The sequence below is a fragment of the Oryctolagus cuniculus genome, chromosome 4, assembly GCF_964237555.1.
Source record: "Oryctolagus cuniculus chromosome 4, mOryCun1.1, whole genome shotgun sequence".
NCBI classification, from domain to species: domain Eukaryota; kingdom Metazoa; phylum Chordata; class Mammalia; order Lagomorpha; family Leporidae; genus Oryctolagus; species Oryctolagus cuniculus.
This window is the reverse complement of record NC_091435.1, coordinates 67702961-68180587: the sequence shown is the minus strand read 5'-3', so window position 1 is coordinate 68180587 and position 477627 is coordinate 67702961. Positions and strand designations below refer to the sequence as shown.

At 43.2% G+C, this 477627-nt stretch overlaps 7 protein-coding genes, 1 long non-coding RNA gene and 3 pseudogenes across 55 annotated transcripts; 2 read left to right on the top strand and 9 right to left on the bottom strand.

The window, feature by feature from the left end:
- Positions 1-4310: 4310 nt before the first annotated feature.
- On the top strand, positions 4311-13601 carry GCSAM (germinal center associated signaling and motility). The gene is made up of 6 exons (XM_002716843.5): positions 4311-4488; positions 6479-6547; positions 9143-9187; positions 10092-10138; positions 12047-12075; positions 12883-13601. The coding sequence occupies exons 1-6, from the start codon at positions 4460-4462 to the stop codon at positions 13198-13200; spliced, it is 537 nt and encodes a 178-aa protein (XP_002716889.2). The 5' UTR covers positions 4311-4459; the 3' UTR covers positions 13201-13601.
- Positions 13602-19370: 5769 nt separating this feature from the next.
- On the bottom strand, positions 19371-48698 carry C4H3orf52 (chromosome 4 C3orf52 homolog). Its single transcript, XM_008266960.4, has 6 exons — positions 48476-48698; positions 41937-42066; positions 33384-33511; positions 28743-28813; positions 25211-25392; positions 19371-21033 (listed from the first exon to the last, which is right to left on the bottom strand). The coding sequence occupies exons 1-6, from the start codon at positions 48611-48613 to the stop codon at positions 21029-21031; spliced, it is 654 nt and encodes a 217-aa protein (XP_008265182.2). The 5' UTR covers positions 48614-48698; the 3' UTR covers positions 19371-21028.
- A 6188-nt stretch (positions 48699-54886) lies between these two features.
- Positions 54887-98705, bottom strand: TMPRSS7 (transmembrane serine protease 7). 2 transcript variants are annotated; one of them, XM_070072104.1, is made up of 18 exons: positions 98658-98705; positions 96872-97079; positions 93416-93546; positions 87881-87948; positions 86842-87035; positions 85825-85863; positions 84162-84390; positions 81744-81874; positions 80622-80734; positions 73297-73403; positions 68660-68796; positions 66120-66227; positions 63334-63444; positions 62491-62607; positions 60936-61107; positions 59167-59435; positions 57499-57635; positions 54887-55473 (listed from the first exon to the last, which is right to left on the bottom strand). In XM_070072104.1, exons 1-18 carry the CDS (start codon positions 98703-98705, stop codon positions 55303-55305), a joined length of 2490 nt encoding a protein of 829 aa, XP_069928205.1. In that variant the 3' UTR covers positions 54887-55302. The 2 variants fall into 2 exon arrangements, with proteins under 2 accessions (XP_069928205.1, XP_069928206.1); XM_070072105.1 differs by lacking the exons at positions 85825-85863; positions 96872-97079; positions 98658-98705 and having other exon boundaries at positions 86842-87032; positions 93416-93540.
- Positions 94680-94779, bottom strand: LOC127483110 (U2 spliceosomal RNA; annotated as a pseudogene).
- A 2846-nt stretch (positions 98706-101551) lies between the features above and the next one.
- Positions 101552-102046, top strand: LOC100350271 (elongin-C pseudogene; annotated as a pseudogene).
- Positions 102047-126000: 23954 nt separating this feature from the next.
- TAGLN3 (transgelin 3) lies at positions 126001-140756 on the bottom strand. Of its 2 annotated transcripts, XM_070072103.1 has the most exons (5): positions 140521-140756; positions 140019-140200; positions 138741-138915; positions 127504-127606; positions 126001-126473 (listed from the first exon to the last, which is right to left on the bottom strand). In XM_070072103.1, the coding sequence occupies exons 2-5, from the start codon at positions 140196-140198 to the stop codon at positions 126332-126334; spliced, it is 600 nt and encodes a 199-aa protein (XP_069928204.1). In that variant the 5' UTR covers positions 140199-140200; positions 140521-140756; the 3' UTR covers positions 126001-126331. The 2 variants fall into 2 exon arrangements, with proteins under 2 accessions (XP_069928204.1, XP_002716756.3); XM_002716710.5 differs by lacking the exon at positions 140521-140756 and having other exon boundaries at positions 140019-140343.
- Positions 140757-144381: 3625 nt separating this feature from the next.
- On the bottom strand, positions 144382-145538 carry LOC138849274 (uncharacterized). The gene is made up of 2 exons (XR_011387867.1): positions 145404-145538; positions 144382-144429 (listed from the first exon to the last, which is right to left on the bottom strand). It is a non-coding gene; the product is annotated as an uncharacterized lncRNA (long non-coding RNA).
- Positions 145539-147292: 1754 nt separating this feature from the next.
- Positions 147293-161883, bottom strand: ABHD10 (abhydrolase domain containing 10, depalmitoylase). The gene is made up of 5 exons (XM_002716711.5): positions 161619-161883; positions 159985-160168; positions 155963-156074; positions 155406-155543; positions 147293-148855 (listed from the first exon to the last, which is right to left on the bottom strand). Exons 1-5 carry the CDS (start codon positions 161758-161760, stop codon positions 148511-148513), a joined length of 921 nt encoding a protein of 306 aa, XP_002716757.2. The 5' UTR covers positions 161761-161883; the 3' UTR covers positions 147293-148510.
- A 2252-nt stretch (positions 161884-164135) lies between these two features.
- PHLDB2 (pleckstrin homology like domain family B member 2) lies at positions 164136-401555 on the bottom strand. Of its 45 annotated transcripts, XM_017347099.3 has the most exons (22): positions 401419-401555; positions 284023-284137; positions 251759-253101; positions 226515-226898; positions 220688-220831; positions 219535-219672; positions 206935-207063; positions 201416-201571; positions 200268-200378; positions 194955-195044; positions 191251-191400; positions 190445-190630; positions 187620-187760; positions 186333-186432; positions 182611-182631; positions 181133-181168; positions 178702-178909; positions 175431-175521; positions 174390-174536; positions 172109-172328; positions 167045-167130; positions 164136-165960 (listed from the first exon to the last, which is right to left on the bottom strand). In XM_017347099.3, the coding sequence occupies exons 2-22, from the start codon at positions 284129-284131 to the stop codon at positions 165820-165822; spliced, it is 4131 nt and encodes a 1376-aa protein (XP_017202588.3). In that variant the 5' UTR covers positions 284132-284137; positions 401419-401555; the 3' UTR covers positions 164136-165819. The 45 variants fall into 45 exon arrangements, with proteins under 45 accessions (XP_017202588.3, XP_051715298.2, XP_051715302.2 ...); XM_051859338.2 differs by lacking the exon at positions 401419-401555 and having other exon boundaries at positions 191251-191331; XM_051859342.2 differs by lacking the exons at positions 284023-284137; positions 401419-401555 and adding an exon at positions 271717-272040.
- LOC138849273 (peptidyl-prolyl cis-trans isomerase NIMA-interacting 4 pseudogene) lies at positions 244245-246555 on the bottom strand (annotated as a pseudogene).
- Positions 401556-407923: 6368 nt separating the features above from the next.
- PLCXD2 (phosphatidylinositol specific phospholipase C X domain containing 2) lies at positions 407924-473178 on the bottom strand. Of its 2 annotated transcripts, XR_518516.4 has the most exons (5): positions 472436-473178; positions 430932-431392; positions 422432-422673; positions 413720-413975; positions 407924-412471 (listed from the first exon to the last, which is right to left on the bottom strand). XR_518516.4 is itself a non-coding variant. In XM_002716713.5 (4 exons), the coding sequence occupies exons 1-4, from the start codon at positions 472596-472598 to the stop codon at positions 413816-413818; spliced, it is 1026 nt and encodes a 341-aa protein (XP_002716759.1). In that variant the 5' UTR covers positions 472599-473178; the 3' UTR covers positions 407924-413815. The 2 variants fall into 2 exon arrangements, 1 of the variants encoding a protein (XP_002716759.1); XM_002716713.5 differs by having other exon boundaries at positions 407924-413975.
- Positions 473179-477627: the final 4449 nt, after the last annotated feature.

Sequence of the window (477627 nt, the reverse complement as noted above, 5' to 3'; positions counted from 1 at the left end):
TCCAGCTCCCTATTAAAGCAGATCCTGGGAGGCAGCAGGTGATGGCTCATGAAGTCAAGTTCCTGCCAAACTCAGGAGCAATCTGAACTGATTTCCTGGCTCCTGGCTTCCACCTGGAACAGCCCTAACCTAGCCCTACCTATTGCATTTGGGGAGTGAACCAGCAGATGGGAGAGACAGACTTCCTTCCTTCCTTCCTTCCTTCCTTCCTTCCTTCCTTCCTTCCTTTTCCCTCCCTCCTCCCTCCCTCCTCCCTCCCTGCCTGCTTCCCTTTAAATAGATCTTCTCAAAAATAGGGAAATCTTAACTAAGCTATTATACCCCTGGACCTACAAGAAGTCTCAAACACTTTTTTCCTATCACAAAATGCAGGATAATTTTCCTTCTAAGTAGTTCTCCTAGCTCTCTTTTTTCATTCTTTTACAAATGTCAAAAATGACTAGACTAGGGCTGAAATTATCCCATCCCTGTCTTTGAAATTGAAGAGGTTTCGTAAGATCAGCCTACCCTAAAGGCCTCTGACCTGCGTGGTAGTTGAGACCTGCCAGAGTTCCAAAGCTATGTAAGAACTAGGAAGCTGTGACATACTCCAATCATGCACATACACCACACAGCACTGACATTGGATAATGGAGACCAGAGTTCAAAGCCAAGTTCACCTTTCAACCAGTATTAGATAGTGCTATTCAAACCTTTTTGCATTTACATCCCCATTACTGTTGAGACATTCTTCAGCAAGTCACTTGACTTCTATGAAGCTGGTGTGCTCATCTACAAAATAAAGGAGACAGTATTTATCTCAGTGAATTCTTCATTAATGAACGGGAAATAGCATCTATAGCATTTAAGGTAGTGCCTGAATAGTTAGAAAGCTCTCAAAAATTGGTCATTTGATTATATTAACCTCTAATTGTAGAAATATAGAAAAACTGTCTCCATGTTGGTCACTAGTTCTTTAAAAGTTAGGAAAGTAAATTCATGTATTTATGTTTTAAAGCATCATCCAAAAGTTGTGCTTTTGAAATTTATATTTATTATGCAAAAGTTTTCTTAAAAAAGCATCTTTTTATTGAATATTCAGTATTTATTTAGTACTTATTTATCTAGAGAGACAGACCGTGATCTCCCATTCAGTCATTCACCCTCCAAATGCCTGAAATAGCCAGGGCTGGGCCAGGCTAAAATCAGGAGCCCCAAACTCAATCTGAGTCTCTACCATGGGTGGCAGGAATCTATCACATGAGCTATTACTTACTAGTTCACAGAGTATGCCTTAACAGGAAGCCAGGGTAAGAAGCAGAGCCAAGGCTCAAACCTAGGCACTCCTACACGGAACATAGACATCCGAGTGGTATCCTAACCTCTGCACCTAATGTCCACCCAGGAAAGTAAATTTACATATCCTGACACTGTCACCAGCTTACAAATGGGCAGCCTTTATTTCCAATTCAATTCATAGAATGTCTTGTATATGTTATGTACTGGGAAAAATACTGAGAAGAACAAAGAGAATTTATGACTCAAAGAGTTGTTATTTAGGTGTTTTGTGTGCATGTGTGTTGTTGTACTCTTCATCGTGGTGCAAAGGTAGACTCTTTAGTCCTGGGTCAGTTTTACAGCAGTAAGTGTGTATGTGACGTCCTTCCTGCTCTGCCCGTCACCTTACCTTACGCAATCATACGCAAGTTTTATCACCAGTAGCTACCACTTCCACAGCTCAGCTTCTCCATCTAGTGGCCTGTGTAAGACTGAAACTTCCAATTTAGGGAGCAACGCTCAACCTTTCCTTGAATTACAGTGGGCAGGTCATTCCCAGCCATCACCCCTACCCTGTTCAATGCCGGGACCCAAAGAACCCTAGGGGCAACACTGGCACTGCCTCAGCCACCCACGAGGGGGCGTGCGTGTAGTCTGCCCAAGCTGCCCCACCCAGGGTCTGGCGTACCTCCATTCGCACAGGTGAGCAGGCCAGAATAACCCTGCTGGCTGGCTGGACACCTGTCTGCTTCCTGTCTCCTCCACAATGCTGAGACACTCAGGTCATCTGCACCTGGCCTCCAGGTTGCACAAAAGGCGCTGAGGTCGACCAGAAGGGCATTTTTAGATTGGCTCGATGTTTCTCTTGAAGGGAAGATGGAAGCTAAAGGATGGATAGTGCATCCAAGACTTCTTCAGATTCTCTGTTTCTCTGTCTCTAGCATTCTCTTTCACACACACCTCTTCTCCCACACTCAAAATAGCAGACCGTTGATTTATCCTAGTTTGTTTTGTTTTGTTTTGTTTTTTCTGCACAGAGAACAAGCTTCAGGTAACTTGGAAGACATGTTCTGGTGTGCATTGTAATTATCTGGTCCGGAGATGCAAGTGGTTTTAAATGAGGAAGCTAGGGGAAATAGAATAGGGCACCCACAGATTCTTAGAACTATATGCAGTAGACACCCCTAAAGTTTATAGGACCATTGTTAAGAGTTTTATCTCTCATTTCACTTGCTTCATTTCATTTACTAATAACAGGCTTTTCCTGAGTTTGAGATATTCTCAAAATAAGAAAATCTGCCACCCTAACAGCTTTCCTAACTAAATACTTGAGGGACTAGTGGAAAGTATATCAGGGCTACTGTCGTGCAATTATAATGAAAGACAAAATCTCCTGCCACTTTGGAAAACTCTCTCCACCAAAGAGAAGAAATAGAAAATAGCTCCATTTAAAAAAAAAAAGCTTTATTTATTTATTTGAAAGGCAGAGTTACAGAGATGCAGAGGCAGAGAGAGAGAGAGAGAGAGAGAGAGAGTCTTCCATCTGCTGGTTCACTCCCCAGACGGCCGCAATGGCTGGAGCTGGGATGATCCAAAGCCAGGAGCCAGGAGCTTTTTCCAGATCTCCCACGTGCGTGTAAGGGCTCAAGAACTTGGACCATCTTCTACTGCTTTCTCAGGCCATCTCAGAGAACTGGATTGGAAGTGGAGTGGCCAGGACTCGAACCAGCGCCCATATGGGATGCCAGCACTGGAGGTGGCAGCTTTACCTGCTACACTGCAGCGCCAGCTCCATTTTTGAGAACACATGAAAACAACCTGTAATGCAGACCATAGGCAACCCCTTAAAGAGATCACTAAAGCACAGCTCTGGCCCTTTACGTCACTAAGCAGAAACAGTCTGTGGTCTACATTTTCTCACAATCAACAACCACTAGGCCTCAAATAAAAAGATGCGACATTTGCCATTTTATCCTAAATTATCCTAATAGTCTTTAAGAAGAAAAAATACACCTGCCGTTCCTTTTTGCCCGAGATAGACGGGCAGTGCCAGGCAGGTGCCAGCTGGAGTTAGGTTTCTGTCCAACCAGCCAAAGGGGGCTATCTTACTTGATGATTCAGCTTCAAAGACATGGCTTCTGTCTCCTCCAGGAAGCACTCCTGGGTTGTTAAAAAGCTTTCCATGTGTTTCAAGAGGGAAATAAACAAGTTTTCTAAAGCAAAAAGAAAAACATAAGTCGACAAGTTTTCTGAAGATTTTTTTAAGCAAAAGAAGGCACCAAGTCTCTTCCCTTATTTCAGTCAGGAGAATCCAGCTCATTTTAATTTGTATTTTCCCTCAGCAAACCAGAACATGGTAACTCTATCTTCTGCCTCTTGCCTCAGTTCGGGGGAACTAGTAGCACCCTCTCTAGCACCAGCAGCCCCTCCTTATTCCAAATCCTGTCCCTCTCCAAGGCGGTGACTCGCCACCTCTCTCATTTGTAACCAGATATCATGCTGTGGCATCCCAGGCTGGGCAGGAGACCTCCGTGTGTTCTGCGTCCTGTCCCAACACTGTCTTGTCAGTATCTGTTGTCCCTGCCAGCCATTCTAGTAGGTGTGCAAAGAGGCTGCGGTGTGGTCCTGATTTACATTTCCCTAACGGCTGTGACCGGCTGTGACCGTGATGTTGAGTCTCTTTGGCTGCAAATTTTTGCTTTCTGTATAGTGGCCCCGGTGAGGGGTCTGTTCAAACATTTGGCCCATTCTGTTCCTGGGGGTTGTTTTTTCATGAGTGGGTTGCAAGGGTTCTTCATAGCTTCTATTTCTACTACCCTGTGGTTTGACTTTGGGTTAACTTTGTTTCCTCCTCTGGCTATTCTGAGACAAGGTGATTTTATAAACGTAAGCGTCTCACGTGGGAAAACTTGCCCAGCTGGGCTGGTGTGGCACCGTGGGCTTCCCCTGGGACCCGAAGCCCTCCCTGACCCACAGCTTCTGGCTGCGGCCAACAGCGCTGTCCACGCAAGCCCTGGCCTGAGGACGCCCTGCACGTGAGCGCCTCCCGGGCTCCTCCCCGGCCACTCCTTCCTTTAGCACAGGCGCTCTGCCGGCCCCAGCTCGTCTCTCTCAGAGCCACGCAGCGCCTTCTCCACCACAGCAGCTGCTTTGGCAGAGCCCAGGCCCCACGCCCCGGAGGGAAGTGGTAAAGAACCCGAGGATGGGGAACTTTCCACGGAGGGAAAGCCGGTGAGTCCAGATGCCCCACAGCGCGCAGAGAGAGGGGCAGGGCGGTGTACGGCTGCCCCTGGGGGTGTCGGGAATTGGTAAGGAACCTGACCAGAATCCAGTGTCGCATGAAATTCCTTATAGGTGTTGCCTTCTCCCTGCAGTCGCAGCCAGCAGCTGGTAGCCAGGAGCCGGGATGTGAGAACACTGACTTCCTCCAAGGAGGACTTTGTAACAGGGACCGCCTAAGGAACAGAGAACTTTCTCCAGGCCTGGGGAGGGGGTGTGCCTGACCTCTGAATGCTGCACAAGAATTCAGATACCCATCCCTTTTCTCACCATTAAAGTTTGTCTAGGGCCTATAAAGAGCCTCCTGCTACTTCCAGCCTCCTTGGATCCACACTTCTCAGAAGCAGGGGGACAGAGAGAGATCATCTAAGTAGGTGGAGCACTTGGCTTAACTGTCATTTTTGTAAAGATTTATTTATTTATTTGAAAGGCAGAGTTATAGAGGTAGAGAGAGACAGAGAGAAAGGGAGAGTGAGAACAAGCGAGAGAGGGGGGTGGTCTTTCATCAGCAGGTTCACTCCGCAATGGCCATAGCTGCGCCAATCCGAAGCCAGGAGATAGGAGCTTCTTCTAGGCCTCCCATTCGGCTGCAGGGGCCCAAGGACTTGGGTCATTGTCTGCTGCTTTCCCAGGTCACTAGCAGGGAGCTGATCAGAAGTGGAGTAGACAGGACTTGGTAACTTCACCCGCTGAGCCACAGCACTGGCCCTGGCTTAACTGTCCTGAACCTCAGTTTCTTTGTTTTCATTGGAAATCATAATAATACAGTATCCACCCTGGAGGATTCTAGTGTATATGTTGTTAGCATAGTGCCTGACATATAGTACGAGATAATAATTAGAAAATAGTCTCATTTTTAAGGCCATTATCTTCATGACTGTCCGAGCAACTCCTGTTTAAAAAAAAAAGTAATATCACTAAAACCAAGAAAATTCCTAGGTTAGAAGGTAGACTGGTCTATAAAAAATGAGCTAGGAGCCAGCGCTGTGGCACAGTGGGTTAACAACCTGGCCTGAAGCACCAGCATCACATATGGGCGCTGGTTCAAGACCCAACTGCTCCACTTCTGATCCAGCTCTCTGCTATGGCCTGGGAAAGCAGTAAAAGATGGCCCAAGTCCTTGGGCCTCTGCATGTGCATGGGAGACCTGGAAGAAACTCCAGGCTCCTGGCTCCTGGCTTCGAATCGGCACAGCTTCAGCCATTACAGCCAAGTGGGAAGTGAACCATCAGATGGAAGACCTCTCTCTCTCTCTCTGCCTCTCCTCTCTCTGTGTAACTCTGACTTGGAAATAAATAAATCTTAAAAAAAAAAAAAAAAAAAAAAAAAAAAAGAACTGGCCAGGGAGGGTATTTATAGGATTATGCTTTGTGACTCGGTTTCTGCCACTACAAAGTAGAATACAGGAAAAGTGTGTTCCTTGCTCAGAGGAGCCTTGGGGATCGCAAGGATCACTTCATCCCCTTCCTGAGCATCAATGTTGTCTAAGAAATCTCCACCTTGAGTACCCAGAGCCCTTGGTCAGACAATCTTCCACCCCAGCACTCTTCAGCAAAACCAGCGCACTTCCCCACCACACATACGCAGGTCCTGGAGCTGTATCAGACAGGAAAGCAAGGAGTCTCGGCCCCACTCGGAACACTGATAGTCTCAGGGGCACGAGGCGGACTCCTGGACATTTGGAAAGAAGTGATTTATGATCACACGTGGATGGCGGACATTGGAGGAAATGAGTGGGCTGTGGTTGTGGCAATGGAGAGAGAGATCAGATCAGAGATAGACTGGTGTACGCTTAGGAGCGAACATTAACAGGTGCACAGAGGCAATTCCAGGGTTACACACAAATAATAGAAGTGAAGAAAAGTCTAAAAAAATTTAAAATGGGGAAATGGGGGGCCTGAGGAGGAACTCCTTAGTCAATTTCTGATGTGTTGAGTTTTAGGTGGCAGCAGGACACTCAGCAGATGCCTTGGAACCTGAGACTCCAGAACGCCAAGCAGAGAGCATCCAGGTGAGAGCAGACTCGCCAGAATCCTTCCGGCCTTTGCCCTGGCAGAAGGAAATCTCTGGGTTTGTCAGCCACCCACCGCCATGACAGAGGTACCTGCTTTAGACTCAGCAGAAGTTGGAACAGTGTTAAATTGGAAGACAGGACAGAAAATAAAGACACTTGGAAACTTTAGACCAGGGATGTGCTAATTTGCTGGAAGTCAAGTGTAACCCCTAGCAGTAAAATAAGGGGTCCTTTTTGCTGCTGTCACTTTGTTTGCCTACCACAAGCGCCTTTGTACTCAAGCTGCACCCTAGCCATTTGATTTTGAGCCCTAGGTTTCTGCTTCTGAGGTGGTCTCTCTCACATGGGACAGCTGTTGAAAGGTTTATGGAAAGGCTCTTGTGATTATCCTGATGTTGTCAATCAATCCTTTCTGACCAGGCCTTTTGAATAGTCCAGCCCTAAAGAATTCCATAAGGAAGAGAATCACTAAGATAGTCAACTAGCATCCCAGGATGCTACATCCCAAAGAGTAGCAAAGCCGGGTGTCCTATGGCCTGTGGAGTTATTTGCACTTTTCTTATAGTTTCAAGAGCTTTTGAAAGGATAGCACCTATAAAATAAGCATTGTGCCGAGGCTCATGAAGACATGATCCTCCCCAACAGGGAGCATTTCTTCAGTGCAACCTTTTTGGGGAGGTATGACTGGGCACATGTTAAGGAATACAGTCCAGCTGATGAAACGTTATGAGAAGGGCCTTGGGCATCATAACAAGGCAGAAACTGGGTGGACTGGGAGCCTGGGAAACTTTGTAAAATAGACAAGACTCTGGAATCGCTGGCATGTAGCCTGATGTCATAGAGATTTATCTGGTCTGCTTCCTGTAGGTTGCTTGAACCCATCCCAAACCCAGACATCCGTATTGAAATGCAAGGATATGTTGCACTAAAGTTGAGTAGGGAAACCATCCAGCTTACAAGTCACTTTGGCCCACATCTAACTTTATCTGATCCTTACAACCTCAGTTGTAAGGTAAACAGTATGCACCCTCATTTTGTATATTAAGGAACTGGCTCAAAGAGTTCAGAGTTTAATCAGTAGCTCAAAATCAACCATTTCCTTTAATTTCATGGTCGTATCTCTTCAGTGGAGTTAGTTTCTCAGCATTGGTGTGATTAAGTAGTTCTTTGTGATCGTTCTTGCAGGAGTTGTAAGTCTTAGACTCTCTGTTGCTATTCCGAAATGCCTGAGACTGGGTAAAAAGAACAAAAGCTCATTTGGTTCACAGTTTCGGAGGCTTGGAAATGCAAGAGCTTGGCATCTTGTGAGTGTCCTCTTGCCGCAGCATAATGTGGCAGAGGACATCGCATGGCAAGATGAAGCAAGTGTGTTAGCCCGAGTCTCTCTTTCTGCTCTTATAAAGCCACCAGTGCATCATGGGGACACCACGCTCATGACCTCCTCTCATATTTGTTGCCTCTCAAAGGACCCACTTCCAAATCTAGGGACTAAGTTTCAAACACATGAACTTTCAGGAGACACATTCAAACCATAGAAGTCAGTGTGGCTCAAAGGCACCTGACGCCATTCTGACGAAGAAAACCTGTAGTTAGGGCCTCTTGGCCCTGAAGGCTGTGGTGAATCACAGACCGGAAAGGTCATCAGAACGCTTATCCAAGGTCAAGGTCCAGTCAGCTGCTCCTCTACTATCCCTTCTAAGGGAACCCTGTGGGAAGATGCTTTTGGATGGTGTTTAATTTTTTTGTGGTGTAAGTGGCCCAGGTAGTACTGTATAAAATGCTTCCCATTCAACCACATAGTCCATTGAGTATGCCTCAAATTCAGAAGGATAGATAGGCGGACACTTAGACTTTAACCTGGAAGTCTGACTGCAGAGAGATACTAAGACTTCCTGACTTAAAAAGGATGTCTCTTATTTAGCTTTGCCACTGCAGTCAGTTAAGGTAGTCAATCTGCTTGTCTCCTACAGCAGTTGGAGCTGCTCTGTTCTTGGCTGCTCATTCCTCATTCATATCTCCTTCAAATATTTATTGAAAACACATTTGCCACGTGTTGAATATTGAGGCACACACTGGTGATTCATATCAATGAAAGAGATAAATATGGTCCCCAACCTGGTGAAGCACATGTTCTTGTGTAGGGCACAGGCACAGGAGCAGACAATCACAATATAGTGTAAATACAAGAAATGCAGGGCTCAGTGAAATCCCACACAGTTTTTGCCAAACTCATACTGAGAGAACTGACTTGTAAAATGTCCACACACTTGAACCTTGACTTCTTGTTGATCACTCTTGATCACCTCTTCATCCCCAGGGGACCAAGGGAATCACTGGCCTTGGAGATGAGCAAACCCTTTCCCCTGGCTGGAAACCCAGCAGCAAGTATTTATGGCTGATTAGGAGCTGGTAGTGCCATCCACATCTTAGAAGGCCAAAGGCATTCTCTCATGGTGGATGTGCCCTGGGACGAACGCTTGTTTCAGGAAACAGAAGGTTTTTCTGCAGAAATGGTGACGGGCAGGGAGTCCCCTTAACAGAGATGCAGAAACCAATCTTGTGATTCAGTGTTGTCTCTCTTGGGTATTTTAGATGCTGGAATCGCCACTTCGCTGAAGGGTGCTTCTGCCTTCCGTGGTGAGTGGAAAGTTGTGTTTAGGAGCTATTTCCCCAAGTGTGGTTTCGATGGGGTATTTTCTGTAAGTTACCTGTGAACTCTGGGCTGCCTGTGGCCATGGTGGAAGCCAGTTGGAGCCCAGTCACAGTCACCTGAGAGTCAACCAGGGAAGCGAGCCATCAAGTGTGGTGAGAAACAGGAACAACGGTCTCATGAGTGGTGCACTCTCCCGAAACAGGAAGGCCTCCGAGGCAAAGGCTGCAACTGGCTGCCAGCATGCACACCCAGGAGCACACATTTCTGTCTCTCGTACAGAGAACTGACAGTCACTGTGGTAATACAAATTGTCACCCAAACTGGAACGCCTTTGAGTGAAAGGGGTGCTAAAAATAGTTCATCACTGCTATGCGATTGACAATGACATTGACCTAACTGAGCAAACCAGGATATTCCCCTTAAGATGAGAGAGATGATTGATAAATATAGGTAGATGGCATTTTTCCAGGGGGTCTTATATACAGAATGCTCTTATGGAAGGTGTGTGTGTGTGTGTGTGTGTGTTGGAGATCACAGATTAGGACTGGGAACAAAAATAATCTGAGCTCCTTCACTGACAAACTGAGAGTTTGTCAGGAAAAAAAAAAATCATTCAATAAAGTAACCTATAGGATCACCACAGTTCTCCATCTATGAATCAATTCCATGTCAGATTCACAAAAGGGATGAGGGAGGAAAGAGAGAAAGAAAGAAGGAAGCACAAGAATATGTATGTTTCCACCTAGCCTTCTCTCTCATTCTTTCTTCTTCTCTATTCTCTGTGCTGAAGGAGGTGCTGTAAGTGGTATATGACTTTAACAAGTTGTGGAGTTTGTTCACCGCTTCTGCATATCGAAACAACCAACTGACTGTCCCTTCCTTCTACAGGAAAAAAATATGCATTTTCAAAGCAAGACAAGATTCCCAAAAAGAAAGTAAGTCATTGCTTTCCCATCATTTTCCCTTTTGAGGGAGGGTCTTCCATTCCCACGCCGCCCCTTCTCTGTGCATCCCAAAAGGCATGTTTCTGAAGGCCCAGCGTTTCGTCATACTTTGTCCAATCGCATAAATGTCTTCCCCACTGGACGGGGAGCTCATTTTTTTTAAATATTTATTTATTTATTTATTTGAAAGTCTGAGTTACACAGAGAGAGGAGAGGTAGAGAGAGAGAGAGAGAGAGAGGTCTTCCATCTGATGGTTCACTCCCCAATTGACCACAACCGCCAACGCTGTGCCCATCCGAAGCCAGGAGCAAGGAGCTTCCTCCAGGTCTCCCATGTGAGTGCAGTGGCCCAAGGATTTGGGCCATCTTCCACTGCCTTCCCAAGCCATAGCAGAGAGCTGGATCAGAAGTGCAACAGCTGGGGCTAGAACCGGCGCCCATATGGGATGCCAGCGCTTCAGGCCAGGGCAGTAACTCACTGTACCACAGTGCCAGCCCCCGGGGAGCTCATTGAAGCAGGAATTGGCTTATGGATCATCCAGTTCCTCAGTCATCACCTGAGGTCTGGAGGCTGCAGGGCTTGACTGGCGACAAGAAACGCAAAGGATGGAGGCAAAAAGCAGTGATGAGAAACAGTGAAGGGAGAGAGGACACGGAGAGCACAGGGCAGGGGCAGGGCCTCCTGGCCAAGTTAAAGGTCGGGGCTTTGTTTAGAGAGCCACTGGAGGCACGGAAGGGCCTTGCAGCATCAGCTACAGTCAGATTTGCATGACAGGGATCAGCCCAGCTGCAGGGTGCAGAAGAGATTGTCGCAGGAAAGGCCAGAAGACCACCCAGGAGGCTGGGGTGATGGTCTCCAGTGACAGATCAGTGTGGAAGTCAGGGGGAGAATTCCAGACAAGGAGGGTGGTAATAGTAAGAGACAGACAGACTAAGAAAGGGTAGGTCTGAGAACGGTCCACTGCATTTCTGAAGAAAAATGGGGGAGGTTGGCTTTGTCTTCTTGGGTTTAGTGATAGCCTTGTTCATTCACAGCGAATCTTAAAAAGCCAGCCTTTTGGGGTACGGAAATGAGCAGTACAGCCCTCCCAGCCCTTGCCATTTCACCCCAGGGAATGGTGGTCCCAGGAAACCCTAATCTCCAGCAGTGTAAAATGTGATAGAAGTAAAACCTCTGATGCTAAAACTCACAGACCCTTGTCTTGGAATAACATACACAGGAGAGTATGGAAGTGTTGAGTCTGGGATGTTGGGACAGAGGGAACGGCAATCCATTTAGCACGTGGTCCCTACGCAGATATGCCCGCCTCCTGTGTAGCATCCAGTGAGGGTGTGTGTCTGCGATTAAGGGGCAGATTTGGAATAGAAGAGCAAGTGTATCCAGCCCCTTTGCTGAACGACCAAAGCCAGCTAACTTTAAGGAAGTTGGCTTTTGAAAACCTGGCCTGCACGTGTTTGCATCTACCAGCAGGTGGTGCAGGGATGGGAATGTTCAGCCCCCGAGTTTCCTCTTGACAAACTTTTCCGGAGCATCTTGTAGCCAACTCCTGCTGCCCACAGTAGAAATAGGAGCTTCCTCTCTGTGCGCTGGGTCTCCCAGAGCCCCTGTCTGCCTTCCATGCCAGCCTCTGAGCCCCTGAGGATGGGGACTGAGGAAGGAGTAGGATTTCCTATCTAAAGACTCACACTATGCCTCCCTCCACCCGGCCCCTCAGCCTGTTCCTTGCTAGGATGGACCGCGACTCCCCAGGGATGTGCTATGAGTCAGAGGGGCCACAAGGGGGCTACTCCCGGTGCTCCTGGGCTCCCCGGCTGCTTATATCCCAGTCCACTCTGGCTCCCTTCAAATCTCCCCAGGACCTGAAATTCACTGAATGTTTCATTTTTTTTTTCCTCCAGATGAAGGAATGTCATCTGCTCCCATCCAGGTAATAAGAACAGCCCTGAGCCTTTTCCTGTGATAACCATATGGAGAAGTTGCCCTCGGAGGCACCTCCTGACCCTAACTTAGAAGGTAGACTTAGATACCAGTGCTTAAACCCTGGGGCCATGTCCAGGGCCTGGTGGCAGAAGCAGCAGCACTACTTCTGTTGCAGAATTTACTGAATGCAACAACCACGTCCTAAGCACCTCCTGTATGACCGGCCACGTGCTGGGTCACGTATCATCTTACACAACTGTTACAACCACCGTATACGATTGGTGCTGTTATCTTTACCCCATTTTACAGATGAGAAAACTGAGAATAAGCGATATTCCCCCAAAGCCAGACAGCCTGCAAGAGGGCGGAGCCAAGATTCAAAACCAAAATCTACACACCTTCCCTTGTACTTTACTGCATTGCTTTTTATCTCCAGAAATTCCGGCATGAGTGTTTGCTTCTTTTTTTGGCTAGCAAATATCTCCAGAATGGGTAGCTAAATATCGTCAATCAATCACGTTAAGTATCGTTAAGCGTCATCAAAGTGTTCCCTTTCATGAGAGCAGACTGCCCCAGCGTGATGAGACCTTGGGAATTCTATGGGGTGGCCAGGGTCACTCTGGATCCCAGGGCTGTATACCCTGGCAACATGGGTACTCTGGCTGCCTTGTCTAGTAGGTGGGAGCAGTCACTTAGGAAAAAAGGCCACAAGATGGAGAGGAAGAGGTCGTGGGGCCCGACCTGTGTTGAGACTGCAGCCTCGAGGGGAATGGCAGGGGGCCAGCTCTCACTGATGCCTGCCCTCTGCCCGCAGGAGAACGGTGAGCAGACCCACCCGGAGGAGCTGTGCTACATTCTCATCAACCACAGGGTCCTCGGGGCGAGGCCCTCCGGCAGCTCTGCGGAGGAGTACTACGAGAACATCTCCCACCAGCCCGGAAAGCCTCGTGAGACTCCGGCAGCAACCGAGACTGAGTACTCACTCCTCCGTGTGCCCCCCACCCCGAGGCACCCACCTTCCCCGGAAGACGAGTATGAACTTCTCATGCCAAGCAGAATCCCCTGTCACTCCCTGCAACAGCCTCACTCGCGGATGGCCTCTTTAGAGACGTCGGTTTCCTGTTTACAATGAAGGGGTTGGACGGGCGCTCGTCTGGCACCAGCAGAAGCAGGCGTGGGGTGCAAGTCTGGCTTCCCCCAGCAACCTCTTCTGCGGAGCATGGTTTGCAAGCCACCAGCGCCCCTTATTTCCTACTCAGTGCCCCGCACCCACAGTTCAGGCAGTTATCCTGAACCCGGCTGTTTAAGAAAGCAGAGATCCTTCTTTGGTTCCAAGTGGGTTTGGACGTGCTCAGTGGTGGGAAAAGCTCCCTGGTCCCGGACAGCAGTGCGCACCACCTAGAGCCCCACTCTTCTGTTAGGGTGCGTACAGAATACCCCCATGGTTGCTCTCTGAAGTTGCGTGGAAGCTCATCCTACAAGCATACCCAAGGGGGAATTCACTCATCATACCTACCCTGCCCCTCAGCCCCCTACGCCCCACCCACCTCCACCCCCAGCCTCTGAGCTGTGTCCTTTCCATGGCCTGTTTCAACTCATTGGCCTCCCTGGCTTGGATAATTACACAGGGGGATATAGGAGGTGCTAGTGCAGCTTTTTTGTGTAATTTTAACCCGTAGGTATTTCTTCAACTTTATATTTCTCCCTGTGAATCTCTGTAAAACAATCACAGCACCTGAGAATGGAGCAGAAAGGCCTTTTGAGATCCTTCCCTCTTATTCTCCTGGGTCAAAAAGTATGATCTGCCCAGAGATATGTTAAGGTTAGAACCTGACATCCTGGCTTTCGGTTCAGTGCTACAATATACTACACAGAAGAGCCTCCAGTATTTAGTAAATGTCTATGTTGAATAGTACTATACATAAAATATGTATAAGATGTCCCCCTGAGGAAAACAATACACACACACACTCAAACACCTTCTCTGATGAGTACTTCTCTGTATGCCTAGATTACGTAGCTCCCCTCATGTTTTCCTTTGTGTTGCTAGGATTCTGTCTATAAACCAGCAGTCAGCAAAGCATAGCCCCCAAGTCCAATCTGGACCACCACTCATTTTTATAAATAAAGTTGTACTGAAGTTCAGCCACACTCACTCCTTTACATACTGTCGATCATTAGGCACCCAGAAGAAAAGCTTAAAGATATCTCCCCATATCTCATAATGTGAGATAAACTTTTATACAGATGTGTTTGGTTGTTGGTGGAACCCCTAAGATTGAATAAGATTGGAGTTGATGAACTCAAAAGTCTTCCATAGCCTTGGCAACTCATGACAAGAGCCTCGGGTGATTACTGATGCCATAAATAAGAGTGTCAATTGTTAAGTCAACAACAGGAGTCACTGTGCACTTACTCCCCGTATAGGATCTCTGTCCTTAATGTGTTGTATTATGTGAATTAACGCTATAACTAGTACTCAAACAGTACTTTACACTTTGTGTTTCTGTGTGGGTGCAAACTGTTGAAATCTTTACTTAATATGTACTAAGTTGATCTTCTGTATATAAAGATAATTGAAAATGAATCCTGATGTGACTGGGATGGGAGAGGGAGCGGGAGATGGGAGGGTTGGGGGTGGGAGGGAAGTTATTGGGGGGAAAAGCCACTGTAATCCAAAAGCTGTACTTTGGAAATTTATATTTATTAAATAAAAGTTAAAAAAAAAGAAGTGTTGAGGAAAGTAAAAAAAAGATGGTATGAAAATATTAAACCACAAATTAGATGAGTAAGGCTGAGGACAATTAGCAATTGTTAGACTATTTCTGTATTAGACTATTTCTGTATTCACACGTGTTTTCAACCTGCTGTTTTCCTGAACTCACAGCCACTGTCCTAGTTTTAGGGATGTTAACATAGAAGTTGGTGAGAAGCAGTACGTGTATTGTGTGTTTAATTACTGTTTGATTAGGAAAGCTCATCAAAGCGAGATAACTCTGATATTTACAGTGTACTCAGAGACCAGTGAGGATAAATGCAGAGACTCGGGTAGGTTTGTGCCACTGATGGTCTTCAGCTAAAGAGCCGATCACCTCGTTGTGTCTTGTTTTCTGTTAACTTCCTACCTTTAGCAATCTTCTTTCACATGGAACCCTGACTGCGACCTTTGGCCAGGATTCATTCAGGTTTCAAAGGAGGTGCATGTGGTAGCAGGACAGGGAAGACCATCCAAGACTTAGGGGAAGAGGGTGGCCCAACAGAGAGAATCTGGGACTCAGGTCCTCAGCTGTCTCTTTCTCCTTCTGTGATCTTTAGCCTTTTACTTGGAAGTTGCATTTTTTCACTCATAAAAAGGAGCACTGCGTCCAATGTTTGCAAATCATCTATCACAAACCCCAAGTAAATGATGAAAGAGTAAAGAGAAACAAAATTATTTTATTACATGGAGAGAAAACCATGCCAAAGGGTCTGGTGATCCAGCAGTCCTCCAGATACCAGACTGATTGGGTGCGTGCTGTAATTTTTCACATGGATACTGGACCATTGTGGAAGTCTGTGGGTTGAATTAGTCTTAGGATGGGGCCAGCGTTGTGGCCCAGTGGGTTAAGCAGCTGCCTGCAAAGCTGGCATCCCATGTAGGCACCAGTTCAAGTCCCAGCAGCTCCACTTCTGATCCAGCTCTGCTAATGTGCCTGGGAACTATTTGGACCCCTGCCACACAGATGGGAGACCTGGATAGGGTTCCAGGCTCCTGGCTTCAGCCTCGTTCAGCCTTAGCCATTGCAGCCTTTGGGGATTGAACCAGCAGATGGAAGATCTCTCTTTCTTTGTGTCTCCTTCTCCCTTACCCTCTCCAAATCTGCCTTTCAAATAAATAAATAAATTTTAAAAAAAAAGGAATAACCTTAGTACAACATGATAGTTACATTTCTTTGAGCTTTTCCTATGAAAGAATTTTCTGTCCTGAACAGAATTTGCCTTTTGTTAAAACTTATTATTTATGGCCAGTGCCGTGGCTCAATAGGCTAATCCTCTGTCTTGCAGCGCTGGCACACCGGGTTCTAGTCCCTGTCGGGGCACCGGATTCTGTCCCGGTTGCCCCTCTTCCAGGCCAGCTCTCTGCTGTGGTCCGGGAGTGCAGTAGAGGATGGCCCAGGTCCTTGGGTCCTGCACCTGCATGGGAGACCAGGAGAGGCACCTGGCTCCTGGCTTCGGATCAGCGTGGTACACCAGCTGCAGCACGCTGGCCTCAGCGGCCATTGCAGGGTGAACCAACGGTAAAGGAAGACCTTTCTCTCTGTCTCTCTCGCTCACTATCCACTCTGCCTGTTTAAAAAAAATTTTTTTTTAATTTTCAAAAAGCTGAACACAGGAACACTTGATGGTTCAGCAATAAAAAACTTATTAACTTATTATTTATAAATGTTTAATCAAAGAAAGTTGCTCATACAATTAAAATACAGGTATTATGAAAGGGAATTATTTTTGAGCAGGAGAGCCCTTTGAGAGTGCTTCAAAATAACTACTATGATGTAAACAATTATAATCTGCCTATCAAAACTAATAGTCACTTTACAAAGAAAAAATTATGAGAATAACATTACAACTTTAATGTACCTACAGTATAGGGTATTTCATTTTTTTAGAAAATAAATTTCAATGCCAGAAAAAAATCCACTGTGTCTATATATAACGTTGATCCTTCCCAAACATGTAGGATGTCTCATGCAAGTCATACCTGTCTTTGATGAAAATGCACATTCACACATTTGATTCAAGAGGTTAGAACGGAAACCCCTCAGTTAAAAACTCCCTGTTCTTGATCAAGAAACTGAGCTAAGCTTTTATTGACACAGGTCACAAGTCTAACCAGAAAACTTGCCCTCCTCCATGCTGGTCTTAAAAGTGTACAAACAACCAGAATTCAGCAGCACAACTTACGCAGCAACTGTAGGCTTTGTGGTTTCCGTTTCCATTCATACTAGCATCTATAAATACGCCCTTAATCTTTGAGTAAATTTTTATTTAAAACAGAAGAGAGAAGGAGGAAGAGGGCAAAGAATCGATGGAGACATCTACTACTGAGAACAAGTTGAAATGCCGATGTTTTGGGGTGGCAGTTGATGCAAATATTCTCAGGGGTGAAAGGAAATTGGCAAAAAAGAAAATAAAGTGACTCTTCAGGGCTTCCTAGGAACCTAGAGAAAGAGATTCTGGTTACAACGATGATTCTTCTTAGCCTAGCCTCCTCCTGTGTTCAGAAAGCCACTTGGTCTCAGAATACCTTGGTTCTGCCAGCCACTAAATGGAACAGTCTAGTCCCCGCCCTGTCTCTTAAAGAAGGTTCTTTTGCAAGGTGAGGTATTGAGTGATCACTTCAATCAGATAGTCTTCCACCATCTGATGGCCACACCTCTCAATCCACTCCTTCCCCCACCCACATGTGCTCCTGGTGGATTCCCACATGTCACCCAAGCCTGCACTGAGCACAACCCTAGGGTGCCCTGCAGGGGTGGATGCTATGCTTCATGCTAGGTGGCTTGGGCTTTGCCCCTAACAAGCTGTGGCCCTCAGGACTGGTCCTTCCAGCTCTCCAGGCCTTGGTTTCCCAGTGCTGTCTTATGATGATGAGTGTCTATGCTCTCTAATCACCAAGGAAAGAGTAAAGCACGTCTGTGCACAAAGCTGCCAGCAATGCAGCAATAGTGTGAGTTATCGCTAGCAACGAAATAGTAATGGGAGAAGAGAGGACTTGAAAGATTTCTCCCATTTTTCTTAGCATTGATCAGACTCTGAATAGGGCAGGAGTTCATGTCCAAAGTCCACATCTAAAAGGAACAGGAGAGAAGAAATGAGAAGATGCACACATGTGTAAAGGAAGACAAATCTGCTCACTGCTACCCTACCAGTGCTTCAGTGTGCAGCTGCAGTCCCACTTCCTACACAAAGTCTTCTCCAGCTGAACTGTATGCTAAGAATCTTCTCCCTGACTATCCACAGCCCTAAGCTCATCTTTAGATTGCCTGCTGTTTCCTGTTTCATCAGTGCAGGTCCTGACTCCCCAGGAAGACCAGCAGCTTTTCCTTATTGTTTTCTTCCCCACCGTTTACTCTGTAGCTTCCAAAGAAAACTCTTCTTTAAAATAAGAGATTTATTTATTTATTTGTAAGTCAGAGTTACAGTGAGAGGGGGAAGGGGAGGGAGAAGAGGAGAGGAGGAGAGGACGAGGGGTCGAGGGAAAGGAAGAGGGAGAGAAGGAGAGGGAGAGGGAGAATCTTCCATCTGCTGGCTCACTCCCCAAATGGCCACAATGGTGAGGGCTGGGCCAGGTTGCAGCCAGGAGCCAGAAACTTCTTCTGGGCCTCCCATGTGTGTGACAGGGGCCCAAGTACTATGTCATCTTGTGCTGCTTTCCCAGGTGCATTATCAGGGAGCTGGATGGAAAGTGGAGCAGCCAGGACACAAACCAGTGCTGATAGGGAAGCTGGCATCACAAGCAGCAGTGTAACCCACGACGCCACAACACTGGACCCAGAACACACTTCTTAAAAAAAAAAAATCTATTGAACTAAATTAAATTGAAAGGCAAGAATGAACTGCACACATGGCTTAAAATTTTACTGGCAGGACAGGGCTTGCTGTCTCCATGCTGTCCGGCTCTAAGCGGCTTCCAGGAAAGAGCAGTTTTACTTCTCAAGTCCTTTAAATCTGTTGCAGCCACCTGTTGCAACTTTACCACACGCCGAGCATGATGCTCATCATTAAGTATGCTGACTCATACATCACTCTCGCAGAGCTGAGCACCGTATATGCCAGTGCCATTCTCCCCAGACGTCTCAGAATGCGGTAGTCACAATGACTGGCTATTCCCACACTGCTTGGCTGAGAAGTTAAACCTACGGAAAAGTCCTCTCTATGACTTGTAAGTGGTCGAATGCTCAAGACAGAGTGCTCCTCCCATCTGGACGCTTTCCAAAGTAGGGAGAGAGGGAGAGAGAACCAAACGAAGCCAAATCCTGCCTGTGGATGTGAACAAGCCCTTCCTTGCAGGTGCCCGGTTCTGTCACAGAGGGTCTTCAGAGCAAGCAGAGGACATGGATGGCCTTTCTCAGCTCCCAGTGCAACAGTGGGGAGAACCCATCCCACCCTCACCCACTCCAGGTCGATCTCACTCAGAAAAGGAAGCTGCCCTCTGGGGGATGAAAGACTACTTCCAATCTCATTCACTGCAAGAAGATGCAGCCTCAAACATGGCCGCGGAGAGCCAAGATCCGGGAGGTCAGTGAGAACACAACACACAGCACGGATGCAAAAATAATTTATTGTAAATGTTTTAAAATCATTCTCTATGAAAAATGTTCATTATTTTCTGAAAAGTACAAATACACTAAGACTCATATTTGACATGTAAAAAAAATAGAGGAAGAAGGTAAATTCACTGGTTTTACTAGTTTAAGGAACCGTACTTAAAATGAGACAATGAGTGCATCTTCCAGTTAAATAAGAAAGCAAACTAGTCCAAACTAGCCCAAGACATCCACTCTGACATACCCACACAGCTGCCACTCACACTGACTTCTCCCCAACGCTAATTATTAGGGATAGGACCTTCTTCTTTTATGACCACAAACTCCTTCTCCTGATAACTTCCAGCAAAGCAATTTTCCCAACAAAACAAATACTCTGTCTCCTGATTTGTAAACAACGAGTAACATTGTTAATATTCCTCCTAGCCCCAAAAGATATGGCATTAATCTTCCAACAGCTTATCTCAAAAGGAGGAGAGGGGCCCTCCTGTTTCGGGACCATCTGTAATGAGACACACAATCCATCAAGAGCCGCTGTTAAGGAGTGTGAATGATTCTCTGATGGAAGTTTATGAAAATACACCTGGGGTACTTGACTCTCACTGGGATTAAACATGACAATAGGTCTGATCTGATTTCATCATCATTTTAAAAAAATCATCTATTATTTTTCACTTTATGTTTCTGTGTGGGAGCAAACTGTTGAAATACTTACTTAAGGTATACTAAGCTGATCTTCTGTATATTAAGATAATCGAAAATGAATCTTGATGTGAATGGAAGGGGAGAGGGAGTGGGAAAGAGGAGGGTTGTTGGTGGGAGGGACGGTATGGGGGGGGAAGCCATTGTAACCCATGAGTCGTACTTTGGAAATTTATATTCATTAAATAAAAGATAAAAAAAAAAAAAAAATACACCTGGGGTGACCGTCCAAAATCACAACAGTATCCTCAAAACTCACAGGGACTCATGTTTCCATAAGAGGTCTTCGGGAGTCATCAGAACAGTGATGAGATGCAAAATAATTGTGAATCAGCAATCTTATTTCTAGAGCTACACATATCTACAATACAGGGACATTGGTTGATAGGCTTAAGGCTGACTTTCCAAGACACCCAAGTACAGATCATGGAAATAGACACAGCTATGCCGTTTAAGTCTTGTGAAATACCTTCTTTTCCTCACCCACGGGCTTAGAGGTAGATCAAGTGCAATGGCAGAGGGAAGGGGAATTTCACAGTGATCAGCTCGGCGCTCCCTCCCCCGGCCACCTGCCTCTCCCTGCTCCTGCAGCACAGGCTAGCAGATCCTGCCTGCAAGGAGGCAGTGCACCGCCTCAGCACTGCAGAGAAAATAACCACGCGTGGGTGGAGGCAGCTGGTGCTTGGAGAACAGCAGCCTCAGACTGTGGGGTCCATCTGCCTGCCCCATCCCCTCCCAACCGCTCTTTGACTTCCTGCTTTGCCAAGTCTGGACCCAGTGCTCGACCAGGGGCAGGGTTTGGAGCTGTTGTGCTGGATGTGGAGCCAGACTTCGTAACTGTACAGAATCACAGACAGAAAGGACAGTCCATCCCCTCTGGCCAATGCCAGCTGCTTCTACATGAATCCACAACAGAAGGACTTCTCTTCCTCGCCAGAACTCAATGGCGCTTCACTCTGAAAAGAAGACAGAGACGAACAAAAGTCACTAATATTTAAAATCCTGATTAAATGTTGATGATTTCAGCTATGGGGTTTGAATATAAAGTCTTATCTAAAACTGGAATATTGTAACTCCTAACAGAGGGAGTTTACTCGCCAATCAATGCATACACAGACACACGAACAAACTCTGAACACTTTTCAAAAGGTGGATAGCATATATTGTTTGCTTACTTGTTGGATACAATGCAAGAAAGATCATCCCGATGAGACTTTATCATTCAGTTCTGTTTAATAATTGAATCATACTAGTATCTCTATAATTCCTGCCTTCTCAAATGCATACGGTACATGGTGTGGGGAATTCGGCTGAGGGAGACGCTGCAGAGCAGTGGCCCAAGTGGAAGCTCTGACGCAGTTGCACACGCGAGCCTGTGGGCTGTGCAGCCACATTCGCAGCTACGGTCGGGCTGCATGACTGCGATGCAGAGCTGCCCTATGTGCACGGCCGCGCGTTGCATGGAATCCCTGGCTTACACCTGGTAGGTGCTCAGTTCTCATACGCTTTCAACTATAAATGTCGCCCGGTGTTGCCAAATACCCCTGGGAGGTTTTCCTTGATACTACAGAAAGCCTTGGAAGGGACAGAACACCCATGCTCGCTTGCCAGCTGACTCAGCAGTTGAGCCAGAAGTGTGCCAACAAGACCCACTCCTCACTGCCTGGAGTTCTTCCTTTTCTCTCTTACATATCATGTGTTTGCTCTTTGCCCCGACATTGTCTACTAGGAGATCCCTTCCCACGTGAGAAAATAGTACCAAGGACCTCATCTGTGTCAAAATAACTCATGGTACAGACTTCTGTGAAAAAATCTGACCTTTGTGAAAGAGAATTTCCCACCCATTCATAAGGTGAAGAGTCACAGGGTGAGAGGTGGAGGGTTTTAGAAATCCCTTTATAATGACATGCTCAGGGTCTTTTTTATTTTTATAAGGCATCAAAATCTTCCTTTAGCCAGATCAAAATCATCGCTGCACAGCTGTCCCTCAGTATCTACCGGGGATTGGTTCTAGCACCCCATGAATGCCAACATTCACAGATCACAACAGAGATCTCAACACGGATCCCTACCTGGAATGGGGTAGCATCTGCACTTAGCCCATGCACATCCTCTTGCATCCTTCAAATCACCTCCAGATTACTTATGCCTACCACAATGCAAATGCTATGTAGATAGTCGTCAGGCTGCATTGCTCGGGGAATAACAAGCAAAGAACCTCTGTACGTGTTCAATACAAATGCAACTTTTTTCGAGTGTTTTTTCAACCATAGTTGCTTGAACCCTTGGATGTTGGACCTGAACAGGTGGAGAGCCAACTTTATTCCCATATCCTTATTAGAAAAGGCAATTGTATACACACACACACACACACACACACACACGCAGACCCCTCTGGAATCCACATCACAATTTGATGCAAGGTCCTGCCTCCAAGGTGCACACAAACGAACCCCAGTGGACCACAAACAAGGCTTCTGGGGAATCCTTGGAACCCCTGACACTGTGCACTGGGAAGGGCAAGTGCTTTTCTTCTTCTCTGGGGAAAAGGCACATGGCTGTCTGGCTGTCTTCAAATTCTCTAAGGGGCCTATAAGCCAAGCAATTTTAAGTATCTTTATTCTCAGGGGCCAGTGTTTGGCGCAGCAAGGAAGAAGCCACGTGGGATGCCTACATTCTACACTGGAGTGCCTGGGTTCAAGTCCCAGCTCCACTCCTGATTCCACCTTCCTGCTAATGCAGACCCCAGGAGGCAGTCGATGGTGGCTCAAATGATTGTGTCTCCACCATCCACATCAGAGACATGGGTTGAGTTCCAAGTTCCTGGCTTCCGCCTGGCCCAGCCATGGCTGTTGCAGGCATCTGGAGAGTGAACAAGCAGATGGAAGAACTCTGTCTCTCTGCCTTTCACATGGAAATTAGAAATGGATTTTTAAAAATACTTTTGGAGAAATCTTTGTTCTCTGAGGAACTGGAACATTATCACTGTGGGAAACCAGTGGCCAGCCAGCCATGAGGGTGGGGGTGCCCGCCACCAAGTCCTCAGCTCATGCAAACATGGGAAACCAGCCTGAGAACCCCCTGGGGCCCTGCCAAGGCCTCACTGCCCCTGACTGTAGGATTTGCCCTGGGGCTCCTCCCCTCTTCACCTGCCACCTGCTCTGGGTCTCCCGTCCTTCTTCCCACTGTCCCTGTCACCCCTTCCATTGGACAGAGGTGGAAACTCTGACCCTGAAAACATCAAATAGCTCATGTACAGCACACTCCCACCCTGAAAGGGGGGACGTGGTGGCCATGAAAACCCCTAGAGAAGAAGGGCCTGGAGGAGTCTCCAGAGCAGCAGTGAAGTTTGGGTCACGGCCACGGCGCTGTGGCTAGGGGATGTCTCTGCGGCTCCTGGCCGAGCCCTGGTCTTCTCGGGCTCTCTGCAGGCCCCACAGCAGCCTGCCTTCCAGCAGGCCCCTGTCACCCTCCACCAAGCTCCCTTGCCTCCGCCAGGGAAGGGCTAGGAGCACAGTTTTGGAAAGGAGCCTCAGGAAATCAGGACAATCACACTTGTGATTATTATTATAGGCGACGGCTCCTACAAGCTCGGCAGGTCTCTTCACCCAGGTGGGGCCCAGGTTCTCCTGTGTCTCTGTATGAAATTCCTATGACTGGAGCCATAAGTCGTGCCACACACGTATGTTGCCTGCCTGGCCCACGCACATGCTTGCTTTATGCAGGAGGCACTGGGAGGAAACTTTTCATTTCTGAGCTTTCCCAGTGAGCTAAAGTTTCGACTTCTGAAGGGCATTCTTTTTATCTGTTTGGGAAATTTAAGCTTCAGTTCTGCTTTATACAATCCCTTAGGACAAGAGGACTTTTGCTTTCACAAGCACAATAAATGTCCCTTCTCAGGGCCAGCGCTGTGGCCTAGTAGGTTAAGTAGGTTCGTATCCTGGCTCCTCCACTTCTGATCCAGCTCTCTGCGATGGCCTGGGAAAGCAGTGGAGGATGGCTCAAGTGCTTTGGCCCCTGTACCCACATGGGAGACCCTGAGGAAGCTCCTGGTTCCTGGCTTTGGATTGGCCCAGCTCTGGCCATTGTGGCCATTTGGGGAGTGAACCAGCAGATGGAAGATCTCTCGGTCTCTATTGCTCCCTCTCCCTGTAACTGTCTTTTGAATAAAATAAATAACTCTTAAAAAAAAAAAAAGTCCCTTCTTATCCTGGGTGGTACTTTCTCATCTTTCTTTGTCACTCTTCTGGCCCTGTACTGCTGTCCCTGCCGCTAACCGCATCTCCTCCTGATTTACATTTTTCATTCATTTAACCAGTATTTATCAAGTACCTACTAATGTGCAGGAGAAGTTTATGAAGGATTGCATGAGCAAATAAAATAGCTGAGATTGTAAGCACCGCAGGCTACACAAGAGCCAGCACACCTCCAAGGGTGGTCTCCGAAGTGAGAAATGGACTAAAATCAGAAGTAGAGGCCACAGCTTCCAAGCAAAACACTTTGAAGTCTTAAAGCCATTGTGCCTTCCTCCTTTCCTCTTTGTTAGGTTCTGTACAAGGTGCTGAAGGTTTCCCAAGTCTGACAAATGGGGCGTTTGCTAGGTTAAAAAATAACATCAATTTTCTCATTCAGTTCTTAGTTTTAAAAGTAAATGAGTAAATTTCTTATAATTTTCTAAGGAAAGAAATGAATTTGTCTTTTATGCCCCTCTATTAATTTCTTCAAGGACTCATTGGCTTCCAATAGAAAAATAAAAGGGTTCCCTGAATTGAGATGATTTCTGAACAATTTTGCTATACTTCTTATGTCAAATTCTTCAATGCCGGCTGCTCTTGTGAGCCACACTATTTCCATGAAGGCTGCTAATGATGTGGCGAAATAGGATGCAGGCTTGCAAAGAGGGTGAACTGCAACAAGCAAACATTCAGAAATCTTCCTCACTTATATTTCCAAGATTGCTTTTCCAGCTACGCTGTCTGCCTATAGTAGGCAGGGACTATGTGAGGAATGAAGGAAGCACTGATCCATTGCAGCTTCAAGTCACCAAAGTTGCCAAACCAAACCCATCCATCTACCACAACCCGTTCACCGGCTGATCGCTTCAACTCTGACTTCCTTGCTTGTTCTCCTTACCATAGAGCAAGAGGGACATTGGATCCAGGCCCAGACTCTCACAGCCAGGTACATTCTGATCACGGAAATCCTGCAGCAAGATGCCCAGCACCAACTCCTCATTCATCATATACCTCATGAAGGCGTCATCTTCCGAAGGAACCCCAAACTGCAGGTGATAAGTCACCGTGGCATTTTCACCACTGAAAGGCAAACCAATGGAGACGTTAAAACACATCAACAGAAGCGCAACACGACTCAGGAAATCCACATGGGCAGTAAGTTTTGCAGTTCTGTGTGTTCTTCGAGTAGACAACAGCCAAGGTGTTCTGTCCAAGAAGAATCTACTTCCAGGGGTCCATCCCAAGATGCTGAAATGGACACTAACCTTCTTCCACACCTGGTACCCAACCCAAAGATGCCCACTGAGAGAGTCATTGAAGGGAGAGACATCATGAGGCCCCTGTGGTCAGGGACTATTCAGGGGTTGATGTGCCATCAGCCCCAGTCTCTGCCTTTTATCCCTTCCAACAAGCCAAGAAGCCTGCCCTGTTCTCTTCATATATTCCCTTCCCTGAGTCTTAGTGCTGCCCCTACAAGTGCACCTCAGAGCTATGCAGTTTAACCAGTTCTTGACCTAACCCATAAAATGTTTAAGGTAGACTCCAAAGCTCCCTGCCACTGGCTGGCTCCAGAACTGAACGCAGGGTCCACCCTGTGTTCACCGGGAATTGCCCTCCCTAGGTTGTTCCCAAAGTGAGAACCATTTCTTCCCCACTTTCAGTTACAGAGGCCCCTCAGGCAGAAAGACAAAGCCTTGCAACTTTCAGTAATGGACTTAAATAAAGGAGTTCACTTCTTTCCGAACATGCTTTTCCCATTTCCAAAATAAAAGTAATCATGGGGTTATTCTTGGTTAATTACTAGCTTAAGCAGCTTGTTAAATGCTACCTTAATATTTGGGTTTTTCGCAGTCATTCTATTATGTGGGTTCAAGGTGGCCCAGATTAAGAGCCTGTAATAAAGTAATTAACAGGAGATCACATCTGAGACTTGCACCCAAGGGCAGCTTTTACAGTAGCACCAGTCCCAGGTGTCAATCAGCCCACTGCTCTTGGTAAGGATGGGCAAAGAGCTCCCTCTTGTGGTCAGAGGTCACATAGGCCAAAGTTCTTACACTGGTGTGACTGACAATTCAATTGCTATTTATAAATTCTATTATGCCAAACCCAATAATACAGAATTGGAACTTGAAGAAACTCATAGTTTCAAAGATGTCACTACAGACATGCTGGAAATTGAACTTTCAAACTGCATTCCATGCCCTAGTTTGCAGGTGTCATTATTTGTCCCCTGAGGTCTACACTTGAGTTACTGCTAATGATGGTCACCACCTCCACCAGGCAGTCACTCTGCATTCCCATGGCCAGGGGCTTGGGCTGGCTGATGACAATAGCCAGGCTGGCTCACAGAAGACCAAGTCAGAGCTGAATGAGAAGATGAGGTTACGTGACTGTGGCCTGGCTGGCCCTTCCCAGTCTCAACAGACCAGCTCCCTGGGTGAACTGACAGACATGAGGCTGAATTCTGAGGGCAGGAGAGGAACGTTCAGGAAAGCAGTGAATCCTGTGGACTTTTCCCTAGCTGCCCACCACTGGAGTGGGACTAGCAAACAGTAAATCAAAGAGCACTCCAGGCCACTGTTGGACCAGTCCAGGAGTGAGGTCAGTGGCCCCTGTAGACACAAACAAGCAGCCAGAGGTGTGGGGATGCAGGGGTTCCCAACCATGTGTGACAGCATCTTTCTGGAGCAATGGCTTTGGCTGATGCATTTAGCATTTTAGCAACTCAGCCTAAACTTTTAAAAAATGAAGCAAAAATGTTTTCCAGAGATAATTTCTTTGTTCAACAGAACTAAACTTCCTGAGGTTTTCCTTCAAATAACTTAAAAACAGATTCTCTAACATTATGTGTTGGTTGGATTTCTAGCCACATTTTCTGATGGACTTTTCCCAATGTCTACTCCACCCCGTTACATGATCTCAGCTCCTCCAGACCCGTAAACTAAGGCCGGACTCTTGGAGCGACCCTACAGACTCTGCCATGCTCTTCTGCAGTCTGTGAACTGCAAGTTGGGGCAAAAGCAAGGAGGAAAGTTGTTGAGTCTGATTGTGTTTTTCCCTTCTCTGCTGCACCTCCTGATTTAAAATGAACAAATGCCAAAGATGTGACCATCGACCACTTGTATCTTGGGAGTCTGCAAGGCAGCCTGCCAGTATACATGATTTCTCACGTCGGGTCTGTTTTGGTACAACAACCTGGTGCTGCCACCTGCTTTACATGTTTCCTCTCCCAGCTCTACTAACACTGGGGTTAGGACAATGGATGGTTTGAGAGTGGAGCTCAGGATATAATACAAGCTTTGATGGTCATGTTCCAGAGACATGTTAGGTAGAGTGGAGAATAAGGCTTTGCCATGTAAACCTTGTTTAACTCATTTCCAGGCATCCTAATGGGACAAAGGGATAATGAAATGACTCCTATACACTTTTTCTACACCATAAGAACAGGAAAGATTAGGAAGGAAATTAAACAACAAAAATATGTGTCTAGGGGCCAGTGCTGTGGCATAGTAGGTTAAGCTTCCACCTATAGTTCCAGCATCCCCTACCAGCACCAGTTTGAGTCCAAGCTGCTCCTCTTCCAATCCAGCTCTCTCTGCTGTGGCCTGGGAAATCAGTAGAAGATGGCCCAAGTGCTTGGGCCCCTGCACCCATGAGAGAGACCTGGGAGAAGCTCCTGGCTCCTGGCTTCGGATGGGCCCAGCTCCGGCTGTTGCAGCCATTTGGGGAGGGAAACAGTGGCTGTAAGACCTCTCTCTGTCTCCCTCTCTCTCTCTCTGTAACTCTGCCTCTCAAGTAAATAAATAAATCTTTTTTAAAAAGTGTCTATATACAGGTATAATATCTACAGTAAATATATACAACCCAGAACTCACACCAAATTGTTGATGGCTGTTAACTTTTTAGAAGGGAATACAAGCAGTTATTGATAGTGACGGTGAGAAGGGAGAAGGTAGACTTTTCCTGAAATATGTTATCTTCATGTATTTGATACGAAGCAAGGAGATGTTACTTCTGTATCACTTGCACGCCGCAAATGCAACAGCAGCACATTAAGAAAAAGCCAGCACATAGAGTCCATCAGTGCATCACATCCCCACCTGAGACCCTATGCTACGTCTCTCCTTAGCTTATTTGGGCATTTGCTGTTAAACAGGAATAATTTACCTGAGACTGGCTTTTCCTCTCTCTGCCTGACCTTGGTTCAATCAACCTGGGCTGCTTTATTCTCATTTGTAAAATAAGGGGACTGAGCTACCTGGTCCCCAAACACCTACTTGGCACTGACACTGTGATTCTAGCAGTGGCTCCCTGCATGCAAAAAGACTCAGGGAAGTCCTTCCAGGTACATGGTGGCCAGGGCGTTGGGGGTTGGGAGGGTGTTCTTTTCAGAGGCAGACAAACCAAAATGTAATGCTCCATGCTCTCACCTGAAGTCCGCAATGTTAACCGAAGTAAAATAACGATGCAGAGATGGCGAAGTACTGTACAGATCTGTGAGCTGAAACAGAAACAAAACCACACACATAACTGACAGATCATATCGCACAGCACTTGGCAAAACTAAGCTGCTTCTACACACAGGGCTTTCCACTCCAGCTAGGCATTAATTCAGCTAGGGCCTCTGAGACAGGAAGTAGGAACATGTGAGCCCTCCACGAGCCAGAACTCCAGCCAGCAGTCATCAAAAAGCACCTCACTTATAAGGACTGAGCGACTCGGCCAGGCATTCTCGACCTCTCTTCTAAGTCGCGTGGGCCCCTGTGGCCTTTGTGGACCACCCAGTCCCTGGAAGGGAAAGAAGACCCTGGAGGCCGGCGCCGCGGCTCAGTAGGCTAATCCTCCGCCTTGTGGCGCCGGCACACCGGGTTCTAGTCCCGGTCAGGGCGCCGGATTCTGTCCCGGTTGCCCCTCTTCCAGGCCAGCTCTCTGCTGTGGCCAGGGAGTGCAGTGGAGGATGGCCCAAGTCCTTGGGCCCTGCACCCCATGGGAGACCAGGAGAAGCACCTGGCTCCTGCCATCGGATCAGCGCAGTGCACCGGCTGCAGCGCGCCAGCCGCAGCGGCCATTGGAGAGTGAACCAATGGCAAAGGAAGACCTTTCTCTCTCTCTCTCTCTCTCTCTCTCTCTCTCACTGTCCACTCTGCCTGTCAGAAAAAAAAAAAAAGGAAAGAAGACCCTGGAGACGAAGACGGCAGCACAGGCCACTCAGAGCCCAGACATCAGCAGCCAAGGGTTTCTTACTCCCTTCTCCAGAGCTTCTCTGGCACGAGAGAGAGCCACGTCTGAGAACAGAACTGCCCCAAAGGGACCTAGCAGGGAATGGCAAAGATACAGAGGTTTTTCTTCTGTACCCAAGAAAAATGGCAAACATGATGAAAAACAATGACACCTGTGTTCCACTATGACTTCTGCTATGCTGGACAACGCTCCTCAATAGATGACGGGTCTCATCTAAGCCATCGTAAATTGGAGATGCGCATTCCCTGATGACACATTTACTGATGGTTACTAGAGATATGCATTCACCTAACCCATCGAGCATCACGGCTCCTCGGGGGCTGCCTTGCACACTGCTCTACAGTGGGGCAGAGCCACCTAAACACAAAGCCTATTTCATAATAAGGAGGTGAATGTCTCATCAAATAGCATCCTGGCCGTGGGAAACATACTGGTGGCACAAGCATGCTTTCATGTCATCACAAAGTTGAAAATTCTAAGTTCAGTCATAAGTCAGGGGCCCTCTGTGTGGGGTCCAGCCCTTTATTTTAAGAAACCAAACAAAGCCAAAGCCACTCCCATACCTTATCTGGCTTTCCTCCCTCCCTCCCCTAGTGCTAATGAGCATCCTGAAACTGACCTGCATCCTATCCTTGTACAGTTTTATAAATTACTACTTCCATACATCATCATCCCAATGTATCACTTAACTTAGCTTTTATTCAACTACAAGGTACTAAACTCTAAGATTCTCTCTTTTTTTTTCCTCACATTTCACATTTAGGCATAAGATACATATCAGTGAAGGTCACTCACTCCAGCTACTTCACCGACCTCAGAAATGATTTCACCAGGTCATTCAGTCCGCTACTGATACTGACCATTGCTTCCGAGGTCCCCCTTACAAATTACGCTGAAGCAATTTGTCCTGGACCACCTCTCTGCAGCTCTCCTTGGCCATGTAAGTTTCCCTTGGCTGTATGCCAAGAACTTGAGCTGCTGGATCCAAGGGCAGGCATGTGCCTGCATGTAACCAAATCTTGCCAAATTGCTCACCATTTTCCTCTCCTCCAGCAGTGCTTATTTGCTCTATTCCCCACATCCCAGACTTTACAATTTCTGCCAAGTCAAGGACATAAAATCATGCTTCACCTTGCTTTAATTTGGACTGCCTTGCTTACTAATGAGGCTGTACATCTTTCTAGGTGTGTATTAACTTCTCGGGACTGCTCACCTCCAAATTGCCTATTCATTTCCCTTAGGTTGTCTGTCTTGTTCTCTGTCTGAAATGATTGCTTTTATATTCTGGACACCAGCTACTGGCATTATGTTACAAAATCTTGTCTCGGGCCTTGGTTAGTGTTTTGCTTATGTTTTAGAGATAGGAATCCTAACCTAGCAGCACCGAGAACACAAGGTGAATGCACTTGCCTCACATTTCTTTTAAATTTACATTGGAAGCTTAGACATCTTGTTCCCTAGCAGGTGAGCTCCAGCATAAGTCAGAAAGTCTGTACTGGGATCTAGTTATGCCTCCCAGCATGGCCATGGCCATGGGGCTAGAGGGGGGGAAGGGAAAGGGGAGAAGAGGGGAGGGGAGGGGAGGGAAGAAAGGCAAGGGAAGAGGAGGGGAAGGGAGGGAAGGGGAGGGAAAGGGAGGGAAGGGGAGGGGAGGGGAGGGGAGGCAATTGTGAGTACTGGGAAACTTCAGAAACTATGAAAGCAACTTCCACAGAGGAGGGTGCACGTGCTAGACAGACAGAGGTTTTTTCAAGCACCAGAAATAGTAACAATAAAGACCATACTCAACAATGATGCCTCCCTCTTCCTTTTGGACTGAGCGCCCTGAGGCAGGGATTATGTCTCCCGCCCCTTCCAACCTCTTCTGCTCCCTTCCCCCCTCCCTCCTTCATTCACCCTCAGGGGTTAGCACTGTTTTGCACACAGTAGACTCTCAACAGAGTTTTCAAGTCCAACTTTCAAGTTCAAAGGTGGAATGGATGACTTTGACCTCTGTCAGTGTCTGCTCCGATTCTACTCAGTAGTGTGCAGTGTTCATAGGGCTTATTCATGTTTGCGGAGCTGTCAGTCACGTGTCTACCGTGGGCCCAAAGACCTGAAGCAGGAGCTTCATCTCTCCTTGGTCATTGCCTCCCACACTGCTGATGAGGCTTGGTGCCAACAGAGACAGGAGCCCAGGGAGCTGACGGGCGGGGGTCTGATACTGTGGCTAACTGGCTAACTAGAAGCCAGCTTCTGGAGTGACAGAGGAGGCCTCCCTAGGTTATTGGGAGACCTTCAGTAACTGCTAACCAAGCACGGGGTGAGGGGCTAGGAAAACAAGGCACACTGTTCAAATATCGTAACTCTCTTTCCCAATTCCTGACACAGAGCTTCTAGAACCCCTATAATTTCCCGAGTAATAGGGGTGCTGGGTGCATCTTCTGTTCTAAGATTTGGTCATTGATTCCAGCTCCTGACACAGGGCTGTTCCTAAACCCTTGGAATAGGAGTGCCTTCCCTTCTGGGGTGACCCTGGCGAGCTCCTGGGTGGAGGCTGGGCGCCAGGCACGTTAAGCCATGACACTAAGAGCTGATCCTTCTACACTGCTCCCACCCTCTAAGGAGGAGCAGGGCTGGAGAGGATGTCCACAAGGAAGACACTGTAAAAATCCCTACAATACTACATCTGGGAGCTTCCATCCCTACCTCAGAAGACTTAGATGCCCCTCCTTTGCAGCTATAAAACACACTGTGTGAACCTCAGTAATAGAACACACCACACTGCTTTTTACCTTCCGCTTCCACTTGGACTGTGAGCCCACTGAGGGTGCCAACTTTGTGGCCCTGGCACTTGGCAGGGTGTCTAGCATATCGTAGACCCTCAATGTACACTACATGTGGACACAAATGGAAGACCAGAGTACAAGGAACACTGTCCTCCCGGAGCCTTTTCCCTCTGAATTTGAACTTCAGAAAATTGTGCATCAGAGCAGGTGTTTAGAGTAGCAGTGAAGAGGCTGGCACTGTGGCACAGAGGGTAAAGCCCCAGCCTGCAGCGCCAGCATCCCATATGGGGGCCAGTTTTTGAGTCCCAGCTGCTCCTCTTCCAATCCAGCTCTCTGCTATGGCCTGGGAAAGCAGTACAAGATGGCCCAGGTCCTTGGGCTCCTGCACCATGTAAGAGACCCAGAAGAAGCTCCTGGCTCCTGGCTTCAGATCAGCTCAGCTCCGGCTGTTGTGGCCCACTGGGGAGTGAACCAGTGAATGGAAGACCTCTCTCTCTCTCTCTGCCTCTCCTTCTCCATGTAACTCTGAATATCAAATAAATAAATCTTTTAAAAAAATAGAGTAGCAGTGAAGATACTTGACATTCCACATTGGAGTGTCTAGATTTAATTCCCAGCTCTGACTCCTGAGTCCAGCTTCCAGCCACTGTAGACCCGGGAGACATAGTGATGGCTCCAGTAATGGTGCTCCTGCCACCCACATGGGACAACTGGATTGCATTGGCTTCTGGCTTTGGCCCCAGCCACTGCAGATAATTTGAAGAGTGAACCAGTGAATGGCAGCATTCTCATTCTCTCTCTCTCTCTCTCTCTCTTTCTCTCTCTCTCTCTCCCCCTGTCCTTTTATCTCTCTGCCTCTCAAATAAATAAATAAATAAATAAAGCAATAATAATATCTCACAGAATGCTAAAAAAAATAAAAGGCAAAATATGGCATCAATTTCCTAAAAAACCCAGACAAGGAGTCCCAGCTACTTACTCCCTAGCTCTCTGCCAACTGTTCCAGCAGCACACACGTTCCAACATCAGGAACCCAGTAAACAATGAGTGAGACATAATTACCCTGCTAGTGAGCAGATGAGGCAACTGCTCTTCAGTCATGCAGTCCTCTGGAATCTTCAGCATGATGAAGAACGTTTTGTTTGATGACAGTTCAAGTATCTCATTTTCATCTTCATCAACATACGTTACTAAAGAGAGTGGGCAAGGTGGAAATAGAAAGTCAACACAGCTGCACAACATATCAAACTTCCTTGTTCCCTTGGCTGATGCAATTAAACACACCGTTGAGACCTCATGAAGGACAGAGGTGAACACACAACCAAGTATACGCTGAAATGCCTTCTCCACTCGAGAAAACTGAGTAACCGACAGACGCCTGCCTCCCCCATCATGGAAGCTGTGTTTGTTTCATGTATGCCAAAGGAGTCTCAGATTGCACCGAACACAGCCAAGGGGAGGCGGGAGGGAAGGAGGGCGTGGGAGGAACATGATTGTCTGCCCAGCTGAGCCTGCAGCTTAGCTCTGTACACTGGTGTCAAGGCAAGGGCTGGGGGACAGTAGAGGGAAGGACATGGATGGTGCAGGCTTGGGGGTGGGAGCAAGCGACTTGGGGGAATCACCTCCCAGTCCTGGGCTACCACAGACAGTGAGGAGTGAGAAGCTGACATCACTGAGGGTAAAAGGCAAGCGTGTGAGCCCACGTCTTGAAGACGGGATGGGCATGCAGACGTGGCGCTGGGCCACATTGCACAGAGGAGGAATGTAGATGCACTCTGTTTGGAGGAGGGAGGTCAAACTGCACTCAGCACTGCAGGCTGTGCAGGAATGATGTTCCCGGACAATGAGCTCTGCAGCGCTGCTCAGTTCCAATGACGGCTCGCTAATTGGCTGGCAAGCAGTTAGAGCTGAGGCAAAACCACACCGAGTCAGGAGCCAGGAGCCACAAACTGGCACTAGCTGCCGAGTTGCTCCCCTGGCTCAGTGGCTGGCACATACAGAGGACCACCTCTCTGACCCTGAGAAAAGCGTGGGTGGGAGGAACCAGGTGCTCCTGTTGCCATAGGCTTTTCTCTTAAATCCCATGCTTCAGCAGCATCATCAGCTGTTCTGGACTTTGAAGTGGCCATAGGGGAATAAACTCAGCATTGATGAAGAAAAGAAAGGCAAAGAGAAGTAAGAATCCTGCTACTGATTCCTCGAGGAAATCTGCAAATGGGAGGATAGGGACAAGGAACGTGCAGAATGGGTTTAAGCTTGCAGGTCTGGGATTTCTGCTCAGTGTTGGCTCCTGGCTGAGGTCTGGGAATCTGGATTTGGGGAAAGGGTTCCCATCATGCCCTGACAAGGTGACTCACCATGCCTCTGCTGTTTGTACAAACAATGTGGCTGCTGATGTGACTAACTCCCAATCAAGAACCTGGGCACCGAATCTATAGTGTGCTGGCTAAGTAAACATTTCACATGCGCTGTCACAACCTGTTGTCAGAGCAATTAAGAGAGCCCTGTGCAACTCCACTGGGAGAGGACGCCCCAACGCTTGTTCCTTCTGGATTTCACTCTCATGAATATTTTTATTTAATGCCTCCTTGTGTTGCAATAAATCACAGTCATCAGTCTGACTGTGTGTCGAGTCCTGTGAGCTCTCCTAGTAATTCACTGAATCTAGGAGAGATCCTGGGAACTCCAAACTCAGGGAACGATCCCTAAGTCCCTACTGCTTGTAAGTCATTACATTATTTTGTCTGATAATAAAAGGCATGCCCTCATAGCAGAAAACTTGCAAAGTACTGGAAACTGTAACAAACACATACACATACACACACAATCCTTTAATTGAGTCGTTTTCCCCAGTACTTTATATCCTATGCCCCCCATATATTTTTTATTATAAATCTGAGGTCTTAATGAGTGGGTAGTTTGTGTCTTGCTTTTTGTAGTTGCTTATTGGTGTGGATTCTTTTTTTTTTTTTTTCTGACAGGCAGAGTGGACAGTGAGAGAGAGAGAGACAGAGAGAAAGGTCTTCCTTTGCCGTTGGTTCACCCTCCAATGGCCGCTGCCACTGGCGCGCTGTGGCCGGTGCACTGCGCTGATCCGAAGGCAGGAGCCAGGTGCTTCTCCTGGTCTCCCATGCGGGTGCAGGGCCCAAGTGTGGGGAGCAGGGCCCTGTGGGGAGCAGGGCCCGTCTCCCGCAACATGGCGAAATAAGTACTGAGACTATCGAGACTAGACTAGACCACTGAGACTATTGAGACTAACTCTATGTGCCTGATCTCCCACCATATGGCGCTGAGAGGGAGTAAACAAATCTTACACAGCTGCTTCGTCAATTAGCTGATTCCTGACCCAACCTCTGATTGGAGGAGAACAGCGTGCTCAGCACGTGGGCAGCAGAGCACGGATTGGTGGGAGAGGACTATAAAGGCGAGATAGAAGTGGCGCGGGGGGATCCGCTTATGTGCCGCGAGGCGCCGCAGACATCTCACACCATGCGCCGAAAGAATAACAAGAATGTGGACACACACCAAGTGGAATGCGGTTAGAATGCAGTTAGCACAGGAGCAAACTTGAGCGCACAATGCAGAGTCATTCGCTTAAACAACAGGGTCCGGTTGGTGTCGTTCTCCCGCGAGCCCGCAGAGGAGCGACACCCAAGGACTTGGGCCATCCTCCACTGCATTCCCTGGCCACAGGGAAGAGGGGCAACCGTGTTGCAGTTGATTTCTCAACAATGTTGCAGTGGATTCGTTTCTGAGAGGAGGAGCATGGTGGGGGCAAGAGGCACGGAGTCACCACACAGACCCCAGGAGTCGGGTGAAAGCCGGCTTGAGGCAAGCAGCCCAGAAACTCGTTTATTTCAGTTGGTATAACATCTTATACAGCCAAGACCAGCCAATCTGGTCAAGGGGAGGTCTATGCCCCAACCAGTCACAGCCTGCTGCCAGGCAGGCTCCATTTGCCATGTGAGTTTCAAATCCATCCAATCACAGCCTGTTGCCAGGCAGGCTCCGTTGCCAGGTGGGTTTCAAAGCCATTCCTGAGTAACTGATGCTCGCTTGCCAGTGGCGACCTTGGCATGGCCTTCTTATTCCACCACAAATGGGGACAGAATCCAGTGCCCCAACCAGGACTAGAACCCGGTGTGCTGGTGCCGCAGGTGGAGGATTAGCCTAGTGAGCCGTGGCACCAGCCGGTGTGGATTCTTCTGTTGTTTTTATCATCTCAAAAGCACATGGTTTGATATTTCTTATAAAGATCATTTTAGTGGCTTCACACTGTTCATATTAGGTTTATTTTCTTAAATCTGGTATTGTTTCTTCAGCTTTCCACTCTTATAAATAAATAATGCTGCAATGGACACATCTGAGCTCCATAACACCACATGGATTTCCACAGCAGATATCAATACCTCAGAAGGAACTGACCAGATCCTGGCTCCTTTGGAGCCGGTTGGTACAAGAGGCTTAGGAGGAAGCAAGAGGCAAGGTCCAGATGCAGATCCCTCCAGAAGTTTGCCAGTGAAAGGAGAGAGGGGGAAAATATCTAAATGAAGTAGAAGAAGCCTGATGGAAGACTGTCTTAAAGGACATATGATGCTAGCGCCTTTGAAACATTGAGAAGAACCTGAGCATGCTTAGAAAGAGGAGATATCGAAGGTCTCTGGGTCAGAGAAACCTGGAGGAGGCACCATGGAGAGCGCAGCTAAAATGGTCAGTCTTGGGCAGGTGGAAAAACACTGGAGATCTGAAAGGTGAAACTGCAACGCAACTTCAAGACACTGGGTCTACGGAGGTTCAATTATGTTCCCAAGGACCTTGGCAGCTTACAGACTGTGAATGCTGACAGCCTAGGATTTTCCCGTGAGTCCCCGTGTACTAGGGAGCACTGCCCTGTAAATCTGTCAGTCTGCCAGGACCACGTGATATGCTAAGATGCAGCTCTTCCTCCCAGAAAACAACGCATCCACTTAGCACCGCGTCACTTGGGAAGTCCCTGCTTACATCTCAGTACCGCAGCGTTCCCACTCGAAGCAGGACCTGTAAACTAAGAGACTAGATGGGCCAGACAGGATTCAGGGGAACACACTGGAAGAGGATGTCACGTAAGGGTCCCCAGAGTGTCCTAACTTTAAAACATATTTTTCAGCATCCACCTACTCGTCACAGTTTGGTTTTTGCAATATTCAGAATATCTTGCCCAAACCAAACAAGAGTTTCATTAATAAGATGTTATGCAGCGTCTCTCCCCTCCTGACTGGGATGAATTAATGAAGAAAGGAGAGCCCTTGACGATGCCTAAGTGGTTCTATAAATTATCCAAAAAGAGAATAATTTTGAGACAAAAAAAAAAAAAAAGACTTTTTCAGAGAAGCAGGACCAGTGCTATGGCGTAGAAGGTTAAGCCTCCACCTGCAGTACTGGTATCCTATATGGGAACTGGTTCGTGTTCTGGCTGCTCCACTTTTGATCCAGCTCCTTGCTAATGTGCTTGAGTAAAGCAGCAATAGATGGCCCAAGTGCTTGGGCCCATGCACCTATGTGGGAGACCTAGAAGAAGCTCCCGGCTCCTGGCTTCTGGCTTCTGCTTGGCACAGCCACAGCCATTGTGGCCATTTCGGGAGTGAACAGCAGATGGAAGATTCTTTCCCCACCCGCTTCTTTTTCCTCTCCCTATCTCTGCCTTCCAAATAAATAAATAAATATTTTTTAAAAATTCAGGAAAGAATTTTTAGTGAGGATAGGACAATGCCATAGGTATAAAAAGAGGTGGAACAGGGACTTCCCTCTGATGGTCCCAGCTTCCCCCAGAGGAGCTCTGTGGGCGCTTCAGAGATGACAGTAAAATGACTCAGCAAAATAATCACAATATTAGAATCCTACAAGTAGCTGCAAGGCTATAAAAAATCTGACTTCAGGGGCTGGCGCTGTGGTGCAGTGGGTTAAAGCTCTGGCCTGAAGCGCCGCCATCCCATATGGGCACCGGTTCTAGTCCTGGCAGCTCTACTTCTGATCCAGCTCTCTGCTGTGGCCTGGGAAAGCAGTAGAAGATGGCCCAAGACCTTTAGCCCCTGTACCCATGAGGGAGACCCAGAAGAAGCTCCTGGTTCCTGACTTCAGATTGGCTCAGCTCTGGCCGTTGCGGCCATCTGGGGAGTGAACCAGCAGATGGAAGTCCACTCTCTCTCTCTCTCTGCTTCTCCTCCTTTCTCTGTGTAACTCTGACTTTCAAATAAATAAATAAATCTTTTAAAAAATCTGATTTCAAATTCTTTTAATAAAAAAAATTTTATTTTTTGAAATTTTTTAAAAAATATTAGAAGAAAATATAATAAAATATTAACAGCATAGATGGCTTTTATGAGCATCTGAACATGTATTATTTTTGAATGCAAAACATTTTAGGTAATTACCAACTTTTCAGCCTTCCCTGGAGGCCTAAACATTGAAGGGCCGAGTTGCCAAGTAAAATCAATGTATGCCCTTGAGCCAATGTTGTGGTGCAGCAGGTTAAGCTCCCACCTGCAATGGTGGCATCCCAAATGAGCACTGGTTTGAGTCCTGGCTGCTTCACTTCCAATCCAGCTCCCTGAAAATGTGTCTGGGAAAGCAGCAGAAGATGGCCTGAGTACTTGGGCCCTTACAAGACATGGGAGACCCGGATGGAAGTCCAGGCTCCTGGCTTCAGTCTGGCCCAGCCCCTGCTGTTGTGGCTATTTGAGTCGTGAACCAGTGGCTAGAAGATCTGTATATGTTTGTCAGTTTCTCTCTCTCTCTCTCTCTGTCTCTCTCTGCTTTTAAATAAAATAAATAAATCTTTGAAAAATAAGTAAATGTATTATCTTGATTTTTAAAAAAAGTTTGAAAAACCTCTCTTACATATTATCATACACTAAAGCACAAATTTACAATCAAATTTACAATTTATAATCAAATTCAAAGTGAAGGGGCTGGTGTTGTGGTATAGAGTTACCCATATGGGCACCAGTTTTAGTTCCAGCTGTTCTATTTCTGATCCCACTCCATGATCCCACTCCTTGCTATTGGCCTGGGAAAAGCAGTAGAGGATGGCTCAAGTGCTTGATCCCCTGCACCCATGTGAGAGACCCAGACGAAGCTCCTGGCTTAAGCCTTGGCCCAGCCCAGGCCGTTTGGGTACTGAACCAGTTAATAGAAGATCTCTCGATCTCTCTCAATCTCTCTCACTCTCTCTCTTTCTCTCTCTCCCTCCCTCCCTCCCTCCCTCCCTCTCCCTCTTTCTCTCTCTAATTCTAACTCTGCCTTTCAAATAAATCATCAAAAAAAAAATTCAAAGTGAAGTTTGTACAAGTTCAAAAAATTTTTCCCTGCATCTTATCCTGTGATCTTTCACATCCCTAGAAAAACTGTTAAGGGAAAGGGAATGCCTTCCTCTTCAGTTTGCTCTTTGTGAGTTGAAGGGATTAGATGACTCTGTGAGAATGGAAGACAAATCATGGGTCTTGTGTTTCAGAATCCTGAATACTAAGCCACCTGTTGCGTCATCCTTTGAGAGAACCACAGATTCCCCACAGGCAAATCAGCTGTGATTTTGCAGTAGAACCAACTGGTTGCAATAGGACAGGATTGCGTGACCCAATTCAGTTTCAATATCCACCATGTGGATTTAACGTGAAGAAGAAGTATCAAGGCTCACACCAAAACTGTTGTCCTCAGCAAGATGGAAGAGATACGGGATCTTTTAGCTTCTTCCTACCCAAAACCTTCAGGAATCACCCTCCTCACCTAAACAATGCCTTTGCTGCCTTAGGGGACAGAGTCCCTGGCCAAGAAACTTCCATGCTGTAGACTGACAATATCCTCACGGTTTTCCTGTTCTTTCAGGGACTAGGAAACATTGAGACAGGAGGTTAAGGGGTTGAGAGAAAGGGAAACAGAAAGTGAATGGCAAACGTAGTTCCTAAGGAGAATTCCACAGCACCCCTCTGGAGAGACTCAGGGGCTCCCCATTCTTGCTACCAGCCTAGGCCTGGGTTTGCTACTGAGAGTCCAACTAAACCCAAATCCTCAAGAGGATTTTTTGAGGCCCATCACCTCAGGAGAATCCCAGGCCCAATGAGCGCCTCCTTACCATCACCCCACACACAAAAAGTGACTTTCTTCTTCCCTTTTTGAGACTGAAACGACTGCCCACTGGAGGGTGCTCTATTGCTATGAGTACACTGTAAAAAAAGTAACACCAGTAATTATAAAAACTGGAAACTACCTAAAAGGGTTTAAAATCACATGGAAGATTCCATCCTGCCACCATAAAAAAATGACCTGAAGAATTTCTCACCACCTGGCAGAAAGATTGCAGTGTAATATTAACATCCCAAAGATAGGCCACATGACTAAAGAAAAATCTGACTTCAAATTATTTCTAAAGCTAAGAAAAGACCAAAATAAAATCTATTGAAATATTAGAAGCTGGCACTGTGGCGCAGCAGGTTAAAACCCTGTCCTGACAGTGGAGGATGGCCCGAGTGCTTGGGCCTCTGCACCCACATGGGGGATGGGGAGGAGGCATCTGACTCCTGGCTTCGGATCGGCGCAACGCACCGGCCGTGGCGGCCAATTGGGAAGTGAACCAGTGGAGGGAGGACCTTTCTCTCTGTCTCTCTCTCTCACTGTCTATAACTCTATCTGTCAAATAAAAAATTTTTTAAAAAAAATTAAAAAACCCTGGCCTGAGGCACTGGCATCCCATATGGGTGCCAGTTTTAGTCCTGGCTGCTCTTCTTCCAATACAGCTCTCTGCTATGGTCTCGAAAGCAGTACAAAATGGTCCAAGTCCTTTGGCCCCTGCACCCACGTGGGAGACCCAGAAGAAGTTCCTGGCTCCTGACTTCAGATCTACGCAGCTCCGGCCATTGCGGCCATCTGGGGAATGAACCATCAGATGGAAGACCTCTCTCTCTGTCTCTACCTCCCTCTATAACTCTTTCAAATAAATAAAATAAATCTTTTAAAAAAAGAAATACTAATAACATAGATGAGTTTATTGGTGACTGAACATGTATTGTCTTTAAATTCAAAACAAATTATAAAAGGACATCATACATGTAAAGTATATAGTTACTACCAGATAACCTTCTGTTTTACACACAAACATAACAGTTACTTTTAAAATAAGTTAAAATAATGACAGCTTATAGGTAAAGTTTTTTCTAAAACTCTTCAAATACATTACTCATTATTTTATTATTACAGTAACATTAGATGGTATACAATAATTATTTTTGCCAAATTACACAGAAAAAAAACCTTCAAATAAGCAGGTATACTAAGATGTAATAAAATATAGTGCTTAAGTGAAAAATTTAAGACACATCTTTAAGATCCAATGAGCTGAGTTTAAAGTAAAACATTGATCTCCATACTTTTGGGGTCTATAAAATTAACAAACAACAAACAAAATGTCATAAATAAAACAAACAAGAATTATGCATATCTCCCACTCATACAACATATTCCAAGCCAGATTTAAATCTGCAGCATAACTAATGAGCAGCCACGAGCACATCTTCCATTTCCATGTAAGCCACAAGCCTTAAACAAGTTCTTAAAATCACCTCAGTCACACTTCCATCCTCTTACCTCCAACAAGACACAAGCTTATGATGATCACTACAATGAGACCCAGGAAAACGGAGGCGATGGCCATCCACAGTTTACACCTTCCCACCACGTTCTTATTGCAGGAGCTCCAGGGATTTTCCTTCTTGCCCTAAAAAGCAAAGGAAGAATGCGAGGCAATCATTGGGTTTAGGGGCGAATGATACGGACATGAAGACAGCAGGTTCCAGACCTCAAGGGCTGCACGCTGCTCAATCAAGTTTACACAAAGCTGCATGGGGTGGAACAGAGCCTCTGGCACTCTGGGGTGGAAAGGTTAGAGAGGATTTTTGCAGAATGGGTTTTTGAAAGCATTCCAAGCCCAAGAAAGACTGAAAGACCATCCAGGGTGTTGACTCAGCAGAACTGGCCAGCAGACGAGTTCAGGGTGGGTGTCAGTGGCAAGTAGTGAAATTGAAAGCTACATAGAGTGAAAGGTTGCAACATACTGGAGAGGGTTTGATCACTGCCAGCGCAGTTGGACCATCTTGTGGTGTGCACCAGTGTCCTGTGGAAGGTTTGGGGACACAAGAGCTGAATTAAAAATTAAGGGTAAAATGATGTGTAGTGGGGGCCGGTGCCATGGCATAGTAGGATAAGCCTCCGCCTACAGCACCAGCATCCCATATGGGTGCCAGTTTGAGTCCCCGCTGCTCCACTTCCAATCCAGCTCCCTTTTAATGGCCTGGGAAGGCAGTGGAGGATGAGCCCTTGCACCCATGTGGGAGACCCAGAAGAAGTTCCTGGCTCCTGGCTTCATATCGGCCCAGTTCTGGGCATTACAGCCATTTGGGGAGCAAACCAGCAGATGGAAGACCTCTCTGTCTTTCCCTCTCTCTGTCTGTAACTCTGCCTCTCAAATAAATAAAACAAATCTTAAAAAAAAAAAAAAGTATGGGTAGTTTAGAATGGACAAACCAAGAAAAGAATGAACAGGCTAGTGCTGTGGCCTCACATTCTATGTTAAAGGCACAAGACAGTAGGAGAGAGCTGCAGCAGGTGTAGTGAGGCAGACTGTGTGGTCAAAATAAGCAATCAGAACTGCTGTGGTTAACAGAGCACCAAAGACACTCCACTTAATCCTAACTGGCCTTCAAGGTATGCATTAGCCCATTTCAAATATTCCCGGACTAATCCCTGCTGTGTGTCACTAGAGTTTCTCCCTTTTGTGCACAGCCTCCTGGCCTCACTGTGAGGACTTTCATGAGCTTGCCTGGCTGCCTTGGAGGAGTCCCACTATCTGAGCCCCACCTGGTGCACCATACCTGAATAGACCATGGGATATGAGGGAAGACAATAAGAGCAGAAATGTAGTTCTCTATCTGACATACCTGGTTGGATTCGAATCTTGAAGGCAGATAGCTTTAAGCAAGCTACTGAAGCTTGCAGGCCCCAATGTCCTGAATTGTAAACCACAGGTGCCCCTCCAATTGTGGTGGAATTACATCTTGATAGACCCATCATAAACTGAAAATCGCGTAAGTCAACAATGCATTTAATCTACCTAACCTACTGAACATCTCAGGTTAGCCACACAATACACTGTAGACTACTGGTTCTCTCCCCTAGTCACAGTATGTGGTTGACTGGTAGATGTGAACTGCTGCCACTATCAGCATCATAAGAGGATATTGGATACAGGGCAAAATGCAAGTGATAGACAGGGGAAAGAAGTGCTAACGTTCTATTGCACAGTGGGGTGGCTACAGATAACAATAATGTGCTTCCCCCAAGTGTGTGTGTGTGTGAGTATGTGTGTGTGTGTATGCTAAAAGAAAGGATTCCAAATGTTTCCACCAAAAAGGAAGGACAAATGTTTGAGGAAGTACATATATTTGCCCTGTACTTATATTTGTGTCAAAAACATCACACGGTACCACATAAATATGTATACTATCATGTGTCCATTAAAAATTTTTGAAATAAACAAAGAAAAACTTAAAAGCATATATTCTGAACCTTTGTTACTTTCACACCATCATCGTAAAGTTGAAGAAGGGTAAGCCAAACTGCCATGTTGGAAAACTTCTGTATATAAATACTAAATCTAGGGTTGCTGTAAAAACCATAGAATACGGTACATGAAGCATCTGTGAGACAAATATTAGGCACTCCACCAAGGAGAACAGTCACCCCTCAGACACCTGATGCACAGGTGACACGAGTGCACAGATGACACAGGTGACACTTCGTTCCACAAAGCACTTGCAGAGGCCGGCTCCTGAATGGAAACAGTGCTTCATTTCTACCCGGTTCTTATTTTGGTGGTGGCCAGTAGGAAAGGAAATGGGTCGTCTGCATTGAGAATGCATTTCACACTTTCTCAGAGGTTCCAAGACTGGCTGCACTTCAGTATCACCCGTGGAAGAGGTTTTCACTGACTTCAGGCCCACCTGCACCTGTCTTAGGGGAGTCTTAGGGGAGAAGGCAGCAGGCCCTGGCTTGTCATTTTAAACGTCTCAGAGTGAATCAGCTGTTTTACTAGGGTTGCGACCTCTGGTGTGAACCCTCCCACCCTTTTGTGGAAACCCTCTTCCTCACCCAGTACATGAGCTGTCCCCACGGTTCATCTGCTGCTGGGACTGACTGCCCTGTGTGGTTTCATTCCAAATGCAAACAGAGAACGGCTTTATCTTCATAGGTAAACTGAAACCACATAGAGGGAGGGTTCTTCAACTTCCCCATTTTACACCACACACTTGGGCCTCCCAAGTTAGAGGCCCTGAGTGCACCTTACAAGGACTCTTGGACCCAGCCTGTCATGTGTGATGGGAGCACCCAGAGAGAGGAAATTAGTCTTCAGTGGTTTCTGGAGTCCAGGGGTAAGGCCACCTCTCACTCCCGCTGAAGGCTGCAGAACTGCTCCAATGCCACGGAAGCCAGGGGCTCCAAAAAGGACATGGGAAAGAGAAGATCCAGTACAAGGAACTCTGGGGGACAGACACATATGTCCCCACTTCAAGAACCACTGCAACCCAAATAAGCCTGTGCTGTTTTCAGCCCCTTATATAAGTGGCAGCCAAGACCATAAAACTTAACACCAAAGGAAATACAGAGTCTCAAATAAGCCACAGGATGAGCATCAGTGCACTTCTTCAGCCACTTAGGCCTGCTGCTGTCCCTTAGGGATCACAAATTAGGACTCCTGTGGTTTGAAGAATCATTAATTAGTCTTGAGACTTCCTGGAGGAATTCAGCTCCGACTGACACAGCCTTACATATGGGAAATGCCACTTCCTGGTCCAGCCCAAGGCTGCCCATCTATAACCCAGCATGCCTCTCTGTGCTGTCCTCAGCCCAAGAACAAGACCACTGACCACCATCCCTTACATGATTAAGGGATTTTTTTTTTCAATATATTCAGTCAGTATAGAGTGGTCTGTCCCACTCCCAACAGAGCAACAACACACAGTGCTTCTCAGTTGCCTGCACATTAGAGGCAAATGGGGGGTAGTGCTTTTCAGAGGGGTCCAAGACGATTCCCATGTCCCCTGAGGCTGCAGAAGCTCTGACACAGCGCATGCCGTCTGTGCCATCTCAATCGCCCGTAAAACTGGGTCACAAAGACACAGTGCCTCCTTCAGCGGCTGCTTCATTCTCTCCTGCCCAAATTCTGGGTCATGAGGAGTGCCCACAGGCAGTTTCTTTCACAAGGTGCTTTCCAGAGATATTTGTAAGCCGCCCTTTTCATTCTGTGCTTGCATGACGGAGCTCAAGAATCCTCATGGATTTCCTCTGAACACTCCACTCCCCCAGATATTTCGCCTCTTCAGGTAAATGTGTAAATACATGACCCAGGATCCTGCGACAACGGCAGGACTACCTGTCTCTCGGATCCAAGAAGCTTGCTTCTTGTTAACTCATTCAGGAGCAGGTGTTAGGTAATCAGGGAAAATTTGCTTAGCATACAGGAAAATCTATACTTCCAAATCTTCAGTGTGGGATTTAATGCACTTGCTGTTTGATCCAAGCACAAAAGAGCCAGTTGATTTTTATCCTGAACCGAACAATATGTAGCAATGGAGCTAATTTTTAGGTAGCCCATTCCCATAAGCCTTGCCTACCTCAAAAGCACCAATTTACTGGTTTAATATTATTCTAATGATGCTGTCATCGCTTAAAATGTCTCTGAGATTTCTATTTGAAACCTGAGTCAGAGCCCACGTATGAGCCATAGAAGGAAACTAGTCCCACCTCATTACCATAATTTCTTTTCCACTTTTGACCTTGTGTTCAGAGTGGCAGCAGGCAGAGTTCTATGGCTTGTATCCCTTTCCCCCAGTCCTCAAACCTAGATCAAGAGAGGAAAAGAAGTTCTTTCCACTGTCTTTGCATACTCTTGCAGCTCAGCTGTGCCAACCAGGAGGACATCACAGGGTGGGATGTCTATTTCCTGTGACCCCAGAACCGTTCCCTACCCCTCAACATCCACCCATCCACTCATCCAGCACCAACTCTTTCCATACTCCTATTTCACTTAAATTACAATTATAAATTACCTAACTTAAAGAAATTAGCAATATCTAATCTAGGCAACTACAATAAGTGAGTACAAATTATAAGTCACATTATATATTTAAATGATCGAGACTAAACCAACAGAAACAGCGTAGGTGACAGAATGTCTGAGTTCAAACCTCAGAGGCAGCACTGAGAATATTTGGGCATTGAGAGGCTCAATTTTCAGTTTCCTCGCCTGTCAAATCACAACACTGACAACATTCATAAATGCACTTATGTATCACAGGTGTTTGGCATATGTAGGTACGCAACAGGTGCACAATGGAAATATAGGGAATTAAGCTGCATTTGAAAATGGAAATCAGTACACAGTTTAAGCAGCTCCAAACAGAAAACTCTCAAGCGTCTGAGTTCTGTCCTGTGCAAGCCAGTATGCTTAGTGACCCTACACTAATTGACTTTCCTGAGTTTAAATGCATGTCAGCTCACTCTTCAAAACAAAACAAAACAAAAAAATTACCACACTGGGTGATGGGTTGTCACCTTTAAAGATTTTTCCTGCTCAGGCATTTCTAGAATGTCCTCGAGTGCTCACATAGCCCTTGGCCTTCACTCCCTTCTGTTGCTCACCAGAGCTTTCATACTGAGAGACCTACAAAGCTACCTCACAAGGAAATCCAGGACACCTGTATAACCTAACAAACAAGGAAGTCTTTAGAACATGAAAGAGCAATCGCTACGGGGCAGGTGCTAACCAATTGGAAAACACTGACACCTACATGGGTATCACGTTCTACAATTCAACTGTTTTCCACCAAGCACCGCCAGGTCTCACAGATGCCCAGCTGGGCACCTTCCCTTTCCACTTTTGACAGCCTTGGCCCTGGACCACAGCTTACAGTGGTGAAGCTGTCACCACAACTCTCATCACTGGACTTAGTTTCAAAACATGGAGACTTGAGGTGTCCTGGGTCTCTCTAATGTGAAACAGGGATCTCCAATTCCCAAACCTCTGCCTAATGCTGTATGGCTGAAGACACTGGGCCTGGCGATCAGACCATGGGTGTACACTCTTCACTCTTCCCAGGTGTTTATATTTCATTCAAACATAAAGTGCCCAAGTACTCTCTAGGATACCAGTAAAAGCAAGCTTTTCAGGAAAGCATACAGAGCCATATTCTGAACCTCTGGATTTCCTGTTTGTCCCCAAAATCAACAGTTGAGTGGCCAAAAGGGGCAGGACGGAGGAGTGGGGCCTGGTGCCATCAGGCTCTTTATACAGTTCCTTGTACCCAGTAAACCCCAAGCCAGCGGTGGGAGTTAATCACAAGGATGGCCCAGAATTCAAAGTCTCTGATGTTTTACAAGCATTTGATGGGAGCCTATACTGTTGCCACCACCGCTGGAGTTGAATCAGAAAACTGCTCGGTCGAAACATCACGAGGGACTTCCTTAGGGATCCAAAGGAGGCGACAGCAGAGGGGGCTTGGTTCCTTGGGACAAGAACTTTGCAAATATTTCCTCTGATGTGAACACAGCGAGCTCACCCCCTCCCAGGCCAGCTCCAGGCCCCTGGCTCCTGCGGCTTTCTCCCCTCTCCGTCTTTCGGCGGAATCCGAAGGCCAGGCCGGGAGAAGACAGAAAGTGTTCGTGTCTGGGGCGAGGAGCGAGGACGGTGGGTGGGGGATGGGGGCTAGGGAGCGGAAGGCGGGGTGGGGGCCGGAGTTGGAGAGGTCTGGAGGGTTGAAAGGAGGCGGGCGAGATCCTAAGGAAAGGAGTTGACTCCGTCTATGACCCTCGTTCTCACTACTTGAAAGAGAAAATAAACTTCATTAAAGAGCCCAGCTCTATCCCGGGGGAGTCTGGTTCTCCAGAGCGGCGCGGCCACACCCCGCACTGGGGTTCCCGGAGCGCGGCGGGGTCGCGGGCGGCGCAGGGGCCGGTGCGGGCGGGCGGGCGGGCTCGAGCCCCGGGCGTCGGAAGCTGCCCGGAGAACGCTCGGGAACCCCGAAACTCCCAGCTGCCGGGCCCGTCCCACCGGCGCGCCGCGGGCACCTCACCTGCGGCGGGCAGGCCTCCTCCACCGATGCCGAGATGACCGTGACCTCTCCACTGAGAGGCGTCTGCTCGTCTGACTGCCCCCCGAGCACCGAGAGCTCCAGCTCGTCTCGGGCCGACGGGCACACGGCCGCTTCCATGGGCCGGCTGAGGAGGGCTGAGCTGCTCTGCCCGCGGCCAGCGCCTACACACCTGAGGGCGCAAAGTCCAAGGTTGCCCCCCCCCCCAACCCCACCCCGCTCACACTCCACCCACAGGGCGGGGCGCGCCGCAGACCTCGGGCCGCGGGAGGGGCGAGGCAGGTGAGCGGCAACGCTCACCCAGGGAGGGAGGCCCTCCTGGCCCCTGCAGGCTCCCGCGGCTGCGACCGTGCCCTGCCGCGTGCTCCCGAGCGACGCAAGGCAGTTTTTCTGGTTTGTTCAGGGCGCTGCCTGCTATGCCTTTCCCCGTCCTGCAGAGGCAAACCAGCTCTTGAGACTGGCTGGGGAGCGGGCTGTGGAGAGGAAGTTCCACGGAGGAAAGTCTGTCTGATACCCCCGGAGCTGTCAGTTGCTGGGACTTGCCCCCGTCCTCTCTGCCTGGTAAAATTTCGTCGCTGAGTCAACAAATAACTCCGCACCTTCGACTGCGTGCCAGGCATGGCGCTAGGTTCTGAGCACGTGCAGATCTCGCGCGCACACAGACACACACACACAGTTCTCTTAGGTCCAGAGTCAGACATGGTGACGGTATTGAGTGGTGAGGGGGTGGGAGTGGAGGGGTAGCAGCAGACTCCAGAACCAGACTCTTCATCCCCACTCAGAGGGCGCCTAATCAAAAGACCTCAGGCGCCGTGGGTTCTGTGCCAGACTGCCCTCATCCGGAAATTTGGCATAGCTTACATGCCGCTTAATGTGGTTCTTGCCAGGATTGAGAGTTGAGGCAAATAAAGCGCTCAGAACCTAACACAGAGCCAGCACCGGTAAGCTTTGGCTCCTATTATTTACCTTTGAGGGGAAGGATCAGAGACACTCCCTCTCCTAAGGAAAGTATACACACACACACACACACACACACACAGAGTCTCTCCATAGATCTGAACTTCTGGTTTAGTGAGCATAGAATTGTGTTGGTCCAAAATCTCAGCTCTGAAGCTTCTGTTCAGAGCAGCCTTGCCCCCCTCTCTCTCTCTCCCTCCCTTTCTCCCTCCCTCTCTCCCTCTCTCTCTCCCTCTCTCTCTCTCTCTCTCACACACACACACAAACACACACACACCAGTCAGAAGAGTCAAGAGACATAGAAATAAGCTCCATCCTGAAGACATGGACTTGTGTTAAAAAGCTGGGACCTCACTGCCCCCTGCGCAGGTGCTCTGTCCGTTAGCAGATCATCTGTACTTTGGACTCCACCTGCTACTGAATAGGGTCTGCTAACTGCAGTGACTGGGCTGCTGGCCAGCACCAACTTCTGCCCTCTCGTCTAACAAGCAGATCCTGTAGGAATCAGGCTCCATTGGCAGCTGGGGTTTTGAAGAGGCTTTTAAACAAAGGCACAAGGGTTAAGGGAATCAAGGAGGAATGCCGAGGTGCTGGCCCCCAGCAAGAGTGAGAAGCTGCTGAAAACTCCAGGCCTAAAAAGGGACTGGAGGCTGATTGAGAACAGGAGCCATGGAAGGGGCAGTAGTGGGGGCTCCTAACAGACGCTGTAGTCACAAAACTTTGTAGAGTTGATTAGAATCACCAAGACCTCTCGAACCCCAGACCCCTACCTTTACCCAATGCCCAGACAACTTTTCCCATAGTTCCCTCATTTGATCTCAGTCTCTTTCATGTCAGGTGGACTGTGGCTCTCTTCCAGGTTTCTGCATGTGCAGTGAGCTGAGGTCTCCTTCATTCTCACAGAGAATCATAAAAGCAACTGTTCCATCACACGCACATTCTTAATCCACATCTAATGAGTTTTGAGTACAACATAGCAAGGTTTGCGTATTCTATATCAGTGCTTGGATGTGTTTCCAGAATTCTATCAGCCTAACCCTTGTCCCTGTAGTATGGTGGAAGGAGTCTGGTTTTGAAGGCCAGAGAATGAGGGTAAATTTAGACTCTCTCTGTGCTCCTGGGCAAGTTGTTTGATGTTTATCAGCTTCTTTTCAAACTGTAAAATGATTCCTAACCAGTAGAATTCAGAGTGAATGAAGTATTTAAAGCATTTAACCTTCTGTGCCTGAAAAACAGCAGGATCTTAGTAAATGCTCCTTTACTTTCCATGTGTCTAAACATCTGGATAACTAATACCCACCTTCATGCAACCCTTAGCACCCAGCACCAATTCTTGACCCAATATGCTTTCTTTCAGTATTTATTTTTCTGCCTGGCCTCTCGTGTCTTCCTCATCATGAATGCTCACTGACACCTCCCAGTGGTGCCTGAAACTACTTACTTTCTGATTTGCAACTTGTTCCTGGTAACTGCAGATTTCATAATCTCCAGACAGCTGGCCTAGAATGCCTAGGAGTGCCCTGATGCCTGCTTGAGGACTTTTTACATCTCATCAGCTTGACTCCAAACATAGGATTCAGAATGAGTTAGAAATATTTTCCCCCTAGAAGTTCAACCAGGTTTAGAGCAAAGAATTCTTAGAGCTAAGCATTTGTGAGTGAGGAACTAAACTCTACCTAAATATACTTTTTGCAATTTTCCAAGAATTATTTCTCTAGGAGTAAATTTTTTAAAAGATTTATTTATTTATTTGAAAGTCAGAGTTACAGGGGAGGAGGGGTCTTCCATCCACTGGTTCATTCCACAATTGGCCACAATGGCTGGAGCTGCACCAATCCAAAGCCAGGAGCCTGGAACTTCCAGATCTCCCATGTGGGTGCAGGGGCCCAAGAACTTGGGCCATCTTCTACTGCTTTCTCAGGCCATACCAGAGAGCTGGATCGGAAGTAGAGCAGCCAGGACTCGAACCGTCACCCATATGGGATGCCGGCACTGCAGGCGGCAGCTTTACCTGCTACGCCACAGTGCCGTCCCCAGGAGTAACTTTTTTTTAATATGTATTTATTTATTTATTTGAAAGAGTTACAGGGAGGAGAGACAGCAAGATCTTTCATCTGCCGGTTTCACTCCCTCGATGGCCACAATGGCCAGGGCTGGGCCAAGCTGAAGATCCAGGGGCTGCTTTTGGGTCTCCCATGTGGGTAGCAGGGGCCCAAGGACTTTAACCATCTTCTGCTGCTCTCCCAGGCACATTAGCAGGGAACTGGATTGAAGTGGAGCAGCCAGAACTCAAACAGGAGCCCATGTGGAATTCCAGCACAGCTGGTGGCAGCTTTAACCAGCATGCCACAGCTCCAGCCCTTGGGGTAGCTTTTTAAAGTATACTGTTAATTCACAAATAGTTCTCTTTAATATAATTTAAATTATTATGGACAGCTATTTCAGGTGGCTCAAAAAGTCAAATTAAAATAACATTTGGGGGGCTGGCACTGTGGGCACTGGTTCAAGTCCTGGCTGCTCCTCTTCTGATCCAGCTTTCTGCTATGGCCTCAGAGAGCAGTAGAAGATGGCCCAAGTGTGCCCTGCACCCGTGTGGGAGACCCGGAAGAAGCTCCTGGCTCCTAGCTTCAGATCGGCACAGCTTTGGCTGTTGCAGCCATCTGGGGAGTGAACCAGCGGATGGAAGACCTACCTCTCTCTCTCTCTGCCTCTGCCTCTCTATAACTCTCTGCCTTTCAAATAAATAAATAAATCTTTAAAAAATAACATTTGAAAATTAAAGCACATTTGTTGTCAAGATTTGCTGAGCAATTTTGCTTTTCTTATCACAGTACTCACTCTTCTTTCTTCAGCTCTGTTAGGAGCAAATAATTGCCCATATGCTTATCACATAAATAAACAAAAGTAGCATCATCAAAGTGCCATCGCCAGTGCCCTAAAGCATCTCATTACCTTCAAATAGACCTGTGCTTCTTGCAAACACAACGATTTGTATCTGTGCGTTGTCAGATGAGAAGCAGTACTACTCTAAACCTCAACAATCAGGTCCGCTGCTCCAGCTAATGAAGCACAAAAGAGTTGAGCAATGGTTGGCTCGTGACGTTTCGTTTTGCAGTTCTCAAGGCCCCATGCAGGAAAGCACCAGGCCCCACAAATTCTCCCCAGTAATGCCACACATGACAGCCTCCTGTTCTGGTGTCTGGAGGAAGGCCACTGTGCTCTGCTCACAAAACCAGTCTTGGAATTTGCCCCAATTCACACCTTGACAAAAATGAAGTCAATGTTCCCACATCGTTCAGATTCTCAAAGCATCTTGGCGTGAGATAACCATGGCAGTTAGGTCAGTATTTCTTCAACTTTTCCCCACCCCAGCACTGCTGAAGGGCATGGTACACACACATTAGTGCCAACAAGGACTTACAGGGGTAGTGTTTTTGTGTGCTTTGAACACCTCCCTCTGATGAATCTGATAGATCATGCTAGCCTTCTTCCGTTCCTAAGGGAGATTATAAAAATGTATGCAAAGGGTTTTGTGTATTTTGTGAATAGCCAGTCTATGCCTTGGAAATGACCATCTTGTTAAAAGTAGAATTCACCTTTCACCTGGTGTATAGGTCATAGCCATTCCAGGCAAATTGAACCTAGGTTGTAAGAGCCATTGGCTTAGTTTGCTCTTCTATACAGTGGACAGTAGTTAAGTCCTCACCTCCCTTTGAATTAAGTAGGATACTAAGGCCCTATGAATGTCACTATCCCGTACCCAGTTCATTGAAACCTTCAGTGTGATCTTTCACAGAGTTATCATTAACATGTTAACATATTCATCCCCAATCTTAGGGAAACAGTCTTTTATGTTTAATGTTTATGTACTTTCATTTACTTGAAAGAGCAACACAGAGAGAGAGAGAGAGAGAGAGAGAGAGAGAGAGAGAGAGAGAGACGTATCTTCCATCCACTTGTTCACTCCCCAAATGCCTGCAACAGACAGGCCTGGGCCAGGCCAAAGCCAGGAGCCAGGAGCTCCATCTGGATCTCACACATGAGTGCCAGAGGCTCAAGCATATGAGTTATCATCTGCTGCCTCCCAGGCCATCTGCACAGGAATCTGGCTCACAAGTGGAGTAATCGGGACCCAAACAGGCGCTCTGAAATGAGATGTGGGAGTCACAAACAGCAGCTTAATTTAATAGAATTAAACAAATTCTATTAAACTGCAGTGCAGTCACTCCAGCCCCAGAAAGTCTTTTTGCAAATCAAAACACCTTCTGCAAATAGGAAAATATTCATTATTACACAACAGGAAAATCATGTCCATATTTCAATCTTTTTATTTGATCTGAGAGATAACACATTTTGTTCTCTCTTTTTTTGCTATTGCAAAAAATCTTGCAAGTTCTATGAAAGGTTCCAGACCCTACTTAATAGCAGGATTGTGATTACTCCTTTGACTTTGTCTCACAAAAACAAATATATTCCCTCCTACTATTTTCACCTGTTTGGTGATATGGTTAATTCTGGTCTCTGTTAATGAAAAGATATTCTAAGAACAGGTACAAAACCCTCTAAATCAAGAGCTATAATATATTCACAGTTCATTATAGGTTTACAACCATACAAGGTATTTTAAGGCCCTGAAAATAAAAGAAAGTCTAGGGACAGGTGCTATGGCACAGTGGAGTAAGCCACTGATTGGGATGCCCACATCCCATTATTGGGTGCCTGAGGTCAGGTGCTACCTCCACCTTCTGATCCAGCTTCTTGCCAATACACACCCTAGGAGACCGCAGGTGATGGCCCAAGTACTTGGGTTCCTGCCACTCAGTTGAGAGATGCAGGTGGAGTTCTTGGCTCCTGCTTTAACCCTGTCCCAGCTGTGGCTGTTGCAAGCATTTGAGGATTCAGCATTTAGGGAATGAACCACAAATGGAAGATCACTTTCTCTCTCTCTCTCTCTCTCTCTCTCTCTCTCTCTCTCTCTCTCTCTTTCTCTTTCTTTCTCTTTCTCTCTCTCTCTCTCCCTCTCCCTCCCTCCCTCCCTCCCTTTCTGTCACCCTACCCAAAAATAAATTAGTAAACAAAAGTCTTGGCATTATGGTTTTATAAAAGAACTGAAGCCACAGAACATTTCTGAAAATTTTCTCATTCATGAGAATTATCCAAAAGATCCTTTGCCTTTTCATATTGATCAGCATTACCAACATTTCTTGAATTGTATATTCTTGTATATACTTCCCATCCAACTACCACAATGCTTCATTCTATTATTTTAATGAACATTACTATCAATTGTGTTTGTTTATTGGTTTCCTTGTATGCAGCATTACTGTGTGAAGGTCCTGTATGACATGGTCAGAACAAATTGGATTAGAAAGCAAAAATACAGGTTGACTTTGTCTGTCAACAACTGAGTTTTGCTTTATTTCTATGTGTGAATGAGACATGCTTGTTCCTTTAATTGTATGGTAATGCCAAAGGTCAGGTTTTTTCAATTTTTCATTTCCATCAGTTAAATTTGCCTAAAGCTTTATAAATATATGCACCTCAAATTGGAACATTAACAAAAGAAAGGATACCTGGACATTTCTTTCATTTCTTATTTTATTTTAGGGTCTTGGTTCATGAGATTTATTTAGATTTTTTCCATCCCTGAATAATGGCCTTTCTGATGCGTGGAAATGAATATAGCGATATCTTTGAGGAAATTTTGTATAGAATACATACTCATCTGTCTTTCAATAAATGTCAAGTGTGTACAACCTGACATTTCTAGTTGACCCATTCTGTTGGTAATTATTGCATCCTTTTAAAGGGATCTAACACATAAATCACAGTTGAAAATCCAACTGATACAATTACAAAAGAGAAGGGACGTATTTATGAATCCAGGAAACAAAGTTTGACACCCTTGTGTAAACACCAGGAAAATTTGGTCTTCCACATCCATATCCCCAGCTAACAACGCCAGTCAAAATCCATCTTCCATCACTTTTTCTTCGGCAAGATAAAGGTCCACCGGAATCTCCCTACAAGAAAGATCATGCGTGTACCAAGTGCATTTGTCCATGATCATCAAGTTCATCATGAATGTGTCTAATGGACCATGGCTGAAAGTTCCACCCTGGCCGGCGCCTCGGCTCACTAGGTTAATCCTCCACCTTGCGGCGCCAGCACACCAGGTTCTAGTCCCGGTCAGGGCACCGGATTCTGTCCCGGTTGCCCCTCTTCCAGGCCAGCTCTCTGCTGTGGCCAGGAAGTACAGTGGAGGATGGCCCAAGTCCTTGGGCCCTGCACCCCATGGGAGACCAGGATAAGTACCTGGCTCCTACCATTGGATCAGCGCGGTGCGCTGGCCGCAGCAGCCATTGGAGGGTGAACCAACGGCAAAGGAAGACCTTTCTCTCTGTCTCTCTCTCTCACTGTCCACTCTGCCTGTTAAAAAAAAAAAAAAAAAAAAAAAAAAAAGAAGTTCCACCCTAACATGTTTTTGCTTGGCTAATTACTATGTCGTTTGGAAGTATCAAGAAATAATGTAAAACTACTGGTGTCATTTTAGAATTATCCTTCCTATAATCAAAAATCACAATCCATTCTAAGACATTTGATTCTTTAGGCTAAACATAACAATAGAAGCTTCATGCAGAAGAAAACAACTCTCACATGCCCCCTACACAAAGAATAATGTCAGTAGCAGTGCAAATAGAAATAATAAGGACTAATAATCATTTAGTGCTAGGTATGTGCTAAATACTATTTGGGATCATTTAATCATGACAACAACCTTAGACAGTATGATTACTTTGGAAGATTGACTTCTGTCTTTGACCATGCAACTTCAACTATTGACTCATGGTTCCAAAGAAAGAAGAGGTTCAGTTTAATTACAGAGAGAGAGTGAAGCAATCCTGGGGACCTCTGGCAGAGAATTGGCACAAACAAATCATCCTCACTTGAGAGACCCTTCTGCTATCTCAGTTTCACAAGGCAAAGACTCAAATAATCTTAAGTATGAGTTCACTCTTTAAATTACAATGTCTGGATTTTATTTTCTGACTCCGAGGGAAAATAAAGTTGTAATTTGCTTAAAGACAAAAATAAGAAAGCACTCCATGATGGCTCTGGTAGCCCACCTCCACACTTTTATACCTGGTCAGGTAAACTCTATTAGGAAAATGGGCTTCATTTTCATTATAGCCACACCAACTCTACTAATACTAATCTAATGTGTAAACCCTGGTGGCCAGATGGAAAGGGCTGTAACTGACCAGTTTCAGGAAGCACCCAAAGTGCATTAGCTGTAGCATTAAATAGTCTAGGGTTCAACTCCTAGCTCAGACATTTGCACTTTCCAGCTCTATGATCTTGAGTAACGTACTCCTCTAGGCCCAGTTTCCTCTTCTATAAATGGAGGATAAAAGAATTTGTGTCATGGACCTGGCACAGTGCTTGCCCCAAAACTGGAGCTCAAAGTCCTTACTGGACTAAGATGAGTTTTTGTGACATTGTGATTAAGATGGCACAAGGATGTGAGAACAGCTCACACTGTGCTCCTTAGTCTCGAAGTCATGATACTTGCAGAGACTGAAATCTCAGGCTCAATGAGATGTTGCTCTAACATGGTCTCCAGATGTACCACAGTCAGAGTGGCTTCCCAGGGGCCTACAAATGAATCACTATTCCCATTTGCCTTCCCTTTCCCCCAGCCTATTTTCCAGAGTGACTAAATATTTCCAGAATCTAAATGGTTGCTGTTGAGGAAATAGGTAGTAATTCTGAAATCCGGTATGCACATGTGTACCTTTGTTTGGTTTTGTTTTCTTACTTTTTTCTTATAAGAAAATCATGATATAATGATGATTGCTAGAAAATTGCATTCTGTAGAACCAATTCTTTCACCACTTTTCCCTGACCTTAGGCAACTGGATTATAATTAATATCTAAGCAATGCAGGTGAATTAAGTGGAATACCTGCCCTAGTTTGTAGATTAAATGGGAAGGCACTTAAGTGGAAAGCAAAACTTGTTGGGCAAGGGGAAGGTAAGATGACTTACTTTGCAGGCATCTCTCTTGCCTGACATTACACCTGCACAGAGCATCCGTGAAGTGATGATCCCATAGGTGGAAACACAGAGGGTTTGATCAATGATTTCCACCTCTGCTTGCTGCAAAACAGGGGGGCCTTTATTATCTGGAAAACACATTGAAGTGTGATAATGGCAATGACTAGACTCATTCAGGGCTCTATCTGAACAATTAACTCACATTATAACACCTTTTCTCCTCACAATAATTGTTTGAGGGAAATTCTGCTATCAGCCCCATTTTACTGATGAAGAAGTGGAGGCTTAGGAGGATACAGGATTTGCTCAATGGCACACAGCAGTATTCAGACTCAAGGTCTGTCTTGATCACCTGAGCCACCTTAGCATCCTTCTTCACCCTGTGCCTAATGCTTCCAGTAGGACTGGGAGTCAGTAACAGTTAGTACCAATATTTACTGTTCAGGAAAGTTTCTTAAGTGGAGCAGCATGACTGACTTACGGAAGTCTCCAAGGAACCATATAAATGTAATGGTCTGGCTATGTCCTTTTCACTGACTTTTAACCTGTTAGGCTAAGATGATACAGAAAAATATACACATACACTCATGCTTATAAAGAAAATTTATGATAAGTTGGTTGGGTAGACTCTTTTCTGTTGTGACATATGATAATGCAATTAAAGCACTGAGCACAATAACTTAGGAAGGTTGCAAGTGTTCACACAGTTAGCTGCCCTCTCTTCGGATCTTGAGAACTCAGCAGGGCCAAACTAGTGGTGGCCATTATCACTGTGATAACTAAATGAGGGCAGTGAGCTTCGAGAAGCTGCTCACAGTGAACTTCTGTAGAGTGTCAACAACGAGGCTGCAGGATAAGAATCAAATAGTATAGACACTGCCTCTGTCCTAAACTCTCGGAAAGAACTGCAATGGAATTGGAGATGATTGAGAGATCATGGGAAAATTATTGGTTCTAATCTTGGGGAAGACATTCAGAAAGCTTTGGAGTCTCCCTCTCATCATATTCTCAGAATGAACCATAAATCATGAAGCATGGACAACTTTGGCAGATGGGTGTAAGGACTTCCCTATGATAAGCCTGTTTGCACAGATCAAAAAGGATGATCCCATCATTTCTGGGTAGAGCAGTTCCAGACTAGTGTATCAGCTGAATTTGCAGTTTGGGGTGCCAAGGATAGATTTAAGCCCTCATTCTCATTTCCTGGCCAGTAGTACAGAATATATCGTTCACATAGCTATCGAGTTGATACAACAGGCTGTGTGTGTGTGTGTGTGTGTGTGTGTCCTTCTGTCCTTTCTGAAAATGAATCACTCCTTTGGATAAAAAGGGAATCTTACAATAAGGGAACTGCCCTTCTATAGTGGAAGACCTAATAAACACTTAAGAGTCTGGAAAGGGCTACACTATCAAGTCAGTTTTGCTTTGCTCACAAAATCCCTCTTCCCCTTTTTGAAGTGGACCCTGATTCTTTCACAGCAAGTGGAGAACATCATAAACCAGGGATAATAACACCCTCCTCCAGCCCAGCAATGCAGGAAGGTCAGGGAATCAAAGGAGACGATATGCACCAAACCTCTCTATGAACCCCAAACACTCTACCACACACGTTGCTAGCCTCAGTGGGGGAAGTACATGACTGCTCATTCACACACTCACCTGCTTCATGCCTTCTCCCCCAGCCAGTCACCCAACACTTCTCCCCGCTGCGCACTTTCTGACCGGCAGGAGGAATGCATATTGGCTGAATGAGCTGCTTCAGCGTCTCAGGCCAGGCGACACTGAGCTGCAGCAAAGCAATGTCATAGTCAAATGTCTGGCTGTTATAGTATTCATGGACCACAATTCTTCTCACCGGGGACACAAACTTGGCATTCCCCTGCACATACATCCCAAGGTGAGCGGTCCACGGCGTGGGGTCCGACAGCCTGGTAGAAAAGCAATGAAGCACAAAGTTAGTAGCTTGCAGAGCAATGTATGATTTGTCAACATGCATCCTAAAGACAAGGGCTGAGAAGGGGAGGGTCTGCCCTCCACTGGCCTGATCTGAGCCACGGGCTCTGCCAAGGAACATAGCGAGAAGCACAACTTCTCTGAATCTCTCTTGGTTCCTTGTAAAACCAAAGATGAAGTAAGCTGTAACAGGATTGGCAAGTTATAGCTATGTTCCAGAACATTCCTCAACAACATCCAAAGGAGATGCTTGGAAATTTTCTTGCCACTGGTGTTCCATGAACCAGATACACATCAAGAATGTTGGTAACTAGACTTAATTTGTTACTTTCTTCCTATGCTGACAATGGCATTTGAGACAAAGACAGCCAGTAAGGTGGTAGTCTAGGAACACTTCCACCAAATTTGAATACTAAAAAAAAGATTAGAAATCAAACTATTACAAACAGGAATTTCATGCAATTCCTTTTTATAAACTTCCAGAAGCCTTACAGACAATTGTTCAAATTGCTCAAGTATGATCACCTATGTAGAGGCACCAAACTTCCTTCATTCCATGTCACTCCTTCCAGAATTCTAATCTTGACCCCACTGGCCCTGAGCAAGTCACGGAGGGGCTTTGTCACTACCATGTGAGGCTGTCATCTCCACCAGGGTAGCAATGGGGTGAAAGGTGGGCATGGAGAGAAAGGAAACTTTCTAAAAAAAATAGACACAGCCCACAGAGGGACCTAACTAGCTGACATCTCCTGCATGGCACTGGAGACCCACGGGAGTATTAAGGTTAGCATATTATTTGGGGAAGTTTCACAGAAGACAAATGATCAGTAACAAGCATGAATCAAGTAACTTCCAGGAAAAGCAAATACTCAAATTGTAAAGCTTCTCTGAAATGCTCCACTTAAACAATTTAGAATGAGAAATGAATGAAACTAGCTTCATATCTAAGATCCGGTAGATTTCAGATATGTATAAATTTTATGGGAGATTATTTTCTATTTATTTTCTATTCTAGTTGGAAGAGCATCTGTCCCACAATTGGCACCACAGAGTTCTTCCAGTACCAATCCTCATGGGCCTCCCCGGGTCCTAATCCTAGTAGGAATCCCCATGTTCCAGCCACTTCCAAGGCCTATTCTTCTTCATGTACTCCGCACAGTTCCATAGGTCAATCCCTCTGATTTTTAAGCCTTATCTTGTTTTCTCAGCCTAGTAAAAACCTATTCATTCTTAATGTTTTCTTTAAGTTCTTTTCTTTTTCTATCAAAAATACCTAATCCCTCTCCCTGTACCATCAAAGGGGGAAAAAAAGTTTTTTTTTTTGTATGAACTTGTGTGAAAAAAAAAAAAAAAACTAAACTAAATCAGAACAACTGAATTGACTATCTCCAACAGTCCTCCTCCTACAGCTTGAGGAGAGACAGATGATCTGCAGTCACAGAGTCCACCTGAGACTAAGAATTGAGATGCCCTACCTGTTTCCATGGAAACAGTGGGCTGCAGAGAGAAGCCACTCCCTGGAGATGACCGAGGCACCACAGTAGGCAGATCCGACGAAGTGGAGGCTGACTTGCCATGGCCAACCTCCCTCCAGGGTGTCCGTGCCCCCAACGATGCGGTGGAGGGAGGAAGAGCCCCTGCTGCAGCCTTTAGAAGAGGAAAGGTCATGTGATTTAAAGGCAGACTGGGAAGAAAAACTTGAACTTAAGTCAGGCTGGGTGCTGGGATGGGAACCGACTCACCAGGTAAGCGATTTGAAATTCCCTGCTTATCTAGAGGGTTGTGGGTATGTGGATCTGTCTGAAATCAGCACCTACAGGCCACTCCCTCCTACCTGAAACCTGCACTGCCACAGGCTCTCCCCATATGATAATGCATGTGAAGGGGCACAGGGCACATGGGAAGAGGTGTCCCTGAACAGCCCTCAGAGTTAGATTGCTACAGAGAGGGAAAAAGAGAAACTGTATGTTGTGGAATTGAGTAGATCTTTGAAGTTGTGCTGATCTGAGAAAGAGTGTTCGGGAGACCATTTATAAGTCTAAAGCCAATTAAAACCTACTAAGAAAAATGAGTCTTCAGAGCAGTTATTTTCCAGTATAAGCAGTACTGATAAGATATATTATCAACACCTTGCTACTTGGCCAGTTAGAAGCCACATGACCCATAAGAATATATGGTAAATTACAGCTACTGGGTCTTAGCTGAAAAAAGAACCATCACTCAATATTGTTTATAACATTGGGCATAATTAATGTCACCCACTAAGTTCTAGTATCTGTTTGTCACCAGTTTTTGTTTTTAATTTAAGACCTTTTATTCATTTATTTAAGAGGCAAAGAGAGAAAGAAAAAGAGAGATCCCATCTGCTGGTTCATTCCCCAAATGCCTGCAACAGCAGGGACTTCTCCCTTGGTTAGTATCATTAGGAACTAGAAGTTCTCATTATAAACATCTAGGGCATTAATGTTTGTTATCATGAAAAAAAACAATAAAACTCCAAAGTTTTTATTTCTGAGAAACAATTTCATATTCAGTTCAACAACACTTACTGTTCTTCCCTGTCTCTGTGGGAAACTCTGCCAGAGCAATTGTACCCAGAAGGGAATGAAACTAGAAGGGGGAGTGGGTACCACCACGCAGAGAATTCAAGGATTCAGCCTCCATATCAGCCACCATATCAGGGCTCTGGGTCAAGTCCTAGCTACACTACTTCCAATCCAACTTCGTGCTAATGTGCTCAGGAGGCAGCAGATGATGGCTTAAGTACTTAAGCCCCTGCTACCCACATAGGAAATCTACATGCAGTCCCAAGCTCCTGGCTTCAGCCTGCCCAGCCCTGGCTGTTGTCAGTATTTGGGGAGTGAATCAGCAGATGAAACTCCCCACCCCCCTCTCTCAGGCTCTCGGGCTCTTCCCTTCTTCCTCTCTCTGTCACTCTGCCTTTTAAATAGATAAGTGAACATCAAAAATAGAAGATGGGTAGACTGAAGACGGGAATACAGGAAACAGAAGGAGTAAACTGCCACTCACTACAGCCTTCTTCATCACTTCCATCTGGACAGTCCACTGTCCCATCACATTTTGCATTCTGTTTCCTAAAGCAAATATCGTTGCCACACTTAAACGTTCTGTTATTGCATGGAATGCCTAAAAATGAACAAAGAGAAACGAAACAGTTTTTCTCAACATTGAATGACATTGAATTTGCAAAGGACAGTTTATCCATGGGGTTGCTATTTGCTATAAACAGCAGAGAGAAACGATGCAACCCTACAGCAAGCTGTCCAATCACCTGAGCTGAACCATTGAACAGCAAGCCCGGTGGCACATCTGATGAAAACCAAGTGATTGTCTCTCCTTCCTTTCACCGTGGGTAAAGGTCAAAAAAGTTGGGCCATTTCTGCTTTGCTATTACTTGGTCTTGTTATCCAAGAAAAGTTTTCAGCAAACAGCACTACCACATTCAGTCACTTTATATCATTAGGGAAAAGACAACTGCACAGACCTTGTGAATTAGAGCACATTTGTTCACAGCCCCAGGGTTTGTGTCTCTGCAGGATTTAGTATACAGTGTGTTATGGAATCGGGAAAATTCCTTTTTATCAGGTCCTCAGTACTTACAACTTTGAGTAGCATTAAAAGAATGTGCACAGTGAAAATCTGCCCTATTCACACAGGAATGTACACACACACTACTGAACCCCTGTTAGAGCAACCAACTGTCCCATTTTGTCCGAGACTGGGGGAGTTCTTGGGACTAGGGGCTTCTAGTGCTAAAACAGGGAAAGTTCTAGGAAAACTGGACAAGTTGATTGCCCTAACCCAGTGAAAGTCTTTTGATTCTGGTTTAGGAAAAGCTCAATCCCTCCTCACTCTGAGTGCAGTTCTGCTCATCCTGGCCATTGTCACAGTCCCTGAAGCCATCGCAGACCAAAGGGCCATGCTGCCTGGAGAAGCTGGCATTGCAGGTAGCACTAAGGGCCACTAGAATGAGAAAAAATAGAAAGGTCATGAGTCAGAGACATCCAGCAGCTGGATTCTCTGATGAACAGCAGCGCAACTCAAAGGTACAGCTCATTAAGTTGACTTAAATTAAAAGAAATAAAAGATAGTTTTCACCTAAATTGACACTCCCCTGAATAAAAGCAGATGTTTAAACTTTAGTGTAATTCCTAGCACTTGAGTTTTTCAGACCTGGTTTTGCTTTTGGGTAAATGTGGTAAACTCTGATGATGTGTTTATTTAATTACAATTAAATGCACAGGGGCAGGTGTTGTGATGTAGCCAGTAAAGTTGCTGCCTGTGATGCCAGCATCCCATATGGGAGTCAATTCAAGTCCTGGATACTCCACTTCTGATCCAGCTCACTGCTAATGGCCTGGGAAAGTGCTTGGGTGCCTGCATCCATGTGGGAGACCTGGAAGAAGCTGTTGGCTCCTGCTTCAGCCTGGCCCAGCCCCAGCTGTTGCAGCCATCTGGGGAGTAAACCAGAGGATGCAAGATATCTCTCTGCCTCTCCCTTTCTCTCTGTAACTCTTTCAAATACATAAATAAGTCTTAAAATGCATAAGTTATTTATTTTTTTTAAAATCATGAGCTGTTTTCTAAATTGAACTTGTCTATCTTCCTCAACAGAGTGGGAGTGTCTTGAGATTGGGGATTTTGTGTGATTCATCTCTTATCTCAAACCCTTATCAAATAGTAGATGCTCACTAAATGGCACAGTGAGAAATAACAATGACCAAAAGTAGTCCTTATGATAAAGCAATAGCAATCACTTGTATCTGAAACATCAGAGCAGAGAAAATAAAAAACAAAAACAGGGGCTGCCGCTTGCAGCGTAGTGGGCTAAGCCTCTGCCTGCAGTGCCAGTATCCCATATGGGTGCTGGTTCAAGTCCCAGCTGCAGCTCTTCCAATCCAGCTCTCTGCTATGGCATGGGAAAGCAGTGGAAAATGGCCCAAGTGCTTGGGTCCCTGCACCTACATGGGAGACCCAGAAGAAGCTCCTGGCTCCTGCCTTCAGATGGGCCCAGCTCCAGCCATTGCAGCCATTTGTGGAGTGAACCAGTGGATACACCTGTCTCTCTGTCATTGCCTTTCTCTATCTGTAACTCTACCTCTCAAATAAATAAGTAAAAAAAATTTTTTTTAAAAAACCCTTTAGTCACTATGGAATGGTCAGTATTTCTTTTATTTTCTCTCTTTTTTTTTAGATTTATTTTGAAGACAGAGTTACAGAGAGAGAGGCAGACACAGAGAGAGAGAGTGGTCTTCCATCCACAGTTTCACTCCCCAAATGGCCACAATGGCTGGAGCTGAGCTGATCCAAAGCCAGGAGCCAGGAGCTTATTCCAGGTCTCCCACATGGGTGCAGGGGCCCAAGGTCTGGGGCCATCCTCTGCTGCTTTCCCAGGTGCACTAGCAGGGAGCTGGATCAGAAGTGAAGCAGCAGGGATTCAAACAGATGTCCATAAGGTATGCCAGCAGTGCAGATAGTGACTTAACTCGCTCCACCATAGCTCCAGCAACAGTATTTATTTTCTTAACAAATAAAAGACTATAGATTTAAATGATCAATAGACTATAAACTAAGAAAGTTTTGTTTTGTCAATAAAAGAAGCTATAGAACTACAGTTTATTTAATGAATACAGTATTTTTACACTTAGCTATATTAACTGAATTATTTCTTCAAGGGTATGAAAAAGACAAATAACAACACCATTGCAATTGTATGTGAATTAAACCTTCTGGATCTTAGGAGAAAGGAGGAAGTGTTGCCAATGATTTCACTTTATCTAATGAATTGTTCTCCCCACATTACTTCCTACAACTGGAGATAGATTCAGGAATGAGGGGAAAATAGCAATGAAAAAATCGAAACAGATTCTTCCACAAAATAGAAATATCCAGTGTACCACCCCTTAGTCATTACCTATGAGATGTCAATGCAAACTGTACAGGTTAAACACACACACACACACACACACAGAGGAAACCTCTAATTTACAAACACCTGTGCTCCATAAACAGGCCGAAGGAGTCTGCTGCTTTGCAAATTCTGACTTTCTCTCTGTACTGAGGATCTGCACTTCCAAACAGGACTGCTTTGTTTAAGTCAGTGGTGGATTAAGTTCTTAGTCACAGATCTACACTCCCTAGGGTACTATGATGCATCCAGCTCTTGCCGTGGCTCCAAGGTATACAGAGTAAATTTCCCTGCTCCTTGACTTTGACCTCAACTAAGCTATATCTTGCAAGGATAGTGTGCCAATTCCATGTCCAGTTCTTAAGGACCTGGGGTTTCTGCCCACCCCTCCTTTGCTTCTTCACTGTCATGACTAGCCCACTGGTTTAATGGAGAAAAGTGCCACAGAGAGTAGGCCTGACCCCAACCTGGGAAGAACCAAGGTAAGGAGGACACAGTGTTGGAAGCAGAGCCACCCAGATGAGCTCAATCTAGGTCAGTCAGATACCAGACAACCCAAGAATGCATGATGGAAAATAAATGATTGTTTTTAAGCCACTGGGCTTTAGGGTAGTTTGTTATGCAGCAATAGAGAGCAACTACCACAACTAAGGATACACACCAGCAGCAACCAGGGTCGTGAGAAGGTACTTATTCACAAGAAAGTCATTTTAAAAGCTTGAATACCTACCACAGAAAAGTTCATCACTTTCATCAAAGCAGTCATTTACTCCATCACAGCGCTGGGCCTGAGTGACACACAAACCGGAGGAACATCTAAAAGATCCAACAGGACAGGCTACAGACAACAAAAAAGAGAAAATCTTGGGGTGGTCCCTAAAAATCACCAGCTCACATTAGCAAAGAAATGGAAAGTGTTAAGTGCTTAGGAAGTTGGCAAGGTAGCAGCAGTAATTATATCATTTATCCATCCAATCAAGGCTCTAGGGAGCTAAAGAACTTAAAAGAGCAAGAATAAAAGCAAATTAACTCAACAAAAGCTCTGAGTGAGCATTACATCCAGCTCATGTGCACAATTGGAGTTCTGCCTCCACAGCCTTGGCTCAGCTCTATGGCATTAGCACGGACTGGCAGAATGTGAAAGCGGCGAGAAACCTAAGAGTCCAAAGGTTCTTAATATGGAGGGGAGGTGGGATGGTCTTTACGCTCCCTGGGGAATTATAAAAGGGTTCCTGGTATTTCTGAATCCACTGTGATCAGATGCACAATTGTATGCATCTTTGATCACATTTCCAAGTGATCCCTCTTCCAAAATTCTGATCCTACCAAGTGGAAAAGAGGGGGATTAGTGACTGGTCTCAAAACCCAAGATTCCTGCCTCCTACCTCTCTGGCCATCATCCTGTCCACTTCAGCCAAGTTGCTCATCAAAGATCCTTTCCCTGCCTAGACTTGAATCATTAATCTTGGGCTTACAGCTAAATATTATAGCAATAATAAATCCTGGGGCTGACGTTGTGGCACAGAGGGTAAAGTTGCTGTCTGCAGTGCCTGCATCCCCTGTGGGTGCCAGTTTGTGTCCTGGCTGCTCCACTTCTGATCCAACTCTCTGCTAATGGCCTGGGAAAAGCAGCAGATGGCCCAAGTGTTTGGATCCCTGCCAACCACATGGGAGACCCAGATGAAGCTACTGGCTTTAACCTGGCTCAGCGCTGGCAGTTGTAGACATCTGGTGAGTAAACCAGAAGATGGATGATCTCTCTCTCTCTCTGTAACTCTGACTTTCAAATAAAAAATAGGGGCTGACACTGCAGCACAGTGGGTTAAGCCACTATCTGCACTGCCAGAATCCCATATGGCCACTGGTTGGAGTCCTGGCTGCTCCACTTCCGATCCAGCTCCCTGTTAATGTGCCTGGGAAAGCAGCAGAGGATGGCCCAAGTTCTTGGGCCTCTGTAACCATGTGGTAGATCCAGAAGAAGCTCCTAGCTCCTGGCTTCGGATAGGCTCAGCTCCAACCATTGTGGCCATTTGGGGATTGAACCAGAGGATAGAAGATCTGTCTCTCTGCCTCTCCTTCTCTCTCTCTTTGTAACTCTGACTTTCGAATAAATAAATAAATCTTAAAAATAATAAATTCTTCCTCCTCTGTGCAAAATAATGGGGGGAGTGCATTATCAGACCAACCACCGTCTCAGTGGCACATGATGCAGTGGATGAGCCACTGGAAAGGCAACATGGATAGAAAAAAAGAGTAAGGTGAAGGCAGGTGTTTTGTCCAGCAGTTGAGACACCAGTTAAGACACAAGTGTCCCGCATCAGAGTACCTGGGCTCAGTGCCCACCTCCAGCTCCTGACTCCAGCTTCCTGCTAATTTAGACCTTTCCAGGCAGTCATGATGGCTACAGTAATTGTTCTCCTGCCACTCACATGGGAGATTTGGATTGCATTTCAGCTTCTAGCTTCAGAGTCCTGCTTGAATTTGGGAAGTGAACCAGTTCCTTGCTCGTTCGCTCTCTCTCTTACTCTCTCTCCTCTCAAAAATAATTTTTTAAGTTAAAGCCAATATAGAATTTCCCCAGCAAGTCATTATCTACTCTCTCCAGTGCTAATGATTTCCCTTCTGCTGACCATTTCCTGGCTACTAATCTAGCAATTTTCAGTATGGATTTCAAGTTCAAAATTCTGAGGGCTAACATTTGAACTCTTTTGATCAATCAACTCTCTCCATGGTTCACAGGCCACAGTCACAAGTGTTGGCCTTGGAGCTACTATCTGTTGGCATAAACATCATATTTACAAAGAGCGATGGTTAGCATGAAGAACAACAAACCAAGACTTGAGCTCTTCCTATATTTTAAGAACGATGTGAAAAATTAGTTTTCAACTATAAATCAGTGATATCAAAAAGTTATTATTTCTTTTAACTTAAAATATAGCAATAAATATATAATTTTATGTATCACTTATTTTATTTGTATTATGTATTTATTATCTATACAAGGGAGCTTCAGAAAGTTCATGGATAAGTCAACTGAAAAGAAATATATTTTGGTGCAAAAATTTTTTTGAAATCAATGCATACTTTTTCCATGATATGTATTTTCCATATGAAACTCCCTCATAATAATTTATTATAAAAGTAAATATATACAATGAAATAGCAGAAATCAAGCAGTGTTCAATCCCATCCTCAAAGTTTGAGTTATAGAGTGTTAGTCTCCATTTAACAATATATTAAGGCTTTCAAAGGAGCTGATTCCAAGCTTACGTTGACTGATGTTGTAACTGCCATATTCTACCAAAAGTGGCTTGTCTGAAAGCCTTGAGCTGCCCTGGAGCTGAATGTGCACCAGAGGGCTGGGCACTCGGAAAATCGTCTGGTGATCCATGTAGGAGCCACAGTACCTGCAGAGACAAGAGTCGGGGACACACAGATTGTCAGTGGCATTGCTGTGGACATCGACCTCACTCCCTCTGGTCATTTGGGTTTTTACAAGCACAGATGCTTATTATTGGCTGTTATCCATTCAATTTGCTCCTCTGCTGATTAGAATAATAATAGTGCCATCCACCTGTTGCTCTCCTAGCCTGCAGGTAGGATCCAAAGGAATACAGATTTAATCCTCCCATTCTTCTCTCCTTTTTTGGTGTAAAAAAAGTGTAACAATAAAAATTGCCTGCTTCTGCCCACAAACCAACCTCTCTACAGAACACAGTGGAATCCTGTGAACTCAGGTTGAAAATATGCAAAGAATTCCAGCAACATAGAACGCAAAGGATAACAATCTAATTTGGAATCCAGTGCACACTTCAGGGCTTGTCCTTGGCAAAATTTCAAAATAATACCTGCTTACAATATTTCACTACCTGGACTTTTTTCTTCCCTCTTGTCACCTAAAAGCCCCCTACCCCAGATGCCCAGTGTTCTCTTGAGAAACTGCCCCTTCTGTTCATTCTTACTACATGAGCACCGTGGGTACTGCAACATGGAGTATTACACTGCAGGCCCACGATAAGCTTCCCAGGGTGAAAATACTGAGGTCTTTCCAGAAGTCAGAGAGCAGCTGCAAGGCTCGAGGGAGACATCTCCTGCTGGAACCTATGAATGCCAATCACTCCAGGCCCCCAAAGTACTCAAGTTCCATTGGCTCAGACACCAGCCTTGGGGTACACAGATCATCTAGATGTCAAGGCTTGAAAGAGGAAGTCATTCCGGTGCTATTCAGAAAGTCTGTTGCAGTTGGCTGAAGTTCAGGAACAGATGGGCTGATAGACCAGCCCCTGGGCTGCAATGAAGAGAGAGCAGCTGTGGGTGGTCACTTGGCCAGGTGGGAGCCAGGGCCTGAGTGAGAGGCACCTGAAAGGCAAGCCAGGATTCAGGGCCAGAGTCTGCTGTGGTTGGTCATCTTGAGATCAGAATCCTACTCTGAAAACATCATTATGTCATCTGTATTTTAAAATAATTATCATCACTCAATCCTTTAAGATTTGGAGCTTTATTGCTAGGAAGAGCCTCACTTGGGAGAATTAAGGGGGAATCAAGCAGGAAAGGATCTTTTGCACCTGTACTTGGCCTAGGTCTAAAAGATAGTATGCATGGGGCCTGCGCTGTGGTGCAGTGGGTTAATGCCCTGGCCTGAAGTGCTGGCATCCTATATGGGCACTGATTCTAGTTCCAGCTACTCCTCTTCACATCCAACTCTCTGCTATGGTCTGGGAAAGCAGTAGAAGACAGCCCAAATCCTTGGGCCCCTGCACCCGTGTGGGAGACCTGGAGGAAGCTCCTGGCTTCAGATGGGCACAACTCTGGCCATTGCGGCCATCTAGGGAGTGAACTAGAGGATGGAAGACCTCTCTCTCTGTCTCTACCTCTCTCTGTAACTGTCTTTCAAATAAATAAAATAAATCTTTTTAAAAATAGAAATAAATAAAAGATAGTATTCAAAGAGGCATGATAGTGGCTATGGAGTCAAAGTTTAAGTTGTGAGATTGGGGAAACCCAGCAAGAATCAGTTTACATGGATACCTAGGGCAAGGAAGGAAGAGGGAGCCATAAAGAAGTGACTTGCTGATGTCCAAATAGCAAGCGAGCAAATCACATATGGACACAAATTAGCCTGATGCTAAACTGTTGTACTTTCTACAAAGCAAAAGGCTTTCCTCTCAGGAGCTTTGCTTTGCTGAAGATTTATAGGAAGGCTCTTCACCCCTGCAAGGCCCACACAGGCCATTGTAGCTCCCCACAGCCCTAATTCGCTGAAAGACTTGAGCGTTAGGCCTCCTCCACTCAGCATTACTTTCCCTCCTCCCCCATTAAAGCACATTCCCTTAGGCTAACTTCTCAGCAAGGTGTCTGATTAGTTCAATTAGTCTTTTCCTTTTCAGATGAAAGAGACTGATAAGAAGGAAAGGTTGGCCTTTTAAATCTTGAGAGTACCATCAGCCTGAAGGAATTAGAGGAGTTCAGCCACCCCACGAGACTACTTGAACTTGCCCTTCAGGGAAAGTGTTTAGAGAGCTTTCCTAGTATTGCTTGGAGGAGCCACTACTCCTACATTGCACCCTAGACTGCTGTTTTTGTTAATTAGGGGGAAAATAACATCCCGTTTTCTTTCTTTCTTTCTTTCTTTCTTTCTTTCTTTCTTTCTTTCTTTCTTTCTTTCTTTCTTTCTTTCTTTCTTTTTCTTTCTTTTTAAGGTTTATCTATCCATTTGAAAGGCAGAGTTACAGAGAGGGAGACACAGAGAAACAGATCTTCCATCCTCTGGTTCACTCCCCAAATGACCTCAATGACAAGAGTCTGGGCTGGGCTGGGCTGAAGCCAGGAGCCAAGAGCTTCTTCCAGGTCTCCCATGTGGATGCAGAAGCTAAAGCACTTAGGCCATCCTCCACTGTTTCCCAGACCATTAGCAGGGATATGGATTGGAAGTGGTGCAGCTGGGACATGAACCAGCACCCACACAGAATGCCTGTGTCACAGGTGGTAGCTTTTACCAGCTAGGCCACAACACCAAACCTGGATCCCATTTTCAAAGTGTGGCTCTATCATAGTCTGACAATTTCACAAAGTATTTGTAAAGGCTTGTTTGCTGGATCTCTGTTTTAATTGGATACCAAAATGCAGTATCATGAGAGCCTGGGGTGCATTCTGTCCTCTTTATGCAACTGACATCATCCCCAAAGCAACGTCATTATTCATGTTAATAACAACTAATATTTTTGATGTGTAGTATACATAATTTCATTGAATGCTAACAAAATAAATAATAACAAAAAGCTCTTGTTACATAGGAATTGCTGCTTCTTTTATAAGATTGAAAATCACAGTGAAGTTGGGGGTTTGTGGTGCAGTGGTTTAAGCCTCTCCACTTAGGACGCCCACATCCCTTATCCAAGTGCTTGAGTTCAAGTACTATTTCCACTTTTGACCCAGCTTCCTGCTAACGTGTACCCTGGGAGGCAGTAGATGGTGACTCAAATGCCTGGGGACCTGGATGGAGTTCCTGGCTTTATGCTTCTGCCTGACTCACCCCTGCTGTTGTGGGCATTTAGGGGGTGAATCAGTGGAAGGAAGATTCTCTCTCTCTCTCTCTCTCTCTCTCTCTCTCTCTGCATTTCTCTCACTGTTGTCTGACTTTCAAGCAAATAAATATATAAATAAGTTTTAAATGAAAAATACAGGCCAGTGTTGCGGAGCAGAAGGTTAAGCCACCAATTGGGATGCCCACCTACTATATAGGAGTGCTGGTTTCAGTACAGGCTATTCCACTTCTGATTCAGCTCCTTGCCAATGCACCTGGGAGGCAGCAGAGGCTAGAAAAAGGGCTCCACTACCCACATAAGGGGTTCTTGGCTCCTCCCCCCTCCCCTCCTCCTCCTCCACCTCCTCCTCCTCCTCCTCTCCACCCTCTTTCTGTTTTTCCCTTTCTCTCTTGGCAGACTGCTTTTCAAAGAAATAAACTAATTAAATTTGAAAAAATAATTTTAAATAAAGACTAAACATCAAAGAAGCTAAATAATGTGTCCTACTTAAAATAGCTACTAAATAACATGGCTAGAATTTGAACCCAGGTCTTTTGACTTTCATATAATAGACCCGTGATTCAATTACACTCCCTAATGGACTGCAGGCTACATTTTAATAATGGATCCAAGAATACCTTTCAATATGTTGGATCGTATTCCAATGAAGACGAGACCAGTGATTATTTTGCCACTCATCTTTCTAAGGGAACTGGAAGCAGGTTGTTGAGGAAGAATACTTAGTAAGGGAAGCTTCCTTCTAGGGAGTCACAGTGCATGGTGGCCCAGGTCTTTAACCCCATAGAATTCTTTCTGAAACTTAACTGGGAAGCTGTTCTGCTGCCATGACAATGGGTCCTCCTGTATCTTTTAATTCAGTTGGATGTCTATTGGAGCTTTAGAAGCAAATGAGCAACAACTAAGGATAAAATTAAGAGTGAAGACCTACTAGATTGGCTCAGGAAACCCAAGCACCTAGATTTCTCTGGCTTTCTTTCTGATTAGCTTCACTCACTCCAAAGCCTTAGGACCCAGCCTAGCCAACCGAGCATCTCCTACTGCAAAGAATTGGCTTCTAACTTCGGTACCCACAGATCCCTATTTATTCTTTTTCCCCATGGCTCTGAGATCTGGAAACTCTTGGTGCCAATTACTAGAGTCTCAGTTATACACATCAATAGCCCTGCAGCACACAGCAGTGGAGTAGGTGCCCTAAAAATGGGTTTGAATCCTTCCTCAGTCACACAAGGGCTGAGTGTGCTTGATCAAGTTGCTAACTCCTGTGTCCTTCAGTTTCCCTTTCTGTATATAAACTATTTGGGGGACAAAAAAATCCAAGCAGTGAAGTTTTCATCAGATTCCTCACATATGCGAATCACTTACATGTGCTCATTAATTTCCCACCATCCATGTTCACATCCTTTCACGTTCTTCTTGGTTATTGAATAGTTATGGAATTTCAGTGCTATGCCAAGAGTCGATAGGGGAGTCTGTGAAAAAAAAAATCAAGTCAGAATATGCTTCATTCAAAGGGCATGTTTCAAGCTAAAATTCCTTTCCCACACTCACTACTCACCCCTTTGGCTTGTTGTTTTAAGGACATTCTATTCCTTGTGCCCTATGGCCCTTGGTGGGGAAGACCAGCACCTTACACAAACTGGACTAAGGAGGAGACCATATGGATAACGAAGGGAAGGAAACAGGGTTGGGTGTTTGTCCTAGCACTTAAGAAACTGGTTAGAACACCTGCACCCCACATTAGAATGACTATGGTTCCTGGTTCCCACTTCCTGCTAATGCAGACCCTAGGATGTAGTGGTGATGTCTCAAGTGGTTGGGTTCCTGCCATCCATGTAAGAGACCTGGATTGAGTTCTTGGCTTCTGACTTCTACCCAGCCACACCTTGCCATTTCAGGCATTTGGGAAGTGAAGAAACAAACAGGAAACACTGTCTCTCACTCTCGCTCTCGCTCTTGCTCTCACTCTGTATGCTTCTTAAATAAATAAATAAGCAATTTTTTAAAAAGAGGGAAGGACATCAAGTAAACTGAAAATAGATCTTTGGGCCGGTGCCGCGGCTCATTAGGCCAATCCTCCGCCTTGCGGCGCCGGCACACCAGGTTCTAGTCCCGGTCGGGGCGCCAGATTCTGTCCCGGTTGCCCCTCTTCCAGGCCAGCTCTCTGCTGTGGCCAGGGAGTGCAGTGGAGGATGGCCCAAGTCCTTGGGCCCTGCACCCCATGGGAGACCAGGAGAAGTACCTGGCTCCTGCCATCGGATCAGCGCGGTGCGCCAGCCGTGGCGGCCATTGGAGGGTGAACCAACGGCAAAAAAGGAAGACCTTTCTCTCTGCCTCTCTCTCTCTCACTGTCCACTCTGCCTGTCCAAAAAAAAAAAAAAAAATAGATCTTTGTAAAAATTAAGAGTGGGAATGGGAGAGGGAGGAGGAAAAAAGGTTGGAGTGTGGGTGGCGGGAGAGAGGGTAGGGTGGGAAGTACCACTCTGTTCCTAAATGTGTATATATGAAATACATGAAACTTGTGTAACTTAAATAACATCTTTTAAAAAAGGGAGAAGGAAGCAAGCAGCCTGGACCCAGGGAGCAATTGGGTGAGGTGAGACGTGGCAGCATCTCTGGGATTCAATTTCCTCCTGTTGGAAGGTCTTAAGTTTGAAAACACTCACTAGTTAATGACTGTAAACGCTTCCCTCTTTCAGTGAAAATAATGGCTTGGTTTATTTAAAGCATCGCTCACATTCTTAAGAAAGAGGAGAAATGAATCAATGTTCTCTTTTAAGGAACCTAGGTATCCCTGAAGGCTGTTACTGAGTCATCCTTCGTTTTCTCAGAAAGAGAGTCACCTAAGTACGTGAGCCCACACACACACACACACACACACACGACCTGACCTATACATTGCACTGGGTGACATGTACCACACACATTACAGCCAATGTGGCAGAGCTTTTGTTTGGATTTTCACATGACTTCACAATCCTTTACCAGAGGTTTTCCACATTTCCAGGAAGTCAAGTTTTAGTTCATTCATTTCCAAGTTTTCAAATTCTAATTAGATAAATGATGACTATACTGCTTTTATTTTTTAAATTTATCATGTATTTTGTTGTGATAAAATTTGTGAATGCTCCACGGCCACTTGAAAAAAGTATTCTCTGCTTATTCTTCAAAGCTCATTCTGGTGGTTCATATCCTTTCCACCCTTACTTATCGTTGCTCACTACCTCTGTCTTGAGCCAAGAAAAAGGGAACTAAAACTTTTTTTAAACAGTGTCACCTATCTTTGTCTTTCTACATTGTGTTCTTGTTGTTGTTGCTTCTTAAGATTTATTTATTTGAAAGGCAGAAATACAGAGAGAGAAATCTTCCATCTGATGGTTCACTCTCTAAATGAGTCTGGGTCAGGCCAAAGCCAGAAGCCAGGAGCCAGGAGCTATGAGCCAGGTGCTTCTTACTGGTCTCTCACAAGAGTGCAGGGGCCCAAGTACTTGGGCCATCTTCCGCTGCTTTCCTGCAGGGAGCAGATCAGAAGTGGAGCATCAGAGATTCAAACCAGCACCCATGTTGGATGCCAGCACTGCACAGAGGCTTAAACTTCTGTGCCACAGCGCCGGCCCCTTGTGTTGTTTTATGGGTGTGGATGCTACGTCGTTCGCTGTGTAAATACTTGTCATAATCAGATCTGGTGGACCTCCTCTCTATCACTGTAGATCGCCTTCCTTCTCTTACTTTAAAATCAAGGATACTATTGTCCTAATTTCATGTTGCCTGGAACTGTGAATCCTACTTTGCTTTTGCTTGCGCTGACTTGGAACAAAGTTTCCTTTCTGTTCAGCTTTATTGTGATTTTTTTTTTTTGGTTCATTTAATTGCTTTTGAAAGCAAGATAAAGTTAAGTTTTAGGTACTAGTTTGTAATTAAATTTTATGATCTTTTTCTTTAAATGAGTTTTACCCAATGTCTTTTAATGCTCTGACAGATTTTTTTAATTATGTCATTATGTATGTTATACTTGCATGTGTGCTTATGTCCTCTTTTAATGTACACTTAATATGGCAAACCGACTTTTACCACCTGCCTTCGAGAGGCAGATTTCTCTCTCTCTCTCTTTCTCTCTCTCTGTTTTATTTGACAGGCAGAGATACATAGAGAGATAAAGACAGAGACCTCCCATGCTGGTTCATGACTCCCAAGCCTATAGCAGCTGAGGCTGGGCCAGGCTGATGCCAGGAGCTGGGAACTGAAGCCAGGTCTCCCAGGTGGGTGGTGTTGCCAAGTATTCCAGTCCCCACCTACTGCCTCCCAGAGTGTGCATGACCAGGAAGTTGGAATTGGGAGCAGAATTGGGACCTGATATGGGATCCAGGGTTCCCAAGCAGCAGCTTAACCACTTGGCCCAATGCCCGCCCCTCTTTCTCATTTAAGCATCACAGCCACCATGTTAGGCAAGTGGTATGATTTCCATTTTATAGAAGAAGGCAAGGCTAACCAAAGATCAGCTCCTTTCCCATGGTGAGGAAATGCAGACCAGAGGTTCAAACCAGTCCTATATTCCTCCAAAGCTGCACCCCACCCCCCCCCAACCCCACCCCCACCCCATGAACACAAATGTTCTGGGCTCAATAGGTACAGGATTGCCTTATGTTCACCAAAAGCCCAGGACTCCTGAGGACCAATTTGGTCATCTGGCTATTTCTTCACATTACAATATATATAAGCATATATATATATAGCATAAATATACATATACATGCAAACTAAGACATAATGTCTTTTGTAACAAAGTAAATACTATAGTGTAAGAACACTTTCGGCCGGCGCCGCGGCTCATTAGGCTAATCCTCCGCCTTGCGGCGCCAGCACACCGGGTTCTAGTCCCGGTCTGGGCCGCCGGATTCTGTCCCGGTTGCCCCTCTTCCAGGGCAGCTCTCTGCTGTGGCCAGGGAGTGCAGTGGAGGATGGCCCAAGTGCTTGGGCCCTGCACCCCATGGGAGACCAGGATAAGTACCTGGCTCCTGCCATCGGATCAGCGCGGTGCGCCAGCCGCGGCGGCCATTGGAGGGTGAACCAACAGCAAAGGAAGACCTTTCTCTCTGTCTCTCTCTCTCACTGTCCACTCTGCCTGTCAAAAAAAAAAAAAAAAAAAAGAGAGAGAGAGAACACTTTCCATTCCAATATTCTATCAATAAACTTGGGCATTTTCACTATGCTCCATTGCTTCAAAATAAAATGTATTTCATGCACCTCCCCCAATTCATTGAGTCTCTCCATAGTGAAAGAAAATAAATTCTGTTGCATGTGTACTATACTGACTCAGAACTGCACACAATTCTACATTTGTACACAGGTTGGTCAAGGGGTATTTCTGCTTGAAAGTGGGGGAAAGAAGCACCGTTGCCTTGTATTTCAAGCTGTTTCAACAAATGAACAAGAAAGTAAGTTTACTATCTCCCTATGCTTCTGTGCTTTCAGTTTCGGTTCCGTACTACCTTGCCTTTGCATTGGGAAACTTAACCAGGTTACGGGAGGAATTTTGTGATTGAGACTGTAATAATGAATATTTCTTTAGTCAGTGATGGCAACACAATGCAGAACAGACTCCAGATTTGCCAGTGGTTGTGCAAATGCTCATGCAACCCAGAACCCCATTCAGGTGAGCACTAGAAATCCCTGTAGCAGAAATGCTTGCATATTCCCTTCATGGGAGTAGGGAGAGGCTCTCCCTTCGGGGAATCCTGTCCATTTCCCAAGCAATGGGAGGAGGACACTTACACAGCTCTTAGTAATCCCTGCACACACTGGGTGGACCTAAACTTTATGATGCTGGGCTGATGACATTTGAAACGTAACCATTCAAAGCACTGCTCCATTTTCTAAGATTCCAAAACTCAATTAGTGGGATACACAAAGAAGGAAGGGAGAGGGAAGTAAATGTTCAGCTAAGTGATTGCTCTGAAACCCAGGAAAGCCGAACATCTGTAGAAAAGGCAGGGAGAACTGAATTGACTTATGGAGGTGGTGTGATTCTTCTAGGCCTACCTGGCTCACCACTATGTGATTGACTCTGGCAAATGGTTTGCCCCCATATCTGCTTCTTTTCTATAAAACGTGATGAGAACAACTCTCCTACATCAACAGTATGTTTGGAGGAGCAAATAAGAATATGTGTGCTAAGCCAACGTAGACAAATTTTATAAACTCAGCATGCTTTTTATGGTTTTAGTGGTTGTTCCCTCTTCCCCAGTAGTCTGTAAGCTCTGAGGGGAGCAAGGACTTTATCTTGGTATTCAGTGGTGTTAAGTGGAGCCTGACACACAGCAGGCATTTGATTGGTATTTGCTGAGCGGATAAGAGAATGTAGGAGAGGAATCTAATGCTGTTTATAGTGGAGTAAGAGCTAATTCTTTGCAGATACACGAAACCTCAAAACTCAGCTGACAGTGAGTTTGCAAACAGGGTTGATTGCTCTTCAGTAAACTTTGGAAATAGGACCAGACCCTAAAAGGGATTTTGGAGGAAAAAAATCAGCTTTTGGATTAAAAAAAGTTTTACCATGACTCGAGTCCATGTTTTTGTTACTTGAGTCACCTGGTTCTTAGTTGTTTCTGGTTGAGTTGAAGCTATTTTACAGGTGAAAAAATGTTTTAACACTGATTTCCATTCAGAGTGCACTCTCACAGTGCTGGAGGTGGCTGTTCAAAGCCCTCAGAAACAGGAAGGGCTTCATTTAATCTCCCACCAAAGACAAACCTTGACCCTGGGAGACAAGGTCAGCCACGTGTTCCCTGTCCCCCGTCTCCCACTCCTCATTCCCTCAGGGATGTGTCCTTTTTCTAATAAGACTTCTTTGCATCAGCATTTCCAGATCCTCATTTCTGAAGTGATCTTCTTATTTACAGCATGGCTAAAGATTACAGTGACATTGGGTGCTTTCATCCGAAGCTTGTGGGTTACCATGGAGTCAAGATCCAGTGTATCTCCAAGGAAGCCCAAGCATTTCACAGGGCTTTTGAGAATGGTGCCTTTCTCATTCTGACTAACCTGAGAAGAGAAGCCTGGGTTGGGGGGAGTTGAAGCCACAGGGATTTGGTGTTTTCTCTTTATCCTTCTCCAACCCCTGCTTGCACTCCTCCTCTCCACACCTCCCTCCAGCCCTTAGACGATCTGCTCAGCTGGGGCCTTGTGCTTCTGCTACCCGAGGCCTTGAAAAGCACACTGAGCCAGTGGCCAGCACCTCTACCTTTTAATTATTTTGGAAATGTTTGTGATAATGGTAAAAAAAAAAAAAAAAAAAACATAAGGATACAAGTCATCAGGATGTTGACACCAATGATTTGGGTAGAAAATGAAATTATTTTAACAATCTAACTGGTAAGGGCATGCACAAGTCAACATACATGCCTCCTTCTGCAACTGCCTTCTTATCCTGGGTATCCACGTGGCTAGCTTCCTCATCTCTCAGGTTTCTCAGCAAATGCTCCTTTGTCATTGAGAGTTTCTCTAACCTTCCCACTTAAGACAAAAAATCCCTGCCTTGCTACCCTTCACATTCCCCACTCCCACTCATCATATAGTGCCCCTTTCCTGCTTTATTTTTCTCCATAGCACTGTCTCTCCTTTTGATATCCTGTGTACACTGGCCTTGTCTACTGCCTACCTCCTGCTACTGGGAGGTAAGCTCTCTGAGAGCAGGACTTTTTGTTGCCAGGTTTCGTGGATTCTCAGTGTGTAGAATAGTCCCTGTGTGCCTGGCCCATTATGGTCCCTCAAGAACACACTGAACGAATGCAAGCTACATACTGCTTGCCACATACATCCAAATGGCTCTCTCCACACAATAACAACATATATACTAGTGAGCAAAGGTAGCCCTCCCTCCACATGATACTACAGCCAGAGAAAGAAAAACAGCTTACAGTCTAATATTAAAAAGGGGCAGGGAGTGGCATTGTGACAAGAAGACATCTTACACTGAAGCACTGTTTCAAATCCTGGCCGCTCCTCCTCCAATCCAGATACCTGCTAATGTACCTGCTGCCTGGGAGGGCAGCAGAAGATGGCCCAGGCACTTGGGCCCCTGCCACCCATGAGGAAGACTTGGATGAAATTCCTAGCTCCTGGCTTCTATTTTGCCCAGTCCCAGCCATTGCAGCCATTTAAGAAGTGAAACAGTGAAAGAAAAATGTCTCTATCTCCCTGTAATTGCTTTTCAAATAAACAATTTTTTTTTTCAAAAAAAAAAAAAAAAAAGAGGAATGCCATATCTAACATCAGAGGGAGATGTATGTATTTCATACAAATTTGTGCTCTGGTTTGCTTATAAAACAAAAATGTGTATGCCTAATCCAGTTTATTATTAACTATTTCCATTATGATGGTGTAATTAAGAATTGAGAAATTATCTCTATCATAACAAAAATAATTCTTTGATCCTGAAACAATGCTTTTGCATTATTTTGCACAAATAAAATTAACTGGAGAAATAAGCTCTGTCTATTAAGAGAAGTTGATTGGTGGGCAGAGAGTTGAAACTCCAGGAAAATTGGGTAATATATGTCAATAAAGTTTAAATTTTAAAAATTCAATGATAATCATTTTGTAATATGAAAAATAAGATGATGGTATTCAAAAAAGTAGTGCTAGAAACAGAATAGCAGTGTTTCTCTAAGACACTGGTAAAACTCAGCTACCTGAAATTTCCAGGTACACTTGCACTTTGGAGGGTAGTAGCTTGGGTAATATGGACTCAGAATCTTCCCTTCAAAGCTAGTGATTTCTTTGATCAGCACCGTGTTTTCACACTCTGAAAAAGATATCCAGTAACACACAATGATTTAAGAGGAAAATACACAGATGCATTTCTTTAATTACAAATACATGCTTCTTTGACCAATAAGCTGGTACTTTTTTTGATTTTTGATTTTTTTTAAATAGCACCCTGAGGATAGGTAGCTAAAATACTTTGTTCCCAAAATAAATTTGCTTTCAAACCATATGTTTTGGCGGCAGATCTGAAGGTTGCTATTACTCTCTTTTAAAGAGTAGCTCTGGCTGGCGCCGTGGCTCAATAGGCTAATCCTCCGCCTTGCGGCACTGGCACACCGGGTTCTAGTCCTGGTCGGGGCGTCAGATTCTGTCCCGGTTGCCCCTCTTCCAATCCAGCTCTCTGCTGTGGCCAGGGAGTGCAGTGGAGGATGGCCCAAGTGCTTGGGCCTTGCACCCACATGGGAGACCAGGAGAAGCACCTGGCTCCTGGCTTCGGATCAGCGCGGTGCGTCGGCCGAAGCGCGCCAGCCGCAACGGCCATTGGAGGGTGAACCAATGGTAAAAGGAAAACCTTTCTCTCTGTCTCTCTCTCTCACTGTCCACTCTGCCTGTCAAAAATAAAAAAAATTAAATAAATTTAAAAAAAATTAAATAAATTAAAAAAAAAAAAAAAGCGTAGCTCTGACCTCAGAGACACCTGCAACACAGCACAGCGGCCCCTCCCCAAGCCCACAGTGTGATCATTTGCACCTGCCTTCCCCAGCCCTGAGTCACTGTTGCTTTCTGTGTGTACACCATTCATGATACCTTTCAGGCCCTCTGTGTTACCTGATGATGTTAAGAGCTCCTCATTAAATTCACTTGGTTAAAATCACTAATGCATCCTCTGTCCCCCGGCTGGACCGTGACCCAGAGTCCCTCGCTAGTACCCCAAACATTGAAGCAGAGCCTCAGAGAAAATGAATGCTTTTATCTTCAAGCTCTGTTAATATTTCCAAAAGTGACTTTTCTTTTCTTTTTTTTTTTTTTAATTGGAGAAGACTTACTTTGTTCTGGAATGACCTCAAAATATGCCCGGATTCCTGATAGCCTTCTTATATGAGGAGATTTAAATGTCACCAGCATGAGATTATTTGTAGAAACAAATGACATTAATGTCCTCGTAGGTTCACAAATTCTGAAATTGAACAACAAAACAAAAGTACAGGAACAACAGATTATTTGAGGAATGGCTTCCATCCAACACTAATTCCACACATTTCCGGATCCATCCACATGGATCCTGTAAATCAGTCTCTGCCAGCCAGATCTTCATCTATCAGTAACCAAAGGGAACTACCAATGGAACAGAGCCAAAAACCGTACAGAAATTTCTGTCCAGTAATGAATATCAAAGGATTCTCCTGCATGGCCACCACTGGACCCTCTTGCGAGCAAACAAGATTAAAAAAAGCCATGCATTCAACACTAAGATCAAGGGTGCTGTGCTGAGGAAAACTAGGCTCAAAACTGAACTCCACCATTCAGCTGGATAACGATGCTGGCAATCAAGGAACCGTCTCTTAGAAAGCAATAGCTTCCCGATAACAGTGTGCTTCTCACTGTACTGTGGTGAGCAGGAAGGGAGATAATCCAATGTCTGAAACGATGAAAACAGCAAGGACTGAGGAATGGGAGCCAGCACAAACCTACTTTTCACAGAATATCCTCCTATCATATTTGAATTTTTAGCATGTACATCCGCAACCCAAAATATGAATACATACATACAAACACACGTGAAGTACTGCTACCTACACATATAAACAGTTACAAGCAGTAAGATAAGGGCAGGCATCTGCACAGCAGTTGAGATGCCACTCGGGATGCTCTCGTCCCATGTCGGGGCACCTGGCTCCAGTCCTGGCTCCACATTTGATCCCAGCTTCCTGCTAGTGCACGCCCTGGGAAGCAACAGATGATGGCTCGGGGGTGCCTGCCACCCACATGAAAGATTCAAATGGCAGTCCGACTCCTGGCTTTGGCCTGGCCCAGCCCCAGCTCTTGCTGGCATTTGGGAAGTGCACAGGTGGATCAAAGATCTTTCTCCCTTCTCTGTCTCTCTTTCTCTTTTTCAAATAAAACAAAAATAAGAGAATACAATTTTTTAAAAAACATAATTCATATAGCCATTTAGCACAGTAGGTAACAATAATTTCTTAACAAAGACTAACTCATTATTAGCTTATCAAATATTAAGTATTCATAAACAAATGTCTATTAATAGGTAAAAAATACATGATATGTATTAGTGCATATTTTTTGTAATCATATATTCATGAATGAAAGGACTTATGCTAAAACAGAAATTTGTTTTGGGTAATGCTCGCTTTCGAAGTAGTTAATACTGTTTTTACTGCCTGACCTCATTTTCTGCAATGAACATATGTCATCTTTATAATAAGGAAAACAATTCTACCATTTTATAAATACTATGCAAAGATATTTATTTTTATACTCTATTAAAGCAGTTGGAGGGCCAGCACATAGGTTAAAGCCTCCGCCTGGAGTGCCAGGATCCCATATCAGTGCCAGTTCTAGTCCCGGATGCTCCTCTTCTGATCCAGCTCTCTGTATGGCCTGGGAAAGTAGTAGAAGATGGCCCAAGTCCTTGGGCCCTGCATCCACGCTGGAGACCCAGAAGAAGCTCCTGGTTCCTGACTTCCAATTAGCTCATCTCCAGCTGTTGTGGCCATTTGGAGAGTGAATCAGAGGATGGGAGATTCTCTCTCTCTCTCTCTCCCTTGCTCTCTCTCCCTGGCTCTGTAATTCTTTCAAAAATAAAAAATAAAAAAATAAATCTTTTGGGGCCGGCACCGTGGCACAGCAGGTTAACGCCATGGCCTGAAGAGCCGGCATCCCATATGGGCGCTGGTTCTAGTCCCAGCTGCTCCTCTTCCAATCCAGCTCTCTGCTGTGGCCTGGGAAGGCAGTGGAAGATGGTCCAAGTCCTTGGGCCCCTGCACACATGTGGGAGACCTGAAAGAAGCTCCTGGCTCCTAGCTTCAGGTCAGCGCAGCTCTGGCCGTTGCGGCCAATTGGGAAGTGAACCATTGGAAAGAAAACCTCTCTCTCTCTCTCTCTCTCTCTCTCTCTGCCTCTCCTCTCTCTGTGTAACTCTGACTTTCAAATAAATAAACAAATCTTAAAAAAAAAAATAAAAAAGAAGCAGTTGGGCTTCATAGTGATCTCAATAAGAGTAAAATTCCACAAAATATCTCATATTGCAGGCACATTGGCTGAAGCTCTTGCTGCAAGTGGCAAACATCGAGGGCGAAGGCTCTGGCAAGGAGCTGAAGTACATGGGGCGCTAAATGAAGCAAGGCTCAGTCTCCGATGCCAAGATACCCACAGAAATCTAAGTGGAATCCAGAAACTGTACAACAGAAACTTCAGCCCACCAACAAAGAGTGCCTGGGTGGTACCTGTACAAGACGGTGCTCCGGATTGGCAAGAGGGAGTCATAAATGGCCAGGGAGTCGGTGACACAGTTGTCAGCTTCAATTTCGACGGATTCAATCGAGAGACGGATCAGGTATCCCATAATGGCCACCAGCTTGAAGTGACACATTAGCCTCCCTGAGGTCGCAGAAATCTCTAGAGGGTAGCGGAGGGACAGATGATCTGCGTAGAAGTACTGAGAGCAACCTTTGTCTGTGGAGACAGCACTTTCTCTTTTTTTCTGTTGTTTCCTTAGAAATGACTCTTCTAGCAATCTTGACAGGAAAGTAAAGAGCAAAGGACCTGAGGTGGAGAAGGTCTGCTGGCTTTGCCAGCCTCGCATCCAATCCCCGCTCTCCTGCAACAGCACCTAGATTTTACCTGGAGACACTGTCCCTGCCCTGTCTATATAGTTTTCTCTTTTTATTTTTTAAGATTTATTTTACTTGTTTGAAAGAAGATTTACAGAAAGAGGTAGGGCCAGAGAGAGAGAGAGAGAGAGTCTTCCATCTGCTGGTTTACTCCTCAAATGACCACAATAACCAGAGCTGAGCTGATCCGAAGCCAGGAGCTTCTTCTGGGTCTCTCATGTGGGTGCAGGGGTCCAAGGACTTGGACCATCTTCTACTGCTTTCCTAGGCCTTAGCAGAGAGCCAGATTGAAAGAAGAGCAGCCGGGACTCAAACCAGCACCCATATGGGATGCCATAGCTGCAGGCTGGGGCTTTAACCCACTGCGCCACAGCACCAGCCCCATGTCTATATAGTTTGATGGGGGTTAAACTCACCCCCAGCTATAGAGGCAGGTACATGACCCAGAATGGCCAAAGTCAAAGAAGTTGCCTGAGGAACATGCATTTGGCACAGCAGTTATGATGCAGCTCAGGGTACCCATATTCCTTATTAGAGTGTCTGGGTTCTAATCTTGGCACCACTCCCAATTCCAGCTTCCTGCTAATGCAAACCCTGGGAGGCAGCAGATGATGGCTCAAGTGGTTGGGTCCCTGCCACCCACGAGGGAGACCTGGATGGAGTTCCCAGTTCCTGATTTGGCCTGGACCAGCCTTGGCGATTGTGAGAATTTGAGGAATGAACCAGCAAATAAGATCTCTCTTTCTCTCTCTCTCTCTCTCTCTGTCCCCCACCCCTGCCTTTTATATACATAAAATAAGAAATTAGTTCAGGAATGGGATGTCAGCCAGTATGGACAATGAAACCCAGTCTGAAGTCTCAAGAATTCTGCTAGAACTGCCAGAAAATATTGTGTGTGTGCAGGGAAAGGGTGTGGTTTCCATGATGATTGAGAAAATAAGAAATTATACATTTGGATATGCTGGTGGCCATTTTTGCCACCACAATAGAAAAAGAAATTGATAATTATGCCTCAACAGAAGGCAGAGATAGAGAGTCCTAATATTTTCTTTTAGAACCTAGATCCAGCCACACCTGAAGCCAGAATATTCCATATCTATCCTAGGTGTATGCATCTGTCAAATCTCTTTTGTGCTTGAGCCAGCTTGAATGTATTTATGCCTCTGGCAACTAAAAGAGCACCAAAAAGCATCATAATTAGAAAAGAAGAATTATAAGCAAAAAGGATATTAGTGAGAGCTGGGGGAGAGAAGAGAGACCACGTGCAAAAATTTACCAGATCCTATTGTTGAAGAGTAATCTGATCGAAGCCCAGCTGCATTAAGAAAGCACATGGAACAGAGTCTGTTAGTGCCTTGATTTCATGTTACTAGCATTTTGCTTAGTAAAAATTATTTTCAGTCCATTTCTTTAAAAACAACCAAACATATCTGTGATTTGTTTTAAAATACCCAGTGAGGATGTGGGAGGTTGTTCAGGTATTTAGCGATCCAATAGGACTACAATAAGTTGATAGTTGTTGAAGCTGAAGCTGAATAAAGGATATACTAGAGTTTATTATAATCCTCTCTTTACTTCTGCATCCTTAAAATCATTCATAGTTACACATTTCAAATATTTTTAAGGTAAAAAGGCAACCAAAACAAACATAATAATCAGTCCTGTGTCTGAAATAGTAAAGATGAAGCAGGCTTTTTCACTAGAGGTTCTTCATCCATTCATGTGCATATATGTATTACCCAACTACTATATGGCTAGCATATACGTATATATTTATTTCATATATATGTGTGTGTGTATGTATATAATAAAAGCTGTATACACTTGGGATGCTTGGGAATACACAAAAATTAAACCATTTGTCTGGACAGAGGATTAAATTTGCATTTGACAAGGCTATGGAGCAGGCAATTTTGGAACACGGGGCCCTGCTACATAATCTAGGTATGTTTCTTTAGGGACAAGGGAAGAGACTAGATAAGCCTCAGCAAAATTTTTCTTCTCCAAGACTTCATTCCTTAGGAACTTAGTTTGACAATGCTTGAGCCAAATAGATGTAAGGAGAGTTACATATTAATAAATTGAATTTTATGCATATTTTGTCCTCAGTTCTATTGTTCAATCACTGTATGATATGTATATATTTACCAGTTTCCTTAATCAGCATAGTCCCACTGACTTCAGTAACCCTGGGTCACTGGGATTGTGGAGGAGGAAAATGGATTGCAAGGTTGACTACCATAGTGACAAGCATAAGGAAGGAAGGCTTAGAGGAAAGTTAGCCAACAATCACCATTTAGTACCACAGAGTCCATGTCTACAGCCAGACCCTGCAAACTCCCCACAGAGGTCCGGTTGATGATGCTCGTCTGGATGGAGTCCTTCAAGATGGCTGCCACACAGTCCTCACAGAAGAAGTGGCCCTTGGCATGGGGCATGACAAACACAATCCAAAAGTGGACAAGGAGGCCACCTTTGTTGTTGCTGCTATAGTAGAAATAAATAGAGAGAGAGATTCAGGGATACTTCTTGGGAAGTAAACTTTTCACAGGGAGGCAGTGCCCCAACAGACAAGGCTGGAGAACACATTCATCAGCTAAACCTAATTCCCTTCTCTGAGTGGTCATTGGTCCCTATTTTGGGGATTGGAAGGAAAAGCATCATGTGACATGCATTCTGATGACTATGTTATATTCAGATCTAAAATCATTGTTGTATAGTTATATCTCAGTGGAAGGTATACTATTTCCATGGATATTTGGTGTTCACTCTGACCTCAAAGCCTGAACTCCTAATTGCACAAATACTACCGTTTTTAAATGAAAGACAAAAGAGAGTAGTAAATAATTGGGAAGTGGGAGGTGAAGGAAAGTTCACAGTTGCTTTACACAAGGCTTCTCAGTGCCTGTAGTAGGTCAAAATGGATTGTGAATCTCTATGGATACAATGGAGGTAGCCAAGGTGGAATCTAATACACCATGCACAATTTTTCCTAAAAACTATTTGACCTTGAAATCTTTTTTTTTCCCCTCTTAAGATCTCTAGTGACCACTTCTTCATTGAACATATTTTGAGAAATAGTGGTCTGAGCTTTACTTTCACCTCCACCTCCAGCCAATATGGTAGCCATGTTTATGGCCACTTTGCCCAGCAGCACTGATATGGAGTTCGGGATTTCCACAATGGGGAGCAGATGGGATTTGAGGAGAGGGTGCATGGCATAGAAGGTTAAGCTGAGACACTTGAGAAAGGTACAAACTCAGCCCTTCCACAGCTTAAGGAGAATTTATAGCAGTGAAGACAGAACTCTCAAAACAAGGGACAGGCTTTACCTGACATCAGCAACAACAGACTGCTTATAAAATTTGGAGAAGGCAGAGGTTGTATAAACCAGGTTTACCTGAAAAAGAATTGAGGTGTCTGAAGCCTTTCAAATTCAACTTCCTTCCACTGCAACTTGCAGGTTGCAGGGCCATGCTCTAACAGCTAGCAAGGAGAAAAGCCACCTGCAAACTGAAGGTCCCTACCTCCAAATGCAGGCATTATTTCTTGAATTCAAATACAGCCTTACTTCTGTAGCAATTCTTGAGTTACTTTCATTTAACTGTGAGGCAGAATTGCCCCGATTGCTCTCTTTAAAGACTTGGATCAATCTTAATTTCTGTATTCTGCCCACTCCAAAGTGTAACTTTCTGCACAGATAACAAATCAAACTCATTTAAGCACCTTTTCATAGTATTTGACCCAGCCTCTATTCTATTTAGAAGGCCATCACTGTGTCTTAAGAACACGTTCCTCTTTTAGCCACCAGGGGGCGAAAATGCCCAAGGCCAGCTCCATCTTCCCCTGCAGAAGAGTAGGGACGTCCCCAGCCCTTTTAAAACCCCAGGATCTCAAAGGAGAGCTATGCCAATTTACCTTCTTTACCTCTACTTAGCATTTCTAAAGCCAACTTCATTCTCTTGTCCCAAATCTCCTCCTCCTGTGCCTTCCTCCATAATTGCAAAGCCATCTACCAAATTGCTCAGAATACAAAAATAAAAAAGTAAAAGTAACCTTAGAAATGATAAAGAACCATGGAAAACAAATGAGCTGTGCAGTTAAATTTACTGTGCAATAATGACTGTTTCTTAGGGCAACATTTGATGCATTGATTAAGACACCGCCTGGCACATCCATATCCAATACTGGAGCTCTGTTCCATCTCCTGATTCCGGCTTCCTGGGAATATGCATCCTGAGAGGCAGCAGGTGATGGTTCCAGTACTTAAGTCTCTGTCACCCACGTGGGAGACCCTGGTTGAATTCTGGGCTCCTGCCTTCAATCTAGCTTAGCCCTGGCTCTTGGGAACATTGGGAAAGTGAACCAGGGAGTGGAAGATCTCTCTCTCCCTCTGTTTGTGTCTCTGTCTCTCTTTGAAATAAAATATAACAAATATATAAATATTTTAAGAGATTTTATTTGTTTATTTGAGAAGTAGAGTTACAGAGAGAGAGAGAGAGGGAGAGAGAGAGAGACAAAGAACTTCCATCTGCTGGTCCACTCCTCAATGGCCAGAGCTGGGCCAATCAGAGGCCAGGAGCAAGGAGCCAGGAGTTTCTTCCCAGTCTCCCACATGGGTGCAGGAGCCCAAGCACTTAGGCCATCTTCCACTGCTTTCTCAGGCTATAGCAGAAAGCTGGATGGGAAGAGGAGCAGCTGGGACTAGAACCAATGCCCATATGGGAAGCTGGCACAGCAGGCAGAGGCTTAGCCTACTATACCACTACACCACAGTGCCATCCATAAATAAATATTTTTTAAAATTGTGTTGACTAGTCAAAGCCAAAATTAGCAATTGGGATTACATCAAAATGAGAAGTTTCTGTACTGCAAAAGAAACAGTCAGGAAAGTGAAAAGGCAACCAACAGAATGGGAAAAAATATTTGCAAACTATGCAACAGATAAAGGATTAATAACCAGAATCTACAAAGAGATCAAGAAACTCCACAAAAAAAAAAAAAAAAAAAAAAAAAAAAAAAAAAAACCAAGCAACCCACTTAAGAGTTGGGCCAAGGACCTCAATAGACATTTTTCAAAAGAGGAAATCTAAATGGCCAACAGACACATGGAAAAATGTTCAGGATCACTAGCCATCAGGGAAATGCAAATCAAAACCACATGAGGTTTCACCTCACCCCGGTGAGAATGGCTCACATTCAGAAATCTACCAACAGTAGATGCTGGCGAGGATGTGGGGGAAAAGGGACACTAACCCACAGTTGGTGGGAATGCAAACTGGTAAAGCCACTATGGAAGTCAGATTCCTCAGAAACCTGAATATAGCCCTACCATACAATCCAGCCTTCCCACTCCTTGGAATTTACCCAAAGGAAATTAAATTAGCAAATAAAAGAGCTGTCCTCTCTGCTGTGGCCCGGGAAGGCAGTGGAGGATGGCCCAAGTCCTTGGGCCCTGCACCCGCATGGGAGACCAGGAGGAAGCACCTGGCTCCTGGCTTCAGATCTATGCAGCTCTGGCCATAGCAACCATTTGAGGGGTGAACCAAGGGAAGGAAGACCTTTCTCTCTGTCTCTCTCTCTCTCACTGTCTAACTCTGCCTGTCAAAAAATAAATAAATAAATAGAAATTTAAAAAAATAAAAGAGCTGTCTGCACCTTAATATTTATTGCAGCTCAATTCACAATAGCTAAGACATGGAATCAACCTAAATGTCCATCAACAGTAGACTGGATAAAGAAATTATGGGATATGTACTCTGTAGAATACTATACAGCAGTAAAAAAAAAAAAAAGAAAGAAATCTGGTCATTTGCAACAAAATGGAGGACTCTGGAACACATGATGCTGAGTGAATTAAGCCAGTCCCAAAGGGACAAATATCATATGTTCTCCTTGATCAGTGACAACTAACTGAGCACCAAAAAGGAAACCTGTTGAAGTGAAATGGACACTATGAGAAACAATGACTTGATCAGCTCTTGTCCTGACTGTTGATGAACAACTTAATACTTTATCCCTTTTAGTATTTTTTTATTCTACTTAATACTATTGGTTGAACTCTGTAATTAACACACAATTATTCTTAGGTATTGAAATTTAACTGAAAAGTGATCCCTGTTAAATATAAGAGTGGGAATAAGAGAGCGAGGAGATGTACAGTTTGGCACATGTTCAATTGGACTTGCCCCAAACAGTAGAGTTAGAAACGTGCCAGGGGATTCCAATTCAATCCCATCAAGGTGGCATGTACCAATGCCATCTTACTAGTCCAAGTGATCAGTTTCAGTTCATAATTGATCATAATGATAGGATTAAGAGTCAAAGGGATCACATAAACAAGACTAGTGTCTGTTAATACTAATTGATAGAATCAAAAAGGGAGAGAACGATCCAACATGGGAAGCGGGATACACAGCAGACTCATAGAATAGCAAATGTCCTAAACAGCACTCTGGCCTCAGAATCAACCCTTAAGGCATTCAGATCTGGCTGAAGAGCCCATGAGAGTATTTTAGGCATGGAAAGCCAAGACACTCTGGCAAAAAAAAAAAAAAACCAAAACACTAAATGAAAGATCTCTTTGAATGAGATCCCAGTGGAAAGAACGGGCCATCAAAGAAGGAGGTGTCTTTCTCTGAAGGGAGGCGAGAACTTCCACTTTGACTATGATCTTGTCTAAATAAGATTGGAGTCAGCGAACTCAAAAGGCTTCCATAGCCTTGGCAACTCATAACAAGAGCCTAGGGTGATTACTGATGCCATAAACAAGAGTTCAATTGTTAAGTCAACAACAGGAGTCACTGTGCACTTACTCCCCATGAAGGATCTCTGTCCTTAATGTGTTGTCCAATGTGAATTAATGCTATAACTAGTACTCAAACAGTACTTTACACTTTGTGTTTCTGTGTGGGTGCAAACTGTTGAAATCTTTACTTAATATATACTAAATTGATCTTCTGTATATAAAGATAATTGAAAATGAATCTTGATGTGAATGGAATGGGAGAGGGAGTGGGAGATGGGAGGGTTGTGGGTGGGAGGGAAGTTATGGGAGGGAAAAAGCCACTGTAATCCAAAAGTTGTACTTTGGAAATTTATATTTATTAAATAAAAGTTAAAAAAATAGTTAAAAAAATAAAATAAAATTGTGTTGCCTAAACCTGCTGAGCCGTCATTCTCTTTTTCTTTCCATCCATTAACATGAGCAAAATATTATAATTAAGATAATTTAAAGAATTAATCCTATGTATCAGAGGAGGGTTTCACGATGAACCCACTACAGACAGCACAGCATTCAGTAAGAGCCACTCTGCTTGTCGTGGCTCTGAGTGCTTCCTTTCTCTCTCACAACCCTTGCTCATTCTAGCTTGCAAGGTACCTGTCACTGTGTAAGGTCACTGCTATCCAACCCCTCCGTTACTGTGGAAATACAGACTGGAGGAAATTTAATGTGCCGAGAACTGTTGGTAATGTGCCAAGAGATGTGAGTAGATTTTTCATTTCTATTTGGCCAAGTTATTAAAAGGTCAGGAAATCATCCAAGGAAATAATCAAATTAGCTTTATGTGATATATATACCTTATGTGGCAGTTTTGTTGTCAAATTATACTAGAAAAATTGGAAATAGTTTAAACATACAACAAAAAGAGATTTGCTAATTTTGAGATACTTAAAACTTAAAATATTTAAGTTTTATACTTAAAATATTTATACTTAATATTTATACTTAATATACTTAAATATACTTAATATACTTAAATATACTTAATATTTATACTTAAAATATTTTCTAAAAGAGAGCCAGGTGCTTCCTCCTGGTCTCCCATAGGGTGCAGGGCCCAAGCACTTGGGCCATCCTCCACTGCCCTCCCGGGCCACAGTAGAGAGCTGGCCTGGAAGAGGAGCAACCAGGACAGAACCAGCACCCCAACCAGGACTAGAACCCAGAGTAGCAGCACCATAGACGGAGGATTAGCCAAGTGAGCCGCAGCACCAGCCTTTTTTTTTTTTGACAGGCAGAGTTAATCATATTTACTTTCATAGACACATGCAATCTAGTGCTAAAAAATCAGATTATTGGGGTTGGCATTGTGGTGTAGCATGTTAAGCCTCCACCTGTGACACTGGCATTCCATGTGAGTGCTGGTTCGAGTCCCAGTTGCTCCACTTATGACCCAGCTCCCTGCTAGTGCACCTGGGAAAGCAGCAGAAGATGGCCCACCCTGCACCCACGTGGGAGACCTGGAAGAAGCTCCTGGCTTCTGGCTTCGGCCTGGCCTGGCCTGGTTGTTGTAGCCTTCTGAGTAGTGAACAAGCAGATGGAAGAAGATCTCTCTCTCTGTCACAACCTCTCTCTCTGTAACTCTGACTTTCAAATAAATAAATAATTTTAATAAAAAAGAGAAGGGGCTTTATCTTTGGTAATACTAATAAAGGTTTTGATATTGTTTGTTATGTTTTCCTGAATTTTACAAACCTTTGTAACATGCATTGTTCTATAAGAAAAGTGAATATCACTTTGTGTGGAAAAAAAAAAGAACCCGTGGAGACATTGCCAACTTCTCAGGTTGAAATAGGGGCATATGGATTACATATAACTTCTGATCGGGAAGGTGTTTGAAAAATCATCTGATTGCATTCTTTTGTTTTACAGTTGGGGCAAAACAAGCTCAGGGAGTCATTTCTTTCTTACATCAATCAGAAAAAGCATAAGCAATTCCTTTGTTGAGCAAGGATAAGCTAAAATCCCACATTTCCCTCTGTCCACTTCCTAAATCCACCCTGCCCTCTGCTCTCCTGAAGGCTGCCGACCCCACCACCCTGTCTTGGCACCGCCCTCCCAGCCCCACCCCCCATCACCTCACCACTTGCTGCACTGTCCGTGCCACTGAGAGAAATTCCCTGGACTCCTTCTGTCGGTGCTCAGGAAGAAACTCCATGTTGGTGATGCGAAACATGCCAACGAAGTAAAAGGCGTCTTTACTCTCCGTCTTACCTGTAGAGTAGGAGAGAACGCCATGACAAGGGTTTCCCATCAGCCTGGCTGCAAGGCACCGTCCTGTCTGTGTCAGTATAGGCAGCTACGTGTTTTTCTTAGCCTGTGCTGCTCTAAGTGCAGCCAGCCACCTCTCCTCCATCTGCAAATAACCATATCTCTTTGAATACTTTTCCTAGCCTCTTCCGGCAAATACCTAGGATGAGATTAAAAGATAAAAGCTCCACTTCTTGGGCATTATTCACATTCTAGAGTAGCTAAGGGCCAAGAACAACATGTACAACTTGTGTGGGCCACCTCTCTGGAGAGGAAGGAAGGAAAGAAGCCCTGTCCATCACCGAGTTCTGGGGTGGAGTCAGCCTCGTGGGAACAGAGGGACCCCTGCTGAGCATCACCCTGGAGCTCTTGGTCATTCCCAACTCTTGGGGCTGCGTGTCTATGGTACCGGGCCAGCCTTGGGCTGGTCCAAAATACGGACAATTCATCCTTCCGATGAGCCACAACGAATGGCCTTCAGCTGGGTGTCAGGTCCCTCCTGCTCAATTACGGTGCCCAGGGAGGACGCTGGGACAACTGCTGCCCAGGAGGGTGGGTTTCAGTAGCCTGGGGGCATCTGTGAACGCCCACTGCCCACTGGCTGCGGGGAATGACAGCCTCTCCTTTCTCTGGTTTCTTTTTGTTGACATTTTCTTCCTTTTTGGTGCCACCTACAAGCTCCCACAGCCTTTGTGCATGCCTTTCCTTGGGAACACACCTCACTGTCTCATCACTTTTCTGTCCTCGTGTTCAAGCTTTCTGGCCTGGAGCAGGGTCAGTGCCTGACTGAGCTCTGAAACTCAGTAAATGTTTGAGGAAAGCAAGAGGGAGAAACAGAGAGAGAGGCAGAGAGAGAGAGAGAGAGAGAGAGAGAGAATACTCTCTAAGCACATGGCAATGCTAAATAAATGATGGCAGAATTAAAAAAGAAATGTGAATGCTGGGAAGCAGCTTCCAGGGTCACTGTAGCCTCAGGCAGTGCAGTGAGGCTGTGGTGGGGAGGGGGCAACACAGGGGAGGGGCAGGAGGCGTGAACTCCCACCATCCATCGGTTCTTTCCGGTTACGTGATCTTAGACCACTTGTCCACATAAAACAATGTTGTTCTTGCGTTCGTTTTTACCAGGGAAGTATTTAGATATTAAACTGATAAGAACAGATACTATACTTGATCTTAGCCAAAAGGCAGAGAAGCGATAGGGAAGTACTTAGATAATGTGTTTGTTTATTCATTTATTTGACTGCAGACTCTAAATTGTGGGCGAGAGCTGTGGATCTTCCTAGAAGCTCACATAGCCTTCTCACATCAATGACTGTACTTGTGAGTCAGGAAAAAAACAGTGCAAGAGAAATCAATTCGGCATCGAATCAGAGTATGTCCACTAACACAAGTTCAGGCTGACATACACGACCTGCCCTGGTCTTCCGGATCAAGGGTCCCCTTCTCATTTCCCGAGGCCACCCCCCAAAATCAGGTTTCATGTGTGGATGCTGAGCTGCTTTCTATTAAACAATTCTTATCTGTTCATGCCAATTTCTCTTTGTTGTCCTCTGATATTTATACAACCAACAAACTACTGATGCACAAAGACATTCCAAAACATTGTACAGAAGAGCTCGAGTTATGGAAATGTGTCACTTGAGATGCAGCAGAGTGATGGCAGTAAGCAGGCTTGCTCTGTGTTGGGGTTGTGTGTATTTATCTCAGTTACCCTTTTACTTGACCTACCCCACTTGTCCATAAGCTCCTTGAGACAGAGACCAAATCTGGTTTTACCACTCTGTCCCCTATGCTGACCACAGGTGGGTCCTCTCTCAGTGTGTTGAATGAATTTTTGGGAATTGATTCATGAAAACTTCTCTAGAGTCCATTCTTGGACTGGTTGGATGTTTCTCTTCTGTAGTCACAAAATTATCGCTTAAGCAAAAGCATCAACTCACACCCTCCAGCACTGAATTGTGAATTTTTCAGGAGTAGAAAATGAGTAACTGAGTAAGAAATGCATCTAGGTGGGCCTAATAACCTATAATGTACCAACAACAACAACAAAAAGCAGGATCAATCTGTACAGACTTACGTGACCTGAACTGTCCATGGCAATATTCACTAATTCTCTGTCTATAAATTTTGTCTTCCAATCAGATTCTAATATCCTTGAAAGTATACCTAGGAAAATAGTTTCTCTGCTCACAGCACTTCTGACATCAAATGTGTGGGATATTTTTTAACCTCCATATCCAGCAATTCTCCAATTTTCCACAGACATCAACTGAGAAGCCCTCTGCCAGAAATGCGGGCAGTGACCAACTGTGTGTTTCATAGCATGTCACAGAGCATGCATGTCGCATCAAATATATCAACTTGTACAGGATGGGAACTCAAATGCAAGCCAACAAATGCCATGGTTACTGAATTCTGTGAGTAAGGACTCTATAAGAAAGAGCTTAGTTATGACACCTGTCCAAAACGATCAATCAGATCAACAAAAGCATAACAACAGGGGAGAGCAGGATGCTTGTGTGAAACAGAGCTCAGGGAGCTGGAAATGTGAGGTTGCCTAGGAACAGGAGGCAGTGGGTGGATGGAGGAAGTGAAGCTGCTAACCACTCCATTCACGTTTTACAGCTTTAATGCATTACATTTCTGAACGAGTCCCAATCTCCTGAACGCCACCCTCAGCTCTTCCCACCCTGTCCCCCATCTCTCCACCTCTTGTTGTCCTACACAGGAAAAAAGAGATCATGTAAGAGGCAAAGGAGAAATTAGAAATGGAGTTCTGGTTTCTTTCTCTTTAAAACCTCAACACAAGGAGGTGCGTAAGCCACCACTTGGAAGACGCACACCCTATGTTAGAATGCCTGGTTCTAGATCCAACTCTTCTGCTTCCTATCCAACTTCCTGTTAACGTACATCCTGGAAAGCTGTAAGTGGTGGCTCAAGAACTTGGGTCACTGCCACCTTTCATGGGAGATGCAGATTGAGTTCCTGGTTTGTGGCTTCAGCTTGGCACAGCCCTGGCTGTTGTGGGCGTTTGAGAAGTGAACCAGTAAATGGAAAGTCTCTGTCTCTGTTTCTCTCTGTGTTTCTGCCTTTCAAATAAGAAAAACTGAATTAAGTAATAAAAAGTTTTTTAAATTATTTGAAAAAAACCCTCAACACTAGTTTTGGGAATGGTGCATCGGTCTGGGAAGGAGGACAATCCCGCTGGAAATCCTAGGGGCAGGTTAGGCCCACATAGCTAATGCTGAACCCCACCCTTAACCCCAAAGCAGCAGGGATCGGAACTTACTGATGTAGAGCCAGAGCAGGGTCCAGGCTATGACTGCTAGGATGAATAGAAATGCGGTGAAGAGAATGATTTTGTTTTGGACATTCCAAAAGGGAGCCTTCTTCTTGCATTGCTTCTTGGGCGTGGCTCTGCCTATGGGTTTTCGTGGTGGTCTTCTCCCTGGTGGTTTCCCCTGGCCACTGATCACTTGAACTGAGATATTGGATATCTTAAAAAGAAAGAAAATAAGAAATATTAGAAGTACTCTAGAGCTTAAATGGAACTATCCAGCCCGGAAATCCTGGAGCTAAAAGGCCTAAATGTGTTGTTATTTATGTGAATATAATAAGTTGACTTGCATCACACCATACAATTGAGATTAGGAAAATGAGGCACTATGTGTACCCTAGGGAAATTGTTTCCAGGGCCTCTCCCCAATTCTGCAGAACAGATGCTGTCAGGGAGAGACCTGAATTTCATGAAGCAGGGTAGACCACACACAAGGAAGTGAGGGTCCTACGGGGTAGATTCATGGTACACACAACTCTGTGTATTTCAAATGTTTGTATTATGTAGTTTTTCTCTTACAATCAATTCTTTTGGGCTGAAGGAGACTGAAAATAAGACTTCCTCACAGAAATGAGCCCAATTCCCAACTCTGGCTTCAGGGTGGTGGGAAGGAAGAATTAACATGACCTGATGATTTGTGCAGGGCTGTCGGATAGGAATCAAACCTACTTGTGTTAACACTGCCAGTCACTGAGCCGACTAGTGACTCGGTTTCCCAAGCATAAGTCAACTTCTTTTTAAAAGCAAAGAATGCAATAGAAGCCCGGTTACATGGAAAAGTACCAATTTAAGTGTATTAAGGTGGACTGGCAGAGGGAAACGCACATTACTTAACCATTTCTCCTCCTCCTCTTTTACTTTCTTCTCCTCTATCTTCTGTCATTTGATGCTGTGAATTCTTTAATAATGTATCTGAGAGTTTAGCTTCTTTGACAGAGAGATTTTTACATGTCACGGTAACTTAACTCCAGGGATGAAATAACTTTTAACCACACATTCTTTTAATGACAATGACCTAGAACACCAGTTCCAAAGAAATAATCTCTCCTTTGCACTATCATGAAGAGCTTGCTTGTTCTCTTTCACTCTCCCTCACTCTTCCCTTTAAAATCCATGGCTTCCCGTCTTTAACCCCACCAACTAATGGGATAATATGTAGCCAAGTACACTCTGAATTATTCAGGACTCCCTCATTCTTTTTGCCAACACCCTTGTCAACTCCAGGAGTAAAATGTAGCTATGTCCTCCCTGGTGAAACTGAACCAGACCAGACTCACTTGATGTAGTGTCCTCAAAGGGAGGATGCTATTTCTAAAGAGAAAAACGTTCCATTGGAGGGTGAGCTTACCATGGTGTCAGGCTACTGTCTAGCATTCCCCACAGAACTAGAAGAAAAAAGCACACAGAAATGCCAACACATGTAGAGCTGACAGGGCCAAGGTTGGAGCTTAGTGCAAGAACATATTATGGGCATTCTTAGTGCTGATCAAATTTTAAAGAGAAATTTGCATAGGAATCAGTACAATTTCTCTACAGTTTCAGAAAAACGGTTGCAGATCAATCACCAGCTGTAGCAATTTAAAACAGGCTCACATATGTAAACTCTGTTAAACACCATAAGAAGATAAGGTCATTTATTACGGATCCTTTATTTCTATAGTCACACTGTCTCATTTCAGGAACAGGAACAGCAAGAACTGTCACTCAAGTAACAGGGAGCTTCCGGCAGTCTACTTACTTTCAGGTCAGCAGGTTTGGGCGAAGCCTCGCTGCTTTCTTTGTCCATTTTCCAGTGTTCTGTGTGTGATCACCCAGGGGAGCCAGTTTTCACCCCCCTCACCTGTTCCCTTGAGAAGAACTGAGGCAGCGGGAACTGCGTGCAAGCTAGCTTTCAGCAGAATGGAATCAATTTACCTGCACCGGGTCCGGTTCAGAAACTGAAGCTGCCTCGGTGCTATATTGCGAATGTTAAAGGGACCTTAGCACTCAGTTTTGCTCCCCACAGTAAAAGTTTCTTAATGTTGCCTTAATCTGAGCGAGGCCCCTCAAGTCTAGCCTCAAAGCCAGGCTTCCTTGTAAGGGACAGACTTCTACAATCCTTCAATGGCTCATGCTTTGTTTATGATTATTTTTACTTATTTCTAAAACTAACTCCCATTCCATCAATGTAAGTAAAGAATGGGTATTAAGCAGTGGTCCCTGGCAGTCTCTCCTAGTCCCAGGTTCAGTCAGACTCCTCTGAGCTCTCCTTTCAGTGAGACTCATCCTTGGGCCTGGCTGTGATTTGCATATTCATTTGGGTGTCACCCAAAGGCCCATTTACTAAAGGCTTGGTTCCCAAGGAGGCTGTATTTGGAGGTGAAGGAAACTTGAGGAGACGGAGCCTAGGCAAGGGTTTCTAGGTTACCAGGGACATGTCCTGAGACAGCAGTTCTGCTTAGAGGACTGTCACATAAGCCTCAGTTTGGGCCCAGTCTCTGTTTCTGTTCCTGACTCAAGATAGGACCACTTGCTCCAACACAGCTCCCATCTTCCTTTTCACTGTTCTCAACAGAAGCCAAACCATCTTTGACTTGAACCTTCAAATTCATGAGCTAAGCAAACCTTTCTTTCCTTCATAAGTAGATAGTGTCAGTTATTTTGTTATAGTAATGTAAGACTGACTAATAGAGGAATTGAGCTCTCCTTCAACTATTCCTTATCTTTGGGCCATGTCCTCAGCCTGCCTAGCCCAGTGTAGCAAGACTCCTGCTAGATCACTTTAACAGGAATTCCTCCATTTTTTATATCTGATCACGTTCAATACTTAATCAAGTTTTATATCCCTTACCCTTGATGTATAGGCCTGCCTTTAGTAAAAATTCCATTAGGTCAATTTAGCAAGAACCTCCCTCCTTGATGTCACCACTTGGGGATTTTCCATCCACTGACCCCTTCATTCTAGTCATCGGCTACTAATTTCCAGTTGTCTTCATTGCATTTGGAATTGAGCTCAGTTCTGTGCCAAAGCCTCTATTCTCCTACTACAAGAGTATTGGATAAAGTTGGTCTTTAACTTGTGTTCTCTGTTTCCCTTTGACACCACCAAGAGAAACAATGGCAGCCAATAATAGAAGGCTAAATTACATACAAAGAACTTATACACATCATAAAGTCAGCTGAAGACTATTTTATCCTCATCATGCCAGTAATTCTAAACAATATCAGTGATAAAATACTCCTACCTGAGAAAAATCTTTGACTGGTATAAATTCTAAGTAACGGCTGCCTTGGGGCCGGTACTGTGGCATATCAGGTGAAGCTGTTGCCTGCAGTGCTAATGTCCCATATAGATGCTGGTTCGAGTCCCAGCTGTTCCACTTCCAATCTGGCTCTCTGCTATGCCTGGGAAAATAGTAGAAGATGGCCCAAGTCCTTGGGGCCCTGAACCTGTGTGGAAGACCCTGAAGAAGCTACTGGCTCCTGGCTTTGGATCAGCCCAGCTCCAGCTGTTGCAGCCAATTGTGGAGTAAACCAGAGGATAGAAGACCCTCCCCTTTCTCTCTCTCTCTCTCTCTCTCTCTCTGCCTCTGCCTCTCTGTAACTCTGCCTTTCAAATAAATATATAAATCTTAAAAAATAATTGCTGCTTTTACAACTGAATTTTAATAACATCTGTATAAGCTTCAAATGGACATAATCTTTTTTAGTAAACATTTTTAGTAAACATTACTCATTTTTTAGTAAAAATGAATTCTTTCTGGAAGTTACTATGGACAGCTCCCAGGCATACAATTTGTCTCAAATATAAGACTCTGTGCCAACTATTCATTTCAGTGGAAGGTTTCTAATGGTCCAGGGTTATTTAAGTGTACTTACGACAAAGTCCCTGTCTCCAACAACTCCTGTGGGTCTACATATTCCTGCATTTAAACAACAGATGAGAAGCAAGCAGTAATAATGCTGTGACTGTAAAGACAAAAATCAGAATTTCAGTTATTTCATTTCAGTCCTTTCATGTGACCACTCAGAGTCAATTTTTTTAAAGTTGATTACAGTTACCTGGAAAATGAATTGCAAGATGTAATATTGTTATAAGTACTCTTTTTATGCAAAATGTATTTTGTTAATTAAACAATTTTTATTTATGTGTGTACATTTTACTGAAAGGCAAGAAAACAGAGAGAGATAACTCCCATCCACTGATTCACTCCCCAAGTGCATGCAACAGCTGAGGGTGGCCAGGCCAATGCCGGGGATGGGGACCCCAATCTGGGTCTTCCATATGGGTAGCAGAGACTCAGGCACTTGAGTCACCGTCCGCTGCCTGCCAGCGTGTGCATTAGCAGAAAGATGAGTAGAAAGCAAAGAAGCCAGGACTCAAGCCAGGCACTCAGATATGAGACGCGGTGACCCAAGCGGCATCTTAACTGCTGGGCCACATGCTCGCCTCAATTTAACTTTGACTTGCATAATTACATACACAAAATGGAGTAAAATATTTTACAGCATTTTTCTAGCCATTATAGGCATTCATTTTATTTCATGACTCTTATTGAAAATAATTTTATTGTATAGTGGAAGAGTTTGTTAAAAAAAAAAGATTCACTTGAGACCGACCAGGTACTAATCTCTCGCGTGTTGCAGAAAGCGGCTGAGACCTGATGGAAGTAATTCTTTCGACTGCCCCAGAACCCACGGGGGAAACTACTAACGTCCTTGTGGAAGAAAAGTGGGATTTCACAAGAACATAATGGATGGAGAGGAGAAAATCTATGGGAGCTGTGAAGGCCCTGACGCCATGTATGTTAAGTTGACATCTTCTGATGATCATGAATTTATTGTAAAGAGAGAACAGGCACTAACGTCATGAACAATGAAAGCCAGGTTGAGTGGCAGTCTGCTGAAAACGAAACCAATGAGGTCAATCTTAGAGAGATCCCTTCACATGTGCTATCAAAAGTGTGCATGTATTTTACCTACAAGTTTCACTACACTAACAGCTCCACCAAGATTCCCGAATTCCCAACTACACCTGAAATCGCACTGGAACTGCTGATGGCTGCAAACTTCCTAGATTGTTAAATAAAATAAATTGTAATAAACTGTTAACTTTTTCAGTATTTAATACCTGCAGTTCAGTTAGTAATTTTTCATACATAGTGTGTTGCCTATATGCAATTGAACTTTGAAGTTCATTGCAAAGCAGAATTGAAATTTCAGAATTGAAATTTGTTTGTTACATCAACAAATTAAAGACATTTTCACAAACAGAAATAAACAGATATGCCACTTCATTGATGGTTTTACCTTATCCTTTGAATGTGACTTTTAAAATTAGAGCAATGATCATATAGTTAATGCTGAACTTTAAGCATAAATAAACATGTTCTACTGGTAAAATAATGGGGCTAAATTAAAAAAAATTAGTATATGTGCTGACGAAGTGAGCACAAAGTAAAAAAAAAAAAATTGATTGACTTGTGGCCGGGGCGGGGAGAGGTGGCTGGCATTGTGGCATAACAGGTAAAGCTGCTTCCTGCAATGCTGGCATCTCAAATGGACACCAGTTCAAGCCCTAGCTGTTCCACTTCTGATCCAGCTCCCCTCCTAACGTGCCTGGGAAAGCAGAGGAAGACGGTCCAAATACTTGGGCCCCAGGCACCCACATGGAAGCTCCTGGCTCCTGGCTTCATCCTGGCCCAGCACTAGCCATTGCAGCTGTTTACGGGATTGAACCAGAAGATGGAAGATCTTTCTCTTCACTCTGTCTCTCCCTCTTTCTCTCTGTAACTCTGCGTTTCAAATAAATAAATCTGAAAAAAAAATTCACTCTAAATGGAGAGATATTTAGTAAAACAAGTATAGCAAAACATTAATGGTGGAATGTAGGCATGTGTATATGCATTTATACTATAAAATTCTTTCAATTGAATGTTTGAAATTTTTCTTAATCAAATGCTGTGGCAAATACAGGAGTCAAACACACTAGATAACCACTGGTTTTGAAGGGCAATGGCAAAAAAATAAAAAATAAATAAACCTGAGGTAAAAGATAAACCGTTCTTGGGAATTTGAGAACTGGGAACTATCATGCTCCTTCCTGCTTTTACTGGTGAGGCCGTTCTAGGACAGAGTTCCTTTACGGCACACCAGGTAATCACAGTGGCAACCTACAGATCAGCGTTTCCCATCATATACAGCTTGCCTGACAGTGGGGAAGCTTCTGATCTTCGCTCCGGAGCGAAATCCCCTGTGCTGAGTGCAGGAGAGGAAGAGTCTGCCAGCTGGCTCGCCAAGCAGACAGTGTGCAGTGACCCGGATCCAAGGAGAAATATCTCCGTCAGATTCCGCAGCGGCTGTTGGGCATGTGTACTGAACCAGCTCAGGAATTCAACATATTAACATCACAGTTTTAAAAGTTTCAGTCTTCTGCACTGAGACAAGTGCGTCCTGGAAACGTGGAGGTAGGTCAAGTTATTCCTGTAACACGAGCGCTGTTCTGAGCCCCTGGCATAGAAGCCACTTAGAGGGAGGTGATGCTCCCCTCTAGGGCTAGTGCGAATGAGTGAGCGAGTGAGCGAGGGAGGCCAGCTCTTCAGCAACTGAGTGCCTTCCAGTTGCTGAAGACCACTGCTCTTTGTCATGACGAATGGCCATGTGCAAGGTTGCCATCTGATCTCCACTTGCCACTGAGCCCTTTGCAGATGGAGAGTAAATCCTGAGGAATTCCAAGGTTGCCTGGGTCGCTGGGATGCCTGCCAATCATTTAACACTACTGTCCTTAGTGTCCTGTGCTCAGAGGGTGCTGCAATGACCCTGGCTCCCCTTTCCCTGTTCACTCACAGGGAGCGTCATCCCGATTTTTCACGTCATATCACATGGAACCTTTTAAAAAGTGAAATTATGGTGGGGGCATCTTAAATCTGGATATTGTCCTAGCCCCTTCACTGGTTTTCCTCTGGCTCTAAGCTCATCCCTCACAGTGAAACTGACTCATCATTGCTAAATAAGGCTTCCTAAAATGATTCCAATGTCACCTCCACACTCACCGCCTTGACAAGTGGCAGTCCTGTCGTCCAGTGCCTCTAGCTGGCATGCAGTCAAGGTCTCCCCAGGTGTGGCATGAAGCCCCCTCTTTGATGGCATCCTCCTGTCACAATACTAACTATTCTTTCAAACTGCATTTTTAATCTTTACTCATCCGCTGGTTCATCCATCTATCTATTGACTCAATATTTATTGCATGTCTACCAGGAGTAAGGGGCCCAATATTTAAAACAACATATAAAACTGATCACTGCCTTTTCAAAGCTCTCAATACAATATACAGATTGCAACACTATGTAAGTAGTTCTACCACAGAGATGTAAACACACATTCTGTAACCAGTAGCCCCTTCCCCCAAACCTGTGTCCCCAGCTCACATTACTAGCCAAGACCTCACCACTTTCCGCATTCCATTTGTAGCTCTCTAGTAAGCTTTTGTACACATATCACTGTTTTCCTCCTCCTAATTCAAAACCTTTTGGTATATACTAATGATTGAGTTTAATATATTCTTATAATTCACCCAAATACCATTTTTGGCATCTCTCATGTTAATTGGCTGTCACATGCATGAGGGGACTTCAAAAAGTTCATGGAAAATGTAATCTTAAGATAATGCAAATAGTCTTTATGAAGATCTCTCCAACTAATCTTCCCTTGGAGGGAAGGCCCTGTACTGTCATCCCCTTCACTGTAACAACCTTGGGGAGGGGCAGTGGATGCTAGCCCTTTCAGGAATTAGTTGGGTCTGAGATTTTGTTTCACCTTATTTACAAGCTGATACGTAACTCTGCTACTGGTTCAGGTGGTGGCAGAAGGCACATGTACTTTGGTTTTAAGTCCAAGAAGGGTAGCAGAATATGGTCCAAATGAATGATGCCCGTGCCGAGGGTTTGCATCACAGCTGAGGACCAGTGAGCTGGGGGAACCTATAATTTTCATAGCAATCATAGAGCAAATTTCCTCATTGTCCAAATGGAGAAAATACTTCATTTTTCAGGGTTGCTTCCCGCAAACACACCCTGAAAAATTGCCAATAAAGAGAGTAGGCAGGGCATTGCATTCCTGGCACATTCTGTATCAATCTCCCACAGCTTCTGTAACAAAGTACCACCAACTAGGAGCCTTAGAATGGCAAAAATCTGGAGGCTGAGTTCAAAACCAAGGTGTCTGCAGGGCCTGCTTCCTCTAGGCCTCAGGGTAGCATCACTCCATGCCTCTCCCTAGCTGCTGGTGGATTGCTGGCAAGCCTCGGTGTTCCTTGGCACGCAGCCACAGCACTTGTCTCTGCCTCTGTCCACATATGGCACTCTCCCCTTGGGTGTTGGTGCCTCTGTGTCTCTGCTCTTCTTAGTAGGACACCAGCCACAGAAAAGCCACAGATAGAAAAGGATTAAGGGCTTGCCTTGCATGAGTTTGACCTCATCTTAACCAATTATATCTGCGATGACTCTATTTCCGAATAAATTCACATTCTAAGGTAGTGAAAGTTAGAATTCTAATGCCCAGCAAATCCAGTAGGAAATGAGAAAGACTCTTGGAGGATTGTCTCTCTCAACTGAGTGGACTTATTGGAAAAGTCTAGAGCCTCATCCTAGTTTGGAGATATGGTAGGTGGCTTTCTAACTATTTCACCCAGACGTTATCCTGAAACCTGTTTTACTGGCTCTCTACCTCTGTTGTGGGGGAGGGGAGGAAGGTGCAGTTGGACACAGTCACAATACAGGAGGAGCCATTAGCACATCATTGGTAGTCATTAATACCTCTGTTGCATTGATCCCAAGGGATGAGTGATCGGACAAGACTGTCCTGCTATTAGACAGTAAAGGAAGAATACGGGAGCGGATAGCTAATGGTTGTTTTCTTTTTGATTCGGTGAACCCTCTGACAAGACCTTTCCCTTAGAATTGTTTAGTGTGAACAGTACTCAGTACAGTGTGAAGCTGTGGTTAGGATAAGAGCCACCTAGTGCAGAAGCACTCGACCTCACATACCTGAGCACAGACCCTAGGAGGCCCGGATTGGCCTGAGTTGGTAAATAGCACTCTCACAGAAAGCCTTCCTCCCATTGATCTAGTGTAGCATCTGGCTCGTGGTAGAGCTGAGTTGGCCTAATGCTGATAAAAATACTGGCTCTGAGAATTCTGCAAAGGCCACAGATTACAAAGAAATATTTCTAAAATCATCTTGAAAAATCAGATTAATCAGAATGACAAAATAGGCTTGGGAAAATGACAGAATGATAGAACAGGAAAACAGTTATGACAGAAAGGACAAAAGGAAGCAGATGGATCATAAGCAACTTGGCACAGTGAGATAAGAAGGATGAAGGGGAAAACATTCTGCGAAAACTAAGGAGTAAGACCGATGAGATCACACTAAATGCATAGCCATGGCTGACTTTGGCCTGGAGAGTGTCTCACTTCTTAGCAATCAAGAGTCAAATCCTAGGGCCGACTTTGTGGTTTAGCAGGTAAAGATGCTGCCTGTGACGCTCAAATTCCATATGCATGCTGGTTTGAGTCCTGGCTGCTCCACTTCCAATCCAGCTCCCTGCTAATGTGCCTGGGAAAAGCAGCAGAGGATGGCCAAAGTCCTTGAGCCCCTGTACCCATGTGGGAGACCCTGATGAAGCTCCAGGTTCCTGGCTTCGGCCTGGCCCAGCTCTGCCCACTGTGGCCATTTGGGGAGTGAACCAGCAGGTGGAAGACCTCTCTCGCTCCCTCCCTCTCTGTAGCTATGACATTCAGCCAAAAAAACAAATCTTAAAAAAAAAAAAAAAAGAAAGAAAGAAAGAAAGAAAGAAAAGAAAAGGAGTTAAGTGCTGCACGGCTCTGCTGAGTTAGCTTCTCCACCAAATCCGGCTCAGTCATGCTGTTCAATCGGCTGAGCTTCTTTGGAGTCTAGCACCTCATTCTACCAACTTCTCCACAGACTCTGTGCATGGTCTAGAATCTGGAGCAAAGATCATTCAACTCTTTGCTCCTTATCCTAAGTCATTCCCCATGAAAGGCCTCAACCAGCCTTGATGTAATAGGTAAAAGGCAAACAAGGGAGATACCTGAGTATTTGTTCTGGTCATTTCTCTCAAAAGCTCAGATATTTGGGAGCACAGCTAAAATCCGAATAAAAACAGTGATGTGATATAACAAATCCTACCCTATCCCACCCTCTCCCTCCAAAAGATGGAAGTATTTCAGAATCATTTAGATTCTGCCAGTTAAAAACAGTTTTGCTTTCCAACATTTCTACCCCAATTGCAAAATTTTATAGCGCTGGAGCAGTTTTTATTTTAATTTTTAAATTTGCAACCATCAGTTCAGCTTTTTTTTTCCCCAAACAACACATACTATACATGTGATTTGTGTAGCCTTAGCTACTAAGTGATTTTTTATTCATTTCTACCATTGATTAGGGTATCTGAAATAGGTGCCTGCCTGCCTGCCTGCGGGTCTCCTGTTTGTCCCACTGTTATTGATCTCATTTGAGAATTCTGAAACGTGGCTGATTATGTTCATGGGCCTAGCATCAGGGTGCAGGATCTGCCTGTGGAATTTTACTGCTTCCCCTACTGGCTGAGTGCCTCTGACGTCCCCAGGGAACTAGTCAACCACCCCTCACTTTCTCCTCGGGCGTGAAGGGCATGTGAGTGGCTGTCTCTGCTAAGCGATCATTCAGTGCATCAGTGTGCTCCAATGGACCAGAAAAAGTTTTATCTTAAGCTGTATTTTTGTAGTTCTTTCATGAGTTGAATTTTACCAGAAGGCCTTGATTGCACCTGCCCACGGCTGCTAAATCTCCTAACTCAGGCAGGCTCCTCAGACTTGTTGAGGAATGTCTTGGTGTCTTAGCAAACCAGTGGAGAGGACAGATTCTGTGTTCAGGGCTGGAATGGGATTGCAAGTCATAGCTCTCCACAGTAACACAAAGCTATGAGACTTGCTACAGTTGGTGGGGGGGTGCTTCCTGATTCTTCTGATAAACCTTCCTCAGCTGAGATACCCTGTTTCTTGTGGTGCCCTAAAGATAGCATGGTGCCTAACATATAGCAGGTGCTCATTAAATCTTAACTGGTATATTAATTAATAACATATTAATTGCTAGTATTTGATGAATACAATGTTTACAAAGACCTAGTGCTGCCAGCCTTATTCCTTTTTCTACAGAGGGGAGTATTATAAACTGATTTGCCTCTCAAATTAAACTTTATGCCCCAAGAGAATTTTTTTTCTTGTCTTACTCTAAGCCTGGCCATAATTAAAAGATCCTAGGGCAAGCATCTGACCTAGCATTTAAGATGCTGATTGGAATGGCTGCATCCCGTATCAGAGTACATGGGTTCAAGTTTCAGACCCACTCTTGATTAGCTTCTTGCTAATGTGTAGCCTGGGAGGCCGCAGTGATGGGTCAAGTAGTTGGACCTCTGCCATCTACAAGAGAGATCTGAGTTGAGTTCCTAGTTCCTGGCTTCTGTCTGGCCAGGCCCAGGTGTTGCAGGAGTTTGGTAAGTGAACCAGCAAATAAGATTTCTCTCTCTGATTTACAGAGAGAGAAATATATATATATATATATATATGGAGAGAGAGAGAGAGAGAAATATATATATACATATATATATAGCCTTATAGGGAGATTTTGATCAAGAATACTCATTAAACCTTCAAATATAAAATAAATTATGTTGAATTTTGGTTATTATATAGGGTATTGTCAACTCAGTAAAGAATTAAATACATCCTTTGAATTGGGTCCAAAGAAACACACATATCTGTGCTTTCCTGAACTGTTAGCAGGTGAATTCTTCACTGCGTGTTTCTAAGGGGGAAAAAGTTAGTGTAGTTGAATGCAGCGATCATTTCCTCACCTGTGTATCCCTCAGAGCCCAGCTGTGAATGTGGAAGTCAGCCTTGTAGAGTGAACTCCTAAGGCTTTGGAATCATAACGTGCAGGGCTCAAATTCCAGTTCTTCCCTCTGATTAGCTGTGGGGTGGTGAACTAGCCTTTAACTTCTATATTCCTCACTTTCTTTATCTAGCAATTAATGCAAACATTTATCTTGCAGGGTTGTTATAAGTATTAAATGAGATGGACTACATGGAGTGCCTGATGCCTAAGAAGTGCTAAATAAGTATCTGCTATGGTTTGAATTTGTGTATCACTCCAAAATCCATGAGTTGGAACCTAAACCGCAAGATGCTTCTAGTAAGAGGTGAGGCCTATGGGGGGTGATTAGGCAATAAAGGCTTTGCTTTTCAGAATGGGATTAGGGGCCAACACCGTGGCTCACGTGGTTAATCCTCCACCTGCAGCACCTGCATCCCATATGGGCACTGGTTCTAGTCCCGGTTGCTCCTCTTCCAGTCCAGCTCTCTGCTGGACAGTGGAGGATGGCCCAAGTGCTTGGGTTCTGCACCCACATGGGAGGCCAAGAGGAAGCACCTGGCTCCTGGCTCCAGATCGGTGCAGCGCCGGCTGTAGAGGCCATTTGGGGAGTGAACCAGCGGATGGAAGACCTTTGTCTCTCTCTCTCTCTGTCTTTGTCTCTCTCTCTGTCTATAACTCTACCTGTCAAATAAAAAAAAAAAAGAATGGGATTAATTGTCCTATTAAAGGAGGTTCAGAGGGCAGCGCCACTGCTCACTAGGCTAATCCTCCATCTGCGGCTCCAGCACTCTGGGTTCTAGTCCCGGATGGGGCGCCGGTTCTGTCCCAGTTGCTCCTCTTCCAGTCCAGCTCTCTGCTGTGGCCCCGGAAGGCAGTGGAGGATGGCCCAAGTGCTTGGGTCCTACACCCGCATGGGAGACCAGGAGGAAGCACCTGGCTCCTGCCTTCGGATCAGCGCGGTGCGCCAGGCACCAGCCGTGGCAGCCATTTAGGGGGTGAACCAATGGAAGCAAGACTTTTCTCTCTGTGTCTCTCTCTAACTCTGCCTGTCAAAAAAAAAAAAAAAAAAAAAGTCAGAGAACTGCCTAGTCCATCTCTCTTTCTCTCTCAAGATTTATTTTTGAAAGGCAAGGATACAGAGAGACAGAGACAGAGAGAGATTGATTTTCCATCTATTGGTTCACTCCCCAAAGAGCTGCATTGGCCAAGGCTGGGCCAGGCTGAAGCCAGGAACCAGGAGATTCTTCTGGGTCTCCCACATAGGTGCAAGGTCCCATCTTCTGCAGCCATCTTCTGCTGCTTTCCCAGGCACATTAGCAGGGAGCTGGATTGGAAGTGGAGGAGCTGGGACTCGAACTGGTGCCCATATGTGAAGCCAGCACTGCAGGCAGCAGCTTTACCTACTAGGCCACAGCGCTGACCCCAGTCCTTCTTCTCTTGCCCCATGTGAGCACACAGTGCTCACCTCCCGCAGGGCACACAGCAACAAGGTGCCCTCCAGGCAGCAGACAGCAAGCCCTCAGCAGACACTGAACCTTCTGATCCTTGATCTGCAGCCTTCAAAGCTGCGAGGGATCCATTTATATTATTTATAAATTACCCAGTATAAAGTATTGTCTTATAGCATGCCTGACAGATTAAGATAATATCTCTTGAGTGAAGCTCCTGTAAGCCAATAGTTTCCCCTTCAGTTCATTCTGAAATGGAACGTTTTCGTAGGCGGCATTTCTCATTTTGCAAACTATATGAGCCAAAATCATCCCAGCAGAGACTGATGTGATGTTCTCTTAAAGAATTATTGATCCAAGAATGTGAAACCAGATGGATCTTTAACTTTATCGTACAAAAGGCCATTCAAGAGCTGTTTCATTAAAATAAAGGTCAGTAGCACAATATTTGCTCTAAACTCATTTGAACCACAGTGAGATTTATCCCTGTCCTTCCAAATCACTGTACCTTCTCAGTTCGGGGCTATAAAAGTTGTCATATTTATTCTGAGAATATATTGTAGGCTCAGAACCACATCAGATTTCACTGAGTGACAAATCAATTAACTGCGTTTTGCGTTAGCCTTCTTGCTGAAGATACTCAAGTTGAATCTTGGAGACAATGACTTGTGTCCTGGTGCCACATTCTGCAATAATGTTCACCAGTCAACCCTGCAGTCTCTAACGGATCCCGTCTACTTCACAGAGTCACTGGCAAGCATGAGTTGCTCCGCTGATCTAATGTGCCCTGTGGCGGAGATGAAAAATGTTGGGTTGTACTCGGCAACCATCAGATTCCTTCCCAGCTGCCCAGAAGGACACCAAGTTCTACTAACATCCTGACATGCAGCCACTGTCTGTGGAAACAGTCACAGTTTTTGCTTTTCAAGGGATAGTGCTGATGGGAGTGTAACAGCTACACTTTCTGTTTTGCAGGTGAAGCTGTAAACTGCTGGTATGGGTGATAATTTGACAATACTTATGAAAAATGGGCAACTGGCAACTAAGGAAGCATCTTAGGGTAATCATTAAAATACATAGCCTTAAGAAGGTTTCTTGGGGCCAGGGCTGTGGCACAGCCATTTAAGCTGTCATCTGCAGCACTGGCATCCCATATGGGAGCTGTTTGAGTCCTGGCTGTTCCACTTCCAATCCACTCCCTGCTAATGCACCTGGGAAAGCAGTGGAGGATGACCCAAGTCCTTGGGCCCCTGCACCCATGTGGGAGACCCTGAAGAACTCCAGGCTCCTGGCTTCAGCCTGGCCCAGCCCCAGCCGTTGAAGCCATTTGGAGAGTGAACCAGCAGATAGATAGAAGATCTCTTTCTTTCTCTCTGTCTCTCCTCACTCTCTCTGTAACTTACTTTCAAGTGAAATAAATAAATCTTTTCAAAATTTTTTAAAGAAGAAAAATACCCATTGTAAACTAAGCAACCTTACAAAAAGAGGTGTCTTATAGTATTAATTTTGCTGATAATATTTAGAAACCTTGAAGAATTCAAGAATAAGAGATTAATTAAATGAAAGATGATACATCCCCTTAATGGATTTTTTTTATTTTCTTTTTATTTATTTTGAAAGGCAGAGTTACAGAGAGAGACAGACAGACAGACAGAGAGAAAGTCTTCTGTCCACTGGCTCACTCCCCAAATGACTGCAACAGCTGGAGCTGGGACAGGCTGAAGCCAGGAGCCAGGAACCAGGAGCTTCCTCCGGGTCTCCCACGTGGGTGGGTTCAGGAGCTCAAGGACTTGGGCCATCTTCAACTGGCTTCCCAGGCATGTTAACAAAGAGTTAGATCAGTAGTGGAGTAGCCAGTACTCCAACCGGCACCCGTATAGGATGTTGATGCTGCAGGCGACAGCACCAGCCCTCCTTTGTGGACTTTCAATGAAAAGGTTTTCAGTCATCTCCATGAGAGGAACCTTCCGTGGAGAAAGGACCAGCTTCCTCTTCCAGTTGTGCTGGGGCAGATCCATGAGTCATGTCTTCCTATTTCCTGAGAAGATACCTGGCATCTCCTTTCCTACGAAGCTTTAGCAGTGGCCAGGGAATGTGGTGGCCTCAAGGTTACTCATCATAAGCACATGGGAGAACATTAACAAGCCTGTGCGAAAGATGACCTGGAATCTACACCATGCAAAAAGCTGGCCTTGGCCCGTTTAAACGAGGAAAATTTGTCTTCAAAGTATCTAAGAAAAGTAGGCACATAAAAACACTTGCAAGGATGATTGCTCATTTCTGCCAAGAATGTTCCCATAATTTAAAATTTTATCTCTGCAGGTTACAAGTATCACAGCAGTGAAAGATTGATATAGTGCTTGAAAAATTTTGCTGATTTGAGGCTGTGGCAATTAAATTTTCTATCAACAATAGTGTGGCGACCTATTATGCCATTAAAGCTTTCTGTAAGTGGTCACTGAAATGGCAGAATACTTGCAAATAAAAACAAAAGTTAATAAAAAGTGACCTTCCAGCTTCCATTGACATAAGACTTGGCTTCAGTGACAGTTATTGGTCGGAGGGATGACATGGAGAGTAGACAGTTCTGGCTCCGTCTGATGCCTGGAGTCTTTCTGTGTTTGGCTTATCAGAACAACAGAAATGGGACCAGCATTCCCACTGCAGTCTGGTGCACCCCTACAAATATCACCAGCTTTTGGCAAATCTTTCTGCTTCTGTGGTCTCCAGGATTCTTGACAGTGGCTCCTGGGTTGAGGAGTTGCTGTGTGAAGCCGAGAGGTCGGGAGCCATGAAGGGTTTTGAATATTCCACATCCAACCGAGCACTAGTATGCCTTTTAGCGGTACAAATGCTAACTGGATTTGCCCTTTAAAAAATGGCTTGAAAACAAACCCCTTTAATGTCTTCCTCTGAGATGCTGATGATTTTACCCTCCCTCCTAGAGATCCAAGATGGAAGAAGACAGAAATCTCAAGCCCCTGCGCCCCTTGCTCCAGTCCACTAGGGAAGCGTTTGTCTACCACCTTCCTCAGTGTTAACCTTACTGGGTCCAGGCAGGTTGTGACAAGTGGCAAAGCAACCAGATACACTCCTCTGATGGCACGAAAACTCTTCTAGCAAACGTCCTCTGAGCATCTCAGGCCAGAGAATTTCCCCCTGAGAACCAAGGGAGCAGCACTCCCATTCGGCCCTTTCACTTAAGTAGGCAATTAATGATACTAGGAACTGACAGGTATTTTCTGTTTACTCAACTAGACTACAAATGTGTTCAATTAAAGCAGGGTTATATGTTTCTTTGCATCTCTCAGTGTAACATATAATTTCTATAATATATTAGAGACTCAATAACGCTTGCTGACTGATCAATGGGGGTAGTTTTCTAGCTTTTTTTTTTTTTTAAGATTAATTAATTGACTTCAAAGGAAGAGTTATAGAGAGAGGGAGAGACAGAGAGAGAGAGATCTTTCATCTTCTGGTTCACTCCCCAAATGGCCACAGTGGCCGGAACTGGGTGGATCTGAAGCCAAGAGCAGGAGCTTCTTTTGGGTCTCTCACATGTGGGTGCAGGGGCCCATGCGCTGGGTCCATCTTCCATTGCTTTCCCAGACCATAAGAAGGGAGCTGGATTGGAAGTGGAGCAGCTGGGATAGGAACTGTCACCCATACAGGATGCCGGCACCTCAGGTGACAGCTCTACCCACTACCCACAGCACTAGCTCTGTCTTTTTTATACCTTTAGCATCTAGATAGTTTTTTCTGATTACTAGGACAGTAACTAAATAGATTAATGAAGATGTTATTAGCTATTGATGCCTCAGGAAGAATTTGTGAGAGAAACAGTAGAAAGGCCATGTAACAGAAAAGAATAAGCACGCTCTGGAAGTCTAGAAAGCTGGATTTAAATCCTGTTTCAAAACTTAATTAGCGACAGTTCGGGACATCAGCGGCAGACTCAACACACCAGCGCTGGAACACGAGGTGAGCCGAACCTCAATAGCCCGAGACACCGGCAGGCAAGCGGAGAGAGGAGACTAGAGGGAACGACCCCCGGCGGGGGAAGTTCACAAAGCTAACCGGAAGAGAGAGAGAGAGAGAAAAAAGGGTGACTAGTACGGACACGGGTTTCTCTCTCTCCGCTCACCTCTCAAGGGCGAGCAAGACAAAGAGCAGGCGCCATCTTGGACATACGTCATAAGCAGAGCGACCTCAGGTCTGCACCGGCCCTGAGCCTAGCAGAAAAACCTGACTCTGGGCGGGGCGAATTAACAGGAGATTAGGAGCTAGTAAATTTGTGGTGCTACTGAACTGAGACTGTGAAAAAAGAGACGGTGGGGGAGAGAACTCACGGAATTCACGTGAGCACTCTCCAGAGACGCTACAATTCCGTAACTTTGGCAACCCGTGGGAGGCTGAAGGAGAATTTGAGCCCACTCTGAGGGCCGAACAGATTCCCTGTGTGGTCCTTGGGAAAGAGCTTCGGATCTCTGGCTCCTGTGGGTATATCATTTGCCTGCTAACTACCTCCAACTTCGTTCAGCTGTGCGGAATTACTTCCCTTTTGAATCAAAAAAAAAAAAAAAAAGAGAGAGAGAGAGAGAGAGATTTACCACGCCTAACCTGGGAGTGTCACCTTTGGCACACCAAACAGAGCTCTCAGGCCACACCCATCTCAAGCCCTAAGGCTCCATCAAAAACAGATAGTCCACTTAATCTAGAGTCATAGTATAACAAGAAAAAGCACCACAGTGAAGAAACCAAATATCTCCAATATGCCAAATAACAAACGCAAAAACCGAGGTAATAAAAACAAGGAAGTCACCATGACGGCCTCAAATGAAAAAGACACCCCAATTCAAGATTATGAAGATGATGAGATAGAAGAAATGCAAGAAGCAGATCTCAAAAAATTGATAAGAACATTAAGAAGTTCTCAAAAACAAATTCTGGAACTACACAAATCCTTACTGGACAAGATAGAAAATCTCTCTCGTGAAAATGAAATATTAAGGAGGAATCAAAATGAAACGAAACAACTAGTACAACAGGAAACTGTGATAGTGACTGAAGTGAAGAATTCAATAGATCAAATGAAAAACACAATAGAGAGCCTTACAAACAGAATGGGTGAAGCAGAAGAGAGAATATCGGACTTAGAAGACAGAGAACAGGAAAGGATACAGTCAGACCAAAGAAAAGAAGAGGAAATTAGAAATCTGAAACATATTGTCGGGAATCTTCAGGATACTATTAAAAAACCCAACATTCGGGTTCTAGGAGTTCCTGAAGGCATGGAGAGGGAGAAAGGATTAGAAGGCCTCTTTAGTGAGATATTAGCAGAAAATTTCCCAGGTTTGGAGAAGGACAGAGAAATCCTAGTACAGGAAGCCCACAGAACCCCTAATAAACACGACCAAAAGAGATCCTCACCACGACACGTTGTAATTAAACTCACCACAGTGAAACATAAAGAAAAGATCCTAAAATGTGCAAGAGAGAAACGTCAGATTACTCTCAGAGGATCTCCAATCAGACTCACAGCTGACTTCTCATCAGAAACTCTAAAAGCTAGGAGGGAATGGCGAGATATAGCCCAGGTACTAAGAGAGAACAACTGCCAGCCCAGAATATTATATCCTGCAAAGCTATCATTTGTGAATGAAGGTGAAATAAAGACTTTTCATTGCAAACAGAAATTGAAAGAATTTGTTGCCACTCGTCCAGCCCTGCAAAAGATGCTCAAAGTTGTGTTACACACAGAAACACAGAAACACGGTCATCAATATGAAAGAAGGTAAAGGAAGGAAACCAAGGAAGGAAACCTCACAGCAAAAGATCACAGGGAATTCAAAGCATATATTAGAACTTATCTTTGGCAAATGGCAGGGCAAAGTTACCACTTATCATTAGTCACTTTGAACGTGAATGGCCTGAACTGTCCAGTTAAAAGACACCAATTGGCTGATTGGGTTAAGGAACAAAACCCATCTATTTGCTGCTTACAAGAAACACATCTTTCCAACAAAGATCCATACAGACTGAAAGTGAAAGGCTGGAAAAAGATATACCATGCCAACAGAAATGAAAAAAGAGCGGGCGTAGCCATCTTAATATCGGACAACATAAACTTTACCACAAAAACTGTTAAGAGAGACAAAGAGGGACACTATATCATGATTAAGGGATCAATTCAACAGGAAGATATAACAATTATCAATGTATATGCACCTAACTACAGGGCACCAGTTTATCTAAAAGATTTATTAACGGACTTAAAGGGAGACTTAGACCCCAATACAGTAGTACTGGGGGACTTCAATACTCCACTCTCAGAAATAGACAGATCATCCAGTCAGAAGATCAACAAGGATACAGTAGATTTAAACGACACTATAGCCCAAATGGATCTAACAGATATATACAGAACTTTCAATCCTACAGCTAAAGATTTTACATTCTTCTCAGCAGTACATGGAAGCTTCTCTAGGATTGACCACATACTAGGCCATAAAGCAAGCCTCAGCAAATTCAAAAGAATTAGAATCATACCATGCAGCTTCTCAGACCATAAAGGAATGAAGTTGGAAATTACCAACTCAGGAATCCCTAGAGCATACGCAAACACATGGAGATTGAACAACATGCTCCTGAATGAACAATGGGTCATAGAAGAAATCAAAAGAGAAATCAAAAACTTTCTGGAAGTAAATGAGGATAACAGCACAACATACCAAAACTTATGGGACACAGCAAAAGCAGTGTTAAGAGGAAAGTTTATATCAATAGGTGCCTACATCAAGAAATTGGAAAGACACCAAATAGATGAGCTTTCAATTCACCTCAAGGATCTAGAAAACCTACAGCAAATCAGACCCAAATCTAGTAGGAGAAGAGAAATAATTAAAATCAGAGAAGAAATCAACAGGATTGAATCAAGAAAAACATTACAAAAAATCAGCCAAACGAAGAGCTGGTTTTTTGAAAAAATAAACAAAATTGACACCCCATTGGCCCAACTAACTAAAAAAAGAAGAGAAAAGACCCAAATCAATAAAATCAGAGATGAAAAAGGAAACGTAACAACAGACACCACAGAAATAAAAAGAATCATCAGAAATTACTACAAGGACTTGTATGCCAGCAAACAGGGAAACCTATCAGAAATGGATAGATTCCTGGACACATGCAAACTACCTAAATTGAACCAGGAAGACATCGAAAACCTAAACAGACCCATAACTGAGACAGAAATTGAAACAGTAATAAAGGCCCTCCCAACAAAGAAAAGCCCAGGACCAGATGGATTCACTGCTGAATTCTACCAGACGTTTAAAGAAGAACTAACTCCAATTCTTCTCAAACTATTCAGAACAATCGAAGAAGAGGGAGTCCTCCCAAATTCTTTCTATGAAGCCAGCATCACCTTAATTCCTAAGCCGGAAAAAGATGCAGCACTGAAAGAGAATTACAGACCAATATCCCTGATGAACATAGATGCAAAAATCCTCAATAAAATTCTCGCCAATAGAATGCAACAACACATCAGAAAGATCATCCACCCAGACCAAGTGGGATTTATCCCTGGTATGCAGGGATGGTTTAATGTGCGCAAGACAATCAATGTGATACACCACATTAACAGACTGCAGAAGAAAAACCATATGATTCTCTCAATAGATGCCGAGAAAGCATTTGATAAAATACAACACCCGTTCATGATGAAAACTCTAAGCAAACTGGGTTTGGAAGGAACATTCCTCAATACAATCAAAGCAATCTATGAAAAACCCACAGCCAACATCCTATTGAATGGGGAAAAGTTGGAAGCATTTCCACTGAGATCTGGTACCAGACAGGGATGTCCACTCTCACCACTGCTATTCAATATAGTTCTGGAGGTTCTAGCCAGAGCTATTAGGCAAGAAAAAGAAATTAAAGGGATACAAATTGGGAAGGAAGAACTCAAACTATCCCTCTTTGCAGATGACATGATTCTGTATTTAGGGGACCCAAAGAACTCTACTAAGAGACTATTGGAACTCATAGAAGAGTTTGGCAAAGTAGCAGGGTATAAAATCAATGCACAAAAATCAACAGCCTTTGTATACACAGACAATGCCATGGCTGAGGAAGAACTTCTAAGATCAATCCCATTCACAATAGCTACAAAAACAATCAAATACCTTGGAATAAACTTAACCAAAGACGTTAAAGATCTCTACGATGAAAATTACAAAACCTTAAAGAAAGAAATAGAAGAGGATACCAAGAAATGGAAAAATCTTCCATGCTCATGGATTGGAAGAATCAATATCATCAAAATGTCCATTCTCCCAAAAGCAATTTACAGATTCAATGCAATGCCAATCAAGATACCGAAGACCTTCTTCTCAGATCTGGAAAAAATGGTGCTGAAATTTATATGGAGGCACAAGAGACCTCGAATAGCTAAAGCAATCTTGTACAACAAAAACAAAGCCGGAGGCATCACAATACCAGATTTCAGGACATACTACAGGGCAGTTGTAATTAAAACAACATGGTACTGGTACAGAAACAGATGGATAGACCAATGGAACAGAATTGAAACACCAGAAATCAACCCAAACATCTACAGCCAACTTATATTTGATCAAGGATCTAAAACTAATTCCTGGAGCAAGGACAGTCTATTCAATAAATGGTGCTGGGAAAATTGGATTTCCACGTGCAGAATCATGAAGCAAGACCCCTACCTTACACCTTACACAAAAATCCACTCCACATGGATTAAAGACCTAAATCTACGACCTGACACCATCAAGTTACTAGAGAACATTGGAGAAACCCTTCAAGATATTGGCACAGGCAAAGAATTTCTGGAAAAGACCCGGGAGGCACAGGCAGTCAAAGCCAAAATCAACTATTGGGATTGCATCAAATTGAGAAGTTTCTGTACTGCAAAAGAAACAGTCAGGAGAGTGAAGAGACAACCGACAGAATGGGAAAAAATATTTGCAAACTATGCAACAGACAAAGGGTTAATAACCAGAATCTACAAAGAGATCAAGAAACTCCACAAAAACAAAACCAACAACCCACTTAAGAGATGGGCCAAGGACCTCAATAGACATTTTTCAAAAGAGGAAATCCAAATGGCCAACAGGCACATGAAAAAATGTTCAAGGTCATTGGCAATCAGGGAAATGCAAATCAAAACCACAATGAGGTTTCACTTCACCCCGGTTAGAATGGCTCACATGCAGAAATCTACCAACAACAGATGCTGGCGAGGATGTGGGGAAAAAGGGACACTAACCCACTGTTGGTGGGAATGCAAACTGGTCAAGCCACTATGGAAGTCAGTCTGGAGATTCCTCAGAAACCTGAAGATAACCCTACCGTTCGACCCAGCCATCGCACTCCTTGGAATTTACCCAAAGGAATTTAAATTGGCAAACAAAAAAGAGGTCTGCACCCTAATGTTTATTGCAGCTCAATTCACAATAGCTAAGACCTGGAACCAACCTAAATGCCCATCAACGGTAGACTGGATAAAGAAATTATGGGATATGTACTCTTTAGAATACTATACCGCAGTAAGAAACAACGAAATCCAGTCATTTGCAACAAAATGGAGGAATCTGGAACACATCATGCTGAGTGAAATAAGCCAGTCCCAAAGGGACAAATACCATATGTTCTCCCTGATCGGTGACGACTGACTGAACACCAAGAGGGAAACCTGTTGGAGTGAGGTGGACACTATGGGAAATGGTGGCTTGATCAGCATAGCCCTGACTGTTAATGAACAACTAAATACATTATCCCTCTTTGTAGTTTTTTTATCTGTTCTACTTAATATGACTGGTTTAGATCTGTAATTGATGCACAGTTATTCTTAAGTGTTGAAAATTAACTGAAATGTGATCCCTGTTGAACATGGTGGTGGGAATGGGAGAGGGAAGAGATGTATAATTTGGGACATGCTCAGGCTGACTTGCCCCAAGTGGTGGAGTTGGAAGCATACCAGGGGATTCCAATTCAATCCCATCGAGGTGGCATGTACCAATGCCATCTCACTGTTCCAGGTGATCAGTTTCAGTTCACAGTTGGTCATGGTGAAGGGACTGGGAGTCAAAGGGAGCACATAGACAAGTCTAGTACCTGCTAACGCTAACTGATGGAGTAAATAAAGGGGAGAGTGATCCAACATGGGAAGTGAGATACTCAGCAGACTCATAGAATGGCAGATGTCCTAAATAGCACTCTGGCCTCAGAATCAGCCCTAAAGGCATTCGGAGCTGGCTGAAAAGCTCATGAGAGTATTTCAGGCATGGAAAGCCAAGACACTCTGGCAAAAGATCTCTGCGAGTGAGATCCCAGTGGAAAGAACAGGCCATCAAAGAAGGAGGTACCTTTCTCTGAAGGGAGGAGAGAACCTCCACTTTGACTATGACCTTGTCTAAACAAGATAAGAGTTGGAGAACTCAGAGGGCTTCCATAGCCTTGGAAACTCATGACTGGAGCATAGGGAGATTACTGATGCCATAGACAGGAGTGTCAATTGGTAAAGTCAACAACAGGAGTCACTGTGCACTTACTCCTCATGTAGGATCTCTGTCCTTAATGTGCTGTACATTGAGATTTAATGCTATAACGAGTACTCAAACAATATATTTCACTTTGTGTTTCTATGGGGGTGCAAACTGTTGAAATCCTTACTTAATGCATACTAAACTGATCCTCTGTAAAAAAAAAAAAAAAAAAAAAAGAAAGAAAGAAATTATCAATTCCCAACTTGACTCTCACTGGGATTAAACATGACAATAGGTCTGCTCTGATTTCATCATCATTTAAAAAAATCATCTATTATTTTTCACTTTATGTTTCTGTGTGGGAGCAAACTGTTGAAATCCATACTTAATGTATACTAAGCTGATCTTCTGTATATTAAGATAATCGAAAATGAATCTTGATGTGAATGGAAGGGGAGAGGGAGTGGGAAAGGGGAGGGTTGTGGGTGGGAGGGACGGTATGGGGGGAAAGCCATTGTAATCCATAAGTCGTACTTTGGAAATTTATATGCATTAAATAAAAGTTTAAAAAAAAAAAAAAAAAAAAAGAATTCTCAAAAAAAAAAAAAAAAAAAAAAAACTTAATTAGCAGCCGGCGCCGTGGCTCACTAGGCTAGTCCTCCGCCTGTGGCGCCAGTACACCAGGTTCTAGTCCCGGTTGCTCCTCTTCCAGTCCAGCTCTCTGCTGTGGCCCAGGAAGTGGCCCAAGTGCTTGGGCCCTGCACCTGCATGGGAGACCAGTAAGAAGCACCTGGCTCCTGGCTTCAGATCGGCGCAGCCTGCCGGCCATAGTGCCCATTTGGGGAGTGAAACAATGGAAGGTTTCTCTCTGTCTCTCTCCCACTGTCTAACTCTGCCTGTCAAAAAAAAAAAAAAAAAAAAAAAACACTTAATTAGCTAGGTTATTTTGGATAAGTCATTTCACATCTGGTCTCCAGTAGTGTTACTAATAAAATCTGGAGCTTGAAATAGGCAATTTCTTAGGATCTTGGGAGAGGAAAATTCAAAGATCAGAACACAGAGTCATTTTACCAACGTGAGTCACCAAAAAGCCCATCCAGTTAAAAAGAAATAAAAATTGAGTTCACTCAGAGAAAATGTCCAACAGAATTTCCAGATCCATTGTTGGAATTGTTAGATGATATTTTATCTAGGACTATTCATACTCATGTGCCCAAGAGAAATTGGTCTATAGTTTTCTATGCTTTTCCTTGTTGGGTTTTGGAATCAGTGTCAAAATTAGCCTCATGAAATGAGTTGGACTCAATATATTTATCTTTTCCAAACATTTCTTAAACATATCAATATCTCTATATTTATCTCAATCAACACAATTTTCTTAGGACACATACCTACCCTTTTGTCTGTAATTCTGCATCCATGGCATAGACACAACACATTAGTATTATCTAGAACTTTAATTTTGTGCTGCCATAGATATGCTTTCTCCATTTTATAGTCCTTTTTTAGTTAACCAAGAATGAAGTTTCTTTTTTTTTATAGAGGTTTATTTTATTTATTTGAAAGACAGTTAGAGAGAGAGGCAGAGCCAGAAAGAGAGAGAGAGAGAGGTCTTCCTTCTGCTGGTTCACTCCCCAGTTGGCCACAATGGCCAGAGTTGGGCCAATCTGAAGCCAGGAGCCAGAAGCCTCCTCCAGGTCTCCCACACAGGTTCAGAGGCCCAAGAACTTGGGCCATCTTCTACGGCTTTCCCAGGCCATAGCAGAGAGCTGGATTGGAAGTGGAGCACCTGAGACTCCAACCAGTGCCCACATGGGATGGTGGCACTGCAGGCAGTGGCGTTAACCCACTGCACCACAGCACCAGCCCTGAAGTTTCTTTCTTTCTTTCTTTTTTTAAAGATTTATTTTATTTATTTTAAAGACAGAGCTACTGAAAAAGGTAGAGACAGAGAGAGAGAGAGAGAGAGAGAGAGAGAGAGAGAGAGAGAGTCTTCCATCCACTTGTTCACTCCCCCAATGGCCACAATGACCAAAGTCAGGAGCCAGGAGTTTCTTCCAGGTTTCCCACATGGGTGCAGAGGCCTAAGAACTTGGGTCATCTTTCACTGCTTTTCTAGGCACATTGGCAGGGAGCGGATTGGAAGTGGCGCAGCTGGGATTTGAACTGGCACTCATATGGTATGACGGCACGGCAGACCAGGGCTTTAACCCTCTATGCCACAGTGCTGGCCCAAGAATGAAGCTTCTAAGTAATTTACTTATTCTCACTTATCATATCTGACAGTATTTTCCTGGCAAGATATTTTTCTTACTGGAGTACTTAAATACAATGATTTTCAAAGATGATCTTTGTTAATATTTCTACTTAACTTTTGCATTTAAAATGATTAATTAGCTAAATAAAAAATTCTATTACCTTTTTTCCCCATTAGCACTTTGAAACTATTACTTTCTATATCCAGGGTACCTGTTCAAAAGTCCAATGTAAATGGGATTCTCTTTTCTTATATGTGAACACTTTTACTCTTTAAAAGATATGAAAGTTTTTGTTTTCCAAGTCAGACATTTTACTATGATGTTTCCCACTGAAGACTCTTGCTTTTTTGGCTGTGTATGAGTCTTTTAATACTTAGTTCTCTCTTCTTTTAATTCTGGGAGAGTCTCAAAATTATTTCATCAAAATTTTCCTCCCTTGCATTGTTTTTTCTCTTTCCCTTCTGAGATTCCTATTTCATAACATTTCTATTGCTTTTATCATCTATTTGTGTCTGTTATTTTCATAGGGTGCCTTGTCTTGATATTCCAATTTGTTCTTGGTATCCATTCTGCTATCAACCTTTATATCATTCCTTTCTCATATTTTGTATCTCAGGTTGGTGTTTTTCTTCACAATGGATCATTGCTTTATGGTTCCAGGGTTTTCACTTTTCATTTGCAGCTTACTTGTGAGGCTAAAGGTAAATTATTCTTCTGCCTTGCCCACGGTGACAATGACTACAACCCTCAGGCTCCTCAGCTGCTCCTGTGAGTTCTTATTTCCCTGAGGTCATCTACTACTTTTGACTGCAAATGCCAAGTGCAGAAAGAGGGGGAAAATATCTCTGGGCCCCAGCTTGGATCACTTCTGGTGACATTTGGGAGCTGGAAATATATGGAGGCAGACATTCTTCAGACTACAAACTGGACTGTCGCGTTCTCTATTATCACCCTCCCTGATCCCCACCACTCGTGGTAACCCTCTGCACTGGGCCTCACATGTCTCAAGAGCCTCATTTTCTCGGTTACAATCATCAGAGAGGAGTGATGGGGTGGATGCTGGGGGTTTGGCGCTGGGAGGAGGAAGTGCACGGTGTGGGCGCATCCACCAGTGCTCGGAGTGCCTGCTGGGCGTTCCAGCTGGCCTCCAGCACTGCCCCGGATCTGGCAAGCTGCTTCCTGCTGACTAGGAGCTCATTTTGCTTTATTCTGCCTTTCAGCCTCTCTGTTACAGCAATGCTGGAGCCAGGGCAATGCGGGAGACAGAACAGGGCAGAGCCCGAAAACCCTCTTCCAGCCTATCTTTCCTCTATTGGAGGCTGTTTCCCAAGCACCCTGTCCCCAGCCCCCAACCCCAGAGACCTACCCACTTGCTTTGCCTCCCAGACTCATTTCACTCGTTGGAATCCATCCACTACCCTCTCTTAGGTCTGTGGCAACTCCAAGTTAAGGTTTGGGAGAAGAATTCAGCTTCCTGCTTGGGAGCCGTGCTTCCAGGGCCACCAGGGATCCTAAAGAATGTGTTAAGTCATTTAGGTGACCACGGGTCACTTTCCTATAGCATAAATTTTTTTCCATTAGGAATCTTTGAAAACTCTTATGCTTAGTCCTACTTTATAAAAAAGATTAAGACTAGAACTAGCATAGGTGACGAAGGAGTGGAAACCCAGGGTTCTGCTTCCTGAATAGTCCTGCCCCCGCAGATATCCCTCAGAAACTTCTGGGGAAGCCTAGAATCGCAAACGCAGTTTGAAAATCTACCACCCAGACAGTGAGAGTGTAGCAGTGTCGGTGGTCTCGTTTGTCTTACCTTTTCTGTTCGTTAATGATTGGTTATGCACATAAAAGACTTCATTTCTTCTCTTACTAAATGCATCATTGTGTTTGTTTGTTCCTACTAATAGGAAAGAATAAGTCAATTGAAAATCCCCAGGTTAACTTGTTCCAATAACTTTTCTATCTGTGGAAGTCTTAAAAACAAATCCATCTTAGGCAGATCTTAGTCTTATGCACTATCCAAGAATTTCAGGGTTTTCAGCCTTCTAAATGCCTTTAGGAGAGCAAGCTACATTGTGTATAAGTTCTGGTTGGTGAAAAAAACAAATAACTGTATGGACCAGAGCTGTGGCCCGGAGGCTAAACCCCCGCCTGCAATGCTGGCCTCCCATATGGATACCAGTTCGAGTCCTGGCTATACCACTTCTGATCCAGCTCGCTGCTAAATGTGCCTGGGAAAACAGCAGAGCATAGCTCAAGTACTTGGGCCCCTTCACCCATGTGGGAGGTCAGGATGAAGCTCTTGGCTCCTGGCTCCTGGCTTCAGCCTTCCCAGCCCTGGCTATTGAAGCGATGTGGGGAGTGAACCAGCAGATGGAATATCTCTCTGTGTCTCTCTCTGTCTCTCTCTCTTTCTCTGAGCTTTAAATAAATAAATCTTTTTAAAAAACTATATAAATGTCAGTATCAGATCTAAAGTCTGTACTGTATGAGGAAAATTAATGCTAGAGGAAAGAAAACAGCTCATTCATTCAACCATTTACTACCCATCATTCAATAAATCCATTCATCTATCAGTCCGTCCATCCATCCATCCATCTAACCACCCATTAGATACTTCCTGGGTACCTATTAAAGAGTTCTTTGAGAACTGGTACTTGGTCTTGCTCATTTCTATATACCATACATAGTCCATCATAAAAAGCACAATGTAGATACAAAAAAAAATTGGGGTTTCAAAGAACTTGTTCTTGAAATCATGGCTTTAGGCCTATTCCAAAAGGCTCACTTCCTATTGCAATTGACAAGATAAGTAAAATCTCATGAGAACTTGCTCGTAGCTAACCTTGTTTGTACAGGTACAGAGTCCATTCCATCTTGCTGGCCCCTTGAACGAAAGAGAAACCAGCCCAGGCTGCAAGTCCCTAAGACAAAGAATGAACTTTACATTTTAAGACACAAGACTAATTTATTAGGTGCGTTCTGTGAGTGACGGAGAGGAAATTTGGCAAATAAATAAATAAATAATCAACAAACAAGAGACTTGAGGGCAAAGAAGGGGCTCGGGCAGAGGAAGGGAGCGCAGTCTTTGCATAGTTCTAAATGAACAGAAGGTGGCGGCAGTAGGCAACGTGGAGTCTCAGCGGAAGTGCGGCACTTGCAAAACCAGGGGCAGGAGGCTTTGAGAAAGAGGAGGTCAGAAGGTGACTAACTATTTCTTTGTCCTAGAGACCGTGGTGTGGAACGTTCGTCCTCTCTACTGGGGCCTGCTGCGGCATCTCACATGATCTGCCTGGGCATCCCGTACCCAGTCATGCCCGCCTGGGAGGCTCCCTTGTTGCTACCCATCTGCAGGCCTATGACGTTCTGTCCCTGGCGGAGCTGCTCCTCGGAAAATCCTCGCCGATTCTGCTGGGCTTTCCTGGACGGGGCAGTGAGAAGGAATAATGTTATCATGATAGTTTGCAAAGCCCTCTCAAGGTATGCGATTGGACAGGCTCTGTTGGAGGCCACCAGACAGACCAGCGGCCCCTGCCTGAGTGACGGCCCCACCATGATGCTGGGGCCTCTTGTCTCTCCAGCAAAGGAGCCAGAATCCTGGCTGCCTCTCTGGGAAAGCGACCCTCTGTGGTCCTTTTTGTCTCCCTTTGCCCACTCTCCTCCCATCCTGCACCATGTTAGGCCTCTCGGTCTGTACCCTCCCACCCTCTCGCACAGTTACTGCAAGCCCTTGTGAGAAATGATGTCAACTCCTGGTACTAAGTGTATCATTACTCCTAGTTCACCTCTCTTTACAGGGCCAAGGCTGAATGTTCCATTAGAGCCGAGGGACCTAAGAGTTAACAAGGAGAAAGTTCCTGCTCCTAGACCAGAGGTGAGCAAACTGTGATAAAGAGCCAGGTCGCAAATCATTTTGGCTTTGCAGCCACAGGTGGATCACTGGTAATTGCTGAGACCGAAACCAGGGTTCCCACAAGCTGGTATCCAGCAGGTTTTCAGACCACAGCCATGTAAAATGACACAAGCTGGTACCCTGTCAGAATTCTCATGGAGAAGAATAAGGGATCAGAGAAATGAATACTCAGTGATCTGTTTCAAGGTGCTCTTTTCATCCACCACAAGGGACAGAAGGAAAAGGAGGGAGGGACGTGGGCCTGCTTAGGTCATAACCATACCACGTTCATTCAGACACAACAGCTGCCTCTGAGGAAGCCCATCTAGTCCTGCAGAGCCTCCGGAGAGACTGGACCGACCTGGGCAGGGCTGGAAGATCCATGTCTCACTGGAAAGGCCCAGCCACTTCTGTCCTGGGCAGGGTGCCAGCCTCAACAGCAGCCCCATGCTCCCTCAGGCTGGGGGAACTTGGCTGTAGGGCAGGTAGTACTTGCTAATGCTCCTTAGCCATAGTCCTAATGCTTCCCACCCTCTCCATGCGCCAGGGCATCTTTTACCTGTGAAACCAGGATGGCTCTCCCCGGTAACAGCCATCATCCTTGGTGACTGCGACACTTCCTAGAGCCATCAGGGTCCTCTGCACAGCCGCCATGTCCTTCCCTGGAAGCCAACAGAGAGGTTAAGGCCAAGCCAGTGGCAGGGCCAAGGAATTCCAACAGGATGTGGCTGGATCCCCAAAGAGGATTTCTTTTCTTTCCTTCTCTTTTATAAAGAATGTGTGTATTTATTTCTTTGAAAGTGAGAACAACAGAGAGAGAGGGAGAGATCGTCCATCTGCTGATTCACTCTCCAAATGGCTGCATGAGCCAGGGCTGAGCCATGCTGAAGCCAGGAGCCAGGAGCTTTATCTAGGTATTCCCTGTGGGTTCAGGGGCCCAAGCGCTTGGACCATCTTCTGCTGCTTTTCCCAGGCCATTACCAGGGAGCTGGATGAGAAGTGGAGCAACGAGGACTTGAGCCGGCACCCATATGGGATGCTGGTGTCACAGGAAGTGGCTTTACCTGCTATGCCACCATGCCAACCCCGAAAAGTTCTGATAGGAGGCTGTGGGGGACCATAGTCAAGGATGAGGCACTACCCAACACTTCCCAAAGAGGCCCTAAAATGTCTGTACCAAACATCTCTGAAAGGAACAGAGACAGACTCGGTTAATTATTTTCTACACGGTACCTACGAGTTCCTAATTGACTCATGGTTACTGTATGAACACCCCCTGCCCCCCCAAACACTTGACCGCTCAGGTCGACGCCGATGACCTCACCTCGGTGCGTTCTATAAGGGGAGGTCATGGGTGGGGGTTGGCCGGGAGGTCTGAGAAGGGCATTTCCTCGCCACTGGAAAGCAGGAAGGAAACAGGAGAGAAGTTGATTGGATGGAATAATTCTGCACCAAACCCCGGGTGGCTTCTCTCTTTGACTCTATCTGGGTTAAAAGGGTCTGTAATCATCCATGTGCATCCAATTGAGTGTTCCCTGGGCCCTCTGTGCTGCGGACCTGGCAAATGAGGAACAGCAAATCAACACAGAAAGCACTCAACATGACACAAGTGATGGGCCCTTTATTGTGTGCTGCCTGAAAGGAGCTAAATGGAGATAATAAATCACAGGCTTGGGCATGAAAGGAAGACGAACCAGGCAGCGAGAGGTGGGGTGTGGCCTCGGCACAGGGGAAGGGGGGGCGCCTGGCGCTGTCACTGGGCCTCTCCTGTGGAGCAGATTTTGGGCCCTGCAAATCAGCCTGCACTTCCCCTCCCCTCTCTCCCTGCCTCCCTCCGGTGGACTGCCGTGTTCTGGACAAGAGGACATATTGTTGGGTGGGCAGCCTGCGATTCAGAAGCAGAGAGTCGGTCTCTATAAAGGACAAGTGTGGAATGCAAAAGCTAGCAGGCACAGGGTTTACAAGGGAGGCAGACTTCAGCCTGGTGGGGAGCTCTGAGCATTAAGCAAAGATATTAAAAGGCTCTCTCTCTCTCTCTCTCTCTCTCTCTCTGTAGACTGGGTAAGCCATCTGCAATCTCTACAGCCTGGCTGCTACGGCTCAGTCACTGGGGAATATGGAATTACAGGGGAGAGGCAGATGGAAAGTGAGACTGGAGTCAGAACTGTAATAAAATAAACAATTAAGGCTCTCAGAGGAAGTCCAGCTCAGGATGTCCATCTATTCAAAGAGGAGAGAGAGCGCAGATCCTCCTTCCCCCACCTCCTTCATCTCACTCATCTCCCCCCTCCCACATAACGCACAGGGTGATTGCCCGGATCCTGAGGCCTGATGGGATTGGCTGAGGGCTGCAGGGTGAACTGCTCTCCAGGAACAGCCGGGGTGGTGGGGGTGGAGTATCTGGGCAGCAGATGGAAGGAGGAGGGCACAAGGAATTAAGAATTGAGAGGAAACACCAAGCTGTTTGTTGGAATGACTCTTCCCTTCCAGAGATGAAACACATTTCTGTATTAGTCACTGTATAGCGGCATTTTTTTTTAATTTTTAAAATAGAACTGTAGTAAGCATATCCTGAGGATCATTCTGTGAAGAGAGGGAGACAGCTCACTCATAAGCAGTGAACCACTAAAGAGAACTGAGATGAAGCTCGGGAAGGCTTAGTTAGGCTCGTGTGCATCGTCCGCAGAGAGCACACAGGAAGTCAGTTTCTGGTTGGGAAGGTTTGGTCTGACAGGTGCAGGACCTGGAAAGATGTGGAGCCAGGAGTCCAGCACTTCAGCCACAGACACTGCCCTGGAGCAGTGGGCGAGGAAGCAAGCGTTGTCAAACCACACAACCAGCCTCTTCCACCAAAGCCAGCTAACGGGTAAGCTACACGAACCCAGAAGAGGCAGGTGGAACTAAGTTTCACACAGCCGTATGATATCCAGGAAACGAGAACTATCAACACCAACCCACCCTCAACCCCGGAAAGTGGGAAGGGGAGGGATTGTGCAATTATCGCAGAAGAAAAAGGCAGCATTATTTGACAAAGACAAATGGATATTTCACCTTAAGAAAGGGCCCAGAGCAAGAGATTTAATATAAATTATAGGCTAGATGCTTTATTATATGTGACCTCACCCCTGTGGAATGTGGATTATCCCTCTCCATGTATTGATGGCAAAACTAATTCAGGGAGGCTTATTAACATCCTCTCCCGAAAGTCACCCAGAGCCCAGCTCTAGCTCAGTTCGTCTGAATGCCAAGCCCAGTCCACCAAACACTGCCAGCTAGCTCCCACGGCGCCCCCTTGCGGGCAGGTTGGGAAAGAACCCAGCTCAGCAAGAGCCTGCCATCAGGGGTGATCCCCAAAGGCACAGGGGCTGCTCAGTGTCAGTCCAGAGAGAATGTGGATATAAAACTAGGGCACAGGGTGGGGGCCCTGTAGGACCAGCAGAACCAACCCAAATGGTCCTGTCTTTGAGTGGTTTTTTCTCTTCTGGAATAATTTCTCCATGTGTTTACTCACAATGAACATCTTTTAATTCCATTTTTCACTGATCTTTTGAAGCATCCTCATGAGACAACTAACTATAACATCTACACAGTTATGAAATCGTGAAAGTCCAAAAACATGGCCATACACAGGCTTCTTTAGAGTAGGATTTCCCAAATTTCTTGGATTACTTATGGGAGCTCTGAGTGACAGGGGCACCTCTGTTTTAAAATACGAATTTTGGTGCCAGCATTGGGGCATAGCAGGTTAAGCTGCTGTTTGTGATGCCTGCATCCAATATCAGAGCACCAGTTCAAGTCCCAGCTGCTCCACTCCCAATCCAGCATCTTGCTAATGCACCTGAAAGGCAGCAGAAGACGGCCCAAGTGCCTAGGCTCCTGCTTCCCACCTGGGAGACCAGGACGGCATTCCTGGCCCTGGCTTCAGCCTGGCCCGAACCTGGCTGTTGAGGCCATTTGGAGAGTAAACCAGGAGATGGAAAGTCTCCCCCTGCTTCCAACCCTCTCTCTGTGTCATTCTGCCTTTCAAATAAATATATAAATTTTTTTAAATATGAATTTTAAGGCTATTGCCCTAAGATGGGAGTCTATATTCTTAGTAAGTTCCCTAGATGGATTATATAATCAAGCAAGTTTAAGAAATACTGGTTTTACCTGGTGACTTCCAAACTAAATTGAGGATCAGAATTACTGGAGAATCAGGTAGCTGAGATATTCAGCTTCTGGGGCAATATCCTGAGATTATTTTTTTTCTTTTAAAGATTTGTTTATTTATTTGAAAGAGTTACAGGGAGAGAGGGAGAGATAGAGAGAAGGGGAGATAGAGAGAGAGGGGGAGATTTCCATCCACTGGTTCACTCCCCAGATGGCCACAATGGCCAGTGCTGGGCCAGACTAAAGCAGGAGGTTCTTCCACATCTCTCATGTGGATAGCAGGGGCTCATGCACTTGGGCTATCTTCCATTTTCTCAGGCCATTAGCAGAGAGCTGGATCAGAAATGGAGCAGCTAGGACACAGCTGGCATCCATATGGGATATCAGCATCGAAGGTGTCAGCTTTACCTGGCATGCCACAACGCTGCCCCCCTGAAATGGTTCTGATGCAGCCAGATGCATAGGCAAGCAGCAGTCTATAGTTGAGGATTTCACCTTTCAAAGTGTCACAAGGTCTGTTGCGTGCCAAGTACTAAGCAGGGCTTGTTAAGTAATAACCCTTTAGAGAAGTGCTATTGTATCATCCACTAAGTAAAAGTAAAGCAGATCACTTGAAGGGCTCTGATCAAGAGGAGAGTCAGCCCTGAGCTCCGGCAGCCTGGCCTCACTCTGCTCCCAGAGTGGTATTCCTGGACACTTTGGTGGATTCCCAGAGCTCTTCAAGTCATAGTGGAAACCATTGCTCAAGGCCATTCTTCAAAGAAAACAAAGACCAGCGATCCTAAAAGAAAGACCAAGCAGGTGTTTTCTAGACGCAGAGACAGCAGGAATGAGGGTGAGTCCTGGTGGAGATCTAGGAATAGACCATGTCCATAAGAGAAGTGGCACAGGCCAGAAGGGGAGCCACGGCTACACTAACAGCTCAGGAATTTGGGCTGCCTGGTCTCTTTCAGCCCTCTGTGACAGGAGGAAGCAAATGTAGGCTTGAAGCTTTAGAAACAGCTGGTGGGACCGGAAAACGCTACACACTGTATGATACCTATTTCATAATATTCTGGAAAATGTGCATCCGTGGAGACAGTAAAAATCAGTGGTTTCCAGGGCTTGGGGATGGGAAAGGATAAGAATATGTGGGACACAGGGGCTGTTTAAGGGTAGTGAACGATTCTGGATGATACGTTAGTGGTGGATGCATGATACTATACATTCTTGTTTAAAGCCCAAGAATGTACAACAGCAAGAGTCAACTGTAATGTGAACTATGGAGCGTGGATCTTGATGATGATGTGTCAGTACAGGCTTATCAACTGTAACAAGTGCACTACTCTTAGTACATAATTGATTATCGTGGATGCTATGCATGTATGAGGACAGGGGACATATGGGAAAAATATGTATATTCCTCTCACTTCTGCTGTGAACCTAATAAATAAAATAAGGTCTTTTTAAAAAGGAGCTGTTGGGGGTGGTGCTTTCTCTGATTCATCTGAAATGCCTTTTCAGAGAGTGTTAGCTGGCACCTGACACTTCTACTGGACAATAGAGTGTCTCCTGTGTCTACATTGTCATAAAGGAATGCTACCCCAAACGTGGCCACGCAACCTGAACTACTAAGTTATAATCTATAAGGAGTAGAGCAGGGGGATTGTGATTGCAGGGAACCAGCCCAGGGATTCTTTTTTCTTAACATTTATTTTTTAATTTCTTTTCATCTAATTGAAATTGACAGAGAGATCATTCATTCCCTGTTTAACTTCCCAAATGCTTGCAACAACCAGGGGTGGGGCCAGGCGAAAACCAGGACCCAGAACAACATCTAGATCTCCCAAATGAGTGATAGGGTCCCAAGCACTTAAGCCATCATGTGTTGCCTCCCAGGATGCATAGCAGGACGTTGGATTGGAAGTGGAGGAACCAGGTATCACGAGAGTGGCTTAACCTGCTGTGCCACAGTACATGCCCAGACCCAGGGATTCTTAATGCAGATACAGTTTTACTGTGGTTATCATAAAGATACTTCAACAATGATTTTGTTCTCTTGAGTTTTTTTAATTACCTCCAAGATATCTTATGCATGTTTTTGAAGAGAAAAAAAAGATGATAAAAAAGAAGAGAAAAGGGACGAGAGAAGTCATCTGAGTGTGTGAAGTCAAGGTAGGCACCCTACTTTCTATCTCTGCTTTGAACATCCACAACCAGCCTTACAGTTATTCTGTTTCAGAGCTACTTCTGTTTTACATCAGTCTTGGCTCAGCTTGGAAATCTTGGACTACCACCTATTTTCATCACTCTTGGACTTAGAGACAGCAAGCAGTGGAATAAGAAGCCTTTCTTAATTCCCTGAATAATAACTTGGGCACAAGCTCCAGTTCTCCACTCTAGGTAGAGAAAATATGGCAGTAGTCAAGGAAGTTGGAGGCTAGGTTGGGTTGGCTCCGTGGGTTCTGTGGGTTTTTGTTGTTTGCCTTCAAAGCCCGAGGAAGGAGAAATCGTGTAGGGCAAGTTTTTCCCAGCCTGGGGTTCCCAGACCAGCAAAATCAGTGTCAAACAGAACTTGGTAAGAAAGGCACATTCCCTGCACTTCACACCTCCCAAACTCCGGGCTTGGGGCCTAGCAATGGATGCTTCTGCAACCCACCAGGAGATTCTGAGGCATGCAGCAGTTTGAGAACTGTTGCTAAAGGAAAGGCCCACAGAGCACATTGTCAGCAAGCACTGGGGGTCCGCAAAGGCCGCTCCCACAGCAGGGAAAGCTTCGAGCAGCAGGCGTCGGCGACGTCTCGAGTCACTACAGGTACAATACAAGATCCCAAAATATCTCTCAAGCTGGGGGAAGCGTCTCTTCTGCTCTTACTGTTGAGGAATGACACATACAGTGCCACCTCCCCAGACAGTATATTTGGAACTCCCAGGTTTGCCACCTCCAGGGGGAAACCACAACTCCCTGCCTCCCAAGTCACAAAGAGAAGGGAACAGGCATGATAAAACTACACATCCAGGTCCTCACCAGCAGGCTCTCTGAGGACAGCAATCAGATTGAGCCATCTCTGAGTCCCCTGTCTGGCATTTTCTGACAGTCTGCATGCTTAACTGTCACCAGTGGTTACACAAAGAAACCAAACAGGCCAGTTGCTGATGGGTAATCATAGGGGAAAAGAAGGTAACATTTATTAGGTGTCTAGTAGCCAGGCACTACGCTAGACATTCCACACATTGAATCCCTGTGGGACTTCCGGAGGGAGGCCTTGCACCTGTCTGCAGACAATGGAACTGAGGCTCCAAGAGGCAAGGAGACCCCACAGTTACCCTGCGGCTAAGGAAGGGTCTCAGCCCACCCACCTGACTTCCACACACACGCTGTTTCACTGCACCACGATGTTCTGGGTCTGGAGCTGGCAAAGACATCATGGTGGTAATGACCATGAAGTGGGAAAAAGTCTACAGGGTGACCTGTGAAGATGGCCCCTGCCTATGGAGGAGCGGCTGTCAACAGGCCCAGGCTCCACAGATGGCAGAGAGGGCAAAGGTCACCTAGGCACTCCCGTTGGTTCCAAGACAGAACGTGCGCCTCTTCAGCCTGTCCCTTCCCCTCTCATGTTCTGCAAGTCTCAGAAAGGACAGGTCAGTAACAGGAAAACTTTTGACATCACCGACATTTATCATATTCCACTGCCAAGCACTACACTGAGTACTTCTTAAGTCTTGTCTCATTTACTCCCCACATCAACTCTGCAAAATTAGGTAGTATTACTCTTTTTTTTTTTTTTTTTTTTACAGGCAGAGTTAGACAGTGAGAGAGAGAGACAGAGAGAAAGGTCTTCCTTCCATTGATTCACCCCCCAAATGGCCACTACGGCCGGTGCGCTGCACCGATCTGAAGCCAGGAGCCAGGTGCTTCCTCCTGGTCTCCCATGCGGGTGCAGGGCCCAAGGACCTGGGCCATCCTCCACTGCACTCCCGGGCCACAGCAGAGAGCTGGACTGGAAGAGGAGTGACCGGGACAGAATCCGGCGTCCCAGCCAGGACTAGAAACCGGTGTGCCGGTGCCGCAGGTGGAAGATTAGCCAAGTGAGTGGCGGCGCCGGCCAGTAGTATTACTCTTACTCCCAACTGACAGTGGAGAAAATCGAGGCTTAGGAAAGCAAATTAGTAAGTGGTAGAGCACGGTGCGAACCAGGCAGTCCTATTTCCAGCTCAGGCGCCTGCACTCTAACACTCCCTAGGATAAACTTCCAGGTGGGATTTAAATCAGCACACTCCCTGGCCCTTGTATGTTTTCTCTCTTTCTTTCTTTCTCTCTCTCTCTCTTATCTTACAAACACACACACACACACACACACACACACTCACCCCTCCCTTTCTGGCTCCACCCTGTCTCCCCTCCTCACTTTCTGCCTACAGAAAAGACACCCAAGTCTTAACTACAGCGAGGCATAGACAGCTAAGATGGCCCACCCCACCCTACCTTTTCGGGGCACCCACGGCAGACCCGGTAGCAAGTGGCTGGGCTGTCTATCTCCTCTTGTCCAAGAGAAAGCCTTCCCAAGCTCCTTCCCATTCCCCCAGCTGCCCTCCCTTCTCACCCCTGAAAGGACTGGTCCCCAGCTGCCCTCTGGAAGGTCCTTCGGTAGATTTGTCTACAACATCTCTGGGACTGAGTTGTTCTTGGGACCACTGAGCCCTGGGTTCCTCATTAAACACTCTTGAATTTTGATTGCTGAGTCTGTTCCAAACAGTTTGTTTTAAGGTTCGTAGGCATATCTGGGGCCTCTGCCTATATATAAATAATTGAAGCCTAAATGAGAGGCATTTGGCAAGCCTGGGCCCCTGCAGCTTTATTGGTCTGCCTCTTAAAAGCAGCATGGAGGGCCAGTGGGGCGCTGGGGGCAAGCAGAGCACTACTTGGGAAGAAGACACTGAGCAGGCGAGGCAGGGGACTGGAGCTGTGGAGCATAAAATGCCTGTAGAAGAGGAAGACAAATACCCGGAGAAGGACAGCTGGACCCACAGCAGCCACAGCCACCACAACCATGGTGCAGGGAATCAGAAAATGAGTGAGAATAAATGGAAACGTGAAGACAGCATTGAAACCACAGAGCGCAGAATAATAGGGAGAATGTGGGACAAGGCTAAGCAAATGGCTGTGTGCAAACATGCACACCCTCACATGCAAACGCACACACCCTCAGATGTCCTACAGCTTTGCTTTAATTTCAGGTTACCCACCCCAGGGCACATTAGGGACAACCAGCTCTCACTGAAAGAACCTTGGCTTTGCCTGCTCAGTCCCTGCTGCTGCTCTACCAGCCCCACCACACCCTACTTCTCTGCTCGTGGCAACTCACTTCTCCACCTCCTGCTCCATTGTTTGGGAACCCGCTCTGGCCTGAGCTTTGGAAGTGATCCTGGGGAGTATCGAGCTTCCTCTTCCACTCACCAGAAATCTGCCTGTACGTCAGTCCCTATTTATCTTTCCATGAAAGGAGCCATCGGTCCTGGAGTTTCTAGGGACATTGGGAGACTCCTAAGGCCCTGCTTCCCTATTGCCAGCGCGTGGGCTCATCCTGCATGACCTGCCAGTCACAGCATCCTGGAGTTGTCTCCTTCTTCTTTTCCCAACAAGCCCATTCTTCTCCTGCCCCGGAGATGGGACCCTCGGTGTTTGTTTCATTCTCCTTTCCTAGAAGCATTTTCCTGCCCTGTGCCCACTTGTCCATTGCCCTATCTCAGGCCGCCACAGCGAAACTCATCTCTCCTAGCCTCCCTCTTCCTTAAGAAGAATTTAATCTACAGCTGTGGTTAAACACCTACTGTGTTCATCAAGGACCATTGTTCCCTACACCCCTCCCTGCTTGCTTCAAGTCCTCCTAGGTAGAAAGTCCACCTCTGTGCTATTTGGAAAGAGGAGGAAAGCGAATCGTCCTCAGCATCACAGACCCAGGCAAGCTTGCTCCAGATCCTACTTCCCTCGGATCTTCCAGAATCTTCCTCCTCCAGCACATGTCCTGCACGTGGGGGGCCTCACCAGGGTTCCTTCCAGTCACACTAACTCCTCTGTCCTACACAACCCTGAGTCATCCCTTCCCTCTCCCCTCTTCGTCCTCATCAGTTAGTCAGTGCTATGACTCAACAGCTCACTTGTGGCACAGGTGAAGGGAACTCAACCTCCTGGCCAAAGAATGGCCTGGCCGACTGGTAGAGGACGCACTCTTTGGTATCAGAGAGCCTAGGTTTGGATCCTGGCTCTGCCAATGACTAGCTACCTGCTGGACACAGGTACTCATTGGCAAGCTTCAGTTTCATCACCTGTGAAATGGGCAAACTTAAAACAAATCATAGGATTGCTAGGGGAATTCACTGGCATCATACAGTAAAGCATTTGTTTAATGTCTACTGTATGGGAAAATGTCAATCAGGAGTAGCTCTCTTTATTAACTGGGGAAAATCATCACAGTTTTGCTCTAGGGAGCAGGGACCAAGACTCAACTGTGACAGTATGTGGGGATGTAGAAGCAAGCATCCATGGAGTCTGATGGGCCAGCCTGAAGTTGTAGATGCCTGAGTTTTAAGCAATCGCAAAACCCAAGGGAAACTCATTGGAGTCTTAGAATTTCAACTACTCATTCATGAGGGAGACGTGAAATGTCAGTGCACTGCATGATAAAGATAAAGGAGGTAGCTATTTCTTTATAAACTATTTAGTAGAATGGTCCTGTGCTAGAAATCTATTTCAGCCATCATCTGAATACCCTTAGAGTACCATGGTTCTCAATCAGAGGGAAGCCACCACATTGTCACGATCCACACAGCCACTTCGTCATTGCCCTGGAAACCCATTGTTTGGGCCCCTGATGACAGCCAGTGACCATGAACATGTCAGAGTAGCATGCATCCGGCAACTCTGCTCAGGCTAGTCTATCTGTGTCTCTCAATGCCTCCATTTAGAGAGAACACAGTGGCATGGAGGGACATGCACGTTTTGGCTCGAGGAGACACTGTGCACCATGGCCACAGGTCCCAAACTCTCTAGCGGTGTCTCCACTCACATCACCTTCCCCGACGTGGTGCATTGTTAAATACGTCTAGAAATGGGATTTGGCAATGCCTTTGTAAAATTTCCTCGAGTCATTTCACAAATGTGAAAGAAAAAAAATCATTTTCACACTCTCCAAAGTCTGGAATATACAGTCACCAAGCTCCCAGGTAAGCATTTAATAAAAGGCTGGAAGAGTCTTTATCTCTCAGATTGATGACAAGACTGCACCAGACAGCTTTGTCTGTGAGCCTTGCTGCTGTGCTCCTGAGTGGGACGCACACCGGCCCCCTGCCCCCTTCACTTCCAGTAGCTATCACTTGTTATTGGACGGGGGAAAGCAGAAATAAAGGGCATCCATGTGACCATTTCAGCCCCATCGCTGTGGAGGCTTCTGCTGCCTGTGGTGCCTGCCATGTCCCCAAGATGTGCATTCCCTCAGAGGAGGGCACCCCTCCTACCAGGGCATCACAAAGCAGGAGGCCCCGGATGACAGCTGAGGACACTCCCCCCACACACAGGGAAGGACGCTGTGAGTGGTCCTCACAAAGAGAGGCGGTGCAGGGGAGGGGGGAGGGAGGACAAGCCCGGCCGGCTGAGGGGTTGTTTACCTTCCCATAAATCCACCGTCTGAAAAATGTCCGTGGTCCTCACGCCGTAGATCTCCGCAGCCTTTAGGAACTGGGAGATTTGCTCCATCTGCTTAAAAGCCATCTTTGACTCTGAGATTTTGGGAATGGGCTCTTGCCCCGGTGGGTATAAGCTGTTTATCAGCTTGCACAGCACCTAAAAGGGGTGGGGGAGAAACAGAATGGATGTTTCCCTTCGTAATCAATGCCACAAATGAGACTCCCGCTCTGCTAGGGACACAGCTCACCAGATTTGGGTTATGAAACGAGGAAGGCGTAAATCAAGGCTGTGGAGCCCACACTGAACCCCAAGACCCAGATGACCCCGTTCCCAGGGCTACTCCTGACCGCACAGAGTCGTGCAGTTCAGGAGCCCCAGGCTCTCCTTGTCCCCTCCTTCTTTTTTCAGGGAATGTTTACAGAAAAGAATGACAGGAGCTGAGGGGGACAGGTTTCTGGACTTCCGTGGCAGCGATGAGCTAGAGGCTTCCAGAGAGGGTGGGGGAGGGGGGGTTCTGATCTGCTCTCTGTCAAAGGGCGGATGCGAATCCGCCTTCCGTGACTCATCCCTTACGTGTTAGGGATGTATAAAGGAGCCCAACTGAGTACCCTCCTCCCAGACACCTATGGCCCCTTCCTGGGCAGCCCAGCAGGTGCGTGGGATGGCAGTTATGTAAGAGTGTATCACAGCCTGCAGGAAAAAGAGGGGCTTCATCCAGCAGCCTCGCTGGTGGTCCCCCAACCCAGAACGCACACAAGCATCTGGGCAGAGCAGCAGTTATCAAATAAGGAATCCCAGCCACTGAGCAAAGAGACATTGAGCACCTCCAGGGAGCACAGCTCTCCTGAAGGATGGAAAGGAGCTTTAGCCAACTTCCCTCACCCGCCTTTCCTTTGTCTTGCTGTGCAACCAGCCCTTTCCCTGGGGGAGCAATGGCCCCAGAGGGGCTGATGCGCCACCAAGACTGGGGAGATCACGGGAAATACTTTTCTCTATTCTCACTGGAAAATTCAAAAGGGCCCTGGATTTGTGACAACTCTAGAAGGATGCTGTGATGTTCCGATGGGTGGGGAATCCTCTACACTGGCTGGGAACTGTGCAGAGAACCCAGGGCAACCACCCTGCAGAAATAAATGCATTCCTATCCTCTCCCGGTGACCCCCGGAGCTTGGCAGCTGCCGCTCCCGCAGAAAAGACAGGACCCTGGGCAGGTCGTCCCTGCCCACCACCCCTGCGGCGGCGACCGCTGCGGGCCTTACCGTCCCGTCCATCAACCATTTCTGAAAGTGAGCCCTGCCGGGGGGCGGGTGCTCTATGTCCTCGGCGCACTGCAGGATGATCCAGTCCACCAGCTTGTTCTCCAGGTCGGCGTCGTACTTCTGCTCGATCTTCTCCTGCACCTCCCGGCTGAGGCCGTAGCTCGGGCCGCGGTTAGCCATCTCTGCAAGACAAGAGGAACACGCGCCGCATCCACACAATAGCAGCCGCAACAGCCCCGGGCTCCCGGCACACGGGGCAGCGATGGGGCTGGGCGGCCCGGCCCGGCGGAGGCAAAGCGGGCAGGCAGCCGGGCGTGGTTTAAGTCAAGGAGCCAGTGGAGCCAATGGGGTTTCACCTCCGAACCGGGAAGGGAAGCGCAGCCACGCGCCAGTGACTCTAGAATAAAGCCCCGGGCGGCCCAGGGGGGGCTGGAACCCCTCCCCCCCCGCCGCCGTGCAGGTCCCGCCTCTCGATGAGACGAGATGACGAACGAGAACTCACAGTGAAGCGTGAACCCCCACGCAGCAAGGGGGATGGGAGTGGGGGTGGTCGTTTTCCTGGCCGGGCTCGGTGGCACTTCGTGCAGGCAGGAACCACGCGGCGAGGAAGAAGAGCAGGTGATTACCAGGCAGGGAGGAAGGCTGCCGGGGCGCTGGGCAGCCGCCGCTGCTGCATCGCTCCTGATTCGATTGTCGCATGGCCCGGGAGGGTCAGACCAGGGCGGTTGCCTAGAGCCCTCCGAAGAGCCAGCCCCGTGGGCTGTCAGTCAAGCCCGCCCGCCGGCCTCCCGGTGGGAGTTGCTTTCTCAGCCACACAATTCCGTCCCCCGCTCTGGGGAGCCTGCCGATTGTGTGCGGGGCCGGCCTGCAGCTGCCCTGGGGGTGAGAGCTCGCGGGAGGGGCCGTGTGCCCACTGCCCAGCTGTCGGGAGTGGCCGGACCACTCTCCCCTACCTGGAGGCAGCCCTTGTCTGGCTGGACCTCAGCAGAAGGACTGAGAGCAGGCATCTGTTCTGCTCTTAGCCCAGCTTGGTCCAGAAGTTTCCACGTTGGTTTGACATAATCAAGGGAAATGATACACACCTTTCTAATATTATTTTTGACCGAAAGGACACTGGGAGTAAGTTTTATAAATCAAGCAAAACTCGGTGTCCCAAGAACTCTTAGGAGGAAAGGTTTCTATAGAGTGTCAAGACTTTCTCTGTTTATTTCTATTAAGAACCATGAAGGGGTACCCCCCACCCCGCCGTGGTGCACTAGGTTAATCCTCCGCCTGTGGCGCCGGCATCCCATATGGACAGCGGTTCTAGTCCCAGCTGGTCCTCTTCCAGTCCAGCTCTCTGCTGTGACCTGGGAAAGCAGTAGAGGACGCTCGAAACATTTGGGTTCCTGCACCCACGTGGAGGGCCGGGGGACCAGAGTCCTGGCTCCTGGCTTCCAATCGGGGCAGTTCTGGCCATTGCGGCCTTTTGGGAGTGAGCCAGCTGATGGAAGACCTTTCTCTCTGTCTCTCCCTCTCACTGTCTGTAACTCTACCTTTCACATAAATAAAATATTTAAAAAAATAAAAAGAACCATGAAGGTACAACTGACATACTGGACAATAGGTGAAGACTATTTGGCGTGAAATCATTAGATCTAAGCTGGCCTGAAATTTTTGTACAATATCAGCCACTTGGGGGTAAAGATTAAGTCTCCATGCTGTTGTGTAAGTCTCTGGGTACTTTTCATTAGAAAAACAGCTCAATACTTGTTCTTTGGTTCACTTTTTCATTTAACAAATATTTGCTAAGTGCTTAAATGTGCCAGACACTGGGCAGGAGAGGAATACAATGTAATTCTTGCTTCTGGAGTGAATGGCTAAAACTGAGTCACACACAGCAGATAAAGCAATTCTAGTACATGGGATGGTGAGCTCTGTTTCTGTGCGAAATTGATTGGAAACCATGCAGGAAATGACTTCTCCAATAATACATGTATCGAGAAAAATGTCCTGGGCCTGGACTAATGGCAACTTAATTACTTGGTAGCTATGTGAGTGGTTTGCCTGAAGACAGATTTAGTGGCCAGTCCTTGAAGTGGGAGAGTAAATTCTGAAAGATAAAGCTGTGAGTGAACCAAGAGATTTAAGGAGAGCTGTACATTTAGAAAGAAGCAAGGGGGAAGGCTGGTTAGTACAGATCTCCATGCTGCCGGGAAGAAGCCTTAACGACAATAAAATGTCTAGAAACCCAGAGCTTAGCAGGAAGAGTTTAGAGCAGGGAGCGAGCTCATCAGCAGAAATATAGAAGTCACTGCTGTACCTTGGTGGCAGCAGTCAGATCAATTCCACCTGGGACTGAGGGAACACGTATCCAAACAGAAATTCTGTGCCTGGAATTGACCTAAGGAAGACGTTGATTTGATGCACAAAACTAGCAACAATTCAACATTTCTAAAGGTGTGCATATGCTTTTTTTTTTTTTCAGATTGTGTTTTGCAGATCTTGTGTACCTGAAGATTCCCTTGAATTATAACAGAAAAGTTGATGGGCTATGAGTGCACGACTGAGCCCATGGCTGTGCAGGGGATACAGTGGCAGAGAGGGGCTAAGGTATGGTATAGGTCAGAAGTGTCCAGAAATGCACAAGTTTGTAAAGAAAAAATGCTGGATGCCCGGAGGGTGATGGCAGAGATTGGCCCAACCCTGCACTTACTGAATACCTGCTACCATGGTGGTTAAGTTTTTCAGCAACAATTTTTAAGGACTTATCTATGAGTATGCATCAGAGATACAAAAATGAATGAGACCTGGCAAGTTACCAAAATTAAACATGCAAATAGCAAATGCCAGTCAGATGTCATGCTAAAATTATGCACATGACACTCAGATTGGCACAATTATTCCTAGAGCAAGGGGTTCGTGAATAGTAGAAAGTTTATAAATGAGATGATTTTAAGTTTGGAAAGAGGACTAGGGGTTTGCCAGGGCAATGAGGTGAAACAGGAGGTGTGGCAATATTGCTGGCAAAGGCAGCATATGAAGGCGAAAATGTTCTAGTACCAACAAAGTATGGGGGTACAGGGAAGAAACACACAGAAAGCAAACGAGGATGAAATGACAGACAGGCTGCAGACCATAATGTGCTGTGCTTGCAAATGCCCATGGATTTCTGGAATTATTAAACTCAGCCATTATCAGCAATCATATTTTTTTAAAAAAAGATTAAAAAAAGATTAATTTATTTGAAAGAGTTAGAGAGAGGAGAGACACCTGCTGGTTTACTCCCAAAATGGTTGCAACTGCTGGGGTTGGGCCAGGCCAAAGCCAGGAGCCAGGAGCTTCCTATGAGTATCCCACATGGGTGCAGGGGCCCAAGCGCTTGGGCCATTTTCCACTACTTTCCCAGGCCCATTAGCAGGGAGAAGGATCGGAAATGGAGCAGCTGAGACTCAAACTGGCACTCATATGGGATGCCAGCTTCACAGGAGGTGACTTTACCCACTATGGCAGAATGCCACCGTGAACTTACTCTTAGATAAATTAAGTCCAAACGAAAGTTAAATAGTAAAAATGACTTGCTTCCTAGTTTATTTTGTTATACTGTTGCCTTTGTTACCTGGGATATCTAGGTTAATTGTCCCCATGTGGTATAGATACTACGTAATGGTGTGCTACAGAGCATTTCTTCCCAGCTTCGTGTCCATGCGTGTCAGTACATGCTGCAAACAGGGTTCCCTCTAAGCCCCAGAAGCCCGTTAAATCTTTACCAACCTACATGGACCTATGTGTCACAGTTTTCTTTCCCTTGGGGATCTGATTCAGGTGAAGGAAAACGAGACTGTCAGGATGACTCATAACTTTAGCTGTCTAACAGAAGTGATGGTGGCGCCATTTATTGTGAGAGGATTTGTAAGTGGGATGGGACATGAAGGGAGAAAGACAATAAAGTTTGGACTTCCTGCATTTGGCTGTTGGTTTTATGGGTCTGGAGCTCAAGAAAGAAATACAGATTACAGGAATACAGTTGAATACTCTGCGTGCAGGTAGTGTTTAAAGCCATAAACAGGGATGATGTTGCTCAAGTTGAGTAACCAGCCTGAGAAAACCGTCCAGGCCAGAAGCCCAAGGACTCTTGTAAGACGGGTAGGGAGAAGCCAGCGAGGTGTTGATGGTCAGAGATGTCTGAGGATAAACTGTGTCAAAACAAAGCTCCTGTTCTCAACGGTACTTAAAGGGAGGGAGGCAGGCTTATAAGCTGAGGGTTTCAAAGTAGTAAGCTCTCAAATAGGCCAGTGTTGTTTTCATGACAGCCCAGACGCCCCGCCACACACTGCCTGGGAAGAGAGATGAGGAAGAGTCAAGAAGGACTTCACAGAGAACGTACCATTTGAGCTGCTTTTATAGCACTGGAACATTTATTAGCAAAAACCTGAAAGCCCAAGAAAAGAGGAAGACAAAATGGTAAAGGGCATTTCCCCCAAAATATACATTTGGTTTTCAAAAATTGCCTTCACTTTTCAAGGTACAGTCTCCAAATACACCAAAGTATAACTTTTTTTTTTTAGCAAACCAAGTTATACACACTATTGTTTCTAAATTAAAAAGTGACTTTAGATCTGTTTTTAAAGGGGATTTTTTAAAAGTATACAGTAGGGGCCGACGTAGCGGCTCACTAGGCTAATCCTCCACCTGCGGCGCCGGCACACTGGTTTCTAGTCCCTGTCGGGGTGCCGGATTCTGTCCCGATTGCCCCTCTTCCAGGCCAGCTCTCTGCTATGGCCAGGGAGTGCAGTGGAGGATGGCCCAAGTGCTTGGGCCCTGCACCCACATGGGAGACCAGGATAAGTACCTAGCTCCTGCCTTCGGATCAGCGCGGTGCGCCGGCCACAGTGCGCCGGCCGTGGCGGCCATTGGAGGGTGAACCAACGGCAAAGGAAGACCTTTCTCTCTGTCTCCTGTCTCTCTCACTGTCCACTCTGTCAAAAAAAAAAAAAAAAAAAAAAAAAGTATACAGTCGGCTCTCAACTGTGGATTCAACCAACAGCAGATCAAAAATATCTGAAAAAATTTGCATCTGTAGACATTTTTTCCTTGTAATTATTCCTTAAACCATACAAACATCTACATAACATTGACATTGTATTAAGTATTGAAAGTAATCTAGAGATGGTTTAAAGTACACAGGAGAGTGTACTAATTAGATGCAATATCAGCCATTTTATATAAAGTACTTCAGTATCTAAGATTTGGTATGGGGGGCGGGGAGAGTTGTCCAGGAAATAATCCCCTAAATACTGAGCGACTAATTTATTTAAATTTCACCCACTTTCTCCCCTCCTCCAGAAAATGAGTTCTTCAGGATTTTTTCTTAACCGTTCCAAATTCAGTGAACATTTAACATACCCACTTGGGAAGTGTCTTGAGAACAGTTCCATGGGAAGGAATGGTCTCTTTAGCTAACTTTGTACTTGATAAAACTTTCACTCAGTTTTTCTTACTCATCCACATAGACCTTTCTCTTGGCTGTCTGGAACACAGCACAGGGATGATGTGAGTCTGAATATGCCTTGAAGCTCACTGCAAGTGAAATAGGTTCCGTGCACTAGACTTCCAGCTCACTGACACTTGTTGTATCCCTTTGTGATGTCCATGCTTAAACTGTTTTGAAATAATACAGAATTCCAGAGGTCAGGAACAGGTGCTGCTGGCTGTTCATGCATGTTACAAGTCACCTGAATATGAGGCAGTGAGTGAAGAGGTACCAGAAAAAAGGATCTTTGGGGGGAAACAGAAAAAAACACTAAGGTAATCGACAGTGGACTAGAATACACATTTCACGGGTGCAATCTCATTTGGAATTTGTGATGTTAACCTCCACAAAGCCAGATTAGATTTTAAAATAGCTTTTCCTATCTTTGGATCTTTTTTTAAAAACCATTCAACATATCAATGCTGTAAACTTGTAAAACCAGCATTCCAATCTGAAATCTTGAGGTTAGGTCAAATCCAGTTCAGCTTTAGAAGGCCTATCCACTCCTTGTCTCTACTTCCTTCCCATCTCACCATGGATTATTTGTGCCCAGCGGTTTCTCCCTGGACTGTGCTACGCATAATAAAAATCAACACAGAAAGGCAATGCCTCCTCTGTCATTCTAAATGTGATGGGGCTGGCACTTTGGTGCAGTGGGTTCAAGCCCCAGCCTGCAGCACTGGCATCCCATACAGGTGCTGGTTCGAGTCCAGGCTGCTCCACTTCTGATGCAGTGCCTTGCTAATGTGCCTGGGAAAGCAGTGGAGGATGACCCAGGTCCTTGGGCCCCTGCACTCACTTGGGAGACCCGGAAGAACTCCTGACTCCTGGTTTTGGATCGGCGCAGCTCCGGCCAGTGTGGCCATTTGGAGAGTGAAATGGTGGAAAGAACCCTCTTTCAGTCTCTACTGCTGTTACTTTTTCAAATAAAATAAAAATAAATAAGTAAATGTGTTGTTATCCTTACAGCCAATGATCTAGATTAATATCATTTTCCTGAAGAGGAAACTAAGACTAAGAGAAGTCAAGCAAACTGCTCACAGAAACAGAATGCTAGGATTTAAATCCAAGCTCCAGTCTCAACCCTTAAAAATTATGCTATGCTGCTTCCACACACAGGATATGAATCTCTATAATCATATTTAATTTTACTATTTAGCCTCAGAACTCTTACATAGGAAGGATCCTTTCATCTTTCTTTAATTTTTCATTTTTTTGACAGGCAGAGTTAGTGAGAGAGAGAGACAGAGAGAAAGGTCTTCCTTCCATTGGTTCACCCTCCAAATGGCCGCCACGGCTGGCACTGTGCCGATCCGAAGCCAGGAGCCAGGTGCTTCCTCCTGGTCTCCCATGCGGGTGCAGGGCCCAAGGACCTGGGCCATCCTCCACTGCCTTCCCAGGCCACAGCAGAGAGCTGGACTGGAAGAGGAGCAATCAGGACAGAATCTGGTGCCCCAACCGGGACTAGAACCCAGGGTGCCGGCGCGACAGGCAGAGGATTAGCCAAGTGAGCCATGGCGCCGGCCTTTCATCTTTCTAAAAAGCCTCAGTCCAAGCAGTATCGAGGCAAAAAAAGATTCCCTAATAGCCAAGCATCATCCTCTCAAACCACTCACCAGGCACTGTGGTAAAAGGTGACTCTTAAAAGGTGATTTTTGTCCACCATAACCAATAGATTATAGTCAAGCTGTATCTGTGCTAGGGGTGGCCAAGACTACCCCTAGGTTCAGAGATGTGCTAGAACTCAGGATTCAGCATACAGTTCTATTCATGGTATGATTTATTACAGAGAAAGGATACCAAGCAAAATCAGCAATGGAAAAAAAAGGTACATGGGGTGAAGTCCTAGAAAATTACGTGCAGGCTTCCAAATCTTGTCTCAGCAGTAATAATAGCACACGTGAAATGCTGTCCATCAAGGAAGCTTCTTAAGAGATTCAGTGCCCATGGTCTTTACTGTGAGCTTGTTAAAGGGGCAGCCTACCTGGCACATAATAAAATTCCAGGTTTCCAGGGCAACAGATTCTCAGCACAAATCATCATGTTTGTACAATTTAGGCATCGTTGAATTATTCTGATCAATTCTGGGAAAGGTGGAAACCTTCTGCAATTCATGTTCCCAGGAGCCAGCACAGTGGGTTAAGCTGCCCCTAGGGACCCCACATCCCCTATCAGAGTGCCAGGGATAGAGTCCCGCCTCCACTTCTGATCCAGCTTCCTGCCAATGTGCATCCTGGGAGGCAGAAGCTGATGGTTCCATTTCCTGACTCTCTGTCACCCCCACGGGAAACTCAGATCCTGACTCCTGGCTTCATCTTAGCGCAGCCCTAGCAATTGCAGGCATTTAGGGAGTCAACAAACAAACAAAAGCTCTCTCTCGCTCTACTTTTCAAATAAACAAAAATGAATATACACTTAAAGAATAAGCTAAAATATGGAAATATTTGCTTTACGGCATCATAAGGTTTTCATTTACAAAAGTAAAACTTGTAGTTCAAATATAACATTGATATCCTGATTTTTTTAACTTTATTGTGCTTCAGCCATTTCTCCAATCATTTAAAATATATTTCAATAAACATTTCCTATTTTGTAAATTGCACTTTAAAATGAGAATTTTACAAATTTCCAATCTTAATAGTATCAAACAAAAAACCAAAATATTTGAACTTTATTCTAAGGAATGAAATTAAGAGCTGGCAGTGCTACCATAAGAATAAATATCATTTGAATAAAAAATAGGAGATATTTTAATGGGAAAAAAAATAAGAGCTGAAGGAAGGAGAAAATTTCCAACCAGCAGTCAGTACTTTCTTCACAATTGCTACTATTTATGCGAATACATCATTAAATAAATACTTCTCTAATATTTACAAAACAGAGGTGGAGGGAAGAACCTAAAGTATTAGAGTCTTTGACTAGCTGTCCCTCTTCCAATCTTCTGGATACATCAGTTTATATACCAACTCAAAACATGATTCTAATTAACTACAGTTGAAAGTTTATCAATTAAGTCATCAATAGTATAAACAAGAAGCTGAAGGTCCGCTTTTTCCTTCATTCGGTGATCACTGTGTTTTCGGAGGATTACGTCTACGTCCGTGCTGACGACTCGGTCGGCCACCTGCATGGACGTGTGCCAAGGCACGATGTCATCCTTCATGCCGTGCAGCAGTCTGATGGGGCAGTTCACAGGGATAGGGCTGTGCAACAAGCAGTGGTGCTCTGCTTCTTTAATGAAGCTGTACTGAATGTGATAAACTCCTTCTTCGTGGTATTTTGACGGCATGGTCCACACCCCTTTCATCTCAACCTCCTTTTTCACCTATTGGGGAAATGAAAAAAAATTCAAGTACGTGCGCAACATTAACACATTAAGTAGTCTTAAATAGTCTAACAAAAGTAGTCCATGAGTAAAGTGACAGAAATAATGAAAGCATAACAACCATAATCCTCAATAATTAAATACAGTGTGCAAGATATTGTGATAAATAGTGTGATAAATGGGGCTGGCATTGTAGCACATCAGGTTAAGTAACTGCTTGTGCCACCAGAATCACACAGCCTTATAGGAGAGCTGGCTCAAGTCCTGGCTACTCCGCTTCCAATTCAGGTTCCCACTAATGCGCTTATGAAGTCAGCAGAAGTTGGCCCAAGCACCTGGGCCCCTGCCACCATGTGGGAGAACCGAAGGAATTCCTGGCTTCTAGCTTCAGGCTGGCCCAGATTTGGCTGTTACGGCCATTTGGGGAGTATACCAGTGGATGGCAGATCTCTCGTTCTTTCTCCATCACTCCCTTTCCATTGCTCTTTTTTTGAAGCAAAAAAATACATCTTAAAAAAAAGAAGGCTACTGTGACACAAATTTTACATATATTATTTCATAAGATCTTGACAATAATTGTTATTATTTGATTTTCATTAAATAAGAGAATTTAAATATCATGTTCAAAGATCAAGGTTAGTAACTATTATGACTAGGATTCAAACTTACATTTATCTAACTTTAATCCACAGCATCTTAAGGTGCTGCTTCACCTGGACTAAAAAAAGGGAATAAAAAGGACACTAATTTCTTGGAATCAGTACAAGTGTTATTCACATTTATATAAAATCAAATCTTAGAATACAAACTTAGATTTTGTAACAGCCATGGCTGGGCCAGGCCAAAGCCAGGAGCCAGGAACTCCATCCTGCTCACTCCCATGGCTGGCAGGGGTCCAGGCACATGGGCCATCTTCTGCTGCCTTCTCAGGCACAATAGCAAGGAGCTGGATTGGAGGTAGAGCAGATGGAACTTGAACTGGCACTCTGATATGGGATGCCAGTCTCACAAGTGGTGGCTTATCCTGCTGCTCCACAATGTTAGGGCTGAAAATTTAGCTTTTAAAATTATAACACTAAAAAATTAATAAAAATAGCTTAAATGAGTGTGGGAAAGGGGAAGAATCGAACACAGAATTAAAAATAACAGTAGTTACTCTGAGACAATCATATACATGCTCAAGCAATTTTAGACTAAATAGAAAAGTATAGATAGTTTTCACCTTCTGGATTCCTGGGAATGAGGGAAAATGATTTTTGTTTTGGATGACAAAGTCATCTTCCAAATACATCCTAAAAATGGAACAGTATCATTTCTACATTTATTCTTTAAAAATATTCAGTTATTTTCATCTACTTGAAAGAGCAACAGAAAAAGAGGGGGAGGGGGAGGAAGAGAAAGGGAAGGAGAGAGAGAGGGGCAGGGGGCAAAGGAGGGATGGAAGGAGAGGGAGGGGGAGGGAGGGAGAGTAGGAGAGAGATCTTCCAAGTGTTGGTTCACTCCTCTAAATGCCTCCAACAGCCAAGTCTGGACCAGGCCACAGCTAAGAACCAGAAACTTCGTCCAGGTCTCCCACACGGGTGGCGGGGACCCAAGTACTTGGGCATCTTTTGCTGCCTCCCAGAATGCATTAGCAGGGAGCTGGATCAGAAACAGAGGGCTGTGACTCCAACTGACAGTATGATGTGGGATACAGGCATCTGAAGCCAAAGCTTGACGTGCTCTGCTTGAAATGAAACAGTGCATGTCTTTTGATTCTTTCAGAGTTTTAAGCATTTTTTCTAAGTAAAAATCAGAATTTTCTATAATGAATAACATATACTTAGTATAGAAAACATGGGAAATAGAAAAAAGTGTAGAAAGAAATGAATCACCATAATCCTACCATATGGATATAAAAACAATTAATATTCTGGCTTATGAGGGTGGTTGTTTGACTTGGCAGTCCACACACCTGTGTCCCACATTAGAGTACCTGGGTTCAACACCCGGCTCTAGTATTAGATGCCTGCCGCCCACATGGAGGCCTGGATTGAGTTTCTGGCTACCAACTTTGAGACAGGTCAGCCTTTATAGCTGTAGACATTTGCAAAGTCTACCAGTGGACAAGTGCTCTCTACCTCTGTCTTTCTGCTATCAAGTAAGTAAGTAAAGCTTATTTCCTTCCAGTACTTTTCTTTATGAATCTGTTTTACATATATATAAAGTATATAAAATACAAATCTATGACACATTTTATATGAGGCTATTACATTAAGTTTATTGAAAATGGAATAAAAGATGCTTATTTTGATAAAAATATAAAAAAATTATTTACTTGTCTTTAAATATTTACTTATTTATTATGAAAGTCCGAGTTACAGAGAGGGAGGGACAGACAGACAAAGACAAAGACAAAGATCTTGCATCCACTGGTTCACTCTCCAGATGGTTGCAATGTCCAGAGCTGGACCAGACCAAAGCCAGGAGCCAGGAGCCTCATCTGGGTCTCCCACGTAGGTGACAGGGGCACAAACACTTGGGCCATCCTCTGCTGCTTTTCCCAGGCCATCATCAGGGAGCTGGATCTAAAGTGGAGTATCCCGCACATGAACCAGAAAAGGCACCCATGTGGGATGCAGACATCACAGGCAGTGGCTTTACAGGCTAAGCCACAACACTGGCCCTTATTTATTTGAGACACAGAGAAAGAGCAAACAGAATTCCCATCCACTGTTTCACTGACTACATGCTTGAAACAGACCTGGAGTGGAGCCAAAGCCAAGAGCCAGGAACTCAATCCGGGTCTCCCATGTGGGTGACAGGAACCAAAGTACTCGGGCCATCACTAACTGCCCAGTATGCATGCATAGTTTTTAAAATAATCCATTTTCCATTATTTTTGGAGGACCCCTCATATACAGTTTTCTATGCAGCTTTATTTATCTAGTACATATATTTTGAGCTTTAAAAAATTCTATGAAATGGCCAGCGCCACGGCTCACTAGGCCAATCCTCCACCTGCGGTGCCAGTACCCCAGGTTCTAGTCCTGGTTGGGGCACCGGATTCTGTCCCAGTTGTTCCTCTTCCAGTCCAGCTCTCTGCTATGGCCTGGGAAGGCAGTGGAGGATGGCCCAACTCCTTGGGCCCTGCACCCGCATGGAAGACCGGGAGGAAGCATCTGGCTCCTGGCTTCCAATTGGCGCAGCGTGCCGGCCTTGGCAGCCATTTGGGGGGTGAACCAATGGAAGGAAGACCTTTCTCTCTGTCTCTCTCTCTAACTCTGCCTATCAAAAAAAAAAAAAAAAATCCAGGAAATGTTTTTAAAGGCTACATAATAAACTTAAGGTTTAAGATTTAGATGGCCATCTCTATCCTGCTGATACTTCCATGAATACCTTTAAGTATAAAGGATCACTTGTACAAAATCAATTGTTTGGAAAGATTATCAATAAGACTTGAACTAAAAATCAAGATGTGAATGGCTTTAAGGCTCTTGTAGTCATGTGACATTGAGGGGGATTTCTAATTAGAAAAACAGGATGGACATTTTATCAACAATAAAGGAAAATATCAGGAAAGAAAAGCCATGTACAACATGTTGGAGATTTTTAAACTTAAAATTTCCTCCCTAACACTATGATTTTTCCATGTTTAAAACTGTTACTTTCTTGTAAATATGGAAAGGAAAATAAGACTTTAAAAATATGTATGATATAACCTATCTATGTCTTTATACATTTTTTAATTCCATGAAGATCTGAGTCAGTGAAAAAGTTGTATCTGAAAGCCATACTTTTAAATGCCTGTCTCAAAAATCAATGAAGTTCCATAAAAGCATAAAATATATAAACCTGTATTAATATCATGAATTTCTCTGAATTAAACAAATGTAAAACAAACAAATGTTTAAAGTGAACATGATATTAATTTATCCTTAAGTTACTCAGGATTGTTCTTGAATTTGTATATTTTTCAGTCATGAAAATGATGCTAATTACTGAAACAGAGAATAATAGCTTCATTTTAAGCATTCCTGCCTAGTTAGCTCTGCTATCTGCTATTACAAAATTGGGGTTCATTAACTGTTACCTTTATAAAATGCTGTATGTTCTGAAGCCCTCAAAAACAAAACATTCAGAAACAGCGAAAGTAGTGTTACCCAATGACAATGTACAGCATACTTGGGTTCTGTACCAAGAAACTCTCAAGGCACAGAGGTTTGGAAGCTTCAATTACAAAGGGCTTTGCAACCCAGCTGAGGCCCTCTAGTGTCCAAAGGAGGATACAAAGTTAAGTCAGTTAAGGGGGTTAAGTTCCAGATCAAAAATGTTGGGCTTAATATTCCCAGGGTTACAAAAGAGGGTAAAAGTCTCTGTTCTCTGGATACCGGTCAGGCTCATGGTGTGCCTATCGAAGGAGAGACAGTCCTGGCCCCTGATTTTTCCTTCTGCATGTTTCTACATTAACAAGACCTCAACATGCTTCTGTTCATGATACAGGGTTAAAAAGATATGTCCTGATTTGCAGGTTACAGATCTTCTTCGTCGTTTAGGGAGTATCTAAATTATCCACGATAAGTGATGTGGAAACATATACACAAAAAAGAAATATATAGAGATCTTGTCATTTATCAATAATATAAAAATGTTTAATCAACTTAAGTCTGCCATGGCCCTGAGATAATTTCCTATCATGACAAGGACCATACCGAGTTAAGAAGATGGAGCAAGGGAGCCAATGTTTAGATGCAGAAAAAGGTAATGGTAGAAAAAGCATGAGAACAGTGAGCAAGTACAGATGAGAAAAGACAAAGAGGGGAGAAAAAGTCTGAAATAGGCAGTAAGGGCAAGGAAGAACAGTTTTGTAAAGATTTTTGTCCTGATAAGGAATGATATGAGGAATCTGACTATGCAGACAATGCTGTTTCTTAAGAAGCTAAGAAGAGCATGAACTAGAAGAATAAATGGATGATCTTTAGCAGAGATTTCAATGCAGAACTTGAAGCAAAACTCAATGATATTCTACCACTGACATTTCATGTTTTTAGTGGTTCTCATACTTTACCCGAGGGGCTGATGTTAAAGCAGTTTACTGGGCCACGGCCCCAGTTTCTGATTCAGAGTTAAGCTCAAGAATTTGTATCTCCAACAAGTTCTCAGGTGGTACTGATGCTGCTGGCCAGGGGACCATACTTTTTGAATCATTATGCTACACTGTATTCCTGAATTTCTGTACCTCAGGCCTGCCAGGGCCTTAGTCTCACAGATGAATTCTAGACTCCTAGAGAAAAAAAGGCCAACCACTTAACTGACTGCAAAACAACAGAAAAAAACCCTACCACTACTCATCATTTCTTTAGCTTTGCAGACAACTGAAGTGCTTAAACATGTGACTGGTAACATAGTATTATAAATTAATTACCTCAGAAACCTCATTTTTGCCATGACTTGCTGATTATGAAGTAATGAAAAACACTTTTTCTTAAAAGGTGAGAAGTAGGAGTAGAAAAAGAATGGCAAGTAAGCAAGCCAGGACAGGTGCATCACCACCTGTGAGGAACTAGGCTGCCTTCAAGATTAGAAAAAAGTTACCCATTTGATTAGCCAGTCTAATATGGCTTTAAGAATAGGTAACATCATCCACTTGCCACAAAGTAAGAATAATATGTACAAAAAGAGGTAATATATGATCCAAATAACTAAGTGTGATTAATAAAGAAAACTGAAAAAAGATATTCCAGGGGCCTGTGTTGTGATGCAGCAGGTTAAGGGACCACCACCTGCAATGCCAGCATCCCATATCAGAGCACTTGTTTGAATACCAGCTGCTGTGCTTCTAATCTAGCTCTATCCCCTGCCACTACCCACATGAGAGACCCGGATGGAGTTCCTGGCTCCTGGTTTCAGCCTGTTCCAGACCTGACTGTTGAGGTCATTTGGGGAGTAAACAGCAGATGGCAGGCTCCCCTCCCCCCTCCCCACACACTGTAGCACTGCTTTTCAAATAAATCTTTTATTAAAAAAATTTCAAAGTGTGACTTCATTCATGTGAAATATTTAGAGGAACGATTTGAAGGGACTGTGCACAAAAAGAAACCTTAAACAAGAGGTCAAATAGTTAAAGGTGGCAAAGAAATTATGTACAAAAAGACATAAAAGACAAAAAGACAACTAAACCACAATATGGACTTAATCAGCATAGTAAAAAGACAGAAGACACAGGAACCAATACTGAAAAGAAGAGGCAGCAGGGGCAAGTATTTGGCCTAGCAGCTAAACCACCCGTTGGTTTATTCACACTCCCTATCAGAACGATTGGGTTTGAGTCTTAGCTCCACATCCATTTCCAGATTCCTGCTAATCTGCAACCTGGGCAGCAGTAGGTAGCAGTTCAAGTAGCTGAGTCTCCGTCATCCATGTAGGAGATCTGGATTGAGTTTGGAGCCCCTGGCTGTTATGGGGAGTAAACCAGCAGACGGGCTCTCCGTCTCTCAAATTGAAAAACAAAGAGGGAGCCAAGAATGATAGGGGGTATGTACCAAGGGTGCTAAAGCAACTTGTGACTTACCTCAACAGGAAGCTGATTAAACTGTGTCACCAGGCCATCTGCAGCTGTAGCTACACCAATAAGTGCCATGACCTTTTCTGGACGCGCAATTGCAGCATGAAGCATAAGCCATCCACCGAGGCTAGATCCAACTAGTATCTAAAATAAAAGTATGAGACTAGATTCATCTAGGATCTAAAATGAAAGTCTGAATAGTTTTAAAGAGGAATTCCTTTTTCTTGTCCATAAGGTGAATGAGCAATTTAATAGAAATGGAAGTGTTTTTTTCTCATATTCATCTAGGTCCCAGATTTTTAATAATTGGCACCAAGTAGAATTAAACTGTAAGTTTTTGATAATTAGGGCTATTATGTAGGATAACTTACAAAAATAAAACTTGTACAAAGAAAATTAACTTACTACTTAATGCTACAAAGTGAATATTATAGAATATTTTAAAATCAGATAACAAAACTATTAAACATTTAAAATATTAAATAAGTTTTCATATCTAAAGAAAAAGCATAAACATCATGAGATTTTAGTCAATAATTACCATATTTAACAAAAACAGTCACCTGTGGTCCTACAGCTAATTCATCAATTATAGAAAGAACATCTTTTCTCCATTTCCCCACTGTGCATTCTTCTAAGTTACCATCTGAACTTCCAACTCCTGAGTAATCAAATCTGGAAAAAGAGAAAAGCATATTTGAGTCTAAGTATCCATGGACCTATTTGATTTTTTTAGTTTTAAGAAAGCACATTCCTTATTATTATAGTGCTTAAAACAGTAAAACATCACAGTCAGCATCTACTTCAGCAAATCCTGCTGGGTTAACCTTCAGATATTTCCTGTATCAAATCCCGTTCTCATCTCCCCCACCGCTCCCAGCCTCACCCAGTCATTATCATCTCTCCTCCAAACTAATGCGATTATCTTTTAATAAGTTTCCTCATTCAAATAATCCTTTTAAAACAAAAACCATGTCTTACACAAACCCTCTGAAGGCTTTCTATAATATACATATGTATGTGTGTGTGTGTGTGTGTATATATAAAATTCAAGATGTATTTATTTGAAAGGCAGAGTTACAGAGAAGCAGAGGCAGAGAGAGAAAGAAAGAGAGGTCTTCCATCTCTGGTTCATTCCCCAGATGGCTGCAATGGCTGGAGCTGCACTGATCTGAAGCCAGGAGCCAGGAGCTTCTCCCAGGTTTCCTACATGGGAGCAGGGGCCCAAGGACTTGGGTCATCTTCAACTGCTTTCCCAGGCCAAAAGCAGAGAGCTGGATCAGAAGTGGAGCAGCCGGGACTCGAACTGGTACCCATATGGGATGCCAGCCCTGCAGGCAGCAACTTAATCTGCTACACCACAGCACCGGCCCCTATATATTTTTTAAAGGTTATTTATTTATTTATTTGAGAGGTAGAATTATAGACAGAGAGAGGGAGAGACAGAGACAAAGGTCTTCCATCTGCTGGTTTATTTCCCAAATGGCTGAAATGGCGGAGCTGGGCTGATCCAAAGCCAGGAGACAGGAGTTTCTTCCGGGTTTCCCTCTCCCACACAGATGCAGGGGCCCAAGGACTTGGGCCATCTTCTACTGTTTTCCCAGGCCATAGCAGAGAACTCGATTGGAAGAGGAGCATCCAGGACTAGAACTGGTGCCCATATGGGATACTGGCGCTGCAGGCGGAGGCTTAGCCCACTACACCCAGCACTGGTCTATAATATTTAATAATAGCCAAAGTTCTTAGTATGTACCAGTTAAGATGCCCGTATCCCACATAGGAAACCTGGTTTCCAGCTCCTGACTGTAAGTTCCTGCTAAAGCACCCCCTGGGAGGCACAGGTGATGGCGAAAGTAATTGGGTTCCCACCACTCGTGTGGGAGACCTGGGCTGAGTTCCTGGCTACCAGCTGTGGCCAGGAGTCGGGGGCATTTTGGGAGTGAACTGGCAGAAGGGTACTTGACCTTTCTCTCTCTCTCTCGAAACAAAATGCCCAAGTCCTTACCATATCTTGATCCCTGACCTCCCCTCCGATCTCCTTTCCTACTTCTCTCCCTCCTTCTTATTGGATGCTCACTTTGCTTGTTGAAATTAGAGGAATACACCACACCTGCCTGCCTCATCAGCTTTCCCGTGTAGACGGACTACTCTCCCTCCAGATAACCACTCAGCTCCTCCCTCACTCCACTCAGGCCTTTGGCTCAAATACAACATCCCTGACGTGTCCATCTTCCAAACCGTGCGTTTCTCACCACTCTATTTCCTTACTCTGCCTTGCTTCCTTCATAGCACGGACTACTACAAAACACAGACGATATGTGCATGATGCACTTGAGGCCTGTCTCGTCCATTAGAATGGAGGCTCCATGTGGGCAGAGTTTGCTTTGTTCACCACTGCTTTCCCGCTGGCCCCTTCAGCACCTTGCAAGTGGTAGTGTTGAAGGAAAGGCGGACAGAATTAAATTCACCATCATCGACCCTCCTGCTTCTCCTTCCAAGTTCCTGGTTATCCAGGCTCCAAGTCAGTGTCACGTGTGTATTTTACCTCTCCTTCAAAGTTCCAACCCAATAAATCATCAAGTATCATGCCAATATAATACACCTGGTCACAGGCAACTATTCCCAATTCTCATGACAACTGAGCAAACTTCGCATGCTCTTCCATTACCTGGCATGTCTTCTTCCTTTTCCTTCTAAACCCCTGGTCAGCCTTTTTGGGCATGTACTTCCTTTGAGGAACTTTCCTTGACATATATCCCCATTTAGAACCACTTGTATGCACTCAGTTATCACTTTTTCATATTTTGTTTTGTAATCAAGTTTTAAATATTTGTCTGCCTGTGACCAGCATGTCAGTCCACCAAGCATAGACTGTTTTATTGAAGTTTGTTTTTCCAGGCTATGGAACACTGCCTGCCCTATACCATCATCCCTCATCCTCCTTTCTTCGCACACTTTTTTTTTTTTTTTTTTTTTTTTAAGGAAAAGGGTTTATTGGGGGAAACCCGACAGAAGGGAGGAAAGGGGCAAAGAGGGAGGAGAGCATAAGAGAGAGATTAAGAGACAGACAGAGTCAGAGAGAGATCTGGAGAGCCATGTGTTCAGGAACAGGTCCTCTTAAACCTCTGGGGTGGGGGGAGGGCGGGCAGGGAAGTGGGAGCAGCCACATTCATTCCTTTCTTTGTGAGATCTTTGGTGGTTTCTGTTATCTTAAATGCAAACTATCACAGTAGTCTTCTAAATGTGTCTCTATCACTCCATGTCCAAGAAGATCTGCTTTATACCAGTTAGGCTTTTTCTTACACATTATATTGGCAGAACATTACCTTTAAGGGCTCCCTATGATGAACAACAGAAAAATGTAATGCTCTGGCCTGTTTTTTAAGATCACTATATTCTGGTCATCTCAGATTGATCTTTTGTTAACTCATCAGAAAGAACTGGTTTAGCCAAACTGGTCAACTTGCTATTCCTAAAACAGGCCCTACAAATGTTTCTGTTTCACACCCTACGATGTTACTTCCTGAATCCCTTCTCCCACCACCTTCTTTACTAATATCCTCTCAGAACTCAGTGCAAATGAAGGGCTCTGGAGGAAAGCTTCCTCAGACAGGTGGCAACACAAACAAGAGTTTCCCATATGAAACGTCCATAAATCTTATTTTTATCAGTCACAGGTAATTTATATCCTGTCCTCAGACAGACAGAAAGGGCAGCCGGGAAAGAACACCCACACACACTCCCATGGATTATTAGTGAAGCTTCTAAAAATTTAAATGGATTTTTAGGCTGTTAGTGCTGGAAAATAACTCAAAAACTATCTTTAGTCCAAACTCCCTTCCCCCTCCTGATGACAAAATTAGGCCTAGTGTTTATGAACTGACTTGTCATGGTTACTGCTGCAATTCATTCTGGAACCCATGTTTCTTGAATTGCAGGTCAATGCTTTTTCTACTGAATGACACTCTCCCGTCAAATAAAAGGCTAGTACAGATAAACCTCTTAACAAAGGAAGCAAGCTATTTTACTGAAATAATTGTGGGTATGAAAAATTAGGAGCTATAAAATTAAGCTTCAGATAAACATCACCTTTTCCTATTTATGCTCATACATACTCAAAGTATAGGAGTGAAGGAGAAAACCCAGTTGGAACATAAATTATACAATACTTTTAAACACATATGTTACATTTAAATATGCATTCTGGAAGTAAAATAATAAACAGTGGCCAACGAAATCTTTAAGTTGTCAATGGAAAAATCACAGTATCATTTTAAGAGATTGCAAAACAGCCAACTAGGATTATGTATTTGTTGTGACAGAGATTACTGCATCTAAAGAACTTACCACTAATTCCCTTCAGATGTCCTTTCCTGCTAAGTATTGTCAGTGAGGTACAGACAGTAAAAAAAGGTCTCTTAAAAGTCGATTTTTCCATGACCCTAAATTGTAAAATGAAAGTTTACAAGCCATTAAAATAATCTATAAAAATGATGGCATTTACTTCAGTTGGTTAGAGCAGAAGTAATTCTCCACTGCCATGCTAAATGGTAGCAATATTTTCTCTGAAATGTGTTGTTCCTACCTTATATAGGCGTGACCTAGAGATTTGCAAAACTCCTCAATTGCCAATGCTTTTGTACCATTCATATTAGAAAGATAGCCAGGGATGAAGATAATTCCCGGACTTTTGCCTTTTAGCCGCTTATAAGCCAGTTTTGGAAGGTCTGGTCGCTTAAGGAAAGAAACTGATGTCTTTGGTCTGCAAGCTAAACAAAGTACACAAAAACATAAACTGTAGTTTACAATCCTCTATATTTTCAATCTTAAACTCTGAACTGATGTTAAAAACCATTTCTATTTAATAGGAAAAACAAAAAAGACTCAAAGTTACCAAGTCAAGTCTGTGCATGACAACTTTTAAAACTGTGTCAAAACCAGTACCTTCTTTGAGCAAAGTCCAATCCTGATTCTTCCAAAATACACAAAGAGGCAGAAATTTCAAGGCAACAAGATAGACTTTTACAAAACTTTTTTCTTATTGCTGCTATGTCCTAAGCAGTCACTAGACTTACCTACCCTAGTTTCAGCCCTCTTTCATGAGGCTTTTGTCTTCTTCTTTTTTAAATTATCTTTTTTTTTTTTTTAATATTTGAGGAGTTATCACAGGCTTTACTTTTTTGGGAAATGGCGGGGAGAAACAGGTTTGCTGCCTTTGGGAAACTACTTCAAAGGGTAGTTGCAATGCCCCTTTTCTGACTGACTGTTCCAGTGTACAGTCAAATATGCCAAATTTTGAGGGGTCAGCATCCTGTATTAGCAAAAATGCATTCAGTTTTCATTTTCTTAGTTAAGTTTCTATCCTCTTCTTTATCACCTCCCCAAAGAGGAAATTTCCCCAAGACAATTAAAATTTATTTAATGTTGAAAAGTTAAAAGGGAACAGATTTTTGACATTATATCCATAAACCACCTCTGTACCATAAGAATTAGCCGAAAGCCTGGAGCGAATATTTGCTAAATACATAAACGAATATTATACTGTTGTTAACCAACTTAAGAACCATACTTCCCTAGTAGTACTTAATACATAACATGCACTTTTGGTTTTGTACAATTAATTGTAACAAACTGATTACATAAAATATTTTTTAAACAAAACTTTAAAGTAACTTAAAAAAAAGTCTCTAATGGCAAAGGTGCGTGGCAAAAGTGTAAATACACACAAAGCCTAAAAACAGAAGTAATTAAAAGGTAGACTATACGAGTATATAGGTCCATATTGGTCCATAGTCTAGTTTCCTTTGCAGAGTAATGCTGATGGCAGCATCAAGAAGGTCAAACTAGAAATTGGGCTCAAGAAGAGCGCCTACCTACGCTTTCATCAAGTCAAGGGAGAGCAGGTCTATGCATTTTAACAAAGTCACAACCTGTAAACCACTCGAAGCCACCAATCATCTACTGCAGTAAATGCCCACCTTAATTTCTCTTGGTGTTGGCATTCAATGCAGGGAGGCAGGGAGAGCAGGAACTCCTTAACCCGCAGGGCGTGAAAGGCCGGTAAGGGCCGAGACAGGACGAATGCCCAGGACTGTACAAAGCACCCGGAATTGGGGTGCTCAGAGAGGGGAACAGCACTTTTGAAAGGGGCGCCAAAAGCGCACTGTGCAAACCCGTGTGTTCGAAAAAACGCATCCTATTCCCACCTTTCGGACTAACCTGGGAGCCACCGTGGCACCTGCTGGGGCTTCCGTGCAAGTAATGGACTGAAGTCACGCTGGGGACCTAAGGAGACGGCTGCCCAGCTCCAGCTCCGACGTGGCACCCAAGCCGCCACGGCCGCAAGGCCGACACCCGCCATCTTCCCAGCGGTCCCCGCGCCCCACACCGTCCGCCGCGCAAGACGGCTCGGAACCGAAAGTGCGCATGCGCCGCGGGCTGGAAGGCGGAACTAGTTCAAAAGCGGCCCGCCGGTTTCCCATGGCGGAGGGTGTGTCTGCCTAGAGCGGCGCTCTTGCTGCCTCGGGTTCTAGGCGTTTTCGCAAGGGCTGGTTTGGAATGTTTTGAGTGGCCTCGGGAGTCGGCCTTCTCAGCCGACTGGTAGATATTCCAGAACTTGAATTTCACGGAGGAACGCGCCCTGACGTTCTGACTAAAGTAAACATTCCGAGGACTCCAGGGAGCCCACACGCGAAATGCTAGGCTTGTGGCATCGCAAAGTCCTTGCGACCCCTGACAGCTTCAACCTGTACCGACCATACTCTCGGTGTGGTGTGCAGCTGCCTGGCGTGGAGTCGGACCTTTGCCGCTTCCTCATCATTTTTCAGTGTTTTGCTTCATTTCTAGTTCTAGTTCTTGACGTTCCTGACCTCTGCCTCATACCATGTGCAAAAATAAATGCCAGCAGATAAATGGTCTAGAGGACGAATAAAACTGAGAGGAGTAAGCAAGCTTTGGGAGAGTATTGTATAGTCCCAGAAAAGAAAGGACTTAACAATTGAAAACCACAAGTCATAACACATTTAATGGTATATAAATTCAGGTTTTTTTTCAAACGTAAAAGATAACTTGTCAAATAAGAGGCTGGAAAAAGTTTGCAGCATAGATACGTTACTACTTCTATTGAGTCTGCTTCTGGAATTCAAAATAAATCTTGGAAATAAAAAATATGTAATTCCAATAAATAGGCCAACAACTGAATAGGAAGTTTATGTAAGTAACTATGTACAACCTCACTCACTGAAAACTATGAATTACAAAAATACATGCCATTTTTTCCACCTAAGAGACTGGCAAAAATGAAAAGCAATTATTTGCAAAGATGCTAGAAACCGGCACTTAGTGTGGTTGCAGAGAGTAAGTTGATAAAATTTTTTGTCAGTCTGGCCACATCTGTTTCAATTTAAAATATGTGTCACTTTCAAGTCCCTTCCACCCAGGACCTTCCTCCCCATGACTGACTACTTTTATAGGGGAGAAAAAAGGCACGAGTTTATAAGGATTCATATTAACCACTACACCACTTTTAGAGGGAAGCAGGATTTAAAAAACTGAATGGACAATAGAAAGATAATGGAATAAATTACACTACCAGGGCTTTGGGACTACAGCTCTGAATATCCTTCCAAGGTCTTGGGGCCTCAAGCATCAACCAGTCCAAGCCTTATGTGGTATCTTTCTGCTTAAGTTATGATGGTTGGTGAACTACCTTGAGTAAAACAATTTTACACCCCGGTTGTAAATTGTGGAGCAAAGGCTGATGCAAATTTTAAAGTCAAAGTTTGGGTATAATGAATTCAGGTGTCAATGGAGTTTTGAGAATCTGCCCTATTGGAACATGATAGAAAAGTTGGACAAATTCAGACTAAACAGGTCTCTTTCTTGAGAGGTGTAGCGCCTCTCCAATAGTAAAGGCAGCCGCTTGATTTCAGCACATACTCCAAAAGATGCTGAGTCATTTTGCCAGTTCTCCATTAAGCCTGTGACAGGTTACAAAGGCACGAAATCACAAGGGCAATGCCTCACCACCCCTTACATCTTAACAACAAACACTTCTCCCTGAAGTCTCCAGATAATTGTAAATATTATCTCAATCACTCCTTCCTCTTCATTTTGGTAGGTCTTTTGCATTTTATGTGCAACAAAATGAAAAGTCTGGACCTGTCAGTACAGTGGGAGAAAGCACTGCACAAAAGAGCAGGGAAAATCATGGGCATTTTCTCTGTCCATCTTATCAATCCAATAAAGCAGAAAAAAATCTATGGCTAATGGTAAGTGAACATACTTGTACTTCAATTAGCTGCAAGTAAAAACAAATCTGTTTCCGATCTGGGCGCCTACTGTCAATGTTGCCTTCCTTAATATACAGAGAGGTAAAGAGAGGCAGAGAAGGCAGTCTCTCTGAAATCTGCTTAGTTCAAGGGGACAAAAGAAGTTCCTACCATTAAAGCCCCAGAGCTTCACTTCACATTTGCATGGTTTTTTTGCACTGTCAGACAGACGGATAAGCAAACAATCCTTGGGATGTAATAACCGCATGCATGCAAAAAAGATAACAACGCAAGATTTTTTTTTCAGAATCTCTCTCATTTTGTAGTAATAGAAATGTGACCAAAGGCACTTCTAATTACTTCGGTTTATAAATTACAAATCATAATGTTAGCACATAACAACCTTTAGTGGATTCTACAACTAACTTTGGCTGATTAATGCATTCTCCATCATGTTATAGTCAGGTAACTTCCAAATGAAAGAGTTTATTTTCAAATGTGGAATCAGGTCAACATTTTAATCCAAACGCAATATATTTAACACACATACTTAGAAGGTTGACTACATCATGCAAGCTGATTAGGCTACTTTTACAACCCTATGAAGAAAATACAGTACAAGAAAGTTTTATCTTTACATTACCAAAAATCTTAGAAATTACATTTCATTCTTTTAGACCATTACAGAGTTTAAGGGTGATCTCTACAAAATTAGATTTTTAAAAATGTCTTTAAAAATCATGATTTTTGTCCATTATTGTTCAAGTAAAACCTTGTATCATCCAGTTGAAAAATCTTATTATTGGTAACATGTACATATGTATACGAACTACACTGCAAATTTTAAAAATGTACCCAAATTAGGTCTGAAAAAGTTTTATAGACACTTCTAATCCTATCATTTCATCTTGTGCTAGTAAGTGATATCATCATTTTCTACTTCTATTCATTTATCTAAGAAAGAATACATTCATACTTAAAACGCACAGAACATGAAAAACTAAAATAAATGCATTTGAAAAACCATTTATAAACAGACTTGCCTGAAGTCATTTCATTCAACAAAAATTAATTTAACTCTAAAAAACAAAGGCAAATTGTAAAGAAACACATAATAAAAATAGTACATTTCAGACAATATGAAGTTGAATTTCATTTGCCTTTCTATAGAACTATACCACTTCTACAAATAAGTATTTTAATTGGTCTGTTCTTTGGTGAAAATGGAGCTATGATATTATAATATGTCATGTGACAGTGCAATTAGCTAGTGTGCTCCATAACAAAGAGAAATCAGACAACTGAAATGAACTACAGGATGCCTTTATTCTCAGCACCCAGAATGGAGTAATCGTTAGCAAAACAAGCTCCTGACTCCTAATTGCCCAATGTAACAAAATGTCTGCTACCGAAGATGGCTTTTCTGAAACGCACAGCTTTTGTTTCTTTTTTACATGAAGTAGTTTTAGATATATATAGTAGCTTAAGCTGTGGTCACACTGCAAAGTCAATTTCCTGGGCATTTGGTGGCATTATACAGAATAAGACTAAATGCAGTTTAGTTTGAAACTACAACTGATAAACAGAATTCATGCCAAGTCTTTGGTTTTGGTGTAGGACTTTAAAAAAAAGGGCAAAATTCCCCAAACATATTCCTCTCCAAGCCCTTATTTGCTTATTTTTATAAAATGTTACTTAATAAAAAAGCCTGTTGATTACCAATAATGTCAATGCCAATTATTTGGATACCCTAATAATTCCATATTTCCAAGTACACATATACAGACATTTTGTAAACTGTTTATCCCACCAAAACCAACAGCTGATTAAAAAAAAAATAGTTTGTAAGAAAGTTTCCTTTAAGTGATACTATGTATCAAAATAGTGTTTCTCATAGGAGCTTCAATTCTTTTGCTATTCATGATTAAGCTTTGAATTAAAACCCCTTTTCCTTTAAAAAAATGACTTCTCGTTAATATGAAAGGAACTCTGAGTGTATACAGTTAAAGGGATGGGTCTGTTGGGTTTCTCTGAGTGTGTACAAGTTAAAAGGATGAGTCTGTTGGGTCTTTCCATCTGGGATTGAATATGGCTTCATTCTTGTAAGAGATTATTGCAGTGTGCCCTGAACTGGATTCTTCCTCTGCTCACTATAACAAGAAGTGAGTGTAACCTTCTGCCCCAGTAACTATAACATCCATCCAGATCCGCATAGCTTCTGGTGATGGGGCCACCATATAGTAGATTCTGTCATGTGTCTTGACGCTGAAGGTAAGTAATGGATTGGGACTCTAAAATTCAAAAAAAGAAAAGAAAGTAAAACAAATACCCTGAAATTAAAGCATTAAATAACAAAAATATATGGGAAAGTTTCTTTCTCTTTAAGCCTTCTGATTTATAAAAGTTTATGTAGGTATTACTTTGGCTCCACTATAGCATGTAACCCCTTCCTCAGAACTGACCACCTTTCTGGATTTTATGCGCAAAAAAATCTCACACAGAGCTCACAACTCTCTTAGTGGCTAGTCTGTTAAGCTGTAGCAGGGTACCTATCTGATAGTAGGTGCTTAATAAATAGTAGCTATTATTCTTAGCTCTCCTAAGGTCCTAAGTTAAGATTCTCCTCATAACTGCACAGTAGCTCCATTTTAGAGTCCTAACAAAGTCACTTTACAGGGTTCTAAAACCAGTATGTTTAAAGCATTTGTTGCTCCCCCATTCGCGGAGCAATGACACAAGACCCTGCGCTGTTATTTTGTCTGCTCGGCCCTTCCCGGGTTTGCTGCTGGTCCTTCCCGGGTTGGCTGCCGATCCCTCCACCTCCGTGGAGGGGCGGCTCCCCCTGCCACTTTCCCCACTTCCGCAGGGGAGCGGCACACCGCCGGCCAGCTCTCTCGGGGCTGCTCAGATGTTATCCGGATGTTCCCTTAGATGTTCCTGGTGCATGTTGTCTCTCTCCTCCTTTATAGTCCTCTTCCACCAATCCCAACTCTGCTGCCCACACGCCGAGCATGCTGCTCTCCTCCAATCAGGAGCAGGATCAGCTCCTGCAGCTCATCAAATTGGCGAGAGGCAGCTGTGTAGAAGTTGTTTGGTCTCTCTCTCAGCGCCATATTGTGGGAGAGCAGATGCATAGAATAAGTCTTAATTCCAGTAACTTAGTCTAGTCCGAGTTGCTCCCCAGAGCATTTCCTTACTTTGTCATAACTTTTCTTCCTCAAAAAGATTCCTATTCATTTTGATTTCTCTAGCACCATTCTGATCTTAACTACCCATTATCCCAACAACAAATCCAAATGGCTTTGAATCCAAAAATGTCCTTTTCCCAACTAAAATTTACATTAAGAGTTAGAAATTTGGAAAATTGATGTTTACCTTATTAGCATTCTTAAGGTGGTCATAATACACTTCTTCAATGGCTTGAAAGTATATTACTCCTTTTAATTTAGCTTCATGTTTATCTGCAAAGATAGATGAGTAGATGAGTATAAAAATACTTTATTACTATTGATTGACAGGAAAAACTAATTTCATTATAACTGTCATTATTAGGGGTGGGCAGGCAGAGTTAAGATGCCACTTAGGACATCTGCATCAACATATCAGAGTGCCTGGGTTTGAGTCCCTGACTCAGCTCCCTACTAATGCATACCGGGGAGGTAGTACATGGTAGCTAAAGTGGTTGGGTCCCTGTTGCCCAAATAGGAAGCTCGGACTGTTTCTGGCTCCTGGCTTGGTCCTGTCTCATGCTTAGCTGTTAGTAAGAATCTGGGAGTGAACTAGTAGATGAGCAATCTCTCTCTCTGTCTTTATATCTTTGCCTTTCAAAGAATAAAATAATAATTTTCATCACTGAAACATTTGTAGTAAGTGATTTAAAATTAGTGATTAAGATAATTTGAATTAATGCATTAGCACATTCTATATTAAAAGACAAAACAAAAATCAGATCACCAGCTCCAAAGCAAGCTAAACTGTGTCCAAGCTCATCAGCAAATCAGTAGGCAAAAGGTAGTCCAGAATGACTGTCAGTTTAGCACACGAAGTGTACACACTATTGACATCATACAAATTATTCCTCATGTTCTCCAAGGCTATCTTGGAAATGGAAACATTAATATTTAGCTCTGTTATAATTATTTTTAATAAATATTTATTTATTTGAAAGTCAGAGTTACACATAGAGACAGACAGAGAGGTCTTCCATCTGCTGGTTCACTTCCCAGATGGCCACCAATGGCCAAGGCTGGGCCAGGCCAAAGCCAGGAGCCAGGAACTTCCGGGTCTCCCATGTGGGTGCAGGGGCCCAAATACTTGGGGCATCCTCTGCTGCTTTCCCAAGCACATCAGCAGGGAGCTGGATCAGAAGTGGAAAAGCTGGGACTCAAACCAGTGCCTATATGGGATACTGGCATTTCAGGAGGTAGCTTAACCTATGCCACAATGCTGGCTCCATAATAATTTTTTAAAGTTTCTATTTACTTATTTATTTACTGGAGAGGTTGATGGAGAGTGGGCTTTTTTTTTTTTTAACTTTTAATTTAAATAGTATTCTGTGTTCCTTTTCTATCAGACTTTTCCAGCAGACTTGATTTTTCCCTGTTTTCAACAGAGCCTCATGCCAATAATTTGCTATCCTTTCAATAAAACATTTTCTAAAGTGTCTCCAAAGACTTCATCAGGTTTATTATAAAAATAAAATATAAAACAGATAAAAACAAGAAATACATCAACCAAATAGCACCACTCTATGATCTATTAAGTTCTTGAAGTGTTTCACTATTTAAACTCTGCGAGGAGTGGGACCAGTATTGTGGTGCTGTAGGTTAAGCTGTCACTTGTGAAGCTGATAGCCCATCTTGGAGTACTGGTTCGAGTCACAGTTCCTCAGTTTCTGATCCAGCATCCCGTTATAATGTGCCCAGGGAAGACAGTGGAAGATGGCTCAGGTATTTGAGCCTCTGCCACCCACGCGAGAGACCAGAGTGCAGCTCCTGCCTCCTGGCTTTGGCCTGACCCAGCCTCAGCTGTTGTGTCCATTTGGGGAGAGAAACAGCAGACTGAAAATATCTCTCTGTCTCTCTCCTCCCACCATGTCATTCTGCCTTTCAAAACCAACTCATCAATAAGTCTTTAAACTCTGCAGAGATCATAATGTATGTGAGAGTACTAAAGAATTTTCTTTTTTTTTTGACAGGCAGAGTGGACAGTGAGAGAGAGAGACAGAGAGAAAGGTCTTCCTTTTGCCGTTGGTTCACCCTCCAATGGCCGCCGCGGCCGGCGCGCTGCGGCCGGCGCGCTGCAGCCGGCACACCGTGCTGATCTGAAGGCAGGAGCCAGGTACTTATCCTGGTCTCCCATGGGGTGCAGGGCCCAAGCACCTGGGCCATCCTCCACTGCACTCCCGGGCCACAGCAGAGAGCTAGCCTGGAAGAGGGGCAACCGGGACAGAATCTGGCGCCCTGACCAGGACTAGAACCCGGTGTGCCGGCACCGCAAGGCGGAGGATTAGCCTAGTGAGCCGCGGTGCTGGCCTAGTACTAAAGAATTTTAAAAATGTGGATTAAAATGCTGGGAGACAATCAAACTCTGTTGATGTACATGCAAATAAAACAGCCCCTTTAGAAATGCAACTGGTAAAACACATACAATTAAAAATGTAAAAGTCCTCTTGGCAACTTCTTCTAAAATTGTATTGCATAAAGATCTACTCCAGCTTGTGCAGATGCACACGCGTTATGGCACAAGGCTGCAGAAGATCTGCTTGAGTTAAACAAAGGACTGATTTAATTACAGGCCAGCCATAAGTGGAATTTCCACCTCCACTGAAAGGACTGAGGTAGATCCGTATATGCTTATAAGAAAAACATCTTGAACTATGATTATTATGTGAAATACAGTATGAACAGAGGGATAATTTGGTCTCAACTGTGTAAAAGGAAAATACTGAAATAGGTATAAAATGAAGATAAGTCTGAAAACATATTTCAGGCTTAACAGTGGGTGGTCAGAACTTTTGTGATGTAAAAAAGACTTTCATTAAACCACCTTTTTATATTTTGAATTTCTTGCTGAGTAAATGTCCCTTTTTCCTAAGAACAGCGATCAAAAAATCCTGTGAAAACATAATGGCCCTGAGAGAAACAGAAAACACTCCTATCTGATTACATTCACGGCAGCATTTCCCTAACTTATTTGAAAATGGCCATAGCTTTGCGTTTTTTGTTCTTCTGTGGGAGGCACTCTTTTCATTTATACCACGTTGAGTGGGTTTCAACCTGTTTCTGTGAAAGAGAAGGATTGTGTATCTCTCAAACACTTGCTAGAATAATTGCCGGAATGATTCATAGGAAAACAATGCTTCAGGTTTTGAAAACAGATGTAAAATAAAATGTGAAGATAAGAGTAAATTATGTTAGTATTTCAAGTAGGCAGAAAAACAGACTTCTGTTTGCAGGGAACTTCATGTGAGAAAGAACTCTGAGAATGATGAGCTTTCCAACCACGTGGTGGGCTAAGAGAATCGATGGTGTTGCAAGCAGATGAGAGAATGCCATTTATTCTGTCTCCCTCAGGAGCACTGGCCCATCAATTCCCAGACCTGTTTTCTATGCCTCTGTTTTCTTCAGCGACTCTCCTACTACTGCTCCTAGTTAGTATGTAGGGGCCCACGGAGAGAGCCCAGGATCAGAGGACTGGGACTGTGCACTTTGGCACTCAAGTGTGTGACTCCCTCATACCTGCAGGGCCATCTACTTGACAGACAAACTGAAGGGGTGTGGCTCCCGTAGGATCAAGCCCAGCCTGCACTGCAGCCTGGGGCCTGTGCTTATTGGTGTTTGAAAAAGGGATAAGGGTAGTAGGGAGTGACGGAATCCAGGTACTGCAATACGGGATGCCAGGCTAGACACCTGCTACCCAGCCACTGACTTCTGTAATGACTGACACCCACTCTAACGGCTCCTTATTGAAAGTCATGTATCCCACCTTCCTCACTCCGATTCTGGAGTCCCCTAGCCAGTGTTTCCTTTCTTCCACAGATTCCTTGGTTTTTCACACCTATCCTCATAACCTGATCTCACCTCATGGATTAAATAAGCGCCCTTTAGTTTACACATATTACCCTGATACCGTTCATTACAGTGATACAGATTCCTGTGGATGCTCATGAGTGTCAAGACAGGGTGTTTTTATAGCACCTAGTACAGAACTACTTTCTCTTAGTGGCTAAAAGCAGAGTACAGCTGCTGCCCTGTGCTAATAATGCACATATCTGATATGACCCAAGAGCAAACAGAAGGCTTCTTAATAAGCATACTAGGTTACACTCATTCCGGTACTTAAATAGAGTATGTTTTTCATAATCCACCATTTAAAAAACCCCAAAATATTTCAGTCACTTAATATAAAGATACTTCAAAAATCTGTGGAAAATGAAATTGAAAAATGGTTATGGGGTGGGTGTTTGATGCAGGAAAATGGAGTGGAAAAATAATGATCTCATTGTAATTATTATCACTGGGGTGGGCATTTGGCATAGCAATTAAGACACTACTTGGGATACCTGCATCCTGTATAGATGTGCCTGGGTTTCATCCTCAGCTCTGTTCCCCTTTTCAGCTTCCTGCTAATGCTCACTCTGGGAAGCAGCAGGTGACAGCCCAAGTACTTGGGTCTCTGTCACTCACATGGGAGACCCAGGCTGAGTTCCTGGCTCCTAGCTTTGGCCTAGCCCAATCCTGGTTCTTGCAGATAACTGGGAAGCCAACCAATGTATCTCGCTTTCTTTTTCTCTGTGTATGTATCTTTGCCTTTCAAGTAAGATGCAAATAAATTTTTAAATTTTTAAATGTTTATTTTTGGGGCAAAATATTCTAAAATCCATGCATAATATTTCCATGAATTTTTTAAAACTCTGCATGGATTTCAAAATTTTTGCACTAAAATAAACTTAATTCCATTTTCTCCTGGAATTTTTGAATACCCTTTTACTCACTTACAGAGTAGTTTATTGGTGAGTTTTACTCTCTGTGTTTAAAAGTCCACTCTAATTTATAAGCTACAGTTGAGTATTTTTCAAATAGGGCTACCTCACTGTGTATGACTTAAAAAGAACAAACAGCAATAATTCATCAATGGCAAACCCCCTACAAAGGGCAATATTCTGATCTAAAAAATAAGTTCCATTTAATATTTATTAGAACTTGGATTTATTTCAGAACCATAATAAACTAATTCACACTTTAAAAGCTAAAACATAAGGTTTAGTATTTCTGGAAAGGAAATTCATATCACATGGACTATACAATCTGAATATAAAGAATGTACAGCTCAGAGCTAACATTGCCATTAATGTCTCTTAACTGCATTTCAATTGCTTTTGCTCCTGAGCAGGGGCTTCCTGATTTGAAAACATCCCTCAAATTTTTTGTCACCCACCTGCATAGTAAGAGAATGTTCGCTTGTTTCGGTCAAAAACAAACCAGCGTTTTTTCCAGGTTTTAATTTTCCCACCCATCTTGATGAGGAATCCTCGGCAGGTTTTCTCTGTGATGGACACATGGTAACAGGTGTCAATATTGTGGCCAGCAGTCTCCACGTGGCTCCGCAAATCAAAGTCTTCCTTCCGGACAGGCAGATAACGTGTCAGAGGACGAGCCTGGAAGAATGCAAAAACCAATTACATCTCTAAGGAAATATTTGCTTGGTTTTAGGTCACAGAGATTTAGAAATGAGAACTGTCTGGGAAGCTGAAGCTTTACAACGCCTGGTAACTATGAGAGCTGAAGACAAACAAAGCAGTTATCATTTGTTGTCTAAAAAGAGAATGCTGCAATATGGGGGTGGGGTGGACGCACCCAGGCCAGGAGACTGTATTCCTTGAGATGGGCAGATGAAAGAATGGAAAAATGTCAGTTATCTCTGCCTAAACAAGCCCAGGGAAACGGAGCATGAAGCTGACAGGGCTGTATGTACCCTGGGGATGAGGACTGCTCTCCTGGGAGGTGTCCAGCAGTCCCTGCCACAACATAGCATTGGTTCTCCTTAAGAAATCTCAGACTTGACACGAGAGGTTGAATGCTGTTTAGTACGTACAACTTCCACAGGACCTCCCCCACCCTGCCAAAGGCATAGGTGTCTGCTACACAGGAACCACTCATAGCAGTTGGAGGCAGAGATGTGTGAAATTAAAGTGAGAAGTGGGATGAAAGCTGGGCCTCACGGAAGAAGCCGTCCAGGGCCAGGCACCAAGGTGATGTATTTATTTTACTTTTACTCCTGGCTGGGGTAAGATACTTCCAATCTAAGAAGCATGCATCACCAAGGGCAGGATTTCTGAATGGCTGTCTTGTTAAATAACCCCGCCCCTTGGCCCGAGGCTGGGGAGGGGGAGGTGAGCAAGGGGAATGACCTAATCATATACTTGGAGCCAAAGCTTATAATCAGGATGAAAATAGAGTTGTACTTCTTGGTTTGGCTTCAGATACTACAAGGCATGGATGACCTTCACTGCGAATTAAAATTTGGCAGAGACTGCACATGATGAAATCACATGAACAAGTTTTACTTACTATTTTCCCTTCAATATTTTCCCTTTGATTTGTGGTACTTGGCTGTAGACAGATGCCAGAGGCTTCCTGATACCACAAAGCTCACAAAGCCTTAAAGATAGCCTCTAATCACTGACTGATGGCGCTCAGAAACTATGACAAATAATGGAAATGACACGTTTGCTTGTGAGTCTAGTAAACCTTGGTAAAACTGATTTGAGCCTTAAATTACACAGTACTTAACAAAACTCTTCTTTGTACTCCGAAAACACACATGATATAAGCAGCTATCATGATAAGAACAGAGATTTCAATTCTATAATGACCACTCAATTTGTTAACAATACTACCAAGAAACTGGACTGCTTTGGAATTTTTTTTCCAAAATATGGCTTAATAGAAACTCTTCCCTTCCTCAACCAAAAGTTTTAGTTTGAGTATTTTGTTTTATTTTAAAGATTTATTTATTTATTTGTTTGATAGGCAGAGTGATAGGGTGAGGCAGAGGGAGAGAGAGAGACACACACAGAGACAGAGAGACTTAGAGAGACAGAGAACTTTCACCTGCTGGTTCACTCCAAATGGTTGATGACCAGGGTTGGGCCACCCCGAAGCCAGGAACCTGGAGCTCCATCTTGGTCTCCCAAGTGAGTGGCAGGGGCCCAAGTACTTGTGTCATCTTCCACTGCATTAGCAGGGAGCTGGATCAAACGCAGAGCAGCTGGGACTTGAACCGGTGTTTATATGGGATGCCAGTGTCACAGGCTCAGCACCACCCCTTGCACCACAATGCCGGCAACTGGTTGTTTTATTTGTTTACAGCAGAAAAACCCAGCTGTAGTTTTCAAAGTTGTTTAAAAAAAATGCTCTCCTTTAAAAAGTACTCCAAAGAATGAATAGAAGAAAAAGAGCCTCTCCCACCAAAATGCTCCATGCATGCACGACTAGAGAAAAGTGATATTTTGTTTGTAGTTCCCTTAGCATTTTGAAAAAGACACTTTTTTTTTTTTTTTTTTTTGCACACTAGCACACATCTGTCTCTCAACTGTTACATGTCAGGTGCCAATATACAGTGCCCTAGAAGGCATTTTCAGACACAGAACGGTTGTCTTCTACAGAAGAACCACGAGGGGGCAACCTATTCTTATCCGTTCGATCGGCCGACCAACCTGTGCTCTTTGTTTCTCTCTTATTTTCACTTCCTTCTCTATTAACTTCTGTCTCTGGCTGGTTTCTTCCTGCAGCCGTTTTTCCAGGAGTTCTCTGCGCCGTTTTTCTTCTTCCAGAGCTCGTTTTTTGGCTTCCATTTCCCGTTCCTAAATATCATTAAGATATACTGGTTATGCTTGAATGGTTCCAACTAACACCAAAAAGAAAATTCTCACTAAACAATTCTTAGGTTGCAATATATACAATCCCTTACAATATATACCTGGACAAAAACAACCCATCTTCACCTCTTAATTGCTTTCAAAATCGTCACATGCAGAAATGTAACCACTAAATGAAATTAACAATTAAATACTGGCTTTAAGTGGGAAAAATAATCCAGTTTGTGACTATATTCAGCCACTTCATATTAGGATCACATCCTTCATGTTTTAATAAAATTCCCCATATACTGTCACTCAACACTAGCCATGCTATTTAGCCATTCTTTTGACTGCTGTCTTCTAACTGAAGGCTATTGGTCCTTGCAATTCCTGTTGTTGCTCTGCAGCTTCCTGGCTGAAGGTCACAGAGGAAGCACATGGGGAAGCTGGGAAAGGAAAGGAGGTGCCCTGTAGGGCAGGATGCAAAGGCATTTTGGGGATTCCTAAGGAAGTCCAGATTCTGGCTTGAAATACAGTCACAATAATGTGGGATTTTTTTCATATTACAATGGTGCAGTTAGCACAGGCTGGGAAGGGAGGGCGAATGCACAGACACAACATCCCTCCCTGTACTCTGGCAGGGACACAAAGAGGCCGTCAAAGGGAAAATACAGTGCAAAGCATTCACTTCAGTCTGTCGGCACTAAGTATATAGTTCAAGTTACGGGGAGCTGTAGTGCAGTCCCCAGCCCTAACACCTTTACTTTCCAGGTAAGAAAATGAGGCTGTGAAACACTGAGTGACTACTCCAAGATCACACCACTTACTAAAGCTCTTTAAGGAGGAGAACTTTCTAAAATCAAATACAGGGCTCTGACATAAAGACAGTGAGCTTACCCGGGATTCAAGCAGCCTTGTTTTTTCTGCGTGAGCCTGCTTCAACAGTCTCTCCATTTCTTCTATTCTGGCAATATTTGAAGTGCTGGCACTGAAATCAATACAAAAGCCTTTTAAGAATATTGATACAGATTTTCAACATTTTCTATCAAACACACACGTGCATACACACACAGACAGGGCCAGGGAGGTGCATGACAAAATCCAAGCGTATAGAATGTAAAGGCTGTTACTTATGAGTTACTGGTCTGCAGAGGCAAATCAGTTCAACTCCGAAAATTGTAGGTGACATTGACTTACTTGAGTTTAGGAGACAAAAACAGGCAAGTAAAATAGTGCCGATGTAAGCCATTTTACTCATAAGTAAGTCAAAATTTGATCTTACAAGGTGTGATTTCAAAATGCTTCCTCCAAAGTCTAAACATGATGGCCAGTGAGAGGTCTAACCATCAGTCTACTCATTGGGAGATGTCAGACCAACACAACTGTCACCAAGGTTCTACTTAAATGACACTTTGAGGAGGTTTTGATGGCAGTTGGAAGTGGCTTTATTCCACTGGGAATATGTACCACTGTTGCTTTTTTGTTGTGCCTTTGTACATGAAAGTGTTTTATTTCCTGAGTGATGATGCCAATTAAGAATGACGTTAATAGGTGCAATGGATAGGTGCTGGTCAATTTTGTGAAGAGTCTCCACCCAGCACACCAATATGGACACTGTACAAAGTGAGTTAAGAGCTTCAAAACAAATGTGAGAGCCATTGCCCACACGAATGAAAGGAGAAACCCCAGGGCATGAAATCTGCAAGAACAGTTAGGATAACCAAAAGAGAAACAGAAGAGTTTGGAAATGTTTAACATAAAACAGAAAAGTTTATTTTTTACTTGTTTACATTTTATTTGACTATTCTAAAAAAGAGGCACTATGGCCTAGGTCAAAGCTTATTTACTCTGATGTTTCAGTCTTGTAGAACCAATGGTATTTCTTATGCATGTGTATCATGGTTTACTCCCCAAACAGCCCACCACAGCTGAGGCTGGGGCCAAACTGAAGCCGGAGTCAGGAATTTCATCTAGGTCTCCTATGTGAGTAGCAGGGGACCCCAGAATTGAGCCATTATTTGCTGCCTTCCAGGGTGCACAGTAACAGGAAGTTGGATTGGAAGTAGAGGCAAGATTTGAACCCCAGCACTCCAGTATGAGACCGAGGCATCCCATGAGGTAGCTTAACCTACTGTGCCACAATCCCTGCCCCCATATTTACTTAGACTTTAATGTTTGCTTGGTTTTTTTTGTTTTTTGTTTTTTTTTTTTTTTTGCTTACTTGTCTTTTTCCCCTCAGCTTTACTGAACATATGTAGTTGACGAATCCAAGTTATATTTATGGCACACAATGTGATGTTTTGATATTTGTATACAATGTAAAATGACAACTACAATCAAACTAATTAACATCCCCATCACTTCCCTAGTTACATTTGGGTGTGTGTATGTGTGTGCGATGAGACACATTTGTCCCTTAACTTTTCTGTGACAGCATGATTGCAGAATAATTCCTAGTAAGCAGATGCACATGGCCATGTTCATTGTACAAAGTTGCTTCACACAGAACTAAAATTGCAAATAACCAATCCCCAAGGCCAGAAATTACATTTTAGCTTTTTGTGCTAGCAATCCTCTAAATGCCAAAAAATCAAAGGGAAGGTAGAAGATGCCTGTAGAAGGTTGAATGTAGAAGGGGAGAGAAAAACAGGCTCTTCCCTTCGGTATTACCATCAACCTTAACCCGTCTGCCCCATCATACTATATACTGCACATATACTGAGCAATATATATACCACTTACAGTAACTTTGAAATAATTATTATGTTACTGAAAGATTTTCAGAATCAAAAACTTGGGACTTAAGAGTTAACGAAAATTTATGTGACTCTGAGATAAGCTTTTATCCATTATTATGAAGGAAAATAAAGTGAGGAACATGAGGAAAGTCAGTAAGAAGGAACTAACCCTTCCAATGCAAATTATAACAAAGCATCCATAATTGAGGACTTCTTGAAGACTGGTATGAAGAACACTGAATGACTAAAGAATTTGCTGTGCTTAAGAGTTTTAAAAATTACGTATTAAAATGTCCTCAAATTATAAGTTTATTAAAAAGGTAACTCCATGCTGAAATTGGAGTGACACAGATGTGGTCTTGTGGTTTATTATGTCACAAGAAGCCACTTGCAGCATTACAGAATTCCTCAGTGTTGTGAGTACATTTGGCCTTTGCTTTTTGTTGAGACATCATTTCTCTGATCACCAGAAAGTTACATGAACTAGACTATGTTTTTGCTTGTTCAGCATCATTATGTACTCTGTAAATAAATAGAAAGTTCAGAAAATATGCAATTAGGAATCAGTTCTGCATAAAATTGTCATTCTTCCAACATTATTGAACTGATTATAGAACATTCTGAATACCACCTGCAAGGATACCTAGTATTGCTAGCCCCATTACTAAATTACTAAGCCCCGACCTTGTGTCCATCCTTTGGAAAAATGTTAAGACTCAATAAGATTGAAAGCACAGAGGTCTGCGAGTACTTCCTCCTCTCAATCAATAAGAACTTCTGTGAAGTGTACCAGGAGAGAGAATGAATGGGGAGCTGGGCTGGGTCTGTAGGACAGAGTTCTGGCATGTGAGTTTATCCGGCAGATAGTGCAACGTCTTCAGAGCTTCAGAAAAGGAGGAATTCCATGACCAGGATTCTAGTTTTGATATGCTGGCAGCCCTAAATCCATTAAGACCATCTTTGCTTCCTCAAAGTATGAATAGAAATGTGACTGGCTAAGTCCCCACAGAAAGTTTAATATACAAAATAGCTACAGCTTTCCCTTTAACAAGACACAAAGAGAAGCAATCTTTCAAAGTTCTGCTTCAACTGATGGAAATTATTTCTTTATTTAATCAAAAACAGTGTGAATGAAGCTTTGAGTCAAATCAGCTTTGAAGTTTGGTATCAATGTGAAGGCAAGGGTAAGGAAACAGGGTAAAGGGGAAAATGCAGAATGGGATGTCAGACTGGATAAGTCACACAAGATACAAAAGAATGCAAAACGACTTTCAAGGGTCAAGACAGCCAACTCTCTTGTGCAGTGTAGACTCAGTATGTCTCAAAAACATGGGCTTGTACCTTTACAATATCCCAAATCAATGACTTTACTTTTTGAAACCAACAAGTGCTTTTCCAATCCAGAAACCTCACACATAAATAATCCCTACCTGGAAATATTGTCAGGTGAGCAGGCCGAGATGCTGGTCTCCATGCTATCTGAGCTGTCCAGGCTCAAAGTATCAAAAGCTTGGTCCTTGTAGCTGTGCTCCGGGTAATGGAAGCTATTCAAGTAGACATTGGATTCAGATGCTGTGCGGTTGTAAAATTCTGAGGATTTTTGCCTTTGTCCTTCGCTCATCTGTTGGTGATTATAACCTAAGGCAAGAGCCATAAATATGTTAGTATACTTCAATTTTTAGCCTTAGAATCTTGTAAGTCTACAGACTCAAGCCAGCAATCAGAAACATGTGCATATGAAATTTAGGCCTTGGTCTAATTTGTTTTGAAGCCATGAAGATCAAAGAAACAGCATCATGCTCAGTGCAAGCAAGAGTTTCAAAGAAGTGGTCCTGTGAGCGATCTTAATTGTCAGCAGGATCACTTGACACTTTCCTATGCCATTCCTACATTTCAGCACAAGTGAGAGTAATACATCAAAACACACAGACCAAAAAAGAAGCAAGACAAAAGCACTACTAAAGGCAACACTACCAGCACTTTAGGTATGTCACTTATTCAATGATATTCAACTTTAAGGAGCACTCAATCTGGTAATGAAACAGTAGGTCGATTTTTAGGGGTAGGACTTAAGAAACTTATATCTCATACCATCTCTAATATTTTTAATCTGGTTAAGAGTCAAAATATGCACTTCTCTTTCTTGTTTGCTCTCTCTTTTTCAGTTTCTCTTGAGATATTCAGGGTTGGGTACAGTGGGTTAAGCCACCACTGTGACCCCGCATCTCATATTATAGGGCCAGTTTAATTCCAAGCTACTTTGTTCCCAATTCAGTTTCATGCTAATGCATCCTGGGAAGTAGCAAATGATGGCTCAAGTGTTTGAGTCCATGTCATGCACACTGGAGACCAGGATGGAGTTCCTGGCCCAGTCTTGGCTGTTGTGGGCACTGCAGAGTGACCCAGAAACTCTCTCTTTGTCGCTATCTAGCTACCTATCTTTAATTCTATCTCTCTGTCTCTCAAACACATGAAAATAAATAATCATTTTTTTAAAACTTAGGGGCCAGAGTGGAGGTTTGGCATAATGGTTAAGACACTGATTAGGGTACCCACGTTCCACATTAAAGTGCCTGGATTTGATGTGTAGCTCTCGCTCCTGTCTCCAACTTCCTGTTAATGCAGACTCTGTGAGGCAGTAGTAATGACTCAAGTCATTGGGTCCTTGTAATCCACATGGAAGACCTGGGTTGTGTTCCAGCTTTGGCTGGGGCTGCAGCTATCTGGGAACTCAAACTGCCAGCTGGGAGATCTCTTTGTCTCTCTCGCTCCCTCATTCCCTCCCATTCAGGGTCCACAGTCCTCCCAATGGTTATATTCCTCTTATAAACACACACACACACACATCCTTTTTCTTTTCCATCTTGCTAGTTTTTAGCTACCTGGTGTTAATCATTTGAAAACTATCAAAATTATCAAAAGCACCATCTGGAAGAGGTATCTTCTCATTCTTACCCCGGTACTTGGACATCTGGTTTGTCAGGTTACTGACTTCTGTTGCTATCCACAGCTTGGTTTCTGATAGCCAGTTTGAAGCATTATACACCAAATTCTCTTCAGTTCTCTAATACATCCTCAGGAAGTGGGGATCATACAGTTAAACAAATCCCTCAATTTACTACAAAACTTCTCCCTTAAGTTTGTAATCTCTTTCTTCCTGATAAGAGAAGTGACTGCTTGAATAGTTTCCATTACCCTGGGAGTTGTTACCAGAGCTAATAAGAGTCTTCAATTGGATCATCTGAATTTAAACCCTTAACCTTGTGTTCTGCCTACTTTTCAACGTGTCTTTTAATTAATGAAACGGCCAAGAAAAGGCAAGAGGACAACAGAAGGGAACTAACTACACACTGCTGTCCTAGCTGTTGAGTAAACATTCCATTCAGAAACAGAAGCCATATCCATGATGCCTAACAAAATATTACATGCCAAAAGTTTCTACAAAATGATTTTAGTTTCATGCAGAGTTTTCATGCCATTAGTATTTGGAGCAGTTTTACATATCCAAATGAAAAACACATTATTTCTGATTAGATGTTTCTAATAAAATACATTTACTTAATATAATCTGCCATTATAAATTATAAATACATGTGTGTTTTAAAGCCACATATCATTCAGCTAAAGGGGGATGCAAAACATAGAAGCACACCAGGAGACCGATCAAATATCATTCATCATAACGACTAATGTATAAAGCGTTCAGTGAAGCCATTGCATTCATAAGCGTGGAGCTGGTTCTTTCTTTTATTTTTAAGAAAGGAAAAAATAATTCATTACATAAATATGGCAAAATGTTTAAAAAAAGTACAAAATAATGAACAAAAAAAGGAAAAAAATAACTTATTACCCAATATTTACCTTTGATACTTGAACTTTTGGAATTAGTAATTGCTCCTTTTAAATTGTTTCCAATTATTCATTATGGAAAGGAGGAAGACAAAAAACCAAAAATTATTTGAAATTGTCATATATATGTTTCTTTATGGTTTCACAGAAGGTTTGTGACACTGAACTTGTGACATTGAAAGCTTTCACGTTGGCTCCAGCTACGTGGAAGACATTTCTGTGTTTTAGTATGAAAACCAAATCCCAGAGCAGCCATTTGTTGAGGTTTGACTTTATGTCTGATCTCCCAGCCATGCCGGTGGTAGTATCAGCACCTTACATATTCATGGCAATGCGAAGGACAAAGCATGTGTCTAACGAGCATGTCTTTCGAAGTGCAGGATTTTCGTGTCCCATGGACCAGTGTCAGTGGGAATTCTCATCTAAGGGAGCCACTCATGTCTGCTGATGGGTGACACTTTTCTGATCACAATGAACCCCACTGTCACCTGGCTTTACTTTTTCTCTGCTAAACAAATCCTGAAACTAGTTAACCCTGCAATTATAAACAAGAGCATGGACCTCTCTCTCGTGACCCCGGAATTGCACTGGTATGATTCCAAAGACCACGTTTGGGGATTTGGCTATGATCTGGCTATCCAAAGGTATTGATATTTTCATTTGAGGAAAACATGATAGGGAAGCAGTGGGTTGAAGGAGGGTAGCCTGGTAGAAGGCTCAGCTGTCTCAGTGCAGTGATGAGCACTGGGGAAGCTGTACTTGACTCAGGGGGTTAGCTTTATCAGGGCAGGAGGCATATCCTGCTCACCACAGTAACCCTAGTTATTTAGCACATGAATGTCACAAAGTAGTCATTAAATAATGCATTTTTCATCAGCAAATTCCAACGACATTAGTGGTTAAAAAAGGCAGTGGAATGCATCTACTCTGTGGGGTTGGGCAAAGGAACTGGAAGGGGAAAAATGAGACTTTCCCCACCCTTGAGACTACTTGGGGTTTGCTGTTATTTTTAAATTATATGGTAAGAATAACATTCAGCAGAGAGAAAGCACAGCGACTTTGGAAGGCTGTAAATCCTCATCCACACAAATATGGCTGTTTGAAGAGGTAATTACTAAGGTTTAGAAAGCAGGACATGATCACTGTTGAGGTTTATGTCTAATCATAGCACAGACAAGCAACCAAAACCAACCCAGCCATTTTCATTGCCCAGGAGAGACAACAGATTGGACAGGCCAAGTCCATGTATGACAATAATTAGTTTTAATGCCAGTCTATGAATTTGTGCAAATTGAACCACAAAAGTCCTTTGTGAGTTAGCCATTGTGGGATACGTAAAGTTTTGCTAATATATTCCAAATGTGTGTTATATACTTTTGTATGATTATCAGGGCCTTAGCATAGAAAATGATATTATTTAAAACCATAACTTTGGTTTAGGATAATAAAACTAAACAGTCTTTCTGAATATTCAGCCTCTCATAGCTCACCTGCTGAGGAATTCATTCTTCCTAATGACAGTCCACAGCCGGAAGAAGAAGGACAAGTCAGGAATGAAGGAAGAGAATGATGGAAAAAGGGGAAAAAGATACAAGATCAAAAAGGATGACAAGGGGGCAGGAAAAATATCCAACACTTCCAACATGCAGTCATCGATGGTGTTAGTCACAAGACCAAGTTAACAGCTGATGTTCACATTTTTAGATTAATCCTCAGTTTACAGAGAAAAACTCAAAAGTTAAAAAAGAACTCATGAAACATGCCAGTTAGTCAGAGATAGGTTACAGATAAAAAAAAAATCACATCTCGAATCAACCAGGAAATAGGAAGAATAAAACAAGAATATATGTATATACAATTCTTTTTCCAAACACACAGTAGCAAACGGTTTTTAAGAGCAGAGGTTTATAAAATGCCATTCAATGATTTTGAAGCACAGACCATCAGACATAATAGCAAGTCCTCTGACACCCCATGTCTTTGGCACCTATCCACAGTACTGACCATCTTACTTATTTAAGCCAGCCATATAAACGGTTCATCACCTTTCTCTAAGCCTTTTTTATGAAATAAGCCTAAATGGAATGAATACATAGGAACTTCCGAAATCCTTCCATCCTCCCACTGTAGTCTGCTCTGCTTACACCCAGCCTTTATGTAAAAGCCCCCCCACCCCACCCCCGTGTTTTACACTCAGTCTGTATACACCACAACACCCACTCTTCCCTTTACATGGATCCCATGTCTTACAAAACAATGCTTCCACAGCACTCATGTTTCCTGCCTGGTTTGACCTTGTGATAATAAAGCCAAAACAAAGAAGGTCACACGGCTGCCTGTGAGTGAACAGCAGTTGCACCCAGCATTGCGTTTCTGGTAAATGTGCAACATTTTTTCTCTATTATGTAAAAGGAATAATCATGACTAAAATTCCACCATCGTATGGTTTTAAATCTGATCATTTCTTAAAAGATGACTTGATAATGACCTTTCAGTATTTGCTGGAAACAAAAACACCACACAAAGAGGTTGTCATACCTTTCTTGGACTTTCCTGCATTTAACAAAAAACAAAAGGACAAAGATTTCATTCATCCTAAAGCTTACAAAGGAACAGTTCACAAGCTGGACAAAAGCCAACAAGCATTACAAGTTCAGCAGTTCCTCAGCTCTCTGCTTGAAGGTTCTCTGCAGTGCTCAAATAGTCTGTTCTAGGAAAACAGTGCTGACTGAGGAAGGTTTATACTTACACCATCGTCCTTGATGCATCCATTATGAATAGCAACAAAAAAAATGGTGCATTTAAGTTAATTTATATAAATTTGAAAAACAATAATGTCTACTAAGTTGAGTTAATGAAAATGTGCTAGGTATATATATTTTCTAAACTATGAAATTTCACTTGTAGTGGCTATTTTGATGAAGCCAAGGAGTGACAGTGAAACAATTCTGAATGAGTTTGTGCTTCACCCATCCTGGTCTTCGTGGGCCACCTGGATAGGCTCCTGAGGGAAGTTTCAGTCTCTTCTGTGGCCTCTAAGAACTAGAGTCTTGGAGTGCTCCTCCTATGGAGTAGGGAGCCGAAAGCGGCAGGCTGGCATGAACCAACACAGCTCTCTTGCCTCAGAAGCTGTCCCATCAGCATCGAATGAGGCTCTCAAGAGGACCACACAGAGCTGCACAGAGAAGGACTGAAGTTGCAGTCTTCTCAGGTATACCAAAGACACACCAGCGAAAAACAAGAACATAAAAGAGAAATCAAAGACAGAAGGTTTTGCAGAGGGTAAGTCCCTTACATGGCCTAAGGGACTTGGTACAATTTTCCTCTATGAAACTAGCTTAAGGATTTCCGTTACTTGAGGGGAAAACAGAGATTAAGATTCTCATAAGAATTCTCATTGTGATAATGTTAACAGCTCTTGATTTTTATAAACCTATCCATTTACTACAAAGGTCTAGATTTTCATATCTTTAATAAAGTACTTTCAACACAGAATATAAGAATACTTCAAAAAGTTCAAGAAAATGGAATTAAAAGATAATTATTTTGGTGTAAAAAGTTTGAAACTCATGCATAGTTTTTTATAATACATAATTTACATGAACTTTTTGAAGAGCCCTTGTATGCTTGGATTCCAAATGCATTTTACACCAAAATAAACTTACCTTTTCATTTCATTTCCATAAACTTTTTGAAGCACCTATTATAGTCATGTGTGATCCCACCCTCTTTCTGAAGTGCTCCATCTTTCCCTACATTACTGTAATACATAAAGCACATACATATACTGAATGGTTTTTGTCTTTGTTGTGGCCAATCCAAGCTCTGGTGCATTCAGACAGTGGGAAAAATACATTTTAAAAGAGGTCTACTAATAGTACAGAAAAATACTTCAATTGAAAATAGACTTCACCCACATGTTAACAATGATGAATGAGAGTCAAAACAGAAATACCCATTGATGCTTATTATTTGTAAATATTAAGATATTTGTAGCTTATTAGTAAATTATGTATAGAAAATAAGAGTTCAAAATAAGAGTTTGATTCAAATATTACCAGTATAAACCTCTCATAGATTATAACTTCTCATCAATATTATAGCCTCTATTAACTCTTAAATCACTTCTAATAATGATTGGAAAACCTTGTTCAAGTGATATATATACCACATATATACATACTTGCATTATATACGCACACCTATATGTGTGTATGTATTCCTCCCCCTAATGGAAAATCAGTGATTACCCCCCAGCATTATTAGCAGATAGGCCAAGTAGTCACAACTGAATTCTAGCCATGCAAGGGAAAGGTTTCAATCCCAACAATGCATGAATGTACCTGGAGCCTAAAGCTGCCATCCCATCAGCACTCCCATTTTATGTCCTGGGCATATCTCCATTATTGCATTTCTCACATTTATGGAAACCATCTATTAAGTATTTTTCTTCCTCGCTAGACTATTAGCATTTCAATAGCAAAGATTATGTCACTCATTTGCATTGTTGGTATCTACTACCACGTCTGCTCAAAGTTAGGATCAATATAAGATGGCCTAAACTACTGTGCTAACACGATACATCTGCTCCTCTCAATAGAAAGCTCACCTCTGAAACTACATTACATTCATTTCTTCTGCTCCAAAAAGGCTATTTGGGAACCCCATTATAAATGTGAAATATTATTATAAAGAAAACTTGCAGAGAGTCAAAGTCTCCCTGAAACTGAACTCCCTAGTATTAAAAGTTGAAACCTACACTGAAAGACTTGAGGAATTCTGTTCTGGGCTACCTGTGACATTACGTCAGCTCAAGGACTCTTCAGTAGGAAATTTGCTAAAGGTGAGTGGTTTTGGTTAAGTGCCCTGGCAATCTCCCCCGGTTAGTGGTCTCTTTTTACTGATCAAATGAGAGCATTAGTGACTGTCTCGGTGCCTTTCTGGTTTGAGAGTTTTATTAGAATTTATAAAGTAACCATGTGTATATCTTAAATGTACCAACTATAAGCATAAATAGAAAAAAGTTATCTTGGTATAACAATAAGGAGATCCATGCATATATTTTTGTCCCAAAGGAGTCACATTAAGAGTAAAATTTCGTACATTGGCTGATTTGCTCCCAGACCATGTCCAACCCTGTTCTCACTACCTCTCCCTGAGAAATTTTCACGCTTAAGCAAAGACCAGGCCATTTCATCTAACAGGTACATACCTCTGAGCATCCTCCGAGATTCAGAGTCTTTGGTCATGGTAGCCAGTGAGTGAGGAAGCACGCTGCCACAGCTGTTGCTCTGTCCCAGGGGCAGGTGAGCCTGTGAGAACCAGGAGGGAAGACTTCAGGCAAGCTGCAGGCCACATGGTCCTCCAGGAGATGGCCACAGCTCTGTTTTCTTAGCTCCTATCTAAACGTAGAGGGCAGGAAAGCTAGGTCTTTTTGTGCAATTTGCTGATGCTAAATGGCAAAGGCCAATCACTGTGCCTCCCAAGAGGCTCCACAGGAATCTCAACATGACTTCTTTTGGTGGTAGTGATTTCAACAATGAAGACAGTTGGGGAAGACACTGTCCAAAATCACCCAAGAGGATGACTGCAGGTTCTTCATGCACAAGGAGCAGAAGGCGGATGCAGGGACAGCAATGCATGCATACCATGCAAAAGGACAGGGCAGGGCTACACCTGTTCCACACGTACTGATCCCTATCTACTCCCTGTTACCTAGTCCGCTGAAAATTGGACACATCTATGAATAATACCTCAGTGGTTTTTAGCATTCCTTTTCAATAAAAATCCTTTGTGTATGTAAAATATATTGGAAACACCAATTTGTCAAACACATTAAAACACAGTTATTCTGATTAAAGGGAGAGGAAGAGCTCAAAAGTCTGTCCCACCCAAACCCTTCTCGTTGACCTCTTCCTGGTTCTTCAGTGACCCCTGGGGCACATCAGCAGAAGAGGAGGGAGAGCACAAGCATCAGACTGTGTGGGTTCCAATTCCAGCTCCACCAAGTCCAGGCTGAAGGCTCCTAGATCAGCCACTTACATGACATTTTAGTTTATCCCCATATACAACTGGGACAATAATCAGTAACCTCCATTCCATAGTGCTGCTGGCCTTTAAATCAATCAGACAATCCACATAAAGGGCTGAGCTCAGGGTCAATCACACTGATGTGACTCAACAAATGTTTGTTGCTGTTATTCCTAGAACCCAGAGTCTACATTCTATCTTATTTCTAAATCTGAGATGAGCTTCAGGAGCCTACCACCAGGTTGTGGTAGTCAGAAAATACCATGATGCTCTTTGGCTCCCAGAATGTACAACTGAAAATGTCCACTGAATAAGATAGAAAATGCTATTTAATTATGATGCCTCCCTAACAAGCAGATGTCATGGGTTTATCATTTAGCATTTGTTCTTAAAGGTCTTTGCAGGCTGACCAATAGGATGATCAGAAGACTCACGGAAAGCGAAGCCCGTGGCTCTGCACAGGTCCTACCTTTGGGGTGGTGCATCTCCCCATTGTAGCACTGCTGAAATGTGGGGAGATGGAAGGTGTGGTTTTCTTTCGAGGCAAAGTGTCACTCAGATAGAGGCCTTCTTTATGCTGTTTTTTCCTTTCTTCCAGACTTCTAAAGTGCTTTAAATGCAAATGTAAAGCAAAATAGCAAAACTTGACTAACTGCAACCGATCACTGAAGAAATGAAGAATTATGCATTTATAAAGAAGCTTTGGAAATTTTAACACAATTAAGTGAAGATATATTCAACTTATCCTTGTGTTCACTAACAGATTCGTGTTAGCAGGAAATAATTTATTATTGAACCTAGAAAAGCTTGAAAAAAAAAATCCACCATTCACTTCTATAGTGCCTGCTGCCTTGAGACCTAAGAACAACTTAAGATTTTTATGACGGTCACCACGTGGATGGTGGAGCAGGCAGTGGACAAAGTGAGTGTACAGTGTGCCTCTGGTCTGTCTGGGCAGTTCTGTGTGTTGGCACAGATCCCAGTGTGAGGTGGACAAGACAAGGGAGAAGGAAGAAGACAAAGAGAAAGCATAAACAGGAAGTTTCTTGAAAGTAGTACTACCATTTCGGTCACATAAACACATTCCGAATCCACCCGATGCTTCCACAGATGGTATCCTTTTAGGTAACTCATTTAAAGAAGAGCTTGGCCAAGAGGCTTCTGCAGTAATTTCTCACATCTAAATACCCTCAGATTTCTAAAGCAAGATTTTTGCTAACTTAAAACCTATCCAAATTTTTCTTGGCCTCCCCCCAAAAAATGTCTTCAATGGTAAAAGTACAATGGTGTAACAGTAAAATTCATAAACCTAATGAGAGTTTTCAGATCTTATTCTTTCAATACTAGGTTCAGATTTTTGAAATACATAAAAAGTAATATAATTTTGAATTAACATTTATAACAGTGTTCAAACATGCCAATTATGAAAAAATATGCACCTTAACTTTACAGTTATCTATTTATGCTAGCTAATGGATATTAGGAGCTTACTACATGCCAGGTGTGATGCTCTGTACATATTATCTCATTTAATTCTTGCAGTAATTCCATGGGGTAAGTACTATTCCTACCCTTTATTTTACAAACAAATTATCAGGAGTGCAGAGAGAGTAAATAAACATTCCAAAGGTCATACAGCTGGAAACTGGGGGAGCTAGAATTCATAGCCAAATAGTCCACGCTCTGATAATGACCTTTGATGTTTGCCTGCTAAAGGTTCATTTTAGTTAGAAAAATGGCATTAGAACACTTTCACTCCCACTATGACCAAATGTCACAAATTCAGAAATCTAAGCCTTCCAAATATTCCAATATGGTAGTTTATTAAAATGGGAAAGAACTCCCATTGAAAATGCAGTCTAATTGATATTTGGCAGAAAACAATAGGTTTAAGAACTGATGATTTTGCTACTAGAGATTTTTTTTTTAATCCTGAATGAAGTTGTTAAAGAGATAAAACATCAAAATTGAAGGTATTTAGTTCTTTAGGTCTCCATGTTCATCCTCTGTGTACAGCACTTACACAATTCTCTTTTATATGACCTCAGGTGGCAATAACCCAACAGTGCTGAGGAGTCACAGTCCCTCAACCAACTGTGTACAGACAGCGAAGCTCCCTTGTAAGGCCTGGCATAACAAACCAGCGCTCGCCGACTTCAAGGATGTTTTGATCAGGATTCTTTGGGATCTTTGGGATCTTAGGGATCTTCTTTGGGATTCTTAGGGATCTTAAATCCTGTAGGAATTTGCTGAAAGGGAATCTTGAAACAATTTGTTTAATATCCCAGCTTTACTACATACTGAGTATTCTAAAAGAAGGGCAACATTCAGGATAACGAGTTATTCATTCAAAAATCTGATCAGTAGGCCGGCGCCGCGGCTCACTAGGCTAATCCTCCGCCTTGTGGCGCTGGCACACCGGGTTCTAGTCCCGGTCGGGGCGCCAGATTCTGTCCTGGTTGCCCCTCTTCCAGGCCAGCTCTCTGCTGTGGCCAGGGAGTGCAGTGGAGGATGGCCCAAGTACTTGGGCCCTGCACCCCATGGGAAACCAGGATGAGTACCTGGCTCCTGCCATCGGATCAGCGTGGCGGCCATTGGAGGGTGAACCAACGGCAAAGGAAGACCTTTCTCTCTATCTTTCCCTCTCACTGTCCACTCTGCCTGTCAAAAAAAAAAAAAAAAAAAAAAAAAAAAAAATCTGATCAGTAAAAACTGCTGTCCTAGGGACCAAATGTGCTACTGTGGTGTGACCTTGGACAAGCTCTTTAGCTACACTGAATCTCGGTTCCCTAAACTTCAGGAACGACACAATTTTCATTTCACAGGATTATTAGAACAACCCAAATATCTCTAAAATGCTTAGTAAATTTTCACAGATGGCAAGGGAATGATGTCTATTATTGTAGTTTCTATAAAGTATGATAAAAAGATTTTGTGTTGACATGGTAGTTTTTTTATGCTGAGGGATTTATGAAAATTCTTATTGGTATTTTGAGCAATGCCTGAGATACACTGCAACATTCTGGCTGAATGAGAACTGAAGCATGAGGATGTGGCCCTCAAACGTATGAGAAGCCAGGAAAGGGTAATCAAGGCCTCTCAAAACTTTATAATCAACTCACATCTTTCAATAAACTAAATGTCCTTAAGAAGGAAAAAACAAACAATCAAGAAAGGAATATGAAACTTGCCTTTTAAAAAAACACCTTTGGAAAAGTTGAAGAAAATATTCCACATAAGTACCCTCATGGTCAAGGTAAGATTCCCAAATTCTATACACCAGTTACTAGTTACCTGTTGCTCCTGGGGCTGCTGCCTCCTGTGTTTCTTAGCTGGCAGAGGAGGAGGTGTGTCATTTAAAGGGAAAGGTTCGATAGATGGAGCCATGACTTCAGGCCATGAGTCTGATGGAGGTTGAGTGACAGGATGAGCAGAAAGGGTGGAAGGAAACACAAATCCAGAGCAGACAGGAGAGCTTTGCTTTGTAGGAGAAAGAAAAAGTATATGTGTCTACATGAAATGAAAAGATATGCAAAGGAATGAAACTGATAAATTGATAATCTCATTATTCTGCTTTGTCATATTTTAATCAAGAATCACAAATGATGGCCTCTATCTTTCAATTTAGTACTTGTTAAAAATCTTACTCTGTAAGAAACGTGGCTCACTAGAAGACTTTTTAATTTACTATTATTGGCCCCACTCCTGAAAGGCATAACACTTTTAAAATGTTTTTTTTTTTTTTTTTTTTTTTTTTTTGTGAAACAAAATAAAAAACAAAATTAAACCAGGAAGATGCTTCAAACCAAGAAAACTAGGCCAGGCTACCTACAGGGCTAAAGAGATCGATCAGCTTATTCCTTTGAACTTCCTTCTCCGGTCCTCCTCTCTGTACCATCTATGTCATAGTGTCTAGCATTTTAATGGGTAGAGCAGGATCCCCAAACTGGGATGATATATAAACAGCATCACTTTGTTCCTTTGGCTAAGCAGACACGTATTTGTCAACACACCCTCGTGTTGTGCGTTTCCAGCGATCCATGGGTTAATGTTTGACATGAGGAGAAGCAGTGAATGAAGGAAACGTCATGCCAACACACCTCTTTACTCCGTGGCTGGCTCGCCAGCACAGCCGTGGCAGGCTCAGTGGCAACAGCATCAGCATCAGCATCAGCAGGGAACTGAGTGGAAGGGGACAGAGTCGTGGAATTGCCACATGGCTCATTAATTTCATTTACAGTGATATAGCCCTAAAAGGAGGAATTCAGAAGTTAAACAAAAGAGGCAAAAGCTGAGGCATGCGAGAGTATTAATGTTCCCAGTTCAATGGAGTTAGCTGACAGCAGCACAGCCAGGTATCTGGGTGATATCAAATGTTTCATTAAATGAGTAATCAGCAATTAAAATGGATTTATGGTGCTTGATCTTGAAAAATGGCATCTCATCCATTCAACAGAATTTTTCTGGTGAAATCAATATGACAACAAATAACCCAACACCTTCGATTTCCAAATATTCAGAGGTATCAGCATTCATTCTGTGGATGGAATGAAACTGTCACTATATACACACTGAAAAAAAAATCACACACCAAACAGTCTGATAACAAACAAATGCAATCACTCCCTACTACAAGAGCCTTTTCCACAAACCTTTATTAGTTTTTCTCCCCTTCTTTTGTTTCCTGATGAATTCAAATGTTGAGTAAAAATGGCCTGAGGACTACCAGGTTTTATACTAAGAGACATTTATTAAAATGTTTTAAAATAGAATCTAATTTGGGGATATTTCAACCCAACGAGAACAAAAAGGACACTCCCCTCATTCTGATGAGCCTTCCCTGGCAAAATAAATGTGTTCAGGAGCACAGACATGTGCACACACATACACACACACACACACTTGTGAACAAACTGCCCCTCATATAGAGCCCTAAGGTGCAGTTACAACTGCTGTGTGTCTGAATTCAAGGCCGCTTCCCCAGTCTCCCACTCTGCCTTTAGGACAGAATTTCTGGTTACTTTTGAAGTCAGTAATTCTGGTTTTGCTTCAGCTTAGAGAAAATAACCATGAATCAAAACTCCTGAATTATTATTTGTGGGAAAGGCACTTGTAAATTTTCACAGAAAGTATTTATACAGAGCAATCATGATTTTCAACACACCAATAAATCAGCATTAAAAAAAGAACAAAGGGCATAAACATCTCTCTTTTTAAAATAAAATTGAGTTAAATTGGACATTTTGGTACTTCTGTTACCCCATCAGTCCTTTAGAAAAATGACTCCAGGAAAGGCATGCTATTATTATGCTGATGTGCTGTTGCAGCAAAAATACCAGGCTGGAAATCAAGGTTCCTACTGATAAGTTACTGATGATTATAACACAATGGAGAAAGTTAGAATTGACTGTTTATAAATTGGATGTATCAACGTCTTGCACTTTAGAAAAAGGATAGTACACAAAGTTTTATAATGTTAAACTAGGCTGTGAAATATCATTTTACCTACAATAATGAATCAGAAAGAAAATGAGCAACTCTGAGTTATTCTCCTGCTCAGTTTGATGGTAAAATGTTTCAAAGCCAGGATTTGATTCCTCATATGAGTTACTGAGCACACAACTTAATTAATTATTTTTTAAAAGTCTATACCATTTGTGACTCATGGGAGCTCTTTCAAGAGTTAGGTAATAAATTCAAGAGTTAGGGAATAAGGCTGGTGCCGCGGCTCACTAGGCTAATCCTCCGCCTTGCGGCGCCAGCACACCGGGTTCTAGTCCCGGTCAGGGTGCCGGATTCTGTCCCGGTTGCCCCTCTTCCAGGCCAGCTCTCTGCTGTGGCCAGGGAGTGCAGTGGAGGATGGCCCAAGTGCTTGGGCCCTGCACCCCATGGAAGACCAGGGTAAGTACCTGGCTCCTGCCATCGGATCAGCGCGGTGCGCTGGCCACAATGGCCATTGGAAGGTGAAGCAACGGCAGAAAGGAAGACCTTTCTCTCTGACTCTCTCTCTCTCACTGTCCACTCTGCCTGTCAAAAAAAAAAAAAAAAAGAGTTAGGTAATAAATTTACAACTCCTCAAGAAAACAAAAAAGAAAAGAATGAAAGAGCAGAAAGGTAAGAAGAAAAAAACCCACATAGCATCATCTACTTGACAGGTGAAAGGAAACACATCTATCTACTCAACGAGCACAAGAATTACAGATATTAAAATTGTAAAAAAAAAAAAAAAAAAAAAAGTGGCTTTGATACCAAGAAATCTGCAGGAAAGGAAACCCCTAAAAGAAAAAGGACAGATTTTATTTTTCTGTTGGGAGTTGAAGAGACCTCAGAAGCCATGTAATTCAGTTCGATGCCACCAGCCCTTCAAACTCAGCGTGTCCAGAATCTTAAACCTATTCTTGCTTGGTAAAAGGCACTCGCACCATCCATCTTGGTATCTACAGCGGATAATGGCATCACTCCTGACACCTCTCTGATTTTCTTTAACTACACATCCAACCTATCAGCAAGAAGCATCAACTCTACTTCCAAAATATATCCAAATCCAGGTGGATCCTCTCCCTCTCTCTCGCTGCTATTGCTCTATTCAAGTCAACAGCGCCTCTAATCTTTACTACTACAAATACGTCCATACTAGCTTCCCTGCGTATCTTCTTATTCTTTATAACCCAGTTTTGACCACGATGCCCAAAGTGATCTTTCACAAACAAATGTCAAACAATGTCACCTCCCTTATTAAAACCCCTGGACTTCCCACCAAAATAACGTAGACCAGATTTCTTCAACAGGTGTTCACAAAATCTGCCCCCACCCACATTGTTGACTTTATCATATGCCACTCCACTCCACTCAATCACCTTCTGTTTCTTGAACCTCCTACTGCCATTTCCATGTTCAGAATAATAAGGAGAAGTTATAAAACTGAACGGTCTAATAAAGCCTTTGTAGAAATATTTTCACAAAATGTTTCAAGAGTACACATTTAGTCATGCCAATACCATAATGAGTATTTTACTTCATGTATTTACACAAAAATATTTTTATGTAGAAATTCCCATCTCTGTTATCTTTTTATAAGCAATGTATAAGCAAAAGAGATTTTTATGTTTATGTAAATTTTTATGCAGAAGCAAGTTTTCTTCTTAGTTTTTTAGAAAAAAAATTAAATGTAAAGAAACATACTGTCTTTCCAAATCAGAGATGTAGTTTTCCAAATCAGAACCAAAATAATCAACCAGTGTAACTCGTTATACAAAGAGGACATCTGAAAAAGAGTGGTGATGGGAACTAGGGAAAGATGATGTTAGGGATCAAGACTACACACAATTCAATTGAAGAGAAAAATATTTCTACATGAGGAGAAAATAGTAGATAGAGAAAAGAAGTAGACTATTTTCTCCAACATTTGGGGGAATTTTCATGTAAAACTCAAGAGAAAAGGAGTAAAGGAAAAGACAGGGAGTGGGAAAAGACACTGCAGGAAGAAAAGAGAATTTAAGATTCATTTGGGATTGGATACTAAATTTTTTTTTGAAATTCCAAGTTAACCCACAATATCACTGCCAAGCAAATTTTCTACATATATATGTGCATACACACACACACGAAGCACACACACACAAAACACAATATGTGTATCTACATCACACACAAAGGCAATCCCTGAAATTCTCCAAGTATAAATCACCACAGGCATGAAAATCTTCAAAGTATGGATTGCTTACACAGTCATTTGAAGTAGCACCTTTATAATTCCATTAATCATGGAAGGCGAGATGAGTTGACGTGTAAAACAGTAACTTACCTCTTTTAGAGTACTAGGGTTAACAGGGAACCCTTTCCCCCCAGACAGGCTGGAGTATTTCTTTTCCAAATTACAAAGATTCTCCTTTTCCTGAAGGAACATAACATTTATTAAGCTTGGCGTCAACTGAGAAGCAGTGACTTTGCATTAGAGACAAACATCTGAATCCTACCCACTTCTCACACAGTTCCAATTGCAAGCTGAACACCTCACCATCTGCTGATAGCTGCTGCAATGCACGAGCTGTTTTCAAACACACTTAGTTATATAACCTTTCATTCAAGACAAATTTTATAGAGTGACAATGCTTTTTAAAAAGCTGCTCTAGATGAAAACAAGAATGGAAACAGAAGCCCCCAGTGATCCTCTCAGCTCTTATAATCTGCAGATTTTCTAAAGTCAATGATTTTATCCTTGCAAGTAACCTGTAATCATGTGCCCTCCACTGATGTATTACCACAGTTTAGGTATGTATTTTCTTCTGGAAACTTCATGTTAAAGGACCTTTAGGAAAAATATTTATGGGTCACAGTGTTCTTTTTTTTTTTTCTTAAGATTTATGTATTTATTTGAAAGGCAGAGTTAGAAAGAGAGAGAATGAATACATTTTCCAATTGCTGGTTTACTCCCCAGTGGCCACAACCAGCCGATCTGAAGCCAGAGCCAGGAGTTTCTTCCAGGTCTCCCAAGTGGGCACAGGAGCCAAAGATGGGCCATCTTCAGCAGCTTTTCCCAGGCGCATTAGCAGGGAGCTGGATCAGAAGTGGATCAGCTAGGACTCAAATCTGTGCCCATATGAGATGCTGGTGTTGCAGGAAGTGGTTTTACCTGCTATGCCCCAGGGTCACATTATTTTAATTTACTGTGATATAATTCACATCCAGTGAAATGTGCAGATTTTTTTTTGGACAGGCAGAGTTAGACAGTGAGAGAGAGACAGAGAGAAAGGTCTTCTTTCCGTTGGTTCACTTGGTTCACCCCTCAAATGGCCGCCACAGCCCGCACTGCGCCGATCCAAAGCCAGGAGCCAGGTGCTTCCTCCTGGTCTCTCATGCGGGTGCAGGGCCCAAGCACTTGGGCCATCCTCCACTGCCTTCCTGGGCCACAGCAGAGAGCTGGACTGGAAGAGGGGCGATCGGGACAGAATCCGGCACCCTGACCGGGACTAGAACTGGTGTGCTGGCGCCGCAGGCAGAGGATTAGCCAAGTGAGCCTCGGCGGCAGCCAAATGTTCAGATCTTAAGTAGATAATTTCTTTCACTCTATATGTTACCTGCATCAGTAGCTCACTTTTTTTTCTTTTTTTGAGCAGTGCTGTATTATATAAATGTACTTGAGAATTTGTTCATCCATGCTCCTGTTAGTGGCTACTTAGGTTTTTTCTAGTATTTTGGTTATTATGAAAAGGGCTACTTTAAACAGTACAAATTATTTATGAAGACACAATTTCATTTCTGTTATGTAAATATCTAGGAGTGGGGTTGCTGAATCATAGGGTAAGTGTATGCTTTTACTTAAAAGATTTTATTTATTTATTTAAAAAGCAGATTGAGAGAGAGAGAGAGAGAGAGAGAATCGTTCATCCATTGATTAATGCCCCAAATGTGGCAACTGCCTGGGCTGGCCCAGGGTGAAGCCAGGAGCCAGGAACTCCATTCAGGTCTCCCAGTGGATGGCAGGCACCCAGATACTAGGGTCATAATCTTCTCCTTTCCCAGGCATGTCAGCAGGGAGCTGGATCAAAAGTGGAGCAGCTGGGATTCAGACTGGGACTCTGATATGGAATGCCAGCAGTGCAGGCAGAGGCTTAACCCACTGAGCCACAGTGCCAGCCCCTGGGTTTGTTCCGACACAATAAAATAAACTTCTGAATTCTCTGAAGAAGTTATACATTTTACACCAACATCAGCAATCATGAAAGTGCCAGCTGCTTCATATCTTTGCAAACATTTTGAAATTTTTGCTTATTAGTCATTTTAATTGCTATGAGGTAGAATCATTTCATCATTTTAATTTTTTCCTTGAAGACTAATAATGAACATTTCTCTATGTGACTCTTTGCCTTTCATATATCTTCTTTTATGAAGTGTCTTTGTATGACTTTCACATGGGCTTTAAATTTTTTATTGATGTTTATCTATTATTAATGTATTATTGAGCTGCTGGAGTTATTAGTATATATTTCTTATTAGCATATTTTGGATAAAAGTCCTTTGTCACTTCCTTTAAAAATCATTGTTTGCTTAAGGCCAAAAAAGACATTCTTACACTCAAATGTTCTTCTGGAAGCTTTCTCATTTTAACTTTTCTGCTCAGGTCTATGATCTGTCTTGAATTAACATATATATATATATTATATATATAATTAACAATATATATAATTAACATATATATATATATAGTGAGGATGTTGAGGCTTAATCTTTCTGTTTACCCAGTTGGTCCTACACCATTTGTTGAAGACTTTCTTTTCTCTGCTGAACCATCTTGCAGCCTTTGTCAAAAATCAATAGACAGCATATGTGTACATGTCTATTTCTGGACTCTGTTCAGTTCCATTGATCAAAATGTTTATTTGTATGCCAGCACCACACTCTCCTAAATACTATAGCTTTACAATAAACCTCGAAATCAGATCATACAGATCCTCCAACTTTGTTCTCTTTGTTCAAGTTGCTTTGGCTATTCTAAGCCTTTTGCATTTTCATGTTCTACTGGCCCCCATTACTTGTGGTAGTTATGTTCTATAATGCTGCCACAAACACTTAGTGAATGTTGAATTATTGTTTCCATGGGAAACACAGGGTTCTGTCTCTGTGAGCCTCTGACCACAGCACTTCTGCCAACTAATAAACAATTTTGCTTTATGAGTGTTCCATTTGCAGACATAAATTTAATAAACATTATTGATTTATTAACATTGAACCGACAGTCAACAGCACTATGACTCATGCTTGAATGAGGCTTATTGAACACATGGATTTTCTCCACAAGGTATCACAGCTTTCTTGCACTTAGGAACACTAGGCAGCTAATTTAAACAGCAAATCACCAACAAAAAGCACATAAATGTGAAAGCACAGCATGAAAAAATCACAAAAGGGACATCTGTTTGCAGAACAAGATTTGAGACATCAAGGCAGGGTGTTGTCTTGTTCACCATAGGCAGAGAATATGCATGTTTGATGACTAAGTTTTCACAGTTCTGAGCATGTCTGTGAACGGTCACAGAACACCATGGCTAGAGATTTGGGGGTTACAAATAAGTTTTAATTCTAATTGGGCAAATTGAGAAATACGGAATTCATAAATAATGAGGATCAACTATGAAATTCAGCATTAACTTTGCAGTTTCTTTAAAAAAACTCAGAATTTTGGGGGAGTTGAAATTTATCTGTAGGACAATTTGGTAAAATAAAAATCTTAACACTTATAGAAAGCAATTTTTATAATAAAAATCATATTTTCAAATATTTTTCATGAAGGAAACATTGTATCTCTGATTATACTCACCCATTTAAAAAAACCTATTAAAATATTTTTTTTGCTGAATTTTAAAGGCTATTTAAATACTACATATTACATGATCTAATTTAAGATATGCCTTTGAATATTGTGTGCAAAGGGTAAAATGGTGGTGGTGAGGCTAACAGAATCACAGTCCATTCCACAGCAGGGAGTAGGAAAGCTACCAAGGATCTGTACCAGCTACAAACGTACCTCAAGTGGACTCCTAATTCCATGTGAATGATTTGGCATGGTTGAAAATCCCCATCAAAACCCATGTTGAAATAGGATCATGAGGAATTAAAAGGTGGAACAAAGTGAAATCTTTAAAAGGTGATTAGATGACAAGGGAAGAGCTTTTACAAAAGTATTAATCCATTCATAGGTTAATGGGTTATCTTAAAAATGAGTCTGTTGGGGCCCGCACTGTGGCATAGCGGGTAAGGCCGCTGCCTGTAGTGCATTCCATATGGGCACTGGTTTGAGACCTGGATGCTCCACTTCTGATCCAGTTCTCTGCTATGACCTGGGAAAGCAGTAGAAGATGACCCAAGTCCTTGGGCCCCTGCACCTGCATGGGAGACCCAGAAGAAGCTCCTGGCTCCTGATCGGCACAGCTCTGGCCATTGTGGCTGTTTGGGGAGTGAACCAGAGGATGGAAGACCTCTCTCTCTCTTTGCCTCTCTTCTCTCTGTGTCACTCTTTCAAATAAATAAATAAATAAATAAATCTTAAGAAAAAAGTAAGTCTGTTTCAAAAGCCAGTTCGGTCTTGTCTCTTGGATACATCCCTCTTGCCATGTGACGTCCTGTGCCACATCAGGCTCTGTGGAGAAGGCCTTTAGCAGATGCAGCCCCCTGACCTTGGAGCTGCCAACTATTAGCTGAATAAACCTTCATTCTTTAAAAATTACCCAGTCTGTGGTCTGCAGTTATAGCTACAGACTAAGATCTAGTTCCTCTCTCTTCTTAACCTTAAACTAGCTAAGAAGGGAATGCTCACTTCTTCTGGGTGAGGACACAATACAGCTTCATTTTTCAATCCTTAATTCTGGATCTGGTCTTTCTCTTGCCCCCGACTCTTGGTCCATCAGATATTTTCATGATGCCAAGATCATATTTCTAGGCAGTGGCCTGTATACAGAGCTTAGATCTGAGATAAGCTCCATCATTTTTAACATTTGGTGTCATATCCCTGAAGATACACTAGGGAACACGTCAGAAAGTAGAATACAGGTTGTTTTTTATTTATTTATTATTTTTTTTACTATCTTTGGACAAAGGAACCTCTTACATATAATCACATTAAGTGCTGGGAGAGATGAGGCTACAGACAATCTTGCCATCCCTCTCACCACATAGAGTCACCCAGCCAAGTAAGTTAAACTAACTCCAGTGTGACATTTGCCATGAAGACCCACACACATATAACACCAGAGCACCTAAAACAAAACGTTTGATCGCAGTAAAAACACCATCTTAGCTGATCCTACCCTAAATCCATGTTGTATGTTAGCTAATGAAAAAAATTCAATTTTTAAAGGGGGAAATAGGAAAATTTGCCACAGTTCCAATTTTCACAATATAAATGAAGCATGAAGAAAAAACATCCATGCTTATTTTCCCAGTTGTAATTATTCACCAAAAAAAGCTAATTAATGTGAAAGATTAGATTTAAAAAAAAGTATGCAAGAATATTCCTTTCATCCTAAAGGTATTCACTACTAAAAGCAGGAGGCAATTTTCTGACAAGTTGGCACTCGTGTTTTATTGCAACCAGCGCTGAAAAGGAAGTACTTATACTTACTCTTTGTAGCATCATTATTAAATTATTCTTTTCTTTCACAAAATGATCTTGTTCTCTCTGAGCCTGCTGGACAATGTGATTGGCTTGCTTTTTCAATGCAGAAATTTTTTCCTGGAGGAAAAAAGGTGATCAGAGAAAAACACACATTAGACCTTCAAAGGTTTGCTAGTCTGTCCCGGAAAGGGGAGAAAAGGTTTTCATAACTGGAGTAACAGGAACCACATTTTCACTGATGGTGGAGGGTGATTTTTATCCAAAGCCGATACAGTTCAAGTGATTTGAAATCTATTTCGAAGAAGCCAGCAGTCAACAGGAAATCTTGTTTTAGATTATCAGTGCATTTTTGACATCATCTTGGGAGATATCTTCTGGGTAAAAACAACAATGGAATTTCTTATTCAAATGGAGAGTTCAAGGAGTCTCTTCCCTTTTGTCTTCCCTTGTTTCAATTTCATTAGTACAGAGCCCTGGGGCGTGATTCTAAATTCTAGAACAAGAGCTGAGTTCTAGTCTGGACGTCTAGGTGCAAGGAGTTGGGTGGAGTTGGTAGTATTCCACTGGGCTGTTTCTAATTGTAAAAAGCTTTGAGAACTACTGAACAATGAAAGTAGAGAAAACTCCCAAATAGACTGTTCACAGAATTGTTCTGCACCTTGCTATTGTAACTGCAAAACGAAGTCATTTAAAACAAGTATCTGCATTCTTTTTTTTTTTTTTTTTTTTGACAGGCAGAGTGGATAGTGAGTGAGAGAGACAGAGAGAAAGGTCTTCCTTTTTGCTGTTGGTTCACCCTCCAATGGCCGCCGCGGCCGGCACGCTGCGGCCGGCACACTGCGCTCATCCGAAGCCAGGAGCCAGGTACTTATCCTGGTCTTCCATGGGGTGCAGGGCCCAAGCACTTGGGCCATCCTCCACTGCACTCCCTGGCCACAGCAGAGAGCTGGCCTGGAAGAGGGGCAACCAGGAAAGAATCCGGCGCCCCAACCGGGACTAGAACCCAGTGTGCCGTCGCCGCAAGGCGGAGGATTAGCCTATTGAGCCGCGGCGCCGGCCTGCATTCCTCATTTTTCTATACCTTGGTTTTCACATACATGAAAAAAGTCAGATATATTTTGATGTTTCATATTGAATGTCACTGGCAAAAGTACCTTCCTAGTAACAATGTTCCGTTGATATTCAGCCACTTCACGGAGGAGCTGTTGGGTCAAGTTCTCCTTTTCCTCATCCAGTCGGCTCTCATGTTCCAGCTGCTGGAATTCCAGGTCTTCAAAGTGTTTGCTTTCAACATCCAGTAGGTCTGCATCCTTTGGAGAAAAGGGAAGGAAACAAGACACACCAGGATGGCTGCAGCCTTCCTAACACGTAGAAAGAATTTTCAAAAGCAGTCAGTCCGAGGTATCATTCTAATGTAACTCTGACCAGGGTTAGAACAAATCAATCTTACCAAAGATGTGTCATAGTCTTTATTTGAAATGAGACTTTATAATAGAGATTAAAGATTCAAAAGTTCGCATACATGCAAACTGGAGATCTCTAAGAGGGATACATGTGCCCCACATATCACTCAATACAATCAACTTGAGAGTGAAGAAGAAATATTAGACCTTCCTTATAATTATTTTCAGCTTCTTTTTTAAAATTTTAATAAACTTTAATGGTAATAAATTATATAATAATATATTTATTAAAATATACTCCCAGTATACACACAAGTAAAGTGGCATATGTATGTCATTTTCAAATATATATTATTTTAGTATGCATGAAATATATATTTATAATATTCTTTTATATATAGGGCATGTATGCTCAAATAACTTTAGTGACGAGATCATCAAAAACATTTGGACATCCATTCTGAGTGATAATGATGTGTCAATATGAGTTCAGTAATTTTAACAGATGTGCCACTCTGGTGAAGATGTTGATAAAGGAGGAGGGAGGCACGTGTGGGGACAGAGAATATATGGGAAATGTCTGTATCTTCTGCTCCATTTTGCTGTGAACCTAAAAGCACTCATTATAAGACACTAAGTCTATTAAACCAAGTTTGGAGCTTGAAGTTCTTAAATCTGGATTCTATGAACCTCTTAAAAATTTATAAAGCTTTTTTCTGAAAAGAACAGAAATAAAATCTTTCATTAGGTACAAAGGGTGACTTAGAAGAATCAACTTGAGCACATTTAAGGAAAATCAGAAATCTTGAAAATTAGATGGTCTAAAATAAGTATTCTGCACATGAGACATTTGGTGTTAGGAAGATACTCATGCATCTGTGTTATTGTAGGGATTGGTGCATGTGTTTAAATTATTCTCCACTATATATATATTTTTTGAACAGGCAGAGTGGACAGTGAGAGAGAAAGATACAGAGATAAAGATCTTCCTTTTTGCCGTTGGTTCACCCTCCAATGGCCGCCGCGGCCGGCTTTTCCTGGTCTCCCATGGGGTGCAGGACCCAAGCACCTGGGCCATCCTCCACTGAACTTCCTGGCCACAGCAGAGAGCTGGCCTGGAAGAGGGGCAATCAGGACAGAATCCGGTGCCCTGACCGGGACTAGAACCCGGTGTGCCGGTGCCGCATGGCGGAGGATTAGCCTATTGAGCCACGGCGCCGGCTATTCTCCACTATATTTTTAAAAAGTCCTTCATTTTTGGAGCTTTTGACAGGATTATAAATGTACTATTATAGATTTCTTAAAAATATAATTTATAAATAATCCATGACCTAAAGGAAGAAGCAACTGAGCTGATGTGTCCCACGGCTCAACAAAGCAAAACCAGCAGGGCATATTTATTAATGTTCAATCAAATCGTAAAAGACAGTTAGAGAAATAATTACATGATAGGTGAAATCTATATCACCATTAGCTCCCCTCATGAAAGTGATAATGCAATGGAATATATTTTAATCTTCTGTAATGAATTTTATTATAGGGAGAATTCATAAAGGTTATTAGCTGTTCTCTAATTGCAGTCAATACTATAGTAACAACACTATTATGTAATATAGATTGTCCATTCTCAAAGCTTAAGAGCAGCAAAATCATAATTTGAAAATCATATTCCACATTACATAATACTTCTTTATACTTTACTTGACCAAAAAGAATATTGTCTTGATTTCAAGTTTTTGATTGCTATTTCAAGTTTACCCAATATTTCAAATTCTAATTTCTAAATGAATTAAATAAATTCAAGAATTAAGAGACAATTTTTAAGCATTGTATCTTGAAACAAAGTATCTTCAGTCTTAATACATTAGCTGAAATATGTACTCATGTAGGTATACACACCCAAGTTTTTAAGGTCTTTCAATTAAGTTTGCTTTGTGGCTAAAGATTATTGTGATAAAAATACACCTTTTTTTGCACTTGTAAATAATATTCATTCAATGTGGAAAAATTAACATGCACACATGCTACTCAGTCACTTACTCCACATCTGGCTGACACCTAACATGTTATTTTAACCTCCACATGAAGGTCATAGACTCACTAATTTACTTTCAGTAAATATTTAAACTACTGCATGAAAATAATGGCACACTAGCTAGGAAAGCTGAAAATTAAGTCTAGGTCAGCACTCAAGATTCTGCTGGTGTAATCATCTGACTAAGTTTTTCTAAACCAGAAAATATGTGTATATAAACTTAAACTCAGAGAGAAAAAGTAATTGGTAAGGGAATAAAAACTTGTGAAAGATTTTAGATAAGAATAAGAATTCAAGGGATGTTATTTAGGACCAGGAGCAGTTTAACTGAACACAGAATAATATATACAGGAAGCTCAGTCAAGTACTTGCCTGGTGGAATGAAAATTTCAAGTAAATTTCACTACGAGAATGTTTTCATTACTGGCTGGCAAGCTTAAAGGCCAAGCATGAAAGGAAATATAACAGCTGCTCTAATGGAAATTCTATACAATTGCTTGTTTCTTTCTAATAACTTTTTTGAGAATTTATATGGCATTAGTTTATATTCAGCACTTTATGTTTACTTTAATGGAGGAACAGACAGGAATATTTGTAAAAATAACCTCATGATAACTCCAGGATAATTCTGGAAGCAAATTTAAATGGGGTTCAGGGTTTGTTATCATTTTTTCCATCTTATGGTCTATAGTCAAACACTTCAACTGCATACTTTTGGAATATTGACAAAGACGGAGGAAATCAACCAGTACAATCTCTTCATGTTATATAGCAAGATATAGAGGCCCACAGAAATTGAATGATAGAAAAATATCCTAATTGTAGATTTCACTGGATAGAATTTTTTTTTCTTTTTAAGTCAAGAGACCAAAGTCAACCATTCAGTTGAGTACCCATCAAAAGCACAAGATAACTATTATCAGCCAGGTGATTGTCTGCTCTGCTTAACAGTAGATCATACCCTGGCAAATGACTCATTTAATTTCAGTACCCCAGGAATGGTATTACCATATCAACTACCGACCAACAAAGGCCATGGAATCCACATCAGATTAAGGCTATATTCTGATTTAAATAAAACATTTAGGAATAAGGAGGCCAGCCATAAGTCCAAGATGCTGTAAGCAAAACTTCATCCTACAATTTCAGCTTAAGTATTCAAACGATATGCAGTTGAAGAAAGTGGTTTATTTATTTATTTTTATTTTGTGATATTTGCTAGCTAATAAAGTTAGTTGCAACAAAATCAACTCTTTGAATGTAGTTTAAATGCCTTAGGGAAAGCTTTGTGATGATGTGGTACTCTGAAATATTTCAAGCCTGAAGGGAAATGAGTTGTGATAACACAAGGAGTTCCTAATATGAATGTTCATATGAAATAAGCAAACTTTTACTGACTGGTGAAGAGTTACACAGGGACTGGTGTAAGAGTTACACAGGTCATCGTCCCTGGAAAATAGAATTAGTAGACCTCCTACCAGCAAGTGAACAGAAGGTACCACCAGCCAGTTATCTCCCCCAAGGAAAGCAGTTTTATGAGAAGAATTTTACACTCTGCTTATAGAGGAAGAGGAAGGAGCCTTTGCCTTCAATTAATGGAACAGACTGTCTGCATCATTTCCTTTCCTCTTTTCTATGCAAAAGCTTTAGGACACATATAAATTTATGGCTTTTCCTACAGAATCCAGATCAAGTGAACAGTAACTCTTCATGTTAACCTAAGCCTAGGTTATTAATAGAATCTACCACTTTTAATTTTAAGCAATGTTTACAAACAATAAATGGACAACTACAAGAAAGAAAGATGAAAATACATAACCATGTTGCCAACTCTCAATAAAGACTTGCAATGGCCGTAAAATCTTAGCAAACACAGTGGAAAAACAGTAAATAAATATAAAATTGAGTTTTTCATCAGTTCCATGAACAGGCATGACACAAATGACTAAAACGATTTTTACAAATACTAGTCTCTTTTCCAATCATTTTTTATCACAGACTTTCCAGAAGTGAGATTCTGAGACAGAAAATTTTGTATTTTATATATTTATAAAGTCAGCTTTACAGAACAAAATGAGTAGAGGAAACAAACTCTGCTAAATTTTTTTGGAATCAACATTGTAAAAGACAAATATTAAAATTGTTACACTGCAATTTAACAAGCTGCCTGGGACACTACTTATTGATGCTTTAAATCTCTAAACACTCAGTTAACTCGTTTTTACCAAGTGATGTTCTTAGAGGTCCCAAACATTTTTGTATTAAAGACCATCTTAAAAATTTTAAAGGATATGTTACCTTTCTTGGTTTTTTAAAACTTGCTAATTCCCAAGAGGGCACAGACATACTAAATAACACGAATAAAACAAGCCTTTTTTCCTATTCTCGTGGAAGGATGATTGCTACTCACTTAGGCCAAATTACTATTGTGTGACTGCTTCCTCAGGGTCACAGTTGATGTGGGCTGCAGTTCAGGGCTGCTGTTTAACAACCCATAGCCAGTTGTCAAGGGGCCATGAAATATTAAATGACCATGCCAGCATTTGTAAAACTATCCACCTAGGATGTCTCATTTTCAGCAGATAACAGGCACAGTTGTGTTAAACACTGCTGACATTAAGAACAGGACAATACACTGATCAAGGATAGCTAGAAGACACACCCTACATAAGTTTTTAAAATTTTGAAGCTCCTATGAAATGCTTGAGGCCATTAGCAATGCTCTGTGTCTTGGACCTTGGTGTTTTATTGTTGTAATCCTGCTAATTAAGTTCAATGTCACTAAGCAGCAGAAAGAAAAAGAAAAACAAACAATGAGTAACATGATCATTTTTGGACAGGAGTATAAAATCAAACTAAAAAAAAAAAATTTAAGGGCAAATAGTACTCACAAAGCAGCAGAGAATGCAGGAAAACATGTCAGTTGATTTAAATGCTGCAATCTTGATGTTGGTTACAAGTCAGGAATAGCTCCCTTTTGTTACAAGAAAAATGATTCCAGAAATGTTTTTGCTTTAAATTTGGTAAAAGATTCTAGCAAGGGATTTTTAACTGATTAGCATGGAATAAAATATACTGTTAGCATGCATATTTCTATTTAAAAAGGAATGACTAGAAATTATGCACATTTACTCTTTGTGAAGTAGTCAGTCACAGGTAAGTGGAAACTTAACTGAAAAAGATAATAAACAAAAAGAAAAACAACACAACTGGTGCATTCCTGTTTGCTACTGACCCTCTTCAGTTGTTGCTGTAATTGTTCCCTCATGGACTCAGGACAATTGTCCAGCTGGGTCTTCTGCTCGGAGTAAAGCTCCTGAAGCCTCTCTAGTTTTTCCCTTTCAGCATCAAGCTTTACCTTCTCCTGAAGTTCAGAAATCAGAAAATAGAAGAACAGAAATTACCTTCACACCCCAAGCAGCCGCTAGTGCACATTTCCTACGCTCAACACAAATAAACACACACAAACGCTGGATCTTCCAAGGAATGTAGCGACATATCTTGTTAGTGGCTAGGATAAAAGGGCATAACTGGAAGTTAAGCAAAGGGGGTCCGGTTCCTGCATTCTCACAACATAGTCCACTTGGCTGGGTATTGACAATGACCCCCTTTCCTTATTTCCTGCCACCATGTTACTAAAGTAGGGGAAGCAATGGCAATATTGAATTGGTCAACACAGAACAGAAGAAATGGAACCAAATTTCTAAGTTAGCCTTACAGGGAGTCATCAGTCAGAGAAGCAGACAAAGGAAAGGGGCAATTACCTGAAGCCATGTTCCGATTTGCTAAAGGCATTAGCTAAGCAAGTTTTGAAAATTACTGAAATTTTGCTATTTTGTTCACAGCTCCAAGGAACTCCAGGTACATCAACTGATATTCTGGTTACCTGAGACATTGCTAGCTATTTGGAAAATGTCAAAGCAAAAGCAATTAAAAATGTTTATGCCAAGGAAAGCATCTAATTCAGGAGCTGAGAGAGCTAGTAAAAATGCAGGACTAACAAAGTTGCAAAAGGAAGTAATATTAGGCAGCTCAGATGTACCAAACTGTGACACTGACTACAGAAATACACATTTCCTACAATGACCAACATAAATAAATTGAAACATGGACTGTGATAAAAAGAACATAGCCACAGGTCAGAAAAGGGGGAAGAGAGGAGAGAAGCAAAAGAGAGGAGTAGAGAAGGGAGGAGAGGAGAGGAGAAAGAAGAGGGGAGGGGAGGGGAGGGGAGGAGAGGAGAGGAGAATCAAATCCCTCCCAAGTCACAAAGGGCCAAGTGACCTGAATTTGTCCAGATTATAACAGCAAATACTTTGACACAGTGATTTATATGGTCTTATGATGCTACTTCTGAAATCTCGAAATGTAACTTCAATTTATTTAGTGCCAATCTTCCTAACATATATTCCCTTTATGATGTTGGAACACTTAATGCAAATTTTAGACATGATTCTTTTCTTTGTGTAACAGCTCAGCCCTAAGAAAGCATTGCATGAAGCACTATGACTATTTGACCTCCAGTAAGTAAAGTGGTCAGCGCCTTACCTTCCTTATGTTCATTCTGTGTTAACCGAAAGAAATTAAATTAGCTTCTAAATATATCACAGGAGAACTTTTTTAAGGGACAAAATTCTCAAATAGTTCTATAAAATTATCCTTATTCTAATTCCTTCACTGAAATGCTCATGATTTCTTGTGTGATCATATATTTAGATTCTTTATAACAGATGTTATAGGTTTAAATTTGAAACTATAAACATCAATGCCTATACTAACTTACTTGAGTCTCCATTTTTTACTTTAATCTTAAAATTTCAAGGATATTTTAGAAATGTACACTTAACATTAACATTAGAAACATATTTTTTCACAAATAATTAATCACCCCAAAGTGAAAAATCATAGAATCCTATTTTATATATCAATTGCAAGTGATTTTATAACAACCTAAATTTTAACAGACCACAAAAATTTTCTTTATCTTTAACAAGAGTGACTTTGCTACCTGTGTACATCTGTTGTTCAGGGATTGGAGAAAGTAATAGTACTATCAACAAAGAAAAGGATCCCAAGTGTTAACTCACAGTAAAATTGAATACAATAGTACTGGTTAGATTTGGGCTTTAGTTTCCATTTCTCCTTAATAAATCCAACAATACAGAATGCTTTCTGTCTTTTGGCTAAACATAGACACACACACACACACACACACACACAACCTGTATTACTTGGTCTTCTGTTTGTAGATCAAAGATTGCACTACTTACACAGCCAAAGAATTTTATCTGAAAAGAATTCAATTTCTAGATGCTGTTGCTTTATCATCAGATTTTGTAGCAACTCTGATCCAAACTAAATTTTTTAAAAAGAGAAACTAATCATTACAATTAAATATCACACATGCACAGCCCTAAAATGTATGTGAACTAGAAAATATTGATGTAATATTTTACAATGTGGAAAGCCACTGACCTAAAACACAGGTCTCAAATCTGAAGAAATGACCAACTTCCTCTGATGTTTTCCATGATTTAATTGCTAATAACAAACAGAATTCAACAACTAATAAAAAATACCTTATGTTTACATAGTGTCTTCCTTCTGAGGTGCTCAAAATGTTTTATTATTCCATACAAGGGTGCAGTTAGAAGAATTACACAAGCAGGCACCATTAGAACCTTCCGCAGCTTCCCTGTGGTTCATTAGTACCGCTGTGACCACTATCTAGGTCTCCAAGCAGAAGCTTAGAGGGGCCAAATTTGGGCCAAAGGAAGTCAAGGAGGATGAAAGAAAGACTAGTGGCAGGCGGGCCCAGCCATAAATCACACAGGGCTGTAAGGGCCAGCAGTACAACCACTCGGAGCCAGAAAGTAATTAATATCCCTCTCTCCTGTATACTACCCAAGAAGTTTTCAAAGGAAAATTAGCACTAGGCAAGTAACTAATTATCACCTTCTACAGGGAAGGTAAAATCAACAAATGAGACTGCACTTGAGGGTTCAGGGATTCTTGCTTTTCACAGGTAAAATATTAAAAGCGGGTGTTATTCCCTTTACTCAGATTTAAATTAGAAAACTCACCTACCTACTATAGGCACCACAATATTTTCCAAACACTAAAGAGAGCATAACTTTTTTTTTTTTTTAAGATTCATGAATCTATTCTCAGGGGATAGACAAACTAAAAGGCATTTTTAATAAACATAACCAACTTCACTTTGTTGACAAAATATCACAAGGAATGCTTTAGGAAAATCCAGATGTATGTATCAGAGGGCATCTATAAACCAAGAGCAGGAGGTGAATTCCCTAGAGATGAGCCGTTTCTGTTTGTGCTGTTCTCACACTGACGTGACCTCCTTGATGGACCAGCAAACTCCAGCTGGGTCACAAATTCATTGCCAATTCTGCCAATTTTGTATATTCACCTAAAGTTTCATATTCACATATGGCCAAAGGAAAATTCTTCCTGGGTAAGTTAAGGTAGAAATTCGTATATAACATCAGGTCTATCACACCATCCATTGGAGTTCATAGGGGTTGGTTTCAGGTCATATCACCTCATACAACATCCATGGATGCTGAGGTCCCATGTACAACATTTAGTGGGTTTTGCATATAACCTGCACATATCCTACCACATACAGAAAACATGTCTGGATTACTAATAACACCTAATCCAATATAGGTGCTAGGTCAATAGTAACTATGTTTTATTGTTTAGGAATTCAAGACAGGGCAAAAAGTTTGGACATGTTCAGTATAGATGTACTTTTTTTTCCTGATTATTTTCAATCCTGGGTTGGTTGAATGCATAGATAAGGAACCCAAGAACAGAGAGGGCCAACTGTACCTTAAATCATTTCTAGATTATTTATAATACACCAAGCAACGTAAATACCATGTAAATAGTGGTTATACTGAATTGTTCAGAGAATAATAACTAGAAAAAAGTCTGTATATGTTCATGTTTTGTTTTTTGGAATATTTTCCATTCTTGGTTGGTTGACTCTGTGGATAGGGGAGGGCCTGCTGCATTTATTTCCACAGTTGGCTGTTTGTTCTTCTAGTCAACAAAGCTAAATGAGGATTGGAGGCAAGGAAGAGAAGCGGGTACTTGAACAAGGCCCTCATGCATCATGGCCCATTTGGCTCAGCTGTCCTTAGCTCATATTGAACATTAGAGTAATTTCAGTGAGTTTTTTTTTAACAAGTTTTATTTTTAAGTTATTTGAAAGGCCGAATTACAGACAGAGGAGGACAGAAGCCGAAGTCAGGAGCTACTTCCAGGTCTGCCATGTGGGTGCAGGGCCCCATGCACTTGGGCCATCTTCTGCTGCTTTCCCAGGCCATTAGCAGGGAACTGGATAGAAAGTGGAGCAACCAGGACTTGATATGGCACCTATATGGGATGCTGGCATTGTGGGCAGTGGCTTAACCCTTTACACTACGATGTCGGCCCCTGGGTGAGCTTTTAAATATATTTATTTCCCAGGTCCCAACTTACACATAGATCCAGAATCATAAGACTTAGTAACAAGCACTTTAAAAATCTCTTCAAGTTTCCTAATATGCACCAAGGTTGAGAACCACTGACAGCCAGCCAGTAACAAGTTTTCTTTCTTTTAAGTTGTATTCTTGAAGGAAGAAACTGAAACTTAATGTGCTAGCTGTATTTGAATTCCAGAAAATTCTTGCATATCAAATGCATTACCTTTATCTGATAAGCAAAAGCTTCATAGTTACCTTGAAAAGATTATTAATTTATTATACTGTAGGGCTGCCAGATAAAATAGAGGACACCTAGTTAAATTTCAATTTCAGATGGAAAAAAATGAGTCTTAATAACTAAGTGTGTCCCAAATACTCCATTGGACATAATTATACTGAAAAAAGGTAAAAACATAATTGCAGTTTAATTGAAATCCAAATGTAACTGAACTTCATGTATTTTGATTTGCTAAAGCTGACGATTCTATTAACTTGATAAAGATTTTCTTAAAAATTAAGGCCCATCTTTGTAACCTCCAGTTTAGCACATAATTCATCACACACGGCACTTGGGCCACATTTCATGAAATGCTGGGTGAGATCAGAAATTGATGCAATTATTTGTTAACCATAGTTCCTAAGCCATCATTTTTAAGGAAGGCCCATCCAAAGTCCTCTCTGAGAATCTCTTTCCTTCTACTTCCTAAAGCTGATGTATGGTATGGGAGGCAGGCACCCTTATAGGTTCATAGATATGGCAATTATTTTAGGACCATAATAATTTTCTGAAATTCTTTTTTTTTAAGATTTATTTTATTTATTTGAAAGACAGAGTTACAGAGAGAGGTAGAGACAGAGAGAGATGTCTTCCATCTGCTGGTTCACTCTCCAGATGGCCGCAATGGCCAGAGCTGCGCTGATCTGAAGCCAGGAGCCAAGAGCTTTCTCCAGGTCTCCCACGTGGGTGCAAGGGCCCAAAGATTTGGGCCATCCTCCACTGCTATCCCAGACCACAGCAGAGAGATACATAGGAAGAGGAGCAGCTGGAACTAGAACCGGTGCCCATATGGCATGGCAGCGCTTCAGGCCAGGGTTTTAACCCACTGCATCATAGTGCCAGCGCCTGAAATTCTTTTTTAAAACAGCTATATTGGGGCTGGTGCTGTGTCAGCAGGTTAAGCCTTTTCCTGCAGTGTCGGCATCCCATATGGGTGCTGGTTCAAGTTCTGGCTGCTCTACTTCTGATCCAACTCCCTGTTAACACACCTGGGAAAGCATGAGAAGATGGCCCAGGTACTTGGACCCCTGCACCCACATGGGAGACATGGAAGAAGCTCCTGGCTCCTGGTTTTGGCCTGACCCAGCCCTGGCTGTTGCAGTCATTTGGGAAGTGAATCAGCAGATGAAAGATCTCTCTCTCTCTTCTCTTCTCTCTCTGTATCTCTGTCTTTCAAATAAATAAATAAATTTTAGGAAAAAAATGCTTTATTGAAGTGTAGTTACTGTATAAAAGAACCGCACATGTTGAATGTATTCATTATGATGAGTGTAGACACATGCATATACTCATGATACTACTTCAGATGAGAAGTGTTTCAGATTTCACAATGTTCTCCATTTTACAAAGATAACACAGTTCAGATAGCTCATATACTATGGCATTTCCTGGGAGGTGTGGGCATTCCCCTTGAATCAAGCACGCTACAATTTCTGTAGCTGCACATATGAATTTTCAACCTTGCTTTTCTCCCTCACAAAACATTCCGGATTTTGGAACTACAGAAGAAAAGAGTATGGACCTGTGTGTCAGCAAATGGTGACTGCTGACAACTCTTTCTCTGCCTCGAAAAAGATGCAAATGTCTATTTCTTCCCGGGATTTTTTTTCCATGGACTTTGAGATTTTAATTGTACAGTTGGGAAAAAAAAAAAGTTGGAAAATCAGAGCACTAAGGACTTGTGTCATCCACCATCTACCAGAAAAAAATATCCCTAATCTGGAATCCTGTTGATTTAATCCCCAGATTCCACACTGGAACTCACTTCCTCTAGCCAGGGAGCTAACTTTGAAATGCAAGATAGAGGCAGGGGAAGGGCTGGGTCATGTCTGAACACTGACTGTGACCTGGCAAATGCTCTTCACTCAGCAGGCATTAGCACCTTGCTGAAGAATTCTGAGCTGGGCTCACTGTCTGCCCCTGGCTCTACAGGAAGGATGGAGAGGAAATAACAGGCACTTTGGCAAGATAATAATGGGGAGTAAGATTTAACCGTTTTATACAGTGATATATATTTATTGCAGAAATATCAGGAAGTCAAAGAATTTCAGATTTCACTCAGGAACATGTTGTAGGATATGGAATAAGCATCAGTTCACGCTTTCAAGTGTGTTTAGCTATAAAACTGTGTATGCTGAGATGGCTACGGAACCTCCCACGTATCTGTCTAGACACACAAAATACCTGTCCTCAAACAAAAGGATGGAGTGAGCTTTAGGATTCCCAACTGGGTCACAGATACAAGACTTCAACAGAACCTCTCCTTAGCCACCTTCTTTAATTTTATACAGCTGACTTTTGATTTCTGTAAGCAGAGTACAGATGAAACACAGATAATCCAAACATAAAGGCAATTGAAAAGTTATTTTTAATTAAATTTTTCATGTAAAACCAGAAACAAACCTACATAACCTGATGTATACATCTATACCTTCTCAGCAGTTGTGGAAAACTGGGCTTTGCCCTGGGAGCGGGGGTGGGGAGCAGAAGGAAAGGGAAGCCAATTCTACAACTGGGCTTCATGGTGCTGGTGGCTTTCTTATTCTTTTTTTTTTCTTTTTAATTAATTTATTTATTTGAAAGGCAGAGTTACACAGAGAGAGGAGAGGCAGAGAGAGAGAGAGAGGTCATCCACCCAATGGTTCACTCCCCAGTTGGCTAAAATGGCCAGCACTGTGCTAATCCAAAGCCAGGAGCTTCTTCTGGGTCTCCCACACGGGTGCAGGGGCCCAAGCAATTGGGCCATCTTCTGCTTTCCCAGGCCACAGCAGACAGCTGGATAGGAAGAGGAGCAGCCGGGACTAGAACCGGCGCCCCTATGGGATGCTGGGGCTTCAGGCCAGGGCGTTAACTCGCTGCGCCACAGTGACGGCACCTTCTTTCTTATTCTGTCACCAAGCCCATTAAACTGTAAGAGTTTGCTAGGCAAAAAGCAACCAACTCCCCTCATTTCTTTCACCTGAGCTGTGAGAACACAAAATTGTCTCTTTGTTTACTGTTTCACCAAACAAACATCCCTGCTGGGACGATGTTTATCATTAGATACTTGTATTTGTCCCAGGCTGATCCATGCTCATAGTGGCTCTATCTATGATGTGGCTACTGTCTAGAACACAACAGACAGGTGGCCTTGAGCTTAGGGCCACATGGGAAGAGGCGTATTGATGCTTTCAACAGCTGTACCTGTAAGAGCATGAAGGGCCAACCCAGGGAACCACTGCAAAAATACTCAGTAAATACATAATAAAAGACATTGTCTATGATTTATGTTGTATATATAATTATGTCTGGAATTTATATTGTATGCAGTTACACAATACTAATGATGTATGATACACATTAATTTATTTATTTACATGTTAATTAAATATGCAAAATAAAATAATACAAAATCAGCTATAAGAAACAATACAAGACTTGAGAGCCAAGGAAATCATTTCAATAATTTCACACCAAGACTTGAACTCTGAGGTGTTATTTAACCTTTTTCTTCCTGTGGCTCCACGCCTTGTCTCTAAAATCCCAGGACATCTGAATCGGAGCTTGCCCAACAGGGATATCTTTTTAGGTGTTACTTTTCTCATTCCACAGTTTATATGTGACCACAGCAACAGGTGTGTGTGGAAAGGAAACGTGATCCAAAAGGGCAAAGGCCACTTCCTCCTTCTGTCGTATGCTCCAGCTTGAGTGGCAGTGTGATTACAGACCCACGGCATGTGCACTTGCGCAGCCCACTCCAGCTGTCCCGAAACTTGGCCACACGTAGCTCTTTGGCAGGTGTTTGGCTCAGTGTTTCTGCCAAGGCCAGCCTAGACGAGCTGTGAGCAGAAGAATCTAAGGACAACACTCCTACAGCACACTGGGCAGTATTTTAGCACCTACTACTAGAGGCTGGGTAAATTGTGGATGGCAGGGCCTTTCCCTATTTCCTAGGCTAGAGAGGGAAATAAATATCTAACAATCTACAAACAAATGTAAATTATAAGAAGTGAACTATTGGGGCCGGCAGTATGGCGCAGTGGGTTAATGCCCTGGCCTGAGGCGCCGGCATCCCATATGGGTGCCGGTTCGAGACCCGGCTGCTCCAATTCCAATCCAGCTCTCTGCTATGGCTGGGAAAGCAGAACAAGATGGCCCCAGTCCTTGGGCCCCTGCACCTGTGTGGGAGACCTGGAGGAAGCTCCTGACTCCTGGCTTCGGATCAGCGCAGCTCCAGCTGTTGCAGCTATCTGGGGAGTGAACCATCAGATAGAAGACCTCTCTCTCTCTCTCTCCCTCTCTCTCTCTATGCCTCTCCTCTCTCTGTGTAACTCTGACTTTCAAATAAATAAATAAATCTTAAAAAAAAAAAAAAGAACTACAAAAGGGCTAAAAGAACAGCAGGAGGAACGTAATCTCAACTAGAAAGGTCTGGGAGGACTTTTCTAGAAAACCGATGCTGAATCTGAGTCCTAAAAGACAGAAGCAACGAGGCATGGGAAATGAGGAAGGGGATTCCAGGCAGGGAGAATGGTCTCCATAAAGCACCTGGGGTGGGATGGAGGATGGATCTTTAAATAAAGGGGAAGAAGCCCATGGTGGGAGTGGAGTATGAGGGGTTAGTGCCTGATCAGTTAGGAATTTATACCTATTTTAAAGTGGTAGGTCACAAACCAAAGTTTATGATCTAGTCTCTTTTTAAAAATCACTCTGGAGGGCCAGAAAGTTAAACTGCCACTGGACACTAGCATACCAGATTGGAGCGCTGGTTTGAGTCCCACCTGTTCTGCTTCCAATCCAGCTCCCTGCTAATGCACCTGGGAAAGCAACAGAAGATGGCCTAAGTATCTGGGCCCCTGCCACCCACATGGGAGACCCAGATGGAGTTCCAGGATCCTGACTTCGGCCTGGTCCAGCCCTGGCTGCTGCAAGCAGTTGGGGAATAAACTAGTGAGTGGAAGGTCTCTTTCTCTTCCTGCCCATCCCTGTTTCTTTGTCACTCTACCTTTATATAAAAAAAAAAAAAAACCTTCTTTTTTTTTTTTTGTTCTGTAAGTCACCCTTGCTGCTGTCAAGAAAATTGATTATAGGGAAGCAAGTAGAAAGGGGACAAAAAAAGAGATTTTGATAATTTACAAGAGAACATTGTTGGTAAAGATGCAAAGATGCGAAGTAATTGAGAAATATATTGGTAATGAATTCAGTGAGGGGATGATGGAGAAAGAAGTGTCAACTTCCAGGTCTGTGTCTGAATGTGTTGATAGGTAGAGATGTGAATTCCTGGGTGGTTACACTGGAAGACGATGAGCCATGGATGGAATGCAACAGAGGCAGAAAGGATGGGGGCACACAGGGCAGCACTGGGGTCTTTAACAGCTCTAACAGGAGCAAATGTGATGGAGCACCGAGGTCTAAGCGAACTGTAATGGGAAGCATGGTTAACTGGAAAAATGAAGAGGAGATACAGAGGACCCAGAAAATTGCTTGAAAAGATTAATTATTGATGAAGATAGAAAGTAGTAGCTTATTTTTAAATAATAATTTTTAAAAATGATCTTGACATGCTAACAGTAAAAGCCCAGGGAGAAGGGGGACATTGGTAGTGGGGTAGGAGGAGGGTGAGCAGAAAGACTGAAGACCTCAAGAAGAGCGGGGCGACATGCAGAGCACATGGATAGGGACTGGTCTTTGATACAAGGAGGGAACCCTGAAAATTCTAATTTCTCAGAAGCACAGATGGTGAGATCACCTCTGGCCCACAGGGAGGAAAGGAGGCCAGAGGTCTGAACAGAGGGATGATATGAAACAGTTGTGCCATAAAGTGGTAGACACACTGGGGTGGGAGTTTGACTTAGCAACTAAGAACCTGGTGGGTGTGCCCATGTCCCATGGCAGAGTGCCTGTGTTTGACTCCAGGCTCCAGCTCCTGACTCCAGCTTCCTGCTAATGCGGACCCTGGGAGATAGTGGTAAGGGCTCAAAGAGCTGGGTTCCTGCCACCTGTGTGGGAGACCTAGATTGAGTTCACGGCTCCTGCCCCTTTGAGGCATTTAGGGAATGAACTTTTGGATGGGAGTTTATTGTTTTTTTTTTTTTTTTTTTCTCTCTCTCTCTCTCTCAAATAAAAAGAATGGTTTTAAATGGTAGGAACACAATAATGTCATCAAGCAGTGTAGAGTCTCTGAGTTTTGCTGTTAAAAATATGTAGTAGCGTCATTGGGTCTACTGTTTGCACTTCCCTCATCCTTTTCTGCAGTACTTCTCCCAGAGCCAGTTTCTGCCATTTTTCACAGCATGTGATGACAGACAATAATCCCACCTGCCAAGGCCAACTAATCCCCAAACAGCTGCAAGAGCTGGTTCGATACTTCAAGCCTCTCCCATGCACAGCCTATTCAAGCCACCGAAACAACAACAGGAAGGTTGAAGGGGCCTCTCTGCTCGCTTCTGTCCATGTTCCTGGAATTCCACCTCTACCTTAGATCTGGAGACTATCACCCAGCTTTCCCTGGGAAGTGAGATGCAGCACTCATTGGCTTAACTTGCTTTACTTTTGTGTAGGGTCTGATGCTAATGACTGATAGACAAAGAGGATTTATAAGCCACACCATATGTGGACTACACAAAGATAAACAGCCACATGGATGAAGGAAACTGAAGGGCTCACAGGGAACCTGACAACCCATTTCTAAGCCCTACAAGTTTTCCAATATGACTTAAAGAGTAACAAGATAACTATGATATCACTTAGTTTTACACTTAATAGTAAAACACTACCAAGTACCAAAAAAAAGACATCTAATGCCTCCAGCAAAAGCTTCTTGCTATATCAGTGCAGAATCTTTGTAAGGCATAAGCCATTAAACTCCATCCTCCTGCACTGCAGACTTAGACAGTCAATCCTTGGACTTATTGTTGAGATTCTAAGGAAAAATATAGCCACTACTCAAATAGATTTTTACCATTTCAAAGTCTAAAGGTGGAATGAGCACATATGCAATTTAATATGTAAAGCTGTGCATCCTAATTTTGACATGCAGGCAGCCAAGAAATCAACGTGTAGCTTTTACTCTGACTTCCATTTCTGACAACATCATTTTGGGCTCCTTCTCAGGCACCAGGGTCAAATGCTCTTATTTATCCGTCTCAAATAAACAAGAGCCTAAAAAGGAAGTCTCTTTCAGCAGGAATTCTTTCCACATATGACCACTAGAGCTTACTCAAACTGAAAAATTGTTTTTCTCAGCATAGTGGGGAATGTGATGGGCAGGGAAGAATGTGTTAAAGCCCGTTCATTTTTTTGCTTTTCAAATGGGAATTTTATTTTTACTTTTAGGCTTATTTCAGCTGCAACTAACTCGGAATGGAAGAGGAATGTACAGTATTTTCCAGACAGGGGGAAAAAAATCTCATAAACAGACAAACCAAAAACCCAACTACCATCCTTAATTCTAGAATTTGTCTTACATTCCTTAGTGGCGATCAGCTGACATTCAGGTTGTTGTCTGAAATGTATAAGCAGGATCTTTCCCAAGGGAAGTGTCCTGTGGCTCACGGACAGACTTCACTTGGCACTGTGTGAGGACCTCTGGAAACCTCAATGCGTTTGTCCAAGAGCAGTGCACTTGCTTTGAGGACAACAACAAGGCAGACATGTGAGATGAACAGTCCCCATTCATCTTTTTAACAGCAAAATGGAAAGAAATGAGGCAATTCTACTTGCATATACTTTAGCGCACCCTACAAAGCACCAGTGATCAAGAAATCAAGTTCAGTGGAATCAGAAGAGCACAAAGCTGACAGGGGGTGGGGGTGGGAGTGTGTACAGTGGAGAGCAACTCACTCTTCTCAAGGCGGATAACCTGCCATGGGTATCAGCCCTACATTCACCCAGGCTCTGCTCTCAGCTCCAGTTGCTCACTACCTGACAGCTCCTAGCCTGGGATAATGTTATGTTCCCAGGGCCACTGTGTCCAGGAACATGCTACACAAATCCAAAACCATGATCAAGCTATATAACATTTAATTTCCATCAATTAGAACCACTGCTTTGCCCATAAAAATTGCATTCAAACATTTTCTTTTACCTTGGTCTTTTCACCAACAATGTTCTTTTCCAGTTCGGCGATCTTCCGGTTTAGATGATCCAAAATCTCCTTCTCCTTCATAAGTTCAGTTGTTTCAGATTTCTGTTCTCCATCCAAAAGAGCACATTCCATATCCAACTAAGGACACAAAACAAAACTCAGAAGGGATTCACCCTCAGGGACTTCTCAGCTGCCCACAGCAGAGGGACATTTTTAACAGCTACAAATTTCAAGAAGCATCACGGTTATCAGTCATTCCGTGGGGTCTAAAGAACATTCCAGAGAGCCCACAGGAAACTCAGGATTCCTGTGCTAGAAAATATTTGTAAAGAAAACTATGTATCTTATCACATAACGTTTCTATTACCGACCCTTTACTGCTTACTTCTGAAAAACAGTTTGCGTATTTGCTTAGATTTGGGCTCAAGTACAGACCACGCTGGAGCAGTCACGTCTTTGTCCCCAGAGCACTGAAGTGAAAGTGACCCCAGCCCAGCACAGGAGCTCTGCATTCCTAGCAACGCCAGCAGGAGGGGCTTCCAGGGTGCACAGATGACAGGTGAACAGTCCGCTTACTACTTATGGGGCTGTCGGCACCAGTGGTGAAAACAGGCATGCAGATTCCCCCTGGGAAGAATTAGGCACTTCCTCTCACTCCACAGAGGTAACATGAAAATGGCCATGGACTTCTATTGGTTGTAGAATGTGAGTATATCTGCTCTCCAGTTTGCAAGCCTCCAGAAAGCTGGGTCTGTTTGATTCATGTGTGAACCCTGCACTCCCCAGAAGTACCGACATGACCTTGAATTTACAGAAAGCATGCTCAAAAAATGTTGGTTAGATTTGAACGCAAGCACCTAAATACTGGGTATCTCAGTTTACAGAAAGCATATGCAGTTATGACAAAGTTAGCTACACATAAAGTACATTAAAGATGCCTTCAAATGTTTACTCATCTGTTTCAAAAACAACAGAAAGAAAACAGGAATGCAAAAACAAGGGCATGTTTACCCCACACATGGTAGGTACCCTTGAACAAACATTAAATCAAGTTGACTTCTAAGTATTTGGCTTCCAAGCCCTGTGCCCAAATAAGCAGTAATATTTTTACGTTACAGGAAAGAAGGGGAAAAAAGGAACTCAAGGTTTATACCTCTCTGGAAGATTCATCCATCTGGTCATTTATATCTTTGATTTTTTGTTCAAGCTCCTCCAGGTTGTTCAGAATTACTATCCGGGCATCTTCCATGGCGGCCAGCTCCTGAGCCCTCTGCTCTTCACTTACACCCTCTGGGGTCTGCAATTCATCAACACAGAAACAGATATTCACACTTCAGTTCTAGACTACCCCAGCTTAAAGCTGCAGGCCTGGTATTTCCAGACCCATGCAGATTCTAAAAGCATTCTTGTGACTGTTTAGTTGGAAGTCTGACACATTTTTCCCATAGAAACGGTGCCACACTCAGTGGTTATGCTATTGGGTACATTCAAACACAACTTCAATTCACAAATGCATACCCTTACAGAGCTAAAATAACTCTGGGCCCACATTGTGGTGCAGTGAATTAAAGCCCCATTTGAGACACTGGCATCGGCATCCCATATGGGAATGCCAGTTCGAGGTGTGGCTGTTCTGATTCTGATCCAGCTCCCTGATAACGCACTAAGGAAGGCAGCAGAAGATGGCGCAAGCGCTTGGGCTCCCACTATCCAGATGGGAGACATGGCTGGAGTTCCAGACTCCAAGCTTCTGCCTGGCCCAGACCTGGTTGTTCAGCCATAAAGGGAGTAAACGAGTGAATGGAAGATCTCTCTCCACACACCACGCTGCTCCCCTGGTCACTCGGCCTTTCAAATAAATTAATAAATCTCTTAAAAAAAAAAAAGCTAGAATAACTAGAAGGTCATACAAATGAGGAAGCTGTGGTATGTGGAGATTGAAGTGATTTCTCCAAAGTTTTGAAGTTCAGCACAGCAGAGAGCTAGAATCATCTTCCACAGAGATCTCCCGGGCTCACAGCTACTTTCATTACAGGCTTCGTGTTCTTCCACATCCAAGCGGGTACCTCTCCTACATAGCCTCTTAAATCTCCAGACTACCAGGGTTATCTGCATATGAGCATGCATGCTTATTGACTTCCTTCCAACACAAAGTGGGATATCGAGGGTACATAATTTTGGCATCCCCAACTGATTTGAAACTATACCTTCAATGTTACCTGATGCTTTGTTTTTTGTCTTAGTACACTATTTACTGCCTTTGTTCCATTGACCTTCCTATATAAAATACTAACCAGGCCAAATTGGCTTTTGTGACCTAAAACAGGACACTGGCCACCTTTCATAATATTGTTTCATAGAAATGTTGAATTTCTTGGCAAGGAATGAGAAAGTCAAGAAACAAAGTGAGAGTACTTGTTTACATCCTTGAACAGAGCTAGTGACAAATTCCCAGGAAAGAAAGGAGTATTGTAGTTCACACAGATAAGAAGAAGAGAATGCAGTGAACTAAAAATACCCTCTGTTTTCTAGAAGTTCAAATTTTGGGTTATCTTGGGTGTTACCTGGTAGAGGCCAATCTTTCTGTAAGTCAAGGGTTGCCAATATTGGTGTATCGCTTGTAAAGGTTTTATGCTTCTAAACAAAAAAACTAATTCTGCATCGGTAAGTAGATAACTATATAATTTGTGTTGGAAGTTGGAAACAGCAGTCCAGTTAATTATTGAGGGTTACTCACTAATTATTGGAAACATATTCAAATTAATTAAACCATAAAAATAACTAGACCTAAATTCACCAGCTTCATTTAATCTGTTGAACAATTCTGGTGCTAACTTTCAGAAGATATCCATCAGGTCCTGCTCTGTACTCCTTGCCCACGGTCATAGTCTGTTTTCTTTACCCAACTTTGCAGCTCCTTATGGAGGTGAAACAATTGAGAATTTAATAATGTCAGGTTGGTTAGAACAGATATGCAGGCTTCCCAGCTTTGACATTTATCTTTTCAATTTCCATCTTAAATCCAATGTCTTATCAACCAATAAAACAACTGATGACCTTTTTGTCACAGACAATGAAGCTCACTATCCCGATACTTCAGTGCCTGTTTTAGGCTATGAGGCGTGCCTGTAGCAGTAATGGCATTCCAAAATCACAGACCAGTAATCCCAGCAGGAAAGCCTCCTCAAGGCCAGTATCCTGTTGGGTCAACATCACATATCATGTTTCTACTTCCAACACAGATTAAAAATATCTCTCTCACGGGTGGAAGTAAAGCATTAAGAAAAAACAAAACAACTGGACAATCTGCAAAATCATGAACTTCTTAAGTAACTGCTGGGGTGAGGACTGTTAATAGTCAAAGGGATAAGCATCTGCATAACTCAAAGTTTTTAGGAAATTAATCACAAATAAGTATACTTAATAACAGACAACTCACAAGGCTGTTTATGGCAATAAATGCTATCTAGGAAATGCCTATGGAGGTTTGTTTTCTGTTGCTTGTAAGAAGCAAAATCTCAAGAGACATCTTAAAAGTAAATTCATTGTGATAGAATGGGTGAAAATACAGTAATCTTGTTTACTTGTTTAAGTGCCCATAGAAATGCATTTATTTAAATATAGACAACTGTATTCATATAGTCATTTTTAAGACAAAGAATATTTAACTACACTGCACTCTTGAATTATAATGCTTTGAAACAATATTTTATTTCTAAACAATACAACAAAATAAAATGAAAAAACATAGGCAATAATGACCAGATGGCAATATTTATCAAAGCTGCACAGAAGGGACACCACTGCCCATTATTTAGAATATGTATGTAATTTTGTTTATTAATCAAATAAAGAATTTTTTGTTGTTGTTGTTGTTGTTGTTGTTGTCTTGCCAGGCAGAGTGGACAGTGAGAGAGAGAGACAGAGAGAAAGGTCTTCCTTTGCCGTTGGTTCACCCTCCAATGGCTGCTGCAGCCAGCGCACCACGCAGATTCAAAGGCAGGAGCCAGGTGCTTCTCCTGGTCTCCCATGGGGTGCAGGGCCCAAGCACTTGGGCCATCCTCCACTGCACTCCCGGGCCACAGCAGAGAGATGGCCTGGAAGAGGGGCACCGGGACAGAATCCGGCGCCCCGACCGGGACTAGAACCTGGTGTGCCGGCGCCGCAGGCGGAGGATTAGCCTATTGAGCCATGGCGCTGGCCAAATAAAGAAAATCAATAGAAACACAAGGTTAGCAGCCAGTGAACAGCTTTAGTTTTATGGTGACAAGGAGGAAGTTGAAATTTTAAACAGAAGTCCTTCATTTTAATTTTTTTGGGATTTTTCTATTTTACAGTAGTGGATAGGAATCCATGCCATAGTAGTCTATTTATTAAACACATTACACATGTATGTGCATCCTCAAATCATCCATCTTTGAGGTAACTTGATCCATTTAGAGAAAGGGGAGAAAGGGTCCACTCCGTTTATGCAGATCTCCTCTGAGAACCCACTTAAAATAAAGGAGGGAGGGAGGAAGTGTGAGGGAGGGCTTTCTACCGTGGATAGGACAATTACTCAAAAAGGAAAAGGGTGAGTTACTCTCCAGTAAGCTTTTACACTAGGCACCCCTAGATAGGTGCACAAAAGCCAATTAAAATCATCATATTTCCAAAATCATCAGCATATTTAAATGTTAGGTTTAGTAAGTTTCAGACTAATAAATCTCCAGTTTCCTAGATATGATTAGAAGCTTTGCTAGTTAAATCAACTTAGAGTGTTTTCACATTCTTGTTCTCCATTTACCCCCAAATCTACTAAAAACAGACTTCCTACTTTGTGAAGCAAATAATCCAGGGCCCAGATTACTGGAAGAGGAAGAACATCCAAGATAAATGGCCCAGAGGTTATTTCTAAGGGTCTTGTATTTCCTTTCTCGAGGCAATATATGCCTGTCTTTGAAAAGTAATAAATGAAAAACTCATTCCTTGGACCTATCGACCTGTTGACTGAGCTGTATCTAAGCTGCAGGTGGTAACCCAGGGTAGCCTGGATGATTCCTGTCTCTGAAGGATCATGGTCTGACATCTCCTGTGAGCATGGATGCTGCTCGAAGCTTCAGAGGTCTCTTCTTCCATGGGAGCATACTTAAACAATTAAAAACATCTACCAGGATCTGCTCCCTTGTGCACCTACAGTTTTCTTGTCAACGCTCTTGACAAGAAGAAACCTGTCTCCCAAAAGACAGTCTTTATAAAAGCACACAGCTCAAGATTTTTGACCCAAACCTGGCAGATCTCCATAAAGAAAGAAATGTGAAAAGATTTGAGATGAAAAAGAAATTAAGAATTTCTCAGGATGCTCAACAGCAGCTGGCAACAACTCAAATTTTCAAATGAAAGGTCACTGACTTGATTATTCTTTAGTAATTCTAGCTTCTACCAGTTTCAATTTTCTCATAATGCAGAATTTCTCTCCACTGAGAAGGAGTAAGGTGGACATGGCCACCAGAGGGAAGATGGGATGGGTGTTCATCATGTACTTGGCAGTCTAAGTCCTAATGGGATAACTCATAGGTAGATATGGACTTCTGACTGGGAACATTCAGTGACTAGTCTTGCTACAGCCAAACAAATACAAATTTTAAAAACCACTAACACACAAATTCTCATCACAACAGGATATCTGTCTTCGAGAATCTGTATGTGTCATTCTCCTCTAACAAACATTAACTGATGTATCTTATTTTTTGGTTCTGCGGCTTCAGTTGCCAAGACTCTAAATCAAGCTTAAATTACTTAAATGAATTACTGATTGCTAGTTACTCTTAAATAAATAAATCTACCCATGTTTTTCCTCTTATTCACTATTTTTGGTGTTCAAATTTTAGTCTAAAATTTTATGTCTTTTGCAGTAAGCTCCTTCAAATCCTTTTCACAAAAGAGAGGAGAGATTTCTTTTTATTCTCCATAAACAAAATTCTTAAGTTGTGTGAAAAAAAGAGAATCAAAAATTTTTCCTTTTGAGTTTCATTTAAGAAATCTTCAAATTTGGGAGATATTTTAAACCAATATACAACCAAAACACTGAGAAATAGTAGTGACTGCAAATAAATCTGTATGTTCAAAAACATAAATAAAGTCAATGGGAAAGCCACTAATGATAAAATCCTAATTTGCTTACCACAAACAGCTCTTAGTACTCAATAAAAAAAAAGACAAAATAATAAGAAAGCTTCAAAAAATATATACAAATGTCCTATTAGTGCAAGTGTCACCAGAAGACACTGATTTTTGAGGGTATAATTTGGAAATATCAATTAATATTTATATTTAATTTATAATTAATATTAATATAATAATGTACAAATTTTTGAACTTAGCAATTCTACTTTTAGTAAGTGATCCTACAGGTACATTTGCACAAATGCACAAACATGGATAGGATAGAATGTTGGCTGCATGTGGATTTTATTAACAAAAAACTGGAAATAACTTACATGATACTTGCAAACAACAGAACACTAATCCACCATTAACAAGAATAAGGGAGAACTGGGTAAAACAATATACAGATTCCCCATGACACTTAGGGAGGGGAAAAAAGGCAAGGCACCCTGTGTGTACATGTGGGTGTGTGTAGCCATTTATGACAGAGAATCCGATGAAGGCCAGTTAAGGCACTTGTAACTATCTCTACCTCTCAGGTGTACTACTGGGAGAGGCACAGAGAAGAGAAACTGTCCACTCTTCTGTGCTGCTGCATTTTTCACACTACAAATATATTGCTTGATAGTAACACCTTAATTTTCTGTATTTGTTTATCTAATTACCTCTTATACTGAAGCTCCACTGAAACATTCTGGAAAATTCGTATGATAAAATCTCCAATCTCCAGGCCAAAGCATATGCATAGTCCTGGGCCAGAAATCCTATCTCTTAGCTCAGCCAGCATCACCCTTGGTGGGATCTTAGACACCAAGTGGCTGGGCTAACATTACCTTGGGTAGGATGCTTAGGTAAGAGGACTCGCTGGAAGCTTTCAGAAAGGCAGAGGGTGGTGGTGGGGGCGTCCTGGTGAGGTCACGGAGCAGTTCCTCGTTCCTGATGCTCCTGGGAGCAAGGAAGCTGCCACCGCTCTGACCCAGGCTCCCGAAGCCAGCCAAGTCCGCATCGTGGAGCGAGCCCTTCCGGTGGCACCTGTATCTGGAATCAGCGCTCGCCAGGGCCTCCTCAAACACGGATTCCTCATCGGAGAGCTGCAGCTTGTCAAGCTCCTTGTTGATTTTCTGCACATCCGCCACGGTGGTGCCACTGGACAAGCGACTGTCGGGCTTTGTGTACTCAGCACAGAGGCTGAGGATCGTCTCCAGACGCTGTCTCTCCTAGAGGCAGAGAGGAGGGGAGGGTCAGAGGGTGTGCCAACGGAGACAGCGCCGAAGAAAACGATCGAGGAGGCTGGCGATCTCACTCCGTGCACGGACCCAGGCACAAAGTGGCTGCTGACTTTTCCTCATCTTTAATGGATGCATTTGATGAAGTATGGGTTGACATACTCTGCCCTTTCCCTGCAAACCCAGGGCTGACCCTAGCACCCATCAGCACTAGCAAGCCTTTTCTTCAAGCCTGTCTCCAAACGCTATCATCATTTTTAAAGATTTCCATTTCGTTCCCACCCTCCGTCCCACCCTCTATAGTACATCACCTCCAACAATATCTGGCGCTTTCATTACTGTAGACAGAACATTCACCAAGGCAATTCTCTACCTTCCTATAGAAATACTATCGTGCTGTTAGGCACACAAAGAGGGCAAAGGCACTTCAAGAATCTTTTCATTTAAAAGGCATATCTATGTTATTGTTTTCTTGAAATGCTTTGAAATTTTCCAAACTTTTTAATATCTGGTGACCACAGAAACATGTTTTCCACTAATTGCTCATGTGAATAATTAAAATTATAAAAACCTTGTACAGTTGCACTAAAACAAAGACCATCTTGCACCAACTCCAGATAGAACAACATCATTGCAGCTCAAATTGTGACCCATGAACTCTTTCATTCATTTAATTGGAAAATAAAATGCTAGTACATTTGTCAAAAAAAAAAAAAAAAAAAGACCAAGATATAGGTCATGGAAATCTGTAATAGTATCACTAATTGACTTCTCAGCAGGCTTCCCATGCACAACAGGTAGGCAGTTATGATGTTTAAGTAAATTAATGCTGTATTGTGAGCAACAGGGTATAATTTACAAAATGCTTTTCAGAAACTTAGACAGCATTGTGTAGGGAGTGAAAGCTTAACATCTTTATCCTTCACATTAGTTCTGATGCTGAGGTGAAAAAGAATACAAAAGCCACACGCTGTGATTCCGTTTACCACACTGAAAAGAGCCTTCCAAAGCCGTCCACTGAAAACCATTTTCCAAACTGCTGATCAGTAACAATATAGAAAAATATGAAGTGGCACCGCGCTGCTGTTTTCATGCTGATGGCATCTAATTTATGAAGAGAAAACTCAGGAGACAGTTAGCTTTTTATTAATTAAAAGTAGTAATAAGCAGAAAAGTCAAACAGGAACAACCCAACATAACTCTCCGGTTTCTATTAAACTCATTAATTGACAAGATACAAAATCATATAAAATGTATCCGACTGATATCTGACCTCTAAAGTACTCCTACCCTCCCCCCCAAAGCAAGAGGTTGATCAAATTACTATTAAACTAGTTCATTTCTATATGCTCCCACCTCCCTTTCACTGCCTGGACTTCTGGACTCCAGGTGCAGCTCAGTCCTCATGGCCTCCTTCCACAGAAGACACAGCTGCACAAGCTCACCCCAGGCTCTTCTGTACCCTGTCCATCCAGGAGCCCTGCTGCCTATTTATCTGTTCAGCTGCCCCCAGCTGCCAAGCCCTACCCACCTCAGCTTTATGGGGGAGGGAGTAAGGGGCACACAGCATTCACTGACTCATCTTAAACTTCTCTAACAATCTAGAAGTCTACATGGGAATATGCAAAAGCAACCTGCAGGGGTATAAAAGAGAGAGCCCGGGACAAGACACTAGATCTTATCCTTCTTACTATCATCTGTATTAGAAGCTAATCTCCAAAGAAAAGTTCTCTTTATGCCATTTGGGTAATTACGGAGGATTCTAAACTCAGCTGTTACTAATCTTTGCAGATCACGATAAGCATATATTACCCTTGGCATTAATTACGTTTGAAATTATCTGGAAGTTGTCAATTTCCATCTCTCAGGGATCTAATGAACAGTGCAGTCTTCAAAAGCATTAAAGGTACTTCTGGAATACATAGCAAAATTCCTCCCACATGCTCTTCCCAAAATAGTTTCTTCTGCTGCCAGTGCTATTGCTTAATTCCAGGGGGAATAAATGATCCAGTCTTAAGATGAATGCTATTTCAGACAGTGAAACACAGTATTCAAAGGCTTGTGCACAGGAAGTTTGGTCTACTGGCATGCGTTTTTCTCTATTCTTATCACCCCATTCACAGCCAATCCATCTAGGCTTGAATCACACACACACACAGCAATGCTGCCCACGAGTCTAAGAGAAATCCAGGCTGCATGGAGATACACTGGCCCCATAAAAGCTTCACCAAAGAAAAATAAACTGATGTCAAGAAGAAGTGCGTCAGAACAGTCTGGGAGACATTTCAGAAAGCCCCAAAGAAGCCTTTTAAGGAAAACCCTGGAAAGAAAGTACCCTTAACAACAATTCTTCCTTCAAGCCTCTTCACTCTGGTGTCTTGATATTTCCCATTTGTTACACCCCGTACCACCCAAGACCTGGGTGATCGTTCCAGACAAAAAAACTGCTCTCAAATCAAACAGTGTGCTATTAAGGATTACGCTGGAACATAAGTGCAACCAGGCTTCGTCCCAGGCCACTAAAATGTGAGATGTACAGCCCTCTACCTAGGGGTCAGTTTTCTTTGAAGTGTCACCTGGCACTCTGCTAAGTCAGTACACTGCCCTCTTTGAGCTGTCCAAATCCTACCCACTTTCAAACCAGCAATCTACCACTCATTCCTTTTTTTTTTTTTTTTTTTTTAACAAATAGAGTTAGACAGTGAGAGAGAAAGACAGAGAGAAAGGTCTTCCTTCCATTGATTCACCCTCCAAATGGCCGCCATGGCCGGAGCTACGCAATCCGAAGCCAGGAGCCAGGTGCTTTTCCTGGTCTCCCACGTGGGTGCAGGCACCCAAGCACTTGGGCCATCCTCCACTGCCCTCCCAGGCCACAACAGAGAGCTGGACTGGAAGAGGAGAAGAGGAGCAGCTGGGACGAGAACCCGGCACTCATATGGGAGGCCAGCGCTGCAGGCGGAGGATTAACCAAGTGAGCCATGGCGCCGGCTCCTGCCACTCATTCTCTTGAAAAGCCGACAGTACAGATCCCAAATACCAAATGGCCTAAAATACAGGTGCTAAAGACTTAGAAAGTAGGTCACGTTAAATCAAATTATTTTAAATACATTTTATTTTTTTTTTTTCTCTCCCATTCCCCCTTTCCTTTATCTCTATATTCCACACATATCAAAGAAAGCTTTGACAGGGACATTAGTCTTATAAAATATCCCTGAAGAAAATGACATGTACATTTTTTTTCTCCTCAGAGGTTCCAAAAAGAAAAAAGCTGTGGGCTGGGGGTATGTTTCTGGACCTCAGGGCTTGCTTTCTTTGGAGGAATGTGTCTGAGACAATGCCCCTTTGCATCTTCAAAGGCCTCAGCAGGCAATACCATCCATCCTCTAAAGCCATCCAGGGCCCTTGGAACCAACACCAGTCAGTCTAGGCCATAGGACTGTGAATATCTCGCACAAATAGGTAACTCTGCAGAAGGCCAGCTGCTGACATTTAAACATACGTGAAATCTTTGCTCGAAATCCTTGTATGAGAATTAAATATGTGGAGTCATTTATTACACAGCACAAAGGGTTATACTTTAATGTGAGACATGGTTTGGGTAAAGGGAGGCTTTTTTTTTCTTTTTTAAAATAAACTATGGTAACATGAATATGGCTTTGCTTTTTCATTTCTGTTAACCCTAGGGATTCAATGTCTCCACGATCTTCAGCTCAACAGAGATTAAAAGTTATTCACTTCTTAAGGATGTGCTGGGAAAACCAAGTTGATAAAAGCCATTCTATCATCCAATCTTTAACAGGAAGCACAAATGGATGATTTGTTACAGAAAACAGTGTTAGGAGTTTTATATAAAAACCTATGGATTTACATATGGGGAACAAATACACAGAAATAGCAGAAAAACAAATGTGAATGGAGACCTCAAAGATAAATAAGAGCCTACCTGGTCTGTTGGGGCAGTGGGATACATTTCTGGACAGAAATCACAGACGCAGAGGCACAGAGTCACAGAATGTGATGACAGACTCAGATCGGGCCGGTGCCGAGGCTCACTAAGCTAATCTTCCACCTACGGCACCCGCACACCAGGTTCTAGTGCCGGTTGGGGTGCCGGGTTCTGTCCCGGTTGCTCCTCTTCCAGTCCACCTCTCTGCTGTGGCCCAGGAAGGCAGTGGAGGAAGGCCCAAGTGCTTGGGCCCTGCACCCGCATGGGAGACCAGGAGGAAGCACCTGGCTCCTGGCTTTGGATTGGTGCAGCGTGCCGGCCGTAGCGGCCATTTGGGGGGTGAACCAATGGAAGGAAGACCTTTCTCTCTGTCTCTCTCTCTCTCTCACTAACACTGCCTGTCAAAAAAAAAAAAAAAAAAAAAAAAAGACAGACTCAGATCAGCGCTAGTACGTGGCTAGAGAGAAGCAGTCTTTGTGATGAAGAAGGATGAATTTCCTGCATAGAAACAAGCCAACAGTCTTCCTTCCTATATTAGGATTCAAGGGATCCCAATGGTCTCAAAAAACTTTTAGAGTAAATCCACAGAATGCAGCTGCTACAGTCAGGAAAACTGGCCTAAAAGTGGGGGTTGGGGATGGCACTGTGGCGCAGGAGGTTAAGTCCCTGACTGTGTTGCTGGCACCCCTTATGAGTGCCTGTTCCAGTCCTGGCCATTCCACTTCTGATCCAGCTCCCTGCTAATGCACCTGGAAAATCAACAAAAGATGGCCAAGCACTAGGGCCTCTGCCGCCCAGGTGGGAGACCTGGATGTAGTTCCTGGTTCCTGGCTTCAATGTAGTCCAACCCAAGCCATTGTGGCCATTTGGGGAGTGAACCAGCAGATGGAAGATCTGTCTCTGACTCTTTCTCCCCCTGTCCCTGTAATTCTGCCTTTCAAATAAAGTACAAATACATTTTTAAAGAAGAATAAATAAATAAAAGTGGGGGGCACAATGAGAAGTAGGGCTCACAGCAAGTCAGCAGAATTCCCAAGACTGCTTGAATAAATCCTAGGGTCCCAATGAGGCAGGACAATCAGGGGAAAAGAGAAGTCTTTCATCAGAGATAAATCCCTAGGGGTTAATAACTGGAGCTATTACGATGATTTCATCTCTTTCTGGAAATAGGGTAAAACGGCTCTTTACTTCCCCACCCCCAAAGTACACATGAGCCTCAGACTTGCCTTGGCCAGTGAAAGGTGAGAAGCACTGTGTCGCTTTTGCCTGAACAGCCAGCACATGATGGATTGCTGCCTTGCTTTGCAGTGACAGAGTTGATGCCCCAGATGCTGCTGGATCCAACAGCCTGAGCACTAAGTGAGGAAATAAGGGGCAGAGGCCTTGTTCAATCCACACTGGCCAGGGAGTACAAGGGAGAAATAATGGTTTATCTTCTTTTCTATAATGTCTTTTTCTTTCTATAATGGCTGACCAATTTTAGGCAGGAGACTCACCCCAAACTTGGAGATGAGGAATACAAGGATCCTACTAAAGAAGCTCAGTTACTAATTGTGCAATAAAGAATTTGGCCTTGACCAAAGAGGAGTCTAGCCTCTGCCTTTGATTTCTGGGAGGCAATCCATTTCAGTTCAATCTGAGGATTTCTGTTTAGGGCAGGGCTGGCCATGCCTAATGATCTTAGGAGGGAAGCTGGCCTCTCCAGTGACCAACCACGTGATTTGGTGTGAGGGTTGCAGGTCATGAGATATCAGTCAACCAGAAGAACGAGATTAAACACGTGGTCAATCACTCATGCCCACAGGATAAGGTCCTGATGAAAACTCTGGACACTAGCGCTCAGGTAAGTCTCCCAATGCCTAGCGCTGGTAGTCACACATCCTGATCCCACAGAGAGAATGGAAGAGTATCCTGGAAGCATTGCATTTGGAATTCTCTCAATTCTGCATTGTGGGTCTCATCCTTTGGCTGTTCTCTGTACTCCTCCCTGTAATAAACTCTAATGTTGACTATCATTACTCAGTGAGTTTTGTGAGTCCTAGTGAATTATCAAACTTGAGGGTGGCTTCGGGAAGCTCCGGATTTGCAGTGGGTGTCAGAAGTCGGGGCAGTCTGGCACCCTTTAACCTTGCAATTGGTCTTCACACTCACTCCAACGTTGCCTTAATATTGCTTTAATACTTTTAGGACAAGTAACCTGACTGAGAAATTGTATACAAAATAATGGTTTTTGTGTTTGGTTTTACAGGTTATTTTCATGGAAGTCAGTTTTTTTATTTTATAGTGTGGCTGGGAAGTCTGCCTTCAGGCTTGTGGTCAGGAAAGTACTTTATTCTGCCACTCTCTCTTTAAACAGCAAGTGCATGAGTGCCTCACTAGTCAGGCTGGCCCAGAAAGAGGCATGTCTGATAAATGAAAGTGTCATGTTTTGTGTGGACAGCAACTATCAATGTGACGGCTACTAAGTGATCAACAAACATTTGCCGTGTGCAGATTAAGATTTGGTACTGTATACATCTATTCACCTCCATAATAATGGAAAATGATGTAGTAAGGCAGGATAAGACATATGCAAACAATTAGGACCACATTTGCCACTCAGCGATTTTCAATACTCACTTCTCAAATACACTCAATATAGTCAATCAATCACACTAGGGCTGGCATGGTGATACAGCTGGTTAAGCTGCTGTTTGCAATACCCACATCCTGTATCAAAGTGCTGGTTGGAGTCCCAGCTGCTCTGCTTCTGATCCAGCTTCCTGCTGACGCATCCTGGGATGGCAGAAGATGGTGGCAGAAGTACTTAGGCTCCTGCCACCCACATGGGAAATACATGGGAAATCAGGATGGAGTTCCAGATTCCTGGCTTTGAACTGGCCTAGCACTGTCTGTTAGTCATTTGGGTAGTAAACCAGCAGGTCAAAGATACCTGTGTGTCTCTTTGTCATTCTTTCAAATAGATGAAAACAAACAAACACATAGATGGATAGATAGATAGATAGATAGATCCAATTGTACACACACACTGCCTAAGGAGTTCAAAGCCACACTCCTTCAACTTCCTAGATTTCACTCTTCTGCTTTTATCTAGCTGGGCCTCTTTCTTCAATGTACCATAGTGGCATGAACTCTGGGGTCAGCCTGCTTGGGTTGGAATATAATCACTCAAAACAGTGTCTGGGACACAGGAAGACAGCCTAAGTGTTAGCTCCAGTACCTACAGAGTCCTCCTCTGCCTTTGGAGGTGAGGCCCTCTGCTCTCACAGCTGCACCCTCCCACTGTCCTTGTGGCTTTGTCCTATTGATCCTCCCTTCTCCCACCCTTCCCTATTCTCTCTGTTGACTCCTTCTGCTCTGTCTGTCAATGTCAAGTTTTCTGCAGCTTCCCCCAAGTACACAACCAACCATCCTGATCAGTTTACCTAGCAGATGATCTCTTCCACTTCCCCACTTTCCTTCACACCACTCTCTGTATCTCAGAGAAGCTGCTAAAGCTCCACACTTCACTCCCCATCGTTTCTGGCCTTCTGCCATCTGGGCAGTGTGCTCCTGCCTTTATACAGACTGGATACCCTGAACCTGATGGGCTGCTTTCCCCCTCTCCAGGAAAACACTGACCAGAAATAGGAGAAGCACTTCGGACAAGGCGGACAGGACTTTTCATGAAGCTCAGAACTTCTCTCTGTGATCTTATTTTACAAGGATTTGTTGGTTAAATTCACTTCTCTCCACTATAGAACCCTTGACTTTTTTTTTTTTTTTAAAGATTTATTTATTTGAAAGGCAGAGTTACAGAGAGGCAGAGGCAGAGGCAGAGAGAGAGAGAGAGAGGTCTTTCATTCACTGGCTCACTCCCCAGTTGGCCACAACAGCCAGAGCTGGCCCAATCTGAAGCCAGGAGCCAGGAGCCTCTTCCAGGTCTCCCATGCAGGTATGGGGGCCCAAGGATTTAGGCCATCCTCCACTGCTTTCCCAGGCCATAGCAGAGAGTTGGATAGGAAGTGGAGCAGCTGTGACTTGATCCAGTGCCCATATGGGATGCTGTCCCTGCAGGTAGTGGTTTTACCTGCTATGCCACAGTGCAGGACCCAGAATGCCTGGATTTTAAGAGCAAAATCTGTATTTCAGTTTAAGTAGGAAGAACATATATTTGGATTTGAAGTTCTGGCACTTACCAGACTTAAAACATAGTAATTTCTAAAAATCAAGATCAACATATTGAGCATGGATTATTTGGTTTGTAAAACAGAGACAGTAAAATTAGCACCTACTCTAGGGATCTGGGGAAAATTCATAAGGGACTGTGTGTGAGAAGCTTTACACACTATCTCAACGCCTAACAAAGGTGACTGTCAGGTAGTGGGCGTTCAGTGTGTTAATCCTGACTAGAGATGCTTTCATCACAAGTTTGAAGTGAAATCGACAGTTAGCTCCTGGGCTCCGGGAGCCATCTCTAAACAAGCAAACTTGAAAATCAAACTTAATTGTTTTCAAGGGAATATAGGAAAAACATGTTCTGCAATCTAACATCTCCCTGTAAATATACAAGTCCATTGAGATTCCTTTAGCAATCTGGAAGGAGAAAGAATTCTCTCAAGGACCACAATTCTCTGTCGCATGGTCCAAGTGCCTCTGCTCAGAGCAAAAGAGCCCTATTTAGGTGACACACTAACCAGGCAAGGAAATTATCTCAACCTCTCACTACCATTCCATCCATTGGTCCCCACCAATACCGAGCAATAAATATTCCCTACAGAAAGAACTGTCTTCTAAAAAAATCCATTCTCGGGGCTGGTGTAGCAGGTAAAGCCGCTGCCTGCAGTGCCAGCATCCCATATGAGCGCCGGTTTGAGTCCCAGCTGCTCCACTTCCGATCCAGCTCTCTGCTATGGCCTGGAAAAGCAGTAGAAGATGGCCCAAGTTCTTGGGTCCCTGCACCTGTGTGGGAGACCCGGAGGAAGCTCCTGGCTCCTGGCTTCAGATTGGCCCAGCTCTGGATGTTGCAGCCAATTGGAGAGCGAACCAGCAGATGGAAGACCTTTCTCTCTCTCTCTCTCTCTCTCTCTCTCTCTCTCGCTGCTTCGCCTTCTCTCTCTGTGTAACTCTGACTTGGAAATAAATAAATAAATAAATCTTAAAAAAAAAAATCCATTCTCCTCCATATGCACACACTTTACCCTTGACATCAAACCCAAATTTCTATTCCCATTGCCCATGGTTCTACTCTAACCTTCGGAAGTCTGGATGTCCCTATGTTATCTAATGCATGCTTCATTTGAATACTTGAGGAGCTTGTCGTATCCTGTCTTTACTCATACTCAAAGACATTCATGTCCATTAGTCCCACCTTGTAAGTCCATTCCTCCCATGCCTGTTTTAAAGGATTACTATTACTCACTTGTGTATTAATCTCTCTCAAACTCACTTGCACCTATTACTGATTCTAGCTATATCCATGTAAGAAACAGTTTATACATTTTTACAGTTTATACTATAAAAAGAGAACTTAATTAAATATTTAATTAATGTTAAATATCTTTAATTATTATGATCTTTAATAACAATAGCATCATATCAATTATATAGGTTATACATAGTACATATTTTTATTCTCATTCACTACAAACATGTTCTAATAAGTTGATTCAACTAATTCTGTTAACTTTTCATTCAAGAGGGTTTTTTTTTTACTTTTTCCATTTCTGGTTATTACTTGCATTTTGTTAGGTTAATCAGGTTAATCACTAACCACAGTTGCCATGCACCTAGGATTTTCTGTATTTTATTTGTTTGCCTGGTGCATTTTGGCATCATTTTACATTTAAAACCAACAGGCAGACAGGCAGTATGAAATGTTTTTCTTTTAGGAAATATTAAGGATGCATACAGACTATTCTTAAAATATTTAAAGATATCATTTGAACAAAAGTGCCTGCTATGAATGACTCCATAACATAGTAAGGGGGAAATGGTCTTCCCGCTGTTGACTGAAAACCACTGGCCAAGAAGAAAGGAAATTCACCCAATCAATGTAATCACAATCTCCACATAACATCTAGAAGACATGCCAGGTGTTCTTACTCTTACATGGACAGTCTCTCAGAAGAAAATCGATATACAAGGTACCTTAGCACCTTCTGTTAAAGAAATTGTGCTATTGCTCCACATCATTAAAGAAAACACAACAAAAGTTATCTCTGCATTTCCACTCTGGCTCTATCAAATTTCTGCTTTTTTTCTTCTGGAAGACTCTATGAAAATGCTTTCAGAAGATCCATTAAAATGCTTTCAGAATTTTATATAATATTTTACAATGTTTGATCAAAATCTATGCACAAGAAGTATTAAAACTTTCAAGTCTTTATATTTGAAAATACAGCCTATTCTTAAAAAACGAATTTTTTTAGGCATAAAGTCAGTAAAAACTTAGGAAAGTCAAATTGTAAAAAAGAAGGGAATACTACTACATACCAACTAAATATTGTCATGTAACTATCTGTGAGATATGCATCACATGGAAAAATGCCATGTGTGAAAATTCGAAAAGTATTATGTATAGAACTAGAAAACAAACAGTATTTTTTTCTTCTTTCCAAACTTGAGAGTAACATTAGTAACTTGTAAAATTACAATCTCTGCCAAACATGACTTAAGCCTTGGTGCTTGTGACCTGACTGAAAAAAAAAAAAAAAAAGAAAGAAAGAAATGACCTTTCAAAGCTTCACCTTTGTTTTTCTACCAGAATGAAAGAACAATAAATGGTTGTGACTGTTGTTCCTTTTCCTTCTACTCTGCATTATCTTAAAATTCTGCCCTTTTTCCAAATCCTAAAAACAATCCCACAGCTGATTAGGATTTAGTAATTTTGAATGTAAAACATCAACTTATCTAAACGCAAACTTTTCAACAGAACATGATCTCTTTGCATAGTCAATTAGATTTCACCAGAACAAAGTTCTTGGCTGTTCTGAACTTCAAAAACCTACTCTCACTGACTCTGGCTCCTGGGAAGATGAAGTAGACATACTTTTCTTTATTCCTTCACTACATGCAATAAGAAATCAGCACATCACATACAAGATAACAGAAACTCTGAAAGCTGGCAAGAAAAGACACATCAGCTAGGACTGAGAGCCCAAGGAAAGACAGGGAAGTTAGCTCCCTGGGATTCCTTTTGGCCCATTTATATCGGTTCAGAGCTGAAGGAGAGGAACCAACTTGCTACCACAGAGAATTAAGCTGAGTGGAAAAAGCCAAAGGCAAGGGGCTGGTGCTGTGGCCTAACAGGTAAAGCCACCACCTGTGACGCCGGCAATTCATATCAATACCAGTTCAAGTCCAGACAGATACACTTCCGATCCAGCTCCCTTCTAATGCACCTGGGAAAGCAACAGAAGATGGTCCAACCACTTGGGCACCTGCACTCACATGGGAGACTCGGAAGAAGCTCCAGGTTCCTGGCTTTGGCCTGGCCCACCATTTGGGGAAGTGAACCAGTGGATGGAAGATCTCTCTCTCTTCTCTGTCTCTTCCCCACTCTCTCTCTGCCTTTCAAATAAATGAAACAATTTAAAGGAACCAAAAAAAAAAAAAAAAGCAAAGGTGACATATGATGTGATTATATTTGGGCAACATACTTGAAATGACAAAATTACTTCAATGGAGAACGATTAGTGGTTCCCAGCAGCTAAGGAGGAAGTGAGTGTGTTTGTAAAAGGCCAACATGAGGGACCCTTGTGGTATTAGTACTGTTTGTATTGACGGTGTCAAGGTCGGTATCGCAGGTGTCTGGAACTAGCTGTGCAAGATGTTAACACTGGAGGAAACCAGGTAAAGGGTATAAAGGAATTCTCTGAGTCACTTACAATTGCAATGTGACCTCCAATTACCTCAAAAAAGGGTTTAATTTTCTGCAGTGCTTTCTAACAGGTCATGAACTGCACATTGAGGTGGCTAACATAAAATTTGTCCATTGAGAAAGTAATGAATGTGTGTTTATATTATAATACTCATTTTTGCATTTTTTTGAAAAAATCAATCTCACATTTTAAAAGTATTTGAGGAAATAGTCCTATAATGTTTTCTAGAACAGGAGAAAAAATTTTATAACATTAACTAGCACAGTCACCAAACCTATTTTTTAAAATCAATGAATAGTTAGCTTTTAGTTTAATACAAAATAACTTGACAACAAATACGGGTATCCCTTTCACTATGAAAAATCAATAGTCTTCCCTCACTTCCATTTCCATATCCCTGTTGCTGTCAATGTGCTCTATTTTCAATTTTCATCCAGTCAGTATTTCAAATTTCACCCAGTTGAATATATTTGTGACCTTTATTTCTTATTAAAAAAAAAAAATCATGTATTGATGTATCATTCTGAAAAAGAAGGACTCTCCTCCCACAACTGCCATGCTGTCACTTAGGGCCTCTAGCAGTCAAAGTTCCCCTGTATATTTCAGCTCTTAGCCGGGAAATGCTACACTATTAACATTCAGAACATGCATCCCTCAAATTCTGAGCAGAGACTTTTAAATGCCTGGCACCATCAAGAGGCAATAGCTTGTACTGCCACTGTAACAAGAACCCAAGGTTTGCTCTTAAGGACAGACAGAAGAATGTGCTCTTAATAGCAATTGCCATAGGCCATTGCAATGTAAAACCACATTAAGACGTTAGCACTGTTTTCTTAATGTAAGGTCTTTAGCCTATTGCTAACAGCTACTTTGTCCCTTCCCATTCTTTGTTTGCCCATCTATATCTTCAGTTGAAGACAGGGGGGGAAAAAACCAAGATGTGACAATTTTTTTTTAATCTCAATTAACTAGGAGAATTGGCAGTCCTAATTTTCTGATGATTAATTCCCTCAACATTTAATGAACACCTACATATACACCAGCAACCTGCTGTTCAAAGTCCTTGCTTTAGCTTCTAACGACCCAAGGTGATCTGATGAAAGCTCAGATAACATTGTTCTTTATAATACCAGTGGTTATAGATTGACTCTCACTTTAGAAACAAAGTAAGGCTGTTTCCTTTAGAATGGATAACTTACTTAGTAGACAACAGCATCATCTAATCTTGTCATTTTTGTGCTGGTAAAGTTAACACCACTCTTTCTTACCGTAAAAAAATTTAAATTACATGGTTCACATTATATTTGTGAGCCAGATTCTACAAACTTTCCCAGCAAGGTAGGAAAGTGAAAGAAGGCCAGGAAGAGGCGAGAACTGCCTGGCTGTTCTAAACATTAGAGCTAAGAAAGGCTCCATAGGAATAATTCAGTTTAGGGCTTAGGAAGAATCTGAAGAGTAAATCAATTAATTTAACAATAGCCATTCTACTCACGAATATAGGGAGAGAGTCATCATTTCCAAATATCCCTTGAAAAAAGTTGGAGCCAATGCTCATTTAGTTAGTAAACAGACCTCTCACCCCAATGCAGTTTAATGGGCTCACTTCCCACTAGTGCAACAATATTTTAAAAATTAACATGATGGTCAGGATGCAATGTAGCAAGTGAAAGGGCCACATCAGGAAGCAGATTCCTTTCAAGTCAAATTGCAGGACATAGCAGTTTTCCAGTCTTAAGCTTGCCTTCACATTTCAAAGTCCTTGCCCTTAAAAAATAACAATACTATGACTAAACACCAAACAGCATTCTCTTCACATTTTTCATTCTGCTACCCAACCAAGAAATGCTGTCCAACTTAAAATGCAGCTCAGCACAGCCAAAGTGTCTGAATGTCCAAGTTGTTTGGGGGTGGCAGGATGGTCAAGAGTCACTAGGCAATGGAGACAGCAAGAAGCAAACAGAAAAGCAAAACACACCTGTAAGTAGAGGAAGCTCTGATAATGCTCACTGGTCTTGGGTTGTGGAACATATTTTTCCTAACTATAAAACTAAATAACACTGAAGTAGGCAGGCATATAGGTTAAAATTGATCAGATTTGTGAACTGGAAGACCACGCCCCTGTGTGGCCTCATGCTCCTACCTGATGCCTTTGCCACGCCCCTGTGTGGCCTCATCCCCCTACCTGGCCACACCAGGGTGCCCACCAGCCAATCAGGTTAATTAACCACTCCCCTTTGGAGTGGGTTAAAAGCCTAGGGCACAGTGTGCCCCGCCCGGCTCTTCTTCCATGGCCCCTTGCCAGGACAGGGCTTGCTGTAGCCCTGTGCCTCCAGGGCACATGGCCTTTGGGCCATGTGCTCTAGGCTTCCTGGCCTAGACGTTCTTCCACATGACTGGTTCCTGGTGCTTGGTATGAACCCCTATTCACCTCTCTCCCCTAAGTAGAGCTCTCACTCTCTTATGCATCTTTCTTACTAAATAAAAGCTTAAGACGTACCACGCTGCCTCGTTTATCTGTGCCGGTGTTTAGAATTCTTCTCTACATATTAGGCAAGAACCCTCTTGGGCTTATTAATATTGGGAATTTAGTAATAAGCCCGTGGTGAAATCGTAAGGCACCCCAAATTCCGGTAGCACATGTGGGACACCTGGATAGCATTTCTAGGGAACTTTAAGGGGCCACATTTTAGTGTAAATTTTAGGGGGTCTTCTCCGATTTCAATACCAACCTAGTTTACTCTCTGGTTCTTAAAACAGCACCTGCACCCGACCACCCTTTAGGAGCTTAGAGAACACATAGAGGTATTATATATCAAAACCCCTGGAACAAATATGCTCAAGTGGACTTTCACTTAGTTTTTAGAAACATCAGCTGTATCATGTACTCAACAGTACACAATGAGGACTCTGATGTGCTGTCTGGTTTTTCTTCTGACCCTGGAGAGCCACAGCCAATTTTCAAAGCCAGGAAAAATAACTCACTTTTCATCTTTGGTTTTGAAATGAGGGTTGGGAGGGAAATTTCCCTTTCTGGAAACAGAGAGACTCCATCTCTGCTGATATATTTGCATTCTTTGTAAGGCATTTCACTGTTACCTGGAACCACATGCATACTGTCTGGAAAGCAGGGGAGCAACCTACAGCACAGAATAAGGAAAGCCAGAAAGAATGTCATAAATGGATATCAAAAAAATCCAATTCGTCTCTTCAACCACACGGATACAATGCTCCCAATATTCTGGTAATCACTCTAGGAGTTGTGGAATAAGACAGACAAGGTCTCAGTGTCTTGCGTGTTAACATCCTTTCTTTGTACCACGCTGTTAAAAGAGCTATAAGAACAAACCATCTTCCAAATAGCAGAGAAGTGCTGATTCAGACATTGTACCCATCTACATAACTACCACACAAACAGTAATATGTGCCTGGAAACAACACCAATCTTATCTTTAGGAAATGCACAGTGGTAGAAAGCTGGACCCCATGGTTCCTCATGACAGCTGATGTCATGTTGAGAAATAAAGATCAAGTGTGGTCCCCTATAGCACTAAATGTCAGGAATGTTGTTTCCCAGGCACTGTAGATAACTGCTATCAGCCAGAAAGAAAACACCAGATGGCTACAATGCAATTTGTGGGAATTCATTGAGTCTCCACAAGGGCATAGATGCTTTGGGCAGTAATCCAATGAATACTTTCACACTAGGGTTTTTTTCAGTTTTTTATTTTCTCCTTTTTAAAAAGGATTTGCATACGTCGGACTATAAGAAGCACTCAATGGCTATGATTACCTTAGAATTGTGGGAGATATGCAGATATCAAAATAGATGAAGAAAAGACTACCACCTCTACTTTATAAAGACTTTCTAGTGTGTAGAACATCTAATTTGCCAGAGTCACCATCGCAGCCCTTCAGAGTTAACTTATCCAGTGATGCCTGCTATTACAAACTATGCTCTGTGGTAAGCGAATTAAAATGACTGCTGATCAGCCCAAATCGATGTCCTAAGGTCTATGAACTGAAGTGCTCACACTTCATGTGCACAGGACCCTCTCAAAACTTCACTTGCACTTAGGAACTCTCTTTTTTTTAGAACATTTTAAAATCAAGTCAGTATCTGATTTTCAAAATCATAAAAAGGAAAGAAAAGGTTGGCCCAATGACAAAACCATGAACTGGCAGCTGAGAGCAAGAAAGAAGGAAGAAAAATATATCCGTATATTTATATATATAAAATAAACATTAGTTGGAGGTCATTTAATACTGGTACAGAGTAGATTATTATACTTCATTAAGAGATCCTTGGAGGTTCCTAACTTTGATTCACGCTTTTGTCATCAATAAAATTACATTGAGTTTTCAAATAAAGATTGAAGAAGTGTAAAAATAAAAAAAGTTAAATGAGCTTTCCTTATAAGAAAAAGACCTTTCTCATCAAACTTAGTGACTCAAACATCTTCCCCTATTAGAAAATGTTTATTTAATTTCCCTTTTTAAATATGATTTGAATTAGCTTTATCATTAAGAGTTTAGTTTATATGAACTTCTTGACTGTTCTACATTAGTTTAGTGAAAATATAAGCTTATTCTCATCAGATAAAAAAAATAAAACTTGTGCATACCTAAACTAAATTATGATTGTTACAAGTCTCTTTACATCAACAGTGATTAGTTTTGTGATGTTTCAGTGTCAACATAATTCTCAGTATTTCTAAGTTAAATACTCCTGTCTTAAAGTGTCTGATTGCTCTAAAATATGAAAGAGGACCATAAAAGATAGAAGTTGATGGAAATAGAAATTTTAGGTTTTCAGAAAAAGGACTTGAGTTGACTTGACTTGTAATACTAGAAAATAGTAAGTCTACAAGGAAGTAATGCTAAAACTGTAGCAAAGTTTGTACAATTCTGATGGCTTCATTCATTAATTTTTTTTTTTTGAAAAATGGAATGCATGACAAGCATTCTACTAATGTAAAACTAAAATGCCGTTATCGCTGTTGACATGAAAGACTAATCTGGGGAAATCAGTCTATGATTTGATAATGAAAGGTTATTCTTTTAAGTAATGAGCCCAGAGAGCAGATATTTGGGGTCGCCAGTGTTACTTTTTATGCTTTGTGCTAACTAGACTATCCTCGCACATTTAAAATAACATCTCCTCAGTTGCAAATCATTTAAAGTTTCTTGTTTATTATAAAATAAACTACTGTCACTTTATTAGGTAGCCTAATCACAAACATTCAGTGTGCAGTTTCCCACAATCCTATACTAACCCAGTGACAAAATCTCCTTTGATTATTACTTGATTTTGCCTTTCCAAGATTCAACACACCATAAATTCAGGGGAAAAAAATTCCAAGATATTTTATACCTAAAGTCTATTTAAGACTTTAAACTCTTCTTTAAGTTTTCTTAGAGGAATTCTGGACAATCACCACAATTTGTTCTTCAATCTTACAAAAGAAAAAATCCTGGAAATAATAGACTTATTTTCTATACTCCTTAGTTTTTTTTATTATTATTATTCACATGATTTTATTTTCTCCTTTCAACCATAATAACATGATATCCAAATTTTGTCTTACCTGGTGGGTCTGTGAACACAGGCTTTTCCATCCCACTTACAGGCAAGGCAAATGATGCTTCTTGAAACTGTCCCACCACAGCCCCTCTGGTCATCCAACCCAAGTCGCCCCCTTGTGTGGCCACATCACTGAGTTGCATTCTGGACTTTAGCTTTTCCATGGCTTCCTTGATTTTGCCATACTTGTCACACAGAGTGTATCTGACCTTTACTGCATCGCCACCACCTTTGGGACCCTGAGCCTTTTTGTCCACACTGCCACTCCCAGAAGCGCTCCTCTTTTCCCCCCTTTTCTGGAATCACTTTTTCCTTTGGGCAGCATCTTCAACACTTGCTTGTCTACCCTTTGGTTTTAAGTAGTCCAAGGCTATCAAGAATTGCGTAGGAGGATTTGTCAAATCAGATGAGAAGACCAGCCTGTCCTAAGAGAATTCTGCACAGGTAAAACATCATCATTATAAATAATATACAAGGATGATATACTCTTGAGAAGGGCCCTGAATATGTAAAAGCCCTCACTCTCTGTAATGTTCTAATCCTCCAGGAAAAAAACTGATTGAATAAGACCAATGTCTTCTACCTTGTTAAAAAAATTTTACCTCTACTTTCTGCTGACACTATTTAAGTTCATCATTAATTAACCATAGGCACTTACTTTTATAGTCACCAAGAGGTCTCTACTTTTCCTCTCAAGTACGCCTCAATACTGAGCTATAAGTTATGGACTAGAATGTGCCTTTAGCAAAGAAAAGCAATTTCAGAGCTCACAAAAAGGACTTTATCAAGTACTCTTAATTCCTGGTAGTCCAAATAACGGACTTACAGACAGAGCTTCTGAGCTGACACTGCATAGGCAATAATGAGAGAGCACTAAGAAGCGAATCAGCTTTCCGAGACTCCTGTTAGTCTAGAAACAGACGACATAACAAAATCAAGCTAATGGCCAAAGATGAATAAGAATTAATTATATAGAATTGTTTGCCCTGATCCTGGAAGTGAAACTTCTCAACGTGTATATGTGTTTTAGGATATTATAATTGGTATTATTACTTTAAATGTTCTGTTTGCTAATGAAGAAAACCCTTTAGCATTCATCCTGATCTATCGCTAACCCTCAATTAGAACTATAATCTTTAAAACTAAATGAAATAGTCGTTTAATGGTAGTACGTTCTTATTGATCCCTCAGAACTCAGGAAGAAATATATTTGAGTCTCTCCAGTTTTTAATGGCAATATCATTATTTGCTTAGCCTCAATAAGAATGTGTCCTTCCCTTTACTGGGATACAATCGGACAGACTATACAACCAAGGCCAAACCTAGAATGCCATACTTAAAATATAAGTCTTATTTCAACAGGTATAACATGCCCACAACTAAGGGAATATTATAAATTCATATTTGGCCCAATAACTACAAAGTTATCTCAGGGAATTGAACTTGTTTGTGACATACAGAGTCCTAATCTGACAATCAGTAAAGAAGGTTGCTCTCTGGGTTGCCAGAAACTTTAGCAGATTTGGAGAATCTAGAGGAAAGCAAAATTCATCAATATTTACATATACTAAAGATGGAACCCAGTAGAAATGAATTTCTTGAGTTTGGTTTTCTATCCTAAGAACAGTAAGAACACCAAAGAGAGATCTGTGAAATCAAGGAAGCTGTTCAGAGTGCTCTCCTAGATTCTTTAAAAAGTTATTAGGTAGGAGATAAAAATTGCTCAGCTTAGTATATCACTATATTTGCTGTCCATATACAAGAAAGTTTTAAATGCTAATTAAAATTCCAACTGAATTTAAATCAATGAATCCAGCTCTAATACAATGCCTTTTCTTTTTTTTTTTTTTTTTTTTTTTTTTTTGACAGGCAGAGTGGACAGTGAGAGAGAGACAGAGAGAGAAAGGTCTTCCTTTTGCCGTTGGTTCACCCTCCAATGGCTGCCGCTGCAGCCGGCGCACCGCGCTGATCCGATGGCAGGAGCCAGGAGCCAGGTGCTTTTCCTGGTCTCCCATGGGGTGCAGGGCCCAAGCACCTGGGCCATCCTCCACTGCACTCCCTGGCCATAGCAGAGAGCTGGCCTGGAAGAGGGGCAACCGGGACAGAATCCGGCGCCCCGACCGGGACTAGAACCCGGTGTGCCAGCGCAGCAAGGTGGAGAATTAGCCTAGTGAGCCACGGCGCCGGCTAATACAATGCCTTTTCATGACCACAAATGATCTCTGAAGTTTGTGATAACGAAGGTAACTGTCACACTGGAGCACTGGCCCACCCACAGAATATCTAATAGCTCTCTATAGCCTTGCACATTTGTCTGCATTCACTAATACTGGTTAGGATTTTTGAAAGCTCTGTTAAAGACGGATATTTCCTTATCAAAAAGTAAGAGGGTGGCAAAGGATTCTTATCTTCTAAAACATACAACAAATTTTGTCCCATATAGATGCAAATGTTTTTTGTTCAATATTTTCCAAAGATTACAACTGTATTGATCCATAGGGCATTAACTCGTTTTGTTTGTAATTCAAAAAATCTGGGAGATTCCAAAATGGCGGAATAGGGAGGGAGCTTACTGCTCTAGTCTAGGGGAAGATATTTTTTTTTTTTTTATCTTTTATTTAATGAATATAAATTTCCAAAGTACGACTCATGGGTTACAATGGCTTCCCACCCCATACCGTCCCTCCCACCCACAACCCTCCCCTTTCCCACTCCCTCTCCCCTTCCATTCACATCAAGATTCATTTTCGATTATCTTAATATACAGAAGATCAGCTTAGTATACCTTAAGTAAGGATTTCAACAGTTTGCTTCCACACAGAAACATAAAGTGAAAAATAATAGATGATTTTTTAAATGATGATGAAATCAGATCAGACCTATTGTCATGTTTAATCCCAGTGAGAGTCAAGTTGGGAATTGATAATTTCTTTTTTTTCTTTTTTTTTTTTTTTACATAAGATCAGTTTAGTGTACATTAAGTAAAGATTTCAATCGTTTGCACCCCCATAGAAACACAAAGTGAAATATACTGTTTGAGTACTCGTTATAGCATTAAATCTCAATGCACAGCACATTAAGGACAGAGATCCTACATGAGGAGTAAGTGCACAGTGACTCCTGTTGTTGACTTTACAAATTGACACTCCTGTTTATGGCATCAGTAATCTCCCTATGCACCAGTCATGAGTTTCCAAGGCTATGGAAGCCCCTTGAGTTCTCCGACTCTTATCTTGTTTAGACACGGTCATAGTCAAAGTGGAGGTTCTCTCCTCCCTTCACAGAAAGGCACCTCCCTCTTTGAAGACCTGTTCTTTCCACTGGGATCTCACTCACAGAGATCTTTTTGCCAGAGTGTCTTGGCTTTCCATGCCTGAAATACTCTCATGGGCTTTTCAGCCAGATCCGAGTGCCTTTAGGGCTGATTCTGAGGCCAGAGTGCTATTTAGGACATCCGCCATTCTATGAGTCTGCTGAGTATCTCACTTCCCATGTTGGATCACTCTCTAGGGGAAGATAGTTTTTAAAAAGTGGAGAGAGTCAATCTTGGGGGAAAGTTAGGGAGAAAACTGCAGAGGAAACTCCAGCAAATTAGAGGACACTGAGGACCTATGTAGAGGGTATGAATAGGCACAACTCAGGACCCCAGCTACCAAGAGCCTCAGCACCACCTTTGGAGAGTGAGGTGAGACCAGATTGCAGCAGCCTAAGCCACTGGTGATAAAGCTGCGAGAAGAGCCTGGCTGAGTCTGGCTTGGAGCCCTCTGGGAGATAGTGTACTTGCCAACCTAGAGGGGAAAGAAGGGGGCATGTTTCTCTCTCCCCAGTCACTCAGCACCAGCATCCTGTAACTAGCTGAGATAGGGCAGGCATCATTTTGGACACACATAACAGCTGTGCCAGCTTGTGTCCATGTGCCCAACAACCAGCAGGAAGGAGATGCCTGAATCTGGCTGGGAAAATTGACAGGGGCTGGGTGATCATGACTGTTAGAGTCTTCTGTGCTAGGACTGTAAAAACACTGTGGCTACAAGGGAGGGTGAAGGTGTGGCTGGTGTTAGTAAAATGGTGGAGGTCTTATCTGTGGTGCAATTCATACCCCAGACACCATTCTAGGCTCTGGCCCCCATAGCCATTGCTAGAAATCAGGTGATCAAATGGCCCAACCATTAGGTGTCAGCTCCACCCCCACCCTAACAGGATTGGTTGCTCCCACTTCCCTACCCCCTGCAAGAATATAACAGGACCCGTTTCCCTGACACATGCTCTCTCTCCTGCACTCTCTCCCTTGACCCCACCCCCTTTCTCTCTTCTTTGTCCCTTCCCTCCAGCCTACTGACATCCCCTGTCAATAAACCTTTTCCCTTAACTCCAATGTTTGCTGTGTTTTGTGGTGGCCTTACAACTAACTGTGTCTTTGGGCAGTCACTGTGGGCAATTTAGACCTTACACAAAAATCCACTCCAAATGGATCAAAGAAGCTAATTACCAATTCCTGGAGCAAGGACAGTCTCTTCAACAAATGGTATCGGGAAAACTGGATCTCCACATACAGAAGTATGAAGCAAGACACCTACCTTACACCTTATACAAAAATCCATTGAAAACCGATCAAAGTCTTCAATCTACAATCCGATACCATCAAATTATTAGAGAACATTGAGGAAACCCTGTAAGACATTGGCATAGACAAAGACTTCTTGGAAAAGATCCCAGAGGCACAGGCAATCAAAGCCAGAATTGATAAATGGGATTATATCAAATTGAGAAGCTTCTGCACTGCAAAAGAAACACTCAGCAAAGGGAAGAGGCAACTGACAGAATGGGAGAAATATTTGCAAACCATGCACTGACAAAGGATTAATATCCAGAATATATAAAGAGCTCAAGAAACTCAACAATAAAACAAAGAACCCAGTTAAGAAGTGGGCAAAGGACTTAAACAGACATTTTTCAAAAGAGGAAATTCAAATAGCCAAAAGACATAAGAAAAAATGCTCAGGATCACTAGCCACCAGGGAAATGCAAATCAAAACCACAATGAGGTTTCACCTCACCCCCATTAGAATGGCTTTCATACAGAAATCAACAAACAACAAATGCTGGGGAGGCTGTTGGGGGAAAGGGACACCCTAATCCATTATTGTTGGGAATATAAACTGGTATAACCACTGTGGAAGACAGTATGGAGATACCTCAGAAATCTGAATATAGACCTACCATATGACCCAGCCAACCCACTCCTAGGAATTTATTCAAGGGAAATGAAATCAGCATACGAAAGAGTTATCTATACCCGCATGTTTACTGCAGCTCAATTCACAATAGCTAAGATATGGAATCAACCCAAATGTCCATCAACTGAAGACTGGATAAAGAAATTACAGGATATATGCACCAGGGAATACTACACAGCAGTAAAAAAAAAATGAAATCCTATCATTTCAACAAAATGGATGCAACTGGAAAACATATTCTTAGTGAAATAGGCCAGTCCCAAAAGGCCAAATATCATATAGTCTCCCTGACCTGTGATAACTAATAGAGTGCCCAAAAGGTAATCTATAGGAGTGAAATTGACACTTTAAGATGTGATGACTTTGGGGGCTAGCGCCGTGGCTAACTTGGTTAATCCTCAGCCTGTGGCACCGGCACCCCATATGGGCGCTGGGTTCTAGTCCTGGTTGCTCCTCTTCCAGTCCAGCTCTCTGCTGTGGCCCAGGAGGGCAGTGGAGGATGGTCCAAGTGCTTGGGCCCCTGCACCCACGTAGGAGACCAGAGGGAAGCACCTGGTTCCTAGCTTCGGATCAGCACAGCATGCTGGCCATAGCAGCCATTTGGGGAGTAAATAAATGGAAGTAAGACCTTTCTCTCTGTCTATCTCTCTAACTCTGCCTGTCAAAAAAAAAAAAAAAGATGTGATGACTTTGAACAGCCCTTGTCTAGACTGTTGATAAACAGTTTTTTTTTTTCATACTATTTGTCAAACTCTTTACTTAGTATGGAGCTAATCTTATGTGCATAAAGCTAATTGAAAATAGATCTTAGTAAAAAATAAGAATGGGAATAGGAGAGGGAGGAGGAGGAAGGGTGGGAGTGGGAGTGGGAGGGAGAGTATGGTGAGAAGAATCACTGTGTTCCTAAAGTTGGATTTAAGAAATGCATGAAGTTTGTAAAGCCTAAATAAAAGGTTTCTGGGGAAAAAAATCTTCCAGTATACTTTCTTGAAGTAACTAAAATACTTCTAATAAGCCTATACTTTTGTATACCAGCTTTACCATCCTGAGGCTTCCCTTGTTAAGAAAATTATTAATCATAAATGTATCAAAATAATTCCTGATACATATCATTCTAAAAGAGAAAAACATTATACTTAATGGAGAATGGAAACAATGCAGTTGTTTGTTCTCATTTGTTAGTGAGACTCAAGGCATGTTTCCTTATTTTCAGCATGCCATAAAAACAAATTCACTATCAGATATTCCTAAAGAGTTCTCCTGTCTTCTTATTTTCAATATTCTCCCCTATGGAAAATAAAAATTCAATAACTGTTGTGAGTACATGTAGTCTGGAGTCACTGTGTTAGGAGACACGGCAGGACAGAGTGTGGGGTGTATGTGAATAGTGTGGAAAGAGTTGAGTGCCACTGAGGTACTCCTTCAACTCACCAGACAGCTTGCTACACAGACAAATTCACAGCCTGACTCCCCATGAGTCCCGAGTTCCTGATTACTTATTAAACTTGCAGGTATCAGTTATATCCTGCAATTTTAATGTCATTTACAATAACAGTCAGCATTTCCTCACAGTCTTAAAAGAAAAGTTGCTAAGACTTGTGAGGGGGCCGGTGCTATGGCATATTTAAGCTAAGCAACCACCTGTGGTGCCGGCATCCCATACGGGAACCAGCTCTAGTCCCGGCTGCTCCTCTTCTGTCCCAGCTCTCTGCTATGGCCTGGGAAAGCAGTGGAAGATGGCCCAAGAGTTTGGGCCCCTGCACCCGCGTGGGAGACTGGGAAGAAGATCCTGGCTCCTGGCAACAGAACAGCCCAGCTCCAGCTGTTGCAGCTGTTTGGAGAGTGAATCAGCGTATGGAAGATCTTTCTCTGTCTCTCCCTCTCACTGTCTGTCATTCTACCTCTCAAATAAATAGATGAAATCTTTAGGGGAAAAAAAAAAAAAGACTATGAGAAGCTCAGCGACACTAGTAGCATCTGCAAGAATTTATGCACGTAAGAGCTCTGCAAAGCAACTAAATTAATAGGAAGCTTCTGAAGACCTGCTCAGTACTCCCACATGCCTAATAAGGGTGAGCTGGGAAGAAGAAAGACAGCAGGACAGAGTCCAGGAAGAGACAGCAGCGCACTCGGAGATGCTCTGCCCCACTTAGGTCCTTGGGGTTGCCTCCAAGGCTGCCCCGACGCTGCTGCAAGAAACAGTAAGGTCAACAGCGGCACATTACCAGTCGCTCCATCTCCTGCTCCCTGAGTCTTTCCTCCCGCTGCCGCCGGTGATAGTCCATGAGGTCATCGCGCCCTGAAATGGAGCTGATGCTGCTCTTCCGTTCCCGAAGGGCAGGCTGGGGGGTTCCTGAGGCCTGTCTGAGGCTGTCCAAATCGGCATCATCCAACTCCACAGATCCACAAGAGAAGTTCCTCCTGGCCACAAACAGTCTGTCTGGCTCCCCAGGAGGAAACGAGTGGTTGGGACTGCTCCCCGGGTACGGGGCCCTGTCAAGGTCATCGGAGGCACAGGACGAGGTGGAGGCCAGAAGCATCTTGCGGGCCACGCGGGGACTGGCGGGGACGCTGAGGGTGGAGCTGACATAGGGATTGCCCTCAGAGGCAGAGGTCTTGTAGGGTAGAGCTCCTGAGCTTAAAGAGGAAAAATTCAGATAATTGTCGTTGTCCACAAGGCTATGAGGTAGATCCTTTTCCCCCAGTTTTGTTCGTTTGGAATTGCCCAGGGAGTGTCTTGGAGGCAAGCTGAGAGGCGTCAGCTGATTCTCTGTGGCTTTGTACAACCTGGGAAGCGAGCGGCTGTAGGCTCCCATGTGACTGAGGCTGCTGCCCGAATACTTCCTGGTTCTTCCGCTGGTGTTTTCCGACGCCAGCTCCCTGTGTCTGCTTGACCTGGGCTGCAGCGTCAGGTTGTCTTGCATGTTCATCCTCCTGGCTTGCTTTGGGCTTGAAGGCATGCTTGCTGCCCCCGATCTGCTGATGGGAGAGGGGCCAGTGTCACCCAGGGCGCCTGCACTCCACATGGCCAGGAGCGAGCCAGATGCCTTCCTGCCTTCCAGCCCTCCGAGAAAGTACACGTTGTCATGTGATTTATTCCTTGAGCTGTACTTGCAATAGGGAGGCTTCTCAGAGAGCCTCAAGGACTTTTCGCTGTCCCGGCCTGTATAATTTTCAAAGTCAGCTCTCCCCAAGAGGTATCCACTGGGGGTGGTGCTGAGTAGAGGTGTGGGAGGTTTCATGGACATACTTTTGTCAGTTCCATCACAGGAGAGCTGCTTGCTTCCTTGGATTTTGGCCAAGGAGGGGCTACTTCTGACACCAGTGCCCAGAGGAGAAGGGCTCCTCTTGGTAGGCACAGGTTGCGAGAGGGTCAGATAGGAGCCAGAATAGTCCCCGTTGGCTTTGAACCTCAGACTGGAAGAATACTTCTTCGGACCCAGGTTCTCCATCACGTTTTCGGGGTCGTTCTCAAGGGAATGCACCACAAAGCTTTCCTCTACGCCACCATTTTGTAAATCCTGCCGATTTTGCACATGGCTATGCTCTGCCATCATGTTGCTGAAATCTGTAAAGGAAAAAGAAGAGAAAGTTTTAGTCGATAAACAGATTAAAAAAAAAAAAAAAAACTCTTGCAGCCTACATCTGAATAGCCTTGCAGTCTGGCCTAATACAACTACCACACACAAATTCTGTTTCTCTAATCAACCTAGCAAAACCATACTGCAAACTAAAGAATCAAGAGCACAGATCTGGGATGCTTTTTGCACAGAAGAAAAAGAACTCACGAGGACAGCAGAGATATTTTGGGAAAACAAATCCACAGCCAAGTAAAGGTGCACGCTCAGGCTGGAACATGAGGAACACAATTTCCCTTTCGCATTCTAGACCTTAGAGGACCACCTGCTGCCTCAGTACCTAGCACACATCAAGGGGATATGCAAAGGACCTTCCTTTAGATGTCTCTGCTAGAATCATTAACAGCCCAGAAATAGTTCTGACAACTCACACTTTGCAGACCAAGAAACTTTATATGAGACATTCATCAATTAATAAGGTGGTTCTTTAAAAGGGGGTGATGGCAGAGGTAACTGGTAAAGCAGCTGCCTGCAGTGCTGGCATCCTATATAAGCGCTGGTTTGAGTTCCGGATGCTCCATTTCCAATCCAGCTCCCTGCTACTGGCCTGGCAAAGCAGTGGAGCACAACCCAAGTGCTTGGGTCCCTATACCCATGTGGGAGATCCAGAAGAAGCTCATGGCTCCTGGATTTGGCCTGGCCCAGACCTGGCTGTTGCAGCCACTTGGGGAGTGAACCAGCAGATGGTAGATCTCTCTCTCTCTCTTCTGCCTCTGTCTCTCTGTGTAACTCTGACTTTCAAATAAATAAATAAATAAATCTTGAAGAGGGGGCAATGGGAGTGATGTTCTCAACAAGAAAGCAACAGGAAATAATAGAGGAAAGGGTATTCCTCAAATGACTGCCACATGGTCAGGGTGACAAATTTAAAATTCTGAAATTGTTGTAGCCTTCAAATTCCCTGGTCCCCCAAATGCACTCTGCTCATCCTTGATCTCCAACTCTCCTCTCCCTCTTATACATATCAGGAATCTATTTTCCATGATCAAAACCCTTTTGAGAAAAACTTACCTATCCATAGGAATCTGTCTTCGACCCTGATTGAACATTAATTTAAGAAACTGAAGTTTCTGGCATTGGGACTGTGGCATAGCAGGTCCCATATGGGCACTGGTTGTTGTCCTGGCTGCTCTACTTTCAATCCAGCCCCCTGCTAATGGCCTGGGAAAAGCAGCCAAAGATAGCCCAAGTGCTTGGACCCCTGCACCCATGTGGGAGACCCAGAAGAACCTTCTAGCTCCTGGCTTCTTATGGCCCTCTGGGGAGTGAACCAGTAGATGGAATATCTCTGTATCTCTCCCCCTCTCTTGGTAACTCTGAGTTTCAAATAAAGAAAGAAATCGTAAAAAAAAAAAAAAAAAGAGAGAGAAAAACAAGTTTTCAATTATGAAAATGTCTTTGAACTACAGACTATCACTGTAAATAAGACTCATATTACTGACCAAAAAAATTACATTATCGGCAAGTGGAAAACACAGTTGAACATTCTCGCTGAATTCATGTACCACTAAGACTGTCACTGGGACCGGCGCTGTGGTGCAGTAGGTTAATCCTCCGCCTGCAAGGCCGGCATCCCATATGGGCACTGATTCGAGTCCCGGCTGCCCCTCTTCCGATCCAGCTCTCTGCTATGGCCTGGGAAAGCAGTAGAAGATGGCCCAAGTGCTTGGGCCCCTGCACCTGTGTGTGAGACCCAGAAGAAGCTCCTGGCACCTGGCTCCTAGCTTCAGATCAGCTCAGCTCCGGCTGTTGCGGACATCTGGAGAGTGAACCAGTGGATGGAAAACCTTTCTTCCTCTCACTGTAAGTCTACCTCTCAAATAAATAAAATCTTAAAAAAATTAAAAAAAAAAAAAAGACTGTCCTCTAACCTCAGGCACAGCATATACTAATCATGATATCTTTGGTCTACAGAAACACAGCAGTGCAAATGGTTAGTGATCAGTTCCTTAATGCACTAACTGTGTCACCAGGTCACAAGTTTAAGGAAGAAGGGGCTATCTAGAATCTGTCTTATCTCCAACCCTCTGACCGCCAAATAAACACGAGTTTCTGTTTGAATCACAATCTTCCTCATTCCTGCCTAACCGCAAATTTAGGGACCTTTACCCTGCGATCCAATATCACAGACATCCTGGGCAGATTCAGGCAGCCTCGTAAGAAAATGCTTCTCATCCACGCTCTGCGACCAAGACACAGCCCGGCTGCTTCAACTCTGGTAATGGGCTGACTACCCAAATGCCAAAAAGCTGCAGCCTCCCACAGCAAACTGCGCCTTGGTTTCTTACCCTCCAACTCAAAGCCCTGCCCAGATGAATATGAACACACTTTATTTTTGTAAGGGCTCTAGCAAAACTTCAGCTCCCAGTTGAGACCTAGTCCTGGCCATCCCCTTCCTGTAGGCCCTTCATTCCCCAGGAATAGTGCTCTCCCTTCTCCAAGACAGATGGCCCTCTTCACATTCGTCTGTTTCTACCAATTCTGACCTTGAAAGCAGCACCAGCCTGATTTGAGACATCTCCCCATGGCCCTCTTAGAGAACTGACACTAAGATGACCTCTCGTCTCTGATATTCTTTTCCAAACTAACTTCTCTGGGTGGTTGGTCGTGTTGAAATTCTAGCTAGCCTTGGCCAGTTCTCTGAAAGCAAATATTTTGGAATTGAGGCAATAAGGAAATAAATGGAATCTGAGGATATTACAGTATAATTTCTTTTTAAAATTATTTGTTTGTTTATTTAGGAGGCAGAGGGACAGAAGGAGATACAGATAGACAGTGAGAGCGCCCATTGATGGTACAGTAGAAAGAAATGACAGTGATGTCAAGTCCAATTAAAGGAAACAGAATCTCATAGGTATTATCCAGTTGTAGCAAAAAGCCATCTCCACACCTAGAATTTTAAGGGTCTAAGAACATAAAATTCCAAGCCCATACAGCTATCAGACCACTGATACATCCAACAAACATTCTGTCTCTGATAGAATCAACAACAAAAATTGCAAAGGCAAAATGAAGTTGTTTTCTATAGCACTGCTTTAAAAAGTCTAGGACTACAATTGTCCTGGGATGAAATATATTTAATAGACATGCATTTCTTTCTCATCCTTAATCTAAATACTTATCTGTGCATACCCAGGAATGCCTCCCCTAAGACTGGGTTAATTTGGGCAGCAATCCTTCAAGCAAGAAGTAATTCATATTAGTTAGTAACACTTTGGCTTAAAGGTAGTATATACAAAATGGGAGACAGAACTAAATTAGACAGAAAAGATATTCCTATTGTGTAAAAATACAGCATTCTAGAAAGCAGGCCAGAGCATATGTCATTAAATAGAAGTTACGGGGCCGCCGCTGTGGTGCAGTGGGTTAAAGCCCCAGCCTGCAGCACCAGCATCCCATATGGGCGCCGGTTGTAGTCTCGGCTGCTCCTCTTCCAATCCAGCTCTCTGCTATGGCCTGGGAAAGCAGTAGAAGATGGCCCAAGTCCTTGGGCCCCTGCACCAGCGTGGGTGACCTGGAAGAAGCTCCTGGTTCCGGGGTTCGAATCAGCTCAGCTCTGGCTGTTGCAGTCACTTGGGGAGTGAACGGGTGGAATGGAAGACCTCTCTCTCTCTGGCTCTACCTCCCTCTGTAGCTCTTTCAAATAAATAAAAATAATTCTAAAAAAAAAAAAAAAAAAAAAAAAAAAAAAAAGAAGCTGTGTACTGAGCCTAAATTTTGTGTTTTAAATATTTACTCTAACAGTACAGAATTGAAAGCTTTAAACATCTCACGTCAAAATGGATAAAAGCTTAACTTTTGACTTAGCAGTGTAAGATATCAATGTCACTTCAGATGACAAAGTGCATTAACATACTTGAACCTGTTTGCAGTTGCACCTGAATGAAATACAAGCAAGCTTTGTTTGGGCTCATAAATTGACAGAGTAGTAGAACTACTAGAGATGCCCTACGACCTCACAGTGCGCCACCCTTAGTCTCACTCTCCTCCCCACATACACTTTTCTTAAAAATCAAAAAGTGATCACTGAAGTAATTCGGTTGGCCAGGCAAAACACAAGACCAAAATATTCCAAAGCTGTACTGGCTGAAAGCAGAGAAGCACTCTTCACAGTTTCTAAGGAAGAAATCTGCAGGACATTTGCAAATATATAATAAACCACATCTGAGAAACACCCATGCAACAGTTCTTCCCCAGACACATTTGTAGAGGAAAGCTACAAATGACTCGGATGTTCTGGAGAAACGCTATAGGGATATTCATGTTTGATACCCTATGTTTTCAGTTCATCTTTGTTGGGTCTATTAAGGACTATAAAAGGTTGTACATTTCATGACTTAGGCCGAGGTACAAATATGGAACCCATTCACTTTCTAAGCTCAATTTTCTTGCCATAGCTGAATGCATTTGTGTATCTGTTTCAGTTTCTCTCTTAATCTCACAAATCAATTCAACTCAACCGGTAGAAAATCAAGCTCAGGCATTCGAGACCATTTGAGACATCTGTATCCTGTATCTGGACCTATTCCAGTTTCCTGTGTATCTCAGGTCAGGTGATGGCTCAAGTACATGGGTGCCTGCCATCCACATGAGAAACCAGGATGGGGTTCTGGGTTCTCAGCTCCTGGCTCTGACCTGGCCCAACCTTAGCTATTACAGGCATTTAGGGGAGTGAACATCAGAGGGACAATCTCTCTCACCCTCTGTGTCCATTTCTCTTCCAAATAAAAAATGTTTAGAAGTATCCCTTTCAAAAGGTAGAAAATCTTCAGGATAGGTGACCTTGCTAACCCCATGAGCCACAGCTGTTGGTACCTTTTTCCTTCCCCACCTCCTCAGTGCTCTCTCAATTTCAGTTGTGTTCACAAGAATGGAGCAGCTTAGATGTGGAGAAGACACCAGTAATGCAAAGAAGCAATGGGTAGGTAAATGAGGGTTAGGGTGTGGCAAAGCAGAGTATAGGTAGGCAGCAGAGTAGGGAACATTATGGGAAAGTTTGAGGTTAATTCCGAGGGGAGGACATGATCGCATGCAGAATGCATCAGATTGCAGGTGAGTTTGGAAGAAGAAAGAAGAGGCAGAGTTAGGGTGGTGGGAAGTGAGGTTACCAAGAGGCAGTGAACAGGAAGGAGGGAGGTGGAAGAGAGAGGCCTTTGTCATATGAGCAGAGGTACAGCCTCCAAGGTTTACAGCCTGTCTTCTTGATTACCCTGATGTGTTTATTTTGGCTTCCCGGTACCTTTTATGTAAACAAAAAGTGAATCTATAAGATCCATGCAGTATGTTATTATGGGAGCAAAACTGTCCCAAGGGCCATAATGGCTACATGCATTATGACACACACAGCCAAGGGATGGATTGAGAGAAGGGAAGAATGCATCTGGTGCCCATCTGAGAGGAGAGACAGCACTGGGAAGTCTAAACAGGAAAGAAGTTCATGTGTGTTGAGACATTTGCGTTTACTTTCCAAATCATAAAGTTAAGCCCTCCAGTGCTCTTGTTATTTTTTTCACCTCACACACCTCACACCTCACATCACCTCATTGTCAATTGGGAAACATCAGAAGTCAAGAAGAGATCTATAAATGGTACCAAAAAAAAAAAAAAAAGGAAAACACTTGTGGAGAAGAAAATTACTTGAAAAACCAATCCTGGGTATCATTTTTTAAAGTTTTTTATAGAGATTCTTTCTTGGCATTTGTTTTAAAATATCATTCATTCAAACTAAATCACCAGCAGGGAATTTACAACACTGCAGTTGCCAGAGCTGTAGGGATCTTGGTGTCATGGTAATGAAAGCACACCCAAGAAGCAACTTTTTAAAGAATTACACAGGCAGGGACCAGAAAAGAATAAACAGGCAGCATTATGGCACAAGCAGTTTAAGCCATTGCTTGGGATGCTAGCATCCTACACCAGAGTGCACAGGATCAAGTCCAGCCTCTACTTCCAATGCAGCTCCTTGCTAATGCACAAACTCTGGGAGGCAGCAAGTGATCACTCAAGTACTAGGTTCCTGCCAGCCATATGGGAGACCTGGTTGGAGTTCCTGGTTCCTGGCTTTAGTCCGTCCAAGCCCCAACTATTGTGAGCACTTGATGAGCGAGCCAATGCATGGAGGATTTCTTTCTCTCAGTTTCTCTCTCTCGGTTCCTATATTTTCAAATAAATAAAAATGTATAAGTAAAATTTAAAAATAAATTAAACCTAAGTGTTTGTTGTGCTAGGAAAGAGGAAACCATTCCATATTGTTGGGGGCAGGGGACAGGCAGGGGAAGAATCTAGAATACAGAAGCCAATGTAGGAGAATCAATCTGGAAGGTACAGGTCAAAGTATCTACTTTACAATAAAGCCTTAGGACTACCGTGTCCTGCAGGGACCTGCAGAGTGGAGCGGCTGACTCTGGGTGCACATTCTGTGGTAGACAGTGGTGGATGCCTGGTGATCAAAGCCCTCACAGCACACTGGTGGTCCACAGGCTGATCTCTTTAGGCCCTGATGCTTACAATACGGCACTGTTATAAACAAAGTATGTACTGATGAACTGTAATTGAATTCAGACCCAGCTGAGAGCAGGCGCTCAGAAGCAGTGCCGTTCTCTACGTGACTTCTGTGGGGTGCGTCTGTGGCCACCGACGGCAGCAGATGGGGCCCGCAGGGAAGCTGCGAGAGCACGGAAAGGGAAAATCTGAGAAATCCATGGCAACCCCATACTCCAAGCCTTACAATGGAAAACAATGGGCACAAACACCTCCCTCTTTTTCCACTAATCCCAATGTCAAAACATGTGGAAGAGGGTGCTAATTAGAAGCTTCAAGAACAACACTTCCTTCTCTAGCAATATTCTCATTTCAGAAGTTCAGAAGCGGCCTTGTTTCCCCCACCTCTTTTTCCAAACTGCACTGTTAGTAAAACCCAAGTTAATGCCCTCAACAACCTTTCTGCAAACATACCCTCCTCCTTCCCCACAATGTCCTTTCATCTCTGAATCTTCTTCAGCCTCTTCCATCTCTTCAAACAAGTCTCTCCACTCCACACACCCCCACAAGGACTGCAAACACCTTCCTCCCAGCAAACAGTCCCCATCCATCTCCTTCCAACACCAACTCCCATGCACACTTTCTGCAAACAGCCCTAGTCCTGGGCCTTTCCACCTCTGTAGAACTTCCTCTTCTCCCACTCACTCAACCTTGGCTTGCTAACTTCTGTTCCTTTAAACTCTTCCTCCACACTTGAGACTTTTATAGCCTAGGAAAGAAAACCTTGATTGTTTACACACATAGCACCCTGATTGTTCTTTCTGCAAATAAATACAGCAGCACAAGGATTCCAACTCCTCTTCTTCTGCACCACGTTCTTTGTCATTCAGAGATGTCTGTTGGAACAAAATATGCTCCACTACATGTAGGTAGGTTGACAGTCTCTGAGGATGTTGTCATCTCTCAAAAAGACCCAAAAGCAATCCTACGCAAACAAATCTGTTTCAATGGTCGAATAAGGAGGCTGGTTTTATTATTGAGTCCATAAAACAGCCAGCTATAAATCTTTGTGTATATAGACAAATACTCACAGACAGAGATGGACACATGCTGTCCATATGCCCACGGCAGCATAAATGCACAAAGGTTTTTTTGTGATTGCTGGAGGTAGTTCTTCAGAACCCAGACCCCAAGAAGGAGTCTCAGAATTTAAGTAGTGCTAAGAGTGACACACGGCAGGGTTGGGGAGAGAGGAGAGGGAGAGGGGAGAGAGCCACTGGGACCAGAAGGCTGATGTGATGTTTTCTGACACTGCCTACACAGATTCTTGCCTGGTTTTCTTTGTTTCCTCTTTTGAAGATTTATTTTATTGCATTCTCAAGATAGCTCAAAGAAAAAGCAAGGAAGACCATTCGGGAAAGAATAAGAGATTCTGATGATGTTATAGGGAGGAAGAAGGAGGCCTTCTGGCGGATAGTAAGCACACTGAATGCAGATGGAAGTGACCACAGAAAATATAAAGAAATCCAGCTCCTTCCATCACAGTGGAGTCTCACTCCAGCCTACCACTGCCTTCTGTTACCTAAGCTGTATTACAGTTTAGAGTCTGTAAAGAAACAACTCCAGATGCAATGGTTCCTACAGGTAACCACAACCACTAGCGGTCACCATCATTCAACCAGGGATCTTCATCTCTTGTGATCAGAGGCTACTTTAAGTAAGTCTAGATTGCTTCATTAGAAACTCTCAAGAACTGTAGAGGACTCTTAGCCAAGAGGGTAAAACATCAATTGCAAGGATATTTTTTCAAGTTTTTTTTTTTTTTTTTTTTTTTTTTTTTTTTTTTTTTTCTGTAGTCCCTTGAATAAGACTTGTCGGTGGGAACCTTCAGATGTTCTTCAGGTTATCCAAGGCACCTGGCTGCAAGCTTCCTGTGAGAACTCTTCCAGCCAGTGAGGGAGGCACCAGAGGGAAGACAGAGAGCCGAAGCAACTTCAGAAAACTTGCAATGTTTCTCACTTTTACCTAAATAGTCAAGATGTGACTTTTATCAGTTAGATGCACATTTATATTTGTACCAGTATTAAAGCAGCTTTAGAAAGTAGACTGAAGAAACAAGCTCAATTCAAGAAGTATTTATATATAAGATATTACATTCAACATTCAAATTAAAAGTATGCTGTCTTAGATTACAGGAGATACAAGACAGAAGGTGTGTTTAAAAAACAAAACACCATGGAGATTCAATCACCTAATTCTAGAATGGGGGAAGTGTACAAAAAAATTAAATAAAAATAAATAAACCCAAGAGACAGAGGAACCTATTCTAGATTTAAGAGACTCAGGAGACTTGTCAATTATACACAATGTGTGTGGACATGCATTTCAGTGCCGTTTTGAACAGTCCATCTATCAAAAAATTGTAAGAGATAATCAGAATTTGAACACTGGAAAATAGATGATATTGTAACTGCTGCTGCTTCTTTTATACAAGATGTGACAATGATACAGTTATATTTCCTTTTTTTTTAACTTTTATTTAGTAAATATAAATTTCCAAAGTACAATTTATGGATTACAATGGCTTCCCCCCCCATAACTTCCCTCCCACCCACAACACTCCCCTCTCCCACTCCCTCTCCCATTCCATTCACATCAAGATTCATTTTCAATTATCTTTATATACAGAAGATCGATTTAGTATATATTAAGTAAAGATTTCATCAGTTTGCACCCACACAGAACATAAAGTGTAAAGTACTGTTTCAGTACTAGTTATAGCATTACTTCACATTGGACAACACGTTAAGGACAGATCCCACATGAGGAGTAAGTACACAGTGACTCCTGTGGTTGACTTAACAATTGACACTCTTGTTTATGGCGTTAGAAATCTCCCTAGGCTCTAGTTCTGAGTTGCCAAGGCTGTGGAAGCCTTTTGAGTTCGCTGACTTCGATCTTACTCCGACAGGGTCATAGTCAAAGTGGAAGTTCTCTCTTCCCTTCAGAGAAAGGTACCTCCTTCTTTGATGGCCCCATTCTTTCCACTGGGATCTCACTTGTGGAGATCTTTCATTAAGTTTTTTTTTTTTCTTTTGCCAGAGTGTCTTGGCTTTCCATGCCTAAAATACTCTCATGGGCTCTTCAGCCAGATCTGAATGCCTTAAGGGCTGATTCTGAGGCCAGAGTGCTGTTTAGGACATCTGTCATTCTATGAGTCTGCTGTGTATCCCACTTCCCATGTTGGATCGTTCTCTCCCTTTTTTATTCTATCAGTTAGTATTAGCAGACACTAGTCTTGTTCATGTGATCCCTTTGATTCTTAGACCTATCAGTGTGATCAATTGTGAACTGAAATTGATCACTTGGACTAGTGAGATGGCATTGGTACATGCAACCTTGATGGGATTGTTTGTCCTGACTGTTGATGTACAATTTAATACTTTATCCCTTTTAGTATTTTTTTTTTGTTCTAGTACTATTGGTTGAACTCTGTAATTAACACACAGTTATTCTTAGGTGTTTAAATTTAACAGAAAAGTGATCCCTGTTAAATATAAGAGTGGGAATAAGAGAGGGAGGAGATGTACAATTTGGAACATGCTCAATCGGACTTGCCCCAAATGGTGGAGTTAGAAATGTGCCAGGGGATTCCAATATATTTCCTTTTTAATCCTAATTCCTTAGAGTCACACTGTAAATTATTTTTGGATGAGATATCAAGGCATTTGGAATTTGCTCTACAGGAATCTGTGTTTTAGGGAAAGTGAGGTCTACAGATAGAACAAGATCAGCATATGTAAGTACTTGTTGAAGCTGGGTTCTGGTCCATGGACTTTCACTGTCTTACTTTTATGTCTCACATTTTTTGTGTGTTTTAAATTTTTCATAGTAAAACATTTTTTAAAAAGATATTGCAGAGAGTGGGACTTTAACCTAGCAGTTAAGACATTTGCATCCCACATTGTCTAGGTTTGATCTCGGGCTCCAGTTCTTGACTCCAACTTCCCACCAACGCAGATCCTGAGAGGCAGAGGTGATGGGTCAAGTAATTGGGTTCCTGCCATCCACACAGGAGAACTGGCTTGCATTCCCAGCACCTATTTTCACTGGTTGCATGCATTTGGGGAACGAACCAGCAAGTGGTAGCTCTGTCTCTGTCTCTCTTCCTAATAATAAATTAAAACAAACAAACAAACAAAAAGACATATGCATTCTGCAGGTCAAAATGTATAAAAATAAAATCTATATACTGACTTAAAAATTGTACTGGCCACTTTACAAAGATGGGCAGGCTCTTATTAGTGTCTCCTAGATGATTTTTAAAGTATGAAATACTAATCCTGTATCATACTGAATTAAGTTCTTAAATGCTGATTAATTTCCTTCCTTCCTTCTTCCCTCCCTCCCTCTCCCCTCTTTTCTTTATCTTCCTTCCTTCCTAGGAGGAATTTGAAAGCAAATGCATTGTGAAGGTTACAAGTAAGGATATAGGACACTGACAAGATAATGCTACATGGGAGTCCCAAAATTTCACCATTAAGTGTGCTCAAATTAAACCACTTCTTCAAAAAGATAACATGTAAAAGTACAGTGTTTAAAAAATTGCCAAAACTTTCCATATCCTGAAGAATTTTGGCTCCCAAAATGTTTCATTAGACACACATATACATGCACATAGACATACACACACACCGCTCCTGTACATATTTATGCTAAGGAAGAGACTGATATCCTTTAAAAAAAAAAAAATCTGTTACTGCTTCTCTGAAAGTAGAGAAACTCTTTAGGCTGCAAGCTACAGACCCATATTTTCAAGGTTCTCCATAAACTCCTAAAGCATTTTTAGTTCATTATAAGGATTTCTAAAATTTTCCCACATAAGTCAAGTATTTCCAAATGTTTCTTATTCCTGCCCATTGGAACAATCCTTCCCCAGGTTTAGGGGATTCCAACCAAGTCCCTTGAAAACCTAGAAGTGTTCTCTTATCATGTGATATTCCCAGTGAAAACGCCAGAGAAGTTGAGAGTCATGGCATAACTACCGCGAGTATCTCAGTGCTGGTTCACTCTGCAAATTTCTGCAACAGCTAGGGCTGGGATAGGTCGAAGCTAGGAGCTGAGAACTGAAAATAGACTCCCACATGGGTAGCAGAGACACAAGTACTTGAGTGATCACCTGCTGCTACCCAGGGTGCACATTAGCAGGAAGCCAGAAACATGAGTGGAACCAGGACATGAACCCAGTTACTCTGCTATGGGACGCGGGAGGCACAAGCAGCATCTTAGCCACTGTGCCAAATACCCACCCCCAGATACCCTTCTTGAACAAGAGTGACTCTCCAGGAAAATGCACCCTCCTATTCTTTGAATTCAAAATTAATTTCAAGCAAGGAGATTATCAGCCCCAGGACCACAGGAGCATAAAGATGATCTCCCTTGACCCTGACACCACCATGCGCTTGAATTGGAAGCAGAGCCCATCAGACCAAACCTGTGATCTTTCCACCACTCTGTCCCCATTCCACCAGAGGCTTCCTTAGAGTAAGATTTTATTTTCCCAAAGTAATACTCCCTAGAGTCAAATAAATGCTACAATCCCCTTTCCCTTACAGTATTTACCAACCAAGAAGAGTCTGCAGGAGAGATGCAAGAAACTCAGGTTGACCATGTCTCCCATAGTCATAATGTTCTTCCCCTTAACTAAAACCTTGAGTGGATGGGTCTTAAAAACACTATAAGGCAAATAATAAGAATGATGAGGATGCCATTGCTTCATTATCCAACTGTGGATTATGCAGAGTGGGGGTTATAAAACTCTTCATTTTCCCTTTCTTGCTGCCAACCTTCCAGCCACTTACCGCTTGCAAGAAGGAGAATAACTTGAGCCATTAGGAACCAATAAACAAGTGAATAAGTTGAATGTAATTTCAATCAATTTTTTTTTAAAAAAGTATTTGGTCAAAAGACCTAGTAGAGGAAATGGTTACATTAGATGTTATTTTTATTGTACTGGCCAATTCCGTAGTACACAGAAAAGACCGCCAGGAACATGAGTCAGGAGATCTGGTTTTGCCAGATAACTAACAGAAGTAAGATCTGGAGCAAGTGACTTCGCCTGTCTTCACTGTGTTAGCAGAGGTTTTCTCCTATGTCAAATGGTGAAGGTGAACTAGATATTCTTTCTGCATCAACTTTCTTGATTCCCACAGACATTGTTTAAATAACACAGGAGTGCCTGTTACATAATGCAGGAAATGGAAATGACCACAGAACAGAAGTATGTTTTAGTGATAAGGTGGCAGCTACCTAATTGGGAAAAGACTTCACGGGTACTGTTGGCCATGACATTCCAAGGGCATGGTAAATTGTTTCAGCATAACATAGTGGGAAAAAGCCTGTTGCAAGTTATGTTAATGCAATATAACATGGGAATTCGGTATGATGTATAAGAAATATTTTGCCTGCATTCCCATGGCTTGCAGTTTCCTCAATAACTCTTAATCTGTGCTTGAAAACCTACTTCTGCAATGACATAAGCAGTATGGCAGCCAGACACTACTTTCCAGTCAGTGCCTCTGAATATCTATCTCTTGAATATGAAGCACTCTTCAGACTGGGTCTGAACTGGTCCAAAGAATGCAGTCACCAGCTTCCCTGTGTTTTATTTGCCCTTGTTTTAGCAGCTCAGCGATCAAGAAATAAATCTTGGGAAACTCTAGTAATCTTTAGCTTTTTGTTTTGCTATTTCATGGACTAATTCCACAGGCATATAGCAATCTGGAGAAGTCACATGCTACGTGCAAACAAAACATTTTCAGAGGATCAACACCCATTTCCACTGACCTCTAGATTTAGTAGCTGGTCTTAGAAAAGGCTGACCTGGCACAAGGTGACAATATTAAATATTGGCAGACACAAACGTTTTCTTCCTCTTAGTTAGTAAGGGAAGGAAAAGCAGTTGATCAGAAATCAGCCTACCCACCCTAAACAAATAGCTCTTGTAAAAGCTTCCCTAAAACTTCTCCCTACAACTTAGCTGTTACCCTATATCTCACTTATCTGTTTCTCTGAATAGCAAACTTCTGCAACCACTACCTTTCCCATTCCTCAGTAGAATGATTTTTACACTTTGGTTTCTCTAATTGGACATTAGTTGCTAAAGAAAAAACAATCTTGCCTTTAAAGTAAGTACAATACAAAGACTCTTTCCAACTATGCTTAGAAATATACCTAACTATCCAGAAAACAACTGTGTACAAATTAAATTCTGAAAGCTCAAATGTCTGGGTGACAGTGGTTGTTCCACCTGACTAAATGTTTATTTTAAAGGGAGTTGAAAATGTGAGCTACGCTTTTGCCCTTATTTCCTTTCAAATAACAAGCATCACACCAATCAATTTCCAATAAATCCTGGCAGCTAATGATTACTTTAAAACTTAATTCAGCCTCCTCTCTTATCATTTGGAAGCAAACAGTAATTGAATGGACAGACAAAACATGACTATGAAAATATTACTATATCCCTTTAACATAGCACCTGCAGGGGGCACACCCTTACAAGTGTCAACAATTTTGAGTCATTTCTAAATGTACCGCTAGGTACTTGCTAGGTACTTGGCTTTGAAGTGCATGCACTGGCTAGTTTCAGAATGATAAGAAACAACTTTAGCATTATTCAGTGTGTTTATCTCTTCCAGGAAGGGCATACAAAAAACTCTCTTGTATCAACAGAACCTCCTGGATTTGAGGCTTAGAGAATATAACTCCCATGGCAGGCCCACTTGGCACACAGAACTAGAATCCATAATCATGAACCTCATGGCTAACCAGGGTAATGCAAATGTGAGGATACACATGTTTGTAATTGATCAGGCCATATGTGCACAACTTTTCTAGTAATCAAAAACTCCTTTTCTATAAACAGAGCCCCTCACAATTACCATGCATTTTAAACTCACTCAGAGCATTAACAATAATTTTAAGTTACTATCATTTTCTTCCTGATTAGGTAAACAGAATGGGGGAGGTGTGGGTTGTAAGAGAACTGCAATGGACCATGAGTTAGGGGATTTGGTTTGCAGGTTCTGCCATTATCTAGGTATGTGAGTGGATTCAAGGCAAAAGACACAGATAAGATAGTTAAAGCTCCTTTTATCCCCCAAATTATTTTGTTCTACCTGCCCAAATCATAGGCCAGCTTCAATTATCTTCAGATTTCTTCTCTCTTCAAGACCCACTCATCTGCTTGTGACTTTCCCCCACAATTGCCCCAACACAGGCTCACCTCCTGTAGGACAGATGTCTTGTATCCCTCCACACTGAGGGGGTCTTTCTATCCCTCCAAGATAAGCCTGTTCATTCATGTACTCTACGCTTAACTCATAAGGCAGGGAAAGGGCAGCAAGAGCTCAAAGCTTCTGTTTCGTACCTGGATTCAAAGGCGGCATCTGCTACGTCTGTGCAGCCATCTGCTGCCCACTCTGCCATGGAAAGGATGCTGCAGGCCTCAGAAGGGGCGTGTCATTGTCACATGATGGGATCACCCCGTTCGTGGGTCTGACTCTCCCAGACATATGCTCCACAGTCACCATGGCTAACACCAACCCTGCTCCAGCCTTCCTCACAGTGACCAGTGCTTCTAAGCTCTCATGATGAAGCAGATCTAGTGGTTTTATGTGCATTTTTAAAATTCCCATTTGCCCGCATATCAATTTTTAATTCTCTAAGCATGGATACACTTAGATAGACTTAGTCACTTGAGACCCTATAAGTTATTAATCCCTGGGCATCTCAGTTTTTACATATGAAAAAGGAAAGGTTTGATCACTGCGGCCCTTGTGGTCTAACACTGAAATGCAATTCCATCTTCAACCCACACAACAAGCTCCTTCGCCTCTGGGCATATTAAGACTCTTCTTGTCAAGGGCAAAGGAATCTTAAGCAGAAAAAAGGCTTCTATGACCTGGTCTCTTTGTCTTAAACAAGTTTCTTGCAGGATCTAATTAGATTAAGACCCCTAATCTTGTTAACATAAGCCTTTGAGGTAATACTCAAATGCTGGGTGTGGGGTTGGATGACTTTTGTCTGTGTGTCCTGTGCATTGTATACTATTGAAGAACATCCAAGGCTCTACCCACAGCAAACCAATAGCTTCTGTTGTTCCCAGTTGAGACAATCAAAAATGCATTGTCAACATCCCCTGTAGGATAAGATCCCCTCCTCACTGAAAACTATTGCTTTACACTTAATGGAACGTCAACAAGTTTCTTGACATGGAATTTTAAAATAAGCTTAGTTTTGGCACTAAAAAAATTGAAATCCATACATACCAGAGGTCTTCAAAGCATTCATGGAAAACATGTATTGTGGGAAATTATGCATGGATTTAACTTTTTTGCACCAAAGTAAACTTACCTTTTAATTCCATTTTTTCATGAACTTTTTAAAGTACCCCATATTAGTAGGGTCTTTAGATAAATCATTATCACTTTTAAACTTTTTTGTTTCAAAAGGAGACTTTTACACATTTACCAATTAAGTACACACAGACTGACCAAGTACAGGTAGGCATCACACCTGGAAAATGTGCAAGTCATCCATAGCACTGCCTCCCTGCTAAGGGTTAAAAATTAGCATTTCCTAACCTCGACTACTCTAACCTAACCAAAACCTCAAATACTCTTTCAAAGTATTTAAAAGTAATTCTGTCTTCCTGCGTGCACTCCAGAACCAACCCTGGTAATAAAGACCTCAAAGTAGGGCTTTGAAGAAAACAGCAAAAGCTAAAGGTTGGTTTAATCACTTTGGTTTCTCCTTCCCTCTTCCTTATAAAAAAAAAAAAAAATCTGTTAAAAATGTCTGGAAAGGCTGCTATTGCTAAAGCATTCTGGTTCTGGTGGTGGGAGGTTCCTAAAGAGAGAAATCAGCAACTAAGAGCCCAATTTCCCAAGTCTCTTTCCCTCCCCCACTTCAAACAGGGATCCAGGAGACACCCCCTGCAGAGGGTCCCAGCCCCCAAGGAGCTGCACTGCCAGCTGTTGGAAACAGATTGTAGCCTGCGAATTGACTGAAATGATGACTACCCTTAACCAAACATTTCATTTTTCCATTTGTGAGAGAGGCTGGGATTCGCAAACCTCTGGGTCCCAGGAGGTGAGAGCTCTTCTAGTCAGCTAAGGGCAAAGCCTCAGCGCCCTCCTGCTATTAAAGGAACCGCCTGTTAGAAACGTTTGGGAGACTTTCCAGTTTCTTAAGCACATATGATGTTTAAATTTCCACATTAAGTGTATAAGGGGAAAACCCCCTTTAAAATAACTGCATCGAGAATGTGAAAGGGGAACCATTTAATAGACACAACTGTTACTTTTCAAAGACCCTAGCTCCTTATTCAAACAAATATTTACACAATCGAGGGCCATGGCATGAGTGATATAGCCAGCCTGTTAAAATAGTGGGCAACCCTAAAGGTTTATTTATCCCAAATCCGACTACTCTGTTGCTACCCTACCAGGAACCAAGAATTCAAGTGTCCCACAGGGCAAAAGTTTAACCCTGCAAAACTGTGACACCCCACCCCACCCCCCCCACCCCGTCGACTTCTCGCAGCTGAACTCAGAAGTTAGAACCCCCAGAGATGTGTCTCAAACACCAGAAAGCCGAAAAGTCACACGTCCGAAGCTTGACCTTCTCCATCTGTGATTTACACATTCACAGAACCAAGGGAAAGGGGGCTGACAAAGGTTTTCTCTCCAAAGGACTCCACGTTCGCACGCCTCTCCCAGCGGCTGGCCCTGCGCCCCAGAGCTCCGAGGACCACTCCGGAGCAGCCGGAGCAGCACTTCTGTCTAGGCAAGTGGGCAGGGCCAGCAACGAGGATTTCCAGCCCCACGAGAAGGCGGCGGGCGGCGCTCCCTCTTTTACATAAGAAAGGTAAAGGAGGCGCCGCTGGAGGCAGGTTCGACTTCCAAAGCTCTTTCAAACAGGAAACCCCAACCCTGGGAGGGACAGCCTGTCAGCCTTTTAATTTCCTGGCGGTGGCGGGAGTCAGCCGGGTCCTCAGGCTTTAATAAGTGATGACTGTGAATGCTAAGTTACTAAACGTCCGACTCTCTCTCTCTCTCTCTCTCTCTCTCGCTGCTCTGCGCGCGGGACGCTGCAACGCCGGTCCCAGCCCTCGCCGCTGCTCCCAGCCGCTATCTCTCGGGGTGCGCGGACGGCCACGCCAAAAACTTTCAGGGGACTTCAGATCGAGTCAGAATCGGAGGCTCACACCGGCGAGCCTCCTCCTTCGAAGACGAAATGAAACTCGAAGCGCTGCTAGCCAGCAATCTGGGGGCCGGGGGTCTTCCCAGGTCCCGCGCCCCACGCCTTCCAGCAACTGAACTTCTCTTTTTCCTGAGGATCTAGCCCGCAGGGTCCGATCCCTCTCTCCAGGCGCATTCCAGAGATGTCGGCAAAAGTTGCTCCTGGTCCCCCCAAATCCTGCCTGTTCCCTACACGCACTCCGGAAAGCATCTCCCCCCTTCCCAGTATCCCCTCAACTAAGGGTCCACCCAGCACCCCAGGGTAATGCACAGTGGAGTTCACGGCCCCCCGAAGCTGCGCAGCCCAGGATCCGCCGACCCCAGTCCCGGCTTTTGTCCCTGCAGCCTGCAAGAGAAGAAAGGGGAGTCTGCGCCCCGGCGCCCACTCACCCACTCACCGTCTCATCTTCCCTCCGGGCGACCGCTCTCCGCCGGCCCCGCCGCCCTCGGGCCTGGCCCTCGCCCCCGCCCCCGCCCACCCTTCGCTCCCTCCCTCCGGCCCGGGCCCCGGCCCCCTCCCCGCCGCAGCTCCAGCCGCGGCCGTGCGCCTAGCGGCCACCCCGGACTGGCGCTGCGCGGTCAGCGCGCCCCTCCTCGGCCTGCGCCGCCACTGCCTCCTCTCCGCCCCCAACTCTTCGCCTGCACAGCCGGCGGCGACCAACTCGGCGGCGGGGGGAGGCCGCGCCCCCCGGGGATCCGCCTTGGCGCGCTGTAGTCGCGCGGCTCCCCGCTGCCGGCCGACGGCCGCTCTCTCCTCACCTGGTGCTGCGGCGCCGCCGGTGTCTGCGGCCGGAGCTGGAAAGCGCGCTCGGTGAGCCGCGCCACGCCGTGCGGTTCCCCCGGGCGGCGGCGGTGGTGGGCTCCGCGCGGCTCCGCCTGGCGCGCCCCGGCCCCTCTGTGAGCAGCGCGGCGTGCACCGAGGGAGTGGGAGCCGTGAAGGGGGCGAGCCGCGCCGCTCCCGGGCGGGTGCTGCTGGTGGAGGCGGCCTGAGCGCCCGCTCGCCGGGCACCAGCTTCTCTTGAGCCGCACTCACAGCAAGGCAGGAAAGACTTTTGTTGTTGTTTTTAATGAGCTGGCAGAAGGGCGGGAGGGTATCTCTCCTCCGGCGCTGATTTCCTTAGCCGACAACGCCGTTTCCACTGGGAAACTCCAGCTGGCCACACCTCCACCCGACCGGTCGCCCGCGGGCAGGTTTACCTGACGCGTCAGGAAAGCAGCTTTGCAAACTCATTGGAGTGCGACTTCGGCTTAGGGCTGGACTCAGGAGGGTTAAAACTTTTTTTTTTTTTTTTCTGAATGGTTGGGACCAATGACAATAGCGTTGATGTGCAATTCCTGCCCCCGGCCACCACACGCGGGGGTGTGAACCTGGCTCAATTCTGGACGTCTCCTTAGGGTTACATACATGAGGGACGACAGCCCTGGAGAAACTCACGGCAGCAAGAAAGCGCAACAAAGGGCAAACCCTTGAACTTGCGAGCAGCTCCCAGAGACACTGTCTTCATCTATGCAATGATACTGATGCTGCGAGGCAGTGGACAGGCTTCCGGGTGATGCATCAAAAGTACCCATCACCGTGACTAGAACTCAGTAGTCATTTTGTAGTTTATTTAATACACTTTTCCTATAGTAAGTAAAAGTGTGACTTCTAATCTCAAACCGACTCACCCACAGCATGCTTGGAGTTTAATGTTGTCTTTTTTCCTTGCTGTCCTAGATGTTTGTCCCCACAGAAACACACACTGATCAATCATCACTTTCCCCTTCTTTTACTGGGTCATCACCATCAACATAAAATCGTGTTAGGTACCCAGTCTTAAAAAAAGAAAAAAAAAAAAACCCTCCCACTGCCTCCTCCAGCTATTTGCCCTTTTATCTGCTCAGCTAGAGCAAAACACCTTTAAAGAGTTAAGTTCTCGCTTCCCAATTACTGTACTCAAGCGTGTACTTCTACCATATGCCTAGAACCCTTCTTGCTGAGATTTAACGATGAAGCCGAAAGGTTGCTTCTCAGTCCTCATCTTTACTTGAACTGTCAGCAGCAATTAGCAGCTGGTTAGTTTCTCCTCTCGGAGTCACTGTGCTTGACTTTCAAGATACAACATTTTCATGGCAGTCTTCTTACCCCACTGGTTGCAATTTCTGTCTCCTTTGCTAATTCCTTCTCTTCTCCCAGCCTCTGAGCCTGGGAGTGCCCAGAGTTTAAAGTTTGGACCACTTGTCTCAACCTACATTTCCTCCTTTGGTGACTTCATCCTGTCTCATGGCACTAAATACCATCTATGTGTTGCTGACTCCCAAATTCCACCTCCGACCTGGCCCTGTCCCCTGAACTCCAGGCTCCCAGCAGCTGCCCACCTGACTATCTCCCAGGCTTCTCACACTTAGTATTTCCCACACTGAAATTACTCTCTCTGTCCTTCAACTGCCCTATCCCAACTGAAGTCTTCCTCCTATAGGGCTAAATTCTTGGAGTCATTCTTGAGCTTTCTATTTTGCTCACATTTCAAATCCAACCCATCAGGATATGCTTTTCGCGCCATTTCCAGAACACATCCAGACTTCAATGCCTTACCAGCCCCATGGTTGTTACTGCCCAAGTCTCATCTCCCAGCACTTGATTGAGTACCCTTGTCCTGTTGGTACTTGTGCCGCCACACAAGACATTCTCCACACAGCAACCTGAGGGATCCTTTTTGAACTTTAAGGCAGTCCACATCACTGTCTCCTTAAAGTCACGCAAGTGGTCCCCGACTCCCTCAGAACAAAAAGCACCATGCATACAGTGGCCCAGGAACAACACGTGGCCTGTCCTTCTTTGGCCTCCTCTCCTCCCTTTCTCATTTCACCACTTAGCTCTGCCACTATGGCCTTCTTGATATTCCTAGACCTGTTGCCCGGCCAGGTATCCTCCCACCTCAGGGTTTTCGTGCTAGCGGCCACTCTGCTTGGGACTCGTCCCCTCCCCCACCCCCACGTAAGTGATGGCCTACTTCCTCACCGCCTTCCCTTGTTCATGATTTTGTTCAGGGGCCAGGGTTGTGGCCTAGTGGGTAAAGCCACTGCCTGTGATGCCGGCATCCCACATGGGCACCAGTTAGTGTTCAGGCTGTTCTAGTTCCCAGCCAGCTCCCTGCTAATGGCCTGGGAAGAGCAACGGAAGGTGACTCAAATATGTGGGTCTCTGCCACCCATGTAGGGACCCGGATGAAGCTCCTGGCTTTGGCCTGGCCCATCCCTGGCTGCTGTAGCCATCTGGGGAGTGAACCAGTGGATGAGAGTTCTCTCCGTCTCTCCCTGTCTTCTCTAACTCTGACTTTCAAATACATAAATAAATATTTAACACAAAATTTGAAGAAAAAAGGAAAAGATTTTGTTCAGATGTCGCCATGTTACTCAGGTCTACACAAGAACGTTATCCATACCAGTAAACTTTATTTTTTATTGACACAATTATCACCTTCTACCATATTGTAAAATGTACGTTCTAACTTTGTTTATCCTCAATCTCTCCTCACCAGAATGTGAACATTAAGCAGTCAGAGGTCTCTAGCTGTTCTCCAGTGCTTTATCACTAGTGTGCCTTGGACAGTATCTGGCAAGAATGAATGATGACTTTGACCCAAAACATTGTGTTTGCAATTTTACCTTGTCTGGAGCAAGGCCAGCAATACCACTATATAGGCATCTGAGACATGCATAGTAACACAACATACCCAGAATAACCATAATTAAGTTGCCAATATTCCTGTATAAGAAAAAAAAAGCTAACAGTTCTGGAGAGCAACTATTACTATCTATATTAGGCATGTGATAATATAAGTTTATCAAACCTATGACAAAAGTACCCTTATCACAGCCATTTTATGAGTGAGCAAATGAGCAAGGAACAAGTTGGTTGTCACCCAGTTGGGAAGGTGAAAATTTGAGCCATGCAGCTTTGGAGACCATGCTGTGAAATGCTACCGTCCACCTCTTCCTAGCTGTGCGTGTTGCCAGAGCAAGATTCTGTATAAAGAAAGAAGGTTCTAATTACCAGACAAAAGGGAATCCACTGGCCTCCTCTCACTGCCTTGTTTTATCTGTTGACATCTCTGTATTTCAAATAGCAAAACTCTTTGATGTCCAGATGGGGTCATTTTATTCAAATTCACTGTTTTCCAAGACTTGATACATGGAAGGGGCTTGAGAAGTAGTCTTCTGGTGTGACTTTCTAAGTGAGGAAGGCCTGCATGCTTCTCTGGGTACTTAGTGTGGTTTTCCAATAGCTTTCTTAATGCCATAGCTATGGCAATAGAAGTGATCTACAGAGGCCATCGTTAACTGCTGAGTGCGAACTCTAACACCGTAAAATATACAGAAGGAACTCGACAAGTAACAACTATTATTACTGTTATTATTATTATCACCAGACTGTCTTGTAATTGTGTGGATGTTTTTTAAAAATAGAAAATAAATAAAGAAGTGAGCTCTTTCCTTTCCCGTTTTCTGGGTTCTTTAAAGTTTCCTACTTGGTCCCAGAGCAGAACCACATCGCCTTGGCTGTGGTTCCCCACCACCCACTGGGGATGCTGTGCTGTAAGCCTTCCATGGGTGTCTGCTCCTCCAGCAGCTCTGGTGACTATGGCATCAGATCCTACTTTTCTGTATCTCCCACCCTCACAGGTGGGAAAAGGAATTATTTTTACTATTGTTTCCTTTCATTAACAAAGACTGGCTGCACCAGATAAGCTTGTTATGTCCTGAATCCGTGAATCTCTTCCTTTCTCTGTACTGATAGCTTAAAAAGGTTTCGTAGCTATTGACTCAGCCCATTCTCATCCCAGTGCAACTCCAGGGACAGCTGTTCTGGGAGACAGGCAGACCCCAGTTGTTAGACCCTGACTCAGCCTCTTTACTCTCAGTCCATTATTTGCCCTCATTGAAAAACAAACTTCCATTCTGAAAAGTGTGACTAATGACACGCAACACGTATTTTCTGAATTCTTTTCACAGAGGATAGATAGCTCAAAGAGAGCTCAAAGGAGCGGTTTCTAACCACAGTTGCCCTTCTGAGGAACTGTCACTAATGAATTGACTATCATGTTGTACACTGTCCTATAGGAGTCCCACATCACACGCTCCTTAGAATTTAGTACCAAAGTAAATTTGCTCTCTCTTAGAAAATAACTGTAACTTCCTTAGAAAAGGTGTCTTCACTTATTTTCACACTGGATTTGCAATTGTTGTTAAGGACAACTATGTAAACCAATGTATCCCATTGTGTGCTGGTTTCCAGGAAGCTCAGGGTCAAACTTCCTATTAAATTATTGTGTAAGGTAGCAAAGACTTTACTCTCTCTCTTCCTTTTTTTACATCTTTGGATTTTCATTCCAATAATATTACTGTATATTTTGATTTTACTATAAGTCCTTAGCTATATATTTAAATATATGAATATATAAATAATAAATTAACTGTTCAAATTAATACCATAAAATTAACCAACATTAAAGTGGAAATCAGATGAACTTCCAAGGCGCACAAAAAGCAAACACCTCAACTTTGTCTCCTTCGTAAGTTTAATTATTATTTCCATTATATAAGATTGGTTCTCTCACTATGAGAGAAATCGAAATCCATTTGGAATGTCTGATTAATTTCTGTATTAAATTTTCTCTTTCTGCCCTACCCCAATCTCTTCTGTGAGTTTATATTGCAACCAGGCAGGAAAAGGAAGCTGTTGTGTGTGTGTGTGTGTGTGTGTGTGTGTATGTATTCCCCTTTAGATTAACCTATCCCAGCTGTGTTTCTCTGGCCCACTTTTCTAATCACTTGAAGACCCTGAATTGGCCTCTTTTCCTGCATGGAAGGCTTTTTAAAAAAGGAGTTTTCTGTGTATCTTATCTGCTTATCACAGAAAATACCAGCTCTCCAAACCAGTGTACCTCAACACTTGCAGGGAGCTCAGCTTTTCTTCTCCATGTTGGTCCTCTTTATTTCCCTTTTCATCTGGCTACCATGGTTCCCCACTTATCTCACACTTTGATTTCAAAGTCACAAATATGCAGGCATCAGTCACTAGAGACTTCTCATGACAATGCAGAAAGTGAGGAACATTACAGTTAAGTTTATTAAGCAATTCTCTGTTCCACATGGTGTGCCTAGATTCAGGGAAGACAGAGATAAAATCAGACATTTTATGCTGAGTGTATATGAGCAGTATTCAAAAATTAATAGAATATGCAATATTATTAAGCCTGGATTTCAAAATATTTTGCACAAAAATGATTTTATTTTTTTAATTCTGTTTTCCACAATTTAAAAAACCCTTGTTGAGAGAGTTTATTGCCTAGTATGTAATGTAATGAGATAATGTAGTGTAATACATAGTGGTTTTTAAAATGATACAGAAGAGTTTAGATAAAGGAGAATGTGTACCTAATGAGTTCAGTGAGGGAGACAGCATATGTGACTTTCATACTGAGAAGAATGAAAGGTCTATGCAGAGGAAATGGTCAAGGCAAGGGAGATTTGGGTAAGGGTGAGTAACGGCGCTGCCTGTGGAGGGGGTTTGCGGGGAGCGTCTGGTAGGAGATAAGCTCCAGGGAGCTGGAGCCAACTTTGTGGGGAGGGGAGAGTCAGAGCTTTGAATTTCAGATTTCATGTCTACTCCCATTTTAATTATGTCCTGAAAATGACAGGAAGGACCTGTGGCTCTGTAGGAAGTAGTAGACCAAGTCCTTACTTCTCAAGAGTAACCTTGATTGTAAATGGCTTCAACTCTCCAGTTAAAAGATACTAACTGGCCAAATGGGTATAAAAACAAGACCCATCTATGTGCTGCCTACATGAAACACACCTCACCAACAAAGATACACACTGACTGAAAGTGAAAGGATGGAAAAAGGGCAGATGTAGCCTTCCTAACATCAGACAAAATAGATTTTAACACACAAAAAAATGTTAAAAGAGATGAAGAATGGGACTATGTGAAGATTAAGGGATCAATTCAACAGGAAGATGTGACTATAATAAATGTATATGCACCCAATGCCTGGCTATTTAAAAGAAATGTTAATGAATCTAAAGGGAGACATAAATTTCAATACAAAGGACTTCAACATCCCACTTTCAATAACAAAGGACTTCAACATCCCACCTTCATCCATGGACAGATCAACTAGATAGAAAATCAACAAACAACAGAGCTAATTGACACTATGGACTAAATGGACCTAACTGATATCTACAGAACTGTTCACCCCACAGTTGCAGAATACACATTCTTCTCATCAGTACATGGAACTTTCTCTAGGGTAGACCATATGCTAGGCCATAAAACAAGTCTTAGCAAATTCAAAAAAATCAAAATCACACCATTCATCTTTTCTGACCAGAATGAAGCTGGAAATCCACAACTCAAGAATCTCTAGAACAAATGCAAACACATAGAGACTGAATAACATGCTCCTAAACGATCAGTGGTCATAGAAGAAATCAAAAGAGAAATAAAAAATTTTCTGGAAATAATACATTATATTAAAACTTATGGGAGGGGCTGGATCTGTGGTGTAACAGGTTAATCCTCAGTCTGTGGTGCTGGCATCTCATATGGGCACCGGTTCTAGTCCCGGCTACTCCTCTTCTGATCCAGCTCTCTGTTATGGCCTGAGAAAGCAGCAAAAGATGGCTCAAGTGCTTGGACCCTGCAACCACATGGGAGATCTGGAAGAAGCTCCTGACTCTTGGCTTTGGATTGGCCCAGCTCCAGCCATTGCTGCCATCTGGGGAGTGAACCAGCAGGTGGAAGACTTCTCTCTGTGTCTCTCCCTTCCACTGTCTATAACTCTATCAAATAAATAAATAAAATCTTTTAAAAAACCTTACAGGACACAGCAAAAGCAGTGTTAAGAGGGAAGTTTATAGCAATTGTTGCCTACATGAAAAAATTGGGAAAGTACCAAGTAAATGAGCTATCAGTGCATCACAAGGACCTATACAAACATCAGCAAGCCAAACATCAAATTAGTGGAAGGAAAGAAATAGTTAAAATTAGAGAAGTAAACAAAATTGAAACCAAAAAAGCAGTACAAAAGATCAGTGAAATTAAGAGCTGATTTTTGAAAAAAAAAATGAACAAAATTGATACATTGACCCAACTAACTAAAAAAAGGCACAAGACTCAAATCAATAAAATCAGAATGAAAAAGGAAATGTAACAACAAATGCTACAGAAATAAAATGAATCATCAGAAATTATTGCAAAGAGCTGTATGCCAACAAATTGAGAAACCTAGAAGAAATGGATAGATTCCTGGACACATACAATCTACCAAAATTGAGTCATGAAGACATAGAAAATCTAAACAGAATAATCAAGATGGAAATTGAACCAGGAATAAAGACCCTCCCAACAAAGAAAAGCCCAGGACTGGTTGGCTTTACTGCTGAATTCTACCAGACATTTAAAGAAGAACTAGTTCCAATTCTTCTCAAGCTACTCAAAACAATTGAAAGGGCAGGAATCCTTCCAAACTCCTTCTATGAAGTCTGCATCACCTTAATTCCTAAACCAGACAAAAATACAACAGAGAAAGAGAACTATAGACCAATTTCCATGATGAACATAGAAGCAAAAATTCTCAACAAAATGTTAACTAATAAAACCCAACAACACATCAGAAAGATCATTCACCCAGACCAAGTGGGATTTATCCCTGGTATGCAGGGATGGTTCAACATTCACAAATCAATATATATATGACACATCACATTAACAAACTGAAGAAAAAAAACACATTATTATTTTGATAGATATAGATAAATAATTTGATAAAATACAACATTCTTTCCTGATGAAAACATTAAGCAAATTGGGTATAGAAGGAACATTCCTCAATACAATCAAAGCAATGTATGACAAACCCATGGCTAGCATCCTATTGAATGTGGAAAAGCTGGAAGCATTTCCCCTAAGATCTGGAACCAGACAAGGATGCCCATTTTCACCACTGCTATTTAATATAGTCCTGAAAGTTTGTCAGAGCCATTACGCAAGAAAAAGAAATCAAAGGGATACAAATTGGAAAGGGGAAGTCAAATTATCCCTCTTTCAGATGACATGATTCTATATATAGGGGATCCAAAATTCTCCACTGAGAGACTTTTGGAACTCATAAAAGAGTTTGGTAAAGTGGCAAGATATAAAGTCAACATAGAAAATTCACAGATTTTGTATACACAGATTTTGTACACATAGAAAATGCCATGGCTGAGAAAGAACTTCTAAGATCAATCCCTTTCATAATAGCTACAAAAAGAATTAAATGCCTTGGAATAAATTTAGGCAAGGGTGTCAAAGAACTCTATGATGAAAGTTACAAAACACTAAAGAAAGAATTAGAAGAAAACATTTAAAAATAGAAAAATCTTCCATGTTCATGGATTGGAAGAATCAATATCATCAAAATGTTCACACCACTGAAAGCGATTAACAGATTCAACATTATCCCATTTGGGTCACCCACATAAGCTGCAGGGGTCCAAGTACTTAGGAGTGCAAATATATCTTTGACAGATGAATTTAACTTCCCAGGGGCATCAGAGGGGAACTAGATCCAAAGGTGAGCAGCCAAGATTTGAACTAGCACTCCAGTATGGTATGCCAGCGTTACAGGCAGCAGCTTAGCTTGCTGTACCACAGCACCAGGCCCTAAAGCTAACTTAAAAAAAAAAAAAAAAAAAAAAGGCAGCTTAGCAGTGCAACAATGCACAAGAGAAAAGTTACATATATTGAAATTTTGATACTCAAGAAGCAAAAGCAGGTATGTCTAAAGGCTGCCAGATGAGCTTTCTGGGGCTCTGCTTCTGTGACCTCAACAAAAAGCCCAGGTACAATCTGAGGACCTCCCAACAACAGGAGTGCTGGTGCAGGAAATCTTCTTAGTACTTGTCACTCCTCTAGTCTGTTGAGCATTGATGTGTCATGTAATCAAGATGAGCACTGATGCTGATGTGGTTTATTGTTTTCTTACTGCAAAAGCTAGCTTTGTTCTGCATCCAGAAGCTGTCAAAATGAGCATCCAAGTGGAAAGTTCCATATATAAGCAATTTTGAAGGATTCATTTTGGGGGATGGCAAGCTTACCTTATAGTAAACTTTCACTGGCAATTAGTTCTCAAAGGAAGCTTGCCTCTCATGGGCTTTTAACATTTCATGATAGATTCTCAATGACTGTGAGATCGTTTGAATACTTGGAGCCTATTAGAAATATCAGTCCCTTGTTTTCCATTCCAGCTGCCACAATCCTCCATATAAAATGGTTGAGGGGTAGAAGAAGGTAAGAATCACACACTGTTACGTGCCTGCACAGCACATCAAACATGCCCAGGTAATGGTCACCTTTCCCTAAGTGCTCACCTTAACCCTCTTGCTTTCTGCCTTTGTCATGATCTTATTTCCACTCATCCAAATCCCCAATCCAGGAAATTCCTCTAATCCTTCATTCTTCCATAATTGCTATTAGCAATCCATTGCCAAACACTATCACTTTTACCTTGTAAATATTTGTCTATAGTATTTTCTCTCCATCCTCTTTGCCTTCATTTGTTACCTAATATTTTCAACTGCCATTCATAGAGATGGCCAAGAACAAACACAGGGTCAAGGAGAGATGAAACCTTATTAGGCCTAGGACTGGAGGGATATTGGATGTGTGATAAGCAGGAGTCACCCAAGGAAATGGAATATGAAAGATCCTAAAAGAAAAGCTAATATCCACATTATGGAGAAAGAGAAACATCAAATTCAAGACTGCATTTGCCCATGACTGGGAATGAAATCTAGGGCAGTTGCTGATAAACTGCTTGAAATCTGAAGCCTGTATTTATGACAGCATGAGTGGATTGGGTAGAACAGAGGTAGGTAGACAGTTATCATAAACTCCTCAATCAGGCTCTAATCTTAAAAGCACTAATTAGAACTTCTAATTATTTTATTAGTCATTTTCCCCTCATTTCTACACAAAATTCTCTCTCTCTCTCTCTTTTTTTTTTTTTTTTTTTTTTTTTTTTTTTTTTTGACAGGCAGAGTGGACAGTGAGAGAGAGAGACAGAGAGAAAGGTCTTCCTTTGCCGTTGGTTCACCCTCCAATGGCCGCCACGGCCGGCGCGCTGCGGCCGGCGCACAGCGCTGATCCGATGGCAGGAGCCAGGTGCTTCTCCTGGTCTCCCATGGGGTGCAGGGCCCAAGCACTTGGGCCATCCTCCACTGCACTCCCTGGCCACAGCAGAGAGCTGGCCTGGAAGAGGGGCAACCGGGACAGAATCCGGTGCCCCGACCGGGACTAGAACCCAGTGTGCCGGCGCTGCAAGGCAGAGGATTAGCCTAGTGAGCTGCGGTGCCAGCCTCTACACAAAATTCTAATGTTTGTGAACACAAGAATCCTTTTATCGGGGCTGGCGCTGTGGCGTGGTGGGTAAAGCCACCGCCTGCAGTGACAGCATCCCATATGGGCGCCGGTTCTAGTCCTGGATGCTCCTCTTCCAATCTAGCTCTCTGCTATGGCCTGGGAAAGCAGTGGAAGATGGCCCAAGTCCTTGGGCCCCTACACCCACGTGGGAGACCTGGAAGAATCTCCTGGCTCCTGCTTTGGATTGGCACAGCTCTGGCCATTGCAGCTATCTGGGGACTGAACCAGCGGATGGAAGACCTCTCTCTCTCTCTCTGCCTCTCCTTCTCTGTGTAACTCTGACTTTCAAGTAAATAAATAAATCTTTTAAAAAAATCCTTTTATCTTGCTTGCCATTTCCCCAGTATAGTACTTTATACATGACAGTCACTATAAAATGTTTGTTAAACAATTACATGAATTGGTTTTGAATATTGAAAATCCAATTTTCTCATCTCAATGCTTGGAATTCTTGAGTGACTCCTTGAATCCTTTAGGATAAAATAAATCTGAAATCTTCAGTTTAGCATAAAAGAAATAAAGGAATAAAAAACTGGTCATCTTTCTACTCCAGATTAGTTTCCCTCCTAATGGTTTCTATTTGCTCCCTTCTGTTCCTGCGAAGAAGGAACATTCTAACCACAATAAACTGCTTGCAGGTATTCGCATGCCGTACCCTTGCTCACCTCTCCCCTCCTAACCCCCATTCACCCGGGGATAGTTCAGCAGTCTCCCTCTCCAGAAAGCTTTGGTTAGGTGCCAAAGTATTTCACATTATCATACTGTAATTGTTCTGTCTTGTCTATATCTGCTCAAAGTATACACTCATTTCTATGTATTCTTTTGGTCCTGCTTTTTTGGAGAACCCTGACTAATACAGAGATTTTCTGTTTGGATTTCGTGTGCCTAGAACATGGCACAATGAGTAAATGAAAAATTAAACCTAGTTTGACCTCACCCTCTTTGATAAAGAGGACTCCACAGTCAGTACACAGCCAGTCTGCTAATGGCAGGGAAGTAATGAGGAGGTTGACTGAAACCAGGTACCCAGCAGATCCCTAAGGCCCCTGGTTACTTCAACATCTGAGGCATAATAAAAAATAATGAGGCAAATATATGTTTTATAAGTTCACTTTTTCTGTTTCAGTGCCAGTGGAACATTTTGCAAAGATTTCCACCAGCGCTGTAAACCCTGGGAGCTGGGAGTGCAGCTGAGTTGTTCACCTCTGCTGGGAAAAGACAGCGGGACAGCCGCTGTGAGAGTTTGGAATTGATGCCTTTCTCTGACCATCCCACCCCACCCACCCTACCCATTCTTTCGTTTGGCCTTGATTTCTGAATGGCTAGTGAGTCATCGCAAAAGACCTCTCCACACCAGCTGCACTGGTCACCCTGTCACTCAGCATCAGATCTAAACAAACATGCCTTTAGAGAGGCAAGGAGCAGCACCCATGAGTGAGCACCGGACCAAAGCTCTGGCCCGGGATTGCCAGCCTCAGGCTATCTTATTGGTGCTTAATGGATTCTTGAGTTTACACAGGAAAATGCTAGTGCATTCCCAAGAGCACAAGTAGGTGCTTGTAAATATGTACCGTGAAAATCTCTGAGCATGAAATGCATATGGTAGTTCTCACCAGAGTGTTGTGCATCACAAGCTCCGTCTCCCTCAGGTTCCTCTCTTTGGGTGTCGTCCCCCTCCATCAGTCTGGCCTGCTGCATCTCAGAGGAGACACTGGAATCCATGCCAGCCTGCACACAGGGAGAAAAGAGAGGTGTCATGAGTGGGAAGCTGAAAGCTGATCTGACCTCTGAAATCAGAAGGTCAACAGATGTTGCACATCTGGGAAACACTGCTGGTGGAGTTGAAAAGCAGGCGTCCTGGTTCACAGTTATTTCCCTGCTAACCGTCTTTTAGGAAGGCAAAACTACACCACAGCTATCATCAACAACAGGCACTGTTTTGGATAGAATAGTCACACATTTTTCAACAACAGCTTCCAGCAACAAGTACAGCCATCTCCCCTTATCCACGGTTGTGTGTTCTGGGAACTCCACTGGATGCCTGCAACAGCAGATAGTACTGCATATGCCATATTTTGTATATAATATACTTTTTCCTATACGTCCATATCTATGATAAAACTTATTTTATAAATAAAGCACGGTGAGAGATTAACAATAGTAATATAGTAGAACTATTGGGGCCAACATTGTGGCATAGTGAGTTAAGCTGCTACTTAGGACATGGTATTTCAGATCCTAGCTACTCTGCTTTTTGCCCAGCTTCCTGCTGATGTGCCTAGGAAATTAAATTCATCTGCCAAAGATATATATTCATTCTGTTTTTTGCAACACTATCCACTATAAACAAAAAGAAACAACATAAGTATCCATCCACCATGAATAGGAAAGAAAATGCAATACACATATACAACAGAATATTACTCATCCATTAAAATGGATGAAGTTGCAGGCCAGCGCTGTGGCATAGTAGGCTAAGCCTCCGCCTGTGGCACCAGAATTCCATATGGGCACCGGTTTGAGTTTCGGCTGTTCCAATTCTGATCCAGCTCTCTGCTATGGCCTAGGAAAGCAGCAGAAGATGGCCCAAATCCTTGAGCCCCTGCACCCGTGTAGGAGACCCGGAAGAAGGTTTTGGCTCCTGGCTTTGGATCGGTCCAGCTCTGGCCATTGTGGCCATTTTGGGGGAGTGAAGCAGTGGATAGAAGACTCTCTCTCAGTCTCTGTAACTTTACCTCTCAAGTAAATAAATAAAATCTTTAAAAAAAAAATGGATGAAGTCGTCATTTGCAACAGTGAAAATGAAATTAGAGGTCATTAAGTGAAATAAACCAAGTGAAATAAACCAAACATAGAAAGACAAATATCACATGATCTCACTCATATGGGGGTCTAAAAAATAAGTGATCTCACAGAAGTCAAAAACATAATGCTGGTTATCAGGGGCTGGGGTAGGAGGAAGGGGAAGGGTTGATTGACAGTATTAGGTTATGGCAGTCAGAAGTTCTGAGGTTTTATTGCATATTAGGGTAATTTTAGACATTTTTAATGTACTTTTTATTTGTCTATTTAACAATGCAAGCATAGGGCTAAATCAGTTTGTTTCTTAATACTGTCCCCATGCTGTCTCCCCTGAGCTTTGTTTTTCCTTTTAACTTTCTAGAGTTGGAACAAATGCTGAGCTCTTTTTCCATGGCACTTCCCTAATATTCTGTGTCTGTAGATCTTGGAGTGGCAGAGAGCATGTTTATCTCTGCAGTCCCAATTAATAAAGCATTGCAGAATAAACACACTGATAAGTAAGCATCCTCCTTACCATCCTCTGCTTCTAGGAGCCCTAGAAACACTGTACAAGGTGATTCCCTAACGTTCAGGGCGCTAAGACAAAGTAGCCCAGGGCTCAACCTGGAGGAAATGAATCTCTTCATCCTCTTCTATTTGAAGAGCTTATGTGTGAGAAGAAAAGCATGAAAACTGATCTCACCTCTTTCCTAGGGAGACGATGCTCAAACCCTCTCAAGACGGTTCTCTTTGGTTTTGGGATCTTGATTGAACCCTGCAGCATATCCACACCTAATAACTGCAGATATTCCTAAACTAGCTCTTGGCATGTTGGTAGGGGGCTCAAGAAATTTTAAATTTAATTTCCATTCTTCCCAGAGTCTTGTCTCTGGCCCCCATTGACATCTTACTCCTTAAATTTGAATCTCTAGTCCAGGATGGGGCAGCTGTTAATGAAGAGGCAAGATACAAACCCGGTTCCCTAAACCGGTCTGCTTCACCTCCTCTGTGGCTTGGCAATTACAGCAAAACGCTGTGGACCATTTGAACCGAGACACTGGGTGCCTCATTAGGAAACTCTGACATCTGTCCACATGCATGCTAACAGCATTTTGTTACAATGCGTGACGCGGCAGCAGAACAGTTGTTTATAATATAATCTCCCAGTGTTTATGTGGATTTTCCTTGTGTGCAAGAATGTGACACAGTCTTTACTGATGTCCTAGCATTTCATTCTCATATAACCCTTTATGGTAGGTTCTCCTGTCTGACAGGAGAGAAAAGTAAGGGTCAGGAGGAGGAATAACTTTTCTTTTTTTAAAGATTTTATTTATTTATTTGAAAAGCAGAGTTACAGACAGGCAGAGGCAGAGAGAGAGAGAGAGAGAGAGAGAGAGAGAGAGAGGAACGAGGTCTTCCATCCCCTGGTTCACTCCCCAAATGGCCACAACGGCCAGAGCTGAGCCAATCCGAAGCCATGAGTCAGGAGTTTCTTCAAGGTCTCCCATGCAGGTGCAGGGATCCAAGGACTTCTACTGTTTTCCCAAGTCACAGCAGAGAGCTGGATGGGAAGTGGAGCAGCTAGGACTCGAAACAGTGCCCATATATACAGCACTAGCCTGAGGAAGAACTTTTCTAAGATCACCCAGTCAGTAAGAAAGTAGACCAGAAATGTCCCCAAGATTATGTGATACTCTATATTCTTTCTCCCTTGTCCTATCTGCTATTTTCACACCCCCTTTCATTTCCTAAAATAAGTATGGAGGAAAAGGAAATATCCTAACCTGTAAATACGTTAGAGCCATTTAGTCAGTAAAAGCAATCATCCAATATCAATGCACAGATACTAAATTAAATATTAGAAAACAGAATCCAATAGGACATTAAGAAAATATCTCATGATCAGTTAGGATTTATTTCTGGAATACAAGGATGATTTAATATGAGAAAATGTTAATATAAATTTCATATTAATAGATATACAGAGAATATCATATAATTATCCTCAAATGCAAAAAGAAGAGAAAACAAAATAAGCAGCTTTGAAAGAAATTTAATGCCAGTTCCTGATAAAAACGCTCAAGAAGGGGTAGCCATTTGGCTCAACAGTTGTCACCATTTGGGGTGACCTCCTCCCATAGTGGAGTGCCTAATTTGAGTCCTGGCTACTCATCTTCTGAATCAATTTCCCATTAATGTGCACTCTGAAAGGCAGCATGTGATAGCTCAGGTTCGTGGGTCCCTGCTACCCATGAGGGAGACCTGGGTTGAGTTCTGGGCAAGGCTTTGTCTGTTGTGGGCTACTGAGGAGTGAACCAGCAGATGGAAGACCTTCCCGTCTTCCTGTCTTTCAAATAACACTCAAGAAAATAAGAATTGACTGTATTTCCTAAACACAATAATTTGGTCCAAAAGCCAAGATTAGGTAAGAGGCAAAGATACTCACACACTATTTCCTGCTTTCGGATATAATGCTAGAGATATTAACCAATGCAATTAAAAAAGAGAAAATAATAACCATTACAGAAAACAGAAAAGAAGAAATGAAACTATTTCTGGTGATATGATAGTTTACCTTCCAGAGCTGGATAAAATAACAAACTTACACAGACAATAAAGTTAGTTTGTTCTACATTACATAAAGATAATGTTAATTTTAAAACAATTTCAAGCTGTAGAAAAGCTGCAAAAATTGCACAAAGAACATTTGTTCTGGAACCACTTGAGAATAAGTTTTGAACATAGTGTTCATTTTCCCTAATACATCAGTGTGTAACCGTTCAGAAAAGGACAGTTTCCATATGCCCACAACACAAGCTTCTAAATCGGGGAATTATCACTGATACTAATGAACTTGGATTTCACAAGCCTGTTAGTGTTTAACCAAGTATACCCCAAATGGTCTTCATAGGACCCAACCTAGGAACATGTGTTCCATGTAGTTATTGTTCTCTTTGGTCCCTTTTCAGTCTGAGGAGCAGCCTGGGTGGCCTCTCACAGACTAATTCATCCTCACTCCCACCCACTCTGAACGTGGCTGATGGAAGAGCCTAGGAAAGCCACGGCAACCAAGACTTATCCTGCCAAGCATATAAAGTGAATAATTGCTTGAGTGTGTAGAGAAAACCTGGAAGTGATGTCATGCTTTTATCTTATTTAAAAAGGCTTTGAAGCAGACTGTAAAAATAGAATCCATGAAGCCCTTCACCCTTTGCTGAACGTTCCCAAGGAAAAGATAGGCTTGTTTCCACAGCGGTTCTCAGGCAGTCTCTCTTAGGTTCGATTTAGCAGTTAACTCTAAGGCTTAGTGTTCTCAGGTCTGTCTGGTCTATAGTGAACCTCAGCTAAGAAGCCACTCAGATTACACTCTAAACAGGTACATAGATAGTCCAGCATCCCCACTGTGTTAACAATGAATTCTCATCCTACTCTGCTTCAATGCTATCTTGGGAATTCTTAGACATCTGTCAAATTATTCCCCAGGGCAGCAGTTTAATTTTATTTATATGTAAAGCCCACAACTACTTTTCCCTCATTGCATTTGTATGATAATCAAAGCATTCATTTTCCTCTACACTGACTTCTGAAGGCTTTGGAGGTGTGTATGTACATACATTGGTAACTGCATTTCTGGGTTTGCTTCGATGCCTCTCTGTCCTTTACCTTTCCTGTATAACCCACCCCAACACCTGATCAGATGTGCCTTATGCCTGCAACCCAGGCTGCTTTCTTGAGCCAGGGGAAATGATCCCATGGAAAGATTCTTTTTCTTTTCTTTTCTTTTTTTTTTTTTTTTTTTTTTTTTTTTTTTTTTAGCAGCAAATTCTAGATTTCTTTTAGTGCTCAGGGTCCATGCCTTTAAAGCCTGCTCAGTCAAAGAATTTATAAATGTTGATCTTCTATTTTTCCAGCTATCTCCTTAGAGGTACAATTACCCACTCCCCTCATCTCTCCCACACAGAATTTGTTGCTACCTTTCTTTATGAGAGCCAACATTCTGAGAACAGATGCGGGGCGGGGGGCGGGCGGGACAGATAGAGACAGAGACAGAGATGGAGAGAGAGATTATGGAAGGATCAAATTCCTCTTCCTGATGGCCTGACCGCAAGGCAACACCAGGGAGCTTTAAAAACAAGAAACAAAAAAAGGAGTTTTTGTTTTGTTTTGTTTTTTAAATACAGAATCCTTAACCTTACTCTAGATTTTGTAGACTTTCTAAAAGAGAATCTGTGTTGGTGGGCCCAGTAATCTGTATTTTTAAGATATTCTCTAAAAGATTTCCTATTTGGCAAGTTTGACACCTGAGTAGCACTGGAGAGTTGTGTTCCACAGAACACCAGTCCAGCAGACTGCTCCTTAAAGAACTTAGAGTTTGGGAACGGATGCTCAGCAAGCCTTGCTACCTAGTAGAGTGTACATTCAACACAGAGTCTGAGGAAATGCCTATTTCATTTTGTTTAATCCAACATTTCACACGAATCTATTTGAATATGGTGCATGCTTTTTTTTTTTTTCCAACACAGCACATATTACCATTGTACTCCAAAGAACAGACTGTGTGACAGACTGGTATAGGAAACCCCATTCTCCATGCCATGGCAGATCAGCAAGTGTTTGGAGCCAGACAATTCAGTAATGAATCCAATTACAGTCATTCATAAAGACTTATGGATACAAGGTTGCACAAGGCCTTTATTTCCCATGTTCTTCTCTGGCTTTTCTGTGTTCGTTCCTAAACGTAGATATTTTTTAAAAAGGATGATATTTACAATAAACAGTATGTGTTGATTGCTTCTTATGTGCCACACTCTGTTCTCAGCACACTACAGGTTTTAGACCATGACATACACAGTTCGGGTAGATTTTATTATTGTAAACATGTTGTAACAGGACACTGAGGTCCAGAGAGATTAAGTAACTAAACCACAGAAATCACACTGGAAGTTAAGTGGTGAATCTGGGATTACAGACACGAAATCCAGGCGTTCAAACTCAGTACCTGTAGTGGGAGATTGGAGTCTTCAAAAAAAAAAAATTCATTGAAATGTGTATTATAAAAACCTTCACAGATTTCATATTTTTTGCATTAAAATCAATTTTTCTTTTGATTCCCTTTTTCCATGAACCCTTCAAAGCGCCCTCATATTCACCATTCCATCATTCTGCCTGAGTAATGTAGATTCCTTGAGAATCTCACGCACATCCAAACGTCCCTTGTGCACGGGTTCCTAAGCCCTGTCCTCAACTCCACTCTCTTGTTAGATGTTTCAGTAAGGAGCCATTATCAGCAATGCCTCACACTCAACATAGTTCCGAGAGAACTTCCTCCTTGCCTCTCCAAGCTTACCACTCCTGTTGTGTTCCTTCTTCCCGGTCATTCATGAGTTTCTGCACCTGATAGCTCCGAGCACGTCCTGCGTGTTTGGCACAATGCCCTGTTGGGATAGCCAGGTGACTAGGACTTCTGCTCTTCCCCCCGACTTCCGTTCGCCTCATGACCTCAGCGAACACGTGCTTTATCATGTCCTCTTTCTTCTCTTTCTCTGTTATGTCCTTCCAGATTCATGTGCAGCAGCTGTTGTCCTCTCGAAATTGTTCTTGAGTCTTATTCATGTGAAAGGGAATTTTATTGAACAGGATTATCTTTCTATGACGGGCTGCTGGCACATGTGTCGCTGTGGTGGAAGCATCTGCTTTGAAGATGACCCTATCGTCCCACAGCCCATGTGCTCTGGTTACCACGTATGTGATGTTGGCTGTTCTCCATCATGAGGTGGTCCCCATCTGTCCCTGGATCCAGGCAGACCTGTGAATGCCGTAGGAGTGATGCTATGCGCATTGTAAGGCTGAGAGCTAACAGGCAGACAGCTTCTGCTGTCTCTTTGGGCTGCTTGTCTTTAAATCCAGCCCCAAAGCCAGAAGGAAAGGGAAAGACCACATGGAGTCTACATGTGAAGTTGTTCCTGGTGACTATCCCTGCTGAGGACCCAGCTGACAGCCAGTACCAATCCACAGAAGACGAGTGACAGAGACTTCAGAAAGTTTCCAGTCCTAGCCTCCAAGTGACCCCGGCTGGCATCTAGTGGAGCAGGCGTTCCTTCCGAGCCTAACCTTAGTTGCAGATCTGGTTGCAACATAAGTGTTCTCATTGCTTTAAGCCACCAGGCTTTGCAGCCTGTCCCACAGAAACAGGTAGCCAAAAACTGTTGCCTACCTGTTTTAACCAGCTACTCCCAGGAGCAAGGTCTGATGTCACAAAGTCGGGATGGAGCTGATGCCAGGGAGGTAGGCACCGTTACTAAATGTCTGTCTTGTGCCCTTCTCTGAAAAATTTTAATTTTACATAGAATAGTAATAGTCATAGTCATCTACTGCACTGAAAGGGGCGTATGGTGGGATGGTGAGAACACTCAACTCACTCACACACTCTTCGCTTCTGACCACAGCTCTACACGTTACAGCTGTGTGGTGGGACGCAGGCTGCCTCCAGGCCTTCCGATTCCCCTCCTCTGAACCCCATAGGAGGATTAAAATATTTAAGGCATGTGAAAGTGCTTACAAGTGTGTGGCTCCTGGCTGATAGTTTTGCTCTCTAATAAACAAATAACTTTTCAAAGAAAGTTATAAAAAAGGAGGAAATGACAGTTATGGTTATATTTATATATTGAAGTTAAATATATATTATATCTATTAATGTTATATATGCAAAGATATTTAGAGCAGCCTTGTGTGTGACAACACAGTGTTGGGAAACTGAAATAGGCATCAATTATTATTAAGATAATGGTGAAGTACATATATGTTCAGATAATAGAATAATGTGGAAATGAGCCAAATTATTTAAACTGATCTGAATGGTAAATTTCAAGAGAAAAGGGCAAGTTGTAAAACAATATAGGTAATGATATCTATATTGTTAAAGTAGAAAAAAAGTCTACATGTCAGAAAGGGACCCACTAAAATTTTTGCCATTTTCCTTTGAGTAACTGAGTGTGGGACTCAAATATTCACTTGGATTAACTTGTATAATTTCCTTTTGCTGTTTTTTGTGTTTTTAAATAAAAATATGACGTAATAAATTTGTAAATTTAATAGCATTGCAAGAAAATATTATCTTTTATAGAAATAACAGGGTCTGAAGAGACTGTTGAAGTCAGAGAAAGCTGATGATTAGATGGAGATTAATGTGCATTTGCTATAAAGTGGATCTGGGCCAAAGGGTTTCACTGTGGTTAGAGCTGTGGTAGCTATTGGCAGCAGTCGAGGGTGTGTCAGAGCAGATCTTCTTGGTTATGGTTCGGTCAAGAGGCTGATATGGATACCAGCTCCAGTTAACACTGCGGGGTCAAAGGCATAGCTCCTGAGTCAGCACTATGGGAGTTGGCCATTGTGGGAAGCAGCACCACAGATTTTCTCCACTGCTCCCCCGCCCCTCAGGACTGCAGGGAATCCATCTCTCCCTCTCCTTCAATCTCTCTCTCTCTTTCTCCGACATAGCTTTGTTTGCCCTACAGGGCTATCGCATGCCATCTCTGTTTCACCAATAATCATTTTGGGTCTTTCAATCTAATACAAAAGGTCTTCAAAAGGTTCATGAAAATGCATATTATAAAAAACTGAATCAGTATAAAATTTTTTGCAATAAATTTGTCTTTGTCTTTTTATTTTATTTTAAATTTTATTTAAGGTAAGCAAACTTCATGCATTTCATATACACAAATTTAGGAACATAGTGATTCTTCCCACCCTACCTCCCTCCTGCCTGCAGTCCCACAGCCTTTGTCTTTTATTTGCATTTTTCCAAGAACTTTAAAAAATGTTCTCATGTCAGATTTGCTAGTTATGTCCAACATCCTACTGGTGAAGCCAATCTTTATGAATTCATCTGTCCCAACCTTGAACTTATTTCTATTTTAACCTAGGATATATCTATATCTATATTCAGAATATCTATGTAATTTATGTGTATGTCTAGACAAATATAGATAAATACAGATTTTTTTAAGAAAAGATACATTGGAAAGGCAGGGTGACAGAGAGAAAGGAGGGGGAGAAAGAGAGAGAGAGAGAGAGAGAGAGAGAGAGATCTTCTATCTGCTGGTACTCTTCTCAAATGGTCACAGTGGCAGAGTTGGAATTCCATTTGGGTCTCCCTTGTGTGTGGCAGGGGCCCAAGTGCTATTTTCCACTGCTTTCCCAGGCACATTAGTAGGAAATTGGATTAGAAGCAGAGTAGCTGGGCTCAAATCAAGGTTCAATAAAGAATGTCAGTGTCCCAGGCAGCAATTTAATCGGCAGTGTCTGATGCTGATCCCACATATATTCTTACACGGAAAAATTGGCATTTTAAAAAATTTGGACAATACCATACATTGGAACATATCTAATAGACAATGTGCAGGTTATAAAACAGATCCCATGGGGCCGGCGCCGTGGCTCACTTGTTTAATCCTCCGCCTGAGGCGCCGGGTTCTAGTCCAGGTTGCTCCTCTTCCCGTCCAGCTCTCTACTGTGGCTCAGGAGTGCAGTGGAGGATGGCCCAGGTCCTTGGGCCCTGCACCCGCATGGGAGACCAGGAGGAAGCACCTGGCTCCTGGCTTTGGATCGGCGCAGCGCCAGCCTCAGCGGCCATTTGGGGAGTGAACCAACGGAAGGAAGACTTTTCTCTTTGTCTCTCTCTCTCACTGTCTGTAACTCTACCTGTCAAATAATAATAATAATAATAAAAAACAGATCCCACATGGAGTATTACAGTGCTTCATTATAGAGCCGTTGCTTTATATTTGATTAATGATTTAATTCTTCAGAGGTATTTAAATTTATGCCTCTAAGAAAAATTCTTGCAAGAGGAAACTTTTCAACTGATTGATGGATTCTAAAAATGTGCTCCTGAGAAGATTCTTTTTGCCTTTGTGGCTTCAAAATGCTCTGGGCAGGCTGAAGCCTGGTCTTAAGGGGCCTAGTGGGATTTTTGGCTTGGGTAGCTGTGCGGAGATGTGGCTCGAGATTCTGCCGTTAGACACCATCGTTGGTGCTTGCTCTGTTACCCCTGCAGTGGCCACTGCACGCATTCACAAGGTCACAAACAGGGACAAGGGAAAAGGGTTCCCATTTTCATTATCAGTGGAGTCTGACAGAAAGGGGAAGACATCTCTTTAGAGTCAATCATAACTATGTGTCAAAGAATTTGGAGATTCTCGCTCTCTCATTTCTCCCAGACTCTCCATAACTCTGCCTTTCCAGGAAAAAAATCAAATCTCAACAAGACAAAAAAGAACCCATGTGGGAAATCTGGATGGAGTTCCAGGTGCCTGGATTCAGCCTGGCCCAGGTCAGGTTGTTGTAGCCGTTCTGGGGAGTGAACCAATGGATGGAAGTCACCTCTCTGTCTCTGTCTCTCTCTCTCTCTGTCTCTCTCTCTGTCTCTGTCTCTCTCTCTCTGTCTCTCTCTCTCTCTGTCTCTCTCTTTGTGTCTCTCTCTGTCTCTCTCTCTGTCTCTCTCTCTCACTCTGTGTTTTAAGAAGTAAATAAAATCTTTGGGGCTGGTGCTAGGATGCAGCTGGTGAAGCTGCTGTCTGTCTGTGATGCTGGCATCCCATATGAGCTCCTGTTCCAGTCCTGGCTGCTCTGCATGCAATCCAGCTGGCAGCTAATGCATTGGGGAAGGCAGTACAAGGTGGCCCAAATGCTTGGATCTCTGCACCCACGTGAGAGACCCAGATAGAGTTTCTGGACTTTATCCTGGTCTAGCCTTGGCCATTATGGCCATCTGGGAAATGAGCCAGTGGGCAGAAGATCTCTTTCAATCTCTCTCTCTCTCTCTCTGTAACTGTACCTTTCAACTAAATAAAAAATCTTTAAATATAAATTCAAAATTCATTTTTTAAAAAAAGGTTTTCAGGACACTGATTAAGGAAGAGCTTCCTGATTTATGAAAAAATAATTCAGTTATGGCCATCCATCTGTGCTAGAAGATTGTGCAATGTGTTATATAACATTCAGTATGCTATGTCGTGTTTAAAAAATAAAAATGAAATAAAAAATGCTTTGTGTGAAAGAAATACTTGGAATGCTTTATTTGAATATTATCTCTAAAGCCTCATAATGGATTTTTAAATATAGGAAGGCATCTTAAAAGTTCTGTTCAATATTTAGCACATATTGCAGAAGTATAATACACCTGGAATTTTTAAAAATGTGAATTTTTAAAAATCTTTCAAGGTGACTTGCAGAAGTACCTACAAATAGTATTATTCTATTGTATAAAATTTCTTTTTATTTTTCTTACCTCCTGAGGATTCTAAGTGGATATAGGGATTTTAAAAAATCATGGCTTTTTTTTTTTTTTTTTTTTTTTGCAAGATAAGACATGAATTTCAAGTGTAGTCAGTTGCTTAATATTCCACAGTCCATCCTGCTGACATTGACATACTTAGACTCTGGGGGGTGTTACCTCTTTTTGCCATTTTCCCTATTAGTGACATTTAGAAACAAAGGGTTTGTACATAGCCACGAAGCAACTACATGTATTCTTTTTAAAGTCATTGCTACCAAAAGAGGTTGCAAGATGGCTGAACAGGGAGAAGTTGCACCAATTTCAGCTACAGATGGATACCACAAAAAAAAAAAAAAAAAAGGAAAGAACACATTCCCAGGGCACTGACTGAAAGAGATTTTCTGTGGAGAATGGGCAGCTGGACAGCACAGAGCAGAAAGTCCACAGAGCAGTGAGGAAAGCAGACAGACACACAAGCATCGGCTGCACGTAGCCAGCGACTCCTGCAGATTCGTGGCTGGTGCCCGGTTGGAGAGCACTATCTTCCCAGGCAAGGTGAGAAGAGGCTGCTACAGCCCGAGCCATGGGCATCTTTGATGGAGGGAGAATATTACTGTCCTCACTGGCTTTGAGTCTGGACTGAGTAGCTGGCTGGGGACTGAGCAACCACTTTACCCTGTGAAGGAAGCTCAAGCTGCTTCTCTCCTCTCCCCCGACCAAAGCACCAGTCTCACTTTCCTGAGGTGGAGCTGTAGCTGATCTCTGCCCTGATGCGGGAACAATGGGCAGCTCAGGCAGGTGACAGCGCAGCTCACAGAGCAAAAGGCGGACCCCCTGCACCCTGAGAATGTGAGAGTTTAGGCTAGGCTATGGAGCTGAGGCAACATGGCTTGCGGCTGAGTTCACGCACACCCATGCAGTCTGACTGTGGAAACTAGAGTTCCTTGCAGGCTGTGGACAGATGTCACAAAGGGCTCAGGGGACACACCATGAAGTGGGCCTTCATTCTATATGGTGTGTGTGTGCGCGCTGGCATCATGAGCTTACTCTAAACTGTAAATCAGCTGGTTCACCTCGGTTCAGAGAGGAGATGGGTTTGTGAACACATTAGCCAGCTCCAACATTCCCTCCCCCTATGACTGTAGCCAGAGATACTATGTGGTGCTCAATGAAGGTGTCACTCTGGGCTCTTACACCATCAACAGAGGCAAGAACACCGTGGGGCCACTTAGCCCACACCCCTGGAACTCTAGCACAAGTCTCAGGCATGCCACCAGCCCAGAGAGGCAAATTTCTAAGAAAAAAACTTTCAATTAATCAGAAAGAAAAAAGAAACCAGGACCCAGAGGCGATAACAAGTGATTCCCCAGAAGCATCAAAACATGTAGAAAGAAGAAATCTGAGCAAGGAAGGCAATATGACTCCCCAAAAGGAACACAATACTGCATTAATCTTTTTTTTTAAAAAAAGATTGATTTATTTATTTGAAAGACACAGCTAGAGAGAGAGAGAGAGAGAGAGAAAGAGAAAGATATAGAGAGAAAAGTCTTCCATTCTCTGGTTCATTCCCCAAATGGCTGCAATGGCTGGAGCTGGGCTTGTTTGAAGCCAGGAGCCAGAAGCTTCTTCTGAGTCTCCCATATGGGTGCAGGGGCCCACGGACCTGGGCCATCTTCCACTGCTTTCCCAGGTGCATTGACAGAGAGCTGGATCAGAAGCAGAGCAGCCGGGACTCGAACCAGTGTCCCATATATAGGATGCCAGTGCCACAGTCAGCAGCTTTACCTGCTATGCCACAGCTCCAACCCCAATAATAAATCTTTTAAGAAAGTTAAAGTTGAGAGCAGACCCTAATTCTGAAAGTTCAAGGGAATAGAATCATATCTACTCTCTGTTATTTTAAAATAATTTTGTCAGTTTGGTGATAAGCTATAAAATGTGAGATTAAAAACAAGCGAACAAAAAAGTATTGAGTTGAATACCTAGTAAAATATGAGTAGTCTTCCAGAATCTAGTTAAATAAGAAAAGAGTATTCTTAAGGTGTCAGGATTTTTTTTTAAACAAAAGAATAATGGAAGATCTAGGAGTCTAGGACAAGAGAGGAGTAAGTATGATGCCCTCACCAGATGTAACAACCCATCTACTAGTTTGAGCTGTTTTTCCCTCAAGATTTCCGGATTTGAACAGGCAAGCCAAGCCCTTTTACCCAGCTCCGCTCTTTCCCAATTGCAGCTATTTTGTGAGATGGGGCAACACGGGTGAGAGGAGGGAAGATAAATGACCCTCCAGAGGTTTCCCTGACCTTTTATCATTGCTATCTTGGCTCTCCTTACTGCTGATGCTAAGAGAGGGAAATATCTTCTACTCTGGGTGAATAGTCACTTCACTACTCAGACAAACACTGGGAGATTAGAGGAAACATTGTAATCTCCTTCTTTTGTTCTGCTAAGTTTTACCTTTTCTCTGAGACAGAGAAAAGACCAGCAGATGCTGGCTGGGTGGTAAACGCTGGGGTTCCACCGATATCCCCACCTTTGTACACTACAGTGCCTGGCACCTGGCAGGAAATCCACAAATATTTTCTGGGATTAATCAGATGGAATAAAAAGGGAGGAGGAATATTCACTTAGAAGCTAAAACAATTAAAAAAAATTTTATAGAAACTTAAGTATGAGGGAACTTAGAAAAGCTCAAGGAAAACTGGAATTAAAAGTTAAGTTTGCATACAAAAATTTTTGAAACCCATGCACAGTTTTCCTAACACACATTTTCCATGAACTATTTGAAAACCCCTTGTGTTTAATCCGGGTTCACAGATCAACTGAACAGGAGGAATTGGGAAATGAAAAGATGATGTACTGACAGATAGAATTTGGGAGCATCTTTGTGGTCCATCTTTCCTGTCACTTGTAGGAAATACGACCAGCATCTACCTCCATCAGTGCTCAGGAGATGCTGGTATGGGAGCAGGGCAACTTCCCTTGTCTTCTTGTTTCCAAGGCGACGGACATCAGTTGCTGTAATCCTCTTGGCCTCTTTCCCCCACTTGACTCACTCTGTCCCAAGGGGAGAAGGGGAAATGCTCCCATTGGTATATTTGGGAAATAAGTTGGTTCTGGGTAATTGAGAGCCAACTGACCGTAGAAGCTACAGTTGCTCAATCAATGTGCTCTGTTTTACTGAACAGCCCTTCAGGGGAGCGGTGCTGTGATGAGGGATGAGCCTACCTATTTTTGTAGGGCAGCTTTAGGAAGTCCTCTGTGGTCAGGTACTTAAGACATGCTCTCCTTCTGCCAGATTTTGTGGCTATCTTTTCACTGTTTTCAAACTTGTTTGGGAAAAGAACGCTAGTCTCTGGGCCCCCTCCAGTTCTATAAAGGATACTGGACTCGGGGCTGGCGCTGTGGCAGTGGATAAAGCTGCTGCCTGCAGTGTTGGCATCCCATATGGGCACCAGTTCAAGTCTTGGCTGCTCCACTTCCCATCCAGCTCTCTGCTATGGCCTGGGAAAGCAGTAGAAGATGGCCCAAGTCCTTGGGCCCCTGCACTCACGTGGGAGACCTGGAAGAAGCTCCTGGCTTCTGTTTCAGCCAGTTGGGGAGTGAACCAGCAGATGGAAGACCTCTCTCTCTCTGCTTCTCCTTCTCTGTGTAACTCTGACTTTCAAATAAATAAATATTAAAAAAAAAACAGATACTGGACTCCTTCAACTCTATAAATTCGTGTATTTTGCATATGATTATCTGATGAATATTTTTTCAGCCATCCATTTGGAGATATTTATCACCGGAAGATAGCAAGGCCTGGGAGCCTACGTCTGAGGCACTCACAGAGTAGTGTGTTGGTAAAGAGAATGGATGTTTTTCCAGGAGGAAATAGAGTCTGAATCAAAGTGTTCAAGTTTTGTGTTTTCTTTCTCTTTTTTTTATTATTTATTTGGCAGGTAGAGTTACAGACAGTGAGAGAGAGAGAGAGACAAAGAGAAAGGTCTTCCTTCTATTGGTTCACTCCCCAAGTGGTCGCTATGGCTGGTGCTGCGCCTATCTGAAGCCAGGAGCCAGGTGCTTCCTCCTGGTCTCCCATGCGGGTGCAGGGCCCAAGCACTTGGGCCATCCTCGACTGCACTCCTGAGCCACAGCAGAGAGCTGGACTAGAAGAGGAGCAGCCGGGATAGAACCCAGTGCCCATATGGGATGCCGGTGCCACAGGTGGAGGATTAACCAAGTGAGCCACGGCGCTGGCCCCAAGTTTTGTGTTTTCTTAGCCAAGTCACAATGGAATAGGATTTGGGTGGGAGGTGGCCAGGTGTATTCACATCTGAGGCTGAGGAGGAAGGCAGGGTCTCAGTTCTGAAATAAAAGCCATGCTAAAGGCCCTGGACTTTCCTAGTAGGTCACAGGCAGCTGTTGAAGACTGGAGAAAGGATAAGGTCAGATTTCTGGCCTAAATAAGTCACCTTGGGCATTTGGAGGATCAACTGGAGGATGATGAGCCCGAAGAGACCAATTTGCAGATTGTTCTGGATGGGAGACAGTAAGAATGTGGTTTAGCAGCACCTTTGACTACTTTTGTTTTTCCTTTCCTTTTCTTCTTGAAATCTTGACATTTGTAGGATGAGCAGTAGTGGAGAAATAGTCACCTCCGAGGACAGTGGTAGAGATGATGACGAAAAAGAAGGTGATGAGGATGGACATTCATCGTGCTCTTACCATACACTACCACCAGGCTGGAATGCTTTAGTGCATAAGCTCCTTTCACACTCCCTAGAGAAGTGCATACTGGGTACATAGTGTTATCTTTTTCCTGTGTGTGTGTGTGTATGTGTGTGTAGAGAGAGAGAGAGAGAGAGAGAGAGAGAACACTCCCATTAACTGGTCCACTCTTAAAATGGCTGTATTGCCGGCGCCGCGGCTCACTAGGCTAATCCTCCGCCTAGCGGCGCCGGCACACCGGGTTCTAGTCCCGGTCGGGGCGCCGGATTCTGTCCCGGTTGCCCCTCTTCCAGGCCAGCCCTCTGCTGTGGCCAGGGAGTGCAGTGGAGGATGGCCCAGGTGCTTGGGCCCTGCACCCCATGGGAGACCAGGAAAAGCACCTGGCTCCTGGCTCCTGCCACCAGATCAGCGCGGTGCGCCGGCCGCAGCGCGCTGCCCGCGGCGGCCATTGGAGGGTGAACCACCGGCAAAAGGAAGACCTTTCTCTCTGTCTCTCTCTCTCACTGTCCACTCTGCCTGTCAAAAAAAAAAAAAAAAAAAAAAAAAAAAAATGGCTGTATCATCTGGGGCTGGGCTAGGTTGAAACCAGAGCCAGAAACTCAGTCCAGGTATCTTACTAGGTGGCAGGATCCAATGTACTTGAACCATCATCTGCTGTCTCCCAGAGTGTGCATTAGCAGGAAGCTGGATGAGAAGTGGAGTAGCTGGAGCTAGATCCCAAGAACTCTGATATGGGACATGGGCATCCAAATTGGTGGTTTAGGGGCCAGTGTTATGACAGCCCATAAAGCTGCTGTTTGTGATGCTGGCATCCCATATGGGCATTGATTCATGTCCCAGCTGGTCTACTTCCAGTCCAGCTCCCTGTCAATGGCCTGGGAAAATCAGTGGAGCATGGCTCAGATGCTTAGGCCTCTGCTATGTATGTGGGAGACCTAGATAAAACTCCTGGCTCCTGGCTTTGACCTGGCCCCACCCTGGCTGTTGAGACCATCTGTGGAGTGAATCAGTGAATGGAAGATTCCGATTCTCTCTCTTTCCCCCTTCTCTTCTCTCTCTCTCTTTGTAACTCTGACTTTCAAAATAAATAAATAAAACAAAAAATAAGTGGTGGCTTAAACTTCTCTTCCATAACACCTACCTCTGGGTTAAAATAGTTTGCCCAAAGTTGTATAGTCAGTGAGCAGCAGATCTCGCACTTGGTTCAGGCCCATCTGCTCACTGTTTCCATTCTGATCATTCTGGGCTTCGTAGCTCTTCACTGTCTAGCTGCAGCTTCAGCAGGCTCCTTAGTGCCCCTTGAGTTCCCTCTAGGTTTCTTATTCTTACTTAATAGAATCGGATTATTCATGAAAATAGTTTGTGATACATTTTGAAATCACAAAATATGCTGCTCACTGTTTGTATATATGGGGATATTTTGTAAAGTTCATGGAAAATGGAATTAAAAAATAAGGGGTTTTGTTTTTAAAATTTTTATAACCAAGCAGTTTTGTCATGAGGCACATTTTCATGAACTTTTTGTAGGTCTTTCATATACAGTCAGTTTATTGCTTTCTTGGTGAAATTTTAATATTCAAACATCTTGGGGGATGCCTTAGACTCTAGCATCCCATATGGGTGCCACTCCAAGTCCCAGCCACTCCACTTCCGATCCACCTCCCTGCTGATGGTCTAGGAAAGCAGCAGAAGATGACCCAGGTTCTTGGGCCCCTGCACCCATTGGGAGATTCAGATAAAGCTCCTGGCTCCTGGCTTTGGCCTGGCTAAAGCTCCAGTCATGTGGTCATTTGGGGAGTGAACCAGCATATGGAAGCATGTTGGTGTGTCTCCTTCTCTCTCTAATTCTGCCTTTCAAATAAATAAATAAATCTAAGAGAAAAAAAAAACTTCACCTTACTGTCAAATTCATATATAATGAATTTTAATACTAACTCCAAAATAAATAGTCTATAAAATATTAAAAAAGTAACAAGAGAGGTGATTTCTGATTTATATTTTGCTATGGATTATTCATTCAACATTTGACAAATACTCAAAACTTAATGTGTGCCAGTCACTATTCTTTGTAACAGTATGGAAGAAAATAGCCAATAACTTGTTCAGGTTTGCTTTGCAACCCAATTCTTAGCTTGGTGTTGTCATATTCAGAGTCCTCAATGTTTGTTTTTAGAACTAATAACTTCAGTGAAAGAAGACAAAGGAAGTACATTACACAGACCAAGACCCAAATGTCAAATTTTAAATCATTTAATTACTTTAAATGAACTACTTTTTCTGTTTGGAAATGTTCAAATTAGTTTTTTTTACCCCAATTCTTGTTAATAAGATAAAAGTGATCACATTGCTGCATACTCACCTACCATAGATAAGTAAAGATTTGTCTGTCTGTGTTGGGTGCTTCAATATTTGTGTTATCATTACTCATTCCAATCTTCCCAGTTCTGAATAGAAATGCCAAAGTGCGTACTGAAACTGCTGTCTTTCTCAATGAATGGACTTGTTCCTGCTAATGATAAATGGTGATTTCAAACCACCTAGCAAGTTCTGGCTGGCATCTGCCCTACAATTAGAAATTACACATATGCCTCCCTGCCATGCCCTCTGAGGTGGAAAGAGATAAAATCCACTGTCAGAGCGATGTGTATAGCTGACAAAAATCACTCCACCACCACGTGACCACACCTCCTTGGGCAGAATTGCCAAGAATGTGGACTGGCCAAATCCCTGCATTCCTATCCTGGACATGCAGCAAAGTTATGACAGTACTGTTGGACTTCACGGAGTTCCCTTTGGTTCTCCTGTTACCATGCCTTCTTCCATCCAGAACTTTCCCCATTCAAGGTAAAGTGAAAGGTGCCATTCCTGTTTATCTTCCAAGATTCCTCAGTGCTTAGGTAAAGGAAGGAAAAATGGCACAGAATATTTCATGCCACAGAAACCCATGCTTTCTGGATGTAAAAGAGGATTATGTATGTGGAATTATCCCCAGCGTGCCAGGTTTATTCTTGTGAAAAATTAGACAATTCCAGCAAATATCATATCAGAGGAGTTGTGCCTGACTGATATACTGTTGAGGCTGTATTAAAAGATTTGACAAAACAATTAAACATGTAATTTAATGCCACAATAAACAAAATAAGGAGAAATGACAGAGATGAATGAAATTAAAGATAAAGCAAATTTCATTCCAAATAACTTTTTTCTTTTTTTAAACTTTTATTTAATAAATATAAATTTCCAAAGTACAACTTATGGATTACAGTGGCTTTTTCCCTGCCTTAACTTCTCTCCCACCCGCAACCCTCCCATCTCCCTCTCCCTCTCCCTCTCCCTCTCCCATTCCATTCACATCAATTCATTTTCAATTATCTTTATATGCAGAAGATTAATTTAGTATATACTAAGTAAAGATTTCAACAGTTTGCACCCACACAGAAACACAAAGTGTAAAGTACTGTTTGAGTACTAGTTATAGCATTAATTCACATTGGACAACACATTAAGGACAGAGATCCTACATGGGGAGTAAGTGCACAGTGACTCCTGTGGTTGACTTAACAATTGACACTCTTGTTTATGGTGTCAGTAATCACCCGAGGCTCTTGTCATGAGTTGCCAAGGCTATGGAAGCTTTTTCAGTTCACCAACTCCAATCTTATTCAGACAAGGTCATAGTCAAAGTGGAAGTTCTCTCCTCCCTTCAGAGAAAGGTACCTCCTTCTTTGATGGCCTATTCTTTCCATTGGGATGTCACTCACAGAGATCTTTCATTTAGGTCATTTTTTTTTTTCCCAGAGTGTCTTGGCTTTCCATGCCTGAAATACTCTCATGGGCTTTTTAGCCAGATCTGAATGCCTTAAGGGCTGATTCTGAGGCCAGAGTGCTGTTTAGGACATCTGCCATTCTATGGGTCTGCTGTGTATCCCACTTCCCATGTTGGATCATTCTCTCCTTTTGAATTCTGTCAGTTAGTATTAGCAGACACTAGTCTTGTTATGTGATCCCTTTGACTCTTAATCCTATCATTATGATCAATTGTGAACTGAAACTGATCACTTTGACTAGTGAGATGGCATTGGTACATGCCACATTGATGGGATTGAATTGAAATCCCCTCGCACGTATCTAACTCTACTATTTGTGGCAAGTCCGACTGAGCATGTCTCAAACTGTACATCTCCTCCCTCTCTTATTCCCACTCATATTTATTTTTTATTTTTTATTTTTTTTGACAGGCAGAGTGGATAGTGAGAGAGAGAGACAGAGAGAAAGGTCTTTCTTTTTGCCGTTGGTTCACCCTCCAATGGCTGCCGCAGCTGGCGCGCTGGGGCCGGCGCACCGCGGCCGTCGCACCGCGCTGATCCGATGACAGGAGCCAGGTGCTTCTCCTGGTCTCCCATGGGGTGCAGGGCCCAAGCACTTGGGCCATCTCCACTGCACTCCCTGGCCACAGCAGAGAGCTGGCCTGGAAGAGGGGCAACCGGGACAGAATCTGGCGCCCCGACCGGGACTAGAACCCGGTGTGCCAGTGCTGCTAGGTGGAGGATTAGCCTATTGAGCTGCGGTGCCTGCCCCGACTCTTATATTTAACAGGTATCATTTTTCAGTTAAATTTCAACACCTAAGAATAATTGTGTGTTAATTAAAGAATTCAAACAGTAGTATTAAGTAAAACAAAAAAAAAATACTGAAAGGGATAAAGTATTAAGTTGTGCATCGACAGTCAGGGCAAGGGCTGATCAAGTCACTGTTTCTCATGAGGGTTTGTGAGTAATCCAAGATGAGATCAAATTACCCAAAGGGACAGATCAGACTACCGGGTTGAACTATGTCTCCCTTCCCACCGACACCTTCCCTCCAGGTCCTCCACAGATCCACACACACACAGGTACACACACACACACACACACACACACACACTTTGCATCTCTGCCCAGAGGCTAGTGAGCAGATGAGCAACAGCAGACCAGTCCCAGAGGAACTCAGATGCTATTTATTTATACCCCTCAATGCTACGTGAACCTGCCATACATTTCTCCATGAATAACCACCAAGACTTACTCAGGCTCCAAAAGATGTTGATGCACACTGGTTGTGATTTTACATTTGCCTCCAATTTAAGTTTGCTGTGGGTTTTCTGTGTGAGAATACTTAAAAAAAGACAGGCTGTCACTAGTGTTTGAATTTCTGGCAGACTATGGTGTAGCATGGGAACTGAAGAGCTGCTGAAAGGAAGTTTGTTAAGACTCCACTCCATGGAAGCACTCCCTACTCTAAAAATATTTTTGAGATCAATGATTAGGGATGTTCTTTTTCTTAAACCTTGATAGACTCCAGAAACACAATTCCATAATTTAGAGACAAATATCTTTTCTGCAAGCACTGGGACATGGGGAAAATTCATTTGAAATTTCTGAGTTAATTGGAATGAAATATTTTCTAGAAGTCTTTAAACATGACCGATTAAGCAAGCACCTTCTTAGGCATACCAGTCCAGCGTACAAATGGTATACAAACTGTGGGACACTTATTCCACATACCAGCTCTCAGCAGTCAGAACTACTGGAATTGTAGCTCATTTAAAGAAGCACTCTGGCCGCCGTTGGAGGAGTGGTTATTGTATTTCACAACCCCATTCCCTTGCGCACCCCTGAGGCCTTACTCTTGCAGCTATTCTGGTTGTTGTCCTGGTCTCCTATTCTTATCATCACCTGGTGGTCCCATGTTCCACTAATACCACGAGTGCCGCTCACCATCTCTGGGGCTCTGCCAGGAAGCAAAGTGCTTAGTGCTTCAGAGCCCGTTTCTATTGTGGCAAAAATCGGTGACTGTCCTTAATCAGATATATTATAATCATATGTATATGACTGTTGCTCGATATCTGTAGGGGATTTGTACCAGGAACCCTTGCAGATACAAAAATCTGCAGATGTTCAAGCCCCTTATCTAAAGGGCATGACATTTGCGTAGAAATGACTCCTGTCCTTCTGTATACTTTTAAATCATCGCCAGATTATTTATAATGCCTCATGCATTATAATTGCTAGGTAAATATTTGGCATACTGCATTGTTTAGGGACTAATGATCAGGAGAAACCAGTGTGCACATGTTCAGTACACACACCTTTATTTACTGAATGTTTTCGAGCCATGGTTTGTTGAATCATCTTGTGTGTTTTTCTCCAGAACCAAAAAGAGAGTTCCTTCAGGGAGGAGGTTGCTCCTTCATGTCCTCATTAATTGCACTATGCTTGGTATGGTTGTAGCATGTGATGAATATATGTAGTGAAAAAAAGTTCTGTTGAATTTTGGCATTGGTCCCAAGGAGGAAATTCAGAGTGAAGAGAGGCAATAGGAGAAACGGCAGGGCTCTAACCATTAGCTAAACCTCTGTGGTCAGCCTTCCTCCTCTGCCACTTGTCAGTGTTTCCTAGAGCTTAGATAAAAGACTCTGAATTCTTTTTTTTTTTTAATTTATTTTTTTGACAGGCAGATTAGACAGTGAGAGAGAGAGACAGAGAGAAAGGTCTTCCTTCTGTTGGTTCACCCCCCAAATGGCCGCTACAGCTGGTGTGCTGCGGCCGGTGCGCCATGTCAATCTGAAGCCAGCAGCCAGGTGCTTCCTCCCATGCTGGTGCAGGGCCCAAGCACTTGGGCCATCCTCCACTGCCTTCCCGGGCCATAGCAGAGAGCTGGACTGGAAGCGGAGCAACCGGGACAGAACCCGGGGTGCCAGCACCGCAGACGGAGTATTAGCCTAGTGAGCCGCGGCGCCGGCCAAGACTCTGAATTCTGACTTCTGTCTTTCAACTTTGATTTTCACTGTAGTTGAGTAAGTTCTCATCCTTTAAGATGGATTGGAGGGCAGGTATTGTGGCACAGTGTATTAAGTCCCTGCTTGGAATGTCCATAACCCACATCAGAGTGCTAGCCTAAGTACCAGCTTCAAAAACTTAATGGAAAAATAGTACTAAAAGATAAGTTATTTTGGTGCAAAAAAATGAAACTCATGTCTCTGAGGGCTCTTTAAAATGTTAATGGAAACTGTGTAATATGGGAAAACCATGTGAAGATTTCAAAATATTTCACACCTAAATAAATTTATCTTTAAACTGTTTTCCAGAAAAATTTCCATGTATCCTTATATATATAACATCCCCCTTCATGTAGATGGGCAGCTTTAGGAGAAACGTCTTTTTCCTGACTCAAAGTACAAAATAAATAAAGAAAAGTGTCATGTGATAAACCAGTAGAAGAAACTAATACCTAACTTTGCTACCTAGGATTGGCCTGAAAAAGTGGACTGGAAAGGTAATCAGTATAATTATAAGTAACCTAGCTTGGTTTATTTATGGGGTTTGACATATCACCCCAATTGGCCAAATATAGGATTTCCTGACCACTGAAATTCAAACTCTTCCTACGGAAATGTGGTCATGCCTAGTAAAGCTGCTACCCCATGGAGGTTATATATCTTTTCAGTACAGAGCACTTGTGCCTGCCAACATTCTTGAATTGAAGCAAAACCTGGAGTTTCTGGCATCGGACAGCCTACTGGGCCTCCCCAAGGTTTCTGATTCATCCCTAGGCAAAATAGTAAGAAGAACATTTTCAAATACAACTTTAAAAAATCTAATAGTGCTTGGAAGGCAAGGTCTTCATTTTAGTAGCATTACCTGCTGTCGTACCCAAGAGCAGATTCACTGCCGTGGAATCTGCGATGGTTGTTTTTTATATATCAACTTGGCTAGGCCACTCTACCCAGATGTTTGGTCAAACACTCATCTAGATGTTGTTGTGAAGGTAATTTTAGAGTGTGATTAACATTTAAGAGTAGATTTTTAATAAAGAAGCTCATCTCCATAATCTGAGTTGGCCTTATTGGATCCATTGGAGTATTTAAAGAGAAATAGAAGAGTGAGCTCCTTCCCAAAAGAGGAAATTTTGCCAGCAGACCACCTTTGGACTTGAGCTGCAACATCATGTCTTCTCTGGGTCTCTGTCCCGCCAGGCTAGCATGTGAATTTTGCTGGATTCTACAACTTTGTGAGCCTATCCTCCCTTCATCCCCACCTTACCACCATCTCAGTTCTCTCCCTCATCGTGCCGGTGCTCCTGGTCTGGAGAATCCTGACTAATACAGGGCCATCCTTCACAGCTTAGACTTGGGATCATGGAAGAACTGATCTCTTGGACTCCCTGGCACATGGTATCAGGTCTTAGAAGAATCATGAATCTGTTGTAGAAGGAAAAAGTTGTGCAATATCCATCAAGGTGGTGGGACATGCGTGTCTTTTGGTCCTGTCTTGGGAGAATTGCTGAAGGCAGAAGCAGTTAAGCTAGGACTCACACTGTGAGCTCAGAATCACCTGCAACCCTAAAATGGGACCAGTAAAAGACCTAAAAAGTAGAATTTCCCTGAAGTCTACAGAGAATTAGAGTTTAGATGCTGTTGGAACTGCATTGTTATTTTGAATTTCACTCTCCCAACCAGCACATTTTAGCTGCTGAGGTCTAAATGTGGAATGTTGCCCAACTCTGGAATCTGTCCTGGTGATATGATGCTATTTTAATTTTAAACTATGTTAATATCCTGTCAACTCTTGGTGTTGATAAACTACAGCACAACCCCTATAAAGGCATTCTTCATTATCCACATGGGATTGATTCCAGAGCTCTCCTGTGGACACCAAAATCTGCAGATGCCCAAGTCTCTTATATAAAATGGCATAGATTTGCACTGTATCTAAGCACATCCTTGTATATACTTTAAATAACCTCCGGGTTACTAATAATATCCAATATAATGTAACTATGTCAATAGTTGTTATACTCTATTGATTTGGGAGTAATGATAAGAAAAACGTGTTTGTACATATTTAATACAATTAAATGCAATTTTTTTCCTCAATATTTTTGATCTGTAATTGGCTCAATCAGTAAAGCAGGGTTCATGCCTGTGGAGCGCTAACCGTATTGAGCAAAGGGGCCCCTGCTATGGGTCCTACATTTTAGAAAACTCATCGAGGTCATGCCCTTCTGGACTTGCCTTTCTGGATCCACTCCCCTCTCCCTTATTTTTCTTGACCACAAACTGGGGACTCCAGAGAATTTCAAACCCAAATCCATGTTCAGGGCCTGGGAAGATCTGTTCTCCCAATGGTATCTACATCCCAATGGTATCTACATATTGAGGTGTGGAAGTCAGACTACTGCTTGTAATTAAAATAGAGTGAACCTATAGGTGTAGACTAGTGTGAGGAGTAACATGTATGAAACATAACACAGGGGGAAATGGATCTTACATTCAAAAGGAAGGGCTTCAGATTGTGCCAGGGCTAGGTTTCCATGCACCACTGTGCTCCTTAGTGGAATTCTAAGGGTCTGAGTATTCTAAATTTGAATCTTGTTTTCCAGGTGATTATGAAGGTCATTTTATTGAGTTGAAAGAACATATTTTCTTAACTGTTTTTTACTTGGTTTTAATTTTTAAATATTTAGATATGCAGCAAATGAGCATCCATTTGTACTCTAGACCATCCATATCCATCACTGCAACAGTGAAGGAATTTGCAACTCAAAAGTTTAGCCTAGGTGACCACTAAGCCCCTTGCCAACATTGTGATTCTGCGTGTGGTAAGTAGATGCGGAAGAACTTGGTCAGGCCCTCTCTAGAGAGCTCAGGGAAAACAAAGAGGAACAACCTCAAACCACCAGGGTAGGGATGGTTTGACCTTAGTCCAACTTTCTTTTTGGTTAGACTTTCTACTTGCATACTACTTTTCTTCAAAGCTTCATAACCACTAAAGCCTTCAAGAGATTGCATACCCTGCCAGCAGTGGTTACTAAATGAGTTCTCACTAACTTCATTTGGCTTCCTACTCAATAGCTTATTTGATAAATATGAATGCATCTTGAAAATTGAACCCTTGGTGCACATTGATATTTGTTTGTCTTTGGGGTAAACAGATAAAAGAAAATGAAAATGAGCCATGATATGAGATTGGAGTATCTTCTGAAGGATAAATAAGATTGGTTTTGAGAAAAATAGTGCATTTGATTCCTGAGGGGAGTACACTATATCCAGAGAGAATGTACTAATCGTATTTTAGGATGCCCACTTTGGTTTTCTGGGTATTTTGGCAGGCTTCTCAAAATTCTCTGTTGTATAAATTCTCTTGAAAAAAGATAAACACAGAAAGAACTCAAAATGAAGCATTCTTGTTCTTAGTGTTCATCAGATGGGAATCGGTAGAACGGTATTTTTTTTTTTTGACAGGCAGAGTGGACAGTGAGAGAGAGAGACAGAGAGAAAGGTCTTCCTTTGCCGTTGGTTCACCCTCCAATGGCCGCCGCGGCCAGCGCGCTGCGGCCGGCGCACCGCGCTGATCCGATGGCAGGAGCCAGGAGCCAGGTGCTTTTCCTGGTCTCCCATGGGGTGCAGGGCCCAAGCACCTGGGCCATCCTCCACTGCACTCCCTGGCCACAGCAGAGAGCTGGCCTGGAAGAGGGGCAACCGGGACAGAATCCGGCGCCCCAACCAGGACTAGAACCCGGTGTGCAGGCGCCGCTAGGCGGAGGATTAGCCTAGTGAGCCGCGGCGCCGGCCAGAACGGTATCTCTGACTCTGCCGTGCGTTACTTTGAATGAGCAGACAAGGAAAAAAGTGGCATTCAATTAGATGGGTTATCTACCTGACTTTTTATCAATTGTTCCTGCAAAACAACTAGTGAAAATTGTACATCTCTGAAATTAAAGAGATTTATCATCATGAAGTAGGATGTTGCTATGACTGAATTCCCACCCCAAGACCTCCATACATATGTTGGAGGTGGAGCCTTTGAGAGATACTTTAGTTTATGTGAAATCATGGGCAACACCTTTCATGGGGATGAAACTCTTATGATGAGAGTAATGTGAGAACACAGTGAGAGGGTGATCACGGTGGGACTCTGCATTCAGATTTCTAACCTCTGGAATAGGAAGACCAACATTTCTAATGTTTAAATCACCTAGGTTAAGCTATTCTGTTACAGCAGCCCAAACTGACTAGTACAAATGTACATAAAAATTGGAGGGTGTATTAGAATGAAAATACAGCAAAATCTGTGAAATAGAACCAAAATTGAGGAGATAAGGCATCTAACATAGTGAGTGGTCAAGGTTCAAGATGGATAGTGATAACTGTGGTACAGCATGGAGCTGACAGCAGAATTTCCTTAGGATTCAGCCCATCTGGACTGGTGTCAGCCTTGTGGAAAGTTACATAAGAGAGCTGCAGCTTTGCATCCTTGCTGTTGGTCCCACTCCACTGCTGGATGAGCCTCCAGCAGGCAAGGCCAATGCTGTAATAGTTTGCAAGGCCCAGAGTCAACAGTGACAGTATGTGACATTGCGGAAAGGTGACAGTAGTGTCCTGATCAGATTCTTAATCTGGAGAAAACAATGAAGATTGATAAAGCTAATCCCTAGAGCTCTTAGACAATGGGGTTAGGCAAGAGATTTGAGAAACTACACTCACAATAGCCTATGTTGGGGGAGAGAGTCTGGTAAATAACAAGCTAAAGAAATAATCTGGGAAGATGAAGAATGAGGAAGGGAGGGGGAAAATTGATTAATGGATGCTTTTATATTGAGACAAGAGAAAGAAGTTCTTGTGTTCTATTGCACAGTATGGTAGCTATAGAGAACCATAAGGCACTGTACTTTTTAGAAGTCAGAAGAAAGGAATTTGAATGTTTTCACAATAAAGAAATGTTAAATGTTTGAGGAGATATATTTACCCTGATTTGAATATTACTCAAGATTTCTGTGCATGGAAACACTACCTGGTGCCCCTTAAATATGTATCACATTAATGTATCAGTTAAAAGTTACATGACCATATTTTGCAAGCATATTTGTATGGAATTTAGAAAGTAGGTTGTGCCTGGGCTGGCGCTGTGGTGTAGCCATGTGGGAGCTGGTTCGAGACCTGGCTGCTCCACTTCTGATCCAGCTCTCTGCTGTGGCCTGGGAAAGCAATGGAAGATGGCCCAAGTCCTTGGGCCCCTACACCCTTGTGGGAGACCAGGAAGATGATCCAGGATCCTGGCTTCAGATAGGTCCAGCTCCAGATGTTGTGGCCAATTGGGGAATGAACCAGTGGATGGAAGACTGCTCTCTCTCTGCCTCTGCCTTTCAAATAAGTAAATAAATCTTTAAAAAAATAGGTTGTTGCCGGCACCACGGCTCACTAGGCTAATCCTCCGCCTTGTGGCGCCGGCACACCAGGTTCTAGTCCCGGTCGGGGCGCCGGATTCTGTCCTGGTTGCCCCTCTTCCAGGCCAGCTCTCTGCTGTGGCCAGGGAGTGCAGTGGAGGATGGCCCAAGCCCTTGGGCCCTGCACCCCATGGGAGACCAGGAGAAGTACCTGGCTCCTGCCATCGGATCAGCGCGATGTGCCAGCCGTGGCGGCCATTGGAGGGTGAACCAACGGCAAAGGAAGACCTTTCTCTGTCTCTCTCTCTCTCTCTCTCTCACTGTCCACTCTGCCTGTCAAAAAAAAAAAAAAGTAGGTTGTTCAAGTCACTGTTTCTCACAGTGTCCATTTCACTTCAACAGGTTTCCTTTTAGGTGCTCAGTTAGTTGTCACTGATCAAAGAGAACATATGATATTTGTCCCTTTGGGACTGGCTTAATTCACTCAGCATGATGTGTTCCAGATTCCTCCATTTTGTTGCAGATAACCGGATTTCATTTTTTTTTTTTTTTACTGATGTATGGTATTCTATAGAATACATATCCCATAATTTCTTTATCCAGTCCACTATTGATCCAGTCCATTTAGGTTGATTCCAATTCTTAGCTATTGTGAATTGAGCTGCAATAAACATTGAGGTGCAGACATCTCTTTTATTTGCCAATTTAATTTCCTTTGGGTAAATTCCAAGGAGTGGGATGGCTGGGTTGTGACCAGCCCTTGTCCTGACTGTCAAGGTACAATTTAATACTTTATCCCTTTTAGTATTTTTTTTGTTCTAATTAATACTATTGGTTGAATTCTTTAATTAACACACAATTATTTTTAGGTATTTAAATTTAACTGAAAAGTGATCCCTGTTAAATATAAGAGTGGGAATAAGAGAGTGAGGAGATGTACAGTTTGGCACATGCTCAATCGGACTTGCCCCAAACGGTAGAGTTAGATACATCCCTGGGGACTTCAATTCAATCCCATCAAGGTGGCATGTACCAATGCCATCTCACTAGTTCCAGTGATCAGTTTCAGTTCACAATTGATCATAATGATAGGATTAAGAGTCAAAGGGATCACATAAACAAGACTAGTGTCTGAAAATATTAATAGAATAAAAAAGGAGAGAAGGATCCAACATGGGAAGCGGTATACACAGCAGACTCATAGAATGGCAGATGTCCTAAGCAGCACTCTGGCCTCAGAATCAGCCCTTAAGGCATTCAGATCTGGCTAAAAAGCCCATGAGAGTATTTCAGGCATGGAAAGCCAAGACACTCTGGCAAAAAAAAAAAAATGACCTAAATGAAAGATCTCCATGAGTGAGATCCCAGTGGAAAGAACAGGCCATCAAAGAAGGAGGTACCTTTCTCTGAAGGGAGGAGAGAACTTCCACTTTGACTATGACCTTGTCTAAATATGGTCAGAGTTGGTGAACTCAAAAGGCTTCCATAGCCTTGGCAACTCATGACAAGAGCCTCGGGTGATTACTGACACCATAAACAAGAGTGTCAATTGTTAAGTCAACAACAGGAGTCACTGTGCACTTACTCCCCATGTAGGATCTCTGTCCTTAATGTGTTGTCCAATGTGAATTAATGCTATAACTAGTACTCAAACAATACTTTACACTTTGTGTTTCTGAGTGGGTGCAAACTGTTGAAATCTTTACTTAGTATATACTAAATTAATCTGTATATAAAGAGAATTGAAAATGAATGTTGATGTGAATGGAATGGGAGAAGGAGTGGGAGATGGGAAGGTTGCGGGTGGGAGGGAGGTCATGGGGGGGGGAGAGCCACTGTAATCCATAAGTTGTACTTTGGAAATTTATATTTATTAAATAAAAGTTAAAAAATAAATAAATAAAAAAGTAGGTTGTGCCATTTAGTCAATGTATAGCCTCAAAGAGGATCCCACTTCTTTGGCCTCAAACAAGGCCACCATGTTTCCATTTCCAAGGACACTTTATTTCTCTTTCAGAAACTTTCCTTAGAACATTCACATACACACACACACACCCACAACAAAGAAAGTGAGAGAGAGAGAGAGAGAGAGAGAGAGACACATACATATTTTAAACGTGTTTTCAAGCAAGACACTGATTCCCCAAAAACCTATGCCTGAGTCAGTTTATATTTAATTGGAGCTGCAACCTGTATCAAATGCTTTTTCATAAGAGATTAATGTCAGAGATGAGCATTACTAATATAAAAATGAGAAAAATATCTCCCCCATTAAGGCATCAGAGCTCTTCAAAGAAGAAATAAAGTCCATATGGCCTGCAGATTTTAGCTTGTCTTGTGCATATTTACTTAGTAATGTTTTGCCAACTTATCTTCTCCCCCACGAGACACGTTACTAGTAATGTGAACAAAATTCCCTATCCTCTCTACTGATTCTGAATCAATGCTCATAACTCAGGCAGCTAAACATTGTTATTATTAGCGTGTCCATAAAATCTGAGAAGGCAGTCTCCAGAAGTCCAGGTATTTTGAGATTATGTTTGTACGTAAGACTCGCTTCGCCTGGGGAACCATGATCTTATATACAACTAGCTGTGAGGTAACAATTTGAAAAAGTGCATGGAATTTCTAGAAAATATGGGATCCCAATTGTTCTTCAGCCTTGATTTGAAGAGCAAGGAATAAAAACGCAAGCATGTAAAGTGTTCAAATACGGCACCATAGCTTTTCTAATGATTTGCTTTTGTGACTAAGAAATGGTAGCATCAGCTGTATTAATTCTTGCCTCCCTCTTTTTTCATACCTGTAAGACAGCTGTCTATAACTTCACTCACATTTTATACCCAAGAATTGATGAATAAGCTACTCTTCTTATGCACAACACAACACAAGCCATCAGCATACCTAACTCAACATCATGGGTACAATGAGAAATGCTGCTTTCTAATGCTATCCTAAGAATTTCTCTAACCTGCTTATAGCTTTTTCTTTAAAGATTTATTCATTTATTCGAAAGGCTGAGTTACACAGAGAGAGGAGAGGCAGAGAGAAAGAGAGAGAGGTCTTCCATCTGATGGTTCACTCCCCAGTTGGTCGCAATGGCCGGAGCCACACCCATCCGAAGCCAAGAGCCAGGAGCTTCTTCTGGGTCTCCATCATGGGTGCAAGAGTCCCAGGACTTGGACTGTCTTCTACTGCTTTCCCAGGCCATAGCAGAGAGCTGGATTGGAAGTGGAGCAGCCGGGACTAGAATCGGCTCCCATATGGGATGCTGGCCAGGATGATAACCCACTGCACCACAGCGATGGCCCCATGCTTATAGCTTTTAATTAACTGAAATATTTTCCAAAGACTTTGGTCATTCATTTGCACCCTTCATGAATTTGCTATTCTACTAATTACCTGCATTATTATTTCTCCTTAACTCAGCTCATTTCTTGATATTTAAATGCATATAAATGGGAAATGTCGGTGGTCTTAAAAGACACAGCTGCAATCCTCTGATACTCCTTCATATATCAGGAAGATAGAGAACTGAAAAAGTCCTCTCCATTTCACTCAGTGTTGCTGAATGCCTTATGAAGGTATCATTTAAAATCATCTCTCCCACTGTTGACAACAAACATCTCATCTTTGGGAAATCATTGATTTGAGCCTAGTACCCATTAACTCAAAGTGTTGGTTAACATATGAGCACATCACAAATTACAGTAGTTAAACTTAGCTAGGTAGTAATTTCTACTCTAGGTTTTTCAAGGGCAAAACAAGTTTAGAGTTGATCAGGTAAGAGGTACACACCATCTAATAGGGATTCAAAACTGGGAAAAACAAAGTCCTACCCTAACAGGTCCCAGGGATCTTTCTTTGCTCACAGAAATTCTGTACCTTGGTTCAAGGCTGGGATTCTCAAGCTTTGTGTGCCTACAAATCACCTAGGGAGCTTGCTAAAATGAGAATTACCAACTTCACTTGTCTGAAGTGAGGCACCTGGTGATTCTGATATAAGATGTAGAAGAACAACATCCTAATAAATGCAGAAGGTGGAAAATGAAGGTTCCAGTGTGGGAACCAGGTAGCAGAAGGGAGTCAGATGCCACGATGGAGAAGTGTAGGAATGCCTTAGGGAAAGAGATAGGAACTGAAAGATGGGATTCTGTACAAACATGACTCTTTTGAGTGGGCTTCAAAAGCTCTTTCTCTTACTAGAATGAGAAAGTAGGCTAAAGAGAGATGTTTCCAACATGTAATATACCAATGTAAAAGACTTCTACATCAAGGAAATGTTCAGGATATAACAGTTGCTCATATTCCATTGAAACATGAAGGGAAACAGAGTTTACATGGATGCTTGGAAAAGATTTAATGTTTAGTTGGGATTATTATCACCTTATGCTGAAATACTTGTGGGGTTTAAGTTTACTTTAAATATCTATAAATAATGACAACTTTTATGTTTGGAACGTTATATACTTGAGCCTGATATCTTCCTTTAAAGGTAACTTTCACAACTCTAGTTTTACAGAAAAAGAACAGATTTGGAGAAGTTAAGTAATTTGTCCAAAGTTATCTAGCTCTCTCTCTCTTTATGGTTATTTTAGAAAATATTTTACTAGTGATTATTTGGTATTTATGTGGCTGATTACATAAACAGTTCCATTTTCAATACTTAAAGCATAAGTGCACAGGAGAAGCAGGGTGAATTTCGTCTCATTATCACTTATATGGAATGTGGCTCAACAATTGCATCCCAGGAGGAGATGCTTATTCAAACAGGAGGCTTTTCAAAGGGTATTTGCTGATAAGATAGTTCTTATTAACAAAGGAAGCAGACATCCGAGTGCTGTGTATCCTGTTTAGCAATACCGTTTCCAAACTTTAGGTCAATCTCCTTATTTGCAAAGCTGGTTATGCCAAGCCAAACTACCATGAGGGGCCCCTTCAACCATATGAACTGATATTCACCTCCTTCTCCCACAGATGTTGTGGCATTCTCCCTCTTTTCATCAGTTTATGTACAGAACCAATCAACTTGCTTCTGACATAAACATTTATGAGTTAATGGCAATGTGCTGTTAGTCATTCACTCACTCATTTGTTCATTTACCTATTGACTGTTGTTGATGGACTAGACCACATCAGATGCTGTGGTGGAGATATCATGGGGAACCCACTTCCTGTCGAGGGGAATTTACAGTATAATATGGAATATTAAGAGAAGTGATAGGGGCTGGCTCTGTGGCATAGCAGGTAAAGTTGCTGCCTGCTGTGCCGGCATTCCATATGGGTGCTGGTTCGAGTCCCGGCTGCTCCACTTCTGATCCAGCTCTCTGCTATGGCCTGAGGAAGCAGTAGAAGATGGTCCAGGTCCTTGGGCCCCTGCACCCATGTGGAAGACTTGGAGGAAGCTCCTAGCTCCTGGCTCCTGGCTTTGTATCAGCTCAGCTCTGGCCATTGTGGCCACTGGGGAGAGAACCAGCAGATGGAAGAAGACCTCTCTCTCGCTCTCTCTCTTTGCCTCTGCCTCTCTGTAACTCGGCCTTTCAAATATATAAATAAAATTTCTTTTTAAAAAAGAGAAGAGATAACAAAATATAGGCAAAAGTAGAGCTGAATGGGGAATTTAAAACCTGAGCAACAGACAGTAAGTTAGTCAAATCAAGAGAAGGTTTGTAGGAGAATGTTCTTTGAAGACAAGAGTGTGGGTTAAGTGTCTGTGATGGATACATAAAGCATAACTTTATTCGTTATCATAATTGCAATCACTACCAATATACTAACAAGTTACAAAGACCCTTTTCCAACTCTTATGTCTCTCATTAAGTTCAAATGTTGAAATAGTCCAGAAGAGGTTTTGCTTATGTATTATTCTTTCTCCAGAGATAGAATACTTAGGCAGCTGTTAAATTGGGAGTTGGAGTGGGAGTGTCTGGGTGAAAAGATGGTTGGCAAAGACATTATCCAATTTTGTCCCAGTCAACCTTGTTGAATGGAATATCACAGCAGGGGTTCTGCCCTGGCTTGCATATTTGTGCCTCTGAGTTCAGGAATTTAGTGCCCAAAGTCTTATACTAATGATGTGGGTGCTTAACCCAATCATGATGTTTGGAGGTGGGGCCTTTGGAAAGGATGCAAGTTGGATGGAAATGTTAGAGTGGGGTCCCCGTGATGAAATCCTGGTGGCCTTTTAAGAAAACGGAGAAAAACTATGTGGAGAGAGCCACAGACAGACACATGCAGTCCCTGTGTCTTGCCATGTGATATATTTCATACCCCCAGGGGGCTCTATTAGCAATAATGCCATCATCAGAGGCCAAGCCCATGGGGTCTACACAATCTTGGGCTGTGAACCTCCAGAGCAATGAGCCAAAGAAACCTCTTTTCTTTATAAAGTTAAGCCGCCTAGGGTATTTTGCTCTACCAGTGGAAAGCTAATTAGCACAGGTGCCATTACAGTTTTCATTTTCTGAGTCATCCATTCAAAGCACTTAAATATCTCCTTCTGTCATATTATTCATTTTTATTTTTTAAAGATTTATTTACTTGTTTCTTTAATTAAAAGTCAGAGTCACACATAGAGAGAGAGAGAGAGGGAGAGACAGAGAGAGATCTTCCACCCACTGAGTCATTCCCCAGATGGCTGAAACACCCACGACTGAGCCAAGTCAAAGCCAGGAGTCAGGAGCTTCTTCCAGGTCTCCCACGTGGGTGGCAAGTGTGGGGAGCAACTCGGACTAGACTAAGTTACTGGAATTAAGACTTATTCTATGCATCTGCTCTCCCACAATATGGCGCTGGGAGAGGAGTAAACAGCTTCTACACAGCTGCCTCTCACCAACTTGACAAGCTGCAGGAGCTGCTCCTGATTGGAGGAGAGCAGCGTGCTCGGCGTGTGGGTAGCAGAGTTGGGATTGGTGGAAGAGGACTATAAAGGAGGAGAGAGACAACATGCACCGGGAACACCTGAGGAACATCTGAGCAGCCCCCGAGAGAGCCGGCCGGCGGTGTGCCGCTCCCCTGCGGAAGTGGGGAAAGTGGCAGGGGGCCCCGCCCCTCCACGGAGGTGGAGGGACGGCAGCCAACCCGGGAAGGACCAGCAGCTAACCCGGGAAGAGCCAAGCAGACAAAAGAACAGCGCAGGGTCCTGTGTCGTTCCTCCACGAAGAGGGGGAGCGACAGCAGGAGCCCAGGTACTTGGACCATCCTCCACTGCTTTTCCCAAGCCATTAGCAGGGAGCTGCATTGGAACTGGAGCTGCCAGGACACAAACCAGTGCCCATGTGTGATGCTGGGTTTCAGGCGGGGACTGAACTTACTACATCACAGCATCAGCCCCCATATTATTCATTTAAAACAATTTTGTTGGGGCTTGTGTTGTGGCGTTGTGGATAAAGCCACTGCCTTCCAATGCAAGCATCCCATATGGGCACTGGTTTGTGTCCTGGAAGCTCCAGTTATGTTGCAGCTCCCTGTTAATTGCCTGGAAAAGCAGCAGAAGATGGCCCAAGTGCTTTGACCCCTTCCACCCACTTGGGAGACCTGGAAGAAGTTCCTGGCTCCTGGCTTCAATGCTGGCCATTGCAGCCATCTGAGGAGTGAAGCAGTGGATGGAAGATCTCTCTCTCTGTCTCTCCCTCTCTGTAACTCGGACTCTCAAATAAATAAATAAATCTTTGAAAAATTGTCTTTTTATTATACAATATTTCAAATAATATAGCAAAGTATAAAAAGAATTAAGTGAGCACATGTATATTAACAAATTTTTAACATTTTGCCCTATTTACTTCATATTTAAACATCACATTCGTACAAATACATGCTATTATAAAACTTGGGTGTGAATAAGTTAATATCATATAATATGGAATTCATAACAAAGATCATGAGTGTTTTAATATGTAATGGGTTTAATTCAATGAGGACAACATTTATATCTAAATATCAAATAACATTGCAGCTACATATTTTTATCTCTATCTATCTATCATCACCACCTATCTAAGCTTCCACATATGGGGGTAAATATGTAGCATTTATTTCTGTGTCTAGTTTATTTCAATTTTCACAATAATCTCCATTTCCATCCACTTTGTTGCAAATAGCGGGGTTTCTAATCATTAACTTCAGTGTACATCCGTCCCCTTATGTTCTTCCCTTCTCCCTCTGCCTAACGTAATCATATGTAGCTCTACCCTGGAGGATAGCCTCCTCTAGTTTTCAACTTCTGCTTCTCTGTGGTTCAGCTTTCATTTCATCACCTTGTTTGGGTGAATTTACACAACCTTCTCTGCTTGAGCAAGTTCTCAGGATCCCCCTTTTCAGCATAACAGTTATCAGGTTATCTCTTCCAGACTGATGTTCTTGGCTTTCAGGGAAGGATCTAGGTACCGTGATGTCTTGGGCCAACATAGACTCCTACAGTTCTGTGGATCAGGAATGAGCATATGTTGGGGAAGAATCCCTGATTCCTTGATCATTTTGGTTACTTGGTTCTGTCTTGAATATTTCAAAAACACTTTCTTTTGTTCATGCCCATATATCACTTACAGTCCTCTTCTATTGGTTCTTTGTTATACTTAAATATAATTTTAAGGAAAATAGTGTCATTATAAGTGAAAAACCAACACTACTTGTAGTAAATAGATCATGTAAAAATGAACATCGTGAAAACAAAGCAATGCTATTTGATCTTAGTTACATTTAAAATGACAGGTGACTTAGAAGTCTGTTGTCTGATATAGTGAAACATTACCATTAGAAGTTGTAAAGATGGACCCCCCCCATCTCTCTCATCTCTCTCTCTCTTTCCTCTCCTCTCTGTGTAACTCTGACTTTAAAATAAATAAATAAATAAATAAATAAATAAATCTTTTAAAAAAAGTTATAAAGATGATAATTTATAAAATTAAATTAAATTTTAATCATTAAATCCAATATTTTTGAAACAACAAGAAAATAGAGTTTCTCCTTCTGTGACCCAGTGTTGTTTTGTGCAGTGTCTTTTGTCCTTTAAGATTTCAAATCCTATTTCCCTTGGTGGTGTAGCCCACCTTTTGGGAAAAACTGGTTTGGACCATGCTCGCACCATCGGGCTGCAGTAGGACATATTGAAAGAGACTTCTACTTATGTCAGACGGGAACACGTTCTTTGAGCAAATGTAGAGCATCTTGAACAACATACGCTGAGTACAAAGAAGCCTCCTAAGTGGATGAAGAAACCTGGTTCAGTGCCCTTTCACTCACAAAAGCTCCCAGTTTTGATGTAAAAGTATATGTTCACCCTAAGTAGCTTAAATATCACATTTAAAACGAATTACAGCATCAGAATACACTACTTCTTTATTCAGTTCAAGTCCTGGTGGTAAATAAGAGAAAGTCCAAGCCGTGTGTGAACCTCAAATATGCTTTACAGCTTTCCCAATTGGCTTATAGTTATTAGTAATTTTTGGCACTCTTCCACCTTCCTTTCCTTTGAGCTGTTCTTTCCACATCTTTATATAATTTCCAATTTGTGTACTATGCTATGGTTGGCACTTTCAATCATAATGTTTACATTCTAATAAAAGGAAATTTTGTCACAAAAATAAAAAAGACAGGTTTGCTTGAGCCTCTAACCATGAATTTTTTCCTTCTCATTTAATTATTTAGATTTCATTAAGATTAAAAAGCAAAAGGGAAGAAAGCTCAAATATACTGAAAATATCTCTTCTTCTCCCTTTTCAACAGTTTCCAGGATTCCAGAATGTCGAAGAAAGTATTGTACACTCTAAATTAATTAATCTTTAATTGCCAAATCAAGATGGTAGGTATAAACATGTAGACATAATCTTTTGAAATGTATATACTTTGTGCAATGGCTCAATTAAGCTAGCTAATACAGGCTTGTCTGTCATTTATCATTAACAGATTTATTTATTTCTGGAAAGGCAAAGAAACAGAAAAGCAGAGAAGTATAATATAGACCAACAGAGAGAGATCTTCCAGATGCTAATGCACTCCTCAAATGCCCTGAGCAGCCAGGGCTGGGCGTGGCTGAAGCCAGGGCATGGGGTATCCCCTGCTGCCTATTAGGGTGTGCAGTAGCAGGAAGCTGCAATTCAAAGCAGAGGTGAGACTGGAATCCAAGCACTCAAGCATCCCAAATGACGTCTTAACCACTGTGCCATGCACCTACCCCTATAATTTTTCATATGTGTGTGTGTGTGTGTGTGTGTATAAACCCTTAGAATCCGCTCTCTTGTTAACTATAGGCACAGTGTTGTACAATGTACCTTGTGAAGTTGTTTTTCCTGTCTAACTGAAATTTGTATCCTTGGGCCAACATTTCCCCAAAAGTTTCCATTCAGCAGGAGTCATTTCACTCAAACTTGTTGCAGAGGCCCATTTTATGCTAAAGCACTCTGCTAGATTCAGGTCATTGAAGACGTGGTCTCTCTCTTCACTGAAGCCCCTCATATGATGAGGGATGACTGTAAACAGGAGCCACAGGGCGACGTGATAGGCTAATGGAGAGCGTCCTCCCAGCCCTGTAATTCCTTCGCCACACCTCCTCTCTAGCGCCACTTTTCTTACCCCAGCCTGTGGCTGTGAAAGCTGCCAGTGGCTTCACTCTTTCTAAGCTTTTGGAATAAGAGTTAAAAAAAATAAGCAGGAAATGTGAAAATTTAATACAACTCCAAGCTATATTTATTGACTTTCCCCTCAGAAAGTCAAAGGCAGTGACACTCAATTCAGTGCAGCCCCAATCTGAGTCCTTCCCTCAGGAACTGGTCTTCATGAATTCGCTTTGGACAGTGGGGGTAAAATCAGGTAGCAGATGGCCGTGCTGGCATGACCTATCCTAAATGAATTCATTCAGAGCCTCAGAGGATGGAAATGGTTAACTGAGACGCTTCTTCTGAAGTCATTCTTCCTTCTTCATTGATTTCTTCCAAATCAATGGAGTTCCGTGCAAAAACTCAATTCCCTGATCCCTCCACTAAGTCGTCGAATCAACTTAGGTTTCATTAGACAGATAGACCTCCTACGTTCACGCTGTCTTTCCCCTACCTCCAACCCAGAGTCCTGTTTCATGCATTGCTAGCTTTTGTGCTCACTGCAATTTTTCCTAAAGGCATAAGCCAGGTACAGTGTCTCTGTCTTTAAGGAAGCTGCATTGATTTGCCTAACAAAGGTGATTGCATAAAGAGGCCCTGCACATGCAGATGACGTTCTAAGCAACTGAAACATACTAGAAGAGAACATAGCAGCCTGCGTAAAAATGTTCTGTCTGCCTGAGGCTTATGAACTTTCTTGGGAAATGGAACTGGAAGTAAGAGACTACAGGGAGGTCTGAGTTTTTATCTGACTGCTGGAATTCAGGTTATCAGATCTCCTAGAATCATGGTGAGCAGCAGAGTCAAGAAGACGGTCTTGATGGAGCATTCCAAGCAATTTTCTCTCACCCTGGGGCATTGTTTGGAATGTACACACTGGAGGTGGAAAATTACCAGCCTGCACAGGATGAAGGTGGCAAAAATACATACTGTTCAAACACCATTATTTCCCCCTCTCTCCTGGACTTCATCCTAATGGCATGGTCCAGTGTGCTTAGAGTGAATAAAAAAGTTTATTTTTAGTAATTCTGCTGCAGCTAAGTCAGGAATGCAGGCCTAGTATCATGCTTTATTTTCATGAACCTTAAAACATAGAATTATAAAATCTGAAAGGGAGGACCTCAATGCTCCTCAGAGTGTGTGTGTGTGTGTGTGTGTGTGTGTGTATGGGGGTAATCGGTTCACCAAACATTCCTGGGTTTTACCACAGAACAACTGGATCAGAATTGAAGGAGGCTGGAAAACTACAAGTCAGAAAATCCACATTTTAAATCTTTCTCACGTACACTAAAGTTTGAGATTCACTTGCCTAATCTACCCTTTCATTTACTGTTGAAGAAACCAAGCCATTTGTCTAATAAAGCTAGTTGGCGACAAACAGGGGACGCCAGAGTTCTTCTGACCCTGTTCAACACATTTTCCTTACAGCTTGCTGAAGAGACTTGAATTTTCCTGTAGCAATGACTCCATCCTGTTTCCTGTAAACATCAGGCCTTTAAAGATTTCTCTTAATGAAGCAAAGGTTCCAGTTTTGCAGGTGTTTTGATTTTATCGGTAAAATGCCAAAGGGAGTACATTCTTAGCAGAGACAGTAACCAGCAGGACCAGTTGCTTCAGTCTCCCTGAGAAATACCCTGATGACTCAGGATGAGACACCCCCTGCTGAAGTCTCTTTTCACAGCCAGAGTCATGTTTGGCTCCACGCTGTTCCATGGTAACCGGAAGGTAGGGCTGCTCTTACAGGTTTGAGGGTGTGAGGGCAACAGCCTTTCCCTGGATGCCCTGAACCACCCCTGCAGGATGCAGCTCCTTTGTGTTCACTCACAGAGTTAGTTTGGTGCACATGCAACCGTTCACCCTTACCCATTTTCCCACCTCCTCTAAGCATCTCCATCTGTGTACTGAATATCTGTAAAATTTATTTTGGACAAAAGGTTCTGCTGTTAAAAAATAAAGCGCTTTAAGAATATACGTTGCAAGTGTGTTATTTTGAAGAGTAAAGCTGATTCCTATACTTGAGGCTCTTCTGTGGGGGTTGCTATGTCATTCCTACAGTCCCGATGTTTGCATTCTGGCAAATTCGTTGCGTTGAAGTCCTAGCCCCACCCATGTGACTGGATTTGGAGAGAGGGATTTTTGGAGGTGATTAATGCTAAGTGAGGTCATGAGGGTGGGATCTTGGTCTGATAGGATTGGTAGTTTTATAAGGAGAAGGAGAAAGAGCGCTCGCTCTCTCCATACGCATGCACCAAGGAAAGGCTGTGTGAGCACACAGGGAGACCAGAGCTGTCTGCAAGCCAAGAAAAGGGCCTCACCAGGAACTGAGCGTGCTGGCTACCTGATATTGGATTTTGTAGCTTCCAGAACCATGAGAAAGAACCTTCTGTTGTTTAATCTACTTTGCTCTGGCAGCCCAAGCAGACTAAACCATGAAAGGTCAGCCTGGCTTCAGAAATGTACATGAAAATGCACTGTGGTAGGGCCCAGGTGCCCTACTGTGAGCACATGGTTCTCATCTCAAACACTCTCAGGTTTGGATGAGTGTGCTCTTGGAAGAATCTTTTCTTTTTAGCTTTTTAGCTTCCAGCTTCTTTCAGATAGCTCCAAGACAGTGTGACCATGGTGTCCCACTGGGGTTTCCTTGGGATTGCCAGGAAGGACGTGATGGAGTCTGGGCTTATTATATGCCCTTTTGAAAAATAAAGATTTATTTATTTATTTTGAAAGAGTTACAGAGAGAGAGAGAGCACTCCCTAGAGGGCTGCAACATGCAGGCCAAAGCCAGGATCCAGGAGCTTCACTGGGTCTCCCACAGGGGTGGCAGGGGCCCATACATTTAGATCATCTTCTGCTGCCTTTCCTGGCCGCGAGCAGGGAGCTGGATTGGAAGTGAAGTAGCTGGTCATGAACTAGCACCCATATGGGATGCTGGTGTCACAGGCAGTGGCTTTACCAGCTGTGGCACAACACTGGCTTCTATATTCTTTTTTTAAAAAAATATCCTCAGCAAAATTTTAAGTGCACAATATTGTCAACTATAGGCACAGCTTGTACAACAACTCGAATTTATTCATCTTGCAGGATTGGAACTTAACGCTCTGTTATACTGTTCAGGCAAGCTCTAACCTCCTGAGTTTGTCTACTATCCATGATCATGTTGCGACTATTGTCTTCAGACTTCTACGAGGAACTGGACCAACCAACTTGCAGTGACTCCCGCTTCAGACAAGCAATTATATTGACCCATATCTCTTCCAACGTTAGCACCACCAAAGAGCAGAGCTCCTGGGACTGGTGGATCTGCCAGACCTTTCCTTAGGAGAGGAAGGGGAACCTTACTGAAACTATTTCAGGGACAAAGGCCTGATAGGTTGGCATTAACACAAGAGAACACATCTTAAGTAATGAGGAGCTAGTGAGTGTGTGAGTGTTCATGGGGTAAAAAGGATGGGATCAGGTTTGTGTGGCTGGGAAGTTGCCCATTGCTGGACCAGGGACAGATTCTCCAGAATTACTGACATGCCACAAAGCCACAAGCCCAGAGACCACATTCTCATAAGGGAAGAGGTTGAGCACAAGGTCACCCAGAGGCAGAGGAAAATATTTATTTTACTATTTGGAGTTGTTTTCCTTTCTTTAAACAAACTCCTCTTTAATTCCATAGCCAGAGCTTTCTCCTGGCACTTCTAGTTTATGTAGATTTATTAGTGATTTTCCCAGGAAGCCACAGAATCACTCAAAGGAGCCTCATGACTTCACCAGGTAATGTTTAGTTCTATGTTACAACTTTGCAATACCATAGCTGAAGAACTAATAAGTCAATTAATCACGGTTCTGTCAGTACCTTATCTGTAAAGAATAATTATTTATTTATGTAACTATTCCTCAATTACAGCTGTCATTCCTGCTGGAAAGTCTAGACTGAGCCACTGCATTTCTTGCAGAATATAATTTAAATATACTGCCAAAAGACCAAATAGATTATTCATGTGTGTGTTCTAATGATTTTAACACAGATCCAAATGTTTGCCTCGTTTAGGAGTTTCCTGGTACTAGTGATAGAGTTGCAAACGGGACTCTATGTAAAGAATTTCTCATTATTATATTTGCCATGAGAATTAGAACCACAGAACCATAGTAATTGAAAAAATACCTTGGGGTTCATAACATAAACTCCATTAATTTTCCAAATTAAATATTTGAAGACTAAGAGGATAGGACACTAATCTAGGAGGTAGGAGACTAATCTAGTTTTCTGAGTCTTTAGGGCTTTTAAAGTAGACCAGCAGTCCATGCAGGTATCATTTGCCTTCCTGAAGTATTTCCTCATGAGATATGCAGCACTTAGTGGCTAAGACTCTAATGTCTAAACATGGAACTCTGAGGATGGGAAAGAAGAGTGGAACGATGGGATGTGGAGCCGGAGGACAGCCTCTTTCTGAGCAGAAATAGCTGGCGTCTGTCCTCTCGTTTGGTTGCACAATCAACCAATGCTATTTAGGAAATGAAGAAGTCATCTGTGATTGTCATGTGAGGATGGACAGGCTCTGTGGTCTGCTTCTTCTCCAGGTGACAAAAGTGGCACAATCTAAAGATGGTGTAGGCCACAGGTTTGAAACCATTCCCTAAAACCCAGGAAAGGGATCAGATTTTAATTCAGCTGTGGGTTCTCTATGACAGTTATACATTAATATCGCCAGAAGAAACTCTAAAATCCCCCTGGCCCAGGCTCCTCCACAGACCCATGAAGTCAGAACGTCCAGGCTGAGGCTCAGGCATTGGTAATTTTTAACATTCCTCAGGTGACTCCAATTTGCAGCCAGGACAAAGAACAATTATTTACAAAGTGCTTTTCCAACCAAGGCAACAAGGTTAACTACATGTAGCAAATCATTCCCCATTTAGCTGGCACTGTCTCTCATGTGTGGGATACATTCTTCTTTTAAATGTTTAATGAGTGTATGTTTAAAGTCTAATCTTCAATCACCAGCACTACCCCCTCCCTCCCCCTGTCCCTCCCATCTAAAGGTGAAATGTGCTTTAGATTATTTTCTGATCAATACAAACTATCAGTTGTTAACTCCTAAACTTGCTTGCTCTGTGCACCTACTTAATTTATCCTTCACAACAGAGCTCGGCATTAGGTTATTATTCTCATTTTGTTTGGGGAGAATGAATCTGAGAGAGGCTGAGTGAATTGCCTAGATTGCACAGCTGGAGACCACGACAGCTTTGTTGTCCTAAGTTAGGTCGCTTCTGCTCTGGGTCACAGTACTCTGACATAGCACGGCATAGAGGTGACGTCAGCTGTTGTGTTCTCTCAGTCAAGTCCCATAAATGCTCTGGACTTGTGTTTCTCAGTCTTTAGAAATCAAAAAGGGGACAGAAAAAGAGGATTAAGGAATACTAAAAAGGGAGGCAGTTATAAGAGATTACCTTTTCTGTTATATGTAATCCCATTTATATGACCTTTCTAAAATGGGCAACGCTATAGACAGACAGCAGTTTAGTGATTGCCTGGGGTTGGGAGTGGGAGCAGGGATTGACTGCCAAAGAGGCATGCAGGAACTTTTTGGGTGAGGGCACGTTCTACACTGGATGGTGATGATTATTGTTTGCATATATTCAGCAAAGTCACATAACTGTACACTTACAAAGGAAGATTTCATGGTACACAGATGGTCCCCAACTTCCAGTGGTGCAGTTTAAGATTTTCCAAGTTTATGATGGTATTAAAGTGTACTTGTACAACCATTCTGCTCTCCACTTTCAGTAAAGCAGTTAGTAAGTTTCATGACATGTTTGACATTTTCCTATAAAATAGGGTTTGTGTTAGATGATTTTGCTCAACTGTAAGCTAATGCAAGTGTTGTGTGCATATTTAAGGTAGATAGCCCAATCTATGTTTGGTAGATTAGTTTTATTCATACTTTTTGACATAGGATATTTTCCGTTTATAGTGGGTTTATCAAAATGTCGTCCTATTATAAATTGAAGAACATCTGTACAGATTATACTTGGGTAAGGCTATTAAAAATGGTGCTGGCAGGTGCAGGTGTTTGGTCAGGTGATGGAGATGCTGCATCCTACTCTAGGGTGCCTGGATTTGATTCCCAGCTCTGGCTTCTGACTCCAGCTTTTCCTGCAGACCCAGACTATTTCTCCCCAAATACCTACATCAGATAACACAGGGCTAAACCTGGAGCAAGAAGCCTGGAGCCAGGCACTCAATCCAGGTTTACCATGTGGATGATGAAGATTCAATTTCTGAGCCATTGCCATTGCCTCCCATATCTGTATTGTTAAAACTTGGCCAGTTAAGAAAGGTTGACAGGAAGAGTTTGTTCTGAAATAAAATTCAATATATTCTTCTACAGGCTTAAAAAAATCTCATAAATTGTTTTAACACTTTATAGGCTATGCATTTGCACTGGGGGCAATCATACCCAAAGGGGCAAAAACTGGCTCTTTGGGGCAGTGTAAAACATTTTACTCTTTGTATACATATATCATGTGTGTGTGTGTGTGTGTGTATACACACAATACTACATATGTATATAGCCCATAACAAATACAATGGTATTTATACTAAATACCATTAACTTTCATGGAGGAGACAACAATCAGAAAAAAATGTCTAAAAGCACTCTTTAGGGCTGTGTTAATGAAAATAGTTTGCAAGTGGAGCAGTCAGAGGACAGGAAATGCCATGTAGAGTTTCAGGCGTTGAGTGGAGTCAGATGTCAGCCACTGATCACGTAAATTTGGGCTGAGATCTTATCCTGCAGAATCTCCTCACTTTCCTGATGCTATTTGGTCAGAAGTCATTCATTAGCTTAGCGAAATGAAGGAGGAAAATTGTGATTTGTTAGGAAATATTTGTAAATTGAAAATTTTATTTTCTCTCTCTCTCTCTCTTTTTGACAGGCAGAGTGGACAGTGAGAGAGAGAGACAGAGAGAAAGGTCTTCTTTTTCCGTTGGTTCACCCCACAATGGCCTCTGCGGCCGGCACACCACGCTGATCCGAAGCCAGGAGCCAGGTGCTTCTCCTGGTCTCCCATGGGGTGCAGGGCCCAAGTACTTGGGCCATCCTCCACTGCACTCCCGGGCCATAGCAGTGAGCTGGACTGGAAGAGGAGCAACTGGGACAGAATCCGGTGCTCCGACCGGGACTAGAACCTGGTGTGCCGGCGCCACAGGCGGAGGATTAGCCTAGTGAGCCGCTCTCTCTTTTTTTAAAATCTGGAAACTTTTGATTAACAGCTCATACTTGCATACCTTTATGAGTATAGTACAGTATATCAGCATCCGCATGCAGCATAAGCTGATGAAATCTTGCAAGAAAAGATACGTTCATCTTCGTGTTTATACACTAGGAATTCAAGGCTCAGTGAGCTTAACACTTTCAAATTCTACAGAAAAATACCAGGCAGAGTTTCTGAGTGGAATGACTGTGAGGCCCTGAGCTTGTTGATTCTCAAAGCCCACCATTTCTTATCCTCACTGGATAGCCACTGGCTACTCCGTTAGATGGAGTCCCATTTGATTATCCTGAGTTCATTGGAAATTGATTCAAATGCCCAAGTTAGGAATTCATGCGTTACCTCATCTCAAATTCCAGAGATGACCAGTGGGTGGGAGTGGGGCTGTCACTGAGATATCCCAGGAGTTCTTCCAGGCGTGAGCAGAGGTGGTCCCCAGGGAGGCTCAGCCCACTGAAGTTTACAGGAATTCAAGAGGCTTAAGTCAGGATAGCAGAGAACCAATTAGTCACAATCTTACATTCCATTCTGTATTGGTCAGTGAGGGAGAGGCACTTTGATCCCAAATGAAAGCTAGAAGACTCACTCAGTTTTGGCTGGTTGCCCCTTATCTCTGCTTCAGGGAGCAAAGGTGGCCCTTTTGTTCTGTCTTCTCCATGCGCCCTCCCAAGTCATTCATGCAATAAAGAAATGGCTGCAGATTTCAAAATCGGAGCAGCAGCCCTACAGACTCTGAACATACCGGCAACACTTCTGCTGCCTCTTTTGTGCCCAGAGATGAGTAGAAAACTTTTTGTACAAAAACTCCTACTCACATTGAGTGTTAGATCTTTGATCTCTGTGATAGCATCTGATAATCTGGATCTTCTTTATTTTACATTTTTGCTTTTCTCCTCTTCTCCAGTGATGGATTGACTGCCACTTTAAACATGATAAATTATCTAGCGTCTGGGAGCAGGGCCTTTGCCTTCTACTTCTCTTGGCAGCACAAGACACAAGTGTCCTGTCACCTACCTCCCTTTCGCTTCACTCTCACCTGGTGAAGGAAAGATTTAATGGTGGGAAAGACCCATTCCTTTAGCAGGGAAGAAGAGAGAGTTTTGAATCAGGGGTTGAACCTGGAGGTCTAAGAGCTGTGGTTGCTTCCTTTGCTTTAGTAGAGAAACACATAGTGCTTGCTCACTCTGAGTGACAAATGAACACGTGAAAAATAAGAGAAACCTCTGAAACTTTCTTCTATTATCCACAAGTAAGGGCAAGCTGTCAGCTGCCTGCTAATGCACCTGGGAAGGCAGCAGAAGATGGCTCATGTCTCCGGGCCCCTGCCGTCCACGTGGGAGACCTGGATGGAATGTAGTTTCTGGCTGCTGGCCTTGGCCTGCCTGAGACCTTGCTGTTGAAGCCATCGGGGGAATGAACCAGTGAATGGAAGATCTCCCTCTCCTCTCTCTTCACTCTCTTCTCTGTGTCATTCTACCTTTCAAATAAATAAATATTTTTTTAAAGAACAAGACATGGTTGTTATCTTACTATTAGCCAAATTCATAGTCCTGATGTTTGTCCTGAAGAACAAGAGGTTACAAGACATTTTGCCCTACACTAGTCTGAAAATAAATTTGACTCAAGAAAACAGGAAATGAATATTCTAAATTCTCATGGAATACAGCAAAGGCATAAGATGACTGTCACTCACTAATTTGGATTCCCAAGCAAGACTTGAGGGCTGCCTGGGTGGTGCTGGGACAACAGACACAAGAGGAGAAGCCTCTGTGAAGGTGCTGTCCCCTCGCTTTCTCTCCTTTGCTTCACACGGCAGCCCTTGCAGGACTGAGCTTCAGGAGTCAGAGCACGGCTACTGCAGGGTTACACTTGGTGCAAGAGGCTTCCTGTGCCGTGCTCTGTGGAGTCTTACAGACAGCTGGTGGCATTTCAGACATTTCTGTGTGGTAGCTTGATAGACTGGAAAAAGCCATAGCTAGGTGCCAAAGTTTTGAAGTTAGGCTCAGAGTCACACTTACCAACAACGTGATTTTTAGTAAGTTACTTGAATCCCTCAATCTTGGGTTATCTATTGTCTTACATTTCAAAAATTATGATAGAAGTTACAAAAGTATATCTTACAACAGTCACTGGCGGCTAGCATTTTGGTATAGCTGGTAAAGTTGCCACCTGCAATGCTGGCATCCTTTATGGGCACCTGTTTAAGTCCCAGCTGCTCCTCTTCTGATTCAGCTCTCTGCTAACGTATAAGGGAAAGCAGTGGGAGCTGGCTAGGTGCTTGGACCCCTGCATCCACGTGGTAGACCAAGATGAATCTCCTGGCTCCGGGGTTCAGCCTGACCCAGCCCTGTCTTTGCGGCCGTCTGGGGCATGAACCAGCAGATGGAGGATTACTCTCTTTCTCTGGCTCTCCCTCTCTCTCGTAACTGCTTCTTAAATAAATAAATAAATCTTAAAAAAATTAAGAACATCAGTCACTTGGATATAGAAACTAAAGACATAATAATGAGAGTAGAAGTTAAAATATTTTCTCAAGCAACTGCAACTTAAAAACCTTATAGTTTTAAAATGATATGTGCATAATAGTGTAAGAATCTAGAGGGGGTGGCACTGTGGCATAGTAGGCTAAGCCTCTGCCTGCAGGTCTGGCATCCCATATGGGCATTGGTTCGCATCCTGGCTGCTCCTCTTCTGATCCATCTCTCTGATTATGGCCTGGGAAAGCAGTAGAAGATAGCTCAAGTGTTTAGGCCCCTGCACCTTCCTGAGAGACCAGGAAGACACTGCTTGCTCCTGACTGGGATTGACCCAGTTCAAGCCCTTGTGGTCATTTGTGGAGTGGACCAGTGGATGGAAGACTTCTCTCTCTGTCTCTCCTTCTCTCTCTCTGCAACTCTACCTCTCAAATAAATAAATAAAATCTTTAGAAAAAGAATCTAATACACAATATATCATATCTATCCCTGATTTTAAAATAACCAAGAGGCACAGAGGTTATAAAATAAAAAATAAGTTTTCTTCACCTTGACCCCTAGGCTCATTTCCCAAAGATATACTTCTAAATGAGTACCCTGCCATAATAGTTTTATGACTAGCATATGTCTACAATATTGACTTTAGAAAATAAGATCCTATTTGTACAAAATTCTATTTCTTGCCTTTCACTTAATAGTATTTCTTCCCTGTATTATACCTACAGATCCCCTCCTTGATTTTCAGGAGTGTACAGTATTCTATTGTGTGTGCTAAAGACAGTTCAACTGATCTCTTTTGAGGGACATTTATGTTGCTTTAAGTTTGGGGAAATTACATAAAACCACAACGAACATCTTTATGTAGGAATATTGTCATTATAAATTCTCAATGGTTAAATTAGGTGACGTCTCTGTGGTTTGAAGGAAAAGCTAATTTAGTCTACTTAATGACTTAGAGAAAATGTTAAATTCACTTGTCTGTTCTTACCCTTTAATTTCTTTTAGAAATATTTTCCAAGGGTGAGTATTGAATTTAGTGGTTAAGATGCCCATATCCCGTACTCTATAGAATACTATACAGCAGTAAGGAAAAAAAAATGAAATCCGGTCATTTGCAACAAAATGGAGGAATCTGGAAAACATCATGCTGAGTGAAATAAGCCAGTCCCAAAGGGACAAATATCATATATTCTCCCTGATTGATGACAACTAACTGAGCACTAAAAAGGAAACCTGTTGAAGTGAAATGGACACTATGAGAAACAATGACTTGATCAGACCTTGTCCTGACTGTTGAGGAACAACTTAATACTTTATCCTATGTAGCATTTTTTTTTTGACAGGCAGAGGGGACAGTGAGACAGAGAGAGACAGAGAGAAAGGTCTTCCTTTACCGTTGGTTCACCCTCCAATGGCCTCTGTGGCCGGCGCACCACGCTGATCTGAAGCCAGGAGCCAGGTGCTTCTCCTGGTCTCTCATGCAGGTGCAGGGCCCAAGGACTTGGGCCATCCTCCACTGCACTCCCTGGCCACAGCAGAGAGCTGGACTGGAAGAGGGGCAACTGCAACAGAATCTGGCGCCCGGACCAGGACTAGAACCTGGTGTGCCGGCGCCACAGGCAGAGGATTAGCCTATTGAGCCACAGCGCCGGCCCCATTTAGTATTTTTGTTGTTGTTGTTCTACATAATACTATTGGTTGAACTCTTTAATTAACACACAATTATTCTTAGGTGTTTAAATTTAACTGAAAAATGATCCCTTTTAAATATAAGAGTGGGAATAAGAGAGTGAGAAGATGTACGGTTTAGCACATGCTCAATCGGACTTGCCCCAAACGGTAGAGTTAGATACATGCCTGGGGACTTCAATTCAATCCCATCAAGGTGGCATGTACTAATGCCATCTCACTAGTCGAAGTGATCAGTTTCAGTTCACAATTGATCATAATGATAGGATTAAGAGTCAAAGGGATCACATAAACAAGACTAGTGTCTGAAAATACTAACTAATAGAATTAAAAAGGAGAGAACGATCCAACATGGGAAGTGGGATACACAGCAGACCCATAGAACGGCAGATGTCCTAAACAGCACTCTGGCCTCAGAATCAGCCCTTAAGGCATTCGGATCTGGCTGAACAGCCCATGAGAGTATTTCAGGCATGGAAAGCCAAGACACTCTGGCAAAAAAAAAAAAAAAAAAAAAAAAAAAATTGACCTGAATGAAAGATCTCTGTGAGTGACATCCCAGTGGAAAGAACAGGCCATCAAAGAAGGAGGTACCTTTCTCTGAAGGGAGGAGAGAACTTCCACTTTGACTATGAACTTGTCTGAATAAGATTGGAGTTGGCAAACTCAAAAGGCTTCCATAGCCTTGGCAACTCATGACAAGAGCTTTGGGTGATTACTGATGCCATAAACAAGAGTGTCAATTTGTTAAGTCAACAACAGGAGTCACTGTGCACTTACTCCCCATGTAGGATCTCTGTCCTTAATGTGTTGTCCAATGTGAATCAATGTTATAACTAGTAATAAAACAGTACTTTACACTTTGTGTTTCTGAGTGGGTGCAAACTGTTGAAATCTTTACTTAACATATACTCAATTGATCTTCTGTATATAAAGACAATTGAAAATGAATCTTGATGTGAATGGAATGGGAGAGGGAGCAGGAGATGGGAAGGTTGTGGGTGGGAGAGAAGTTATGTAGGGGAAAAGCCACTGTAATCCAAAAGCTGTACTTTGGAAATTTATATTTATTAAATAAAAGTTAGAAAAATAAAAAAATAAACAAAATAATTAAATCAAAAAAGATACCCATATCCCATATTGCAGTACCTGGATTCCAGTCCTGGCTCCACTTCTGATTTCTAACTTCCTGCTAATGTCCATCCTGGCAGGCATGGGTGGCTCAAGTAGTTGGGTCCCTGTCACCCACAGAAAAGATCTGGATTGAGTTTTGGGGTCCTACCTTCAGCCTGGCCTAGTGCTAGCTGTTGTAGGCATTTGGGGAGTGAACCAACAGATGGGCGGTCTCTGCCCATCTCTTTCTGTCTCTCTTCCTCTTGTCTGACAGTTGATGTACAATGTAATACTTTATCCATTTTAGTATTTTTTTTTGTTCTAGTACCATTGGTTGAACTCTGTAATTAACACACAATTATTCTTAGGTGTTTAAATTTTAACTGAAAAGTGATCCCTGTTAGGAATTTGGAAAACATTATGCTGAGTGAAATAAGCCAATCCCAAAGGGACAAATACCACTTGTTCTCCTTGATAGGTGACAACTAACTGAGCACCAAAAAGGAAACCTGTTAAAGTGAAATGAACACTATGAGAAACGGTGACTTGATCAGCCCTCACCCTGACTGTTGATGAGCAATTTGATATGTTATCACTCTTAGTATTTTTTTGTTTGTTTGTTCTACTTAATACTTTTGGTTGAATACTGTAATCAATACACAATTCTTCTTAAGTGCTGAAACTTAACTGAAAAGTGATCACTGTTAAATATAAGAGTGGGAATAAGAGAGGGAAGAGATGTGCAGTTTGGGACATGCTCAAGCTGACTTACCTCAAACGGTAGAGTTAGAAACATACCAGGGGATTCCAATTCAATCCCATCAAGGTGGCATGTACCAATGCTATCTCACTAGTCCAAGTGATCAATTTCTGTTCACAATGGATCATAATGATAGGACTAAGAACCAAAGGGATCTGGGAGGCGTTGGTGGTATAGTGGTGAGCATAGCTGCCTTCCAAAGGGATCACATAAACAAGACTAGTGTCTGCTAATACTAACTGACAGAATTAAAAAGGAGAGAATGATCCAACATGGGAAGTGGGATACACAGCAGACCCATAGAATGGCAGATGTCCTAAACAGCACTCTGGCCTCAGAATCAGCCCTTAAGGCATGCAGATCCGGCTGAGAAGACCATGAGAGTATTTCAGGCATGGAAAGCCAAGACACTCTGGGGGGAAAAAAAAAACCTAAATGAAAGATCTCCGCGAGTGAGATCCCAGTGGAAAGAATGGGTCATCAAAGAAGGAGATACCTTTCTCTGAAGGGAGGAGAGAACTTCCACTTTGACTATGATCTTGTCTATATAAGATAAGAGTCGGTGAACACAAAAGGCTTCCATAGCCTTGGCAGCTCATGACAAGAGCCTAGGGTGATTACTGATGCCATAAACAAGAGTGTCAATTTGTTAAGTCAACAACAGGAGTCACTGTGCACTTACTCCTCATGTAGGATCTTTGTCCTTAGTGTGCTGTACATTGAGATTTAATGCTATAACTAGTACTCAAACAGTATTTTTCACTTTATGTTTCTGTGTGGGAGCAAACTGTTGAAATCTTTACTTAATGTATGCTAAACTGATCTGTATATAAAGAGAAACGAAAATGAATCTTGATGTGAATGGAAGGGGAGAGGGAATGGGAAAGGGGAGGGTTGCGGGTGGGAGGGATGTTATGGGGGGGAAGCCATTGTAATCCATAAGCTGTACTTTGGAAATTTATATTCATTAAATAAAAGTTAAAAAAAAAAAGAAAAAAAAGAACAGGAAAGAAAGACAACATTTTCTAGCTGACATGGAATTTTTCCAGACCAGTTTCTATCTTCCAAAAACATAATTCCTGTAAAATTAGTCTGTATTTAAAGACCAACTGAAGCGTTCTACTTTACCAGTGTGAAGAGTTGAAGTAAGATTTAATTCTCTTTTCTAATACTGTTTTCCCAATAATAAATTCAGACTATGTTTACTCTTGTGTCTATACAAGTTCTTGGTTTAAATTGTGATGACACCATGATAAATTTGGGGGTAAGTTTTTGCTATGTGGTTCTCTCCCACCCTAGTGGAATCGTAGCTCCTTCTGGTCTGACCACATCTTTTGAGTCCTCACAAAGTCTCCATTGCACAGCAGTGATTCAGAACAAGATTTGAAATTGATGGCTTGTATTGGGAAAGTAAACAATGCCAGATCTTATAACTGTTCTGGTTGAAGAGAACAGTATTTTATCTGTGTTAGTAATTTCATTGCAGTATTGTGCTCTAGGTAATTTTGATTTAATCCTTGTTACAGAATTTAGTAAGAAAAATAAATACAAACAACCTTCACAAAACATGTGAAGGTTTTTCTGTACAAAATGATTTGATTTCAAAATATTTTAAAACCTTGTTTCTTTTAATTAACTTCACAGTAACAATTAACTTTTAAAAGTGTGAAAAGTTAGAACTCTCACAGATTTAGAATGTTTATTGCTTCTTTTCTAAAAATAGAAAATTTGGGAGCCTGTTATTTGAGTCAAGCTTTTATTTATTTATTTTTAAAATCAAGCTTCTGAAGGCTTATCTTTTTTTTATATTCTTTTAAAGTTGTATAATCAATGCTGGGTGACTTTGAGCAAATCACTTCATCTTGCTGAGCCTTGGTTCTGTTGGCTGTAGAGTTAAGACGGTCTTCAATGTCCCTTCAGTTCTGAGATGCTCTGACTCCAAGGAGTGGGTGATGTTGGAGAGGGGTGGTGGAAGTTGCTTGTAAACATATTTGTCAGATTTACAGGGCTACCCCAAGCATTAAAAATGACTACATATAGAATGGGTTTCAAAACATACAGATGGTAGTGAATGTGGAGCCAAGGCATTTTGGCCTTTGTCTCATGACTGACTGTCTTATGGAATCCTTCCACATGAATTGACTTGCTTTCACGTAAGGCATATGAGACAGAAATGCTGTGGCAGTCTCTGGGTCTCTAGTTACCTAGCGGCTGAGATGAGTTAGAAAAGTTTGGGGCTGCTCAGTCACCCACAATGACTATTGTGTGCGTGTATCTTTGCCTTCCTTTGTCGTTATGGAGTCCCTACTCTTTGTTAGGCACTGGGCTCTGAGATTGGTGGTGGAAACAGATATTGAATAAACAATCACAGCAGCACATATGAGGGTACTTCAAAGAAACAGAATTAAAAGATATGCACACTTCCACCTCTCTTAGACAACAACAATGTGGGATAATGTTGATAAAGGTAACAAAGGGCATAATGAGACATTAAGGCAGAATCGCTCATGAGATCATGGGATCAATGAAGGGCTTCTCAGACAGAGTCACATTTAGTTAAGACATGAGGTGTGGACACGAGGTAGTTAGGAAGAGAGGATGTCAGGCAGAGAAACAGACTAAGCTGGAGGTAGGAAAAGCTTCAGGAGTTAAAGAAACAAAAAAATCAGTTGTGTCACCCATCTAGAGAAGTGCAACAGAGAAAAGACTAGAAGACCTGCAGATCTTGATAAGAATTTAAAAATATATTTAATATTTATTTATGTATTTGAAAGGAGAATTACAGACAGAGAAGTTGGGGTGGGGGAAGAGATCAATCTTCTACCCACTGATTCACTTCCCAAATGGCTGTATTAGCCAGGGCTGAGCCAAGCTGGAGCCAGGAGCCTGGAACTCCATCAGGGTCTCCCATGTGTGTTACAGGGATCCAAGTAGTTGGGACATCTTCTACTGCCTTCCTAGGCACATTAGCAGAGAGCTGGATCAGAAGTAGAGTAGCAGGCACTGCAATTGACACATGGGATTGCAAGCAGCGTCCTGACCCACTGTGCCACAACGCGTGCCCCAGGGTTTTAAATTTTATTATTTTCTATCTTACTAATTAGGGATGTAACACAGTCAGGGGTGTGTCATTAAAATCCCCACTGGCTGTGGAGATTCTGGGGAGAACCCACTGGAAGTGAACAAGTGAGGGTTCAGGGAAATTGTTGAAGGAGATCCTATAAAAGTCCGTGTGAGGATGGTGTAGGCTGAACTGGGCAACAGGAAAGGAGCTAGAGAGAAGTGGATGGATGTGGGACATACTTTGAAGGTAGAATTAACAGGACAGTGTCTAGATATCTCTGGAATTTTGGTTGTTTCTATAGTTAGTTTGTATTCACTAGTACAGAAAACTCTGTAAAGATGAAAGATATCTTTGTATTTTTCCCTCCTCCTCAGAATAATAGACCTTTTCTTATAAAAACTCAGCAAACAGAGGCATGCCAAAGGATTACCCAAAAACAGGAGACACTCCAAGGTTTGGGGGAGTTCATGTGGTTGGGACAGATGACGGGATCCCTAAGGCCTGAAGGCATGGGGAGGTGGGGTGGTTTTACCAAATGTAGATTTACTTTCAAATAAATATGGTGCGGGACCTTGTTCTGCTCTTGTGGCTCATTGGAGGTGGTCAGATGGATGATGGAGGTACTGTTGTTGAAATTCTGACAGGAGGACCTTAATGAAAGGTTTCAAGAGACAACTGCACTCAAGTGGACAACATGACTTGGACAGTACGCACTCCTGGGATGCATTGAGTACATCCTCCCATAAGCTATTTCCATCTCATATCTTGGAGGAGGGAAAAGAGGCTCATAAACATTCCTGAAATGCAATTCCAATGACTAGAGGGTGAATCTTAGGCATATTTATCTGATTTTAACAATTAAAGAGGGGTAAGCATTTGGTCTGGGTGTTAAGACACTGGCGGAGGCCGGCGCCGCGGCTCACTAGGCTAATCCTCCACCTGCAGCGCCAGTACCCCAGGTTCTAGTCCCAGTTGGGGCACCGGATTCTGTCCCGGTTGCTCCTCTTCCAGGCCAGCTCTCTGCTGTGGCCCAGGAAGGCAGTGGAGGATGGCCCAAGTGCTTGGGCTCCTGCACCTGCGTGGGAGACCAGGAAGAAGCACCTGGCTTCTGGCTTCGGATTGGTGCACTGCCGGCCATAGTGGCCATTTGGGGAGTGAACCAATGGAAGGAAGACCTTTCTCTCTCTCTCTCTCTCTCACTGTCTAACTCAGCCTGTCAAAAAAAAAAAAAAAGACACCGCGGGGTGGGGGGCGGGATGCACCATATCGGAGGGCCTAGGCTCAGCACCAGGATCCGACCCTGACTAGCTCCCTGCTAATGTGGCTCCTCAGAGGCGGTAGTGATCACATATAAGTAACTGAGTTCCTGTCACCCATGGCACTTATGGCACCTAAAACAAAAACAAGATATTAGTTGTTGCTCTTCATGATGAAAGTGGTGGAGAGCTAGTAGTTTTTAGAACAGTGTTTAAAATGAGTTTTTAGAAAATGTTACTGAAAAGTGGGTTGTGGCTGGAGTGAATGTAGGAACAGCTGGAGAACATGTGAACTTCACATCTGGGAACCATCAAAGGCAATGGGGACAGAGGCATTCCAGATGGTTCGACCCTTTAGCCAAATGCTGTAGACTTTGATTCGTATCTGATCTCCCACACCAGACCAAAGTGGGAAGGCTTTGGGCAAAAATGAGAATGGAAAAGATCGACGGAGTGCCTTGTTTTTCATGAACCAGGGACAAAGGTCTCGTGGCTCAGGTGGATGTGACTCAACCACTGAGCTTTGTAGAACAGTTTAGGAGACAGGAAAATAGGCACTTGGTTTATTTTGCTGAGAAAATGAGTTGTTGAACATTCCTTGAAGGCAGATCTAGTGATATCTATAAATGACTTTCAAATGTTCACATCCTCCCTCCCCTCTCTTCACTGGATTTCCAATGCACAGAAATGAATTAATCACAATCTTGGTTCATTACACACACGGCTGGCGTTTGTTTGCTTGCTTGCTTGTGATAAGTTCTTGGAATGTTACCACTCAAACAAGTGCTCAGATCTTGATGGTAACTGACATCTAAGCACAAGCTCTTTAGATTCCTTCTCTCTGTCTCTCTTTTATCTGAGGCAATCTGGATGTATATTCATCGTGTCACATTTTCCTTTTTATATGACAGGAAATATGTATGACTGACAAAAACATGAAGTGATATTTAACATCAGCAGAGATTAGGAAATGTAAGTCATGATTATAATAAAATAGCATTTTATAACCATTTCGGTGATTAACAATGAGTAAATCTGAAAATTCCAGCTGTCAGAGAGGCCATGAGCCCACAGCTTCATTTATATATTATTGAGGCGGTTTGATTTGGTGCAGTAACTTTGGAACTGGGTTTTGTGTTATCGCTTAAGAGTGAACACTGATCTACCCTGTGACTCAAATGACTATGTGTTGCCTAAATCAAGACACTTTTGAGAACCAAAAGGAGACAATAACAGGGTGAGTTCCTGGTTCAGCAGCTGTTAAATGGACTGACATGGGGAAATTAAGCCATGTTGACATTTATATAAGACCTGGAAAATCCATTCCCAGGAGATAAAACATAGCATCTGCTCAACAGGAGTCCTATATAGGAATGTTCATAGAGACCTACTCACATGAAGAAAGTGTTGATCATAGCTTTTCACCCAGTAAATACAGTATCTAGGAATTTATTGTAAGGAAATAATGTTGACTAAGAACAAGCACTTACCTGTGATATTTTCACAAATCCATTTTTATGATACTGAAAATCTGGAAACCATTCAAGTAATGTCCACTTAGGTTTTATTAAATAGTTAGAGTGCACTCATAAAGTGGATTATTAAACAGCTAAGATAATATAACAGAAATATTTATAGTAAACATTTATAAAATCAAGAGGAAAGTAGATTGAAAATCAGTATGCTCACCATGACACTGTTTTTCTAAAATGAGTATGTACATTAAAAACAGACTAAGAGGATGCATTTTACAGCATTAATAATAGATACTGGGGGATTTCTGGGAAATGTTAAATTTTTTAGTGTGCTTTTCTGTATTGCTGTAATTTCCTCTCATGATGATGCATTTTTAAAGAAATATAAAGAGAAAACAAGTGAAAAATAAATCCTATCACAAGAGAATACTGTTTGGGTTGGAGACCATTCTGTTACTGTTGTCCTCATTATGTCATTTTTTTTTTTGTCCAGAGTTTCCTGAGCAGGCAGCTTTCTTAATAGTACGCTCACTTCATCAAACAAAGCCTTCTACTGCATCTGTGATAGGTTATCTCCCTTGACCAAACACTGTGCTTAGGTGGCCACAAGCATAAATTAGTTCACTGTCACCATGTGGCTCCTGAATTGCAGTCACTTAGCACTGTACTGAAAGAGTCCTAAGCCTTAAGTACTATGAAGAGAGTGTAAAGAGACTACTAATTATGTGGATAGAAACTTCTGCGAAGTAAATGGAAAACACTTCACGGATTTTGGAGCTTGCTTCCTTATCAGAGCAGAAGCACTTACCTAAGGAGTTTAGTGAATCTGCTTTCATGGTCAGAAAGGAGGACCGTGGAGACTGCCGGAGTGAAAGGGCAGCAGAAGGAGGCCCACCACTCGCAACAACAGCAAGGGGCTTTCTGGCCGGTCTCTGAACGGAGAATGGTCTTTATCTCTGATAGGGGAAGCTCAGTATTCAAGGCTATGTTATGAGGTCTTCAGAGTTTTGAAAGGCCATGGGATGGCCTATTTCTGAGAGTTAGAAAACACTAGGAAGCTAAGTTTCCACCTCCTGGTAGCTGACTAGCAGTAACACCTTTCTATGATGAAATACATGGGCCCCAGAGCACAGAAACACGACTGTGCTTGCTATGGGGATGGACTCTATTCCAATGTTCAGAGGGGCTTTGGCTGGAGAGATTCTGACATGTGAAAGTCATGGACTTCACAATGTGGTGGTGGTGAGAATCAAAGAAGTCATTGTTTTCAAGATATTTTAGCAACTCAATTTTACATTCTTCCATTAACTAAGACAAAGGTCAAACAAAAATGCCAAAAGCACATAGATCCAGCAAGCAGTGATAGCTTGGATGATCCTGGAGCAGTAGAAACGACCATTTATTGACTGCTCCCAATAGGATTAGACACTGTAAAAACTGAGCACATCATATACTATCTCACGTAATTCTAAACACTCCTACGAGGGAAACCCATACCATCACCATTTTATATATGAGAAAACTGCATCTTAGTAAATGCCTCAAAATTAGTAAAAAAAATCTCAATTCAGTACCATCTAAATCTGAAGCCTATACTGTCACTGAATGCAATACATGTATATATTATATAATATATACATATATATGTATATGTACATATGTACACACACACACACATATATATATATAGCAAGGCTTTTAGTTATTTCTTTTTTGCTTTTAGTGGAGAATATACTTATAGCAAAGCCATTTTGTTCCTACAGTCTCTAAAATAATTCAAACAGGATTCTATTTGCCAGTTATGTAACTATGAGCTGTATTTCCTTAATTGTTGGTTGAGCAAATGACTACCTCGTTTCCTTAGAGAGCATGTCATTACACCTTCTAAGAAAGCTGGCTAATAAGGAGTTCTGTTGAAGTCAATGGACTTCCTTCAAGGGACTCCCTAATCTGATGCCAGGAATCTGATACGACACTGGCCCACTGGCATAATTTGTTTAGCAGAACCGTCTTTGACCATGAGTGAGGAACATTGTTTTGCCCATTACCTTGTTCAAATATCTGTAGTGATGCTTTGAGAAAATAAAACAGCCTCCAAAAGAGACACGAAAAGATCTGATGTGTGAACTCTGTGTTCCTTTCACGTCAAGTTGACTCCAACAAAGCAATGATCCAACAGCTTACAATGTTCATTCCCTGCCCGTCATCTTGCAACGCTTTCCCTCTTCACCAAAAAGGAAAGAAGATGGAACTATTCTTTATTGAGCACTATTCTGTCTGCTGCTTTTCTTCAAGTTATCCTTTTATTTTGTTTTTTTAAAAAAAAGAGTTCATTTTTAAAGATTTATTGATTTATTCAAGAGGCAGAGGCACAGAGAGAGAGAGAGAGAGAGGTTTTCCATCTGCTGGTTCACTCCCCAGATGGCCGCAACTGCTGGAGCTGGGCCGATCCAAAGCCAGGTCTCCCACATGTGTGCAGGGGACCACGGACTTGGGCCATCATTCACTGCCTTCCTAGGCCATAGTAGAGAGCTGTATCAGAAGGGGAGCAGGTGGGACTCGAACCAGCACCAATATGGGATGCTGATGCCATAGGTTGAGGCTTAATCTACTACTCCACAAAGCCAGCCCTCAAAAAAGAGTTATTCATTTATTTGAAAAGCAGAGGGGACACACACACACACACACACACATACAAAGTGAGTGAGAAAGAGAGATCATCCATCCCCTGGTTCACTCCCCAAATGCCTTCAACATCAGAGCTAGGCAGGCTGAAACCAGGAGCCAGTAACTATCTGAGTTTCCCACGTGGGTGGAAAAAAACCCAACACTTGTGACTTTACCCACTGCCTTCCAGGTGTATTAGCAGGAAGTTAGATAGGAAGTATGTAGTAGCTGGGACTTGAACCAGCCACTCTGTAATGGAAAGTAGGCATTCCAAGCAGTGACTTAACCAACTGCACCACAAAGTTCACCCCTGTTTTCACTCTTTCAAGGATCCCTTTGTAGTAGATTGAGCCACTTTGATTTAATTTCTCACCTCAAACTCTTTTCAGAGTCAAAGAAATGCAGGTAGATAGATGGGAGAAATAAACAAAAGAAGAGTCAAAGGGCCTTCAGAAAGGACTTCTTTCCATTTAGGATACTCAAATTAACATCATTTAAACTAATATGAATATGCGCTTTCTCCCTGACTCTTCCATCTTTAGAGGATGAAGGCCTTATTTTTTCAGTAGCCACCCATGAGTTCTAGACCCTACTTGTGGCATAGACTGAGTCTCTTACACTGTCAACCTTAGTTTTCTCTTAGAAGAGGGTGGCCATGCAGATCTATCCCCATGGTATTTGTAGGAAACAAAATAACATCTATGCAAATGAAATGATATTGAAAAGAAAATAATGAAATGGTTCTCTCTACCCATTAGTTTTTGTACTCAATTCCTTTCTGTTGACCTTTTTCTTTTAATTTATTTTAAAGGCAGAGTTACAGATCTGTCTCTCCCTCTCTCTCTGGAAGTGAGAGAGAGAGGGAGAGGAGACAGAAAGAGAGATCTTCTATCTGCTAGTTTGCTCCCCGTATGGCTGCAAAGGCCAGGCTGCAGCCAGGAGCTAGGAGCTTCATCCCGGTCTCCCACGTGGGTGCAGGGGCCCAAGTGCTTGTGGCATCGATTGCTGCAGATAGCTGAGTGGGAATGAAACAGCTGAGGCTTGAACCAGTGCTCATATGAAATGCCAGTGTCATAGCAGCAGCTTAATCCTCTACACCAAATGCTGGTCCCTCTCTTGACTTTTGAGCATATTTAGGGCTGACAAATTCTACAAATTCTACAAATTCCTGGTACCTAGTGCTCACTTGGTTCACTATGCATGGTCTGATCACCTTGGTTACAGCAAGGAGCCCATTCATTTCCAACTTACACTCCCATTCCAGTTTTGCCACATTAGAAATTTTTTTTTCGATTTAATAATACAGTAGAGGATTTTTTTTACCATCTAATATACTTACTGCTTCATTCTCAAGGTTTATTTTTGGGGCCTACAAAGTCTGTGTTTGTTTATAAAGTAAAAAAATTTCTTGTATATTCAACTTGCTGTTCTATTTTAGAGAAATATGCATTCTGGTTGTATCCACCCTAGAATAGCCTGGGTGGGCTGCTAGTGACTCGCCCCTGGGGTGGTCCTTTCTTTTTGTCTGTGGCTATGGAAAACCTCCACTTTCTCCCACAGGACCTGTGTCCTCTTTGATGGCAGGGGACCCAAAAGGAAAGGTGTGGGAGCAGAGGTCAAGTCCCAGAGAATGAGAGAAAGCCTAGAGTGAGTCCTGGAAGTATGTGGAAGCAAATGAAGCACTGTCTTTCTCGTTGGAAAGTATTCTAATCTGAGGCAAGTGTGAAGCCACAGCCACATACCATGAAAAGTCAGGAAAAGCATCTGTGGATGTCAGAGTAGAGGCAGCCCTCATTTCCACCATATGAAACCCAAAATATCAGAGAGAAAGAGGAGTCTCCTGCTTATAAGGACTATTGAATTGAAAACTAACTGTACTATAATGTTTTGATCACATAACACACTGTAGGGCCCCCAGTAAATACATCCAAATGGTGACTTATTCAGATTTTTAAACAAGGAGTGCACTTGTCTTCAGTAACTTGAAGTCAGGGGGATTAGAATTGGAAGCTAGAGCTTCTTAGGTTATCTATGGTGTACCTAAAGTTCAAGTCATCACAAATACCAAGACAATAGGACAGCTAAGCTATTTATGAGAAATAAGAGAATCACTCATTGTCCAAGTCTGACACCATGATGGATCATGTCCTCGTGTTTTCCAGGCTGATCCAAGTAGGGCCATCAGTTCCTTCAGCAAGCCACCCAAATGAGCATTCCAGAGTTGAGAAAAGTTGCTATGATTCTGGAAGACATGTGCTGATCTTTATATGACTCTCGGGATGCTAAGAGATAAACCATGTCTTGTCTTTTTCCTCATCAAAATGATCTTTTGAAGTATTCATTTCTGTTTTTGCTGTAGAACAATAAGTACATTATATGAACAGAGACATAAAAGAAAAAGTTGGTTTCAACTCAAAAAATTTTGAGCAGTAGGATGAATAAATCTAGAGATCTAGAAATAGTATGGAGATTACAGTTAAGAAGATTGGATTGTATACTGGAAATTGAAATTGTCTCAAAGGGTATATTTTAGATGCTCTTGCCACACACACACACACACACACACACACGTATAAAGGTAACGATGTGGGATGATATGTGAATTCACTATAGAAATCATTTAACAATGTATATCATGTTCCATGCCTTAACTACTGCATGTAGTTTTGTGACTATTGTGGATGCTATTCTCGTCTACCATAAATCATAAATAGAAGGTCATCCTTCTATTCATATCTTGCAGTCTGGCCTCAGGAGAACTTTTAGCTGTATTTACTACTTATATTTGTTTTCCTGCACTTCTGGAAGAATTCGCCAGGATAGAAAAGCATATTATACTCAAACACCAAATTATGGTCACTCATTGTTGGTACTATATATCATTGGACCCTTCCTTAAAATGTGTCTTTATGGAGCAGGTTAGTGAAGCATAGAAGGCATGTCTCTTTGGATTTCATTCACACCACTCTAGGAAATCTTAGATAACCAAGCTCTCATGAAGGATGCCCCAAAAGGTAATTGTCAGGAGAGATTTATGAAGATTGTTTATGATTTGCTTGACTGAGGTTTTGGAGAGGTCTTTAAATTTAACAAGGAGTTGTGATTGCGACTCTTCCTTGAACCTTGGGGGCACTGCTCAGCATTTGTCTTCTGTTTCTGCTTAGCCAAGGTGCAGTGGGTGTGGGGGTTGGAATTCCTGCTGACCTAGGAGCATGCACAACAAGTGAGGCCGGACCAGTCCTTAGGTACCTTCTAGCCCACTCTTCAGGGACTAGGTTAGAAGGCGTCTATTTCTGAGACTACAGCGGTTAAAGACATAGCAGCATAATTGCTGGTGAACTAGACTGTCATCACTACTAACCTGAGATATTGGGAAGTGCAGACTCCTTGTAGTCACCCTTGATTCTCCAGTGCCAAAATAGAGTATGATGCGAAAACAAGCTCTCAGCATTTTTTTGAACAATAAATGATGAATATGTGAACCTATGGTTTGAATTCTGGTTTTTGCTTCAGGGGTTCTCAACAGCATAAGGTATGAAATTGCTCAGGATTTATTAGAAGAGGCATATGAGTTCCTATTTGGAAGCCTGATTATGTGGTTTATTCCACCTATTTATTAAACATAAAATTAGAGGGTCAGGCTTTGATGGAATCTTCAATCGTTTAGTGATGATATTTTAGTTCAGCTCTCTCATTTTAACCAACTGTAGCCCAGGCAAGATAAGGTCCTACTGATTATTGTTGGGTGATAAAGCCTGGGCTAGTACACCAATCCCCTGTTAGTGTCCCTTCCCCTATATTGATGCTCTGTCTTATCCTCCCAGTTTAAACCTTTTTTAGAACTTAGATCCAATTTTTTTTAAAAAGATCTATTTATTTGAAAGGTAGAGTTATATAGAGAGGGGCACACACACACACACACAGAGCGAGAGAGAGAGAGAGAGAGAAACAGAGAGACAGAAATTGTCCATCCACTGGCTTGCTCCCCAGATGGCTGCAACAGACAGGGCTGGGCCAGGTCAAAGCAAGGAGACAGGAGCTTCACCAAGGTCTCCTACATGGGTGGCAGGGGCACGATCACTTGATCCATCTTTTTCAGGTGCTTTAGTAGGGAGCTGGATCAGAAGTGGAGCAGCTGGGACTCAAACTGGCACTCATGTGAGATGTAAGTGTCATAAGCAGTAGCTTAGCCAACTGTAGCATAATGCTGGCCCCAGATCCAAGTTTTTGAATGTAAAAATTTTAGTTATTTATTAGGCCATTTTCCTTAGGCAGGCCACACAGTCTAGAATCACAAAATTTTAAATGTTGGAAGGGGCTTTAGAATTGGAGAGAGAGAGAGAGAGAGAGAGAGAGAGAGAGAGAGAGAGAGGAGGTATCATCCATGTTGTGGTTCACTCTTCCATATGGCCACAATAGCCAATGCAGTAGTAGGCTGACACCAGGAGCCAGAAACTCCATCCTGGTCTCTAATAGGGGTTGATGGGGCCCAAGCTCTTAGGCAATCTTCCGTTGCCATGCCAGGTACATCAGCAGGAAGCTGGATCAGAAGAGTAGCCAGGACACAAACAAACATTCTGAAACAGGATGCGGACCTCTCAAATGGCTTCAGTGGCTGCGCCACAACACTGTCCTGAAGATTTAGTTTTTAACTGACCCAGAACTCAGCAAGAAGCATCAGTAAGGCAAACAAATTAATGTAATTTTTCAAAAATTTAGATTCTCACCAGCACTACATTTTTAAAATAGTTATTTGTTCATTTTCATCTACCCAAAAGGCAGAGCAACAGAGAGAGAGAGAGAGGGAGAGAGAGAGAGAGAGAATTTTCTATCTGCCAGTTCATTCTGCCAAATGGCAGCAATAGCAATAGCCTGGATTGCATCAGGCCAAAGCCAGGAGCCAGGAACTCCATTCAGGTGGCCCATGTGGGTAGTGGGGCACAGACACTTTACCCATCATCTCCTGCCTCCCTGGATCACATTAGCCAGGAGGTGGACTGGAAGCTGAGTAGCTGGAGTTTGAACCAGCACTCAGATATGGGACACAGGCATCCCAAGCAGGGCTTAACCTGTGTGCCATAAGACCTGCCCCTTGATGCTACTTTAAACTTTCTGAACGAAAATCTAGAACACACAAAAAGGGAAGTAATAATTCTATTGCGGGCCGGTGCTGTGGCTCAATAGGCTAATCCTCCGCCTTGCGGCGCCGGCACACCAGGTTCTAGTCCCGGTCGGGGTGCCGGATTCTGTCCTGGTTGCCCCTCTTTCAGGCCAGCTCTCTGCTGTGGCCCAGGAAGGCAGTGGAGGATGGCCCAAGTGCTTGGGCCCTGCACCTGCATGGGATATCAGGAAAAGCACCGGGCTCCTGGCTTCGGATCAGCGTGATGCGCCGGCTGCAGCGCACTGGCCACAGCGGCCATTGGAGGGTGAACCAACGGCAAAAAGGAAGACCTTTCTCTCTGTCTCGCTCTCTCACTGTCCACTCTGCCTGTCAAAAATTTAAAAAAAAATAATTCTATTGCATTCTCCATCTCTCCGATCATATCTAAAATTAAATTGGGACATGGATAAGTTGGAAGAGAGCCAGAGAAGAGCAACCAACACAGGGGTGGTTCTGGAAACCATGTCTTTTAAGAATAATTCGAAGAATGCTTTGTGTGGAGAAGAGAATGAAAACTGTGCAGACTTAGGATTGCCACAAATATGTACTCAATTCGTTTATTCATATAGTTTAGATGTCAGCAATTGTTGCATTAATATTGATGGCAGAGTTTATTTTACTTTTTTAAAGGGAAGAATTTTACATCAACTAGATCTGTTAAAAAATAAGGTACTGAGTTTCTCCATTCTGGAGGAATTCTACCAGGACATTTGCACAGGAAATCCTTCCCTGGGACGGAGTGTTGGACTACTGGTCTTCCAGAGGTGGGTACTGTAGTGCAGCAGGTTAGGTTGCCCATTGGAATGCCTGCATCCTGTATCAGAGTGCCAATTTGAGTTCCAGTTACTCTGCTTCTGATCCAGCTCCATGCTGCTGCCTGGGAAGCAGCTCAGGTACTTGAGTCCCCCCCACTCACATGGAAGACCCACAGGGAGTTCCCATATCATGGATCCAGCCTAAGGTAGTCCCAGCTGTTGTGGCTATTTGGGGAGTGAACCAGCAGATGAAAGACCTCTCTCTGTCTCTCTCTGTCTCTGTCTCCCTCTCTTTCTGTCATTCTGTCCCTCAAATAAATAAAATAATTAAATATTTTAAAAAAAGCAATACTAATTTTTTCACTCAAACTTTTATGATGCCATAACAAATAAAGCCAAAATTTCAGTGATTTAATACAACAAAAGCTCATATTGCTTAGCAATTAGGTTATGAGAGAGGGGCTTGCTCATGTTACCCATTTAAAGACACAGATAGATGGGAGATTTGGAAGTTTCCATTACCACTGAGGCAGGAAAAAAAAGGACAGGGAAAATCACACACTTTGCATGACACCTCTGGTATTTTTTTGTTCAAAGAAAATCATAAGACTATATCCCACTTCAAAGGGAGAAAAGGTTTGCGGTCTTACAATCATCCCAGAGAAAGCGCAGTGATTTTTTAAGACAGTTCTAATCACTACACACTGTCAGTTTCTACTTCCATTATTTCTGATTTTTCTAAATCAACATGTATAATATTTGATTAACACAATTGCTCTTCAGACATATGCCCTTAATCACGAGTTTGTGGACTATTGGCTAATAGATTTATTACTTCTTAAGATATTTCTCAATCTTAAGCTTGATTCTATTAGTGAACATATTTTCCCTCTCAGTGTAGTGCTCTTGGCAGTCTTGAAAAATGTCATCTAAATCATCATCAACATGACATCAGGCAGAGTAAGCATTCTAAAATGCTGCAGAGACTGTTCTTCCCAATAGGCATGCATCTACCACACAACTGCCTTAATATGCTGTTGAATTGACTCTGACTTCGTTCAAGTGTGTTCTCCTGTAGTCCTCACCTTACTCCAGTTTGTAATGATGGCAAACTTTGCCAAGAGCTGTACTGAAAATGAAATCCTCTCCAGTATTCATCTGATTTAGGGTTTTAGGTTTCACATAACTTGGTCTTAAACAAGCTCCTTTGGGATCAAGGAGATCTTTTCTGATCCAAAGTCTACATATTGACTATTTATTTTTCAATTCTAGAATCTGGCTAATTATCAACAGCAAGTGACTCAGCTCAGAATCAGAACCCTTGTTCTGTCTCTGGAGTGCAGGTTCATATATAGTCATGTGTGTTTCTCTCCAATATGTTCCTTTCCCTGGAAGTTTCCTGATAGATCTGCAAGTTCATTTCTGAATAACCTGGACCTGGGGACTTGCACGCACCTGAGGAAGTGTTCTTTCTTATCTCCTTACCTTGCACATGTTTTGGTTTCTTCCTAGCAATGTCTTTTTAAGTCTGTCATTTTAAATAGCCCTTGCATCCATGTAGGGGATTCGGAGGAAGCTCCTGGCTCCTGGCTTTGGGTCAGCACAGCTCTGGCCATTGAGGCCGTCTGGGGAGTGAACCAGTAGATGGAAGACCTCTCTCTCTGTCTCTACCTCTCTCTGTAACTCCGTCTTTCAAATAAATAAAATAAATCTTTTTCTTTAAAAAAAGAGTTCTTTACTATTAACAAAAATAGAAGTAAATTCCAAAGCAAAATGAATATTTTGGACATAAATTGCCAGTTGTGACTACCCATTTCAGAAGGAAGAATTACTAAGATAATTGAGTGTTGTTTCTTCTACTATTGCCCAACAGAGTATTTGCATGTATTCATCCAAGGGCTCCAGGAATCTCCTTCTGAACAGTAACGATTTCTCCCACGACCTTGATCTGCAGACACAGACCTCAGAACTCCTGCAAGCCATTTCTAGAAATAAATATAGGAACCAGAATTCTCCAAGATTTGAAGTACAGACAGCTGTGGAATTTTAGGAAATGTCCTAGAATAGCAACCGAGGACAGAGGAGGGGCAAGCAGATTGGAACTAACAAGAAAAATAAAAAAATACCTTGGAAGTAAGGCAAAATTACATGTGACAGAACATTAATACATAAAAACTAATTCAAGCTATGCAATAACATGCAAATACATATAGCCAAAAACAAGATGACACTATATATAAGAATATTTCAAAGCTTCTTTTCTCTTTGAGTAGACGGACAACAAAAACAATGCTGTGTTTATCATCTCCTATGCTAAGCACTTGTTCAAAATGGTGAGGAATGTAGAGAAGGTTATTGTCCTCATGGAGCTGAAAGTCAGACAATCCCTAGGCAGATGAGTGGTAAGTACCATGTTGAGATCAGTAGTTACTTGGTGTTACAGGGAGAAGCTCTAGAAGGAGTCTCATCTAATTTAAAGGCAAGTAGCAAGTGCCAGAAAAGTCCATCTGGCATAAATAATGTTTGAACTGAAATCAAAAGACAAATAAGAATTTGCCAAACTTAACTGGAGAATGGAGGTTTTCTAGTCTGAGAGGATAATATCAACAAAAACACAACAAATCAATAAACTATAAATTCTCAAGCTTGAAGTGTTAAGCTCAAGTGGTCCATGTTTCTGGCAGGTGAGCTTCCCTTAATTTTGCATTTGTAATTGGAGAAACTGGTTTACATAGTTACCAGGAACTTTCCAAGCCTGGTCATTAACTCAGAGTAGGCTGTTCCACATAGGATGAAGGTTGTTTTCAGTAGAGACCTGAATATTTGATGCTGACTTTAAGGGCAATAGCTACCCATCTCCACATTCTATTACTATTTTTGTCAGTTGGATATTTGGCTTCACAGTTAGTCTTTCTCTTAGACACTCTGTCCTCAAATTGTGACCCTGGACATGGTTACTGCTCTAGGCCTGAGATACCAAATGTGCAAAAAAATTTTTGGCTCAGGGAGATAAAAGTATACCCATCTTTCCCTGCTTGATAAAATTCAAAATGGGCAGGTTGTACCATGGCCCTTTGACAGAGGTTGTTTGATGAGGGAAGCAATACTCCTTGTGACTAAAGCTGCTGTCTCATGCATCCCGTAGGGCTACATTTCATTTGCCCTAAAAGGAGTGTTGGAACCACTTGAGAAAAGCTTGCAGAGTTGTCTGGATTCCTTTCTAGATTAAAAACAACCTCTCCTCCGACAAAAACTATATTCACAGTGCTTAAGAACTTGAGAATGGAGAGCGTGGTGGGGAAAGGAATGCAACCGCCTAGCAGAAGGCGGAACAAACAATTGTTGCTTTTAAATTGAATTCTGTTTGAAAAGCTAATGATCATTTCTACCATGTACATGAGGCTGATCTTTTTGTGAGCATTCACAAAAGAGAGATTCAGTTGTGAGTTGACAAGAATATTTAGAAGGTAGAAACAGAGACAGACACTTGGCACAGTGGTTGAGATATTGCTTGAGATATCCACATTCCATGTCGGAATGCCTGGGTTCAAGTCCTAGCTCCATTCCTGAATTCAGTTTTCTGCTAGTGTGCACCCTGAGAGGCAGTAGGTGATGGTTCAAGTAGTTGGGTCTGTGCCATTATGTGGGAGACCCAGATTGAATTCTGGCTCCTGCCTTTGACTTGGTTCAGCCCTGGGCTGTTATAGGTGTTCTGGAGAGTGAACCAATGGATGAGAGTCTCTCTCTCTCTCTCTCTCTCTCTCTCTCTCTCTCTCTCTCCTGCTGTTTGTGTGATTGCCTTTCAAATACTTAAATAAATAAAAGGAAATGAGACAGAAATCATCCTTCAAGAATAAGGTTCGTGCGGTACAGCCTTTATTATTGGGAAGATGTTGGTATTGGGGCAAAACATGAATATTTCAAACTTCACCTACAATGCAGCCTCAAAAGAACTCTTGATACAGAATTTGGGAAGAAGGGAGAGGGACAGAGAAGGAGAGGACACGTGGATGGGAACTGTGGGAAGAGTTTTCTTGGGGATATAAAAATAGGTTTGTGAGCAGCTCTACGGTTTAAGGAATTCAAGTGGAGAAAGTCAAGGAGACTTTAAAGGAATAATTACCATGGTCAATAGATCACCTTCATAGTTCTTCAGAAATAAGTAAGCAAGTTTTATTTTCAATATTTTGTAGATTTTTGAGATGTGTGGTATCACTCTACAAATGGGCCATAAGGATGTCAGGTTGAAGCATAAAAGCTGAAAAATTACTTCAGGAAAAATTCCACAGATTTTGGTGTTGAGGGACCTAATGCTAATCAAAAAGATTCTAAGTAACCACTCAAATCACACAGATCTATAAACAAAGGATGGCCTTCACTCACTGGGTACTTCCTAAGCTTCTGCTGTATGAGATGTACAACTCCAAATTCACTGTGCTCTGAAGGAAGAGACAAGCTACTGGGGAAGACACAGAAAATCCTTGATTAAGGCCCAATTAATGTTCTCACATATACTACTAAGATTCCTTAGGAGATTTGGTCTCTTTTGATCCTGATGTTATTGGTGGGTGAGTGTTTGGGCTTATTCACGTGGCCTTCTAAGCCATAAGTCTGCCATACCTCGTTATGATTTTAACTAAAGAGGCTCTAAGAGCTGAGCATTCTGGACAACATGAGTTGGAACTGCACTTGCACTGTTTCATTATGACTCTCTTCAACATGATTCTAAAACACTATGCTTTAGGACTAAGTACACTGATAAACATTCTAATAATGTATAACCTGAGGTCAACATCTGAGAAGTTACTGTGATAAACATCTGGCTTATGCATAAACTTTTGGTCCACATTTTATGACCTAGACACGTGTCAGAGTCTCTGAATTCTGTCCCTTTATAGCACAAGAGGTGGGATGATAAAAAGCCAAACGTTGGGATGCATGACTCAAACTTTCATTGACCACAGCTGGTTGGGCTACTTAACCTGAAAATTTCAATATATAAGATGCACAGGGACCTATATAATTAGGGCAAAAAGAGGATCTGGGTAAAATTCCTCTATAGAATATAGATATTGGGGGGTCTGCCTTGTGGTGCAGTGGATTAAGCTGCTGCCTGCCATGCTGGCACCTATATGGGCTCTGGTTTCAGTCCCGGTTACTCCACTTCCATCCTGGCTCCCTGCTAATGCGCCCGGGAAAGCAGCAGAGGATGGCCCAAGTACTTGGGTCCTTAAACATGTCTGAGAGATCTGGATGGAGTTCCAGGCTCCTGACTTCAGCCTAGCCTATCCCAGCTATTCCGACCAATGTGGCCTTTTGGGTAGTAGACCAGCAGATGCACAATCTTTCTCTCTGTATCTTTCTCTTTCTCACTGTAATTCTCCTTTTCAAATAAATAAAATAAATTATTATATATATATGGAACCTGAAAGGTTGTAGGTAAGTAAACAGTAAAAACTGAAGCAAAAATGTCATTTTACAGAACAGTGGTTCTCAAAGTGTGGTCTCTGGACAAGCAGCAGTGGGCATCACCTGGGAACCTCTTAACGCTTCCCTGACCCACTGAACAGCAAACTGCGAGCTATGGCCCTGTGATCCAACGTTCCCAAATCCTCCAGGCAATTTGGATGCTGCTACAATTTTGAGAAATGCTATTGTAAAAGTAGCCAAGAGAGGCGTCCGGAGTGATCTAAAAGGCAATAACTAAGCTAAAGTGAGTAGGTAGGTAGAGGCAAATGGATTATATGACAGAAGAAATCTGGTGAGAAATAGGATCTCCATCAGCGCCTCAGCCTCCATTTCTGCCCAGCTACGCCCACACAGTAACTGTCATGCTTTCCTTGAGGATATGGAGTCGGTACTGGTTCCTTAGGATCAAATTAGCTTGACTTGAGCCCTGGGTAGTGAGTTGGAATGTTCCATACAAGGTACTCTAAGGTTGTGGACAGCATAACGAGAGCTGAAGCACTCTTCATATGAGAGCATGGGTTGCCTACAAAGTTCACTGACTTGATGGTCTAGTGCAATGTTCAAGGAAGGGCAATTAGAGCCCTGAACTGGGGGTGGGGAACATGGTCATCTTACATATTTTTTGTAATTTTTTAAAATATTTTTTATTTTTAAATTTTTATTATTTTTTTATTTGACAGAGTTTTAGACAGTGATAGAGAGAGATAGAGAAAGGTCTTCCTTCTGTTGGTTCACCCCCCTAAATGGCCGCTACTGCTGGCGCTGTGCTGATGTGAAGCCAGGAGCCAGGCGCTTCCTCCTGTCTCCCATGTGGGTGCAGGGGCCCAAGCACTTGGGCCATCCTCCATTGCCTTCCTGGGCCACAGCAGAGAGCTGGACTGGAAGAGGAGCAACCGGGACAGAACCCGGCACCTATATAGGATGCCAGTGCCACAGGCGGAGGATTAACCAAGTGAGCTACGGCGCCGGCCCCCATATTTTTTGTAATTCTTAATGCATCTTAACAAGGTAGATTTATAATAGTATCTGTATTAACTCCCTAGTGCTCTGTAACAAAGTGCCACAAATTGAGTGGTGTAAACACCAGAAATACACTTTCTCACAGTTCTGGAGGCTAGAAACCTGACACTAAGATGTTGACTCAATTGCTTCTTCTGAGGCCTGGAAGGAAGGATCTCTTCCATGCTTCTCTCCTTGCCTTACAGATGTTCATTTTCATGTCCACATGGCGTCCTCCATGTATGCTTGCCTGTGTCTCGGTTTCCCTTTCCATAAGGAAATCAGTCAGTGTGGATTAGACCCACCCAAAATGACCTTATTTTAGCTTGATTGCCTTTGTAAAGACCCTTCCTCCAAATAAAGTCGCATTTTCTAACCAAAGGACATTTAGTGCACTATCATAAATCAGATTTGATGTCCTGGGGTTTAGGGTTCTTCTTCATTTATTTATTTTGACAGGCAGAGCTAGACAGCGAGAGAGAGAGAAAGAGACAGAAAGATCTTCCTTTTCCGTTGGTTCACCCTCCAAATGGCCGCTATGCTCGGTGCTTCCTCCTGGTCTCCCATGCAGGTGTAGGGCCCAAGCACTTGGGCCATCCTCCACTGCCTTCCTGGGCCACAGCAGAGAGCTGGACTGGAAGAGGAGCAACCGGGACAGAACCCGGCGCCCCAACAGGGACTAGAACCCTGGGGTGCTGGCGATGCAGGTGGAGGATTAGCCTATTGAGCCGCGGCACCAGCCCCCTTTTTTTTTTTAAAGATTTATTTACTTATTCCAAAGGCAGAGTGATGGAGAGAGAGGAAGAGTGGGGAGGGGAGAGAGAGAGAGAAAGAGAGAGAGGTTAGCCTACCATCTGCTGGTTCACTTCCCAGTGCTTTCAACAAGCAGGGCCGGACCATGAGGAAGACAGGAGCCAGGAACTCCATCTGGATCTTCCAGGTGAGTGGCAGGGCCATCATCCATTGCTATCCCATGTGCATTAGCAGGCATCTGGATTAGAAGTAGAGCAGCCAGGACTTGCACTGGCACTCCAATATTCTAATGAGATGGGGACATCCCAATTGGCAGCCTACCCCAGTGCACCTCAACATTGGCTCCTCATACCAGCACTTCTGGGGATCAATTGAACCCATAACAGGATCCCCAATTTCAAAACGAGAACCCTTAGAGAGGTTATATGACAGCCCAAAGTGTTTAGGTTGGTTGTGTGATAGGTTGTAAACCCAGAGCTCACCACAAGATTCGGTTTCTTTGTAGGCTGGGGTTTGTGAAGTGGTCTAGACCTGCCAAGAGCCAGTCCATTTAGCAGGGAAGAGGGAGGGCGAAGATTTAAAAGAAAGCATAACTTTATGTTGGGGTAGAACATGTGTTTCACGTCTAAAACTAGTTGAAGAATTCAGCACCCATGAGTTCTGTCCAGTAGAATAGTGCCCCATGTTTTCTTTGAAGAGGGATCAGATGAAATTCAGCTCATGTGATAGGACTGCTAATTGTTTTCTATTGTGTTGAACAGATGGCATCAAGCAACAAGTTGAGGATGCAACATACAGGGTTACCACAAGCCAGCATCTTTGGAAGAAAAATATGTGGCACATAATTGAAGGAAATCACAAAAAGATGAGCAGAGAATGAAAAGACCATTTCTAGTAATCTGGAACCAAAATGCTTTCATCCCTCTTATTCTTCAAAACAGTCAGATTTTGAGAGAGGACTGATTGGATTTGTAACACTGGCTAAAAAGAAATACCATAAATTCTGGGCCTAAATTTTAGAGCTGGGTATTAACTTCAAGTTATAGTCTACATATTTTGGCTTGTCTTATAAAAGAAAGAAAGAAAACATATTACTTATTTTGGAAATAATAATGATTAAAATTTATAAAAATATTTGAGAGAGAGAGAGCGAGCTCCCATCTGTTTGTTCACTTCTCATAGCTGAAGCTGGAATCAGGATCTCAGGCCGAGTCAGTCACATGTGTGGCAGGACATACCACTGCCTCCCAGGGTCTGTCTTAGCAGGAGCTGCAGCCAAGTGTTAAATCCAGACGTTTCAACACAGGGCATGAGCATCTTCACCACTAGGCCAAAGTCCTACTCCTGGTTCAATTTTAATAACTACCATTGTATAATGGAGATGGAATGTCCATCCCATTAGTAAAGACACAAGTGACACTTTAAGAGAAAAATGTGCATTTTACCTGGTCCTTGAAAACATGCTCTGTTGCTTCCTAACATTTCTAGGTTGAGAATACAGAAACACATTCTGTCCAAAGGAGGCATAGGCTAAAGACATTCAAGTGTATTGCTGTGGCCCCTAGTCATTTACTATTTATTTCATAGTGACAACCCACTTTCTTCAGAGAAGACTTATTTTCTTAGAACTTCCTGTGGCAAAGCCCTTCGTCTTCCTGTGTCATTACACATGACTGGCTTTTACCTTACCATTGCAGCTATTTTTTAAAAGATTTACTTATTTGAAAGTCAGACTTGAGAGAGAGAGAGAGAGAGAGGGAGAGAGAGAACTTTCATCTGCTAGTTCACTCCCCAAATGGTTGCAAGAGCTAGAGCTGAGCCAGGCCAAACCCATGAGCTAGGAGCTTCATCTGCATCTCCCATGTGGGTGAAGAGGCCCAAGGACTTATGCCACTTTCTGCTGCTTTCCCAGGTGTGTTAGCAGGGAACTGGATCAGAAGCAGAGCAGCTAGGATTCAAACCGGTGTCCACATGGGATGCTGGCACTACAGACAGTGGCTTAACAGCTGTGCTACAGCACTGGCCCGGGCTGTTCTTTTCTATGATGCTTGTTGGCCTTTCTTCCTTTGGATTTTTAACCATATATATTTTCCAAATTGTCTTAGCTCATCTTGAATGTAAACTGCTTAGAGATCAGAATCTACTATTTCCTAGTGAATACACTTAAATGTCATTAAATTTAGCATCCTTTACACAGAATGTATTTCTATTCAATCAAGAAATATTAGGCAGCAAAAGGCATAATAGTTATCATTGGTTTTAGGACCAACTGCCAAACCAAAGGGAATGCACTTTAGTAAATTATCTTACGACTAAGAAAAGGTGACGGTTATTTGCAGAATCAAGGTGGACTGTAACTCCTTCATACATTCCTGCAGGTTTAGCTTCTTTGAGTTCTGCATTTAGTTGTTTAAATCATTACAAGTCCCTTCCTTCACATTTTCCACTTTCCTAGGATAAGGTGCAATTGATTTAGTATTTTGGCAGGAAACCATTCACCCTCGGTAAGCTGCATTTGCCAGGGTACTGATGAGAGACTCTAACTGGATCAATTTGGAGTGTGAGGTATAATTGTAGGAATGTGCACTAGGATAGCAAATTTATATTTGATTTATAAGATAGGCACCAAATTCCATGAGTCAGAAATACTTTGGAAAGATGTTACAAGAATAGAAAGAAATTTCACATATTAAAATAGCACCTTATAGGCTGGTGCCGCGGCTCACTAGGCTAATCCTCCACCTTGCGGCGCCGGCACACCGGGTTCTAGTCCCGGTCGGGGCACCGGATTCTGTCCCGGTTGCCCCTCTTCCAGGCCAGCTCTCTGCTGTGGCCAGGGAGTGCAGTGGAGGATGGCCCAAGTACTTGGGCCCTGCACCCCATGGGAGACCAGAAGTACCTGGCTCCTGCCATCGGATCAGCGCGATGTGCTGGCCGCAGGGCGCCAGCCGTGACGGCCATTGGAGGGTAAACCAACGGCAAAGGAAGACCTTTCTCTCTGTCTCTCTTTCACTGTCCACTCTGCCTGTCAAAATAAATAAATAAATAAAAATAAATAAATAAATAAAATAGCACCTTATATACAATTCTGAAGAATGGATTTTGTTTTTTTTAAGATTTATTTATTTGAAAGGCAGATATACTTAAAGATAAGGGGAGAGAGATAAAGAGAGAGAGAGGGAGGGAGGGGAAGAGAGAGAGAAGAAGGAAGGGAGGGGGAGAGAGAGAGGGAAGGAGGGAGAGGGAGAGAGAGAGATCTTCCATCCTTTGGATCACTCCCCAGATAGCTTCAATGACCAGGACTGGGCCAGGACAAAGCCAGGATCCAGGAGCTTCTTCTGGTCTCCCACTTGTTGACAGTGTGGGGAGCAACCCGGACTGGACTGAGTTACTGGAATTAAGACTTATTCTATGCATCTGCTCTCCCACAATATGGCACTGGGAGAGGAGGCAACAGCTTCTACCCAGCTGCCTCTCACCAACTTGACAAGCTGCAGGACCTGCTCCTGATTGGAGGAGAGCAGCGTACTCGGCGTGTGGGCAGCCAAGTTGGGATTGGCGGAGGAGGACTATAAAGGAGGAGAGAGACGGCATGCACCAGGAACATCTAAGGGGAACATCTGAAGGAACGCCTGTGCAGCCCCCGAGAGAGCCGGCCGGCGGTGTGCCGCTCCCCTGCGGAAGTGGGGAATGCGGCCAGGGGGAACTGCCCTTCCACGGAGGTGGAAGGGTCGGCAGCCAACCCGGGAGGAACCAGCAGCAAACCCGGGGAGGGCCGAGCAGACGAAAGAACAGCGCAGGGTCCTGTGTCGTTCCTCCACGAAGAGGGGGAGCGACATAATGGTGCCGCGACTCGGATATGAAGCCTAGGCAGGGTTTAGTGTTGCTCCTCCACGAAGAGGGGGAGCGACATAATGGTGCCGTGACTCGGATATGAAGCCTAGGCAGGGTTTAGTGTCGTTCCTCCATGAAGAGGGGGAGTGACAGACAGGAGCCCAAGTACTTAGGCCATCTTCCTCTGGTTTCCTGGGCACATTTAGCAGGGAGCTGGTTTGGAAAGGGACTTGAACCAGTGCCCATATGGGATGGTGGCACAGCAGACAGAGGCTTAACTCACGTTGGTCCGTGGGTTTTTGTTTTCTATCATCCTTCTTTCTCTATTCCCCTTACTCCTTCCTAGTCCCACTTAACTGACAAAGACAGACAACGGGGCTCAACAAGAAGTGGATTCTTCCCAGGTCCCTGTAGATAATTCCCCTAGAGGTGCATCTTTAAATACGATCTATTCTTCAAGGATGCTTTCCCAAATAGCTTTTGCTAGTGGTTGTTATTCTAGTTATTCCCAAGGGTCAACTATGGAAACTCTTGTCTTTGGCATTGCTGTGGGAAGCTCAATATCTCTGAGAAAAAGTTTATACCAGCACCTCTCAGAATCCCTCTGGGCAATTTTATAGCAAAACGACGAGACAAAATTTAAGAACTTATTTGAGAAGTGAATGCTCATTTCTTAAATTCAGTATAATTTCTGGGCCTACACTAATTTAGCAATAAGATATAAATGTGCTCCCAAATGTGCAGTTATAGGAAAATATAAAAATTCTGCAAATCTATTTACCAGGGAAAAGCATATTTAAAATAATTATTCTCTAAGTCAAATTTCAAGCCAAATTTTCATTATCTCCAATTTTATGGTTACATCTCTTGATTTTTTTTTTGATTTACTTTCTTTTTTTATTTCACCTCCAGAATAAACCAGATTCCATGCATATGAATTCAATGACATCACAAAAACATACAATTATAAGAAAGTCTGGAAGGGGCTGCCAAAAATCTGAATAAACCACCATCTAATTATTTCCAAACTCTTTTCTAGGCTTGCTTTTCTGCCAGCAGAGTGCTCTGGGCCACCCCCAGTCCAGCATCGCACCTGCGGCACACATGCCCTGCATCCTTGACTTCTTAGTGTCTCCACGTATCAGCTGCCTGCCCTTCCATGTATTTTCTGCCATGGTTACTCACCATTTTAATCCATGGGAGAAATTGGCTCAACTGAATACATTAGATTTCTTTGCTTGAGGTTTGTTTTCTGAGGGTGTGGACCAACCATGCATCTATTAAGATGACAGCCAAGTCATCGCCCTTTGATCTCGCTGAGCCCTAGTTCCATCAATAAATGATAATGATGATGATGACAACAGCAATGTGTTTCACCCATAAGGTTGTTGAGAAGATCACAGGAGATAGCGCTAAAGCCTCGGAACAGAACTCTACCATCAAATCTGTGCTTAGTAATTGACAGCTATGATTTTTATCATTACTTTTGGGAATTATTTTGATAAAACCCTCATTTTTTTATATTACCTTATACTATTAAATAGAATTCTCCATGGGGTCCCCTGTTTCTTTCACTCATGCCCTGTGGCACAAGGCTCACAGGCCACGCAGGCAGAATCTGCCCCATCCAGAGGATTTTCTTGTGTCCTAGCCATTGTGCTTGGTGTCTCAACAGCACAGGGGGATGCTGACTGGGGAATGAAACCACACCCGAGCTGTGGACTTGATAAAAGAGCTGGATCATGAAAATATTTCTCTTAGGGCTAGGTTTGGCAAAACCCACTGTTTAAATTAAAAACACCATGAATTTGGGGCCTAGTAAATTGACAGTGTTCTTTGAAATCAAAAGAAGTTAACATGACAAAGAATGTGCCAGAGCTAGGATACACACATGACTGAAATGATTTCAATTCAGCTTTTTTTCAGCACTTTTTTAGAAAGATGAAAACAGACTAAAGCCCGTGAAAACCACCCAAGCCCCAGAAGCAGTGCCCTTTCCCAGCCCTTCCATCTCCTCTCACATTTCTCGTCCTGGCAGTTCTTCAGTCGGCCCGTCTAAAATCAGATGTGCCAAGCCACTTCATGCTTGCATCCCCAGTATTTCGCTGTTTGACCTCCATCCGTTTCTGGGAGATAGAATATTCAAGAGCCCAAGGATGTGTGCTCAAACTTGGTTCTTATTTTTCTACTTATCAGTTTCCTAAACCACTGGGCTCTCCCTGAAGGGTCATTACTTGGAGGACGACTCCACAGCAGGTTTGGAGAAACTCCTGCAGTGGGTGCCTTCCTTCAGCACCTCTGTCACTCACATGTCTGCTTCCTCCCTTGCTGAGTGCTCTGAGAGCACTTGGCAGAGGGGAAGAGAGGGGAGAGTGCAACAACATGAGAGCCCTCCCAGCTGCTGTCTCCTCCCTGTAGTCCCTTTGCAGGAGGAGCATCAGTACGCAGAGGGCCACAAACTTGGGACTGAGAGGTATTCCTAGAACTCGGTTAAGTGGAGAGGATACCTTAGTCATGAATATATATCATCAAAGTGCCATTTGCAAATTTCTCTCCAATTAGGTCAGTTTGGTTCCTTCTGGTATACCCCCAGTTAGGGCAGCTTTGAGGGTGAGGGCTGGGAAGAGAATGCATAAACAAGTTTCTAACTCAGGAAATCATGCGGCAAGCTTTGAGAAGAAGCTCTATTGTTTGAGCATGTTAGCAATAAAGCTAAAGATTCTACCAAGCCTACCCTTATATTAACCCTGTGTTATAATAAATCTTGATAGTTTACTGAGGACAAGCCTTTACTCTTTGCTTGCTAGGTTCCTGATGAATAAAGCAGCTATGTTTATCTACTTAATCAGCAAAAGTTTATGAAGTGCCTATTCAGTACAGCACTCTGCCAGATAAGAGATATATAAAGGCATAAAGATGATAAGCCACTGTCTGCTCGTAAGAGGCATTCTGGTAAATGGATCTCAGTAATCCACCGGACAGATGATATGCATAGTGCTGTAGAAACACCTTTTGCCAGATAGAGTAGGAGTCAAGAAGGACTCTTGGAAATCCAACTTTCTCTAAGGCTGAGATGACAACCACTGATTTTATTAGTCCTCAAGGGCCTCCAAGTCCATGTCCTTGCTGTCCTCTCATACATTTGGGTCATGCAGTGGCTTTCATACTGCAGTATGCATCACAGGTTTCTGGGAAACTTGCTTAAAATAAGATTCATGAGTCCGCATTCCAAAAACTTCTGATTCTGTTGGTTTGGAACAGAGCCTGGGAAACCTTGTTCATTTTTAAGATTCAGGTGATTCTGCAAAAAGTGAATCTAAGTGTTGTCAGCATGGACATTCTTGCCTATCTTTCTCAGGTCTGGTCTCAGACCTTTACAAGTTCAGTCTTCGTAGATTCCTACTTTTCCCTATCCGTTTACTGAAGCTGTTTGCTTTTGTGCTTCAATGCAAGAAAGATATGCAGGGAGTCAGAAGCATGTGATTGGAACATGAGTGGGAGTGGATGTGGAGGGATCTTGGCTTCCACTAAGAACCCTCTCCTTTCTGTAGAGGAAGTCCAGACTGCATTCCTCGCACACCCCAGCCCTCTTTCAGGATGCAGGAGGTGGGGTCTCTGGAGAAAGTATGCGGGGGGGGGGGGGGGGGGCTCTGCGAGGCGTTGGCTTCATGAAATCCTGTCTTTCCCCAAGGCTCATGGATATACCAGGCAAACCCATAAGCTCTTGGGGTATGTGAGCCCTTTGGTGAAGAAAGCAACCTTGGGGGACTGGCACCTGTGATGTCGGCACCCTACATGGGCTGTCCCTGCTGCTCTACTTGCAATCTAGCTCCCTGCTAATGCACCCGGGAAAGCAGCAGAAGATGGTCCAAGTGCTTGGGCCCCTGCCACCTATGCGGGAGACCCAGATGGAGTTCCAGGCTCCTGGCTTCAATTTGGCACACTTTGGCCACTGTGGACATTTTTGGAGTGAACCAGAGGGTGGAAGATCTCTCCTTCTGTTTTTTTCTCTCTCTAACTCTGCCTTTCAAAATTTAAATAAATCCTTTTTTAAAAAAGTCAACTTTGGATATTCTCTTGTGGCAACTGTTTCCTGTTAACTTGAACTGAGAAAAATGCTAAGAAAAACCCTGAATCCTGGCACAAACTACTCTACAAAAAGTGTGTCATTCCCAGTGTCTACTCAACAAGGTGAGTCTAGGCATTTCTCAGCCCATAAACCAGATAGCAGACAGAGATTTAAAAAACTCTCCAGCTTTGGCGATCAACCCAAACGGAAACTGGCAGCCTTACTCACTACTATTGCCTTTTATAGATTCTCTTCTTCCTTCTTCTCCCCTGTTACTTACCCACACTTTGTGAAAACAAAAACAAAAACAAAAACAAAAACAAAAAAACTCTTTATTATTATAGAAAGTTTAAAAATAATTTATTTTATGAATAAATCAGGAATATAAAATTAAATCCTTTTGAAAATACCAACTTACAGAAATTTTCCAATACCATGTTGGAAAAGACTCTCCTTTGAGTCCTCTCTGTTTGGATAAGGAAAAGATCATAGATTTTAATCCATTTTAAGTATACTGCTTGTTCCTGGATACAGGAATGGATCACTGAGTACGAGAGAAGCGAGGAATTCCGTAATGATAGCAGCCTTCCATTTCAGTACCATAGTTATCTTTTGAGAGTGATGAAACCTATTCTATACCAAATTCACAGGGTTATTGGTAAAAATACAAAAAGAAAAAATCTAACAAGAAAAAATTGACTTAAATTTAAAAAAAATGTCATTAATCACTATGTCTGAGGCAGGTGACACCAAACAGGCATGCCAAGGAAGACTGCCTTTGATTAGGAAATGACTTTCAAGAAGAAGCATTTGCTTTTCTATTGGTGCATGAATAGTGTGGGATCTGTAAATGTGACTTTGTTTGGGAATAGGGTCTTTGCAGATGATCAGATAAAAATGCAGCCATGAGTTGGGTCCTCATCCAGTTCATCTGGTGTCCTTATAAAAATGGGAAATTCGAGCTTCGAGACAAGCCTGCACACAAGAGACAAAGGCTGCTGCGCAAGCCAAGAAGTCGGAGTTGACCAGCAAAGCAGCAGCAGCCAAAGAAACAGGCACTGAACAGTCTCCCTCCCAGGCCTCAGGGGGAGCCAACACTGCCGACACCTTGATCTTGAAATTCTGGCCTCCAGCACTATAAGACAGCAAGCTTCAGCTGTGTAAGCCGGCTGTTGGGGAAGCTTTGTTAAGGAAGCCCTAGGAAACTCTTCTGCTTACCCAGGCACATCATGTTCTTTCTCAAAACCCATGTTTGCTGAGGCATCTGGTTTCATCCAGGTGGGTTCAGCTGCACCAGAACTGCCATCAAAAAGGGACCATTCGGGGCCGGCGCTGTGTGCAGCGGGTTAATGCCCTGGCCTGAAGCGCCAGCATCCCTTATGGGCGCCGGTTCTAGTCCCGGCTGCTCCTCTTCTGATCCAGCTCTCTGCTAAGGTCTGGGAAAGCAGTAGAAGATGGCCCAAGTCCTTGGGCCCCTGCACCCATGTGGGAGACCGGGAAGAAGCTCCTGGCTCCCGGCTTCGGATTGGTGCAGTTCCGGCTGTTGCAGCCATCTGGGGAGTGAACCAGCGGACGGAAGACCTCCCTCTCTGTCTGTCTCTATCTCTCTCTGTAACTCTTTCAAATAAATAAAATAAATCTTTTTTTTTTTTTAAGGGACCACCGCACACTGCAGTGTGAAGAGTCTTAGGGAAAAAGTCTCGGGTGCCATGCCGCTGTTGAGTTCCATGTCCTTGCTCATCCCCACTAAAGCTGCCACACGGACCTGGCTGTGCTGCTCTGGGTCACGCATTTCACATCAGCTGTGTTTTGTACTGAGGTTGCTCTTCTCTAAGTGATCAGATCCTCTACCAGCCCTGTGGCTTTAGGGTTTCGTCTTTTTCACCCTTTATTCATTTCCAAGAAGTGCAGAGTGACAAGGTTCTGGGTTTCGTTGTACTTCAGGTTCCAGTTCCATCTCTGTTATATGGAAAGCATGTAATAGTGGGGAAGTCGTTTCCAATCTCTAACCATGAGGATACATCAAAAAGTTTGTGAAAAAATAAATTAAAAGATATGTTCATTCTGTTGTAAAAATTTTTGAAACTACTTACAGTTTTAGTCAGAATGTGCATTTTCCATGAACTTTTTGAAGTACCATCATAAGCTTTTCTGTTTATGAAATGGATCTGGGACTATGAGTTCTCCCATAGTACTCCTGTAAGGGTTTGGGTTGAAGTATTTTGCACACGATACAGCATTTTCTCAGGTATATTTTGATAGCCTTGTAACTTGGTATATTGTGTGGGGTGTATGTGTGTGTGTTTCACTAATTTAGACAAAAGGGGAAAATAGCATAAAAGCCACAGATTCTCAGAGAACAGTCACTTCACATCTACATCAGAAATGGTAACTGGTATATTAAATGCTAAATTAAATTTACAACATTTTACTAATTGGTATTCACTAGGGAAAGGGATGTACACACACACATGCAGAATACAGGAAACACACGCACATCAGGAAAGAGGAGGAAAATAATGATTTCTTCTACAAAGATTTAATTACTTTCTTGGGGCTGATAAATGTTTCCCCAGGCAGCATTCCCACATCCCAAGGGAGCCCGGTGTCTGGGAAAATACACAGATGATGAATGAGAACCCTTCCCGAGGAAGCACCTTCTACAGAGGAAAACACAGGCCTCGGATGCAACCCGTGATTTTCAGCTGTGTGGCTCCAGCCTGTCTTTCTCATTACCTCAATTTTCCATTAATGAATTGAAGATTCTGCTCTTTCTTTAAAATACATCATAAGAATACTGGGAAGTGAAGTATGTTTTGTAAAATTATAAGAGAAGCTAGGAATTAAAGTTAACAATAGATCCTGTGAGTTAAATTATGTGTATCTCCCAAACAGCTAAGATACTGTGGCAATGACAACACAGATATCCCCAGCCCAGCAGGGCTCTTAATCTTTGTCTATCTAAACCATATGCACTTCATCAATTTGCATCCATCTGCCCAAATACTTACAGAATACAGCGACTAGAGAGCATACAGTTCAGAGAAAGAACAAAACACATTGAGTTGAAAGGCAAGCTTTCTGAAGCTGCAGGTTGGGGACAATATTGCACACCAAGAGAGGACTGTTTTACAACTGCATAATTTTTTTACAAGTACACTTTTTGGCCTGGAAAACCTTGGAGATGAGGAGCCCCAATGATCTAACATCCCTCCCTCTTGTGGTTGAATATTCATACACATGCCCTATGCTCTATTGATTGAGGATAGACAAATGAGACACCAAACAAATGCTTAATTTGGAGCTACCAAGTGTTCAGATTGAAGGAAGACAGGTGACAAACATTTCATTGGTGGGAGATTGTGAGATAAAAGGATTCATCTTTATTAACTCTGGATGGTGGAACATGGGAAAAGATGGTGTATGAGAGACCTGCTGAGCAATGGTTCGGACCCAAGTGAGAGTATTTATTGGGATTTTGGGGTCCCTCCCAGATCATTATTCCTAACAACCTGGACTGGCTTCCTCATCTTCCTCATGATCCTTATGCTTTGCAAGGGAACTTATAAGGGACAAAATTTTCTCTTTCTTGGACTCATTCAAATACATACGGTCCCGCATACGAGACTGAAGTCACTTATATATTAAACACAGCTCAAGGTCACAGGATAACTGATGACTGCTGCTCTTAGGTCATAAATAAAAGTCCTGTTGAATGTGGATCTTCGCTAACAGTTTCCATCTGGCAACACTCAGAGTCACATGTCTGATCTCAGGTCAGAGGTGAAAGGGAGCCAGCAGTTCACAAAAGGCATTGTTTTCATTGGCCCATAATGAAAGAATCAAGGAATTGCTTGTTGGCTGCCAGAGGGCTCCATGGGCACTTGTGAATCTCTTACTCTAGCAGAGATGAGAGTGGGATCAATGGTATGTTGAAGCATTCCAGACATGAATCCAGGCATTATACCCGAGGGCTTCTGACGCAGGCCCAGCCTAGACAACACAAAAGAAGCTGGCAAGGCAGAAAAAAACCCAAGATTTGCACAGATTTGGGTGATGAGATTGTGTAGGAAGACATGCAAGTTATATGGAACATTATTTGGTATGAGCCATTAATACTGCCATGGCTCTGACTCAAATACTTGTGGCACTGTCGGAGGGAGTGGGTGAGGGCCTGATTGGACGGGTCACGGCTGAACACACAGCTCTCCAGTGCTCCTTGAAACTCCATGAATTCTTGCAGCAGGGGGTGGGCTTTGGCTCAGTGGTTAAGCCCCAGCTTGGGATGCCCACATTCCATGTCAGGAAGCCTAGGTTCGAGTCCTGGTTCTGCTCTTGATTCTAGCTCCCTAGTAATGTGTACCCTGGAGGCAGCAGATGATAGTTTAAGTACTCGGGTCCCTGCCCCTCATGTGAAAGGCCCAGACTGAGTTCTGCCTCTTGGATTTTGCCTGGCCCAACCCTGGTTATTGTAGATATTTAGGAAGTAAAGCAGTTAATGGGAAATCTCTCTCTGTCTCTATTTTTCTGTCTTTCTATGCTTGCCTTTAAAATAAGTACAATAAATCCATTTTTTGAAAATGCAGTGAATTCTTGTAGCTGACCATATATATTACTACTATTCCTTGGGTTGAGGTTTGGTCTGTAGAGAGAAAAGGGGTCCTCCTTAGGTCATGGTTTTAGCATTGCAGCTGTCACCAGTGGTCCTGTTACATTTTTCTTCTTTACAAACCCATCATAACTTTAGTCTACTATTTACAGAGAATAATAACCTTACTGCAATGTGAAAAGTATTTATTAAGTAGGTAACTCAGAAATTGAACCCAGATTGACCCAACAGGTTATTTTTTTAGATTGATTTATTTATTTGAAAGGTAGAGTTACAGAGGAAAAGGGAGAAACAGAGAGAGAAAGAGAACTTCTATGCACTGCTTCACCACTCTCCACCCCACCAAGATGGCCACAATTTCTGGGGCTGGGTCAGGCTGAAGCCAGGAGCCTGAAATTCCATCTGTGTTTCCCATGTGGGTACAGGAGCCCAAGGGCAATCTGGGAGATGGATCAGAAGTGGAGTAGCTGAGACTTGGACCTAAGCTCATCTGATATGCCACCATTGCAGGCAGTGACTTAACCCACAGCCCTTCAACAGGGTTTTATGTTTAAATCCCTCAGTCCTTCTATATGTATCCCCCCCACTTCCTACTTCTGTTTCATGAGAAGTTCTGTTTTCTGTCAGAATCACCTCACACTCAACTCGGGAGTTTGCCTGGATATTACTTGGACCGGTAACACACATCTTCCCTACATTCTTTTTGATGGGGAGGAAAGTACATCCGATTGCTGCTCTCTGCTCTTTCCTTTTCTTGGTTTTACTCTTGACAATCCTAATCAGGATCAACCATCTCTCCCTCTGATATCCCTTTTCCAAACTTAATTTCCTAATCTCAACCTTTATCACATTCTACCAGCTCTTCTTAATTTCTACCCACTTCCCTTCTACAATTATTCATGTGTAACCCAGTCAGGAGCTTGTAAAATCAAACTCTATAGACAAGTATCTCTACAGACAAACTCATTAGCCACATCATTATATTTGAGAGAATATCAGCCACAATGAAACTACTCCCATTGCTGGAAAACCAAAGGGCCTCTGACAATGACTAGGAATAGATATATCAAGAATGGGATCAATGACAATTATAATAATTGCCATTTGTTGAGCTTTTGCTATGTGCCAGAAAAAGTTGAAAGAATTTCTTATAAATTCACAACAACTAAATGTAAAAGTCACGATTATGATCCTCATTTTCAGATAATGAAAATATCTATGTTTGTCTATGTGTGGGCTTCCCAAAGGTAGAAATTGGTGGAGTTATTTAACCTTGGATTTCATGAATTTTTTAAAAAATTCAGCTTGTGGTGAATATATAGCTTCTGATAATGAATTGTGTCACCAGATATTTGACTCCCTACTCTGGGGGCAACAATCTACAAGAGGCATACTCAATGGCAGTGGAAAGATGACAGGTGCTTATAGATGTCTTTTCACTAATCTGAGGAGTTCAGCCCAGGAGATTGTGAGAGGTCAAAGTTAAACACAAGGGCCAGTGCTGTGCTGTAGCGGGTAAAGCTGCTGCCTGCAGTGCTGGCTTCCCATGTGTGCGCTGGGTCGAGTCCTCATTGCCCCACTTCCGATCCAGCTCTCAGCTATGGCCTAAGAAAGCAGTAGAAGATGGCCCAAGTTCGTGGGCCCCTGGACCTGGAAGAAGTTCCTGGCTCCTGGCTTTGGATTGGCACAGCTTTGGCTGTTGCAGCCAATTGGGGAGTGAACCAGCAGATGGAAGACCTCTCTCCCCCACCTCTCTCTCTGCCTCTGCTTTTCTGTTAACTCTGCCTTTCAAACAAATAAATAAATTTTTAAAAACAAAGAAACAAAAAAGGTTAAAATCAGCTTTATCTGGAGAAAAGAATGCTTTTATAGACTTGGAGAAATTCCCTTGGCCTTTCTGTACGCAGGTTCCTTGTCTGAAATCAGAGTTAACCACCATCTCCCTATCAAGCCAGAGTAACAAGACACAAAGTTCTGAGAAAATTGTTATTGTGAGGCGACCTGCTTGATTGATATAATGGATAGAAGGCACTCCTTTGCTTTAATACTGTTTTTATTTTACCAGCTCTTTTTAAAATGTGAGGATATCTGTGCCTTGCTCTTCTCAGTACATGTAAGGACCCAGTCAAGGTTTATCAGATAAATGACTATTTCATCCTAATGTATCCCACATCAGGAAAGTACTGCATTTGTCTAGGCTTCAATATTCCACCTTTGGTCAGCACTTTCAGAGCAGGTTTAAACTGAGTTTTTCAGACGGTCTGTAAATCCTCTGAAATTACATAAAAAACTTTTCTACGCATTGTGGGAATTGGAGTGAGGTCCTTAATTTTCATTAGATTCTTCAGAAAGCTCTTGAATCCAATTATCTAAGATTTGTTGTTTCATGGTTTGCAAAATAGTTATACTTATTGCCTTGTTTGAGCCATATAACAGTGTTGTGGGAAAGACATACTAATTCTCAGTTTACAGAAGATCATAAGAAGCTGAAAAAGATGACAAGGGTGGTAGGTGAAAAACTCTGGTGTTTTGCTTTCATACACTGTTCTTCCCATTTGAAGTATGTGTGCATGGACGCGCACGTGTGTATATGTGTCTGTGTATGCGTTTGGGTGTGTGTCTGTGTGTGGAGAGGAAGAAATGGCAACATTAAAGTGGACCAGTCCTGTATTACTGATTAAAGGCTGTTTTTTTTTTCCCATCTCAAGTTTCAAAGACTGTGATCATTTCTTCCCACGCACCTCTCAGCTTCAATTCTTAGGCAGCCCCTAGGTATAAGCTAATTCTGCTCATCATTTCTGCCTGCACAGATTGTGTAACCCAGCGAGTAATTTAAGAACCAGGAAATAAGTTGAGTCACCATTTGCTGTTAAGCCTTAGCTTCTATATCTATGTAATGGAGGTAAAAATACTTTTTACTCTAACCCGAACACTGTTCTCTCTCCTTTTAAAAGGCAGCTAAAAACTTAAGTGATTTCTGGATCGAACATTTTTCCTGGAGACCTGTACTGCCTGACATCTGAGACCCATTTTCTCATATGAAAATTGAACCCCTTAGAGCAACATAGTTTTGTGGATGGCTTTTAGCTCTCAAGTTCTCTTTCTATGATACTGATGTAGAAGCCCGGGAGGTGGGGGAAAGGGAAAGCATAGAAGTGAGACAGAACAGCTGCTTGATTTGGATCCCTGGAGTTACTCTCTACTGTCCCCACTGGTGTTTGGGTTCATCCATTTTCTCACCACACTTGAGTGCCAATGTGTTACTTTCTCTCACCTCAGCAGGAAAGGCCTCAGTCAGAATTAAGCAGCTTCAAGCACAGGTGCTGATGGAGTGAACCAGCTGTTTAGAATGCTTGACTTCTGCCTATTGAGATTGACAAGTGGTTGAACTCCAACACTACTGGAAGCCAAGCCTCAGCTTTTATTTTTCCCTATTGACAAAAGGCAAATCAGAACTGTGCTGGCCAATCCCCCCCAGAGTACCGGAGAGGGTGGGACTGATGGTCTGTGCGGGTCTTCTCAACTCTTTGACCTTGTGATTCTGCAACACCTGTACATGACTATAGCACTGGAGGATTAGTGTGTGCTCACTCAGCAGGGACAAATTAAGGCTTGGAAGGCAGGATCTGACTCATCAGAAGGAAGGGAGGTGAGAAGCTCTGAGTAAGGGGACCTTGTTTCCTGCACCTTGACATGAGAGCTGCTCTGTTGCACAACCACAAGCGACACCCATACTATTGAGTTCCCTGTTACAGACGCTCCTTGCAGTATGCCTTTAATGCAATATGATGGAAACAGTGGCCCTATACTTGAGTGATGTTGTGCTGCCCTGCCCGCCATGCCTCAGGTGGCTTCATTTCATCACACAAAATGTCATAGTGTCTTGAAATGGAAATGCAAAGAGCAGGAGAGTACTTTTGTCATAGTTCTCTTATGAAATCTGTCAGAACTCTGCATCGACATGCATATTTTAGGATGAAAATGGAATTGATAAAGAAGGCCAGGTTGGGGGTAGGGTGATGGGAAATTTACAAATTAAAAAGCCAGGTTTAACATAAAAGAGAAAATGTACAAAGGACTATGTTATTTTAACTGCACTCTTTGAAAAAAGAATTTCTAAAAAAAATGAAATTGCTTTTATTTTCTTTGGGACACAGAAAGACAAAGAGAAAGAGCCCAGATGTGGAAACAGAGAGCTCCCATCCATTGGATCACTCCTCAAATGCCTAGAATGGCTGGGGCAGAGCTGGGCTAAAGCCAGGAGCCAGGAATGCCTCCAGGTCTCCTGCATGGATGGCAGGAACCCAGTTACTTGAGCTATCACCTGCTGCCCCACCCCCACCCCAAGTCTGCATTAGTGGGAAGCTAGAGTCAGGAGCCTGGGCTCATACCTAGGCATGCAGATATCTTAACCACTAGGCCCAACACTCATCCTGAAAAAAAAAATTACTGCCGAAATTCTTATGTGTTGAAATGGCACCTCTCCACTGTGCCCTTATGTGGTGGGAGGGGCTTGCTAGCTCTCTGTGCTCTCTCTTAAAAGGGCCTTGGTCTAAATCTCAAAGGTCCTGTCCAGGACCTAGTCGTATTCTCATAGCATCACTGTGAGGAGCAGTATTTCAACATAAGCACTTGGGGGAATACAAACATTCAGACTACAGCACTGTTCCTTTTTTTGCAGTAGCATTTTAGTAACAACATTGACAACAACAATAACCCCTGTGTCAGGAATTACCCTCAACATTTTGTGATTTATTAAATGACTTATTCGTTAGAAAAATTTCACAAGATATGGTCCTCGACAAGCCCATTCACAGATGCGGAAGCAAAGACATGAGAAGTTGAGAAAGTTTCCCGGGGTCACCTCCTAGCAGGTGGCAAAGCAGGGAATCAAAATTGAGCTCCAGAGTCTGCAAAGTTCATTGCTGTGCTAGTGTGGTCTCTCATATAAACAATGCACTCAAGGACGATCCGATGCACTGTCCAGAATCATCTTAGGACCACATTAGACATGGTGTGAGTGTGCAGAGTTGACACTCTAAGGTCCGTGTCTCCTTTAACATCTTCGGTGTTCATTGCCTGATTACCCAGCACCCCCAAATCCAGGCAGGGCCAGAAGGCCAAGGGCAGCTGTGGTTCTTCCCTCTTGTCTTGGGGATTCCCTGTGACAGTGCCGGGTGAGGGGTGCAGAGAAGGGGACGCTCCTTGGAGCTGTGTAGCCGGCATCAGATAGGTGGAGTTTTCATCTCTCCTATCTCTCCTCCCTTCTGGGTCATTGCTCTCCCATTTTCAGAAAAGTGAAATTCATTCTTTGGAGTTCCTAGGAACCAGAGGTTTTTGAGTCTGTAATGTTTATAAATCTGCTGAGAGCACGGAGAAATGAGGCTTCTTTTTTGCACATGAAGTCATATTTTAACCCAAACCAAAAAAAAAAAAAAAAAGATTATTTGAGAGTCTGTGGGGATCAGAGATGGGTATTGTGTTACAGAAATTTTCCATTTCAGACACAAACTACACAGAGCAGTATGTGGGCCAAAAAGGCTGCGAGAGACTCCAGGAGGGCCTGAAGAAATAACACCTCCTCCACTCCTCCTCCGCCCCCTTTCATCCCCAGGAGTGGGGCCAGGTTCTCGGGAGGGCCATCCAGAAGGTCTGGACCAGATCACACACAGGCGCCTGGGGTCAGCATGAGGATACTAGTGGCATCATATAGTGCCAGGACTTCAGAGGGCTCCCCAGGATGTCCTCTGGTGAGGCCCTTAACCCGTCAGTGCCTCCATATCCAAACACCTCAAAGTGTGTGAAGAGCAGTCAAAACATTATACATATTGACTATCTAATAATGACACAGCGAGGCCAGCCATAGAATTATGAAACAGTGCTTCCATCTGGCTTTTATTGAGGCTTTGCTATGCAAGAGGCTTGTGTTAAGGGCTCTCTACCTTATCTCACTTAATCTTCACAACCTGATGATCAGTCATACGATTTTCCCATTTTCCAGCGAGGAAGCTGCCATTTAGAAAAGTGAGGGACTTGAACAAGTTCATGGCCTTGGGTGCAGACCGAGATCTCAAATCTGTCTAGACTGCCGTGCTGCCTAAAGTCAGGGCAGCCACAGCCTGGGCTGAGCTGGCAGATGGGACCAGGGCATCCCTGTGCTCCTCGGGCCTCTCATCCTCTCTGTAGGAGTCTCACTTTCAGATTCACACGGAGGCACCCGTTTGTAAGAAATATTGGGTTGGTCTTCCTGGTCAATAAACTAGTTTTCATCTTTCTTGCTCAGTTCTGAAACTGGTTTTGCCTAAGGCCGTGGACCCCACAATGTGATATCCCTGACCAGCATCACTGGCAAGCTTATTAGAGGTGCAAATTCTCTGAGCCCACTCAGATCTACTGAATCACAAGTTCTGGACTTAGGGCTCTGTGTTCACAAACCTTGGAGGTGACTCTGAGGCAGCCAAAGTTTAGGAACCACTGGCCTCTGTGGCAGACAGGGGAGAGAGTTAAATCAGGAATAGGCGTCTCGCTATGATTCTTAACAGCTGCTAGTGACTCATTCTCCCCAGTCAATCCCTTCTGAGTTTCTGTCCTTTTTAGGATGAGGGATTTGCCCGTGTCCTATCTTGTGTGATAAATTTCATCAACAGTGTCTGTTGCTTTCTGAATCAATGCTGTGCAGGAGGCACTAGGAGCTCTGTTCATGCCCACGTGTATCTGGAGCCCACTTTGGTTCTAAAACAATTTGCTCATTTTCCAGTGCCGGGGATCCACTCTGAGATACTCTTCACGCCGCAAGAGAAAAAAAGTTGAGTGAACCCGTGGTGGTCAGTTGAATGGGACGATCACACAGTTGGGCGCAGTATCCAAACGTGCTTAGACGTGAAGGCTCCAAGCCGCGCTTTGGCTGACTGAGCCAGGAGCATCGCGCATCCCCCCTCCCTCCACCGGCGATTTATCGCAGAGCTGGAAATGGGGAGAATCAGTGCTTCAGATTTGTACCGTCAGCTCTGGCTCAAGCTTTGCTTCTCTGCTTCACCTGTCCCGCCTGCCCTCAGTGGGAAGCTGAAACAAGAGAACAGAAAAGGTGCACTGTCCCTTCCAGTGTCCTCCGGAGACTGCAGTCAGACGGATCCCACAAACCAACCCAAATCTGCCTCTTAACAACCGCGTAAACATAACTTTCAACAAAAAACGACTCTGACCGAGCCGGCTTGTTATAAAAGCCTTGCTTGTTATCTGAGACGCTGCTTTCCCTAATTTAAAAATAGTGGGGAGTTTTATTGTGTTTTGTCACGAAGTGGAAGCTGTGGTGATTGGTGTGAACCCTGTATAGTACTTTCGGGGTGGAAGGATGTGTTCTTTTGTCTCAGCAAATCCTTGTGTTAGGATTCACGGGCATGAAGTTCTGGTCTGAGGAGGTCCCTGGATTCCATTTTCTATCTCCAAATAAGGTAAAATAAAAATTTTAAAAATGTAAACATGGTTTCTGCTGACGGAAACTTTTGAGTTCCAAAGAGTTTTGCTCAGCACTTCATGTTGCTAATGGTCTTACTTAAATTCTCCGCAAAACATTTGAAGAATATGTCACGAGCATGAGTTAGCGACACGCAACGAAGGGAAGATATATTATGTGAACTAAGCTCTGGTGGGAGAGGAGACCACCTAGTGGTATCTTTCTTGAGATGCTTCTGCAGAAGTGTGTGGCTGTCGGGCCGGCCCCGTGGCTCACTTGGTTAATCCTCCGCCTGCGGCGCCGGCATCCCATATGGGCACCGGGTTCTAGTCCCAGTGGCTCCTCTTCCCATCCAGCTCTCTGCTGTGGCCCGGGAAGGCAGTGGAGGATGGCCCAAGTGCTTGGGCCCTGCACCCGCATGGGAGACCAGGAGGAAGCTCCTGGCTCCTGGCTTCAGATCTGCGTAGCTCCAGCCGTAGCGGCCATTTGGGGGGTGAAACAATGGAAGGAAGACCTCTCTCCCTCTCTCTCTCTCACTGTCTATAACTCTACGTGTCAAATAAAAAAAAAAAAAAAAAGTTTGTGGCCGTGCCTAAAACCAATGAGGAAGAATCAGCCATGGGGACTTCACATGACCTTTCCGAATTGATACACATGCTAACACAGGCGACGTTCTCCCTCCCTGAAGATGATCGTCCTGCAAATTGCATGTACCTGTGGTTATGAGCCAACAATATTCCCAACAACCCCTAGATTGTCACTTAACCTATTGGTTAAGGATAAATATTTTAGGAGCCTACCCTGTGGTCCCCAGCTGCAGTGCTGGCATCCCATATGGGCACTGATTCAAGTTCCGGCTGCTCCACTTCTGATCCAGCTCCCTGCTGTGGCCTGGGAAAGCAGTAGAAGATGGCTCAAGTCCTTGGGCCCCTGCACCCACGTGCGAGACTCAGAAGAAGCTCCTGGCTCCTGGCTTTATATTGGTGCAGCTCCGGCCGTTGCGGAGTGAACCAGTGGATGGAAGACCTTTCTATCTCTCTCTGCCTCTCCTTCTCTCTTCTTGTGACTCTGACTTTCAAATAAATAAATAAATCTTTAAAAAAAATAAACATTTTAGGGGGCAGATGTTATAGGGGGCTTAACCAGTGGGTTAAGCCACTGCTTGGGATGCCCACATTCTCTATCAGAGTGCCAATTGAAATCAGGTTTCCCCAGTTCTAATTCAGTTTCCTGCTAATGAATTCCAGGAGGTAGCAGATAATGGCTCGAGTACTTGGGCCCCTGCCACCCATGTGGGAGACATGAATGAAGTTCTGAGCTCCTGACATAGACTGGCCCAGCCTTGGCTGTTGCTGGCATTTGGGGAAGAACAGTGGATGGAAGATTCCCCACCCCTCTTTGTGTTTCTCTGTCATTCTACTTTTCAATAAAAAAAAATCTAAAAAAGAATAAAAAGTTTGGAGAGTGATAAATCCAAGTCCAAAAGCTGGCTTTATCTCTTACTAGCTGTGTACTCTTGGACAAGTTATGTAACCTGAGACTTGTTTCCTCACCTAAAAACTGAAATAAAACTGAGCACCTCATAGGTTTGCCTGAGGATTGATGTGGACAATGTCTAATGTTGTCATTTACTAGGCGTGACTGTTTTTTGCTATCTTAAACTTAATTGATGCAAACAGTTCATTTACATACTAAATCTACACTTCCTGAACACACACACACACAGAGGAATATCATTTCAGTACTATGGTATGAATGTTTGTCTTGCTAAAATTTGTGTGTTGAAATCTACTCACCAATGTTATAGTGTCAAGAGATGGAGGACAGAGGAAGGGGATTAGGTCCTGAAGTGGAGAACTCATGAGTAGGAGTGATGGCTTTATGAAAGAGGCCCTTGTCTCTTGCTTCCCCTGAGGACACAACTAGAAGGTACCAGGAAGAAAGCCCTCACTGGACACAAAATTTCCCAGGGCCCCGATCTTGGACTTCTCAGTATCCAGAACTGTGAGAAATAAATTTCTGTTGCTTATAACCTACAGAGTTTATGGTACTTTGTTACAGTAGCTCAAATGACTAAGATAATTAATTATTGAGAAATATACACACACGCATACACATATGCATATCTCTCTGATATGTACAAGGGATCTTTGAAACGTTCACTGGAAGTACATAGTACAGAAATCTATGCATGGATTTCCAAGTTTAAACACTAAAAATTATACTTATTATACTTTCATTTCACTTTTTCCTGAACTTTAAGTACCTCTATATAAAATCGCATTTTTACTGTAATCAGCTCTGAAATGCAGTACATTTTCTCCTTTCTTTCTATCCTTAAAATGTCACAGTGAACTCCACCGACTTATTCCTAGTCCCCTGAGTGATCCTTACAGGCTAAAGATGGCCTGAGTCCCCACTGATGCTACAGAACAGCTTGCTGCATCTGTCTGTTCAGCGTCTGGTAGATTTTAAAACCACTTTCATGGCTTTGTCATGGTTGTTGACTCAGGCCTCCCATGGAATCAGCCTATGAAAAATGCTAAACCATAGATTCTTCAAGTTATACCAACAGATAAAAGAAAAAAATTCAGAATATTTTGTTATAAAATAATTTAATGAGAAAGATGTTTCTAGTAAATGCTGGTCTGGTATTTAAATATCTATCCATATCATAGAGAGAATAGGTCAAGAGGTAAACTATTTTCACCAAAATATTTCCAAGTTTTGTAAATCTGCTTTTTATTAAGGTGCTCCAGCTGTTCAATAGAAACAGTGGGCAGTCTGTAAGAACGGACGATTTCAGAATCTAATTTTTTTAAAATGCACACACACACACACAAGAGGTAGACCCTCCCACAGCCCAGAGGAATGTAGCGAGAGGAGCAGTGCTTTTGCAGTGGGAGATGTGAAGAACCCATGAGGTCATCTGCTGTGCCCAGCCATAGGGAGATTATCCCCATATGATAGTTTATGTTTCTGCGGTTTGCTCACAGCTAGGGCTGGTTTTCAGTCATCTTCATCAAGGCCCTCTAAGCCAGTTTGAAAGTATTTTATGAACTATTCATTCTATCACGTGCTTTAGCGAAGGCTACTGTAATCTAATAAGCCTGTGTATCTGCTCTCTGAGATGCAGCTTACCACCTCCTTTTCTTGAACTTCAACTTTCTACCTCCTTGCAGCAAAATCTCTTTGCCTCTTTGGTGTTTACATTTTTCCCAGGCGCTGAGTGGTTTGACTTGGTCTTTCTATACAATCCTCAAGAGATGCTTTAAAATTCAAGCTCTGTGTCTCCAACTAGATTTTACAAAAAGTGTTGAACATAAGGTAGTAATAAATAATGCATAGATCATCAAATGCTTGAGTTACAGCCTGTTTGGGTCTTTGCTATTCAGCCAGTACAGGCATTTCTGGAGGGCCCATTGTGCAAAAGGCATTGGATCAGAGTTCTTTGGCTCTGGACACTAATCGAGTTTTCTCTCCGGTCCACCCTCATGTGATTACAACTTGTCTATACATGCACACGCACAGACATGCAAGAAACGTTGTCTCCATCTGCTTTATTTTTCACATTTGGTACTTGTTTAATGTTTTTATTTGCTGAGACAAACTTCCACACACAGTTTTATGTGTGTGTGGGCAGCAGGGAAGGGGGTGTTCTTTTAGCATAGATGATTCAATGAGCCTAAGGAAAGAATTTGGGAATTTTATTTTTAGATTACTCTTGAGTCTTTTCAATGTGTAATTTTAGGAATTACACATTCTACTCTAATAGAAGATAATTTCTTCAGTAACTTCCAACTTTCACACACACATTTCAGATAACCTTGATGACTTTTCTTGAGTTCTTAATTGATAAACGAAACCACCTTTCTTCTTTAACCTCTGGCCCTGAAGCAGTGTCGCTTTCTGATCTCCCATAGCAGCCATCTGTGTTAGTTAGCAATTCATGATGAACTAAGCTATCGTATTTCTTCAGCACCTCAAACTTGTATTTAAATCTTCAATTTTGTCTAATGCTTTAGAACCTTTAATTCGGCCTCTGAAACTGGTAGTATCCTTGAGAAAATGATTGTTCTCCATATTTCTTCCCATTCTTCCTTTGTGTTTACACAATGTCTTGCATTCAGTTGAATGAAAAATTATTTTTAACTTTTCCTTTAAATATTAATAGTTTGCCCCATCAGTAAAGAACGTATCATTTCCTTCCATATGCCAAGAGGCATAAGATTTGGGAACTCATATTTTATCCTAGCTGGTGCAGCTGTTGGGTACTCACATAACCCCCTAATCCTTTGTAAAAACTTAATCGGACAGCTGCCTTGATAATATGCAGTTTCAATGATTGCCTCTGTTGAGGAAAATAATATGCCATTGTAGTAAGTCTCACAGATTAATGATGTTTCTCTGCAAGTAAATGCCCAACAGACAGGAATTCCCAAACTGGGAATCAAGCTTCATGATGAGAAAAAGCATGTCAATATCTACCATTAGACCAAAGCGAGCTCCTGAGTTTAGCAACTATCGGCATCTTTGTTAAATGAATGGTTTAATTAGACTGTTTTAGTGCAGCTCAGCTGTTCTTGGAAGCACTTTTTAAAAAGGATACTATTGTTAAAGAGAAACAGTTCTTCCATTTGTGCCACTGAAATTATAAGGGGAAGGGGTGCAAAAAATAAATACTTCTGCCAGCATTTTTTTTTCAAAACTCAACCTAATTAACAAGAAGCCTCTATAAGGCAATTCTGGTTTCTATAGCAGTTTGGTTTGGATTCTTGTAAATTAAACATAAGTTGACAAATTAGATTTAACACTACCACCCTCTAGGACATTGTAAATGTAGATAATTAAAACAAACATGAGAAATGTTATCATAATAGGGTGATGTAAAGTCAGATCCTGTAACACATAAAGAGCTTTCTTATGAATACAAGTGTAATTTACTACAGAGTGTCAAGCAATAGTTGGTATTAATTATTATGCTTTTATTTATATCTGTCATCTTGCATACACCACTAAAATGGATGACTTTGTTTCCCCACAGATATTTTTGGGTAAGAATTTACCAGAGACATCTTCTTGGCTCTTGAGTTAAGCAGTTCAGTGGTTTTTGCACTATCAAAGTTAAAAATCTCTTTTAAAGAATTCCTGAAGTAAGTATCTTACATTGTGGGTAATTAAATACATGAGCACATTCAGTCTCTTTGAACTTATCTTCACAATGGATTTATGTTTTTTAGTGAAAAAGGCTCAGAGACTATCTGAAATTTTTGTCCTAATAGAATTTAATAGGAAAGATTTCCCAGTCTTATCTGTGTTTATTTAGAACAAAAGAACATAAAAGTTTAAATTAGAAACTCATGTTTAAGGTCTGATTTTGAAAAAAGTATGACTTAAATTTTAAAAAAAGAAATAGGGATTCTATTATGTAAATACAACAGATCCAGTAGAAATATATCTTGGCTTGGGAACTGCTGAATCTAACAAGAGAGATGACTACAAAGAGGAGCGTGAGTTGGCTGCTCTGATAGGGCTTCACAGTGCCAGCAAGAGAGAGGCACTTTTGTTGCTTTTGCCTGCCCTGCCTTCCTATCTCAGGGAAAACCGATAAGGAAGCCCAAGCCCAAGGGGCAGAGGTTTCCTTCTGCATTTTCCTGACCGCTCAGGCCACCAGGTGCACCTGTCTGGGCACTTGAGTGCAGCTGGCATTGGTGGTGATGCAGGAGGCAGCACCTCAGCTGGCATCTTCCTGGTGTGCTGTTTTGACTTTCTTCCACAGACCAGGCCTCATCCTCCAGCATTCCTAGCCATTCTGTAAACTATTTGGCCTCCTTTCAATAAATTCATTTTATGGTTCCAGTTCCAGAGTTAGTCTGCATGAGGAACCAACAACCTGGTCTGCACCATCAGGTTTGATCCCAGCTCCTTAGGACCAGAAACTTCAGCATGTCCATGGGTCCCCAGGTGATGGGGCTCTGGGACCCACAGGAGGCAGTGCCTCACAAGAAGTGAGGTTAGTGTCACTAATGCTACCTTTCCTCAGTCCAAACAATATCTGAGATTCCTTACATAGAAAGACATAATCCAATAAGTAAAGAAGGGCGATGGGAGGAAGTAAAAATAGAAGTACTGATGCATGAGTCAGATGGTTGAACATATTACTTTATAATGAGAAATAGAACTCTAGGCAAACAAAAACACTCAGTTCAACCGGCCTTCACATTTTCTTCCCAGCAGGAGAGGCTTCCTGTGAAGCCAAAACATAGTCCCAGGCTCCTGGGGAGAGGATGATGAACGCAGTCAAGGCAAAGGAATTAGCCAACTTCAGGGTGTGGGCAACAACCAACAGTCCCTGGGCTCCTCTACCCCAGCTCTGCTGCAGCTGATGAGCTCCTACTTTTGTCCCTGCAGTGACCTGTAAGTCTGTCTTTTGAAAATGCAACTAAATTTAAAGAAATTAGACATTATATCATTTACATTAGCCAAGTGTTCCCTAAATTTTAGTCATTCATCTACTGTCATTGCCATTTTGCCATATTTGTCTACTACATGTTTGATTATATTTCTTTTCTTTTTTACCTAAATACATCTACTAACCTTGTTCTAAATAATATATTTGATGTGGTATATTGTTATGCGAAATACTTTTAATGCACATGGAAATAAACTCAGAGTACTAAAATGATTACATAACACCATCTTGCATTCTGTAGGAAGATTATTAATGAAATAGGATTTTGTTCTTGTTTAAAACACTGTGCACAGAAGTTAAAATTTTGGAGTCTTTTCCACCAGGAAATATTTGTGTTCTTCTCTACATTTTGGTTTACAGTTTGCCAAGGTATAAAATTCTAGGTGGAAATCAGATTCCCTCAGTCATGTGTCCTCAATATCTTCCCACATCATTTAGCGAAGTTGATGGGAAGTCAGAAGTCAGCTCAGTTATATTCCTTGTGGGTTACTGCTTTTTCTCTGAAAGTGTTTAAAATTTTAATCTTTGGCATTCTCTTTTTTAAATATTTTTTAAAGATTTATTTATTTATTTGAGAGGTAGAGTTACAGAGAGAGGGAGAGACAGAGAGAAAGGTCTTTCATCTTCTGGTTCACTCCCTAAATGGCTGCAATAGCTGGAGCTGGACCGTTCTGAAAGCTAGCAGGCAGAAGCTTCTTCTGGGTCTCTCACATGGGTACAGGGGCCCAAGCACAGGAGCCATCTTCCGCTGTTTTCCTAGGGCATAGCAGAGAGCTGAATCGGAAGTGGAGCAGCTGGGACTTCAAACGGCACCCATATGGGTGCTGGTGCCGCAGGTGGAGGCTTAACCTACTATGCCACAGCACTGGCCTTAATTTTTGGCATTCAAAAATATCACAGGGTTGCCTACTTATTTGCTTTAATTCATTGTGCTGGACACAAATTATTTTTTCATCTAAGCTTTTTGTCTTTGGGGTTCTATGATCTTATTTTTTTCCTTTTTTTAAGATTTATTTTTTATTTTATTTGAAAGAGTTAAAGAGAGATGGGGGGGGGGGGGTCTTCCCCTAAATGAAAGATCTCTGTGAGTGAGATCCCATGGAAAGAATGGGCCATCAAAGAAGACAGTACCTTTCTCTGAAGGAAGGAGAGAACTTCCACTTTGACTATGGCCTTGTCTAAACAAGATCAGAGTTGGTGAACTCAAGAGGCTTCCATAGCTTGGCAGCTCATGACAAGAGCCTTGGGTGATTACTGATGTCATAAATAGGAGTGTCAATTGTTAAATCAACAACAGGAGTCACTGTGCACCTGTTCCCCATGTAGAACCTCTGTCCTTAGTGTGTTGTACTATGTGAATTAACGGTAAAACTACTACCCAAACAGTACTCTATACTTTGTGTGTCTTTGTGGGTGCAGTCTGTTGAAATCTTTACTTAGTATACACTAAGTTGATCTTCTGTATATAAAGATAATTGAAAATGAATCGTGATGAAGAATGGGATGGGAGAGGGAGTGGAAGATGGGATGGTTGCAGGTGGGAGGGAAGTTATGGGGGGGGAGCCACTATAATTCAAAAGTTGTACTTTGGAAATTTATATTTATTAAACAAAAGTTTTTTAAAAAAAGAGAAGTCTTCCATTTGCCGGCTCACTCCCCAAATGGCCCAGCAACCAAGCTGAGCCAATCCGAAGCCAGGAGCTTCTTCCAGGTCTTGTATGTGGATGCAGGGGCCCACGGAATTGGTCCATCCTCTGCTGATTTCCCAGGTGCATTAGCAGGGAGCTGGAATGGAAGTAGAGCAGCTGGGACTTCAAACGGCACCCATATGGGATACAGGCACAGCAGGCTGGGGCTTTAACCCTCTGTGTCACTGCACCAACCCCTTTGATTTTATTTTTTGACTATTTTTTCCCTCAATGTTCTCTGTTGTTTCTGAGACACCTATCAAATACTGGACTTCCAGGATTATAACTTCACATTGGCGCCTTGGGCATCAGTCATAGCTGGTCAGGAACACAGCCTTTCCGTGTGTTCATAGTAGGAATAGGCATACGGAGGGCTGGAAGAGTGAAAGATGTTTGAGCTGTAACTGAGTAGCTCAGTCTCCACCCCTGTGTGCCTGACTTGATGCTCCATGTCAAGTTGCTTCGAGCCTCCGATTCTGTTCACGCAGCTGCCTCTTCCCAGTCACTGTCTTCCCCCGCACGGACGCTGCAAGGTTCTAAGGGGGGACAGGGTCGGGGCACTCTGGGAGACGTCCCTGCTGCCTTCCAGTGATGCAGAGAAGCCTGCGGCCGTGATACGGAGACGCCGAAGTGACAAAGACAACTGGATTCAGCACAGAGCCCAGTAAATGCTCCGAATCCATTCTATACACGGCCTGGGGAACATGCTTAGTTTCTCCAACAGTAAAGAGGGAATAATGCTGTCAGCTGCCTCTTAGGGTTGCTAGGAAGACTGATGGAAATAAAACATATATCAGATGTAAATCACTGCCCGACGCATATTCAGGTGCTCTCAGTACATGCTGGCTGGTCTAATTTTATGAGGAGTATTAAATTATCTTTTCTCCTCACATTTTCACTTACATCATTTTGCACTAAATTTCAAGACGTCCCTTCTACACTATTTTCCAGGCTATTGATATTTTTGTAACTGATAAAATTGTAGTTACTAAGAGAACTTTTATCAAGTTATTTTTTGTGGTGTCTGTTTTACCAATGCAATTCTTTTTACTTTGTGTTTTGTTCCTCGGTCTCATTTATTTTCTTTTTTCCAGCAATTTGTTAACTCCTTTCTTCTTTCTTCTGTTGTAGCTGCTGCTTCTTTTGTTAAAAACAAGTTTATTTCAATAAGGTTTAGAGAGGAGCAAGAGGCAAAGCCAGGCCTGGTTTGCCATCTTGTGCAGAGGCTGACAGTGCTGTTTGGGTCCTAATTTTCTCTACTTAGCATGACCGAATCAACAGGCTCTGTCACAGCAGCTCCCAGTTACTCTGGTCCTTTTGTGTATCAGGTGGTGTACTAAGAACTTCACATATGAACACTCAGCTAAATCACTTGATCTTAAAGCATAGGAACTAATATTATCTCATCCCCATTTAAGTTGAGATTATTAAGACTTTCAGAGGTCAATTGACTTGTCCAAGGTCATATAGTTAGTAACTAGCAGAGCTATATTTTTAAAACAATTTGTTTATTTATCAAAAGGGAGAGAGAGAGAGAGAGAGAGAGAGCGCGTGCATCTTCTAACTCCTGTTTCACTCCCGAGATGGCTGCAACAGCTAGGGCTGGGCCAGGCTAAAGTGAGGAGACAAGAACTTCAACCTGGTCTCTCACATGGGTGGCAGAGGTCAAATACTTGAACTAGTTTCCTCTGCTTTCCCAAGTACATTAGCAGGAAGCTGGATTGGAAATGGATCACCTGGGATTCGAACCAGCACTTCTATATGGGATCCTGACATGGCAAGCAGTGGCTTAATCTACTGTACCACAATGGCAGGCTCCCAGGATTAAAACTGAAACACAGATGTATTGGCTATGGAGTCCAAACTCTGAACTACTGCTGCTAGATGAACCTCATTATTCTATGTGACTGTGTGGCATCCATAGACGGAGTAGATGTGTGTCTAATTAACAGACTGCTTTCAAAATTTGCTATTACAATAAAACTTCACATGAATATCTGTGTACAATGGGACACTTACATGACAGTCATTTTATTTTCGAATACAAATCTCAGGAAGTTATTCACATAAAACATTTTTAATATGTTTTGACAAACTGTCCTTACAAAAGAAGATGAAGCAATTGACACTTCCGCCAGCAGCAATGTGTGAAAGCTGCTGATCTCTACAGGCCCATCAGTACCTGTTATCACCCACTATTTGCCAATTTCATAAAGATTAAATGCAACTTGAGTGTTTTTATTTGCTTGTATTGCATTGTTAGTGTGACTGAACATCTCTCTGTGTGATGATAGCTCCTGTTCTATTGTTATTTTGTGGATTGCCGGTTCATTTTCTGCCCAAGTTTCAGTTATGGTATTGCCTCTAGTTGGCTGGTATAGATCTGTGAGTACTCTTTAGGAACAGCAACCTTTGGCCTGTTATTTATGATGCAAATATACTTTCATAGATCACTACTTCTATTTTTACTTATATTTATGGTATTGGTAGAAGAGATTTTAAATAATTATGTAGTCAAATCTACCCTAAATTTTACACATATTCTTTCTTTCAGTGGGTGAAAGAGTGAAACCAACATGAAGGTTGGTCTGTTTGATTTATGATCTGAGTTTCTAAAGGAAGTGGACAAGTCAATAATCTGTTGGTCCTACTGCAGGATACAGGCCAATTGGTTAAGATGATGAAAGTTTTCACTTACACACTAAATACTGACCTAAGTCAACTTACGAAGGATTTCCAGCCAGGTTAGGTTGAAAGCTCCTAGGTTTACTCTTCTGACTTTCATTCCACTTAAAATGTGCAGTATCACAGTCAAAGTTAGATTTGATGTTAATGCAGTCTGTTGGATGCATGCTGGGTAGGTCATCTGTATTCTTCAACCTTGAGTTTTCCACCTTGTGCCAGCAGCTCACATCATAAGACCTCACTCCGATCTCTCCAGTTTTGTTCTTCATCATTTCTGTTTAAATTTTCTCCCAGCATAAATTAAATTAAAGTCATAACTCAGTGGAGATCAGGTTTATAACAAGACTATCCGCCTAGCTGAAGTCCCTAGAGTATAGGGGAACCTATGAGGCCTGGGTTGCAGAGAATGTTTCTAAGGTAAGATTCCAGGTTCAAGGGATGTGTATTAGGCAATTCAGGCCAAAGTTCCACTTTTCTTCCTGTATTTTAATGAGAAGGATCTTTCTGGACTTTCCTGCCCTTTTTTTCCTTTTCTAAGGATGAAAACTTTGTTAACAGTGACTACCACAAGTATCTCTACTCTTGGAATTTTTACTCTGTAAGATATTCAAGCTTCTAAAAATATTTACTTATTTTGTATTTTATTTGAAAGACAGAGAAATAAAGACACACACACAGGTAAGGAGAGAGAGAATCCTCCATCTGCTGATTCACTCACTCTGACCACAATAGATAGGGATAGGCTAGGCTGAAGCCTATAACCTGAAACTCCATCCAGAACTCCCACGTGGGTGACAGGGACCCAAATACTTGAACCCTCACCTGCTGCCTCCCAGAGTGTGTACTAGCAGGAAGCTGGATCATAGCAGAGGAACTGGGACTTGAACCAAGCACTCTGATATGGGATGCAGGTGTTCTAACCACTGTGCCAAATGCTGGTCCCTAAAGTCTTAATTCTTCAAGAGGAAGGATGCAAATCCTTTAAAATACCATTTGGATATCAACTTCTCTGACAGAATTCTTGAGAGTCCATATGGAATTTTTTGTGTTGTATTTTGTTATTGCTGCCCCTACAGACTTGCACAATGCTGTGTGGGTTCCTTTACAATGCTCTACCAGATGTTGGTCTTCTTTTGGGGCAGGACTATGAACTGCTCACATCTGAATCTAAAGTCCTGGGCACAGTGTCGACCATGCTTTAGGCACCATGTAAATATCTTCTTATTGGAGATGGGTTAGAATGATGGAAAATATTTGGTTCCAGCATGCTGTTATGACTTTGACTTGGGGCAAGTGGAAGTTCATAACCTCACCTCTTCTCTTCTCTTCTCTTCTCTTCTCTTCTCTTCTCTTCTCTTCTCTTCTCTTCTCTCTCTCTCTCTCTCTCTCTCTCTCTCTCTCTCTCTCTCTCTCTCTCTTTCTTTTGACAGGCACAGTTAGAGAGAGAGGCAGAGAGAGAGGTCTTCCTTCCGTTGGTTCACCCCGCAAATGGTCAATGCACTGCGCCGATCTGAAGCCAGGAGCCAGGAGCTTCCTCCTGGTCTCCCATGTGGGTGCAGGGCCCAAGCACTTGGCCCATCCTCCACTGCCTTCCTGGGCCACAGCAGAGAACTGGACTGGAAGAGGAGCAACTGGGACAGACTCTGGCGCAGTCCAACCGAGACTAGAACTCGGGGTACCAGCGCCGCAGGTGGAGGATTAGCCTAGTGAGCCACGGCACTGGCCAATAACTCTTGATATAAATAGATGTGGAGGGGGCTGGCGCTGTGGTGCAGTAGGTTAATCCTTCACCCGTGGTGCTGGCATCCCATATATGCGCCAGTTCTAGTCCTGGCTGCCCCTCTTCCAATCCAGCTCTCTGCTGTGGCCTGGGAAAACAGTAGAAGATGGCCCAAGTGCTTGGGCCCCTGCACCTGTGTGGGAGACCCAGAAGAAGCTCCTGGCTCCTGGCTTCAGTCAGCGCAGCTCCGGCCATCGCGGCCATTTGGGGAGTGAACCAATGGAATGAAGACCTTTCTCTCTGTCTCTCCCTCTCACTGTCTACCTCTCAGATAAATAAACAAAATCTTTAAATAAGTAAAAGATGTGGAGAATAGTAGACTCTTCATTGGATGTTTATCATAAAGTGGGTAAAAGACAAAATACGGAGACTTTCAGTTAGTCTCTTGAAGTGAACAGCTAAAGATCAAGTAAAATCAAGCATGGTCAGAATGTGTATCTATGGAATAGGAGAAAAAAATGTGTATGGAGAGTAGACTAAGTACACAATCTAAATACTGCTCAGGCCATTGTATTCATTGATCAGTTTACCTGAATTATAACATTGAACCTGCCTTACAATACCATCTAAATAAAATGGATGACAATGTGCTATAAATTCAGCATGCTGAGAGTCACATGCAGACATCTGAAATTCAGTACAATTAACTGACCCTGAGATACATTTAGACAGCACAAAAGAAATTTTTACATGCCAAAGGTTTTCTAGGGTGCTTTTTCTAAAAATGATTAAAATATGTTGTGGTAAGTGTAGAGAAGGGGGTATGCTAACAATAGAAGTCTTTAAGGTCAGTGTTTTCAACAGATGTTTACTAATTAACTCCAGAAATTAAAGAAGTATTTAAATTTTTTTGAAATCCACATCCAGGAATAGTCCAGACAAAAGTTTTTTCTTATTGCAAAATTGATCTAATGCCCTTCTGAAATTAAAATTCTTTGCATGCATCGCACACACACGCTCAGAAACACCACTTGTAAATTATTTTAGTTCTACTTCATTCACAGCAAGACATTTGCAGCCCCCAAATGCCTGAAGATTTATGGCATGAAAGTATCCTCTGTTCACAGTGCTGCCTCTCCCCCTTTTGGCCCAATGGACTGTGAAATACAAGATTATCAGGAACAATCCTGCACCTTCTGGAAAGCCTCTGCCGGATACGCCCTCCCTTGCTTTCACCGTCGGGCAGACGCTCCGGCACAGATGGGAGACCACGGACTTGGACATCACTGACTACCAGTAGGCTGAGTGAGGCTGAGTGAGGTCGATGAGTCAGTATCTGAGTGGCCAGGTGGCTTTTTCAAAGTAGGAAAACAGAGTTTTGTTTTCTCTGAAACCCCTTTTTCCTGCTGGAAAACTGTTACGGCTAGAGAATCCAGTCCAATGATAGAAATTCAGTTCAATTCATGAAACAATCAATGTGATAATTTTTTAAAATAATTTATTTATTTATTTGAAGAGCAGAGTTGGAGAGAGACAGATAGAGACAATCTTCTATCCACTCCTCAAATGGCTGCAACACCCAGGGCTGGACCAACCCCTGAGCAAGGAACCTGGATCCTGGAACTCCATCTGGGTCTCCCACATGGATGCCAAGGGCTCAAGCACTTGGGCCATCTTCGGCTGCTTTCCCAGGAGCATTAGCAGGGAGCTGAATTAGGGTGGAGCAGTCTGAACTCCAATTGGTCCATATGGGATGCTGGTGTCACAGGCTGCGGCTTAACCTCCTACCCCACAATGTCAGGCCCTATGATCATTGATCATTGACTTTGTAGGAGAACTTGTGAACGTGCTAGTTGGTATCCAGTTATTAGCACTATAGAATTATGAGGTTGTATCATATTTTAGCACCTTGCCTATTCTTTTGTTTGTTATATTTTTCAACATCATAGGAATACACTGATGCATTAAGGTCCATATTTGGGCTATGTTTAGCAATGATATGATTGTTGGAATCATGGCCTCTTTCAATTTTCTGGCCTCATTAAGAATTAATACATGGGGGCTAGCACAGTTGGTTAAAGCCCTGGCCTGCAGCGCAGGCATCCCACATGGGAGCAGGTTTGTGTCCTGACTGCTCTGCTTCTGATCCAGTTCCCTTCTGATGCGCTTGGGAGGGCAGCAGAGGATCTCCCAAGTTCTTGGGTCTCTACACCCACATGGGAGATCCAGAGAAAGCTCCTGGCTCCTAGCTTCAGCCTGGCCCAGCCCTGGCCATTGCAGCCATTTGGGGAGTGAACCAGTGGATGGAAGACCTCTCTCTCTCTGTCTCTACCCTTCTCTATAACTCTGTGTTTCAAATAAATAAAATAAATCTTTAAAAAAAGAATTAATACATGGTTGAATAATAAGTATGTCCTCTTCGTGTCTTGCCTATATATATCGTGGGTAACCCAAGGGTGACTTTTGGTGATTGTTTTATGTCTTCAAAAAAAGTGAGCCACTGTGATTGTGGACGATGTCATCTAAGCATTATTTACTGTGTTACTTTTTACAAGTTCCTGGCCCAAGAGGCTATCTATGGATAAGTCAACTAGATAAGAGGGGTAAATTTAAACTGAGAATAGTAACATGTAGTCAGATTTTTGTTGAGTACAACAGAAAGTCACTGGAAGACCCTGCCAGGTAGCCAGTCTATCTTTACTGAATTAATGGCATGACCTCCTTCTCCAAAAATTTCACAGATGTCCCCTGGTGATGAGGATTAATTGTTGTCTCTTCTTCTCTCATATTTAAAAGGGGACAAAAATAGACAGCAAGGCGATGCAGCCTCTGAGCACTACTAAGATGTAGGTCTACTGATGCACAATTTCTTTCAGTGTTTATTTTTTTTTTTTTTTTGAACAAAGGTTCTTGCCCTCATGTATGAGTGTGGATCTTCAGGGTCTTAGACTACTTGGACATGTGTGCAGGGTGACAAAGGAAGCAAGTGCGGGCTCCGATGCTATCCTGCTTTCTTTACTGGGGCCTCTAGTCAGGCTTTGGTGTTTAGTGCAATTTGGTTCCTTTGAACAGTGCTGCCCTGGGCTACTTTCTCTCTTAACTACATCACAGTTAGCCAGCATTATTCTTTCCTTTTTATATGAAGAAGTAGAGCAGAGAGAAGTGAAATAATGCCAGAGGTAAAAAAATATAAAACAGCAATGCTTGGAATGGGCTGTCACCACTCTTCCAGTCACCCTGATGACCATTCGTTTCTGCAGATTATAAGAGAGAAATTGGAGTCTTTCCAGAGAAACTGCCCTTTCAGTTGAGAGCCTCAGGGAAAATTTTTGATGCAGTCTCACTTCCTAGATATGCCTTCTCTTCATTACAAATAGCCTTTGATGAAGCTTACAAGAAAGGACATGTGCACAGGCAGCCACTTAGTAACAACCAGGGTGAGTAACCCTGGGCAGGGCAGCTGGAGTGGCTCAGGGAGGGGCCGGTGGACAGGGATGGTCTCAGAATCCACAGTGGATTTTAAGCTCTTCCCCAGCCCTGACCATTGTTCTGCATACTTCAGAAGAGCCACAATGCATCCCTCACTCCTCCGCCTTTTGCTTACAATGTCAGCTGCTCTTCCTCCTCCACACACACACAGTTCCACCTGACTCAGTGGCGTGTTTCTGTAACCTTGGGCAAGTAACATCACCTCTAAGGATTTCTGTGTATTTCAAAGGGAAGAGGATACTCAGGACTGCCGGCTGCTGAAGCTGGCATTAGTGACACATGGATGCCGGCGCCGCGGCTCACTAGGCTAATCCTCCGCTTTGTGGCGCCGGCACACCGGGTTCTAGTCCTGGTCGGGGCGCCGGATTCTGTCCCGGTTGTGCCTCTTCCAGGCCAGCTCTCTGCTGTGGCCAGGGAGTGCAGTGGAGGATGGCCCAAGTGCTTGGGCCCTGCACCCCATGGGAGACCAGGATAAGTACCTGGCTCCTGCCTTCGGATCAGCGCGGTGCGCCGGCCGCAGCGCGCTGGCTGCAGCGGCCATTGGAGGGTTAACCAACGGCAAAGGAGGACCTTTCTCTCTGTCTCTTTCTCTCACTGTCCACTCTGCCTGTCAAAAAAAAAAAAAAAGTGACACATGGGTGTGGTGGGCTGAGTGTTGGTGCTAGGGTTGCAGCCGGAAAAAAACCTTCTGGATTCTTCCAGTTGAGTGGGCTCCTACTCTGCAAAGATCAAAATCCAGCTTCTCCAATGTATAAATCAAGATCTTGTGCATAGGGGCCAGTGCTGTGGCATAGAAAGTTAAGCCTCAGTCTGTAATGCCGGCATCCCATGTGGGTGATGTTTCGAGTTCCGGCTGCTTCACTTCCAATCCAGCTCCCTGCTAATGTGTCTGAGAAAGCAGCAGAGAGATGGTCCAAGTGCTTGAGTCCTTGTACCCGTGTGAGAGACATGGAAGAAGCTCCTGGTTCTTGGCTTCAGCCCGGCCCAGCCCTGGCCATTGCTGTCATTTGGGGAGTGAACCAGCAGATGGGAGATCTCTCTCTCTCTCTCTCCCTTTCTCTCTCCCTCCCTTCCTCTATGTATCTCTGCCTTTCAAATAAATAAATTTTTTAAAAAAAGATCTCATGTTTAGCTTTCCATCTCCCTCTAGTTCATTCATTGAGGAGACAAGGGCAATTAAATTGCCTCACAGATCAAAATCATTTCCATGTTTTCTTTATGGGACTTGATGTTCTTTCCTAGTTGTCCATAGAAGACAGGATATTAAAACTAGAGGACATCTTAAAGATGATCTATTCCCAACCCCCTGCCTTCATTTGGAAAGTGAGAAAATTGAGGCCAAGAGAGCTGAAGTGGTTTGCTCATGTTTCATGGAGGGCTTGTTGGAGCAGCAGAATCACTCCAAACCAAGGTCTCCTATCTACTGTGCTGTTCTGCTACAGGATGGCAGAAGAGTTAGGTAGACCCACAGGCACTATTTCCTCTGCACCAATGGTTAGTACTTCCAGTTCTTTCTTTAGTCTTCCATGACAATTTCAAAGTATTTTTAAAAAATTACTCCCTACTAAATTCACAGCTGTTACCAGTTTATTATCACCAACAACTATTTACTGAGAACGCATGCTCTTCGGGGTCCTGAGCAAGTGATTAAAAAGTGTATACACAAAGGATTCTAAGGGGGCTGAGGGCTGGCTCACTTGGTAGGTTTAAAAACCTTCTCATCTCTGATGAGTGGCAAGATTTTAAAATTGTTTCAAAAATGGTGTCTGACATGCTTCTGAGAGAGGAGATGTGTTGCTGAGTTGAGGATAAGCCAACAATAAAAGTTAGTGGTTATTTGCCATGAGGCTAGAGATGATTAAAGAAAAATTGGCACAAACCTGCAGAGAAAGACATTGGTGGTGTCAGAATGAAGGATGCATCTGTTGGACTGTTTTGTGTTCTTTAAGATTGCAAGTTATGAACACAACTGTATTCTACAATGAGACTTCATATGAAAAATGAGGAATTCCCATTTTGCCTAGAGAAGCAAAACAAGATGAAGTTTGGCAGAGAATTGTCAGGTTCTGGGAAGTGCTGTTCTTGGTTCCTGCCTGCATTCAGGGTTCCTACCTTTTGTAGAATGACTATATTTCAAACTGGCACATCTTGGAATGGGTAGAATCAGCCTGGTGTCTGTCATTCACTGCAACATCTCCTGGTTGGCGCCTGGGGTTTCTCTTCTACAGTCTGCTTACATACTAACCAGAAACTTTCAGCTGCTTACTTTGTGAAACCTAATGAGATCATCACAAAGTAGGCCCTATGGATGAAAGCCATCATTCCACAGAAATACACATGAGCTCCAGCCAACTGCACTGTATACGACTTATCTTAAGAAATGAACCCTTGAGTACAACAGCCCAATGATGACAAGAAAGAATTCTGCTGAGTTCTTTGCAGGAAGTTATTTTTGATATTGTTTTGGCTTTAGAAAAAAAAAAAAGAAGGATTTTTTTGAGGGTTACCTCGGTGCACAGTGAAACTACAAATTCAAATTGTTTGAATCCTGTCCCCCAAACACAGAAGTTTTATGTGAAAACAGTCTCATTTTCATCTTACGTTCTGGGAAGCCCTCCAAGGCACAGTAAATAGCCAACTTTTTGTGACCTTGAGTTCCTTCACTGCTCCCATGAGAAACTTGACCTTGAAACTGTAGAGAAGAGGAGAACAATTCTCAAGTTGGTATGGGGAAAGGCTAGAAGTCATATTATGTGTTTACTGATTGCCCAAAACTTATGGGTTCTCCTGCATCAAGATCCTCAGAACTTCCAAGGTCACAGAAATGGGGACAAAGTTACAGAGCAATGCACATTAACCTCAAAACAAGGACATGCATAACAAGACTGTCACATGGGTGGAGATTGAAGCATCCGGCTGGGGCAATCCCCAGTGAAGCATTAGGAATAAGAAAACCCTTGATCTCCTCCAGATGCACAGCCGATGCAGAACTCCTTGACCCCTCTGATCATCCTTGGACTAGAATAGAGTTCATAAGACACAAAAATTCCTGCTGTGACAACTGCTAGTTTCTACAGTGTTTGCAATTATGCTTGTAATGAATTCCCACTTTATAGAAAGACTTCCTTAGATTTTCTACCAGTTGGCAACCGTAAGGTCATGCGACATCCATCTGGTCATTACAATGCTTACCAAAAGAGGACTTGTGTATATCAAAAGACACCTGGGGCTGTAGCCACTACCCAGGTATATTTTCTCCTAAGCACACAACAGGTTAAAGTACAGTAATTTCTTCCATGTTTCCTAGCAAGAACTCCTTTGAAACCTTATTTTGCTTTTGGGTACACGAGCTTGAAAGATTTTTGCCTTTAAGGCAGCTCTTATTCAGTAGCCATTAGCATCTTCGTTTTTATTACACTGTGAAAATCTAATTATAATAATGGCATTTCCATTCTAACCTGATAGACTTCCAGCCAAAAGCAAAGCAGTTCATGCTGGATTGGGACTATGTGGCCTAAGAACAGACTGTGTCATCATTTGGCATTTTTATTTCCTGAAAACCATTTCTAGACTCCATTCTTAGCATGATGAATTCAGAGGACTGTAACTTGTGTTGTGACACAGCAGGTTAAGCTGCTGCTAATGATGCTGGCATCCCATATGAATGCTGGTTTGAGTCCTGGCTATTCCACTTCCAATCCAGGTCCCTGATTACACACCTAGAAAAATAACGAAACATGGCCCTGGGACCCATGGGGGAGACCCAAACGGAGTTTTGGGGTCCTTTATTTGGTCCAGCCCTGGTCCTTGTGGCCACGTGGGGAGTGAACCAGTGGGGAAGAATGATCTCTCTCTCTCTCTCTCTGACCCTGCCTTTCAAATGAATAAAATAAATCTTTATAAAAAAAGAAATTCAGAGAACTGCTTGTAAATGAGAAAAGAAGATCAAAGCATTTAGTGCTCAATATTTACAGAACTCATTAGCTGCCTGAGGTTTGAGAGGGAGGCCCACTTGTAATGAGCCTCAGGTTCCTTATCTGACACGGTACCACCTGAAAATGGTACTCAACTTACAGTGTTATGATGAAGATTAAATAAAACCATTGACATACTGGAAAGTTTTGAAAAATTTAGCTTTCTCAAAGGCTGAAATTTCATGGCAGCAATTAACTTTCAAAAATCTTATTATAATAATGGAAAAATTTTATTTTGCATTATGTTAAAATCAATGAACCAAAGAAACCAATGTTTGTGAGCAAGGTAATAAGACCAATTTTCTCCACAGCTTCAGAAAGGGATCAAAATGCTGACTCAGGGGCAATGTGTGTGTTTATAGTATACGAATGTGCGTGTGTGTGTATGTGTGTGTCTGTGTGTGTGTGTTGTGTTACTTTCCCGCAGGGCAGGTAAATCACTGTGATACTGAATTTTATGGCTGTACAGAGTCAAGAACATTTCTTGGGGGAAGGAAGCGAGAATAAATATGTACTTTGAGAATTCAAGCAACAATTTGGAAAGGACGTCCCCTCCTTTTGTACAGTGCAAACAATGTAGGCACTGTGGAGTGAGTATAGGGAGTTGGGCTTTAGGATCAAGTAGACTCCTGCTAAACTCCACCTGATCTTAGTAGCTCCTTCATTCCTGGCAAGTTGTCTTGGAAATACATGCAAAACATGCAGACAAAAAGTCAGCAGCTGATTTGTTAGGCATAACAGGCATTGGGTAAAGGTGAAATGTTGGTAGGAGCCCTTGTGTTTTAGAGTCAACTTTGTTTTTCTCTCAGCGTCTTAATTAACACAGATGATAGGCTGTGCGTACAGTTCAAATGGGGTCCCCTGCCTGGATGGGGCCTGGTGGACGTGGTGATGCAGTCCCTCTTTGCAATGCCTCACACTCTTGAAGTATGCATGAGGCAAGTCCATAAAAAAAAGGAAAGCCCTCATGCAAGGGTGTTTAGCCAACCACCCGTCACAGTGGTGTTTCTTAATCTTGATTATGTAAAGGCTTGGGCATTGTGTCTGTTTGGAAGTTCTGCCAGACAATCCATGGACATTTTAGGATGCATTTGAAAGAAGTGAACCTGGGAGGAAGAGGGGGAGGAAGACTTGCTGCTGTAGTTTACTCATTTACAGCTTAAATGACATCATCAAGCTATTTGGATTCCAAGCCAACCTGGGTCTCTTTGAATTGCAATAGCTGGGAGCCTTGAAATGATGGACTGCTGATGGTTCCTCTTGCTTTAAGCCTCCTTTCGCCCAACTGGGATATGGATGAGTGGACATCTAATAATGAAATTCTTGAGTTCTCAGGGGAGGGTAGGGATGGAGTCCATTCTTTCTCTGGATCCGGTTCAGGTGCGGTATTTTAGTTGGGGCTCATGAATTTGAGTCTAGAGAAAACACAGGGCCCAGGATCTAGCTTGAGAATTCACTAGGTTTACTGGGAAATATCCAGGACTGACACGAGTCCAGAGATAGTCACCATTACAAACACGTCCCTTTACTTCCTGCCAGTTTGTGCTTTTAAGTCCCCTAGAATCAGGTCCACTCCAGTCAAACGGTGGTCTTTTGGTGACAGTGGCACTCACCTGGCCTTAGGCCTGGCACATCCAGAGGCCAGTGGAGAACTTCTAACTCTATTAGTGAGACTTCCTTATCCCGTTGACCTTTAGCGTCTCCATGTGTTCAACTCCATTGCCTCATGAAGCAATGGGTTGGCAACAAGGCAGAAATGAATAGAACCAGGGGTCAGCCTTGGAGTAACTGCATGAATCGGGGCAAATTAATTAATGTCTGTGTTCTAACTTTCCAGCATTTAAAGAGAATAACAATGCCCATTTAATCAAGTCCATCTCAGGGATAGTCTCTTCCTATCTAATTTACAATGTATACGAAATGGGAAGAAGAGCTGGATAGAACCGCAGGGTTTTCCTTTGTGGTTTTGGCTTTGAGCCAGGCTGCACAGGAAGGAGAGTGCAGTTGTGTGTGCGAGTCCCTAAGGCAGCCTAAAGCATAGTAAGTAAATTTGGCCTATGTCTTGAATGCCCCAAGGCTCTGTGCTCCCTTCAAAACCACCTCCAGCACTTGCATGATGTACAGCATATTCCAGTTTCCAGCCAGACACACAGTTAATATTCTGCAGGACTTAATATCTGCACAGCATTTCGTAATTGTCCATAACATTCCTGCAAGGTTGCCACAGACTTGTCCCAAATCACACAAGTTGCAATGTGTCTGCAGTGACCTCAGCTCCTGCATCTGGTTAACTACCTCAGCCACTAAAAATTCCAGCTAGAGACCTTACCTGAAGGGATTCACTTAAGTTCCATAAATGATTGACAACAATCAAACATGACCTTGTCTAATATGTGATTCAATCCCTTACCCCAAGGGACTTCAGGAAAAAAGGGCCTCCCTATCACTAACAACTATAAGATCCAAGAGCTATAGCACACGCTTGGCAGGTATACATGATGACAATATGACAATGTTTCTGCAATTAAAGAAGTTACCTTCAGACCTAAAGAAGAGGAGGCCATGTTTGGTTCAAATAACATATTTACAAAATGTGTAGGCCTGAAGAGAAAGACTTCACTTTTTTGATAATTACTCCATAGCCTTATTCTCCATCAGAATCCCTTAATAACTTGATCCTTAGTTAGACCACTTTCTTCCATATAGACCTCCACTGACAGGCAAAGTGCTCTCTAAAGCCACAATGTTTTATCCTAGTGATATGAAGTCTCAGGTTTGTGCATGAGTCTTGCTGAACTGGGAGGGACCTTGTGGGGTTTACTCCTCGGGTTAGGATACAAACTAACTTGATCAGAGGAGAATATGGGGTAAAGCCTCAGAGAATGTTGCTTTGATGTTGCCATGTGTATTCTGTGGAGGGGATCAGCTGGTGGTCTTCTGTCAAAGGTAGGAAAGAGCCCTGCCCCGGTAAATGATTGACCTGGCTGCCTGGTCTGATAAGCCTGGGTAAATAGGCTTGATTCTGCTCCAGTAATTTCAGGACTTTTAACTCCTTTGGTACCAAAGCAAGCAGGCCAATGGCTCCCTGGGAAATCCCATTATTTGAGATTGACAGCGCCTGAATAGACAGCGTGTTTCTCAGACTTGTCTGTACACTGTCCTCTCTGCTATATCTTGAAAGCAAGAAGAACTCATGCAAGCAAAATTCTAGAATGAAGACATGTTTATAAAGCTACCCAAAGTGGAAAAATTCCAATAAGCCACATGTATGCTTTCAAACCATGAAAGAGAATAAACCTACAGAATTTTCAAAATACATAGAAGAGCAACAACAGCAATTTTTAGAGGAGCAAGAACGAGGAAGGAAAATTCAACCTAGTTTCCAGAATTCGCTGATGGTCAGATGATTGAATTCTGTGAACACCCGCCCCAACTCCCATCTACCACATCTCCTGAAGGAGACGGCCGGCAGAGACACTGTAGTTACAGGGCTAGCTAAGGAGCTTGTTTGCAATCTGGAGAGAAGGTCCAGTGGCCAGCCTGATCCCTTACCTTGATTGCTGCTTTGTATTTCAGATTCTTCCTTCTTTCCTTCCTGATTCAACAGGGATGGTCCACAGTTCTCCCAATCCTCTCTGAAGAGTTTCGGATGTGGGGAGGAAGCAACCACACAGGCTCCAGCTTTTCCCCAAGCATGAAAATGAGCTGTTCCCTTCTATCTCTTTCCTGCTCTCTGGCCGCTGCAGCCAGTGGTCACAGGCAGCAACTTGTTCGCAGCCAGGTATGTTGACAGATGTGAAGGAGGGAGTGTGCGCTGGTCTCAGCTGCCTGGTGCAGCCAATCATTGCACACCAGGCCAGGCTTTTTGCCCTGATCAAATCTCAGCAGACAAATCAGATACCAGGGCTGTAGAGGGCAAAGGGCAGAGCCTGATAACTGTTGATTATCCAAAAAGTGATTACCTTGTGATTGGCTCCATCAAGATGGTAAGAGGTCCTGCTAATAACATGGAGGAAAATGTTACTCCCATTTTCAGCTCGGAAGGGAGTTTGGAGGTCACTTGATCAACTCTCTCCTTTGGTAGTAGGGTCTCTTCCACTGAGTTCTTTGCTGCTGAGACTCCTCATCTGGCAGTTCTTTGAATTAATAGGGCTGCATTTCCTGGGTGTACTGTGTGTTACACATTTCATATCCATGAATGAAAATCCTTGTGACAACTTTGGGATTGCATTTCTATTTTATGAATGAAGGAACAAAGTCTCAACGAAGGTAATGATCATGTACCTTGTGGGTGCTGAAGTCAGATTTTGAACTCAGATCTCTGAAACCAGTGCATCGGTAAACACTTCCTGATATATTCTGTGGTAGGTTGACTAACAGGCCCAAAGAATGTCCACCTCTCAGTCTTCAGACCCTGTGGATATATTACATTATGTGGTGAAAGGGACCTGGCTGGTCCCCATTCGAGTTAGGAGCCTTGAGACAGGAGACTATGTTGGATTATCCAGGCAGGCCCAGCATAAGCACAGAGTCCTCAGCAGACGTCAGAATCGGAGATGTGAGGATGGAAGCAGAGTCGCAGATGGAAGGTGCTGTGCTGCTGAAATGAAAGATGGAGGAAGGGGGCGTGACTCAAGAAGCTTCTAGAAGCTGGAAGGGCAGGGAAATGGATTCTCCTTTAGGGCCTCCACAAAGAAAATTACCTGATGACCCATTTTAGACTTCTGACTCCAGGCCCGTGCTGTTGTGAGCACGGTAAGCAACCGCATCTGTGGTGGTTTGGCACAGTAGTGGTAGGGGACTAATACACCCTCCCTCAGAAATCCTCGCCTGCCTAGGCAGTGTCTCACTGCGCAGCCATGCATTCTTGAAATGACAACTCATTGGTTCTAGCACACTGCCCCGCCCCCGCTCAGGAGGCAATGGAAAACCGAGGGAAATAGAAACAGTGCTGGGAAGGCTCTCAGAGCCAGGATTGTGGACCCAGCTCTGCCTTGAGCAGGCAGTTCTCTTTGGGTTTGCTCTCCTGTACCATTAGTCCTTCGCCCAGCTTTTCCTTGATCTCTGCCACATATAAAGGCACAACATTCTAAAATCTTAGTTGTGTAACAAGTTGAACATATTTGAAGACATTGCTATAAACTTTCTCTCCATTTTTCCTGTTCCAACCCACGCAGTGTCCCATGTAGCAGGATTTCTGGATCCTTCTCAGTTTACCCATTTCCCTCTGAATTGTGGTACCCAGATCTGTGCATAACTCACCTGCCATCCCTTCTCTCCCAGAGTGCCTGCTTCCTCTGGTCCCTGACCATACTCTCTCGCTGGATCCCAAGCAGCCTTGGGAACTTTTGGACCTACACATTTTAGTCTTGCTCACTTTCTCTTCCTTCCTTCCTTCCTTCCTTCCTTCCTTCCTTCCTTCCTTCCTTCCTTCCTTCCAGATTTATTCATTTATTTGAAAGGCAGAGTTTACAAAGAGAAGGAGAGAGAGAGAAAGATATCTTCCATCTGCTGGTTCACTCCCCAAATGGCTGCAATGGCTGGAGCTGCGCCGATCTGAAGCCAGGAGCCATGAGTTTCTTCTGGGTCTCCCACATGGGTATAGGGGCCCAAGGATTTGGGCCATCTTCTGTTGATTTCCCAGGCACATTCGCAGGGAGCTGGATGAGAAGTGGAGCTTCTGGGACTCCAACTGGTGCCCATATGGGATGCTGGTGTTGCAGGAAGCAGCTTTACCCGCTAAGTCATAGTGCCAGCCCCTACTATATTGCTATCCTCTTTCATCTGACCTTAATCTGACCTTATTTCTTGAAGGAGGGCACTTAGAGGGAACAAATCCACATGAGTCTTAGTCTCTCTCTCTCTTTTTTTTTTTTTTTTTTTTTTGTAAATAGGAAGGGTCAAGACTCTAACCTTAGCCTAATTAGACTTCTTTCTTGTTTAACAACATTTAAATGATAACTCATTTCCACAGGCTCTTGGAAAACAGTGGTGTACACATTTTTTGGATCATAGATTCCTTTGAGAAGCTTATGAAAGTTATGGATCCTATACAAGAAAAAGTGTACTTGTTGCTAAGATTTTTGTGTGTCGTGTGAGGGTGGTTCAGCCCTCAGGAAGTAGTTTACTGGCCTCTTTGATGGGTGGCAATTAAGCTCTCTAACTCACAAGGCTGTTGGTGAGGGAAACTTTGGCAAAAGGCTGTCTGATATCTTCTTCCAGATCCCTGTATAGTTCATGGAGGCCCTGGAATCAGAACCCCCTTGGGTTGAATTGAGCAAATACCCAGTGAGGGTCAAGGCAGGAAAGGCTTCAGGCCAAAAAGCAGCCAAGCTCCCAGCTTAAACAAAGAATAGTGTTCAGTGGCCTTCTTAGCAATAGGAGTTTGCTTCTGAGGGCATTTCTCTACAGGACAAATCTCATTCTTTAGAAAGACACTTGACCCATTCGATTAAAGCCATCTGCCTGCCCAAGGCTCCTTGCAATTGCATAATGCTACCGCAGAGGCTGCCACCTCTGTGTCCCCTCTTTCGACCCATGCTATCCCCAAACACTGTCCAGCTGTGAAAACACCCTGGGCTGACTAGTGCTTTTGTTGGACTGGCACTTGTCCAGGTCACTTTGGGTGAGGTTTTGGGCACTCGGGCTTTGGCCACTGTACCTCTTGAAACCTCCCGCCCTCTCAGAGAATGAAAAGTTTCAAGTCTTAAAAATAATAACCCTCCTTTGGGCCTGGCGAGCAGACTTGCAGTGGGGTAAACAAAGAAACATACAGCTGATTAAGAAGAATTCCTTTGGAAAAAAACCACAACAAAAATCTAGGACATTCAGGCTTGCTAACCGCAGGGATTCACAGACAAGGGTTCATTTTCAAGTGGAAGAAATGGGATGTGTGGCCTGCATTCCCCATTCACCCACCACATCCTTCTTTGGGGCCCAGGTGACTCCACTGGCCAGCGTGGAGAAAGCCTACGTGGACTTCTGTAAGAAACCTGGAGAAAGTCGCTTTATGAAAAGAGAGGTGCTTTCTATCTCAAAGAGCAGTTTATATCTACTTAGTAAGGAATGTTTAGAAGGAACACAGCCAAGCTAAGTTCTAGGCAGATGTGTGTGGTAAGCACTGCATTTATTTTCAACTTGGAAAGATCATAAACTTAGGTCATTCTCACAGCTTCATCACAGTGAATGCTCAAAAGCCTAAATTTGAGAGGGAATGTTCTATCACTACTGAAAACCCAGGACAATTTCTACAAAATAAGCAAATACAATAAACAGAATGGTATTACATGGTAACTAGATACTGAAGCCTTTTTCTTTTTGGTCCGTAAGCAAGGAATAGAGGTTTCAACACTAAACTGAGACTTCCTGTTGAATATATATACATAATATCTATATTTTATATATTATATTTTAATTTAGGTTTATATATTTATATAATATTTATATTTATATAATAAATTTACATATCATATATAATTTATATAATTTAATATATTATATTTTACATAATTTATATATCAAATTATATTAATTTATGTTTTAATACATTATATTTATGTATAGATTATATATATATATTTTTGGATTTGATTGCTGAAGATTTTGACTCTTTGTATCTTAGAATAGCAGTGGCTGGAGTTACAAACTCTGGTGTGCAGCCAGTCGGGGAGTTATTGCATTGCTCAGAGAGTGGGAGTCATGCCACCATGGTGTGCAGGATGATGTGGGGTGGCAGCCGATCACATCCTTACACAGCATTAGCATCATTAATCAATCGACCCCAATATAGTCAACAGGGAAGTCTCAGTTCGGGAAACTTCTACACATGGGAGCCGCCAGTGACCAAACCGTAGCCCTTTGTCTTCCTTACATCCTGTACTTCTCTTTGCCCATGACCACCTCCTCTCCCTGAGAGAGAGAGAGAGAGAGAGAAAGAGAGAGAGATAGAGATGCAGTCTAAACACCCAGTGTAATCCAGCTGACTTGATCTTCTGCGGCAGAACCTCTGGTACAAAGGGCTTTCATATTCCCTGTCACTGCCCACATTTATCTGCTTTATCTCTCATTAATTTAGTTCCTTCTAAATCATTCATAAATCCACATAAAGGCCAGTGCTGGTTGCAATATGGAGAAAGTGGATGCAGAGTCCTTGCTGCTCGTACTAAACTAATAGTTACTATTTAGACTTTACTATGTGTCATGCTCTGTGCTAAAATGCGTTCCATTTGCTTCTTTGTTTTACTCAGTAATCCTTCCTAGTAGGTATTTTTTAAAGTCTATTTAGTTATTTGAAAGGCAGAGTTACAGAAAGAGAGAGACAGAGACAGAAAGAATGATATCTTCCATCTCCTGGTTCATGCCCCAAATGGGTGCAACAGCCATGTCCAGGCCAAGTCAAAGCCAGGAACCAGGAACTCCATACAAATCTCCCATGTGGGAGACGGGGCCCAAGCATTTGGGCTGCTGCTTTCTCAGGCGCATTAGCAGGGAGTTGGATTTAAATCAGAACAGCAGGGATTCAAACTGGCACTCATATGGGGTGCTGGGGTTGCAGGCAGTAGCTTAATTGGTCACCCCTTTAGTAATATTAATCCTACATTTTATGTATGTGGAGATGTTAATTTGTCTAAGGTCACACAACCAGGATGTTGTAGAGTTGGGATAGAATCCCAGGTCTGTACATCTCTGAAACCCCTATCCTTAGCTTCTGTGCCAAATGGAATGTGTATAATCTAGTTGTAATATGATAAATTAATCTGTGAATAGACATGAAAGATTCATACATAATGCAAGAACTCCATTGTTGTGAAGGCAACATCTCAACCCAAGTGTATGCTCAGAAATTGAGGCAGGTCAGCAGTATCTTTGCAACTACATCCATGCAGGTTATATCAGCTTTGGTTATGTCTGGGTCCAACCCTCTCCATGCTATGTGTTAAAGAATGTATACACTTCTTGTGGAATGGAGCAGGTGTTCCACCTAGAAGCCAAGATGCCCATTTCCCACAATAGAGTGCCTGGGTTGGATTCTCAGCCTCAGCTCCTATGGTAGCTTCCTACAACGCAGACTTTCAGAGACATTGATGCTGGCTCAAATTCTTGGGTTCCTGTTACGCGTCAGGGATCATGATTGTGTTTCCAAGCTCTTGGGTTCAGCCCTCGCCCACTGTTGCTTGCATTTGGGGGAGTGAATTAGCTCTCTATCTAATTATCTCTGTTTGTCTTGCAAATAAATTTTTAAAACAAATTAAAAAATATTTTTTGGAACGTGAAAAAAGTAAAAATTATATAAACATAAAAAACAACTTTAAGCTACTGAAAGAGGTACTTATTAAAGCCAAACAGAAGACAATGTAGCATATTTGCCAAATAATAACTAAATACAGGCAGATAATTCTGACTATGACTATATTCTTAAACTATTACAGTAACTGGAACATGTAATTATTTTTAATTATCTGTTCCAAAGTTCAAAAACATGAAATGAATGACTGCTTAGAATTCATCTGATTTCTGCTAAATTCATATAAAGGATTTTAACACCAACACATTATTTTTGTAGATGGGGAAAAAGAGTTCACTGAAATGAAGCCATCTTTGATATTCAAATAACAAAATTAGATATAAAAAAAATATTGGAATCTTCACTGCAACAGCAACTGCAGGCCAATCCTTATTTATTCTTTGTATACTCGGATACATCATCGGGGCATTACTCTATTTCTGCGCATTTAGCAATCCCTCAGATTCATGTGGGCCTGAGATGGTGGTCAGATGAGGCTATGGCATTCAGTAGGCCTGGCCAAAGCATAATGGAAATATTTGAAGCACTAAGGATGGAGTCTGAAAAAGCACAATGTCAAGGTTGTCTACATACTTCACATACTGCTGACTTCAGGGACTGCAACAGGTTGAGTTAGTCCCAGCATACACTAGAAAGGGCTGAGTGCGTTTTCACCAAATACTGTAAAACAAGAAGTTTTATTGATGCTGAGTCTATAGCTCCTTAAAAAAAATTAGAAGTTGGGCTAATAATAAAATGTTCATCCAAACAAAGTGCCTGCTAAAGTTTCACATTTATTATTAAGCTACATAGTTCAAATCAAATACAAGAAAACATATCATGTCATAATATCTAGTAAAAATTTTCACAGTTAAAATGAGGTATTCTGGAATTACAATGTGCTAGGTTAAATCGAGCAGTTTAATCAAAGTTACAGGGGAAAAACAGAGAAATATATTTGAACCATTATTTCTTGGGGGAGGGAGCTAAAAAGCCAAGTGAAATGTGTATGAATGAGATAATGAAGCCACAAAATACAGCATATCCAGCAGCACAGAAGCAACCTTTTAATCCTAACCATAATTTTGTATAATTTATTATTTGAATATTTAACTTTGCAAACAACATGCAACTGTAGTGTAAAACAAGCAATATCAGACAAAATAGAATACCTATTACAGCATTTATCAGGTTCATATATCATCTGAATTCACCAAGACTTGATTCACTGGGACAGTTTCTGTATTTTCTAATCGCTGATCGGTGAGGTTAAGTATTACAGTTGGCATATACACAGTACGAATAATGAATACACGATTTGTATTTAACACTTATTAACACTGGGCTATAACTTAGCATAATAGCAGCAAGGTACCACTATTTCTAGAATATGTTCTAAGATTCACCATACTGATACTACAGATTAGTGACTGAAGTATAATTAGTGCAATAAACTAACCGCAAATGTACAAAGCTGCCAAAGGCCTGTATTTGACTTTTCAAAGTGCTGTGCTTCTTCCTGGGCTTAAAGCTTGTGAGCAAGCCCGTGCTATTTGAATGTAATATGGTTCCCAAAGTTTTGTGCTCCAATCAAGTATAGTTCTAATATTTGAGTGGGGTGGGTAGCAGATGCAATAATAAAGGAGAGTAAGGAGCAACAGCCACTGTGATACGAGTGCGTTGGACCTCACTGAATGTCCACTCCTCCCACGTCCATTTTGCCAGCGTCCTGTGATTAACCGTAACCAGGAGATGATGGACGACAGCAAGGAGACAAGAGGAGAAGGTGGCGGTCTGTGCAGGAGATGAGAAGGAAGTCATAGAAAATGCCTCTAGACTTTTGGTGGGGCTGCTTCAGCAGATTGTGGAATGGAATTCCCAGAGAGAAGAGGGAAATAGCTTTTCCAACTATTTAGCTGAGTTTGAAAATTCCTAAGAACAAGTTCCGTTGGAGAAGATAGGGCACACTCTATCTACTGAAGGATAGAGTTATATTAGAAAATGTTAGTGTCTGAGACTGTGCTATTTTAAGGAAATCAATTAAAAACATTTTGTGGTACATTCTTCTGGGTTAGGGCTCGTGTAGAGATACAGTGCCAATGGCACCACCACACTAGTAGGAAGCTGGAGAATACAAAGGCTAAGGAGATAGAGGCTCTCTTGGGGGCACTAGAGAGTTGTTCATATTAAGGGTAGTCTTCAGCTACATCACATACACCATCAGTTTACTCCTGCATGTCCCAGTGCAATGCATGTGAGTGACTTAGCTATGGTGGCAAATACCAGGAGGCAGCCGGGGGCATGGGACAAAGATGCACTAGAAACCTAGTGCAATATACAAGGACAATCATGTCCTATACCGTGATCAACCAACTTCCTTGCAGTTTGGATGTTTGATGCCATTGATTCCTATTCACCTCCTCTTCACGTTACAAGGCTGCATAGCATGTATTGGGCAAGGCCCACTGTCGGGATCCACCACACCTGATGGCAGGTTTCTGAGGCCTCCACATTTCATTATACAGATCAGTAGAGGTGCCATTCAATGAGCCCAAGTAGCATTCTTCATGTGTGCCCCAGAAGGAAGAATGTCCACAACTGTACACACCCTGAGGATAAGGCATTTGACCTACACACTAGAAACCTTCTATGTTGCGAGCTGATCCACTGATGTTTGCACAACACTCAGCACTCAGGTAGCAGACAGCATCTTTATTACACATGAAAGAGCAGGAAGACTGACCAGAGGGTCACTAGCTCCACTCAGGCAGGGGAGCCTCATGGCTGTGCCTCATTCGATAGCACTGTCTGCTCCCCAGAACCTAAGAAGTCAGACAATAAAGAACACGGCAAAAACTTAAAGTGGCATGAACTACATCCGACACGTGGCCTGCTTTCGTGTAGTACTTTTGCTTCCCAGAAAAGTGGAGTGACTTTGCTTCAGTCTCAGTCTCTGCCGTGTCTCCACTGTTAGCTTTGTGCTCAGCCCTCTACTTGGGTTGCAATCAGGTCTCTTTGGGGAGCACTTTCTAAAGGCAAAGATTCAGAAAACCAAAGATAGAAGATCCCAACACACCACAAAGCTGAGATTAATTCCTGAATGCTCCTTGGACAGAAACATACATTTTTTTTAATGTGAATATGAAGTTTTTGAAAGAAGGATTAGAGTTCTTAAGACCTATCACTACCTGGGCTCAGATCTTGTGCTTTTCTCTGGGTTTACATAAAATCCTGGGCTTGGACTGTGGCTTAACTGTTCTCAAGATTCAGGGAACTGGATCCAGCACTAAGGAAAATGACTAAACTACTATCAGGTCTAATACAGCAAATATTAAAAATTGTTTGGCATGACCCCTTTAGGTCTGTCATCAAAATAAAATTTAATCTCCAGTAGCTTGTCATCCCCTTTCATCAGATTCATCTTGACCTAAGAATATCTTTTGTACCTGTGACACCACATGGTACTTCCAATATGCTCAAAGTTCGAACTTTCCGTGCTGTTCCAACCCAGCTGAAACCTGTGATGGTCCCCTTTGCCACAAGACATGGACATGTGACTGTGTGAGAAATGGTCCAGGGAGCTCATGAAAAACCCAGTTATATTTTGAAATAAATAATGACCCAAAATTCTGTGAAACTTAAGTCCTCTTTGGCTCAGTCAATTTTGATCTAAGTGTGAGCCTGATTTTGATCTGGAAGTCCCCAGAACTTGTGAGAACATATGATATGGCTGGGTCACCATTTTTGTTGTTGGCAGGTGTGCAATGAGTCCTTGACTTAAGGTGTATTTTCTTTCTGTCCCACGTGCCTGAGTTCTGCTTGGCCTCATGGTCAAGGAATAGAATGCACACAATCTTTACATATGTCAAGCAACTTTTTCATGGGATGGAGATTTCACCCATTTGAGGATATTTATAAAGGGAAAACTAAATAATTCTCCTCCTATCTCCCAGAACTCCTATGCAGATTTTCAAAATGCAAGCAAAGCAGGCAACCAAAAGCAGCCCAAATGAGTGACTACTTGCATTCACCACACAGAGCAGAATTCCATGCACACAACCCTGGTGGTTTTTTGTGCTTCTGTGTCATGCTTGATGATTTTTTTTTTCTTACCATGAAAACACTAAGGTGCACTTAAATGTTACAATTCAAGCAAAGTGCAACTATATATTGAAAAACTAAACAAGAAAATCAAGTAAACATTTCACTGAACAGTCTGTAGCCCTTGGTTTCACTGGCATCCAGTATAGATACCTGTCGACACACCTGGCCTCATAGCACCAAGCACCTGGACAAAGCTGAGGCTCAAATAAAACAGAGCAGAATGATTCTCCTCTTGCCTCCTTATCTCTTTGCCAAGTAACGAAGGGTCAAGAGAGGGGCATAAATCTAGTCGGTAGGATAGAAACATAACCCAAACAGAACAACAAAAAAAGTAAACTCTGAGGACAGGCCAGGGGTTTCAGGGCTGGTTGCTAGGGTTTATTACCCAAATTGAAGGGAAATTAAGAAAGGAAGGGCATTTTCGTTCCTCCTCCTATCCAGAGAAAACTCTACAGGATTAGATAATGCTAATCCCCAAAGCTCTTTAGGGAGAGGTTCAAATGCAAGAAAAGGGAGATTTGAGCAAGATTTTCCCAGAAGCAACTGTAGTGTGACCTCCTGAAGCTGTGGGAGCTAAAAGTCAGGGCTTCAACTATTTTACAGAAAGTGCAGGCTGGAAGATCAAGAGCCAGGGATGTGCATGTACTTTTAGTAGCTCACCCAGGATGCCCCTTACTGCAGGCAGCATGCAAAGTCCAGCTACGAGCATCAGAAGACAGGAGTGGGGAACTCCTGGGAGAAGGGGCCAACGACCTTCACGAATGCACACATGCATTTCAGATCCCACGCTTGTATTTCCTCCTTAGGAATCCAGAAGCTGACACTTGCTAGGATACCTGGAGGGTACCGAGCAGCATTGAGGCTCATCCACGCTCACGCCCAGTTTTCTTTCTGGCTCCTTCTTTTGCAACTCTCTTCCCGAGGGTCTACCTCAAGCACCAAGAGTTCTTTCTTCTTGACCCATTGCGTCTTCTGTCCCACTGCGTGGCTTAGTAGGGGCTTCTCAGAGCTGGAGCACAGCCACACACAGGCACTGTCTCCCCCAGCAGGATGGACAGAGCTAGGCCATCTACAGCAGCGTCAGAGGTCACTCACAGCCCTGATACACGAGGCCCCGTCCAGGGCAGAGGACCGTGGCAGCATGTGTCCTGGGTGAGGCAAGTTCGGTAAGCTCCTGTGGGAGCGCTCTTGACATAAGAAGCACTGCAGATTCTTACTCTATGAATAAATAAATGAACAAATAAATAAACAATCAGAACACAAGAGGGCTCTTTGTAGGTAAGCACCTCTTCTCAATAAAAAAAGAAAAACAAAATCCCCTCTTGAGTTTCAAAGCCCTCATTCAGTGGTGAGTAGTAGGCTCAAAACAACCTGCAGAAAGTAGAACAGTCCAGACAAGAACTGGCTAAGTTCCAACACTGGGATTTCTCACTTGATGACCCACAAGTCATCCTAAACGTCCCCGAGGTAGTCTAGTGTTCCAGGAGTTACAGAACGGCTCCCATCCTACTTGAGGCTTCCTCCTTTAATGCCACTGCACTTCCCCATGCACCCTGTGTCTGCCTCCATGTGTCACAGCCAGGATGCCTTAGTGTGGTGTCCCACGCTATGCACCTAAGTCCTAGGCAGAAAACAATGAAATGCAACTCCAAGATTTGGCTTGGAGACCTCACTCTAAAGAGGACCTTGCCAAAATGATGCAGGTGCTGCTCTGGCAGCTACATTTTGGGGAAAGCGACAGAACTAAATCAAAGGAATCTGGAAAGCAACAAACATGCATGTCTATCTCTTAGTGAGTCCAGTTCTCAAAAGATCTCCTGTCATTGTTCCTTTCACTTTTAAGTAAGGGCCTAATGAAATAGAAGGGAATCAATGTTTTAAAATTAGGAAATCTTTTTCCAGCTCTAAAGGCAGTATATACTGTTGATCTGAATAATGAAGGTGACCAGTTGCCTGCACAAGCTATGCACAAAGAGCTTGTGGCTGAAACACCTTGGTGACAAATAACTTACGTTCTCAGGGAAGAAGGGGTGGCATTCAAGAATCCTAGAGAGAGCTGGTGCTTGACCTCCTCTCACCTAAGAACCCTGGGTTGATGTTAAAGCCAACCCAGAGGGCAGCCCACACCTGCTAGGAGTCATTCCTTTTACCTGGAATGCCTTTCTGGTCTATCCTCACTGGCTCAAGCACAATATCTTGGTAAAGACAATAATAGGGAAACTGGACCAATCAGGGGACACTCCATACCCCAGTGGCATTTGCATATCCTATTCCTATATTCCATTCACCACCATAAGCCACTGGGGAGATTCTGGTCTTAACCACATGAAATAAATTTTATTCCCTCAGACTTAAATTTTTTTAAAGTCTCTCTTGGGGAAAAAAAATGCAGTTGAAAGCCCTGTCATTTTATCCTAATGGCCCTGTGAGGAAGGAAAAAAAAAAACCCCTCCTCCTCTTACTCACTTCTCCATCACTGCCCAGGGACCATCCTAACAGGAAACCCTTCCAAACTTTACCCTGGATCAACAACTTCCACATTAAGTTAAACAAGCAATCAAATCAGCATTTAGCCAAAGCCCTGTCCTCCTGTAGGAGGTCATTCAACTCAATGACGGTCGTGGCAAAGTCCACCAGGTCCACGAAGTCAGATGTGATGATGTTGACGCCCATGGCTCCAGGCTTCTGTGTCTTCACCCAGTCCAGGATGGCAGGAAGATTCCTACACAGAGGGAAGTGTTGGGGGCAGAGAGAACAGAGGGCAGAGTTGAAAGTTCTGCGTCTGTAGGCATGGGAATACAACAGTCCCCTGATTGTAACAAAAGTATGTCAAGGAAATCACAAGCCATGAGGGGCATGTCTGCTTAAAGTTTACATTTTCTTTAGGGGTGGCAGTGGTCTCTATTCCACCAAGCGTTCTACCTTCCAGGTTTCTTTGCTGGAAGAGCAGACTACCTGTCTCAGGCACCAAAGTGGTGCCATGCCAACAAGAGCTTAAAAGAGAAAACTAAGATCAAGAGCTTCATAATCGGTGCACTCTTCAATCCTTTTTTTAAAAAGATGTATTTATTGGCTGGCGCCGCGGCTCAATAGGCTAATCCTCCACCTAGCAGCACCGGCACACCGGGTTCTAGTCCTGGTCGGGGTGCCGGATTCTGTCCCGGTTGCCCCTCTTCCAGGCCAGCTCTCTGCTGTGGCCAGGGAGTGCAGTGGAGGATGGCCCAAGTGCTTGGGCCCTGCACCCCATGGGAGACCAGGAAAAGCACCTGGCTCCTGGCTCCTGCCTTCGGATCAGCGCGGTGCGCCGGCCGCAGCACGCCAGCGGTGGCGGCCATTGGAGGGTGAACCAACGGCAAAAGGAAGACCTTTCTCTCTGTCTCTCTCTCTCTCACTATCCACTCTGCCTGTCAAAAAAAAAAAAAAAAAAAAAAAGATGTATTTATTAATTTATTTGAAAGGCAAAGTGACACAGAGAAAGGGAGAGTCAGAGAAGGAGGACGAGAGAAAGAGAGCTTCCATCTCCTGGATTACTCCCTAAATGGCTGCAATAGTCAGGCCCAGGCCAGGCCAAAGACAGGAGCTCCACCCAGGTCTCCCATGTCAGTGGCAGGGGCCCAAGTACTTGGGTCATTTTCTGCTTCTTTCCCCAAGCGCATTAGCAAGGAGCTGGATTGGAAATAGACCAACCAGGACTTGAACTGGTGCTGTGATATGGGATGCTGGAGTCATAGGCAGTGACTTAACCCATTGTGTCACAATGCTCGGCCCTTTTTCTAATTAGAATATAGTAAAAATTACAGAACCTTATAATAATTTTATAGTAAGTATATTGACCACTCAGATACTAGTACTCCATTGGCTACACCTGCTTGCCATGTATCAATCCACCAACCATCACCCGGCTTCCATCAATCCATCCTGGTATTAACATATTCCAACTGCAAACATTTATACACAGCCCCTCCATTTCAACTGGCATAGGATTAATTAGACTTCCGTTCTCATTTCAGGCTTTCTTTTTTGACATAAAGTTTATGTGCAATAAAATGTGCAAATCTAAAGTATATATTTACTGAGTTTTGGCAAAACAAAAAAGAAAAAAATCAAAGTATAGAGCATTAACAGCATTCAAGAAGCTCTTGCACCTCTTCTGCAGCGATCCTTGTCCCATCCTCCCATCAACAATAATTATTAGGATTATTTTCTACTACAGATTGTATTTGCCTGTTCTGGAATTTAATATAAACTATGCAATGTGTACTTTTTGGTGTGACTGTTTCTTTATTTAGCATAATGGTTTTGAAATTCACCCATGTTGATGTGTGTATCAATGGTTCTTTCTTTCTTTTTCTTAGCGTGGCATGGTATTCCATTGTACAAACAAATCAGTTTGTTTTTCCATTTTCCTATTTATGGGTATATGAATTTTTTTCCAGTTTTTTACATTGTGAATAAAATTGTTACAAGCATTCTTATGCAAGCCTTTTTGTAGACATTTACTTTAACTTTCCTTTTTCTTTTCTTTTTTTTTTTTTATTTGACAGGTAGAGTTATAGACAGAGAGAGAGACATAGAGAAAGGTCTTCCTTTCACTTGTTCACTCCCCAAATGGCCGCTATGGCTGGTGCTGCGCCGATCCAAAGCCAGGAGCCAGGTGCTTCCTCCTGGTCTCCCATGCGGGTGCAGGGGCCCAAGCACTTAGGCCATCCTCCACTGCTTTCCTGGGTCACAGCAGAGAGCTGGCCTGGAAGAGGAGCAACCAGGACTAGAATCCGGTGCCCATATGGGATGCTGGTGCTGCAGGCGGAGGATTAACCAAGTGAGCCATGGCGCCGGCCCTAAATTTTTATTTTATTTATTTGAAAAGCAGAGTGGCAGAGAGGAGAGGGAGACACACACACACACACACACACACAGAGAGAGAGAGAGAGAGAGAGAAATTTTCTATCTACTTGTTCACTCCCCAAATGGTTGCCATGGCCGGGGCTGCTCCAGGCCAAGTCAGGAGCCAGAAACTCCATCCTAGCCTCCCATGTGAGTGGCAGGGGCCCATGTACTTGGACCATCCTCCATTGTTTTCCCAGGTGCATTAGCATGGAGCTGGATTGGAATCGGAGCAGCTCGAATTTGAACCAGGGCTCAGATATGGAAATGTTGGCTTTGTAGGAGGTGGCTTAACCCAGTGTGCCACAATGTGGCCCCTTCATTTTTCTTGTGTAAATATTAAAGAATAAAATTTCTATGTTGCAGAGATGGTTTATACATAGTTTTATAAGAAACTGCTGGGCCTTTTCCCATTGAAATTGTTCTACCATACAGGTAGACTCCCACCTGAGTGTCCCACTTGCTTCACTTCCTTCCCTAACACGGTGCTACCAGTCTTTCATCTTAGCCATTATAATGGATGGGTAGCAATAGCTCAAAATGCTTCAATTTGCACTTTTCTGATGACTAGTAACGTTGAGTAGTTTCTCATGTGCTTATTGGCCCTCTGTATATCTTATTCTTGAAAGTGTTTGTTCAATTCTTTTACTAATCTTTTTACTTTCTTTAAAAACAAAAACAAAAACAAAAAACCTGCTACATTCAGAGCCTGCACTGTGGCATAGCGGGTAAAGCCGCCGTCCTGGCTGGTCCACTTTCAATTCCGCTCTCTGCTATGGAAAGCAGTAGAGGACAGCCCAAGTGCTTGGGCCCCTGCACCCGCATGGGAGACCAGGAGGAAGCTCCTGGCTCCTGGCTTCGGATCTGCGCAGCTCCGGCTGTTGCGGCCAATTGGGGAATGAACCAGAGGATGGAAGATCTCTCTCTCTCTCTTTGCCTCTACTTCTCTTTCTCTGTGTAACTCTGATTTTCAAATAAATAAATAAATCTGTTAAAAAAGCTGCTGCATTGTAGCAATTACTTATGTATCTTGATACTAGTCTTTTGTCAGCAATATTTTGTGAATATTTTCTCCTATCCTGGAGCTTGCCTGCTGATTTTCATTTTGATGAGCTGAATGTGTTAATTTTGAGTGAGTCTTATCCAGCAATTTTTTTTCTTTTATGACTGGTGATATTTTAAAGAAACTTTTGCTTACTCCTAATACACAAAGATATTCTATATTTCTTATAAAAATTTTATGTTTTTAGCTCCTGCTTAGCTCTCAGATTCACTTCAAATTAATTTTTGTATAGAGTGTACAGTAGGAGTTAAGCTTCACCTTTTTCTAAATGAACATATAGCTATTCTACTTGCTCTGCGTGGCTTCTTAGTAGAAGAGTGTGTAACCAGTAGTCTCATGAATGCATACGATCAGTCTCATTCTATAAACTGAAGACTTCCTACATGACAGCCAAATGTGGTGCCCACTAAAGCTAACAGGCTAGTGACATAAACAAGTCATGCCAACTCAGGGTGACCACTGCGGCATTAGTAGTGAGTGCAAAGTACCCGGAGCCGTAGGCAGGGAGCGATAAGATGTACTCGGAGTTTGCGTCATGGTAAAAATAACTTACTAAGTGCCCGACTGGCTGAGAGCACTTTAAACAAGACAGAAACTGGTCCTGTGTTGGGCAGAGGGCCTGGCGATTTCTTATAAAGGATTTGCTCTAGGCCCAAACTGAACTAGGTCACGTTCATTATCACCAGCGGCCTCTTTCTGCTCTTTGGGTACCACCTCTCCAGCTGGTTCCTTTTCTCCTTCGAAGCTGCACCCCTTCCTTTGGGTACATATGTATGTACAGCTGTCTCCTAGATGACCCTCGATCGGCCAGTGGGGGCACTGTTGTCTTTCTCCCCTTTCTTCCACACAACAACTGCACTCGGTCCTGGGCCTCTGCCCACACTCAGTTGCCTCTAGTCAGCCTTGGGCTAAAACTCTTCTCCTGAACCGCTTCGTGCTTTTAGAACAATAGCTGGTTAAAACCTAAACCGCTCTCTCAGGGACATTTGCATTTTAACTAGGACTGCAAAAGGTTTAAAAATCTCAGGATGACCTGTGTTTACTTAGTTTTGTGGTCCTTCAATTTCTGCCCCCTGCAAAATGGGGGTCCTAACAGTATCTCACACAGAGTTTTGGGGCATTAAATAAAACAATCCATCAGAAGTGTCTGGGACAATTCCCAGGATATGGTAAGTACCGTGTTAAGTGTTTGCAATAAGAGGTCTCATAAATTGGGAGAATGTAAGTCTGAAACATTTGGAAGCTGGGGGTAAGAACTTAAGCTACAAAGTGCTGTTGGCCTGACAACGAGGGGCTGCACAGAGACCAGGAATATACAAGGGCCCACATGAATGTCATGGTGCTACCGAGTTTGAGGCAGTCAAGACTTTGTCAACAGCAGCGTTTAAGTATGAAACACAGGCGCCATCTGCTGGTCACCATGGGGAAGTGGGCATGGTAGGCCTGGTGGAAACTCCGACCTGCTGCAGCCAGAGCTACACTTTCCAGCCTTCTTTACCAATAGGGCTGACAGGTGTATTTTGTGCCAGGTTCTGTGGTAGGCATTTTCATGTTAAGATTCTGCAGTCTCGTGAGGTGTTATCAATCCCAGTGAACTGTTGAGAAAACCACAGCTCAGGGACCTCAGAAGTCTAAGGCCACCGTGTTGCTAAGAACTGCATTAGCTTGCAAGGGCTGTGGTAGCCAAACACAGGACCCAGGATGGCTTGAATAGCAGGGATGTGTGTACTCCTGTTCTGGAGGTGGATGGCCAAGGTCAGGGAGCCAGCAGGCCTCCCTCCTTGGCCTGCGGGTGACTGCTTTCTCACCGTGTCCTAACCTGGCCTCGTCTATGTGCACGCAAGTCCTGGGGTCTCTCTGTGTGTCTGAGGTTCCTTTTCTTTAAAGGATTAGGGTCCACCTGGCATGTTAACTTAATTGCCTCTTTAAGCACAGCACCCATATCCAAAGATAGTCATATTCTGAAGTACTAGGGGTTTAGGGATTCAATAAATGAATGGGGAGAGACCATCTTGGACTTTAGCCCCAGACCTCCTTGGTTCAGTCCATGTGCCCTCTTTCATGGCAGCTCTCTCCAGACGCTTGGGCAAAACCCACTTTCATTTGACTTCAGTGTGAGTACTATAAATCTGAACTCCAGGATGCCTTGAATCTGGGGAGAGCCACAGTAGAAATTCGGTTACAGTGGCTACGGTTTCTGTGGCCTCCTTCTAGGGGGATGAGCCAAGATGTGCAAGTTCTCGCGTCTGACGTTCGGCGAAGAGTTGGGAGGTTAACTCCTGTGTGAGAGAACCCTCTCCACATTGATGGAAAGCATGCCTTGTCTTCTCACTCAACTTGGCTGATGACCAGTGCTCAGAACCAGCTGGGTGGGTTGTGGTCTAGGACAGCCCCTCTGGGTGTTGTCGCCCAGGGGAAGGCCCTGCACTGGTTCAGCTGCCCTGACGAGGTCACGGTCACGTTTGCACTGGGCTCGACCTCAGCGGCACTTCCTGCCTTAGTAGATGAGCCAGCCTAGGAATGCATGATGCTTCCCTGTAATAGTCTTGTGACCAATAGGGGCCGAGATGCCAAAGAGTCTTTCTAATCCCAGGGACATATGCTGCCTGCCAACCAGGCAAGGGCTATGGCATCACCAGGACACCCTGGCTTTGGGCACATGCCCCTGTCATTAGATGAAAGGGCCTATGATTCATCTGCAGCCCAATCAAAGTTCTAGGAATTTACAAGTAAGAAAACCAGTGTGACACTGTGGGGCAACAGCTGCAGCCAGAGATCTGGCCAGATTCACATACTAATAAGACAATTCCAGGCCTGCAGAGAGAAAGGGGTAGCATTGAACTTTATAAAGGACAGTGGTCCACAGAAGCCTGGTTATTTGATCCTTTCTAAAGGACAGGGCAGGAGCACAGTGGCCATGCAAGTGGCACAAGCAAGTCTGAGATGTATTATTGACTCTTGGCAGCTATGCAGATCTGGGTCAGTTAACTTCGCTGAGTCCCATCTAAGTGAGTGGTGACACTGTGCCCTAGATAATGAGCCCTCTGAGAGGCTGGCTTGATTTAAGAATGAAGTGAAATCTTCCACAGAAAAGGTACTTGATATTAAGAATACAGCATGCAGCTAGAACTACTCATTATTTTTAAATGCTTCCTCTTCCTTGTTTCACACCTCTCCCTGCACAGACTTTATAAGAGTGATTTTCACATGGCCTTACAGAAATTTTTATGTCGGTTTTTCCTGCCAGACTTTGAGTTCTAGCAGAGAGCAGAGCTATATTCATTCGCTGTCTATCTTTCCCTCTGGCCCCTCCCAGTTACTCAATGTTGGCTGAATGAATAATAAATACCACTGTGTTAATCTACAAATTTACCAAAGGCGTTTATATGAATATATATAATATATAATATATGCTTCTAATTCAGGATCTTTCAAAAAGATATAGTATTGTTTTATTAATTCTGTTTTCCAAGTTCAAAACAACCAATTCAACTACAACAGCTTAGGAGAACCACACAGAAAGGAGGATCACTGGGATTCAGTCATAAAAAGAATGGTAAACTGGTTAGAACCAGGAGACATTATGTTAAGTGACACGAGCCAGACACAGAATGACAAATACTATGTGCTTTCTCTCATATGTGCCCACTAGAAGAACTGATTTCCAGGGGCTAGCAGTGTGGCCCTGAAAGGGTTAAGCCTCCGCCTGTGATGCAGCATCCGGTGTGGGAGCCGCTGGTGGCACTGCTGCTTCCCTGCCCATCCAGCTCCCAGCTCTTGGCCTGGGAAAAGCCAAAGATGGCCACTAAGGGAGATCTGGATGAAACCCCTGGCTCCCGGCTTCGGCCAGGCCCTCCCCTGCCGTTACAGCCATTTTGGGGGTAAACCAGTGGATGGAAGATTTTATCTCTCTCTCTCTCTCTCTCTCCGTAACTCTGTTTTCAAATAAATAAATTTTTAAAAATAAAGATTTCAAATTAGAAGAGAGTGGAATAGTGATTTCTAGACCCCAGGAAGTGTGGGGGGAAGTGAGCTGGTGAGCGGTTGGATAGTAGGTACCAAAATACAGCAGATAGGAGCGGCGAGTTCCAGTGTTTCACATCTTAGTGTCTAGTTCACAATAATCCATTGTGTATTTTGAGAAGAACTAGGAAAGAAGAGCTTGAAAGTGCCAAAAATAAAGGAATGATAAGTGTTATTACCATGATTTGATCATTACACATCATATACATGTATTGAGATATGCACAATTATTATGTGTTAATTAAGCATTTAAAAAATGACACAGGTTTCCGGTTCTGTCCGCAGCCAACATAAGCAGGAGCACTCCCAAAGAAAAAAAAATGCAGGTGCCCTGTGCTATCTAAACTCCTCTTGGGTGTAATCCTCTTTTTGAGGTCACACTCTTCAAACTCAGAACCAGCCACACAGGGGCATGCTTCTGGATGAATCTTTCACTATCTGAACTCCACTCTCATCATCTGGGACCCAGGAACCAACTGCAGTGTACAAAATACATTTTGTTACCCAACTATATTAGCTTCCCCAGCCTGGACTGCAAAGGATGCCCTGTTATTTGAGTATATTTGGAATGGTTCCCGTATGTGTGTACATATGGGCATGAACATACACACACACACACACACAAACCACTATTTTTTCTTGACAACATCTATCATCCATTGGTGTCCAGGACAAAGAACGCTGTCCAACATACATCACCGGCACTTCTCCTGCTTAACTGTATGGTCAGCTCCGTTCTACCCCCAGGGATTATCCACAGCTAGGGCATGGGGGGCAGTGTCCTCAGCTGCTTCTCAGGACTCAGGGTCACATGGAAAGGAGAACAAACTCTTGAAGGGCCATCTCTGAATCTCTGGCACAATGGTCTGTAGTTAATGATTCTCGAATAAGTGAGTACTTGGACCAACTGTAAGGGACCAGGGCAAGTGGCACAAGCAAGCTGGCATCGATGGCATTGATTCAAAGTGCTTTACCATGGTATCAAAACTTAAAGCATATTTAATTTTATGATGTGTATTTTTAAAAAAGTGTTTAGAGATCCTTTGTTAATGTGAACCACCCCAAGTGCATCGCTGTCTCAAATGTAAGTGTTTTTGTTTGCTTTTAAATGGTCAAACTCTACAGTTTCTCTGCTGTTTATTCAGAACAGAATCAAGTTAATTAAAAACAAAACTAAACCCTGATTTGTGAGATGGATAAATACTTACCTATGAACCAGAGTGTTCTTGAGGCCACCGACCAGGCCCCTGGCGATGGTCTTCACTCTGGGCGTGAGAATGGCCTGGGAGACGTGGAAGGAGCCGCGGGGCGCTCGCTCACTCAGGGTGGTCTCCAAGAAGAGGATGAGCTTGCGCACACTCGTGGTATTTGCCCAGGGTGCTGGGATCTTCTTTCCAGGCCACAGGAAGGGGTATTGCTTGTAGAAGGGACAGTGGTAGAAAATAAGGACCTGCGGTATTCAGAATAGAAAAGGGGCAGCAATTCATGACAAAGCAGAACGTTAACTTCTGGGTTACACAGATTGCTGCAAAAAGCAAACAAATACAACTGTATGTAGAACCTCAAGATCTGTTAGCTATATATGCTTTTTTTGGTAAAGATTTATTTATTTATTTGAAAGTCAGAGTTACACAGAGAGAGGAGAGGCAGAGAGAGAGAGAGAGAGAGAGAGAGGTCTTCCATCTGCTGGCTCACTCCCCAATTGGCAACAACAGCCAGAGCTGAGCCAATCTGAAGCCAGGAGCCAGGAGCTTCCTCCGGGTCTCCCATGTGGGTGCAGGGGCCCAAGCACTTGGGCCATCTTCTACTGCTTTCCCAGGCCATGGCAGAGAGCTGGATTGGAAGTGGAGCAGCTGGGTTTCAAACCAGTGCCCATATGGGATGCCGGTGCTTCAGGCCAGGGCATTAACCTACTGCCCCACAGCGCCAGCCCCTAGCTATATATGCTTATAAAACCACTGAGCAAAAATGTACTCAGTGTTTGCTCTGTGTCTGACACAAAGATTCTTAATCAGTTCTGTTTTCTTTTATAGACATGCATGCCTCTGGAAACAGGGAAAAATCTTGGAGCTCCTTTTTGAATTATAACCTCGGGCCCAGCATTGTGGTACAGTCAGTTGTGGCATAGTGGGTTAATCCACTGTGATGCCAGCATCCCATTTGCATACCTGTTTGTGTTCTGGCTGCTCACATTCTGATCCAGCACCCTGCAAATGTGCCTTGGAAAGCAGTGGAAGATAGCCCAAGTACCTGGGCCCCTGCCATGCGTATGGGAGCCCAGGATGGAGTTCTAGGCTCCTGACTTCAACATGGCCCAGGCTCAGCTACTGTGGCCATCTGGGGAGTGAACCAGTGGATGAACCAGTGGATGGAAGATCTCTCTCTCTCTGTCTCTCTCTGTCTGTCTGTCTCTCCCTCTCTCTGTAGCTCTGCCTAGCAAATAAATACATTTTTTTTTTAAGATTTATTTATTGGCTGGCGCCGTGGCTCAGTAGGCTAATCCTCCGCCTATGGTGCCGGCACACCAGGTTCTAGTCCCGGACGGGGCACCGGATTCTGTCCTGGTTGCTCCTCTTCCAGTCCAGCTCTCTGCTGTGGCCCGGGAGTGCAGTGGAGGATGGCCCAAATGCTTGGGCCCTGCACCCACATGGGAGACCAGGAGGAAGCACCTGGCTCCTGGCTTCAGATCAGCATGGTGCGCCGGCTGCAGTGCGCCGGCTGCAGCGGCCATTGGGGGTGAGCCAATGGAAAAAGGAAGACCTTTCTCTCTGTCTCTCTCTCTCACTGTCCACTCTGCCTGTCAAAAAAAAAAAAAGATTTATTTATTTATTTGCAAGGCAGAGTTACATAGAGAGAGAAGGAGAGGCAGAGAGAGAGGGAGAGAGAGAGAGAGAGGTCTTCCATCTGCTGGTTCACTCCCCAGTTGGCCACAACAGCCGGAGCTGCGCCGATCTGAAGCCAGGAGCCAGGAGTTTCTTCTGGGTTTCCCACATGGGTGCAGGGGTCCAAGGACTTGGGCCATCTTCTGTTGCTTTCCCAGGCCATAGCAGAGAGCTGGATCAGAAGTGGAGCAGCCGAGACTTGAACTGGCGCCCATATGGGGTGCCAGCACTTCAGACGGTGGCTTTACCCACTACGCCACAGCGCTGGCCCCAGCAAACAAATCTTTAAAAAAGAATTATATTTTAAATGGATGCATAAAATAGGATTACAAAGGATATCAACGATTTGGAAATAAAGCCACCAGTGTAGTAAATACATTTGTAATAAGTTTTTGTATGTGCTTCATGACAAATGTATTAAAAATATTCTGCTATGGGTCTAAGTTTCATCCTTTTGAGTTACTGATGAGCATAGATTGTACTTGGAGATATCTGAAGAAACTGAAAATGTGATATGGCCAACAGTGTTGTGGGTCATGACCTACACTCATGATTGACAGGTGTACTAATTTTCAGTTAAAAATTAGTATAAATAGTCATTTTTCCCATCCAAATTCAGACTTCTTAAATTCTGTCCATACAAATCCCCACCCCCAGTGCCCTGGGGGCTCCCTGGACTGCAGGCTGGGAACTCGTGGGTGGGATGGGCCAGTACAGCCTGGAAGTTACAGTTCCCGTGCTCACAAAATCCACACTTAGATCCAGGAGCTGAGATGAAGACACCGAACTAATTTGGAGTAAACAGATTTCCAATGGCGTGCGCTGCAGGAAGCTGCCCTTCCCAGGAGAGTGGGGTCAGGGAAGACTTCAGAGAGGCCGCCATGGGCCTCCGGCGGGGCGGCTCGGGATGCTGGTGATTTTGAAATAATTAGCCAGCCGCATCCACAGCATTAATTAGGTTCTGGGAGGCAGTGGTGGGACTGGGAGTTGCTATTTTGATTGTCCCAATTCAGAGCTGTGCGGTGTACGTTTCTAGGAGTAATCTATTTTCTCCGTTCACGGGCACCAGTGATCTCTTCCTGGAGGAATGTCCCGCATATGCTTCCCCAGTCTGGGCTGCACTCCCCAGACAGCTGGCCCCAGCGTCATCCTCCAGCACCCAGGCACCAGGGCCCTACCTGCGCTGCGTGTCATGTTTCCACTGCGCTGTGACTAAGGGGCCTAGCTGCTGGAGGAGGCCCGCAGCTAGGGAGCACAGAGCAGGATAATGGCTGTTCCTGTTGTTTCTAATGTCTGATGCTAATGATGGCTGCGGTAAACACGTGCTAATGAGGTTAATCATAGGCTCATGGTAAGCAGCTTGCTGGGGAGATGGGGGGGGAGATTTCCTCCTGCCCTGTCATTGGCTCTCTGGAAGGGGAGCTGGCGCGGGGGACTACCACTGCCGTGGGAGGCGGGGCAGGCTGGGTGGCCCTGTGCCCACGCTGCTTCTCCTGGCTGCCTGGCCCCTGGGCCGGGTGTCAGGGGACCCCGGAACCTGTACATTATACAAAAGGGCTTTTCTGATGATGAAGGTGTCAGGGGACATTTCTCTTTAGTGGAGAAGGCTGGCTAGCAAAGTCACTCTTACGTTACAAGAAGGAGCAGTGACTCCCACCCAGGGTCTGAGTCGGCATCTGCCTCCCCATGTCACTCTGCTGTAGTTTTCTCTGAATTACTACTCCAGCCCAGCGGTTCATGTTTAGTTCCCCCCCCCCCAAGTCTCAGATTAAAAATCTCATTTCCAGGGCAGGCGTTGTGGCACAGCGGGGTAAGCTGCTGGGTGGGATGCGTGTATCTCACATCGCAGTGCCTATTTCAAGTCCCGGCTCTGGCTCCTCGACCTCCAGTTCAGCTTCCTGCTAATGCATCCTGGGAGGCAGCAGGTGATGCACAAGTGCTTGGGTTCCTGCCACCCACGTGGGAGACCTGGACGGACCCATCCCTGGCTGTTGCAGGCATCTGGGGAACCAGCCAGCAGATGGAAGATCTCTTTCTCTCTCTTTCTGTCTGCTTCTCAAATAGATGACAATTTAAAAAAAAAAATTAAAAATTACATCTCATTTCCTGTACAAGCTATTCCTTAATTGATCCTTATTCTGATCCTTCCTTTAATAGGGGCCTCTGGGATGCAAATTTCTGCTATGTTCTACTTTTTACTTGACTTGTTATAAAATCCCTGTCTTCACATAATATAGGACATTCAAGGCCATCTTATCTTGCAATTGTATATGAACTACTTTGTATTTCAGTAGTGTTATGCATTCTTAATGTCTCATTAAGATCCTAATTACTTCCAAGGTGTAGATTACATTTTCCAATTCACTTATCCGCTACTCCCCAAATGGCCACAATGGCTGGAGTGGGGCTGATCCAGAGCCAGGAGATTTTTCTGGATTTCCCACATGAGATTCAGAGGCCCAAGCACTTGGGCCATCCTCCAGTGCTTTCCCAGGCATATTAGGAGGGAGCTGGATTGGATGTGGAGCAGCTGGGACTCAAACTGGTGCCCATATGGGATGCCAGCATCTCAGAGGGCAGTTTTACCCACTACGTCACAGTGCTGGCCCTCCCAATTCACTTTATCCTTAAAATCCTGTCTCCTAGTACACAAATATGTACACGTGAGCTGTGATGTAACTGCATGTTGAGTAAATGAAATTTGAATGGTAGTACATTTCTTGATATTAAATTATAGTGATAAAATACTCAGGGGGTTACATGCAAGGTAGCTCATTACATAAGGAATATTTAAAATTTAACCTCCAGTGTGGCACTGCCCCAGCTGGGGGAAGACAGCTGGGGACTCCTTTTTGAGATATCTCTTTTTAAACCAAATCTTAAAATCAATTAATTTTAATTTTAAATTAAATTAAACTTTGACCCTTTTTGAGAGGCAGACACACACACACACACATACACACACATGCAGAGGGAGAGATAGAGAGACAGAGAGACAGAAACAGAGAAAGATAGTTTCCACCTGCTCCCCAGAATATCCACAGTGAGCTGGGAGCTAAAGCCAGGAGCGGAATGCAATGCAGATCTCCCGTGTGGACAGGAGGAACCCAATTAGTTGAGCCGGTCTGTATTAGCAGAAAACTGGAGTGAGGAGTTGGAGCCAGGAATTGAACCCAGGTACTTCATTGTGGGATGCAGATGTCTTAAGCGCTAGGCCAAATGAAGTCCTCTTTTTTTAGCTTTTAAGAAGAGATGTGTCAGGGAAAACATGGGGATGGAAGGAGCATTACATCTTGGGATTTAAATTGGTGATACGCTTCCTTTTCCTGCTATGTCATCAAAATGTCTTTTTAAAAATTTACTTATTTGGCCAGCGCCGCGGCTCACTAGGCTAATCCTCCACCTGCAGCGCCGGCACTCTGGGTTCTAGTCCCAGTCGGGGCGCCGAATTCTGTTCCAGTTGCTCCTCTTCCAGTCCAGCTCTCTACTGTGGCCGGGAGTGCAGTGGAGGATGGCCCAAGTGCTTGGGCCCTACACCTGCATGGGAGGCTAGGAGTAGCACCTGGCTCCTGGCTTCAGATCAGCTCGGTGCACACCGGCTGCAGCAGCCATTGGGGGGTGAATCAACGGAAAAAGGAAGACCTTTCTCTCTGTCTCTCTCTCTCACTGTCCACTCTGCCTGTCAAAACCAAAATTATTTATTTTCTTGAGAGGTAGAGTTACAGACAGAGACAGGGAGAGACAGAGATAAAGGTCTTCCAGTTGCTGGTTTACTCCCCAAATGGCCACAGTACCTGGAGCTGGGCCAATCCAAAGTAAGTCTCCCATAGGAGTGCAGGGGCCCAAGCACTTGTACCATCTTCTACTGCTTTCTCAGGCCATAGCAAAGAGCTGGCTCAGAAGAGGAGCAGCTGGGATATAAACCAGTGCCTATACAGGATGCTGGCACTGCAGGCGGATGCTTAGCCCACTATGCCACAGCACCAGCCAAAATGTCTTTATTTTATAACTTTAGTATTTGTGGTAAGATAATATAGTGAAATTGGTCCATACTTAAAAACTATGACATGGGCCAGAGTTGTGCCCAGTGGATTAAGTGCCACCTATGATGTTGAGTCTTTGCTGCTCCGCTTCAGATCTAGTTCCCTGCTAAGGTACTTGAGAAAGCAGCAGAAGATGGCCCAAGTGCTTAGACCACTGCACCCACATGGGAGACCTGGATGGAGTTCCAGCTCCTGGCCATTGTAGTCAGTTTGGGGAGTGGACCAATGGATGGAAGAGCTCTCTTTCTCTCTCTCTCTCTTTCTCTCTCTCTAATTCTACCTTTCAAATAAACAAATCTTTAAAACAAAACAAAAACCAAAAACTATGACAGATCATCACTCCACTGCTAGAAGTTCAATGTCCCCACTACTCATTATTCCTGAAGACCGTTCCTACTTCTCAGGTTTCTGAACAGTTTAGTATGCAATATGTCAGCCAGCAGAATGCCATTTGTGTACACAACTGCAAAACTGTATCTGCACTCAAATTTAACCTTAGCTGAATCCCAGTATTCAAAAGCCCTCTTACAGATCTCCACCCCCTTCTCCCATCCTGCTAACTCTGAGACCTTCTGATGCTAGGTGCTCTTTAATAAAGAGAAAATGTTTTTATTAGTATGTTACATGACGCCAGTTGTGAAAAATCACCAAGGCATATGAACAGTAGGCTGTTGTTACAGTCATCTCTTTCTGAGTGAGACCTGTGAATCAGAATAGATATAAACTCAGGTTTAAGTGAAAGAACTGTGATAAATTTTTGGTAAGATATCACCAAAGTTTTATCAGGAAACGTGGCTTAGCTGTATTTTAACAGACACTAAGAATTAACTCATCAAACTCTGGAGTCAAAGATATTGAGCACTTGTACCAGGTACAAAGCCGCCTGTTGTTTCCAGTTACTAAACTCTGGGAGTCACTATTGGATCTGCACTTTCTTTCACACTGGGAATCCTGTTAGGAGTCCCTGTTGGCTCTTCCTTCTGACCACTTGCCACTAACAGTATTCTGATTGGTTTTCCCACTCCTGCTCACCAGCCCCTTGCCCTAGTCTCAGCCTAGTCATCAGAAGGATCCCATTAAGATCTGCCAGGCCCCACCAACCAGTGCTCAGAACTCTCCTCACTCAGAGAAAGCCAGATCACAGTGTCTTCAAGGACCACGTGATCACCCACTCCCACCCTTAACCCCTCCTCCACAGGGTCCTCCCCCGCTTGCCAGCCCCATCACCCCTGTTGTCCCTCAAAGATAGCGGGGACGCTCCTCCTTTAGGGCTCACACTGTTTGCTTCCTCTGCTCCTCCATATTCACAGATTAACTCCCTCAAATGTGTTTTAATGAGAGTGCAACCAACTCTCTAGGCCACACGACCTTGCTGCTTCTTTCTGTACTTGCTCTCTCTCCTGCTATGGTTCTTACCACTTCCTGGCATTGTACACAATGTATTATTATTTTTATTCTATGTTCTCCCTCCTTCCACCTGAATGAGAGCCCCATGGGGGCAAGGGTGTTTGCCTGATTTATTTACTGATGTGTCTCAAGTCCTAAGAATATACTAGGTGTTCAGTAAATATTTCTAAGCGAATACTCTTTGGCTAATTTTTAATTGAAAGATCCTCCTTTCATTCAAAATATCTGCTTCTTTATAACATTTTGGTCACTGTGTCACATTGAGCATGTGGGAAATTTTGAGCAAAACTTATTTGCTTTCCTTTTTCTTTTTGAGGCTGTCTTCCCCTAAGCACTTCTCTTTCACTGTCATCCCTGGGATCACAGTGGGATCCCTGTAAGACCCACATCCCTTTTCCTGAGCATGTCCCTCATGTGCCTAGGTTTTGAGGTTTTTCTCAATTTAAAAAAGAATTGTAAAAATTCATTTACTTTCACTTTACTTCAAAGGCAAAGAGACAGAAACAAACAGACACAGAGAGATCTTCCATCTGCTGGTTCACTCCCCAAACGCCTGCAACAGCCATGGCTGGACCAGGCCAAAGTCACAAGCCGGAATTTAGTTTGGGTCTCCCATGTGGGTGACAGGGACCTGAGTGCTTGAACTATCATCGGCTGCCTCCCGGGGTGTGCAATAGCAGGAAGCTGGATTAGAAGCAAAGGAGTTAGTGCTTGAACCACATACTCTGATATGGGATGCATGCATCCTAGACAATGACTTAACTGCTGTACCAAATGCCTGCTCTGGCTCTTCTCACCTTAAGCAACCCAGGGAATGTTTACCCAGGCTGGAGATCCTTCCTTCTTTAACTCTCTTCTTCTATCATCCAAGTTCTACGAAGAGGGTCTTTAAAAATAGTAGCACACTCCTGAGATGAATGACTTCACATGACTTTGTCAGCTAATGTTTTCCTAACCAATACCTAGGCAATGATTACCTGACACTGAGTTGAAGGCATAATGGAATGCACCATCCCTGGGAGGAATTAGGAAGGTAAATCAGACCTCAGGAGAGACAGGATGTTAACGACCAACTGGACCGATTTCACAACTTTGAGTTGTGTTGGTTCTTACCATGCCATTGGAATTCAATTTAGATGTCAAATGGGTGGCCAGGCTAGCTTTAAATATTTGGCAGGTGTTAATCCCAGTTCAATAGAGCCCAGTGAAGCCACTGAAATCACTTTGAGACATAAGATCCAGTTTGCATATGTTTAATATTCCAAACAACCCACACTTTCTAGCCTGCCAGCCCTGGATGGAGCTATTTTATACCTTGTGGCCTAGGAAATGAACCAAGAGTTAAATTCTTGCCTCCATATCACCTCCCCTCCTACCTGGTGCTTCTTCTGCCACAGGGATTGCAGCGTCATACTTTCCACACTGCAGGCTGGACACAACTTGCTTCCAAAGGCCTCCTGGATCCGGAGAACCAGGCATTTGTGATGGGCTTCATCCATGGCGTAGAAGTGGTTGAAATCCAAGAAGATGATCTCCTGAGGGTGCTGTGAGAGGAAAGAGTCAATCTCCATCAGCCCATCCCAGACCTTGATGCCAAAAAGCCCGTGGATGAAGTAAATCTCCTGGTCAGCATCTCCTGGCTTGGAAGACACACGCAGGTCAAAGTAGCGGATCCCAGCCTCCAGCTGCTCTCGGAAGGTCAGGTTCTGGGTCACAGACCACTTCTTCATCAGCTTCTTCACCAAGGAGATCCTGGCGAGGCGTTTGATAGCTGGGGTTTGGTCAGGCCCCACTGGGGACTTTTCATCGACCCAGTAGCTGAAGGAATCATGAGAGCCTGTGTACAGAAACAGAGGCGAGGAAGTCGATGAGACTGCAGCTGGGGAAACCAAGCCAAGTGAGAAGAAAACATACTGAAAACAAGCAAACAAACAAAAAACAAAACCACCAAAATCTGCTTAAAAAGCACAAATAAATACTTGCAAAAATTTTCAAGGTTGTTAGGAATGAAGTAAACACAAATAAAAAGTAATATAGTCTTATTGGCAGCTTGTCAAGCTCCAGGTGATACTATAATTCTCATATATTGCTCATATCAGGTAAATTGGAAAAAGCTTTGGAAAGCTTTTTAAAAATGTGCTTACAAAGAGGAACTTTAAAATATTCATACCATTTGATCTAATAATTTCATTTCAAGAAAGCTTTTCTGAGGAAGTAAACTCTAACATTTGGAAAAACAAAGCTCATTGCTGAAGAATCTCCTCAATAAATGCAAACACACAGGGGGCTGCTTCACTGTCCCCATGGAGGATGCTTACTCGGGACCTATCCACTTCCTTGAGCCTTCAGGCAAACAAAGGTCATGGGAACACCACGTGTAGTTCAGTATTTAAACAGTGGGAAAGGCAGAACTTCAAAACAAGAAACAAAAGCAAATTTGCCTTCTTCTTATGTTTTCAAAATACAAAACAATAAAAACAGTAATATACTGTATTTTACTATTATACAAATCTGACTCAGCTAGGAATAACTCCTGACAGAGCAGATAAAGCCCAGTTAGTTACATGCCCTCTTTCTAAATTCTTATCTTGAGCCCAGATTATTGTTCAATGGTCCAGGTGTTATTGCGCCTTATAGAACAAAAGGGGGATTGGATTAAGATGGTGGAGTAGGGAGGGAGCTTGCTGCTCAAGTCTACGAGGACATAGTCTAATAAAAGTGGAAAGGGTGCAGTCTCATGTAATAGTTAGGGAGAAAACAGCAGAGGAAACTCTACATAAATTAAAGGAACACAGTGGACCTATGTGTAGGGTGAAGACACGCACAATTTAGGACCCTACCAGCCAAGAGCCTCGGTACCAGTGCTGGAGAGCAAGGTGAGACCAGACTGCAGTAGCCCAAGCTACTGGAGAAAAAGCTGCAGGAAGAGCCTAGAGGGAATCTGGCTTGGAGCCCCATGGGGGAGAGTGTATCCACCAAACTAGAGGAGAAAAAACAAAGGGGGGCACGTTTTTTTTCTCCCCGTTCATTCTGCAAAGGTGCCCTATAACAAACTGACAAAGTGCAGGCACCATTTTGGACATAAATAAGATGTGCCAGCTTGTGTCCACGCCCAGGAATGAGCCAAGTGGAGACTCCTGAGTTTGGTGGGGAGAACAGACTGGGGGCTGGGTGCTCATGACTGTGAGAGGCTTGTGTGCCGGGACTGTGAAAACACTAAGGCTGTGTGGGAGAACTCAGGGTGTGGCTGGGGCTTTGTGCAGACACTGTGGAGGCTCCACAAGATCAGGGCTCCCTGGTCACCTGGCAAGATACACTGCTGGGGAATCTGATCTTATACCGAGGGCTGCACAGATCCTTTGTGTGGTTCTTGTGGAAAGCAGACAAATAATATACTCATTGGGGCTAGAGCCAAGGACTGGTCTCCTTGGAAGAGAGGAGCTCAGCTGAGTCTATGCCAACAGACAAGAACAAACCTCCCCTCTGATTAAAAAAAAAAAAAAAAAAAGAGGCGATTTACCATGCCAAGCCTGAGTATATCACCTCAACACACCTTTCACCCTGGAGAAATGAACAGAGCTTCTTGGCCACACCCACTACAAATCTCTAAATAATCCCTCAAAGCAGACACTCCACTAATCCACACAGATATAGTCCAAAGATAAAAGCCACCACAGCGAAGAAACAGAGGAAACCAACAAGTGCCAAATAACAAATGCACCAATTCAAGAAACAAGAATAAGGAACACAACATGATGCCCCCAGAAGAACACAGCACTTCAATACTAGATTGTGAAGGTAATGAGATGGAAGAAATGCCAGAAAAGGAATTCAAAAAATTGATTGTAGGATTACTTAGAAGTAACCTGAAGCAAATGCATGATGAACTAATGAAATCCATACATGACATGAAAGAAAATTTCTCCCATTAGATAGAGATCTTAAAGAGAAATCAAAATGAAATCTTGGAAATGAAGAATTCAATAAAACAAATAAAAATGTATTGGAAAGCCTTAACAACAGAATTGGTGAAGCAGAAGAAAGAATATGATTCAGAAGACAAATCACAGGAAATTTTGCAGTCAGACCAAACACAAGAAGAAGAAATTAGAAAACTAAAAAAACCTGTTGGTAATCTACAGGATACTATAAAATGACACAACTTATGAGTTCTAGGAGTTCCTGAAGGTGTGGAAAGAGAGGAAGGATTAGAATACCTTTTTAGTGAAATAATAACAGAAAATTTCACCAATTTGGAGAAAAAAAGGTGCATCCAAATACAGGAAGCACAGAGAAATCCTAATAGACATGACCAGAAAAGATCTTCACCATGACATATTGTAATCAAACTCCCCACAGTGAAACATAAAGAAAAGATTCTAAAATGTACATGAGAGAAATGTCAGATTACTTTCAGAGGATCTCCAATTAGACTTACAGTGGACTTCTCATCAGAAACCCTAGGAGAGAATGGCGAGATATAGTCCAAGTCTTTAGAGAAAAAAACTGTCAACCCAGAATATTATACCCTGCAAAGGTCTCATTTATGAATGAAGGTGAAATAAAGACCTTCCATGACAAACAGAAACTGAAAGAATTTGTCACCACTTGTCCAGCCCTGCAGAAGGTGCTTAAGGATGTGTTGCACACAGAAATACAGAAACATGGTCATCACTATGGAAGAAGGTAAAGGAAGAAAATCTTCCAGTAAAAGTAGAAAGGAAATTCAAAATAAAAGATAGGAATATATATGGAAAAACGGCAGGGCAAAGACATTGCCTATTAATAGTCACCTTAATGTAAATGGCCTTAACTCTTGAGTTAAAAGACAAAAATGGATGAATGGATTAAAAAACAAAACCAATCTATTTGTTTCCTATGAGAAACACATTTCACCAACAAAGATGCATACAGACTGAAAGTAAAAGGATGGAAAACGATATTCCATGCTAACAGAAACCAAAAAGGAGCTGGTGTAGCCATCCTAATATCAGACAAAATAGACTTTCACACAAAAACTGTTAAAAGAGACAAAGAAGGACACTATGTAATGATTAAGGGATCAACTCAACAAGAAGAAGTGACTATTATAAATGTGTATGCACTTAGTTACAGGAAACCTGGCTATTTAAAAAAATGTTAATGGATCTAAAGGGAGACATAGACTCAAATACAATAGTAATGAGGGATTTCCCCACTTTCAGCAAGGGATGGATCAACGAGACAGAAAATCGGCAAGAAAACAGCAGAGTTAATCGACACTATAGACCAAATGTACCTAACAGATATCTACAGAACTTTCATCCACTAGTTGCAGAATACACATTCTTCTCACCTGTGCATGGAACCTTCTGCAGGATTCACCACGTGCTAGGCAATAAAACAAGTCTCAGCAAATTAAAAAAAAAAAAATTGAAAGCATACCATGTGCCTTCTCAGACCACAATGCAATGACACTGGAAATTAGCAACTCAGGAATTGCTAGAACATATGTAAACACATGGAGACTGAACAACATGTTCCTGAATGAACAGTGGGTCATAAAAAAAATCAAAAGAGAAATCAAAAAATTTCTGGAAACAAATGAAGACTACAATACATTAAAGTTATAGGATTCAGCAAAAGCAGTGTTAAAAGGAAATTTTATAGCAATTGGTGCCTACATTCAAGAGATTAGAAAGGCACCAAATAAATGATCTATCAATGCACCTCAAGAATCTAGAAAAACAATAGCAAGCCAAACCCAAAACCAGGAGAAATGAAATAATTAAAATTAAGAAGAAATCAAGAAAATTGAATCCAAAAAAAAAAAAAAAAAAAAGATCAACAAAAACACAGTGTTTGGTTTTTGAAAAAATAAACAAAATTGACACACACATCATTGGCCCAACTAAACAAAAAAACGAGAGAACTATCTGACAGAATTAAGAAGGAGAGAACAATCCAACATGGGAAGTGAGATACACAGCAGATTCATATGAATGGCAGATGTCCTAAACAGCACTCTGGCCTCGGAATTAGCCCTTAAGGCATTCGGATCTGGCTGAACAGCCCATGAGAGTATTTTTGGCAAGGAAAGCCAAGACACTCTGGCAAAAAAAAAAAAAAAAAATCTCTGTGAGTGAGATCCCAGTGGAGAGAACATGCCATCAAAGATGGAGGTACCTTTCTCTGAAGATAGGTGAGAACGTCTACTTTGACTAAGCCCTTTTCTAAATAAGATCAGAGTTGGCGAACTCAAAAGGCTTCCATAGCCTTGGCAACTCATGACAAGAGCCTAGGGATATTATTGACGCCATAAACAAGAGTGTCAATTGTTAAGTCAACAGCAGGAGTCACTGTGCACTTACTCCTCATGTAGGATCTCTGTCCTTAATGTGTTGTACAATGTGAATTAATGCTATAACTAGTACTGAAATAGTATTTTACACTTTGTGTTTCTGTGTGGGTGCAAACTGTTGAAATCTTTACTTAATTTACACTAAATTGATCTTCTGTATATAAAGAGAATTGAAAATGAATCTTGATGTGAATGGAAGGGGAGAGGGAGCAGGACAGGGGAGGGTTGCAGGTGGGAGAGAAGTTATGGGGGGAAGCCATTGTAATCCATAAACTGTACTTTGGAAATTTATATTTATTAAATGAAAGTTAGAAAAAAAGGAGAGAGAAGACCAAAATCAATAAAATTAGAGATGAAAAAGGAAATGTAACAACAGAGACCACAGAAATAAAAAGAATCATCAGAAATTACTACAAAGAGCTGTATGCCAACAAACTGGGAATCCTAGAAGAAATGAATAGATTCCTAGACAGATACAATCTACCTAAATTGAGCCATGAAGACATAGAAAACCCAAGCAGACCCATTACCAAGACAGAAATGGAATAAGTTATAAAGGCCCTCTCAACAAAGAAAAGCCCAGGACCAGATGGCTTCACTACTGAATTCTACCAGACACTTAAAGAACTAATTCCATTTCTTCTCAAATTATTCAAAACAATTGAAAGGGAGAGAATTCCCTCAAATTCTTTCTATGAAGCCAGCATCACCTTAATTCCTAAACCTGAAAAAGATATAACAGAGAAAGAGAACTACAGATCAATTTCCCTGATGAACACAGACACAAAAATCCTCAACAAAATTCTGGCCAATTGAATCCAACAACACATCAGAAAGATCATTTGCCTGGACCAAGGGTGATTATCTCTAGTATGGAAGGATGGTTCAAAATTTGCAAATCAATCAATCTAATACATCACATTAACAAACTGAAGAGCAAAAACCACATGATTATCTCAATAGATGCAGAGAAAGCATTTGATAAAATACAACACCCTTTCATGATGAAAACCTTAAGCAACTGGGCATAGAAGGAACATTCCTCAACACAATCAAGGCTATTTATGACAAACTCACAGCCAGCATCCTATTAAATGGGGAAAAATTGGAAGCATTCTCACTTTGATCCAGAATCAACAAGGATGCCCACGCTCACCAATGCTATTGAATATAGTCCTAATAGTTTTAGCCAAAGACATTAGGCAAGAAAAATAAATCAAAGGGATACAAATTTGAAGGAGGAAGTCAAACTATCTCTATTTGCAGATGGCATGATTCTATATATGAGGGATTCAAAAGACTCCTCCAAGAGACTATTGGAACTCATAGAAGATTTTGGTAAAGTAGCAGGATATAAAAACAATACACAAAAATCAACAGCCTTTGTAACACAATAATGCTATGGTTGAAAAAGAACTTCTAAGATTGATTCCACTCACAATAGCTGCAAAAAAAAAAAATCAAATTCCTTGGAGTAAATTTTACCAATGTTGTCAAAGACCTCTATAATCAGAGTTACAAAATAATAAATAGAAGAAGATACCAAAAAATGGGAAAATCTTCCATATTCATGGATTGGAAGAATCAGTATTATCAAAATGTCCATTCTCCTAAAAGCAATTTACAGATTCAATGTGATACCAATAAAAATAGCGAAGAAATTCTTCTTAGATCTGGAAAAAAAATGATGCTGAAATTCATATGTAAACACAAGAAACACATCAAATTGAGAAGCTTCTGTATTGCAAAAGAAACAGTCAGGAAAGTGAAGAGCCAAGCAACAGAATGGGAGAAATTATTTGCAAACAATGCAACTGATAAATGATTAATAATCAGAATATACAAAGAGATCAAGAAACTCCATAACAACAAAACAAACAACCCAGCTAAGAAATGAGCCAAGAGCCGGCACCATGGCTCACTTGGTTAATTCTCTGCCTGTGGCGCCAGCATCCCATATGGGCGCTGGGTTCTAGTCCAGGTTGCTCCTCTTCCAGTCCAGATCTCTGCTGTGGCCCAGGAAGGCAGTAGAGGATGGCCCAAGTGCTTGGGCCCCTGTACCCTCATGGGAGACCAGGAGAAGCACCTGGCTCCTGGCTTCAGACTGACATAGCTCCAGCCATAGTGGCCATTTGGGAGTTGAGCCAATGGAAGGAAGACCTTTCTCTCTGTCTCTCTCACTCACTGTCTAACTCTGTCAAATAAAAAATAAAAAATAAAAAAATAAAAAAGAAAGAAAGATATGGGCCAAGGACTTAAACAGATAATTTTCAAAAGAGGAAATCCAAATGGCCAACAGACACATGAAAATATGCTCGAGATCACTAGCCATCAAGAAAGTACAAATCAAAACTACAGTGAGGTGGCCGGCGCCGCGGCTCACTAGGCTAATCCTCCGCCTTGCAGCGCTGGCACACCAGGTTCTAGTCCCGGTCGGGGCACCGGATTCTGTCCCGGTTGCCCCTCTTCCAGGCCAGCTCTCTGCTATGGCCCGGGAGTGCAGTGGAGGATGGCCCAAGTCCTTGGGCCCTGCACCCGCATGGGAGACCAGGAAAAAAAAAAAGCACCTGGCTCCTGGCTTTGGATCAGCGCGATGTGCCGGCCGCGCAGCGGCCACTGGAGGGTAAACCAACGGCAAAAAGGAAGACCTTTCTCTCTGTCTCTCTCACTGTCCACTCTGCCTGTCAAAAAAAAGAAAAAAAAAAAAAGCTACAATGAGGTTTCACCTCACCCCAGTTAGAATGGCTTTCATACTGAAATCAACAAACAACAAATGCTGGTGAGGATATGGGAAAAAAGGTGCCCCAATCCACTGTCGGTGGGAATGTAAACTGGTAAAAACCACTATGGAAATCAGTTTGGAGATACCTGAGAAATCTGAATACAGACCTACCATATGACCCAGCCATCCCACTCCTGGGAATTTACTCAAGGGAAATGAAATCAGCAAATAAAAGAGTTATGTGCACCCCCATGTCTATTGGAGCTCAGTTCACAATAGGTCAGACATGGAATCAACCTAAATGCCCATCAACTGAACTGCATAAAGAAATTAGGGGATATGTACTCTATGGAATACTACACAGCAGTAAAAAAAAATGAAATCCAGTCATTTGTAACAAAATGGATGAATCTGGAAAACATCATACTTGATGAAATAAGGCTGTCCCAGAGGGATAAATACCATATTTTCTCCCTGATCTGTGATAACTAATAGACTGCCTACAAGACAATCTGTAGAAGTTAAATTGACACTTTGAGAAGCAATAACTTGAACAGCCCTTGTCTTGATTGTTGAGGAACAGTTTTTTCTTTTTTTTTCTTAATGGAGAATGGGACTGAAAATAGGAGAGGAGGGCGGAGGATGGATGAGAGTGAGGGTGGAAGGGGTGGGTATGGTGGGAAGAATCACTATATTCCTAAAGTTGTACTTATGATATTTGTACTCATTAAATAGTTTCTTTGGGAAAGGGTGGACATTCCCTTAGACACTGAGATTATCTTGCTATAAGATATCAGTGATCATGATAAGCATATTTCTAGCTATAGTGAGAAAAGTACTGTGTTCACGTGACAATCATATTTAACATGTATCTTTCATTTTGCCACTGGTATCTATCCAGTGTCAGTCTATTATCTGCTAACTCAGATGGCAGACTGACTTGTTCAGTGCTGTGTCTAGCTCTGAGGCTGGGACTCCACAGAGGTGACCACAGTTTGTAAGCAAAATCTCAGACGGAAACATCCTTAAGAAGAGAGAGAAGGAACAAAGAAAGGAAGACAGGAAGGAAGAGAGAGAGAGAGAAAGAAAGGGAGGAAGGCAGGATGGGAAGTTTCATTACATTCTTAGAATTGTACTAAGAACTACATTGAATCTGTTCTTTGTATTAATATCACATTGCTATAAGTAGTGAGAATTCTGTTGTAGTAATTATGATGAATTTGTTGTGACCTTGAGAATCTAATGTATTAATAAATTCCTTTATATAAAAAGAAAACATACTTGTTCTCACACCACTAATCTTGTTCTTAACTGCAACTACCCATCTTACAATCAAGATTCTTATATTAATACTAGTTCATTCCCACTGTTCCCAATTTTGCTAAATTTTAGAGAAGGCATTTCATGCATAATATAGAATTTTATAAGACTACTGTTCTATGTAATATTGTTTCCTTTCCTGAAAATAAATCATTCTGTGATGGCTTTAGTAAGAAAGAAAATGCAAAATGAGGAAAAATGACAAATGATGCTTTATTTTTATGTAGCATCTAGAAGATGGAGGTCATTCACTAAGTATTAAGGAAAAGCATATTTATGAATATTAAGGCAAACTGAGTTTTGCAGGTGAGAAAATTACCAGCATGTTTCAGGTTAAAAAATGGCCATCACTAATAGGAATGTGGAGCAAGTCCCCCTGGACTCTCCACACTGGTTGTCTCTGGTAATGAGACTCACTGGCTATTTGCCTAATGCTCTGCTTCCTTTGGCACCACAGCAAGGGGGAGTTTGTATACCTCCTCATTGGGAGATTTATCATGAGTACATTATGTATCTAAATATATAGACAGACACATATATGCATGATGAGGAGCCCAGCTGTTCAGGATTGAGTGTGTGATGCAGTGCAAGGCACAGCCTGGACTTAACTCTTCCCAGGCATCAGGGAGTAGCCATTATCCAAGCACAGAGAAGACAAGTCCCCCCCTGGGGCTCTCTTGTTGGTTCTGAGCCCAGTTTTATCTCTGTGGGGAGATGTGCTAACAACTTCCGATGCTTTCCTCCGTGTCTGAGCATCGCGCAGAAATGTCACAGCAAGGGACCTGGGGGACCACTTCTGAACACACAGGGGCACCCACAGTGCCCAGCCCAGCCGAATGAAGAGGAAGAGTGTGCATGCCCTGGGGAGAGCCCAGGCTCTCTCTGCCTCTTGCTTCCTTTCCATTTCCCCGGCCTTCCTTCTCCTTTCTGACAGCCTGCGCCCAGCTCCAGCCTCCCCACTCCTTTGCAGAATGGAACAGGATGACACAGCACTGTTTGCTGAATGTTTTATAATGTTTTATAGCACTCGTCCCGCCTAGGCTGATGGCAGCCACAGCCGACTGACACTCATTAGCCACTATAAATTTTTCCTTTCTGCTTATTTTTCCCAGACGATAGAAAGACTGAAATAACATTTAGGTTATGTTATGCATGTAAGTGCATTTAAGTTTTTACTAGGGGTAGCAGGCTAAAATGCTCTCCTCCCTCCTGCATGTGTAATATCCACACACATTGCAATCTGCAAATTGTACTTAGAAAAAGAAAATCCCAATATTTTATAAATCCACATCCATTAACAAAATACTTTCCCTTCTCTTCCCATGGAGGTTGTTACAGTCTTCAAAGCGTATAATGAAAGCAGTTCTCTGGCTGTGCTCTGGGAGGTATGAACTGAATCCATGCATCCCAGGAAAGGGGATAAGAACTCTGCTCCGCTGGTCCCTGCCTTAGTCTGTAATTCTGCACGGGAATCGCCAGGGGAGCGGTCCATGCATTCTGGCTTGTTTCATGACAATATCAGAGAATACTTTACAGTTCATCTGCTATGGTTTCTGCCACTGAAAATATTTTTGCCACTATTACCCAGCAGGACCTCAGCATTTTCACTCAGCAGTGCCTATGGCTGCTTCATAGATTTAAGTGCTACCCTTTTAACTTAAAATGAAACGCAGCACTTTCCCTTACATCTCTTACCCCTTCACACTGTTTTCTTCTCTCCCCGCCTTACTGTCAAGTTCTTGAACCTGCAGGCCAGACCTGCTGCCTTTGTCGGCTGTTACCTACTCACTTCTTACTTACTCCCCTCCTACTCTCCTATTGCTACTCTTGATCCTGACAACTTTCAAATCAACAAAGCCAAAGGGTTCACCAAGTCAGCCCTTTTCTGGAACCTTCTGCCCCCTTGTGGTCAGTGACACAGCTGCATACTTCTGGGTGTGCCTATTCCCCAGTGCCCTTCTTTTTCCTCATCTTTTGCTGATGTTTTCCAAGGACCTGTTCTTTATCACCTTCCTCTTCCCATTTTTAGAGGCCTCACCTGCTCCTATTTTCCATAGGCCATCACACCATTATGTGCCTCATTTTTTTCTTAATATTTATTTATTTGAAAGGCAGAGTTACAGAGAGGCAGAAGCAGAAAGAGAGAGACAGAGACAGACAGGTCCTCCATCCACTGGTTCACTCCCCAGATGGCTGCAATGGCTGGAGTTGTGCTTATCCTAAGCCAGGAGCCAGGTACTTCTTCCCAGTTTCCCACACAGGTGCCGGGGCCCAAGAACTTGAGCCATCTTCTACTGCTTTCCCAGGCCATAGCAGAGAGCTGCATTGGAAGAGGAGCAGCTGGGAGTAGAACCAGAGCCCATATAGGTTGCCAGCACTGCTGGTGGCAGCCTTACCCACTATCCCACAGACTGGCCCCTCATTTCTTTTTTTTTTTTTAATTTTTTTTTTTCATTTTACTTGAAAGGGAGAGAGAGTGTGCAAGAGTGCGAACTTCCATCTGCTGGTTCACTTACCAAATATCAGGTACAGCCCAGGCTGGGTCAGGCTGAAGCCAGAAGCCAGGAATTCCATCCAGGTCTCCCTAAGTAAGTGGCAAGGATCTAAATCCCTAAGCATCATTTGTTGTCTCCCAGGATGCACAGTAACAAGAAGCTGGATCAGAAGTGTAGGAGCTGGGACTTGAACCAGGCACTCAGATATCGAACATGGGTGTCCCAAGCAGTGACAAATCACTACACCAAATGTCCACCCCCAGAAGCTTCATTTCCAGCCCAGCCTTTCTAAGTGTCAAACCTCCTTCCAACATCATTCTGTGATCCTTCATGCTGTGGCTTGTTCACCAAGAAAATTACCTGAGCAATGTCCAAGTTCCTGCTTGTCCCTGTCGCCCCGCAAAGTGCTTCTCCTGAATTTCTGCCATTAGTTCTCCCAGTCGCTCAGACTTGAAATCTTGGATTCTATTTCAATTTTTCCTTCTCCCTTACCCCTGCACCCAACTACTTGCCAAACTTTGCATTTGACCTTTGCAACATGGATCAAACCTGTCTTTTCTTGTAGCTTTCCACTGCCACTTCCTCACTGACATATTCATTATCTGTCAAATAATCATGACTAAAAGGACACTAACATCTGTCCTTTCACTCTAGCCTTGTTCATACTCAAAAGCTGGCTGTCTTAAGTTATAGCTCTGGGAGCAGGCATTAGACTGGTGGTTAAGATATCATGTTACCACACTCACATCTGGGGATCTGGCATTGGGGCACAGTGGGTTAAGCTGCCGCCTGTGATGCCAGCATCCCATATGAGGGCCACTTCTGATCCAGCTCTCTGCTAATTTGCCTGGGAAAGCAGGGGAGGATGACCCAAGTACTTGAGACCTTGCCATTCACATGTGACTCCAGATGGAGTTCCAGGCTTCTGGCTTGGGCCAGGCTGTTAAGGACATTTGGGAAGTGAGGAAAGATCTCTCTCTTACTCTGTAACTCTGCCTTTCAAATAAATAAAAATAAATCTTAAAAAAAAAAAAACAATGATGATCACATCCCGCACTGGGTACATGGGTATGATACCTGGCTCTGGCCCGATTCCAGTTTCCTGCCAATGCAGACCCTGGGAGGCAACAGAGATGGCTCAAGTAATTGGGTTCTTACGCCCTCATGGGAGACCTAGATAGAGTTCCCAGCTCCTGGCTCTGACCCCAGCCCAGGCTCAGTCTTTGTGGGTATTTCAGGAATGAACCAGCAGCTGGGAGTTCTCTCTCTTTCTGCCTTTTAATAAATAACTTCCCGAAAGCTGATAGGATCACTGTTGAAGCACATTTTCTGTCTATACATATGAACCAAGTATACAGAATGGGCATTAGTCCTAACTGTTTAAGACACCCTTGGCTGGCGCCGCAGCTCACTAGACTAATCCTCTGCCTGTGGCACCGGCACCCCGGGTTCTAGTCCTGGTCGGGATGCCGGATTCTGTCCCGGTTGCTCCTCTTCCAGTCCAGCTCTCTACTGTGGCTGGGAAAACAGTAGAAGATGGTCCAAGTCCTTGGGCCCCTGAACCTGCGTGAGAGACCCGGAAGAAGCACCTGGTTCCTGCCCAGCTCCAGCCATTACCGCCACCTGAGGAGTGAACCAATGGACGGAAGACCTTTCTCTCTGTCTCTCCCTCTCACTGTCTATAACTCTATCTCTTAAATAAATAAATAAGGCCGGTGCCGTGGCTCACTAGGCTAATCCTCTTCCTGTGGCGCTGGCATTCCGGGTTCTAGTCTCAGTCGGGGCACCAGTTCTGTCCCGGTTGCTCCTCTTCCAGTCCAGCTCTCTGCTGTGGCCTGGGAAGGCAGTGGAGGATGGCCCAAGTGCTTGGGCCCTGCACCCCATGGGAGACCAGGAGAAGCACCTGGCTCCTGGCTTCGGATAGGCACAGCGCACCGACCATAGCAGCCATTTAGAGGGTGAACCAACGGAAGGAAGACCTTTCTCTCTGTCTCTCTCTCTCACTAAATCTGCCTGTCAAAACAAAAACAAAAACAAAAACAAAAACAAAAACAAAACACCCATGTCCCGCATCTGAGTGCTGGGTTCAGGTCCTGACTCCAGCTTCCTGCCAATGCAGATCTTGGGATGCAGCATGTGATGACTCAAATGATTGGGTCCCTGTAACCTCCATGGGTGAACTGGATTGCATTTCCAACTCCTGTCTCCAGTCCAGTCTTGGCATCCGGGGAGTGAACCAGTGGATAGGTCTTTCTGTCATCCTGCTTCTCAAATAATAAAATATCATGTATATGGTCCCAGATGCACCCAAAAATATTTGTATCGCATTTTCCAACATACTTTCTCATTAACACCAGATGCTCTCCTCTTCTCTAGTATTTCTCATTTACAGAGTAGCCCCAGTAATGATTTAAGAAATAATTGGCATCAAGAATTAGATGCTACTTTCAGACTTCTCCAGGCACGGGATTTTGCTGTCATCTCAAGACTATTCCATATATAGCTGGCAATATGGACATACAAGTCTCTCCTCAATGTTTTACATTCCTGGGACTAATTTTAGCCTTTAGAAAGGGGAAGGTTTTTTTGTCTCAGTTTCTAGAAATTTAGTTTTCTGTAATCTTTTCATTTTTACAATTACTTCTCCTATCTCTGCCTATTTTCTTACATGATCAACAGGCATTAATAATGATTCATTTTCCTCGCTTTACACTTACAGAACCCTGGCCACTGTGTGTGAAAGCCCTTTAACATCTAAGGCAGTGATTCCCTAGCTTGCATACCCACTGAGAGGAGCCCTTAGACAACACCACAGCCCGTGGTCCCACCACAGCTCCTCCAAGTCAGGAGCTCTGTGGGATGCAGAGGCTCCCCACGTGCCGCTGTTGGATACCAGACTCAGCCCCACTGCCCTAAGTGCCAGATTCATCCTCTCCCATCACGTTCTCTGATTTCTGGACATCACCTTCTCGGATTGGACTTCCAAACCTTTAAATAGTAACCTGGTGGACTCCCTTTCCCGTATTTTGTCAGGTGCTTTCTTCACTATTTGGTTTTAGGACTATTCCATATTTTAGAAATATTTTAAAAGTTTTTATTTATTTGAGAGGCAGAGACATAAAGAGAAACAAAGAGACAGAAAAGGCTCCCACTTGCTGCTTCATTCCCCCAAATGCCCATAATGACACCTGGTTCTCTCCTGTGGGTGGCAAGGACCCAATCACTTGAGCCATCACTGCTTCCCTGGGGTCGCATCAGCAGGGAGCTAGAGTCAGGAATGGAGATGGGACTTAAACCCAGGTACTCTGATGTCAGTTAAGACATGGGTGTCTTTACCTCTAGGTAAACAGACCACGCAACCGTTCTTTGTCAATTGAATAACCACAGCTTGTTTGTGGAACAGATATTGGGAGGCCTTCCTTTTCTCATCACACCTTCTAGGAGGCAATCAGATGTTGTTACTTAAGATTAGTCAGGGCCTTTGGGGTGTGCAATGGACCAGGGTTCAGAATAAAGGCCCTGCAGCAGTGAAATCACTGAGAGAGAGAGAGAGAGAGAGAGAGAGAGAGAGATCTGAGTAGGAAAAAGTTAGCGAGACCTTTGTTCAGTGTTATTTCATTATTTTCTCCTGCACAGAACTGGGTTAAGAAATAAACTGAGTGGTGGGGTGTGGGAAAACGAGCTGGCCTTTGACTTTGTGAGCACCAGGGCCAAGCAGCATCCTCTTTATCTGGAACACAAATTGCTGCTCGATTCTTTCTGAGGTTTGTTATTTGAAGATCAGTGAGCTCAGTGAGTGCACAGCAGTTTTTAGTTAAACCATCTTCATTACCCAGTGCTTGCAAACTGGAATAGTAGCCATTTTCTGAATTCAATTAAAAGGAATTTAAAGCAGCTTCTTTGGGAGTCCGGTTTCTAAATAAAATAGAGTTCAAATCACACTGCTTGAAATGACCCATTCAACCCAGTGGCTTTCCTGATGATTTGAAGACAGCTTCGTAGCACTGGAGGGAAGAGGAGACAAGAGTTAAGTGAAGGACCTGGGGGCTGGCATTGTGGCGCAGTGGGTTAACACCCTGGCCTGAAATGCCGGCATCCCATATGGGCGCCAGTTTGAGACCCGGCTGCTCCACTTCCCATCCAGCTTTCTGCTATGGCCTGGGAAAGCAGTGGAAAATGACCCAAGTCCTTGGGCCCCTGCACCCACGTGGGGGACCCGGGGGAGGCTCCTGGCTCCTGACTTCAGATGGGTGCAGCTCCGGCTGTTGCGGCCATCTGGGGAGTGAAGTAGTGGATGGAGGACCTCTCTCTTTCTCTCTCTCTCTCTCTCTGCCTCTCCTTCTCTCTCTGTGTAACTCTGACTTTCAAATGAATAAATAAATCTTTAAAAAAAAAAAAAAGTGAAGAAACAGTTTTCCATCCCTGGCTGTGTCTCAGGAGCAGCAGATGCCATGTCAAAGAACTCCTGACCTCACCTAGGTAAGAAAATCTTTGGTCCCCACTGCCCTTGGTGCTTCTCTGCCTCTGGTGACCCTTCTGACCTTCAAGTTCCTCAGCCCCCCAGGAGGGCTCTCTGGCCCCATCTCCCCCGGTTTCATTTCCGCCTATCATTCTGTGTATCTGTACCTTTAGGCACTGACATTGCAAAAATTGAATCTTGGGGGTGCAGGGATGAAAAACATCTGTTATTTTAAGTACGAAACAAAGATATATGTGCAGTATGTAACCAGATGGACAGTGTAGCTTCTGTTACAGCGTGTCTAGTTTAGCATCTCTAAAGGGGCGCTCCAATCAGGACAGAACATCTAGAAAGACTCCTTAGGGGATGATGGTGCATGCCAGGCAGAGTTGCCACCCTGGACCTCTGATCCTGGGCCTCTCTTTATCCTTAATTGGCATGTCATCTCAGTCCACCAGCAACCGTTTCTCACTGCACACATCCTGCACCAGTCCTGTCCCTAGGACACCGAATTGGGAACCATTGAATTCCCTCTTTTCTGGGTATCCTTCCCATGTTCCCACTGGTCATACCCAGGACCCAGAAGCCATTTCTCTGTCTGTTCAGTTCTAGAGGACCTGGATTTACAAGATGAGAGTTTAGAATGAAGACTTTACAAACAGTGAGCCCCAGAGATGTGGCTCAGTAAATTATCATAGCTCTGAATAAATTACAGGGGAGTTCCTACAGTGGTTAGAATAGGGTTGGGTCGGCGCCATGGCTCACTTGGCTAATCCTCCGCCTTGCGGCGCCCGCACACTGGGTTCTAGTCCCGGTCGGTTGGGGCGCCGGATTCTGTCCCGGTTGCCCCTCTTCCAGGCCAGCTCTCTGCTGTGGCCAGGGAGTGCAGTGGAGGATGGCCCAGGTGCTTGGGCCCTGCACCCCATGGGAGACCAGGAGAAGCACCTGGCTCCTGGCTTCAGATCGGTGCAGCACGCCAGCCCTAGCGGCCATATAGGGGGTGAACTAACAGAAAAGGAAGACCTTTCTCTCTGTCTCTCTCTCTCACTGTCTAACTCTTCCTGTCAAAATAAGTAAATAAATAATAGGGTTGGGTGCCAAGCTGCCCAAGTTCATGATCTCAGCTCTATCGCTTACCAGTTAAATACTGTGCCTCAGTTTCCTTATCTGTAAAATGGAGATAACATGAACACCAACTTCAATGATTTATTGTGAAGAATAAACAAGCTAACTGAGGCAAGCACTTAGAAGAGTCCCCAAGCGACAGAATGAGCTCAAGCATTATTATTATTCGTTATGAAGGGATTTGTGTCATCTACTCGGGTGATACTGTCTAAGAAGCAATTCTAGTTTCTATTTTTTTAAATGTATTTTTTATTTATTTGAAAGGCAGAGTTATGGAGCAAGGAGGAAGAGGTGGAGGAGGGGGAGAAGGAGAGAGAGAGAAAGAGAGAGAGATTCCATCCATCGGTTCACTCCCCCAAATGCCTGCAATGGTTGGGGGCTGAACCAGGATGAAGCCAGGAGCCTGGGGGCTTCTTCCAGGTCTCCCACATGGGTGCAGGAGCCCAAGTAATTGGCCATCTTCTACTGCTTTCCTAGGCACATTAGCAGGGAGTTGGATTGGAAGTGGAGTAGCCGGGTCTTGAACTGGCACCCACATAAGATGCCAGTGTCATAGGTAGAGGCTTGACCTAGTATGCCACAACACTGGTCCCTATTCTGGCTTTTAAATAGCACCATGAAACCTAGAATACTCATATTTAAGGATCTGCTGTTACAGCTAATATTTAAGTTGGAAAAATAAAATATGCAATTAAACTGATTTATCTTAGGTTATAACCCAAATCAACGTTGAAAATAGCTAAGTTCAGATCTCAGTGTTGTGCAGTTTCAGTTTAAATTGGCACTAAAAGTAAAATGATAAATGATCTCTAGCTCACTTCCATGTCAATTTTTGGGAATAAATAAGTACAGAGACCAGATGACTTGCAAGTGCAGGTGATGAGGCAAGTATGCGGCAGAGCAGGAAAGCTGCTGCTTGGAGGGAGGGCCACATCCTGTATCAGAGTACCCGGCTCTTCAAAATGTTTTTCATTTTTTGAAAATTCTATTTAAGTTACACAGATTTCATATATAGAGATTTAGGAACATAGTGGCACCTGCCCCCTTACCGTCCATCCCACCCATGGTCCAACCTCTTCTCTCTCACATTCCCACTCTCTATTTTTGTGAAGATCTATTTTCAGTTTACTTAATGATCAGAAAGTTAACACTATGCTAAGTAAAATAACTCAACAAATAGTAAGAAGAGAAAAAAAAAAAACCACTATTCCTCAACAGAAGAGACAAGGGCTGTAAACAATCATCAAATCTCAAAATTTCTAGTTCACATCAAAACATTATATTTCAGAGTGCCTGGGTTTGAATCCCAGTTCCCCTCACAATTTCAGCTCCCTGACTGAAGTACTTGAGTCCTCACCACCTGCTTGAAAGACCTGGATATAGTTTCTGTCTCCTGGCTCCAGTCTGGCCCAGTCAAGTTGTTGCCAGTATTTTGGAAATAAACCAGTGAATGGGCAATATCTGTCTATCTGTCTGTCTCTGTCTGCCTTTCAAATACAATTAATTCATCAATTAAAGTATAGTGAGAAAGTTTCTAGAATATTCTTGAATTTTAAAATTTTAGCAACATAGAGACAGGCATTCTCAAGAGATTTCTATACAAAAAGAAGTCCAACGTTTTGCTAAAAACGTGTAGGATGGAAGATTTGTGGAGTGCAAAAGCTTATATAACCCACTATTTGAAATGGCAAAACAGTAATGCATTTCTTTTCTTTTCTTTTTAAAGATTTATTTATTCATTTGAAAGGCAGAGTTACAGAGAGGCAGAGGCAAAGGCGGAGACAGAGACAGAGACAGAGAGAAAGGTCTTCCATTCACTGGTTTACTCCCCAAATGGCCGCAATGGCAGGAGCTGAGCAGATCCAAAGCCAAGAGCTTCCTCCAGGTCTCCCAGGCAGGTACAGGGGTCCAAGGACTTGGGCCATCTTCCACTGCCTTCTCAGGCAAATTAGCAGGGAGCTGGATTGGAAGTAGAGTAGCCAGGACTCAAACCGGAGCCCAAATGGGATGTGGGCACTGCAGGTGGTAACCTTACCTGCTACGCCACAGCACCAGCCCCAGTAATGCCTTTCTAAACTATCAAAAAACCCTACCACTTCGCACAAATGTCACTAAAATATTAAAACATCTATACAACCAGCCACAAGGAATCTTTCTCATTTTTAAACACCAACACCAGAAACAACAGTATTTTCAGAAGAAGGGTTTCTGTATTTTCCTACACATTGAAAATAGTCATGTATAGTTCCTATTTTCTTCATGTGTATATACTTTTGAGGTCTCTTGAGTTTGCTCTTTTATTCACAGCCTTTCACCATTTTAGAAGACATTTTCACTCAATAAAGTTGTGAGCTGACGGCACTAATGCACAAGTCAAGCCCACAGAGAGGGCAGCTGAGCTATGGTTGCTCTCCAGTCTCAGTCTGCCTTTCTGGAGGTGCCTGTAACTGAAGGATTTTTGCTGGCTCATGCGTGTGAATTCCCCGTGGTAGAATTTGTGACTCAGTAAATTCCGAGTACGACCATCTCATAAGTCACCGTAGCAAATGGCTAGACAGCAAGAATTTGGATAGTAAGAGTTATATATAGAGGTGTTTGGAACTACTACCCTCCCCATTATCAAGGTATTTATGTGTGTACCTGGTGACACTTAACATTGGTCCCCCTGAAGTGCAATCTAGAAAAAAACTCCTGGTGGGGGAGAGACACCTTTTATTTATTTGGAAAAGTATGTTTGAAGGAATTTTAAAAATCTATTTCACTGAAACACTTTTACAAATATCAATAGAGAGCTTCTAATAGAATACTCATTATCCAAAAATTCTCTTAAATATTATTTTGAGTTCATTTCCTAAAAAGTCTTCAAAATTCCATGTAAACTCCATTTTTTTTAATTATGTTGTTTCTTTTTAGGATACTCCTTAAAACTCTCTTTAAATATTATTTTATTTATTTGAAAGGCAGAGGAGGCTGAAAGAGACAGAGACGACAGAGAGGGACCTTCCGTCCACTGGTTCCTTCCCCAGATGCCTGAAACTGCTGGCACGGGGCCAGCCTGAAGACAGAAACAAAGAACTCGATTTGGGTTTCCAGTGTGTGTGTGGCAGGAACCCAAGTATCTGAGGCCATCACCTGCTGCCACACAGAATGTGCACTGGCAGGAAGCTGGAATCAGGAGCTGGGCCAGGATTTGAACCCAGATACTCTGATATGGGGATGTGGACATCCCAGGCAGCATCTGAAGCACTGTGCCAATGGACTGCCTTCAACTCCAAATTTGTATCAGGACTTCATATTATTTCTAGCAAAACTGAGATTGCAAGCATGGACTGAAAACATATACTTTATGTGCATGTATTTTCTATTAGGAATAGTCAGAGTGCTTAATTAGGGCTTGCTTATTTTATCTCAGGCTGAATTTTAGGTCGTATAATTTGTAATTTGCATAATTTCTTTCTCTAACTATTATCATATACCCTGTCAAGTTAGGCCAGAGTAATGCAGTCAGCCTACCCTGGAGATGATGTTGCATAGAAATTGCATTGAATGTCAAATTTATTTTTCTAAATTAGCATAAAACACGCACGCCAAAGAAATGTTCTGGGCAAATTAAAAAGATCTTAGCTGTCAAGACCCTTCCCTGTCCAACAAAAACAGCCTCGACAAAAGGATACTAGAAGACTCTAAAAAATACAGGCAACCAAAAACTTTGCTCACCCTTTCTCTTAATAAAGTCAGGTCATTCAGATGATGCTAGCTACTAGGAGGTGTCTGTAGCAGCAAAGGCTAAACTAGGTCAGAAGACAGTCAGTGCAAATAGCAGTAGAAAAAGCAATTGTATGCTGCAAAGAGAAAGACATGTTTAAAGCTAGAGAGAATCATGTGTTCCGGTCTCTAAGGAGGAGGACTGGAAGAGGGAACAGACCCCCACATGGAATTGGGATCAGAAATAGAGAGGCCCAGCTAAGCAATAGTTCCTCCTACTGTCAACCCATCTTTGACAGTTTCAGAGACGATGGCCTAGAGACATACTAAGCAATTGTAAAAGTCTGATTTTCCTGAGAAAATAAGATTTACACTGGCGCCCAGAAGATTCTGTCTTTGTGGAATCTCTATTAAGAAATCTGTCAACGTCACTGTAAAAAAATACCAAATGCTTGAGGAGACAGGTGGGCTTATCCTGATCTGAACATTATACAACGTATACCTGCATCAAAACATCACTTGAGAACACAAAAATACATAGAATTTTTATGGATCAGTTAAAAATTTTTAAAGATCCATCATTGATAGATTTTAGAAAGTGGTCTATGAATGCAGATGTAGGCTTTCAAACATTCTCTCAGAAAAAGTGCTTTTCTGTTTTAATGCACTGTGGTTTTTAAGCAATTAAAAAAACTGTGAATGTTTTTCTAAGGTTTGCAGAGCCCTCTACTTATTAATTTTACAAATGACTGAAAACACAGCGTGCAGAGGCTTAGGAGCTGCTGTGATGCTGGCATCCACATCGAAGTGCTTGCTGATTTGAGTCCTAGCTGCTCTGCTTCATACCCGGCTTCCTGTGAATGGGCTGGGGTAGGCAGTGGACTCCTTGGGCCCCTGCTATCCAAATGGGAGATCCACATGGAGTTCTCGGCTCAGGTCTTTGGCCTGGCCAGACCTGGCTGTTGTAGTCATTTGGGAAATGACCAGTGGCTAGAAGATCTCTCTTTCTCTGTCTCCCCTGGTCCCCTCCCCCTATTCTCACCCCTCCCCCATTGCTCTGCCTTTCAAATAAATTAATTAATTTAAAAAAAAACCTACATATCTCAATATGCACATGGAGTTTATCAGTCAGGTTGTTTCTTGAAGTAGAGCCTTATAGGAACCACTCACTCCCTCACCACAAGTGTCCATTCTCAGACTCAGAAGGTGACAAGGTATATTTGCAGGGACACCTCTCTCACCCCCAGCAAGAATCCCCCCTCCTGTCTGGCTCTGACTTCCCCTGGAGGCCTTCATCAGCTCACTTGCACTGACAGCATCTTCCTGACTCAGAATGGCAGCCAGTCGGTCAGGACCGTGGGCTTCCAAGAGCAGCCACGTTGAGAGGTACAGCAGCAAGCGCTAACTAGAGGGAGGCGAAAGCACTGCTGGGAGAGGCTGCAAACTCGGTGCCAGTTGATGCAGGTTTTCCCCAGCGCCTCCTACCAAAATGGGCAAGATGGTAAAGAAGCAAGCCCTTCAATGCACATAGAAAAGTCTTTATCTAGAATAAAAATATTTGATAAGAAAAAAAGTAGTTTTCTATCCCCCGTCTTCTCTAAGCAGACTGGATCTTGGCCACTGTGGTTTCTTGTGTTTGCTAGGCACAACTGAAATAGCCATCTCTGGGGTTAATGGCTTTTGACACACCTGCAGCAGGAGCAAACCGGGGGCAGGGTGGGCAAGTGTGGCCAGAGGCTTGGAAAGGCCTCTGTGGCTCCGATGAGGAAGGGGAGATCAGCTGAATGGGAATCGAGAGGAGGAGGTGATCACAGGGGTACAGAGCTGAAGGGAGAGACGTGGGAGGACAAAGCTGTGGAGAGTTTTAAAGAAGGGGTCCTGTTTCATTTCCACATCTCTCCCTGGTTGATGCATACATACTTTTAGAGTGACAGTTTGAGGGGTGCCCTGTCCCTAAGCTGCCTGAAGCATGCACCTGTTGTGAGGCACCATCATCCCTCCTGGCTGTGCCTCATTAATGCCTGGACCATGGTCCCCAGACAGGGGCACGAGGTGGTGCCACATCGAGGGGAGAGGAAGGCCCAACAGCACAAGGGGAGCCTTCTCTCTGAGACAGGCCCCTTTAAAAAGACCACTTTCCCAACAATGTTTTCCTTGGTGCACTGAGACTGGCATTTTTTAATGCCACAAGGGCCAGCAATACAAGCATGGATAAGTAAGATCTAGGGATCTGGAGGACATTAAAAGGAGAAAACTATAAAGTTGCAAAAGAATAAGGTAGAAAATGAGGCAAACACCAAGAAGAGAGTGTTGCACACACACCACTGACAGAACTAGAACAGCCTGCAAATGGACAGTTCAGTGCATCTGCACAAAGAGGAGAAGTGCAAGTGCAAGGCAGGGGATGTCTTCATGAACTGACTGGAGGTTGCTGAGCACACAGAGTCCAACCTAAGCTCGTACCACCCGGCTTGCACTGCAGTCCTGTACGGTGAGTGGTCGGCGCTCAGGGGACTCAGCAGCGCCCGCCTTGCTCCTCCACAGCCACAGAGGAGTCTGATCAGGGACTTCCATGAATAATAAATGCTTAGGTCTCTGGTACTGCATTTGCCTTCCTTACAGATAACAGGTGACCAGAAACGGTGACACATCCTTGGGGTTTGGGGCGAGACTTCTGTCTGCTCTTGCAGTACAAATCTACACAGACTTCCCAGTGATGGCTCTGTCTGGAACAGGCATTTGGATAACAGGGGCCAGCCCAATTCTTCCTTTGCTTTTCCTTGGTTACATAAGAAAGACAGAGGCACAGATGACGTGCTCCTTTCTCAGCTCCTTCCCCACGTATGCACTGTCGGACTGGCTCTCTCAGACTCCAGTAAGCTGATGGGAGACACAGACAGAATGGCCAGACTCCATTCTCGCGCTGACATTTAAAGGTCAAGTCTCCTTGTTTCGTACATAATGATATCTCCCTCCCACACAAATGACAAGTGGAGCTGTGAGAGTCACTGGAGGGACGAGGGAACCTTTGAAAGCCCATTGGGGTGAAAGGACTTGATTTGCTGTAACTTGGCCAAACATTCTAGCTCAGCCAGCTTGTTTCATTAAGACATGAAGAATATTCAAATCAAAGGCTGAATTCACCCACTCATTGCTTTTCACCTCTGTTCTCTATCGATTTTAATATTGCCAGCCTCTCAGTAAATAAAGACCTCTAAAGGAACTGGATCAATGGCACAAATAGAGTCCGGCTCTCACTTATTTTCTGTCATAGGAGAGGTTTTGTTGTGAACTGCCGAACCCTTAGTGCCCGAGAGCAGGTGCTACTTCTGAAAGAGTTTCCACCTGTAGGAAAGCTTCTGGCTTAGAGCCATAAAAAAATTTCCCTATTTGAAAAGGAAATTTGGGGCCGCCTTTTGTGACACAGTGGTTTAAACCACTGCCTGCAATGACACCACCCCATATGGGTGCCAGTTTGAGTCCCAGCTGCTCCACTTCTGATTCAATTCCCTGCTAATGCTCCTGGGAAGGCAGCATGTGGTGGCCTAAGAGCTTGAGTCCCTGCCACCCATGGTGAGGAGCTGGATGGAGTTCTAGGCTCTTGGCTTCAGTCTGGGCCAGCCTCAGCCATTGTGGCCATTTGGGAGTGAACCAGGCTAATAAGAAGGGGTCTGTCTCTCTCTCTCTCCCTTTAACTACTTTTCAAATAAATAAATCTTTGTAAAAGGAAAGACATTTGTTTGGAGGGATCACATATTCAGTAAGCAAATCTTTAATTATCTCTCCTTTTGCTCTGCTCCAGTGCTCAGGGAAACATTTACATCCAATAACCACAGGACATTCTGCACGTCCCGATGTCTGCACCCCAGCTCCTTCATCATTAACTTGCTGGTGGCCTCCAGTGGGGGTTCTTGTCTGAAAGTAAACAGCTACAATTTACTTATGCTTCCTATCAAATGCCGGATGCGTATTTACTTATAAGGTCTCATTTGATTTCTGCTACAATCCTGCAAGACAGTGATTATGTACTCCCATGTCATACATGACAAAACTGAAGCTCAGACTGATTTGGCAACTAGTACACGGTTGCAAAGATTCCAAGTGGCTGCCTGGGATAGAAATCCAAGTCAGTTAGACCCAAATCCACACAAAGGTACTATAGGGATGACCTGGCTGCTACATCCTCACAGATGAACCAAAACAACTGCATTGCTCATTTATTTCTGACACCGTGGTGTGTGCAGGGTTTGTCTTCAGTACTAAATGCCTGTCTGCTCACTGCAATGCAGAACACTGATGTGGAGATTAAAGCTACTTTAAATTTTTAAGGACCTATAGGAATTTCTACACAGGGACACACGAGGGCACTCTAACTTTTTCCCCCGCTGAAATGTTTTCTAATTCCACGGCTCACAGCCTTGAATCCCATTGCTGGTCCGCTCAGATTACTTTTGTGAACTTGGGTTTATACTAGTTCATACTTGGAATTTATTTTCTCCATTTGTAAACTCAGGGAGGTGGGTGAAATCAGCCTCAGGGTCCTTTTTGTCTAAAGAGCTACAGGTGTGGGGCAGGTGTTGTGACACAGCAGGTTATACCACAGCTTTGGATATCTGCAACCCATATCGAAAGGCTGGTTCAAGCCCCACCTGTATTTAATTTCCTGCTAATTAGCCTGGGAGGCAGCAGGATCATGGTCCAAGTACTTGGGTTCCTGCCAACCATGTGGGAGATCCAGATGGGGCTCCTGGTTCTTGGCTTTGGACTGGCCCAGCCCTGGCTGTTGGGTGAAAGATCTCTCTCTTTCTCTCTCTCTTTGCTCCCCTCCCTCACCCATCACTCTGCCTTTCAAATAAATAAATCTTAAAAAAATAAATGGATGGTTTCATTTATTAATGGTTCATTAAAAGAATTTATGATGCTATTTAATGAAGACTACTAATTATTGCAAAGAAATAATTTTTCTTTCATTCTTACTATACTTAAAACAGAAAATGCGTTTATAATCATGACATGATATTTGTAAAAGGGAAATAGTTCCTAAGCCTGAAGTGGTATTTAATTCTTGGTGGATCATTTAGAATTTCATCAAATTGCTGGTGAAATTCTCTCCTGCACAGAGTCACAGAGACCATCTTTCTATCTTCTGGCCTTGGGTTTGCACTGCGTTGATTGAAATCACTGGCCAGCGGTTCACTTCTTGTTTAGCATTTATATAGTTCCCTTCACATCAAAGGCTGATGGTTCATTGCTTTGTGTGGTATCTTTACAAAACTTAGTGTGTGGACCTTGGGGAACAAAAAACAACCTGCATTCATAGTCACCTCAGGTGGCTGCACTTTATCATAGGGCAGGGTTATATCAGATGCCTTTGACACCTGCAGACTGGCCGTGAAACAGGGAAGCTTCTCCCCAGACCCCACCTAGGATAGGACAGTCTTCTGCTTGGCATTGGACTGAGCGGGGGCTCCAACAGAGGAAGAGTAAGGAGGAGGAGGGAAAAGTCCAGCAAACAGCCACATAACTCATGCCAAGTGATGGGTTTAAAGGAAATGTGTACATGACACACTGCAGGGGGCGTGCAGGCCAGCACAGCCACCCTGGCAGACCCCACGCTGCTCACACCCCTGTGGAAGCTGCATCTTGTCTTTCCCTACACAGGCAGGAAGATTCTTCTCTCTGCCAAAGCCGCGCTGGGCGCCTACTTCGCAGACCACTTAAACCACTGTGCTGCTTTTGTTCTGAGTCAATAAAAACCTCCTATGTGACTGGCCTTGAAAAAAAAATGCAACTTGTTCAGCCGGCACAGGTCAGCAGGCAGCTCTTCCAACATAACTGTCCTCAAGGGTGCTCACGAGTTAGACTCAGTCCTGGCACGGAAACAAATGGCCTCAGATGAAAAGAGAACTCCTCTTTATTACAGGCAACAGGGAAGTTACAGCCCAACGCTGGGTCAATCTCGAACTCTACCCACGGCTTTTATTTAAAAGCAATTAAATGAATTTGGCAGGATCTAGTTTTAACAATTTTAGCATTGCTATCAGTTGTGGGGTATTTTTTCCTTTGGCAATGTCCCAATTTCTATAAAATGGGGATAATAAGAGAACCTGTATTACTGAGTTGTTGGAAGGATGAACTGGGTTTATGTTAGTCAGGTGGAATAATATTGGGCAACTAGTAAGTGCTACATAAGCAAGCTATTCTTTGTTATTACTATCATCATAAGACAAAGGACATTTTAAAAGTTCATGAAAATGTATATTATGAAAAAGCATGCCTGGATTTCAAAAAATTTTTTGCACCAAAATAAATTCATCTTTTAACCCTATTTAACCCTTTTAACCCATGAGGCTAAAGTATTATTAATTTATTTTCATTTATTTGAAATAAGAGAGAGAGAGAGAGATCTTCCATCTACTTGTTTATTCCTCAAATGTCCACAACAGCTGAGGGGTGGGCCAAGCTGAAGCCCATGGCCTGGAATTCCATCCAGGTCTCCCATGTGGGTGGCAGGGACTCAAGTACTTGAGCCATGACCTGCTGCCTCCCAGGGTGTATGTTAGAAGGAAGCTAGGTGGGGATCAGAGGTGGGACTCCAATCTGGCACTCCACTATAGGATGTGGGTATCTCAGGTGGTGGTTTTACCTGTTTTGCCACAATGCCCAACTCCATGAACTTTCTGAAGTACCCTCATACTTGTTCTTATCACGAAAGCCTTAGGGGCACCTTGAGAAACCTTTGCAATGTGACTAGAAGAATTTGTCCTACCCAAGGTGTTATTATCACTTGTCTCCTGCACATACTAGTTTCTTCTTAAGTTAGAAATATCTGTTCATTATGCTTGCATTCTTTGTAGATATTCAAGATTCCATGTTTCTCTCCTCCTCCTTCTCTCCCTCTCTGCTTTCCATAAGGTGCTCATTCTTATTCATATTCCCAAGTACACAGAGGCAATGAAACAGTTGGATGTAGCAGGGACGGGGGACACTGTGCTGTAACGCAGGTATGCGGCTCAGAAGACATGTCTGAGCCGTTTCTTGCAGGATGATTGGAAACATTTGGGGTGGGCATTGGAAGGGAGATGTCATGGTAGAGGAGAAAGCTTCTTCAAAGATAGGAGTCATAAATAGCATTTTTTTCAGGGTTTTTTTTCAGTACCTAAACCATCGCTGTCTCCCTATGGCCTACAAAACAAAGCATAATGTGCTCAGAGCAATGTTAAAAGCCTCTCTCAGTCTGGCTTATGCCTATCTTTCCAGACTTTTCTCGGTTCTTTCTCCCATCACTTGTGCAGTTTGCCATGGCATCCCTTTCTCTGTTCCCTGAAGCTGCCCTTGGTTCCTTCCTAAGACCTCCAATCTTGCTCATTTGCTTCCCTCTGTCTGGAATGGCCTCATCCTTGTGTGGAAATCCTACCCTTTTTCCAGAGTCCATCTCAAAGGCACCATCTTTGGCGAAGCTGTTCCTTAACCTCTACTGGAAGTAGATGCTACTTTTTCTAGGGCCCTTTACCATGGCACTCAGCTTATCATGCTTTTATTGGATTATTTGAACTCCTGTATGTCTCCTACAAGATCCACAAACTACATCTTGTTCATTAAAATTCTGCAGTATCTATTATGATGCTGGGTACATATTCATATGATATAAATGCATGGTTAATAATAGTATATATAAGTAACCTATGGTTTTTTTATGCTAGGCAATATGCTAATCACATTACTTATGTTGTTTAACTCTTAAATAACATTGAGTCATAAAGTAAAATTTAACCTTATTCAAAGAGATCTGGTCTTTGCCCTTGAACCAGGGAAAGTAATCTCTTAAGGCCTTGGAATGGCCTACTAGTAAGAGTATCTTTGTTTACCTGGGGCCACATCAGAATGTAGAGATGTGATTTAAAGTGGGAGCTTTGAGTCACTGGAGGGGTTGGATACCAAGGTCTGACAGGTAGAGGCCCAATAATCTCTGGTCACCAAAGCTCAGGTGACAACACGTATGTGTACTGTCCCACAGCCACATCAGGGACATATCGGGGTCCATGACTTCATGGAGAGGATACTGGAAACTCCATATTTTAACTTCCCTGCCTTCTCTATGTACCTGTCTCCTTAACTGATTTTAATCTACAGTCTTTCCTGGTAATAAACAGTAGTCCTGTGTGTGACAGCTTTCAATGAGTTCTTTTTTTTTAACTTTTATTTAATAAATATACATTTCGAAAGTACAATTTTTGGATTATAGCGGTTTTTTCCCCCATAACCTCCCTCCAGCTGCAACCATCCCATCTCCTACTCCCTCTCCCATTCCATTCACATCAAGATTCAGTTTTAATTATCTTTATATACAGAAGATCAACTTAGTATATACTAAGTAAAGATTTCAACAGTTTGCACCCACACAGACACACAAAGTATAAAGTACTGTTTGAATACTAGTTTTACCATTAATTCGCATAGTACAACACATTAAGGACAGATATCCTACATGGGAGCAGGTGCACAGTGACTCCTGTTGTTGATTTAACAATTGACACTTTTATTTATGATGTCATGATGCTAGTAAATTATTGAACATAAGAATGACCTTGAGAACTCCCACATTTGTAATTAAGGGCAGTCTTATGGATGCTTTCTATAACATTGCACTTGTGAAGTGGATACTGTACTCATCCCCATTTTACAGATGAGAAAACTAAGAGAGAGACATCAAGGTCAAGGTCACATAACTAGTAAGCAGGATTTAATCCATCATGTCATAATAGCAGAACCTACCCTCTGAATTACTTCTCTCTATTGCCATCTGTGCGAATAAGAATTAAAAACAGAGAGACGATAAAAATGTTAAGAACAAACGTAACAATGAACACATGTCCTTAAATGCTGAAGATCTTTAGGACAGCTTTTGTAGAAAAATATCTACAAATAGTATAACAAATTTGACATGCACAGATCATAATTTTGCATGTTAAAATATTTCTGTGGCCTGAGCTAAGAGTATATTAATTTAGTAAATTATATATGAGAAGTAGGCCTTATGGTTAATGAAAATGGCAAAAGATTTGTTTAAACAAAACTTGCAGTACTTGGGAATAATCTTATTGTCCCTTGTCTTTCCATGTTATTCACTTGTACATAATCCAGCTCACCGTCATTAGAATATGAGTCATCCGACTCCACCAAGCAGATTTAACTGCTCTTCCCTGAGTGCTCAGGAAATTGGCATTGAGTTCATACTTCATGAACTTAGGACCCTGGGTGGTAATTACCTCCCCATCTGTCTCTGCCTCCTGACTGTAAGTCTCGGAAGGCAGACTCATGCCTCATTCCCGCTCAAATCTCTGCAGTTCATTTTTGGCATTTGGAGTTATTGAATACTTGCACATGTACTGTAGGTAGAGTAGATGCAGACAAATGCCTCAGTAAACAGATGCCCATTGCTCATAAGCCTAAGTCTCCTGATCTTCTTTTCCAAGCCTCTCTTTGGTCCATCTATCTTCTTTAAACAGGCAGAGTTCACTTTCTCCACCTTTTCACCCCTGGCACCTGTTTACCCCCCGCTCCATTCATCTCCATTTGTCTTTCTAGATGAGTGATCTGGGTCAGTGAAGAGCAATGCATCAGAAAACATAGTGGACAACAATAAAAGAGGAAGGATAACCAAAGGAACTGCTAAAATAAAATATTGCATTGAACTATTTTAAAAGTCCCAGAGAGGAGATTCCTTGAAATTTATACCTATGTAAATTATCTTCTAATAATGTCTCCTTGGGTCCTCTCATCTTGCACACTTGAATTACAACCTTGGGGAAAAAATGTAGCACTTGCAGAAAATTTAACACGTGCAGATAGGCTGAGGCATCTTGAGGATACACAAAGTCAGCCAACCCGAGTCCAAGAGTCAAGAGCAGGGGGACCGTTTAGTAGTCTCCCCAACCAAAGACTAACATCCTTAAACTTTCTCACCACCTCAAAGGGATTCACTTGGATCCTATTTGATTATTTTCCATGAGATATGTGAGGAGAATGTTAATAATAACCCGAAACTGCTAGCAAAATCTGAGAGGGCCATGTGGCCAATTTAATATTTAATCAGTTGCCTACTGAATTATTCGTAGTTATTCACAATGCAACAAAGCAGCTATGTAAGCCAGAACACTTGGAAGCAAAAGATGCCGGTCAAGTTAGTTTTCCTTATGTGCTGAGGAGCCAAGTGGCATCTCACCATGTAAGGACAGACGTTGGCCCAGGAACCCAGCCCCTGCTTGTCTACCCCAGTGAGCTCAATGGGTTAGCACTGGAGTCAATCAGAGGCACTCAGCGTGCTCCGCAGACCTGAGACACCTTCACAGGAAGTATTTATACATAAAAGAGAGTCAAGCAGAGCTTCTCTGGTGAAGGCCTCCCTGTGACAGTCTGCAGCCCTGGCCCTGAGGTGTCCAGAGAGGCACCAGTGGAGCACTGAGCCTCCCCAGGGCTCTGCAGGTCACCTGAGTACTCCACTGCCTGTTTAGTCTCTCTTACGGGAGGCATTTTACAGCTCTCTCCATAAACATGGGTATCTGTTCTCTTTCAAAAGAACCCCAAAGAAGGTCCTGCATAGGTAGTTCATTAACTCTGCCTCTATCCTGCTAAGGTGCATCCTGTTGCCTCCAACCAGATGGCTCCTCTTCTATACAATAATCCCTCACCAGGGACACTTGGTCAGCCCTTGATGCACCTTGGTAGCTCTGAGATAATCGTGTGATCTTTAACTATCTTTTAGTTTTTAACACAGAAGAACGAATAATACTAAGGTTTCAGGGAAACTAGGAGCATGTTTAGGGCAGGAGAAAAACTCAAACTAAATAATTCTACTACAACATCCTCCTGCTTTTTTGAGCCTCTTGGTGCCATCCAGGATGTCAGTGTGAGCAATGTATGACAGTTGATGATCATGGTAAGTAATCCAAAGCTTCCATGTCACCTCTGGTTTGTAGTAGTAGTGGGGAGGCAGAGGGGCTGACCCCACCTCCACTCCTGCCCCCAAGCTGCCAACATGGTTGAGGATACACATGATCGACTTCAAAGACTTCATGTAGAACATGGGGTAAGTATAAAGGAGGGCCCCTTTCTAGAAGTAGAAATTCAAGACAGACCTACTTAAAGAAGAAGACTCTCAGTTGAAATCTTTGAAACCTATATGAAAATAAAGGATACCAGCTTTAAACAAATTATGTGATACTGGATATAACCACAGCTGTGGGTGCAGGTAGGGCATACAGTAGCTTCTTCATCATCTCTACTGGGCACTTCCTATGCCCTTTTCCAGGTCTGAAGGTTCCCACAGGTATCGCAAACTCAGCTTGCCCCAGATCAAGTATATTATTCCCTCCAGCATCCCTAAGCCCGGGGCCTCTTGCATTGTGATTTTGGGGAATGCCACTCCCTCCCACTAACCCAAGCCAGCTGCAACTCTGTTTCACTCTCTAGCTAATCACCAAATCCTGTTGCTATTTCTTCCTAAAAATCTCCAGAGCATGTATCCTTTCCCTTGTCTACCCCTACCCCGCTACTCTCCTTCTTAGGTCAGCTTCACCTCCCACTTGGGTGACCTCATCAGCAGCCTAGCTGGTCCCTTGGCTTCCAGAACTTCAGGTTATGGTACATCTTGTGCTGCAGCCAGAGTGATCTTTCCTAAAACACAAAGTTGACCTTGTCAGTCACCTACCTAAAGTCCTTTGCACTCCTGCTAAGGAAAAGTTAACTTTAATGTGGCTTATTAGACCCCAAAATGTCTTCCCACTTCACTGCCTGCCACTCTCCTCCTTGTCACTTACGGCACAATCGTAGCGACCTGTTTTGGTTCATTACTGGGCCATTCCCTCTCTTCACCCATCTTGTTTACTCTCCTTGGTTCCTTTATCCTGAAGGTGAATTCCTACACATTGTTTGGAGTTTGGTTTATTCGTCACTTCCGTCAGGAGGCCTCCCTGGATGCCCAAGCCTTGGGCTGTCTCTGCTGAATGCTAGGCCTTCTCCATCTTCCTACGTTGCATATTTTGTTCTAACTGCTTGACGAAATGCCCAGTTTCCTAACTAGACTGCAAGCTCTTTGAAGGTAATGACCAAGGCCGTATGGGTCACCACTGAGTCACCAGTGCCTGCGGGATAATAAATTTTTAACACATGGGTCAAATACAGTAAAAGAAACAATTGGGTTTCTCATCTGACCCTTCATTTCCCTTGGTAACTGAGAGGCCGTTTTGTTTTACTCTCATGTGGTTGCTTTAGGGCCTTTCGCCCATTCCTGACCAAGTCTTTCAATACCAGCTTTTTACCCTCAGATAATGTTCAGTTTTGGCATAACCAATAAGGCTTGTTAGGATCGAGTTCCTGCTTGCTTTTTCAGCATTATCTCCATTACAGCCTTTAAATGAAATCCATGCTCTGCTAATGCCAGACAGCCTAGATGTCCTCAAGGTCACCAGCATCTCGCGGTCTCCAGTCCCTCTACAAGGTGACCCTCTCCCCTCCACCTGCAACACCTGGCTATCTATTACATGCTCTTTACTTCTTAACCCAAGGAAGCCCAGTCTACCCAGCTTTCCTTCCTACTGCCGGTAACGGAGTTGGGAACTGGTTCTCTAAAGTCATAGTCGCCTAGGCATTCTTCTCTATTGTGTTTGAGTGTTGGTCTTCCTCATGAAGGGCAGGGAGAAGAATCTTACCTCTGTCATCATCTCATCTAACACAATACCTGGCATAAAAGGGCTCTCAACTATCTTTCAAATTAATGACTTTCCTTTAAGCAAATACAACATTTTACAATGTAAAAATGCAGACGTAGTAAAGAAGCACTTTTTTTCACCCAAATTAATTCGATGTGATCATATAATTGTCAGGAGGATCCACATGGGCAGCTCCTCTCAGGACAATAACCTGAGCACAATCCCAGGGAGAACAGGTGCGCATTCTATTTTAAGTGTTATCTGTTCGGTTCTTTTTTTTTTTTTTTTTAAGGGGGGAGTGTTAATCTGGCTTCAAGTGCACTTTAAGAATATTGCTGTTGCTATATAAGGCTTCAAGCCATACATGTTCATAACATATTCATCTCAATCTGACAGAGTCTAGGAGGTTTTCAGTTCACTGCTACTGCAGATTACTGTTGCACACCAAGACATTTGCATTACAGGGCACAAATGGTTCCTGCTTTCTCTTTCATTTGAATATTGTCAGATCTGTATAGAAAAAGAAATATTGATAGAATGTTATCCGAGATGGCACTGGCATTCCATATGGGCTCTGGTTTGTGTCCCTGCTGCTCCTCTTCCGATCCAGCTCTCTTCTGTGGCCTGAGAAAGCAGTGGAAGATGGCCCAAGTGCTTGGGCCCCTCCATCCACGTGGGACACCTGGAAGAGGCTGCTGGCTCCTGGCTTTGGGTTGGCCCAGCTCTGGTGGTTGTGGCCCTTTGGGGCATAAGCCAGCAGATGGAAGTCCTCTCTCTGTCTCTCCCTCTCTCTGTCTATAACTCTATCTTATCAAATAGATAAATAAAATCTTTAAAAACAAAAAGAATGTTATTCAAAAAGAAATGGTACATTGTAGCTGACAGTTCTAGAATAATTGGAATTTTAAAAAAGCTATTATGCTCTTAGAAATTTCAACTGCCTTAGTAGATGGAGACTCCAGGAAAGACTGTTTCGCAGATGACATAACCTACATATCCTTCCATTAGCAGTGCAGGTCTCTGTGGCCTAATCTGTTTTATCTTGGAGTTACCTAGAGATCCAGTAATGCAATGCTTCCGTGTAGTGTCTGATCCACACGAGTGATTGGCAATATAATCCAAATTGCCATCCGTGTTTCACAACACCAGTGAGAGGCTGGAAGGGCTCCTGCTTAACCATGTGTGCAGTACAACCCAGACAGCTTTCATCAGCATTCTCCTCCACCTTGGTTCTTGATATGTGTTCAAATTCTTCGCACACACACAAACACGCCCACCCATTACAATGTCTATTAATAACCATTCCTCTGCAGACCTGGGCTGAAACGCCAATTAGGGTTAGTCAGCATCCGCACAGTGGTTTGCGATTTTTCTCAAGGCAAAGTTACAGGACACAAAAGCATTGCACTCCCATTATGTTTAGTGTGCGTGTGCTCCTAGGCTCCCAGTGGCTAGAGAGAGATGCAGGGGCAACCTGTCACATCGAGTGGAGGTCAGATCGGATCAGGTGTTGGAAACCAAATCCTTAGCTTCAGAAGCATGGCTGAGAGAGGAATATGCACGTGAAAGCCGCACACTTGCAAGATCTGAAATGGCCCTGGGCAGGTGTTGCAGGCTATGCATGAAGGGTGCACGACAGCAGACATTAGGATTTAGGCCCCTTGAGAGTGAAGCGTAGGTCATAGCAAGTGTGTGGTACGTGTATGTGTGTATGTGTCTGTGTGTCTGTGTTGGATAATGGGTGATGAATGTGCGTTTATGGGGTGGGTGTATGTGTTTGGAGGGATGATGAAATGATTCCAACAGCTGAGGAAGGAGTAGTGAAATACACACAAGGGTTTGTTTAGCGAGAAGTGTTTTGTAATAGCCACCCCCTTGAGCTGGGAACAAAATGACTGGGCTAGTGCTGGGGAAATGAACGGAGCCGACGTGGCCCTGTCACAAGAGGGCGGCATTCTTCCCAGAGGCTTGGTGCGTCCGGAGATGATGAGCTCTGACAGCTGAATGTGGGATGGTAGACAGGACAGAGAGGATAACTGAAGAGGATCTTCTGGCTTTCTTGATCAGCTGCCCTCATGCTGCATTTGACACCTTTGTTGCTCACATCCTGGGCAGTCCTTCATGCTTCCTGCCCTAAACTCTAAAGCCCCCTTGTGGGGTGGCCATTCAAGTCACCTTAATCTGATCAGCCAGAGAACACCGAGTTGCACGCTTTAATTGAATCCTCAGCTCCTTAACTAGATTGTAAATTATCTCAGGGAACAGACAGCATCTTATACCTCCTTTCTGTTGTCTGTCCCAGGTAAGGGCTTTCAATAAGTCACCGCTGATAATAACCACAATGATAAAAATTACAACGATTGTATAGTGCTTACTTCATACTGAATGTATTTTATATGAATGAATGTAATTATCACACTAAACAAATGAGGTAGAGCTATTACTATCTCTGCCTTACAGGGAAGGATGCTGAGTCACAGAGAGGTTAAGTAACTTGCCCTAGGTCACACAGCTTTTAAGTGACCTCAGAATCAGGATTCAAACCCAGGCACTCTGGTTGCTGCATTCCCAGTCTTAATTGCTCCTCGATCCTACTTCTTTTACACAAGTATGATTCCTGAATTCTTGGTGGTTTTCATGTGCTTTGGCAGGGGTTGGTGGACTACGAAAGAGATGAGTCTCCTTAGGAGAGAAACCTACTAACGAGAACCACAGCCGTTGCCTTGTTTTATTCTTCACACTGGCTACCCAGAGGGGAAAATGATGGAAAAAAAAGCAACAACAAAAATAAAATATTTCCATTCAATAGATCATTTTGGTCTCATTTTTTTTCTTGCATAAGTAAGTAGATCCTGGTAGATTTACCTTTGTCCCTGGTTTCCCACAGCCTCAAACTCTGTAGATGAACGGATGTGTTCTAGGGCCAACTCATGGCTCACACTACCCAAAAAGCAGAGCCATCCCCCTCGTCCGGTTACACAATTGACTGGCCCTCTTTTTGGGTGGTCTCTAAATCTCTTGTTCTGACTTCTTGAAGCAAGGTTTGAGTCATGACCCCTTCATCCTGCACCCCCCCCCCACCTTGCCCCGTGCTGCTGTCTCCGTGTCACACGAGAGTGTGGGACCACAGGGAGAAGGGCTACGGAAATCACCAAGAGGTCAGGGGCCAACCTGCATAGGCAAAGGAGAGGACTTGAGAAAGGCAGAACGGAGGAGAATGATCAGCAGCAACTTGAGAACAGAGACCAGCCTGGGCCTCGAACGCAGTGAGGAGCCCTTAAGGAAGGAAGAGCTGGCCCTGGGAAAGGAAGGCAGGCTACAGGCCAGGTCAGTGCAAGGAAAGACGAGAAGCTCAAAGCTGACAAGGGAAGAGGGCACACAGACAGGATGCTGGCAAAGGGGTTCTCCCTGAGACAGAAGTTCTGCTTCTGACTCGTGTGGCCGTTTCACTCAGCCTCGGAGTTTTCATCTGGGGCTTCAGGAATGCTGTGCACAGGACAGGGAAGAGATGGGGAAATCGTCATTCGGCTTTATGTAGCTACTTAGGAAAGGTGAAGCCAATGTCTATTCAGATGAGCTCTGATCACAATGGAAAATGATGGTGGCTGCCAGCTCCTTTTCCAGTATTCTTACTCTGCAGTTTCATGCATTAAATTATTCACTCAGCTCTCATCAATGACTGAGCTGTTGCCTCTACTAGGACTTAGGGTTAAAAAGGGAAATAAGCCATATTCTCCTTCTTTGACTTGTTCAGAGATCATGGGAAAGGCAGTCACATAAAAATAACGATGTGTTGCAAAGTGCTATGATAAAGGTACTAGCAAGTGATGCGCAGGGGCAGGCGAGGGCATCCTCAGCCCCTTCCCACACACACCCGCATTCCTTAGCACCATTCACTTCACCTGGGAAGCTCCTTTCTCAGTCCTGAAGCCCCAGCCACATCCGCCACATCCTGTGAAATCTTGATCATTCTACACTTCTCAGGTCAAATGCTATTTTCTCAACAAAGTAGTCCCTAATTCTAAAAGTTTAACTTAATCTTCCCATCCTGTGTGCTTCTGTAACACATTATTTATATCTCTATTTTCACACTTATCTCAATCAGTGTTTTAGAAAATATCTATAGTGAAGGGATTATATATACATATGTGACATGTATCTGTCTATCCATCTATATAAATACATTCACCATAGATAGTTTTATGTATGGTGTGTGTATGTATGTGTGTGTGTGTATCCACACAAACAAGTGCTGTTCAACAGTTTCATGGAAAATGCATATTATTAAAAAATTGTGTAGATTTCCAAATTTTTGTACCAAAATAGACTTTGTTTTTAATTATAGTTTTCTTAGGCATTTTTGGAAGTGCCTTCACATATATCACTGGATTTTAAACTTCTTTGACGGTATGGTGGATGACTGAGTCATCTTGGGTCCTCCTCCCACCTTGGGGTTTCTAAAAATGCACTCAGGATCTGCTCAAATGAATGTCCATTTAGAGCAACTCATTTAAAGCCCCTTTACAATGCTAAAACGCAGGAACCCTGCTTCATTCTGTTATTTTGAGTCCTTGTTTGTGCACACCAAAAATAATTTCTTGTTTTGAATAAGTATAACAGAAACAGCCTTTGGATCTACAGTGAACCAAATCATTAGCTTCACCTCTTCCTACATTTGGATAAAGAATAGGCAAAAGCCAAAACAAAACCCTCAAATTAATCAAGTAACTTTTCACCTAGAAAGGACTCTACATTTCATTTAATCCAATTTTTTGATACAAATGAAGAAACTAAATCCTGAGAAATGCAGGTACTTTTTCAACATCACACAGTTCAACACTCTTCCCAATAGATTAGTCTACCTTTAATAAAAATGGAGCATGAAATGCATGTACATATGTTATCTACACAAATACAAATCATGCTGTTTATATGTGCATATATGTATACGTAGAGAAAGATAGAATACAGTGTACATTATAGAAAACTATTTTTCCTCCCAGTCCATTTGTCAATAGGGAATATCATGCTTTCATTAATGTCAATGAAAATGTTTGTATAGTCTGATGCTTTAATTTAAAGCTCTGACTTGTCCAATTTCCAGATTCTTTACCCTTTGGCTATCAAGTGATTCTATTTAGTTGTTAGTAAGAATTACTCTGAGGTTGTTCTTTAAGACATTTCAGTATGTTTGGGTGAAAGTGGTCATTAACAGGTGCTCTTAACAGTTGTGCAAGTAAAATAATACATCAAGGCTCTGTTGAGAGGTGCATATCCACACATGTTATCTCTCATCATCATGTGGTCAAATGCAGCAGGTGCACTCAAATACGACATAGTTTACTCCACCCCAGTTCTGCTCTTATTGCCAGAACCCCTGCCTTCTCCCTGCCCTTTCCCATGCCATCACTGCCCCACTCCCTTCCTGACACATTGGACCCACTCTTACAGAGGCCCCGATGGGCACACACACACACACACACACACAGTAGACTGAAGCACTAAATTTGAATTTAAAACTTAGGTTCCAAATATATATATATATATACAAACACACACACTTATACACTTATTTATATATAAATTATATACATTGCTGTATAGAATTAGAACATACATCACTCAAGTACATAACATCTGTCTGTCCCACCACAGTGATATATATTCACTCAGTTAGAGACCACCCAGCTTTAAAACTTCCTCCATTCACTCCATGCACAGAACAGTCTGTAAAAGCTGGCTTTCAGTTAGAGACTACCTCCATCGCTCTGTACTTCCCAAGGCCACCTCAAGGGCATAGGGCCAGTGCAAGGGTTTTGAAGCTCCACGGGGGCTTAAACACTAATTCTGCCACTTGGGATTTGTGTGGCCTTGAGAAAACTGCTTACCCTCTCTGAACAATCATTCCCTTATTTCTAGGATGAGGATGTTAACAGCTACTTCATGGAAGTGTCAGGACGTGAGGTAACGCATGCCAATGGAGCTGAATGGCAGTGTTCAGTAACTAACAGCTATGATGACAATGAAGGACAAGGAGGAAGAGGAAGAGAAGTGGTGGAAGGCAGCCGGTCAGCTCCACTTCCTGAAAACCTTCTATATTTCAGAATTTCCCAGAAGGCCTGCTCGCCTTTATCTGGAGAGTATTCAACTCAAGGCAGAGAAAAAAGAACAAGCAGGAGAGTCCCTGCATGACTAGCACTGAGGATGGGATCTGCCTGTTTTGAGCTTACATATGCACACACATATGACCTTTCTACCGCTGAGAAAAGGGCAGTTTCACAGTAGTGAATCCAGCATCTTTTGAGGAATCAATTCCATTTTCCTCCCTTCTTGTTGCATACATCCACAAAGCTGTGTGAACAAAGTCTGGTGTCCCCCACAGCCGCTAACTGCAGACTTTCCAGTTACAGTATTGGGCCCCAGGTACTTGCTGCTCTGCAATCCTCCTCATCCCTGACGATACTAGCAACCACAGAAACACCCTAGTGCTCACAGGACAAACTCCAGCTCCTTTCCAGTCACAGAGTCAGGGTGAACAGTCAAGCTCTAGGGTTTGAGCCATCCAAGTCCAAGAAAAGAGGAAGCCCCAACCTGCCTCGGAAATGCCCTGGCCATTTTCAGCCTGCCTAGGATGCCATTCTATTTGCAAACACATACTACCTGCCTGCCACACACCACAACAAAATAATTCCATTGTTACGCCTGAAGGCAATGACTAATGTTACACGTGGCCCGTGCATCACTTTGGTGATGACTCCACAGGCGTCAATCAAACATGGAAAAGACGTGTTCTAAAGCACGGGCATCTGGCATTTCCCAGGGAGCTGCTGCCAATGGCTGGTAGAACAGAAGTGATCATAACTCTACAGAAAGTTAGCAGGTCTCTCCTTGCTCAAAAGCAACAAGGGCCCATGAGGACAATGAACCTGGGCGACCTCGAAAAGAAGAGGCAAGTAAGGAAAAGACTGCATTTCAAGCCTGTGTTCCTCTTCCTTGTGCATAGAAAGCAAAGATTGGGGTTGCATGAGGTCACTGGTCAGCCAGCAGAAAGGCAGACTGGCCGGGGAATGCCCGGGAGTCCGTCTGTAGTCTAGGGGTGAACTGCAATTGTTGTGTCTCCGAGGGAGAGGATTGGCAGCAGTCCATCCTCTGCTCCTGGGGTGCTTTCCAAGTATTGGCATCAAAGGATTCTGCTCAGCACATCAGGCCACAACTCACTGGAGTGCAAACATCTGTCCCTAGAAACCGCACCAACTACTTTTTGAGTGGAAGAAAGGGGACACATTTATCAAATCCAAAGCGTGATGGCAGGGGATAAACCCCCCAGCTGAGAGACAGTGGCTGGAGCAGAAGCCTTTTCAAGTTGTAGTTCTAGATCAGTCAGGCAGAGACACCTGTGTATATATAGACAAAGCCTCAAACACGACCATCTCATCACACCTAATGACTGCCTGTGATGACAGCTTGGATTCTCTATTTTTGGCTTTCCCAGCAACAAAAACATGGGTCTTTATCCTCATCCCGCATTCTGAACCTTCCTTACCTGCTTGTCATTTTTCCAATACACAAGGTCAGATACGTAAGAAAGGAAACATTTTTCGGTTTTAATTTAGATGCAAGGCTAAAATTGTTATGACTATTCATAACCCCCATCTCTCTTCTTTTTTTTTTTTTAACGTGATCAAGTAGATGCACTCCTCACATGCCCTGACCCCGACATTAAGAAGGTTAATGTTCTTAGAATGAGGCTATCAAGTCTAAACCAAGCAAACAAACAAAACCAGTGGTGCGGTGCTTCCATTCTCAAGTGTCCCTTTTACCAATGATGCAGTGTACTTAAACCTTTTGGAAGCAGCTCCGCTGGTGTTAAGTTTTTGGTTTGGACATACAAAGGGGTCACTGACAATTATTTTTCCTTAGCACAATAGAAAAGCCACCCAACCCATCAACAACACTAACATGGCAGAAGCAAACACCGTGGAACAAGTAGGAACAGAAGAATACCTGGGATTGCCAGATGGGAAAGGGGGACGTGGTGGAGGTGAGGGGGGAGCGAGGCCATCCAGTCGGCATTGCAGACCTCCGCTGCTGTCTTTGTCCCGCTGGGGTTGGGGGAGCAGATGGTCCCCATCCTGAGTTTCCTCCTTGCCTTCCTAACTGCTAGCATCCCTCTCGTCAACAAATCGGTCAGGTTCAGCCCCGGGGCCACTCACTCAGTGATCATCACTGCTGTAGATGTTTCAGGGCCACCTTTGTCACGCCAGTCTTTGCAAGATGCCTTGCTGGCTAAGAGATGGGGCAAAGAGGTGGTTCCTACCTCCCAGCACCCGCAGTCCCCACCCTCTACGGCCCAGTCTTCCTTAATCGGCTCAGTCCCAGCCCTGTTAAACTTCTTAGGTTTCCCTGCGGCGGTGGGGGAAGGCAGGCCCCCGGAGAGAAAGCTTACAGAAGCCGCACGTCCGAAGAGCAGCCACGCCCGCAGCTACTCACACGACAGGTGCCCGCGCAGCCCACAGACATGCCCGCGGGTCTACACACGTGTGCGCGCCCGGGCGCACCAGCTCCAGCCTGACTCGGGCTTCTATGGAGGACTCCGGGCTGGTCCATAAGCCGGGCCCGCCTGTCGTTCGCTCCCCCTGGCTTCCCAGCACCGACGCCCCCTGCCCGGTGGCTTCCTGAAAGACACTCCGAAGTGCAGCCGCCGGCTCCCGGACTCCCGGCAGCCCCGCCCCGCACTGCCGGGCAGATTTGCCGGGCTAGGAGGCCGGTGATTGGCCGCGGGCGGAGCGCGCTGTGATTGGCCGGCGCCCTTCGGGGCTGCCCCTCTGTCCCGCTCCCACGCCTCCCCTGCTCCCCAGTCTCCGCCCTCCATCACTCCCGCTTGCCTGCGTGCGGAAACTGGCAGCTGCTGCGGCTGCAGTCGTGGGAACTTGGGGGCTTGGCCGGTTGGCGTTCACGCGGGTTGTCCTGCAGCCTTAAAGTCTTTGGATGTTCTTCGCATCCGCGACTGTTTCTACCCCCGCCCCGCCGCCCACGGTGACCATTGTCCAGAGAGCATTGCCTTTTCTGTAAACCACCAGAAACAGCAGGAATATGAGCTGTCCAGGGGCTAAGAAAGGTGCAAGGGTGATTTGTGTTTTAAGTGGCATATCATTAAGATTCACCTGCAGACAGCTGGGCGGCACTTCGTTGCTGTTATGCCCATTGCACAGAAGAGAAGGCTATTTTACATTTGTATTGGTCTGCTGTTTGGAATTCTCTCTCAAATTCTTTGTCCCATTAGGTTTCCACAAGCCCCACAAGGCGGGGGTCGGCGGTGGTTGCGGGTATGACCCCTAGAGTATATTAAATGGCACTCTGGGAGCATTCTTGGAGCAGTTGCTGGGTAACGCTGTCTGGAAACCCTGTTTTGAATGAGGCTCCTTAGCCCGGATACGTGGAGGCACACAACTCATTTCCCTGCTTTCAGCAATGTTCCCAACTCCTCCAAGTGGCCTTTGCCCGTGGTGGAAAACTGTAGGGTCCCTATTGCAGTGTATGAGACATTTCACATCGAATCTCTAGGAACATCCTCATAAACAGGCAACTCAAGAAATGCACCCTGGCCTTGAAGGCAGGGGTCTGGAGGGCTTCAGCTCAGGCAAATCCTCAGCGAGGCTGCAGGGCCTTAAGGGAAAAGGAAACAGCGGTTAGAGCTAAGGGAAGATTGAATGTTCACGAACAGATCTGGGGTGACATCTAATCACCACCCCCCATCTACTTTAATATACACGCTTATGCCCTATTGCACATTGTCCCCTTTTGACATCTTATTAAAATTTCCTCTATTCTTATCATTCATTTAAATTTGTGAAACCAGTGTTGTGGCTTAGCTGGATAATCTGACTCACTGGATGTCTGTATCCCATATCAAAGTACTGATTTGAGTCTCAGCTCTTCTTCTGATCCAACTTCCTGCTAATGCGCCTGGGAAGACAGCACATGATGGCCCAAGTACTACTTTTTTTTTTTTTTAAAGACAGAATTACAGAGAGACATAGAGACAGAGAGAGAAAGATGTCTTCCATCTGCTGGTTCACTCCCCAGATGGCCACAACAGCTGGAGTTGAGCTCACCTGAAGCCAGGAGCCAGCAGTTTCTTCCAGGTCTCCCACACAGGTGCAGGGGCCCATGCACTTGGGCCATCTTTCACTGCATTAGCAGGGAGCTGGATTAGAAGCAGAGCATCCAGGACTTGAACCTTCACCCATAAGGGATGCCAGGGCTTTACCCCTCTGTACCAAAGTGCTGGCGCCCAAGTATTTTGAGTTCCTGCTTTCCACGTGGGAAACTTGGATGGAGTTCCTGGCTCCTGCCTTCAACTTGGTCCAGTTCTGGCAATTGCAGCCATTTGTGGAGTAAACCAGTGGATGGAAGATGTCTCTGTCTCTGTGCCTTTCAAATAAATAAGTAAATCTTGGGGATGGCGCCGTGGCTCACTAGGCTAATCCTCCGCCTGTGGCGCCGGCACACCAGGTTCTAGTCCGGGTCGGGGCACCGGATTCTGCCCCGGTTGCCCCTCTTCCAGGCCAGCTCTCTGCTATGGCCCGGGAGTGCAGTGGAGGATGGCCCAGGTCCTTGGGCCCTGCACCACCATGGGAGACCAGGAGAAGTACCTGACTCCTGGCTTTGAATCAGCGCGGTGTACCGGCCGCAGAGCGCCGACCGCAGTGGCCATTGGAGGGTGAACCAATGGCAAAAGGAAGACCTTTCTCTCTGTCTCTCTCTCTCACTGTCCACTCTGCCTGTCAAAAAAAAAAAAAAAAAAAAAAAAAGTAAATCTTGAAAGGAAACTTGCTAGTGGCATTATAGTAACAAACAGCTTTTTTGTTTGGTCTGGAAGAATACCATTTATCAGTTAATTAAAAGAGTGTATAAGAGTGTGTAACATTTGTCATGTGTCTTATGATGCCTAAAGGGCATTTTAATATAGTGCTCTTTTTAAAACTACATCTCAAGATATTGGGAATATTGTTAGATAGGACAATAGCCTATATGTGTAAGAAGGGCTGAGGAACAAAAGCAGGGGTTTTCTTTGGTTGAATGAGGGAAGAGGCACAGGGAAGCCAGTCTGAGAAGCAGACCGGCAGTTGCACATCAAAAGTCTTGCCCATGCCAGGTAATTTTGTTAGGAGGGTTCCAGCCTACCCTCAGTGGACAGATGGCTTGGGGAATCCTTCCTGCTCTGTGCCAGTGAGGCTGTTAGGTCCAATAACACTGTGCTGATGAAGTCCACGAATTCCATGCCCAGGAAAGCCTTCTGCCCATTACTACCCCAGAAGAGGGAGGAGGAGATAAGGCAGGCTGATGTCTATAAAGAATGCAGACTGTACTCTCAGTTCTCTGCTGAGATGCCCACCTGACCTATCAGGTATGTTCTCTTCACTAACTTTTGCTAGCATGCTTAGTGCTACTCTGCCTCGTGTCTGAAATTCTTTTCTTGCAGGAAGACAAGGGTTTTTGGTTCAGCTATCTCAGTTAGCAATATGACATCTAGCTGCTTGAGTCAACAAAAATGGCCACTCCCCACCCCGACCACCACCATCTCCCTCCCCCCCACCAAAAAAAAATCACTGTGAAGAGATTACCTAAGATCTGTTTTTCAAATGTCATCATCTGGGCTTCCTTTGAACTTTCATTTCTTATTTTTAAGTTTAAAAGGCAGAGACACAAAAAGAAACTTCTGTCTGCTGGTTCATTTCCCAAATGCCTGCAACAAGCAGGAGCTAAATCAGACCCAAGCCAGGAGCCAGAAACTCAATCTAGATCTTGCATGTGTGTGGCAGGGACCCAACTACTTGAACCATTACCTGCTGCTTTCCAGGGTGTGTGTGAGTAGCAAGCTGGATCAGAAGTAGGACTGAGACTCAAACCAGACATAGCATTTGATAAGGGAAGCAGGTGCTCCAAGCTACGTTTTAACCCCTGTGCCAAATGCCAGCTCTACTTTGAACTTAAATAGATATATGTATACTTGTAATATATATAGTAATACATGTACATTTGAAATATACACATGTATGCAATTCCCAAACAGAAAAGTTTATGGAAGCTGCTTAAGGCAAACACAATGTTTTCTTTAAGCTTTATTATGAAATGTTGATTTCAGTGCTTGTTTCCTCTATTTTTCAGCTTTTAATGGAAGACATGAACATAGTAAGAAAGCATCAAACTTTACAGACTTGGCAGCATCACTGTGTGAGAATTTGAAAGCAAGAGGACTGGAATCACTTCAGAAGGAGCTGTTTTGCCATTCTATGAAATGGGCAGCTTTTCCATTCAGGACAACTTGATTTGCCCAAGAAAACAGTTCTGGGCACGGGGGTAGGTGGTGGTATGGTGGCGATGGTGGTGACACTGTCTCCAAATAGTTCCAAATCAGTCCTGGGAGAACATTTGCAGATGAAAACAGAGCATCAATACTTGGCACATGGCAGAAGTTCAGTAGACAGTTGTTGGAATCAAGTAAATGCTTGGTGAAACAGGCTCTGCAGGGCTCTAGGTAGTGCACCAGGTAATGCTTTTCAGACTTTAAGTGCAAAGCAATCATATTCTGATTAAAGGGGCTGAGATAGATCTGGTAGTCTGCATTTTTAAAAAGATCTATCTGAAAGGCAGAATGACAGTGAGAGAGAGAGAGAGGTAGAGAGAGAAAAGACAGAGACAGAGATGGAGAGAGCTCTTCCTTCTACAGACTCATTCCTCAAATGCCTGCAGCAACCAGTGCTGGGCCAAGCCAAACAAGAACCAGGAGCTCCATCCAGGTCTTCCACATGGGTGGAGGAGACCCAGGTACTTGGGTGATCATCCCCTTAGGTAAATCAGCAGGAAGCAGGATTGGAACTGCAGAGTAGCTGGGACTGGAACTTGTGCCCTTGTATAGGATTCAGGAGTTCCAAGTGGCAACTTAACCTGCTGTGCCACAACATCTGCCCTGATATTCTGCTTTTTTAACAGGCAATCAAACAATTCTGATGCAACTGGTAAGGACTATGAGTAGCAAGACCTTACAAGGGGCTGGCGCTGTGGAGTAGTAGGTAAAGCTGCCACTTGCAGTGCTGGCATCCCATACGGGTGCTGGTTCGAGTCCCGACTGTTCCACTTCCAGTCCAGCTCTCTGCTATGGCCTGGGAAAGCAGGGAGGGTGGCCCAAGGCC

Bases quoted from the DNA above. Each gene is read 5' to 3' on its own strand.
- GCSAM (XM_002716843.5), top strand. From the start codon at position 4,460: ATGGGGAACTTTCCACGGAGGGAAAGCCG. The intron at 6,548-9,142 runs GTGAGAGCAGAC...TGGGTATTTTAG, and splicing joins GCCAAGCAGAGAGCATCCAG to ATGCTGGAATCGCCACTTCG. The intron at 9,188-10,091 runs GTGAGTGGAAAG...TTCCTTCTACAG, and splicing joins GGGTGCTTCTGCCTTCCGTG to GAAAAAAATATGCATTTTCA.
- C4H3orf52 (XM_008266960.4), bottom strand. From the start codon at position 48,613: ATGGAAGCGGCCGTGTGCCCGTCGGCCCGAGACGAGCTGGAGCTCTCG. The intron at 42,067-48,475 runs GTGAGGTGCCCG...TTTGCTTTTTAG, and splicing joins AGGAGGCCTGCCCGCCGCAG to GGCAAGAAGGAAAATCCCTG. The intron at 25,393-28,742 runs GTGAGAGCATGG...TTTGCCTTTCAG, and splicing joins GTTAACATTGCGGACTTCAG to TGGTGAAAATGCCACGGTGA.
- TMPRSS7 (XM_070072104.1), bottom strand. From the start codon at position 98,705: ATGGACAAAGAAAGCAGCGAGGCTTCGCCCAAACCTGCTGACCTGAAA. The intron at 85,864-86,841 runs GTGATTGTTGGC...TTCTTAATGCAG, and splicing joins GGACTCTGTGGTACTAAATG to CTGGGCTTCGATCAGATTAC. The intron at 62,608-63,333 runs GTGAGGAGGGAT...GTTCATTTTTAG, and splicing joins TGAGCAGAACTGCACTCAGA to GCATTCCATGCAATAACAGA.
- TAGLN3 (XM_070072103.1), bottom strand. From the start codon at position 140,198: ATGGCTAACCGCGGCCCGAGCTACGGCCTCAGCCGGGAGGTGCAGGAG. The intron at 138,916-140,018 runs GTAAGGCCCGCA...CACCCCTTTTAG, and splicing joins AATGGTTGATGGACGGGACG to GTGCTGTGCAAGCTGATAAA. The intron at 127,607-138,740 runs GTAAACAACCCC...GTTGGCTTCCAG, and splicing joins GACGGTGGATTTATGGGAAG to GGAAGGACATGGCGGCTGTG.
- ABHD10 (XM_002716711.5), bottom strand. From the start codon at position 161,760: ATGGCGGGTGTCGGCCTTGCGGCCGTGGCGGCTTGGGTGCCACGTCGG. The intron at 160,169-161,618 runs GTTAGTCCGAAA...TACTTTGTTTAG, and splicing joins GGTGCCACGGTGGCTCCCAG to CTTGCAGACCAAAGACATCA. The intron at 155,544-155,962 runs GTGACTGTTTTT...CTTTTATTTTAG, and splicing joins AATTAGCTGTAGGACCACAG to ATACTAGTTGGATCTAGCCT.
- PHLDB2 (XM_017347099.3), bottom strand. From the start codon at position 284,131: ATGGATTCCAGTGTCTCCTCTGAGATGCAGCAGGCCAGACTGATGGAG. The intron at 187,761-190,444 runs GTAACTAGTAAC...TTGCATTTAAAG, and splicing joins AGCAGCCCCAGGAGCAACAG to CACTTTAGAAGTCTGGAAGA. The intron at 181,169-182,610 runs GTGAGCTATGAG...ACAATTTAAAAG, and splicing joins AAGAATGAATTCCTCAGCAG to GAGCAATTACTAATTCCAAA.
- PLCXD2 (XM_002716713.5), bottom strand. From the start codon at position 472,598: ATGCTAGCAGTTAGGAAGGCAAGGAGGAAACTCAGGATGGGGACCATC. The intron at 422,674-430,931 runs GTAGGAGGGGAG...TGAATACCGCAG, and splicing joins TGTGGCAGAAGAAGCACCAG to GTCCTTATTTTCTACCACTG. The intron at 413,976-422,431 runs GTAAGTATTTAT...CCCTCTGTGTAG, and splicing joins AAGAACACTCTGGTTCATAG to GAATCTTCCTGCCATCCTGG.